We start from the raw sequence: 576,716 nt of genomic DNA on the forward strand, positions 1-576,716 counted from the left end.
TTTCTTATAAAGCACAAACGTCATAAAGATAAACCTCGATATAACGGGCTGATTGGGGGTGGGCGTTCGTTAAAGCTGAAAGTCCTTTATATAAAAATAGGTTTAAAATAAATAGATTTTTTTAAAAATATGAACACTGTTTAAAGATAAATATAAACAATACAAAACACAAAAAAATATTATCTTCGCACACTCGTCGTTAAATGACGTTGTTTTTATGGCATTATGTCTCATATTCTAGTGTCTTTAGACGTATGACGTGATATCATAGCTGCTAAAAATTGTTTACGTGTGGTGACACTTGAATTTTAGCGTGTATAGTATCTAGTAATATGACGTTTTTTTCATTTTTTACTTTTGACCAGATTTTTTGTCAATTGTATCCGATATTTGTTAAATAGAGATCCGTTATATCGAGGTTTTACTGTCATGATACATAGGGTACCAAATAAGGTCAAACTACAATAACTTGAACGTTAGCAATACAAAAGTAAGGTGATTGGTCCAACTCTTGTGGGGTGTATGAGGATAATAAAATGGATTTTTTTTTAAAATGTCATATACGTTTCGACTTTTACTATATAAAGTCCTTTATATTCGTCTTTTCTACGTGGTTAATCGACCAATCAAACGGTGTAGATATGTTGGCCACACCTGATTTAAATTAGCCCTCGGCTCCACAGGGTTGCAGTCACTCTGTCACGTAGGCTAAGATAACCACCCCCTCCTGGGTGTACCCTTATATTGAACACAAGACGCAATGTAATTGTGACGCAGGTTATCAGGGCTTCATATCTTCAGAAAGGTTATCCCGTAAGGCCCAAGGCGAGACTTTAAATATATATCCACCATTTTCAGGTAAATTTCCTATTTTATTACCGTGTTTTTTTAAACTATGTACTTATAAATTGTGCCTTAAGGCTACTTATCTTTTTTTTAAGTTAACAACTTGCAGATTTGAAACAAAACATCACGTAAAATTACTTCAAAAATATATAAATAATTGTAAAAAATCAAATTTTGCTAGCGAGTATTTATGTGCATATAATTTTCCAATAAAACAATACATATCGTAGTCGTACAGGAGAAGGTGACCAACTACCAAAACGTAAAATGTTCAGAAGGGCCAATTAAGACACTTTTTCTTAGCAATAAAATAAACATCAATGGATTTAGTCATTTTTACTTATTTTTACCATTATACTTTCAAGTTTAAAATCCTTTGGGATGTTTTTCAGGGCATTATTAAGCTAGTAAGATATCAAATAGTCAATTATCACGTTTTTGTAAAAATGCACTTGTTCACTTTCTCCCGTATGACTACGATATGTTCACATTTTTCGACATCACAACATAGATGACAACCACACTGTTCAAATTCTAGGAACTTCTTTGTTTATTGTTCAAATTTGAAACAAAGTTCTTGAATCCCTAGAATTTCCCAAGAGGCATCTATGGTGAGATGACATCTCAACATAACACTAATACTTTAAAAAATCAGTATTCATTCAAACCCTTTTCCGCACCCCAATGGTGCATAGGGCACTGCATTATAAACACAGTGTTATCTTGATCGTCAACACACGAAGGAAAGGTGATCAGCTTTCCTATTCAGGTACCAGTCCAGGGTAATATTGAATAAATATTAGAGTGAAAAAAAAACTTTTATTTTACCCCCCTTGGGAATCGAACCCGGGACCTCCAGAACGGTAGCCGAGCGTGCTGGCCATTACACTACGGAGGCGGACTAAAAAATCAGTATTCAACCCTAAATCTGTATTTGATATACTTGTCAAATTCCTAATTTAATTAGTTTGACAAATTAAACGCCATCTCGATGGATAGCATTATTATTTTAAAGTGGCTCGATAATCGGATACATTATGTACTGGGGAAGATAATGGGTCATCCCTTACCGATCGTCTGTAAACCTCCACTCCATCCGAGGGGGTGCGCATTCACTATGGCCGAGACAATAGGCCATGAAGATAAACCACCTAAGAGCACCATAGATCGACATACAATAAGATCAAATGATACACTTTGTCAAACAGACGATGAACAGCTTTATGGATATAATATATTCAAAAGGAATGATAGTGATAATTTTATTAATTGATTTTCATAAAATAATAACCCGCTTTCATAGTGTAATGGTCAATACGTTTGGATACCGTTGTGGAGGTCCCGGGTTTGATTTCCAGGGGGGGGGGGTTAATTATAAATATCAAATTAATGAAAAAGTTATTTTTCACTCTTATATTTATTCAATATACCCTGGACTGGCGCCTGAAACGGGGGGCTGATCATCTTTCCTTCGTGTGTTAATGATCAAGATAACACTGCGTTAAAATGATGTAGTGCCCTATGCACCATAGGGCAGCGGATAAGGGTTTGAAGAAGAAGGAAAGTATAACTCAAAAATACTAACTACTCTTTAAAATATAATTTTTGAAAAAAAAATAGGGAAAAACTTTGTAATCATGTATGGCATTGTATATTTTTATTATTTTCCTGAAGATAGATATATTATTATTATTGCTATAAGCATTATCGATTGTGCATAGTGAACATTATTCAAGTGTATAAAATGAAAGGTTAGCCAGCCAAACGCCAGATTGTAAGCCCTGGTACGCTCAAACTTCCACCTACTTTCATATAAAAATGAACGTTAGATGTTTCATATCAGGTTGAGACTACTAAAGTATTGACATCTTATCCGTAGGTTGAATTATCCAGTATCTGATAAATAATAAAATAATTTTAAAAAAATATTAGTATTGCGAATAAAATGTCGTCAATTTAAACGATAGTTAACCATGATAAATTCCATCGAACAAAACGTATTTCAGCAATGAATGTTTTTTAGGCTACACTGAAATGTACCCAGGCTATTTATATGCCTGTCAATCGTGCTAAAAATGGAAACGAACATGATTTCATATTAAAAATGAAAATTTCCCATAGAACATCCAAATATTACAGCCCTTCAGTTTCAGAATATGAAATGATATAATTTTATCGTTACCTCTAACCATTCTTATACAATACTCCCCTTTTTAAACAGCCTTCCCAGTATTCAAAGGGGTTATTATACATTTTCTTGTAGTTGAAGAAATACATTGCTCTCGTAATGTTTTCATTGCCGGTTTTATAGGCCGCAATTAAAGTCAATGTTTTTGGGTTTCCCAATTGTTTGCAACGTTTTACTGTTCTGATTTTTGATAGTATAATAAATTTGAACGAGTTTCTATATTGTTCGGCAAAGTTAATAAAACATAAAAATCGACGGTAATTCTTTTTTACGACCCGAAACGGTTATCCGTCAAAAGTTTGTATCGAAACTCATAAATGACCTATAAATATGATTTTTATTAAAACGTGTTGCAGCATAAGTTTGATTTTACTTTTTCTTGAATGCTTTTATTTACTTTGCAGACACTTTGTGGCACATTTTATAAAACTTACTTTATATAGTAAAACTAAAATTTTGTTTTCACCAGTCTTATTTTTGGTATTTTTCTCTAAGCGGTTTTCATATCCACCCCTATCACATGTGCATCTCTATCACATGTGTATCCATCCCTGAATATGACAAGGGTCTTGCCGAAACCGGTTTTTATTTTATAAAGTTGATTTAATTTATTTTTAACTCAATTTTCTTTTACTGAAGTTTGATTCGTATGCATTTATTTCTGGTGATCATCCTCTTTTTTAGGGCGTTCAAATATTGGGCAAAAAGTCTTCTAAAAAGATTTTGAGCCATTTCAAGATTTTTCATTAATTTCAGAACAAATATTGAGAAAAAATAAAGAATTCTCGGCATTTACAGAGCGAGGACCTGTCATAAGATGATTTGAGTGATCACTTCATTGGTGAATATTACACATGTTTATAAAGTCGCCTTAACTAGCCTATGACATGTTGAGAACCCTTTAAAATCCCATACATTTTTCATATGTGATGCAATATTTATGATAAATAAATTCTTTGAGCTTGTTTTTTTTAGTAAAATCTTGATATCAATATCGACCTTTTTCGTTATACTTCGTCGATTGATTATTTAACCACCCGTATTGCTTTAACACAATATTAATAAACAAAATATTTTGAATCTAAAATAATTACTCCATAGGTAGGTACCCTGTAGCTACCTTTTTTCATTCGAACCCTTTTCCGTACCCCAATGGTGCATAGGGCACTGCATTATAAACACAGTGTTATCTTGATCGTTAACACACGAAGGAAAGGTGATCAGCCTTCCGCTTCAGATACCAGTCCAGGGTAATATTGAATAAATATTAAAGTGAAAAATCACTAATATTTATTTTACCACCACTTGAGAATCCAACCCGGGACCTCCAGAATGGTAGCCGAGTGTGCTGACCATTACACTATGGAGGCGAACAACTAGCTACCTTACAGATATTAATTAATAATTCAAATAAAGGTGAAATCCAAAGTTACTTTCTCCCAATGTCTTGAATATTCAACGCCTCGGCACTCAGTATGCAATATTTTGAGTTTAAATGGAAAGGGCCCCCTTTTTCTCGAGGTCCCCTTCAAGCCCCTGCGCTGAGAACATTCATTTCAGAAACACTCACTTAATCCGCGACCCCGCTTCAAATCTGCTATTTCAATTTGGCGGCCCCTTCGCCGCGAGCGACAAGTGTGCGTAACGCGAAAAGTTTTATCCCGCGTTTTCCATTAGCGCGCGAACTCCAGGAAATTTTCCCGCCGTTTGCGGAGAGCAACGTGAGTGTCCTCTTTCATGATATTAAAAACAATTAAAAGGTGCATACGCATTGATTAACATTCTCCTTATGGTCTTCATATATAATTTTAATAAATCAACGGGTATAGAAAATTAACATGTTAATAAAACTGGTCTTTGATTAGATTATCTATAAAAATTAGAAATAAGTTAAGCAATAAATAAAGACTTACCTAGAATAAATAACCAACAAAATTTAATTACGAGTCCACTTTTAAAAATATTCCCATTGATTCATTTGTCTGCTTTCTCTCTTTAATTTTTTTGGACAAATATCAAACCGTATTAATTTAAATTTTAATGACCTGATATTTTTTTTTGTTTTTTTTTTTACATTTTAAAAAATATAAAATTAAAAAAAAACAGTTACACATACAATAATAAACATTACATTAAATTGACAAAAATAGTTACATCAATAAAAATAAAGCCAATTCAACAATTCCACAGTTATGTTGTAATAACTACTAAAACATTAAGACATAAAAAAATAATAAAAGAGTGGGAGTGTGTGTGTGAGGAAGGGAGTAAAAGAGTAAGGGTATGGTAAAAAAAATAGAATTTGCAGGAAAGAAAAGGAAAGGAGAGGAATTAGTGAGAGTTGTTAAAGGATTTGAATTTATGATGGAACGATTATTCCGAAACCGGGAGTCACGAATAAGTATTCGTAAAAGCGGTATTATATGAAGTGAACGATGAATGATAAATAAAGTGTTATTTTACCATACCACGATGTTAAAAATGCTTTAAATGTACAAAACGTAAAAAATCACAAATTCTCGCAAAATTATTACAATTTTCATGTATGCACATACACTGCAAATAAAGCTACACCTTCCACTGCAAACACTGCATAAATTGCGTGGCTTTTCATCAATCAGGGATCCAATTTAAATTTGCAAGCTGCTTTGAGCAAATACTCGTAACAACCGTAACTTTCAGTTGGAAAAGTTAGTTCCTGCGGGACAACTATCCCTCACAACGCTGCAACGTAATAACAAGGAATAACGTACAATTTCTCTTACAATCCGAACAAATTTACCATGCAATACGTTCAATGTTGTTAGATCCCTCTGGAAGCTGTTGGCTTTAACAAGAATTGAATAGTGCGACGCATGTAACTACTTTCTAGTTCCGGTTTCAGCAATTTAGTTCCGAACAAACACAATATATTATTATTATTTCGTTGTATCAGAAAATACATTTTGGAAGTTTCTTTGTTTCCATTGACAAATTTGAAACAGTCAAGATGCGTGCGATGTTTTTTTTCACAATTTTTTAATGCGTCCAAATATTCGTTGATAATCTCAGAAAAAATTAATATGAAAGGGTTGGTAATTAAAGAAGTTACGACCTGTAATACAGTGGTTTAAGTGATCACTTTACACATGTCACTCACTCATTTCAATAACGTCATAAATAAAAAACTTTATTATTCAGAGATCGTTTTTAATGTTTAAAAATATAATACAATGTATTAAAATAAATATCAAACCACTTTTTGAACTTTTTACTGTGCAGCAGATATTTTTAGGTAAAACCTGTATGTTTTTTCTCCATTTGAAAAATATTTAGTGTATTTAAAAAATTAAACAATACCTTTTCTTCAAAATGCAAAAACAACACTTTCTGCCCTGTAGCGGGTAAGTATTATGTTTAAAATATGCCGCTTTTGCTGGGATATATGTAGTACATTTTCTAGGCATTCCGAAAACATGCATAACTGAACATTGTCGATTTTTGATATATGACGTTGTTGAAAGGAATGAGCTATGTCTTTTTCATCATTCTGTCCATGATTGACAACCACACTACTCAAATTTCGGAAGTTATAACTAGGCGTCAATTGAAATTACATTTTTCGCCTTTTCCACCTTCATGCATCTCCTCATACATACCCGAAGATTATAACGACACCTGGCCCGGCCGCTTTCAAGTATTTAACAAACCTGATTGTGCAAAGTTTTCTTCGGTCTTCTTCTGTTTCATTTTCCAACTACATTCGCCTTATAATTTTTTACAACCGTTCTTTCCTCACTCATATGTTCCACATGTCCAAACCATCTCAACACACCTTTCTTAATTTTATCGATAATGCTTTTCTCAGCCTTGCATTTAAAAATATGTAAGAGTTCATACAAAATTATTCGTTTCGTATAATATCACAATAAACCTCTGACAAACAGGTTTTGACAAGAATTTCATCTTCACGTTTTATTTCACGACAGGCTGTAACATCCTCAAACAAACAACGGTATTAATAACCCTCTTTAATAACCGCTTTAAGTTATAAAGTCACGGCATAAAAACACAAATGGGTCCTTCGCGTTCATTTATTTTGGGGACGTTCTGTGGAAGGTAAGAATGACAAACTATTTCGCAAACACAATTAATTTAAAGGTTACGACACTTTGAGTGAGTCCAAATATATCACAAATCTGGATTAAATTATAAACTAAAATAATGAAATGAAAAGGATATTTTCTGACTTTTCTCATTTATGTGATTATTATCCAGGATTCTGTCCGCACATACGAATATAAGAGTTAATGCTCAGTGAAAAAAAGCTTCTTTGTCTCACCAATAGATGTGTCAAGTAAAAATTCTAGTGGTTCTAATACAATGTTTCAAAATTGGATCATATTTATTTAGAACTTCCAAGAATTTGAGTCCAACACAAAACACCAGACACAAAACATGGCACGATTAGGTATGCCAAATACTTGAAAGTGGTCAGGTTAGGAGTCGTAACAATCGGCGGGTATGTATGAGGAGATGCATGAACGTGGAAGAGGCGAAGAATGTTTGCAAGGACAGAGTGGTGTGGCGCTCTATTCTCTCTGCCTACCGTGATGGTTAGTTAGTTAGTTTAGAATTTGAGTAGTGTGGTTGTCAATCGAGAATTGGTAAATGTTACACGTGTGTAAAGTGATAACTTAAACCAGCCTATGATGGTCGTTAGCACCGTATATACCCAGACTTCCATGTTTTTCGTCATCTTTGATGAGATGTCAAAAAATTATATGAAAATAATTCCTGCGATTGGAGATGATCCAGATTTTGTGAACAAGTATTTGGACACACTCAAAATGTTGTAAATAAATTATCTGGTCAATTTATAAGCTTAAATAATAATGTCAAACCGTTAATTGCTTTACAAAACACAATTAATATATTAAATTAATAATTTTGGACACGTAATATAATTTATAGAAATTGAAAAATGTTTATAAGGCAGGTGCTTTCTGTAGGGGTGTATAATAAATACACTTTGAGTGTATTTTATTAAAATTAAACACTTGAATATACCACTTTATCGAGTTTTATTTTAATTTACGGCTAGTTTCAAAAACGACCGTTGTTTTCATCTTCTGGTACAAATTAAAACAATTAATTAACAATTAATGTTAATTTTAATAAAATAATCATGTCATTCCACAAAGTTAATGCCGAATCAATAAATAATACTTCGAGTGTGTTATACAGATTTAGAAGATAACAATTTTTATTAAACTAAATATGTCCATATAGATGAAGATGTCAAAAATAATATAATATAAAGGTTATGAGAACGTGGATAAGTAATCCGGTTATAATGTCTTAACTAGGTATTATTCTTCAGTGGGATTGTACTAATGCATTCGCTACACGGCAGACAAACCACTATTTATCTTTTGTCACCGCCCTCGCAAATTGCGGCAAAATGTTTCAACGCCTTTTCCGAGTTTGGGGGGTTTATACTAGAATTCATACGACATCGTATTGAATTGTGTTTGTTTTGCGCGAATCTACACAATACACGAATCGTAGTTCACAGATACGGCTGGCTTTTTTCATTTGCAAACAATTGTTTGTCAATTCGAACATATCCTAATAAACAACAGTTCATTTTTTAGCATAAAACTACTAATCGAGTTTTATTTCACACGACTAGTTTCGAAAACTATAGATGTTTTCATAGACAAGGTGATCACAAAAACCAACGTGTAAAAATCAATCAGGTATATGTGGAGATGGGTGGGGTAATATTTTAACATTTTGAGTGTGTCCAAATACTTGTTTACAAAATCTGGATTATCACCAATTGTCAGCCCCGTAAATGCTTAGACTTCCATATTATTCTTCATCTTTGATGAGATGTCAAGAAATAATGGGTATTGTTGTAACTAGGGGGGTAGGTTAAGAAGTGAAACTTGGTTTAATGGGAACATGGACAATAATGGTGAGTAATTTTCAACCAGAATTGAATAATCGATTTTGACGAATTATGCCTTGAATCAATACATCGAAAATTCAATTATTACCTTTTATGGAGGCATGAACTCGAGAACAAGGCTTATTTTTTTCATTAAAAAATATTTTGAATACAAATTTTCACAACATTTTGAGTGTGTCCAAATACTTGTTCACAAAATCTGGATTATCTCCAATTACAGGAGTTATATTCATATTATTTTTTGACATCTTATCAAAGATGAAGAAGAATATGGAAGTCTGGGCATTTACGGGGCTTACGACCGTCATAGGTATGTAAATGTAAAGAAGCTTTTTATTACACATCTCACCAATAGATGTCTCTAGTGAAGTTCTTGTGATTCATGAACAAGGTTTCTAAATTGGTTCATATATGTAGAACTTCCAAGAATTTGAGTAGTGTGGTTGTCAATAATGGGTAGAATTGGTGAATGTTACACGTGTGTAAAGTGATCACTTAAACCAGCCTATGACGGTCGTAAGCCCCGTAAATGCCCAGACTTCCATATTCTTCTTCATCTTTGATAAGATGTCAAAAAATAATACAAATTTTCATGTCTAGCTAAATTTGAATTGACGTAATTGTCCGCGAAATATTTATGGAGTTAACTGAAGTTTTTGAATATAGTTACGAGTAATTCAATTGAATTTACTTCTAAGATGTTCTTAGTATAAATCTCTCTTATAAGTTTTAATATCTTACGCTCGAATATTACAAAAATAATACTAAGCAATTAACGATGGATAATAAAGCTGTTTAAGTAACGTGTTATTTGTAGAACTCGTATTGTATTATGAGTTAGGTTCAATATCTTAGCTTTAATTATCGAAGTTTATCGCTACTGCTGAGTTAAACTTTACTATAAATATTTTTTTATGATGAGTAACATACATTTATAACCCCTAATATGTTCATATAACTATAATGTATTTTTTATGTTTAAAAAAAAAATTAATGTTAGTTTGCTGACAATCTAAAATCTTTTCAAATTATTCACTAATTGCTATAAAATTTTCAAATATTTTTTTCTTGAAATATGTGCTGGTTTTAATATACGTACATGCACCTGTGACGGGTATTTTTACCGGTGAAAAACAGTTTTATTAAAACAGTTTTTACCGCAATGGCAGCGCCATCTGTTGATAGCAATAGCAACATGTGCAATAAAAATAAATCATGGTGGGAAGCGTGATTCTTGGCAGCTGCTGTCTCCTAGCATTTTTAGAGTTTTCGATTTCAATGTGGTTTATATTTTAATATTTTTATTACTTCACAAGCATTATGGAGTTTAAAATAATATTCAAAATATGTTGTTTTTTTTTCTTTTCCATGTAACCAATCTGAGCCACAACAACTCGTGGCAGGGTACAGCTAATTCAATACAAAATCGAATCATAATATACTTTAATATGAACGATTACTCATTATTATAAAGCTCAAAGCAAAATTATTGATTTGTATTGTTCACGGTAATAATTTTACCGGTGAGTGACCCCTATATTTAAAATCAATATTTTTCATTAAAGTGGAAAACATATATGAGCACAAATAAAGTAGTATTGTAGGTACGTTCTCAATGTACTGTACACCGAAAAGTTTTACCACAATCTACCATACTACATATATTTTAATTTGTTCTCATTTTATTATCGTAATAAATGTACATATCACACGTCTGCGATGTTTTATTCATTTAAATTTAGAAATAAAACCTCTGTCATAAACCATTTTTGAGTTTATTAATGTAAACACTATTAGCTTCGAGATCTAAAGATGTTCTCAATAAGAGGCGAAAATACAAAATGTAGTAGTAAAGTCTTCTTCAAACCCTTATCCGCACCCAAATTGTGCATAGGAAACTGCATCGTATAAACGCAGTGTTTTCTAAATTGTTTTCACATGAAGGAAAGGTGATGAGCCCTCCGCTTCAGGTACCACTCCAGGACAATATGAATAAATATTTTAATGAAAAAAATCACTCTTATTTATTTGACCTCCCCCCCCTGGGAATCGAACCTAGGACCTCCAGAACGGTAGCCGAGCGTGCTGAGCACTACAGAGGCGGACAGTATTTTTGCAGTAGATGAAAATATTAGTAGTTCTCAAAACTAGTGTGTTCACATGAATTAACTGATAAGTGGTCTAATACAACTGATTTATTGATTTGGCGTTTAATTTGTTGAACTCCATTTTAATTTATGTATTAATTTTAAATCAAACACAGGACATTCGTTTGATAATGCCCTAACAAGGCGAAACAACTGTCACAACATAATTTTTATGTGTTTTTGTTATTAAAATACAACTTAGTAGACTCAAAAAATCTGAGTTTGATTTAAAATTAATACATAAATTATACAAGTGATTTATTATTATATTTGAATCATCATGTTGTTCCAAAAAGTAAATTGCAAATGAACAAATAACATATTATTTATTTTCAATACAACTTTTAGAATTCCCTGTAGCGGTTATTTATCTCAAGGAATTGTGGCTCTTCAGCTTGTATTTTCTTAGAAACTTATCAGCATGAGGTAGAAAAGAAAGTCATATGTAACTGTCACCACCGTGTCGGTTTATCTTTTCACAAATCTTGACATGGTCCTTTTCCAACAACTTTTACACCTGAGTAATTTCTCAACATGGTTTTTAAAATTTCCGTCTTAAAATTACAGCTAAAGCAAGACACCTATTTTTCGAGATTCTTAAGCTTAGTAATAAATTATTTACTTTCAATGAATATTTTTAGTGCCTTACAAAAAGCTGTATCATTATTATTTAGTTACCTTATGCTTATTTTTTACAAAAACAAAGCAATTTAATAGGAAGAAGTTTCAAATTTTTTGGCTATTTATAAGACTTACCACCTCGCACTGGGAAGCTTTAAAAAAAAACTAACTAACTAACCATCACGCCGCTTCCCCGCAGGGGTAGGCAGAGAAAATAGAGCGCCACACCACTCTGTCCTTGCAAACATTCTTCGCCTCTTCCACGTTCATGCATCTCCTCATACATACCCGCCGATTGTTACGACTCCTAACCTGACCACTTTCAAGTATTTGGCATACCTGATTACTTTAAACATTGATATAAACATAAAATAAACCTATTTATTGTAACTGCAGACAGTTGGTAGAATTGTACATTGAATTTTTGGGTTATATATCCAAAATTACAAAAAGGTTTATTGGATTTGAATTCTACATTTATTTTTGTGTATATGTTAATACGTGACTCGTTTCGTCTTATTAAGACATTATCAAACACACGTAAAATAAACCACTTGTATAAGATCACTTTTTAAATGATTAAACTAAACATTACTTGTTTTGAGAATTAGATATTCTTAGGTGAGTTTGCATTTCCACGTGTTGATGGGAACCTCTTTAGTTCTCGAAACTAGTCGTGTGACAAACTCAGTAAGTAATCTTTTGTGTTTTATTTGTAAATTTAAATACCAATTTTATTCCACATAATTACTGCCTAATCGATAAATAGTTTGATCTAAACATTTAAAAGAAAAACAAACTAGAAATACAATTCAGTTGACAATGTTCCCTTAACAAGGGTTCGCATCGAGCTCAAAACAAAAAACATATAGTTGATCGAATCTACAAAACTTTAAACATAAAACGTTAAATGTCAAGACCTTAGGTTAAGTTTATACAAAAAAAAATAGAAAGGTTATCTTACATCCTGTACCCTACTGACATCTATTTAAAATAACCATTTTCTATGGTAAATTACTGGCGCTCAGAATCCATGTACTTGAAAATGGATACAATGCAATCCAATTTGTTTTGCTTAACGCAATTTTCAACGACTCAAAGTAGAGATTCTAAAAACTATTATTTCTGTAGTTTGCTTATGCTTTCATCGTTTAAGAAACCTCATTTTCATAATTAACTTCTGTAAAACTCATTTTCACTTACATTTTTTATTCTTGATAAATATCAAATGAAAATATACGTTTTAATATTGTAAAAATAATCATATGTGCTACACCTATATGAAAAACTATCAAATAATGATAGATTGAGACACGTTTTATCTGTTTTTAATTAAAGTTTTACTTAATAAATACCACTTTTCTTAAAATCTACTGTGACACGTGTTTTGATGCATTCCACATCATTTTCAAACACCGTATGTGAAGCTAATTCTAAATTTTAGAGTTGGGTCCTTGGGACGTTGAAGGTTGAAGAGGGAGTAAGAGCTGTTCCTTATTTTATACAGACAACAATTTGAGTGATAGTATGAATTTTAATTTTGTTTTATATCTTATGTAAAGTTTATATTAAATTATAATTATAATTTTGTTTTATTGATAGAAAAAATATTTAATTTTTGGGTTAACTACGGTACTAACTGCTAACTACAAAATTATAAAACCATATAAATTGGTAATATTTTCAAATAATTACAAATGTAATTAAAAAAATGTTTTTTCGGCAAACGATAATTACATATTATGAAAGAGGAAAAAAAATTCTGGTAAAAACTTTGATCTAGGTACCACTATTTTTTATAGTACAACTCGTTTACTATAAAATTATGAAGATAAATTTAAGCTGTCTCTTATAATTAAAATAAAGTTTTTTTCGCCATGACAATGCGGTGGGTGCAATACTTAGTTAGCCATACTTAAAAACTGGTACCAAAAACAATGAATAATACAAATAAATAAAATAATTCTGTATGAATCACTAAAAATATAGGCAAATTTAATATAGACAGGAAGAAGTATGACAACGATAGAGAGAATATATTTTAAGTTTGTGATTCAACCCATATTACAGCGCGTACTGAATATGTAAATATGATAACCGATGATCGAAATTTGTGGTAACGCCAGTATGTTTTGTATGTATGTTTATATGAAACACCTGGAACAGAACATATTCAATATAAATCAAAATATATGGAAGCTGCCTGCTACTGCCTACTGCATTCCACTGCAACTTGAGATACGATGTGCAATATCACACAAAACATGTCCTATGCCCATTCAATAAGACGCAGATAGCGTAAACCACGAACCTAGTATATTTTACATAACGTCTACGGTATTCCATATCGAGTTATTGGAAGAATGCAATGTACGCAAATGCGCTAACGAGTAAAGTCAGTTTTTTTAAATCACTATAAATATTTTATTATAAATTAATTATAATGTCTACCGGTTTTGAAGCTAATAATCAGTCTTAATAAAGAAGCAGTTAGCTTCGAAACCGGTAGACATTATAATTAAGTTATATTAAAATATTTACAGTGATTTTAAAACAAACTAACATTTTAATTATAAAATGGAAAATCACAAAGTTAGTGCTCAAATATAAATTGTATTATTTTTATACACTTATTTGTATGTTTTATTCACATATGTTATATATTTTCATTCATATGATAGCCCACAATTCCAATTTTCCCTTGTTTTTTTTTTGTATTCATATAATTCGCAATAATTCATTCTTCAAACACTATGTTGTTGATTTTTTTATTCATAGCATTCTTATTATTATTCTTTCTACGCGAATTCGATTCACATGCCTTAACCCCTCAACACACATTTCTTAATTTTTCGATAACTTTTTTTTTAAATATTAATATGAATAACATTTACTTAAATATAAAAATAAAACAATTATTTAAGAAAATGTTTCAGTTTTTTAATTTAGTTTCGAGATCTTAAGATGTTCTCATCAACAGGCAATGTAATGTTTTTTTGTACGTTTTATTCTAGTCGGGATTCTAGTGAGAACATCGGTGATTCTAATAACTAGTCGTATTTACATTATTAAATTAAAAAAATACACTTATATGAGTGTTTTTTTTTTCAATCAATATTTTTTTCAATCATCATGTTATTTCACAAAGTTAATGCCAAATCAAAAAAAAAACAATTTTTAATAATATAAACTTGTTATTTCCATTGATATTTCATCAAATAACTTCACCCAAAGAATTCAACTAGATTCAATGCTAGTTCATAACAATCTCTTTGTTCTATTTAGTAATTGGAAGAAATAGTAATAATGTTTTCATTTTTGTTTCAGATAATGATTGAACAAGCAAAAAGGTTCATATAATCGGATCTTAAATACAGAGATTCTACAGACTTCTAGCAAAAAGTTGCATGTTATTATATTTCACGACATAACCTCATTAATGTTTATTGATTTTTTTTCTAAAGAACAGTAAAGATATTAAATTTTCTATATAATCTTTTTTTAGAATATTTCAGGTTTCTCTTAATTCATCAACTTTTTCAATATTACAATTTTTTACATCATTACGGGGCTTAAGACCGTCATGGGCTAGTTTAAGTAGTCATTTTATGAATATCGTACATATCTTTCAAAGTAAAAAAAATATAAATCACATTTTGTCACAAAAAACAGCATTGTTTCTTTCAGGGATATTTTCCTTTTTTAAAGATATGTACATATTTTTGTATATTACTTGTTTTCGTGTTGGTTTTACGTAGTGAAGCTTTCGTTTCATATCACGTGTATCATATAACTCAAGATATGCCTTTTCTCCATATACGTGCTACCGTACAAAACAAAGAATGTACGAGCACTAATCATAAATATATTTTTTATACATTTAGTTTATCATATTATAATTCATTTTAAGGCTTACCTGCACCTAATACAAGGCTTTTTTTCTTTTTCTTCAAAATGTCCTCAATTTTTAATCAATATGTCAATAAAGATGAAGAAGAATATGGAAGTCTGGACATTTCCTGAGCTTATGACCTGTCGTAAGCCTACCCTTTCAGGGAAGCGGCGTGATGGTTAGTTGGCTAGTTTGATTTTTAAATCCTGTTTTCCAATCTGGCTTTCTCTACTAAGGAGTTAAATATTTATAATTCGTAAGCCGAGAAACCTTAGATTTGGAAAAAAATTGGAAACACTCAAAATGTTTTTAATTCATATGTTTATTTCAATGTAATACATAGATTTTTGACATCTCATCAAATATGAAAAATATTATGGATATCTGGGCACTAACGGGGTGTTTTAATGATCACTTTACACACTTGTAACATTTACCGATTCTACCCATTATTGAAAACCACCCTACTCAAATTCTTTAAAGTTCTGTATAAATGATCCAATTTTGAAACATTGTTCTTGAATCACTAGAACTTCACTAGTGACATGATGAGATGTCAAAAATTATATGAAAAATAACTCATATAATTGGAGATAATTCAGACTTGTGAACAAGTATTTGGACACAATCAAAATGTTGTATATAATACATAGATATTTTTACGTTACATAGATACAAAAGATGAAATTCAATGCAGAATTTTAAAGCTGTACAAGTACGTTAAACTTACTATTTAAGCTCAGTTATAAAGCGTTATTAACGTTTAATTACCGAAATATCTGAGTAAATTAATGTTTCCTCTCTGAGACACTTCATCCAAAAGTGCCGGCTCCCCCCCTTTCTTGGAGAATTATTACTTATTATTATTGAGATCGACTCGCGATACGGCTGTTTTGAAATACTTAATGTTTACACACTCCAGTTATTGTGTTTTCGTGTTGACATTAATGCCTCTCTAAATTTATTGGTAGCGATACAAGATATGGTTCTCTTAATACAATTTATAGGGGATCGTTATTCTCATCTGAGACACGATTTGGAAAAGAAAAATCATAACCATAGATTCCCAAACTTATTTGAATCCACGTCATTTTTTTCATCGAAACTCTATTGAAGATACAGGCGGACCTCAACTTTCGCACATGATTGGATCCTGAAAATGTGTGCGAAAGTTAAATTTTCTAAAGTTTTCTTAAGTAAAACATTAATTAAAAATGGATAGATTTTACGACAAAGTGACTGCCAAATCAATTAATGAAATTAGAGGGATTATATATTTTTTAAATGAACTTATACCAAGTATATATTGAATAAATATTATGTTCTCTTTATGAACCTGTCAAGAGTTATATTTTATTCTTTTTTTAATTTCTTCACAGAGAGTTCTGTAACATGAAATACTATTATGGATCGCCCCACGCACTTGACATATGCGTTCTCTTTTGGGATCATATTCAATTCAGTATGTACATAACACTTTTCACAGTACGGACTTGGTTCATATGCATTTCATAGTGTGAAAGGGAAACAACTATACGGAAACAAAACATTTTTGAAAAAAATAATAATAATAATGTGCAAAATAGCGAATTGTGCGAAAGATGAGGTCCGCCTGTAATAGTAAATATTATGAATGAGTGAAGAAATAACAGTAAAATAAATTTTTGATCCAAGTATGTTTGGTAATAGTGGTCGGGTCAGGAGTCGGAATGATCGGCGGGTATGTTTAAGGAGATACAAGACCCGAAAATTGTTTGAAAAGACAAACTGGTGTGACATTCTATTCTCTCCGCCTACCCTTACGAGAAAGCGGCGTGATGATTGATTATTTTTTTACCCTTTTACCCTTTTACAATTGAAGTCATAGTAAATTACCATTATAAATAATTGGCGGGTATATGTACCTATATATGAGGAGATGCATGAATTTGGAAAAAGTGAAGAATGTTGAAAAGACAGAATAGTATGTCTTTATATTCTCTCTGCCTACCACTTTAAGGAAGAGGCATGATAGTTTGTTTAATAGTTAGATGATTTTCAAATAGGGTTTGTCAACGAAAAATTTATTCACTTTCCGATGTAGAATTTACAATGAAAAGACCATTGATTACTCGATGCAAGGAAGCGTTCTCACTTCACAAAGGACCGGCCGTGTTTATAGAGTGAGGGAGTCCTCCCATCTGTACTTTGCTTTACGGTTAGTCATGGTGAAGAGTCAATTGCTATTCAGCTGATTCCTCTATTCTGAAATGTCACATTTCAGGAGACGAGAGGGGATGAAAGAGCCTCTGATATGTCGATTGAGTGACTGAATAGGGGCTTGCAACTTCAATTCATGTGGAGTTTTTAATATATCATCTAAGTTTATGTCGCTTGATAACTAGTTCCAATAATAAATTTAACCCAGATTTCAAGATTTTTTAAAAAGTGGACCTTCTATAAAAGCGGTAATTCAATAATTGAAAGTTAAATTTCAATGACGTGTCACGTTCACAAGGCACATTTCATAGCATGAGAAAGAGAAAATATATGACGAAGAGAAAAGAAGAAAGAGAGCTTTATATAAGAACAAATCTCTTAATATATTTTGTATATAAAAAGCATTGTCAACTTTATGTAATGGTAATATATTACTCTCCTTATCATTCTTCATTAACTTTATGAAATACCACTTTAATTTTAAAGTGGTATTACACAAAGTAAACGATGAATGATAAAGGTAGTGTTATATTTCTAAATCGCTTATTCTCTCTTTTTTATTTTTAAAATGTTTTACGTAGTACATTGGGCATTCCAAATAAGACAAATAAGAACATAGAGGTATAAGTATTTACAGAGCTTATGACCTATCACGTATACGTAACATCCACCATTCTACCCATGATTTACAACCACACTACTCAATTTTTTTCTAACTCATACAATTCTGATGAGTATAAATGCAAGTATGTTAGAGCTTTCATTTTATGATATTTTTTCCAAAATTTCCCTTTTTTACAGTATCAACGTACTCCAAACATTAAATGGTAAATAATTTCTGGATTTGAATTAAAGTCTATCAAAATAACAAAACTAATAAAAACTAACTAACCATCACGCCGCTTCCCCGCAGGGGTAGGCAGAGAGAATAGAACGCCACACCACTCTGTCTTTGCAAACATTTTTCGCCTCTTCTACGTTCATGCATCTCCTCAGATATACCCGCCGATTGTTACGACTCCTAACCTGACCACTTTCAAGTATTTGGTATACCTGATCGTGCCATGTTTATAGTGCCATAGGAAAGAGAGTGAATGCTGGGAACAAAGTGAATGGTGCACTGAAATCAATTATGGCAATTAATAACCTATAAGCGGAAGCTAAACTGGCAGTGCACAACGGAGTCCTGGTTCCAACTCTAATGTATGGAAGTGAAACATGGAGTTGGCAAAAGAAGGATGAAATTAGACTGAATGCAGTCGAAATGCGATCTCTTAGAAGAATGTGCGATAGATGTGCGAATAGTGAAATAAGGAATATATTATTAGATTAAAACCAATATTTTTAGCTTTTCCACTTTTTTTATTTGACCAGCGACCGGGTTTCGTCGTTACCGACATCATCAGACTGGTGACTGGTTTTTATTTGTGATGTCGGTAACGACGAAACCCGGTCGCTGGTCAAATAAAAAAAGTGAAAAAGCTAAAAATATTGGATTTAATCTAATAATATATTAAAAATGCAGTTCCATCACGAAGTGTCAGTGGATAATATAAATCTATTGAAATAAGGAAGGAATTTAAAGCTGAGATAAGCATTATCGATCAAAATAACAATGAAAGTAATTTTAAGTAGTTTCAATTAATAGTGTTAACCAATTTTCGATCAATTCCAAACTAAATGGTAATTTAAGCTAACATTAAATTACCGCTAAATATTTATGGCTGAAGCACATTTTCAATCAATTTATATATTGCTGCAGTTGTCACACAAAAGCTAGGTGCATACGCAGTTGAAACCTAATGAATGAATTACATTTAAATTTAAACAGAAATGCTGTTTGAACACCGAATGAAAGTACTTGAAATGGTCGATGAATTAGCGGTTAATTGATAGTGTTTTATGTTTTTAAACGTATTTTGCTAAATGTTTCATGTTACGAGTATATTTTCAAAGAATAAATTCTCAAAAGTTCAGGTTGCTCTAAATTCATCATCTTTTTAAACAATACTATTTTTTTTAAATCTCAAGATACATGAAGAAAAAGTCTGGCTTAATACCGTCATTGGCTAGTTTAAGCGGTCATTTTATAAATATCGGATATATTTTTCAATGTAAAAACATTTTAAGGAAATAGTTCTCAAAGTCTTTATTTTAGACGCTTGTCTGCAGTTCTTCAAATTCTTATCAGCAAGCCAATGGTGCATAGGGCATCTCATCATATAAACGCAGTGTTATCTATATTGTTAACACATTAATAAAAGTTGATCGGGCCTCCGCTTCAGATACCAGTCCAGGGTATTATTGAATAAATATTAGAGTGAAAAAATCAGTTACATTTATTTGACCCCCTCTGGGAATCGAACCCTGGACCTACAGAATGGTAGCCGAGCGTGCTGACAATTATACTACGGACGCAGACTTAAATATAATTGAACATAATGAAAATCAAAAGTTATTTATTTCATATCCTTGAGATATTCAATCAACCCCTCAAATTGAAAGGAAGGATTTGCAAAGCTGAGACAAGCATTATCGATAAAATTAAGAAAGGTGTGTTGAGATGGTTTGGACATGTAGAACAAATAAATGAGGAAAGAACGGTAAAACAAATAAATGAGGCGAATGTAATTGGAAAAAGCAGCAGAGGAAGACCGAGAAAAACTTGGCACGATCAGGTATGTCAAATACTTGAAAGTGGTCAGGTTAGGAGTCGAAACAATCGGCGGGTATGTATGAGGAGATGCATGAACGTGGAAGAGGCGAAGAATGTTTGCAAAGACATAGAAGTATGGCGTTCTATTCTCTCTGCCTACCCCTTCAGGGAAGCGGCGTGTTGGTTAGTTAGTTAAAAGCCATATTAGTATCTAATAAAAGAACTTTATCCTCCTTAATCCCTTTGCGTGTATTTTTTTGTTCGTTTATATCATTTGGGAAATCTAGAACTCCCTTTTGTATTAAATGGCCTATTCAAAGCCTCGAAATAGAATTTTTCTAAGAAGCGTGACAATTCAGTTTGAACATAATGTAATACATAATTAAATAAGAAACAAGGATCTTTTGGGAAATTCGCGCCCATCAAATTGAAAGGTGAAATTCTTGCGTGCGACTTTTCACCTTTTTAAAGGTCACTCTCCAAAACAAAGGGATTACATATTTTAGGCAGGTAATTCAAGTATTTCTTTGAAAATAATTTACTGTAGTATAAATTAAGTATAAATTTAAAGTAATTAAGGTGGAATTATCAAAATCCCACGTCTTATTTTTTTCGAAACCCGGTAACATTTAACTTAATTGAATTTTTTGCTTGAAATAAAAATATTGTTTTGGAAAAAAAAGAGTTATTGAAAGGTGAGGAGTTAAAAAAATGATTGAAATAATTTTCTAGCCAAACGCCAATATATATAGTGAAAAAAATATATTGACTAGGAAAAATGCCAAACGCCTATATACAAATATACATATATATATATATATATATATATATATATATATATATATATATATATATATATATATATATATATATATATTATATATATATATATATATATTTATATATATATATATATATATATATATATATATATATATATATATATATATATATATATATATATATATATATATATATACATATATACACATATATATATATATATATATATATATATATATATATATATATATATATATATATATATATATATATATATAAGTGAAAATAAAATTATTGACTACGAGTCGAAATAATCGGCGGGTATGTATGAGGAGACGCACAAACGCGAAAGAGGCGAAAAATGTTTGCAAAGACAGAGTGGTGTGGCGTTCCATTATCTCTGCCTACCCCTGTGGGGAAGCGGCGTGATTACGTAGTTAGTAAGTTATTGCAAAAAATGTGCGCGGACAACACGTGCGGCTTCTTGCGCAGATGGTCACGTACTGACTTTGTATATTTGAGTATACACCCTTAATAAAAATACACTATTTATTATTAATGTGGTAAATAAATAGTATATTAAAATAAACTATTTATTTACCACATTTTTGATGCACTAGGTTGCATTTATTAAACCTGATTTTCCTCATTTTCGTACAGCATATCTGAAGGACTCACCAACTTAATACTTTTGAAGCGGGTGCATTTAATGCATGTAAAATTTGAAGGAGCGAAGTTGTGCACAAGTATTAGAATATCCTTGATAGGGTTTCGTATTTCCCGAAACTTGTGTGTTTTCCTTGTAAGGAGAAACCGAATTGTCTGAATTTCTCTGCCTTGTTAAAATACCAAATAACAAATGGGTGTTTCAAGAAATTACACCCGACTGTGTCGCCCCATTTAAGGCGGTTCATTAAAGTATTATTCTTGCTACACAAAATGTCCTCATTTCACTACAGTACTTACGACTCTGATAAATCATCTCTTTTCTGTCCGCCCTGAGTATCAACTTATTAAATGTATCCACAACACACATTCTAATGCTTTATGTTGAGCTGAAATATTTTGATAAATTTCATATTTAACTGAATTTTTTATTAATTAATGCATGCTCCGAAGGGAGATATATAAACCCCAGTTAAATTCATAGAAATATTGTACGTAATAATAATACAGAGATTGCAACAAACGTCGTACCCATATTAAGAACGTTCACAAATCGTGGTATGAATGATTGAAATAATGCTTTTAATAATAGCTGTCTCGTTTCTACACAGTTGTGGCACGCAGTTGTAAGAGCGAAATAAGTCAAAAGTGACATGAAAAACGGTGACATGGACCGTTCGACCATTGGAACTAGCATAAATAAATGTGGCTGTAAATTGAGGGAATATTTATAAAAATAGTAAATTGAAGTTCACACGTTTTGAATATTTGAAAACAAAATAAGCCAAAATGTTTTAGAGCACTATTTTAACGATTACAAAGAATATGAATCGAATCGTTTGAATGGTTATTAAGTTATTGAGTGAAACATTTTTTATGGGGATTTCAAATCCCCCACTTAAATCCGGGTAGGTTGATAAAAATTAGACAATATACGTGTATATTAATATTTTACATTTAATAAACTGTACTGTCGAGTCTTTTTTTAAAAAATTATAACGGACCAATTAATGGGAATAAAATGTTGATTCTGAAGCCTTAATAAGTAATATCTTCACTTATTCAAGGACTCTGCTAAATTTGTTAGCAAACATAGTTATTTAGTGTCGGTCTCTAGTGAGTTTACCTCGTTAGTAGCCGGCGTAACTAGGTGACTTTTACAAATTGCGACCCTTAGTGTAACATGGTATTTCGAGCATTACATTTTTAACAAAAAAATATAAACCTAGATTTGAAATAATTTCTCTGTAACGAAAAATAAAATAAATCAAACTGTTTATTTTAAACCTCTTTTTTGTGATAATTAACATCATGTGACTGGTACAGAAGATAATGGATAGGAAATATATTGTAATATGATATTTAGACAGTTACATTTTTAACAAAATGAATATGGAACTTATTTGTAATTATATTTTTGTAACGAAAAATAAAATAAGTCAAATCGTTCACACATTGATATTTTAAACCACTTTTTTGTGATGATTAACATCTTGTGATTGCTCCAGAATATATAGTAATAGATAGGGAATGTATTGTAACATAGTATTTAAAGCATTATATTTTAAAATACAAAAGCATATAGCTTAATTTGAAAATATATTTTTGTAACGATAAATAAAATTAATAAAACCGTTTCCACATTTTTATTCAAACTGCTTTTTGTGATAATTAACGTCTTTTGACTGCTACAGAAGACAATGGGTAGGAAATGTGTTGTTCATTTTGCGAATAAAGGCGTATCGATATCTCCGAGTGAATTTTTTATATGAAAAAGCTTGTCAATTACGTCAACTTTATCTGGTTACGAATATTCTTCAAATATATTTATAAATAATGCTTTTGTATATCAACACCTATCGTGTTTTTTCTTTTATAAAATTCATAGCATAAAAAAAATCAGAACACACAAAAATCAATATTGGGACTATTGTTTCGCCTAGTAATGACATTTCAAGATTAAATGGACAGACGGTCCTTATATAGCTATACAATTCTAGGTACTTAAGTAATAGTTTTAAATTTACAGGAGACAACAATGGTTGATGAGGCATATAGGTACATTTACTTATTATACATATATATTCATATACATATACATATACATATATATTAATTTTCAGGGAAAGGAAGAATTCCATATCAATGAAATCCATTTAATCTTCACATTCGTTTGAAAATGCCACAACTAGGCGAAACAATTGTCACAATATTGATTTTGATGTGGTTTTTCTTAACAATAAAATACTACTTAGTTGACTCAAAAATCTGTGTTTGATTTAGCATTTAATACAAAAATTAAGAATGATTAATGAAATATTATGTTTTTTAAAGAACCAAATTTTTTAACACTTTTATTACACTTTTAGCTTATGCTAAGATACAATAATCGTTTACCAGGCGATAAGGAACATCAGGGGGTGAGAAAATCTTCCAACCCTCTCTCCTTTAACAACCTTGTCCCACTTAACAGAGTTGAAAAATGTTTTCAATTAATTAAACCCGCTGTAATGGGGTGGTTAGCTGCATATAAATGGTGTTTTTCATTTTTACTAATGGAACAGAGGCCATCAATATAAACTTACATTAAACATATATTAACAATACTTTACGTTTTTTATTATCATTTTAGCTGTAAACAAGGAATTAAAGAAAAAATATTCAAGATTAAAAAAATAAGATGCTCGCAAAGTCTCTTCTTTTGATTACTTGTCTGTAGGCAGAAAAGAAAAGATACTGAATGCTTTTGTTTAAAATACATCTCAAATACCCAGATCATTTAAAAATAAAACTTTTTTCGATTTATTTTGCAATAAGTGGAAATCGAACTCAGTTTCGCAGTCGAGCGTCTACCCCACGCAACGGCGCCTGTCATATGTATCTATTAACATTTTTATTTTATTATTTTTATCATCATATTATGTTAGATATTTTTAACCTACCTATACAAATTAACGTAAAATTTTTATGTTCTTTGGTTAAAATCTTAAATCTCTTAAAGTAATTCAAAGAGTTTTTTTAAATTTCGACACAAGGTTGCATTCGAAAACGAGCGTTTATTTTATATCTGTGACATGTAAAAACATGCTATTTGTAAAAACAGTTTTCATCACAACAATAGCAGTGCCATCTGTTAAACGTAAAAATAACACGTGAAAATAACAAACATTACTCATAGCGTACAGCGTATTACTTGATAGCTGCTCGCTGATCAGCTGATCACTCGGCATTTTCAATATTTTCGATTGCATTTTTGTTTCAGAGAATTGAAATATTGTCATCACTTCACAAGCGTTATGAAATTAAACAAGCCATTACTATGTGTTTTCCATTTAATATATTTTTTACTCAACCAGACTGAGTAGCAGCAACGCTGGTCAGATAAAGCTTGTATTATACAAATTGTAAACAGAGGCGTGCATTCTGTAAACGCAGAAAAGCAGTGCCTATCCTGGATTTCTTGCGTTCCATATAGAAACATGACCAGTGCCTACTATGCCTTATCCTTATCCAACCCTACTGCCTACTCTGATTAAAAACTCCGTGCACGCCACTGATTGTAAACAACATTTTTTTAAAGTTGCACTTATGAAACATCGATACAATTTTCGATGAGGCAATGCTTATGTTTTTCTTATTGGTAATTAGTATCAATATTCGCCCCGAAATACAAAGCATACGCTTAAACCCTAATGACGGAGTCTCGCTTCCTTCAAGATCTCTCTATTCTTTGAAATTTCATTCTCATTAAAAAATTGAAAAGGTTGTAATACCGATGACGTCACTATGATCGTCAATCATTTTCCTTTAGCTACAGTCATCTAATTTCACATTACAGCACGACCGAACTGAAGGAATGTAAAAAGAGATTTCATAATACCTTTTAGGGATTTGCAGGAACTTTCAGTGGAAGATAAATTACATTTCCTTTTTACATAAATATATCTTCGAAGAAAAATACGAATATAATAAATAATAAATAATTAATAATAAAAGAGTATTTGTATATTTTCTTGCGTACTTAAATGACTGACCACGGTTTAATACTAAAAATTTTGAATATATTAATAATGTCTTCAGTTTGCTTTAAAATGATATTCAAATCTCGAAATTACTTTTGATATTCTAACAATATATTATTAGATTAAAACCAATATTTTTAGCTTTTCAACTTTATTTTTATTTGACCAGTGACCGGGTTTCGTCGTTACCGACATCACCAGTCTGATGATGTTGGTAACGATGAAACCCAGTCGCTGGTCAAATAAAAATATAGTGGAAAAGCTAAAAATATTAGTTTTAATCTAATAATATATTAAAATGCAATTCCATCACGAAGTGTCAGTGGATAATATAAATCTATATTCTAACAAATAATTACCGTTTTTTTTTAAATAAAAAATTATTTTTCTCGAAAAATGGACTCAATAATTAGTCCCTTTACTTCTTATAGTAGCTGCCCATGGCTATTGGTCGACGTATTGAATTTTCTTAAAAGATTCCTTGACTGGGCATATAAATCCTCGGGGTGTGAAATCTTAGTCCATTTCGTTATGTTTCGAAATCAGGGGTTTCTTTTTAACTGTAAATGTCTTGATTCTTTTTCAAAAAATTCCTTCCACTTTTCCGAATTCATTATTTTTTTCCAAAGACGTTGGTACTGGTTCATACTTTGTGTCATACTTTTACACGCTTCACATTTTTTTACATTAAAAAAAACTGGCACTACGTTAGTTGTAAAACACACTCTAGAATTTTCATAGTGTCCATATAATTTTGTAGTTAAATGGTATTTAATTTTAATTTTAATTCTCTGTATAAGTTTTCAATTATTTTTTAAATGAGTTACTAACGTACATTCATAGAATATGAGATATCCTTTGATTCCTTTATAAGTGCTTGATATAAGTAAAATAATCTTATCGTCCATTTTGAATTTGTTTTAGGTATTGTTATTAGTATTTTTTAGAATATTTAATCTGATACTCTCCCAGTTATATTTTCTGGTTTTATTTTTATTCATAGATGTGTATCGCCAACCTACGAGAATTTTAACATTACGGTTTAAAAAAATATTATCGTATCTTTGTCTTCTTGGGTTTGTTCAGTAGGAACATCTTAGAAATCTTAACAATGCTCAAAATATTTAAGACATACCATAAAATATTAAAATATGTAACAAGCGCACGACATGGAGACATTTTACCTACATATTATACGTAAAATGTAAAAAAACGTTAATGAGTTGTATATATTCCACATTAACTTACGTACATACTTATTTGATTTTTTTTTTAAAACAAATCTATATGTATGTGTGTGTGGGTGTATAAATATCTCAAACGCATAACTGATCACCTTGCCTTCATATCGTAGTCATACAGGAGAAAGTGACCAAGTGCATTTATTTACAAAAACGTGATCATTGACTATTTGATATCTTAATAGCTTAGTATTACCCTGAAAACATCCCAAAGGATTTTAAACTTAGAAGTATAATATATTGACTTGGTAAAAATCACTAACTGCATTGGTGTTTATTTTTTTGCCTAGCAAAAGTGACTTAAATGGCCCTCCTGAACATTTTACGTTTTGGTAGTTAGTCACTTTCTCCTGTACGACTACGATATAATAAAAGATCAAGATGACACAGCGATGATACAATGCAGTACACTATGCGCCTACTCTTTTTTATTATTAAATATTAAACAATTGTATTATACCACTAATTATATTTTATTTTATTTCACACGACTAATTTTGAAAACTACTGATGTTTTCATCAACAAATAATTGCCTATCGATGAAATCATCTGTAATTTTCGAAACAAGTCGTGTAAAATGGAAAACAACTCAATTAGTGTTCTAATGTAAGCGTTTAATTTTTAATAATCAACATATCATTCCACTAAGGTAATGCCAAATCAATAAATAATATAATTTTTATTTTTCATATTTTTATACATTATTATTATATTTTTCTTCTCAGTTTCCTTGTTTTTCGTCAGTTTGATTCAAAGCCCTTTGCACTATTGAATGCGGATAAGAATCAGTTGTAGTAGTAGGTTTTTTTACAACTTGGTCATTCTTTTGAGTCACGCGAATAATAGTTTCCCCAAGTAAAAACGTGATCTCCATACAAATCGTCCGATATATATCTTTTAAAAGAAATGCAAATTTCTAGCCTATTTATTTGGTCACGGCCTGTCATTCCACGGAATGTCCGGAGCTCTATTTGGGACAGATTTGTATCGAAAAGGCTATAAAACTCAAAACATTATCTACGGGCTTTCGCCCCTAAACCCTATTTTGTAAGGGTAATAAATACAGCTTTCTCTGTATTCCTCGATCCATCTGGACACCAGTTATATCGGAACATTTTCTCGGTTGAAGGAAAATTATTTTCCAGGCAGGATTTGTTTTAAGTAATAATCTGTCTGTTATTTGATGTATGGATAAACTTGGTCAAAATATGGTTTAATGCAATAAATTGATTTTTATTTGTAAAAAATCGCTTCTATTATATTTTTTAGTTGCTTTTACTTTTATACAGATTCGTTTTGACCTTTTAGTGATTTATTTCAAATCAAAATATGGAGTCATCATTTTTTTTTCTTTTATTTATTCGATTGCACAAAAATAATAAATTTTGCTCGCGAACTCCATATGCAATACGAGTATCAAAATTTATTGTAAATCTCAACAAAGACTTAAAATCATTTTATATTTATATAATGTGAAAGTCTGAATATATCCAGACAGTACGACCTGCCATAGGCTAGATTAAGTAATAACGACATGCACGGTATAATGTTTATCACATCCATTTTGATAAATCTTTAATGTTGTATATTTAGAGTTTATTAAAAAACTTAATTAATAAATTTGTAGCAATATAGCACTCTTTGTGTCTTCAGTCAATAAACCAGATTTTTTTGAGATTTACTTTACTTACTTTAGTTACTTAAGGTCTACTTACTTCAATTAGTCAATTCAGATCTAGTAACTGCAATTAATTAATTCTGATCTACTAACTTGGATCGGTTAATTTAGAACTACTGACTTCAATTCGTTGATTTGAATCTATTAACTTCAAACAGTTATTTAAAATCTAATTACTTCCATAATAATCTGATATAAATTAAGATTAAAAAAAGCATATACTTATCTTATAACTTATCTGCATTTAATGCCAATGCTCAAAAGGATAATATAAATTTTATTATATTTTAGAAATAAATGCGGCAATTTATTTATTTTATTTCCATAGTTGCAAATCAAACTGAATACGATTTCCTTTATAACGAATTGTAAGGGTTGAATAATTTACATTGTAACCTTAAAACTGTTTAAAATGCGAAGGATTTCTGTAAAATCCTTTCTCAAGGTATATTTACTGCATATAACACAATTCGGTGCAACATTTCCTAGCTGCAAGCACCTCGTAAAGTCAGTTTAAAGTGCATAGAATGAGCTCTTACACGACACTTCTAGGGTGCCTTGAATCTGAAATGTTTATGAAACATCCTTATACATTTTTATCACTCTAAGCGCGTTTCTTTCCCGCGCTCTCCTCCAATCCCTTACTTGAATATGTAAAGTTAACATACCTAGGAGCACCAGTACCCCATGTAAATATTGTTGCAACCACGGATTCCTGTGAATCAACATAACATTTTAAAGCGCTTTCGCTTTAAAAGAAAACGAAAACATTTATTCAGCGTTTTTTCTTTGAATTTCAATGCATTTAGGAAACAAATTCACATTAGGAAATAAATTATCTGTTAGAAGAAAATTGATTAATTATATTGTGTTAACATCAATGAACTTTAACCGCTTCTTCTTTTTTTTACTTTTTACCTGATACAAATGGTTGACATGATAACAAGTATCATGACTGGAAGATAATGACCTATATGGTGACGATGGATATGATAGAAGGACCTATAACCTGAGTGAGGACAAGGAGAGCTGACCCTAATATATTGTATATGACCCTAGTATACATCCTAACCTATTGTCCTATTGTCCACCTCCATAGTGTAATGGTCAGCACGTTCGGCTACCGTTCTGGAGGTCCCGGGTTCGATTCCCAAGGGGGGTAAAATAAATAGAAGTGATTTTTTCACTGTCATATTCATTCAATATTATCCTGAACTGGTACCTGAAGCGGAGGGCTGATCACCTTTCCTTCATGTGTAAACGATCAAGTTAACACTGCGTTTATATGACGCAGTGCCCTATGCGCCATTGGGGTGCGGATAAGGGTTTTATTTTATTATTATACATCCTAACTCATAGTCTACAAAGACGATGAGTTGGGATGGAGCCAGGAAGAAGAAGAAGACCCATACAAATGGTTCATAAAAAATAGTAATAAATTACTGTTTTTTTTTAAGAGAATTTTTTTTTAAATACGGTATTATGGTCATAATTTTAGCAAGAATATAATAAACAATCCACAATTTTTCATAAAACAGTAATATTATCTTTTGAATAATTATTACGATGAACTCTAGCAAATGTAATCGTTCAAGGTGGCAATTTGTTCAACAAAATTTATTACAAACAATATATTGCAGTATATATTGAGGTATCACTGAGATAATTGTGTATTGTCTATGATATACTTGCTGAAAGACAGTATTATTTTTTATATGAAAAATATTTATACACCTATATAATATACGATTAAATATATCCTCTTAAAAAATGTAATAATAATAAAAATTTCTTTTTTATTATTATGATACGTGAAGAAAGTAATAGAGGGGGGTTATAGTCCACTTTTTTATCATATAAACTTTTTGTTACAAGGTCAAACATTAAACACGATCACAGAATACGGCAAGGAATACGTTCAGGATGTAAGTGAGCTTATATGGATATGTATTATATTTCTCCTGAAAGGGAAAATAAACATATATACCTCAAAGCCGGGTAAAATTCGGCAGACGACAAACGGTTGAATATTAAAGTAGCCGCCTGAAAAGAAATACAATACCTTTCAGAGAATTGAGAAAATTCCCATTATATCGTGAACGAATAAAAGTTTTTACTACATACAAAGGCACCTGCTATTTTTTTGTAATCTTGTAGAGATATATTATATAAAAAGAAACGGTCGTTTTTTTCTCTGGTAAAGCGCTTCAGTTACACATGTTTGTATATGGGATATCAGCTTATTTAGGTTTTATTATACAATTTCTTTAACTGTGATGAAACCTGTTCTTTCATTTTCAATAAATCCTATAAATATTATAATGACATCAGCAGAATTATATTCTTTTATGACTAGAATACTTATAATAGTTATAGAAGTCAAATACTAGTTAAGGTTAGGTTACAGTAGTTTATTTTTTGATTCAGCTGTCTTATTATGGTATCTATCCATTTTCAATTTTAAGTTTACTTGATACCTATAAATATTATAATGACATCAGCAGAATCATATTGTTTTATGACTAGAATACTTATAATAGTTAAAGAAGTCAAATAGTAGTTAAGGTTAGGTTACAGTAGTTTATTTATTGATTCAGCTGTCACATTGTGGTATCTATCCATTTTCAATTTTAAATTTACTTGATACTTGACAAATACATTTTTTTTAAAATCCAAAATAGATGGATATTACCACAAAGTGACTGGCGAATAAATTAATGATTTTTTTAATTGCAGTAAGAGTTACTTGTATAAATTTCGTAAAACATAATTCAATTCCTGCGTATTTCTCATTTGTCTATGGGTAGAACTCTCCATTGTTTGCTGAGAGATTTAAAAATCTTATAAATCTTTCTTATCTCCGAAGCGTTTAAATTTTAATGGTTTATTTCTTTTTGTGAAATATAATTTATTTCCTAAATGGGCAGTTGTATTAAGGAAATTTCCATCTTATGAACCTCTTTGCTTAGTTTTTCTTTTCAAGAACACTTTTTCAATATTCTAAATATTTTACCGGCTTTAAAAACTTGATTTATATTCGTAGATATTCTGGTGAGGTATTTGAAAATTTTAAATTACCAAATAATTTTAACGCGCGGTAATAAATAACTGGTTATCTATTTAATGGTGATTTTAAAAGAGCAAGACTTTCTTGTTTAATGAAAGAATTATGAAGTTTTTTTGTAAAATATAAAGTGTATTGTTTCTATGGTCATTAGTTCATTTATCTTAATACATAAAAACGTAATGTTAGTTTGTTCAAAATATCAATCTTCCAAAATTATTCACCGGTAGCTCTGAAATTTTAACACATAGTTGCACCTGTTTCCTATTTTATTTCACCTATTATAATTAAACATTTTAAATGCAATTTTTATTGCAATGGCAGCGCCATCTGTTAAACGTAACACACACACACACACACACACACACACACACACACACACACACATACACACATATACACACACACACAAAATCAATGCTAAACATTTTTCATGACAGATTACGTGCTTCTTGACAGATGCTGTCATCTAAGATTTTAAATATTTTCGATTGCACTGTTGTTTCACAGATTTTTTTTAAATATTATTATTTTGAAAACGCAACTAACTTTAAGAACATGTATAGTTTTAGAAACTAGTCGTATTTAAATTGATAAAATCATAAAAGTGGTCTTACGCAAGCGTTTAATTTTTATATTTAAATCATCATGCCAAAAATCTAATATTTCTTCAAAAACTTTATAATAGAACAGACCGCGTCATCCTCTCTAATATCTCCGTCCAATCATTTATATGTTCGATCTCTAGCGCCCTGAAATTTGGTACGGCATTCGAATTGGGACGTTTCAGACCGTCATTCTCAGCTTCCTGTTCCGACCGCCGGATATGAAGGCCGGTGATATCTCCCGCCAAGCCGTCAGTACGAAACTTCAGCGTGAAAAAATGGCGGGAATGGAAATATTTATAGTGAAAAAGGGAGGTGTGGCAAATTGAACTTTGGAGAATACTCAGACAGGTATGATGAGATCCACTCTATAACAATTATTTGCAAGTAAAGTCGTATGGATAAATTGAAACAAATTTAGTCACCTTGTTTATGTTACATTTAATTTTATTCTCAGACTTACAAGAAAACAATCACCTACTTGTAGAAATTTTAAAAATAGTGACATATTTTTTTAAGTTTTTTTTATTTATTCTCAATATTATTAATATTTAAAGCCTGTACATTGTAGTAAGTTACTTTTGCTTTTTTTTTCAAAATTTTAAGTACTATTATACAACTAGTCACCGAGATTTTTTGTCTACCGGTTTTGTTTTTCATTATAATTTTATTTGCATATTTTTCAGGCACCCTCTTCTGTCTCCTCCCTTCTTGACTGCTATTTTTTTTTTAAATAATAAAAGACGATTCTTTGACACCAATATCACATTTATATTTTTTGAGATATGGGTATACTCGTAATTGCTTCCTCTTTTTGTACCCCCGAACAAGACTTTAGAAAAATGCTAAATGAAAAATATAACCCAGGAATCCTCAGAAATTCGTCCGTTCTTATACCCCCTGTAAAGAGATTTTCTAAAATATGTTATTATTTTATTATTTTTACTATGAGTCTCAGGCGATAATCCAACTTCATACCCAAGTGTAGACTGTTCTTTCGGATCCCAATTCTAGATTTGCGGTCATTATCCCTTAAATGATAAAGCTAATCCAATAAACTGTGATTTTTTATTATATTATTTTTAAGAAACATTTTACTAACAGAAATATCATTTCTCGAATGTTTTTCGCTGATACTTTGTCGCAAATTTTATAAACTTTATAAAATCAGACAACTTTTTTTTAACCACTTTTTTTATTATTAGTAAACTTTAATTTAGAAGAAAATTAATATACTATCAATAAAAAAGTGATTTAAACAAGGTGGTTTAATTTTATAAAACAGAAATATCCTTTCAATTTAACTAATTAATAATAAAATAAAAATAATCATGTCTTGAACTGGACCAAATTTCACTTTCTAAAGTTTCAATTGACGCATAATGTTATATTGTCGAATATGTATTAAATACACATTTGAGGTGCTCTCACAGGACCCGCTAATTAAATTCATCTCAAATTGATGAAATTACAAAGTCACGAACGGTTCCCCAAACTTAAACAGGAAAGCGTTCCGATCCTCTCGATCTAAAAAGCGGAAGATTTAAATGGCGACAAATTGTTTCTTTTTTCCCTCCCTGACAGCGGGGTCCACGGTGAGTAATGGCGGCTGACCCAATGACAGGCGGCACACTTTACGCAGTTCCCAACTTTGTGCCAACAAAGGGCGGATTGTCCGCTCCCAACACAATCCAATTTCGCAACAATGTTCGCTCAAAGAGAATATTTCCGCGATGTTATTTCCCGCGCAGTTTATGATTAGTTCCGTCTGATTGTCTGTTTCTTATCTTCTGATCAGTTTTTTTTCACGAAACTATCTTTCCTTCGCTCTTTTCGTTCACACTTTCGTTTATGTGTGTATATGTGCAGTGATAGTTTTTATTTTATTTATTTATTATTATTATACAAGAAGTGTAGTTTTATTAAACGGTATGCTATGCTAGAGGTTCCTCGCAAGACATCGGACATTTCCTATTTTTTGTATCTTAAATTTTATTTAAGATACAAAAACAAAGAAATTAGAGGTATTTTTGAAATATTTTTTAGAAGACCGAGGAAACTTTGGCATGATCAAGCATTTCAAATACTTGAATGTGGTCAGATTAGGAGTCAAAATAATAAGTGTGTTTGTGTGAGAAGATGTATGACTGTGGAAGGGGCGAAGATTGCGTGCAAAGATATATATATCTTGTGGCGTTCTATTCTCTCTGGCAACTTATTTTTAATTAAGGTTTAACTTAGTAAATAATTAAAAATGGATAGATTTTACCACAAAGTGACTGCCGAATCAATTAATGAAACTCTGGCTTACTCTACGGTTAGTTACTTTTTTAGTTAGTTTTTTTTTTTTAATTTAAGCTATCTATATAAATGTATATGTAAATGTTCGTTTGTTAAAAAAATAATGTGGAAAATTTAATGCATTTAACGTATTTTTATTATTTTTTACTTATAACACGTAACTTAAGAATTAAAGTAAAACTTCAATAAAAATGTGTTACTTAATTTTTGAACATATATAATGGTTCAAGACGAAATATTGTTACATATCATATGAAAGTATTTCCGAGTTTTTACTAAGGCGTACTCTCATAAGTATGTTTTAGTTGAAAAAGCTACTGCTAATATGATTCTTTATCTACCATAATGACTTACTGCCACATTCTCACATTCTATGTTGATAAAAATATTTTTATACAGTTCTTCAGTTTTAAAATATCGCCTTTATTTAGAACTTACTTGGAATAACAAAATTCAATTAGTGTCCGGCAACACTGAGAGCCAGACGTCAGTTCACATTTTTTTTTAAATAATATTTATTGTATTTTTCTGTTATTTTAGAATTCGTATTTATTTTTTTTTCGACTCCTTACTTTCCGATTACTCTTTTCTTTTCAAAAACATGTATTTCTGTATTTATTTATTTATGAAATTTTTTGAAAAAAATTATGGAAACAATCGAATTTTGAGCCTTAATGTCATTTTGTTTGACTAAAAAATTAATACTTTTTTCAATCAATTAATTAGATATAGTAATCTCTTAATAAAATACATTTTTCTGAAACGTAAATGAGAAACTGAATTTCTTGTAAACTGTGTACGAAATATTACCTCAAATTTCAAGTTAGAATAATAAAGAAATAGCAATAATTCATCCGTTTTGTGAAGTTCTTCACCTAACTTATTTCTTTCAGATCTACATAAAAGCTTTTAAGAAATCAAGCTTATCTCGAAAAGAAAAATTTCAAAGTTTTAATTTTAATTCTTAAATCAAACACAAAATTCTTCCTCACCAATAACACCATTTAAACTTTTCTCTTTTATCAAAATATGTCCAAAGATCTCGTTGGAAAAATGAAAGGAAAAAAAATGAAAGGGTAGGCCGGGGTTTAATGTAATGCGGGTCCAATGTAACAACACGCTTCTGATCACGCCTGTGTAATTTATTTAACTTATTTAACCCCATATGCAGATATCTTTTTTTCTGAAGGTGACACAAAGCGATTGAATTAAATATGAAACAACCAAAAAAAGGGATAGAGTTTATCAATAATACTTTTATTTATAATCCGAAGCAGAATATGGATATCTGGGTATTTACAGGGTTAATGATCTGTCATTATCTAGTTTAAGTGAACACTTTAGACACGTGTAACATTCACTTTTCTAGTCATGATTGAAAACCACACCACTACAATTTTTAAAGTTGTATATATCCTTTAATCGACACGTTTTTTCACATGTTAGTTCTCGTAACCATCTATGGTTGAGTTGAGTAAATTTAGTTTATTTAATAAATTTAGTTTATTTAACGCAGACCTTTATGATTTTCTTCCTGAAATATATATTACTAAGAAAAATCTTAAAAACATGCCTAGACACCTATAACAGGTCGTAGGCCCTGTAAAAATCCATGCTTCTATTGTAGATTTTCGTTCATCTTTGTTGAGATATTAATATTAACAACTTCTTAGGAGAAAATCGCAGATTTGCGAAATATTTGGGGACACTCAGGTTATTATAAAAAAATGTTTGGTAATTTTCAGCACAAAACTTTTTTTTATATATGTTTTGAAAACAACATAAAAAATGTTACTTTAGACCCAGTTTTCCCTGCATTTATTACTCTATATTTTATTAAAAATACACTTTTACGGTATGCGTTTACTTTTTAAGGTATATTTTAAAAACAATTTTATTTAGTTATTTGATGTTTCAGTGGGTTTTCATATATCTAAAAGATATCTTTTCAACGGAGAGGTTATGAAGAAATTGATAAAAATCTGGAGATAAATCAGGAAATGTCAAACGCAGTCATATATTCATTCAAATGGTTTTATTATCACATCCCACGTGATAAATTTCCCAATGGCTTTCCCTTCTTAACTGCTTCTTTCCAGAATTTTATCAAAAAATGCTACCTATAATGGGCAAAAGAAAGCAAATAGTAAAAATGATTCTGTATCATTACGAAAAAAATATTTGCTCGGGATTTTTTTTTCCAATATTAAATCCAGTCACTTAAAATCCTTGTAAACACTGCGTATTTCAAATACGATATTTGAAAATGATGCGGAATGCATGAAAACACGTGTCATAACAAATTTTAACAGTAGTAGTTATTTTTTAGTGGTATTTACCAACTAAAATGTAAATTAAAAATTGACAGATATTACCACAAAGTGCAAAATCAATTACCGAAATAATTTTATAATTTAAAAAAAATACTACAATACTTTATCATATATTTTTTGACTCATAAAATACATTTACTGAGTGACATCTTTGGAAAAAAACTTAACCCTAGATTCCCAGTGTTCAACAATGAATATTTTATGGTTAACAAAATGTTAAAGGAATCACAGGATAAGTTAACCACTTGCCTCGCGTTGATGTGGATTAAAAATATCCAATAAACGCTCAACATGACACATGTCTCAATTGAAAAATAATAAGAATAAATAAATAATGGATATCCTGTTCATCCCCTTAAGTGTCATTAGTATTAAAATATTAAAATTGCTAAGCTTGTATAATAAGTCTGACAGGAGACACTATATTTTACGCTGTCAATAAATGGTTGATTGCCAATAATTGTACATGTTACCCTGCATAGACATGACGTAAATTAAAGTACAACGTAGGCAAACAAATTGAGCTCAACACACTAAATACTCAAAAGATTCGATCAAGACTAGCGTACTGACAAAATACGGAAACTGTTCGAATGGAAAAATTGTCAAAACTTTTTTCTTCGTTTAGAAGTCAGTTCTATTTCTACAACAAATTGCTGAAGTTTGATTACTCCGAAAACTTATTTTACAAGAGTTTTTATCCTTTTTTAGAAGGTTGTAAAAATCTTCTGTAGCCTTTCCTACTTAAAGAGACATTTATATTATTAAGAGTCTGACTTTTACTTTATGTAGCATGTAATTCAGAAACTTTTTTATTTTTATGCAAAACATTATTTACTGTGTATTTACAATTTTTAGGGCTTAGCATAGTCGGATATCATATATTTATAGATTTAGCATTTAATTTGAGGAGCTACATTTTAATTTATGTATTAAACGTTAAATCAAACACTGTTTTTTTTAGTCTACTGTGTATTTTATTGTTAAAAAAACACAAAAATCAATTTTGTGGTAATTGTTTCACCTATTTATGGCTTTTTTAAACAAATGTCTTAAATACTCTAAAAAAATCTGTGTTTGATTTAACGTTTAATACATAAATTGAACATTTTATGAACGAGTTGGTATATGGTGTAATAAAATGAACTTAGAAAAAATTATATTTTTTTTAAATAATTATTATTAGGAAATTATTTTGCATAGGTTGTTTCAGCCACAATGATTTATTGAATATCAATTTTGTCGAATAGTTCAAATACATCATAAATCTCATGACAAGTTCATGAGTTTACAAGAGCCATCTATGTTGAATTGAGAAAGCATTAATCGCAATATTCTAACCCCAGGTAATTGTAATTATGCATACATCCAAGAAGGGCATCTGCTAAATAAAAGTTTTCTCAATTCATAATAGATGGCTCTTGTGAATGATATATATAGAATTTCTAAAAATTTGAGTAGTCTAGTTGTCAATCATGGGTATAATGATGAACGTTGCACAATGTAAAGTAAACACTTAACCAACCAATAATAGGTCATAAGACCTGTAAATACCCAAACTTCTATATTCTTGTTTATGTTCGTTTAGATGTCAAAAAATGAAAAATTTCCCATCTTATTTTTTTTAAACAAAGCATATACATACCTAACTGTCTATCAAACCTCATCCCTCAGTTTTTCCCTCTACCTCCTTCCCTAAACTCCATTTTTCCTTTGCCTTCCTTATTATTATGAACAAGTTATTTTTGTTTGTTTTTTTTGTTTTAATATACAAGTACTATCTACCCTCTGATTGCAAACAGCAATATATGCTATCAAACGTTTTGACCAATATCACTAGTCTTTTGGTTGATAGGAAAATATTGCTTCTTAGCAATTAGCCCGCAAATATGCCTAGTTATTTTTTTTCTGTACATGAAATTTAAATATATAAATTTACCATATTTCATTTAAAAACTATAAAATTTTGTATATAGAATAGTGGGACTGTTTTAACCCCTGGAAAAATATCTATAAGGCCAGGATTAAAAAACCTTGAATTTATATAAACAATTTTTAATATTTTTATACGACTGCTATAACTTGAACGTACATAGTTCAAATGTACTCTAGGTTATAGTAATCATTGGAATGAAGTAAAACGCTAAGTAATACATATCTTCGTATGGATATTTATATATGGAAGAAGTCAATATTTAGAACCAACACATTGGATCCCTTTCTGAAATATTTTTTCACTTATCGCTATCGGATACTCTTCAAACATTTTATACGTATCCCTATCATACACCACTTTCCTATACATTTATCTATGCCAACACTTTTCAACATATTTATATTTCATCCTTCTGGCAGTTTTACGACTGCTCAGTTTACTGAAATGAAGGATAAATTCATTTCATAAGTTGTAAAAATATTGCCTTAAACACAGGCCATTTAATTTTACACTTAAATAAACTTCGTACGAATTTAAAAAATAAAACTGTCTTCGAAGATCATATTTGAACACTCCCTTTATCATTTATCGTTCACTTCGTGCAATAGCACTTAAAACACTTCTTCATGACTATAATAAGGAGAGTTTTATACATACAAATGTACTTCTATACCATATTTTTTTGATATTATTTTTTGACATCTCATCAAAGATGAAGAAGAATATGGAAGTCTGGGCATTTACGGGGCTTACGACCGTCATAGGCTAGTTTAAGTGATCACTTTACACACGTGTAACATTCACCAATTCTACCCATTATTGACAACCACACTACTCAAATTCTTGGAAGTTCTATATATATGAACCAATTTAGAAACCTTGTTCATGAATCACTAGAACTTCACTAGAGACATCTGTTGGTGAGATGTAAAGAAGCTTTTTTATTAAGCAGAAACTCTTGTATTAGTATGTGAGATCCGAATCCTGGATTATAATCACACACATGAGAAACGCCAGAAAATACCATTTTCATTTTTATTATTAGGCTTATAATTTGGCTTATAATTTTCTTATATTTTACTTCTTTACCATATGTAATACTATACCACAAAGTTAAGATTTCTTGTTATATACAAAAAAGACCTCATTTAATATCCAAAATAAACAAATTTTTTATTATTAACCATTTTACTGCTGAAGTTTTTTATGTATGCTTAAGTTGATAAGATTTATTTGCAAATATGGTCGTTTTTATTAAAAAACAAAATAATCAATATTAATTAATAAAACACAAAAATTGTTTTTAACTTGTTTAAAAGGTATCATTGTTTTATCAAATTAATTTATTAGTTATTAAGTATAGATTGATAATGCCATAACAAGCCGAAACAATTGTCACAAATTTGATTTTTGTATTTTAATAATAAAATATAATTTATAAACTCTTAAAATCAGTGGCTGATTTAAATATTTTAAATATAAAATAAAATGATTTTAACCAGTTTCGACAAATAACCTATCTTATTCATAGATCAGTACTTATCCAAACCTGAAGAAGACAAAACGTTTGTCGAAACCAGTGAGAGTACTGAAAATATTAACGACTTGCCTTTTTTTCATCTTCATGTTAAGATGTGTAAAAAAAATATTCCTTAGGTTTAACGCAGATCACCATTACTTGAATATTTTATAAGAAAATACAAACATATTTCCTCTCAACAATAGACACACCTTGGTCAACTAACCAAATTTTCTTAAGTTACTTAATATCTACCATTGTATTAGTCTCAAAGGATTGTATCTACACTAGCGCGAAATGCGATTAGCGAATGAAAATTTGCATTTGAATCGAAGTTAATTCAGTTTCGCATTTGCTGGAATTGTCGTCCTTGGTACATACCCTGGGAAGCAAACCACGTGACTTAAAAGAAAATCAAGAAATCCCTTATTTAAAGCGAAAATGGGAAACCTCTGATCCTGATTTATCTCGATTTAAATCAGATATAGAAGATGACATGTACATTTTCATAGAATTTAAAGTTTCTTCTTCTTTTTCTTACCCTTATCTCCACCCAATGGTGCATAGGGCACTGCATCATATTAACGCAGTGTTACCATGATCGTTACTTACATGAAGGCAAGGTGATTACTCCTGCGCTTCAGGGACCAGTCCAGGATAATATTAAATAAATAACAGAGTGAATCACTAATATTTATTTTCACCCCCCTGAGAATCGAACCCGGGACCTCCAGCACGGTAGCTAAAATACGCTAAACTTAACACCACGGAGGTGGAGAAGTTTACTCAATCTCAAAACATGAATATATCGTTATCTTTTAAATCTTACATTGTGATATGTATTACAACTCTAAAAACTGCACTGTACAACTTTTATACAGTTTTACGTTTAAAGGGTGTCTCAATATGATATAAAACATGTAGCGTTCTTCCTTTTTTATGAAAGAAGGCTTAAGTCTGAACATTCCAGTGCTTACGACCTGGCATTTTCCTGACTTAAGCGATCACTTTATACACTTCTTTTGTAAAGAAAGTGTATAAAGTGAGTCATGTTTAATATCAAGTTGAGACACCTTTAAAACTTAAATATATTCATAATATTTTGCATGTGCTCCTCTTTGAAGTTTTTCATTTCAAGATTTTTTTAAATCTCTACAATAATGAAGAAGTCTAGTAGAGGTGAGAATATGGAATATTGTAAGTAAAATCATTCGGGAGAGAATCTTACAAACATTTAATGATGGATTCTGTTCCTAAAAAAAACTAACTTATTTTAACCACAGATGCTACTGACGAAGTAACATGTTTCATAACTAGTTGAGCCCTCCTTAAAATTGACATCTCATCCGTAGGGTGATTAATTCCGCATCCGATAAAATAATAGCTTGATAATATATTTAACTTCTAATTTATTTACTTTATAAAATTAAATAACTTAGTTTTAACTACTTTTTACTAATACAATTTAACATACCGGTTTTGACAAGAACTTTGTCATCATCAGGGTTAATTTAAATTCAAAAACTTTAAAAACATTAAAATATTCTCAACAAAAACTTCCTCACACTTTCACATACACATTTAGGATTTTCACGAAGTGTGAGAAAGTTTTTGGTAAGAGTATTTTAATGTTTTTGAATTAAAATATACCCTGATGATGACAAGGTTCTTGTCGAAACCGGTAGGTTTAATTGTATTTATAAAAAAGTGGTTAAAACTAAGTTATTCAATTTTATAAAGTTTATAAAATGTGCCACAAAGTATCAGCGGAAAACATTCAAGAAAAGATCAAATTTATTTTGTTAGGATTAAGTACCCCTGTATTTAGACGTTAATATAAGTTGACAAATTGCTAAATGTGTATAAAGTTTGCCAGTACTCCCGATTGAATAAGTCAACAAATGTTCCAACATTTCGATAAAACAATTCACGCTTTAGCCTTCTTGTTGGGCCATTATTTAGTCAAGCGCTGAACCCATCTGAGGCCTTTATTTGCTGAAAGAGACGGCAAGTGAAGGTCCATTTAATTTGAATCGATCGGAAAGTAATCGAAACTAAAGTTTTCAATGGAAAGATAGAATCAGATAGACCTTTGTACAAATTGCACTTCACACAGTAAAACGCCAAGCAATACCGATTCTAATCTTCTAAAAGCATTTTGTACAGCACATATCGTTTTATAATCCACGTAAGTATTTATACTGAACATCATTTTCATCCTTCTACTTTTTCTTACCATTATCCACACCTACTGGTGCATAAGGCACTGCATCATATTAATGCAGTGTTGTCTTGATTGTTACTTGTATGCAGGGGGGTAAAAAGAAGTACCTATCCTAACTTACCCGCGTGACATATAACAACGCAACCAGTACCTACCCTACCTTACTAAGTAGTACGAGCTTACCTTACTACCTACTTCTACTGCCTACCCTAGTAAGTAGTAACTAGCTTACCTTATTACATATCTCTTCTGCCTATCCCTATTAATTCTTTGTGCACGCCACTGCTTGCATGAAGGTAAGGTGATCACTCCTGCGCTTCAGGTACTAGTCCAGGGATATATGAAATAAATATAAGATAAAATCAAAAACATTTTTTCCCGTGGGAATCGAACCCAGGAACCTTCAACATGGTAGCTAAACACGCTAACTATTACATCACGAAGGCAGACAGCTATTAAAATAATCAATAAATAAGTATTTATTTTATACTTACGACCATCAATATATAATTTTGTTTTTGGATCGTTTGTATACTGAACTGTTAAAGTGTGAGTGAAGAATGAACATTAAAAAATGTATGAGAATTTGTTGGTAACAGAAACAGAAGATTTCTGAGGAAAACTTGGCATGTTAAAGTGTTTCAAATACTTAAAAGTTATCAGGTCAGGAGTCGGAATAATCGGTAGATATGTATGAAAAGATGCATGAATGTAGAAGAGGCGAAGACTGCAAATTTTAATTGAATTGAAGATTTGCTAATACAGATGGTGTAGCGTTCTATTCTCTCTGCATGTCGAGAAGTGATGTGATGGTTAGTTTGTTTTTTTTTATTAGCATTGCGATCAAGTATTTTATTAAGTTTAGTATTTTTTTACACCATAGTATTTTATTAATTATAGTTTTTTATTACATGATAGTATTTTATTAATTATTAATACTTAAAATTTACTTAGTAATCACCACTATTTCTTAAAATCTATTTTACGTGTATTTTGATGCATTTTGCATCATTATCAATAAATTTAGTGAAAAAATATTATTAACCTTGTAAAAAATTCATAAAAAAAATTAACACATTTTTACATAAAATAAATATATTTGACCAACAGATAAATTCTTTTAAAACGACATTGTATAAAAAAAGGCCTGTGAGTTATCTCAGCATATTTGCAGTTAAAAGAATAATATTTAGTTAAGGGATAAAAGTTCCATATTGCCAGAGCTTTTGTGCATAGCTGAAATAGTTTTCAGTGCTGCTATTTTCCGCATAAGCTTTGTATAATAGTAGCACTGCAATATTCTTCATTTGAATTTACATTCTCCTCGTTGTGTCGCTGCTGTGAGCTCTTAAATTTGTTCAGCCGTGGAAAAGAACAAACGGTTACCAAATTATGCTTTGTACAATTTACTGTCCAGTCCTCAAAAAAGGATAAGGGAATTTAAAATGTTATAATTCACAACACCTAGTGGTTTATGAGTATTATATCATTAAGAAGAAAAAAAACTAAATATTTTTCATATTCTATATTTTAATTGGCTTTATTCGTAATTTTATTGGTTTTAATTGAGTCGGGTTGTGGTCCCATGGTTAGTGTCGCGGACTCTTGAGTCAGAGTTCCTCAGTTCGAACCCACTCTACCACAATTAAATACCATTTTCTAATAATGAACGTCTTTGGCTCACAAAAATAATATGAAGTTAAAATATTTTAGTAAATAATTAAAAACACAAGTAATTATCTTTATATTAAATATATATATATATATATATATATATATATATATATATATATATATATATATATATATATATATATATATATATATATATATATATATATATATATATATATATAAAATAAAAAATAAAAACAACATTTTGGGTGCGTTGAAATCCTTGTTCTAATATCTGGGTTTCTCCACTTTTTGGAGTAGGAGTTGTGATGCATTTTAACATCTCAACAAAGATGAAGACAAATATGGAAGTTTAGGTATTTACAAAGCTGACGGCCCGTTAAAGGCTGTATAACATTTACCATTCTACCCACGATTGACAATCACGAAACAATTTTTTTTAAACAAATGCGATATAATTCAGACATCGCTTCATGTGTGAGTTCGCAATAGTAATAAATGAGTTTATTTTTATTTATTTATTTTTTTTCCATCTCCGCATAAAATGGTGCATAGGGCACCATTACATGTGGAAATGGATAAGAATCAAACGAACATTTACAAATTTTATACACATTAATTCGTTCCTTTTCAAACAGGTGTCATACGCTAAAATGTTATCAAAAGTACGTCGTTACAATTGAAATAACCTTCACAAATTTTACTCGGATAGTTGCCTACTATTAAACTAATGAAGCAAAATGCCATGAGGATATGAACGTAGTACGGTTTTACGACGAAGCTTAATGCAATCCTATACCGCCGTGTAAATTTGCCATAAGAAAGAACGGGATGTGGTTCATTTGAGTATTACAAAGGTAACATACAGGATGTGTTCCAAAAGTCTTGAAAGACACGTACGAGTACACATATATTTTAATTTATTGACAATACTCCTCGAACATCTCCACGGTTTTTCACTATTCTATGACAATTCCATGCTCAGTGCGCCCTCTCAAAAGCCTCGGTGGTAACCCCCTTAAAATTTGTGATTAATTGCATTGAAGTTTATCAATGCATTGAAGACGGTATCGTTTGAGTGTGGTTTTGACCCTCGAGGCCAAAAAAGAAGTGTCCTCAGCTAGGTCGAACCTGGGAATAGTAACGGTAGCGATGGCACACTAGTGTAGTACTCAGTCATGAGTAGGTAACGAAACAAATAACCAAATCTGCAAGGTCACACACACTGATAATCCTACAAGGTTGGTAGACCTGTATGCGGAACGCAAGAGAGTCCAATAAAACCATCGCACGCGAGAAAATCTTTCTCTTCCTGCACGATCGCTGCTGGAAACACTTCACCAGCGACCACTGCCTTAGCTTGACGAAATTATTGTTCCGTAGTTTCAGTGATTTTTATTATTTGAACTTTTTCACCCATCTTGAGTCTTGCAAATACGATAGAACAAACTCCCAGTTGGCTTGCTTAAACAGTTTGTGAGATTCGAAAGTTTTTTTGTTCTGGTTTTGACCAAAATTTGTTTACTCAAGTTGTTCCGCAATCGCACGCTGTGGAATGGTCTCGAAACATTGGTATACTAAATCATTTATCCTGATTCTACTGATGCTCACAGAAGACTAAAATTAAGTATGCTATAATAGTGAGCATCATTCTCCTCTCACCCTGCCATAAAACTAAACGCATTAAAACTATGATTTCATTTTTTATTGTTATTGTTGTGTTTGTAAATAAAAATAAGACTTAAGACAAAAATATTCTTTAACAGGGTGACTCTGCCAAAAAAAAACTTTGAATACGTTGCAACTAGTAGGTTGCAGGAAAAATATTTGATTTCTTAGACACACCTTGTATTTCCAAATTTATAATTCCAAAGAAAGTAAAATGAAAATATACAAAACATGTGTTCGACCAATAGCCACTTATGGGATTGAGGCAAGATCAGATACTTCCAGAATAAAATCTCGACTTCGAACCTCCGAGATGAAGACTCTCCGATCCATAACCGGAAACACATTGCAAGACCGAGTGAGAAATACCGACATCCGGAGCATGTGTAAGACGGAGGATATCGTGAGGTGGAGACGACAACGAAGGCGATACTGGAAGGAACATATAAACAGAATGTCAGAAGACAGATTTCCACGTATCGCCCTCCAAGGCAACCCTGAAGGACGCAGACCCCCAGGCAGACCTCCGAAAAGACGAAAAGACAGCTGGGAGTCGACATCTCAAGAGCGACATGCGGAGGCACAAACAGATTCCTAGGATCTACAAAAGGAAGAAGAAGAAGATAATTCCAAACATTTTACTCGTTATATGCTTTAATTTTACATAAGGGTTTATTTGCTGATAAATTAACGTGCTATTCTTTAATATAATTACTCCAAGGAAACGTGAAAGCTTAAGTCAAGACGTTTACAGATACAAAGCAGAATCCGATAATTAAACACGCGTGTTACATTTAAGCGCCGAAATTCAGGAGTTACTTAGCTAATGGCACAATGTGTTCTCCGATTAAATTAGTTGTGAATTCCTTTAATCTTTCTCGTCTCCCTTAGCCGTTAATATTAAGTCTCATTGTTCCAGACCAACATTCAAAGTCTCCAGTTATAATTTATAATAAAGGTCGGACGACGGATTTGAATAGGCTTTTGTCTTGGTGGCTTTACACTTTACATACAGGAGGCAGTGACAACCGACCTCCGAGGGGGGTGGGCGGGAATAACGAGATAATGTCTAATAAAGATCACAGTCTCGTTAAGGCTGCGGCGGTTAATTAAATATTTATTACATACTGAGCTAATGGCCGCTACATGGGTGACGTCATGCCGCGAAACTCACGTTGCAACGTCTTCCGGTAAGTCTCAGAAGAGCATTCATTAGCTACTAAAAACGTGGCTGTTAGTAAGGTTTCGGTTTTATGATATTTTAATGTAAAATATTGCATGAAACGATATCCTTGTTTTTCCATTAACAAAATTTATTTAATTTTTAAATTCATTTTTATGTGGTAAATACTAAATACCATTATCCCTTAAAATCCAATGTATTGCGAGTTTTGATGCATTCTGCATCATTTTCAAAAGCCGTTTAAAAATGGTACGGAATGGATCGAAATACTTGTTACAATAGATTTCGAGAAATAGTGGTATTCACCAAGTAAAACTTTTGTTTTTTAATTAAACACTTGAATATACCACTTAATAAGTTTTATTTATATATACGACTAGTTTCGAAAACTTACAGATGTTTTCATCTCCTGGTAAAAATTAAAAGTTTACCAGAAGATGAAAACATAAAAAATTAACTTCACCAGAAGATGAAAATATCTGAAAGTTTTCGAAACTAGTCGTATATATAAATAAAACTCATTAAGTGGTTTATTCAAGTGTTTATTTTTTTTTTAAATAATGTCATTCCACAAAGTTAATGCCGAATCAATAAATAAGTAAAACTTATATTTAAAATGGATAGATACTACCACAAAGTGACGAATAAATTAATGAAATAATAAGAGGGTTAAAATAAGTTTAAGTGATTTCTCAGTATATTTATTTATTCGATATGGCCCTGGACTGGTACCAAGCGCATCACCTTTCCTTCGTGTATTTAACGATCAAGGTAACTCTGCTTCTTTACGATGTAGTGCCTTGTGCACCATAGGGAGCAGATAAGGATAAGAAGAAGAAGAAGATTTACTTCAATACATTGTCAATTGTTTCATGCTATATTTAATACTACCTGTACATGGTCACAAGTTGCTATGACGTACTGTAGTTTCAAAGAAAATAAATTAAATAGAAAGCTCAATTTGTAAAAAGATTGAATTAATTTTATAAGATTATACATACTATTCTTTCAAAGATTTTTCAAAATTTCTCTTTAAATTGCTTTTATAAATGCTGTTAGTCATATTAGTTAATACTTCTTAACGTAACTAAGAAGATGAGAACGTATTCATTTTATTATATCCTAAAGTCTTGAAATAAAGTACCAGTTATTTTAATTAATTAAAATTACAATTTACTTCCTCCTATAAATTGCTGTGACTAATTTGAACGAATTTATTATCGTACTCTAAAACAACACAGCTCACTTAGTAATGCTACGTCTTTAAATGTATTTCCGATTATGTAAACTACTGCTTAATTTAAAGTACCTTCTTACGTACAAATTATCTTCACAGTTTAAATTTAATGAAAGCGACGATGAAGCTACCCGTTAATGAAAGAATGTGTAAATTATTTTAATAAACAAGTGGAAGGCTAAAAAATATTTTATTTTATAAGTGAACTTTCCGTAAAAACTTTTCTATATAAAATATATATTTTTAGGTTATACTGTTCACACCGACACCCTCTCAGAAGCTTTTTTCAGAGCGTTATATTACTGAAAAGGTTCCTTTAATAGCGTTAAAAATCATTAGGAGACAATATTACATTGCGTTTCTAAAAACATGTGTTAATTCACGACGTTGACTATCACCAGTGAGAATGAGTCCCTTTTTTGGACAGCACGAAACAGTTCCTCGACGCTCCTTACTCCTGGTCCACTCGTGTATATTATGGAGCTAGAAGATCCACCTTCTTCCGATGCCTCTTTGATCCCCGATCTTACCCTTGATGATATGTTGCAGTAGCTTGTACTTTGTACTTTTCTTCTCTGAGCACATGTCCAAAATAGGATACTTTATTTCTTGAATGTTTTTCACAGATACTTTGTGGCACATTTTATTAACTTTACAAAATAAAATAACTTTATTTTAACCACTTTTTATTGGTACACTTTTTCCAACTGGTTTCGACAAGAACTTTGTAATCCTCAGGGTTTATGTACTAAATCTAAAACATTGAAATACTCATAGTTGGTTATGGTTAATTAAATATTTTTTTGACATCTTATCAAAGATGATGAAGAATATGGAATTCTGGACATTTACGGGGCTGACGACCGTCAAAGGTTGGTTTAAGTGATCACTTTACACACGGGTGTCCACACTACTCAAATTCTTGTAATGTTGTATAGTAAATTACCCTTCACAAGGTTCTTGACAATTACCCTTCACTTTTCCCATGACAAGGTTCTTGTCGAAACCGGTTTGAAAAAGTGTACTTATAAAAAGTGGTTTTAACAAAGTAATTTTATTTTACAAAGTTAAGGATACTTTAGTTTCCTTTTTGTTCCCTATTCGGTCTGGCTCTTTGGAGAACTCTAGCATTGCTGACCATGTTTGTCCAGGATATCTGAATCATTATTTTATGCATTCACATTTCAAATGCCTTCAGCTGGTTTACGCTTCTCATTGTAAACTACCTTTTTTCGTCTACTGAAAAAAATCAATATAAAGACAGCGCCGTAACTTACATATTTTACTTTAAAATTTATAAATGTGGAGTACATTTTTATTGTTTGATGATTTAGTATTAACTTTATTCATTTACAATATTTAAATACAATTTAAAAATAAACCACTTGTAAAACATTACTTTTGAGTTTATTGTTAACACGACTGATTTCGAAAACTTTAGATGTTTAAAACAAGTCTTTTAACAAAAGTGATCTTTTGTGTTTTGTTTTTATTATTTAATGAAGTGTATTTTTACACAAAATTATAAGAAGAAGAAAAAAAAACCTTTTTATTGTTACATCAATTATAAAACTAGTATAACGAGGTTTTTCCATACAATATTACGGAATGGATTTTACTATTTTTTCTTTCAATTAATCACGCATATATGAAAATAAAAATACTGCGCTGTGCTACATTTTAAACAAGATTGGAGATATTCGATGATCTCTTATCACCAATAAGAAATCGACGAGCTAAGAGCAATAGTTCTTTGAACTTATATAAATCATCTTTGAACATTTTAATTGGTTGTGAAGAAATTACTACTTTAAGTTTGAAAACGTTTAAACACAGAAAACTTGTCCATACAGCCTGATGTTAAAGCTCTACCTTATACGGTGAACTGCGTGACTGAAAGTTTATCGGGATCGTGAGCTTTTGCCCCTTTCGTTTCTTAATGAAATTAAAACAATTTTCCGGTTTTTATAACCTGTTGCTCCTCTTATCGCGGATAGACCCTTCACAGGTAGAAGATCCCTTTATTTATACAAGAGCATGTAAAGTTTATATGTAATTCAAACATTTGAAGTGCGTGTCAACGATCCATTTACTCGGGAAAGCTTATTGACATTTATTATAATATATTTGTTCTACGGTTCTGTCAAATTAAACCTCACCGCTTGCGTGTTTTTTTAAGCATAGCGTATTATTGGTTTATTCCAAGAGTTAAATGTCACGTGAATTATTTAAAACATGAAGAATATTTAAAAAAAATAAATTATCATTCCGAAACAGTGTCCTTCTGAAATGGTATTTTTTGAGTGTGTCCTAATCTTTGTTCACAAATTTCTTAGGTATTTTATTTTTAATTATCGAAAGGTATTTTAATGTTTATTACAGGTGTCTCAACTTGAAACAAATCATCAATCGTTTTTATACGAAAGAACATGAAAGTCTGAGTATCTCAGGGCCCACGACCTTCTGCTGGCTTAACCGATCATTTCTCTAGTCTCTGATGAAAAAAATAAGAAAATAAATGTTAGTCATCAACTGGTCAAAAATAATTATTTAAAAATTGATATGGAATTTATTTTAGGCGTTTTCTCCTCTGGAAAACACTTGTTATAATGAATCTCATATTTGTTCAAAAGAAAAAATAAACTGTACACTCCGGTAATTCTTAACTGAGTTACATCTAAAATCAAAACAACGAAATAAATATGAAAGAAATCCAACAAACCGTTCAGAAACACATCTTTTAAAATAACTATTATAGGATAAAAAAATGAGCCAGGTGGTGAACCTAAGTATATAAAGTGATCACTTAAATCAGCCGAACGCTAGGTTGTTAGTCCTATGATGCTCAAACTTTATATGCTCTGTCTCAATTATATATTTATCACATATCATCCGGTGTATAAATATCATCAATGATATATATGTATATATATATATATATATATATATATATATATATATATATATATATATATATATATATATATATATATATATATATATATATATATATATATATATATATATATATATATATATATATATATATATATATATATATATTTATATATATCATCATCCGATGGGTAAATAATCTAGTGTTTAACGGAACAAATGTTCTTTTTTAAATGGATTTTTTGTGAAATTGAACTAATGACCAAGTTTAGAATGATAAAAAAACATTTTTGTTACCTATTTTTCTTTAAAAAAAAGTGGTTGTAAACAATTTTGAAGATTAATTTATAAAGTTTTATAAAATATGCCACAACTTATCTGCCAAAAACATTATAGAAAAAAAAGAAACATATTAATTGCACCCGGAAACTGTATTACGTGTATATTTCTACTATATGGACGCTTAATTTGTCAATTCAAGTTCTAAAATGGAACCGCAAATAAATTTACTGCCCGCATAATGAGTGTTGCGGTGTCGTTAAATAGGCGACTTATTCAGAACGATGGTTGAACTGAACTATTTACTTAATTATGCTCCCGAAGTCACTGTCCCCGTAATGTTCTGAACTCCCTGTGTATGACATTTAGTACCAAAAGCTCGGTGTAGTTTTCTTATGAAAAGCTCCCGTGGACGCGAAACCATTAATCTTACAGAACGCAACTCACTGTGGTCTATGCATTAGAGCGGTATTAGAGCGTCAGATACAGATTAATTTAATGAATAACTGAAACTGGTTGATTTATTAAAATATTATTGAGGGGATTTATATGAAATTTCAGGAAAAATTAATGGTTTATTATTTTTTACTTTTTTCGGAATCAGATTTGTTAAATTTTCTTAACGTTTCGTGAAATATTTGAGTTCTTTAATCTTTTTGTAAAAATAAATTTTTGCAACTTTTAACGAAAATTCATTACAATTATCTGACAATTTATTAATTAAAAAAAAAATTAAATTCAATATTTAGTTTAGAATAATACCTGGAATACGATTTTTCGCTCTTCATTTAAATATTTTTTAACTAACCAAATAACCTTTACGCCACTTCGCCTCAGAGGTAAACAGAAAAAATGTAATGCCATACCAATCAATATTTACACCCTTTTCCACATTCATGCATTTTATTATGACTGCTGATTAATCTAACTCCCGATCTGACCACTATATTTGAATTATTTAATTATGCCAAGTTTTTTTCAGTCTTACTCCACTTCTATTTCCAGTTACATTCTCCTCATAAATTCGTTGTAATTTTTTTTACTCATTCACATGCCCAAACCAACTCAACACATCTTTCTTAATTTTATCGATAATGCTTTGTTTTCTTATATCACCATTCGAACATCTTTTATACATCGTTTAGCCGCACATTCGTCCAAGAGATCGCATTTTGACTGCATTCAGTTTCATCCATTTTGACTGCATTCAGTTTCATCCTTCATACTTCACTTACATACATTAGGGTTATTAATAATTATATATACTCATTTGTATATATATATTTTTAATCTGAGTATATATATTCTTTCTTTATCCAGTATCCCTCTATATTTGTATTGAATATAAAAATTCTAACAAAAGTATTCCTCGAAGCATATTTTCAAATATATTATCAGTTACATATTTTTCTTTCTTTGGTTACAGATAATTGGACCAACTTCGTTCCAGATTAAAAGAAAACTAACGAAGGACTTCCGCGGGATTCGCTGCACAAACTAACTCTAACAGGATATTCATCGGTGATTATTAACTTATCCCTCCGGCTAAGCATTAAATAAAAAGCTTACTAGCTTCTAAGAAGATCCTTATAAAGGAATTACAAAAACGATACAAAAGACGTTTGTTAAAGGATAGACGTAAAAGATAATAATATAATAAAAAGGTATATTGTAAAAGGATATTGATTTGTCAATGAATGTAAAATCCATTAAGTCACGCACAGATATAGCGGCACACCCGAGAGAACACGCACTTTTCTGTGAAAAAAATGGTAATTAAACGATTAAACAGCTATAAAGTTTATGGACCAGTAATTTTCGCCGGCAGGTTGTGCAATAAACTCGAATGAAAATAGCACGCTGATCTATCAATGATCGATGCGAGAATATTTACCCGCGCCAGCATCGTCCGCGACCGACAGCCAGTCGGGATAGAGTCATGATGCACATTCGTTGGGTAGTCTCCACTGCAATACCACGTTGCGAGCACAATGCAGAACCAAAAAGCCTGTCGTAAGTGAAAAACAGCCGGTACAGTTCTGCGAACGATTTCCGAGCAGCTTCCGGTGAAAAAAGTGTTTGAAACAAAAAAGTTATTAATTGCATCCTAGTCGACGGTTCTTTTTTTATTTATTATTAGTGAAACTTTATCACTTGTGTCACCCTTATGATACGTTTTATAAGGCGGTCGTTAGAAAGAACAAAGTTTGAAGTTTAAAGCGTTATAACAGTGACGATAAAGTTCGCGATCTCTTTGCTGTTTTTAAAGTTTGCAATACACGTGTTGCAAGATACTTAGATACATAAAAAGTTATCCGTTTCAGTAACAAATCGATATATTTGGTGATATTTGAGTTTAAGCGTGCCAAGGTATAAGAAATTATTTGACGTAAAGAATAAGTGATTGGAATACGATTTTAATGTAACAAACTGAAAACATATAAATTTTTACTATATTGTCTCAAGAGCAGAGTCATTAATTTTAAGATATTTATTTTTTGACATGTAATTAAGTTTTGTTTAAAAAAAACTTCACCTTTAGCCAAATTATATTAACAAATAAAAATAAAGATTTGCCAAAATCTAGTAATATATCAATCACATCATATCTGACACCAGTAACCGACATATTATTTATCAAATTTGATGCAAAGTTTTCAGTCCAAAAATAACAAATAATATGTAATACACTCATATAAAAATAACACAAGTTGTGTATTGCAGCTTTGTTGAATTTTATTACCTATATTCAAAAGCGCCAAATGTTTTTACGGGTTTTCGATGAACTTTGCCATTAACTTGGATCTTAAATTAAAACATTCCGTTCTGACAGTCAACACGATGAAAACAAGTGAACAACAAACTACTCTTATTTTATAACGCTTTTATAAATATTTAGCTTACGAAAGCATAAAATGTGAAGACAAGGTTTAAAACCCGTGACGTATAAATAAAACACTTGAAAAACGATAATTTGATGTGATCTGTGTGCTTAAAACGTTGTTATAAAAATAAACACAAAAAAAAGTATTTCCTCAAGTATATTTCTTGGTGTTTAAGATTGAATGGTAAAAATACAATTAAGGCAAAGTAAAGGCGTGTTTATACAAAGAATAAAGAATTCTTAAATTTCTCGATACTATAGATCAGGAATTAAATATTAAGAATTCTTGATATTATAGATTTAACCTCTCGTGATATTTTTTTGCAAAGAATATAAATAAAACACTTTGTTATTCGATGTGATATGCGTGCTTTAAACGTTGTTATAAAAATAAACGCAAAAAACGATTTCCTCCATTTTTTTAAATGTGATTTGTGAATCAAAAAAGTTTGAGAAGCCGCGGTCTCGCCCGAGCGCGAGAGCCGGTCTCGCGAGCCGCTCAGCTGCAGTCCAGCGACTCTGCAACCGTGGCTCGCCACCCGCAGCCCGAGGCGCGGGCGTGCAGCTCGACGGAGGGGCGGCAGCCCGCCCTAAGGACGGCCTCGCAGGACTCGGAGGCGGGGGGGGCCGCGGAGGGGGAGGAGGAGCGCCCCAGCGCCCTACGCCGCCGCCCGCGCCCCCTCTACCGCCGCTTCTTCAACTACGTCAGGTCCGCGTGGACTGGCGTCAAATTCGCACTAGGTATGAATTGCAGATACTTCAAACTTGTATTTATTTTCTTTTTTTTTCTTCTTTTTTTTTATTTATATATTTATTGGATTAATTATTTATTTATTTAATTATTTATTTATTTATTTATTTCTTTATTTAATTACTTAATTATTTATTCATTTACTTATTTATTTATTATTTATTTATTTATTAGTTTATTTATTTATTAAATATTTTTTAAACTTACTTTTGTATTTATTTAAACTTCATGTTCAGAAAATAAGTACGTTCATTGGCGGGCTTATCGCTAAAGAGCAATATCTTTCAACCATTGAACATTTAAAAAAAAAGGAAATTACAAAATTGTTGATAATAAGGAAGGCAAAGGAAAAAGTGAGTTTAAGGAAAGAGGTAGAGGGAAAAACTAAGGTAGGGGGTTAAATGGACAGTTAGGATTCTAATGATAGATATTAATGTCTCAGTCGTTTCTTAAAACTTATTAGAGAAGATGCATTTTTTACAAGGAGGGGTAACTCATTCCATAGTCTTTTACGTAGATTTCTACGCGCAACTTCCGGCACAACAGAATTGACGAGGATACTGAGTACGCAGTGTGTGCTCGAATTAGTATATCTAAAATTGTCATACAAGAACACTCATAGATAGCCTCATATGCTGAAGATATAAGTCGGGCGTGAGTTGGGAGCTATAATAAGTCACGGATAAGTGTTTATAAAAGTGGTATTACACAGAGAACAATGGATGATAATGAGAGTGATATTATTATTATTATTATTTACTTAAATACGCAGTGACAGGGATATTGAAAGCTTTCGTGTCTGTCTGCTGCGCTGGTTGGGGTTGTGAAGGCGTCTGTGTACCGGCCAACGTCGAGTCGGAAACGGATCTAGCTGACGAACTGAACTGAATAACTCAAATGTTTAAATTTATTTACCAATATTTCAAATTTTGACACAACGTTGCATTCAATGACGCGTTTGTTTTAAATACTCTTTTGTTTCTTTTCCATATAAGCAGATTGAGCCGCAGCCATGCGTGACCGGATAAACTAGTTTACATTTTAATAAAAATTTAAGTATTCGTTTGATTAAAATCCTAAGTCTACTAAAGTTACTCAACGATTTTTGTATTGAAATTTTGACACAATATTGCATTTTGAACATGTGTGTTTTTAATTATCTACATTTTAAAAAATGCAAGAGATGGTGGCTAAAAAATCTTATTTGAGTAACAAAAATGACAACGCCGTCTATTTAACGTATCAGCAAAAAAGGCCGTACTAAACATTGCTTATGGTAGACAAAAAGGTTCTAACATCTGCCGTCACATTTTCAATATTTTCGATTGCATTGTTATTTTACAAGCCCTGTAAAATTAAACATATTACAAGTGTGTGCTATTTTACATTTATTTTCCATTAAACTAGACAACGCATAAACACCGGATAAAGCTAGTACATAAAAAATAGTACTGTTTTTTTTAAATATGAATATCATAAGTTTCAGTATTTTGGCATGATTTAGAAGAAAGTCCGTTAATTTCTTTGCTCCCCCACATTTCTTCAATAAAATAATAAATACTAGTTTTATGATGCCAATATTCATGTTCAGTCCTTTCGTGTACATAAAGCAAAAGAAAGAAAAAAGCATCACGTGAACATGAAAATGTTTGCGCTTAAAATCGAGACGTCGACAGCTCATGGTTTGGTTGTAAAAGTGAAAAATAGTTTTTTTTTTAATCCGTGTTCCGCCACTGCAGCAACATGAGATAAGAAGACAAATGGCATTTTAAAACTTTCATCTTGATGAAACATGAATGATTTGGTTTGGAATTCACATCTGCTTCAGTTCAATCAGTATGGCAGATATACAGACAAAAACATATTTTTCAATCTTTACGTTCACTAATATAAAATTGGAATACTTATGTCGGATCTTTTTAAAAAATTGACAAAATTTAGTGCGATCAAAGGATTAGTTGAATATCAAAACGTTTAATATTACCATTTTTTATGTTATTTACTTCGTAAATCGTAAATGAAATGCAGTTATGGAAATAGTACCGAAACAAAATTTAAAAAATACATAATAAACAAGCGCCGTGTCGTAGTAAGGTAGACGTTTAACTAGAAAATTCGATTCCCATCAATTAAAAAAAACATAAATATATTTATTTATATACTTATATAAATATATATATATATATATATATATATATATATATATATATATATATATATATATATATATATATATATATATATATATATATATATATATATATATATATATATATATATATATATATATATATATATATATATATATATATATATATATATATATATATATATATATATATATATATATATATATATATATATATATATATATATATATATATATATATATATATATATATATATATATTTATATATATATATATATATATATATATAATATATATATATATATATATATATATATATATATATATATATATATATATATATATATATATATATATTATTTATTTTTTTTATATTTACCGTTCTTATTCTTAGGCGCTTCACAATTTACAGTAATATTTACTTTTTTTACGAAGTTCAAAGCGTAAGTTTAAAATTCCAAATAGTTTTTGATTGTTCGAAAAAAGTAACAAGTGAGCGCTATTTCAAAAGCTTTCGTTGCGTTGGTTTGAAAGATTAAATTACGTTTTAATATAAAACGATGCTAGAAGCACTTTTTCCTCTTAGGATTTTTTTCATTATGATACGATACGAAAATGTACCTGATAATAATGGCGGTATTCATTTTGATTCTCAAGTACTGAAATGATACCCTTATTTTTTTCATGAAGAAAAGCACATAATCGTGATTCCTTTCTTCTGCGGAAACATATTATTTTCAGGTAAAATATCCAAAAATCTTTACTTGAGATAAATCGTGATTGTGCTTCGAATTTTAATCCACGCACGCGAGTTGAAGGTTAAGAGAAATTTTCCTGACGTATAAACAAATACAACGAGCTTTGCGGTCTACTTTCATAACTTGTTCATCTTAACAAAAACCAAACAAACCATGTTTTGCAACATAACACTATCCATTATTTTTAATATTATTTATTAATAAGCAAGTAAATATTGATATACTATATATTATATGTTAATGACGCTCGATCGTTGTCCGTCTCTATGTAATAGAGTGTTTGTTTTTAATTAATGTTAAACTTAGTAAATATCACTTTTTCTTAGAAATAGTGGTATTTACGAAGTAAATCATTAATTAAAAATGGATAGATTATACCACAAAGTGAGCCGAATTAATTTATGAAAATGTTTTACCTTAGTTAGTTTAGTTAGCTTTTATCCTTGGTTCAACTCTCAGGGAGGTCAAAAAAAAAAAAAAAAAAAAAAAAAAAAAATATATATATATATATATATATATATATATATATATATATATATATATATATATATATATATATATATATAAATATATATAAATATATATATATATATATATATATATATATATATATATATATATATATATATATATATATATATATATATATACAATATATATATAAATGTATATATATATATATATATATATATATATATATATATATATATATATATATATATATATATATATATATATATATATATGTATATAAATATAAAAATATATACATATATATATATATATATATATATATATATATATATATATATATATATATATATATATATACATATATATATATATATATTAAAAATCAATCAAATATTTATTAAATATCACCTGTGACTGGTACCTGAAGCACAACAGGACTGATGATTCTCCCCTTCGTGTATTGAAGTGAACGGTCAATGTAACACTGAGTCAATGCGATGCAATGCTCTCTGCATCACTTGGCGCAAAAAAGGGTTCGAAAACAGAAGGAAACTGATGCCCAATAACTTTTTAATCAATATTACTATTTTTTACATATTTGAAACACAAAACGACACTTTCAAAGCCAATTCGTTAATAAATGCCTACTTAATCTGACCGTTAAGTTATGGGATTTAAATTAAATAAAGTTTGATGACTTTTTATCTTGAACATAGTATAGAGGAAAGCACGCACAAATATACATACAAGGAAATAGAGTAAATTCCTCCTGTAGAAAAACGTCAGGCTCACTCAAAAAACGTTAGGAACTCACCTTTTAATAAAACATTTAACATTTATTGCACATTTGGATTAGAACAGAAATCCTATCCAGAAATTCGAACAAATCATGCAAAAGTTTTTTCAACTTCCCCAATTAAGCGCAAGTTGATATTTTTTAAAGAACATTGTTTCTCAGATATACTGAATAAATGTGACGTAGACAATTCTCATCGACAACTTTTAAAGCTTTCGCGTGCAGCTGAAATCTTAAAAGTTCCACTCTTTCGTAAGGCTTCTCCTAAAAAGTATTTTAAAAAGTTTTGGGGCAGAACGGACAGATTTAGTATCTTTTAAACTATAGCTGCCAATACTGAGTTCAACTCGATACAGTAAAAAAATGTACTGTAGAACATATTGAAATGAAGCTCAATTTAGAAATTCAGTCTCAATTCAAGAAGCTCTTTGTATTTTCAATCCTGTTTCATATGCTGTTTAATTTATTTGAAAAGGCTGTTTAATATGTGATAATATTAATTGCGAAATCAATAATTTTAGGATAAATGTGATAAATATCAGAATCTTGGTTTTTACCTGGAAATATAAGATGTAGTACAAGCTTAATTGATTTAACGATTTTTTTTATAGAATTTTCATACTTAAAATATTTCAATGTAGCATCGAATCACTTACTGGGTTCCTGATCTTTGAACCTAAAAGCGGGAAATATTTTACTCGATTGTAATAACGTATAAGAAAGGACATAGGGTTGATACGACTTGTATAGAAAGCAATATCATCGTATAATAATATAATTTTGTATTAGTAATGAAATGGAATAAATGACAATAAAAACAACATTGAAGAGACCACTAGGGTTACATACACGTACTCGTATAAACAAAGGTTAGACAAGCTTAGATGTCTCTTAAAGATATAATGATTTTTTTAAAGTTATCATAAGTATACCACAGTCATAAAAGGTGCGAGGTAAACTATCGGGAATCCAAAATGTCATTTTTTCATGAAAACTTTTTAGTTTGTTTTGTTGAACTAATTTTTAGGAAGTCAACATATCGTAGTCGTACAGGAGAAAGTGACTAACTAACAAAACGTAAAATGTTCAGGAGGGACATTTAAGTCGCTTTTGCTCGGCAAAAAATAAACATCAATGCAGTTAGTCATTTTTAACAAGTCAATATGTTATACTTCCAAGTTAAAAATCCTTTGGGATTTTTTTAGGGCAATATTAAGTTGGTAAGATATCGAATAGTCAACGATCACGTTTTTTAAAAAATGCACTTGGTCACTTTCTCCTGTATGACTACGATATAAGCATTAATCAATGATGTATTATAATTTTGTAATTTTTTTTCTTTGTTTCTAATTGGTATTAAAATATTCTAAAAAATCCCAAATATATCTCTCTCGAACATTTCACGCTCTGGATTTACGATCATTTACCTCGCACCTCAATCTAACTTTGAAAAGTGTGTTTGAAACCTGATATACATCATTTCTATACTTATAAAACAAACAAATCACCGTTTTTCACATATATACCTTTATATCGACTGGTATGAAATATATGAAAATAATTTTAGATATTTAAATAAAATATTTAGTGATACTTGGCTAGATAAGGCTTAACTGTTCCCTGAATATATCACGCCTGGTTCCTATTCCGCGAGATTATTTATTCGTCTTAAATTATTTGATTAAAGATGCTTTAATAAGTAGTGTTAACATAAACATCTTTTCTTATACAAGCTATATTTAATAATCATTAAAGAAATACAGGCACACTGAAATTTTACAAACTGAAACAATTTTTAAACAGGACACGAACATCAAAATACTTGATTGACGATAATTTTAATTTTGAAATGAAGAATCAAAAATATAGCGTGGGAGAAAGAGAGAGAGAGAGAGGGTATAAATTATTATATTTTTTGACATCTCAACATAGACGAAGAAGAATATAGAAGTCTTGATATTTAAAGGGATTATGACTTCTCATTGGCCAGTTAAGAGATCATTTTACACTCGTGCAACATTCACCATTCTACCCAAGATTGACCACCCCACTTCTCAAATTTTATAACTCTTATATTTATATCATTAATCTTATGACACTATATTTGTGACTTCTGTGGACCCATTTATGGTGGGATGAGAAAAGTTTTTTTTGCAGAGACTTTTTTATGTGGATGTTTGCAAGATCTTAACTCCGGATTTTTCTTACATCGTGGAAACTCTTGAAAATGTCACCTTCGTTTTTTAAAGATTTTTTTAATAAAAAAATGAGATACGATTTGCAATTCCAAATTTTATTTTTTGGTATCCTGAAAAACTTTTTACACGTCGAAACCTATTCAATATTTTTTTCATAATTTATCATCTTTTTTACACGATATCGCGTGGAACGTATTCACCATGTAAATAAAGATTTCAGTGCATATATTGTTTTAAATTTTTAGTTGTAAAATAATGGGTTGGCTATAATTGAATCAGAATCTCCAGGACAGTACTATTTACATATATTACTTTGTGCAAATATTTCCACCAAATAAGTAAAAAAAAAGTTGGATTTGTGAAGCCTGTTATTTTCGCCCTGTTTATCCGAGTATCAAGTTTCTTATCAAAGAAGCTTGTGAGATTGTTTTCCGGCAAAAGTGTGTTTGACCATGTCTATCTTGCAATCAATCATGTGACGTCATCACTATGGAAGCTAGGCTTCGATTTTTGGGAAGTTTGCAGAGATTATTTTTGTTATGTTTCCAACAATAACATCGACTCTGCGTGTTATCCGGTTGAACAAATATCGTTTACATTCGCTGATAAGAGCTTTTCCTTTCGAATTTTACATGTGGAAAAAACTTTTTCCGTATACATTGTACGTACGCAAAAAATAAACCGTGAGAAAGCGAGCTCAAGGAATATTTACATGAAGTCCGTCCATTTTGCACAGCAAGTCATAAAGAAAATTCCATTTATTCTATTTTATTATTTATTTTAAGCATAGATGTTAAAAATATTGACAATAACATAACTCAAATTTTTGCGACTTATGTATCCTTTCATTGATATACGTTTTTTCATATGTGAGTATTTTTCAGCATCTTTAGTTGAGTTGAGAATTTTTTTTATTTTATTTAGCAGCTATCGAATAGTATCAGAGAGCAATTTCACTCGTATAAAAGTATAATACTTATACGAGTAAAATTAAAGTGAAAGAAGAATATGGAAGTCCGGGCATTTGCAGGGCCTACGAACTGTTATAGGCTTAGTTAGGTGGTCACATTACACACGTGTAATATTCACCAATACTACCATGAGTTACAACCACACCTTAGTACATGTGAGTTTATAACAGCCATATATGTTGAAATGAAAGTTTATTAAGCAGAGACTATTTCCTTTAGTATGCAAGGTCCAAATCCTGGATTATATTTACATACAAGACTTGACTGAAAATGTGATTTTAATTTTTTTAAGTGGCTTATAATTTGACCAGTTATTTTATCAACAATGTACTGGGTCACGAGATTGATTAATATATCTAACGGTCAAAAATTTGAGTAGTGTGGTTGTCAATCATGGGTATGATATTTGAATATTACATAAATGTAAAATGATCACTTAACCAAGCCTTTGACAAGTCGTAAGCCCAGTAAATGCCAAGACTTCCATATTCTTCTTCATCTATGTTGAGATGTCAAAAATGTAAAAAATAACTCCCAGATGGAGATAATCCAGTATCGTGCACAAGTGTTTGGACACACTCGAAATGTTATATTATACGTGTTTTAAAAAATATGAACGCCCATTTTTCCTTAATCAACTATTCCTACTTTATGAACTCAATAAAATATAGTTATGCACTTTTATTTTATTGCGTTTATATAGCGGTTGGCAATGTAACAATAATGATACTTAAATAGCTGTTATTTTATTGCATAGTTAGAATACCAGACGCTATTTTGTGGGTCCATTGTAAATAATTTTAAAACCAATATCCCATTAATAAATGCATTTAAAATTTCGAATCAGTGCGCCAAAAGTAATCCTCTGTTTTCAGTATTGAAATGAACTATGACAGGCAGATATACAGTTTTATACATAAACCAAAACACATCAACGATTTCCAAATATTTCATTAAAATGTTAGTCTATATTTTGTAAGATTTAAATTTTGTACGGACTTTTCTTGGTGGAACTGTATTTTATGTAATAAAATAACAACTATGTAGTTTTTTAAACATATATTTTATTTGACCAGTGGTCGAGTTTCATCGTTACTGACATCCTTGTCAGATGATATAAATAAAATTAAAATAATATGTATATTCAAATAAAATAAAAAATATATGAATAAAAGGTTCGATTCCCAAGGAGGTCAAATAAATTAAAGTTTTTTTTTCACTTTTATACTGTAGTCGTACAAGAGAAAATGACCAACTAACAAAACGTAAAATGTTCAGAAGGGCCATTTAAGTCACTTTTGCTTGGTAAGAAAATAAATATCAGTGCAGTTAGTCATTTTTAACAAGTCAATATATTATACTTCCAAGTTTAAAATCCTTCGGGTTTTTTTTTCAGGGCAATATTAAAAGCTAGTAAGATATAAAATAGTTAATGATCACGTTTTTATAAAAGAAAAAAATGCACTTGGTTACTTTCTCCTGTATGACTACATATGTTTATATTTTATAAACCTTAGTAAATTAAGTAAATATTGAATACCTTACATCTATTTTCAGTACTTTTAACTATCGACAGTAATTAAATGAATTTAAATTATTATTTTTTTTTTTAAAACATGTACGTTAACGGCTGTTTTTAAACATTCCCGATTCCAGATTCTCCAATTTGTTGTGAGTGAACAAATACTGGCTCTATTTGTATTGGAGATTTGATCAAAATTTACATTTAATTTGAATATTCTCAAATAAACACTTAGCCCGCTCATGGGAGAACATGCAATGCCTTCCCAAACTGGAGCGGTAATTAAAGTAAAAGCCCTTGTTTGTGGAAATTGTTTGCGAGAGCTTTGGAAACCTTCGGCGACATTGATGCAAATGAAGACGTTTGTCGGCTGTGATTTAATGGGATAGCTTTGTCACACAGCGCTTCAAGTCAACACTGTAATATTTATTAAGCATAAACTGCGTTCGTAAAATGAGACGTTAAAATCAAAACGGGCTTTTTTATTATCGAGCTTTGTGAAATTCACTGATGTTTTCACACTACTTTGGTTTATTGCCTGAGTTTCCGGACTATTTCTCAAAACTTTTCAACGGTGACCAAAAGTGTATTTAAGAAAAATGGATTATTATTTCCTATCTAACTTACTAACTAACCTTTACGCCACTTCCCCGCAGGGGCAATTAGAGAGAATAGAACGCCTGCATCTCCTCATACATAACCACCGATTATTTCGATCCCTAGCCTAATCACATTCAAGCATTAGAAATACTCGATCATACCGAGGTTATTATTATTTACAAAATACAGTATTTCTTATATTTTCTTTGCCTGTTATTGGCACCCAGATAGGACACAAATCATCACATCGGATTGGTGCAGTGATAACTTGATTATATCTGATAAATCTTAAGCTCAAGATTTTTGGATCCAGAAGTGGAAAATATGTGGCGGTATACAGATAACGTGAATAAAGGAGCTTATTATAAATGGAATGAAATATTTATATAAAAATACATATATGTATATATATATATATATATATATATAAATATATATATATATATATATATATATATATATATATATATATATATATATATATATATATATATATATATATATATATATATATATATATATATATATATATATATATATATATATATATATATATATATATATATATATATATATATATATATATATATATATATACACATATATATATATAAATACATTTATACATATATATGTGTGTGTGTGAGATTAACCGAAAAGGTGCTAACCGTTACGGTTTAAACTTCACTAACGTTAACATAGGGTCGAAAGTTCTTTGAGCATTAAAGATCAATTCACTACTGCGCACCCTTCAAAGTTTTCTGGTCACAGACTGTGCCGCGCAAAGCAATCAGAGCCTTAATGCATTGCTAATGCTCCGTCACAGCGTATTTAGGTACGTTACTGCAGAATGGGGTAGTTTAAAGTACCAATGCCAGAACCATCCGTATTTAAATTTAAATAACTGCTCTACAAAATTATTATTTAAGTGCTTTTAATCTTTTTATAAATAAAAAATAAAACGTCACCCTGCCCTATCTGAAAATATTTTCATATTTTCTGTATTTAAGCATCTCTTCATATATACACATCGATTGTTCTAACTCCAGACTTGACCATGTCAAGTTTTCTTCCGTCTTCCTATGCTTCTATTTCCAACTCAATACGCATCACATTTTTAATTTACCGATCTTTTTTAGCTAACCGTTTTACATGTCCAAACCATATCAACACACCTCTCTCAATTATATTGATAATCCTTATCTCACCCTTGCATTTTTTCTTATTTTTATTAACCTAGTACATAATAAGCAAGGAAAATACTAAATGCAACTCCCATTTAAAAACAAAATTTAATATTTTCTCATTCCACCATTCGAACATGTATCATACAGTGTCGGGTTGTGGTCCCGTGGTTAGTGTCGCGGACTCTTAATTCAAGAGTTTCTCGGTTTCTTACCCCACTCTACCACAATTTGATACCTTTTCTAATAATGAGCCGTTTAGGCTCACAGAAATAGTATGAAATTGAAATATTTGTGTGAATAATAAAACCACCAATATTTCTTTTTTTTAAATAAAATAAAATAAACATAGTTTTGGCGCATATTTGTGTGAGGGAACGCATTTTGACTGCATTTAGTTTACTTTCAAATGTCTTTTGATAACTCGATAAGTACTTCATATCAATACATTTTAATCATAGTTAAATTCAAATTACGAAAAAAATGCTGATGAAAAAATTCACTCGGTTTTGTATAAACATGGACAAAAGATAATTTAAAAGTAAAAATATTTTTAGTATTTGTGAATTTTCGTTCACAAATGTTGGATTTATCCCATATAAGTATTCGAGTAATATGGTTGTCAATCATGGGTAGATTATTGTGTACTCGTATTAAAATACACATATATGAAATATCGTTTACGTAACAAATAAAGTCGTAAACCCTGTAAATACCCAAACTTTCATATTCCCGTAACAATAGCTTTTGCAATAACGTTTATCTAAAAAGTTCATTAGTTCAAAGTCTAAAATCTCCTTAAGTGATTTATCGATTGCCCCAAAATTCTAAAACAACGTGCTTTTTATACACCTGTGATTTTCACTACAATGACAGCGTCATCTGTCGGACGTATTATCAATACTCACTATACTTAATATTAATCGTGACCGACAGCATGCTTATTGACAATTTCTGTCATTTACAATTTCGATTTTATTTTATTTTATTTAGAAATTTAACAGAACATTAACATAAATACATTAACAATAATGAATATCAAAAAAACACATAATTTGTAATTGCAATTACAAAATTTCAGAAATGTTAAATGAGTTAAAAGTAAACAGCAAGAATAAAATATAGCAAAAGTTAAGAAGATTAATAGGCAGACTTAATTTAGAGCTAAAGGAAAAATAATAAAAACATATACAGTTAGAAGACTTACAATTTAAGAAGAGCAGTAAAGTAAAAATAAGTGCTTTAAGGCAACAGCAAAAAAAAACAGTAAAAACAAAACAGAAAACATGTAAACTTGAATAAACGATTGCATAGATTTTTTTAAAATATTTATAAAGCTTCATTACCGTCATGAAATTATAAATATACATTTATTCTTTTACTCAATAACAATCTATATTTTACCATAATGTAAGTATACGTTATAATCTTCATCGAAAGCATTGTAGGTCTCAATGCATCATTACAAAGTGAACCTTATGTACCCTTTGTGATATTTTCCATCGTATTACCACTACACAAAAGCTCTTTTTGGCTAAATAATAAATAACGTCGTGCTGAAATGCAAGCTTTCAATTTACAAGCTTCTATCGCTAATCAAATTTTCTATTCTGTTGCATACTGTTTTCGCCCACATCCTGCGCTATCTCCATTTAAATCTACTTGGTATTTCAGGCGATGAATGCTTTTCAGCTTTCAGCTCGGATAGTTTTCAGCTTAGATAATAAATCACTTAGCAGCCGTCGAAATAATATTAAAAATCCATTTATCTACCCCGCTAGCTCTAAAATAACCTCAATAGCTTATGGAATATAATTCTACACGTAATATTGATTATTTATGAAACAATTAAGTATTTGTACCGCTTTACTGAAAATGCAGTACTCAAATCAATAAACCTGGGAGCAAAATAATTATCTTTTTTTATGGAAGGAAATGAACAATTTATTTATTTTGTAGCGAGATTTTTGATACTAGAATGCATATTTTTTACCGATTGACTAAAAATAAATGCGTTTATGTTTATGTTCATCAACTAGAACTATAAGTCAAATAAAATCACTAGAAATATAAAGTTAACTTATTATCTACAAGTTAAAATTAAAACCTAGAGCAATTCAATATTTTAATATATGCTTACTTTTTTTCTTAGCGTATCTAAAATTTCATCAAATTCTTATTTACATAGATTTCAGGATTATTATAATTTGTTTTTAAAAATTGATCCCATCTTAAGTTTAATGCATAGATCTTGTGAATAAATCGGATGAATTTTCTGTTCAAATTTCAAAATTTGCATGATGATCTCATAATTATTTAAAAAATGAGCATTAATCAAAACAAGAATGCAGATGTAATTACTTTTAAAAATCATGTTTTGCATGAAATAGTTTAGTTGAGATGGATCACTTTATTTTTTTTTGAGTAAGAATATGAAAATCTGAGCATCCCAGAACTTATTTGGATGGCTTAAGTGGTCACGTTATACTTACCTTCTCCATTCACCCTTTTATCAAACATTGATATTTTTAATATGAATACACGTACTGTTGTTGGATTCTTTTCATATCATTTTTTTTTTCGTTGTCATTTCATTGACTTAGATTTTTGGCTAACGGTTATATTTTTGTAAAAAAAGAAAATAATTCACAATGACTAACGACAAAGCAAATGCTTTAATATTTAAAATATTAATAATATTGTATTGACTTGTAGAACCTTAAAAACAAATCATTTTAATAAACTTACAATAAAACGTTATTTAACAAAAAATCCTTTGACCACTCTCATTAATTCCTCTCCTTTCCTGCAAAATCCATTTTTTATACCATTCCCTTACCCTTTTGCTCGCTTCCTCACACACACACTCCCACTGTTTTTTTTCTTTTTTCTTTTTTTTTTATCTCTTAATGTTTTCATATTATTTTTTGACATCTCATCAAAGATGAAGAAGAATATGGAAGTCTGGGCATTTACGGGGCTTACGACCGTCATAGGCTGGTTTGAGTGATCACTTTACACACGTGTAACATTCACCAATTCTACCCATTATTGACAACCACACTACTCAAATTCTTGGAAGTTCTATATATATGAACCAATTTAGAAACCTTGTTCATGAATCACTAAAACTTCACTAGAGACATCTATTGGTGAGATGTAAAGAAGCTTTTTATTAAGCAGAAACTCTTATATTAGTATGTGAGATCCGAATCCCGGATTATAATAACCAGCCTATGACGGTCGTAAGCCCCGTAAATGCCCAGACTTCCATATTCTTCTTCATCTTTGATGAGATGTCAAAAAATAATATGAAAATAACTCCTGTAATTGGAGATAATCCATATTTTGTGAACAAGTATTTGGACACACTCAAAATGTTGTTCTCAATGTTTTAATAGTTTTTGTAATACAAATGTAGAATTGTTTAATTTAATTTATTTTTATTAATGTAATGTAATGTTTATTATTGTTAATGAAACTTTTTTTATTATATACTTTTTTAAATATAAAGCTGAACGATTTCCGAACAAATAAAATAAATTAAATACATAAAATAAATAAAATAAATGTTATAAATAAAATAAAATATAAACAGTTAGTGGTTATTTACTAACATCACTAACATTATTGTTTAAAAAAAAAATTATAACTTTACTGCTGCCTTCCCGATAATCTAGTGATCGATGCAAATTTTTATTTAGAATAAAAATAATAATAAAGATGATGATTGTTACTATAATATTATGGCATTGTGGTTATCAAAAGGTCTACAAAGATAATTTCCCTATCCCACTACAATATAATAGACGTAGTTGATGAGGTGCATTACTGTAAGTGCATTCTGCATTCAGTCCTAAGCAATCACATTACAATAATGTGCTTGCTCGTACCTAGATACGAGAGTGGTGCAAGCTAACCTTGCTTGTTTAATGATGTTAGTCCGTGCATCTGAGGTCAAATGATAATTTTATGTACCTCTACGTATTGTTGAAATAATGTAAATGCATTCCAAAACATAGGATTTCAATGTAAATAGTTTATGCATGCAATGTTTGGCCATTTCACTACCTTTGTCGCTTTGTGCTGCTAAAGTCAAATAAATATATGTAGACACAACATTTTGAGTGTATCCAGATCCTTGTAAAGACACACCAATAATGTTGTGAATAAAATAACTACTAAAATTTTAAGTTTCTTAAAAACATAATTCGGAAAGGATACATTTTAAAATAAAAGGGTCTCTTCTAATTAAAGAGAAACTCAAATCAACTATAGACACTTTCGCAAACTCACACGTGAAGCAAACTGTAAATTATACTCGTATGTATAAATATATACATGTAAAGACGATCGACTATGAAACTAGCGTCGCGGGTTCGATTGGATAATAGTAATATTTATTTCCAATTGGTCTGGGTATTTGTGATTTATAACTTCCAAAAATTTGAGTATAAATGGTTGTCAATCATGGATAAAATAGTGAATGTTACATGTCGCTTACTCCTTTCAAGAACGTCATAAATCAAAAATCGTCAATTTTCAGTAGTGCATGTTTTCGGAATGCCAGGAAAATGTACTATATCCCAGCAAAAGAGGCATATTTTTAACTTAATATTTACCCGCTACAGGGCAGAAAGTGTTGTATTTGCATTTTGAAGAAAAGGTATTGTTTAATTGTTATTTTAAATATTCTTAACATTTTTCACATGGAGAAAAAACCTTCAGGTTTTACCTAAAAAAATCTGATGCACAGTAAAAAGTTCAAAAAGTGGCTTGATATTTATTTTTAGTACATTGTGTTTTATATTTAAACTTTAAAAACGTTCTCCTGAAAAATCAAGTTTTTTTTTATTTTTGACATTCTTGAAAGGAGTGAGCGATGTGTATAAAGCGATCAGCTAAACTAGCCTATGACGGGTCATAAACCTTATAAATACCCACACGTATTCTTTTATATTTACGTATTCTTTTTCATCTATTTTGAGATGTCAAATTGTAAATCTGTGTAGATTTCTTTTATTTTGCAATGTAAAAAAAGAAACACTTCTTAATATTTAGTTCTCACCCGAATTTCGTTATCTTGTCTTATTTTGTTCGTTTCTTATTTCATTAATCATTTGCTATCATAACTGCCTTCCGGTCCATCTCCTTAATTAAATTCCCATTCCACAACATTTAACCTTTATCTTTTTATTTCATTGCAGTATTTTGTTGATTTCCTTAATAAATCATCGCAGATACTTCCTTTATACCTACTCATTTATCTATTAATATCAGAGAACATTATTTTTCGACATCTCATCAAAGATGAAGAAGAATATGGAAGTCTGGACATTTACGGGGCTGACGACCGACATGGGCTAGTTTAAGGATTACTTTACTTACTGCATTCCAAAATATAGGATTTCAATGTAAATAGTCAATTTCAATGTCCGCAATAGTGAAATGGTCAGCACGCTCGGCTACCATACTGGAGGTCCCGGGTTCGATTCCCAGGGGGGGGGTCAAATAAATAAAGGTTATTTTTTCACTTTAATATTTATTCAATATAACCCAGGACTGGTACCTGAAGCGGAGGGCTGATCACCTTTCCTTCATGTGTTAATTAATGATCAAGATAACACTGCGTTTATATGATGCAGTGCCCTATGCACCATAGGGTGCGGATAAGGGTTTGAGTTACTTACTGTAGAACGCCTAAAAAACCTGATTTTCAATTTTTATAAAGCTTATAATTTAACCAGTCATTTTATTCACTATTTTTTTAGTGTGTCAACAAGTATTTGGACACACTCGAAATATTCTTCTTAAGAGTGTCTTTACCCTAAAGTTTTGTCGAGGCAATTGACCGCGATAGTCCGCGAACTAATAGTGATGGTACAAGTCTCGCCGCCGGGGTCATGATAATAATAAATAGAAGTACTGAGAACGTAATACAAAGTGTGCAATATATCCTACATACATAGACGGTGAAGATTGTTGGCATCATCATGCCTTCTGATCTCAGTCTGGACCATGTCTGTCCCTTATGAACACTCGAGGCAAATCTCAGATACAATATGCTTTATGTCTTTTGAAAGGTTACAAAGGATGATTTTTATCATGCTTATATGTATATTATCTTGAAAGGCAGACCCACAAAAAAACTTATAATTAATTAAGGGTTAATCTGTTGTTCTACGTAATAAGAGGTCTATTATTTTATTTGTTCGGGAATTGTACAGCTTAACATTTAAAAAAAGTATCAAAAAATTGTTAACAACATTTTGAGTGTCTCCAAATACTTGTTATAATTAATCAATTAATTAATTAATTTATTACAGGAGTTACTTTCATTTTTTTTTTTTGACATCTCATCAAAGATGAAGAAGAATATGGAAGTCTGGGCATTTATGGGGCTGACAATTGGAGAGAATCCTGATTTTTTGAACAAGTATTCGTTTGATACGGAATGCATCAAAACACGTGTCATAGTAGTTTTTACGAAATAGTGATATTTACCAAGTAAAATTTTAATTTTAATAAAGAAGTTCATACGTATATTTTTCAATTTTTTTCTGACGACCGTCATAGGCTGGTTTAAGTGATCACTTTACACACATTTAACATTTCTACCCAAGATTGACAACCGAATTCTTGGAAGTTATATAAATATATGATCCAATTTCGAAACATTGTACTTGAATCATTAGGATTTCTCTAGAGACATTTATTGTGAGATAAAATTTTTTACTAAGCATACTTCCATATTCTTCTTTATCTATGTTCAGGAAAATAACTCCTGTAATTGGAAATAATTCAGATTTGTGACAAATTTGGACACACTCAAAATATTGTAAATTGGTTAACCGAATTTAAAAAATAATGAATGGATCTTATCTGTTATTTTTTGATATCTCATCAAAGATGAAGAAGAATATGGAAGTCGGGGCATTTACGGGGCTTACGACCGTCATAGGCTGGTTTAAGTGATCACTCGACACACGTGTAACATTCACCAATTCCAACCCATTATTGACAACCACACTACTCAAATACCTGGAAGTTCTATATATATGAACTAATTCAGAAACCTTTTTCTTGAATCACTAGAACTTCACTAGAGACATCTATTGGTAAGATGTAAAGAAGCTATTTATTAAGCAGAAACAATTATTGCTTTTATTTGTAGCAATTTCAATTTGTATTTTTCTTTTGAGTAATTAATCGTATTCATGGGTATCCATTAAGTCATCCAGTATGTTTGTATATATGTACAGGGTGCGCACAAAATTAGAGTACGGAGCCAGGTGTCTGGCGCAGTGAGGCGCTAAATGCCGGAATGGCGCAGCTTGTTTTATTATTTGCAACTCCGAGCGTACTTTGATTCAAAGTTCACACTCATCGCTCGCTACGTATGATGCATTGTGTTCAATTTAATTGTCTCGCTTTCGATTCAAATTACTTTTGCTGCTACGAAAGTGCATTGTTTATTTCTGTGGTGGAAAGGAAAAATCGGCGCTTGCAATTTTATTGTGAAAGACTAGATTTTTGATCAATTTATAATTGATAATTAAGTACCGTAGAATGGGGTTACTTGAACTTTGATGTGTTACTTGAGCCCAGTACAAAAAAATATTTAAATCTGCTATTGGTCTACAATAATGAACGTATAAGTGTCACCTGTCAGGGAAACAATGAATCATGTCGATACGTTCATTATTGTAGACCAAATACAGATCTAAATATTTTTTTGTACTGGGCTCAAGTAACACATCAAAGTTCAAGAAGCCCCGTTATACGGTACCTCTTTTCTTTTAAACTATGACTTTTTGCGTTTTATATTTAGTAATGAAAAAATAAAAAAAATAATTCATAAAATTAAGAGAACTTAAAATTGGGTATTTAATGAATTTACTTTTTTAATAACCTTTATTCTATTTGATTTTTAAAAAAGATCAATATAATTTTCAAGAGACTAATTCAAAGCGTCCTTATAAAATGTTAACTTTTACGTTTTGAAATTCTTTTTTTAATAGAACAAGGTAAAATAGTAAAATAACATTAAAAAAGCTAAACTAAAAATAGTTTTATCCAAAATAAAAATTAAACGAATTAAAACAGCAATAATTTTATAATCCTTTTATTTATTATATTTTATTTGGCTTAAAATATTTCTTTTAAAATGTTTTCTTGCATTATAAAAAAAAACATCTAAACAGTATCTGATTTAGAACGGAAACTACTCTAGTGGAATAAAAAATAATAATACAAATAAAAAAATTTGAAAAAAATTAGAATAAAAATAACAAAACAGCTATAATTAAATTTTATCCATTAATTCATTCAATAAAAATATTGTTTCATAATATATCTTACAAAATATTTACTTCAAAATTTATCTGACTTAAAACGGAGACTACCCTAGTTAAATAAAAAAAATTAAAATTATATAAATTATTAAAAAAAACTAATATAAAACAAAACACAACAAATTAAAACAAAAATAAAACAGCAATACCATATACGAGTGTATTATTTACCAATTTATTATGATTATTATTATTTATTATAATTTATTTACCAATTTGTGGTACTGAAACTTTTCTCACATCGTTGCATATTGATGAGAAATGGAATAACGTTTTTTATGACTGGACCCAAATACATTTATCAGTTTAAAAGGCTAAGGTGTTAACGTATTCCATTTTACTTTTATACCCACCGTTTGAAAGAATATCGCTTTCAGGTCATTTTATTTATGCAGATCTCATGAATATTATTCTAGTAAAAGGGTCTCATTGTATAATTCCCACGGGTTGTGTAATGCCGTTAAACATTTCTACCCTTATCCATCACGTTTACGTAAAAAAGAAAAATAAACATTTAACTTCTAACTACAGTAAGCCGAATGGGCGATGGGCCTGAATATAACCAGCACTTCGTACTTTTCTCGGATATTTATTATCTTTTGTGTAATATGAATGAATGGAGATGTTATTAATTTCAGTTATTTATTAACGTTAAATGGTCTGTTAAAAAAATTAACCGGTCTGTTTCAAAAATATTTCCCGGTAACAACCACTAAAAGTAACCAGCCTATGACGGTCGTCAGCCCCGTAAATGCCCAGACTTCGATATTCTTCTTCATCTTTGATGAGATGTCAAAAAATAATTATCACTAAAAGTGTTTTAAATAATCTTTAACTTTTATTCTACTTGGTAAATACCAATATTTCTTAAAATGTATTGTGACACGTGTTTCGATGCATTTGAATAATTTTAAAACACAGCATGTGAAGCTAATTCTCAATTTTATCACTATTTTTTTTTACATTTTTCATACTTTTATGATTCAATTGTCCATACCCAAAGTGTTTATTTAGATAATTTGCAAGATTTTTTGTGTCTTATCTCGGTCTGTGTGCCTCCGTAGAGTTATGGTTAGCGCGTTGAGATACTGTATTAAAGATCCTGGGTCCGATTTCCGGGAGTTCAAATTAAATATTCTTAATTTTTTTACTGTTATATTTATTAAATATTACCCTAGACACAGGACTGATTGATCACTTTGCTTTCGTGAAAGCAATGATAAAGATAACACAGCGTCAAAACATTTTAGTGTTCTACGCACCATTTGGTGTGGATAAGAGTTAGAATGAGAAGACTCGTTTCATCTTTGAATATAAGAATCACAATAAAATTTCACGCACCCATCGTTGTACTCAATTAGCTATCGAATGACTGTAATAACAAAGATGATGAATATAAAAATTAATTTCCACTTTTGATTATCTAAAAAAAACGGTTCGAATTAATTTATTTTCCATTAAAAAAGCTGTAGGTATCAAATAATAATATTGTAAAAGCCCAAGCTTTGAAATTCCAATCAGCATTGAAGTATAAAAGCTTTGAACGTAAATAGACTTAAAAGTAACGGTTGAACTACGTTTTTAATCAATTACGAATACATGTATCTAGCAAATACATTGATGTACAAATAATAATCCGAAAATCCAGCAAAAATCGTTTGATGTTCAATTCTGAAGAAGAGGGGTATTAATTTTCATCGTCCGCTTTGAATTTTTCATTTGTAACTTTTAAAGTCGATATTGGTATTTTACCAGATACGAAACTCTCCCAGATTACTTGAAACTCGTATATCTTCGATAGACTTTTTTTAGGTCTTTCACATTTTCCTATATCCCTTAATCTGAGGCATTTATCTACAGACGGCAATGCGCAACCGATTTCTCCCAACTGCAGCCGTTCCGGTCGGATTTCCTTGGGAATGCACACGTAGATAAAGAATCACCCAACAAAGCAAACATAGAGAAGGTAGATGCTTAGTGCGCTTTTACAAGTAATGTTCCCTAATGTACTGCAAAACGTTTGTCCCGTACTCAATCTGGTCTCCTGGGACATTATTGAGGGTCTACGGGTCATTTTATGACATGTGAAATCGGGTACATTTTGAAAGTTAGACGCAATCTCTGTTTCTACTTGAAATACGCAGTTCATATACTTCAGCATGCATTTTATTACTGAATTGAACTTTAATTTTAAAAAGTTATTTGATTTTTTGAAATAATAAGAGAGTGATGGTAAAAGGTCTAAATAATCAATGGAGAACTTTAATCTCGTAGTGTCACAAATTCTATTCATATTCATCAATTAGTATATATTTTTCAGAACTAAGAAATATAATCATTGTGTAATCTTTATGCATACGAAATAAATGCTCATTTTTTCGCAATTCTAAATCTCCTAAAGTTATTCACACATTGATTTGAAATTTCGTCACAACGTTACATTTAAATAAGCGCGTATACCAACATAATAAAAATCATACTTTCCTTTCTTTCATCTATCATATATTGTTTTGCCGCACATTCGTGAGAGATCGCATTTCGACTGCGTTCAATCTGATTTCATCCTTCTTTTTGCAACCCCATGTTTCACTCTCATACATTAGGGTTGGAACATAAGCAGCGTTGTTGAATTCCAGTTAAGATTCCGCTGATTGATTTTTATTTGCTACAACCAATTTCAGTGCATCATTCAGTTTCCGGCATTCACTCTCCTTTCTATATTTTTATCAATATTTCTCCCCAGAAAATTGACCTATTTAGATATTTTCTTTTTAAAATTTATTTTCAATTTTATCAGCGTTCTTAAACCCACTTTCTTTTTTAATTAATATTAAATTACAATAACTGAAGTAATCATTTCAATCCGACTCTCAATATACTCGGCATTCTCTACGCTATATCATATTTACATTTATGATAAACTCGTTTCAAATGTATGATAATTTCATGTTACTTTATACCTTTGACGTTAAAATCAAAGAAAAACTGATTCGAGATAGGAATATATTAAAATGTTTAAGCTTTTTCTTTACCAGCACAAACATCTGACTTAATAGCAATATCTTTATGGCGGAATTGAAAATGAAAAAGTTCGCAGTAACCGCAAACGTATTTTCAAAGAAACCTTTGAAGCTCAAAATAATTCGAATAACTCCAAAAAACGTTCCACAGATAATTTTTTTGCTTATGACATACATACGTTAAAAAATAAATAAATAACCGTTTCGAAATAAAAAAAGATAACGAATAAGCTTTTACAATATGAAAAGCTAAAAATCTTTAAAAAAATTAATGTACGAATTCTAGGTAAGGTTAGGTAAAATTAGTTTGTTTATAACAATATTAAAATCTAATAATATTTTTTTAGGTAAAAATATGGGTTAGGTAAGTCAGGTAAATTAGTTTGAGGGTTTCTCAACTTGATTTGAAACATTTATCGTTCTTCCCTTTATGAAAGAAGACAGAAGTCTGAGCATCCCAAGGGCCTTACGACCTGACATTTAGCTGGTTCAATCACTTTAAACATGTAACGCTCACTATTCTGCCCATTATTGAACATGCCTTTTACTTATATATATATATATATATATATATATATATATATATATATATATATATATATATATATATATATATATATATATATATATATATATATATATATATATATATATATATATATATATATATATATATATATATATATATATATATATATATATATATATATATATATATATATATGTAATAGGCATGTTCAATAATAAGCAATATGTACATATATATGCAATGGTCTCAGAACCATCCACATAGGGGTACAATTTTCGATACTTTCGGAAGTTGGCTGATTATATAGCGCTACCAGCTGAGAACTTTGTGAAGTGTTTATTTAGCTCACTCCGTTTTAACAATATAAATTGATATCTCATTTATAGGGTGAATAATATAATGCCCAATAATATTAATAAGATAAGTTTAAGTGACTTTTGGTTAGGATAAGTTAGGTTTAGTTGGGTAAGGTTAAAATTTATATGTAAAAGGTTGAACGACTAGATTCAACATTTACCGTTTTTTTTACAATCATAAATTCAAGAATGGACTTAAACGGGTGTTATGTTTTTATAATATCATCATCATGTTTTTCTATAAAGTTAATGCCAAATAAATAAAAATTGATATTTGTCATTTTGAAATAAATCCGTCTTAAAATAAAATACTTCTTCCAATGTTTTTATGATAATTTATTCTTCAAACCCTTATCCGAACCCCAATGATGCAAAGGGCACTGCATTGAAAAAACGTTATCTTGATCGTTAATATCACGAATATTAAAGTGAAAAAAATCACTCATATTTATTTGACCCCCTCTGGCAATCGAACCCATGACTTCCAGAACGGTAGCTGAGCGTGCTTATCATTACATTACGGAGGCGGAGAAATCAATAAATTAGTCTATGATTCATTGTTTTCATAAAGTATGGTTACCATATGAACACAAAAGGGCTGATTTTGTCATAGAACAAAACGTACATTGTTATGTGTGTTTTTTATAGAATGCTAAATTAACCTTAGTCTTCGAACCTCACCTATGCTGCTTTTATGCGTAATTTTTTTCACGGACCCTTTTTTAAAATGCGATAAAAAAAACTAGTAAAAGCTGTAGATCCAGTAGTAAATTTTAAGCTCGGGTTTACTTTCAACATTTTAATTTGTTTATAAGATATGTATTAGGCCGTGTAAAGGAAGTTTTATGGCCGACGTAAATAGCAAATTACGGGTATTCTAATTTTACGATCTTCCTTTCATCGCGTCCTGTTTAGTTACACGTTTAAATACACTCAAACCTCTTATGGCCTGTTTTTACAGATTTTTTTTTAAACTTATTTTCTAACTCCGCGCTGCCTTTTCTTATATGTTTAATGAGAAATGCTTACAGACAGCAAATGTCAAAGAGCATACTGTCTGCCGTGAGTAATGTTTAGTACATCGTGTGTTGCTGGTACGTTCAACAGATGGCCCTTACGGTCAGAAAAGCTATTTTTTTATAAATCTATTTATTATGCACATAACGAGCTATGAAAGTGGAAAAGTTTCTCCTTTAACGAGCGAAATTTAGTATAACAAGTAACAGAGAAAGGGCAAGTCCCTTTTTAAATATATTGCCTTGTGAGCCGAGACTTCTGCGCCAGTCAAAACAAAAAAATGTCTCGCTTAACGAGTAGGATTCTGCATCGAATTATGCTCGTTATGAGAGGTCACGCTGTTTATTGAAACACACATGAATGCAACTTTATATCACAAATTCAAAGCAACCGATGAATCATTATTTATTTGTACAACTTTGTGTAAATTACTTCACAAATTTCTCAACTGATGGCGCTACAATCAGCCATACTTCCAAATCTCTTAAACTACTATCCACATGCGAAAGGTATTCAAGACCATTGCATATATATGTTCTAAGAACTGATGCTATACGAATGGTTAATAATGGGCAGAATGGTGAACGTTACACAAGTGTATTTTAGCCAGCCAAATGCAGGGTCGTTAGCCTTGAGATGCTGACACCTCTATTTTCTTTTATATAAAAAACGAAAGGTGTAAAAAAAAGTTTTGGGTTGTGGTCCCGTGATTAGTGCCACGGACTCTTAAGTCAGAGTTTCTCGGTTCAAACCCACTCTACCACAATTTGACACCTATTTCAAATAATGAGCCGCTTAGGCTCACAGAAATAGTATAAAATCAAAACATTTGTGTAAATAATAAAAATACAAATATTTCTCTTTTTTTTCATTAATGATTCATCTGAATTTGAATTACTTAAAGTATTGAATTTCTTTTGTTTTTTTGTCTTATTTTATAAAAAAATGTTTTAAAGGTCATTAAAATAACTAGGATAAGAAACCAAAAAATAACTTTTTTATTTCGTAAATTAAGACAATGATTTTTCAATGTCGCTTTATTTCCTTTTGAAATCTACTTTATTCCGGAAAAGGTTGTCTCTGGGATTCCGGACCCTAAGGTGTTAAATTTCTTTGATAAAGATATTTTATTTTCCTTTGAACAGCTCCCTTACCCTTTCTCTTAAATTATTTCAACCCCATAATTACTTAATGAACATAAGATATCTTTTTTTGGAGAGAGAAAAAAAACTCAATTTTTCACATTGCAAGACAAATCTTACAAGAATGGCATCTTATAGAAATAATTAAAATTTAAAAATTTAATTCAGATTTCAAGTTTTTTTTAAATCCAGTGAAATTTGTTAGTAAAATCGTTAAATCTGGCAGTGGAATTTCACATCCGTAGTATACATCCATGTATTGTTTAGTAAAATGTGGAGAAAAAAATATTCCTGTCTAATTTTAAAGGTTATTCTATCATAATGTTACACAACTAGATAATGCTATTTTACAATACTAACAACATCTTCTTCTTCTTACCCTTATCGGTTATCTATGGTGCATAGAGCATTGCGTCATATACAGGCAGTGTTATATTGATCGTGAAATGCGTGGAGGAAAGGTGATCAGCCTGACGCTTTAAACACCAGTCCAGGATAGTATTAAATACATTTTAGTGCTATAAATAGTTTTTAATTATTTTTACCCTCCTAATAATCAAACCCAGGACCTCCACCACGGTAGCCAAACAATCTAACTATGGATTACGGAGGCGGACTATAGTATAATAAGCATTGTTTTTGACAAAAAAAAACAGTTTTCTTATGTGTAATAATAAATTATATGATTATATACATGTACCATATATCAGTCGGAATTGGATGTAGCTGACTAACTAAACTAACTAACTATTAATCCCTTTCACTCACTGCCTACACCGGGGCACTTACAGGAAATTTGGTGGTGGTTTTACAAACTTGTATTTATTTAGATTGGTAGTGACAAGGATATTGAAAGCTTTTAACACACAGTAAAATCGAGATATAATTTTGTCTCACATTTCCTATAAATTTCGCAACGCAATTAGTAGTTTATAAAAAATGCTTTGCTAGAGAAGGTCTGTCAGGAAGTCTGGATGCCTCCGTTTCAGATCTGGGAATGCTGTGGAACAGCTTATTTATGTACATATAATCCGGTGGGATTTTAATTTATTTTAAGAATATACTCGTATATGTAGTACAAATTATCGGAATTACGATGTACCTACCCGTTTGTAAGTTTCGTGTACTTTGGATTACAAAGCCACCAAATTTACTTTGAATCTCACGAAGTTAAGACGAAGGGCTATAATTTGAATTAATAGGTAATATAACTCCAGCCATACATTTATCAAAACCTGTCGGAATTAGAGACCCGAAGTTCTTGGATTATCACAGTAAGCCCACTCAGCAAGCCTTAATTAATCCGATGAAACAAAATAATGACAATCTGTAATAATTTATGGAATCCATCAAATTAATAGATTTCGAATGTCTTAAAATTGTTGTCCTGTAATTTGGTCGGGTAATCTGTTTTGGTAATCACTTTGTGTTTATTCGGGCAGATATTTTCAGATTATCATTTGATTGCTCTAATTTCGGCACGAGTAAATCATTTACAGTTGTACGCCTTTTATTTCAGAAAATAATGCATCAAGAACTCCTAGTTGATCGAACTCGTGACATAGTAAATGTGAGTTTACAAAAGCCATCTATGTTTGAGTAGAGAGAGCTTTTATTATGCAAAAACTCTTTCTTTTTGTATGCAAGGTCCGAATCTTGGATTGAATTTACATACTTGAGCCACGCCTGAAATTTTTCCCTATTTCAAAAAAAGCTTTTCGTTTTCAAACATAAATGGCTATTGTGAACTTGATCAATATATCTAGATGTACCAAAAATTGAGTACCGTAGAACGGGGATACTTGAACTTTGATGTGTTACTTGAGCCCAGTACAAAAAAAATATTTAGATCTGTATTCGGTCTACAATAATGAACTTATCGACATGATTCATTGTTTTCCTGACAGGCGACATTTATTGTAACGATACGTTAATTATTGTAGACCAAACATAGATTTAAATCTCTTTTTTGTACTGGGCTCAAGTAACACATGAAAGTTCAAATAGCCCCGTTCTACGGTAGTAAAGTGATAAAGTGATCACTAAACCAAGCCTATGACGGTCGTAAACCCTATAAATGGGCGTACTTCCATATTTTTCTTCATCTTTGTTAAGATGTCAAAAACCTTTTCTTCATTTCATCTCTCTTAGGTTTTATTAAGTTTATATTAAGTATCAATTGGTTTTGTCAGTTAACTAGTGCAGTTTTGAATAGCGTTATACACTTAGCACTTGAAACTCCGCCCACTTCAGAAGGGATGAGAAAGGCTAGCCCAGGGCTATTAACTAATCCAGATGTGTTTCTCTCCAAACCACACATTTCGGTTAACTTACCGCAAACGGTTATTACGGGCTAAATTTTCCATCGAACAAAGTTCAGCTATTGCGGTAATGTTTCATCGATTATTAACTAATTTTGCTTCATAAATCAGATAGAGTTCATTACACTTGTATGTTAAGGTTGAGAAATTATAAATCAATTTTGGAATAAGAAATAACTGAAATTTTATGGTGGTCAACAATATTTTTTCTTTATGAAATAAAACTACTTTGTTTTTAAAAAACATTGAAATACTAAAGATTTAAGCAAAAATAGAAAAATAAGAAATGTGGAAATAGAAATAAAAAAGCTTTTTAAAAAAAACGGTTACTTCTACATAAAAAAGCGCTATTATTTTAATACAACAATGTGTCAAAATTTCAATGCAATCGGTGAATAACTTTAGGAGATATATAATTTAGAACACACAGATATTTGTATTTTGTTCTTATATAAGATATTAATCCTAACTTACATCACGCCGCTTCCCAGGAAGGGTTTGTAGAGAGATAGAACGCCACACCAATCCGTCTTGACAAACATTATTCGCCTCTTTCACATTCATGCATCGCCTCGTACATACCAGTCTATTACATACCAGTGTCGGGTTACGCCTCGTACATACCAGCGTCGGGCTGTGGTCCCGTGGTTAGTGTCGCGGACTCTTAAGTCAGAGTTTCTCGGTTCGAATCCTCTCTACCACAATTTGATACCTATTTCGAATGATGAGCCGCTTAGGCTCACAGAAATAGTATCAAATGGAAATATTTTTGTAAATAATAAAAACACAAATGTTTCTCTTTTTTTTAAATAAAAATTATTCTGACTGTTGATCTGATCACGCACAAGTATTTGAAACACTTGATCATGCCAAGTTTCCTCGGTCTTCCTTTTCTTCTATTACCAACCACAATCACCTCATAAACTTGTTTTGCTGTTCTTTCTTCACACATTTGGTTCACATGCCCAAACAAAAATTATAAAGAATTTAAAATACCCGAAAGTGGACAGGTTAGGAGTTGTAAAAGTAACAATAATTGGCGAATATGTATGAGAAAACGTTTTCAAAAACAAAGCGATGAAACTTTTTATTCTCTTTGTCTTCCCGTGCTGCGAAGCGGCATTTTGGTTAGTTAGTTAGTTACTATTTTCGTAGCGCAAGTTTATTCAATCATTATCTGTACTAAGATTGGCAGTGAATAAAGTACTAGCTATTTAAATACTCAATCAATCTAGTTTGTAAATTCAGACTCTAAAAGCGTCCTCAGAAAATTGGCCTCTCTTATAACGACCGGCCACGTATGAAAATAGAAGTCGCATAACGAAAAGGTACAGACGGACAGCTGCAAGTCCCTAGATGCAACACGACACACGGCCAGTCGCCGACGTGTCTGGGATGTCTGTTAACATTTGGTCGGCTATGTATTTTCAATACAATGTCGTCAACAACTGTCGGTAGACACTATAGTATCCGTCTATACGACGCACTTTATCCTCCGCCAGTTATGTGCTCCTTGGATAACAGCATTTAAATTCATACTTCATTTTTCATCTAAAATGAGTTGCTAACATTTAGCCGGCCATGTATTTTTAATACAATATTATCAATGCTAAATTATGTATGTATAAAATATAATTTTTAATACAATGTCAACAAACTGACGGTAGACACTATATAACTCTTTTATACGACGCAGTTTTGTCCTTCTCCATTTATGTGCTCCTTGGATAACAGTATTACGCATTTAGCCGGCTATGTATTTTCAATACAATCTTGTCAACAATTGACGGTAGACATTCACTATTCTTCAATACGATGCAGTATTGTACTTCACTAGTTATATTCTCCTTGGAAAATTTAAATAAATATTTTATTTCTCATCTAAAATACGTTACCAAAATTCAGCCGGTTCTGTATTTTTATTTCTCAACTAAAATGAGTGTGTTGACATTTAGCCGGCTATGTATTTTTAATATAATATCATCAACGACTGATGGTAGAGACTATAGTATACTTTTATGTATATGATACACTTTATCCTTCACCAGGTATGTGCTCCTTGGATAACAATATTTAAATGCATACTTTATTTCTCATCTAAAATGAGTTGGGAGTGTTTTTGCGTAGAGTTTTCACTGATTATATGAAATTAGTAACTTTAAACATAAAGAGTAAATCCACTGATGGTTAGGTAAAGGCTTTAAAACTTACAAAGTTGAATAAGCCTTAGTAAGACCATTCTTAGTAGGCTATATTTTAGAGTCACTTGGATGTTGAGTAATTTTTTTTTAAATCATCTAAAATGTGAACTTATTTAACCCTTTCCGGTCCTATGTCGAATGTCATTCGACATTTTTTTCTTCATCATTTTAGTGTTAAAATACAAGCAAACATATTTTTTTCTCACTCGTATTTAGTGTAAAATGGAATAATAAGAGACAAGATTGTATATATTCAAAATTAAAATTAATTTTAAACAAAACTTAGTTTTATTTTTTTTAAACTTGGATGTATTGTTTAACCCTGTAATGCGGTAAATTTATTGTGAACCTGGTGGAATTAAAAAAAATATATATGGACCGGAAAGGGTTAACGAACATCTCGTGGAGAGATTTTGATTATAATTAAGATAGAAATTTGATAATTCCGGAGCGTAAAGCTATCAAAAGTACAACAAAATATGCGAAAAAAAATCCAACAACAGTGCATATACCATACGCATCTTTCAAAAAATCAAGCAATATGAATTGTAGTTAGAATGGTGAACGTTACACAAGTATATAAATTAATCACTCGAGCCAGGCAAATGTCATGTCTTGCTCTGGAATTCTCAGACTGCCATCTTCTTTCGTATAAAAACGATAGATGTTTTTCCTCATGTTGCGGCTCAATAAAAAGTGATGGTGACTTTTATGTTGTACAGAGTGATACACACCACCCGTTTAATATCTTCGATAATATCAAAAGCTCAAAAAATATTAATTATTATGATGAATTCTTTTGCAATTGCTATGTCGAAAGGTACGAGTATAAGGTAAAGTGGACTGAATTTGGGATGGATTTTGAATTTTAAGTTGTCATAATTTGAGAACCACATTTGAAATGTAGATATATCAATTGTGACTTTGAAAAGCGTTTTTCAACTCAAGAAAAGTGAAATTTTATTCAAGAGATATTTATATCAGCAAAGCTTTATGGAAATGGAATGATAAAATTAGGGTCAGTAATAAATGCTAAAAGTTTATGGTATGACAATTGGGATCGAGTATAAACCACAAAATGAAATCCGCACGAGTGTAAACAGTTTCCCAAATTAGCAAACCAAATTACGCTTTAAATCAACTTCGTCCCGTAAATAATAAACACAGATAATATTACCATTTTGCCACAGATATTTTAGTGAAAACCTGAAAACAGCTGAACCTTTTCATACTGAAAAATTGTTTGCACTCACTTGTTTATGATTTATTTAATCTACTGTCAGATAAAATGTATAAATTTCCGTCTTTTACCTTTTTAAAATATTTTGACATGATTTGTTTACAAAGCTTTATGATCTAGAAAGGATATAAATTTTTCGGAAAAAATTATTAATAGGTATGGTAAATGTTTAAAATTAAAACGTTATTTTTATTTTTATTGTAAGTAACAACGTATGATAAAAAAATCTTTTCAGTAATTTTTTAAACCGCAGTGTTTAATTAAGTTTAATATTATTGCTTAATACATACTACTAAATACGCGTATTTTAAGTACATCATATTGTTTAATATACTTTCATAAGGTATTAGACCTTGCAACGCATAACGGTCATCTTATGATCGAAAAGATTACACATGTATATTCTTATTTATCAAGTTAGTAAGACTTATTTATTAAGTAAGCAAATTACTTCAGTTTTTTAAAAAATAAGAAACTCTCTTAAATGAAGCTTTTTAAGGATTATTCAAACTAAATTATTTTTCATGTTCATATTTTACAAAACCCTATTCAAAAGCAACAAACTTTAATAAAAATATATGTTTTCTTCATCTCAAGTATTTTGAAAAATTAAGATTGTAAATCGTTGAAATATCTTTTTTTACTCGTAGTCGTATTTGTAATCTTTTTAAAAACTTTTGCAAACATTTTAGTCTACGGACTACAAAATCAAACCTTTCAATTTGATTTTGAGAATTAGAAAAACTCTCACACGATAAAGAAAATAGGTTTTTAATTTCAAATTCATTATAAGAAGATATTTTCATTAGTTTTTTTTCAATGATAGAAAAATTAAATCAAACTTATTTTATTAAAAAATAATTGTTGGTGGATAGTCAATTTATTTATTACAATAAAACAGTGAAAAGAATTTTATGCCTTTGACTATAAATATCCATCGCGTGTGGAAATGGACCTATACTCATACCTAATAACTAATCACTTCCGATTATATACTAGGATTTGTATTGATAAATTGATGGACGTTAGATACTAAATCATCCCTGTTATTTTTTATGTATGTACGTATATTAAAACTACATACTTATTTTTCAACGTTTATAAGTAATGCATTGATTACTACTACGTTGCAATTTCAGTAATCATATACTTTAAAGAAAAACTTTGATGAAAAACCTTTTTTAAACAATCATCTAAAATGAAAAAATAATGCCACCAAGTAAATGCCGAAAAATAAATTAAAATTAAAAAATTAAAATGTTAGTAAATGTATTTTGAAAAAGAGAAGAATATATATGCAAATTAGTATAATTGTCATTTATTTGACGAAATATAAAATCTTAGGAGTAAGTATTAAAATCCTCATAACTTTTAATTATCCAATGCGCCCAAAGCTTCATCACGCTTATCAAATAAATTTTGCATGCGAATATATTACTCCCCATTTTTTTCATTTCAGTTTATTACCAAATAAAGCTTTTTATTAAGCTTCCGTTTTTTAATATCATATGAACCTTACGTTTTTTAATATTATTTGCAGGTCTTTAATTTATTTTATAAAATTGTAAGTCCCCTTACTAAAATATACTTTACTTGTGTCTGAAGAGGAATTATTTATTCTTTCTTTATACAAATGAAATATGGAAGTTTGAGCATATGAAAAAAAAATAGTCGCTTTTTTCTCAGTCAATAATGAATACATATACATATTTATCTTGATATCTTGATATATTATCCGTAAGGTGAAATTTCAATGTCCGATTGAATAACTAAAAATTGTGTCCTTAATAATAATAAATAATAAAAAATCTCGATTAATTAAGCAACATGTGACTATACCATACCGTAACAAATGCATTCATCCAGTATTGAGCATACGAGTTCAGGGATTTAAAGGTCTGAATTAATTTATTCCGGAAGCGATGCGGTCGTATGCACCTGGAATGCATCAGCAGTCGAATTATGACGGAAATTTACTTCCTGAATTGTGCACCACTGCACTTTACCTCTGCAAATAGTCAAGCCTAGCTTTATTTCTATCGTGAATTAATTTTAGATCCGCAATGCATCGGGATCCGTCTCGTCGCGTACCTCTCGACACAATTGCATACGCAGAGTACCTACCCATGCATTGTGAAATTATAAATTTATGCATTTTAATTCATATAAAGGCCCAGAATTTGATACATCGCAACTTAATTTAAAAATTTTGGTAAAATTTGAAAGAATTAATTTTATATTAAAACGCTATTTTTCAACTAAAAAAATAAGTTTTTCTTCGATATAAATGTATAGTTTTGAAAGTAAAAGAGTTATTGAAAGGTAAAGAATTTAATATAATTTGAAAAAATGTTTTTTTAATGTATATTCTAAAAAATAAACGATAAACAATACATATTCTTTTAAAAAAATGGCCAGGAACTAACGTTTGGATCTCAAGTAAGCGTTGCCGGATGCTAACTGAATTCCATAATTGAGAGTAAGGCCGTCCTTTACGGCCGTACTCTCAATATGTAAAAGAAATATTAAAGAGATGTTCATCGATTTATATTAAAGAGACGTTTATTGATTATATTAAAGAGATGTTCATCGATTTATATTAAAGAGATGTTTATTGATTATATTAAAGAGATGTTCATCGATTTATATTAAAGAGACGTTTATTGATTATATTAAAGAGATGTTCATCGATTCGGAATTAAAAACACTTTGTCAAGAAAATTCGTTGTGTGAACATTATTTTAGCAGGCAAAATTATTTCTTTTTAAGAATATGTTTGTTGATTAACTTCGGCTTCTTGAAATCGAATATTTTTTAAACATTATTCAATTTGAATAAAATAAAAATATAAACATAGATTTGTAACAACATAAATTAACTGGTCAAATTATAAGCTAAAATAATAATTATGAAATGATATTATCTGGCGTTTCTCATGTATGTGATTATAATCCAAGATTCGGACCTCACATACTGATATAGGAGTTTCTGCTCGGTAAAAATCTTTTTTTCATCTCACCAATAGATGTCTCTAGTGAAGTTCTAGTGATTTAAGAACAATGTTTCTGAATTGGTTCATATATATAGAACTTCCAAGAATTTGAGTAGTGTGGTTGTCAATTGAAATTTGTTGTCAATAGAATTGGTGAATTTTACACGTGTAAAGTGATCACTTAAACCAGCCTATGGCGGTCGTCAGCCCCGCAAATGTCCAGACTTCCATATTCTTCTTCATTTTTGATTAGATCTAAAAAAAAATAGATTTGTAAAATGAAAAACATATTTTTTACATAAAATTTTGTTTTTTCACCATTAAAGAGGTTTTTTCAGGTCACCATGATTCCGTTATTGTATTTTATATATTTTTAAAAAAATTAGGTCAACTTATATTTTATTGATTTATCTATTTTATCCAAAATTTTATAAAAAAATAATTAAAAAAACACATCATAAAATGAAAGAAAGAAACATGGGTTTAATTGAAAGAAAATGCTAATAATGAACATTAAAAAAGCTTTTTAATTTCTCATAGTTTTTGTACTATGGACATTAATGTAATTTAGAACAAATCACATTATTAATGTAAAAAAACGAATAAAAAAATATAATTTGTTTTCTCAAGCGTCCATAAAATATTAGTTCTACTAAATTGGCATCGCCTTAAATAGCAATTTATTTTATGTTAAAGAAATCATGCCGACGAGAACTCAATTTGAGAATGTCAATATTTGAAGTACAAGAATGATTTTCAATTATAGAAGATTGACCGTGTCATTTACTCAAACTAACTTTACAAAGATGTCTAAAACAGGTTTATTTTTCAAATACGACATGATAATCGTAAGATGAAAACTTTGTTAATTATCGACAGATTCTTTTTTTAGAAATTTTTGTAAATTGTGATGGCAATATTTATTTATCAGGCAATTAAAAATTCTCAGATGTTTTTTTTGTATACTTATTAATCCGCCTCCGTAGTGTAATGGTCAGCACGCTCGGCTACCATTCTGGAGGTCCCGGGTTCGATTCCCAAGGGGGGTAAAATAAATATAAGTGATTTATAACTAACTAACTAACTAACCATCACGCCGCTTCCCCGCAGGGGTAGGCAGAGAGAATCGAACGCGACACCACTCATGCATCTCCTCATACATACCCGACGATTATTACGACGATTATTAAGTGATTTATTCACTGTCATATTTATTCAATACTACCATGGACTGGTACCTGAAGCGGAGGCCTGATCACCTTTCCTTCATGTGTAAACGATCAAGATAATACTGCGTTTATATGACACAGTGCCCTATGCATCATTGGGGTGCGGATAACGGTTTATTATTTTTATTATTATACTTATTAATATATTTTTTACTTATTTTCAGATAAAATAACGAAAATAAATACGTGTTTTTTTAGGTTTACATGGGTATTATTTCATCTTGTCGATGTTTTCCAACTATAAGCTTTCCAACTGAAAGCGATTTTTATTTCGCTATGATGAACGTGAAAATCTACATTCATGCCGACATTTTTATTGATATCTCAAAATAGTCCTTTTTTGCGAAAACTTTTTCAACTATGTATGTTGAGAAATCAATTTTAATTTTAATGCGATTAAACGTCTAAGTTGAACATATCTTGAATTTGTAGACATAAATTGAGACATATTTATGTTACTCAAAACATCAACATAAAAAAATCAATAAGTGTAGATAACATTTTAATAAAATAAACGTTAATATCGAATAAAATTTTGATATGATTAAATTCTACATGACGCAAATGAAGAGTTTGTGAACACAAAATTTGAATGTACTCAAAAAATCAACACATTTGAATGAGATTTGAATGAGAAAAGTCCTTACTGATAATAACATTAATATTATTATTTTATTAAAATTAAACACTTGAATATACCACTTTATCGAGTTTTATTTTTATTAACGACTAGTTTCAAAAACGACAGATGTTTTCATCTTCAAGTACAAATTAAAACGATTAAATAGTAAGTTTTAATTTGTACCAGAAGATGAAAACATCTGTCTTTTTCGAAACTAGTCGTAAATAAAAATAAAACTCGATAAAGTGGTATATTCAAGTGTTTAATTTTAATGAAATAATCATGTCATTCCACAAAGTTAGAGCCGAATCAATAAATAAAAATATATTATTCCTCTTCATGAAAAGAAAAATCAAAATTAAAACCAGTACAATAGTAAGAATGTTAATTTTTGTACAATTAAAAAAAGGTTTTTTTTTAATATTCGTTAAATTGATAAATAATACACGATATTTATATAAACATTTTTTTAACATCCTAATGACTTTGAAATCTAGCTACATCTTATGCAACACCACTTATGTTATTCCTATTTGGGCTCCAAGTAATAAGTTTTATACCTTATAATGGACCTATACTCATACCTAATAACTAATCACTTCCGATTATATACTTGGATTTGTATTGATAAATTGATGGACGTTAGATACTAAATCATCCCTGTTATTTGTTATGTATGTACGTATATTAAAACTACCTACTTATTTTTCAACGTATATACGTAATGCATTGATTACTACTACGTTGCGATTTCATTAATCATATACTTGAAAGAAAAACTTTGATGAAAAACCTTTTATAAGCAATCATCTAAAATGAAAAAATTAATGCCACAAACATTTTTTTAACATCCTAATGACTTTGAAATCAAGCTACATCTTATGCAACACCGCTTATGTTATTCCTACTTGGGCTCCAAGTAATAAGTTTTATACCTTTTCCTACTCGTGTGTAGTTTTACTCTTTATATTTTAAGTTAATTCATTAAATTCATGAGTGAAAATTCAAGGCAAAAACACTCGCTACTGAAAACCAAGATATTGAGATTTTATTTATTTTAATTTAAAATTTGATGGATTCGTTATAAATCAGTACGTTAAATCGTTTTGTAAATACACATAAAATATTTTCATGGGAAGTCTTTGTTTATGAAATTCGCAATAAATTTATTTGTTTTCGTGAGATATAACAGATGCAGCAGACTCTACTGTGAATGAACTAATTACATGTTCTTATAAAATGCATTTTCAAACTGCAAAAACCAGCAAGTCAGTATCTCAACAAGCAACTAGAATTTTTTCCTGCATAATTTATCATTTTAGTGCTTCGTAATGGATTTAAATAGCTTCTTTGACGTTTTGAAATAAGCTAAAGCATTTTTAAAATTTTCCCAGTCATGGAAAATTAATTTTACAAACTTTCTTATAACGATTTTCCCAGATTTATCTAAAAACAAAGCGATACTTAAAATTCTTACCACTCGACAAGTATATTGAACAAACAGAGAGGGAAATTCTCGAAAGTATTATGGATTCAATATTATCACAAGAAAAAATAGCTGTTCCGCTCCAAGATTTGAACCGGGGTCCTTTGACATCCACCCAGATCTTTTATCACTAAGCTAAGCAGCGTGTTGAATTTAATACTGATCATAGTTTTGAAAAATTCTAGAAAAATATAGAAGTCTGGGTATTCACTAGGTTTTCGACCTCATAATTTGAATTTTACGTTATTCACACAAATGGGCGATGTGTAACATATGTGTGTAAATACATCTCCACACTCTATCACGACATTCACACGACCACTCGACACGTGAAAATTATGTCACCACCAGTTGTTCCAACCACACGATTGGCATTGTCATGTCTGTCTTGAATTCCCCATTCAACAGCTTCCGAAAACTTACTCTGATTTACGTTTGAAATGCTTTAAGAAGAAAAAAAACATTAACATAAACTTGTAGCCCTACACTTATGAAATCAAATTGTACTAGAATAAGTTTAAACCTAGAAACTCTTACTTAAAGTTCATGACACTGTCTAAGCTATTTTGAGTTGAATTGAAATATTGAGTTTCTCGGTTCGAACCCACTCTACTACAATTTAATACATATTTTTTAGCAATGAGCCGCCTAGGCTCACAGAAATAGTATGAAATTGAAATATTTGTGTAAATAATAAAAACACAAATATTTCTATATAATTTAAATGAAGAGATATTTTTAATACATATTATATTTATCTCATATTACATACAAGTTGTTGTGTCTCATTTAGCGATGTTTACAAATATGGGTAACGTGTTTTTGAGCATCATCGTAGGTAATGTTTTTGCCGATCTCTCTTTCCATACAACTATTATTAAGTACGAAGGGAGCCTCGCGTAGAAAAAGGAATTTTCACAATGTAACCGTTTCATTCAATTCAATGAATTGAAACCTCAGATAACCTGGGTGGTTAAAATATGCTCTGGAACGGAACACCCATTTTGGACTTGAATAGAGTTATCACACAATTTTCTAGCGTTACATTCCAGCACCAGCGTAGCGTACAAAAGCGGAAAACTAAAATCTTTTGTCATTTTCCCAGCAGTAAAGTAAGTTAAGTGAATTTAAAGTGCATAAATTGTGGCATATAAAGCGGCATTATTTACATTATAAAATATCTACATGTACTATTTATTGATTTGGCATTAACTTTGTGGAATGACTCATTTGCTTTACATAGCTCAAACTATTACACTCAGTCACATATAAAAGTAAAGTAATGAACAATTTGTGTCGGTTTGTGGTCCCGTGGTCAGTATTGGGGACTCTTAAGTCAGAGTTTCTCGGTTCGATCACACTCTACTACAATTTGATACCTATTTCTAATAGCTGCTAATAGAGCCGCTTTGGCTCACAGAAAAAGTATGAAATTGAAATATATGTGTAAATAATAAGAAAACAAATATTTCCCTTAAAAAAAATAGAAAATTGAGAAATACATAAAATATTAAATTCTCATATAACATTAATTAATAATATGATTTCCAAAAGTCACCATTACCCTCCAACTTCCCAACTTACAAAATCCCGACCCTTAACCCCCCCTCCCTCTAATTATTACTCCACCCAACTCTACATATATGTACAAATACCTGAATCATTTTTTCCTCATTAGTTTTTGTAATCACTTGTCCATGAAAACATCTGTAGTTTTCGAAACTAGTCATGTGTAATGAAATAAAACTCAATAATTAGTAAAATACAAGTGCTTTCTTTTTTAAATAATAAAAGATCTATTTATATTATTCAAGGGTCGTTACTGAAAAAAGGCATGTCATTTATCCGAATTTACCCCATATTATAATAAAAATTTCAATCAATCACACATGGTAGCCATTAAATCCATAATTTCAACCATTCGAATTCGAGATACGGATAAAACCTTACAAATCTTTAAAATATTCATTGTAAATCAGCCGACATGAATCTCTCCGATTTTTTGTTTTATCAATTTTCCATTTTACCGTAGTGAAAGCACTGCATATGGAATGGCGATAAATCACATAAATTGACCCTAATCGGAAATTTCGAAATCGGTTAAGCTGGGTAATAACATCAAGAATCGACGATCCTCCCGTTTTACTCGGAATGCAGCATTGTTTGAATTCTAACACGATTCCAGGGCTTAATTGCCTTCAATCAAAATTATATTAATATTATAGGTATCTCGAATTGAGATGAAGCATCTATTGTTTTTATACGAATGAAGATGGAAGTATGAGCATCCCTCCAGTGTCTGATAAATAATTAATATTTTATATCTATATATATATAAATATATATATATATATATATATATATATATATATATATATATATATATATATATATATATATATATATATATATATATATATATATATATATATATATATATATATATATATATATATATATATATATATATATATATATATATATATATATATATATATATATATATATATATATATATATATATATATATATATATATATATATATATATATATATATATATATATATATATATATATATATATATATATATATATATATATATATATATATATATATATACTCACATCTATTATCTTTCGCTATATGAGACAGTATTTTGATAAATAAAATAAAAACACCGATGAATACATGTTAGTCACTTCTATTGTATTACTTTTTTTACAGCTTGGAATAATTTCACAATTTGAACTGGTCGATAAATTGGCTATCTTCATTATGATAATGACTCAGAAATTCTATATTGACTCCTTTGTTATTTTCCCTTCACTTTATCTTCCATCTTCTTCTTCTCCAAGTCGTTTCCTTAACGTTCTTGATGCCTCGGCCCGATAATCTGCAGTGGATCGGTGTAAGCACATCCTCATCCCTTTATAGACGCATTAATATCTTCTGACCTAATCTGCTTCCCGTTCTACTTCGTCTCCCTGAATCCCGAGGGAGATTCCAGATGATTCTTACATTTATTATTAACGGAATGAAAAAATGCTAACAAAGAGAATAATGGCGTGGAATGTATTGATTTTATATTTTCTTAATAGTTGATATCACTTGGGGCTATTAACAAACAAAAAATTCAAATACAACATGCTCAGACATTTGTTTTTGACCACGTTTTTGAGTTTAATGTTAACATGACTAAATTGTATACATTTTAAGGATTGTTACATAAAATTTCACACAAAACTACTAGTTAAAGGAGTGATAAATTAAACACAAAAAAACACTCGCCTTATCATTCATCCTTCACTTTGTGTAATACCTGTTTTATAAACACTTATTCGTGACCACTGGTTTCGGAATAATCACTGCAACATCAGGTCATTAAAATAAAATTATTACGGTTTGAAATTTGTACATAAATAAAACTTTGAAATAGAGAAAAATAAATATTTTTCAAAATTTTATTTTTGTACAAACGCCAAACGTAATAATTAAATTTAAAAGACCAGATGATGGAATGATTATTCCAAAACCGGTAGTCACGAGTAAGTGTTTATAAAAGTGGTATTACACGACTTGAACGATGAACGATAAGGTAAGTGTTATTTTACCATACCACAATGTTAACAATGCTTTTAATATACAAAATATAAAATACTTAAATAAAAATTCTTTAAAAAATGTAACATTTTTGTTTTTTTCAATTTTTCATTAATATGGGAATATAGTGAATAGTGCATTTGACAAAAGTAGGATGAAATTTAAAAATGCTAAATGCGTCAAACCATCTCTACACACCTTTCTTAATTTTATCAAGAATACTTATCTCAGCTTTTTATTCTTTCCTTATTTCACCATTCGAACTTCTATCATGGATCATTCATAAATTCTAAATGCGGATTTTTGGATAATCGGTTTAGAAAAAAAAAATTATCAATCATTTCATCAATGTATTCTGGGGAAAAGTTAAAAAGGTATTTTCTACCGATCTATAGAAATCGTAATAATGGATATTCTGTTTATTCGAAATGATACAAAAACCCGTTTTATTTACGTGTATTCACAAATAATGAATTATTTTATTCAGAATGATGAAATAGGTCAATGCTTCACTGATCATTTGTGAAAAGGCTTTAACGAACCCTTTGTTTCAGTTCGTGGAAATACATTACTTATAAATATTTATAGCACCATTGTTTTGTCAGTTTCTGCATTTAGCAAATGATTTTCATTTGAATACAGCATTCAAAAACTTTTTAAAGCTTTTGTAGTTTTTTATAACTTTAATAGTTTTTTAATACTGCCAACCGATGCTCTTATTTTCTATTGGATATTTTTCAATACTTTCCGAGAAACAATTTTTTATTTTATGAATTGATTCGGCAGTCGAATTGTGTTACACTATCTTTCTATTTGAAATTTAAGTTTTAATTGGTAAATACCACTATTTCTTAAAATCTATTGTGACATGTATTTCGATATATTCCGCGTTATTTTGACTTTTTTTAAGAAAAATTTTTTTTTTAAACTCATTACCCTTCACATACTCTTTTCTTTTCAAAACCACATATATGTTACAAAGAAAAACTAACGAGTATTTTTCTAATACCGTTAAACGGGGCTACTTGAACTTTGATGTGTAACTTGAGCCCAGTACAAAAAAAAAAATAGATCTATATTTGGTCTACAATAATGAACGTATCGACATGATTCATTGTTTCCGTGACAGGTGACACTTATTGTCACAATACGTTCATTATTGTAGACCAAATACAGATTTATATCTCTTTTTTGTACTGGGCTCAAGTTCACATCAAAGTTCTACGGTACCAAAACTGTATTTTAAGCAAAAAAATAACCTGAGTTTATCGTATGTTGGACCTTAATTAAACGTCATCTAGATCCTATTTACATTTGAATCGTGTGTAAAATATTACGAATTATTTGGATTTCCAAGGATTATTTTGCGTTTAAAATAAGAATTTGTGTAATTACCTTCTTGCCCATTTTTATGCTGGTTTCACTCTCTTTAAATCACCCGACATAGACACGATCCTTACGAGCTATAAAAGTAAGCCGGTCAATATTCAAGGACCTTTTCTCCTCAAGCTTCACTATTGGGGTACTGAATAAATTTTCGGGTAAACTCATCATAAAAACTGGTAAAAAGTCTACTTATGTGAAAAAATGTTTTTAATACAGTTTTGCAATTTTATGGCATCCTTTTAATAAAAGTAATAAACCTTCTCGAGAGTAAATCTTCGCGTGTTATTTTCTGGCATTTAATAGCTATTTTATTGCATTTGAGCAGTTTTTATGGCGTGCGGTATTTTCTCGCAATATTTTATTTATGGTATTTCATATGATACATATTTCATACAACTTCTAGATCTGCCTGTGTTTATCCTTGTCTATTCGTACCTACTTACAATAATTCAATGATAATAAACACTTTGCCTCGAATAAGTTTTCGGTTATCTCGATGTTTATTTATTTATTTTATAAATCGATTCCATGACCTTATACATGGAATTAACCGTGAATACCGTTTATATTAAATTTATATTAAATAAAGTTAAATGAACTTTAAATTTCAGAATACCACTTATCTATCCTAAGCATATTGATAAATCAAAATACAATATTTTCTTTTGTATGGTACTTTAAATCTAATTTTATTTCCTATTCTTTTATCTGACGGTTATATACACCCAATAGTGCTTAGGGCACTGCATCATATGAATGTTAAGACATAAAGGAAAGGTGATCAGCTCTCCGCTACATATACAAAGTTAATGGTAATATTGAATAAATATTAGAGTGAAAAATAAATAAATGTTATTGTTACCTTCCTAGCAATTCATTATAATAGGGGTGGACGGAGTAGTTTTGATGGTTAATTTAATTTAAGTTATAATTGATCAAACCTATTTAAAACAGAAAAAAGTAATTAAAAGACTGATTAATCATATTTTTTTACAACTTTGATTATAAACAATGTAGTTGTATTTATTCTACATATACAATACTGTTAATATTCACCGTACGAATAATATATCAATATTATAAGTGTCACAACTTGAAATAAAATAAAGTTCAGAAATTTCTTAACTGATGGCGCCACATTCATCCATTTTTCCAAATCTATTGGATTAGCACCAACATGCAAGGAACCCAATACCACCACATATATATGTGCGAGTTTCAAAAATTAATGCAAAATGAAAGTTCAATAATGACAAGAATGGTGAACGTTACACAAGTGTCACATAAACCAGCCAAATGCCAAGTCACAAGCCCTGGGTTGCTCAAACAGTCATCTTCTTTCAATAATTTGATAATATTAATAAATACTACCTTAAAAGCACAATAAAACGTTAAAATCATAAAGTAGTTCCTCGACTACGTCACAATTTAGCCCTGCATATCTCTTGTCAGGGAGCATTATTTTACTAAAATAAAATAAAAAATCAACCCTAAGACCTCCAGCGTGGTAACCAAACGTCCTTATTTACTACGGAGGTAGAATTTTATTTAAAAACATTTTAATAAAGTACCTGTATTTTTTTACCCTTGATACCAACAAGATAAAAATCCACTTGAAAGTTCACCAGGAGTAATTTCAATTCTAAGTTCAACTTCACAGATCAAAAGAGGAAAAAAACTGAAAGGAGTGACATTTTAATCTCATTTTTATATTTTCATCTCCTCGACAGCATTCCTGATATCGCTCAATACTTTCAATAACTTCATATATCAAAAATCGTCCATTCTCAGTTGTACATGTTTTCGGAATGCCCAGAAAATATACTACATCCCAGCAAAAGCGGCATATTTTTGACTTAGTATGTATTTACCCGCTACATGGCAGAAAGTGTTGTTTTTGCGTTTTGAAGAAAAGGTATTGTTTTTTTTTTTTAATATACCAATTATTTTTCAAATGGAAAAAAAACATTCAGGTTTTACCTTAAAAGATCTGTTGCACATTTAAAAGTTTAATTAGTGGCTTGATATTTATTTTTAATACATTTTATTATATTTTTAAACTTTAAAAACGATCTCCTGAAAGAAAAGTATTTTTCAGGTATTTCATCAAGTATTTCATATACTTGAAAATGATAAAAAGTGGTCAGGTCAGGAATCGGAATAATCGGTGGGTAATTATGAGAAGATGTACGCGTTTGGAAGAGGCGAAGATTGTTTGCGAAGACAGAGTGACTTGGCATTTTATTCTCTCTGCCTACCTCTACGGAAAGCGGCGTAATGGTTAGATATTTTTAGGTTTTATCTTTGCCAGATAGTATTCCATCAAAGGTCAAAATGGAATATTTAAAATAAATAAATTTAAAAAAAAACAGACATTGTTATGAAAGCCGTATAATTTTTGGTTACAGGGCCGATTTTATTTTGTGATAAGAAAAAAGATTGCTCTTTACATTATATTATCATGGTATCTTAATACTAGTTTTATATTATTTCCTCGGAATACATTTCATTAAGGACCAGCAAATATTTCTTTAAGGGAAAGGGAGAGATGTTATCTGCGTCCTTCTTTGAAAGTATGATAAGGTAATGTTACCCAATAATAATGACATTCCCAGGAAATTAAAATTAAGGACTTTAAAAAAGACATTATTTCCGTATAATTTTTAAAGTTTTTTTTTTATTTATTTATTTTCGTATGAAATTCACCATTCATTTTACTAAAATTAAATGTTTCTAATCTCTTTTCATTGATTGATTCCGCAGTCACTTTGTGGTAATGTCTTTCCATTTTTTATTTAATCTTTAAATCTGTTGTGACACATATTTAGATATATTCCTAATCATTACTAAACACGGTATTATAAGTAATGGTATTTATCATGTGAAATTTAAAATTTAAAAAAGTCACATTTTAAATTTCGTATTCTATATCATTGAAAACATTTTTTTCATACACACCATTTTCACTATCTAAAACGTTTATTAAATACTTTTTTTTACAATGTGTCACAAATGTGAAGTTTATCTTAATGAACATAGTCTGTGTTGTGTCGTCATACTTGTATTTATTTATTTTTCATCATACACACAATTAGAACTTTTAAATTACAATAATTTGTCTTCGCTAGATTTTCCCATGCCGAAGTCATATTTTACAATATTATTATGTTATTATATTTCAGTTTCTTACAAATATAACATGCACACAAAGTAATAACTATGCTTATACCATTCCGTTTTTTGTACAATAGAAAGGTAGATTTTTTTGTACTTATCTAATAAAACTACATTTTTTATACATTTAATACAATTTCTTTACATTTCGATTAATGCAATATTAAAATTTTAGTTGCGCTGAGCCTCTCCAAAAAAAGACTGAGCTCTTGGGTTGGAGAGGAACTTTTTCTTCTTTTTTTGATAGTATCATGTTCTACATTTTTTTTAATTTTACTGGGGGACATATGTCTTTATGCGGTATGAGAGAGTTATCTTGTTTAGTTTTCTATGTATAGTTTGTTTATGTTTATAGTGGTCGTGTTTTTGTCTTTGCTTCTATTTTTTTGTCTTTTATATTTTTAATTTCTAACGGGAGGCTGCTGAAATTGTTAATTCCTAAGTATATGTTTAGTTGTCATGGTACTGTTTTGTGTTGCATTGTGTTATTTTTTTATTATTTCGATTTTACAATACTTTTCATTGTTACTTCAATTACTTATACATAAATGCAACTAGTTGATTTAAATTGATTACAGCTTTATATATGCAAACTTAACAGGTATTTTCATGAAATACCTTTACTAAATCATGTTATTTAAATTCTCGATGGATGAACTAGCTCAATTAACTTAAGAAACAAACAAAATTAATGTTTCAATTCATCTTTGGTTTATTCAGATGAAATTGCCTCTGGAAATATTATTATCATCAATTTTATTCCAGTCACGGAACTCAGTGAATCAGTAAAGAAACCACCCCTTTGTGTGCGCTTTTCCAAGACATAATCAATCAACTTTGTCTCTAAAAATTTAAGAAGTTTTAAAAATATGGTTTTAAATTAATAATTACACTGAGAAATTTATTGTTGATATTTTTTTTTCGAAATATTTAAATATTTTTTTTAATATTTGATATTTCGTCAAATTTAACAAAACTGAATATTTCAATTAATGTTTTACATAATTTAAGCATTTTTTATCATTCAAAAATCTATAACAAAAATTTTAGATCGTTTTTACATACTCCTTATGAAATGCATAATTTCGATATTTTACGATTCGAAAATAAATCGATCATAGTCTTGCCGCATTTCGCCTGCTATTTTCTAACCTACATATTAATGCCGACGGAGTTTTAATTCCAACCCTAATATAATGTATGGAAGTAAAGCAAAGAGTTGCCAAAAGATGGATGAAAGTACCAAATAAGAAACATTGTTCTTGAATCACTAGAACTTCACTAGAGACATATATTGGTCATATGAAAACAAGCTTTTTATTGAGCAGAAACTCTTATACTTCTAATTTGGTTCATATACGAGTATATAGAACTTCCAAGAATTTTAGTAGTGTGGTTGTCAATAATGGGTAGAATTGGTGAATGTTAAACGTGTGTAAAGTGATCACTTAAACCAGCCTCTGACGGTCGTCAGCCCCATAAATGCTCAGACTTCTATATTCTTCTTCATCTTTGATGAGATGTCAAAAATACACTGATGTAAAATACTTGATATAACAAAACATCCTTATTTAGCATTCTGCATTGAATGACCTGTATAAGTTACACAATATAGATAATCACAGCTGAAAGAAAAATCTCTCACTTAAACCTCTACTCCCCATCGAGGGTGAGGCCATTAATTTTATCTACGACACACTCAACACAGCCTCGGAATTTTAGTTGAGAAAAATAGCTCTAGAATTGCTCTGTTAAGTTGGTACGGCAAGCAGCATTGAGACAAGTTGGGAGCTATATGAAAGTTGGAAGTTGATAGTGCCACTTTCCTTGCAATATTCTTCTACTTGACACACTCGACTATGAGTAATGACTACTCATATCGTATTTATGTCAGTGTTAATTCCATCCTGAAAACAAAATAAAAAACAATCCTATTTTACTGACTTACTATCGTTCGTCCAGTTCGGAGACAAAAAATGTATACTTTATGTATAAGTTTTACTTAGTAAATACCACTTTTTTTAAAATTTATTGTGACACGTTTTTCGATACGGCGTTTGATGCGGAATGCATCAAAACACTTGTCACAATAGATTTTAAGGAATAGTGGTATTTACTTAGTTAAACTTAAATTAAAAATGGATAGATTTGACTACAAAGTGACTGCCAAATCAATTCAGCAAAAGAAAATTTATATTTTACAGGTGTCTCAACTGTATATGAAATATGTCGAACCCCCTAAGAATCGAACCTGAGACTTTTAGTAGAATAGCTTATTAGGGATATCACAACACTACAGAGATAGACAAAAATACTTTCCTCGTAAAAAAATGTCTTAACTCGAATACGCAACAAAGTTTCACTTCATAAAATCCTTACGTTTCCTTCATTTCAATGTGAGCGAAATGTCATTATTTTATAAAATTGCATATTTTGTGTGGCACTGCATTTGAACCTCTCGGATCGGTGAATCTTTCCCGTTTGTATACGGGGAGAGCTTTAACTACTTAAAGTTTAAAAGGCTTTAAAGAGGAAGCGCGATATAGCCGCATCCGAAGACTTCACAGGCGTCTTGACATGACTGGATTCGGTCTGATGTCAGAATGCTCTTACCTCCGACTAGCGATGCGCATAAGCGATTATTAACGGCATCCCATTACTGTTAACCAGTTAAGAAAAAAGTCGATAAATTAATTTATAATTGAAAACCATACAATAAAAAATATAATTTTACTTATCAATACACATGGATGATTGAATAAATATAAAGCAGTAAAATTTATTATGTACACTGTTTCAAACAGAACATGTATGATTCACTATAATTAGATTTCATACCGTAGCAAAACAAAGAACAGTGCAAGCAAGTTTGGGATAAGCATTATCGTTGTCATTAATAGTTGTCACTGAAACAATTTTTTTGAAATTACAAATAGGAGCAGAAAAAACTTGGTATGATCAAGTATTTTAAACAATTGATTCTGGATATATCAGATGCATGAACACGGAAGAGACGAAGAATTTTAGTAAAGACCGAGTCATGTGATGTTATCACCTCTTTTTGACCCCTGCAAAAAAGTAACATGATTTTCTTTATTTGTTTAGAAATTATACAACTTATACATTTAAAAAATACTAAGATTGATAATGATAAAAGCCAATTAAATAATTCCACATTTGTTTATGTTATGAATACTGTTGAATTTTAAGAGAGAAAAAAGATAAGAGGGTAGGTGTATATGAGTATTTGTGAGAATGTGTATTTGTGTGTGTGTGTGTGTGTGTGTGTGTGGGTGTGAGAGGGTGGGAGTAAAAGGGTAAGGGCATGGTATAATATGGAATATGCAGGAAGGAGAAAAGAGGAGAGGAATCAATAATAGAGAGTATGATACTAAGCTAGATAATACTCGTAGTTGGAGATATTATTGCAACAGAATTATTCGATTAATCGGTTATTCCCACCACACGCGTTGAGGTGTCTCGATTGGGGTTACAACGTCCCACCCCTACCCACATCTCCGCCGGGTTCAGCCCTTGAATGCCGCTGATACTGAGCGTGAAGTGTACTTTGGTGGAGTTCGAACAGTGGCTCCCCGCTTCATCTTTTGATTAAAATTTAATACGACGTGCAGGATTTAATAACCTTAACGGAAGAACGCCCGGCATCGTTGTTCTGACGTATTCCTAAAATAGCACAGCGCTCGTTACTCTTTATTCATGGAGCCAGGTACGTTCGCGAGAGATGTTATTATAGCGAAGAAAACGTGAACGGGCATTATTTTTTTTTAAATTTTATTTATTATATTTAATATATTTACATTTTTATTTATGACATCTGAATTTGAATCATTTATACATATGGAAAACTTTTATATTTCGATTCGCTGTGCCTCTCCAAAAAAGAGACTGTGCTCTTGTGCTTGGAGAGGGACTTACACTCGTGGTTTAATGTTATGTAATAAAAGATATAATGGTGTTTTTTGTATATTTTTTCAAGATTTAAATGTAACGAGCTTTAATTTTTAAATCATCTATTTTTTTTTCTTTAGGGAGTTTATTGAAATGTTTGATTGCCAAATATTTGAAGTTTTGCTGAAATTGCTTGGTGTTGCATTTTGGAGTAGAAAAATCAAATTATACAAAATAATTTAAGATTCTGTAAATCTAATTATGCTGGAACTAGTACAGTGGTCGGCAAACTTATTGGCAAAGTAGTCAAATAGCCAAATATGCACATTACAGCGATCAAGAAAAATCTCGAAAGCCAAATCTGTTTGCAATTTCTATTTATTTTTTATTATAATTATATCTCAGTGTCTTGTTAATCTAATCGATGGACAATGTAGAAGAAAAATAATATGAAATTAACATACAAGTTATCGGTACCATCTACGGTATTTTATAGATTGTAATAACAACCCTTCCCAAAATAATACAATTTTATAAAATTAAATAACTTAATATAACCACTTTTTTATTTATATAATTTAAACTACCGGTTTTCACAAGAAACATGTCATCATCAGGGCTTATTTTAATTCAAAAACATTTAAATACTCTCACCAAAAAACTTGGATTATTTTGGATTTTTACGGAGTGTGTGGAAGTTTTTTTATTTAAACATTAAAATACTCTCACCAAAAAACTTCCACACACTCCGTAAAAATCCTAAATAATCCTAGTTTTTTGGTGAGAGTATTTTCATCTTTATAATGACAAGGTTCTTGTCGAAACCAGTAGGTTAAATTGTATAAATAAAAAAGTGGTTTTAGCAAAATTATTTAATTTTAAAAAGTGTACAAAATGTGCCACAAAGTATCTGCGGAAAACATTCAAGAAATTAATACAAAATCATTAATTACGACCTTCGATGAATACCCACTGAAAAAAAATTATAATGGATTACATTTAAGATATTTTAGATATGTACGCCTTAAGACCCAAGAAACGACAATTGCAACTTAATTTTTTTTAAACCCAGGTAAAATTTGAAAACATTTGAAAAATTAAGTTTTTCTTCGAAGTAAAAATATGGTTTACATTAATAATGTATATTTATAATTGTAATATATATTTATTATTTTGTTTTTAAAAAAGTCAAATTCTAATATATACTCTAAACAAAATTGAGATCGAAAATATGTCTAGCCCCTGGCGCGGCCGATCGTTTTCTGAATTTGAACGGTCGAGATCTCACCCTTAACGGGTGAGAACTACATATATCGGATTCTATATACGCTCACTCCTTTCAACAACGTCACATGTAAAAAAAAACTTGATAATCAGGAGATCATTTTTAATGTTTAAAAATATAATTAAATTATGTCAGTTTTAAAAATAAATATCAAGCACTTATTGAACTTTTTGCTGTGCAACATACCATTTTAGGTAAAACCTGAGTGTTTTTTCTCGATTTGAAAAATATTCATTACATTTTTTAAAAAATTAAACAATACCTTTTCTTCAAAATGCAAAAACAACACTTTCTGCCCTATCGTGGGTAAATATTAAGTTAAAAATATGCCGCCTTCGGTGGGATAAAGTACATTTTTGGGCATTCTGAAAACATGAACCACTGAAAATTGACGATTTTTGATATACAACGTTGTTGAAAGGAGTGAGCGATATGCTCCAAATTAAAAATACCCTGCGATATATCGCTTTTATAATATTTTTAAAAGAAACATATTGTGTGACTCTGAAAATGGCTTAAACATGAATATAAAAATATCAATGCGACTTTATTCATAATATTTTATAGAGTGTAACTCGATTCATTCGCCACTTAGTTCAAATTGTAAAGATGTATTTTAAACTCGCTACTCGTACATAATAAAAAGAAAAGCCCCAAACGTTGTCACATCACTTCGCTATTTTACTGTTGAGCCTCGGAAATGACACGAGCTCATAACACTGCCTATAAAATATATCTTTACTATTCCAGGCTGAATGTAATGACGGCATCATCCGCACTATTTCGTTCCCACCCTTATGAAGGAATGTAACATTCATTCCTGGAAATTTGAATGCAGCGAGTAAAAAAAGTAACGATTCTACCGCACAAGTTATCTTGAATGGTGGCCTGAAACGTGTGTATGGGCCCTAAACGTAAAAGGGTTTTTTAGACATATGTGCGCGTCGGCTTTAGCGGTGAATAGAAAATGTTACCCAAATTGAATATTTGTTGAATAGAAGCACGTCGAATTTGAATTGCCGACAGTTTTGCTAATATTTGCCGGAATGAGATATTTTTCGAATATGTATATATACATAATGGTTCTTATACGTTAGCATAGCATAATTTAAACATTAAATGTTTGAATATGTAAATACAATTCATGTGTAGATATTGGTGCTTTCTCGTAGTTTAATGTAAATAAAGATCGTAGAAAAACCTCGAATTTGAATTGCCGACGACAGTTTTGCTAATATTTGCCAGGATGAGACATTTTCCGTATGTGTTTATTTAATTAAATATTTTTTATACGTTAGCACCGCATATTTATTTATTTTTTTTAATTTCTTTAGTTAGCTTATATTACATTAAATACAAACTATTTTTTATACTTAGTTTACATCATATATATTTACATCTTCTTACAGTAAACAAAACATTTATTTTTATCAGACTCTTTGGATTCTTTATACATTCAGGCATCTCATCATATATTTTCAAACCCTTATACGTAATACAATTTCGCAACTGTTTTTTTTTTTTAAATTGGCACTCTTATTTTATCCTTATTACTAGTGCTGTGTTTATGAAAAGCATTTAGCATTTTTTAAATGTTTGAATGTGTAAATACAATTATTGTGTAGGTATTGGTACTTTCATGATTAAATGTAAACAAAGATCTTATGTATATGTGTATGCGTATGAATAGAATACGTCTATATAATTACAAAGTAGTATGTAGTAATACGTTGAAATTCGTTTCCTTACGCGAATGTGTGGAAAATCGATGTGTGATAGAGTTGAAAATGAAGATCTTTGAAAGAAATGTAAGGGAATGAGCTGGAGATACTTGAAAAGATTATAATTTTATACTTTTTTTTTAATCTCATCAAAGATGAAGAAAAATAAAGAAGTTTAAGCATTTACGGGGCTGACAACCGTCATCTCACCAAAAGATGTATCTAGTGCAGTTCTAGTGATTCAATAACAATGTTTCTAAATAGGCTCATATATGTAGAACTTCCAAGAATTTGAGTAGTGCGATTGTCAATGGGTAGAATTGGTGAATGTTACACGTGTGTAAAGTGATCACTTAAACCAGCCTATGACGGTCGTCAGCCCCGTAAATGTCCAGACTTCCATATTCTTCTTCATCCTTGATGAGATGTCAAAAAACAATATGAATTAACTCTTGATCATTTACCCATTCCTTTATTTTGCCTTTTTTCTATATTTTATTTTGACCTCTAAAATACAGTTAATACAGGATTCATCTGTGTTGATACGCATTATACAATATTATAATTTATATCTTCATGTACAAAATTTAATTTCTTTTTATTATTCTCTCGTGAAGCTTATAATTAATGCCAAATTAACAATCGCCAACATTTGAACATTCTATTCCATTCTCAGCTTTTCCTCTCGCTGGTTACTTTGTAAACTGAATAATTATAACAATCGTTTGAAAACTAATCGAATCTTTGAATTAATTTCCTCTCCGAATTCCCGTCAATTCTCTCTCGACTTAATCCAATTACCATTATTCATTCCTCTCGTATTTCGATTTATCTTTATAATTTTGTCCCATAAATTATCGGTATTCTTAAAGATGTAATCCGATTAATGCAGATAAGATCCATTTATATATTTTTTAAAGTTTTGTTAACAAATTTACAATATTTTGAGTGTGTCCAAATACTTCACAAATCTGGATTATTTCCAATTACAAGAGTTATTTTCCTTAACATAGATGAAGAAGAATATGGATGTATGCTTAATAAAAAGCTTATTTTATCTCACAATAAATGGCCCTTGTGAAATTCTAATGATTCAAGTACAATATTTCGAAATTGGATCATATATTTATATACCTTCCAAGAATTTGGTTGTCAATCTTGGGTAGAAATGTTAAATGTAAGTAAAGTGATCACTTAAACCAGCCTAGTCGTCAGAAAAAAATTGAAAAATATACGTATGAACTTCTTTGTTAAAATTAAAATTTTACTTAGTAAATATCACTATTTCTTAAAAACTACTATGACACGTGTTTTGGTGCATTCCGTATCAAACGATGTTTGAAAATGATGCGGAATGCATCGAAAAGCTTTCCTTTCTTTAATAATAATTTATTTCGTTTTTTTAACCGCAATGGCAACGCCATATAATGACCACTACAGCGACTCATACGTCACACAAAAAAATTGTTCATGGCGAACGACGATTTCTTGACAGCTCCTAAAATACTGTATACCCTCATAGTACCTACTCAGGCTTCAACTGTCCCTACTCAGGCTTCAACTTTATAAGTTTCATAGCCTTTACCTACTCGTGAGTGGATTTACTCTTTATGTTTAAAGTAACTATAATTTCATGTAATTCATGAGTGAAAATTCTAGGCAAAAACACTCGCTATCTCGCTAGAGGCATGAGTTTATACATTTCATTGATTCTCAGTCAGCAGTGAAGTTACTTAGGTGTGTGATTTTAGGTGTATGAGAGCTTATTTGTAAAAGTTAGCCTAATTTACATCAGATCACAACCTGTATTTCTATCAGACTTCCAAGTGGCAGTTTGTTCGACTACTCTAACTTGGTGCATAATTTAGTTTAGAATGTAAATTTTATGAGTAATTAATTGTAACTCTGCGGATTTCGGCTCACGGCTGATGAGACACTAAGCACACTTCAATTTCCTGTTCAAACTTGTTCAGAATCTCTTATTGAGCACTGCAAGGAAATGAATATTCAGGGGGCCGATGTTCAAAGATAAATGTAAATATCTTTATCCATACGTCGATGAAGAAATTCCTTTGACCTTAACACCTTAACGACCGCATGTAAATGTATGAGATATACGCCTAAAACCGCACGCATCAGCAATGGAACTTTGTCTGTCGGGAGGAATATACATACTCAACCTATAAAGGATTGTGTTAGGCTCGTTTTGTGTTTTTAACAGCCGATATCATTCATATTTTCAATCATCATTTTCTTTCGGAAAATTCGCTTTCGTAAGTATGTTGTTTTCGCAAGTTGGTAATCAATGATGTCACAGAAACGATGGAGCTATTAAATATTGGAAACATTGCTAAATTATTGGCGTCTCTATTTGTTGATCTCTATGGTGCACCCTCTCACCCCGCCCCCCATCCCCTCATATTTGTATAACACAAATGGTAATGTAGTGGTAAACTAACAATCCATACTACTATTACAGCTCTATAAACCATATACAATAAACCATATGACGTTGTAAAACGTTCGATGACGGAAATTTGATGACGTATGCGAACGCACGTTTTTCGTTTTATTCAAATACCTAAAGTTTGAACTTTAATATCTCCCTTAGTTCCCTACAGATTTGTATAAGAATGTCATCGACAGTCTTGTGATTTTTCATATTAATTTATCAGCTAATAATTCAACATCCTGACAAAGGCCTTTTTTGTCAAAAATATCAGTTATAAACATAGAGGCAAAACCATCTGCATTTTCATCGTTTTCTGGATTTGTCTACTGAAAAACCCGCGCTAACGCGGGACAGGTCGTTGAGGTGTTAAGGAATATATTCCAGGTCGGGTGTACTTTGAAAATGGCATTTTTAGACCCAATACTTATCAACCTGATGCCTGTATTACAGATCCCATTTTCTTTCTGCCGCATACTTGTGTTTTTTTCTATATTTTTCCTTTTAAGCGACTCGACTCATTTCGGGTACTGTATCGCGAGATGGGATAAAATGTTTTATTTTTAGTACCGATAACATGAGAACATCTCGTTCAACTAAAAGCAACTAAAGCTTCCATTATGTATGTAAGGATTTCTCGAGAGTCTTTAGCATAAAATCCGTTCCGGGAAATCTTTTGAAAACAGCGCTTTATTTGAATTTCCAGGACTTATATTTACAGTAAATTTATTCAAATTAATCAAAACATCATCCTTGAATAATGTTTACATTACCGTACGTGAATTGGCGAAATACAATATTTTAAATTCAGATATATAAAATAATGTTTTATTCATAAATTTCAATGTAAATTATGATTCCCAAAAAAAGTATTTCAGGTTCCTTCAACTCCAAAAATATGATATTAATTATCATTTGAAAGTATATTTAGCGAAAATATAACAAACACTTGAAAACATATAACAAAAGAATAACATATATGTTTTAAGGTTTATATTTTTTTTGTGTCTGGGCCTATAATTAAGCCATGTTATTTTATTAATAATAATAAAATGAATAATAAAACCATTATCCGCACCCCAATGGTACATATGGCACTGCTTCATATAAACGCAGTGTTATCTTGATCGTTTACACATGAAGGAAAGGTGATCAGCCCTCCGCTTCAGGTACCAGGGTAATATTGAATAAATATAACAGTGAATAAATCACTTAAATTGATTAAGAAAATATATTAAGGAAACGTTTTAAATAAATTCATAAATTGAACGTTGAAATATATTAAGAAAGATTTTATTCGACATTTGTTAAATGTTGAATAAAATCATTTACTCATTGGAAAAATCCCTGCTACAACAGATATTTATTTAATTATATCCTTTTAAACACAGTCCCCCTCCGTAGTGTAATAGTCAGCACGCTCGGCTACTGTTCTAGAGGTCCCGGGTTTGATTCCCAGTGGTGGGTCAAATAAATACTCGTGTAAGTATTTTTTTTCACTCTAACTTTTATTCCATATTACCCTGGACTGGTGCCTAAAGCAGAGGGCTGATTACCTTTCCTTCATGTGTGAATGATTAAGATAACACTGCATTTATATGATGCAGTACCCTATGCACCATTAGGGTGCGGATAAGGGTTCGAATGAATGAAAACATAATTGGGGGAAAGTATCTCAATTCTAATTACTAGGACTGTGTTAAACTTACTTTCCAATCCAAATTCCATGAATATTGAAATGTACCAAGTATGTAGTGGGTTAAGATTTATAGTTTTTCTTATACACTATAATTTAGTTCTTTACTCAATTAAAATTAGCTACTTGAAGTATCCATTTCATCAAATTTATTTTTAATTAGGGTAAAAAGGGTTCTTACTGAATTTGGGTTTTAACGGTAACAAAGATAAGATTACCAGCAATAAATTAACATCACATGACTAAACCCACTTTAAAAAAACATCCGTATTAAAAATAACAAAATACATCTTCGTTTCAATTTGTTTTGCATATCAAACGATACCAATGTATCGTGCGTGACTACATTTCTGTCCAGACAATGTCAACTAACGACATTCATGCTTAGAAGTACACTTTTTTTTTTTAAATAAATTAACTACTATCTTTTATTTATTTTTTTCACGACAACCTGGATCTATATATTTGTACTTATACTTGTTTTTATTCCATTCTGAGATCCTTAGATCTTGCCCATATTCCCACACACATATTACGACTAATGTTGACCAAATTAAGATTAATTTGATCCAATACTACATATGTATTATCGGATTGCGGTTGCGTTTTCTAAAGGTTTTTTTTTGTACATGAGTCTTAAGCGTCGGCAATTACTAGAGAATATGACAGTTTTAACTGGATTCAAGGGGTGAAGATCACCATTTTCTCTATTATTTATACAGACTCTACGTTTTAAAGCCAAGTTTAAACAGAATTAGTGAATGCGGTAAAATGTTCACTTAATAATGTAGTATTGTTAGATTTTACTGGACAATCCTTAGTTTTCCTTTAAAATATATTGTATACAAAACCGTAATGTGATCTCGGAAGATTAGACATAAAAAAATTGTTCTGTCATCTGGAGAAATTAGTACGAATTTATTAAAGCCGAAACCTTCCTTTTTGTACGAGATGTTTTTCCGAATTACCCATATTTGAGGGAAGGGGGCGGTATTTACAAAAACACGTCTTGGAATATGGCGCGTCATGTCTATTAATATAGAGAACGTATTTTTTTATAACTTAATCTTTTCGAATCTTACACATAACCACACAAAAATAATAATATATAATTATATCCACCAGACATTAGAGTAAGGTTTACATACATTTAATTATATCCACTAGACATTAGAGTAAGGTTTACAATTAGGTCGAAAAAAGATTATTCCTTAATAAATAAACTTTGTTATGTGATACTATATGAGATAAATTCCTGCATTATAACCCCTATATATATTTCTCGTACGAACTTACATAAAGTTTTCATAGTAATGACCACCATTGATAGTTATATACTTCGATAAAAAGCAGGGGACGAAATAAGGAAGGGACATGGTATTTGGCGACTTAACCCTACTCAGGCTGCACCCCATTACTTTACGATCATTAAAAATTAAATATTTGTATGTAATGTGTATGGATTTTTCTTTCACGTTATATTAAATATTCGTACTTTTTTATCAATACCGGATTTTATTTTAGTAACTGAAACCATTTTCAGATAATTTAAAATATATTTTGCAACCAAAGTAGAAAAAATATTTTTAACAGACCTTATTTGATGAGAATTTTTCGAATTTCAAGCAAGATCTTTGGTTATCTCAATTTAAGTTACACAAGGGTATTGGGATAAAAATTAGAATAAATGGACCATTTTCAAGTATTTGAAATACTATAAAGAAATAAAAAAATTAAACCATTATTTATGTTGTCCTGTTAAACTTTTTTTACCACTTTTCAATGTTATCACCCTGTTTAACATTCAAAAATGCTGTCGTACGTTTTGCAAACTAAAAATAAATATTAGCTATCTCTCTCGACGCAATAAAAAATAAAATGACAGGTGACATAGGCAAAACAGGCAGATAGGAATTCAAAGAGAAGAATGCGGTGAAATAGGTTAAAAAGAAAGGGTTCTCGATAGGAATTTTTCGAAGGACAAGCATGTCAAAGTGGAAATTGACGTAGATAAAATTATAATACTTTTACATATACATATATATTTATATATATATATATATATATATATATATATATATATATATATATATATATATATATATATATATATATATATATATATATATATATGTATATTAATATATATATATATATATATATATATATATATATATATATATATATATATATATATATATATATATATATAGTGTGTGTGTGTGTGTGTGTGTGTGTGTGTGTATTAATTTTTAAATAAAACACATATTTTTTGGGTGTACTGAGTTATATTTTATTGAGAAAAAAAAACATAAAAATTAATTTTGTGACAATTGTTTCGCCTAGTTATGGCGTTTTCAAACGAACAAGTGGAAACATAAGCTAGTCTTTAAACAATTACAGAATATAAACGATAAAAAGGGAAATTGAAAGGAATTTATAACATTGAAAATCTCTTGAGGTAGTATTTTACGAAAATGGCGCCAAATAAGTCATGCAAATTTATTTTGATCTTTCAAATAATTTTTCAACTAATATTTAAATAAGTTGGTGGATTTTTCAATCACCAATTATAATGGTTAATTTATGAATTAACTTCATGATCAACCCATTTTTTGTTATTTCTAGAAAAATGTGTTTAAAAATATATTCCACTTCTTGATTTAAATACTAAATTTTGGTCATAATTTCAGTTAGTACAATTTAATTAATAAAAGTTAATACAATTTAATAAATGAATAATGAAATACAAGCAGTTAGCCTTATCAGAGGGATAAATCGTTACTGAAATATTTTATCATTATTAGTAATACAACTTATATATTTGTAATACAACTTATATAATATTTAAAAGTTTAATAATAAATAATAAAACCCTTACCGCACCCCAATGGTGCATATAAAAGCAGTGTTATCTCGATCGTTTACACATTAAGGAAAGGTGATCAGCCCTCCACTTCAGGTAGGTACCAGTCCAGTGTATTATTGAATAAATATTAGACTGAAAAATCACTTATATTTATTAAACCCCCCTGGGAATCGAACCCGGGACCTCCAGAACGGTAGCTGAGCATGCTGACCATTGCACTAGCTCAATAAAAAAAAATAAAAAAAATAAAAAAAAATAAAAAATAAAAAAAAAAAAAAAAAAAAAATATATATATATATATATATATATATATATATATATATATATATATATATATATATATATATATATATATATATATATATATATATATATATATATATATATATATATATATATATTTCCATTATTATACAAACTCAAAAAAAACATGAGAAACGAGCTATTACGAATCACATTGTATAACAAAGCTCGTAGCAAAGCAACATAGGGTAACTTTATCATATTATTTTCATTTCCTAGTTTTCTGTGCGTTTATAATAAATATTCAAACAAGTTTGTTCCATGCAACTGGCATGGCATTTTCCTAAACATCTTTTATTTTTCATGTTGTTTATTCATTACGTACCTTTTAAACTTTACAAGGTAAAATATTGTTTTAAAATGCAATTTCCATTTCAATGTTACTTAAACAATACATTTTCCTTTCTTGAATATTTAATTTCTCTCCGATCACTTATATTTACGTGTTTGTATAAATTCAGCTAAGACTAAGCACCCATCGTTTTTTACGAAGAAAGAGAAAGATGTCTAAGCATTGCAGGGCCTACGACCTGGTATGAACAGATTTTCATTTTGGCCATTTTTACATTCAGTTTTTTAAAGTTGTTCATATTGCACTGTTATAGGATTCCTTTCGTATGTTAGTTGTAATTTTGTCTTAAAAAAAATTTGGCAGAAGGTGCCGTCATCAGTTGTAAATTTGTGAAGTGTACAGCTTTCTCCTATTGAATATAGGTGAGTTTCATTCCGAAGCGATTCAAATATTTATTTCTAAGGAGAGATTTTACTTATTCAAAAAAGTAAGTAAATCTAAAATAATGTTTTTGAATAATAATAAACAAAGACGTAAATTAAAGGTGATCATTATAAAGTAGTCTAATCAATTGTTATATACTTTGGAAGTACACTTTTAAATAAAATACACAATGTAATTGGTTAAAAAATAAATAAAAAATACCAGTATTTCATAAAAGAATGTCATAAATATGGGAGCTTTTATTCGATAGCAATAAGAACACCGGCGTGTGATGGAGAATATTTTTGATCTAGATTTACTCTGCTCGTGGCACGTAAATCCATCAACTTCCAGAGCTTTGCCTCTATTATAGTTTCCCTGAGTATTTTCTTCCCGGGCGATATGCATTTTCTGGTATCGGAAGGATATTTCCAACACAAATAAGAATGATTTTGCGACAAATAGTTTGCACTGAGGTAAAGGGCTTTCAAAAGATTTATTTCTCTTCGTTTGTGGGGTGTATAGGAGGATATTCGTCATGTTGAGATTTATACTAGAGATGCAGACTCAAAGGAATGTGTAAGACAGTTCCTCCTAGTTCGCAATCTGCATTTTGCATAAATTTATCAGACTCGACAAAACACAGGGATTTCTACAATGAGATACTATCCTGTAAATCAACCGCAACCATTACTTTTTCTAAACTTCTGTCCATATATCCATGTAATTTTCGACAATTCGAATGAATAAAAATAAGAGAATTTGAGGTAAGGGCAATCGAATTGATAAAAACTGTATTAAACAAGTATATACTATTTTTTTAAATTATCTTTATTTGCCAAATGCGATTTTTGGATTCGATCAATCACGACTAACTATTTTTTTATTTTTAAATTTTGGCATTCCAAAAATTATTTTTATTATTTTTGGTAATTCACATATCGCTCACTCTTTTCAACAACGTCATATATCAAAAATCGTCAATTTTCAGTTGTACATGTTTTCGGAATGTCCAGAAAATGTACTATATCCCAGCAAAAGCGGTATATTTTTAACTTAATATTTACCCGCTTAAAGGCAGATAGTGTTGTTTTTGCATTTCGAAGAAAAGTTATTATTTAATTACATTTTTAAATATTTTTTTTTCAAATGGAGAAAAAACCTTCAGGTTATACCTAAAAAGATATGTTGTAATAAAAAGTTCAAAAAATGGCTTGATACTTATTTTTAAACATTTTATTATATTCTTAAACTTTAAATAATATCTCCTGAAAAATCAAGTTTTTTGATATATGACGTTGTTGAAAAGAGTAGGCGATATGATTATAATTATTTATTTTTTTTACACAAAGTGGTGGATTAATGAATGATGAGGAGAGTATGAAAGCTAATCACGTGTATCACAAATTGCGTTGGGTATTTGATAATTTGGCATCAAAAACATAAGCTAGATAGAAATATAATTCAAGAAAAAGTAAAATTATCATTTCAATTAGGTGTATGTTTGTATGATGGTACATTGATACATCTTTCTCTACATGTGGGTGATATTAAATAAATATTGGAGTAAAATATCCCTTATTTTTCAGCCTTCATTTAGACCTTGGCACAGCAGTCAAACGACCACTGTCCTACGAAGGCAGGGAAAAGAATATACTCTTATTCAAAATCAAAAAATAAGTACCTTTACTAACATTTACAATAAATTTCATGATGTTATATTTTCAGTTAATGATTTGAAACCGATATCTCATCAGACTCAATAAAAGGTGAAAAGGGTTCAAATAATAAAATAATCGCGATAATTGTTATTTTAACTATCATCTAAGGTTGCTAATTTAATTTTGTACGACTTTAGATAATCACAAACCGTCAGAAATTTAATTTGACATCCTATATTCCCCGTGTAATACTAAGCGAGCGCCCACTTTGAGCGCCTAATTCTATTACCGATATCTTCTCATATAAGGTTTAATCTATTTCATTGTATTCATAAAAGTAAATCAGGCTAAAAGCTCACAGTACATTATTACGCCGTAGACACTATTTTGGGAAGTGAAATATTATGAGGCAATGAAATTACTACACTGTTTACGATAATATTTTGAGTTGAAGGCCTATCTGATTAGTTTAATGCCTCGGAGGCAAGTCTGGTGAAATATAACATGTACCATGCATAATATATATATACATATATACTTATGTATATACTTACATTTTACGTAAGCACGTACTGATAGCGTTATAACGGGGTAGTGAAGAGGAAGGCATTATTCTCGATATATATTTATACACTATAACTCAGTGCTCAGCAAACTTTTTCTGTTCAAGGTACACCTGCCAAATAAATAAAATTTTGAGGTGCCCCAAAGAAAAACAAAGTTTATTTATTATAGATTTATTGTAAAAATTAATATAAAGCGAAAACAAATATAAAATATTATGTTTACTGCAAAATGTGAGCCTGTTTAACTGGGCGTAGGCGATCAAAATTTGGAGCGTTCATAAGGATGTCCTCAAAAATATCTTAAAAAAACAAGAATTTTTTCAGCGGCACACCAACTGATTAATTGCGGATCACTGCTGTAACTAACCAACATTTGGAGTGTGTCCAAATACGTGTTCACAAATCTGGATTATGTCCAATTAGGAGTTATTTTTTGACATTATTTTTTAGACATCTCAACATAAAAGGAATATGGAAGTCTGGGCATTTACTGGGCTTACGACCGTCATAGACTACTTTAAGTGATCACTATACACACGTGTAACATTCACCAATTCTACCTATGATTGACAACCACACTTCTCAAATTCTCGGAACTTCTATATTTATTGTTCAAATTCGAAAAAATATTGCCTGAATTGGCTAGAATTTTGCAAGATATCTATGGTGAGAAGAAAGAAATATTAAATTTTATCGTTATTGGAAATTATATTCTTCTTCATCTTTGTTGAGATGTCAAAATAACTAACTAACCATCACGCCGCTTTCCGCAGGGGTAGGCGGAGAGAATATAATGCCACAGCAATATGCCTTTGGAAACAATCTTCGCCTTTTCCACATCTATGCATCTCCTCATCTATACATAATAATAATAATAAAACCCTTATCCGCACCCCAATGGTGCATAGGGCACTGCGTAATATAACGCAATGTTATCTTGATCGTTTACACGTGAAGGAAAGGTGATCAGCCCTCCGCTTCAGGTACCAGTCCAGGGTAATATTGAATAAATATTACAGTGAAAAAATCACTTATATTTATTTAACCCCCCCTGGGAATCGAACCCGGGACCTCCAGAACGGTAACCGAGCGTGTTGACCTACGGAGGCAGACTAAATCATCTAAATCATCATCTATACATACCCTTCGATTATTTCCACTCCTATGATAATAAGATTTTTTATGATTTTATTTTTTGATTCAGCATTAAGTTAGTGGAATGACATGTTGATTTTTTTTAATAAAACACTTGTATAATACCACTTAATAAGTTTTATTTCATTCACATGACTAGTTTCGAAAACTACAGATGTTTTCATCTATATTTGAAAATAAACCTTACTTTTTACCTGTAAATTTAACAAAACTAGTTGGTTGTAATGAAATAAAACTCATTAAGTCGTATCAAACAATTTTTTTAAAATTTTTAAACAATTTTGAAAGATATATTTTTTAGTATTAATTAGTCGTGAGGCAACGCTGTTTGCTTTGAAACTGGTCAATATTATAATGAAGTTAAATAATATATGAATATACGAAAATTGTTAACTAATTTATTTTGTTGTAATTTAAAGCTTTTTCTTATAATAGTTTCAGTAAGTAATTAAAAGGCTTTAGTTTATATTTGAAGCACTAACTTTGTGATTCTCCATTTTATAATAAAAATGTAACTTTGTTTTAAAATTTCTGTAAAAATTTATTATAAAAATAAAGGTTAAAATATATTACAAATAAGCAAAAGAGTACTTAAACTAGATTACTTAGAAATATTAGAAATAAAAAAGGCGATTAATACTAATTTACAACTAATAAATACACAAGTAAATGATTTTGCTAATAGTCCGTTAATAAATATGTTTTCAATCACTCATTATCCCTGATCCCTTTTGACGATGACTGCCAATCAACAAAAAAATAAAGCCATTTGAGCCACCCAAGAATAACCGTCAAAATATTTTTAATTTTGTTTAGGAGATAGTGTTTTAGTATTAATCAGTCTTGATAAAAAAGCGGTTAGCTTCGAAACCGGTAGACATTATAATTAATTGATGATTAAATATTTACAGCGATTTTAAAATTAAGTTATATTTTAATTATAATTAAAAGGCTCATTTTATTTTAGTCTGTTCATTAATTTGTACACTGCTTTTTGTATAATGGTGAAAATTATCGCTGTTACTTTTCACCCTTTTTCCGCTTTCTTAGTGGAAATTTGCTAATCAAATGAAAAATGTTAGGAGGGGTTTTTTTAAGCTGATAAATAGGTGTACACATAATCAGGCCTTTAATGATCTGGGAGTAAGAAACACCTGGAAGAATAATGTACATAATTAAAGTGTTCTTGGTGTTTTATTACGATAGCTTTAATTTCAAGGGATGAACTTTTCATTGTTCATGCCTATCAATGTTCATATTTATATTGTTTGGTATCTTAAGTTCAAAGACTTATTATAATATTATATATTATAAGAGTATTTTTTTACTAAACACTTAACGAGTTTTATTTTTAATTTTCACCTGTGAATGATAAAACCTTTTTTTTTCAAAAATGTAAATAATATTATTATTTAACCACTCCCCGAGATGTTTATGTCTAATATACTAATTTAAGTGGTGATATACTAATATTATTAACATTTTTGTAAAAAAAAATAATAAGTAAAAATGACTAACCACAAAGTAAATGCTTTAAATATTAATAATATTGAGAATATGAAAACATCTGTTCGTTTTCGAAACTAGTCGTGTATAATAAAATAAAACTGATTAAGTGGTTTTTTAGAAGTGTTGAAACTGAGATGTAGAAATGTAATAAGCAAATTTTACTTTAACGGTTAGGAATTAGGATGGTATTCGTAAAAAAAAAGTCGGTTATTTTTTTTATCGTATGATTACGATATCAAATTGCTAAAATTGTAAAGAGCTAGAAATATGCAAAAAGTAACATTTTTGCGATATTTTACATGATAAGTTATAAATTATTGATTTTCACTTTTTCACTTTTTCACTTTTCTGAATGTTTACAGGCCTTATGACCTATCACAGGCTAGTTAAGTGATCACGTTACACTCGTGCAACATTCGCCATTCTACCTATGATTGACAACCACACTACTCATATCTAGGAATTCTAATAATTTGAGTAGTGTGGTTGTCAATCATGGGTGAATGTTACATACGTGTAAAGTGATCACTTTACCAGTCTACATATTAAAGGTCATAAGCCCTGTAAATACGCTGACTCCCATATTCTTCATCATCTATGTTTAAGTGTCAAAAAAATTGTTAACATAACTCCCAAGTAGAGAAAACACGGATTTGTGAACAAGTATTTAATTGTTTTTTTTTTACATAATTGACTTGGATTTTCAAACTCGTATTGGCGGACTTATTGCTAAGAAACCATAAACCAACTAAAAATAGATATAAAGCCATTTTAACGGCCTTTATTGTTTTATTGGATATATTACTTTCAATATGACGAAGAAATGATTTTTATTTCTGTCGGTAATTCGACGCCGAAAAACGTCGGTATATCGATTTTTCAAAGTAATATAATATATACTTAGATACATAATTTATACAGCGCTATTTTCGTAAAATACTACCTCAAGGGCGCTCAATATATTGTTTTTCGGCAGTCAAACGGTTAAATGTCAATAAAAATATTCAATTGGTTTGAATCTTTGCTATAAGTTCAGGAATTCACTCACAGATGTCACTCTTTTTCCAGACTCGGAAGTCGAGGAGTTGGGAGAGCAGCCAGCCCGCTACCGGCCGGACTCTCTTGGGGCGCTGTGTCGGTCCACGCGGTTCACGGAGGCCGAGATCAAGAGGATCTACCGCGGGTTCAAGGCCGAGTGTCCCACGGGCGTGGTGAGGGAAGAGACCTTCAAAGTGATATACGCTCAGTTTTTTCCTCAGGGAGGTCAGTATACCCTTATAATTTTCGGGATCATGTGAAAATTCAGCTACGAAATTCGTGACACATGAGAAAATGGAGTTTCCCACATTATTGTACACTTTATTCACATCTCCATATGACACATGGTGTATATATATATATATAAGATATATATATATATATATATATATATATATATATATATATATATATATATATATATATATATATATATATATATATATATATATATATATATATATATATATATATATATATATATATATATATATATATATATATATATATATATATATATATATATATATATATATATATATATATATATATATATATATATATATATATATATATATATATATATATATATATACGCCGTCCATTTTTTTGGGAGTTGCATTTACAAATAGTAAATATTTACGCTTATAATGTTCAAGGTTTATAGATCGTTGAGTGGATTTTTATTTGTAACTTTTAAAAAAAATGTTTTATTTTTATCTGTGTTGGAAACAGGAGGAATAATCTAGTGTGGGCCAATCAGGCACTTTTCAGTATTTGTTCATTGCTGGGAGAAAACCACGTAAAACTCAGGAGAAGCCGTCTCTCCATTGCTGGGTTGAAGACTCTTCTAATTTATTTCGAATTTCTCTTGTTTTTTTGCTTTTTCAATCCACTTATTACCCCGACAGGGACAATGTCATCGCTCTATCTTTTCTGAAGTCGGCTATTTCCTCTTTTCTCATGGTGTCCACCGCAGAACTCTACATGACTATTTTGTATACTCGTATATGTGACAGCAGTGTAATTTTATGTATGAATGTCGAAACGTTACAATGTTTGTTTAAATCTTATAATAAATGTTGATTTATAATAAGATTTATAATAAGTTCAATAATTAAAAATCCTTCAAAGGTAAGTCAGGATATTAAATTAAAACGTGAATTACTACAGGCGAACCTGGATATAAGAGATTCCAAGAGACTAGGAAATTTTTCTTTTATACAGAGATCTCTATTTTATCCATGCATTATTTTACAGAAAGGTAACGACGAGACCTCTTTTAATGTGATTTTTCCTATCCAGGTTCGACTGTACTTAAATAGCTATGAAAACAAAGTAATGAAATATCTAATTTATCATCGGTCTTTTATTTTCACAAATTATTTTGTCCGTTTGTGCTATTTTCAGACATAATAAATAACAGGTATCATAAAAAAATGTATACGTGCCGAAGGTGGTACGCAGTCACGTTTTACATGATCAAATCTAAGGAATTTTTAATATACGCAGATCTTACGCAAAGCTGCTGAAAATGAGGAATTTTAATGAAAATTTTATTTCAAGACATTTACACCCGACATTCCCGTATTTGCGTACAAATGACAACATAAATTTAAACAACTTAATCTTATTCTGCTTATCTGCTTGTCATGTGATTCTAATGTGCCTTATTTATGTATAGGTTTTTTTTTACATTTAAATATTTAAAAAGTACATAATTTCAACGAAATAAAATATGGGTATTTTAAAAATTATGAGCTGATCCGAAGGACGTTGACACACACAAGCGGTCTTTTTGGTGATAAATGGTCATGGGGTCCAAAAACTTACATAAATTGCAAAACGTAGATCATTATAATTCTTTAAAGATCTGATACTGTTCCACCATTGTTAAACACAGTACACAATCGCAAATAATACAGCATTCCGTTTGAAAATTTAAAGATAACATTATTTCGCAACACACCCGGTAGTTGACAACGTCTCTTCGTCCTGTAACTTTGTAATACCAAGGCTACACAGATTTCTAAAAGGATTGTCCTGAGGGACGATTCTACTTTACCCGATATCAGGAAATGTTACCCGCGAGTCTAAACCTACTCTTACACAACCTTTTCTGAAACAATTTTTTCTTCCTTTGTCTATTTACTTATCTAGATGTATTTTTTTTTTCAAAAAATCATTTTTGTCTCACGTAAGGGATGAAAAAGATTTTATTTTTAGAAATTTCACTCTACCACATTAACTTAGTAATATATATAATAAATATTTTTTTATGTAAATCCACTTGATAAATACCTCTATTTCTTAACGAGAAATATACCAAAACACGTGTCTTAATTGATTTTAAGAAATATTTGTATTTTCAAGTAAAGTTTAAATTAGAAATTGATTGGTATTACCACAAAGTGACAGCCAAATTAATTAATGAAATAAAATTAATTATTTTTAACATAAACCAATCTAGAATATACATTACAAACTAAACATCAAAATTTTAAACAACGTTGAAATCGAGGTAAATATTAATAACAATAAAAACTTCTAACACTCATTCTTACCCAATGATGTATAGGGCACTGCATCTTATTGACACAGTGTTATTTTGATTGTGATCTTGAACAAATGCCGATGTTTGGCACTGAAATGAATATTTTCATGGAAGGGGAATCTCCTTCGAGGCAAATATTATTATTTTTTAAATAAATGAACTATTAATTTATTCCTTGTACTACTTCTTTAGATTTATCATTTGCCTATTACTATTATTTTATCAAGTAAGGCCATAAATGTTTTTTGACAATTTTCTTTTTTTGGGGGTCTCATTTTTTGGGGGTCTAGAATGAATTTATACATTTTGAATCATTTCTTCAAAGTTTTTGTGTTACAAATAGTTTTTAACAATTAATCATTTTCCGTAACCCAAGGTATTACTGTTTTTCAAAAAGATTTTTGATAGTCGAAAATGTAACCGGGATGACAACGCGTATGATAGACAATTATGAACTAAAAAATCACAGGGTTTAACAACTCGTTGTACACGTTTTATACAGTTATATACAATATTACAGTAAATCAACTTATATTTTAAATTTCTTGAATGTTTTCCGCAGATACTTTGTGGCACATATTATAAACTTTTTAGGAATTTATAAAAAAACTTAAAAATTTAAATTTAAATAAATAATTTATAATAAATTAAAAAATTATTAAAAATAATAGGTTTAAATATAAATTAAAAAATTATACAAATTTAAATAGAAATTTAATTTAAAATTTAAACTTAAATTGAAATTTTATATTTAATTTTTTTATAAACTTTTTAACACTCACATTTATTTAATATTACCCTGAACTTATACAAGAAGCGCAGGACAGGACAACCTTGCCTTCATACAATTAACAATCAAGATAGCATTGCGACGATACCATGCCCCATGCACCAATGGATGGAGATAAGGGTTAAAAGAAGAAGAATAAGATAGATCTATCACTATTGACTAGTACAATCAAATTTGGATTTCGAAAATTATGATAATGTAATTTTACTGTGCCATTAGGGCTCGAATTTTTCTAATGTAAAATAAAACAGATTTTTTGTTTTGTTTTGATGCAGTTAAAAAAAGTGGTTTAAACAAAGTTTTTTTAATTTTATAAAGTTTATTGGGTAGAAATTATTATTGTTACATCATGTATTATTTATTATACATGATGTGTTGAATAGTCCTTAGAATGAAGTTGATTAGTACAGGTTTCTGGAGAAAACTCCCTTCATTAATAAGACCCACTCAAAAATGTAAGTATGTACTTTACTCGAGTTACTGAACCTCCGGATGTCTGAAAGGAATTCAACTCATCGGACGACATTTTGAACCAAGAAATAAAAAAATGAATAAAACCTCTACAGAGTACTGTTCCTTTATCTACAAATACATATTTCTGAATTCCGTTCTTATAAATTTTGTTGATAATCTTCAGTATGCCTTATTTGTCCTGTTTTGAGGAATACATGTTTTCAATCAATATGTAACATAAAATGAAAGACAGATTTGTGTATAAAAAATCACTTAATCAAGCTTTTAAATATGAAAAAAAATGGAATATCATGTTATAATCTACATTTATATAAACAGTTAAAGTTGATATAGTTTTGTTTTAATTTTACCTTAAAATTATAATGTGTTTTTAAATCAGAGACAGTAGCACAAAACCGCAAACACAATTATTATTCTTGTGTTTACACAATGCACTGGAACTGAATTTAACTTTCTAATTGCTTTCTTGGAAACATTTAGTTTACGGTGTTATTTGAAATGTAATTTTAATGCGTTGAACAACTTTGATCTTATTTACTGAAAAACTAATTGAAATTTAATCTTAACTTCAATTGATTTGTTTTTTTTTTATATTAAAAAGTTATAAAGTAGAAACATATTTTCATAAATTTAGTAATGAATGATCGTTATTCTTTTGTTCCACGTTTTATTACATTTATTTTATTCAAAACCTAGTTTTAAATATATTTTTTATTTGGAAAAAATAAGCACAACAAAAAACCTTTTTTTATGTTTTGAATTTCTCCCTTAGATCCTCCAATTAATCCTTCTAAAAACGAAACGTCTAATTGGGTATTTAAAACATTTCGTAAAAATATCATTTTTAACGCTATTTCATTTGAATTTCTTTCTGACTCTAATTACGGAAATTCAATTTCATACAAAAGAATTTGAGCATTGAATTATGAACTTGTATAATGAATTCATCGAAACTCATTTACCCTGGCTAAATTAATACTTTCCCAATGGAAAAAAATGTAAGTATGAATCAGTGAACTTTTGTAAAACAGATGGTAATCGTGTAACGGCGGACCGGAACAAGGTAAGTGAATTATCCATTTGTATTTGAATTGACTTGTTATTTTTTAACTATGTTATATTAATATCACATCTCACATTTATATTTATATGAAAGTTTAAATACTACCATCGCCATTTTCACGAACACACTCACTCTTACGTAAGAAGGTTTTATATCATCATTTCTAAATATATATTCCTAAAAATGACATAAAAATGTATATTTCGGTTAAATAAGTATACCTAGCTTACGAACATCGAAAAATATATCGCTCACTCCTTTCAAGAACGTCATAAATCAAAAATTGTCAATTTTTAATTGTGCATGTTTTCGGAATGCCCAGAAAATGTACTATATCCAAGCAAAAGAGGCATATTTTTAACTTAATATTTACCCGCTATAAGGCAGAAAATGTTGTTTTTTCATTTTGAAGAAAAGGTATTTTTTAATTATTTTTTTAAATATATTAAATATTTTTCAAATGGAGAAAAAACCTTCAGGTCTTACCAAAAAAATTGTATTGCATAGTAAAAAGTTCAATAGGCTTGATATTTATTTTTAATACATTGTGTTATATTTTTAAACTTTAAAAACGTTCTCCTGAAAAATCAAGTTTTTTGATTTATGACGTTCTTGAAAGGAGTGAGCGATACGTTCTTTTATGTTTTACGATTTTTGTTTTGTGTGTAATAATTTTATTGTAATAAAAAAAATGTTTCAAAATTAAATAGTGTGTTGTATGAACAAATTATGTGATCTTTATTAGTGCAGCAATGGGTTAAAGAGTTTAAATACAAATAAACATACTTATATCTGAATTATTTTAAATCAACCATAGGATATTTATTTATATAACTGCCATGGCTAAGTATTCGCATTTAAAAACATTTGCAACCGTGATAGTAATTATACAATTTAATTTAAACTTTGTAAATTCCAATAAGTTTTATGCAAATTTAAAATTAAACCACTTTTACGAGTATATACCATGTCGCCTTTTAAAATACAGAAAACGTTGACATTTAAATAACTATAATCAACAGCTGTAAGAAAAAAGGCGATGATATAAATACTTAACAAATATTTATAAAGTTTAATATTCTAAAATAAATAAGAGAACTTGCTTTGTTTCGGACTAACCAACTTCCAAAATATAACATTGTATAAAAATCTGTATAATTTTTTACCGAGGTAAATCCTCCCCTTAATAAAAAGTAAACATCACAACTTACCCTCCAAGAATCGCGGAATGTGTTAAATTAAAATTTTCATGACTTTCAAACAATGGCCATAAATATTCCGTGCGCAACTTTGAACTTGGGAGTTTTCCCTCCCGCTGAAAGTATCATCGTGCAATTTAAAAATTTACAGCTTATCACGTGGTCGCCGTCCTGTAGCTCCATAAAACTTTAACCAGTTCTTAGCACGTACACGAGCAAACATATTTTCTCGGGACCCTTGAACGTGTTAACAGCCCAACGCAGAAATTCGCAGTAGTCCGCCAAACAACCCCCGAAAAATCAAAGTCACGAGAGCCAAAAGGTTAATTTCAGGACTGAAACCATTTTTCAGGTAGTATAAACATTACTTGCACTTTTATATATTCGCAGCAAAAAGAAACCATTTCCACTGACTATAAATATAAAGCGTCAAAGTTCCTGATTTATGTATGGCTTGTAAAATGTGGCATTAGATTTTACTGACGTCGACGATTGGCTAAACTAATAAACGTATAGTAAATTAGTATTGCGGAAACAAAAGGATTTTAGCTACAATGATTAGGCAGAACTTTTCTTAACGAGATTGTTCCGGCAGTAAACTCAATTACATTCATATTGGTTTACGTCATATTTATATAGAAAGGTTCAGTGAATTACGAGCCTTAGGAGTCACAAGCTTTATGGAGAGTATCCCATTCTTCTGTAATTTTAACAATATCCCAACATCAAAATCAATTTATTTAAGCTTGATTACAATAATTTGTTTGTATAATTTATATTGAAATAGGTTTTTAAAATTGGTTTGTTACGGTGTAGTATTGATAAAACCCCTGTTTTCATACTTATCCCCATGACACTTCAATGTTTCTTCTATAAAAACATATGTTTTTTTTAATTACTTAAATGAAATGCGTATTTATCAAATTGGTCTTTACTTAGAATAAATTATTTTTATTTTAAAAATATAAATCAAAGCATGATTTGAGAGAATACTAAATGTGTTGTTTATGACAAATATTTTTTAAGCCATAGAAAGGATGTCACAAATAAAGTGAAAAGATAAATCGTATTTTAAATCACGTAAATAATAGGGAATAAGAATTTTACTTAGTGAAATAATTTGTTAAGTCTGTGATTAAAATTCACACTTGTAAAACAAAACAAAAATTGAGGGAGTTTAAACAACTAAAATGAGAAATCGGTATAGCAGACTTATGCCATCAGATTTTAAAAAAATAACTAAATAACGACTTATTTTAAAGAAACCGTTACTTGATTCAGTTTTTGGTTTCGAATATTTAAAGCTTATTACGACAATCATTGTATAAATTTGGTTGCTTGTTACGTTCTTCTAACTGCTAATATGAGTGATAATTTGACATCAAAAATATAAGCTGGAAAAAATAAACACCGAAAAAAAATTACCATCCTTTTAGGAATGTCACTAACAAAAAGTAATAGTTACTTATTAGTTGAATCTTTACTGTGTAAGTAAGTACCCTCTGAATGTTTCATGAAACATGAATTCTACGTAGAAACATTTCCGTATATTTTCTATATATCTGAAAGGACTTCGTATTCTTGTATTGTGCTTTTAATAGAAAATATATTTTTACAGCGTATTCCTCAAAGAAAAGGATAACTGCAGTCAAGCCATAAGATGGTTAGTTTAGTAATAGTGACCTGGGGAGACTTTTGTTCCCTTCAAATTGCTTTCCTGCGCCCTTGGGAAAGTTATTTTTCTTTTAATAGCCACCCTGAATCAGTCGTACAAAGGGCGTGTGGGAATATTCTCTTATCTTACACTTGAACACTCATGGCGCGTCTGATTTTCCACGGGGTTAAAAAATTAACGTGAAATATATTTCACTAAAATTTTCCTACTTAAATTCACAGTTGCTTTTACAATACAAAATAAATATATGTACATATTTATGTTTCATAATTTTAATTTTTTATTGTATAATGTTAAATATCGTCAAATTTGAAATTACGAATGAATAAAACTAACTAACTAATGAATACAAGGCTGAAATAAGCATTAACGCTGAAACTACAAATATTTTTTTAGTGTTTTGGATATGTGGAATGAATGAGTGTTAGAATGTAATTATAAATAGAATAGAGAAATAATACGTAGGAATATATGCATGAATGTGGAACACTCATGGCGCGTCTGATTTTCCACGGGGTTACAAAATTAACGTGAATTATACTACACTAAAATTTTCATACTTAAATTCACAGTTGCTTTTACAATACAAAATAAATATATGTACTTGTTTATGTGTAATAATTTTAATTTTTTATTAAATAATGTTAAATATTGTCAAAAATGAAATAACGAATGAATAAAACTTACTAACTATTGAAAACAAAGCTTAAATAAGCATTAACGCTGAAATTATTTTAAAAAAATTAGTGGTTTGGATATGTGGAACGAATGAGTGTTAGAATGTAATTAGAAATAGAATAGAGAAATAATACGTAGGAAGAGATGCATGAATGTGGAAAAGGCGAAAATAATTACAACGTAAAAATGGTATGGTGTTCCATTCTCTCTGCCTATCCCTTCTGCGAAGGATATTGATGGTTAATTAGTTACTTAGTTATGCAACCTTAGAAGCCTACCCACTTCTAAAGGTGTAGATAGTAAAATCGTAATAATAATCATTTATATCGTATCAATAAATTAAGTATTACACAACTCTTAATTTACAAATAGTAACTTTATAAATTTATTCTTTATTCATAAAGGGTTTATGGTGAAAGTTAGTTATGCCATCTTAGAAGCCTACCTACTTCCCCTCAAGGTTTAGATAGTAAAATCAGAATAATAATTATAAATTACGTATCAATAAATTAAGTGTTACACAACTTTTAATTCACAAATAATAACTTTTTAAATTTATTGTTTATCAATAAAGGGTTTATGGTGAAAGAAATTATATAACGACATTACAATTCCCTTTAATAATTAAAGCATCAAGTTGCAAATTAATTTACCTAATTCATATGCAAAATGTCTCCTCGCAATGGAAACAATTCCGCTATTCTACGGTTCCCAGAGATCCATCTTTTGTCAAAATAAAACAAAAGTGCAACGTTTCATTAGGGATTTCTTTCAACAAAAAGTTTTGCAAAAACGATGCCTTATTCACAGTCAGGTCCGACCACTTCGCATTCAAACTTTAACCATTCAGTATTCAGCATTCATTTACCTCAGCATGCTTTACAAAATATTGTTTTAAAACTGCCCTCAAAATTTCATGGGATTTTCTGTTAGAACTAATAAACAAGTTGGTGAAACTAGAATTATACGGTGGTTTGAAATATGATGCACTTCAGTCACTAAATAAAAAACTGAGCTAATTACAATGAATTGAACATATTTTATTAATCATTAAAAAAACATTCCGTTTGTTAAAAAATTTGTGTGTTCGTGTGTAAAAATGGAGTTATTTTGATTTGTTTTATAACTGTAATATGTCGGAATAAATAATTATTTAAAACACTCTCCTTCGTTCATTCATCGTTCATCGTTCACTTTGTGTAATACCACTTTTATGTGTCAAATACTTTTTGAAACACAATAAAAGTGGAATAACACAAAGTAAACGATGAATGATAAGGAGAGTGTTATATTACCATACCACAAAGTTATCAATACTTTTAATGTACAAAATACTTGATGTATTTGTTACATCTCAAAATACTTTGCTAAAAAAATATTCCACTGCACTGAAATTTTAGGCCAATATCGTACATGAATTTGTTCTTTGAATATTTTTTACGTAATATACTTACGTTCGTGAAAACGAATAATTTATATACTATTTTTCGATTTCCAACTTTTCGATGATAAAAAAATAATTGAAAGATGTTTTCAAATAATGATGTACCTACTAATACGAGAGGTTTACAAAAAGCCGCTTTGTACAGTAATGTATTGTAATGGATTTTCGATAAATATTTCTTTCGCGATAACAACCAAAACAAATTTCGATTTAACAATGAAATGTTTGCTTTTCTTTTCAAAATGTCTTGTACATATATTTATAGAGCTTTTATCATGAAATGTGTTATCGAAATACTATTTTTAATGTGTCTTCGTAGCCTTAATATTTCAATTTGTTAAGAAAATTGACTCGCCGTTAAACTCAGTTCCTACCTTAATATTAATTGTTGTAAAATCGTACTTTAATTGGATAATTAAGATAGCTACTTGTATTATTTGAATAGCAATCAATTTTGTTATGAAGATGATCAGTTTTAACTTGCAAGTACTTTAACTTTGACTATGGTTTATTATAAATATGTACTACCAGATAGTTTTAAGTGAGATACTGGTTTCTATGAGAGACAAATCTAGAATGCCCTTGTCAAACTATGCGGGTTGGCACACGATTGCGGTTACGTTGTTGTCACTAATGTGTCACCAACATAACCACATTCCTTACAGATATCAAATCATGTGTCGTTTATATGTGCCGACCATTTTATTATCATTAATTAACGATATCTGTTCCTTATGTTTAGCATATGTAATCCACAAACTGTCTCCAGGCTTTTCTATCGGCTGCCAGCTCCCTTGCATCCTCCCAAGTCAGGTTCGCGTCCCGAAGTTCAGTCAAGAGTTGCTGACGAATTGTCAGTAGGGGTCGTCCTGGGCGGTGCGAACCTGATGCCTTGTAAAAGAGGCAAGCTTGATGGCGGCTCTCGGGAGGCATGCGGTGTACATAGCCAAGGCAACTGAATCGCCTTTTCTTGACGACAATTATGACCAAGATTTGCTGCGTCCTAAGCATTATCTTATCATTCCCCACTAAGACAAACCACCGCACACCTAAAATTCCTTGCAGACACCTATTCTTCAAGCTAATAAAAGCTAAAGCAAAACATTTTATTTATTCAATCCCCAGATACTTATAACGGACTAAGATTCCCGATAAACAGTTTGCTAAAACAGAATTTTCCCATTATTTATTGATATCGATGAACATAAATGAAGAAGAATATGAAAGTCTGGGCATTTACGGGGCTACTACCGTCAAAGGCAGGTTTAAGTGATTACTTTACACACGTGTAAAATTCAACAATTTTACCCATCATCGACAACGCCACTACACTATTAATACATATCCAATTTCGAAACAGAGTGCTTGAATCACTAGAATTTCAACATTTTGAGTGTGTCCAAATACTTGTTCACAAAATCTGGATTATCTCCAATTACAGGAGTTATTTAATTAATTTGAGAAGAATTTGAGTAATGTGGTTGTCAATAATGGGTAGAATTGGTGAATGTTACACGTGTGTAAAGTGATCACTCAAACCAGCCTATGACGGTCGTAAGCCCCGTAAATGCCCAGACTTCCATACTCTTCTTCATCTTTGATGAGATGTCAAAAAATAACACTAGAATTTCACTAGACATCTATTGTGAGATGAAATAAGCTTTTTATTGAGCAGATTTTTCCCAACTGGCAATACCGAGACCATGTCGTTTGAAAAATCTCACTCTCCCATCCTTATCGCGAGGTTCATACAAAGTGGCATGAAATAAAGCGTTGAACTAACCCGCTCCCCAAAGTGTACTCGGGGGAACAAATGTCTCCGTGAATGGTTTAATATTCCGCGCATTGCACTGCATTGTGCCGACTTATCATTTCGGAAAACATTACGATCACAGTTTGGTGTAAATCGGGCACTTAATGCACTTTATAGCAGGCTGTTCTTCAAACTATTCGACTATTCGACCGCTGAGTGGATATCTACCTACCTAAAATCTGGAAGTCCTCACCAAAACGTTACATATAAATGATTTTATATTATTTTTTCACAGCTCATCAAAGATGAAGAAGAAATGTGGAAGTCTGGACATTGACGGGGCTGACAACCGTCATAAGCTGGTTTAAGTGGTCACTTTACACACCAGTAACATTCACCAATTCTACCCATTATTGACAACCACACTGCTCAAATTCTTGGAAGTTCTATATATATGAACCAATTTTGAAACATTATTCTTAAATCACTAGAACTTCACTAAAGACATCTATTGGTGAGATGAGAAGTTTTTTATCGAACAGAAACTCTTTTATAAGTTTGTGAGGTCCAAATCACACAAATCGCTCACTCCTTTCAAGAACTTCATAAATCAAAAATCGTCAATTTTCAGTTGTCCATGTTTTCGGAATGTCCTGAAAATGTACTATATCCCAGCAAAAGAGGCATATTTTTAACTTAATATTTAGCCGCTACAGGGCAGAAAGGGTTGTTTTTGCATTTTGAAGAAAAGGTATTGTTTAATTATTTTTTAAATATATTAAATATTTTTCAAATGGCGAAAAAACTTCCTGGTTTTACCTTAAAAGATCTGTTGCATAGTAAAAAGTTCAATAATTGGCTTGATATTTACTTTTAATACATTGTATTTTTAAACTTTAAAAACGTTCTCCTGAAAAATCAAGTTTTTTTATTTATGACGTTCTTGAAAGGAGTGAGCGATATGAGAACACTTGCATTTTAAATATAGGTAGAAACTTATACTATGGGTTTTATTCGCTGACATCTCAGCAAAAATGAAGGAAAATATCAAAGTCTGGGTATTTACAGGGATTATGACCTGTCATAGGCTGGTGAAGTCAACCATTCTTCCCGTGATTGACAATCATGGGTAGAATGGTGAATGATTCACATGTGCAAAGTGATCGCTTAATTAGCCTATGACACGTCGAAAGTCCTGTAAATACCCAGACTTCCATATTCTTTTTCATCAAATGGAGAAACTCCAGATTTGTGGACAAATATTTGGACGCACTCAAATGTACATATTATTAGAACTTATACTTTAATATTCATACAAATGACAAAGTATACAACTTTTTATTTAAAAAGTGTATTTCGTGTAGTTTACTTACCATCAAATTATAATCATTGCGATTTTTTTATCTACAAAATTAAACTACCCTATCAAATTTATAATCATATTATTTATTTAATTAAAATTTTATTTTGAAGAAGATAATATTTTAGAGTAATATTATATTAAATAATGTACCTTCAAAGCCTAGAAAATTCATAATTTTATACAATTTGAACCTTTTTCATTAAAAAATTAATTTTGCTAAATGTTCATAATTTCGACTATTTGATTTTGAACATTTCTCTTGACTTTCCAGAATCTTTATGTTGGTTTTATAAAAACAAAGAGATTCCCGTTTTTAATGAAATAACAAATTATTATTTTGCCAAAGTCAACACTAGAAAATTAATGAGATCTTGAAGTGTCGGCTTTTTGCGTTTTATAAAATTTACAATTATACACTCGTATACGTTAAAAATCTTTTTTATTATTTTTTAATCATTCCATATTTTATCTGTTTATTTCTCTTCTATCTTAGATATTTTTTTCACACAATTATTAATTAAAATTTTAACCATCCCCCAACAAGACGAAACAATTGTCTTGAATTTTATTTTTATATATCTTATTTTTAAATATACAACTTTGTAGACTCATTTATTTTATTGGATTGAAGTTTTGTACTGAAATTTCTTAGTGGAACAGTATTTTATGGAATAAAATAACATTTATCTAGTTTTTTCAATACAAATTTTATTTCACCAGCAACCAGGTTTTTTCAGTCAGACCAGTGACTGATGATGTCGGTTACGACGAAACCCGTTTACTTGTCAAATAAAATTCATGTAGAAAAAACTACAAAGTTGTTATTTTATTCTGCTCATTTATTTTAAATATCAATAGCATTTCATTTTTCATTTCATTCAAACCCTTATCCGCACCCCAATGGTGCATAGGGCACTGCATCATATGAACGCAGTGTTATCTTGATCGTCAACACATGAAGGAAAGGTGATCAGCCCTCCACTTCCGGTACCAGTCCAAGGTAATATTGAATAAATATAAGAGTGAAAAATTCACTTATATTTATTTGATTCCTCCTGGGAAAACCCGGGACCTGGAGTACGGCAGCCGAGCGTGCTGACCATTACACTACGGAGGCGGACTCATATTAGGGAGGTGGATTAGATTAATGTCAGTGTTTTGATTTTAATATATATAAAATAAATTAATAAAACAAACGATTTTAGAGGAAATAATGATAAAGCTGCAAATAACAAAATTTCTTACGACTTTAGTTTGAGGTAATCGCTTTTATAAGTCGAAAATAGGCATAAAGGTTGACAGTTTTCGCAACGGGGTTGAAGTCCCGAATATCTGCTTATAGACTACCATTATCCCCCTCCCTCACTCGTCTATCAACGATTATGAAAGCAATATTGTATTTTATTAATACACTTTCAAATGTACAGAGTACCTCCTTTAATATAAACTATCCTTACCTACTCTTAATCTTAAATACGTACATAAAATATTTTTCAAAATGTGAATAATTCGTTTATGGGTTTACGTCACTAAGGTCTGTATTATGTTAAATGGTCATTATTAACCGAAGTAGAGAAAAAAAGTGTTTCGATGTCAGTTACTATAAAAATTGATCCTGTAATGGTTAGTACTTTTGGCTACCGTACTGGAGGCCCCGAGTTCAATTCCCAAGGGATTTAAATAAATTTCAGTGATTTGTCACTTTAAAATTTAATTATTAAAACCCTAGACTGGTAACTGAAACGCAAGATTGATCTGCATATCATGTAATGAACGAGCAAGACAACACTGTATCATTACGAATCAGGGCCTTATGCACTATTTGGTACATATAAGGGTTAGAATAAGAAGAATAAACATTACCTCTAATTTTTTATTTTGGCAATTAAGTTATTTAATAATTGTTAGTAAATACATTTTTTTATTCATATTATTATCCGCATCTAATGGCGCATAGGGCACTGCATCGTATAAAAGCAGTGTTATCTTGATCGCTAAATACACGAAGGAAAGGTGATCAGCCTTGCGCTTCAGTTACCAGTCCAGGGTGATATTAAATAAATATTAGACTGAAAAATCACTAATTATTTTGACCCTCTTGGAAATCGAACCCGGGATCTCCAGCATGGTAGCCGCTTAGCGCTCTAACCACTACACTATAAAAACGGATAATTATTTTAATAGTTATTATTAAACTAATTGTAATTGTGACCAAGATTTGCTGCGTCATACGCCTACCTTATCTCTTCATTCTTCACAAAGTAAAAACCATCGCACGCCTAAAATTCTTTTCAGACACCTATTATCAAAGCTAAGTACACGGCTGCTCTGGGCCCTTGTATGGTAGGTTTCACAGCCGTATGAGAGAACAGGAGCAATGCAGGCAATTTTAATAGGGAATAAATAATTCAACACTGAGTACAAGGCCACAGGGCTAAAATTATGAATGATTCATGACACACCTATGTATAGAAAATATTATTTTAAAGCGAAAGGTGTAAAAAAACAAGACATTAATATTGACTTACCGCTTGCACAAGAGAGCTGGTTGATTGTTGTCACCCACGTGGCTGAATTTTACTGCACCGTATTGCACAATAAAATAACGCGCACACTGCATTTATCACTTTAAAAGAAAAATACAATTCACAGCACCAAATTAACGTGTAACGTTCACAGTTCACTGTTAAAATGTTCAAAACAAAAATACACCCGAAAATCGATTAAATTAATTATTTTTTCAATACCGCGTCAACCCGCGTGTCTTTATTATCCGGCAGTGGAAAACCTACACTGACTCAAAAATTTTAAATATATTTCTGCAACAATAATACACAAGTGTAAAAAATCAACAACATAGAGTTCCAAATATTTTTATACAACAATAAAAAATATTTAGTTTAGAAGTGTGTGTTCCTCTATAATCCGCCTCAGTGGTGTAATGGTCAGCGTGTATAGCTACCGTGCTGGAGGTCCCGGGTTCGATTCCCAGGGGGGTGAAAATAAATATTAGTGATTTTACACTGTAATTTTTATTTGATATTACCCTGGACTGGTTCCTGAAGCGCAAGTGTGATCACCTTGCCTTCGTGTAAGTAATGATCAAGATAACTCTGCGTCAATTCGATGCAGTGTCCTATGCACCATTGGGTGAGGATAAGGGTTATAAGTAAAGTATAAGTTCCTCTTTTGTTCATATGACATGCATTATATTTGTACATACAATTTAATAATATATCACTATTACCATAACTTACATACATTTAATAGATTTATATTATCCACTGACACTTCGTGATGGAATTGCATTTTAATCTAATAATATATTACATACATTTTTCTGCAAAGGCAGGCAGAGAGGATGGACCGCTACACAATAACAAACTTAACTAAACAAAATAGTTCACACGACCTATTTTTCTTCCTCTTCTTCTTCTTTTTCTTCTTCATCTTCTTACCCTTATCCGCACCCAATAGTGCATAGGACACTACATCATATAAACACAGTGTTATATTGATCGTTAATACGTGAAGGAAAGGTGATCAACCCCTCGCTTCAGGCACCAGTCCAGGGTAATATTGAATAAATATTATAGTGAAAAAATCATTTATTTGACGCCCCCTGGGAATCGAACCCGGGACCACCTGTACGGTAGCCGAGCGTGCTGAACGTTACGCTACGGAGGCAGACAAACAATGAAAAAACATAACACTACTACCGTACTTATAATACTACCATCACTTTATTTTTCAGCAGAGGTAAGGAGAGAGGGTGGAACGCCATGCAATAACAAATAACAATAAAAAATGGTTAGGAAGTGTGTTATCCTCTATGGTTTATAAATGAAAAAAACATAACATTACTACCATACTTCTACTACTCTCACCATCACCCTGTTTTTCTGCAAAGGTAGGCAGAGAGAATGGAACGCCAGACTCGTCTGTTCTGATGTTCGAATACTGAAATAATGCAAGGCTGAGATAAGCATCATCGATAAAATTAAGAGATCTGTGATGAGCTGTTTTGACGTGTGGAACAAATGAGTGAATAAAGAATGGAAAAACAAATTAAAGAGGCGAATATAGTTGGAAACAGGAGCAAAGGAAGACCGAGGAAAATTTGGCATGATCATGAATTCTTAAAAGTGGTCAGGTGAGGAGTCGGAATAATTGGCGGGTATGAATGAAGAGATGCATGAATGTGAAAAAGGCTTATGTTTCCAAAGACAGAGAAGTTTGGCGCTCTTTTATTTCTGCCTACCCCTGCGGGGAAACAGTGTGAGGGTTAGTTAGTTTGTTACGATTTGTTAAATGTAATTTCCGTAGAGGAACACTTATCATTATTTTAAGAAATCACTCGTTTATTGTAGGAATCTGTTTAATACAACTGTGGAGGTCCTCACCAAAAAGTCACATTTCCAATATTTCACGAAAAATCCTTTAAATGCAGATCTGTTCTGTTTAGTATATTCTGTCGAAATTTTAATTGAAGTTGCGACAAAACATGACGAATCCTATGTTAAACCAATATGAAATCATTAAATCGCACCAAAACATAATAATTTTACAAGCTAGAATTCCTGATTACCTAAAATCATTTATAATGGAAATGTAACGTTTTGGTGAGGACTTCCAAGCGGACCAATCTCGCGATTCTCTTATACGGTATATTCATCTCCATATGTGTGCATCTGTTATGTTATTTACAATTGTTATTTACAATTGTCAACACTGGCGCCATTAAACATTCTTGACAGTGCAGTGCCGCCATATTTAACCGCGTTATATGGAACAACGCTTTCGGCACATAAAACTGAAATACCTACCAGAAGTTTCTGTAGTTATTCATGCGAATGTGGTATTTTATTACTTCTGGTGCTAAAACATTATGGCACTATTTTCTTGGCAAATAACTCCTACCTTACCTCGTAGACGAGTGGCTTACGACATGTTACAAGCCCACATTTTGGTAGCCGTTTGGTCCTTTTGATTATTCTATCAGTTTGTTATCAATATATCAATAAAATTATTGGAATTTTAATCTCACAACTTAATTCAAAGATGGCCCTTCATTCAGAGTGAATTTAAGAGATTCAGGATGTACCACAGATATAAAAAGCTTTCCAGTACGATTTTTACAAAAGTTTTACTGGGTTTAGGTAAATAGTTTCTAAATTATATAGTAAAGAATTCAACCCAAAATTATTTGCGTTTTTTTAGAATAATGTAGGTTTTTTAAAGTAATTTCGTTATTAAATGCTAATATTTAACGCTTTAAATAATAATCAAAATACAACATTTAATATTTTTTTGTACATTATGTTAATTAATGTCATATTAAATCAGTTTTATTATTTGGGGTAGAGGTTTATCGTCTTATTATTTACATCAATAAACCACATCCCTTATGTATTTTCGGGGTAGGGATGCACCCTTAAGCAAAACATTATTTTTCCAGATAATATCACCCCATAAACCTACTTACCCTTTATTCTAATTGGTTTTTCGTGGTTTCATTTATTTTTCAATAAACTCTTATTTCTGTTTTGTACCAAAATTATTATTAGAAAAAACTATATTTAACGCTAGTGAGTCTTTTTTAAATCTGTAACATTTTTTTTAAACGCGTTCATATGGTATTTCTTGTTTTTCTTGTAAACATCAAAATAATAATTAAATGAACACTCTCCTTTTAAGAAAAAAAATTGGTTAAAAACGAAGTTGTTTATTTTATAAACTTGTATCAAAGTATCTGCAAAAAACGTTCAAGAAACTCTCCTTATCATTCATTTTATGTATAATTTATCATACATATGTATAATTAATTATACAAATGTATGTGTATGTATGTGTGTATATGCGTGTAAGTGTGTCCATGTGAGCGTATATGTGTGTGAATGTGTTTGTTTGCGAAGAAATATTTTTTATATATCATGTATCTCTTTGTGAAGACTTGCAATTGGCTTCGTTCTAATTATTTTGTTCATTATTTTATATTTGTAGCTGTTGATTTTCCTAAAAATAAAAAATTAAATTAAATTAAATTTTAGTCAGGTACTTCTTATGGACTTTTGTCCGTAAGTAATAAATTATTATAAATATCCCATAATTTACAGCTGCTTGTTGATTAAATTGAGAAACTAATTTGAAGTAAGCCCTAAAAGGTCCTCTTCAAGCATATAATTACTTAAGTTTCATAATAATTATAGTTCAAACACTCGTTTTAAATACTCATAAAATTTTACTAGTAAAATTAAATAGGCCTTTTTAATTATTCGTTTTTAGTTCGTCCTTCGACTTTTAGAATAAAATATCCTTGATTAAGTACTATTAATAAATTTTTAGTATAAGACCCTCTCAAATCACAAGAGCTTAGTCTCTTTTTTGAATGAGATATACTTGGCTACCGAGTTGGAAGTTCCAGATTCGATTTCCAGGGGCTCAAAATATATATAATTGTTTTTTTTACACTGACGTTTATTCAATATCACGTATACATGAAGAGTAAGATTAGTTTGTCACCTTGTCTTCATATACGGTTGGCGCAAAGTTGATCACCCTATCGGAAGACGTTATAATTTTTGCAAATGGCGTCGTACCTCAATCATATTTGACATTTGTGAACTAGAAAGCTGCGGTTTACAAAAAAAAATATAAAACGGCCACAAATATGTTAATACATATAATTTTTATATATTGCCGGCAGTATTAATATACTGCCGGCAGCCACATGACGGTTATAACCTTTTTCACTTTACATTTTTTTTTATTGTTAAGGTCCAAATAAAGATTTCCGTCGCCATTTTTTTTATTTAGTAAAAAAGGTTATTAAGAAACGAAATTGTATGAATCATTTTACTCTACCTTGAACTGATTTGTATATAGCTGTTTAGTATACAAAAGTCAAATATAATTGACGTACGATACCATTTGCAAAAATTATAATATTTTCAGAAATGCTTATTAATTTTGCGCCAGCCTGTGATTTACGATCAACATTACATCAATTTAATGCGATTTGATTTGATTGGGTCGTCAGTCTAAAAAGTGGTAAAATCTATAGATTTTAAATTAAAATTTTACTAAGTAAATCCCTTAGTTTACCCTTTACCTCCTTCCCGAAACTCCCTTTTTCCTTTTCCTTTCTTATTATTATAAACTTGTATTTATGTTTCTTTTAATGTTCAAGTACTATTCATCCTCTGATTGCAAACAGCTTTATATGATATCAAACGTTTTGACCAATATTACTTGTGTGTTTTTGGTTGGTTGGAAGATATTGCTTTTCTTTACATGAAGTTTAAATAAATAGACAAATGCCACTTTTGCATCGAGGAAAACTTAAATTAAAAAATTTAACATAGGTTTGCAAAAAATCTTCTCGCTAAGTGCTCGTGCAGAACGTATTTGCACAAATAAATCTGAAATCCAGCGTGTAATTGCGATTTGGGGAAACATATGAACCAGTGACCCGGTCCGAATTCATTTTCGCAGTAATACAAGCACGTAGCTAGCTACTCGTAAAAGTGGAATCATATTTCCAGCCATGAATATATGTTTTTATTAAAAAGCTTACGTTGCGCGCCCTCGGATGGGGTGGCTCACTACCCTTAGAGTTTTCCCGACGATTACACCCAGTAACGTGTTTATTTGATATTCCCTAGGAATGACCGTAACCGAACATATGAAAGATAAACTTGAAACCTGACAACCACAGCATCTTTTTTCAATTTTAGAACAAACCTTCTGCTGATATATTTTTAAGTTTTTTTTTGTTATTCAAGAACTTATACTATACGAGTATATGTATATTTAGGTTTTGTACTGACATTTCTTGGTGGAACTGCATTATATATATTTATTTTTTAATAATACTCGTGTAGTTTTTCCACATATATTTTATTTCCACAAATAAAATATATGCGGAAAAAATATAAAGTTGTTATTATATCACATATGTATGTATATTTATATATATAAATATATATATATATATATATATATATATATATATATATATATATATATATATATATATATATATATATATATATATATACATATATATATATATATATATATATATATATATATATATATATATATATATATATATATATATATTTATATATAAATATATATATATATATATATATATATATATATATATATATATATATATATATATATATATATATATATACATATACATATATAGGCATATAATTATCATATATTATTAGGCATGTATTATCAGCTATAAGCACAACAGGCTTCTTCATCTTTTATAGAAATAATAAAAATATACTTCGTATTGTCAACCCTAAATTTTGGTTTTCCTTATCATAGAATAATATAATATAATATTATATTATATTTTATATAAATATTTAAAAAATATATTTTTTATTAAAAATACATTAACAGTATTTTAATTTGAATTGATTATTTTTTTATCGTCGTATTATAAAATGAAAAATATAACGTAGCCACCTTCGGGTAAACATAACTTAGTCGTTATGTTACGTTATGGCAATATTGAAAGATTTTATTCTTCCGCGATTCGTAATAACTAAAAAAATCTATGACTTGGTTCCTCTTATTCTGGTTATCGCATGCAATAACGTAATACCACCCTTCCGCTCAATTTCCTTAATCACCATATTTCCACAGTATGTCACCGACTATCTTCCTTCCTTCATCATTTCCACTGTTATACTATATATTGTCATTTCCGTATCGGTTAAATGTCTTACCAATTTATGATTTCTAAAAAAGTACACGCATTTAACTTTTTTCCTTATCGCTTTAATAAGTTTTATTCATCTTTTTAATGTGTATAGTGTGGTAAAGAAAATTGTAATTTTTTTATATCTGAACATAAATGAAGAAGAAAATAGAATTCTTGGCATTTACGGGGCTTACGACAGTCGTAGACTGGTTTAAATGATCACTTTACACACGTGTAGCATTCACCAATTCTATCTATGATTGACAACCACACTACTCAAATTCTTGGAACTCCTATATATATATATATATATATATACATATATATATATATATATATATATATATATATATATATATATATATATATATATATATATATATATATATATATATATATATATATATATATATATATATATATATATATATATATATATATATATATATATATATATATAAATGGTTCAATTTCAAAACACAGTGATTGATTCACTACAATTTCACAGACAGACATCTATTGTTGAGATGAAAGAAGCTTTTTATTGAGCAGAAACTCATTCAGTTGTATGTGAGGTCCAAATCCTGGATATATTTTTTTCTTCATCTATATCAAAAAATAATATGAAATATATCTCCTATAATTAGAGATAATCTAGATTTGTGAACAAGTATTTAAACACACTCAAAATATAATAAAGAATAATACTCATGCGTAAAAACTCCTAAATTTTCATTTCCTAGACCTAAAAAATACATAACTTATAGTATAATTAATACAATGTCACAACAAATGTATGAAGAATGTAGATACCAATTTTTAATTATATTTATCATTGTTGGTTTAGTAAACATACCATAGATGTTGATAATTTTCTCCGAACCATATTCCAGAAATAGATCCAGAAAACAACAAAAAAACGAGAAAAACAAACATTACTTATATTTTTGAATACGTAAAAAAAAATCAATTATGTTACAATATTTTTTTCTGAGCGTTCAATATCGTTAAGGCAAACAAATAAAATAAATTAAAATCGTAGATGAATTTGTTTTGGGTTTGACGTGACCTTTATACTGTGTAGATATATTGTGGGACTGGAAAATGGAAATGTGTTTAGAGTCTTCGAATCCTCCATTAATAAAATGCTGAGTGAAGGGGCGGTTTACTGAGACACGCTGTTCGTTACTTATTAGCAAGTAAATAGTGAGTTTACCGTGATTTTGAAGGTTACTCGTAAACTTCATAGAATTGAAAATATTTTTTTTAAAACTGAAAATACCTTTTTAACACTGAATATACCACTTTAATGACTTTTACTTATAGACTAGTTTCGAAAACTTACAGATGTTTTCATCTTCTGATACAAATTAAAACTAATTATTTAAAAATTAAATTATTTGTTTTAATTTGTACCAGAATATGAAAACGTCTGAAAATGTTTTCGAAACTAGTTTGTAAATAAAACTCATTAATGTGGTATATTCAAGTGTTTAATTTTAAACAAAAAATAATCAGCATGTCATTTCAAAAAGTTAATGCCGAATCAATAAATAATATAGATTTGAAAATACGTCAGTTTCAATTGTTCGTTTAAATATATTAATGAAACAAACACTTTATTAACATTGTACTGTCTGTGCGTGTTTATATAAATACAATATTATTATATTTTTACATCTTAATATAGATAAAAAAGAATATGAGCTTTTATTTAGAAGATACTTTTTTTATTCGGAAGTATGCAAGATCGTAAACGGACTATTTTACATACTAGGAAACGCCTGAAAACATGATTTTCAATTTAAATTTAAATCTCAGGACCTCCAAGGTATAAGATTGGTATATTATTCCTAGACTGAATAATCCAGTGTCTGATTGCTACTTACATGTGAAAGGGATCCAAGGCCATTGCATATTTACAAGTTCTAAAAATGAAGGCTATATTAATGTTCAATAATCCATAATCTATCATTTGATTTAGAAAGCTTTTATTTACCAGATACCTTTTTATAGATCGCTGTTGTGAACCCATGAAATGGATCATATAAATATGACTCACTTAAATTTAACTAAGCTCTTGTGCTTGGAGAGGGACCTTCACTAATTATTATTATTTAAATAAATTAATGTCTATTTTATGTATAATCCCATCTCTATGATAAACAATACCGACGAACGGCAGAAGAGAAAAGCTCGAATTTACAACCTACGAGTAAGTTTATTTTTAGAATAATGTCCGTTTTCTTATCTACATTTTAGGTTTTTGCCCGTTTCGATTAAACGAAAAGATAAAGCATCCACCTACGTAGGGACATTAAATATAATTACTGAATGTACTTTAAAGAATCTACTCATAATTTTAAGCAATTTCTTTTATTCTTAATGAGATTTATCTAATTGTTCTTTTTGACGAAAAATATAACACGGGAAACAATTATTATAAATATATTTTTACATAGTTGTGTAGATTATTTCTAGCTTTAAGAATTGTAAAATTATTTAAAGAAATTCTTCAAATTATCTGTATTGAGTTTTTTAATTTCGCTTCTTAGCTTAAACGGAAAAGAAAGAAAAGAGATAAAAAGCACACATTTCTAATATAATTTATTTCATATTGTTTGTGAGTATACAATATTATAATACAATATTATAATCAGGAAACGCTATCTGCCAAGGGCAACGTTAGTTTAGCGATTATCGCTGTTACGTGTAATAAATAGCGCTACCATTGCAGTAAAAAACTTCTTTTTTATAAAAGCCTATTTTAACCCGTCACAGTATTTGAATTCCACGTTGTGCCAAAATTTTACCACTATCTATTTTTAATTAAAGTTTTACTTAAAAAAAAACACTATTCAAAATGTACTGTGACACGTGTTTCGATGCATTCCGCATCATTTTCAAACATCGTTTGAAAATGATACGGAATGCACAGTAGATTTTAAGAAATAGTGGTATTTACCAAGTAAATTTTTTATTAAAAACAAAAATTTCACTAGTAAAGAAGTTTCTCAGGTTTATTTTTTTTTCTTTTATTTTGCCTTTAGTAAGTAATTTTTTTTTGTCGAAGCAGCAATGCTTTGTTTATATTAAAATTCTGAAGTGCATTTTTTTATTTCCATAGCATGTGGCACGCGACACATTATTATAAAGAAAAAAATTGGCACTCAGGCTCAAAAAGGTTTGCCATCCCTGAAATAGGGTATGATAAACATCCAAGTTGTAACAGAATATTGCGACATTTCGGATTCTCGTGTTTGTCACTGAATATGTCGATATCCGAAAGCGGTAAGATCAATGGTCAACAACACTCTACTCCACTGCTAACACAAATCGAGAACTTCTGAACTAACAGATAAGTCGTTCAGATACAAAATACAAATACGATACTTGTCTACTAGATTGAACTAAAATATCTCACACTAAAATATGAGTTATTTATTGGTGCCATTTTGTTTGTGTAATATAATAATCTCAATTTCTAAAATAATACATGTGATATAAAATACTCCTTTAAGGGGATACTCGCAAACATCCAATTCATTAAGGCCTTACTCGCAAATATAGAAATCAAATATAGAGAGGTTACACGTATCTTCACTCCCGATTTTTATAAAGAATGTTTTTTAGATTTTTCATTTTTTCTAACTCCTTGCCTTTCAATAACTCTTTTCTTTTCAAAACCATAAAATTATTTCGACCAAAAAAAATCAATGCAAAAACGGTGTTGTAAGAAAAAAATTTAATACGTAAAATGGATTAAAACCTAGATTTTGAGAAAGTTAAGCTGCGACTTAACGAATACTAGACCTTAAGCGATCAGCCACTATCCATAATATAATATATAAATTTATATTTTTAACCCTTATCCGCACCCGATGGTGCATAGGGCACTGTATCATATAAACGCAGTGTTATCTTGAGTATGAAAACATGAAGGAAAGGTGACCAGCCCTCCGCTTTAGGTACCAGTCCAGGGTAATGTTGAAGAAATATTAGAGAGAAAAGAAACACTTATATAATATACAATTAAACCACTTTATAATATATTATCAATAAAAAATGTTTTTCAAAACTCTATCTCGAATAAATGTTTCTTCGGCAAAAGTTAACAAATCTTACAAATTAACGTTTTAATCTATAATAAATAAGTATACTGCTACACTGTTATAAAATCAATTTCCACAAATGTAAGCAATGCAACATTGTGCTTCAATTTAAATTAATAAAAGTTAAACATATTTAATATGGTTAGGTAAATCTATGTTCGACATTTTATATATCTGAATTAAAATATTATAATTACTTACATCCAATAAAACTGCACTGGATTACATGAAGCTAGTATGTAAATCGCACTAGCACAAATATTTACATATAAATCAATCAATTTAATTTGTAATACCGGCCGTGGTGTATAAATAATTTTACAGATTCAAACTGTTCTGGATGATGTATATTTTGATATAATTCACCCGTTAGATATAATGTCGGTGGTAATACTCGACACGCTCTACGTAATTCACCCGCCCATTAAATGTAAAATTAATTCACATCATTTGTAAAGGTTGAAATTCGGTGCTTTTCTCCGGATTTATATAGTGTTTCCCTCTTTCACATGCTACAGATCTCTTTGTTTATTTATTATATATGTAAATTTACAACAATGAGGCTGTTTGTTCATTTCTGGTGTTCATCATGATGTTAAGAAAGAAATGTCTTGTATTGTTTTGTTTACTTGCGTCGAAAGGGCTCATTATAATAAGATTATATTTTTATTAATCGCTAGGTGGTGTGTACCAGACGAAATCTATTTTACTATAAACAAAAGGAAGAATTGAAATTTCTGCTTCAAAAAATGGTTGACATTAATCTCACGTACATTATAAAATGCAATAAATGTTTTTATAATTAAATAAAAAAGTGTATAAAACTGGGTGAAAAAAAGAGATTATTTGTTTAAGGAATAACACGCAAAGCTTCTATTTTAGATGCTTGTCTGCAGGTAGGATAGTAAGGGTAGGGAAGGTAAATGTGAAAAATACATTACAAACACCCATGTAAACTCAACATGCAATTTGTAATTTTAATGTAGTCACACAGCAAGCATATATCAATTCATCGTCAGTTGTACCTCGATAAACGTTTATTTTCTAATTTAACATTAATTTTAACAAAGTTTTGTTTAAAATATCAATAAATTCAGTGTTGTTTATAATTATCTTTCTAGATCTAGAAGGAATCCGAATCACGCTATATATGTATGTAGGTCCGAAAACGTGATTTTAAAACAACCCTACATTTTATACACTTTCTTATTTTATTTTTTTTTATTACAATGTAAAGCATATATTCACTTAAATACGAATATTATATAATATTTTGACAAATATTTCTATACGACTGACGCCGTGGCGTAGTTTCGTAGACGCTCGACTCCAAAGCTGGCATCTCTATCGCAAAAAATAAATCCAATAAAGATTTATTTTCAATTGTTCTGGGTGTTTGTGATGTATTTCTCATATCACTCTTTTCCATCCTTGTTTCCAACTGACTGTTTGTAATTGGATTGTAACAATCTATTAAAGCTCAGCATTTCTTAACCCTAATAAATAAAATAATCTGCTTATGTAGTTATTTTTGTTGTGCCTATATAATATTTTCACTGTGTTTATGATTATTTAATTAGTTCCGCTTCAGGACTCTTTAAACGTACACAAAGAGAAATTCTGAGGTGATAATATCACTGTTTTCGCATAAAATAATCCTGAATGGAAGGAATCATAAAGAATTTCTGAGTGATTACCTTAAACATGAGAAGTATTATGTATTTTGTTATTTTCCCGGGAAAATTCCGTGAAAGAGATACATAATACTACGTGAAAAAACGCCTACGATATTCGTACATCGCCTAACGCCAACGTGTATTTATATCAATATGCCTCGAGATCATTAATTAAATTTGTTTTTGTTGTACTCTGATTGGATTTCAATTAAATTTATTTATGAACATGCCTCAAGAGAGCAATGATGGCAAACAAGTAAGTAATATATATTCTCAGTTTGTTCCCGTCTAATTACCTACGTAATAAAAACGTATTCATACTCTGTATCACGGTACTAATTAATTCCTCCCAGCATTTCCATGTTTACTAATAAAATATATTAAACATTTACCTGGGTAAGAAGAATTAACAAACAACTTTCTTTCCTCTGTAATAAAACACTGCGCAAAAGAATTCTTTTGCAGTCTTCTTTAATACAACTTTACTTATTAAATCTTGATTTCAAGCAATGACGTTCAACGTTACAATTTTTTTTTTTTTAATTTAGATTTTGTAAAAACTAACACATTTATTGTCCGCCTCCGTAGTGTAATGGTCAGCACGCTCGGTTACCGTTCTGGAGGTCCCGGCTTCGATTCCCAAGGGGGGTAAAATAAATATTAGTGATTTTTTCACTGTAATATTTATTCAAAATTACCATGGACTGGTACCTGAAGCGGAGGGCTGATCACCTTTCCTTCATGTATAAACGATCAAGATAACACTGCGTTTATATGACACAGTGCCCTATGCACCGTTTGGGTGCGGATAAGGGTTTTATATAACACATTTATTTATTTTTGGTAATATGTCCAAATTAATCACGGTTATTGGATTGAATTCTACTTTTATTTACGTATATGATATGTGACGCGTTTCGTCTAATTAAGACATAATCAAACACTGACTTAAATCCAACACTGAGTCAGTGTTTGATAACGTCTTAATAAGACGAAACGCGTCACATATCAAATTTGTAAATAAAAGTAGAATTCCATCCAATAACCGTGTTTAATTTTGGATATATTACCAAAAAATTCAATATGGAATTCTACCAACTGTCTGCAGTTACAATAAATAACATTTCTTTATGTAGATTTGTGATTACATACAGGTATCAATGTAGTACATATCTTTTAATGAAATATAATATAATTTATTCAAATTACCTTATAATATAATATTTGTATTATTAACTGTTTTTAAATTAATGTTTTTATTGTAATTTCAGACATTGCTGTGCTTAAAATCAACTCCAAAATAGAAACTATATCTCGTAATCTTATTTTTTCAGACTTGTTACAAAAATTTCAACGATAGAAACCGTAGTATTTTCGTAAATAGAGTTTGAAGCTTTATATGTACAGCACAGTGGGAATTGACCAATCATAAAAGTATCACGGGAGTCGAATGTTTCGATTACATTTTTACCGTCACAACTGGCAGCTATTGTACGTAAAAAACATACCTAGCCTTAGAAAATATACTTACCTAACATACCTCACATACCTAGCCTTACAAAATATATAACATATCTACTCATTCGTAAACTTGGTCACAACTGTCGCCAAGAAAAAGCGATTCAGTTGGCTTGGCTATGTACCTACTCCGCATGCCTCCCGAGAGCCTTAATCAAGCTTGCCTCTTTTACAAGGCATCAGGTTTGCGCTGTTCAGCACAAACACTGTTGACAATTCGTCAGCAGTTCTCGTCTGAACTTCAGGACGCGGACCTGACTTGGTAGGAGGCAAGGGAGCTGGCAGCCGAAAGAAAAGCCTGGAGACAGTTTGTGAACTCCATTTGCTCCACATAGGGAGCGGATATGGTTTTAATTTTAATAATTAACTCATTCATATGTTGGGTCCATTACTTATACATATGTATGTATCTTGTGGTATTGTAATATTTCAAAACACGTTTTATAGTAGCTGTCAAATTATCAAAAGACTGATTTAATTAAGAAGAGTATTTACATAGTTATCAACGTAGTACCTAATTTGAAGAGTTAAGTACCTACTTTGTATTTTGTTTAAATTCCCAACCCTTTCAATATTATCCTTTTGGACCAAATTAATAATAACGGATTATTTCCAACTGTGTTGGTATTGTTAAGGCCTAATAATTATTTCTTAGAGAGAATCTATTCTTCAGTATATGTTTATCCCTGCCGGAATATTATGACAGCCAGCTCGGTATATTTCTCCCGGAGTAACGAAGAACCGGAAAGGATATCCGATGTTTCCACCAAGATACTGAGGTCATAAACTAAGCAAAATATCTTCCAGTGGCTTAACTGACATCCACCAATGAAAACCGAGATAAAACTCCCGCTTAAATTGCTGCCTGTGAAATGAGGTGGCTAAGCCTTGCGCACACATCGGTTTTCTTGATCCGGAATTTTTAGTTTTCGAAGAAGGAAATTATTTCGAATTAGGCGTTCCAAGACTTTCGATTTGATTGATTCAGAATAGGGTATAATTTGTAGTATCGAAATTAACTTATAAAAAATATGATATTCGAATTTTTATATGTATACACGAGAAGGACCTAAATATATGTTTTTATATGTAGAGTACATTACATCCGATATTCCTCTCTCCCGATTGAAAATATCTTGTTCTGAATTCAGAATCCAAAAGTTTTTAATTAATTTTCGAATTCGGAAATAGAATTTGAAAAACTTGACGTGTGCTATGAGCATAAAGAAGGCATTTTCTTTTATTTCAGTTCTTACCTGCCTACAATACTGGATAACTTGTATAATATTGTAGTATGGCAACGTGCCCCGATTTTATAAGCAAACAGAGACTAGGCACCTACCTTATTTTTTTTAAGCGGGTCGAAAAGCATGCAAATTTAATATATTTTGACAGTACGTTTATGAATACATTTTGAAATCCTTACATTGTATCTAGTACTTGAAAAATATATTGCCCTTTTACGAGTTTTTTTCCGTATTTTAATCCATAGATGTTTCATCAAATAGGGTCTAAACTCATATTCAGGGAAAGTGATATTCAATTTAATTTAATTTGATAAGTGTCCATGAATTTAAGTGGATAGGAACGGTAAAGAGTTAGGGTTGATTTGATTTAGGTAAGATCATGAATGAAATAAGTCCATAAGTCCATAAGTCGATACAAAAAAAATCGTACAGAAAAAAATACCTGTTGATATATTTATATTTCGAAAAATATTTTTTCATCCTTATTTTTTTTAGGATTACTTCTCGAGTGTAATTAATACTTTATGGTACGTATTTTTGTCACCAATATCAGGTGGCCGCTTACGTATTAATACGTGTACATCTAGTCTATCTCGGACACACGAGAGAAAAACATTTACTTTTTCCTACAAGGCATGCACCTAAGATGGACCCACCAGGAAACCTTTCAATGAACATAAAAAGCATAAAATACCGAAAATAGTTGATGCTAGGAGACAGAAAATTCCTCTGAGACCATGCAGAGTATGTGCAGCTAAGAAATAGAAAAGTAAAACCCGCATTATTTGTGGATTTTGTAGCGTTAACTCCGTTAAAGGACATGTGATCAATACCACACTCTGATTGATTACTCGAGTTTACGATTTCAATGGATTTAAAATTTCAGAAAAAAAGTCTAGTAGTTCAGGAGTTGTGTGTTTTATTGAATACTTACACCATTCATACGGCGGCACAGGCTTCTGAAGCCTAGTAAGCCCAAAGGCTAGTAAATAAAAAACACCGGCACTCATTGTGTATATATAACATCGATTTATGATAGAGATAATACATTAGATAGACCGAGAAAAATATGGCACGATCAGGTATGCCAAATACTTGAAAGTGGTCAGGTTAGGAGTCGTAACAATCGGCGGGTATGTATGAGGAGATGCATGAACGTGGAAGAGGCAAAGAATGTTTGCAAGGACAGAGTGGTGTGGCGCTCTATTCTCTCTGCCAACCCCTGCGGGGAAGCGGCGTGATGGTTAGTTAGTTAGTTAGTTAGTTATAATACATTTGATATTTAAAGTTGTTATTTCCATACTTTAATTTATTATTCATGATTCACGTTTGCTTATTAAATAATACCTATGTCTATTTTTTTCTTTAAATGGAAGGGATGAGTTAGGCATTGACCAATGCATTAAATTTGTATTTCATGGTATTAAATTGTTTCATTAGTTTCTTTGTATCATCAACAACTTATTGTAATCTCCAAGGGAAACTATCAACACTAAATCAAATTCATATCAAAATATAAGTGAACATAAGAAAAATGAAAATTCAGTTATATTTTTACCAAGTAAATTATATTATTTTGCGTACTTATTTTCATAATCGCCATCCAAGGAATTTATGTATTTTCAGTGGAGTTTACTCCTCTCCATTCAAGAATTTTACGTAACCAAATTTTATTCAAGCACAAATGTTGTTTTATACCATAATGTTAAACCATTTTATTATTTGTTTTATATACCCAGTGAAGATTTGAAATACCAAACTTTAATAATTGACTCAATGTAAATATTATTTTAATAAATTAATATTAGATAGAAAACCTTTATTATTTCTTCTGAATAATATTTAATATAAAACCAAATATTAATTATTTGAATCTACTGAGTATTTTTTTCCCAAAAATTTAAAATGTATAAAATCAAGCAACAAGTTATTTTTTCACGCTTTTGATTATTCACAAATTCTGTTTGTATAATTTTAAATGTTATTATTTCATTCATAGTTATTATTCGTCTAGCCGCTTTGTCATTCGAGAGTAAATTAATTAAATGCGACTATTAATCAATCGTTCAGATAGGTAAATGGTAGTTTGAATCCAGATTTTAAGGACTCAAACCCTGTTGTGTTAGCCATCGAACTGATTAACCCACATTTCATGTATTTTATATAAATACGTTTTTTGCGACTGTATCTAAATAGGATATTTATATTAACTGGTATTTCTGTTATGAATAGATTTTAGTTCGTTTTTTAATTAATCTAAAATTATCGGATACTTTTAAATATTTGCCTAAAATTTAACTAGTATCGAAAGGTAAAAAATTGTGGAGATTAAAATTATTGACGCCCCATTGTTTTATATTTGGTCATATAAAGAATTTTTCCTCGAAAACCATGTTATCTGCAAATATATTTATTTGCACTTAATAAAAATAAATCTTTTGGTCCTAATTTTCCCATTACAAAGTTCTCAGACTTTTGAAAAATCAATTCCAAGCTTTTCAATGTCGTATAATCTAATATAATTCAAGTAATTCGAAAGATAATTTTCTTTTTGTGACTCGAAATTGTGTTACTTTCTTTGAACACCCACACCACAGACGTTTTATCGTTTTAAACGACAAAATTACTTCATTTAGCATTTTATAAACCCAAAATAATCGATATTTCTCGTTTCAGTATTATGTATGTATTTATAAAAACATCTTAGTCTCATAAATTCAATATAACTTAGAGCAAAAAGAGACTTATGTGTGTGTATTTGCATAACTTAATGTTTCATTAAGAAAAATAAAACATATTATACATTAGTATAAACAACAAATAAAACCAAAAAGAAGGAAAAGTCCCTCTCCAAGCACAAGAGCTGTCTCTTTTTTGGAAAGGCTCAGCGCAACTAAAATTATAAAATTGGATTGAGTAGATTAAGTTGTATAAAAAATGTAGTAACATTTTTTAAAAAATTAAATTAAATAAAAAAAATATATCATAGTGAGATTTTATATGGCTCTCAACATATTGTACTTTAAAAAAATAATTTAAAAAATCACACCTTTTAAATGTATCACTTCACGACCTCATTTGAATTTTTGCCCAAGTTTGCATGAATCACTATCATCCAGAAATAGCGGGTATATATTTTTTGTAATTATTTATAAACCTGAAAACGATCAATCGAATCTTGGAAACCAACAATACAAAAATTCTTCTCCTATCTCATCCGCGATTACATACGGAAGTTAACATTTCAACTACGTATTGAAGATATCGTTAACTTTATTTTATTCAGTTAAAAAAATGGTCATTACCTACTTTAACTTCCAGAGAATGCGGATCAACAGCTGATTCAAAAATACCAAAATCATTAAAAAAATATCCTTCAGATAAATTGAACTTTTCCGTATGGAATCCAAACCCAGGGCATGAATTACACACAGAAAGGAATGAGTTAACTGAGTAGTGATGATAATTTTAACCTTATTTTGGACTGTCATTTTGCAATGACCCTGATCGGTGTTGTCAGGAAGTTAATGATACAGAAAATAATATGAAATAATATTTGTTCCATATTGAATAAGTGTAAAATTAAAGCTCGTTTACTTTCCATTGTAATCCCAGCCTAGCGTCGATTTCGCTAAGGACGGGGCTGCATACTCCACGACTCAAACCATAAGCTATCCAGGGAAATATTCTAAATCAATAACAATTTTTTCTAGTCGAAGACTTGATCGTTGTTTAAATTAAATCAAAAGAATTTAGAAAATTGTGACTATCCTCTGATTTTTTAAGTAATTTTTATGTTTATTTTTAAAAATCAGGTACCTACCTATGATAATGTTACGCTTAACTACATAATATACTCCTCATTGGATTAATATAAATAGTATAATGTGGACAACTTTTCGGCAATAATAATCGGCCCATTTGCTCAAGGGGAAAAACATATTGCTATTTATATTATACGCAGTATGTACTAACTAATCCTCATAAATGAAATTCGAACTTCCAGCTTTATCAAACTTTGTGATTCCAGCCAAAAGTGATAGTGGCGTATAAGTTAAAACATTTTTCGATGCAAATGTGGCATTGCATATTCGTTACTAAATATAACTTTTGAATTGTATACTTTATTTCTTTTTGTACCAGTTTATGATTTAAAAATCGCATATTGAAATTGATTTGTAATAAATTTCATTACTTTTTTCTTCCTCTCTAATTTTTTTATCACTTTACATATGGGTTACATCCACCCATAATAGTTGAAAACATTTTTTTTCATGAAGAAATTCTGCAGGCCAAGGAACAAGATTCGCTCAAAATTGAATAATTTGTGTGCATAAAAATATTATTATATAAATACACCTCTAAGCCAACATAAAAATTATTTTAACACTGATATGCCAATAACACCAGAAATCACAAAGAGATTTCTAATAAATATTTATAAACTTTTTTCCAAAATAACCCGTAACGACGATAGATATCCATAATATTTCATGGAAGGAAAATAATATTATAATATTAGGTACCTACTTATTTTACTTTTCCGAATAAGTACTTTTTTTCGTCTCTATGCTGATTTCTACATTTTGATACCATAGATTTTGTACCAACTTGAAAATTGAAATATAATGATACACAATATTTAAAGATATTCCTTGTGCATTGTCTAGTTTTACTTATTGACTAAATACTCAAATATTTTTACATTGATTAAAATACATAAAATAATAATTTACTTAAAACCAAATGATATTAAAAATTACGTTTTAAGAAAAAAGTGTCTACTTTGATTTTGACGTTAATATTGTCGGTTAGTTTACGTACGTTGTAAAATACAATTGAATGCGTGTAATTACATATAAAAATTGAATTTATTTTCCATTATTTTATGTATATCACGTTTAATATTTTCAAAATTTATTTCTAAAACAATAAAATGTTTTAAATAAAATGCTCAGAATTTCATGGATGCGCGCGCAAAACATGGTGTAACTCGGTTGTTTCACAGTTGGTACGACTGTTTCCTTTTCAAGCCGCCAAAAACGGGAGAAGCCATTAGCACGCCGCCCGTAAACTGTGCTGTCAATTAGATTTTACGCAATTGTGGGGCCTATCCTATAGTTTAAATCGCCAAATTTCTGTTGGAAACATCCTTCTAAACTACGAATCACCATGTCTGACGAAAAGAAAGTAAGTACAATATCGTTTTTAGCTTCGGCGTCGTGCCGGCAATACCTACACCGCTCATTTTGGGCTGTCGTGAAAATGCGCAATGAGAATCGCTTGTTGCCCCACATTGCTTTTATTTCGCGAGCATTTCTTAATGGATCATGCTGATAGATTCCTATAACTCATATTTGTTGCTTTGGTCATATTTTAATGTGGTCATATCTACGAAACATTGCCAGAGAAATGTGGCATCATAACAACGGGGCGAGCGCGGTCGTCTCCTGTGCAGATGAGTGACCTTTGTGGTTCCAGAGATGTGGATTTACGAGATATATTTATGGCATAGCATTGTTTTGTAGATGTTTATTTACTGTTTTGTATACCATCGCTTGTTATGATGGGTATTCATGCACCCACCTATTTCTGTATTGTGGTACGATAATGTATTTTTTCTTTTATAGGGAGAAAGTGAACATATTAATCTCAAAGTACTTGGACAGGACAATGCCATAGTACAATTTAAGATTAAGAAGCATACACCTCTCCGGAAGTTGATGAACGCATATTGTGACAGAGCGGTAATAATTTTTGAAAACACATCCATTTTCTTGAAATTCGCCATTATGTGCTGATACTCTATGCAATTATTTATCCTGCAGGTGATTTGTATTTGTTGAGCCAGAAAACAAATTTCCTGAAATTATCTTAGTCGGCTTGTTACCACCATAACTACTTTATTACCGTCTTAAGTAGTTTTTTATTGCAATATTCTGTGCTCAAAGTTCTTAAACATACGTATTTTGAGTACCAAGACGAATTGAAATATTTTTTATGCAACATGTTTAATTTTTCGTTCTGGAGGTCCCGGGTTCGATTCCCAGGGGGGGGGTCTAAGAAAGTGATTTTTTTCACTGTAATATTTATTAAATATTACCCTGGACTGATACCTGAAGCAGAAGGCTGATCAGCTTTCCTTCACGTGTAAACGATCAAGATAACACTGAATTTGTATGATGTATGCAGTGCCCTATGCACCATTGGGGTGCAGATAAGGATTTGAAGAAGGTGTTTCATTGTTATTTTTATTTTTTACAGTTTAAATATTATTTAGCCCAACGCCCTTATTTCTCAAATTACATTTCAATTATACATTGGATATCGCTAGATGTGACAGTCTTAAGGGACTCGTACACATTAGCAGTGTACTTACACAAGGGTGTGTAACCCCGAGTGCCCTAGCCATTGCTGCTATTCTTCTTTTCCTCTTAATACTACCTACTATTCCTTCTCTATTTTCTTTCCCATGAAAGAAGAGGTAATATTCTTCACTCTTATGTCCTCCATTTAAATTATCTGTATTTCCTCTTAGATCATAACACACTGAAGACGGGAAAGATTTTTCAACCCGTTCCGTCGATTGATGCTTAAGGAAGGGAAGTGTATGTTTACCTTCTCCACTGGCCTCATTTCAAAGTCAGAAAGATGGAATTATTTAATGTTTTTATATTAATATTATATACCGATCTCTTTGTCGAGGTCCAAACTATATGTACAAAATTATCAAATCCCGTCGCCAGCAGTCTACAAGCATAAGAAAACACCCGTCCGAAATGTGTTAATGCTACCTAGTTTTCTCTATTTCCTCTCCTATGAAAGTAGGGGTAATATTCATCACTCTGATATCCTCCATTTAAATTCTATGTATTCCCTCCTAGGTTTAAATCTGGAGTATAGGATGGACACCTCACGCTAATATAATTAGAATCGAAATAAAATCCATGTCAATCTGATGCAGTATTCTATGCACCAGTGGATTCGGATAGGGTTTTGATTGAAATTTCATCACGTAATATACCCAAGTCATCTGCAGTCTACTAATTACACAATCAAGTCTGTTACTTTGATATGACCAAACCTTTGCAACTCAATACAATAATATTTTATTTATAGTCATTTTATTTATGTCATTCTCAAGATAAGAAAATGAACATTTCCAATATTAGTAATAAATCTATTATTATTTGATTACTTGTCTTGGTAATGCTGTGATTAGCACTTGACTGGCGCGGAAAAGGTCACGCTAGGTTAGCGTCCGACAAGAAACGAGAAATAAAAATTAATATAAATATGTGTCTGACAGGCAGTAATAGTCGAGACTGATCACCATACCTTTATGTTTCTTGCATTCAAGTTACTACAATGCAGTGCCCTATGCACCATTATGTCTATAAGATGTATTATTATTACATGCATTAAGTCATTCAGCTTTCTTTATAATAATAATTTTGGATAATTTATACAATGGCATTTTTGTAAAATACTACAACATCAAGGGTACTGATTTATATTGAGTTGTAAACGATAATACTCACTTATTAGCGGCGTAATGTCAATGGCTCACATTCGAACAAGCTAGTGAGCAGCAATCAATGTGTTGCCAACTCCCAGTCACTGGGTTTATGGTGCCGTCCTAATATAATGCAAATACGCGATCATTCCGGGAATTAACGACGCGATATTGAAAATTGGGTGTCCAAATAGATAGCTGCGTGATGTCGTTCTTCCGTCCCCAACAATGCAACGCGGTTATCGTGCGAATCTCAATTAGGGCACTTATTCAACATCAATATGTTTATTTTTTGACATCTCATCAAAGATGAAGAAGAATATGGAAGTCTGGGCATTTACGGGGCTGACGACCGTCATAGGCTAGCTTAAGTGATAAATTTACACACGTGTAGCATTCACCAATTCTACCCATTATTGACAACCACGCTACTCAAATTCTTGGAAGTTCTATCTATATATATATATGAACCAATTTTGAAACATTATTCTTGAATCACTAGACCTTCACTAGAGACCTCTATTGGTGAGATGAAAAGAAGCTTTTTATTGAGCAGAAACTCTTCTTTTTATTAGTAAATAATATGAAAATAACTCCTGTAATTGGAAATAATCCAGATTTTGTGAACAAGTATTTGGACACACTCTAAATGTTGAAAATCAATATGTTCAAAAGCGTATTCGTGTGAACTTAGTTCACCCGAATAGATTATCAAACATTTTCGTCGTGCGAATGCCAATTAGAATATTTTTTCGAGTTCTGTATGTTTAATCGCGGATTCGTACGAGTAAAATTCGTGAGAATGCGAGATGACCGCGTAGTATTAGGATGACGCCAAGTCATGCCGTCACCTCATCTACTGCATACACAGTCTGTGTTTTCTTCACTTATGTACAGCTGAGAGCATGCTTTCCCGATACAGTTGTCTCGGTTATCGGACCCACCGGGGCAATGCCCCTTTCCTTTTACAGCTGGTAAACAAAAGCCAATTACGGACATTTTTACCCAAGCTTAAGTTTATTTTCATAGTTCGCTGCATTGTTTGTGAATATGTACCTACTGTAAAACATGATTTATTACTTTGCCGTAAGTGCATTTTGATGTTTTAGTTCGTTACATTCAGTTATGTTACATGTACATATTTGAAAAGTTTTCCATGTGCAAATAAAAAATAACACATTTTCAATGTCGTTTTTATCATTTTCTTGCTGTGGCTGGTTTAGGTATCATTTTTCTCTGATGTCTCCAGCACAGTAACTAAACACTATAACCTTTACACTACGGAGTCGAACCGTTTTATTCTACCATTAAAATTTTTCAATATTTTTTTTCTAAAAGCGATAGTTGGCCATCTCTCCTATGAGTCATAATTTCACCATCCACTGCAATCTGAGTATGACTCATCAGTTATGTTTTTTTTTCATTGTACTCCCAGGCTTCACTTACATATGACTCACTATACAAATATTTTTATGTTACCTGTACTAACTTGATATTTGATATCTTACTGCCTTATTTTTCTTTTTAATCTGGTCTGAACACATTCATATTAAATCACTTTTATATTTTTTTCTTTGATCCTTATCCACACCCAATCTTTTGTAGGGCACTGCTTTAGATTGTGTAGAATTTTCTTGTTAGTAATTTATATAATTTGGATAGACTATAATAGCGAAAGAGATGTCATCTGCTGCTGCAGACCAATCCGCAGGATTGAGATCAGAAAGAGAGAATTTATATGATGAAATTATCAGTTGTACACTTTATTTATCAGACTTTGCATTTTCCAATGTAGATACAAATTTAATAGAACCTATTATTTGGACCAATTAAGAAGACAATTATATCCTTGTAAATAATATTGAATTATATTTCTACAGATTTTTTTTTGTATATATACATATTTGCGCTTGGAGGATATATTAGATTTAATACATATGGATGGACATTTTTTTTTTACGCCTGCGGACCTCGACATTAGACCTTCGCCGACGCTAAGGTGAAAATACACTTTCCGTCCTTAAGCATCAATCGACCGAATGGGTAGAAATACTTTTGCCGTCCTCAGTGTGTTAATGTATTCTACATGTAAAAGGTTTTTTTTTGTATTCTCATATTTATTAGGGTTCACGCAAGAGTAGTTTTTTTTTTTTAATGTGTTGTTTTTAACACCTTATGATGTCAGGAATGGTCTGTTTTTTTGCACCATTTAAATATCTCCTTACTTGAGCATTTGGACATCTTACGATAAATAGCGACCTACCGGTAACGCTCTCTACTTTCATAGAAAACTAGATAAGAGAGTCAAAAAAAATATTTTTAAGATATTTATCTGACCGTATAAGGATATCAACAGATATTTCTTTACAAATTTCAATAAAAATAGGTTTATTTAATTATTTAATATAACAAAAAATAATAATACCTATTACGGTGGGGACTGACCGGAGTCATTTTGTCGTAACGTAACGCATTACGATGCGAGCATTCGTATAATCAGTACATCGAGCCGAGCTCGTTCCGAGTACTCCATCCGATGTTCGGATGCTCGCCGCGAATGTTACGTTATGAAGAAATGCTCCCATCAGTCCTTTACGTATTACGGATTTTTGTTAGCTAGAACTAGCCATCGTTTGTAGATTTTTGATTTCTCTGTTTTCATATAATTTGGATAATAGAAGTTCTATGAGATATGACACCATCCATTGTATCCAAACATGCTGAATTGGAGATTATGCCAGATAGTTAGGGATAGTTAGGATATCATATGTTAGGGAGTTGCATATATGTACAATCACCATTTGTGCATTGTTATAATGATTATGTATACCATTGTTCTAGGGCCTATCAATGCAAGTGGTTAGATTTCGATTTGATGGCCAGCCAATAAATGAGAATGATACACCGACTTCTCTGGAGATGGAGGAAGCTGATACCATAGAAGTATACCAACAGCAGACTGGAGGATACTGACTTCGCCCAGCTTAAGAATCTAATAATTTATCTGTAGCGTTTGATGTTCACTTTTCATTCATTATTTAAATGTAAATATCATTCCCTGAATTTTCGATCCTTCAAACTGGATGGATCGGAATTGGATAAATTTACTGTTTAATAATTATAATTGGACACTCGATGTTATTTAAGCTGTTAGTGAATACGATGTTTGAACCACATTCCTTAAATATTTAAGTTTTACAAAACATGTTATAGTTTCTCATCCTCCAGTCCATATTAATGTGGTTCAATTTTTTTTTATTCAACTTCAAACTTTTATAATTTAGATATGCAAAACAAAATTCAATAAAGCTGTAGCTTCCGTGATGCGGGAGTTTTCATACTTTTGAATGGCAGAATTTTATCTAACAAAGTGAACCTTTTCGGCTTATGTGTGGTTTTATTTTGAAATATAACAAATTATTGTATCTCTAAGAATAAATATAAGATCAACATTTAATTTTTATTTTATTCCTCAACCTTTACTGCTTACTACTGATAAAGTTACGTATTATTTTCCAAGTAAACACGTTTATCACAGATATTTTAATTTTGAGAATGATTCTTCTCTTTCCCAAATGTGTTGAATCTTAAAAACTTCAGTTTTTTTAAGTACCTTATTTGAAAATGATCATTAAGAACCCATCTTTAAAATTTTACCAGTTTTATTTTTGAATCATGGATTTTAACGGATCTGTTTTATCCGTGTTATTTTCATACCTAAGATAAATACATATTATGCAAGTGGATTGTTTCATAGGCAGTGTTCTCCAAAATTTGGGATATTATTTGATCTGTAAACTTACTGGTTTTACTAAATAAATATACCTACAACACAAAAACGACTTTCATTTGATTGCATCTCAGATGCAACAATTTTATTTTTATGTTTTTTTAAACCCCCAAATAGGATATGTCAGTTCTACAGATAAGAATGCATGCTGATAATACCATATAATATCTATGTAAATACAGATATAACTGAACTCTAGTTTAAGATTCTGTACTTTTACATTTGTAAGTTTTCCTACAGACGATAACAATGTGGAGGAAATCTCAAGTCATAATTTTATTCTGGAATATGAAGAAAATTATTCGTAGATAAATCTAAGTTAAGTAAAAACGGGTATGCGCTACACAGATAGGAAATTTATTATTGAAATAAACAGGGAAGTCAATTTAACAAAACAGCCTCTACATATACATGGCAAAATAAAAGGTACTATAACAACTATTCATATTGCGTAACCTCGAAAAGGGATAACTTTCGGGCAAGTTTTTACTACATAAATATATTGACGGAGAATAAAGAGAAGATTCCTAGTAATATTAGTGAGAATATATTATTTTTTAAGCGTTGAAACAGTCCGGCAAATCTTGTAACTTTTCTATATTATGTGCAATGAATGTAATCTTGCTATGCATTGTCAATTCATTAAATATTTCATCCTAGATAGGGGGCTTGTGCACTACCCGGAATTTTACCATCCGGTTTTCAAAAATAAAAGCGACTTCAACAGTTCAACATGTTCACGCACCAATCCAAAGAAAGATGGACGAAAGCACAAGCCAATCATCATTTTATCACGCTAACTAAAGTGCCGGATGGTAAAATTCCATGTAGTGCACAAATGCCCATACAGAGAAGGCGTTTCGAGATATGTTTGTGAGTTTTGATCTTAATTTTTTAATTTGGTCATGTAACTTTTAATTATATATTAATTCAGATTATGTAGAAGTCCGAGTTGAGGATTTTCTATTTTAGTATTCTTTAATTGCTCTGTCCGGTCCTCCAGGCAATGCTGAAGATCTTAGTCCCACGCTTTCTGAAACAGCTCCTAAACCCCTTCAATTCCAGTCCAGTCCTGCGAATTTAGAAGCCAAGACAGTTAGGGACTAGTCAACATGTACCATGTAACCAAAATATGAAACCTTTCGACATTTTACTGTGATATTTTTTTACTAAAACCAGCCCAGAACTATTTTTTTAGAATAATAATTGTATAGTGCGATTTTTGTAAAATACTACCTCAAATAATAATAATAATAAAATTGGATAACTTATATAGCGCCATTTTCGTAAAAAAATACCTCAAGGGCGCTTCACGGTGAATGAATTGGGGAAAATATTATGGTGGAAATGATTTAGAAAACAAATGTGTTTTTAGTCTTTTTCTAAAGATCATCTCACTCTCACTATTTCTAACCATTGGTGGAAGAGCATTCCACGCCGTCGGTCCTGCAACAGCAAAGGCACGCTCGCCAAATTTAGTGCGTTGCTTGCGAGCTGGTAAGATAACTTTGCCCATTGCAGATGTTGTAGCCGATCGAAGCGTGAGACGTCTATCAACCAATTCATCTGGAATACACAGCTCCTTAAGATACTCTGGAGCCATATTGTGTATTGATTTATACATGAGTAGGCAGAGTTTATACTCAACCCTTTCTGGAAAGCGTAACCAGTGGAGTTTGTGAAGTAGTGGGGTGATGTGACTGAATTTAGAAATTCCAAAAATTAGTCTCGCTGCTGCGTTTAACACTGATTGCAGTCGAGTCATTTTATTGTTTGGTAGACCCGTGTATATACCGTTACAATAATCTACTCTCGATATTACAAACGCATTTATTAATTGACGGGCAGCATCAACTGGCAGATTCTTGCGAATGCTTTTAATTTGCCTTAGCTGATAAAAACATGTACTTGTTGTCTTGCTAATTTGAGTCTCAAGGGAGAGATCAGAATCTAAGAACACGCCGAGCAGTTTGACGGCCGGTGTAGTGGTACTCTTTGGATTGAGTGGTGTCGTGTTATCAATCAAATTCTGTCGTTTAGGTGTGGCTATCCAGAGATGTTCCGTTTTGGACGGGTTTAACGTCAGTCTGTTTTCAGCCATCCATTCTCCTATTCTCTCAATGCACTTATTAATAGAGTCAACAAGTTTATATTTTTCCTCCGGCCTACAATAAAAATAAATTTGAGTGTCATCCGCATAGCAGTGAGACCACAATCCGTGTGACTTTATAATATTTTCTATGTCTTTCGTATATAGAAGGTATAGAAGAGGACCTAGGACTGATCCCTGGGGTACACCAGTAGAGACGGAATGATAAGGGGATTTAACTTTTTGAAAAATGACTGAATATTCACGTTCTCGAAGGTATGAGCAAAACCATGCAAGTGCTTTATCACAGATGCCGTATGTCTTCCTCAAGCGTTCCAGCAGAATATTGTGATCAACCGTGTCGAAAGCAGCACTCATATCCAAAAAGGAAACCAAAACAAGGTCACCAGCATCCACAGCAGTTATTATATCAGACAGTACTCTCACTACGCCTGTCTCTGTAGAGTGGTATCGCCTGTATGCCGATTGCCTCTCTGAAAACAACTTGCTATTTTCAACATACGTTGTCAGTCTATGGGCAACAATTTTCTCTATTATTTTTGATATGACAGGAAGGTTGGAAATTGGGCGGTAGCTTGAAAGGTCCTCGGAGTCCATCTGAGAATTTTTTATTAGTGGTGTAACGTTTGCCTTTTTCATGGCCTTTGGAACAATGCTTTTCTCCAGAGACATGTTTATAAGATCTCTTATAAATGGAGCAATCTCGTTAACACATTCTTTCAAAAGCCATGTCGGTAGTGGGTCCAGTAAACACTGTTTATTGGGCAAAGCATTAATAAGTTTTGTTACCTCACTTATATTTGTGGACTCGAAAATTTTCAGATACTGCAAGGTACAGGAAATTGTTGGATTTTTAACCAATGATGTTGCTTTCCGAATATTTTCGATTTTATTTTTGAAAAAAATAGCGAATTCGGAAGCAGTGGCTTGTGTGTTGATTTTAAGTTCACAATCTCCGCGGACAGATTGCAGACTTTGCCACAGGAGTTTCGGAGACGACCTATGTTCTCTAATTCTCGAACACCAATATGCAGATTGTTTTGATTGAATCAAAAATCTATTAGTGGTTTGTGCTTCGAGCCACTTTAAGCGATCTGAAACTAATAGCGTCTTTCTATATTTACGCTCAAAACGCCGTAGTTTTTGTTTTCCATGTCGACATTCCTCGTCAAACCATGCATCTGATTTCCTTTTACGAACGGTTTTCGTGGTTAAAGGCGCATGTTTGTCTATCAAGCTGAAAAGTACACCATTGTACAAATCAGCCAGCTGGTCGACATTCTTGGAACTACGATCAGTATCCAGACCAATTAAGGAGTTCGAGATATCGGTCTTAAATTTATTAATATCTAGTTTCCTCCACGACCGTGATGTGAAGGATCTGTAGATAGGGGTGGGTTTGCCGATATTGATTTCGCCATGTACTAGTTTGTGATCTGACAGTCCGATGTCTGTTACATTGACTGCAATATGTTCATCACATTTGCGTCGTATTATAACATCCAATATACCCCCTGCGTTATGAGTTGAGGTATTTACTTCTTGAAGACAATCAAAATCACTCAGAAGTACATTAAAGCGTTTGGTCGCTGAATCTGTTTCACGGTCGAAACGAATATTTATATCTCCAGTTATAATTAATAATTCTGTGCGAGTAACCGCCCATTCTAACAGGGATTTTATTTCTGAAAAAAATTTAGTAGTCGGTGCCTTAGAGCCGGGCCGATAAATTGTTATAAGAGTAAAATTTTTACTTCCTACTGTTATTCTGCAACAAATGGATTCGAAACTCGAGAACAAAGGTAATCTTATATTCATTAGTTTAAAATTATTGTTTGTAAGTATAACTATTCCGCCATGATTTGTCCACGAAAGGTCGTCACGTTTTTTACAATCTTCGGACCTGCGCGCCCGCTCAATAATATTAAAACCTCTGCTACGGAGCTGTTTAATGGTGACAGAGTTGAAATTCTTCAACTCTGTTCAATTCAATTCAAAGGCACTTAATTCATTGTAATCTGCATAAACTGCTTATGTACTAGTCAATTGTGATGTTCTATAAGTGTAAATATGTTATATGCGGCTTCCATTGAATGTATGAATTCTTCTTCTCTGTCTTATTCCTCATTACTGAGGGTTGTGACCCTTGTGGAAGCAATGACTCTTCTCCAGTTATCATTTGACTGCTATCATAATGCTCCAACCACCTTCTCCAGTTATCATAATGCTCCAACCACCGAGGTGCCTGCTGCTGCCTTAATTTGATCGGTCCATCGTGTGGGGATCTTCCTCTCCCTCTCTTTCCCTCCAGGCTACCAATTACATCTAGTCGTTCCTTGCTATCCTTCTATTAATATAACAATTTATAATATTAAAATAAAGAAACATACTTAACCTGGCTAAGAAATGGCCAAATGAAATATTTTTGTGATAATTTTAGAAGAATGGTATATGATTGAAAATTCTAATAAAGAAGTGCAAATGGAACCCGCATCACTTTTCTTTTACTGATTCTCAAGTTGGGGAAAAAAGAGAGGCCATTCTCTTACCTTAACACAGTTAATTTATCAACTGCATTGACTTCTAACACTGAAAGCTTGGTTCCAGAATATGTCATCTGAATAAAACAGTATTTTTCAACACTTACAAATTGTTTCATCCATTTTGAAATTACAAATTTTATAATTACCAAATCAATTTTATGATTAACCAGGAATTGTACTGTTTCTCTAATAGTTTTATTTCTTTTCTCTCAGCTAACACCAGCCAGTATGCCCATTATGTCTTCAACACATTGGACCAAGATAACAGCGGCTTACTAAGTTTTGAGGTAACTTGTTAATTTTATTTATTTTTACAATATAATTTTTCTAAACCCTTAATTGTATTTTTTCATATAAATGATTTTTCAAATTACTACAATTATAATAAATTATTCATAATACTCAACATAAACTAGCTGAGTAGCTTTGAATAGGTGTGATAACTAGGGTACGAATGCCTCAAAGCAAAACCAGCTCCCAGGTGTAAATCGAGGGTAAGGGTACGAGTCAAATTCGCAGTAAAAAAATAAGTAATAATTAATTTAACTCGTTAAAATTCTTTAAAAAAAGTTATACTAATTACCTTTTACTTTCAGTATTTCAAAATGAACTAATTAATCAATTATTCTTGTCTTTCAGGAATTCGTGTCTGGATTATCAATCCTTTCAAGAGGATCTTTAGAAGAAAAATTAAGATGGACTTTTTCCTTATATGATATAAACGGAGATGGTTACATCACTAGAGAAGAAATGACTGACATAGTAACAGCCATATATGATCTGATGGGGAAGTTAGCTGAACCCTCTGTGGATGACGATACTGTTAAAGAAAAAGTCGATAGGATATTTCAGGTTTCTATATAATTTGTTATTCATCCCAAAATTATTCTTCTTCTAACCCTTATCCGCACCCAATAGTGCATGGGGCACTGCATCGTATTGATGCAGTGTTATCTTGATTGTTACTTACATGAAGGCAAGGTGATCACTCCTGCGCTTCAGGGAACAGTCCGGGGTAATATTAAATATATATTGTAGTGTAAAATCACTAATATTTATTTTCACCCCCCTGGGAATCGAACCCAGGACCTCCAGCGTGGTAGCTAAACACCTGACCATTAAACCACGGAGGCGGTAAAATTGCAAAATCCCACAATTGCATTTCAAATACAATACTTACTTCGAGGATTGATTTTTTTCAGAACTAAAAGTGATTTTTTTAATAAATTTTCTAGATTTAAAAAATCAATTTATAACTAATTGAAAATTCATTTTCCAGTATCCATAATTTAAAATGTACTTTTTATGTATGCAAAATCTTAAATCATTTATTAACCGAGACCAAAGATTGATACCAAATTTCAATAGTTAACGCCTTAGCTTTTCTTACCACTATTACGGTTACATTTATGGTAAGCAGATGTTTTTATCAATATTTGTTGCTTTATGCTAACGGGGTGAAAAGGGTCAGGATTTCAATAGGGTTTTATCACTCGGGAGGAATACCTAATTTAACATACTCAACCTATAAAGGATAGTGTAAGACTCGTTCTGTGTTTATAACAGCCGATATAATTAATATTTTTATTCATCCTTCATTTCTTTTGCGCAATTCGCCTTCGTAAAAACGTTGCTTTCATAAGTTGATAACGAATGACGTCACAGAAACGAATCCATACTTCTACTATTACAGCTCTATAAAGCAGATACATAAAGGGTTACGCCCTTTAACACACCCGATGACATAAAATTTGAAGACGTATAGCGGAGTCCGTTTTTCATTTTATTCAAATATCTAAACCTTAATATCTCAATTACTTCTCTACAGATTTCAATAAGAACGTTACTTTAATTGATTCGGCAGTCACTTTGTGGTAAAATCTATCCATTTTTAATTAATGTTTTACTTAGTAAATACCACTATTTCTTAAAATCTACTGTTACACGTGTTTCGATGCATTCCGCATCATTTTCAATTCACATACGGTGTTTGAAAATGATGCGGAATGCATCGAAACACGTGTCACGGTAGATTTTAAGAAATAGTGGTATTTACTAAGTAAAACATTAATTAAAAAAAATAATGTTACCGATAGTCTTGAGATGTTTCATATTAATTTATTAGCCAATAATAACACATCATGAAATTGATCTATTGCACTTACTTGTTTGCATGAACAGTTACAATTAATCCTGTCTGTCACTTCGCTTTTAACCTTTTGACTGTCGGGTAGGTATTAACATAGCAGTTACCATATAATTTTATTAGCAAAATTGTCATGTCTCAGTATGTAATAATTATCTCTAGAAATTTATTTATAGGTTTGGCGTTTCATTTGTAGATTCAATTTATAGATTAAATGTTAAAATCAAACACTGATTTTTTTATTGTTAAAAAGTACATAAAAAAGAAATTTTGTGACAATTGTTTCGCCTAGTGATGGCATTTTCAAACTAATGTCTCTAGAAATGCCTATCTGTTTCAATTTTGACAATACCAAACACTGTTCACCTGGCTTGTAAAATGAGTAGGAAATTATGAACATTTTGTATGACTGGTATCGCTAGTGTAAAAACATGAGATATGCGAATACGGTTATAGCAGTTATTTATTTGTGCCTTTCTAATTTTCAGAAAATGGATGTTAACAAAGATGGCGTGGTTACCTTAGAAGAATTCCTCGACTGCTGTAACAATGATGAAGACATTTCCAGATCGATGACAGTGTTCGACAGTTCCTTCTGACGATCCCCTGTCGGCGCTCGCCCCCTCCCCCCGTGGTCCTGAGGGAAGAATGCGTCGGCAGTCGAGGAGCCTGAACCCTCTACATCCGCCTGTAACGTCCATTCCAATTCGGAAATCCTAATCTGAGGTCGTTCTGAAGTGCCATCCTAGCTGGGGAGCCATAATACCAAATGAGAACACCTGAAAATGTAAATATGTATATCTTTTTATACCGATTGTTTCCTTTAGTGAGTTGTTGGTGAATTGTTGGAAGATGGGATAAGGTTATGTGGAGGCTGTTTGCATAAAGGTTGGCTCAAATTGTCAAAATATCTAGGTGTTTAAATCTATTGATTGTTCCAATTTTAATGTTTTTTTTTTAAAATACTGTTTCTTCTCTTTATAACAATTAATTACTGATCTTTATATTCAATTCATATTTATCTACAAACTGTGGAGTAATTTCTGACCACGTGTTAGTTTTTCAATATTTTTTTATATCTCTCATTATGAAATATATTATCAATTCAATCTCATTTATTACCTTCAAGAAATACTAAATAAATAAGATTCCGATTCCTTGAAACTAAATTTGCATTCTCGCTTATTCAAAACTAAATGTTTGTAGTATAAAGATATGGGGTGGGCAAAATTGTAGATACATACTTAAATTGAAAATGGTGGCCTACCAAACTTTTCCGAGAATCCTCGAGAGTTTTTATCTAAAAAAAATATAGTTACAGGTGACACAAAACTGCTGCAAGATTGACTGTGTCTTCAGTTTATTTTTATTTTTAAATCAGTTCTGTTTTCCAAAATGTGAGATAGAACTTGCTTTTATTAAACGATTTATTAAAATATTTATCAATGTTTATTTTTTGTTAAAGGTCCAAAAAAATCCAAGATTTTAGATTTTAGCGCTTCTATACTCTTGATGTGTAGGATTTATGTATTTTCACTACTTCCTTAAATATGATAGTTTAATGTAATAAATAACACACCACTTGTATCTTAGTCATATTTTAATTTCTCATCTACGATGAGACTTCCGTATTTCAACTGTAGATGATTTATATGATTTTTTCTTTTTCAAAAATATGATTAACAGCGGAATTCAACAGTTGTTACAATGTGCACATATTTTCAACAAATTTATTGATGGCATTAATTATTATCCAATTTTTAAGTATATTATCTTATGAGATTATGTATGTAAGTATGAAAAAAATGGTGCGTATTAAATAGTTTAATTGCCAAAATAATATTATGAAATTGGCATCTGACACTTCATGTATTTTCAATGTATAGATGAATATTGCATGATAGCTTAATACATGGTTTTCTAATCAAATATTTTCCCCCGAAAACCTACCCTACTCAAAGTTTATAAAATATAATCACTATTGATGTACTAGAAATCGCTATGTGAGTATTTGTATTTTTATTGACAAATGTTACATGGATGGAAACCTTTATTATTACTAAATGTGTGAAATTTATGTTTATATCTGTTACCTATTAGTAAATACATATATTGTCTTGAATGTACATAAAATAAATTAAATTGTGAGTGTTGTTTATAGATAAAAATAAATACATTATATTTTGTTTTACTCAAAATAATATTCATTACATTATTCCTGTGTAGATTAAGTAAATAATGTCTTATGATCTTCAAATTTATTATTTATTTCCAATATCTGTGTACATTTAAAACATTAGTTAACTTCCAGCTTTTCTCATACAAAAATAAATTATTTGTGTACTTATTATAATATTATTTATGCATTGTATTTTACATTTATTTTAGTCAAAGATTTCATTAGTAACATCATATTTGTTATCAATTTAGACATTTTATTATGTGCGTAAATAAGTTTTAAAATTAATAGTATTTCATAATTATTCAAATACCGACAGTTACTGAAAAACCTTGAAATATAGTAAACTTTCAATAACCAGGGTGGAAGATGAAAAAATCCCTCTGAGTCCAAATTATTTTTTTAAATGCACAATTTTGTAAAAACCTATATATGACTTATCTATAAATACTTACATGAAAAATGTCAATACAAACTTACCCACACATTGTGAAAAGTGAACAGAGGGAAGTACATAATTGTAAATCCCTAATTTCTTTATCTCAAAGGCGTAGTAAGGCCCTACTCATGTAACGTTTATGGTCGCAGTGGCAGCTATTATAGTCACAAAGCATATTTTTGGTAATCTGCAACCATATCAGCCACCACCGAAGCCAAAAATGTTACGTTGGTATGATATGACCGCTGCATATAAATCCAATACAAGACATAGCCGACAGTTGTTTTAACAAATCAAAATAAATGATGTGCTGTGAAAAAAAAACTGCTTTATCTTTCTTTGAAATTATGTCATTTTGATTTGGGGATTTAAGATATTAAAATAACATTTTTTCTGTATTTTTTTAAACATACTGTAAAAACGGTACCCGGTTATCGAAAGTCTACTATACTTACTAATTACTATTTTATTTATTTATTCTTTCCATTGTTAACTAACTAATCAAAGTAATTTATTCAACTCTTAACCCTCCCCTATTTTCAATACATTTTTTTTAAATATTCATTATACAATCAAGATTTAAAATTGATATTTGTTTTTTAAATCTGTTTCTTTAATATTTTTATTTACAGATAATGAAATTATGTACAAGTATAAGAAAAATCCAAATCAAGTCCATTTCCGTATTGTATTGGTTAGTGCATTTGGCTTCTGTGCTCGATGTCCCTGGTTTGATTCCCAATGGGGTCAAAATAAACATAAGTAATTTTTCAATTCAATATTCATTTCATATTTTCCTGGACCGACACCTGAAGCACAGGACCAAATGAGTGTGAATAAAGGTTAGAGGAAGACAAGAACTATACGGAATACTGACATCATACAATACCTTTAAAAAAAATTGCTTGTGTTTTGATTAAAGGTTTTATTTTAAAGTAAAAATTGGGCATATTGGTTACATACATTTGTTTTTCTTTGGATAATTAGTTTTTTCCAGACAACTAGTCTGTTTACCACTTATAATATTTAAGAAAACGTGAAAAGAGCTTATATAAAACAATTATTTGATACTCATGTCATTGGACAAATGTGATTTACAGTAAATAATTATTTACAACCTTAGCGTTACAATTTTTTTAGTTGAAATTATTTGAGTCATTAGCATATTTGAAACACAGCATTAAAAAAACTAGTTTTCCTTATATGTAATAGTTGTAAATGATGAAAGCTTGGGATATAATACAACTGACAGTATCAAGTTGTTTGACCAAAAAATACCGTAACCCAAATATTGCATTAATAACTAAAATATTTTTATATTAAAGTCTTGATGTTTGGGGGTCAAAAAATTTTAAACTATAAGCCCTTAGAACGGTAGTTAGGATTTTGTTTTCAAATAATTGACAAAATTATTTTATTTTCAAAAATGATAAGGGTGTATGAATGGCACAATTGCTGAAAAATATATTTTATTGGTTAAATATTACAATACATACTGTATATCTAAATGTTAGAATGTAACTTTTTTGAAGTAATACAATGTATGTAATCCTTATTTGTTGGGTATATTGATTAATCAAAATCCATTCCAAAATGTTATTAGATACTTTGGTATAAGAGTATAATTATGTTTATTGCATCCCTTATGGTTTTTGGTGTGGGTATGACTTTTATATAATATATTCTTTATTTATTTTATTCTACGCATAAAATTTTGTTAAATAAAATAAATGAATTTTTCAACAGTATTTTTTTGCAATAATTGAATTCATTTATTTGAACAATACAAGTTTTTAGTAAAAAAAATAAGTAATGCACCTGTGGAGAATTTCTAGAAACATTTATTATCAGAAATGTAATTTCTTATATATGCTAATTTTTATATAAATATTTCCGGTTTTTAAATATAATATATTGTAAAAATACCACATATCAAAAATCATAAAAAAATATTGTTTTAAATACATAATTTTAATAAACCTAAATCTGTAACATATGTAATCACTATGTTCACTCAAAAATATACGGGGATGTATTTCTGTATTGCATGTATTATTATTTTATTTAATGTGATACAAACCAATAAACTAATTAATGATTTAACGTACTCTACTTCCAAAATAATATTTTTAAAGATTCTCTTTGTTCATATGAAAATCTAAAAAAATCACCACTTTTTCAATAGATTAAATATTTTCATCCTTGCCATATGCACAAACATTTTTATTTCATACTATTTTCGTAGATCTAATCAGCCCCTTATTAAAAATAAGAATCAAGTTGTGACATAGTTGATTTGAATATTACAAGTCCGTGACACCAACCATGGGACCACATCCTGACATTATGTCCATCATTTTCATTCATAAAATTTGCACATTTAAAAACAACATTTTAGCAAGTTGGCTGCATATTCCATCATCCTTTGCACATAACTTTATGTTGATATTTGTTTTAGCAGTAATATTAAACGCTTTCCCTTTTGTTACTGTGTTATATATCAACCAGTCATATGCAACACTATTATAGAGATGGCAAGAATCATGATGGGGAATTCGAAACAAAATTAGTTTTTAAACACATACTGACGACACACCCGATGACCATAGTACATTATGATTTGTGTGTGTTCCTGCCATTTGAAATATGGATGATTTAATCCTTTATGTCTTTCTTATTTCTTTGCCGATTTTCATGAGAGTTAAAAATACCCATTTAATTAGGATTTTTTTTATTTGAATTTATTTGCCTATTATAATTTTGTTGATTTTTTCCAAGTGTCTCTGTTACAAATTGTTATTTTGACTATTCCTACCTTTACTTTACTCTGTAGGTATTTTTTTTATCAAAGAATTATAGTTGGGAAGTCCCTTTGATATAAATAATTAAATTTCCTCAAGAGAACTGATTTAATTTTGAAAATTTCTGACGCAATTCTCTTCTTAGGGTGGACGTAAATAAATCACTCTGAACTAAGTTTTCTTTAAAATAAATTATCCAATTTATAATAATGTTACTTGTCTTTTAAAGGTCATGCAATCAAGAATGATGTAGCCAATAACATTATCCTTTTCATTTCTACCTACCTCCATTATCCATTTTTTTATCATGTTTTTTTACATAGTTTCGTTATTTATTAACTTAATGGATACATAATAAGAGTTAAGCATTTTGTATGTTAATTTTTTTTTTAATTGTGTGTTATATAATTCCATTCCCTGTATTTTTGAGTACATAATCCATTAATTGGTAACCGATTGATGCTTAAAGTTTATAATATACCCCTTGCAGTCTTATAACGCTGTAAATATAATATATTTTTTTAAGTCAATAGAGACATTTCATTATTTATATATGTACTGTAAAAAAAACATATTACTCGTTTGTGATAAAACACCTTTGTTAATTTTTGTCATTGGATAAATCATATCCCTGGTATACTCTAAATTTATCCTGCGTGTATTTACATACTGAATGTTAATGTTATATAAGATACCAATATAAATATGTGTTACAAAATAAGTTATTAATTCTGTGTATATTGATGTAATAGGTCAATAGATGTTATGTAATTGTTGTATTTTAATTGTACTGCTTATTTATGACTTTTTATGGCAGTATATTTTATGTTATCGTAATCGAAATGTTATATTTTTAAAATATGTATTTGTCATATACTGCAAGGGGTTAACTTGATATTTCGTTGTTAATTGATGTAAATGTGTGTTTGAAAATGTATTAAGATGTATGTATCTATTTTATAAAAAAATACAGCTTAGTTGATGTAATGAATATTGTTTTATTTTTTATAACCCTAAATTATACATTCATAATACAATTACATAGGTGGTTAGGTACACGGTAGAGTCAGAAAAACACACTTAACACATTGACTGCCGACTACGAGATAACTCGTAGATTACGTTCTTTGCTAGGACGCCGACTACGCGTATTCTCGTACTGGGTTTACTTGCCATATTCCTGCAGCTATGATGAAATCCCTAGTATATCAGTGCTAATATGGATAGATGGCTTCTGGGAAAAGAACAAAAATTAATGCTGGCTCACATGAACAGAAAATTTATTAATAAATATAATTATGTTCTATAATCAGAGTTTTTAATAATATGATTAAATGAAATTGAGTTTTTAGATTAGAGTTCTGAAAATTGTCGTGGCAGTCAATGTGTTAAATAAATTACTGACCTCAATTAAACGAAGTTAAGTTGAGTACCTGGGAAATATCCTGTACTAACTTCTGAAAATAATGGTAAGGAAAGAAGGTAGCAGAACAGGAAGAAGCCCTGAATCCTCAATATAATAAAGTGGGCTGGGATTAGATTAGTTTTTTCAAGATTTGAGTTGCTTTTATTATTAGCCTTACTTAGCAAGTAAACGCAAGGCTCAAATGTGCTGACGACACCTCTGAATTGTACTGCTCATTTATACCTCTGCACTTTCGAGAGATCGTTCAAAATATTCCAGTATGGCAACCAAACTTCTGTTATTGTAGAGGTACCAGATAAAGAAGATGCTTACTAATGTAAGTACATGCAATGTTTGAAAATTACAAGAAAAAACTTTTACAAATTAACTCTTTGCCCTTACTGCATACAGGCAAAAAGAAAATGGGCCTTTGTGGATATGCCTGTACCTGGTACGGGCACTGTGGCGAAGAAATAGCTGAAACTAATTTTTCCATATTGTTTTATGAGCTTTGTGTGTATGGACTGTAATGGACTCTATCGTCTAATGTCGGTATTTGAAATAAATTTTCATTAAAACTCATCAGTCAAAGGGTTAATAAAAATGTTTTTATCAATTAATAGTAAAGGTGGGCGGGTATCCAATTTTGTTTTTTATAAAAATGTATTTTATATTTCATATTATTCATGCACGATCAAGTATGCTCAATACTTGAAAGTGGTCAGGTTAGGAGTCAAAGTAATCGGCGGGTCTGAGGAGATGCATGAAGAGGTGAAAAATGTTTGCAAATACAGAATGGTGTGGCGTTCTATTTTCTCTACCTTCCCCCTGTGGAGAAGCTTTGTGATGGTTAGTTTAGTTAGTTAATTTCATATTATTCATGGCGTTCTTACCTACTCCTAAAATCATAATAATAATATTTTGGCTTATGCTCAACTTCTGAGTCTATTTATGTAAATGAAATGTAACAACTATTTGACAACTACAAAAAATGTCCTACATTTCACTTGGTGTCTAATTATCATTCCATAGAACTGCTTAATTATTATTATTATTAGGAGTTCCAGGAAGTAAAATTAACATCTATAAATAGACTGTATGTTTAGCTATTTGGCATTTTGTAAGTGACATAAAACTTCTATAAAGATAAATTGCAACTAACATTTTTACTTGTTGTCATAAAGGCGATTCAGTTGGCTTAACCATGTACTCCGCATGCCTCCCGAGAGCCGCCATCAAGCTTACCTCTTTTACAAGGCATCAGGTTCGCACCACCTAGGATGATCACTGCTGACAATTCGTCGGCAGTTCTCGTCAGAACTTCAGGACACGGATCTGACTTGGGAGGATGCAAAGGAGCTGGCAGCGGACAGAAAAACCTGTAGACAGTTTGTGGACTCCACATGCTCCACTTAGGGGGGCGGATATGGTTTGATTTAATTAAAATTTTTATTATGCTTTGCCATAAACATATGTTCTTTTCGTGTTTTTCACTAAAATGAGTTAATATCTTGGTGGGCTTTATCATTTATAACTTCCACGAGTAATAAGAAAAATTATAGACATCATGAGTTTGCCAGAATAAATTTAGTTGTTTTAAACAGAAAATAAGTGCTGAGGGCATGTGAAAATAAATGTATATTAGGTGATTGTATGCTCAAAAATGATATACTGGTACGCTTCTGTGTGTAAACTTGTCGATTTCAGTTTTTAATCCTCATACTGCTGTGAATTTATTGTAATACTAAGGAACTACATATACTGTTTTTTTAGCATACTTTTTTTTACTGTATGTATGTGTATTTTGATGTAACTAATTTTATTTACACACACACACTTTTTTTTTCTTCAACTTCTTCATATTTGTATTTCTCTTTTTACCTTTCTTGTAAAAATCGTACGGGCGATGTAGATTAAATCAAATAAACAAATTTTGCCATAATATTGTCACCAACGATTAATAATATTGTTTTTCACTATTAGATTTCCTTATTACCAAGATGATTCTGAAAATTCAGATTGCAACAAATCTAAAATATTGTTTTTGCACAAATATCTAGCGAGATACGTAGGTACGCACCTACACACAAAGTTAGTCTGGTCGAGTGATTGTATGACGATCAGCCTGAATAACGGAACACGACTCAATAATAACTCGCGCGCGCGCACACACATGAACGATGATGATAAAATATATCATCAACACATAGACAAATTTGATAGAACAAATAAGAATTGCTTCTTGAGGTTACAATTTTCTAGTGCGTGATATTGTGTCATTTATGATTTGCCGACAATTGTTTACAAAATGTACCGTTTATTTAAAACCCAAAAAATGATCGGCCAGCGTTCTAACTGCTTACTCCGGACTAATTGTGAGTAATTTTCGGTGTCTGTATTTTTCAGTATTTTGACATTTCAACATGCTTTCATCATTGAATTCCTATTGTTTATATAATCGAAAATTAATAAACATCTATCAGTAAAACAAATTTCATATTCAATTCATTTTATTAAGACGATTGGAAGGTCCTTTTCTTCCGTTAATATATATTTTTTGACAACTTACAGATTCATGCTACTGTAATCAATGGAAACTCCAGAGACATGCAACACCATGTATAGTATCGAAATCCAAAATATCTCCTTACACAAGATATGCAAGTGTAGATCATTTTAATATTGACAATAATTTGAAGTTCCTTACTCCACTAAGCTCTAACGTCCTTTTGATCAGGCATTTCTCAGTTAGTAATGTTTACTTCGAGAGTGAGCCATTAAAACCTTCGTCTAAAGTTGAAGAAACAGTACAAACTCTTAAAAAGAAAAAAGAGACCGATGCAATCGAAGCAGAAACATCCTTAAAGAAAGTCCCCGTAAAGAAAACTTTAAAGCAGAAGATAGTAGATGAGCTACTGCACTACTATCACGGTTTTAGATTGCTGTTCATCGATATCAATGTGTCTAGAAAGTTATTAGGTAGAATTTTAAATGGAAAAACACTCACTAGAAGAGAGCACACACTGTTGGTTCGAACTACGGGTGACGTGTTTAGGTTAATACCGTTCTCAGTATTTATAATCGTACCTTTCATGGAATTCCTTCTTCCTGTCTTTATCAAGTTTTTCCCGGGCATGCTACCGTCCACGTTTGAGACCAATACCGAAAAAGAGGATAAAATGAGACAAGCCTTAAAAGTGAAATTGGAAATGGCCAAATTTTTGCAGCAAACTTTGGACCAGATGGCTCCGCAATCTAAAGACCATCAATCAGAGCTGGCTAAAGAGTTTACGGAGTTCTTCACGAAAATACGATCTACAGGAGAACAACCTACAAACGAGGAGATAATGCGGTTCGGCAAGTTGTTTGAGGATGAGATAACCTTGAACTCGTTGCACAGGCCGCAGTTGGTCGCTTTGTGCAGAGTATTGGAAGTGAACACAATAGGGACCAGCAATATTCTCCGGTTCAACTTGCGGATGAAGCTCAGAAGTCTGGCAGCGGATGACAAGATGATTGCCAAGGAAGGAGTGGCCAGCTTGTCCCTGTCCGAGTTGCAGCAGGCCTGCAGGGCTCGGGGAATGCGAGCGTACGGGATGCCGGAAGACAGACTGCGTTCCCAACTCGAGTCGTGGTTAGACCTGTCTCTGAATGAGAAAGTGCCGCCTTCCCTCTTGCTCTTGTCTCGCGCCCTCATGATACCTGAACATGTCCCGACATCAGACAAGCTGAAAGCCAGTATTTCTATTCTCCCAGAAAATATTGTCGTCTCTCAGAAAGCCGCTATCTCGGAGAAGGAAGGCACCATTGATAATAAGGTATATTTCATTTTAATTACGCATTATCATCAACCACTTAATGCTAGGGTTTTTTTATAAAAAGTTTTTATAAAAAAACAGGTATTTTAAAATGTCTTATTCAAAGTATATTCAATTTTCAAATGAAATATAACAATTTAAGCACATTTATTTTACAATTACGTATATAATATTTTGTACTCATTTATCGTCGAAAAAGTAATTGAAAAATACAAAATTGGAACACGTTTAGCGCGCGAGCGTGACTCATTCAAAAGTATCAAGCTATTAAATTGAAAATTTAGATATTTTTTGTTAGTGTTAAAAATTCAACAATAACTATTTAAGATCTTCAAATTTCCATTAAAATTAAAACTTTATGCACAGTATACTCTGAATTATTCTTATCTTATCTAGTAGATTAATTAAGGCTTATTTTAATAATTAAAATAATAATTTTTTATTTGATACCAAAATATCCTGACGACTTAGTGGTATACAAATAAATTTGCGGTGTGCAATGCAGGTTAAAAGGTTGCAGACTACTGAGTACATGTAATATTTTTTTTTTGTAAGATACATGTCATATAATGGATTATTATACGACACGTATCTTAACGCCTCTGTGGTGTAATGGTCATCACGCTCGGCTACCATATTGAAGGTCCCGGGTTCGATTCCTAGGGGGGGGGTCAAATAAATATAAGTGATTTTTTCACTCTAATATTTATTCAATATTACCCTGGACTGGTACCTGAAGTGGAGGGCTGATCACCTTTCCTTCATGAGTTAACAATCTAAATAACTCTGCGTCAATACGATTCAGTGCCCTATGCATCATTGGGTGCGGATAAGGTTTAAAAGAAAAATCTTAACAAAATTGGACTATTTATTATAATTGTTTTACAACATATCTCGCAGAACTTGAGATTGATAAAGATCAAATTTTTTTTTTTTTTTTTAATTACCTTACGTCCAAGTGACTCTGAAATCTAGCTACGGCTTATGCAACATCGTTTATCATGTCCCTACTCAGGCTTCAACTTTATAAGTTTCATAGCCTATGCCTACTTGTGAGTGGATTTACTCTTTATGTTTAAAATTACTATAATTTCATGTAATTTATGAGTTAAAATTCTAGGCAAAAACACTAGCAAACAATAAAATTTTTTGTTCTTGTTTATTTTATAGTGGTGTAAAGATCAAATTAATTGCTTCTTGTTTATTTTATAGTGGTGTTGACAAAATACTTAATGAAATTTCAGGCTAAAATCGAAGCCATCAAAGAGGAAGAGCGTAAGATTCAAGAAGAGAGACAGGAACAGAGGGAAGAGACGGCTCGACTCAAGGAAGAAGCCGCTGCCCAGGACAAGGCGCCGGTTATTAGTGCCGAAGAAACTCCACAGCTTGTTGATAAAGCTCCAATCATCTCTGCCCAAACTGAAAAGCCTAAGAAAGATGAAGGAATTTCAACTAAAGACATTGAAATCATTGAAGATGCTTTGGACAAACTTGGTATTGTATAATAATCTTATTGGTTTCGTAATATATGTATATGTATCTTTTTTTCACTGTCATCCTCATGACTGAGGGTCATGATCATCCTGTACTAGATCCCGACAGTTCATCAACATATTTCTGACGGGTGTTTTTTATGCCTGTGGACTGCTGGTAATGGGATTTGATCATTTTATACCGCATGCACCTTAGTTAAGACAAAGGAATTGGTACATAATATTAATATAAAAACATTAAATATGTAATTCCTTCTTTTCTGACTTTGAAATGAGGTCGGCGCAGGAGATAAATATACCTTTCCCATTCTTAAGCATCAATCAACCGAACCGTGTGAATCATAATCAAAAATTAATTTCTGGCAACAGAAAATAATGTCGATGCTAGATAAAATCAGATGTGATATATTAATAAAACCATATTTATCTCTGTAAAGTTGTTAAATAATGTCTTTGATTCATGAGAAGCTCTGACGAACCTTAAACGTATAAATATAGCGTATGATTGAGTGCTACCCGCTACATTCAACATCCTAATACATTGTGCGAACACTACAATTTTTAGTATTAATCAGTCTTGATAAAGAAGCGGTTAGCTTCGAAACCGGTAGACATTATAATTAAGTTATAATAAAGTATTTATATTGATTTTAAAACAAAGTTACATTTCAATTATAAAATGGAAAATCACAAAATTAGTGCTTCAAATATAAATTAAATTATTTTAATTATACTACAATTATATCGTACTTTTATAGCACTACAATTGCACGCATATATGATGCACATGTGAAGACTATATCATTTTTTGTTGTATTTCTCAATGCTGATGAAAATAAATTATATTACTATATATTTTTATTTTTAGGTAAAAATAAGAAAAAACTACTTCTGGAGAAAGAGGAACTTGCTGATTTGAAGGAGGAAATGGCAGATTATCAAGAAGATGTGCAGGAATTGAAGGAAATGAGTAAAATTGATCAATTAAAACTTAAGGAAACAAAGGGTGCTAGGAGGTACGTCATTAAGTATTCCATTAAACATGTGATTCTCAATAAATATGTGTAAATATCTCAGAAAAGTATAATTGAATTTAAAAAAATATTATGTATTAGAAGAAAAATTATTATTTACCTCTCCTTGTAAAAAATGCACCTTCTCTAATAACTTTTAAGAGAGAGAGGCTTTCCTCTAATAACTTTTTTTTCACCTCATCACTTTCTATCATTAGAATCCTAACTGTCCATCAAACCTCCTACCTCCTTCCCTAAACTCCCTGTTTCCTTTGCCTCCTTATTATCATCACCTTTTAATTAATGTTTTTTAAAATGTTCAAGTACTATCTACCCTCTGATTGCAAACAGCTATATATGGTATCAAACGTTTTGACCAATATCTCTAGTCATTTTTTGGTTGTTTGGAAGATATTGCTTTATAGCAATAAGCCCGCCAACGTACTAATTTATTATGTGTACATGAAGTTTAAATAAATAAAAAGATCTTCCATTTGCACACCCACTGTCTGATTTTTGTTTTTTATTGTTGCTAAATGTTTTGTTTTCTTTCAGATTGTATAATAAAGTTAATTCGATGATTTCGAAACTGGATTCTGTTCTCACAAACTTAGAGAAAGAAAAGGTTAAACATAAAGACGATATTAAAGAGACAGAACCAGAGAAACTCAAGGCGAGTGAAGAAGAGTTAGTGCATATAGAGGATTTGATGACGGCAATTAAGAAAATACAAGACGTACCTGACGAATCGAAAATGGCCCAAATTCAACACATTCTAGGCAGACTAGATGATGATTTTGATGGTCAGCTCAAGGTTGATGATGTTCTCAAGGTAAGAAATTCTATTTATTAACCGGATCCACGCGGCTCGCATAAGCGTATGTGTTTTAACAAGACATGCCCCATACGCGGCTGACATAAGCGTTTGTGATTTCACTTTGCTCCAAGTTTCGAACCACAGTTCAACTTGGAGGAATTTTTTCATGGTGTGGAACTTTGGATAAAATAATACGTCAATCCTCGGCCTTATGACATCTGTTGAAATATCTGACTAATAATTTGTAACATCACAAGGATAAATAAAACAACAGATCCCTGATTTTTCTTGCGGTCGGTAATTTGTCCGCGCCATAATCATGCCCTATATCTGTCTCACTCTCGACGCTACGCATCGCCAGTGGGTAAGAGTGACACACGATGCGTGCTTTGATTTATTTATGTTACGATCTAATTTGTTTATATTACGATATATTTCAAGAATAATGTGACACACGTGTATTATAGAGTACCAAAAAGGCACAATGAATCCCATTGAACGTTTTTGTTTAGGAAAATAAATCGTTTCATAACTAAATACATGATAAAAGTAATCATTTAAAAAACGGCAAAATACAGCCGCGCACGAGCGTCTCTTAGGAACAAAGTTAACGCGTTTAAAAGGTTAATATCTTCAATTTTTCTTTGATGTCCTGTTTGGTTGTCCTATCTGCCAGAGAAACAAAAAACAAAATACATTGAATCCCAGATTTTATGTCCCCAGCTTTAACATTTTCACGCCAATGGCGTGTAATTTTTCAGTCCTGATATATTTTTGCACATTTATTACCCGCATTTACGTTTTTTTCCCCCAGTTTACGTCGAAAATATCGTGTCATTAAATTTTTTACTTGATCTGTAATGCTTTTTTTTTGTTGACATTATTCGCAATCATCATTTTTGTGCAGTTTTTTTACATTTCTTGTTTATTTTATTCGTTAAGTCATTACAATTTTTACCAAAAAATGAAATTTGAAATGTCTTTTTTTCAAAACCCCGCACTTGACATTTTCCCTCCATTTAAGTTTTTTTTTTCAGTCCCTTCAACTTAAAATAGGGGTTTCACTGTAGTATTTTTGAACTCGTATGTGATTTGCTACTTGTCACATGGAATACGTGAAGTTTCAGAAAATCAAATGTAATATAGATGTTTAGCAGAAAATAGTGAATGTTGTGCGGCGTATAAAGTATATACATATATGGATGTTAAATCACGGGCAGAATGGTAAATGTTACATAGTGTATTTAAGTGTTGTTACACAGTGTAATTTATCAAAAAAGTTTGAGATAACTCTGTTGAAATATCTTAAAATCTGAATAATGAAGATACTCAACAAAATTACGGCACTAATTCAGTCAAGTCCACATCCCTGCCCCTCCGCCGACGAACCAGTGCCGTCTACGTCCGTACGGGTACGGACCTACTCGGATATCTCCGCCAGTTCGGCTCGTACGCTCGTACCTAAGCTCCCCGCAAGCCCCTCTCCGCCCTGCCCCGCCGTCGTTGGCGGCCCAGTGGCGTCCGAGCCGAGCCGCTCGGAAATCTCCGCTAAGGTTCGGCAGCCACGTGCGGCTCCGCGCATGCGCGCTGGGGACGCTATGCCCGCGATGTCAACAAATACCAAAATGACAACTCGCGGCATGTCAAAGGCGGCGAATGCTAAGAAAGTCACGATGCCAGATGTCAGCGTCCAACAGTCGGACAGCGCCGAAGATACCCTGACGTCGGAGGCGATCCTTCCAGCAACTCAAGTCCTTCCTCCTGATGAAACATGGAAGATAGTGGAAAATAAGAGGCGTGTCGTCGTTCGAGGTACCTTGGGGAAGCGGAGAGAAGATGAAAAAATGAAATTTTATCACTTCTATCCGTTTCACAAGGACACGACGGCCGACGACATGTCTGCTTATTTAACGTCACTGGTGAGTACCGCCTCATTTAATGTAACCAAAATTAAATCGCGGGGTGACTACTCGTCATTTAAAGTCGGGTTAGATAAAAAAAATATTTCAAAAATTTTGCATAGCGACAATTGGCCGCGTAAATCTTTTATTAAAGAGTGGGAGACAAAACCGCGAGATGCGCCGCGCCTTCCCTCAGTAAAGTGACTAGTTCGCGATAATGCGAAAGATGTTAAATTGAATTTTTACTATATGAATGTTCGAGGATTGAAGACAAAATGCGTAGAATTCTACAACAGTGTTTCGGCCAGTGACCTTGATGTCATAGCACTAACCGAGACCTGGTTAAACGCTGGCGTTTTTGATTCCGAACTTTTTGATAGTAACTTTACAATAGTAAGACGAGACCGCGGTGGCCACAGGCAGGGTGGAGGGTGTTTATTGGCTGTGAGAAATAGAGAAAACTTGCAAGTCGAGCGTTTTTCTATTTTGGAAACGTCCAATGAAGATCTTTGGGTAAAACTTACATGCGATCTCGATATTACGTTCATCTGCGTATTATATTTTCCTCCGGCGAGTGAGACTGAAGTATATCGATTGTTCTTCGACAAGGTACTGTCCAGTTTAGAGCTACTTCAAGGTAGAAATATTATTATATTGGGTGATTTTAACCTACAGTCGGCAAGAAATATTACAAGTGTAGAAGATGACCTCACTTTTCTGTGCTCGATGTTGGGTCTCACACAGTATAATAATATTTTGAACTTTAAAAGTAGAACTTTGGATTTAGTGTTTAGTAGAAGGGCGATTGATGTACTTCGATCATTATCACCTCTTACGAGAGAAGATAATTACCACCCCGCACTTGAATTTTGTTACAATCCGATTGCAGATCGCCCCAATCGATCCAGAGTTCCCGGGGAGGGTACGGTTCGTCGGAGGGGCTGGAACTTCCACAAAGGCGACTTCGGCCAGCTATATTACCTCATGGACGGTATCGATTGGGGAGATCTGTATAACAAATCGGATGTAAACGAGGCGGTACAATATTTTTATTATACTGTTGAATGTGTATTTGATTCCTGCTTCCCTAGAAGATCTCAGGCTGCTGGTGGAAGGCGATATCCGAAGTGGTTTTCTAGGGATATTATTAGAGACATACAGACTAAGCATTTCTATCATAAGAAATGGAAAGCTTCTGGCTGCCACAGTGATTATGAGATGTTTGGACGTTACAGATCTGTCGTGAGACGTAGCATTCGATTAGCATACCGGGAGTTCATTACCAGCATGGAAAATGGTATTCTTCAGGATCCAAATACTTTTTGGGACTACATAAAGTCTCAAAAGGCGGATGGTGGGAATATTAACTCCATGACGTGGGGTGAAAAAATAGTACGGGGTGCAGACATTGCCGAGGCGTTTGCAGGTCATTTTAAGACTGTATATAGTAATGAACCTCCGCTTCTTGATATTAGCATTGCCAAGAAATGTTCGCCGACCGGTGCGCAGTTTATTGATGTTTGTAATATCAATGAGAAAGATGTGGCCGACACTATAAAAAAATTAAGTAACACTAATTCTCTTGGTCCAGATTTCATTCCAACTTTCTTCCTAAAAGGCTGCGTGGATTTGATTAAAAGACCACTTTGTTTTTTGTATAATCTTTCAGTGAATACAGGGGTCTTCCCGGAAACATGGAAGATGTCAAAGGTTACTCCTATACATAAGAGTGGCTCTAAGTCATCCGTAGAAAATTATAGACCTGTAGCTGTTCTTTCTGCACCAGCTAAGGTATTTGAAATCATAATAAGTAAAATCGTCGCTTCCCGAGTAGAGCCGTTTATAATTGATGAACAACATGGATTCAGGAAAGGCCGATCGGTTGAAACAAATCTGATGGTTTTTACGAATTACGTCACAGAAGCTCTAGACGCGGGACATCAGGTCGACTGTTCATATAATGACTTCGCCAAGGCCTTTGATACAGTCAACCATGATGTCTTATTGAAGAGGCTGTATGAGATCGGTTTCTCGGATGGTATGCTAAAATTAATGGCGAGCTACCTTCAAAACAGAAACCAATACGTCTCCTACGGTCTATTTGCGTCAGAGTCCTTCAATACTTTCTCGGGTGTCCCGCAAGGTTCTAACCTGGGTCCATTATTGTTTTCTATTTTCATTAATAATATCAAGAATGTAATTTTAAACTCACGGTTTTTGTTATTTGCGGATGACCTAAAGCTTTTCTTAAAGGTGACAACTTTTGACGATTTTCGTCTTCTCCAAGCAGATATATCAAATATATGTGAATGGGGAAGACGAAACAAATTAATGTTTAATGTTTCCAAGTGTTCGATCACGTCTTTCACTAGGGCCCAAAAAACATTATTTTATCGCTACAAAATGAACGACCAAAATCTGATGCGAGCATCGAATGTTAGGGATCTGGGCGTTAGATTTGTGAGCACCCTGACATTTCACGATCATATAGAGGCAGTCAGTAGTAATGCATTGAAAATGCTAGGATTTGTTCTGCGTACTGCCAGGGTTTTCGAAAATACCCGCGTGCTGAGAACTCTTTATAACTCCTTGGTGCGAAGTAGACTCGAGAGTGGCTCGATGATCTGGGGGCCACACGAGCTTAAGTACTCTCTTATGGTAGAGAAAGTCCAAAAGAAGTTTTTGAGGTATCTCTACATGAGAGAGTACGGCTATTATCCTTGGCTCTACCCGACCCAGTTTCTCCAGGGTATGCTTGGCTACAATAGTTTAGAGACTAGAAGGAATGCGTATTTGATTACGCATTTTTATCGATTGTTGCGCGGTATGATCGATAATCCTGAAATTATCCAGAGCATTGGTCTGTATGTTCCCGATAGTTACCTAAGACAGCGTCGGCATAGATTGTTTCAGATTCCTATACACAGGACCAACCTGCCGATGGTTATGCCTGTAGGAAGAGCTACCGCTATGTTGAACAATATCACATTGGATATTGATCTGTTCCATGTGTCCGAAGGAGTTTTCCGAAGCGAGATTCTTCTACACATTTAACAAGAGTCTTCTTGTGTAATTTTTAATTTGTTTTTTTAATATATACGCCTTAAATGTTTGTTTGTAATGTATATATTAATTATTGAATAAATTGAATTGAATTGAATTGAATTGAATCCATACAAATTCTAAAATTGCTTCTGTTTTATCCTTAATTTTTTCCTACCTTCAAAATTTTCAAAAATAATTTTCACAGTATAAAACTGTCAATTACTCTTAAGTAAAATATATCTTTTATATACACAATATGTCGATACTTACATCCAAATACAATTTTATTACAAATTTACATTACATTACAAATTTATTTGCTCATTTTTATGGTTTTGATGAATCTATTTCTTGGTTTTCCAGGTTATTGAGGCGATCGGGAAAGAAAATGTACACCTTTCACAGGATCAAGTTGGTGAACTGATAGAGTTACTGGACAAAGAGGAAGTAATCGATGTTGAAAACAAAATTCAAAAAGCCTTGCAGAAAGAAATGGACCAAGAGAAGATTGAAAAGGAACAGAAAACACAGAAAAAAAGCAAAGAAACCTCGGAAGAGGCGTCAACTGGTCTACAAAACATGGTTAGTCCGTTAATAATTTTATAAAGTAAACACCAATATATCTTTGTAGGTTTATTTTTAAATTGGCTAATTTTTAACTCAAGTAAAAAAAAATCAATATTTGAAGCACCAACTTTTTTGATTTTTCCATTTTATAAATTAAAAAAGTTTTTTTTTTAAATCACCATATATTTAATCAATATAACTCGTATTGTTGATCGGTTTTGAAGCAGAAAGCTTTTCTTCTTCTGTGTGTATCATGTCAGGTTTCCCTGACGTCGACCATCACTTGAGAGTAACTGTCCTTGTCTTGGGCAACTCCAAACTGCTTTTTAAGAATAGTAAATACTAAAAACCATCTACTATTTAAATATTAAATGGTTGGCAGGGCTTGGATAGGAATCTCGGGCCATTTTTTGTGAAAATTTGCTTCCAAGTAGGTTGACATCATAAATAATTTATTATAAGTTTTAAGAAATTTATAAGTTTTTTTGAATTAATTAAAATAGACATATGATATTTTTGTTCATTAAACTTCTGTAATACTTCTCCCCGGATTCAGCCGATGAAAAGAGGGCTGAAAGTTCAATAAGCTAGACTTTTAATCCTTCCCGGTCCCCCAAAATTAAAAAAAAAAAATCTAGGTAGACAGTTACATTCCAATTAGAAAAAAACTTTTGTCCTCTGCTCCTTGTTGTAATAGATACGAGTGACAAAAATGTAAGCTTGGAATTTAAATAAATAATACTAATGATGAAAAAATGTCAAATAACAAATGTCAAATGAGATTCGACCTTGGACCAATAAGGGTTAATACACTACAGGCATTATAACCTAAAAAAACCATATCTGTGATTTAAATTTATATATTTAAAAAAAAATCCTTTCAATGCCTTGTACAAAAGATAAATTCAGTTGTGCAAGCACAAATATTAGATAAATTATTGAACAAATTTTTAGGCCAATGAAAATCTTTTGAAGGAGGCGGAAAAGCAAAAGGCTCTCCAGGAAGCCATTGAGAAGCAAAAGGAGAAGATTTTACCGCAAGTTGAACCACCAGAAGTGGCCAAACCCGCTATTGAGGACCCCAAACAGGAATCCTCCAAGGGACCGGCTAAAGGACTTTAACTTGTTAATACACGCTTATATTTCTGTGTCATAAAGGTAATGGGTAGAAGCTATCTCAAGCAAATTTTATATTTTAAAAATTTATTCATAGCAATCTATTTTGACTGTGCATATTGTTTTTTTTTTTTTTAATTTCAAGATTTCTATTGAGCTTTTTTAACTCTTACCACTCTGTAGGCCAGACATTCTGGCCCGTATGATTCTAGTAGGCAGTTCCGTGGGCCACAATATCTGGCCCTGCGCAGGTATAACTTTAATCACCGATTTCTCTATCACCCAAGTATATTCTACCAAAAAAATATTTCAGATAAATACAGTTAATCTTAATTAACATGGTCATACAAATTGGCAGACAGATGTCCCAAAATTAGGGAACCAAAATATTTATTTTAATGGTAGAAAAACGTCGCATTTTTTTGATCAGAGTAGCTGATCAGTTATAAGAAAAAATTGTCAGAGTGGAAAAGGTTAATAATGCTCTTAGTACTTATTGCACTCTTTATTTTAGACTTAACATTTTTTATGAAATAGTATTAACCTTTAAATGCATATTGTTGCAATTGCGCAGCAATAATTTCACATCAGTTGAAACATCCTTTAGTCGCCTGGATTTATTATAATTCACACTGTTTCATATTCATCACACACCTAGGTGTTAGAATTAAGTCAGCCTTTTATAACTAGAGGGCGCTGTGAGTACTTTCTTGACACTTTATTATTGTTGTCAGAGAATTTTTTTAAATTTAAAAAATCATGCTTTTAAGGGTTAATGTTATTGGATTTGGAGTTTTAATAATTCTTCCGAATAAACCTAAACATAAACTCTTAACCGTACTGTATGTTTGTCAATGTAAAGCTTATAATTTTTATGAGATATATATTATTTTACCAAGTAAAATACATTATTTCGAGTATGAAAAAATGGGCGAATAATAATATTATTATTTCAAAATCAATTTCAAAATAATAATTGCAATAAGCAAATAAAGTAATTATTTATTCCTATATTTTAAAAGTTTTTACTCAGGTTTTTAATGTTTTAAAGTGCACAAACCTGTATTTTTACTGTTATATGATTATGTCATTATATGATTATGTCATATGTAATTCATATTAATTTTGACCTGTAAATATTTCTGAAAGATTAGCTTGGTTAATTAAATTTATTAATTTTTAAATATGTGCAGTCAAACTTACCAGTCAGTGAATATTGGCTGTTTCATTTAAAGAAATCAGGATAATTTTTTATTTATTATAGTATCTAGAGATAGTTGTCAAATGCTTACATCATACAATGACTTCTCTTGCTTTTTAATGTCAGTGATCTTTAGTGATATATAATTAATATTTATTTTAATCATTGGTGTATGCTGTAACACTAAAATAAAGCGGCTTGAGTAAAAAAAAATTATTAATACATATACTCCATGGCAGTTTTTAGCTATTTTTTGCATCGTAGTTAAAAATCAATTATATATTTAAGTGTGGATTAGAATTGATTAAAATTACATAATATAATTCAAATCTTAAGACAATCGTTTTGGCTTGAATTTTGAATATAGTCTCTACTTTTGTTTTAAAATAACTGCTATGAAAACTTTGAATAATATATATTTTTTTCAAAACACAAAATAGAGATACTTTCATTTAAAAATCAATATGAGTGTCAACACTGATTAAATGAATAACTTTTGTTTTTATTTTTAATGTTTCTTTAATCAAAGTCCTTAGATACATCTTTAAAAATTTTGTATTGTATAAAATGTAAACACACTCTCAACAAATCATTCTACAAATGAATACACCTTAACATTAAATAATAATTCAGATTTTGAATTAAATATTTACTTTATTATGTGTGTGTGCTATTTTACAGATCTCAAGACAGTCTGCAAGGATATAATATGAAAACCATGTAATCAGAATAAATTTATTAAAATCACGAGTATCCTATGGGAAAAGGTTAATATATTTTTTATAATAGACACTATATTTGCAGCTGAAGAACGCTCAATAAAGTTCAAGGACATAATGCAATATTGATTTCTAACATGGCGTATAAAATAAATATGTAAATATGTACATCTAATGTAATCCATTTTAGAAGCTTACAGATATCTTTCTTTTTGTGACATCTATGTCAATGCAGAAAATGCACTTATGTATATCGTACAAAACATTTTTCCAATTGTATGTATAGTTTATAATGTGAATTAAAATTAGTTTTAAAAACGTTTCCCCGTACTACTATTCATCTTAAAATACCTCCGTGTTCTCACGCAAATCATAATAAGGATGTTTTATGTACTGTTTAGGACATTCCCTCGTACGTTTTGTGAGAAATAAAAATAACAAAATCATTACCGCTTGTCAAAAAATTCCTTACTTCTTTTAAGTACCCAGACAGTTTTTGAGTGTTTAACACTATTTGCATATGTATCTTAAGTGTGAGGTAAAAAATCTTCAATTGTACGTGGGCTCTGCCATGATGACAATAATACAATGCGAGGTTTACAGAGGGCAAATTTATATTTTTTAATCATGTATTACGTTTACTTTTTTTAAACTGGAAGTAGGAAATTCTAAAAAAATGCTTGTTTGTCTCGTGGATATTTGGCATTTTGGATTTACGATTGTTTACCTCACATCTGCCAATATTATATTCACCTTTAAAATCTGATGATTGTATCCATATACACAACCTAATATTCGATGATAAGTCAAATTTTAAAACATTGTGATGCTATTTAATTAAACCTTAGTATATAGAGTTTATAGAATTTATTTTTCTGTTTGTATTATACATTATGTAATGAACAGGTGCTTGTGATTCGTTTATAAATAGGACAATACAGCATTATATTTTTTATAATAGTTCAAAACTTAGCAAATTGAAATGAGTATTAATTGCGTATTCATTAAGTGTCTGTATTTTCTGTTGAATACTTACACCTTTTCTATGGTTTTGGGCTTTTCTGCCAGTTATCTCTGTTCATTCATCGAAGCATTTTTAAATGTGTTAAAAAAATATCAAATGCATTAATTTTTTTGTTTGTTAATACGGTCCTGTTATTTAGAATTATGAGTATAAAACTTCCTATATCCGTTTTTGTAATTTAAAAATACAGAAACTTTTTGGAATTGGTATTTCATTTTAACCTTTTATCATACCTTATTGAGTTTACATTCAGAAAGGATTATTAGAAATAAAATACTGGAGTTACTACATTATATTTCGAAACTTGGTCAGATACATGACAATTGATCCTAAGTTATACAACTCTATTTGCTCATTTTAGCTCAAAAGAAATGTTTTTATGCATTAGATTGTACACCCATACTTCGTTATACGGCCGCTCTTTATACAGCATTACGCTATAACGATCTTCTTCAATAAAGGCACGTTTTCCATTTACGGCCTAAAATGTTTCGCTATAGCGGCAACAACAATTTTTTTTTTCGATGTCGATATATCTACATGTTGTCAATCTTGCGCAAGCGCAAGCTTTTTCCTGTTTCGAACAAGGAATAAACTTCCTCCTTGAAAACGATCTTGAACGTAGCGCTAAAGTTTCTCAAGGAATTAACTTAGCCATTAGCTGTTATAAATCACTGAAGAACGAAATAGACAAGAAGGCAAGAGACACAACACTGGACAATTTTATTAAGCCAGGCTCATCCTTACCAGCGAAAAATGATGACAACAGTGATATGCAGGTTACCATTTCTTCATCATCTTCAGATTAAAGCCATTTAAAAAAATTATGTGTGTATGCATACACATATTTTTTGTAACATGAAGTCGTTTTATTTTTGTTTAAAGATTATTGTTGGTTTTTGGAGTCTGTTATTATTTTATGTACAAATGTAACGTACTTGTTATGTATGTATTTTTGATTTAAATGAAATAAAAAGATGAAATGCGTTTTGAATGATAAACCATGTTACATATTTAACAAATTTGGAACCGATCCCATTGAATTTGTCCGAATATGTATTAGAATAATCGATTCCTTATACGGCTTTACGCTTTGGTGCCAAGTTTCGTGGCACGTAACGTAACGTCTAGGCTGTAAAGCGAGGTATAGGTGTACATTGGATGAATGACCTTTCTTGTTGTAGACTGTGAATTGGTAAATTGACAAAACAATCGATTCGTTAAATAATTACACTACAGATTTTACCACTTTGCAGTTTACAGGAGGAGGTCATTGAAATTTCACCAATGTAGTAGTAGTCTGGTGTATGAGTTTATTTCTAGAAGAAATTCAAAGTTATTTAAATTGCTGATTTCATACTATTAATTTAATTATCTTACTTATGTTTTAACATTCATTTTAATTTTGATGTTTTACGTCTTTTCCTTAATATTTCTTGATTTTTACTCTTTCTCCTTTTTTCCACATTAAATATACTCTTACTCTTGCACTGGCTATGCCTATGAGATTTTTTTAAACATTTTAATGATAAATAATTACATATATCGCTCACTCCTTTCAATGTCAAATATCAAAAAACCTGATTGTTCAGGAGATCATTTTTAATGTTTAAAAATATAATGAAATGTATTCAAAATGAATATCAAGCCACTTACTGAACTTTTAAGTGTGCAACAGATCTTTTCAGGTAAAACCTGAAGGTTTTTCTCCATTTGAAAAATATTTAGTATCTTTAAAAAAATAATCATTTCTTCTAAATGCAAAAACAACACTTTCTGCCCTGTAGCGGGTAAATATTAAGTTAAAAATATGCCGCTTTTGCTGGGATATAGTACATTTTCTGGGCATTCCGAAAACATGCACAACTGAAAATCGACAATTTTGATGTATGACGTTGTTGAAAAGAGTGAGCGATATATATTACCATGATATGAAATGTTAAAAAAATAATAATAATTGTATCATAAAATCTAATAGTTGAGAACTTAAAGGTACCTATTTTTTGCAAATTTTTGTTGTTTATTTATTAAATGGTAATTTTATTATTAATAAATTTTAAAATATGTATCGATATTATTTTTGTTACATATTTTATCATTTAAGAACATGCAAAAATATAAAATATTAATAAAAATTATTACAATGTTATTTATTGAAAAGCAACCATCCAAACAAATAAAGCTAAATCAAGAATATTTCCTAGTGGACATTTTTACTTTTTTTGTAACATTGAATATTACGAATAATTTAACCGGATTTTTAAATACATATAATCCTCGAATAAAAAGAGTACATACTTACAAATTTTGTTTTATTTGATAATCAAATCAAATTATAACCTACTTTATATTTGCTTTTTATTTGAAATATTCAAATTTTATATTGTAAAAAAAGTAAAATTGACTTATACTTTGCAGGGTGAATGGTTTGAAAAGGTAAGTAGTATTGTTAACAAGAATAAGTGCATAAAGGTGGAGACTGACCGGAGCATTTCGTAGTAACATAATGTCGTAACATCGCTCGCGGCGAGCATCACCGAGCATCCGAAACTATGGATGGAGCGACGTTACGACGAAATGCTCCGGTCAGTCTCCACCTTAAGGTTGCTCTGGAATTCAGATGGTTTGTAAAAATGTAAGTGGCATCAAACACATTTAATTCTGTGTACCTACCTACTTTATTACACCAAAAATCACTCCAATTCCGTAACCAATTAGACAAATCAATAGCTCAGGGTACAAAACTACTAATTAAATTTTTAAGTGCTAATAAAATTTGTTAGGATATTTTAAAGTTGACAGTCAAATACTTTTTTCCTCATAACAAAGAGGAAAGTACAAAATAGAGTGCAGAAAAGGAAAAGGAAGGTCACCTTTTGCTGAAGTAACCAACTCACAAGTGCAACATTTTTTTCATTGGATGCCCGGAGATATGAATTTATGTTCTGAAGATAACCCACAAGAGAATTATATCTGGGAATTTCTTCCTTTTATTATCCTTTATTAAAGTTATTGCAGTTCGCAGTGTTGTTCACAGTTATTTTACCTCTTTACCTTTTTTTAAAATTATTTATTTGGCAGTATAAATAATAAAAATTAAAAAAAACTGGAGGTGAAATAACTGTGAACAGACTGTAAGGTTTTGTTTGCACAGGTTATGAAATTTTCAGATGCAGCAAAAAAATATTTCTCTTGATTGTTGTGCAAAACGCTCCCCTTTCCTTCTTGTCAGTAAAAAAAATGGTGACAAAAATTTATGTAATCTTAATTTCTTTAAGTATAAATAAATATAACTTAAATATTTTATTTTTAATAAGATTTAGGTACACTAATTTAAAACTTTATACATTGAATTTGATGTTCATATATTAAAATAAAAGGTGTAGGTTTTTCATACACATTGACTGAATACTTAGAATGTACATACATTTATTTTTGTCCGCGTATTATTTTTATTTTGTCTTTCCTCATGTGTGTGTAGGTCAATGACATTACAGTATTTTATTTTAAACCAATATTTAGAGCAACAATAATGTGTTAAATATGTCAAATTAAATTTATGAATAGTTAAATTCATAAAATATTACCTAAATTCTGTCTTAAAGTTTAATAAATATTTTCATGGATATAATAATATAAATATTTAGCGTGTTTATCTTTGTTGTCTAAGTTTTTGAAATTCCCGCTTTATTTGGTGCCAGACTTTGACGCATTTCCGTTAGACGACGTAGAAAAAACTTTAGAATCATCACTTCTGATTGGTCGGTAAATGGCACGCGTCTTGTCGATAAGGCCTTGAAAACAGTTTCCACCAATCAGGGCAATACGTTCTAAGAATTCTGGGCCTCTATAGACATGATTCGTTTTTTAAAATTAGCTTTTTACGATTGGCCATCGCCTACAGCAAGCGCAGTCGCGCACATTTTCGTCTGGGTTATTTTCCCGGCTGCCATGTTTTATTCTCGCGGGGTGTGTAATTCTAAACGGGGTTAACAACTCCCTCCGAAAGTCAACGGTGAGTGCTTAGAATTAATTACTCGACCATATTCCTCTCCTATTGGTACTTGACACAAAGTGAAAGTCTCCCAAATGATAGTGCGGAAATTAGACTCGTGTGTTACATGCATGCAATCTTGTTCCTCAATGTCGCAATCGATGCACTCTACGACGTGAGTCAGTATATTTGCAAGGTTAACGATTGCTGTGTCTTTGTCGGTTATTAATAGTTTATTATTTCACGTGTTGTCGGAATCCGCTGAAATGTGTCGAAGGCGCGAGATACCTGCCAGCCCGCCAGTAATGTCATCGGCCCACTTTTGTGGCGCGAACTAGGTGTGTGTAGGCAATAGGCGATGGGCCGTCATCATTTTACTCGTACGTCCTGGTATTTTTATTTCGCGTTTTGTGTATTTCGTTCAAGGTTCGCTCGGTGACATATAATTACGATATTTGTATATCGATCCCTCGTGATTGGACCAGTTGTAGATGTGCGACACACGCGAACTTCTAGTATCCAAGGATAGTTTTGTCGTTCATGTCACGAACGCTCGCCGTTCTTCATTCTAGCTTTTCTGTTTCTAGGTTGGCAAGTGAAACGAGCGAAAACCAAAGATATAAACATGTTTTAGTACAGTAACTAAGAAGGTTCACGCTATGGTTGGATTTTGGCTCATGATATAAGGACTTGAATTTTGGAACTTTATTTAACTATGTTTGACAACGAGATACTTGAATCGAAGAAGAATGCCTAAACACAAGGAAAGGCCTGGCACATCCGCCCTCATAACTAGCCGAGAACCATCACATCGCTTCCATCGCTTCTGATGGCTACATTCATTCATCAACATCAGGTCAGTGTGCAAATCTTCCGCCAATTTCTAAACTGGGGGTCGGGACATGTTGTGTATATCTGTGTAAACAATCCCTTCACGGGCTGTCCTTTGATTTGCATGTTTATGTTGGGGACTAACAGTTATGTAATCTGAGACTGGCATGTTACCTTGAAATGCTAATACAAACACATAAATCATTTTCTGTGGTGTTAGAGCAAATTAAACTGCTCTATCTTGTTATTGAATACATAAATAGTTTATCAGTAAGTAATGTCCAATGTTTGTGGAATTGCAACTTCAAAACCAGTGCCTTCTATATAGTAAATTCTATGCTATGCTGCGAAATAGGATCAGTAACTATGTATCTGTAACTATAGGCATAATATAACCATCAAACATGTCATAGTAGTTTTGTCACTCCATGGTTTCGGTTTATGGTTAGCGAGTCAGGTTTCTATTATAATACATTGCTTGTGTTCATTGTATCGCTGTATATTTTTATTTGATTTTGGTGTGTTTTCTGGCTACTAACTAACTAACCGGCCAATGACAAGTGGAGACAGCCGAAGCTCAGTTTGTAATAAAATAGGCATACACTAAAGCTAAAATTACTTTTCGAAAGCTTAACTCACCATATAAAAAAAAATTCCAAAATGGAGTTACGTACCTATTTCATCGGATTATGTTATGTAACAAATTTGGAACGTTGTTTGACAACAATAATTCATAGAAACGTTATAAGATATGTAACTCGATTTTCAAAAATGTTGAGTTTATTATTAAGCATGTGATCTGTATTATCTTATTTTACCTCAAGCGACCCGTACAAATTAAAAGTTTCCGAGTTACTCGAGCTAATATAAGTCTACAACTCCATGTGTCCTATACATTGGTACTTTATTCCTCTTCCTACATTCTTTATTTATTTTTCAGTTTAACAGTAATGAACTTTTCTCATATCTATATCGTCTGTATTCCTTCAATTATATTTCTCTCAGATATGGAGTGTAAGACTGATTATCTTGCCTTCATATAAACAACAGTTGAGTTAACACCGCGTTTATACGATGCTGTACCTAATGCACCATTTCAGTGTGTATAGTATAGCGTGGAGAAAATATATGTATGACAGAGTAAATTTCAATGATTGATTCAACAGTCACTTTGTGGTAAAATCTAACCATTTTTAATTTAAGTTTTACTTAGCAAACACCACGATGTTTGAAAATGATGCGGAATGCATTGAAACACGTGTCACAATAGATTTTAAGAAATAGTGGTATTTACTAAGTTAAACTTAAATTTATAAAGTACATTTCAATGAACAAATACTAAATTTGATGTTAAAAATATGTAAAGGGCAAAATGTAATTTGATAAGTACTGTGTCCGCCTCTGTAGTGTAATGGTCAGCACGCTCGGCTACCGTACTGAAGGTCCCGGGTTTGATTCCCAGGGGGGGGTCAAATAAATATAAGTGATTTTTTCAGTCTAATATTTATTCAATATTACCCCGAACTGGTACCTGAAGCAGTTGGCTGATCAACTTTCCTTCATGTGTTAACGATCAAGATAACACTGCGTTTATATGATGCAGTGCCCTATGCACCATTGTGGTGCAGATAAGGGTTTGAAGAATGAAGAAGAAGTGATTTATGCACCATTTGAGTGTGTATAGTATGGAGAAAAATATTTGTATAACAAAGTAAATTTCAATGAACAAATACTAAATTTGACGTTAAAAATATGTAAACAGCAAAATGCAATTTGCAAGCATGTATGAAAAAGAACTATTTAAAACCAGTTTACTGATAAGATGCTCGTAATCCTAGACCATTTCTTTTATTTTATATAGAAGGCACTGAGTAAACACAAATACAGTACACAACATGTTGCTAGCATGTAGTACATACCTTTGGACCCGTGTAGGAAATGGAATTGGGTAAAGTAAACATGCAGTGATAGCAAGCTCAGCAATCATTATGCACACAACACAAACACATTCAACTTACTGCAAGATGTAATGGATTTACCAATTCACTGCATTTTAAATTAATGGTTTTCTATTGACTTGTTTTGATAAGGCCTACCACAATCTGACTGCAATCATTACATCTGAGTATTTCGGTGGCATTCCAAATTATTATTGTTTTGTCAACCCAACAGTTGATACCTTCTGAAATATTAATAAATTTATATGTAGTTCCAATGAGTTCCTCTGCAAGATATGTCATCATACTCGCAAGTAATTTTTTTAGTTTATTTTTTATTATTTTATTTAATAAAATTAATTTTTATACAATTTCCATACATTTTTCCTTTTATATTTATAAATAATGCCATTGCATATAGAATATATTGCTTTTGCCAATGTCAAGTTAATTAAATAATTTTATTGAATTATGAATTATAGTAAACGTATTATTATTGTACTATAAATTGGTTCTCTTTAATTTACAAAAAATAATCATACTCAAGTATTTTTTTAAATTTTTATGTTATTTAATAAAGTAAATTTTTTACACAATTTCCATACATTTCTACTTTTTTAATTTATAAATAATGGTGTTGCATATAGAATATATTGCTTTTGCCAATGTCTAATTAATCAAATAATTTGATTTAAGTATGAATTATGATAAACTTATTATTAAACTAAAAACTGATTCTGTTCAATTAAAAAAAAATCATACTCATAAATAATTTATTTTATTTTATTTCATAAAGTTCATTTTTTATACAATTTCTATACATTTTTACTTTTTAACTTATAAATAATGGCATTGCATATAGAATATATTGCTTTTGCCAATGTCAAGTTAATTAAATAATATTATTGAATTATGAATTATAGTAAACGTATTATTAAACTATAAATTGGGTCAGTTTAATTTACAAAAAATAATCATACTCACGAGTATTTTTTAAAAATTTTATTTTATTTAATAAAGTAAACTTTTTACACAATTTCCATACATTTCTACTTTTTTTATTTATAAATAATGGTGTTGCATATAGAATATATTGCTTTTGCCAATGTCAAATTAATTAAATAATTTTATTAAAGTATGAATTATGATAAACTAATTATTAAACTAAGAACTGATTCTGTTCAATTAAATAAAAATATCATTCTCATAAATATTTTATTTTATTTTATTTAATAAAGTTCTTTTTTTATACAATTTCTATACATTTTTACTTTTTAACTTATAAATAATGGCATTGCATATAGAATATATTGCTTTTGCCAATGTCAAGGTAACTAAATAATATTGTTTAATTATGAATTATGATCAACTTATTATTAAACTATAAATTGATTCTGTTCAATTTAAAAAAAATTATTATACTCACAAGTAATTTTTTAAATTTTTTATACAATTTCTATACATTTCTATTTTATTTATTTATAAATAATGGCGTTGCATATAGAATATATTGCTTTTGCCAATGTCAAGTTATTATTAAACTATAAATTGATTCTGTTCGATTTAAAAAAAAATAACTAAAAGATTGTACATATGTAATTGGGTTCCTGCTTGCTAGAATGAGTGGGGCCAGTTTTAAAAAATGTTGGCTTTTAATGCAAGGAATATATGGTTAAGGTCTACATTTCTGCTTAATACAATCTTTTTATTTTTGTTGCGCTGAGCCTCTCCAAAAAAAGAGACTGAACTTGTATAGAGACTTTTTTCTTCTTTTATTTGTTGTTGATAGTATCGTGTCATACATTAAAAATTTACCCGCTACAGGGCAGAAAGTGTTGTTTTTTTTATTTTGAAGAAAGGGTATTGTTTAATTTTTTTTTTTAAATATACTAAATATTTTTCAAATGGAGAAAAAACATTCAGGTTTTACCTAAAAAGATCTAGTGCACAGTAAAAAGTTCAATAAGTGGCTTGATATTTATTTTTAATACATTTTATTAAATTTTTAAACTTTAAAAACGATCTCCTTAAAAATCAAGTTTTTTGATGTATGACTTTTGATGAAAAGAGTGAATGATATATTTTTATGTGGTACAAGGGAGTTATCTTGTTTAGGTTTCTATTGTATATTGTATAAGTATAACCAACTATTCGAATCCTTTTTTATTCTCTCATTATACATTATTGTTTAGTGGTTATGGAGCAATATTTACATTTTCCAATGTTATCTGGAAAAAGAACTCTGAATCATTTAACCTTCAATACTTTGTCAAGGTCAGCGGTTCTTTAATCTCACTGAGTTGAATTTTTGTTTGTTTTTTTTTTCTTTTTCATAAAACATAATGGATGGTCATGCTTATACTGTAATATTGTTTATTTACAATGGATGTATCTAATTAATTTTTATTGCATTAAGTATTGTCAAATTATATCTTATTTTCAATTTTATTTATGTTCAGTACAAACAAAAGTCGGTACAAGCTTTATGAAAATATAAAAAAAATTCTGCTTATTAAAGAAAACTAATATAAATTAATTGAATATATTTATTTTTTATTAATGATCTGCATTCTTCTGATCACGTGAACATGCTTATGACTCCACATCTTTTGTCGCAAGCTCTTATTACATACAATATTTATATGAATACGAATGTGATCTTTCAAATACTTGCCTTGGGAGCATGCATATATTTAAGGAAGGTTACAGCATCATTTTTTTGTTTTTTTTTTTGTTTATAAATCGCACTTAAAAATATATATACATCCCTCACATTTTACTGCATTTTTTATGTAAAGATTTTTCATATACTATTAATATTTATCTTTTATTCGAATTTCTACTAATTGCATAGGATATTTTGCTACAAAATAGGATTGGAATATAACTCTGGACCTTTGACCTCGAGTACATAACACTCACTCAATCACTAAACCGCTACCCTTTTTAATCTCAATCACATTGTATATTTATTATTGTTCTAACCCTTGTCTGCACCCAATGGTGCACAGGGCGCTGCATTACATCGACGCACTGTTATCTTGGTCGTTATTTGCATGAGGGCAAGGTGATCAGTCTTGCACTTTTAGTACCTGTCCATTTATATTTGGTGCCAATATAAGTATTGTTTGATATTTCTTGTTCTTAATACTATGGTCGCGCCGAGTGCCCAGTATGTTGGAATGCCATGTGTTGGTATGATTCAGTGCCTGTTACACAGCTAATTAATATTAATTTGGCATTCATAATTATGGATCAACACCTGCTTTTTCGTTTTGTCTATATGTCTTTTTATATTCTTGTTTTATCTGCAATAATTTTATGCAAGGTTGTCTCACTTATTCCAAGACAAGGTCAAATATTATGGAAATTGGATCATGCTTTAAAAATTAAGCAAAATTGATTGTCATATTACGTACATCATAATTAGTTCATAAAATTTGTAGGATTTTTCCTGGATTATTTGTTCCCATAATATTCTAAGGCAGTGGTCACCAACATATGGTTCGCAGACTGAATTTGACTCAATAAAGATTTTAATTTGACTCTCCAGAAAATTCCAGATTTCTGCGTATAAGTTAAACAATATATTAATTTTATAGAATTTTATTATTTGGCTATGAATTCACACCAGCTATATTTCAATTCATCAATCGGAATTTGAATAGGCAGTTGGCAGTGTACCCACAGCAAAAAGTCATTGGGTATTAAGAGAATAAGAATTTATTTTTCATCCAGCAAACAGGTTTAAAAATAAATAAATAAAGTTACCACTGTTCTAATTTTATTTAAAAAAAATTAACGTTTTCATTTGTGATGATTTACAACAAACTCATGGTATATGCTTTAGATTTATTTCTTTATATCTTTAGAGGTTGCTTTAAAATGGTGAAAGATATTATGCAGATCTTTTTTATTTTATTTGTAAGTCTGCCAAGATTGATTCAACTCCAGTCTTGTAAATACTATCTAGCTTCCCTGACCGTTTTCTCAAAATAGTTGGTGACCACTGTTCTAATATTTATTTTTATAATGTTTTAATTTGTGATGATTTATAACAGTCATGGTAAATGTTTTTTGATTTTTTTAAAAATATACATAGTTAATTCAAAATGGCCAGAGATATTATGCAGATCGTTTTTTATTTTATTTGTAAGTTTGCTAACATTCAACTCTAGTCTTGTAAATACTTTTTTTTAAATTTTACTTAGTAAATACCACTACTTTTTAAAATCAACTGCGACACGTGTTTAGATGCATTCCGCATCATTTTCAAACACCGTATGGCGGAATGCATCGAAACACGTGATTGAAAATGATGCGAAATGCATCTAAACACGTGTCACAGTTGATTTTAAAAAGTAGTGGTATTTACTAAGTAAAATTTAATTTTTTTAAATAAAAATGTATAGGTTTTACCACAAAGTGACTGCCGAATCAATTAATGAAATTACTTGTAAATACTATCTGGCTTCCGTGTTGCAAAGTTAGTAAATTTGTTATGTAGAATACATAATATAATTTTTGTATGTATTTACGTTGAAATGCATATGTATTAAGAAATCATTATAAGATTCTTTGATGCGCTTTACACTTAAATTTATTCATATTTAATTTAAGTAAACTGAGTATTGACAGTCAAAATGTATGTAATGAGTTTACCATTTTGGGAATTTGGTTGTAAATGAGTTCTTAGTTAAAAATTGTTTATATGACTTGGCACGATCAGATCAATCAGAACCTTAAATCTGCCGGTGTCAAAAGTCTGCGTAATCGGAGGGCATGTATGACTAGATGTATGGATGTGAAGGAGGCGAGGAGTGTATGTCAGGACAGAAGAGTGTGGCGTTCCATCCTCTCTGCCTACCCCTGCGGGGAAACGGCGTGATGGTAGTAGTAGTAGTAGTAGGACACTAAATATTTTGTTTTATGCAATCGAAACGGTATTATAGGAGACGAATCTCAGAAAAAAACCTTAAAACTTACATAGAAGCTTTTAGATACAAATAAGTTTTTGTTAAATTGAAAGCAAAATACACGTAGAACACTCTTCATTTTTTTTTGTTCTGTAAAAATATTCATTATATGGAAGTTCAATCGTACTTCCATATGAAGAATATTGAAAAGGACAATTAAAAGTACTGTTTCTTTGGGTGAAGGTGGTGCCATATTGTTTATATGGGTACAAATTTCTTTGATAAAATGCATGAACATAATATTTATGGAATTTGTTGAAATACACATATATATTTGAAAATAATATTTGCATTTTGTCTATGAGAAGAGATTAAATGCAAGTTCATATTGAATATTACGCTTCTACAATATGCTGGTTGAGTAAACGATACTATTAATTGCAAATGTATTGTGTAGACTGAGAAAGGTGAAACTAAAGGCAGGTTTACATTGAATCAGTTACTGACTTCAAACACAAGGCAAGTCAGTGCTTACTTGGTACTGCTATAGTATAAATAGATTCCACGTCAGTGACTTCTATATTACCAGTGTTTATTTTGAAGTCAGTCCGCTCCCCCCGCCACTCGCGTCTGAAGTACTGACTTTCTCTTATCCAGTGTATAATTTCAAAAATATATTTTTCATCATATTCAGTAGTTGTTTAGTCGCTGACGGTGTTCGCTGAGCGTTGTAGGGTGTCCATCGTTTATCCACTTCCTTGTCCAAACTCATTTCTTTTTAGATAAAGATATCTCTTCTTCTAACACAAGGGTGGCCAACCCGCGGCCCCCTTTCGTGCGACTCGCGGTCATGTATGACAAATATTTTCTTTTTAAATATCGGGTCATTAAGAATATAAATTAAACAATATTTTAGTTGTTAAAACCAATAAAGTTTCTGTAACTACATAAAATTATGTACATGTTGTCAAGACCTTAACACAGAGATTGGTACATAATATTCATATAAAAAAATTAAATATGTAATTCCTTCTTATCTGACTTTGTAATGAAGCCGGCGCAGAAGCATCAATCGACCGAACGGTTAGAAATACCTTTCCCGTCCACAGTGTTTTAATAGTCTACTTGTCATGTAAGACTTGGTTGTTGGGATACAGATATAGTGGTTCATTCAGACTGCCAGGCGGGGTGCTAGCAGAGTTCTTAGGTGTAGAGGACGGGCACTAATGGTCCACTCGATGTGCTAGGAGAGAATTAGCGGGTGCCAGGAGAGACTAGGCACTAATAGTACCCTTGGTATCAGGCACGGACGCTAGTGGTCCACTCGATGTGCTAGACTGGGTGCTAGGAGAGAATTAGCGGGTGCCAGGAGAGACTAGGCACTAATAGTACCCTTGGTATCAGGCACGGACGCTAGTGGTCCACTCGATGTGCTAGACTGGGTGCTAGGAGAGAATTAGCGGGTGCCAGGAGAGGGAGAGACTAGGCACTAATAGTACCCTTGGTGTCAGGCGCGGGCGTGGGCATGAGGTGTGACGTGTGGTCGGCGCAGTGGGAGGGAGCCCTGGGGCAGTGGCTGAGGGGCCAGCTGGACGCGAGGGGTATAGACGCGCCGGCTTACGGGCGGTACGTGCTCAGTCTGCTCACGCGGCCCCTGCAGCCCGCTGACCTGAGCCCTGATACCATACAGGGTGGCAAGGTACCCAAACACCCCTTATATCTCAATAGCCCCTTCTTTGTTCTATGAATCCAGTAATACCCTCAGGTACATCGCCATCAACCGACGGTCATTACAATCAATTTGTTAAATAAGATGTCAACGCTTCCCAACCTTTGTTACAACATTTTTTCTCTAAATTCACACACACATACACACACACATATAAATATTCAGGTGTATTCACCGATAATAGTAAAATAGTAGACTAATGCTTATACTGTTTGTATTTTGGTTTGTGTGATTTCGAATAAAAATATTTTAACAGTAATTTAACAATAAATTTAAAAAAATCAAACGCTTGTGTAATACCACTTATTGAGTTTTATTTTATTACAAACAACTAGTTTCGAAAACTACAGTTGTTTTCATCGTCATGTGATTGTTTTGCTAATCAATTTATTTTTAAATTCATTCCACAAAGTTAATTCAGAATCAATCAATAATATAGTTTGAAAATGTACAAATCAACGAGAAAAAAAATACTCAAATACTAGACTAATCCATCAAACACAGGTTGAGAAGCGCTGAAATATAATAGTTCATATGTTATATATGTCCTTGATTTATTGTTCCATCTGAAAAAGATACATCCTGGTCTGTGTTGAGTATTATGCGTTATATTTTATTTGGGGTATTACTGTGCGTAGATTGTGTTGTTTATTTTATAATAGCATGCTATTTTTTTTATATATGTATTTCGGTATGGTGTAGAAAGTAGTAATTACCATAACCATATAAAAAATTTTTTAAGTAGAATTATTAAGAATTATAAAAAATATATTCTTAGCTCATAAACATCTTGCAACACTTTTTTTTTTGTTTCAAATTAAAATTTTATTATGTCAATTAAAATGTGTTCAACAAAGTATAATATCAAAATATTTTTTTATATATATTTTTTAATATTCAAAATAATATTTTTTATTTTTTTTTTTTAATTGTGCTTAATTTATTTTCTTCGATCTCTTTTATAGTGTAAATAGAGAGATGGGTTGTAAATATTATTTGGAAGGCTATTTTTTTTTTTTTTGGTGATGGTCACTGTATCTCAACTTTTGTACAGAAATGAAACAAGTGTTTGGTAATAATATGACTCGTTTTGTTTATAATAGACTTGGGAGCGCAAAAATAAATCTAAATGGGGTCCTGTTAAGATTGAAGCTTTGAAACGTGCCGCAGCAGTTCAGTGCCTCACTAATGCCACTGATGAACAGGTATAATATATTTTCTATTCCTATCTATTCCTATAGACACTGTATTATTAACCCTACAAATGATATATCAATAATATAGGTGTCTCAACTTCAGATTTATTTTATATATATGAAAGGAAGTGGACGTCTGAGCATGCCGGGGGCTATGACATTACGAGATTTGAGTCCTATTCTTCCAAATCTATTAAATTACTACCCACATGTGATTGGGATCCAAGGTCATTGCATAAATATATACACAAGTTCCAAAATCGAATGCAATATGTTCAATAATGTGCAAAGTGGTGAATGTTATGCAAGTGTATACAGTGATCCAGCCAAATTCCAGGTGCTCAGCCTGCCATCTTCTTTCATATATTTAAAAAAAAAATTATCCTAAGTTGAGACACCCATAATATAATCCTTTTTGTTATTAGATCGTAAAATAACACTTAAAGGATTACTGTTCATTACCAGAGTTATGTTGTTAAGGTAAAATGACCAAATTATGTGAAATTTGCAGAATTCCGGCATCGAACAACTTGTTGACGAGCTTTGCATGAAGATAAAGGAAGTGGAAGAGACGGGAGGCGGTCGAAAGGACCGAGCGAACCAAGCTACCCGAGCTCGCAGGGAGCGCCGCCGCACCCTGTCCCCGCGCGAGATGGCGCGCCTCTACTACGCCGCCTTCCCGGCTCTCCAGCAGCCCGACCCCGCGCACAAGGAGAACATCCCGCGCACCTGGCCCGCGCGTCGCGCCGCGCCCGCGCCCCGCGCGCCACGTCGCCGCCCCGCGCGCGTGCGCCTGCCGCAGTGGGTCACGCACGCCGCCGCCTGGGACGCCGACGCGCCCGACCCGCTGAGCCACCCGCCCCGCCCGCGCGAGGAGGACTACGGCCCCTGCGACCACCACCCCCTGGCCGAGGACTCCCGGCGCCTGTACGAGCGCGACCTGGATTGCTCCCCGCGCCTCGACGACGCTGCCCTGCGCGAGCACTGGCTGTTCGCCGAGGACCTATGCCCGCAGCCTAAGTCCCGCGACGAGGAGGAGAGCATCGCCCGCTTCGAGGCCAAGTTCGACCGCAGCCTGGAGGCGCTCTGGCCCAAGCGCCGCAGCGACACTCCGGACGACGAGTACCGAGAGCTCCCCGTGGACTTCCAGGACCTCCTCTCCTCCCCCTCGGACCGCATGTTCGACTGCCACTCCTCCCCGGACCGCCCGCCGCCCACCTCCCTCACCGGATCCATCTGGTCCAACAACGAGCCCAGCTACGAATGCGAAGCCGGAGATTGCGCCTTCCGCAGAGACGACCGACGCCGGAGCGCTTTCTTGTCGGATTCCACTTTTAATTTTCTCTCCAAGACCCAGTCCAATCTTTGGCAACAAGATGCGGAGTCCTACAGCAAGGAATCCATGGAGCTCATTTATAACAAGCTGTGTCCGTTGAATTTAGACGATGCCGAGGAAGAATGTCGGCCCGCCGAGCTGTCCGCTCGGGGCCGGGCCGAGGAGTCCCAGCTGTGGGGCAGCGCTTCTTCCCTGGAGCCCTACCCGCTCCCGTGCCTGGACGCCGTGCCCGCCGCCACCACAGCCATCCGCAGCCTCACCGCCCTCAACCACAATCCCCTGTACAGCTCCTTCACCGAGGTCATCCCCAAGTCTACGGCCGGCTATGTAGGAGATACTATTAAACGGAAGAGCAACGCCCGATTCAATATGGAGTTTGCCGATGCTGCGACCGCAGGACTCTGTGGAGAAAAAGAGGAAGATGACTACTTGACGTCCATGCGCACTCATTTCAAACCTATCAAGCGAGAAAATGTGGGAAATACGCAAGGCGTGGTAGACTATGCCGATGGAGTGACCTTTCCTATTATCAGCGATCTAGACGAAGTCAGATTCAGCCGCAGCAGTTCGGGAACCATATTTTTGGAGTCGGATATCGATCCTCCAAAGAGGTACATGGAATTCCGCAAACAAGGTATAGATTACGCGAGGCTGGAAATCCAACCCTCGGCCGCCTGCTTCGACGAAGGTCTATCTTCAACGGATCTCGTTCCTAAGTTTAAAGTTTGCCAAACCGAGAAGTCGGTTCAGACGGAGGTATTAGCCTCTGCGGAAGAGAAAACTGTAAACAAAGATATCCAAGATAGTGAGATAGAGCCGCTTGTCCATTGTTCCGCCGAAGCTGCTGAGGAGGTTGTCTCCCCGCCCGCCGATTGTACCAGTCCGGAAGATAAATTCGAACCCATTTTGGGCGCCGACCGCGAACTAGAGTCTTCGCAATCCAACTGGATACAGTGCGAAGACTGCGAATCCAACGGCGCTCCGTGGATCTTGGGGCGTCGTCCGCTGGGGTTGGGGTACGATCTATCGGAGATATGGAGCTCGGACGACAAGTTCTGCCGCGCGTGCGCCCACCTACAGGCGGTGGAGAAGGCGCGGCGGCGCTGCAGCCAGAAGGCGGCGGTGTACGAGGAGGAGGCGGCGCGCGACTGGGAGGAGCTGCTGTCGGACATCAGCTACGCCCGGCCCGACGGCGAGCCCGGCCTGGCGGGCGAGGAGGTGACGGTGCGCGCGGCGGACGGCAACTACGTGCGCGCGGCGGAGGAGGGCGACAGCGTGGGCGGCATCCTGCGGCGCGCGCTTTGCCTGTACACGGCGCGCAAGCGCCGGCACAGTGCGGGCGGGGCGGGGGGCGCGGGCAAGCTGCGCTGCCCCGCCCCGCCGCGCCCGCCCCACGCCGCCCCGCTCCCGCCCGCCGCCGACCGCCCCCTCACCCGCTAACCTCACTCTGGGGAACTTGACTTTGCTCCTAGTTTTCTTCTCCGCTCCAGATTGCTTGCCGCCTCCGATGCCCGAGCGCCGAGAGTAACTTCTTCAACCGTAACAACTGTGGAATCTGGCAGCTCTCTCCTTTTATCTTCTTTGTTCTTTCCCATCTTTTCATACGTCGTAATATTCGCATTATCTACTTATTTCACTGTTTGATTTAGTTCTTTATGAATATTACGTCGACAGCAATTAACATCTAATGTGCTCAAACCCATTTTTATGTGTTATGTATGTACATACGACAATTTAATGTAAATGTTACGCATCATATTTGAATTACAAGTTGCCCTAGAACGGAGGATTGCGATTATCCGAAATATATACATGTATCTCGATCACATATCTGTAGTCTTCACCCCCGTATTTATTTTTATAGTATTTCTTTGCCCCAAAATATGATTTCTATTCAACCTTTTAAACGTAATGTAACGCGATACGGTCTCGAACGTTCGCTTAATTTTAAAGTAAGGTTGATACTTTAGACTAATTAGCTAATACATTCTCCGTTCTTAAGGATACAGCTTGCGTAAGCACGCCTCGTATATTTGCAGTTTTGTTGAACCGGCACAGACGATCGCGAGCAACGTCTCCCGTGTCCTTAAGATTGGAGAAGAGATGTGGTATTTGGTAGCGGGTGTTGTGCATTCGTAGTGGACTGAGTGTACTGGCCCTTTCCGTTGGCTGGCGTAGTGCGACGTCGAGTTGTTTCCGTTTCCCGGTCTACACGACATCTGCTATCGACTGCAAACTTTATTATTTGTATACTTTGTTTGAGAGCCTCTCGGGGCATATTAAATGGACAGTCCCAATATATATTACCAAGAAGACGTCCAGTAGATATTAATAAATTGCGTTAGATCGAAAGTGGCTTTTGACTTGTTAACCATCGAAAGAATTGCCCATTTTGACAATCTTATGGGAAGTAAAGTCGTCTCCGTGATAAAAACCTGTATATAATGACATTCATCTTTTAGACTCGAGTCGCAGAAAGCATCCGGGAGTCATGTTTTGGCCATGGTGACATCGTTTGGACTCGTCGGTGATTAATAAGAAATGGTACGATTGCACGGAAATATTACCTGATACATATTGGGCATTATGCTGCGTACCATCCTAAGCCAAAAATTATTTTTCTATTTCGTTTCAAAAACATGTACAGATTTGTTTCCTATTTATATTTCGTCGTTTAAAGTAATTAATCATTTGATTATTGTTAAAAAAAAAAAAAAAAAACTATTAGGTTTGTTTATTTACAAAAAATATATATTTGTGTCGTAGATTTGCACTTGAAATATTCAAAGTAACTACGTTTTATTCTGTTCGTGATTTAATGTCGCACCGTTTTTTTGGAACCAGATGCAAAATTGTTCTCCAGATAAATCCTAACCTCATCCCCCATACCAAATATTATAATATTGCACCATTGTTCGAAGCACAGTTATGTTTATTTGCAATATAGTATCAAATCGCCAAACATTTGGTATTTTGATCATTTCATATTTTTCATCTAGTCTTTACAATTATTGCTGATAATATTATCGTTTATTACATACATCAGTTAGACACTTCTAACCCCTTGTAACTGAATCAATATTATCAATGCTAATAATAATTATTATAATTTAATTATGTTAGGTTTGTATTTATTTCCTTTTTGTTTGAGAAGTCTGGTTTATGTTGAATTTCATTAGTATCACGGAAACATTTAGATATTTCATTTACGGTATATAGTGCAATGTATATTTCACGTAGTTAAATACATTTATTGATTATTCTCCATATCGATGCCTTAAATTATTCTATTGTTCTGTATAAATATAACTATGTATTTATGTTGACTTTGAGAACATTAATTATTTTCTTTTAAATTAAAATTTAGTCAAATATTATCTAAAAAAAATGATTTAGCTAATCGATTCACTGAACAGGCCTTGTTGGGGTGTTCGTTATATTGTACGTGATTGTTGGCTACTTCGTTTTCTACCATTAAGGGTGTTTTGCCTTTAACTGCTAAAATGAGGTACTCTTAAGGTTTATGAATGCGAGATTGGGAGATAGTGGTTTGTTTTTATACCGGGCGAGAAAAGTAACACTGGTTTGAATGTGTATTGTAATATAGACTCACTTTTGTGCGTGGATGCACCCTTCAATTAACTCCATTCGTCGAATGTCAGGTTGGATTTTTTACTTTTGTATGAGTGAACCAGCTCTGATTGGATTATGCATATATATATATATATATATATATATATATATATATATATATATATATATATATATATATATATATATATATATATATATATATATATATATATATATATATATATATATATATATATATATATATATATATATATATATATATATATATATATATATATATATATATATATATATATATATATATATATATATATATATATATATATATATATATATATATATATATATATATATATATATATATATATATATATATATATATATATGAGTGTCTCGAGTATGTATGTATTCACTTCTTGGTGGAAGTGGAGAAGGAAGCTGAATTGTTTTGTTATTTAAGTTGCATATATCCCTTGTTTAAAACTGATATGTAATACTTTCATTAGCTTTGTTTTGTTTATGAATCAATCTTGAATACGAATTGTATTAATGATATTTTATACTCTATTTATTCCCTGTTAAATTCAATGAATTTGTGCTATTAATAAACATTAACTGACACTTTAATTCACCACTATCATATGGTTTAATGAAGTAAGAAGAAAGTGTACAAATAGTGTTCACGAAAATAATTTAAAGGTAGGGTGTGAATGTATGCGCGAATGGGGAAATTGTGTATTAAATTAGGTATTTACAATAAGTATAAAAAAAAATACTAAAAAATGAAAAACTTAAAAAAAAAACTTATAACATCAGATCTGTATGTCGAAGCCTTCATTGCAATGTTTCAATGCCATGTTTATTCCGATAATTGCAATGAATCGATCATCTCTATGATTTTATCTCTTTCCAATTGTATTTGGTATTTCAAGATGGAGCATTATGGAATAAGCATAAATTTTGGACATTTTGAATGGCTTGTGTACACGCACATCAGTCCATGTGGGAGGCTTGTTTTGCTCAAAATCACCCACATGAAAAAGCTCTATGATTGTTACGGCATAGTGCTAATTGAGCGATGTGCGGGTCGAGGGAACGTCGATCGGTGTACGGTGCTGGTTCTGTCCTCGACCAGGCACCGAGTTTAGCGTGTAATACAAGTGATGCGGTGGTTGTATTCTAGATGCGATAATGTGGAAACGAGGATCATTATGCTTTGGTGATGTTAATATTTATTTATCATTATTTATGTATTATGCTAGCGAGGAATGTATACCTTGCAATATTATTTACCATGTTAATATGTATAGCTATGCTTCAATATTTCTGTTCATTCTTCTGTATATTGAAGTAGAGGTGTATTCGATATTGAACTTGACATCTTTGGAAATGTAAAAATTTCTCTTTTGTATAAACATATTTTATGTATGTATATATTTGGAACGGAAATATTCATTTCAGATCCTAAAAATATTATTTTGTATCTTGTTTATTATTCATTTGTTACACCATAAATATGTCCAGTATAAAACTATCTAAAATACTTAGAATTACTAACATAATTTACTTGAGGGCATCCATACCTGAAGTGTTTTCAAATATCCATTTAAGAATTATCAAGAGCTTTTAAATAGTTTTATATTGGATATGATCATATGTAAAAATATTTTGTTTTTGAGTATAGTATACCACGTCATTTCTGTTTTATTGGAATTTTATTTTGAAACCTGTTTTTCAAATTCAAAATACATTTTCATGTTAATCTCTGCTCAAAATTTAGATATTGATTATTAAGTTATCAAGGTTATTATGTTGAATAATAATAAAATAAATATATGTATTAATAATAAAAATTGACAATATATACGGCAAATAATTATGGTTTTCCTGAATTGTAATTTTTCAAAATATGTATATATACATCTCTCGGTTAGCTTTGGCAACCTTTTTAAAAAGCAACTTCAAAATATAGTGTCTTAAATTTTTGTGTCTTAAGAATATTATCTATCTTCAGGAGTATTTTGTTGTAGGTGTTCAATTGTTATTTACCAACAGAATTTTGACTAACACTTAATAGTCACAGTATATATATATACATAGTAGTAGACTGTGGCTTTTTTCATATTTCTCATATTTCCGTTGATTCGAATGGCTTTTGTATTACTAATTACAACAAAATATTCAATTAGTGATTTTGTTATTTCAACAAAAATTCTTCAAAGTGTACCAAGACTTTATTTTAACTAAGTACACTACTAAAATCTATCATTCAATATTATTCACAAAAGTTGTGTTCTGCCATTATTGCAACATATCGATTAAATATTAACTTATCCCATCTCTTGCTTCAGCTTTATGCGAAATTAAATATGTTTGAACGTAAGTTCTTCACATTGTAAAGATTAGCACTTTACACCCCTTTTAGAACACACATGTATGAAGAATGTAACACGCCGTCTATTTGTTTATTAAAACAACTTTTGTTGTCGTGTGTGTTTCAAGTAATAAATGTGGAAAAAAAATCATAAACCATTTAGTGACCTGATATTGAAAAAATAATGTATCAAATTAGAAATTAGTATTATGTAACTGAATTTTGCAATTTACTTTTTTGGGAAAGGGACTGAAGAAGGGAAAGATCCTATGAAGGTTTTTTTTTTAATATTTAAAGTGCCAAAATTTTGTTCTCCACTGCAAATCATTTCTGCTGCAGTAAAACAGCTATTTTTTCATCCAAAGCACTTAATAATTCTCGACAATTTGTACCGACAATTTATTTCACCACTGCACTAATCAAAATATGTAATAAGTAATGTGGCAGTGTAGTGGTGTTTCTCATTTCCTTTCAAAAAGAATTCTTGAAATGTTTACAAAAAGTACTTTTGCAAAATTTTAATCATGAATGCTTTGATTTTTTTTCAATCACCAGAATTTTGTTTAACTTATTTTAAATCTTGACTACTGAACTGACTCGATCACGCATCCTGTACAAATAAATCAAGCAGTTTGAATACATTTTATTTGAAATCAGATTACTTTTTCCTTTTGCGGGTACAAATATACAATAGAATCAAGCCTTATAGGTAATGTCTTCCTAAAGTTAATAGTTGATCAAATATTATTTGTACAGGACTTCTGATTGTCTCTTGAAACATCTTAACATAGAAAATAAACTGGTGATGTTTTGGTTGTTTTCATTATGACCAGTTAACAAGAAATAAATTCATGCAATCACATTTCTGTTTTTATTTCCAACCCAACTATATTCCCTCAACGCCATCACCAAATGCAATTAACCCTTTCGATGCCGGAAGGTATTAATATGGCCATACCCAACAGGCTGTGATTTTTTCAACAAAAATGTGAAAGCTTTTAGAAAGATGAATGTAATTTTCATAATATCGATAAATTGTAATATTTTAGTATTTTTTGGTCTTCCGTATAGATGTCTATATAATCTAATTAAAAAATATTGCAATTGGATTTGATATTGGCCTCCGACAAGCTCAAACGAGTGCACATTTATGCGCTCATTTTGTTTGGCCGGCCTGGCGAGCACGGAATTAGAGAGTGCGTTAACGCGCTCATGGCATCGAACCGGTTAAATAAATAATAAAGTGCTACTTCATTGTTCACTGTACCATCATGAGTAAATAGCATTTCGAGTATAAGTACCTAGTACATATCAATAGGATTAATTATTTTGGAAGGATTTTTATTATTGAAATAATTTATATATGCATTTATTATATGTTCTTAATAAAACTGATCTTGAAATAAAGGTAGGTACATGAAAAATGGCATTACAGTAGAACCCCTCTAATCCGTCACCTTTGGGATAGCAAAAAAAAAGCCAGATTATTGAGAAATACATAAAAATGCTGATTGAAAGTAAAATCAACAATATTTGAACTGAATAATGACTTTTTCTCTACATTAGAAACAATGCAATAAATGGCACAAGAAAAGAGCAGGATCATCCCCCACCATTTGCAGTTAGTCATCTACAATAACTAGAACCTCAACTAGCTTCTCTCCGGTGTAGCCATTGCGAGGGTCAATCAGGGAAGCGTCCTGCCCAACATCTTGGCCATACTCTAACCGAAGAAGATATAATAATATGTCGACTTTTCTTTTCCCCGAGGCCGATTGATGACGTGTATATTTTTTTATTTGTCATTATTATTTACGTCTTCATAAGCGCCCTTCAGGTATTTTACTAAAATGGCACGAAATAAGTTATCCAAAATAATTAATATCATAAAATTCTGTTATTATTGAAAAAAAGCAATACAGTCTTCATAAGCGCCCTTCAGGTATTTTACTAAAATGGCACGAAATAAGTTATCCAAAATAATTAATATCATAAAATTCTGTTATTATTGAAAAAAAGCAATACAATTTTGGTTACAGAGGGCGGACGAGGGATTTTGATGTAGCTATTACAATTTTGGGGCAAAGTAAATTTCAACAAATAACTTAAGTAGGTACCGGTAGGATGTTGTATTCACGTTTAGCTAGAGAGCAGTGCTCCCTATTAAAATCTGTTATTTTTATTGACAAAATAATATACAATTTCAGCTGGATCAACTGGAGTGGCGGACCATCCGTGGGCAAACGAGAGGGGTTCTTCTGTGCCTATTACAATTTTGGGGCTAAAGTAAATTCCAACAAATAACTTTGGTAGGACGTAGCATTCACGTTAATCTAGGGAGCACTGCACCACCACAATGCAATAGACTAAATAAATCGTCAATCGTCATTTTTCTATGGATCCTTTATTGTCATTTATCTACACTTCTGTCAGATTCGCTATATTGTTATTGAATTTGTGGGAATTTAAAATAACGCACAATTTTATGTAACATTAACATCAATGATGAATAAACATACCCTAGATATTACCGCTAAATACAGATAACATTAATATATTTTATTCAAATTTTTTGATTTATTTTACAACGATATGATTTCAAAACGATAAAGTTAAGTATTATTTCAAAAGAAGTTATTTTCCTTCGATATGCAACGCTCTCGCCGCATAACAAAACATCAGAAGGAATACATGATCGAATTTTGTGTACAAAATCCTGAACTGTTGAAACTCACCCACCCAAAATTTGAAAGAGAACTAAAATGGAGAGAGTTAGCTAGAGCACTCAATGCTCAAGAGTCCGGTACAAGTAAAACAACAGCACAATGGAAAGAAGTGAGTGAAAGTTTTCTCGAAAAATGTCCCAATTTGTTTTTACACCAGTTTTTTTGTTGTTGTTTAAAATATTTATGGAAAATCTCTTATATTCATAATAATACTACAATCATTTGAGCCCTATCCTCACCCAGATGGTGCATAGACCAATGCACCTTCTCGTCACAGAGTAAACTTTATCATTAATATATTATATAAAGCCACACGCTTCAAATTCTTGGATTGAGGGAATGGAATATATTTGATAGAGCATGCGGATAATAAAAATGAAGGAGTCCAGTGTCTGGGATATTACTGATACGCAGAGAAGGAATAATATATTAACTCTAACGCATATGAGTCCCTTGAAGTCAAAACCATTATTACCGTAATCTTGAATAAAAAAAATGTACTCTAAAAAAATCCTCTAACCTCAAGGTACGAATAGATTGCCCAGCCAATTATACCCATTGAAGTCCTCAGGCCCTTAAAACGGATTACAGCGAAATTTTTGTACAGTATTTCACCATTTTTCTCTGAAGAGATGTAACATATGGATTATTTGTGACATTTTATTGATGGTATTCTTAAAAAACATGTTTTAAAGTGAGATAATTTTTTTTTAGCATTTTTTGTCGACATCTTCAAACATATCATAGTCATACAGGAGAAAGTGACCAAGTGCATTTTTTTTACAAAAACATTATTGACTATTTGATATCTTACTAGCTTAATATTGCACTGAAAAAATCCCAATTTATACTTGGAAGTATAATACATTGACTTGTTAAAAATGACCAACTGCATTGATGTTTATTTTCTTGCCAAGCAAAAGTGATTTAAATGGCCCTCCTGAACATTTACCATTTTGTTAGTTGGTCACTTTCTCCCGTACGACTAAGATATATACCATTTGTATCTGTTTGCAAACATTAATTATTGTTGAAGCATGTATTTATTTTAATCCTTATTGTATTTTTTTCCTTCTTAACTTTTATAGACTTACAAAGATGTAAGAAGCGGCGTTAGAAGAAAATATAGGCTCTCACAGATGCACGGTAATCAGGGATCAAATAAGCTCACAGAAGCAGAAAAAAAACTTATGACCATTATAAATTCTCAAGACACGGGTGGGCAGCAAGGATTCGGCGGAAACGACGAGGAACAAAACCATTCTAATGATCAGTCATCTTTTTTATCTGCAGAGGTAAATATACTGAACCAGAAACATAATTTTTGGGTAATGAATCCAAAATTAAACAAGGTAATATATCGCTCACTCCTTTCAACAACGTCATATATCAAAAATCGTAAATTTTCAGTTGTGCATGTTTTCGGAATGCCCAGAAAATGTACTATATCCCAGCAAAAGTGGCATATTTTTAACTTAATATTTACACGCTACAGGGCAAAAAGTGTTGTTTTTGCATTTTGAAAAAAAGGTGTTGTTTAATTATTTTTTTTAAATATACTAAATATTTTTCAAATGGAGAAAAAACATTCTGGTTTTACCTAAAAAGATCTGTTGCACAGTAAAAAGCTCAATAATTGGCTTGATATTTATTTTTAATACCTTTTATTATATATTCAACTTTAAAAACGATCTTCTGAAAAATCAAGTTTTTTGAAATATGACGTTGAAAGGAGTGAGCGAAATATGATAATATGTGACGCGTTTTTTCTTATTTAATACATCATCCAACACTCAAGTGTTTGATAATGTCTTAATAATATGAAACGCGTCACATATTATCATATATATGGAAACAAAAGTAGAATTCAATCCAATAACCTGCTAACCAAAAAAAATTAAGATGGAATTCTACCAACCGTCTGCAGTTATAATAAATCAGAAACATAATATTTACTCACAATATTGTCTGTGTCAAAACAACACCGGCCTTTGTCTTTCATAGTTAGACTTTCCAGACGTCACCGGTTTTCAGACAAAATCCTGGTATTCTGGCCGGTTTACTTCACGTCCCGGTAAAAATAAAATTTGATAATAGATGACAAAAAAGCATAAAAAGAATAAACTTTGAGAGATTTTTTACGATTACCTTGTCATTTGATTCACTGTACTGTACGCTGGGGGCATTCTAGTGTCTTGGTTGAGAATTTCAGAAATCTGGTAAGCTTATTCATAGTCGAAGTTTTGAAAGATCAACAAACTTTCACCTGATTTCATACCAATGACATCTAAAAAAAGGTGTCTCAAAATATTAGCTTTGATTTTTAAATTTACAAATGGCACGAGCAATACCAATATTTTTTACTTGATTATTCATTACAGGATCTTCCAGATTTGAGTTTAAAACTTGAATTTCAATGTCCTCCATCGAGTTTGGAATCAAAACCTTCCGAAAAAGAAACAGATGACATATTTATAAAGGTACGTAAAATGACATTTAAAATACAGAAAATGTTTTTTCAAACACCTTTAGCGGATGACAGTCAGACATTTTGCTTCTTCAATCATGAACTAGTAGCTAAAAAATAATGAAAACACGGATAAAGATTCTGAATTTATAGGTCATCATTACAACTATACACCAAATAGTCTCATAAATTGCACTGAATTTTAGATACAAAAATTTTGGAAACTTTGATAAAAATACCATCCTACTATAGAAAAAATATATAATGGGGATTTCACACCAATTAAAAAAAATAGTTGCTAAATGTCTAGTCACTAGATTACATTATTTAAGTTTGGCTGTGGTATTTAAATTTTTATTGATTGCTTCTTTAAATTATTTTGTTTTAGGAAGAAAAAGAGACAGAATTTGTCTTAAAAAAACTAAAACATCAATAATTTTTAAACTATTACATTTTATTCAAATTCACAATGATGTTGAATTTTATCCCAATTAATCGGGAAACTTTGAATGCTTCCCCAATATTCCCAATTGCTTATTTTTTATTTTATGTGTATAAAAATATGCAATTGGTAAAAAGAATGCAAAAAATATTCCAAATAACCCAAATCGATCTCTCAACTTAGATGATCAGGGTTACTTTATATGTATTCAGTTAAAAGTTCTTTTTTTATTTCTACTTGTTTGATATATATGTCCGCCTCCGTAGTGTAATGGTCAGCACGCTCGGCTACCGTTCCGGAGGTCCCGGGTTCGATTCCCAAAGGGGGTAAAATAAATATTAGTGATTTTTTCACTGTCATATTTATTCAATATTACCCTGGACTGGTACCTGAAGCGGAGGGCTGATCACCTTTCCTTCATGTGTAAACGATCAAGATAATACTGCGTTTATATGACGCAGTGCCCTATGCACCATTGGGGTGCGGATAAGGGTATTATTATTATTATTATTATTGATATATATCCAAATTGTTTTGTGTTTGCAGAATTCAAGTTTGGATAAGAATCTTAGATCAGGAAAAAAAGCAAATCACCGAGGTGATGAATATATCTCAAAAAAAGGACGCCTTCAAGAACGCCTGAAATCACATTTTAGTAGTTCACTCTCCTCGCAAATTCACAATCACACATTACAGATGGAGCAGCTGTCGAAAAGCTGTAGTAGTATGGCCGAATCAATGGCGTTACTCGCTCAGGCCAATAACAATATAGCCGCAGCTATCAACAAGGCCGTAGAGGCTTGGACAAGACAAACTTGATTAACCTTCACGGAAATGCTTACAAAGATGCCATACTTTGTATCAATGTTCAATGAATTTGTAGCTAATCACGCAGTTATTAATTGCGTTTGTTGAATGTTTTTCCATTGGATTTGGTTAGGAGGCAAAAAATAAATATAAGTTCCAGTCAAAAATAAATCAATGTGTAAAATGCCTGCTTACGTCTGAATTCAAAGGATTGTTCAGAGTGATGCTTAATATATTACTGATATTTTTGTAAAGACAAACTATGTTTTAAATATGTAATTTTTACAAAAACATCATTTTGTACGTAAAAATAATACCAATCAGATATTATGTAGATTATATGGCGTTCTGGAAATGCAAGTATACAACGCTATAAAGAAAAAATTTTCATGTTATGGACAAGCAAACCAGATGGTGTTTGGGTCAGTGATATTCTTGCAAATATAACTCCAGGACAGGAACTGGATTCTGTGTACTGCTTTCAGCTTTTATATTTTCTATTTCATGTATAACTTCAGGTTTGAATGTAGAACTTTAAAATTTAGTTCAGTTTCAAACAGATTAAATAAGGACATTTCAAACTATAATTTTCAATAAATAATAATTTAATACAATGCCTGGTGCATTTATTTATGAATTAAAATCAATTTTTTTTTAATTTATTTACTTTAGTATTTTAAAAAGTGAATATTATTAAAAATGTGTATGGAGAGTTTTGTCACATTATTATTGCAATAATTGGCATTGTATTTTAAGACCTCTATAAGTATTTCCACATATTGAATTCCTTTTAGTTCAACAGTATGTAGTTTAATGTAAAATGAAAGTAAAGCACAGAGAAATAATTATTCCTGATGAAAATAATTATTCTAACTGCTCAAATAAGTGAAATGCTTATTTTATTATTAAAAATTATAAGCATAAAACACAGATATTAAAAATCTATCTATGATAAATTTCCCTACCTCCTTTTAAAGAGTTCCGTGCAAATTTCTTGTATCTTTATTATTAACAGTGTATGTACATGATGTATATACATTGTATATAATCAAGCGTAATGAATCAGATATTTTTATGGGTATTTCTTCCAAAATGAATCGTACTAGCTGTAAAAAACAAAACTATACAGCAATTAATATTGCCCATGATAAACATCAACTACGTTGATATAAACATTTCCCATGACAACAGTCAAAATACATGAGCGAATATTTATGTATTTTTTAATAGATTTAGATTAGATTGAGACAACTCGAATGTACATTTCCACATACATTTATGCTTCTCACAATTATACCCAGTGATGTGCTGCTAAAATTTTAGCAACTGGTTTTCACTGCGGTGAACACTGGAAATGCACCAAATATTCAGTAATTATTCATATTCAGCATAGTTTTACGTTGAATTAAAAAACAAGAATCATAATCAAAACTAATATATTCTATTTTTAATTTAACTTTTGCTTAGTAAATACCAATATTTCTTAAAATCTATTGTGACACGTACGTGTTTCGATGCATTCCGCATAATTTTCAAACACCGTATTACGGTGTTTAAAAATTATGCCGAATGCATTGAAACATGTGTCACGATAGATTTTAAGAAATAGTGGTATTTACTTAGTAAAACTTAAATTAAAATGGATAGATTTTGCCACAAAGTTCCTGCCAAATCAATTAATGGAACATATTCTGCACTATTCCCGCACGTATCACTCACTTACGTATATACTCTATAGATAGATACAGCGGATCCCCTAAAATCCCTAGAAATCCAAACAATATCTGAAAGAAGAAAAAAAAATTAGGAAAACTTTTGAAAATCACGTTAAGACTGAAGAACACATTTATTATTGCATAAAATTATTATATATAATCTAATTTTGTTTAAAAATTATTGAAAAGTTAATAAAGTATACAGTACTGTACCTATACTGCTACTCAAGTACTGTAATATTAAATTGAAATGAAAAAAGTTGCTAATAATGTACATTTACCTTAAAATAAACAATGTCATATAGTACTTCATTAACATTAGAGCTAAATGAATGTAACTACTGTAGCGTAAATTACTATGTATGTATTGTATTATAAATTTCTTGGCTAATCTGCACTTTTCCAAATCTGAACAGGCCACAGCTCCAATTAGTTCAGATTTCCGGGGTTCCGCTGTATATGAAAACAAAATAGTACACTAAAATGCTGCAAGTTTCTACTTTATCCATATCAAATAATCTATTATTTTGATTATGTAAAAATGCCATCTCAGAAATAGGACAGTAAAGAAAACCTATTTTAACAACCACCTCTCCGAACCCAAATTATTTTATGTAGTAACGGCCTTGTAGAGTCGGTGTAAACCCATAGTAGCACATCACTGATTATACCTATTTAGCCATGTGAATACAGAACTCCCAACTAAATAATAAATATTTTTAATGCACAATTTAACATGTAAATTAAATTGATTTTAAACTTCAATTTAAGTTACATTTTTTGTTGTTGATTTTTTTGGAAATTAATTGGACCCCCAAAAAGAAAACTAAATAAGTATGTGTTTGATTTTAAATGTCAAAACATTGTTCAATGCAGTTTATAATATATTTGTATGCAATTTAGTTTTATGAATAAACAAATTCGGTCATAAGCATTCATATTAAATGTGAACCGTTTTTTTACCTTCCTATTTTATGTGAAAAATAAGGAGCTGATGAATAAAGTACTTTGATATATACATATTTGAATTTTTTAATTTTATTTTTCATAGACACCATAAAATGTTACTGATGGACGTTAATAAAAATCAATATGTCTATTAAATAATGCTCATGTTTATTTGATTTTTTTTAAAGGTTTTTTAATCGAGTTATTTTTATTTTCTCACGATTTGTAATAAAGACAGTGAATTAGGTTTTAATAATTTTTAACTCACCAAATTACCAACCTTCGATAGCTCAGTTGGTAGAGCGGTGGACTGTAGAGTTATCTGATATATGGTTATCCATAGGTCGCTGGTTCAAATCCGGCTCGAAGGAATCTTTTTGTGTTTTTTCTTTATATATTTATTATTTTTGATTTAATGTAATTATTTTAACATTTTACTGTTTTGGTTATTAAATGTGTAAAAAAAGTCATAAAATAGGTAAATAAAGAAGTATTGACGATTGAACGGTTTGTGTACCGTAAAATAAAACTTCGACTAAATTTGTTTCGGTTACTGATTCACAGATGTCGCAAAAGGTGCGTTACTTGGCTAAAAAAGAAAAATGGATGAAAATTAATATGAATTGTTTTTATTTCAGCTGAAATTGTTTGTTTTTATTTTTATTAATATTATTTTAAAAAAATATCCTGGAGGTGCTGAGTTGTGTCTGTTCGGGTAAATACGTTTTGTTCAGGGTATATAGATTTTTAAAAATTCCGTATCACGTATATACGGTAGAGCACCGATTATCCGCGATAATGGGGGAAAACGGAATTTTTATCAAGATAAAACATGTACGATAAACTTTTGATATCCGCAAATACTTAAATACATTAAAACAAAATTTAAATTTAACATAGTCATTAAAAAAAACGAGTACATAATATCTATAGGAAGTCTATTTTTATCCGTCTTTTTGTAACATTTTTATACGCTTAATTTTTATTGTACCCACACAAATTTGCAACATTCGCTTCAATACAATAATATCATTTGACTATAAAAAATATTCAGTTCGTGTTTTCGCATGATTCAATACACTATAAGTACTTATTTTTTGTTGTTGCAAATGCATCGGTATTTTGTAATAATATAATGCAAATGTATTTTTTCGGTTTGGCTAATATTCAAACGTTTGGGTTTTTTACGGTGTAATTTTAAAATTGCGGACGTTCGTTATTTTTTTTTGGATGAGAACAATGTGCTAGACTGGGATTAATCCAACTCGCGGATAACTGAGCCCCGGATAATCGGCGTTGTCCGACTCACCAGCTGAGTTCCCGGTGAATGCGCCGAGTCAGTATTATGTGCCTCAGTTTAGCGTTTTTGGCTCAGCAATCCGAGATCAGTACGAACTTGACGTTTGCCAGTTGCGAATGGTGTGTTCTCGTAGTTATTGTTACAACACGCGGGTGTTTTGAATATCGTGTTTGACATTATGCATTGCGCAAAATATTGTTATTAATCTCGAATTCATTCAGTTTTCTTTGATAAGGAACCGGTTTAAACATTACATTACCTTTACCAGCCAGTGTTGTGAAGTTTACTAGGTACCCCTTCGTGTTCGGCGTTTGTTTTGAAAAGTAAGTTACTTCATTTTATTTGCATTGCATGCAGGCAAAATGCACACGCTTAAATATTAAGATACTTTTTTGTACGTAGGATAAACATATCTATTATTGTCACTTAAAGCATTTACAACCAAATCGTAAAATTCATCGTAAAATATTTTATATTTTTATTGCATAATTAAATATTTAGTACATTTTATGTTTATTATTATTTTCAAAGGGTTTCTTAGTTTTACATGATATAAAAGAGAGCATAAACAACCTTATTCATTCAGGTAATTTTCACCCTATATATTTTGGATTTTAACAAATGACATACTAGCTTATTAATTGGCTATTAATGTATATTTAAAAAAAATCGTTTCAATCAAGATTTTCTTTGTAATCAGTATGAAAATCAGTCGCAAATATGGTGTGAATAGTAACTAAACTAGCTTTGTCAATAACTGGGTGGGTGACAACAATATGTACTCCTGTTTACCTTTGTGACTATTGTTTACTTAGTATTTTTATTGGATTGAATATGTAAGATATATTTAATGACAAAGAACGATACATATAATTAACCACCGATATTTTAAAAAAAATAATAGCTTAACAAATAATATTAGTAAGCAAAGTTACAATTATAGAATGCGTTTAAAACGCGGCTCCAAAAAAAAAACATTTTAACAACCCTCAAAACAATATGTGTTTTTACAAACTAGTTGACAGTTTTTCACGAATATCTTAGTAACTCCTTAACTGGATTACATATTATAGTTTTGATCCCGTAACCAATTAACCCTTTTTTTTTTTAAAGGAATAACCCGCAAAGCTTTTATTTTAGAGGCTTGTCTGCAGGTAGGATAGTCTTGAAAGAGAAGGTATATATGAAAACATCCAGACCAATTAAAAATTAATATTTCTTGAATTCATTTTGCATTTGGCGGGAATCAAACCCGCAATGCAAGTTTCGCAGTCGAGCGTCTACCCGACTACGCCACGGCGCACAGTGCGTTATTTTGGCAATCTAGGGGTACTTTATTATTACGCTTAAAATATACCGGTTTTAGTAGGTTTTTGGATACTATCACTTATAAAATACATGAATGAGTGAACATTTTGTATTTATCTTATAGTATTTCTAGAAAGATATGATAAAATGGGTATTAAAACAACTTTTATGCTTTATGAAAAGAGGTCACAGTTAAATGTGTTTGTATTTACACTTAAATGTTTTGGCAGATATTAATATTATTTTAATATTTGTTGTAGATGCATATATGCATAAAACGTCATCACCAATGTTTGTAAAAGAAAGGTATATATTCGTATATGAGGCCAGGAATTATTTGAAAATGGAGAATATTCAAGTTATGTTTTATTCAGAATCACCATTATTTAAATATTCTTCTGATTCATTAAACTCATATTTTAAGTTCTGTTTGAATAGATAAACATGATCACATGACATCGGATACTTTACCGTCTATCATACAAAATTCATCATATGCTTCACGTGCATTTTTATTTCATTCACAAGTATTTTTGTTGGAGAAAGTGTCGTAATTTCATCCAAATTTTTTTCTTTCATCAACTTCTGTAGTTATTGTGTTCACCGTTTCTTTAATCAAAACCAATTAAATGGGGTGCCAATATCTAGTCGACAATGGTGAACGATTTTGCCAAATATATTTTTTGTTGTGTTTCACAGTTCCACTATAAGTATACATATTTGTATTGACATCATAGTAATACTAAACAACTTTTCGTCTGTATTCTGAAAATTTTGTCGGTACCTATTTTGTCGGCACCATGACAGACCCACTTTAAAATTTTATTTTAACTAATGTTTTTCGAGTAACAAAGAGTTTCAAGCACTTCTTCTTGAACCTTGGATAATCGCGCCCCAGTATGATCGTTAAGTGACTAAAGCGGAATTTCAGCTGAAATTTCGTTGATGGTGATTGCTGGAGAATTTCACAGATTCTTTCGCTTAGTAAGGTGGATATTGTTTCCTATTTATATCTATCATTTGTTGCCTCATGATATCATACTGATGGGTTTTTAGATTATTTTATAGGTAGTGCTTAATCCGCAGACAATTCGGCTTATTTTTTATTGAAATATTTTTTTACTGTGAGGAAAGCAGAAGATAACTCTCTGATGAAGGCGGCAGAATCTCTTTTTTCAGTTTTTCTCAGTTTGATTACTCTGGCCAAGGACAACTCTTGTTGGGTTGTTAATTTAACATGATGTTGTATTTTTCGTTTTTTGACCTTCGATGCACACGATTCAAAAACCTTTCAAGGCCTACAAGGCTTACAAATTGAGCTACTTTTCAAAATACTTGATAGAACTTGAGTAAAAATATTAGAAAACATAAGATTTCCTTGAATAATCTATAAAGAATTTGAACTCAAGAATTGTTTTCGAGATCTACCCGATTTATTCCACTTTTGCCCAATTTTTTGACAAACACTTCCGATTTTTGTTTTAAAACTAGTCAAAATCTTAAATAACACTGAAAACATATTAAATTGCTCCAAAATATATGCAATTATGGCTTCAACTCTCACGCGTTTCGAATCTACGACCCAAATGTCAAAAATAGCCTGACGAGAAATTTACGTAGTCATTCTGAAATTGAGAAAAAAATGTATGGGTATGGCAAATTAAGCAAAAAGATATTATATATGCTAATAAGAATATAAGTTAAGCTTTTATAAAAATACTGTCATAGCACGGTATTTTAGGGTATGGCATACTAAAAGCCTAGTTATAATTGGAATAAACCAATTATAATTTATATTTACGAGCTATAAGTTCAACAAGACTTTGCAGGCTAATGAAATAATATTTACTCAAATAAAAACACGTACAGTATACCTTGATAAATTAATACTATAAAAATATAAACAAATATTACACATACATAACACAAATTTATAATATGATGACTCAAGCGACTGATGCGCATTCGTTTAAAACCGCTCACCCCCAACGGCGCGCTGAAGCTCGGGTTTCCGATACGATTATGTATTTTTCGGAATGACTTAATTTAAAAATAATTAAACAGTTTAGTAAAATAGTTTGTTTTCTATTGGAATAAAATATTTTTTTCAAAATATAAGCCATCGAAAAAAATAATAAAGTTCCGCTAGATTGCCAATATAACGCACCGTGCGGCGCCTGCTTTAATTGTTAAATATCTGAAAAAAATATTGGCTACATATTTTTATACATTTGACCACTTCCTACTCTTATTCCATATTTTATAGGTCACCATACGTAAGTGTTTTTGACCTCGTGCATTTCAGTGACTTAAATGATATTTTATTTAACACTTTTATGTAAGCCTTAGGTAATTTATTAATTACCCTGGGTAATTTATTAATTACCGAATATGCGGTATCTACCTACATTTCTAAATACAAAAAATAAGTATGATATCTGTGAGAAGTATATAATTCAATATTTCATAAGGAAGGGCGAAAGGGTTCGTTGATCAATAAACCTTATAAGGTCCTCTCTAACGTGCAACTACTTCCCCACATTGAAAACTAAAATAACGCCTCCAGTTTTTAGTTCTATTATGTGGTTAGACTTTGTCCAATCATTAAATTCTTATCAAATCATCTAACATATTATTACAACCTTCTTAATACCATTTAATGTAATATTATTAAATAATTTATAATAGCATAATTTAACGTAGGTGCTCCGTTACAAATGGTTTGATTGTTAAATTATATTATTTATTGATTTGGCATTAATTTTATGGAATGACATGTTGATTATTTAAAAAAAAACTTATATGATACCACTTAATGAGTTTTATTTCATTACACATGTTTTAATTTTCATCTGTAGATGAAAACATCTGTGGTTTTCGAAACAGTCGTGTGTAATGAAATAAAACTCATTAAGTGGTTATTATACAAGTGTTTGATTTTTAAAAAATAACACTGGCCACCAATAATTTTGCAACTGAAATTCTGATGACTGATTTGGACTAAGTTAATCGTTCTTATGCAAAGTCTATATGGTGACAAGCTTGTATGGACCTCATACGTTGAAACCGTAACAGTGGTTGGTATCTAGACATGCTTTAGTCTAAGGTGTAAGGGATTAAAAAAAAGATTGATAATTATGGAGTAACAGTGGAAATATATTAACTTAATTATATTGAATTCGATAGCATTATATGTTTATACATATATATTTATACACAAATAATAAGATAAAGTTTAGTCAATATCAAAATTAAAAATGTCCATAAGTAAAAAATCTGACGTGCTACATTTTTTTTATTTCGTTTTTGAATTCAGCTATGCAACGTGCATAAAGATCAGGAATTTTCATGTCAGTTACAAAATAAAAGTTTTAAATTGTTGGCCTGTGTAATTAATAAATTGTACATTTTTCGATAAGTAGAAATATGATATTCAAAGACTTCATCAGGTCTAAAATATTTATAATACGCGAATGTAAAATGTATACGTATATGTTCGCTTTTAAATTATTTGCATAAATTTAATAAATTTTACTGCAAACCAATTCGAAATTATATTTATTAAGGCGCCACAAATATTCGTTTTACTTGGCTACCTACACCTTGTGATAATATTATACTTAATTCTGGTGAAAATTTGCATTTTAACTTCCTTTCACCATATCCAATTTCGTTTAAAATTATTTATTTTTTTGTTTATTTTGAGATTTTATTTTCATTACATCCAGCTGCAGTTTGGTGTGAATAATTAAGGCACCATAAAGAATATCAGGTTTGCCTCTCATTATCGGATTAAATCACAAATCTGTAAAAATAAGAATTAAATATTCGTTTGTTAAAAATGTTAATCATCAAACGCTCTGAAATTTTGACACAACGATGCATTCAAAAATACTCGCGTGCTTGTATCTAGTATATATCTACCATATATAAATAAACATATGACAAGTAAAAACATACATTTTTAAAAACATATTTTTGCATCGCGAGGGCAGTACCATCTGTTGAATGCAACAGCAATACACTCAATATTGATCATTGCTGATGGCAGACAGCGTGCTTCTTGATAGCTATTAAAATATTGTGTACCCGCAAGCATTAAGAAATTAAACATATTATAAATGTGTGTTTTCTCTTTCTTTTCTATTCAAACAGACTGAGCCACAGCAACTCGTGGCCGGGTATGGCTAGTCTACATATTATATCGCTCACTCCTTTCAAGAACGTCTCAAATCAAAAATCTTTAATTTTTAGTTGTGCATGTTTTTGGAATGCCCAAAAAATGTACTGTATCTCAGCAAAAGAGGCATATTTTTAACTTAATATTTAAGTTTTATACTAAAAAATGGTTTAAAACAAAGTTTGAGATTTAGTTTAAATGTACCACAGAGTATCGACAAAAACATTTGAAGACATTATAATATGTTTTAATAGCACGAAGTTACACTCGTAGGAGTTTACATAGGTATTTTCCATGTAGAATGAAAATTTTAGGATTGCAGATAATGCGTCCTTGCAAATGCGCGTTATTAAGTTATTTCAAAAGCTTTTAGTCGCGTCAGCCGTAAATGCTTTGTCAGTTATCTCACTTAGCAAAGCACGTGCGTAATGTTAGTTATTTATCTGGAACTATTTATTGAAAGAATGTTGCGTTCCTACAAGAAGAACACGTTCCAAGTGCAGGCATTTTAATTTTTTCACTGCTTGTAATTTAGTATATCTTTTCAAACAATTTATTAAAATTTTTATTAACTCTGGTGGATGATGAATGAGAATGAAAGGAATGGAAGGGAAATGTGATAAAATAAAAATAAGAAAGCTTTTACAACATTTTGAGCGTGTCCAAATACTTGTTCACAAAATCTGGATTATCTCCAATTACAGGAAACATTTTCATATTATTTTTTAACATCTCATGAAAGATGAAGAAGAATATGGAAGTCTGGGCATTTACGGGGGAGAGTTCCATATTCTTCTTCATCTTTGATGAGATGTCAAAAAAATAATAATAAGAAAGCTTTTCATCATTTGCGTTTAATTTTCAAATGGTTACGTAAAACCCCTAATATGTATATGTATATATATATATATATATATATATATATATATACAAACATATATAGATAAATAAATATATAAATGTATATATAAAAACATATAGAAAATCATCACCTATTTGGTTCATTCAAAGAAACTTACGAACGTATAAAGGTTTTCATTGGTAAATTTAATAGACATATTTTTGGCAAACGCGTTTAGAATATTTTAAAACAAATATTTTAGATTGAATAAATGATGTATTAAAAAACGGGAGATTTTAAAAGATATTAAAGAATTTTTTATTGTTGTTAGTATGTTATAAAAAGTATTATGAATATACATTTTTGTTTATATATTTTGTTTGTTTATATATATGAATATACGTTTATTGTCCGCGACTGCAGCATTAAAATATAATATTACAAAATTTCCAACATTTAAAGATATTGAAATAATATAATATAAACGGCAAATGATAAGCGTATTTCTTAGCACAATACAAAATACACTAATCACTAATTTAATATTAATTGTTAGACGATATTAGATATCCAAGACTAGAGTGACCACCCGTGAACATAGTCTTGTATCATTATGTATATTATGATAATTAATACCCATTTATTCAATGCTTTATTGCTTTATTTTGCTTGCTTATATAAAGTTACTGAATATGTAGGTTTATAATATACAGTACATATGTAAATACATACTTACATATTGCGTGGGTAACCTACATACTATAAGCAATATATATATATATATATATATATATATATATATATATATATATATATATATATATATATATATATATATATATATATATAACTATGTATGTAATCAAATAAATAATATAAAATATAAGATGAGTGTCGTTAAAGTAAAAATATTAGCTATTAAGCGATGTTCCGTTTTTCGAAATAGGCTGGAAACAAAAATGTTTAAAAAAATCGCTTTGTTATAGTGAATTATTATCAATAATTTAATAATAAAACCCTTATCCGCACCCGAATGGTGCATAGGGCACTGCTTCATATAAACGCAGTGTTAAATTGATCGTTTACACATGAAGGAAATGTGATCAGCCCTCCGCGTCAGGTACCATTCCAGGGTAATGTTGAATAAATATTACAGTGAAAAAATCACTAATATTTATTTAACCCTCCCTGGGAATCGAACCCGGGACCTCCAGAACGGTAGACGAGCGTGCTGACCATTACACTACGGAGGCGGACATGTCTGAATTATTATTAATATTATTTTAAAACCACTGAAAGAAAGGAAGGAGAGCATAGAAATATTCATAATATTTTTGTATATATAACAAGAAAATAAAGAGTTTCTGCTTAGTAAAAAAGCTTCTTTACATCTCACCAATAGATGTCTCTAGTGAAGTTCTAGTGATTCAAGAACAAGGTTTCTAAATTGATTCATATATATAGAATTTCCAAGAATTTGAGTAGTGTGGTTGTCAATAATGGGTAGAATTGGTGAATGTTACACGTGTGTAAAGTGATCACTTAAACCAGCCGATGACGGTCGTCAGCCCCGTAAATGCCCAGACTTCCATGTTCTTCTTCATCTTTGATGAGATGTCAAAAAAATATGAAAGTAACTCCTGTAATTAATTAATTAATTAATTAATTAATTATAACAAGTATTTGGACACACTCAAAATGTTGTTAACAATTTTTTAATACTTTTTTTAAATGTTAAGCTGTACGAATAAATAAAATAATAGACCTCTTATTACGTAGAACAACAGATTAACCCTTAATTAATTATAAGTTTTTTTTGTGGGTCTGCCTTTCAAGATAGCCTGCCTTTCAAGACATATTAGCATGATAAAAATCATCCTTTGTAACCTTTCAAAAGACATAAAGGTTACAAAGGATGATTTTTATCATGCTTAAGTATATGTTAATTATTGCATATGCATATTATTAATTTTTGTGAATTTAATTTTTTTTATAATAAAAAAAAATATGGGAAGAAAATTAGGTGATTATGGACGATGCAAGTCAAAAGAGACTAGAATGTATTAGTTCCCATTAACCTTATCATTTAATATCTTATCCCTTTTTAGTTGTGTCGCCCTAAATCGGATTGACAGCTTGATCGCGAGTAAACTGCTCAATACTTAAGAGGCGAAGCCTTACGTTTTCAATTTTGACAGCCGAGAAGTCGTTCCAGTTAACATTGGAAGCGATTTCACGGCCAGTATTGTATCGCAAGGTGATCTCTTAGATTTTCCATGAATAGACAACGGTTCTAAGAGGGACTTTTTACTGTGCTACTACATAGATCAGTGTTTCCCAATTAGTGGTACGCGTATCGTCAGGAGTAAGTGAAATAGCATCAAGGGGTACGCGCGACAACCTCTTGACTAAGATTATTTCATTTCATTTGAACCCTTACCCGCACCCCAATGGTGCATAGGGCACTGCAGTGTTATGTTGATCGTTTACACACGAAGGAAAGGTGATCAGCCTTCCGCTTCAGGTACCAGTCCAGGGTAATATTGAATAAACATTAGAGTGAAAAAATCGTGGACTGGTCCTGAAGCGGGGGGCTGATCACCTTTCCTTCATGTGTAAACGATCAAGATAACACTGCGTTTATATAAAGCAGTGCCTTATGCACCATTGGGGCGCGGATAAGGGTTTTATTATTATTATTATTATACAAGTTTTAATTTTTATTTTATGTTTGACATCTCAACAAAGAGACGAAGAAAAATTCTGTCATAGGCTGGTTAAGTGATCACTTTACACACGCGCAACATACACAGTTCTACCCACGATTGACAACTACAACTCAAAAATTTTAAACTGCTATATAATATGTAATATATAAAAATAAAATGAAAATAAATCAAGTAACTAAGTGGACGAAACCCAAATTTGTGAACAAGTACAATTTTTATTACTGTATTTAAAATTATAAACTTTCATCTTTTTTCTTAATTTAGATCCAAAGATGCGTAATTTATTTATTTGATGAAGATGCGTTATTTTAACAACTTTTTTGGTACAACATTTTGAGTGTGTCCAAATACTTGTTCACAAAATCTGGATTATCTCCAATTACAGGAGTTATTTTCATATTATTTTTTAACATCTCATCAAAGATGAAGAAGAATATGGAAGTCTGGGCATTTACGGGGCTGACGACCGTCATCGGCTGGTTTAAGTGATCACTTTACACACGTGTAACATTCACCAATTCTACCCATTATTGACAACCACACTACTCAAATGCTTGGAAGTTCTATATATATGAACCAATTTAGAAACCTTGTTCTTGAATCACTAGAACTTCACTAGATGGGTAGAATTGGTGAATGTTACACGTGTGTAAAGTGATCACTTAAACCAGCCGATGACGGTCGTCAGCCCCGTAAATGCCCAGACTTCCATATTCTTCTTCATCTTTGATGAGATGTTAAAAAATAACTTTTTTGGTAATAAAACACTTTTTAATAGCGCATTTAGACATAAAGCATCATAAAATGTAATTCTTTGATTAATGTTTCGCATTTGTAATTGATATCTCCATCTCATTCTAAATTCTTTCACAACTGAACGCGCGCTAAAGGTGCATCGCACGTGGTAAACGTAATAAAATAAAGTTATATCGTGCATGATGAACTGCGTTTAAAATGTCGTACGATCGTAAAACAAGAAAATAGTGTTGATAAATTCCTGCGCACTTGTATTTTATAGAATTTAATATAAATACCGGTTTTTATTATACTTTTATTACTTGTCAGATAACTGTTGTGAGATGGTATCACACCGACTCGAGACATCGAGATAAACAGCAATCTTAGCTACATCTTTTATTATTTTTAAATTAGATTTTTGACAAAATGGTAAATGATTGTAATTATTCTGGCGCCTAAAATTTTTCAGAATTTCGATGCACACATCATTATTGTCAATCGTTTTACGAATGTACGCAGAATATACAATAACATATCGCTCACTCCTTTCAAGAACGTCATAAATCAAAAATCGTGAATTTTAAGTTGTGCGTGTTTTCGAAATGCCCAGAAAATGTACTATATACCAGCAAAAGAGGCATATTTTTAACTTAATATTTACCCGCTACAGGGCAGAAAATGTTGTTTTTGCATTTTGATGAAAAGGTGTTGTTTAATTATTTTTTTAAATATACTAAATATTTTTCAAATGGAGAAAAAACCTTCAGGTTTTACCTAAAAAGATCTGTTACACAGTAAAAAGTTCAATAAGTGGCTTGATGTTTATTTTTAATACATTGTGATTTCTTTTTAAACTTTAAAAACGTTCTCCTGAAAAATCAAGTTTTTTGATTTATGACGTTCTTGAAAGGAGTGCGCGATATGTTCATTAAAATAAAAACAGAAATTGCCGTTATTTTAAAGATATACATAATTTAATTAAATAAGTGCCAATCTTTTAAAATTGCTAATGAAATAATAATTGTGTTATTTATTAATAGACGAGTAATATATGGTATAAATTAAATGCAGCGTTTCTTAAAGTGTGAGATATTTCTCCTTTTGGTTCACAATTCGAGCTTCAAGGATTTAATAAAAAAAATTGTAAAATTATAAATCATCGATATCAAGTCAAATCAAGTAATTTTTAAACATCAATGAAATTCGAAATAGATAGATTTGCTGTGAAAAACATGTGATATTTTTATAAGGAAAATATAAAAAAATTAAAGTATTTCACATTTTTGAGCTGTAATTATTATGGTTTTTATATGTGTTAAATATTAAAGAATATCAAATTACCCCAGACACCGACCTTGATTATTATAACTGTTTCTTTTTCGTAAATGAATATCTTCACAATTTAGCATTAAAAATTATTATTTTCCGTAAAAAAGTGTTGATTTAAGATTATTGACTTAATATATTGATTTGGCGTTTAATTTATAGAACTCCATTTTAATTTATGTATCAATTTTAAATCAAACACAGATTTTTTGAGTCTACTAAGTTGTATTTTATTAACAAAAACACAAAAAAATAATATTGTGACAATTGTTTCGCCTTGTAACATAACATAAATTGTTTCGGCCTGATAATGTCCCAACAAGGCGAAACAATTGTCACATTATTAATTTTTTATGTGTTTTTGTTAATAAAATATAACTTAGTAGACTCAAAAAATCTGTGTTTGATTTAAAATTGATACATAAATTATTGACTTTTTCATTATTATTTAAACTGAAGAGCCTTAACATAAAATGGTCATTCATTAAAATCAAAAGATTAATATCGGTTCATGATTTATAATACGTCAGATTCATACTAAGTGGATACATTATCATGATAGTTACAGTCCTGCGTTGTGTTCCTAAAAAAATGAACCTTGTTACAAAATTAATAATTCTCTAAACTTTTATTATAAGGTGTAATTGGCAGGTAGGAGAGAGATAAGGGAAAAAGAATATGTGAAATAAAAATACAGGGTAAACACAGTGATCAATATTTCAATATTTTTGTAAATTTTGAAATTGGCGAAAGTTCATAATCTATTGTAGTATTTCGAATTACGTCACGATGCCTGTTGAATTCCAAAAAAACAGCAACCCAAAAAGGGCGCTGAGACAAAACAGTTTGGAAATCACTGATTGAGACAGTGTTGTTATTTTTTTTAAAACTCTATAGTTTATATGCTAGTTAAACAACGACAAAAAACGCGATTATCTTGTATTTTAATGCAGTTATAATTCAGCATCTGGTTGGTACTGGATACGTGTAAACGGAGAATTCAGATGTAAATTAGTTTAAGTCACAGTTTTTCTTAAATGGAATTACATAGTACATGACTACGTTTCAATTGCGTGAATAATTTGTTCATAATTGTACCACTAGACTGTGCTACTTGGTCTGAAATTTTAAAAAAATGTTTCAATTGTCACATAGTAAGTCAACGATTAACTGACCATATTTTTATAAAAATTTTCGGTCACATAGGGATATTTATTAATTGATACCTTAATATTTATTAAGAAGTTATCGAGCAGAAATAGGGAAAAATAAGTATTTAAGCTTGGGACCCGTCATTAGCTGGATTAAGTGATCACTTTTTTCAATGCACATTTATGGGATGCCGTTTATGGTTTTTAGGAGATTCTTTTTCCGATTTATTTTATGTACTAGAAAATGCCTAAAAATTTAATTTTCACATGTGAATGATATTTTTATTACTACTACTATCATGCCGTTTCTCTGTAGGGGTAGGCAGAGAGGATAGAACGCTGGATTCGTAATTTTTATACTAGTTCGATCATTCAAATGTCGATTGTCGGTATCAGATATCGATTTTGACAACAATATATTGCATTTTTACATACAAAATTTGAGATCAATTGAATTTTATTTTTATTATTAGATTTAAGTTTTGTACTGACATGTGTAAGACTTTTGTTTTTTTTTTAAATATTTTAAATTGACCTATTTCTTATTAAATTTACATATTATATGAGTCGTAAGTGTCAAGTCAAGTTCTTTGAAAATATAATCATTTGAAAATAATGTTTATATCATTATACTAATAACACATTATTTTTTGACACATTAAGTATTTTACTTTTCACTCTATCGTGGACTTACACTGATTGGCCGATGAATCGTTGAAGTATTTGTCTGATTATTATTAATTGATTTATCGTCCCAGAAGAAAGAGACGGGTCCAGTTAGATAGTATTGTGTAAAAGAAAAACGAAACGTCTTCAATCGAGTAAATAGTTGCCAGTCGCCTTTAATTTAACCCTTGTGTGTGCCAATTATTAATATCTTAATACTTGTTAATATTCAATTCATTACGCAAATTTCTTAAAAATTAGTAAACAAAAATATTTTAAGGATGTGATATTCTACATGTATTTTTAATTATTTTGTTTTTCATTGTCATACAATCTCATTGCATATACCGATAATAATACAATGATAAAATAATAATAAAAATAGTAGGTAATTTTGGTGAAAAGTCGCCTCAAGAGCTCTTTACAATTGAACATATTTTACGTTTTTACATTCGCATTCGTGAAAGCCTGGGTGTAACAGACATCAAAAACAAGGTAGAGGAAAGGCAATGTTCATGGTCTGGGTACATAGAATGCAGAGAACCTGGTCGTATTCTGAACTAGACAATGATCTGGATCTTCCTCGAAAGACATCTGGAGGAAGACCAAATAATTCATGGATGTTGCAGAAAGAAAACGTGATTCGAAGGCATGGCCTAGGTCTACGTGACGTTATCCATGATAGAAAGACCTTCAACCTGAAGACGAGGAGAGGTGGCCTAATTTACAAAGACGACAAGTTGGGATGGAGCCAGGAAGAAGAAAAAGACATTTAGATATTTACGTTTAGATAGTTACACAATACAATGAACATCTACGTATAAAAGTGAAAAATTAGATTTAATCTGTTTTCTTTGGATAAGCGCTCCAGAAAATGTTTAGATCGAAACTCAAAATTCTGGATTGATCTCAGTTTAAGATTGTCAAGGATTGCCTGACTTTTGTTGAGTGTTTCAAGATAACAAATGCTTTGAAATAAAAACTGATAGCATTTCATGAAATGCCCTAAACACTGTCTGACAATTTTTTTTAATTTCTGGCCACTTCAACCAATAAAGTATCTTTGTAGATATAGCTACAGTTGACATCTATGGATATTATTGTACACATAGTAATTGTAAGAGAGATCCCACACATGACCTGCAAAGACGAAGGTCCTATTACAGAAGTTTGTATTGGAACAAAGGCTTCGATAGGTGATATTCTAGCTGAACGAAGGATTGCTTGTCTTTTATTGATTGTTTCAAGATAGGTTTTGATCTGCTTCGAAGGGCATGTGTACAGCAGAACAGAGTAAGAACGGAGCAGGGTTGCTGCAACTTCTTGCTCTAGAGGTTGGGGAAAAGAAACAACGGAATTGACGGAATTGCCGGCTCAAAGGTTTTGGTTGTGACCTTCGGGATATCCATGAGGCGGTGCGGTAGACTGATTGATAAAACTGGAGCCAAGACTCTAATCTTATAAGATAACCCATATACGTGAAGAGAAGCCGGAGCCACACGCAAAGTAAAGGAAAATAAGTCAAGATAGCAGAGCTATTCAGATAGCAAAGGTATTACTGGATACTTCAACCAGTGAAGTATCTTTGTGGATATAGCTGCAGTTAAAATCTACGGATACAATTGTACACATTGTGATTGAAAGGGGCGATTGATCCCATGGAAAGAGGGACATGCAAAGACGAAAGTCCTATTACCGAAGTTTATCTAGGGCATTTCATGGACATAGTTTCGGCTCCGATAGTCTGCCAATAGCTGATGTTCTAGGTGATCGAAGGATCTTTCGTTGATTATTTCAAGGTAACAAATATCTGATATATAAACCGGTGCTGTTTCGTGAATTGCCTTACGCAGTATCCAGCAAAGCTTGAAAGTTATTCTTTCTGGACACTGCAACCGGCAAAGTATCTTTGCTGCAGTTGAAATCTTCGGATACAATTGTACACATTGTGATTGTAAGGGTTAATTTCTTGCCGTGTGGTCGCTATAACTTGATGTTGCTGCTTCGAGTTGGGTCTCCTGCTCTTGGCGTCCGTGGAACTCGTTTGAAAGTCGAACGCAAAAACCATCTCCGCATAGAATACAGGTAGAACTCCATATTAGTTGATAATACCTTCGTCTGACATCTATTTGGTCTTATTTTACAATACCTGGCGGAAACACAGTTAATTTCAAATACAGTACAGTCTGTGTAATCTGATTACTGGAGACTGCTGGATTAAAAGATTTGAAAAATATTTTTCTATCATGAAATTATATATATATATATATATATATATATATATATATATATATATATTTATATATATATATATATATATATATATATATATATATATATATATATATATATATATATATATATATATATATATATATATATATGTAAATATATATATATATATATATATATATATATATATATATATATATATATACATATATATATATATATATATATATATATATATATTTATTATATATACATATATATATATCAGTGTTATCCTCTTCCTGCGAGGAAACGCTGTATGTATATATATATATATATATATATATATATATATATATATATATATATATATATATATATATATATATATATATATATATATATATATATATATATATATATATATATATATATATATATATATATATATATATATATATATATATATATATATATATATATATATATATATATATATATATATATATATATATATATATATATATATATATATATATATATATATATATATATATATATATATATATATATATATATATATATACATACAGCGTTTCCTCGCAGGAAGAAAAAACGCCACACCACTTTGTCAATTATTCCAACTCCTGACCTGACTCCTTTTAAGTATTATTTTTTAAATACTTGATCATGCCAAGTTTTCCTCAGTATTCCTCTGCTCATAATTCTAACTATATTCGCATTATAAGTTTTACTATCCTTAGCTTCGAAACCGGTATACATTATAATTAAGGTATGATAAAATATTTACAGTGATTTTAAAACAAAGCTACATTTTAATTATAAAATATTTTTGAATGAATAATTATATATTGTTTAGTGAAAGCTTCGTGAAAATTGATCTCGTTAAATGGAAAAATCATGTTTTAACTTTCAAACCCATGTACAGGCTAATTATGTACATAGTAAATATGCAAGGTTTTATGTGGATATATCACGCCAGACCATATTGAACACTGATAATTAAAAACTGTCTACGGACTACCTCGAATCGACGTAGTTCCTTATGCATCATTGGGTGCAAATTGGCTTTAGGAGAAAGTGGTAAATTAAAAATATTAACACGATATAACAATAACGTCTTTGTTAACACTAAAAAAAATATCTTATTGGGTATTATTATTTTTTATTTTGAATTATTTTTCTTACTATGCCCCCTATTTAAACAGGGCAATGGTGCATAGGGCACTGGATCATATACAAAGAGTGCCATTTTTATATTTAATTACACGAAGTACTAAAAAAATATCTTATTGGGTATTTTTTTATTTTTTATTTTGAATTATTTTTCTTACTATGCCCCCTATGTAAACAGGGCAATGGTGCACAGGGCACTGGATCATATAGAAAGAGTGCAATTTTTTATATTTGACTATACGAAGTCAAAGTTCGGTCAGTCTTGCACATCATATACATATTAATTTTAATTAATTTTATTTATAGATGATAGTGAGTTTTTTTGCAGCATTAATGAATACAAACTTTTATGGGTGTTACGTATAATATGCAATCTCGAGTGGCGTATTTTATCTGTACTCGTTGGTGCAAATAATTAATCGGCTAGCTTTAGAATTTACACAAATTGCACAATAAATGCAGTTGTAAGTAAATAGGCAATTCGTGAGAAAGACGTGCAATTGCAATTTGCAGAGACGCGAACATTTTCAAGGAAATTAATTAGAATTCCGATACATGTCCCCGGAACGCAAAACAGAGTATTATAACTTGAGAATATAAACTAACTTGTGTTGTAACCATGAAAGAAAAAGCAAATTTATAATGATATAAAAAACCACTGTAAGATTTATTAATGTTCGCCTCCGTAGTGTAATGGTCAGCACGCTTAGCTACCGTTCTGGAGGTCCCGGGTTCGATTCCCAAGGGGGGTAAAATAAATATAAGTGATTTTTCACTGTCATATTTATTCAATATTACCCTGGACTGGTACCTGGAGCTGAGGGCTGATCACCTTTCCTTCATGTGTAAACGATTGAGATAACACTGCGTTTATATGAAGCAGTGCCCTATGCACCATTGGGGTGCGGATAAGGGTTTTATTATTATTATTAATATTTATAAAGGTGGCAATATTCCACTTATTTCATTTTATTTTCATTATCTTCTCCTTCTTAAACTCCACACGATCCTGGACCAGCCTGAAGAGAGTTGCTGCCTCCGCAGTGTTTCAGAATGCGATATTACGAGCTACTTAAGGTGAAAAACCCAATGACATGGAGTGATTAGGGAAGAGTATTAGTCATCCAGTTCAAACAGTAAATTTGAGGCTGATTCGTTGAAATTTCGACCCCTAAATTACCTACCTAATTGCATGTTACAACAAAACCGATTCAGTCGCATTGTTTCGCCGCTAACCGCCACACATCTTTACGCTGGTCCTTTGAAGGACCAGCGTAAAGATGTGAGAATTACAATGATTATACAAAGAATGCACTTGAGTGCATTCTTTGTATAATCGTTGTAATTTTTGGTGGATCATGGCTTCCACTTCCTCAGGTAAGATACGAGTCATATGTTATTTATTTCATTGGAAAAAAACACAACTTCAAAAAACCATCACAGATTTTGCATAAAGTCATCAAGTTTCATGGAGTAGAACTTTTCCCAACACGTTCCAACATATCTATATTTTTTAAATATTCTTACGTGTTTATCTAGCTTTCAAACAACATAATAATAATATCGCATTCTAAAAACACTGCTCCGGTATTCCAAACCACTGTCGAAGATTTTTGAGCCATGATGTTTTTTTACGCCCCCTTATTTTCATAAAAATCAATAATCGAATTGACTAACGACTTCTTTTAAAATAATCGTAATTCAAATCGTTTTTATTCGATCACCCATGTCTAGTAGGTACTCCTCGTACAGGGGCGAATAGAAAACATATTTAAATCTTAGGCTAGTATTTAACATTGTTTTTAAAGATAATCAGGTCAATATGGGTGTTTTTTTTTTAAATATAAACAACACCAACCAAATCTCGATCAATGTATAGGAGAACTTTAAATAAAACAATTTTTCTAAGTTTGAATAGAATTGACACGTTAACAGTAAAATATGGGAGCATAAATAAATTTATTTAAAAAAAAATTTAATATCCATTTGTCCTTATCATGGCTGCTAAGTTGTTGATAGTATTTTGTGTTTCGCTCACAAATTTAAAACGTTTTATCTGTGTCTAAAATCTAATATAAAAAATAACAGAAAAAAACATCTAAGCAATTAAAACACAATATTTATGTAGTATTTAAACTGTTTGTTGTAATTAATTATTTCCTACGGACATTTACTGGAGAGTAATTTTATCATTAAAATAAATCAGATAACACCAATGTCAACCATATATCAATAAAATAATGTTATAAATCACTATATTTTATAGTACATTGTGTAGCCTAAAATTGCAACTTAATTGTGCTACGTGGGTGTTGTAATTAGCAACCAACACAAGTTGTAATCATGTTTATTCAACGAGTCATGTTCTTGCATATTTTTGGGTCTATTACAATACCTAATCAAATCGTTTAAATTGCTTTAAAAACCATACAACCCACGATGTACAAGGATATTTTATTTATGCTCGTTGGATGAGGCAGATTGTATTCATCCAACGAAGGCAATCTCAAGAAATTGCGAGTGATACAAAACAGGGCAATGAGAATAATAGTGAAAAGAGCAAATACAAGATTGAACAAATGATATGATAGAAATGGGATGGAAATATTAAGTTACTCGTTTATAATGTTTCCATATTAAAAAATATATTTTAACGCCAATATATTTGATTAGTAAAATGCTTTTAAGTAGTTCTGTCCAAAATTATAAAACTGCAATTAGGAAAATAAAAATTTTCAAATAAAAAGAAAAAAAAATTATTGGAAAAATGTTTAACGGATTAAAAATGTATTCTGAGGTGCCATAAAGTAGGAAGAATGTAAGAAAAATGAATATTTAATTATTGTAAGAGCATTATACTATATAATATTCTTATGTTATAGATAGTTAATTTCGCAATGCATATGAATCAAAGAAAATATTTATATAAATATATGAAAAAACATTGCAATCGAAATCATTAATAATAATTATAAGTGACAGCATCCATAAACAAGTACGTTGTCTATAATGAGCAATGTTTAGTATTGCATGTGTTGCTTATACATTCAACAGATGGCGCTGCCATTATGGTTAAAATTCTAGTTTTCAATAAATAAAAAAAAAAAATTTATAGATTAAAGTCACAGATGAAAAAACTAGATGCAAGTAAATCTTTGAATAAATTTAGGAAATTCAATATTTTTAGCATACGAGCATATATCTTTTGATTATAGGTAAATGTGGATTAATATACTTTTTTCTGAAATAAATTCCAATTGTATATTATACACATAACAAAATCTTGAAAGGGATTTTGAATTAGTCTCTCCAGGCATTGAAAATGTCAATATAACGGGCAAAATGTGAATTTATTTCAGAAAAAAAGTATTTTAATACACATATGCATATGTTCCTCATTTCATAGTTAAGGTAACAATATTTTTTTACTGCCACATTTTAATGATTTAATAAATGTAGATCGAATAATTTATTTGATATTTTCCTTAATTTCAATTAATTATTATAAAAGTTTTTTCCTCTATCTGCTTTTTATTATTATTACAATATACAATAAAGTATATAACAAAATAACAGCAAAATAGTTTTTTCCATATAAATTTTATTTGACCAGTGGCCGGGTTTAGTTGTAACCGACACCACCCCTCTGATGATGTATTGATATTATTTTACTATATAAAATACAGTTCCACCAAGAAATGTCAAACCTTAAATCTATTGCAATAATTCCTTTTTATTATTATTACAATTTATTTTGTTTATTGGAGCTAAAATCACTCGTAATGGAGGCTTTATAAAGAAAATTTTATACGGCAACTGACAACCAATTGTACGCAAATTTTTCTATGAAAACTAGCTGCAATTCACGTTATGAATTTTAATTTTAAGTGCACGATCCTTTTACAAATTTACTGAAAACAATGAAGTCGACTTCAGTGATGCAATTTTGGTCGTATCCGGTTCTCTCAATAGTCACGATTTGGGTTTTAAGCTGTGTCTTAATCTTCAAAGAGGCTAAATCCTCATTACGACCAGCTTATCTACAGTGAAAAAATCTTGGAATTTTTAATTATGTGGCTCTATTTTGTCTTCATTCCCTTGTCTTGGTAAGCGTACCTTGTAATGCAGGTTATAGCGTTACCCGTTTTCGAGCTGTGTACTTCATTGATAAAGTTTTGCGGAGTTTGGTATAATAAATAAACTTAAACCCGATATGGTACGATTTTATTACGTTGCGAATTCTGCGAGAAATGTATTTAATCGGTCTGTTAACATCGACCTAGACCGAGTTCGATAAATCCTTTGTTGTGAGCACTCGAAAGGTACTTGAAATTTATTTTTAATTAAGTTTTACTTAAAATAAATTAAATTATATTATTTTTTAAATATATGGCAAAATGATGCTGAACCCATCGAAATACGTGTCATAATGGATTTAAAGAAATGTGGTATTTATCAAGAAAATTTTAATTTAAAATGTATTAATACTATCACAAAGTGACTACCAATTCATTTAATGACACTTTGCTTGGAAGATAATTGGCATGCAAAGACAGTTTGGTGTGGTATTCTATTCTCTCTGTTTACCCCTGCGGGGAAGCGGTGTGATGGTTAGTTGGTAAGTTTTTTTTAAAATTCATATTCACTTATCAAAGTACAAATATGATTTTTCTTTCAATACTCCTGTTTTTTTAAATTTTTTAATTTTTTATTACCAGCATTGAATACGTAGTATACAAAAAAAATCAATCGTACTTTTATATTTTGGGTTGCTTGGTAATATACAATAATAAACTTTTACTTTTTTTACAACATTTAGAATGTGTCCAAATGCTTGTTCATAAATCTGGATTATCTTCAATAAAAGGAGTTATTTTTATATTATTTTTTGACATCTCGTCAAAGATGAAGAAGAGTATGGAAGTCTGGGCATTTACGAATGAATTTTAAAAAGGATCCCCTCATCGTGTATACGAATAAGAACTATATATCCAAGAACATAACTGCATCATGGGAAAGGATTCGGTAGATAGGTGCCATTGATTGTAAACAGGAAAAGGATAAAAGTAGCAATATATCAAGCAAAGGATAATGTTAGTAATGGCTAGGTCCCTGACACCCCTATTCAAGCTTATGAATGCTGGATAATCAACTGTGACTTATATATTATTAAAGAAAACACATGTTTTTTACCACTTGAGTTTATTTTATAACCACTATTTTCGGAAGCTAAGCTTCCATCTTCAGGTCTTAATGTAAACTAAAACATAATAAATAATTAAATGTTCTATAAATAAGGAGAAGGATAAGTTAGGGGGAGGCGGGGTTAGTAAAAAAAGCGTTTTCTTTAATAATATCATCATGTCTTACCACAAAGTAAATGCCGAAGCAATAAATAAGTGACTTACATTTTTACAAGTCTCTCGTGGTTGAAGATTTCCTTTCTCTTCCGTGTTATTCCTCGTTACAGAGGGCTAGGACCCTTGTGTAAGCAATGACTCTTCTCCAGTTATCCCTTGACTGCGCTGCACATAGCGTTCCAACCACCGAGGTGCCTTCTGCTGCCTTAAATTGATCGGTCCATCGTGTGGGGATCTTCCTCTCCCTCTTTTCCCCCCTGGCTGCCGATCACAACCAGTTGTTTCTGGCTATCCTCATTGCCATGCGCAACGTGTCCGAAGAACTGAAGAATCCGTCGTTTACAGACATTGCCTTCCAAGTGTAGTTCCTGACGAATGGACTTGTTGGTGCTTCTAGAATTCGGAGCATGTGCCTCCAACACCACATTTTGGAAGCATAAAATTTTCGCCTTTCTGCTGCTTTTATGGTCCACGTTTCAGCAGCATAGAGAAAAATGGAATGAACCAAACTCTTGACAAGGTTTATCTTGGTGTTCCATGTACTCACACCCCGGCATTTTCAAATTTTGTCTAGCTTAGCCGTGGCACTTTAGGCGATGGCGATTCGATGTCTGATCTCTCCTTCGCAAGTTCCTTCATTGCTAATTTGAGATCCAAGGAACTGAAACTCATTTATAACTCCAAGATTTCCTATGGGTGCTATATTACATCCATTACATATGTAAAAATCCAACCATATCCGGAAAAGTTCATGACCTCCCCTCATTGATCCAGTTAATTGAAATTTGAATGAATGGACTGTTTAGGTCATTATGTATCTCCAGCCAGTTCGTTACTCTCCTGTTCTGTAATATTTGGCAAGATGGCCGATTCAATGGGCATATAAATTAGTTCACTTTATATGGAGTCTGTTTAATGCCGTCGGAGCGACGTGATTGATTGGCCGACAGGTTCGAATAATTGTTGAATCTTTGAAGAAGTCACGAAAGTGGTATAACACGACAAATAAGTCTTAGAAAATAAATTACACTCATATTTATTATGTTGCCCGTTATGCGAAGACGTAGGAAGCTTCCTAGGCTCTTAACCCTCTTCGCCACTAGCTCCAGTTCTAAACCAGATTCTATTGCATACGAGGAACATACAGTGGAACCTCTCTTAACGACCACCTCTCATAACGAGTAATTCGCATAACGAATAACAGAGAAACGGCAAGTCCTTTTTTACGACATTCACTTGAAAGCCGGGGCTTCCGCGCTAATCAAAACAAGATTTTTTTTTCGCCTAACGAGTGTTTAGCTAAGCGAGTAAGATTTTGGAATGAGTTATGCTCGTAAAATAAAATAACAACCACGTAATTTTTTCCACATGAATTTTATCTGACCAGCTACCGGGTTTCGTCGTAACCGACATCATCAGACTGTTCAAATAAAATTAATGTGGAAAAATTACAAAGTGGTTATTTTATAAAATGTAGTTCCACCAAGAAATGTCGTACAATTACATTTAAAAAATGCTCGTTATAAGAGGTTAAGCTGTATTTGGTAATTATAAGTGATACTCATTAAATTTTGTATGTTAAAAGCATTGTTAACTTTGTGGTATGGTAATATAACACTCTCCTAACCATTTACTGTTCATTTTGTGTAAATACTACTTAAAATCTTCTTCAAACACTTATCCGCACCGATGGTGCATAGGGCACTGCATCATATAAAAAACAGTGTTATCTTGACAGTTAACACATGAAGGAAAGGTAACCAGCCTTCCGCTACAGGCACCAGCCCTGGGTGAATATTGAATAAACATTAGAGTGAAAAATCACCTATATTTATTTGACCTTGAGAATCGAACCGGGACCTCCAGCACGGTAGATAAACACGCTTACCATTACACCACATAGGGGAGTTTAATTAAATAATATATCGTGTTTTTTTCACGTGATAAAATTTTCAGATGAATATTATAAATTTTGCATTACGTTTATTTCACACGTTTAAATCAAATATAAATAAGGATATAAAAATAAAATCGTAAATCGATTTTTAAAACACATAATTATTACTAAAATATATAAAGCTTCAGGTAGTGAACGGGTTAAAAAAAAGTTAAATATTCTGTAAGTCTCATTTGAATTGATTTTCTTAAACGATGATGTCACTATTAAAGAAGAATACAATTAATACTTTTGTGCATTTGTAGAGGTACAATCGAAATAACGTGCGGGAGGTCCCAGGTTTTATTCCTGCTTGGATTGACGAAGATACTATGTTATATTACAAACATGTACAAAGTAAAGTGATGTCTCTTTAATTAATGAAATTATATATAAACAAAACCTGCGTGCGACCCATAATGACTTATGAGATCGAATGCATAGCGGACACCGCAGTAACACAAAACGCGCAAAGAGTGCCAGAAATCAATACTCTAAGGAGCATATCTGGCAAGTATCTACGAGATAGAATAAGGAACACCAGGATAAGAGAAATATGCGAGATCGAAGATGTCGTAAGGTGGGGAAGGCAACGAAGGAGACAATGTTATTCACATGTGAGGAGAATGGAACCATCCAGACTCTCCCACATTGCACAGCATGACCATCCCCAATGTGGACGACTCTCATGCTGCAAACCACCAAAGAGATGGATATCGAAATCACAGGAGGCTAATCGCTCTTAAAAACAGGTCACAAGGCCTACACCAAGCAAAAGAAGAAACAGTACATGAGCTTTAATGGATCCCTGTATGAATAATATTTTTTTACATTTATTATTTTTTAAGTCATACAATTTGAGAACCCTATGTAGCAACTGCCTTGTTCCTTGTCCCAAATAGCGTTAAAATGAACTACACCAAGAATAAGATGAACAAGAAAATATACGATAAACGTTTTTTGTGGAAGTTTAAAAAAAAATCTAAACATATGTATGAACGGTGAAAGTCTGAGCATTCCAGGCCCTACGATCTGGCATTTGGCTGGCTTAAGTAATCACTTTAAACGCTTGTGTAACGTTTACCAATCTGTCTTTCATCGACCACCCATATTGGTAGATAGGCATTCTGTAAGTTAAAAAATAGAGACCTCCGCATCCAATAATAAATTATCATGAATAGCCATTTTGCTCTAAAGTATTATATGTAGAAGTATGTAATAAAAGACGGAAGATACATCCGCTCTACTTGAGATCACTAATCGTTAGGATTATTGCGCAAATGTCCGACATTCGCATGTATGTAATCCTGATTGCAACTCCACGAAGCGCCGCGGGCCCGCTCACTCCACTTCGGCCACCTCTAGACCTCTTTATTTCACACGAGCGCTATTAATAATAGGCCGAGAACTGACAATTTGGTAGTTAGTTGAAAAAATAAGCCTCTGATAGATATTTTAGAGGGACCTGGCAAATTAAAGATGTTTACAACATTTTGAGTGTGGCCGAATACTTGTTCACAAAATCTGGATTATCTCCAATTACGGGAGTTATTTTCGTGACTAACTCACCAATGGATGTCTCTAGTGAAGTATAAGTGATTGAAGAACCCAGTAAATACCCAGACTTCCATATTCTTCTCTTTGATGATATGTCAAAAAATAATAATTAAAGATGTATTTAAATATATATGTAAATATATATATATATATATATATATATATATATATATATATATATATATATATATATATATATATATATATATATATATATATATTTATTTATATATATATATATATATATATATATATATATATATATATATATATATATATATATATATATATAAATATATATATATATATAAATATATATATATATATATATATATATATATATATATATATATATATATATATATATATATATATATATATATATATATATATATATATATATATATATATATATCCATTTCCGTAGTGTTATGGTCAGCACGCTCAGCTACTGTACTGGGGGTCCCGGGTTCATATAAATGATTTTTACAATCTAATATATACTCAATATTACCCTGGACTGGTACCTGAACCGGAGGGCTGATCACCTTTCCTTTATGTGTTAACGATCAAGATAACATTGCGTCAATATGATGCAGTGCCCTATGCACCATCGGGTGTGGATGAGGGTTTGAAGAAAGATGTATATATATATGAGTATATAATCATTTTGTATATTGTAATAAAAAATAATTATTATACTTACTTATGTCGTTTTTCAATGTTAAAATTACCAAAAAAACTGTTAAGTGAAGTAGTTCGTCACGAAAAAATCGCTATAAATATTGTCCAATTAATAAATATCAGATCGAACCACATGTACAAATAAAATAAATATCAGATCAAACACCACGAACAAAAGTAATAGTGTTATACATATGTATGTACACAGTAAGAGTAGAAACGCGATGTTATCGCATTGCGTTAAGTTTTGTTGTGAAATTGAAAAACGTGTTTCGTATCAAATCGCGATAAGATCTTTGCACTCTTTTCCATTTTTCATCATTTTCCTAAACACTTCCGGGAATGAAGCGTTATTTGAATACGATATCTGATGTTTAATCGCGTTCTTTTGCTGATAACAAATGTGAGTTTTCGTGTAGAATTTTTATAGTAGTGAGTTATTAACAATTTTTACCATCATGACTTGTACGTAGTATTTTAATACGTTTATTTCCACAAACCTTATTTGCTTAAAAACAATATATTTATGAATTTAGATCCAAAATAAACAAAACTTTGGAATTTTATACAAATAAACTTTTTAAATCATTTTATGTAAATGTTTGAAAGTATAAATGATGATACCATTCATTGTTCTTCAATTAATTTTTATTATTTTATGTAGTATTTAAGGATTCTTAAAAAAATAAAATACATTATTACTGTTAAAAGATTTTTTAATAAACCTATATGTATCTTTAAAATTACTACGTTTCAATATATTTTTTTTTGGTAAAGGGCCATATTCTGTAAAATGTTAATATGTTCCTTCGTCATTTTATTTCATTTTTAAAATCTAGTTCATTAATTATATTTTTTTTATTTATTAATTCACTTAAATATTTACATACTTCAGTTTTGTGTCCGATTTATAGAAAATATAAAAACCTTACAAAACAACTCGGTTCAGTGAAACATTTTTTTTAAATAATCGTACTATCCGGCTAAATAATTGTAGTTCCCATCTAACTAGACACATTTCCATGGTAAATTATATTACTATCCATTAATAACTATTCATTTGAAAAAAATATCGCGTGACATCAAAATCTAAGTTAACAAAAAATATGTGTTGCAATATAAAATCAATCGTTTTTTTAATTGTATAAAAAGCGCTTTTGATCAATTGTTCAATTCATAATTGATTTGTTGATCTTGCTCACTCTTTACCGAAGGTCAGTGAGCTTGAAACTGTGCCAATAAATCGCTAAAAAGCTTTACGAAACAGCGATTCATTGTCTACCTCCTGGCATATAGGTCATTTCATAGTTCTATGATGGATATATAATGGTAGATCTATATCTACATCTACTTAGATACTTTTAAAGTTACTTTGAAACTCCAATTTTGTGACTTGAATGACATTGCTGATAATGAAATTTATCATTGTTACTGTTACAGTTAATTGGGTGCATATATTTCGAAACTTGCCACAGTCTGACTTATTGATATCACCTGCATTTTTAACTTACATATCAATGACATATTTTTCGTATAATTTTCTGTATCTGAAGACAAATATCATATTACTTTTATGCTCGCGTATATCGTAGTCATACAGGAGAAAGTGACCAAGTGCATTGTTTTACAAAAACGTGATCATTGACTATTCGATATCTTACTAGCTTAATTTTGCCCTGAAAAAATCCCAAAGGATTTTAAACTTGGAAGTATAACACATTGAACTGGTAAAAATGACAAACTGTATTGATGTGTATTTTCTTGCCAAGCAAAGGTGAATGGCCCTCCTGAACATTTTACGTTTTGGTAGTTGGTCACTTTCTCCTGTACGACTACGATATACCAAAGTTTGTATAAATAAAGATAAATGATTGTCTGATTATCTCCGTTTTACAATTTACTGATATTAAGTTACCAAGTTTTGTACTGACAGTTCTTGGTGGAACTGCATTTTATTTAATAAAATAACAGCTGTGTAATTTTTTTCCATATGAAATTTATTTGTACCAGTCTGAAGATGTCGCTTACGACAAAACTCGGTTGCTGGTCAAATTAAATAAATGTGGAAAAAAAACTACTTAGTTTTTATTTTATTTTATTTAAATCTATTTAAAATATAACACTTCTTTTAATTACCTATTAATATAATTTTTTTCAAAGAAAAACTTAATATTTTATTACAATATGTAATCATGTTTTGAGAAAAATATCTAATGTATATATTTATGTAGGTACTGATGTATTTATTTATATATCGACTAAATTTATGTTATATTTTTCCGATTCAAAATTTTATCTCTTTCGACAACTATAGGACAGGAAAAAGCTGTAGAAAATTTTACACTTTTAATTTTGTTGAGTTATCTTAGATCCTGAAAAGCCACAGTTAATAACACTATATCCTATATTACATATTTTATTTTCAACATTATACAAAATACATAGTCAAAAAATTATGTTCAATAATTTGTTCCATTGGCAGAAATGTACGTTCTTCCGTACGTCGAAATAACAATATTGAAGGTCAATGATTCTTGGCAATGACTTGCGGCTTTAGAAACTTAAGTTCTATTGTACAATTAATATCATAGTATTTATGTATTACACGTGTCATTTTCAATACTTTTCAATATATTTTTAACCATCTTATTAACGATAGCGCAGAGTTCAATATGGATTAAGAGCGATTTCAGGTTTACTATCAATAATATTCACTAAGTCAGTTCTATGTTTTTATTATTATTATTATTTTTACATAGATACATTTTTTATATTTTTTTATGATATGTATTACGGCTCTTTAGGCATAGCCTGTGTTGAGCCGAAATACTTTACATGTTAATACTTTTATTTTATTTTATTACTAGATTTTATACAATAGATACCATAACAATTTATAGTAGAAAGGTTTTACAATAAAATAATTACGCCTGGACCTAATTCTCTTTCCACCTTGTCCCTACCAACGAGGAGCAACCATCGACGGACACTGTTCTTAAAAACATGATCACTTTTATAATTCTTATTGATTGGCATCGGTGGAGTAGAAGTGACGTAAACATTATCATTTTCAACATGTTGAGTGTGTCCAAATACTTGTTCACAAAATCTGGATTCTCTCCAATTACAGAAGTTATTTTCATATTATCTTTTGACATCTCATCAAAGATGAAGAAGAATATGGAAGTCTGGGCATTTACGGGGCTGACGACCGTCATAGGCTGGTTTAAGTGATCACTTTACACACGTGTTACATTCACCAATTCTACCCATTATTGACAACCACACTACTCAAATTCTTGGAAGTTCTGTATATATGAACCAATTTAGAAACCTTGTTCTTGAATCACTAGAACTTCACTAGAGACATCTATTGGTGAGATGTAAGGAAGCTTTTTATTAAGCAGAAACTCTTATATTAGTATGTGAGGTCCGAATCCTGGATTATAATCACACACATGAGAAACGCCAGAAAATACCATTTTCATTTTTATTATTTAAGCTTATAATTAAGTGAATTCACTTAATTATAAGCTTAAATAATAATAATATCTATGTATTTGCACATAAATATTTATTTAATAAATGAATATAAAATATGAAAAAAAATTAAAAATTAAAGTAATTTTGATTGTCGCCAATTTCGCTAAATCGGTTGTGGATTTGGCCATTTCTAATTTTCACCGAATTATATTCAGCGCAAGACTATACGAGTATTACACATTTGATACCCGATGCACTAAGTGCTTAAAGCTCCTTAAAGGTAAAATTTTCATCCCAGTTTCCTTCAACCCTTTTTTTAAAATCGGGGCTCCGTTTTTCCTGTGCCAACTGAGCCTTTAATAGATTCGCCCCTTCTCGTGCGATATATAAAACGCAACAAAGCTTTCTTGACAACTTGAAATTTTTTTTTTCTCTCTTCAAATATGTCTCTGGCTGTTTTTCTGCAATTAGATTTACGTGAACTAATTTTGATCTTGCAGTATGCGCACCGGTTAACCTTTGGTAATTGCGTTTAGCACCGATCCGAGAATGCAATGTCCTTTATTATTTGCAGGCCTATGAGACACATAATGCAATGATCTCATTTGGAAAGCGAAAGTGACCACAACCACTGCACATTGCACATTGCACATAGCACACTGCGTGTGTTGTCCTCATCCGTTATACATGCATTTAGTCGCAACGGTCTGCAGTTTATTATACGACTTTATGATCATAGTAACATAACATATTAACTGTTACGCAAACCAAACATAACTGAGAAACTGTACCAGATATGCTGGGAATTACAAAACTTTAATTTTTATTTACATCCTCTGTCAGCAGATTTATTAATTTCCAGTCCCGCGCCTTCTAACGATCCTTCGGTGACTCTAAAAAATCAACTTTCTCAATTTTTATTCACTTCATTTTGGGTATGTTTAAATATTTTTTCACAGATCTGGGTTTCTCAACTTAGGATTTATTTGTACATTTTGGCATCTCAACATAGATTAATAAGAAAATGGAAGTCTGGGTGGTTATTCTGGGCTACTTTTGGAAAGAATATGGAAGTCCGGATTATTCCGGGCTATTTTGAGTAAGAATATGCATGTTTGGGTTATTCTGGGCTACTTTTGGGAAGAATATGGAAGTATAGGTTAGTTTTGGCTATTATCTATTTTGAGGTGTCATAATGTAAAAAGAGCTTCCAAGTGGAATCATCCAGATTTGTGAACAAGGAGTTGGTCACATCCAAAATGTTGTGAATTAAAATGACTGTTCCAAATTTAAACTGCCAAATAATCAATTATGCAAAATAATTCGGTAAAGGTCTTGCAAACATTTAAATTAAAATGGTCACTGCCAATTGAAGTTTACGTGAGAATTATATGATACATGTCGCTCACTCCTTTCAAGAACGTCATAAATCAAAATTCGTCAATTTTCAGTTGGGCATGTTTTCGGAATGTCCAGAAAATTTACTACAATATATCCCAGCAGAAGCGGCATATTTTTAACTTAATATTTACCCGCCACAGGGCAGAAAGTGTTGTTTTTGCTTTTTGAAGAAAAGGTATTGTTTAATTATTTTTTAAAATAAACTAAATATTTTTCAAATGGAGAAAAAACCTTCAGGTTTTACTTTAAGAGATCTGTTGCACAGTAAAAAGTTCAGTAAGTGGCTTGATATTTATTTTTAATACATTGTATTATATTTTTAAACTCTAAAAACGTTCTCCTGAAAAATCGAGTTTTTTTATTTATGACGTTCTTGAAAGGAGTGAGCGATGTATGAGTTTCAAATATTTCGAGTAAAACTCAAACTTTGTTTTTAACCAATAGTTTATTTTTTATCCTGAAGATAACAACGTGCTTCACGAGGCCGGTTGGAAAAAAGAATAAAAATAAAAGTGGTTGATAACAATATTTGAGATTTATCTTATAAAAAAAATATTACCATTTTGTTAATAATTTCCATCATAGAAATCTAATTCTACACGTCTCGGTAAAGCGAAGAGCTGCAAAATACGAGGAATATAAAATTGGATCAATCCGATGTGGGTCGACCGATCGCAAGAGTAATTATTAAACTTCCTTTGTTCATTTACCTCACTGCTTGATCAGCGAATCATAAGTTCCAGTTTCGCAATAGCTAGCATCCAGCATCCATCTTGTACAATCTTCTCGGATGTAAGTTCTCCGATAAGTTCAAAAGGCCATTCGCTCCAATTTGTGTGTGGCGGAGCGGAGTGTGGCAATACCGGGTCTGCTTAGGGCACCAATAAACTGCAATAAATAAAGAATTTGCCTATACACTGAATCGTGAGCCAGCGATCTAGGGCACTATATGCGCCTGATTGTTTTTTGCTCCAGTTGCGAAACTCTTTGTTCTGGCGATTAATCATTATTGTTGGATCACTCTCTTATGACAGCGGTTCTTAAACTCGGAAATTTCGCTGAAAACAAACGAAATTCTAAAATTCTATTGATGAAGATGTTTCTTCTGAATCCCGTTTTTGCAAAACCTTATTGTTTTGAAACGTTTATTTATTTATTTTATTTGTTCGGGAATTATACAGCTTTACATTTGAAAAAGTATTTAATAAAAAATAGTTACATTAACAAAAATAGTTACATAAATAAAAATAAAGCCAATGAAACAATTCCACATTTATGTTATAATAACTATTAAAACTTTATTAATGATTCGGCAGTCACTTCGTGGTAAAATCTATCCATTTTTAATTAATGTTTTACTTCGTAAATGGTATTTACTAAGTAAAACATTAATTCAAAACTATTAAAACATTAAGAGATAAAAAACAATAGTGGGACAATGTTTCAAAATTGCTTCATATGTATAGAACTTGGGTAGAATTGGTGAATGTTACACGTGTGTAAAGTGATCACTTAAACCAGCCTATGCGGGCGTCAGCCCCGTAAATGCCCAGACATCCATATTCTTCTTCATCTTTGATGAGATGTCATAAAATAATATGAAAATAACTCCTATAATTGGGGATAATCCAGATTTGTGAACAAGTATTTGGACACACTCAAAATGTTTTAGAAACTTTGATCCATTTTATTATTTCTCATCTCATTTCATGTCCTCGAGAGTGATCTTGCCCTTGACATTTGAAAAAAAACCATCGTGAGTATTAGAAATATGAATAATGTACTGATTGGATAATGGTCTAGTTATTAGTGTTTAGATAATTAGATAATGGTCTTGTTAAACAACGTTCCGCTGAAAGCTTTTAGTTAAAATCATAATAAATGAGAGAACTAATAACACCATTACATGTTGCTGAGATGCAATTCCCACGGTGAAATTATATACAGAGCTTCACATTAAGTACAAAGTGGAAAATCAAGTAAATGCTCTGAAAAATCTAACGTGAAGCTCTAATAAATAAATCTAGCTTGAAGTCAAGCAAACAATTTTCAGTATCACATATTTTGAAATGTTTTTCTTTGAATTAATTGTTTTTATTTATATCACATAAAAAATACCAAAAATATTTAAAATCGCAATAACGTTATCTTATCTTAATGTAAAATTCAATCAAATTTAGAATCTTTCGAAGAGTTATAAGAGGTGTAGAAATATAAGGGATGTTTTATTTTATTTAAATAAATGGATAACCTACGATGCCTTTATTTTAGAGGCTATTCCTCACATAGGGTAAAGAAAATGGGGAAAAAGATTTAAAAAACATATACATAACATCCAGACCAAATGTAAATACACCATTCTTATGTTTTTTTTTAAATTGACGGAAATCGAACTCGCGACGCCTTTTCGTAGTCAAGTGTCTATTCTACTATGCCATAGTACGCGGCGAAAATAGACACTTTATTTATATTTATTTTTACTGCTTTAGGAATTGAACCCGTTTCCTCCAACATGGTTGCCCAAAGTGTTAGCTATTAAACTATGATATATTATATGATATATTGTAGATAGTTGCTCAATGTGTTAGCTATTAAACTATGACATATTATATGATATATACTAGGGACATTGAATGTTTTTAAATGTAAATTCATAGTAAAATCGTGAAAATATTTTGTTTCACATTTTCTATAAATTTCCCAATTTAGTTTAAAAAAAATTGCTTTAGAAAATCAGATCTGGGAATGTGATTTATATATATATATATATATATATATATATATATATATATATATATATATATATATATATATATATATATATATATATATATGTAATGTATATATTTAACTGTTCAAGTACTATCTACCCTCAGATTGCAAATTGTTATATATGGTATCAAACGTTTTTATCTATATCACTAGTCTGTTTTTGGTTGGTTGGCAGATATTGCTTTTTAGCAATAAGCCCGCCAATGTACTTATATATTCTCTGTACATGATGTTTAAGTAAATAAATATATAATATATATGTATTTATACATTTATGAATATTGCTCTTAATGATTAAAACCATTTGAATTTATTATCCAACATGCATAGTTGCAATTAGTGAAGTGTAATAAAATTCAAGAATGGCTATAGTAGCAATACTAGGAAAACCGAGCGGTGCAATGTGTCTTTACTTATTTATAACACGCTTTCCGTGAAGTTATTCCCACTTACTGTTGATGATAATTATTGTCATTATAGAAAAGAGAGACGTCAGTTTTTTTAATGCTGTGACAGAGGTTTGCGTTAACAAGTTAATGTGGATTTAATAGATTAAACCCCTGTCAAGACACATCGCTCACTCCTTTCAAGAACTTCATATATCCAAATTCATCAATTTTCAGTGTTGCGTGTTTTTGGAATGCCCAGAAAATGTACTATATCCCAGCAAAAGAGGCATATTTTTAACTTAATATTTACCAGCTACAGGGCAGAAAGTGTTTTTTTTTCATTTTTAAGAAAAGGTAATGATTAATTTTTTTTTCAATATACTTAATATTTTTCAAATGGAGAAAAAACCTTCAGGTTTTACCTAAAAAGATCTGTTGCACAGTAAAAAGTTTAATAAGTGGCTTCATATTTATTTTTAATATATTTCATTATATTCTTAAACTGAAAAAAACGATCTCCTGAAAAATCAAGTTTTTATTTATTTATGACGTTCTTGAAAGGAGTGAGCGACATATCATACTTGTCATAACATAATTAGAAATAGATATTCATTATACAACACGACAACCCAGATAAAATTTTGTAATTGGTGGGAATCGAACCAAACCATCGAGAAAGTGACCAAATGCATTGTTTTGCTAAAACGTGATCATTAACTATTTGATATATTACTAGCTTAATATTGCCCTGAAAAAATCCCTACGGATTTTAAACTTGGAAGTATAACTTATTGACTTGGTAAAAATGACTAACTGCATTGATGTTTATTTTCTTGCCACGCAAAAGTGGCCCTCCTGAACATTTTACGTTCTGGTAGTTGGTCACGTTCTCCTGTACGACTACGATATAAAAATATCATATTATTTTGTTATGAATTTGTAAACAAAGAATTGATTATAAAACACCATCTGTCGGAAAGTAGTAAAAACACGTCAGATGACTGTTCGTGATGTGTCCAGGTCCCGAGGGCGGTATCAGCACCATTACATCGATCCCATTTTGCTGATGATATCGCCTAAAACAGAGGTGTCAAACATATGGCATACGTGCCCCAAAGCGATATTTCCATATTTCCAAGCTTATGACATGCAATCAATAATTATTAAATAGTAACTAAACAATTCATAATTTGTATTTTTGTTGACAATCCCAGTTTTGTATATTTACCCTTACTGGTCCAGTATTGAATCTCATTCGACATCGATTTTTTGCTCTTAGGTCACATGTCGGATGTTATCCGACTTTTTATCATTAGTATTATTTATTTAAATTCCAAGCTTACATTTTTGTCACTCGTATCTATTACAACAGTATGTGGACCAGAGGACAAAAGTTTTTTTCCAATTGGAATGTAACTGTCTACCTAGATATTTTTTTAATTTTGGGGGACCGGAAAGGGTTAAAAGCAATGTTAACTTTGTGGTATGGTTATACAACACTATCCTTATCATTCATCGTTCACTTTGTGTAATATCACTTAAAAACGTTTTTAAGTGATATTACACAATGTGAATGATGAACGATGTGATGAATGATATTACACAATGTGAATGATGAATGAGGAGAGTGTTAAAATCCCAATTTGTTTTAAAATATTACCTTCTTTCAATCCTTATCCGCACCACATGGTGCATAGGGCACTTAGTCGTATCGATGCAGTTTCATCTTGATCTTTACTTACACGAAAGCAAGGTGATCACTCACTACGCTTCAGGGACCAGTTCATGGTAATATTAAATAAATATTAAACGGCAAAAATCAAACGATCCCCCCCCTCGGAATCGAACCCGGGACCTCCATTTTGGTGGCTCAACACGCTAACCATCACACCATAAAGGCAGACATCTTATAAAAAAACTACTAAAAATATATATTATTTAGAGAAATAATATTTTTTTATGCACTTTTTTTTTATTATTATAAACAAACTAGTTTCGGCAACAACCTGTTGCCCTCTTCAGGGTTTATTTTATAACTAGTTTGTTTTATAAAAATGAGAAGATCAAAAAACAATGTTATTTTACTCTCCAAATAATATATTATTGATTAAGTAATGATCCACAAACTTAGTGCTTTAAATATCCAAAATTAAAAATATAAATCGAGATGAATTTATGAGTTTTTTTTGGTTGTTTGAATACTAAATTTATTATTATTTGATTTAAAAAGGGAAAAGGTTATGCATCAATGCCTTACCCGGAGTCATGAACCTAGAACCCAGAGTACTGAGATCACAAATATGATTACGTACCTACCCAGTTGAGTATACCCATCTGTTGGCAAAGAGCAATTCGGATTTTAACGAGCGTTTTCTATTGGAGATGGAATAACTGTACTGCACCTAACCACTGCCATTACAGTATTTACTATATTTTCCTCCTATGATGAAGCTTCGCGAAACAGTGCTAGCGCTTAAAGCGCATATTGAGAAGAAAATGTAGTATGTAATGATAGTATTTAAAAGAAATCACATATTAAAGAAGAAAAAAAAAGTATTTTTTTCCGCCTCCGTAGAGTAATGGTCTGCACGCTCGGCTACCGTTCTGGAATTCCCGGGTTAGAATAAAAGTGATTTTTTCACTCTAATATTTATTCAATATTACCCTGGACTGGTACCTGAAGCGGAAAAATACTAAAATATATATATATATATATATATATGTATATATATATATATATATATATATATATATATATATATATATATATATATATATATATATATATATATATATATATATATCAAGTATTTTTTTGAGATTTTAATAGTAATAACCACACATAAACATAAATACATAATTTTGGATTATTTATAAAGCACCATATTTGTTAAATGCTAACTCTAGGGCGCTTCACGATTCGATTGGGTTTAGCATGATTTATAATGATTTAGCAAAGAAATGGGTTTTTGTTTTTTTTTCTGTACGAGTTCATAAAATCACTTTACTCATAGCCGATCAAAAAAAAATATCTGTATGTATTTATATATATATATATATATATATATATATATATATATATATATATATATATATATATATATATATATATATATATATATATATATATATATATATATATATATATATATATATATATATATATATATATATATATAATATATATATATATATATATATATATATATATATATATATATATATATATATATATATATATATAAATATATATATATATATATATATATATATATATATATATATATATATATATATATATATATATATATATATATATATATATATATATATATATATCTATATATATATATATATATTATATATATATGTGTGTTTATTATACACTCCTATAAAATTGTTATTTACAATGCTTACTTAACCTTGTTTTCAGTCAAAGACAAAAAATCTCTAATGTATTTGTAAATGACATTTTTAAAAGAAAAAACTTTGTGTAAGATGTATTTACAAGAATAATTAAACTTAAAATAGCTACTAACCTAACTAACCTTCCCTTGAAGGTGAGTAAAAATGCTTAATGAAGAAGCGTTTAAAACGCTTTTTCTCTAGTACTTAAGAGCGTAGTAAAAAAGCGTCTGTTTCTGTATTTAATTGTAATTCTCAGTTTAAATACTTTGAACCTTGTTCTATATCATTTTCTAAATCTTTATGACATTAAAAAAAAAATTATTCGTCATTTTGTCAATATAATGTAAGTTCGCGCTACCGAAAATTTAAGAAATTTCAAATATATTAAACTTATTTTTTTATTAATCATAAATATTGCGTCTTTTTTGATAATTTAATGACACATTTTAAAATATTTAATCGCCATTTAAGTAACTTTATAAGAGCCATTAATTCCTATCCTAAGGTATCCTACATTTTTAATAGTTAATTACCATTTTTATGTTAATTTAATGCCAGGAAACAATATTTTTAAATAATTTATTCGTGAATGAGAATTTGCATGATTTTGATATATATAATTTAGAACAAAATCTAGATAATAATTACTTTTTCATTTCACTATGGACCATTGTGTTCGATTAAAATTAAGATAAATGAAACATGGATTTCTGTAAGATATTATAAATTATATATAATAAAAAAAGTATACGGAGCTGAACGCATCGAATAACTCCTGTATTACTTTTCTTTTATATAAGTATCTAAATGTATATGTATGAAGAATTTTTTTGATTGTGTATTATGCAACATGTTTTTGTATATAATAAAAATATAAAATAATGACTCTAGCTTTTCGTGTCGGTACGATTACTATATAATAATGACTGAAACAATTAAAATGTCTGTAGCTAAATGTTTAAAAAAAGTGAAGGCTTTAATTTTTATTCAAAATTGTATAATTGTATGTTAAAAAAAAGATACTCAAATATCCTCGGTAAAATTATTTTTGAGCAAATAATATTTTATAAAATATGATATTTATCTTCGAATTGGTACGTACAGAAAAGGAACAAAATTTTCGAGAACAAAATCATTGAATGTACACGAAAATGAACACAGAGAAAAGAAAATATTAGACCGCCGTTTAGGAAGAAATTCTGCACTAAGAAATGAAGTAATTTTATAAATTGAGAACCGATATCCATTTGTCTGAATTTTTTTACCATAGTGGCAGTGCCATCTGTTTGACGTAACAGTAATACATGCACTTAACATTCCTCAAGGTGAAAGCTTGTTCCTTGACAGATGCTAAAATATTTTATTCCTACAAGTATTGTAAAAATAAATACATGTATTTGTGTGTATAAGTGTGTGCATTTTTTTCTATTTAACTACGCTGAGCCACAGCAACGCGTGGCTGGGTTCAGCTAGTAGTATATTTTAAATGAAATTATCATTGGATTTCTGTATACTAGCTTTTCTGTAGATTTGACATCATTCGTTAGACATATCGAATTGGATTCGTAACATTTTTCAACGATCTATTTTCCTTGCAATAAACGATTGTTTTAAATACTAAAATATAGATGTTCTCTAATGTTTTCTGAATATACCCGTATAAAATTGTTTGTTCTTAAAATGAGCATGAAATTTCGGACATTAAAAAAATATTTATACACGTTTCAACGTTGTAACTATAGATCTTAAGATGTATTTCCTTTCAGCTCTGAGATTTGAGTGTACATATATTCTTCTTTCTTTGTTCCTTTATCTTCCATTTTGCGCCAATGCCTTACAGTAAATAACCGTTGAAATACAGGGTTATCGAAAAATAATGCCAGCATTTAAAATAACTGTTATAAAAAAAACTATTGAAGTAAGTTCGATGGTTTTGATGTTAAAATGTGCGTAATAGGATTTTTTTTCGATGTATGCACCGTTCGTCGTTCTGCATATGTCTAGTCTGTAGTTGATTTTTGCCACGTACGTGCAATAATTTTAGGAGTAACTTTCGAGATAGACAGAAATTTGCTCCCGCAGTTGATTCAAATACTGAATCTTTTCTGCGTACATAATGTTTTAAGCCCTTGTGTGATTTGCCTGAATCCAGTTCGGGCTCATCGTACACGAAACTTTTTATAGTAATTTGCCCAAATCACCAGTCTAGTTATATACCTGTCACTGTCAATCTAAATAATACAAGTTTGTAAATTCGTCACCAAATTTTCTAGAAGTACCCCGGTGTAGGCAGTGAAAGGGATTAGTATTTAGTTCAATTAATCAGCTAGATCCGATTCCGACCTGACGTTAGCCGGTACACAGACGCCCACAACCCCGATCAGCACAGCAGACAGACACGTAATAGTGCAAAGACATTTACATTTTGGAAACAGAATAAGCAACACCAGGATAAGGGAAATATGCGAGATCGAAGATGTCGTTAGGTGGGGAAAGCAACGAAGGATACAATGGTTTGCGCATGTGAGGAGAATGGAACCATACAGACCCCCACCCATATTGCACTGCACGTCCAGCCTCAAAGTAGACGACTTCCGGGCAGATCACCAAAGAGATGAATTGACAGCTGGGAATTGACAGACATTGAGGAGGCTAATCCCCCTTAAAAACAGGCCACAAGGCTTACACCAATCAGAAGAAGAAGAAGAAGAAGACTAAGAAGAATAAGAAGAAAAAGAAGAAGAAGAAGAAGAAGAGGAAGATATAGAAGACGAAGAGGAAGAAATTATTTTTGATGACTCTGTATTATTGATACAATGGTAACAATACTTCCATTATGGCACTCCGAGCCGCCGATTGATTGGCGTCTCGTGTCCATCCGATCTACTGCCGATGTGTTTCCCGCCAAGTAGAATCATTGCGGAGATATTTTATTATTAAAACGTGATGTTCTACATCCGTGAGAAAGCTCAAATATGAGATGACCATTCAAAGATGACGCGGCCAGGAGAGCCTCTATCAGAGAATCATCATTCCTAGAACGCCGAGCTTATCTCGGAGCTTTTAAGTTTAATTGATTTATTTATTTAACAGTGACTGTTGCGTTGTGTGGATTAAAGCTTTATTGCGCGAGATTCTACGAAAGTTTGAAATGAATTGTTTGATGTTCATATCAAAATAATAATCTGGTCAGTAAGGGATAATTTTTTTACACTCTTTGGAAAGAAGTTAATCCTTACTTAAGTAACGAAATGGATTTAATGGCAGATTATTAAATATACCATTTTCTTTCTTTGCTTCCACTTCACTATCTGAACACGTTTTTAGTAAAAACAACATACCATACTAAAAAAATCTAGAAGTATCATTTGTAAAGTAAATCTAGCTTATGTCCGCCTCCGTAGTGTAATGGTCAGCACGCTCGGCTACCGTTCTGGAGGTCCCGGGTTCGATTCCCAAGGGGGGTAAAATAAATATACGTGATTTTTTCACTCTAATATTTATTCAATATTATTACCCTGGACTGGTACCTGAAGCGGAGGGCTGATCACCTTTCCTTCATGTGTAAACGATCAAGATAACACTGCGTTTATATGACGCAGTGCCCTATGCATCATCGGGGTGCGGATAGGGGTTTTATTTTATTTATTATACATTGAAAGCTCCTCCTTACTGCTTTCCCTGATCTGATACAGAAGAATTTGGGCTTCCTGAAAAACATCTCTTGCAAACCAATTTTGATTTTAAGTTGCAAAAAATATAAGAAAATGTATAACAAAATTGCATTCCGATTTTACGATGAACTTTTATTTAATAGATTACGATATCCCTGTCACTGTCAATCTAAATAAATGTAAACCAGGAGAAGCACCACCAAGTTTCTAGAAGTGCCCCAGTGTAGGCAGTGAAAGAGATAAGTAATTAGTTAGTTCAGTTAGTCAGCTAAATCTGATTTCTACCCGGCGTTGCTACATATGTAATTTATATATAATTCTAGATTTTAATGTAGATAATCGTCTTCTTTCAAGATCGCTTCCTATATGGTGCATATGACTACCACAAATCGTCTCCAAACCACCCTATCTTCCCTGGCTTCTTCCCAGATCAAACCAGCATCCCGAAGTTCCACTGAGTAGTCGGTGAATAGCCGTAAAAGGTTTTCCGGGCCACCGAAATATTCAGAAACTGGAAGAGATATGAGGGGTTAATGCTCTTTTGCATATCATAAATTCTAAATTATTTCATGTAATATCACCCAATTACATTGTACAAGAGACCGGTTATAACTTATAGAGATGGAATTGATTTTTTAACATCATTTATGTCTTGAGAATTTGCTCCAAAATTAATGGCACAATAAATCCTTTGTTCTGAATCTAATATTCTTCCTCTAACGACCGTGTTATACAATGCAACTTGGCAATCAATAAAAATGACCATAAACGGGAACAATGGCGTATAATAGAATAACAGAGGAACGATTTCACAGTTAGATTCACATTTTAGAAAGCCCTTCTACATTGTAAGTAATATATGGCACTAACAATAACATCATGTTCGTAGCGTAAACAAGCGTATCATTGACACTCCCCCAGTTATTGACACTGCTGATTTGCTTGTAAATATTATCAAATATTTGGTACGTTTTGATAAGGTACTTACCAATTATTAGGTTCAATATTTTGAGTGTGTCCGAATACTTGTTCACAATTCTTGATTATCTCCAATTTTTTTTTAACAAAGGAGTTATTTTTATATTATTATTTTTATTTTTTGACATCTTAACATATGTAGATGAAGAAGAATATGGAAGTTTTGGCATTTACTGGGCTTACGGCCGTCATGGGCTGGTTTAAGTGATCACACGTGTAACATTCACCAATTCTACCCATGATTGACAACCACACTACTAAAATTCTTAGAACTTGTTTTAAATTTGAGACATTTTGTTGAATTGACTAGAATTTCACTAGAGACATCTATAGTGAAATGAAAGAAGCTTTTTTACTGAGCAGAAATTATAAACTAAACATAAAAAAAAATTCAAATGATATTTTCTGACGTTTTTCATGTATTTTAATATAATCCAGGATTCGAACCTAACATACAATATAATATGTGTACAAATTTTTCGATCAAAGATTTGTACACATATTATATTGTGTAGTTAGATATTGTTTTTTTTAAACAGATTTCGTATTATGTGATTATCGCGTAATTCAGTGTTTACTTATCCATTTAATATATCACAATTTCTACTTTATGCATATTAATATTGAAAACATATTATTTTTCCCAATGTTTTGCCACATATTTTAAAAAAATCTGGTACATCAATCGTTATATTCCAATGTGTTAAGTGAGATGATAATCACTGTCAAAAAAGTGTTTATATGATTGATTTTATGTTTTAAAATTTTAGTTCTTTAAAAAAACCTAATACAAACAATGGCGGCATAAAATAAAATAATTATGCTGAAAACGAGTGGTTTAGTTGTAGATCAATATTGACTAAACTAATCCGCTTAAAGTGACAATAACTGGGCTCTTTACTCTACATACAGATGACAAACTAGATCTCATGTTACTCGTTACTGCTAATGTCAAGGATTAGCGGGTCACAGAGATACAAGATATACACAATACGGTTGGCATTGGATTTCCAATTTTGTGTTAAAAAGGGTTTATACATAACCGATATTCGGAATAAGTAGTTAAAAAATTTCAACACACTTTTTTATTAATAATAATAATAATAAACCCTTATCCGCACCCAATGGTGCATAGGGCACTGCATCATATAAAATGCAGTGTTATCTTGATCGTTTACACATGAAGGAAAGGTGATCAGCCCTCCGCTTCAGGTACCAGTCCAGGGTAATACTGAATAAATATTACAGTGAAAAAAAATCACTTGTATTTATTTTACCCCCCTTAGGAATCGAACCCGGGACCTCCAGAACGGTAGCCGAGCGTTCTGACCATTACACTACGGAGGCGGACATTACATCCATACATCATGCCTTTTTATTAAAAGAAAGAAAAAGAAATAATATAACATTTTACTCGCTCACTAAATTCTATGATTCATTTATACGAGTATGATCAATTTTTTTTTCCTTATGACATTTTTTTAGAATTTTAATTATATGTTTAAAAAGTGTATACACACAAATATACATAGATTTTTTTGCAGAGACCCACCAAGCTATCAAATGTGTCTTGTCGGTGGAGTTCTTTTCACATACCTAATATTTTTATTATTTTCTAATATATTTTAACATAACATACACAAAGGAAAAAATATAACTTTATTATCATGCAATTTTCTCAAACTACGGGACATTCGTAAAATTAACGGACATCCAATCTTTGGGGATCACTGAGGTATCACGTGTAATGACTGTAGTGACAAATTGCATGCATCTTAGCTTTTTATCGATATTTTATGTTCGTATTTTATATAAAGTTCTCAAAAAACACGTTGCATTTATTTTTAAATATTTTTAGTAAACGTTTTTGGTAATGAGTGATTTTTTATCCGTCGTAAATTTAACGATAATCTCATATTAAGGTTCATTGAAAAAAGTCTTGTAGTCTAGGAATAATAATACCATTTATGTATTTAATATTAAATCAAGTTGTATTTTATTGTTAAAAAAAACATAAATATCTACTTTGTGACAATTGTTTCGCTTAGTTATGGCATTTTCAAACGAATGTTCCGAACAAATAAAACATAAATTGAAATGGAGTTCTACAGATTAAACACCAAATCTATAAATTAATTAATAAAACCACTCTTTAAATCTATGTAACATCTAATGCAATGCTCTATGCACCATGGAATGCATACTGGTAAAGATAACCAAACAAATATATTCTTAAATTTCGTGGCTCCAGAATTCCGTCGCGAGTTGCCTCAACTCCAAATTGTATTCCTTTTACTAACCTTGAATTTGGCGCATACTTTTTTCGACGGACCCAGTTTTCGCGTCGCCCCCAAATAAGAAGCTGCTATGTCCACATATGGGTCCACCGTATGTATCCCCACCGGCTCGCAGTGCGGGCACACATGTATGTAGGTACTTGTATTGTGATGCGTCCAGTGTCCTGCACTTTGCCAAATGTTCCATAAAGAGACCATTAACATGCATTCGAACCACGCCAAGACGTCCATTTCGGTGGATGGATGTTCTGACTTCGCGTGAAAAAAATGTACCTACCATATATTTTGCTCATAAATATTGTTGAAGACATGTGTGGTAAAATAAATACATACCTGTGTTAAGTATGACGTGTTAAAATTGATGTTTACGTTGAAAAATGAATCAAACGAAAAAAATGTAAATAGTAAATTTAAAAGGATAAAAAAAAAACAAATAACAAAGCAATACAATTTATTGATTCGGGATTAACATTGTTGAATGACATGTTGATTAATTTAAAAAAAAAACACTTGTAACAAACCACTTGATGAGTTTTATTTTTATTTTACACGACTAGTTTCGAAAACTGACAGATGTTTTCATCTACAGGTGAAAATTAAAAGAAATTAGTTTTAATTTTCATCTGTAGATAAAAACATCTGTTTTACAAGTTTTCATAACTAGTGGTGTATAATAAAAATAGAACTCATTAAGTGGTTTATTACAAGTATTATGTTAAATGAAATTAAATTAGTTTTAATTTTCATCTGTAGATGAAAACATCTGTAAGTTTTTGAAACTAGTAGTGTTTAATAAAAATAAAACTTATTAAGTGGTTTATGACAAGTGTTTAATTTAAAATTTATAATAATAAATAAATAAAGAAATACAACATGTTGCAGACCCCTTCTCTAAAGTATCTTAGAAAGCTTAATATAAGCTCGCATAAAGCTAAATATGTAATTAATCTTATTCTTTACAAAATAAAATTCTGTATTGGTGTAGGACATATTTCCACCAAAATATCGATAAACATATTTAATCACACTTGTAATTGATTTTAAAGTAACTAAATTTTGCACAATATTTCTCAGTTATTTTGTTGGATGACAGACACATCGCCTTTATTTTTTACAAAGCCATCGTGCATTCTCTTTTTTTCTAATATTTCCACACGTTTGTAAAAACGAAATATTAATTTGATGTTTGACAGATTTTTGGGTAGCGTCCAGACCTCGGCCCACTTTTTATTATAGTATAGAGATACATTTCTCACGATTTATCGGTGCAATAAAAATATTTATTTTAAGTAAAATGTCACTAGGAAAAAAAATTATCACAGATATTAACCTACTTCGAATTTGCTAAAATACAAGTATACTGATATCTCTGGAAGAAAAATAATGAAATTAGTATTATTTTGGATTTTTTAAATCATTTTTCGGAATTCTAAATAAAATGATAAATTACATATTATAATGCAATTAATCAAATACCAGGAGTATTCTATCAAAAACACTAGTGTATAAATTATTCCTTGGGAAGGAGCTAATTTATCTGATTGTGTATGAAAAACTATGAAATCAAAACACTACCTTTTCTTGTGAAAAGTTTGATCCTAATAACAAATTTGATGTGTTATAACAATGGAAATACTTTACCTGTTCAATTAATACGTAGACTGACTTTATAAAATAAATTGTATTTTACTTAGAAGTTACTTGTTGGATCCCCTTCGAAGTATTTGCCTGAAGCTAATAAAACGACAACGCTCTAGCTTATTCCTCAAACTCAAAAGACCTTTGAAAGGACGAAAGTTTGAGACGATTCCCGAGATTAAGGCAAATGCGACAAAAGAGCTGAAGACATCGCAAAAGAAGCATTCCAGCACTGTTTTCAAAAGTGGAAACACCTTTGAGATAAGTGTGTACATCGGAGAGGTGAATACTTTGATCTGGACCCAGACATTTACATTCTAAATAATGTACATTTTGTTTTATGACGTCAGTTTTCATATTCATTGAATGGATTATTATTGCCAATATTATTACACATCAAATTTGAGGTAAGGGTGAAACTTTTCACGAAAAAATATTGTAGCAATTTGATGTATTGGATCATATTGTTTTGAATATGAGTTCACAATCAGAAAAATTTGCTCCTTGTACCCAATAAATAATTTTATACGAAAGTGTTTTTACCAGAATACTCCTAGCATTTGGATATTTGGAATACGTATATAGAAATTTATTAAATAAAAAAAACGGAATTCCAAACTATATGTATAATAAAAGTATCCAAAATAATCAATCATAAAATTTATGACATCAGTCTACATATTAATTAAACAGGCAAAGTTAATTATATATTTATAAATGGTAAATAATAACGTTGTAAAGGACACCTTAGATTAAAGATGATTCTGACTCGGGTCCATAATATAAAACACCGACCCAAAATACAAGTATAGTATAAATTATATCCCATTTCTCAAAGAAAAGTGTTGAAACGTTTAGTAACGATTATTTATGAGTTAAAACTGATATTTTACTATGTGATCCATCAATTAAAAACGCTTTGGTATGACGTGAAATTTTGATGTCAAGGTTGACGGATTTTGGCGATGTGCCGTAACATCTGATTCGGAATCTATCCATCGGGGAGATGCCTCTATAAACACAACACCCACGTGTCCAAAAATAGCATTTTCAATTATTATTATCTGATTCAAGTTGATTACATTTCGACAGTTCTCCTCACTCATGACCCAGTAAACTTCATGTCGGGTATTCTCTGTTCTGTTTTGGCAAAGCTTTCAAGATCAATCGGTTTGTTACCTATAGTAAATATTTGGGTGATGATTTTGCATTCATACGACCATATTGTAGTAACGTGACTACATTACACATCTTAGGATTTTGACATGACTCATAATGACTAATTAGTCAAATATATCGACTGGCAATTTGCTAAAATCAAATAAACTATACAAAGATACACAAATACAAATATATACATATATATATATATATATATATATATATATATATATATATATATATATATATATATATATATACATATATATATATATATGTGTATATATATATATATATATATATATATATATATATATATATATATATATATATATATATATAAATATAGTGATTTTTCACTCCAATATTTATTTAATATTGTACCTAGGCTGATCGAATTAAAGATCAATATAACACTGCGTTAATGCGATAAAGTACCATATGCACTATATTGGCGCAGATGACGGTCAAAAAAAGAAGAAGTAGAAAGATTTGGACGTACTTAATTTTTTTTAATTAAAAAATATCTGGAACTCCTACGTATATCATTAATCTCATGAGTGAGATCACTAGACCCGTCTTTAATTGAATTGAGAAAGCTTTTATTTAGCAGAGACCCTTTATTTGGACGTATGCAAGATTTGCATTCTTGAGAAAACGTGATTTTTAATTTTACGTGGTTTGTATTTTGACCACTTGTTTTATCGATGATGAAAAAGTAGCTAAATATGCAGGTTGTTTTTATTTCCAACATATTTTGTTTACCGCATTCCATCATTCTTCTTTTATCGTTACATTTGTAAGGCAGATGTATTGGGCATTTCCAAATTCCACTTTTTGTTTGGAAATATTTTGTATTGAGGCCAGCAAATGTTCTCGCACTGGTCCACAAGCAATTTTCAAAATGGAACAACACAATCTAATTAAAGTTCATCAAAAACAGGTTATTTGATGCGGCTTCTCCTTTATTCGGAAATGCTTTCTTCGAGACATTATCGCATCTGGACGAAATACTGACTTGTTTTATTCAATATTCGAAGCACTTAAAATTTTGCTTAAAAACAAAATAACTTTGTTTATTTTATGTGACGATTTCATATTTAAACCAGGTTTTTTGGTAAATATTTCGAGGTATTCATTATATTTTCAACATAAACATAGTTTTAACTAAAAATAATATGTCACTACTATTAGAAATATATATATTTTTAAAATCAATATTTGAATTTTTTAGCTAAACTCTCAGAAAAACATATTTTTGTTGCATTATATATAAGTAACGTCCTAGAACTCGACAAAATGCAACGTAACAATCTGTTCGTAAAAGCATATAGTATAATGATGTAACGTATGATAAATTTTCCGTTTGTAATAATTTCTACGTAACTATACGAATATATTTTCATATGTAAGTTTGTATGAATAGTTGAACAAATTAATAATTTCTTGTCTGAGATGAAATATGATTAATAGTACGTCGTGTATGGTTGGAGTCTATGTGTAGTTCAATTATTTTAATTGAGTTGTGTTATTACGAGGCATGAAATTCTGTTTCTATAAATGGCGTGCGATGCAATTGATCGGACTCGATTTGTATGAATTATGGGCATTCGTAAATAGATTCATATATAAATTGCAGTTGCAGTGACGTAGCTCAGCAGTGAACTTCGTGAAGATATTGCAGCATACAAAATATTTGAATAATTTAAAATTATAGCACATAGATAAAAATATTATATTTTATCGACGTATGATTACTTACTACTACAGTTATTTAAATAATTGAATACATATATTTTTTGTTAAATAACAGACAAAAGTATGTTCGTTGTATTTACATCGCTCTTTATTATACATTTTTTTTGTTTACGAATATCATCTTTATGGGAAAACCAAAAAAAATAACAGTTACCTTCTGGTCTCATTACTAGTAAGTAGAAGTTTTACGAATAAAGGTTTTTTGTTAATAGTGGTACCTTAATTTTAATATTGATTTGAAAACTTTGTGGAGTGAAGTGATGATTTTAATATAAAAATAAAAGCTTTATTTAAGACCACTTTTTGAGTTTATCAATTTAAACATGACTAGTTTCAAAAACTACAGATGTTCTCATCAACGGATAAAAATACAAACTGTATTTGCATATTAGACATATCGCTCACTCCTTTCAAGAACGTCATAAATCAAAATACTTGATTTTTCAGGAGAATGTTTTTAAAGTTGAAGAATATAATACAATGTATTAAAAATAAATATCAAGCCACTTACTGAACTTTTTACTGTGCAACAGATCTTTTTAGGTAAAATCTGAAGTTTTTTTCTCCATTTGAAAAATATTTAGTTTTTTGATAAAAATAATTGAACAATACCTTTTCTTCAAAATGCAAAAACAACACTTTCTGCCCTGTAGCAGGTAAATATTAAGTTAAAAATATGCCGCTTTTGTTGGGATATAGTACATTTTCTGGGCATTCCGAAAACATGCACAACTGAAAATTGTCAATTTTTTTTTATTTTTGACGTTCTTGAAAGGAGTGAGCGATATGTACATACGAGTACAAACACCACAACTGTAAATACAAACTTAGTAATCATAAATTACTTTAAAAATGCAAAATAATAAAAACATATTTTAACCTTAATTTTACAAGCAAAATATATTAAATGAATCTTAAAAACTTTTATTTACTAACTTAGTAATAAACATACATGGAAATGACGAAAATACTGAGAGAAAAAAGCTTTTGTAATTATATTTACGAATTCAGACTTATGCTTACGAAACATTAAAAAAGAGACCGTGGTCATTCCGATATATATAATTATAATTTATTTGCGTATCGAAGTACATACGTGATCTCACGTATAATTACGTAATACTTAGATAGCCACCTATCCCGTAGTTCATTTGAAAGAAGAGTCTCCCTCGCCTCTGCTACAACAATTACAAGAAGCGTTTCGCGTTTAGTCACTAATGCATATCTCACGACCGCTCTCGGTGTGTTGGCTCGCCTTTGAAGTTCGGACAGTGACCGGCGGACATGGCCAGCGGACCAAAGAAGCAATTAAATTGGAAAGTCAACACGTCTGTAGGTGCAAGTACTGTACTACCGATTCCTGAACCTCAGCAGGTGACGTCACCAAACGAACGACTTTTAGGCTGCATTTACATTGAGTCAGTTACTGGCGTCAGTACTAGCTCCGAAAACTGACTTACACTGTTTACATGTCACTCACACCATATATCAAAAACGTAAATTTTCAGTTGTGCATGTTTTCAGAATGTCCAGAAAATGTACTACATCCCAGCAAAAGCGGCATATTTTTAACTTAATATTTACCCGCTTTAGGGCAGAAAGTGTTTTTTTAGAATTTCGAAGAAAAGGTATTGTTTAATTATTTTTTTAAATAAACTGAATATTTTTCAAATGGAGAAAAAACATTCAGGTTTTACCTAAAAAGATCTGTTGCACAGTAAAAAGTTCAATAAGCGGCCTGATATTTATTTTTATTACATTGTATTATATTTTTAAACTTTAAAAACGTTCTCCGGAAAAATCAAGTTTTTTTATTGATGACGTTGTTGGAAGGAGAGAGCGTCATAATAAGTAACTAAATTTACTTCAATCCACTTTTAAAAAATTTCCCACTGAATTCATTCGTTTTCTTTCTCTCTTTCAAAGTTTTATTTTTGTACAAATGACAGACCGTAATAATTTTATTTTAATAACCTGAAGATCGAAAGATTATTCTGAATTAGTGTTTATTAAAGGGGTTTTACACAAAGTGAACGATGAATGACAAGGAGAGTGTTATAAGTATTACCATACTACATAGTCAAAAATGCTCTTAATGTACAAAAAAAAACCAAAGAATGGTATTTTTTCCCAACTGCTTACCTGATCCTACTTACTTTATTTTCCCTATATTTTTCGATTTGATCCGCAAATTGAGCTAAAAATATAAAAATATAGTATGTAAGTACACATTTGTAAACCCGGTAATAAGTCTGGATTCGATTATTCAATATTAAGGTCTTGATAAAATACACTCAGGTGAATGGCTTTCAAAAAATGCGTTTATTGGAATAATCTTATTTTGACTTATATTAATGATAATGTACAGTAAAAATAATAATAAAAATATGTATATCAATAAGTAAATCTTAGAATATTGGAATATTCTCGCCGAAAAGAAAAGGGTAATCCTTATATTAAAGTACAAATAAGCTTTAAATATGAATTGGATTTCCAGAAGAAAATTAAGCATAACAATTTTAAGTACAAACAGGAAATTAAACTTAACGAAAGACGTAAATGAACTTGTTATTTTGCAAACATCGAAAGTAACTTCAAATAAATTCACAAATATGTAGAGAAAATGAAAACTGTCATTTATTCGAGTCATGGCGGTTTTTTTGCAAACAGCACTACAGTTGTAACAAATTGTAAATTAGTTAAAATAGTTACAAATTTTTAATGAAACATTTACGGTCTGAATGTCCGCGATTTGTGATGAAACTTCGAGAAACTCTTTATAATAAGGAAAAAAACAATAACCAAAGATAATTAACGACTTTCATTGATAATTAACGTACAATTTCATCGCGTTCTTTTGTTTTCAGATCTGAAATGAAATCACCGTGGACCGTTTAATTTTTCTATTTAACCAATTTTATGTCTACTATTTTTCTTCATCATTTTTAAAAAACCTTACCGTATGACACCCCGAAATAATAGATAAGACCATATTGATAAAATATGGAATATACATATTATTTAAGAATTATTCTCACATAAGCACCTCTCATCAAAGCACACAAATCACAATTAATACACTTTATGATAACATACATAGAACTACAAGATCCAAAACACAGAAACACACCAAACAAAACTAACACTTGCCTCTTTCGGTCAAAAAAACTTTGATTAATATGCAAAAAAGCTGTACAACCTGCTTCCATTACCCATAATATTATTAAAATAGAAAACTAAATATAAAAGACCTATTCATAAATGGATAATGGAAGTGAATATATGTGAAAATAGATCGCATCATTCGGCCATGTCGTATTCGATTGCATGTCGTAAACGATTTTATTTCATTTATGTATTAATTGTTACATCAAACACACATTTTTGAGTCTACTAAGTTGTATTTTATTTATTTATTGATTTGGCGTTTAATTTGTAGAACTCCATTTTAATTTATGTATTAATTTTAAATCAAACACAGATTTTTTGAGTCTACTAAGTTGTATTTTACTAACAAAAACACATAAAAAATTATATTGTAACAATTGTTTCGCCTTGTTAGGGCATTATCAAACGAATGTCGTTTGATAATGCGTTTGATAATGCCTAACAAGGCGAAACAATTGTCACAGTATAATTTTTTATGTGTTTTTGTTAATAAAATACAACTTAGTAGACTCAAAAAATCTGTGTTTGATTTAAAATTAATACATAAATTGTATTTTATTGTTAAAAACACATAAAAATTCATATTTAATTACTGCACATGTTAACATTATTACTTAAGTACCTAGAATTGTATAGCTATGTACGTAAGGACCATCAGTCTTCACATTCGTTTGAAAATGCTATAACTATGCGAAACAATTGTCACAATATTAATTTTTATGTGTTTTTAACAATAAAATACAATTTAGTAGACTGAAAAATGTTTGATTTAACAATTAATACATAAATTAAAATGGAGTTCTACAAATTAAACGCCAAATGAATAAATAAATTGCTTTTATTTATTTTAAAAATAAATATTGTAAAATATGTCCTCGGATCCGGAAGACTCAGTGAGGGCACATTATTGTAATTTGTAATATTGTGTATGATAAAATAAAAATAAATTAATAATTAAACAAACCTAATCGTTATTTCACCAATCTTCTTTAATTTTAGAATTAGTCTCTGCCCACCCAAGAACGAAGCCTTGACTAATTGCTTTACAAACTACGATAATTATTGCCACGGTACGCCTTAGAGCGTTTGTGCACTACTTGGAATTTTACCGTCCGGCACTTCAGTTAGCGTTTTAAAACGACGATTGGCTTGGACTGGCTTGTGCTTTTGTCCATCTTTTTTCACCAATTATTGCATTTGTTTTATTACTTATCTTTTCGTTTTTCATTATTTTCATTTTTATTTTATATCATTCATTATTATTTTCTATTTAATCTATCTTAATTTTCAAATTTTTATGTTATTTTTTGTAAAAGGCAGTTATGCCGTAAATAAATAAATTAATTAATAAAAATAAAATTGGATCGGTGCTCTTGATCGGTGCGTGAACACGTTGCGCGTAAATTCGATCACGCTAAACTGTCGTAGTTGCTTTTATTTTTCAAAACCGGACTACCAGACGGTAAAATTCCGGGTAGTGCACAAGCAATTGTGCACTACACGGAATTTCACCGTCCGGCAGTCCCGTTTTTAAAAATAAAAGCGACTACGACAGTTTAGCGTGATCGAATTTACGCGCACGTATCACGCACCAATCAAGCGCCCCGATCCGAAGAAAGACGACCAAAAGCACAAGCCAATAATCCGTTTTATCATGCTTACCGGATTGCCGGACGGTAAAATTTCTGTAGTGCACAAGCGCCCTAAGTTATTATTCAGATTCACTGATAGAGCAATCATATATGTTATTTGTGCAAATAGACAAAAACATATGAAGATATTAATTTACGGTTTAATAACATATGTATGTCTGTAAATGTTACCTACTGCACTGATTGCGCTAATTACGTGAGAAATAAATTTATGTACATACAACTTATAAATCAATTTAAAAATAACTGCTTTGGAATAATTAGAGGAATGAAAATTATTTTAATATGACCTAATACATCTTATAGAATTTCGGTAACCCGTTTGCTTTTTTGTTATTTTACAATCGAATTTTATGTAGAAATTATACGAATATAGTCCGATTATATTTAAAGTTGATTTAGGAGCTTTATAACAAGGACATGTATTTATTAGTACTGAGCCTTAAAACTAGATGGAACTTACATTTCATATTTTCTAATTTAAAATTGTCTTTTTAAATATAGCTATAGCGATTTAAAAATATGATTATGATATTAATTTTATACGCTTTATATATTTTTGTTTGAAATTAAATTAAAATAAAAAGATCCTCTCTCCCAACCATCTTACATTTGTTAATTTTTTTATTTCAAATCGTCGATTTAAAAATAACTACAACGATGTAAAAATATAATTTTGATATTAATTTTATACGTTTTGCATTTTTTTGTTTGAGATGATATTATTATAAAAATATCCTCTCCCAACCAACTCATAATTATTTTTTTTTTACTTCAAATTGTCGATTCAAAAATAACTACAACGATGTAAAAATATGATAATGATATTAATTTTATCCGCTTTGTATTTTTTTTAGATTACATAAATATAAAAATATCCTCTCTCCCAACCAACTTACATTTTTTGTTTTTTTTTTTTGCATACATTTATTGAAATTACAATTTATACATATTTAGAACTTTTTTTGCATAGACCCACCAGGCCACCTCGTGCGTCTTGTCGGTGGAGTTCTTTTTTAATACATTTTTACTGTTTTTAACGATTTTAACCTAATATAGACACAAAAAAGAGAAAAAATGAATAATATAAACATTTTACAATTTTCATAAAATTAACTCTTGATCATTTACCCATTCCTTTATTTTGCCTTTGTTATTTTTTTTTTATTTCAAATTGTCGAATAAAAAATAACAACAACGATGTAAAAATATGATTATGATACAAATTTTATACGCTTTGTATTTTTTTCTTTCAGTAACGCAGTTTTTCTTTTGTTTTTACAGATCAGTGCCCTGGAACATCACGGTCTCCGAAACAGTGTCTGCTGGGATTTGAGCCCATCTAGTGTGTCAGGTTATGGTCTGATGGACCAAGTGACACATTCGTTAGTAAGGAGACAAGAAAGGGGTGTCTGAACACGGGACTCTTATTTCTGTAACACGAACGACAATACTTCATACTGGCTCTCTCGTACGGTAAGTGCAAATATTTTGCTTTCTGAAAAATGCAGATTATTTTATTTGTGTAAATAATAGATTATTACGTGATCTCTAGAAACCAAAGAATGATACTATTAGTTTATATTTTAAATATTAAAATCAATGTTTTGAATATTGAAAGCATTAATTAACTTTGTGGATCGTATTGATATACTATTTTGAGAAATAAAAAGACTTTGTTTTTGGATCCATTCACATTTTTACTAACCAACAACCTGTTGCCCTCTTCAGGGTTTAATTTAATAAATTAATTAAATAAGTTGATAAATTAAACCCTGAAGAGGGCAACAGGTTGTTGCCGAAACTAGTTCGTTAAAAAAATGGGAGTAGATCCAAAAACAAAGTCTTTTTATTTCTCAAAATAATATATTAAAATCAATCACTGATTAACAGAGTATACAAATTTACATTTTACTATTAAAAATACTGCAAATGAAATTTGTGAGAACGGTTTCGCCTTGTCATGGCATTATCGAGACTGTAGTTTGATAATGCCAAAACAAGGTGAAATACATAATTGTCGCAAATTTTAATTTTAACAATGTGTTTGATTTTAATGTTTAATATATATAATTTAAAATACAGTTCTCTGAATTAAACGCCAAACCTGTAAAGAAAATATAACTATTACAACATTTTGAGTGTTCCAAATACTTGTTCACAAAATCTGGATTATCTCCCATTACAGGAATTATTTTGGAATATTCATATTCTTCTTCATCTTTGATGAGATGTCGAAAAATAAAATAAAAATAACTCTTGTAATTGGATATAATCCAGATTTTGTGAACAAGTATTTGGACACACTCAAAATGTTGTAAATAAATTATCTGGTCAATGGTCTGGTATAATTGTAAGCTTAAATAATAAAAATGAAAATGATATTTTCTGGCGTTTCTCATGTGTGTGATTATAATCCAGGATTCGGACCTCACATAATATTATATAAAAAGAGTTTTTGCTCAATAAAAAGCTTATTTTCATTTCACCAATAGATGTCTCTAGTGAAGTTCTAATGATTCAAGAACAACTTTTCGAAATTGGTTCATATCTATAGAACTTCCAAGAATTTGAATAGTGTGGTTGTCAATAATGGGTAGAATTGGTGAACGTTACACGTGTGTAAAGTGATCACTTAAACGAGCCTATGACGGTCGTCAGCCCCGTAAATGCCTAGACTTATATTCTTCTTCATCTTTGATGAGATGTCAAAAAATAATTACTTTAAAAATAATATAAGTTTTTGACTATCGTATATGTTCCCGTTTTATTTCTGTGTTGTATTTTTACTAATGCTTAGTAACATCGTCACTCGTACGATAGTTTAGTAATGTAGGGTTAACATTAGGTTTTTAATTAATGTTTTACTTAGTAAATACCACTATTAGTGGTATTTACTAAGTAGTGGTATTTACTAAATACGTTAATTAAAAATGGATAGATTTTACCACAAAGTGACTGCCGAATCAATTAATGAAATTAACATTAGGTCCCTGAGGGATAAGAGCTATGGCAGGTAAACAACATACTTTATTAAACCTCTTTCATTTTTCCATCAATTTACTATGCCGTTTTTATTTTCACTTCGTATATCCGTAACTAAGTGTCATTCGCATTACTTACTATCACTTTCATTGCACATGCAATTTGCGGTAGACCAGATAGAAAAACAACATTGCGCAACCGCTGAGACATTATGCGTAGGTATTATTATCATAATGTGGATAATAAATACAAATAACTGTTATATAATGATAATGTTTGCGTTTATTTACGATAATTTATCGGTAACACTGTCCTTTTTTCTTGAAATAAATAGTAACTTTCTTTATTATAACAAAAACCGGTTTGTAATGCAATGAAATAATTGATAATTATTGGTTTCTATAAAATAATGATTAAAAAATATATGTAGGAATACTATTTTTTTTTAGACGGGAATTGCATTTATTATTTACCTTGATTATTATGTATAAGGTTTATAGATCATTTAGTGGATTTTTGTTTCTTCCAGCTAATTAAATATGTTTTTATTTGAATCTGTGTTGGAAACAGGAGGGATAATCTAGTGTGGGCCAAATAGGAACTTCTCAGCATTTGCTCATTGCTGGGAGGAAACCACGTAAAACTCCTCATGAGAAGACGGACTGTTGACTGTCATCAGCAGACCTTCCGTTCCACTCAAAGAGGGTTCGGCATTTTGTGTCCTACTTTGGTTTATGTTACCAATGTCCTTCATTATTTTTATCATGTATGATACTATCTCTCGTGACAGTTCCTTATGAACTATCACGGATCCGATGTCGGATAGGTCCTCACTCAGGCTCCTGCAACGCGTCTCCAGCTGTTGTCTTTGAAAGCTGAAAAGGGGGCAAAGCATCAACAGGTGAGGGACATCTTAAGGTGTCTTATCATCACACGTACAGCTATCGATCTCAGAGATATGTACTATTTTCGACATCTCAACATAGATGAAGAAGAATATGAAAGTCTGGGGGTAACTACATATTTACAGGACTTATAAACTGTCAAAGGTTGGTCAAGTGATTACTTTACACACGTGCAACATTCACCATTCTACCCTTGATTGATAATCACGCGAATCAATTTTTTGCAATTCCTATTATATCATTAATCTCATAGTGATGTTCGTATGAGTTCACTGTAGCCATTTATGGTTTGACTAGGAATGTTTTTATTTAAGAGAGACCCTACTTATTTGGATGTATGCATTTTTTAATTTTACATACTGAGAAACGCCAGAAAACATAATTCAAACTTTTTATGCAGCTTTTAATTCAAAAAAATATTTTATTCACAACAGGGTGTTCAAATACTTGATCACAAATCTGGGTTTCTCTAATTAGGGAGTTGTTTATTTGAGTTATCTCCAACCATAGATGGCTCTAGTGAACTCACACGTATATTGTCACAAAATAAATTATACATGTTGGAGTTCCAAAATTTTAATAGCGTGGTTGTCAATCATGAGTAGAATGGTAAATGCTGCACGTGTGTAACGTGATCACTAATACCAGCTTATGACAGGCCATATGCCCTGTTAATACCCAGACCTCCATATTCTTCTTCATCTATGTTGAGATGTTAAATATGTAAATAATAACTCGAATATAGAAAAATATAGTATGTACATATTTTTTAATACACAATCAAATTTCTTAATATAAGTTAAATAAATATTTTCTTTATGATCTAGTTTTTTTTTAAATTAATAAGCTCAAAATCATCATTTACTAAAAAACATATTTTTCTTGAGCAATATTCCGTTTATGTATATTGCAGTACCAGCAATAAGTACTTATTTGGGAAAATAACATGTTTGTTCAAACGAAGATTACTTACATCAGTACTTGGTGTTTATACTGTCGTAATTATGATTTCCGATTACAGCTTCGTGACTTTATCTTCCAGTTTATGTTTTAATTTAACACTGCAGACTTTAAACGTAATTGGCCATTCAACTAATGTAATGATCGATTCCCATGCAGAAATGACACTTTAATAACACTTCGTTCATACACTTGCCCCTTTCACTGAATATTACGAATAATACATTAAGGCCCAGTATTCGTTAAGTCGCATAACATAATTTTCTCTAAAACCAGGCAAGATTTAACATAATTGATTTATTTCTTAAAACACCGTTTGCGCATTGAAAAAAAGTTTTTCTTGGATAAAATTATATGGTTTTGAAAAGAAAAGGGTTACTAAAAGGTAAGGAGTTATAAAATATATAAAAATATTTTTTCTGTATATATATATATATATATATATATATATATATATATATATATATATATATATATATATATATATATATATATATATATATATATACATATATATATATATATATATATATATATATATATATATATATATATATATATATATATATATATATATATATATATATATATATATATATATATATATATACATATATATATATATATATATATATATATATATATATATATATATATATATATATATATATATATATATATATATATATATATATATATATATATATATATATATATATATATATATATATATATATATATATATATATATATATATATATATATATATACTACTTACCTTTCAATACCCTTTTCTTATTCAAAACCATATATTTATTTCGAAGAAAAACTTATACTTTTCAAGGCAAAAACGGAGTTTTAAAAAAAAATCAAATGATACTAGGGTTTAAAGAAAATTAATTTGCGAATCTATCGAATAAATCGTTTTTAATAAAATTAGCTCACAAAATAAGTATTGATGCTATATATACTATAATAGCATTGATGTTCTAAATATTTATCATCTCACCCAGAAATAATGTGTAGGTACATACATATGGTATATCAAAAAGATAGATGATTTATTTATCTAAGAAGCGTGTTCACAAAACCGATATGGCCAGAGCGGCGCCAGTGTTTAAAATATTACAACCTTTATAAAAATAGTCAAATCTTAATGCAATCATTGATTACTTTATTTACATAGACTGACGAGAGAGGCATTTGTATGTAGGCAAATTGAAATGATTCTAAGGCATTCATTCATAATTTCTGAGGTCATAAATACTGCGAGATGGCGCCGTTCATAATTATACCTAACTCGTGAGCAATCAACTTCACCTATTGTTCAGTTTGCGAGCTTAGCTTAACCCTAAATTTGCCGATAAAACATATTTATAAATTAATATTTATTTCGAAATTATTAAAGACGGTTTTTGTACTGTGCAATCTTAAATTAGACAGAATTTTGTAATTTCTTAATTCATAAATATTCTCATTTCTACAATATATAAAGGATTAAAACATTTTTTTCAATATAATTTATATTTGAAACACTAACTTTTTGATATTATTTTTGACATCTCATCAAAGATGAAGAAGAATATGGAAGTCTGGGCATTTACGGGTCTGAAAACCGTCTTAAGCTGGTTTAAGTGATCACTTTACACACGTGTAACATTCACCAATTCTACCCATTATTGACAACCACACTACTCAAATTCTTGGAAGTTTTTTTATATATGAACCAAGATTTTGTGAACAAGTATTTGGACACACTCAAAATGTTGTAACTTTTTGATACTGTATGAAGTATACATCAGTCTTGATAAAGAAGCGGTTAGCTTTAAACCCGGTAGGCATTATAATTAAGTTATAGTACAATATTTATAGTGATTTTAAAACAAAGTCACATTTTATTTATACATTTTTTCAATGTTACCCTAAATTAACGGGTAGTTTAATATTTTTTTTTGTTTTTATAAATAAACAGGATAAAAGCACGTTTTTAATGAATAAATCATAAAATTCACGATGAAGCTCAAACAAGATATAAACTTAAATGTTTTAACTTAATTCTAAATAAAACTAAATAAATGTTATTAAAAGAAGAATCCGAAAATTTCTTATGTAACCCAGATTAAGCGTATATGATCTATTGATACATTGATAAAGATGTTTTAAATGTAAAAATAATACACTTATAAAACAACATTTTTGAGTTTATTATTGTAAACACGACTTGTTTCAAGAACTACAGATGTTCAAGTAAAAACACAAACTAATTTTCACGTATTAATGAGAACATCTGTAGTGAACGAAACTAGCCGTGTCAATAAACTCAAAAAAGTGGTCTTATTAGAGTGTTTTATTTTTATATTCAAATCACTGTTATTTCACAAAATTAATGCCAAACGAATAAGTAATATAAAGTTTATTTATAAATTATGTTTAGTGGGTGTTGTTCTAGATATATAATTACAAATAGCATTGTATTTATGCAGTTATACGTTTTAGTGAAATCCTATATATATTAGTCATACAAGAGAAAGTGACCAAGTGCATTGTTTTACAAAATCGTGATCATTGACTATTTGATGTCATACTAGCTTAATATTGCCCTGAAAAAATCCCAACGGATTTTTAACTTAGAAGTATAATATGTATATTGACTTGGTAAAAATGACTAACTGCGTTGATGTTTATTTTCTTGCCAAGCAAAAGTGACTTAAATGGTCCTCCTAAACATTTGACGTTTTGGTAGTTTGTCACTTTTTCCTGTACGACTACGATATTTTGTATGCAATTTTATTTATTTAAATGATCAGTAATTGATTTGACATTTAAATTCAAAAGTTATAAATAATAACAACGCCATTTCTCTCCACCTATTTTCGTCTTTTTCATAAATTGTGTCGAAAATATTTGCTCTACTCCTACACTTTCCTATGATATTATTATACGCGTTACATTGTTGAATACAGTTTGCGATTAGCTCCATCTTTTACGTCCGCCTGCGCGCGCGCAGATATATGGTATCGCTAGATTGATGTTCTGCAAAATATAGTAGAACTTTCCCACCATAAAAGCCCACCCTTTCAGCTTGGTATTGTCAAATAAACATTATAATATGTTAAATAAATGCTAATATTTGGTTTTGTTAGCATATTGTCATTTTATGCGTGTAAAAGTTCGTGTATGTAGGCATTTGAAATATCGTGATATAATTCATTTCGTATTCTCTACGGCTTCCTGATCGAAAATAGTAAGTAAGGAAAATAAATATAAATTAATCGATTCACAAATGACATTTTGACATATTACATGAGAGAATTTTAATAATCTATATTTTAAAACGACATGTACGGTTTATATTAACAATAGCTTTAAAATTTAGTTTTTTATTCATTGATTCTGATTTTAATTTTCTGATCTTATAGCATTATCTATAATGATTTATTTATTTATAAACATGAAACAAACTAAATGATATGCATGGAAGTGTTCCAAAAGAAACATTATTCACTTAAAAAGAAAAAAAAAACTCACTGATGGCAACAAAATCATATAATAATATATTGTACATCTCACTATAAAAAAATTAAAAACGTATGCGAATATGTAACTTTAAAACATCGATGTTTAAAATGGTGTGCAATACGAACTTATTGATAGTGTTTTTAGTGAATACCTCTATTATATTTATTTATTTTACTCATAAGTAAGCTACTTACAATACGAGAAAGAAAAAAACAGTAGGTTATTTCTGAATGGACATAAAATCAGAGTTTCTTTTTAATTTAAGTTTAGGAGTTTTACTTGGCATATACCACTATAGAAAGAAAAAGTGGTATTTACCAAGTAAAAAATAAATTGAAAATGGACAGATATTACCACAAAGTGACTGCCGAATCAATTAATAAAAAAATAAAAATTGTGATAATTATAAGTAAAAGTGTATTTCCATCAAAATCTTACCTGAAGATTTTCCCCAAATTTCAATAAAATGTGAATTATAATCGACTTGCAAAGCTTTGCGTGTATTTAAACGCTTAGATTAGTAATATTGAAATACTTTTATAAAATTTTAGTTTTTAATATGTGTGGTTGTGTCGAAGTGAGGGTTAAAAATGTACCGATATGGCTAGCGAGTTAATTGATTAAAATAATACCCATTGTGAAGTGTCGCGCGTGGGCGCCTGCACTGGCGCCCTCCCGGATACAATAGATCTGAGATACCTCTCAACTATGCGCTTGTTCGCCGATACAATTTTGAACTACTCTACAATGTCTCACTTCTTTTGTTTTCACTTTCAAACATTGTTCTTTGGAACTTTTTTTAAAAACGTGTACTGTTAATAATAAGTGTTGTTTTAATTTTTTGACGTTTGTTTTAACGCTGTTAATCCGGTATTATTTATCATTAATCCAATAAAAAAAATTAATGTTTTATTTTTTTATGAACGCATCACTAAGCAAAGCCTGTGAAGAGACGTTCATTTACATTATTCAAAAAATATATAAGAGAATAAACATATCTAGATAATACAAGCAATACAACACAAAACAAAGTATAAAAATTTATATGAACAAAATACACATTGCAACAATAACTGTCAGCTGTTGGCTGTCTCTATCTCGGCGGGGTGACCATCTTCTTCTTTTCATCTTCTTCAAACCCTCATCCGCACCCGATGGTACATAGGGCACAACATATTATAAACGCAGTGTAATCTTGATCGGTTAACGCATGAAGGATAAGTGATCAGCCCTCCGCCTCAGGTACCAGATCCAGTGTAATATTGAATAAATATTAATGGTAAAAAATCACTTAAATTTATTTGACACCCCCCCTGGGAATGGTACCCGGGACCTCCAGTACGGTAACCGAGAGTGCTGACTATTACACTACGGAGGAATGTTGTTTATAATTTGGTATTATTTATTATGTATTTTCGACAACATAAAAAAAGACCGTCTTCCGCGTTGATTCCACAATAAATGTACACAATTTATCATTCACGCTTCACAATATTAATAGCCTTGGTGGCGTGGCACACTTTATCGATATCACCAATCATTAATTAAAAATCGCCCATAGGTTAAGCAAAGCTAACGGGGCACGATGAAAACCTCGTCCGCTTTAAGATTTGTTTTCATCGCTTCATATTAATAAGGCGAACTCTCCGAATGTTTCGACGCTTTTTCTTCAGAACGTGGTATAAACCAATTATGTGAGAATTATTTCATTAATTTATTCGGCAGTCACTTTTTGGTAATATCCATTCGTTTTACTTGATAAATACCACTTTTGTGTTTTAAATAATGAAATCAAATACCGTTTTTTAATATTCTCAATATTATCAATATTTTCGGTACTTTGTGGTCATTTTTACTTTTATAATTTTTTTTTACAAAAATGTTAATAATATTATTATTTAACCACTCACCAAGATTTTTTGTCTACCAGTTTCTGATTTTTAAAGTCTATTAAGTTTTACAATATTTATATTATATAAAAAAAAACATAAAAATAATAAATTTGTAGTTTGTTTACGACAGTAGTTTGATAATGCCCCTACAAGGCGAAAAAATTTTTAACAATAATTTAAAAAAAATGTTTTTATTAATAACACACAACTTAGTAGACCCTAAAATCAGTGATAGATTTTAATATTTAAAACATAAATAATGGAGTTTTACACATAAATAAATAACAGCACTATTTCTTAAAATCTATAGTGACACGTGTTTCGGTGCATTCCGCATCATAACGTGTTTGAAAATGGTGTCAAATTTGTTAAAATGTAAAAATAACTTCTAAATGAAGAAACCGAGATATAGGAACAAAGGTTTGGACTCACCCAAAAAAAGTGAATAAAAAAGGTTTAAAGCCCTACCTAAGTTAAATAGCAACTTAACTTTCTTTAGTCCGCCTCTTTCGTCCGCCTCCGTAGTGTAATCGGCTACCGTTCTGGAGGTCCCGGGTTCGATTCCCAGGGGGGTTTAATAAATATAAGTGATTTTTTTACTCTAATATTTATTCAATATTACATTGGACTGGTACCTGAAGTGGAGGGCTGATCACCTTTCCTTCATGTGTAATCGATCGAGATAACACTGCGTTTATATGAAGCAGTGCCCTATGCACCATTGGGGTGCGGTAGGGGATTTATTATTTATTAACATTTGACGTAATAATTTTTTTTTCTTAAGTCATTGTCTTTATATTGAAAAATTAAGTTTTTCTCCTAGGTAAATATATGGTTTTGAAATGAAAAGAGTTGTTGAAAGATAGGGAGTTCAAAAAAATATATGAAAATATTTTTCAATGTATGGTCTAAAAAACAAACAAAAATCCTATATTCTCGTATAATCTTCAAAATAATCGCATGTAATAACGTTCGGCTTCTAGTGTTGAGAATGAGATCTGTTATTGCGAGTATGGCCCTGAAGTTGTTTCCATTTCAACTGTTTCATGTAATGCTTAAAAGCAATTATCCCCAAATTGTAATATACGATGTTCTGGCAAGAACGGGTGGTTTTGCTTCCATCGTTTCACATTAATAAGGATACCGACCGAAATTCAATCCGGGGACCATTTTTCATATCATCAAAGCAATCTCCCGCGTGACGAATCGGATACGGAATAATGATATGAAGCATGCATAATTTATAAGAAGCATCTCGGCGCATGTTTGCTTTGGCTTTGTGACATTTCCGATGCAACCAGGTTACGAACCGACAACACACAAACAGGTGTACGCAACCGCTGAAGTTCGAACGGTACTCGTATGTTTGTTTTTCAACTACATACTTCGTTACAATTTAACTACGAACGAATAAATTAACACTTTCAAACCGTAACCATTTTTTCCCATCTTTATGGGATCTAATAAATTTTCGTTAAAAATCGCCGATTTACGGCTTATATATTATAAAAAAATATTTTATTTAATACAGTTCCATAAAATATGATTTATTTGCATAAGCTAGACATTTCTACTATTTATTGGATTTAAGTTAAAGAAATAAAACACATAGTTGTTATTATATTTTATTTCTCCTTTTGACATATCTTAATACTAGTTACGCTTTTCGTCTCCAATAAACAGACTTAGCTCTTGTGCTTGGAGAGGGACTTACACTCATTGTTTATTGTTTATAATTATGAATGAGTAGAATACATATAGTATATTCTAAACGAATAAAACATTTCTATCAATAATTCAAATAAGCTTTCAAATATTTGATTGTTTTTTTTTAAACGTCAGTATTAGTGTTAACAAATTGTATAAAATATATGTAGGTTCTTGAAAGTGGTCAGGTTGGGAGTCAGAATATTCGGCGGGTATGTATTTTTCAGTTTTGTACAAGAAACATTCAAAACATTGTAGTAATGATAACAACATGGTTGAGCAAAGCAAAATTTGAAATAATAATTAAAAAAAACACGAGCAATACAAAGAAGGCAGTATAATTACTTACATATTCGTTAAACAACAAAACTTATAATACAAAACGATATATAATAGATGTTCGAATGGTGAACAGAGTTTAGCTTAAACTCGATATTTTCATTTATCTCTGAGAAAAAATTAAAGATACAACGTCATTTTTATTTAAGAATTGAAGTGGAGTAAGTGGTTTTTTATAATAATTTTAAAACTGCATATTCCAATATATTATTTTATAAGTATAAATTTGAATCACAGAGTTTTTTTTCGACTCTTGACTTCAAAGGGTTGTGTCGTTTCATTCAAATGAAGAGTCAATAACATCCAGTTTTTAAGGCAGTTGATTAAATTCAGACAAAATTTGTCCACTTTTGTAAGGCGGTAAATTATTGGGTAATTTATCTTGGCCAACATAAGAAATCTTAATTAGCAAGCGATTTTAATGACATGAATTAAACTGAACTATCCCAAGAAACGGAATACTTACCTGCATACATTTTATGCAAGTTATGCACTTTATTGACAGTTAACAGACGAAAAAATGTTAAATTTATAAAATATTTATGGTGTTCATTCGCAGGGTTTTTTGTCTATTTTTTCATCATAAATAATTATCAATCTGAAACATGATATGACTATATAATAAAAAAAACTTTAGATTTGGTGTCTAGATATTATATAATTTATATGTGTTTTGATTTTTAACAGTTTGCACAGTGCAGTAAAGCATATATCGTCTTCATACAGGAGAAAATGACCAAGTGCATTTTTTATAAAACGTGATTATTGACTATTTGACATCTTACTAGCTTAATGCTGATCTGGAAAAAATCCCAAAGCGATTTTAAACTTGGAAGTATAATTTATTTACTTGTTAAAAATGACTAACTGTATTGATAACAAGAGTGTAGTAACAGTTAAATGGCCCTTCTGAACATTCTACGTTTTGTTAGTTAGTCACTTTCTCCTGTACGACTACGATATATGAGCCCACATATCAAATTCCAACATAGGTTCAAAAAAATGTACTCTCGCTATATCGAGTAAAATATTAGCAGTGACATTACATATTTCGGCATTTTTAGTATTATTACAAACGTTCAAATAACTCCGAAGATAGATTTGTCAGCAAATTGTTTATGTAAAGTTAAATTAATTAATAACCAATAATAATAACTTTTACCCTCAGACAATGATGGCATGATGCGTATTACACTGTAGTAGAATTACATATTATGATAAGATTTTTGTATTAACAATCCTGATTATAATAGAAAATATTTGACTTAAACAAAAAAAAATACAACGTTATGTTTTCTCAATACTACTACTGCTAATACTACTTCATTCATTTAAACCCTTATCCGCACCCAATGGTGCATAGGGCACCATATAAAGGCAGTGTTATCTTGATCATTAATATGAAGGAAAGGTGATCAGCCCTCCGCTTCAGATACCAGTCCAGGGTAATATTGAATAAATATTAGGGTGAAAAAATCACTTATATTTATTTGACCCTCCTTGGGAATCGAACCCGGGACCTCCAGTACGGTAGCCGAGCGCGCTGACCATTACACTACGGAGACGGATAAAAGAAGGAGGCTAACACTACTACTTATTAAAAATGTCGGGCTGGTTTCTGCCGAAATATATGGTAAAAACGAAATAATTATAAAGACAGGTTGTATCGTTCGTTCTAAGTCATGTTACAATAATTAAAGAAAACACTTCGTTTTTTACCACTTGAGTTTTATTATAGACTACATGTTTCAGAAGTTAAACTTCCACCATTCAGGTCTGTATAATAACTAAAATATAAAATATAAAATTTTTCTATAAATAAGGAGAGAGGAAAGTAAGGGGAAGGGGTTAGTCAAGGAACGGAATTTGAAAACAAACAAAAAAATTGAAAGCAATGGCGAAGAATTCTGAAACAATATATTATTTAATAAATTATAATTAGAATTCAGGTTTTTTTTGTTTTTCTAAATTTTCAAAATAATTCATAATTTGGCCTTTATATGGAACAAGGTGTAATAATTAAACGAAGTGTTTTCTTTAATTATTGTAACATGTCTTACCACAAAGTTAATGCCGAAACAATAAATAAAACTAAGTCATGTTAGTAGAAATGAGCCTTGTAATTTTGCTTTAAATGCTCTAAATGACCTAATCATCTTTTTCGGATACAAACACTAGATCATATTTTTCTTAGGTAGCTTTTCAGCCTATGCAATTGTGACTATAGATGGCATCGAACAATAAAAATCTCCATCAATTAATTGTACTAAAAAAGTTTTTAATAAGAAAATGTATGTATGTGTATGTATAAGTATGTGTATGTATGTATGTTTATAAATATATTCTTATTTTTAATCTGCTTACGTAGAAAAAACAATCCTTTAAGCACTATCATTAATTCCTCTCCTTTCCTTTTCCTTCCTGCAAAATCTATTTTTATACCATACCCTTACCCTTTTACTCCTACCTCACACGCACACTCCCACCCTTTTTTATAAATTTTTCTTAATCTCTTCATTTTTACAACATTTTGAGTGTGTCCAAATACTTGTTCACAAAATCTGGATTATCTCCAATTACAGGAGTTATTTTCATATTATTTTTTGACATCTCATCAAAGATGAAGAAGAATATGGAAGTCTGGGCATTTACGGGGCTTACGACCGTCATAGGCTGGTTTGAGTGATCACTTTACACACGTGTAACATTCACCAATTCTACCCATTATTGACAACCACACTACTCAAATTCTTGGAAGTTCTATATATATGAACCAATTTAGAAACCTTTTAATAATTTATTTGTAAATAAATTATCTGGTCAAATTATAAGCTTAATAATAAAAATGAAAATGGTATTTTCTGGCGTTTCTCATGTGTGTGATTATAATCCGGGATTCGGATCTCACATACTAATATAAGAGTTTCTGCTTAATAAAAAGCTTCTTTACATCTCACCAATAGATGTCTCTAGTGAAGTTTTAGTGATTCATGAACAAGGTTTCTAAATTGGTTCATATATATAGAACTTCCAAGAATTTGAGTAGTGTGGTTGTCAATAATGGGTAGAATTGGTGAATGTTACACGTGTGTAAAGTGATCACTCAAACCAGCCTATGACGGTCGTAAGCCCCGTAAATGCCCAGACTTCCATATTCTTCTTCATCTTTGATGAGATGTCAAAAAATAATACTCTTCATTTTTAATAGTTATTATAACATAAATGTGGAATTGTTTGATTGGCTTTATTTTTATAATTTTTTTTTTATCATACACTTTTTTAATCTAAAGCTGTACAATTCCTGAACAAATAAAATAAAATAAATAAACAAAATAAAATATTGCTAATCGAAGCTCGCGAGCCGGTAACATAGGGGGATAGCCTCCAAAAGTAGGTACCTCTTTACACCTCAAATCTTGTTGTTTTCCCCGGTATTGAGGATGTGAACAACAATAATAATTGGCATTAAAAGTGTCTTGACTCCTGGTCGTGTGCGGTGCAGATGACGCGGGATGGTGTCCATTGTTCCAGAAGAGATTTATGGGCCACGAGTCCCGAGGTCTCGCCCTGCGCATGCGCCCAAAGGCTAGGGTGACCATCATTCAAATATGCAATTAAAAAAATTATGTTTACGTGTATCACAGCTCGGCTGTCCAAACTCAAAACACAGTAAGGGACATTTTTTTGTAGTACGTTTTTTTACTAAGTAGATTCTACTTAGTCCAAAAATGCAAAAAATAACGTACTACAAAAAGTGTCCCTTTCTGTGTTTTAAGTTTGGACAGCCAAGCTACCTTTCATTAAAATTGTATGTTTTTGGATAGCGAAAAATAAAACTTTACAGACACAAGAATACAAATACGAGTGTGAAAAATCAAAAAATGATGTTTTATACTTTAGATGCTTACATTTCCTCTAAACTTTTTTTTTTAAATTTTACCGTTTAACATAAGGAGGCGTTTCATATAAACCATTGTCATGGTTGATGATTGAAAATAAAACAGTGAAAAAAGCAAAACGAAAAATGTTAGTCATAAAATCTTAATCATTGAATTTGTCCAATATTCTTTATACAATAAGCACCTTTTATTAAGATAAAGTTTTTTACGCTTGTGCTTCACGGCAAAATAGTATAGAATCTTTTTTTTTAATCTTTCGTCAAATTTCGACTTTAACCCATTAGATATTATTTCTTACATTAGGTAAGATACCGTTCTATAGCATCATTCAATGTTTTTAATTAAATATTTTACAGAAATATTTACTTATAAAACAAAATATAATAATAAGTTCTACATATGCAAGCAGTTTACGTTTATACTACAAAATACTTCATATATTTATTCTTCGAATACTTTTTTTTTTATTTAAAAAAACTTTTTTCAACTATTATTAAAAGGCATATGGCCCGAACAAGTAGTCAGGAGAAGCCACGATTGGCAAACAACACGAACTGTTCTAATCAGATTTTTTCTGACGATAAACATCTTTAATCAAAATATTTGTTACTGAAACGTAACGGTTACGCATGGTCACCCTAAGTATATGCCTACAGGTTAACACACACGCAAGAAATTGCTGTGTATACTCCAATACTACACAGATGAAAAGTTTGATATTTTTCTGCAATAAATACGTGTGTTGCCGCGTTCCGCCTCAAAACCGAGGTTTCTAGAATGGTCAATATAAAATGGTAAAAATAAACTTTGGGAAAGTTGTAACCTATGTATTGAAAAATATTGAATCATAAAAAGAGATCCGGTTTACGTGATTTTAATATTTCTACTGAAAATAGGTAAAACTCTAAAACGAGCTATTTGAAAATATATCCGTATAATTAATATTATTTTTTGAAATCTCATCAAAGATGAAGAAGAATATGGAAGTCTGGGCATTTACGGGGCTGACGACCGTCATAGGCTGGTTTAAGTGATCACTTTACACACGTGTAACATTCACCAATTCTACCCATTATTGACAACCACACTACTCAAATTCTTGGAAGTTCTATATATATGAACCAATTTTGAAACATTATTCTTGAATCACTAGAACTTCACTAGAGACATCTATTGGTGAGATGTAAAGAAGCTTTTTAAAGTGATCATTTAAACCAGCCTATAACGGTCGTCAGTCCCGTTAATGTCCAGACTTCCATATTCTTCTTCATCTTTGATGAGATGTCAAAGAAATAATATGAAAATAACTCCTGTAATTGGAGATAATGCAGATTTTGTGAACAAGTATTTGGGCACACTCAAAATGATGTAATATATTAATCTTATAAAACAATAAAAATACCAAATAAATAAATATTTTGATTGCAAAACGCATGATACCAAGTTATCGATCACGTTTAATAATTGATTACCATTTATTGAGGACAGAACAAAGGTAGGTAAAATGTAATAATTCATGTATGTAACATATTTCATGAATTATGTCGAGGAAAGTCAAACGTATTACATGTGGCTTGGTGCCTGTGTTGCCAGGACGTCATCGTCAGGTGGTCCTTGTCGTGACGAGACCTGTGCTAACCGCTTGACATATGACATATCGATCACAAATCACAATCGATATATGTAATGTGAAACGAGGTCGATATAAGTATTTATTAACCTCTTTATTTTTGATTTAGTAAAATTCGAACTTAAATACTTTGCAGCTGTTTGTGATTATATACAGTGGCGAGCACAGAGTTTTTAATCAGGGTAGGCAGTAGGAAAAACAGCGTGTTATTATTTTTTTTAATTTTTCTGTCATTACTCTACTAATGCACCATGCTCCAGCCCAAGAAGACCGAGAAGAAAGCGCAACAATACGGCGGCTCCACTTTACTGCCTTCACTTAGCCAATTGACGACGATTTTCTTGAGGTAGTTTTTTTTTACGAAAATGGCGCTATTTAAATCATCCAAGATTATTATTATTATTAATGCGAGCTTTTTAGCATAGAAATAACTGATAAAACTTGTGTTATTATTGCTATTACAGTTTTCCATATTTGTTTCTATTCCATTAGGGTAGGGACTGCTTATGTACCTATATGAAATGCACGCCACTGATTATATATTACATATGTGCTTATGTAACTATGTCATTTTTTATTTTACTTTTACTTAGTAAATACAGCTATTTATTAAAATCTATGACTCGTGTTTCGATGCATTCCGCATTATTTTCAAACACCGTATGTGAAGCTAAGTATAAATTTTAGAGCTGTGTCCTTGGGACGTTGAAGGATGAAGAGGGGGTTAGGGCAGTTTATTATTTTAATTTATTTTGTTTTTTATCAGTGGGAACATGAAAAATAGCGGGGAGGGGCTATATTCATTGTCATATTTTTAATTATTATTAATTTTTTATGAATTTCTATGATTTCAAAATGATGCGTAATTCGTTGAATCACATGTCACAATAGAATTTAAGTAAAGTCTGTCGATTTTGAAGAATGAAATATGATCAGAAATAGTCGCGGTTTTATTTTTGTCTTAAAATATCTATTTAACGAATTCTGAGGTAAACAGTTTTCATTAGATTTCACAAGTGAAAATATTTAGTAAAAATAAATTATTCAATATAATCGTATTTCCGTTAAAAAAAAAAACAAATTAAAAACCAAAGTATCAACCATTATTACTTACTTAGTAAACTTTACTATTTTCATAACCACGTTTGAAAAATAATGAAGTTATTACAGGATAAATTGATATCTTGATAATTTTCATTTGCTATGTGACGTCTCTTTAAAAATAAACCATTTTCTCATGCGAGGGATGTGAATAACAAATTAATATTTATATATAATTTATATTTGAAGCACTAACTTTGTGATTTTCCATTTTATAATTGAAATATAACTTTGTTTTAAAATCACTGTTGCTTTATATTGATTTTAAAACAAAGTTATATTTTATTTATAAAATAATATTTTTCCGCGGTCGGTATTTTCAAAACAAAAATATCGTATAAATCTGTTAGTAGGTACTCGGGATTATAAGGATCTCCCACAAGCTTTTAAATTACGACGATAACGTCTTATATTTATTATGTAATATCCACTTACGGATGTATTGTGTGTTTGTACTCCAGGATAACTGCATTTTACTTATACAAAGAGCGCCGAATGAAATGTTTTGTGAATGAAATTAACCCGTTAATTCTCTACGTCCGCGCTAATTACACGTGTTGAAGGGAGTATAAAGCATAACACTTTCATATCCGATAAAAAAAATTGTCATGTTGTTTTATGCTTTTTATTACGAGATAAAATCAAAATTGACGTGGTTGCAGATCGAAGTATTTACTAGGATTAATATTGTATATGTTGTCAATAATTTCCTTAACTGTTGATATGGCGTATTTTACTGTTTATAATTTTAACATAATAATTACGGTTATAAGGCATAGATAAGGGCAGCAAAATAGTTTCACGGGTATTTTTTTAAACATCTTTTTGTATTAATAAAAAAAAGATATCCTCTCCTTATCCAATTAGCAATGCAATGAAGTATTTTAATTTATTTAACGAATAATTGCTAACATATAATCTATTTATGAAATTAGATGTACATAAAATTAGATTACCTTGAATAGAATTTCAGTAACGTACTATTTCTAAAATGGAAAAAAATATTATCAAAACTTTCAATATTTATGCTGAGAAAATATGTAGCATAGCTTAAAGCTTTCAAAATGGAAAATATGCATATGACATTTACCTAAAAAATCGGATTATTTTTTTTGTTTATTTATTTGTGATGTTAATATGCAGTCACAATTTAAATTCAATTCAATAAGAAAAGTATGACTACAGTGAGAAATTGACTACTTTTAGGCTGGTAAGAAAATTGGATAAAAAAATGTCACCTGTGAAGAATATGTCGATTGTGTATGGATATTTCAATCAACAATTTTACGAAATAAATCAATTCCTGACCAATTTTATGATCACATTTTCAAATCAGCTTCTGGTATTGATTTATTGATTGATTTGGCGTTTAATTTGTAAAACTCCATTTTGTTTTATGTATTAATTTAAAATCAAACACAGATTTTTTGAGTCTACTAAATTGTATTTTATTCACAAAAACACACTAAAAATTTATATTGTGACAATTGATAATGCCCTAACAAGGCGAAACAATTGTCACAATATAAATTTTTTATGTGTTTTTGTTAATAAAATACAATTTAGTAGACTCAAAAAATCTGTGTTTGATTTAAAATTAATAGATAAATTCTAGTATTAATGTTAGATAGATTAATAAAAAATCTCTGATAATTCGAACATATCGGAAGGCTTGAATGCGTTGAGGTCCGTTACTTACACAGTGTGTGGCAGCCATCTGTTTAGCATCGCGATGTGAAAAAACCTTTTGTGAAGAGGAGCTTGAGTACAATGGGTATAAAAACCACTCCACTTGTACTATCCGAGCAGGAAGGAATACCTCTCCTGTCTTCTGATTTCCTGGGAATATTTCTGGCGATACAAGGCATATTCTAGATACCATTGTTTTTAGATTTAATGACATCAAAGTAATCTACAGTTATATTTTTATTTATCCTAGTAACTCCGCCTCCGCCTCCGTAATATAATGGTCAGCACGCTCGGCTACCGTTCTGGAGGTCCCGGGTTCGATTCTCAAGGGGGGTAAAATAAATATAAGTTTATTTTTCACTGTATTATTTATTTAATATTACCCTAACCTGGTACCTGAAGCGGAGGGCTGATCACCTTTCCTTCATGTGTAAAACGATCAAGATAACACTGCGTTTATATGACGCAGTGCCCTTTGCACCATTGGGGTGCGGATAAGGGTTTTATTATTTTATTATTATTACTAGTAACTCTGTATTTTACAGGAATGTGGTTAAACATTTAAGTGAGCATTAAGAAATAAAGTAATCTTGAAAGGCTTATCATTAGGCAAATCATTTGAGCATCTCTAGTTGACTGAGTTTCTGATAAAAAATGTAAGTATCTATTAGAAAAAAGCTTTGTATAAAAGTATTTTTCCATTCGCAAATACCACGGAATATGATTAAACCTAATAAAAAGTAAATACAAAGGTCACATTAAATGTACCTTCATCTAACCTCTATGAACTATTAATCCCTTGTGTGATTTGCCCGAATACAATTCGAGTAGGTATTTTGCTGACATAGTGATTTGCCCGAACCCAGTTCGGGCACATCGTACACGAAACTTTTTATTGTGATTTGCCCAAATCCAGCTTGGGTCCATTCCCCCACCAGTCTAGATATATCCATTCTTCCTTTGTTATTTTTTTTTCCTAATATTGTTTTTTAATGTTAAACTGATTTATTATATTTCAAAATATGATACAAGAAACATAATACTGAAAAAAAGGGTAACTTTTTTGACCCACTTTTTTCCAAGAGGTTGATAACAAATGTGGTTATTCCTTTTTACTCTCATCACATCTGACTGAGAGAATATTTAAATTTTCAATAAGTAAAAAGATAAGATCACTTAAACTGGCAAAACTAGGACCCTAATAAATACCCAGACTTCCCTTTTCTTTTTCATCTATGTTGAGATGTCAATATTCAATAGAGTATAACACAGAAAGCTTAAAAACAGTTAAAAGCCTTAAAAGCCATTTTTACAACACCACATGGACACAATATTAGATAAAATATTGCCTATTAACAAACTGACGTCATTGTTTTATATATTTTTATTTATATATATTAAAAACATTTTATAAAAAAATGTAATTATGAATTTTGCATAAAAACTATTTTCGAATGAAAAATCATTCACGTTCAAAATATTTTTTTACACCCTGTAATAAAAACGTTACTTTTTAATATCAAATAAAAAACTATCAATTTATTTTAACAAAATAGGGTACAATAAATAATATTTTTTAAAAAAATACTTAACATTTTATGGGCAATAATACCTTTCGTAGCTTGCTACTGAAAAAAAAAATACAAATTTGAATTTGCTCATTCATCGAATGACCAAATTATTCATCAACAAACACTATAAAATACTTTTAGGAAGATCGTAAAGTAAATATTGTATAATTTTATCCTTGTAACATACCTATTGTTGCGCAATGTTCATATGTGGGATGTCAATGCTATGGGAACAACGAAACCTCTGTGCGAACATAAAAAAAAACAGAATAGTTAAGGAACATACATACCGCTCACTCCTTTCACGAACGTCATAAATCAAAAATCGACAATTTTCAGTTGTGCATGTTTTCAGAATGCCCAGAAAATGTACTATATCCCAGCAAAAGAGCCATATTTTAAACTTAATATTTACCCGCTACAGGGCAGAAAGTGTTCTTTTTGCATTTTGAAGAAAATGTATTGTTTAATATATTTTTTAATATATTCTAAATATTTTTCAAATGGAGAAAAAACCTTCAGGTTTTACCTAAAAAGATCTATTGCACACTAAAAAGTTCAATAAGTGGCTTGATATTTATTTTTAATACATTGTATTATATTTTTAAACTTTGAAAACGTTCTCCTGAAAAATCTAGTTTTTTTTATTTATGACGTTCTTGAAAGGAGTGAGCGATATGTACAATTAGCTTGGAGCTACCGTAGTCGGTGTTATTCTTGGTTTCGATTCAAAAATCTCTTTGTGATGCCATATTATATAGTTGTAACAGATAATGACACCGACTGAACCTGGCTCAATGTACCCAAGTCTACAATTATTAATTCTTTATTATTTTTTTTATACGCACTATATTTCGATTTCTTCGCTGTATTAAATTATGCAGTTGAAATTTCACGTTTCACTATTAGAGTATTAATCGTTAGCGCTCGTAAATTTCCTGTAATTAGGTAAGATGCTGTTTCATGGGGCCTACTGAGCTTAATGATTTTTTTCTGAAATTTCGGATGTAAAATATGTTACATTCATCGGATAATGTGAAAACAAGGGTCCAAAATAATTGTGTTGTGCGTTAAATTTTTACACAGTTTTTGGTTTTCCTCCTGTTAGGAGTCATTTGTATCGAGATTTTTAATAGATATCTATACTTGTCTCAAAGACAAAAATCTAAAATTTAGACTTAGCTTCACGAACGGTGTGAAAGTGAAAAATTATACTTAATGCATCGAAACACGTGTCACAATAGATTTTTAAAAAAAGTGGTATTTTAAGTAAAATTTCAATTAAAAATGAAATAGTACTTAATGAAGTAAATAAAGGGATCACCTAAACAGTCAATGACAGTTCTTATGCCCTGAGACGTATTCCTATCCCAAAAGACTGATGTTATTCACCCACAGTGGGATATAAAAAAAATTATTAAAACATTATTCTTAATATATAATTACGGTATGTTTTTGTAAAGAGACAAAACATTTTCGTAAAGTGACGTAAGCAGGCAATACTAACGAACAGGGGTGAATTTGGGACAAGTAAAGTAACGTCAAATAATACTGTATGTTGGCAATTGATTTTAGGTCAAAGGGCCAATCAATAAAAACCTACAATATCTTATTATATCTCTATGAAAAACGAATTAATAAAAGTCAAACAAGCTAACTTAGCAATTGACAATTATCTTATTGAAGTACTGTTCTTTTGTGAAAACTCGGATATAGTCGGCGTATATATTAAAGTCCGCCTATATTTATAAGACAAATAATTTTTTTGTATTTCACTATAGAAATATTGAGGGTTTGAGCTATAGAAATCCTAAAATTCAAAGTACATATATTTACTCGCTTTGAAAAATGACGATAATGAATTTTAGCAATTTTTTCTGGTTACTTAGCATTAAACAGAAGGTCCTAATTCTCGATTTAAATATATACATACATACATATTTAACAGATTATCATTTCAAATTTTCTTTATTTTTAAATAAAGTTTGATTCATGTTCTGATTTAAGCAGAGTGCAATTAATCTAATATCCCATTCGTTGTAATTTTAATCTCTGATTTGGGTACTTAGCATACGGTCAGAACTTATCTTTGTAAACTTCGCAACTCGGCAGTGCATTTAGTAGCAAAGGTCACAGACATGTGTCTAACATCGAGACAAAATGCATTATTAACTATCTGTCCGTACCCCAGACGGAAATAATAAATCAGACCTGTATAGACCTCAACCCTATGACAAAAATCTAATCCTAAAGATGGTTGAACTAATTCAAATATTTCCGCTCCGATGCATTTGTTGAAATTTATCACGAGATCATTGTTTAAGAGCTGTTCATTGAAACGAAAAAATCAACCAGTTACAGAAATAACGGTTAAAACAATGAACATTGCAGAAACCTTACTAACGGTGCGATCAATCATGAAATAATATGAAAACTCATTTTTAAGTAGCATGTTAAGTATGACATCATCACTTAATGTAAAAACACATTAAATTTAATAATGCATCTTCAGTTGTGGGCTAGAAAGATAAATGAAAACGTGATGATAGTGTTTGCAAAATAAATTCCAGTTAAATTTGATGAAGGTGTAGCAAAATGTACTAGTATACAAAATTTTCGAACGAATGTCGATATTCGTTTAAAATGCTATAACAAGGGGATTTTTTTAAATAAAAATTAAACACTTGAATAATCCACTTAATTGAGTTTTATTTTTATTCACGACTAGTTTCGAAAACGACAGTTGTTTTCATCTTTTGGTACAAATTAAAATTTGTACCAGAAGATGAAAACAATTGTATATATATATATATATATATATATATATATATATATATATATATATATATATATATATATATATATATATACAAATTAAAATTTGTACCAGAAGATGAAAACAATTGTCGTTTTCGAAACTAGTCGTAAATAAAAATAAAACTCAATTAAGTGTATTATTCAAGTGTTTAATTTTTATTAAAATAATCATGTCATTCCACAAAGTTAATGCCGAATCAATAAATAATATAACTAGGGGAAACAATTGTCACAAAAAATCTGTGTTTGATTCAATATTTAATTCATTTGTGGTTGTATATATATATATATATATATATATATATATATATATATATATATATATATATATATATATATATATATATATATATATATATATATATATATATATATATATATATATATATATATATGTATGTAATTTATATCAAACAGGGTTATTTAATGTCGACTTGGCTGTTTAATCTATACATGGATAATTGCATAAAAGAATTGCAATGTTGATTTAGTAAAAGGTTAAAGCTTCAAACGTTAATATTCGAGTATATTAAAATGTTTTGTTACCACGTAAATATAATGAATATTACAAGATCGTTTAAATATATGAAGGTGGTCAGGATTTATTGTCTGTGACTGTAAAAGATTCTTCTTAAACGTCAAGTAACCGATTAATATTGAATCAGACACGGTTGAAGTGTGCATGTATGCAAATAATTAGTTTCCTAAAGAGACATAATCTATTCGGAAGTGGGAGTAGATTGACATATAAAAAATGTCCTTGTAACTAGAGATGCCACGAACCTCGATATAATCGGCTGTAATGTTCGTACACCACAATCTGCTCGGTGGCACACAACTGTGTTCACGAAAGATTTTAATTTTCCTAATCCATTTAACTCTGGACTGGATTTTTCTTGAACATATATTTTTTGAATTATTTTCCTTTTTGAATCTACGCTTGTTAGGTAGACGCTTCACTGCGAAACTTACGTCGCGGGTTCGATTCCCGCGAATCGCGAAATTGATTCAAGAAATACTTTTATTTTATTTTTCTCAAACAATAACCCACAAAGCCTCTATTTTAGAGGCTTGTCTGCAGGTAGGATAGTTAGGAGAAGGAAGGTTTATGTGAAAATTCATTACGTACACCTAGACCAATTGAAAATAAATATTTATTGAATAAATTTTGCAATTGGCGGAAATCGTACCCGCAACCCCAGTTTTGCAGTCGAGCGTCTACCCGACTACGCCACGGTGCCTGTCTTATTTCTGTCTTATCAAATAGTCCGGGTGCTCGTGATGTATGTATATATGATGTATTTGTATATGCTTAATTAGAAGCATCTATTTTTTGTGACATTGCATTGGAACTTGAATCCGATAACTATACATTTAAAACCATATATAACTATACCATATAGACATGATTTGAATAAAATTTATTTTTTCATTAATTGGTTCGGCAGTCACTTTGTGGTAAAATCTATCCATTTTTAATTAATGTTTTACTTAGTAAATACCACTATTTCTTAAAATCTACTGTGACACGTGTTTCGATGCATTCCGCATCATTTTCAGTGTTTGAAAATGATGCGGAATGCATCGAAACACGTGTCACAGTAGATTTTAAGAAATAGTGGTATTTACTAAGTAAAACATTAATTAAAAATTTATTTTCTTGTAAAAACTAGGGTTTTGCTTGTTAGGTGCAGAAACAGATAACTGAACAAAAAATTATATTAAAAAACTTCAAAATTTTAATATTTTTAATAGATTTAATGAAAAAGTCGGTGTGCCAAAAAAATAGCACGAAAAATATAAATAATCTTCTTGTTTAAATTCTATTCAGTATAATTTTTACTATCCCAAATTGCTGACGAAAATAATTTAGCAAGTAATTGTTCATATTTAACTAAAACGAGCCCATGATTTTTGATTCATTGATTACAAAACCAGTCAATAAAAAAATTCATTGACTACAAAAATTTCAAGTAAAAAATTACACAAAAAGATAATCTTTGTGAGGAGAGATCAATTAACATGTACCATACTTGTTCATTTTTAATCATTCGTTCGAGTAATGAAAATATGTTTCAAGGTTTTTTTCATGTTGTTTCCTTGGATATACAAATTTATAATCACCATCTTTACGCCATATTTAACTAAATAGATAATTATATATATTTTTTTTAATAAGATGTGTTTGATGTTTAATGGCAGGATGAATAGGTTTTAATAAATTAACATTGCGTTAGATTGTCGATTAAAACGTAAATATATCACAGTAGGCGTTTATTTTTCTTTCAAGAATATAATAATAATTTAAGTTTGAGCACGTAAGATTATCGTCTTGAGGAAGATTTACTGTAATTAAAAGATTTTTTTTACATTAAAAAAACAGTCTTTAAGAGTCGGATAATAAAGTAGAGTAACTTTTCTTTGAAGATATGTAGATTTGGCTTTAGTAGGGTTCCTTTCTATAATTATTACATTTTCGATCAAATAAATTAAGATTAATAATATCATTGAAGATGTTGTGCGATCGGGAAGAAAAAGAAGACGTTTCTGGAGAGATCATGTGAGAAGAGCGAGTTCGTATCGAGTGGTGAGGGTGGCAGCGGACAGCAGCATAGGCGGGATCAGACCCCCGGGAAGACCACCTAAACGATGGAAGGATAGCTGGTCTTCCACCTCCCAGGAGCGACCCGAGAATGACAGGACCTAGTCCTAAAAGTAGAAGAAGAAGAAGAAGAATATCATTTGTGGATACACCTATGTATATAATTAATTGATATTCCATAATTCGTTACTTATGGTATTTCGGAATGCTTCGTTTGTATTCGATATATTATCGAACAAATATATTTGCATCGTAAAAAAATGCAGAATGATAACTGCTTTATGTATGTATGTTATTAATTTTTATGTGTTTTTGTTAGTGAAATACAACTAAGTAGACTCAAAAAAATCTGTGTTTGATTTAAAATTAGTACATAAATGTAAATGGAGTTCTACAAATTAAACGCCAAATCAATAAATAAATAAAATATAATGATAACTGGTTTTGCGAACATTTGAAGTTATGAAAAAACGTATATATTTAGTTATATAATTCATTAATTTATATCACAAAGTAATAAAAATGTTACACTGTATTGGCATCTCGACATAGATGAAGAAGAATATGGAATTCTGGGTATTTACAGGGCTTACGACCCGAAATAGTTTAATTGATCACTTTTTGGACGAATAACATTTGCTATTCCACCCATTATTGACAACCACCATACTAAAAATTTTGGAACACATATAAATCGTATAATTGAACGTTCTTTGATTTGTGAGTTTTCGACAAAATCTATTGTTGAGTTGAGTAAGCTTATTATTTATGCTGCTTTATTTATGAGAACTGACATATTAAGGGACGTACCAATTATACGATATATATGAGTTCATTTATTGTTTCGGCATTAACTTTGTGGTAAGACATGTTATAATAATTAAAGAAAACACTTTGTTTTTTACCACTTGAGTTTTTATTAAAGACTACATGTTTCAGAAGTTAAACTTCCATCATTCAGGTCTGTATAATAACTAAAATATAAAATATAAAATTTTTCTATAAATAAGGAGAGGGGAAAGAAAGGGGAAGGGGTTAGTCAAGGAATTATTTTTCGGAATTTGCAAATCATATAATAGATACTAATCACTCATTTCACTCTCATAAATTAAAATTATTACACCTTGTTCCATATAAAGGCCAAATTATGAATTATCTTAAAAATTTAGAAATACAAAAAAACCTGAATTCTAATAATAATTTATTAAATAATATATTGTTTCAAAATTCTTCGCCATTGCTTTCAATTTTTCCTTTGTTTTCAAACTCCGTTCCTTGACTAACCCCTTCCCCTTTCTTTCCCCTCTCCTTATTTATAGAAAAATTTTATATTTTATATTTTAGTTATTATACAGACCTGAATGATGGAAGTTTAACTTCTGAAACATGTAGTCTTTAATAAAAACTCAAGTGGTAAAAAGTGTTTTCTTTAATTATTATATATGAGTTCCAAAAATGTTAGTAGTATGATTGTCAATCATGGGTAGAATGTTGAATGTTACACGCGTAAATAAAAACACGTGTACAAAAAAATAGCGAAAATAAATTATATTACCAACAAACGTAACTTACAAGTGTAAGTCCCTCTCCAAGCACAAGAGCTCAGTCTCTTTATTGGTTACGCGTTTAATTTTAACATGAAAGCTTAGAAAATAAATTAAAATCATATTAAATAATAATTATAAAAAATATATATATTGATCACTCAAACCACCCTATGACCGGCTGTCAGCCCCGTAAATACCCAGACTGCCATATTCTTCATCATCAATGTTGAGATGTCAATATGAAAATAACTTCCAAATGGAATAACCCAGATTCATGAACAAGGATTTGGTTACACTCAAAATGTTGTGAAAAAAAATCTGTTTGAATTGAATGAATATTTTTGAGTTAATTTATGACATAATACATCTCTTATTCTTTACTCGAGTGTGTGAGGCGTAGTTTGAGGAGTTAATGAACTTGTATAAGTGCGAGTACAATCGCGGATAAAAGTTCTTGAACAATTGTATTTTTTGCTTGTAGGTACATATATTTAAACATGTGTGAACATTTTTTCTTGGATAAACAAAGACTTATTATAAATTTACAATTGAACTTACATTCTCACACGCAGTGTATTGACGTGGCAAAGTCTTATAAATACTTCAGGTTTCTTATATTTCTTTTGTGTGGGTGTTTTTTTTTTAAATATATTACGTACCTACATAAGTCACATTTATTATATCGTAGTCGTACAGGAGAAAGTGACCAACTACCAAAACGTAGAATGTTCAGGAGGGCCATTTAAGTCACTATTGCTTGGCAAGAAAATAAACATCAATGCAGTTAGTCAATATATTATACTTCCAAGTTTAAAATCCTTTGGGATTTTTTCAGTGCAATATTAAGCTAGTAAGATATCAAATAGTCAATGATCACGTTTTTGTAAAACAATGCACTTGGTCACTTTCTCCTGTATGACGACGATATTCCCGATGGGTGATATCCATTATTTATTTTGGGTTAAAGTTTAACGATAATTATACAAATAAATATAAATTTATTATGTATAATACTTATAAAAAAGGTTACAATATTTATACTTTGTAAAATCAATTCCAATTGCTTAATGATTTAAAAATAAATTGAATAAAGGATATAATACGAATTACGATTTAGTAAATCCTCGAAAATATATGTAGTTTTAAGATGAGATTAAAAAAATTGTATGACTATGAACAAGGAAGGTGGTTATTTTTTTATTGAAATATTAGTGATCAAAACACAATGAATTATTATATAAATCAAAAATATAAAAAACTTATAAATTATTAGAAACTTAGATTGATAGATGTTTTTATAAATGTCTGCGAACCTATTGATAATTGAACAATAGATCTACATTATTTCTGATGGGTGTCGATCAATTATTGTTAAGAACCATTCAAAAGATTGGTCCATTTTCTAAGACAATAGTGATCATTGTAATCCCTGACAGAATCTGCTAGTAGATATGTGTACAATGAAATAAAAACCAGATCTTTGAATGACCAAGAAAAATGTAAATTCAATGAATAAGATTATTTTATGCAAGTTGTTTTTCAATTAATATATTGTGTAGGCGAATGAGAAAGTAAGACAGTGATAAATAAAATTAAAGGTTTCTTATAATAAAATAAATATAAATATAATCCGCCTCCATAGTGTAATGGTCAGCACGCTCGGCTACCGTTCTAGAGGTCCCGGGTTCGATTCCCAGGGGGGGGGTCAAATAAATATAAGTGATTTTGTCACTGTTATATTTATTCAATATTACCCTGGACTGGTACCTGAAGCGGAGGTTGATCACCTTTCCTTCATAAGTAAAACGATCATGATAACACTGCGTTTATAAGACACAGTGCCCTATGCACCATTGGGGTGCGGATAAGGGTTTTATTATTATTATCATTATTAAATGTTCAATAAAATGTATAATTTTGTCTAGGTAACTCAATTAAACTCTTCTTCTCCGTCTAAGTCCTCATTTCTGAGTTGTGTCCCTTGTCGAAGCAATGACTCTTCTCCAGTTATCCCTTGAAATATAAAAAAAAAACAGAGGATGAATATCGTTATAATGTATTGGTAATTGTTTTATGATTATTTATTTATTATATATTCTGTATTAAATTAAATATACTAATAACTAGTAAATAGAGATTCGTAAATATGATAGCTAATATATCTCTTTTACGAACAGCAGTGCACATGCAAATAATGATTTTCCTTTCACATTCACTCGAAAGTATCGTTTACCACAATCCGCCCACATATTACTGATATCACATTGTATTATTGTATTACGTCCAGTGCTTTCCATATCATATTAAAATCGTGGCCTAATTTTTACAGGTTTGTATTAGCTGTTTTTAGTAAACTATTTTTTTATGTGCGCCAATATTCAATATAATTTTTATTTATGAGCCTGTTCAAAATTTTTTACATCAAAATGGTAATGAGTTGACGTAAATAAAATTGTGCATATAATATTTTTACTATTTTTTTATTTTTTTCAGAAGTAGAATGTTTCCATTTAAAAGTGGTAATAACTAATTTGTCCTTTATTCAACCAAAAAATAGACATGAAATGAAAATTTTGAGAAGATATTCAGCTAAAGAAAAAAATTGATTAAGATTCCAAAAATATATCAGAATTGGTTAAATGAATGAATGATGGATATAACTCTTCAATTTCTTACCCTTTCCTTCTTCGTATACCTTCTTTCTTTTCATCAATTTGTAACACCATCAATATCTAATATTGTGAATATTTTTTATTCATATCATAACTTCATAAAAAACCCACCTACAAATATACCATATACATCACTATCTGCTCAATAATTTTGAACATTTGTATAAAGGAAACACCATTATCGCTACACGTATCAATTTTTGTCGATTAAACTAACTAACTAACTAACCATCACGCCGCTTCCCCGCAGGGGTAGGCAGAGAGAATAGAGCGCCACACCACTCTGTCCTTGCAAACATTCTTCGCCTCTTCCACGTTCATGCATCTCCTTATACATACCCGCCGATTGTTACGACTCCTAACCTGACCACTTTCAAGTATTTGGCATACCTGATCGTGCCATGTTTTTATCGGTCTTCCTCTGCTTCTTTTCCCACTAACATTCGCCTCATAAATTTGTTTTACCGTTCTTTCCTCACTCATTCGTTCTACATGTCCAAACCATCTCAACACACCTTTCTTAATTTTATCGATAATGCTTATCTCAGCTTTGCATTCCTTCCTTATTTCACTATTCGCACATCTATTATACATCGTTTTGTCGCACATTCTTCTGAGAGATCGCATTTCGACTGCATTCAGTCTACTTTCATCCTTCTCGATTAAAAGGTATTATTTCCTTAATTCCTCTCATTTCCTTTTCCTTCCTGCATATTCTATTTTAATACCATACTTTTACCCTTTTACTCCCTTCCTCACACACGCACTCCCACTCTTATTTTATATTTTTATTTATCTAATAATGTTTTAATTCTTATTATAACATAATTGAGGAATTGTTGAATTGGCTTTATTTTTATTAATAGATTTATATTATCCACTGACACTTCGTGATGGAATTGCATTTTTAATTTATTATTAGATTAAAACCAATATTTTTAGCTTTTCCACTTTTTTATTTGACCAGCGACCGGGTTTCGTCGTTACCGACATCATCAGACTGGTGAGAGGCTATACAAATTGTTATGTTATGTATAAAAGAAGGCAGGAGTTGATAAGCTAAAAATATTGGTTTTAATCTAATAATAAATTTATTTTTATTAATGAAACTATTGTAGTTTTGTCAATGTAATGTAATGTTTTGTCGTCCGCCTCCGTAGTCTAATGGTCAGCAAGCTCGGCTACCGTTCTGGAGGTCCCGGGTTCGATTCCCAAGGGGGGTAAAATAAATATAAGTGATTATTCCACTGCCATATTTATTCAATATTACCATGGACTGGTACCTGAAGCGGAGGGCTGATCACCTTTCCTTCATGTGTAAACGATCAAGATAACACTGCGATTTATATGACGCAGTGCCCTATGCACCATTGGGGTGCGGATAAGGGTTTTATCATTATTATTTATTATTATTTTTATTAATGAAACTAGTTTTGTCAATGTAATGTTTATTATAGTTAATATAACTATTTTTTATTTTATACTTTTTTTAATGTAAAGCTGTACAATTCCCGAACAAATAAGATAAAATTCATAGAAATCTTCATAGAAATTAACACATCAATATATATAAATGTGTACAAGAAATTTAATAAATAAATAATTATATTATAATTATATTCAGCTGCCGCCTGTGATGTAGCGTACTCTACCGTTGAACTTTTCATGTTATGTGATATTTATTATCTAGACGGCACTGCTTATTCCGGTATTGACAGAAAGTACTGCCATTCATAACGCCCATGTCATATTATCTTATTTGACATATCTGTCAATTACTAAACTTTCACTGCGTTCTGTGCACCGGAGCCAAGTTAACTGATAACGTATCCCACGTTTTATTTGTCCTATTTGTATTATTTGTCCTTATATAAAGTATGGATATCAAATAAATAAGTTACGTAAGATTAATTTTTAATAAATATAATATTAAAGTAAAACACTTGCATTAGACTGTCATACAAAAACAAAGTTTGTATAATTACTCAATGAGAACAACTGTATTATTTTTTTTATTTTTTGACATCTCATCAAAGATGAAGAAGAATATGGAAGTCTGGGCATTTACGGGGCTGACGACCGTCATAGGCTGGTTTAAGTGATCACTTTACACACGTGTGACATTCACCAATTCTACCCATTATTGACAACCACACTACTCAAATTCTTGGAAGTTCCATATATATGAACCAATTTAGAAACCATGTTCTTGAATCACTAGAACTTCACTAGAGACATCTATCTATCTAAAGTGATAACTTAAACCAGCCTATGACGGTCGTCAGCCCCGTAAATGCCCAGATTTCCATATTCTTCTTCATCTTTGATGAGATGTCAAAAAATAATATGAAAATAACTCCTGTAATTGGAGATAATCCAGATTTTGTGAACAAGTATTTGGACACACTCAAAATGTTGTAGAACAACTGTAGTTCTCGTATCTAGTTGTGTTTACATAAATGAACTCAAAAGTGGTATTATACAAGTGTTATTTTATATTTTTTAAATCTTACGTATGAGATGTACACCTAACAAGTAGTTTGTCCCATTTACACATGCATCTACGAATATAGGTAAGCAACCCCAAGTGCCCTAGTCATTGCTGCTATTCAACTTTTCCTCTTCTTAATTGATATTTCCTACTTTGACTTCTCGATTTCATTTTCTAAAAAGTAGTATGTTCTTCATCTTATGCCTTTTTTCTTCTTCGAACTCTCATCTGCACCCGATGGTGCATAGGGCACTGCATCATATAAATGCAATGTTATCTTGATCGTAAACATATAAAGTAAAGATGATCAGCCCTCTTCTTCAGGTATCAGTCCAGGGAAATATTGAATAAATATTAGAAATTACTTATATTTATTAAACTCCTCCCTGGAAATCGAACCTGGAATCACCAGTACGGTAGACAAGAGTGCTGACCATTGCACCACGGAGGCGGACATACCGGCTTTTCACGTATTCTATATCCCTTCAAATATATTCTACTCCTAGATGGACAATTCTGGAGACTAGAACTTTCCTTTCTCTTCATACAACTTAACGACAAATTAACCAAAAAATGTGTGGAATTTTGGGAAACTTTCAATACCTTTTCATCTGCACGTGTTAAAAAATTATTTAAGAGCTGTTTAATTTATTCCCAATTTACCGCAATTATTTAAAATTGTCCACATGTTAACGTGATCTTTCATCAAACCAGGTTTTTGCGACAATAACTTTCACCCCTTACAAAGACAACAATTAAAAGACGCTCACTTGTCATCAAGTTGGCAACCACAAACACATTTTTTACTTTATGTATTATACAGTATAAAATAAAATAAATTTCATTCGTTGCTGATAAGCTAAAGATTCACACAGTTATAATTCATACTGTACATTGCCAAAAAAACAAATAAAATAGCGTGCGGTGATTTTATAAGCGAGTATGATAAGAGTGATCAGCTTGCCTCCATATATGTAAATAAGAATCAAGATAACACTGCGTCAATGCGATGCAGTGCCTCATGGACCATTGGGTGCGGATAAGTGCTAGAAGAAAAAGAATGATAAGAATCTCTATGCTTAATCGATGTATAATTAGTTTACACTCGATCATTTAAACGTGTTTTCTACGTTTTAAACTCAAATTTATTCGATAAATAATCTATTTCAAATAAAATTTTTTTTGGATATATGAATTTAAATGTAGTACGTAGACCGTTGTGAGTTCTTTAAAAACATTTTTATGTTTTTTTTTTTTTAATTTTTTTATTTATTTATGTAGGCTCTTAAAGTGCAATAAAATTTTCATGCACTTTTTGGTAGGTGTCATTGCAAATGCACTTCTACTGTGCATATTCTAAATGTCATATTTATGTCACACATTGACAAAAAACTGAAAGTATTATAATAAATGCTGAATTGAATGACGGATGTTTTAGTGTTAAAATTAGCTTTAAAAAAATGATTCGCAAATGAAAACTGTTTTGTAACATTACCTGGTAGATGTGTTGAAAGGGAGTTTTCCTTGTATGGATCTCGCAGTTTAAAAATAATTGAAGTGTATTTTGAATATTCACAATCCCGTGTAAATTTTGATGACAGTGAAAGCTTGAGACGTGATATATACCGTAATATTTACTCCTGATATTGGAAAGTTTTACGAATAATCAGATCACTTTTTGAGGTAAATAAAATGTATCAATTTAATGATTTCCTTCTTAAATTCGTACACTGCAGCAGTGTTCAAGTTATGAAAGCTAATCCAGGTAGGGATTTAACTATTTAACATAAACTTTTTTGATTTTATCCTTTTCGTGACACCTTCTCCTCCGCCGTTTTCTTCCTTGGGTTCTTCACCCTAATTTCATCTGTGTTCCAAGTATATTCCACTCCTATGTATAGTATATCAAATATTATGGAGCCTAGGATAATCAATTTGTTTTCTCGATTGTCGTTCGAGTTTGCTTCGTGTTGATATAATATGGGGGTTTTGAACTATGGGATACGAATAGGAATTAGATCACATTTATTCTAGTTGAGACAGTAAAATATCATGTCTTTAATGTATAAGAAAGCAATAAGTTTGTATAATTAATACTAATTATATTAACAGACAATTGCAATTATCTTATTCTTCTTGGTGTAGGCCTAGTAGCCTATAATGGATTAGCCTCCTGCGATATTGAATCCCAGCTGTCCATCCATCTCTTTGGTGATCTGCCCGGAAGTCATCTACCTTGGGGTTTGCCGTGAGTCTGGATGATTCCGTTCTCCTCACATGCGCATATCACTGTCTCCTTCGTTGCCTTCCTCACCTAATGACATCTTCGGTCTCGCATATTACTCTTATCCTGGTGTTCCTTATTCTATCTCGTAGGCTCTTGCCAGATATGCAAATTTCAAGTTTTTAAAATGTATATTGATCAATTACAAAGCATATTTTTTTTAAATAAAAATCTCTCTGCCGTCACCCGCGTAATTAGTTAGTAGGTTAAATAAATAAAATTAAAAGCAAATACCGCCTGTTTTATATTCTAAAGGAGGCATAGCAAACAGGCTTTTTATTTACATCCGGATGTAAAAAAAAACTGATATAAAATATCTCGGTTGACTTTTATATTGTTGTTTACATAACAAAGTGTTGATTAATTGATATAAAAATATGGTAAGTGAGCAATGCACATAAAATGTTATAATTTGGGCGTCTCTCTGTCAACTGGTATAAAATATTAGCCATCAATATCAATAAAAATGTTCAATGCGAAAACTTTATGCCGGTAACCAGTTTAAAAAAGAAATAATGTCGTCAGTTCTCGGTTGTTGACTTCTCCGCCATTTTTTAGCGGTTTCTGTTTCAAATTGCTAAAATTATTATGATAATAATATTCAAACTATCAAAATTATATTATAATTATATCATTTTGAAGCAAGATGTAGCGAAAAACATGACAGTAAATATATAATTTTCTCATTGATATGTGTGACTTTGTTTAAAAAAACGTCTTCGTCCGTAAATATGCTTCTAGATGTTTCTAGTAAATGAATTTATGATACTGTTTCAATGTTTTTTACGCCATTATTGTTTTTAAAAATATTAATATTTTAACATATCGGAACATTTAAAGAAAATTTTAAATATCATAAAAAAACCTTGATTAAAATGATATTTTTTTTTACTGTGAGGCTTTTTTAAAATTACCCAACGTCCATGTGACTCTGAAATCTAGCTACGGCTTATGCAACACCGCTTATCATGATGCTACTCAGGCTTCAACTTTTCAAGTTTTATAGCCTATGCCTTCTCGTGGGTGGATTTACTCTTTATGTTTAACGTTACTATAATTTCATGTAATACATGAGTGGCAATTCTAGTCAAAAACACTTGCTTTTACTGTAAGGTTGAATTCCATAGACCATAAAAACGATTCTCCATTTGAACTGCGTGTCAGCCATCTTGATTGTGTATTGTCAGGTGAAAATGTTTTCCCGCGCGCGCCAATGCGAGCCGTCCGGCGCGCGCATGCGCCTGACGGGTAACTAATTGCCTTCGCGGGATGATTGACTCGCGAATTACCTGAGCGCCATAAACAGCCTCTAGCGCTCATTGCGGCCTCACCTCCGCCCTGTGGCGTTTAAGGTGGCCGCATACTCAACTAGTAAATGTAAATTCATACTTCTTCTTCTGCTATGTCCCTAATCTTTGCCCAAAACAAGTAAGAATCGTGAAGAAGAAGCAAATTTAATACAGTCCATAATACATCATTTAATACGAATAAGATTATTTTAAATACACACACAATACAGGATCATCGAAAAATAAAGCCAACGTAAAAAAAAAATTATAGCACCAAGAACCTTTATGTTATACGAGTAATTCTATCACTAAACGCTAGCTGGTAAACGTATGTTTTGTTTTAAAGGTAGCATGAACTTGCTATGTGCACATTAGCACACTTTTTTGTCAAAAAGACCATAACGTACCTAGTTAAACAGGAAATGTTAAAAATATAATAAAATAACTCCTAATTGGAGATAATCCACATTTGTGAACGATTATTTGGACATACTCAAAATGTTGTTAATTGCTTTGTTTTTTAGAAGACTATTTTTAGAAGACTGTGTCCTTAAGTATGTAGAATACATACTCACCCGCTGATCGTAACGTAACGGTGCGAGTTGCTTTACTTAACAGACCGTGAAATTGAAATGATCAAGTCAATTTTGATGTCTAGAATATTATTACGAAAATAATTATGATCATCTCTGATCTGTGCGCCGTCAGCATTATATAGTTGCTTTTTTATTCGTTCAAATTCATCGCTGATCAAAAAGATTAATCAATTATCATTTTGTTTTGTATTTTCACCAGCTGTTTCGCCTAGTTCTCTGTAAAATGACTACCATACTTGTATCAAATACCTTTTTAACATTGAGTTTTTCAAATAAATATCCAAAAAATACGATTAACCATTTATTGAGCAAGAAAATGAAAAATAATGGATATTAACAGGGTTTTATATACTTTAACATTCATCATTTCTCCCATGGGTAAAAATGCATATTACTTTGATTTTTTTACCGTGCCTAATCCCAAATCCCAGTCGAATCGCCATCTGTTGAATCTCGTGTGAAGTAATGGTAGTGAAATATTTATTTATGTTTGTGAGTTTAATCGATTTGGCATTAAATTTTTGGAATAATTTTGTTGGGAAAATCATTAGTTTTCCTTAAGGGTGTACTCTCAAATATGCAAAGTCAGTATGCAATCAGCAACACGTGTTGTCCACGCAAGTTTTAGAATAAAAATTGTAATTTGGTAAATAAATAAATTTTTACATAATTTATATTTGAAGCACTAACTTTGTGATTTTATTTTTATTATTAAAATGTTTTTTTTTCAAACGACTCTTTAAATCAGTCTTGATAAAGAAGCGGTTAGCTTCGAAACCAGACGTAGACATTATAATTAAGTTAGAATTAAATATTTATACTGATTTTTAAAAAAAATTACATTTCAATAATAAATATATTTTTAATAATTTTCTACTTACCTATCGAAAACACTATTATTTTCAAAACCATGTTTGTATTTGTTTCGAAGAAAACTTATTATTTCAATACAAAAACAGTGTTTTAAGCAAAAAAATTAAATTAAGAAAATTTTTACTTGAGTTTAAAGAAAGTTATGTTGCGATTTATCGTATATTAGGAATTAAAAAAAACTCCGATGACATCAGCTTTGTTGATTAAGTTGCAGGCTATTGATAGTCCCACCTTAAAATAACGAATAAATTGTGCTTTATAAAATAAAACAACTTTGTCTTTACCACTTTTTATTAGTACACCTTTTCCAACCGGTTTCGAAAAGAACCTTGTCATCCTCAGGGTTTATGCAGTAATTCTAAAACATTGAAAAAATCATAGTAAGGTTATAGTTAATTACCGGTTGGAAAAAGTGTACCAATAAAAAGTGGTTAAAACAAAGTTGTTTTATTTTATAAAGTTTATGAAATGTGACACAAAGTCTCTGCGAAAAACATTCAAGAAATAAATTGTGCATTCATCGTTTACGTATTATTATTCAATTTATCGATATGTCCTCGGCAAGGCCACGCAGAGGTCTTTGACTTCATAAAAATAAATTCACCTTTATTTTCCGATACAAGATTGGACGTTTTTTTCGTAATCCAATTATCCGTTTCATTATGCGGCAAGACGTTATGTAACACAGTTACTACGATAACGTATTACGCGGTGCCTGTGAATCTGGCGGTTAGTAGTTATGGCGGTGTTATTTCACTGCCAAGGTTATCGTCTTGTTCGACAAAGTGGATGTCATCGACATTTTTATAAATAACTATAAATATATGCGAATTTGGTGAAACAGTCATTAAATAACGAAACTAAAGTATAAAAAGAGCTATTTTCATGTAATTTTTTAACATCTCACCAAAGATGAAGAAGAATATGGAAGTCTGGGCATTTACGGGGCTGACGACCTTCATCGGCTGGTTTAAGTGATCACTTTACACACAGACTTTGACTTCCATATTCTTCTTCATCTTAGATGAGATGTCAAAAAATAATTTGAAAATAACTCATGTAGTTGGTGATAATCCAGATTTTGTGTGACACGAGTGTAAAATATGTGGACACACTCAAAATGTTTTATATAAAAAGAGCTATTAATAAGTGGAGAATGGAGAAGGGTAGATCTGAAAAAAACAACATTTTGAGTGTGTCCAAATACTGGTTCACAAATCTGGATTATCTGCAATTAGAGTAATTTATCATATTTTTTTACATCTCAAAATTGATGAGGAAGAATATGGAAGCGTATGGAATATGAATATGATCACTTTAACTATGATGGTCGTAAGCCCCGTAAATGCCCAGACTTCTATATTCTTCTTCACCTATGTTGAGATGTTAAAAAATAAGATCTGATTTAGATCTTTTTTTTTTTAAATATTTTTTAGTTGCCTAAGAAAATTCACTTTGCCAATAATGTACAAGGATTCAAAGCATATTTAGTTTATATGCCGTAAAGCCCAACATTTGTTAAGTCGCAACATAATTTTATCATAATCCATGTAACATTTGACGTAATTATTTTTTTTCGTAAAACACCGTTTTTGCATTGAAAGTCTACTAAATTGTATTTAACAATAAAATGCAATTTAGTATACTCAAAAAATCAGTGTTTGATTTTATCATTAATATATAAATTAAAATATTACCAGTCCATATTAATAATTAAGTGGTAATATACGACAGAGTTCATAGAGACATGCCTATGTGGCAAGTTCATCCATAGAGTAGTATTTTATTATAATATGGCTTAATAAATTTACACTAAAGGAGAAAATTTAAATTTTACATTCCTTTGATGTGAGCGCTGTGTTTTGATCCGGTAACAGAACTGCGTTCACTAGACTTGTTCATAAATATTTTATTTAAGTAGAACTTAAGCCGTCATTAGTGTTAATACGCACTAAAGTGCTTAAGCTTCGCTTCTTCACTTGGCAACAACTTATTTTATCTTTTATTTATGGATAGTAAGATAATCAATTACTAGAGATGTTTTTAAGACTCAAATGTACAGTGGATGCCTTTCAAAATAAACCCATACATGTTCCTCAACTTTTCCTTTATGAAATATTTATATAAAAACATTTATTTTTAAATAGAATTATTTTAAAAATAAACATATCGCTCACTCCTTTCAACAACGTCATATATCAAAAATCGTTGAATTCTAATGGTGCATGTTTTCGGAATATCCAAAAAATGTACCAAATCCCAACAAAAGCGGCATATTTTATCTTAATTATTACCGGCTACAGGGCAAAAAGTGTTGTTTTTGCATTTTGAAGAAAAGGTATTGTTTAATTTTTTTTTAATGTACTAAATATTTTTCAAATGGAGCAAAAAACATTCAGGTTTTACCTTAAAAGATCTGTTGCACAGTAAAAAGTTCAATAAGTGGCTTGAATTGTATTTTTAATATATTGTATTATATTTTTAAACTTTAAAAACGATTTGCTGAAAAATCATGTTTTTTTATATACCTACCTTTGACGTTGTTGAAAGGAGTGAGCGATATGTACTATATGTACTACATTTTAATCCAAATTTTATTCATCACTTTTTTCAAAGAAATATATTTACAGAAACATTTTTGCATCGTAAGTAACAACATCTCTTCGTAAAACCACGTGTTCAGAAACTTCAGACAGTTTTGTTGCATACAATTCACCCAATTTAAAAAATTTATTTTCTAAGATATAATATAAAATTTATGACAAACTTCGATTTCTTCTCTTCTCTTAAGAGAAAATAAACCCTTGGATATTTCTTAACTGTTTTTAAGACAGTTATTAACATTTTTTAGTGATACGAGTAAAAATATAAAGCATGATATTTTCCGAAGCAGATACATTTTAGGGATTTCCTTAAAACCAATGTAAATTATCAACAAAAAAATCAATGTCAAATTTTTATTTTTTTTATTTGAATTTTAATGATCCCGATTCAATGGGCGCTTATTTTAAGTAGATGTTGTATTTTGTATAATTTATACTGGTGTGTATTTTTCGTCGCCTTTAATATGCAGCTTAGGCATGCCACGACGCGCGACGCGGCGACACCAAATTCCGTAATTTAGCGCTAATTCCATTGATATTGCCTCATTTGTGGGATCATCTCTGGTAAATAATGTATGGGATATTCATTTGGTAAGACCGGTAGGAGCCTTGCTTCGTTCCGCCTGTATTCAACCCATTAAATCCGACACAATTAATTATCATTCCTCCCGACCGATTTTTTGTACTTTTGTATAATGTTTAATTCGATAAATGCTTCAGAATGGGGGCTTAGTTCAGGAGGCTTATGCAGACAAATTTATTTTGGCGTCTTCAAAAAGTGTGTGTGTGTTTTTTTTTAACATTCAAACAATTATTTCCAATTATAACTTTAATTTTTAATTGTCATTAGCATATATGCAGTGTCTAAGTTGTTCAGTTGATTTACAACATTTTTAGTGTGTCCAAATACTTGTTCACAAATCTGGATTATTTCCAATTATAGGAGTTATTTTTCGTATTATGTTTTGTCATCTCATCAAAGATGAAGTAGAAATATGGAATTCTAAGCATTTACGGGCCTGACGACCGTCATGGGCTGGTTTAAGTGATCACTTTACACACGTGTAACATTCACCATTTCTACCCGTTATTGACAACTACACTACTCAAATTGTTGGATGTTATATATATATATATATATATATATATATATATATATATATATATATATATATATATATATATATATATATATATATATATATATATTAACATATTTAGAAATCTTGTTCTTGAATCACTAGAACTTCATTAGAGACATCTATTGGTGAGATGAAAATGACGGTCGTCAGCCCCGTAAGTACCTAGACTTCCATATTTCTTCTTCACCTTTGATGAGATGTCAAAAAATTATTTGTTTAGTTGATATTATTTTTAGCTTTACGTTTTTCTCAATACTCTTCTACTTTTATAACCAACTATATTCGCCTCTTTAATTTGTTTTACTGTTCTTTCTCAACTCATTGGTTCCACACAATCAAATCAATCTTAACACGCCTTTCTCAATTTTATCGATAATTCTTATCTCTGCCTTGCATCCGTAAGTTGTTTTGCCGCACATTTCTCTGAGAGATCGCATATCCATTGATTTAAGTCTGATTACGTTCTTCTTTTTTCAACTTTGTGTTTCACTTCCAAACGTAAGGGTTGATATCAGGAATCCATTGTGTACTGCCAGTTTAGCTTTCATAATATTGTTTATTTGTTTTTGTTGATATTTTTCGTTGAGATTAGTTGAAAGTATCAGATTTAGTACCTTTTATGCACAGTGTTACAATTGGGCTTATCATAATTGGAAGAAAACTAAAAGCAGTGAAAAAACCTGTGAAAAAATGTAGAAGCTCCTATTTACGAATGATAGTTTCATTTATGATGAAGTGCTTTGTTATTATTTAAAAGTTTTTTATTATTCATTTTGAACTACAACAAATAGTATTTCTTTACTTTGCATGACTGTTAATAGGTATATTTTCTTTCGAACAATGGATGGTTTCATGTTTTATTTCATGTTAACATATTTGTATGCTGCTTTTTAAAGCGTTTACAGTTAAAAATGTTTTTCTTTGGCAGAAATATAAATTAATAAAATATTTTATAAACGCCTAAAAAGATACTGCAAATTTAATCTACTAAGATTTGTGTCATGTATTGTCACACCTTGTATCTGCGTAAAATTGGAAACCTTTCCTATACATATGTACATTTTACACTTCTCTAAGCATAAAATCATAAAAACATATAAACATTTTTATTTTATTGCATACTTTTAGTGCGGCATCGCTAAAAGATTTTGAAATCGTCGGCACAATGGATTTTAAGCTTATGAAATAAAGAAAAAGGAGAGTATCTCTAATGGACAACATATTATGGTCATACTTAATCTCACCGTTATTCCTTTTAGTGTGGTGCAATATCCAACCGAATTTAATTCACAAAAGAACTGAGTCCAAACGACATGTAGAGTATATTCTATTATTCATTGGAATATTAACCGGAATACGGATTAATCGGTGAAGATCGCATTAATTTTTTTCTTACAAGTATGTACACGTTAACGTTTACGTAGTACTTTGGTAAGCTAACGTTATATGTTTGGCTGCCATTCATGATATCGCAGTTAGATTCCTTATCAAGTTTTCACACTTTTACGCACAACTTCACATATTATGTTACATACAGGTCTTCAATGCCAATTGACAGAATTCCCCAAAAATCTAGGTCAATTTCTCTAAATTGGGGAAAAACAAAGTCCCGATTCCCCACAAATTCCCCACTTAATTATCCCATGGAAAAAAAAAACAAGTTTTCGTAAAAAATCGAATTCGAATTTTTTTGAAAAATAAAAACACCCTTTTTATTTAAAAAAAATTACATAAAAAACATAGTAAAATTAAAATACATTCGATACGTCATAAAATATGTATGAAACTGCATCATAAAAAACAGGTAATATATATATATACATGTAACTATATATATATATATATATATATATATATATATATATATATATATATATATATATATATATATATATATATATATATATATATATATATATATATATATATATATATATATATATATATATATATATATATATATACATATATATATATATATATATATATATATATATATATATATATATATATATATATATATATTATATATATATATATATATATATATATATATATATATATATATATATATATATATATATATATATATATACATATATTTATATATATATATATATATATATATATATATATATATATATATATATATATATATATATATATATATATATATATATATATATAGTTACATGGTACACAAAAATTATAATTAACAAACTTAACTTATTATTTTGTAGCATGTACACAGTTCAAAAAATGAACATATAAACAACTATGTAGAACACAAAAAATAATGCTAATTGGAGAACAAAATAAATACAAACTTCCAAAACATTATTGTATTAATAAATAGTAAAATGTAAAAATCCCCGCATTTTCCCCACATAGCGCCAATCCCCACAAATTCTCCAATCGAGTTAAGATTCCCCGTAGTTTGGGGAATTTCCCACAGATTGGAATCCCTTGTTAGATATATTCATAATGATGTGTCAGCAAGGCAGTTTTTGGCTTTACATTACTGACCAGTACCGATGACGTAGATATTTAAGTAATTTTATAATCTAATTTATATTTCCTTTCGTCCTTCCTAAAACCACAGTAGTCCTTTCTATTTCCGCTGATTTTAAATATTTTAGATAGTTCTGTTTCTTCTTTGCGGTTATATCCATTGTTAAGTCGCTGATGGGTGACATGAAATTTTCCCCGAATTTAACACCCTCTACACATTAATTTTATACTGTGTTTTTTTTTAGAACCGATAAAAAAATTATCATATGGTATTTAAAAATAAACCACATTATTATTTCAAAATGATAATACGAAGGTTTTATATAGATAGGAATGCAAACACGGTGTTTGAAAATGATGCGGAATGTATCAAAACACGTGTCACAATACATTTTAAGAAAAAGTGGTATTTAACAGGTAAAACGTAAATTAAAAATTGATAGATATTGTGTTTGTTGAATCAATTAATGAAAAAAGAGGTTAATAATATTGTCAGGTTAAGTAATTGTTAGTTAGGTCATGTTGGACAACAGTTGCCACGCAGTATTCTTTTACAAAAATATCAAATCAATCATCAAACCTTTTCCGCACCCCAATGGTTCATAGGGCACTGCATCATAAAATGAGGTGTTATCTTGATCGTCAACACATGAAGGAAAGGTCAACAGCCCCCCGCTTCAGGTCCTGGGTAATATTGAATAAATATTAGAGTGAAAAAATCACCTATATTCATTTGCCTCTCCTGAACCGGCGTGTTGACCATTACACGACGTAGCCGTACAAAAATATAATTAGAAAATAATCATATTTTATCAGCTTTGTGCAAAAAAAACGGATTTCAAGCGTATATTTCTAATGAACTTCACCGTTATATCGTTAAATTGTCTAATAATCAAAGTAAACGAATTAAGCGATTACGGACTATTCCGTTTTGTTATTGTATTTATTTGGTGTTATTTGTAAATAAATGTTTTAGGTGGTCTTTTCTTATCTTCAAAACATTCTTAAGGATAGTTAATAGCAAAGCTCGTTAGGGTCATTTTATAACACGTGGTTAAAATTTTAACAGATGTTATGCTACAAATGTGCTGTTAAAATAATGTAGTCTAGAAAAGTTGGTGGAATCTTGAACAGTTAAGGAAAACTATTAAAATGGTGATCTTTTATAAAATTAATAAAACAATCAAGGGGTAAACTGGATCTTATTTCTATGTTATCTTCGATATGGTCCAGAAACAAAAGGAATGGAGACGAATCATACAACATAGTGGTGACATCGCTGATAACCATACCCTTTTCATTGAACGACATGACATAGAAAAAATGATGCAAGATACTACGATACATCATGAATAGAGGACTAAACTGGTTGTAAAAACAGTAAATAATACGAATAAATAAGTTTTTTCCGATTCCCAGGGGGGGGTGAAAATAAATATTAGTGATTTTACACTGTAATATTTATTTTATTAAAATTAAAAACTTGAATAATCCACTTAATCGAGTTTTATTTTTATTTACGACTAGTTTCGAGAACGACAATTGTTTTCATCTTCTGGTACAAATCAAAAATAATAATAAGTCCAGTCCTGTGTAATATTTATTTAATATTACACTGTACTGGTTCCTGAAGCGCAAGAGTGATCACCTTACCTTCATACAAGTAATGATCACGATAACACTGCGTCAATTCGATGCAGTGCCCTATGCACCATTGGGTCCGGATAAGGGTTATAAGTAAGATTCTTATTGTATCTTTCTAAGCTAAAGTTTGGCAATCATGGAAATTTCTCCTTTGTCTGCAGTCGCTCTAAACCATGATTTAGTACTACAGTGAAATCGTTTTCTCAAGTTGGCCAGCCAGGATATACAAGTACGTATTCTTCCTATGCCGTGTTACCCCAGTACCAGATCAAATAAAATAAATAGTTTGCCTTGTAATATAATACGAGTACGTAATATTTTGCATTCAAAACACTCCTATGTACCATACTAGATTTAGTGCTGAGATTTCTTGATAGAACTGCATTTTATATAATAAAGCAACAACTACATAGCCTGATGATGTCGGTAACGATGACACCCGGCCACTGATCAAATAAAATAAAAATGGAAAAAGCTGTACAGTAATTGTTGTTTATATATCGCTCACTCCTTTCAACAACGTCATTTATCAAATATCGTCAATTTTCAGTTGTGCATGTTTTCAGAATGCCCAAAAAATGTACTATATCCCAGCAAAAGCGGCATATTTTTAACTTAATATTTACCCGCTACAGGGCAGAAAGTGTTGTTTTCGCATTTTGAAGAAAAGTTATTGTTTAATTATTTTTTTAAATAAACTTAATATTTTTCAAATGGAGAAAAACATTCAGGTTTTACCTAAAAAGAGCTATTGCACAGTAAAAAGTTCAATAAGTGGCTTTGATATTTATTTTTAATACATTTTATTATATTCTTAAACTTTAAAAACGGTCTCCTGAAAAATCGTCTTTTTTTATATATGACGTTGTTGAAAGGAGTGAGCGATATTATCCACATATTATGTTAACATTATTTTAAAATAACATTTTAACATGTGTTAACTTTTATATCTGTTTTTACAGAATAACATCATTTTAAAATATTTTGGCAACTGAATTAAATGGAGGAAACCAAGCATTCCGCCTGTCGATTTCTGGAACCCAATAATCATTCCTGATTGGTGCAATTTGTCTGAAAGCTTTGAAACTATTTTAAATAAATTACCGGCTAGAAAAAAAATCCTCTTAGTGCTGAGAATTTATGTGGCAACTAAGTATGCGAGATAAGTTTTATTTGTTTTTTGATACACTAAATGCTACTACCACGGTGGTAAGGTATTTAAAATATCCGCTTTTAAAGTGTGTCTTCTATTAATACCTAATTGTTTAATAATAATACAGGTCTTAACTGCTAATATCTTGTATTTACATTACTAACAACTAAAGGAGTTTTCTGGGGTATGACGTATTAATATGTTTTTATTTTTTTATGAATCATTCCTTTTTGCGTGAATCGAAAAAATAGGATAAATCAGAAATCCATTAAAACTCATTACTTTTGAATAAACGACGTAATAAGAAAATTTATTTAAAAAAATACAGACATTATCATTATAAGGTTATATAATATGTAAGGTCACAACACGTATCTAAGCCGGGTTGTGGTCTAGTGTCGCAGACTCTTAAGTCAGAGTTTCTCGGTTCGAATCCGCTCCACCACAATTTGATACCTACTTCTAATAATGAACCGCTTAGGCTCACAAAAAAAGTATGAAATTAAAATGTTTGTGTTTAATAATAAAAAATATTTCTTTATTAAAAAAAAAATCAACAAAAATAAGTCTCAGTTTCACAACAAAACGTTTTTCGTCTTATTAACTTTTTATAAGGAATTTCATTAATATACAGGTAAAATATTAGATCATAAAGTCACGTTTTTTAAATTAAGATTCCATAGAAACTCACAAAAATTGAGTTTAAATTACACAGAAACCCATAAACATTGAATTTAGATCACATAGAAACCCACAAACATTGGATTTAGATCACATAGAAACCCACAAACATTGGATTTAGATTACACAGAAACCTACCAACTTTGAATTTAGAGTACTTTGAAACCTAGAAACATTGAATTCGGATTATACAGGAACCCACAAATATCAAATTTAGATTTCGCAAAAACCCACAAACCTTTAATTTAGATTACTTACAACCAAATAAAAATTTAAGACCACAAAATATTTAGAAATCCACAAACTTTAAAATATGTGTTATTTTCTAATCTGGTAAACATAACAAATAACGGCAAGTGTAATTTCCATAATTTGTACATACATATATACGCGTACGTGCTTTTTTAACACTGGCGACAATTAAATTTAAATAATTGAGCAATAAAGAAAGTCAAAATATGTGAAAACATATTTCTTCACGGGCAATTCAAAGAAATTTCCCGAAATATCTCAATCGTTAAGAAAAAGCTCGTATTACAAGATCATTTATTATTTCCGATTAAAACATTTCTATGTATCCAGTATTCAGTATTCAGATAATATTATTATGCATGCGTTTCGTGTGTGGCTCAGCGCGTGTGATCTGGACCGCCGACTAAATGTCGCCTGGCGGAAACTGATAATCCCAGTGGACATCTCTTTCTTCAAATATTTTAAATAAAACTTACTTAGTTTTTCATAAAGGGCTGAAATTCAATGTATTACAAATGGGAGATCGCTGTATAGTGGGTTCTAAATTTACGTGAGTCAACAGACCGTAAGTTTTTTGGTACAAACTTCACGACATAAAATTTTTATTCAACACTATTAAAATAAATCAGAAAATTAACAAAATATGCAAACATGAACAAATAGAAATAATTGATATATTTTTATTCTTCATCTTTTCAATTAGAGATTAATTGCAAATCGTATTGGATGAAAAAATAATTGAAGAATTAATTTATCCATATCCACTCCCTATGTGAAGCATATGGAATCCACAAACTGCTTACAGTTAACCCAAATGGTTAATATAGATTATATAAGATAGCAAGTCACATAGGCTAGCCAGCTTAATTGCGTTTCCTTGACGACAGTTGTGACTATGGATTATTGCGTCCTACAACGAATTTCCTCGTTCCTTACGAAGTCTGCACGGCTAAAATTCTTCGCTGTCATAAAATTTTAATGAATGTTTGATGGATAATCGTTTAAAAAAGATTTTATGTAAAGCTTAAATAATTATTTGCATGACACGTTTACCACGTACCCATTACTATTAAGATGTGTCAAAAGTGAATTGTTTTAACTCAGTAATGCAGTTAGGTACAAACTGTTTTATATGGTTTATCAGCTATGTTATATATTTTAATAAACACACTCGATTTTAGCACCATTTTTCTCTCACCATGCGATGGCAATAATTATTTTTATTTTTATTTTTTTTAAATTTCTTAAGTTAGCTTATATTACAACTAATATAAACTATTATATAGACTTAATTTACATCATCTATGTATATATATTTACATTTCCTTACAGTAAACAAAACGTTTAATTTTTAAATTCTTTCAGACTCTTTTCATTCTTCATACATTCAGGCATCTCATCATATATTTTCAAACCCTTATTATCCATTTAACAATTTTGCGACACGGTTTTTTTCAACAATGGCAGTCTTATTTTATCCTTATTTCTAGTAATATGGTCATGACAATTTTCGTTTAAAACTATTTTATCCTTAACATATTTTGGTAATTTATCGTTAAAAAATTTATGTATAAAGATCAGCATATTAAATTTTAATCTCTTTTTTATAGATAACCAGTTAAGTTCTTCTCTCATTTTTTCTATATTATTATATACATTTTTCTTGAGAACTATTCTCATCGCTTTATTTTGTATAATTTCTAAATTTATTATAAAATGCTAGTCAAAATACTTTGATAATTATGATTAGAATTTATTTATTGTTTTAATGAAAATTTTTGAAAAAAAGTTGTGATATAAAAAAAAACGCGTTGAAAATTTAATCCAGTATTTCTCTGCTTATTTATCTAAAGAATGCATTTATAAAGCAATGCATAAAAAGTTAAATATTAAAATGTTTAATAAAAAGAGGAAATCCATATTTCGAGTTCAAGGTTTGAAAGTCCACTGGGTTAAATATTGTCGCCCTTTATCCAAACGATCCAGTCAACATTAATTTATTATAATAATACCTTACACTAAGCCCTTTCTTCTCTCCTACAAGACCTGGGAATTGATGACCTCCGCACTACAGCGATAAAGGCTTTACTGAAGTACCTACCTCCGATGTAAAATGTATATTAAGTACCTACCCATGGTTTATGTAAGAACTAGCATATACACTTGAAGTGATCTATCCGTTTTATAGATATAAAAACAGGGCCGCCACAACGCAACCGTTATTCATTTTTGAGTTTTGGTGTTGGAAATTACAATTAGTATTTGTAAATTTAAAAAAAGTAATCTATGCAAATTTCTTTATTTGAGCATAAAACACACATGTATTTTTTTAAGGTTGGAAGTCACTGATCATACTCAATGATCATGTTTTTTTTTCATTATTTATTTTCATTTGATTTCCTGAACTTCTTTATAAAATGAATGTAACACAAACTTTGATTTCAACCACTTAATTTTTGGTATTGTTTTCCATCCGATTTCGACACCTTGTCTTCTCAAGGGATGGATAGATGTTGAAGGTAGATCGAGTGAAACTAGCATGATCAAGTATTTTAAATACTTAAAAGCGGATAGGTCGGAGTAGGAATAATCGGCGGGTAGGCATGTATGAGAAAATCATGAATGTGGAAGAAGCGTAGAAATTTCTTAAATACAGAATAGTGTGGCATTCTACCCTCGCTCTCTACTCTACGACGTATTGTAATTAGTTATGTACATATATTTTTTAAATAATTGTTCACAATTATTTTGGTTATTTTTGTCTTTGTTAATTTTCTGTGAAAACCAAAACGTTATAAAGGGTCCGCCAAATAACATTTTTTTTTTGAAAATGGGGCGCAAAACATCGAGTGTAGCTTCGGCTGTGTGGCACGTAGCGCCGTCCTGTTGAAACCAAATGTTGCCAATATCCTCCTCTTTAATTTTTGTGAACAAAAATCCGTTCAACATGGCCCGATAACGATCGCCATTGACTAACGGCCACTCCTTGCTCATTTTCAAAGAAAAATGGCCCAATTATGCCTCTGGACCAAAATCCGCACCAAACAGTGACTCGTTTTGGGTGTACCGGCTTTTCAATGTATGCGTGCGGGTTTTCTGTGCCCCAAATACGACAATTTTGCTTGTTTACATACCCGCCAAGATCAAAATGAGCTTCATCCGAAAAGATGATTTTTTTGGCAAAATCGGCATCTTCTGTAAGTCGAATGTCGCAATATTTCTCAGCGTTGTTCAAGCGTATACACAACCATATTCGCTCAGCGGAAGGATAAAACTAATTATCTGTTAAATCAGACATGAGCTAAGTGTTACCATTCACGAAATAAGCACTAGTTGAAAAAAAAAACTTTAGATGGCGGACCCTATACTTAGTTTTTTTTTAGGTTTTTTGTTGTTGGGAAAATGATCAGCCCTGAATTTAATCTTGTTACTTAACTGAACGTGCTGTGGACCTTTATAACTTTAGAAGTGCCGCTCGCATAAAGTCCGCTATCAGGTCATGACCATTTTGAGTCAACGCAGTAAAAAAGCTCACACTGTTTTCATAAAAAGCTCCCTTTATTTATAACGAAAATCGTGCTCTCTTTACGCGGGCTATCTAATAAGGCCATATCTTGATCGTTTTTAAGAATTGCTAGACGACTGATCATTCCAAGTGACATCTTAATGGATAGCAAAGTGTTCTGTTTGGAATTTCATTACAAAGCGTTATTCACAGATACCAAGTTCTGATATCGTTCTCTCGTGCAGGATGTAACTTTTTTCTTTCGCTTAAGTCATATAAATCAATCACCTGAAATGTTCCCTATCTTAAAACTGCTATAAATTACGAAAATAGAAAGTTATATCTTCTGGAAAGGAAGAAGAAGAATCCACCCCGAAGAAGCTAAATATCTCAATTAAAACTTTCACCACTAATAACTCAAGTGGTAAAAAACATATATTATTGTTTACAATGAAAAGTTGTGGCTATGTTAAGAAATATATATTTATGAAAATTCAAGCTTGTTAATAAAAGAAGAATTTGTATATTATAAAATAACTAACTAACGTACCATCATACCGCTTTCATGAGCCTGATCCCTGATAGATTGAAAGCTGGTAGTCTACTTCAAGAATTTATATAATCGCCTACTTTTTGATCTACTCGACAGGCACCGTGTCGTAGTTGAGTAGATGGTCGACTGCGAAACTGGCGTCGGGGGTTTGATCCCCGCCAATGGCAAAATGAATTCAAGAAATATTTATTTTCAATTGGTACGAGTATTCGTGATGTATTTTTCATATTTACCTTCCCTATCCTAACTATCCTACCTGCAAACAAGCCTCTTAAAAAAAAACCTTAAAAAAACTATAATTTGAATAATTTCCAAAATGCTCGATGATTTTTTATTAAATTAATTTATGTACAATGTATGAGTTACATACACAAAAAAAGTTAACGCCACCATTTTAGCGATTTTATTGATAAAGGCATCTTTTTCATGTCACCGTATTCGTTAAGTCGCAACATTATTTTCTCTAAATTCATTTTACGTAAATGATTTTTTTTTCTTAAAACACCGTTTTTGCATTGAAAAAATAAGTTTTTCTGCGAAATAATTATATGGTTTTGAAAAGAAAAGAGTTATTAAAATGTGAGGAGTGAAAAAAATATACACATATTTTTTCGACATACGAGTTTATTCTAAAAAACAAAAAATATCCAATTTACATTTTTTTTAAATTGAGGGTGAACACACGACTAGCCCTGAGCGGGCTGAATGCATTCTTATTTGAATAAGAAACAAGCTTGAGATCTAAGCCTTAACAGTTCTAATTCCCTTGCAATCTCGGAGCTAGGAGATCTGTCTTCTGCTGAGCTTCATGAGCCCACATCTCGTCGACCTTGTATATTGAGTTTTTGAGGGAATGCATTTGTGATTCCAGATGCCGTGAGGAGCAGAATGGGAGCGGTGGACAGCGGCAACGAGACGCTCCTCTCGGACGACTCCTCCTCCGTGGAGCTCAGGGGGTCGCGCACCCCGCGCAGCCCGCCCTCCCCCGCCAACACCCCCTCGCCGCCCGGACTACCCCCGCGCATACAGCCCTACAGCGGCGTGCTGGGAAATGTATGTCACTTTCACCTTTTTGCTTATTAAAATGATAAAATGATGCTTGAATATATCGCAGTCGTACAGGAGAAAGTGATCTTGTACTATGTACTAAATTTGTGAGATATGTACTAAATTTTTTGCACACATTTATTTATATTGATGTGTTAATTGCTACGACACATTATAAATATATTGATATATATATATATATATATATATATATATATATATATATATATATATATATATATATATATATATATATATATATATATATATATATATATATATATATATATATATATATATATATATATATATATATATATATATATATATATATTTATATATATATATATATATATATATATATATATATATATATATATATATATATATATATATATATATATATATATATATATATATCATAGTCGTACAGGAGAAAATGACAAACTACCATGACGTAAAATGTTCAGGAGGGCCATTTAAGTCACTTTTGCTTGGCAAGAAAGTAAACATCAATGCAGTCAGTCATTTTTAACAAGTCAATATATTATACTTCCAAGTTTAAAATCCTTTGGGATTTTTTTCAGGGCAATATTAAGCTAGTAAGACATCAAATAGTCAATGATCACTTTTTTGTAAAACAATGCACTTGGTCACTTTCTCCTGTATGACTACGATATGAAAAACGTAGAGAGTCAAAGAATTTAAAAATAAATATTTTGTGAACTGTAAGAAAATGTACATGTAAATTAACTTTAAATAATAGTTTGTGTTAAATGTAATATAAACTAACCGAGGAAATAAAAAAATTATTAAGTACAAATTATGTCAATTAGAAACACGTTTTTACAGGGCTTACGACCTATCATAGGATAGTTAAGTGATCACTTTACACACGTGCAACATTCACCATTCTACCCATGACAACCACACTAATAAATTATTGGAAAATAACTTATATTACTACATATTATGAGTTATTTTACATACTGGGAATCGCTTAAAAACAATACTTTAAAAAATATGCAGCCTAAATATAAGCTGCATAAAATATGAATTGATAAATGTTTGAATGATTTTATAAATACAAAAATAAATGATTTTTTACTATAGAAGTCAAATTATTTACTGGATTTACTGTCTATCATTGGCTGATTAAAGTGATTACATGACATAATAAAATCAATAGATAGTCAGAATGGATATTACATCATGGGCAAAATGGTGAATGTTACACAATGTGTAAAGTGATCTCTCAAACCAATCAATAAAAATTCGTAAGACCTTATTTTAATTATCATGGCTTATACTTTGCCTTATCACAAAAATCGTCTTTGTTGGTTTTTATACAATATATACGACAATATACAATATGCACGACTTTTTAAACAATAAATGTTAAGAACTTTTTCACATATGTGCTTAAAATACATCACCCATTCCTTCAAGTACGTGACCCTAACAATGCTCCATTTCTTAGAAGCTATTATTGAGATGGGACAAGATGAACCCAACTATATAACGTGAAATGGGAGCTCGGAACTGCTCGGGATATTACGTTGGTCGTGCTCGCTGTCTGCGTATTGGTGTTCGTGATGCCTCCAGGCTGGCACAGTACAAGCTTGTACAATATAGGCTTGTCGTGACAGATGCGCAGGCGCACTTTGCGTATCTCGGACATCGACAAAAGCGCGGGAAACGACCGTAGCTTAGAAGAAAGAAAAGCAGTTAATAAGCTTTAACACTCCAGTTTTTATTCTAACATAAACTGAGAATTCGGGCAGTTAACTCCTGTATAAACGCTTATATATTAATACTTTTTCCTTAAAACTTTTAATTATTTGTAAAACTTTCCTATTATTATATCTTTGATGTTATCACTATAACAAATTTAATATTCGAAAGTAGGTACATAGTACATAGTCTTCATACCTTTTGTTTTGACGTGCTTGCAATTTTGTAATAATTTTTTTTTTCGGTTTTCCTCCCATCATTTTTTTACGCAGAATTTTCTCCCTTTAAATTATTGAAATTGATTTCCTTTTACTGGCTTTTTTATTATTTAAGTTTTTGAAAGAAAACATTGAAAACATTGTAAAATTAAATTAACTTTTTCTGAAAATTTCTTATATCTATTCAAAATGTTATCATGATGGTCACCTGTAAAAGTCCGCCTCTGTAGTTTAGTGGAAACCGTAATTGTCTATGGGATTGCTGAATGTCGCAAGTTCGATTCCCAGGGGGGTCAAAATAAATGTTTTTTTTTCATTCTTGTATTTTTTAGATATTATCCTTGGCGACTTTTGTTTTCTTATAATTATTAACTAAATACCGCAATTTGATGCAGTGCCCTAAGCAAAATTGGATGCTTATAAGAAGAAAGATATGCAAGAATTTTATTCAAATATGAATTTAAATTTGTACAGTTTGTGCGAGTAGAATATATGGTATACAATGGCTCGATACCTAAACAAAAAATAACCTAAAATCTGAGGAAAAATATGCCAGGGACAATATTTTTTTTAAGACTGGGTAATTTAAGCACTCAAATATCTTTTCTTGAATGTTTCACGCAGATACTTTGTGGCACATTTTATAAACTTTATAAAATAAAACAACTTTTTTTTAACCACTTTTTATTGGTACACTTTATCCAAGGCTTATCGTAAGGGAATGATAATTAACTATAACCTTACTATGAGTATTTCATTGTTTTAGAATTTAGTACATAAACCCTGATGATGACAAGGTTCTTGTCGAAACCGGTTGGATAAAGTGTACTAATAAAAAGTGGTTAAAACAAAGTTGTTTTATTTTATAAAGTCTATTAAAATATCAAATAACTTCAAACATATGTATGTTATATGTTATATCATTAACAATTCAATCATGATAAAGCATCTAATTATATATTTTAAATACCGAATCCTCAATTTGTTGTGCATTGACCTTTATCGAATAAAATATATATGTGAATATTCCTTATTTCTTTTAATTTCTTTATTTTTTAATTGGCTTCATTTTTCAAACCACCTACGTTCACATTATCGCACTAATGAGGAATCAATTAAACAGTTTAGTTTACAGTCCCAACTGAGGAATTTAAAAAAAAAACATTACTTGATATAAAATAAAATGCACTTTTTGGATGAAATAACTCCTGAATGATTTCAGAATACAAACTAATATTAATTCAACACCCTATTAATTAAGTAATATATTTAATATTTTAAAGTACGAAATTGCTTCAATGGACTTTATAAAAAAAAGTACTTTGTTTTTAACCACTTTTTATCGGTTATTTATTCTAACCGGTCTCGACAAGAACCTTGTCATCATTAGGGTTGAACGTGTACATAACCATGATGATGACAAGGTTCATGTCGAATGGAGAAAAGTACCAATAAAAAGTGGTTAAAAACAAAGCAGTTTTATTATATAAAATATGTCACATACTATCTGCGAAAAATATTCAAGAAAGCTTGAATGGATAGGACCTATTAAAAAAATAGTCTGAAACTAATATATGATATTTTCTGTACGAAAAAGGACTTATGATTGAACTTAATATATTTTTATATTTTAAAGATTTTTTTAAGGTCAATACTGCTTTCATATTTGTGATAAGTTTTATTCTTCTAACCCTCATACGCACCCAATGGTGCTTAGGGCACTAAATTAAATCATTACTTACATAAAGGCAAAGTGATCACTGCTTAGTCCAGAGTAATATTAAATAAATATTAGAGTGTAAAATCACCAATATTTATTTTCACCCCCCTGGGAATCGAACCCGGGACTTCCAGCACGTTAGCTAAACACGCTGACCATTACACCACGGAGGCGGACTGAGTAGTGAAACTGATAAGTTTAATAAGCTTATTTATTTCCTTTATTGTTACCTTAAATTACATTTGCAAGAAGATCATATATCATACAAGCACCCTTGATTACGCTAGTATAAATCTTCTCCGTGGTTACAAAAGGGAAGTGGAACGAATGGTAATCTGCATACTGTGTGTTATTTTCGCTGGCGAGGTAATTTATGATTGGACTGTATCGTTATTCTCGATCAAATGACCCCGTTAATTTCCCACTGAAGGGTAGGTACTTAAACGGACTACGACTCCAACTTATAGGGAGAATGCGACTTAAAAACGTTCATTATAATCGATCGGATTTTACTTTAATAATATGACAGAAATTATTTTTCTAGTAGTGATTCAACTACCTATCTAATTAAGGTAAGTTTTTCTGTTATTTTTTTTTTACATCTCAACAAAGATGAAGAAGAATATGGAAGTCTGGGCAAGTCTTTGTAGAGATGTCAAAAAATAATATGAAAAATAACTCCTTCAATTGGAGATAATCCAAATTTGTGAGCAAGTACCTACTTATTTGGACACTCAAAATCGTAAAGTTTTTTTGTTTTAGGAAATCAAATTTCATCGATTTTTTATTCTTTTATTCACAGATAAGGATATTATATTGAAATATGGAAGTCTGGGTATTTACAAGGTGTGCGGCCTGTCATTAGCTGATTAAGGTGATCACTTTATACATTATTGACAACCACATTACTGGATCCACAGATTGGGTATTTACAGGACATACAACTTATAATTGGCTGGATCAAGTGATCACTTTATACATGACTGACAACTGTATTTCTCAAATTTCAGCCAAGCCAATACTCAAAATCATTATGGAAATAACCAAATAATTTTACACATACATTAAATACTGATAATCCCATCAGTCTGTTTTTTTCATGTTTTACTCTTTTTATAACACTAGCTTGTTTTAATGTATCAATATTTTTTTACAATATACTGAGTGTTTTCAAATTTTTTTCCACGAAATTTGGATTTACACTCATTCGGAGACGTTTATGTCAAGATTTATTCAGTAAATGTAATATTGCTATATGTATTTTATTTATTGTTTCGGCATTAACTTTGTGGTAAGACATGTTACAATGATTAAAGAAAACACTTGTTTTTTACCACTTCAGTTTTATTATAGACTACATGTTTCAGAAGTTAAACTTCCATCATTCAGGTCTGTATAATCTTATTTATGGAACAATTTTATATTTTATATTTTACTTATTATACAGACCTGAATGATGGAAGTTTAACTTCTGAAACATGTAGTCTATAATAAAACTCAAGTGGTAAAAAACAAGTGTTTTCTTTAATCATTGTTGCCATATGTATATCGAAGATATAGGATTGTATTTTTAACCAAAAATAATTATATGTAACTTAACCATACATTAAGTTATAAGTACTTAGTTGAACTTAAAATACGAGTTTAAAACTTTTTACTTATTCTGTTTTACAGATTTTAAAAACAATTCACAGTTATGACACATATTCTATATAATTTGCAAAAAATGCAGAAAAATCAAGTCATGCACAACCAATTCAAGCATATCTTCTCTACTTACTTTTATTTTTTTTTCTTCATCATCTGTGTCGTGTTTTCTACCACGATTTACGTTTTAATTTATTTTTGTTAACTATTGCATTTCCTTATCTCCATAAATAAAATGGTAACCGCACGAATTTGTACAATTTATTGCCGTTTTGACATTAAAAACTCAAGAAAAAGTATTCTGAGAGAACGAGATTTTGCATGTCTTTATACATTTTTTCTTATGGGAATTTACAGTCTGAATAACTGTGACGTCACGTCAATACCCATATCACGTCCGCGGCACTCACTTGTGTTATGTGAGTACTGTATGTCAAAATTTAGGTCACTAAATCAAATAGGTACTTAATTTATTAATTAGGTACCTACTCGATAAATTAAAGTTGCTTGTGTAATTAATAGGAGGCTTCAATAGAATTACGCTAATTTTATTGTATTTGATCATATGCGTGTGAGTAAAGTGTTCGTTTATTCCAAATCTTAAATATTCTGAAGTTGTTCAATGATTGTTTATAAAAATTACATAACGTTACATTTAAATACTTTTGTGTTTAAATTTACACCTGTGTTACCTTTGACGAGTAAAAACATGTTTTTTAAATAGCTTTCAAAATAACAGCGCCATCTGTTGAACGTAATAGCAACATATTCAGTAATGAACATTGCTATAGCAAACAGCGTGCTTTTTGACACATGCCGTCAATAAGTATTTTCAATGCTTTTGTTGCATTTTTGTCTTATAGATTTTTAATATTTTAACGTTTACAAGCAATTTGAAATGAAACATATTAGATATATGTGCTTTCTATTATTTTACTTTTCTATTTAACCAGCCTGAACACAGCGACATGTGACCGGGGATAGCTAGTTTGAAATAAACATATATCTTATTTGTAAAAAGAATGTGTAGTTTGTTAAATTTGTATTTGGTGACAAGCATATTAAATGAAAAGTTTTCGGTTTCTTAAACCTTTAATCGAAAACAATAAGATCTAATTAAAAATAAATAATTCTTGGTGATTCACGTTTCCGATTAAAATTTTGACCCGGTTTATAAATGCATTGTTTGTTTTTAATGAAGACTTTTTCATATTATTTTTTAACATCTCATCAAAGATGAAGAAGAATATGGAAGTCTGGGCATTAACGGGGCTGACGACCGTCATAGGCTGGTTTAAGTGATCACTTTATACACGTGTTACATTCACCAATTCAATTCTACCCATTATTGACAACCACACTACCTACTCAAATTCTTGGATGTTCTATATATATGAACCAATTTAGAAACATTGTTCTTGAATCAATAGAACTTCACTAGAGACATAGGTGAGATGAAAAGAAGCTTTTTATTGAGCAGAAAGTTCTATATAAGTATGTGAGGTCCGAAGTTTTTGGACACACTCAAAACGTTGTAAGACTTTTTTCATCAACTCTTTGCGGTATCTCAAAAAAATAAGTCGGAGAGGATGTCTGATTCACTTCAATTTATAATGTAGATGTATACTCTATAGGTTTCTCGCTTTCCTATTCGTTGATATCTCCAAACTCTTCGCTTCTACATACTCACCTGCAATATTATCTGGTATCATTCAGATAACTAGTAAAATCTTTTTCCTCACCAACTAAGCTAGTTAACTATTAAACTTACCCACTTGAATATTTGTAGAGAGACAAAAATTGTGTGTATTCATATCACAACAAAGATGAAGAAGAATATGGATGTCTGGGGATTTGAAAGCCTTACGACCTAGTATTGGCTGGTTCAAGTGATTACTTTATACACTGTGTAACATTTGCCATTCTACTCGCGATTTAAAAAAAACATCACTCAAATTTATTTAAGTCATAAATATATGATCCATCTCATGACGTTACGCGATTGAGTTCACATTAGCCATTGGATTAAGAAGCTTTTATTAAGAAGCTGGATTATTCACATACTGGCAAACGCCTTGAATTTAAAAAAAAAATATGCAACTTATACTTTGACTAGTTATTTTTAATCACAACGTTTTGAGTGTGTCCAAATACTTGTTCACAAATCATCTCAACTATGAAAACCATATTTTCTTCATCTATAATATGTCAACATATAAATAACTCCTAAGTGGAGCAAATAGAGAATTAGTTAAAAATTTCCTTGACACTTTTGAAATAAGGTTCTTAGTTTATTAATAACATTACACGGGAATCATATTAATATCCGAATTTACCCATGTGTGTTTATATATGGACGGACGTTTAATGATTAATTTTTTCCTGTCTTTCTAGTTACATCATCAATTCTTTTAAATACTAAATTCGAGTGTGGCCTCGTTTGTATCCGATTCAAAAGGCTGATTTAAGTGTATAATTACCAGATGAAGAAGATAACAATCGTAATCGGAGAGTGACGTCAGGCTGCCTTCTAACAGCGCGAAGCCGCGCACTGAAGAAGTATGTGGTTTCACGACAATAAATTTTATTTCGACATAAAAATAATCGTAAGAAGAAATATTTCTGCAGCGTAAAAAATACCACGGTAAATAAAATATTTATGTTGTAAAACATTATGGCAATCATCTCGCCGAATCTCTGCGGCTAAGACAACTTTTTATCCCTTGTTACTGATATTATATACAGCTTTATATAGTATAACGTTAAAAAAATTTATTGATTCGCAGTCACTTCGTGGTAATATCTTTCGATTTTTAATTCAAATTTACTTGGTAAATACCACTATTTGTAGAAATCCATTGTGACACGTGTTTCAATGCAGTCCGCATTATCATCAAATAACGTATGTGAAGCTTAGTAATTTTAAACTTATTTCTTAGGGACGTTGAAGGATAAAATTTCATAAACGTCAACATTTTGAACCAATAGAGATTCATAAAAAACAGAATTGACAATGTGACAAAAACCCAAGCTTTCCCCTCATTGTCCATGTTTCCACTGATTAAAAAATAAGAAGCAGCTCCTATCTCCTCCTTATTCTTACTTGTACTTATTTAAAAGTTCCTGAAATGCAATACGTACATTAAAAAAAAAACAATATTAATATACCATTAAAATATTTTATTTGCTAATAAATAATTTTATGTTATTAAAACATTTAATCTCAAAACGATTTTTAAGAAAAAACGGGTTTAAAATATACTTTTTATTAGTATTTTATTGAAAGGGTCACAATTTTTTATTTTTAATAAATTCATTTATCCAAAATCACGTATCCCCATTAAATTTTTTTATGTAAAATTTATTCCGTCACGTATTTATTTTTGGCCATACAGAAACTGGCATATTCTAATAATAATTATGTAAGATTGTTTTCTAGCTTAGATAATTGATAAATAATTCAACATATAAGTCCCGTACTGTTTTTTTTCTTTAACAAGATAATTGGAATGTCTCTTGAAGGAATCAAATCGATATTTGGCCCTTACCTTGAGTTATAATTTATAAAACCGTGTTCCTTTTGATTTTGTCTTAATAAAAACTTTAAATGGGGTACTAAATTATATCAGATTTTTTGACATATTTATTACTTGAAATTGAAGGGTTAATGCTGTCCTAAAATACATTTATGAATAAGGTTGAAGTACGTAGGTACCTACCTTTTTGAGGCTTCTTCAGAAATCGCCTCGGGGGTCGCTATAGCCCAAATCAATTTGGTTAGGGACATTCAGTAATGAGAAATTGTTCACAAATTAAGGGTTGACCTTTCTTATGTAATCTAAAAATATTACATCAAAATGTTTTCATTAATGAATGGGAAAAAATGAAAAGAATAGGGTCAACTAATATGCTTTAATACTTCGTTTTAAGAGTTTTGGTTTTAAAAAGGAATTAAACTTACATAATTTTTAACATATTTTATGGAAACTCACCAAAAACTAAAAGATCCTAAAAACAGAACTTCATCCAATAAAACCTAACAGCACACTTCTTTTGGTCAAAAGAACTTTGATTATTATGCAATAAAATTAAATATATATAAAATTGTTTCCATTATCCATAACGTAATTTTAAAAAAATAACTTCATATTAAGAGCTAATTATAAATGGTCGATGGAGTGAGGTAGTTCTGAAATAAATCACATCATTCGACTATGTCGTATTTGATTGCATGTCCCAAACAATATTCTTTCAAATAGTTTTAAAAATTAGTCTTGAAAAATGTGCCCATGGCACGGAAAACTCAGTGAGGGCACATTATTTTTATTTGTCAATTATATGTATGATGAAATATAAATAAATATATAAACAGCTCTGAATATTTGACGTTACTTTATATTTTGTGTAAGATATGTCATTAATTTAACCTAATTATTATACATTTTACAAAATCACAATAGTGGTCTTTTTACTGTTGTCTCAAATACAACAAAATTTTACGTAAAATATCTACGTCATACCATTTTAGCAATAATCAATGTTATACAAAACGAATGTTTAAATTTTATACTTTTTTCGATTACGATTTCTATTGATCTCAAAGTCGATAGAAAATTAATGATGTGTGTATCGAAGTGTGTCTTTCGATAATCCCAACTACATGCATATTATGAACAGTGCTTACACAAAATAACAGGGTGAATTACGAAACGATAAAAAAATAGTGCCCCGTAGGCCGATCATGATTGTGCGCTAGAAGCAGGTAGATAAATTTAGTATGAATGGAATTCCGTATCTTTCTTTACCTAAGGGCAATTTGATAATATCTTTTTTTAATACGGTGTTTTAGCCTTTATTAAATTAAAATCATTAAATTTCTTTAATATTAGAGGCTTAGTACAAACCTATCTACCCATCTATCTACAACAACAATTTCAATCTTTTGTTTTTTTATATAAAAAATATTTTAATTGTTTTAAATATTGTCCTAGATACGTGTTATGATATTTACTTATTTTCATTTACAAATACCGTATATTGCCTTCAATACTTTATAAGGTGTCGAAACACGTTTCGCAGCAAATGTTAAATTAGTACTAATTATTAACTATGTTTATTTATAATAAATGAAATGTCTAACGTACCATAAAATCATTACCTTATTAGTTAATCAGTGAGACTTGTAACTTTTTACTATATATCCATATTCTATTCATACAATTTTTCTTATAAATTAAAGACTATTTTAAAATAAAGTAAAACTTGGATTCATATATTAATTACTTTGCTACGCGTATCAGTAGAAGTTAAAGAATCACAAAAATATTATACGATAAAATATGAGCTTTTACTTACGAATAGACGAATAATTGTGAAAGAATTTCAATCGAATATCTATAGGTATAGTAAAATATTACTGCCAGTTTAATGCCTTATAAATACAAAACAGAGTGGTTTTGAACATTTAACAAAAAAATAACTTTCTGTTAAAAACCACACTACATATTTTGAAGCAATATTGTCTATGAAGTAATTAACGACATTGATACATGTAAACCAATTAGTTTCTATACGAGTTATAATTAGTAATGGGTACGTTTTTCCATTATATTTGTTCACACAACTGATTCCGTTGAAAATGAACGGGATATTTTGTAAACGTAACAAATTAACTGTGTAAAATAACCATTAATCTTATTGACAAATAACATATACTGAAACAACACTTACTTATTTAAAACGAAGAAACACGCTACTGACTTTTGACACAAACCTACTCCTAACAAAAGATATTCACTAAACAAATTATTTTTATTTTATTTCATTCAAATTTAATTTTTTTCGCTGTTTTTGTAATCATTACTTTTTTATCCAGTTAAAATCCATATTTTTGTAGAACAATTAACTTATTTAATTAACTTATAAAGATTTTTCGACAAGCTTTGCTGGCGATATGAAAATAATTATATGAAATTGATTTTATCACTTATTTATTCATAACCATAGCCAATTTATAAATATCAAACAAAGTTTTGTAAAAAAAAGTGCAGAACATAGTAATTATAATAAGAACATAGTAAGTTGATGTGAAAAATAGTGAAAGGTGCAAGAATTTTAAGATGTATAGAAAATATAGTGACACATAATTTAAAATCGTGAAAAATACGAGCGATACAAAGTACGCATAATCTATGTATTTATTTTTTACCATGCACATTAAAATTTACAAAAATGTGTCTTCAGTGAGCTTTCCTATGCGGGAGGCACATTTTACAATAATTATTTATAAAATTAAATGAAAAGTAAATTATTTTAAATTTGCTATCATATACCACTTGGGCGAAGGATGCGATCCATTTCAGATCTACCCACTCCCATTATCCATTTATAAATAGCTCTTTCATATTAAGTTTCTCATTTTAATGACTTTGTAGATAATAGAATCAATTACATTTTAAAGAGTACACAATTGCAGTAAAAATTTACCATTTGATTTGTTTTTCTTTGATTTGAAAATTCTGTCGAAATGATACAATAAAACAGTAAAAAATTCTTAACAGTAGAGCTTGCAGGTAGACAGCTTTTACTGCTTCAAACAGATTTCTGATTTTATATACCATTATCATTCAAAATAATTTTAAAATAAAATATGAACAGAAAAGTAGGTAGTCATTCCTTAAGTACTCGTAAACCTTCCCACAAAACGCTTTATCCACTATTTTATACCAACTTTCTTCAGTTCAGTGCCGAAAAACTAAACGAATTGTTATGTAAGTGGAGCATTATTGGTTTATAAACAGTATAAGTCCGCTTTGCATAATGAATACATAGCCAGTCATATCGAAAGGAAACGATAAAGCTTAAAAAATATATAAAGTTTTGATTGCGCGGGTCGTAAAATGCCCAAAGCACGCGTCTTCACACGCTCTCATCTGCTGGAAGTGAAGAAAAAATGGACCAGAATTAACATTTAAAAAAATTATATAGCTCGTGGCTATTCTGGGCTGAGTTTAACCTCTTGAAACCCATATCAATTATTTAAACTAATTCATGTAATTTTTTTTTTTAAATATATTTCAAATGTAAAAAGTTAGTGTGTCAACCAAACGTTTTTTCTAACTATTATTTTTAACAGAGAACTAACTATGTACGTTTAAACGAAATATAGCCTTATAGTATATATACATAAATAATTTAGAGCTTATTTATCATTATGTATCTACTTTTATTGGTTCTCTTCTACGTTTTGATTAAAAAAAACTCACACATAAGTCAATTGTTATCAATTTAATTGATATGTAAATGTATATATAAAAAAATTAATCTGGTATTTACCCAAAAACTCACTAGCACTATAAGAATTAAGAGTAGGATGTTTTAAAAGAATATGATGACAAAATGCGTTATAAAAATACATGAAATATATTCAATACTTTTTGAACTGACAAAAATCACCAGAATACATTAAGGCAACCTTCCGTCACAAATTTGTAAAATCAATTTCCATCAAAATGTTAATCAAAATGAAGAATACGTAACACTTTTAAATATACATTTAAAAAAAACACAAAATTCAAGACTTGATATATAACTATAGGCCTCAATAAGTTATCATTCATATTCATAGTCGATTGTTCAAAATTAAGTTTTGGCGGTCTTTGTGTTACTTTGTAAACATCGTTCTATTACTAGAAAGAAACACCGAATTTAGAGTTTCGACATGATCCAACAAATAATATCATTATCTATTACATTTTTTATTTACATAGATTATGGATTTAAAAAAAGCCCTTATTCTAATACAGCGTTGTGTTGATATTCCAATGCAACCAGTGAATAGATATAGGGCATTTAGGATTTTTCATTTTTTTTGCGAATTAAGTCATTTTATTACGACTTTTACGAAACAACTTCTTGTACTGTTCCAATTACATAATTCCACAATTGTAAAAAATAATGGAAAGAGGAACGGAAGGGAGGAAAGGGGAAAAATCAATGTTCAAGCCAAAGATAAATTTTACGTTACTAGAGACACGCTATGTATCAATGTATCGAACAAACTAAGATATAATTTTTATATTATTTAAACAGATGTTTATTTATAAATATTGTCTGTATAAACGTTGTCTTGCTAACTAGGTTTGTAAGTCATACAAAAAAAACACTGTCATATCATTAGTAAATAAATATCGTCAAAATGGGGGTTGGGTAAAGCTTTTAGTTACATTTTTGAATGTGGGTTAGTCGCTCGGCGATGTTGTGATTACGTTCCCACGGTGAACTCTCGCTACCAAGGTAGTATTACAGTATCGTATCGGCCGGCTGGTAGTAATGGTGGAAGGTAACTGGTCGCTGGTCACTGGTAACACACGCAGAAAGGTGAAACACCCGCGGCGGTATGAACAACAATCAAATCAGGCCTTAATGATTTATGGAGTGCGCAAATCTCTACTGCCCAGATCCGGTTTGCATTTTCGTGCGGTACCAACAAAACAAATAAATTGTCGGTGACGGCGTTTCATACGCGTATCGGTCGGGTCGATGCTTGAACCGCGAGGGATTTAGGCGCCATTTGTCTCATCTTAAACGTTACAAAAACAAACTGATGTTTATATATTTCAGAGATTTTGGAAATTAAAAAAGCCATAAAACAAAATTTAAATATTATTATTAATCAATTAAATTTAAGTAAGAGTCCTATTTTTAATATTTTCCCAATTTCTGTTCCTAAAATTTCTGCACAGTATGTTTTTGTGTGTGTTCTCCACTTAACGAACGGTAAAATATTTTACAGAATTTTTTTTTCTTCGGTGAATATGTTATGTAAAAAATCTTATACCATGATTGTTATATTCAAAAGAACCACAAATAACACGTTTCCACGAAACGTCAAATTATAGTGCATCTGCTCTCTCTTCTATAAGTTAATATCAACCTTAATCTTAAGAGGGGAGTCCCATTATCTAGATTTTAGCTTAGGTGGGTAAAAACATCTTAATGAAGTTTTTTTGCTCAATTCAATTTTATATCTATTGGTGAGATGAAAGCAGCTTTTTGTTGAGCAGAAACTCTTTCACTGTATGTGATGTCAATATTCTTCTATTGACATAATCTATGTTGAGATGTCAAAAAATAATATGAATAATAACTCCTATAATTGGAGTTAATCCAGATTTGTGAATGAGTATTTGGACACACTCAAAATGTTTTACTTTGATGTAAGTTGTCAATAGATTTGCAAATGGAACACAAAATCGAATGAAGTTCCCATAAGATTTTTTTTACCATAAACAGCTACAAAAAACAACTCCAGGAAGAAATGAATTTTATAGTTATAATCCTCGTCTTATATTTTTTGTACAAATAAAAGTGTTTTTTTGAATACCTTGTTTTGAAGTCTCGTATTCTCGACTCCCTTCTTAATTTATAACCTATTGCTAGACCATTTTTCCATACCTTTTGGATGAAAGCACATCGATTATAAAGAGATTTATTTATTTCTGAAGAAAACTTTCTCTTTTCGAAGATGATCATATCGATTTGATAACAGTCCCATGAAAAGTCGAGCATGTTTATGGTGGCGATTCATGAATGATGAAAAATAACCGTTTATTATTGTTGTATAAAATATAGCTGAACATATCAAGATCGAATGAGGAAATCAGGAAACAGATTTGTTTGGTGAAATCTTATGTGAACGGTGTTATGAGAAGTTGAGCATATTTATGGTACCGATTTATGAGTTACAAAAAATGAGTGGTCATTATTGTTATATAAAATAAAGACGAAAATATCGAATTCAAATAAGAAATCTGGAAAAAAATCAAGAAATTGATTTTGGTTATTTCTATCTAGTGGCTTGCTCTGAATTTTTAATCAGGGTAGCCAGTAGGATTGGGTAAGGATAAGGCATAGTTTGCATTGGTCGCGTTTCTATATGGAACGCGAGTAATCCAGGGGAGCACTGCTTTTCGTATGAACTATCGTGTCCTCTTGAAAACTCTTGTAAATTGAAACCTATGCATTATTTTTCAACAATTTCATAAAAATCTACATCGCAAAGAGAAGGAGTAATCTATGTGTAATACTTATGAATTTGGTATTTTTTCAATTATTTACGTACTTCGTATGAAAATCGTATAAAAAATCATGTCCACCTTGAAAATGCTAATAAATTGACACCCTTGCATTATTTTTAATAAATTTCAAATCAAATAAATTCATTAAAATCGCAAAGAGAAGATGAGGTTATGCAATGATCGATCCTGCCGATTGCATTCCTATTGGCAGATTGTTTCCCTACAATTTCGCCAGGTTTTCCGTCTTATGTTTTTGCTCGAATAACGCAAATCGAAACGTAGGTACGTTAATGCATAACCACGATCATATTGCGTCGACCCTCGAGTATTATGTTCCTGAATGGTCGGGTTCCTGGATCAGGGTAGATTGAAGATAGGCGCCGGGGGCTAGAACACAAAATGACGTAATGGGGAAAGCGAATTGCCTCTATACCTCCATTACTCCATAACTCTATTGAGAGCAAGATCGTTAATGTTCGATTTTACATGGCTCAGAAAGATGATGCGTCGGGTGACCAAATGTTTAGTCAGCAGTCGAAAAGAAATCGAGAGATATTATAATGTATTTTTTAAAATTGTCCGTAAATATTATGGGCAATGTAATTATTTTTTTGAACTCATAGTTTAAAGAATGATTAAATGTATTCACAACATTTTGAGTGTGTCCAAATACTTGTTCAGAAAATCTGAATTATCTCCAATTACAGGAGTTATTTTTATATTATTTTTTGACATATAATCAAAGTTGAAGAAGAATATGGAAGTCTGGGCATTCACGGGGCTGACGACCGTCATAGGCTGGTTTATGTGATCAATTCACATACGTGTAACATTCACCAAATCTACCCATTAATATAATGTGTGATTATAATCCAGGATTCAGACCTCACATACTAATATAAGAGTTTCTGCTCAGTAAATATCTGGATTATCTTCAATTACAGGAGTTATTTTCATATTATATTTTGACATCTCATCTAATAAAGAGTTTCTGCTCAATAAAAAGCTTATTTTCATCTCACCAATAGATGTCTCTTGTGAAGTTCTAGTGATTCAAGAATAATGTTTCAAAATTGGTTCATATATCGCTCAATCATTTTAAGAACGTCATAAATAAAAAAACTTGATTTTTCAGGAGAACGTTTTTAAAGTTTAAAAATATAATACAATGTATTACAAATAAATTAAGCCACTTATTGAACTTTTTACTGTGCAACAGATCTTTTTAGGTAAAATCTGAAGGTTTTTTCTCCATTTGAAAAATATTTAATATAGGTATTTAAAAAAAATAATCAAACAATACTTTTTCTTCAAAATGCAAAACAACACTTTCTGCCCTGTAGCGGGTAAATATTAAGTTTAAAATATGCCTCTTTTGCTGGGATATAGTACATTTTCTGGGCATTTCAAAAACATGCTCAACTGAAAATTGACGATTTTTGATTTATGACGTTCTTGAAAGGAGTGAGCGATATATAGAACTTCTAAGAATTTGAGTAGTGTGGTTGTCAATAATGGGAAGATTTGGTGAATGTTATGTGTAAAGTGATCACTTAAACCAGCATATGACGGTCGTCAGCCCCGTAAACGCCCCGACTTCCATATTCTTCTCCATCTTTGATGAGACGTCAAAAAATAATATGAAGATGAATTAACAGCTGGGAATCGACATCGCAGGAGCCGGACCAAGAAGAAGAAGAAGTGTCCAAAACTCATGACATCATGGTCACAGCACAGTATGCCGTACAAAGCAAAAAAAGTTTATACGCATCGAGATTGAATAGGCGCGCCAAAATTACGTTACGTCTTGTAATAATTTAATAGCCTCTTTCTTTTATAATAAATAATTTTACCTTGCCCGATTAACGCACACTATACTTTAAGTTTTTATGCCCGAGAAACTCTCACAATAGAGCGGCGTTAATGGCATTCACGTGTTGGCATAATGTCAATATGGTACTCGAGAGAATATATTATTCAAATTGTTACCATTGGTAAATGGTATCAACATTGTAAAATGTGTCGTAAAGTTTTAGGTCATCCATTAAATTTCGTGTATCCAAAGTAACTTCTGAATTTATTCATCTCTTAAAAATGAAACCATATTTTAAGTTATAAATTTATGTACTCGTATATATAGCTGGTATTTCATTTTTTATGTTTTCAGCCTTTCAAACATGGTTTAAAATATTTTAAATCTCAAAAAATCTATTTTGATGTTTCTCTTGTGTGGTATATGCATATTTTGTCCGACATTAACAGATACGAAAAAAAGACTTATATTTCAGTAGGTTGATTTTTTAGGTTGTTCCAGTTGGATCTTTAAATTCAGTTTATTATTTACAACATTTTGAGTGTGTCCAAATACTCACATACTAATATAAGAGTTTCTGCTTAGTAAAAATCTCCTTTACATCTCACCAATAGATGTCTCTAGTGAAGTTTTAGTGATTCAAGAACAAGGTTTCTAAATTGGTTCATATATATTGAACTTCCGAGAATTTGAGTAGTGTGGTTGTCAATAATGTGTAGAATTGGTGAATGTTACACGTGTGTAAAGTGATCACTTAAACCAGCCTATGACGGTCGTCAGCCCCGTAAATGCCAAGACTTCCATTTTCTTCATCATCTTTAATGAGATGTCAAAAAATAATACAGTTTATTATTCTTATTAAATAGGTATTTTTTTAAATGGAGAAATTGATAATAATTTTAACTCAAAACATTTTTCAACCCAAAAAATACAAAAAATTGAGTAAAATTTAAATTTAAATGGTTAGCATTATTGATTTCCGTGCAAGAATAAGGTCCCAGGTTACATTCCTAAGCGGGTCACACATAAATATAATTGATTCTCACAAGGAGTGTGAGCAAATATTTTATTTTTCAACTCTGTATTGTACCTACCCAACTTTATTAAAAGTTTTTTTTATCAATAATTAATAGTCATTTTGATTTGATAACAGAATTTCATATTTTTACCTCAATATACTTCTTCATGAATGGTGAGATGTAAGTTTAATCTTTATAACTGATTTTCTCACTCTGATATTAACTTCATACTACCCATGACATAGGACTAAAGATACCATCTCTAAGCGGATACATTCGAGAATGTGAGATAGACCACCACCTGTGACAGGTAAAAACATGTTTTAAAAAATAAGTTTTTACTGCAATGGCAGTGCCATCTGTTGAAAGTTACAGCAACACGCGCAATACTAGACATTGCTTATAACGGAGAGCGTGCTTTTTGACAGATGTTGTCACTCAGCATTTTCAATCAAATGAAATTCAATTGAAAATAATTGAATTTTTATTCATAGATTTTAAATGTGTACTTTATTTCTCAGTGATTGAATGAAACATATAATATTTCAAATAATTGTTTTTATTGTTTTTTTCTCTTTTCCATTTAACCAGACTGAGCATAAGCGATGCCTGAAATTATTGCAATAAAAGCACATCGCATTTGTAATCGTAAATTCCTTAGATTTTTCAAAAAGTATTTGTCGCAATGTTTATTTTATAATTCGATCAAGGCATTTCTTCAAAAACCATCGACTAAACATATTATTTAAAATAACCCTTTCAAAGCATAAACGTCATTTCAAATTCCAGCCTTACATGTTATAATTATATCCAATAAGGACGTAAACGCCTGCACGGAGATACATTTAAATTTGGCAAGGAGTTTTATTCTGAGCTGAATTTGCAAATTTCGAGTACCTACTTAACCAAATGATCCTATATTTTACACTTTCCAATACAATTGTCTGTTTTTTTGCTTTTCGATTTTTCGGAACAGGTTATCCGCCGCTGAAAGTAACGACACTCATTACTTTTAACGGCGAAATGTACACGTTACGAGGTTTTTAAGAATCAACGAATTTATTTTACAGGCAGACCAACGGAATCGTTTCGATTGAACACGTTATTTACGTATACATATGTCTCCGTACCTCATTTGTCACTAAAGTAGTAAAAATTGAGGCACTTAAAAAGTTATTTCTTTTTTATTACATTTCTTCAAAGATTTAAAAAGAGCGCCGTGGCGTATTCTGGCGAATTTAACTATAATATTAAACATCTCGCTCACTCCTTTCAAGAACGTCATAAATAAAAAAATCGTCAATTTTCAGTTATGCATGTTTTTGGATTGCCCAAAAAATGTAGGTACTCTATCCCAGCAAAAGAGGCATATTTTTAACATAATATTTACCCGCTACAGGGCAGAAAGTGTTGTTTTTGCATTTTGAACAAAAGGTATTGTTTAATTATTTTTTTAAATGTACTAAATATTTTTCAAATGGAGAAAAAACCTTCAGGTTTTACCTAAAAAGATCTGTTGCACAGTAAAAAGTTCAATGAGTGGCTTGATATTAATTTTTTTACATTGTATTATATTTTTAAACTTTGAAAACGTTCTCCTGAAAAATCAAGTTTTTTGATTTATGACGTTCTTGAAAGGAATGAGCGATTTGTTAAGACCACTTCCAAGTTTATTAATATAAACAAGACTAGTTTCGAGAACTATAGATGTTCTTATTAATAGGTGAAAACACAAGCTGAGTACAATTTGATGATAACTTAATTAGTTTTCGAATCTTGTCATTAATTAAAGAGAGCGAATACTGGAAACAGATTGAATGGTGTGTTATAGCAGATAAAAACCTTTTAGCAAAAGCTAAACTGGCATTGCACAATGGAGTCCTTCTAATGTATGGAAGTTGTTATAATCAATGTACAAACGTATAGTTTGTATAAAAATAACAGTTTTATCGGAATAATGATCCAACGATGTTAAAGGAATTTACTGATGTAATATTTGTTCGATACACGCACCGACTAATGTTTCGGATAATTAGTTATTAGCGAATTTAAAATTTTAGTCTTATATTGTACCCCTACGCTTCCGTTCGTGATGGAATTCTCGCCCCAGGACCTTCCCACGACTGCCAGTAAATTGTAAATTAAACAGGGGTCCCAAGAATTTCAGAAATGCTCGCATTATCCGCATGCAGCTCCATTAAACATCTCGAATCCTTCAAACGATTAATTAAACAAAACCAGACGCTGCGATTTCGACTTTCCTGAAAGCTAATGATATATTCTTAAAGTATAGTTATATACATAAGGGTATACACCCTAATGTATAGAAGAAAAGCATCATGAAGTTTGAAAAAAGAAATGCATCTCTCAGACGAATGTAACGGCAAAGCGATGTATGATAGATGTTCGAACGGTGAAATAAGAAAAGGATGCAAAGCTGAGATAAGCATTATGGATAAAATGAAAGGTGTGCTGAGATAGTTTGAACGAATGAGTGAGGGGAGAACGGTAAAACAAATTTATGAGGCAAATATCGTTGGAAAAAGTTTAAAACTTGGCAAGTTAATCACAGTCACAAAGCACAGTCAAGTATTTCAAATACTTAAATGTGGTCAGGTCATATATATGTATATTTTGAATGTATATTTTCCGAACCCAACAATGCCTTATTTGTTGTCAGGGTTATAAACCCTATAAACAACACAATGGACAACTTGTTTATATAAAACGTAGATTTCGCCTTCTTATTTTATGTTTAAACCGAAACATAATGTTCAACTTAATAAATAAACTGAAAAGATATACCACGTTAACAAATTATTTTTTTGAGAAAAGTGTTTCTTTAGCACACTTTCTGTTTTTTTCTTCAGTCCAATATGTATTACTTAGATAAGTAATCTTTGAAATTATCGAATAATAAAGACGATAAATTCATTCACCTTTTTGTCTTTACCATGGTTAACTTTCATTCTTTACTCCAAGGCATAAATGAAATTAGTATGTTTCTGTGTATAGGCATCGATATGTGTTTCACTAGATATTTTTGGTAATATGTGTTTCTGTTTACATTACTTGTAATGTTGCAAATCGATCAATCAAATCCAAAAAGTTAAAAATTAAGATAATGTTTTTTCTTTCACTTATTTTACGTATGCTTCCTGAAAAGTGGCAGCGAAGAAAAAACAATATGACAATGACTAAAGCCTCCCCCCTATAGTCTTTGTTTCCACTGATGAGAAATAAAAATAAAACCATTTATAAATATAAATAAAAAAGAGCTCTTACAACCTCTTAAACCTTCAACGTCTTAAAGACAGAACTATAAAATTTTGACCTAGCTTCGCATACTGTGTTTATTTAAACACATACATTTTCAAACACATTTTCAAAACATTGAAAATGAAGCGGAATGCATCGAAACACGTGTCATAATAGATTTTAAGAAAGAGTGGTATTTACTAAGTAAAACACAAATTAAAAATGGATTGATTTAACCACAAAGTGACTGCCGAATCAATTAATGAAAGAAAAATAACTCTAATTTGTCCGTCCTCAACATTTGAAATATTGGATTAACGACAGTCAACCTACTGATATTTTCTCAGTGTTTTTGCTTCATTAGCATCTTCCCATACACGTGCACCGATAAAAGCCTTCATAAAAACGTTATTTGTTGGCTGATATCATTAAAATTTCATCACTTTGAAACCGTTTTCTTTCAAATAATCCCGGGTGGAATTCACAAATTGCATTTTTTTACATGCCATAAACTTCACTCTTAATGGGGCTGAAATTGAGATATCATGTTCAAAACATAAAAAAACAACAATAAATAACGTATAAACATAATGTTGAGTACAGTACTACATTTAAAACATGCTATAATTCATTTTCCGAAAATATTTGGACCCAATAATATTTTCTTGCCCCTTAATAACAAAAAACAAAAAAAATAAAACTAACTAGGTAACTAACCATTTCCTTAAAGCGTAGACAGGGAGAATAGAACGCTACACCACTCTGTACAAATTTGCAAACATTCTTCGCCTTTTCCACATTCATGCATCTCCTCATACATACCGAATTATTCCAACTCTTGATTTGTCCACTATTACATATTTGAACACGTCAAGTTTTTCCCGGTCTGTCTTCGCTTCTATTTCTAACTTCGTTCGCCTCATATATTCGATTTACTGTTCTTTCCTCACACATTCGTTCCGCGTGTCCAAACCATGTCAACACGCCTTCTTAATTGAGATAAGCGTTATCGAGAAAAAAATGACAGTCAATAAAATTTAATTTAATTATGTATATTAATTTTAATAAATATCATATTTCAATAAAACACAAATTTTGGTCGATTTGAAAGTAAAACTCATGTCATGCCATATATCTACCGATAGTTCCATGATTAGATTTACCTAGGGCTTCCAAAAAATGCCCAAAGATAAGTGGTTATAGTTTATTTTTAGATCACTCAACGGCCGATCAAAAAACCGGTTTATTCCTCCCTCGGAAATTAAGGGATTTTGCAAGTTTTCATTTTTTAATCTTAAAGTAAATAATATGTAAGCGAATATTTATTTAACAGAATTTTTAAAAAAATGTATGGCTACAGATAAAGTATTACAAAAAATAAATAGGTATGGAAAATGTGATGCATGAAAAATATATTTTCAATGAACAAACATATGATTTTTTTTAAATATTTATATCTTCATAAATTGTAAGAAAGTACACGAAAAATTGTTTGTGTTAAATAATGTATATTATAAGTATTGCCATATATATAAGATTATTTAGGTTTATCAAAGTATAAGAAGAATAATATTAATAAATTGGCATTAACTTTGTGGAATGACATGATGATTATTAAAAATTAAACATTTGTATTTGACCACTGATTGAGTTTCATTTCATTTTACATGACTAATTTCGAAAACTACAGTTGTTCTTATCGACAGGTGATTACAAAACAGTTTTTGTAATCACCTGTCGATGAAAACATCTGTAGTTTGCGAAACTAGTCGCGTGAAATAAAATTTAACCTTATTCGTGGTCCATTACAAGTGTTTTATTTTTGATAATTAATAAGTATATTATGTACTATTTGAAAAGCAATCCAAATAGTAAATTCTGTCTTATATTGCACGATTTTATGAGAAACTGTCGTCTTAGTGTAGGAATGAATTAATTTATTTTTTCAAACTATTTTTAAAATATTTTTTTAAAAATAATTCTAAAAAACCTGTTGACCGATTCTACTCGTAAAAAGCCAGTTTGGCGACCCTAGGTTCAAACTTGAATCCATCGATACTTTAATACAAAAATTCTCACGTATATCAAATTTTAAAATACTTGTGTTATTTAATAAAAACAACAAATAAAGTTTAAGTATTAAATATTAACATTCCTTGATATTATTTATTCAGCTGTTTATTACTTCGTTGTGAAGAGCGTTAGGGTTTCCAATTACTCATTATATAAAATAATTTATATGATTTATTACATTAACATCATAGCTACATAATAAAAATAACAGAATGAATGGTGCACTGAATTCAGTTATAGCAAATAATACCATATCCGCGAAAGCTCTACATAACTAACAATAAATAGCGGAAAAGCTGCATGATAGTTAGAGTTCGCTTGATAAATTTAACTTATTATATTTTATTATCCTCGACATTCTTATACATTCTTATATCATTCTTATATATTTATTACATTTTTAGTATTTAAATTAAAGTTATTTTTTGATATCTCATCAAAGATAAGGGAGAATATAAAAGTCTGGGCATTTACGGGGCTGACGACCGTCATAGGGTGGTTTAAGTGATCACTTTACACACGTGTAACGTTCACTTATTCTACCCATTATTGACAACCATACTACTCAAATTCTTGGAAGTTCTATATATATGAACCAATTTAGAAACCTTCTTCTTGAATCATTAGAACTTCACTAGAGACATCTTTTGATGAGATGTAAAGAAGCTTTTTATTAAGCAGAAACTTTTATATTAGTATGTGAGGCCCGAATCCTAGATTACAATCACACACATGAGAAACGCCAGAAAAAACCATTTTCATTTTTATTATTTAAGCTTATAAATTAAAGTTCTCTATTTAATGCAATTGAAAACAGCATTACAATACAATATTATTAGTAAGTATTGACGTCTAAAAACGATTAGCGTCGTTTTACTAATACCCTAGTGGGGAACTTTTATGATTTCCTAAACCAAGCTTAAATTCAATTCGATATTAGGGTATAGACACTAGAGGCCTTTATGTTAGCAAAATTCGCAAGCCGTATTTTTATAATGAATATTATTTCAAGTCTTTTTTTATAGTTTCCAGTAAGTAGTACTTTAAAACAACAAAAAAAAAACAAAATATTTATAACTAACTAACCATCGCATTCTCTTTACCTAACCCTGCTCTACCAGGGGTAGGTAAAGAGAATAGAATACCACACTTTGTAAACAGTCTTTGCCTCTTCTACATTCATCCATCTCCACATATTCGCTGATTATTCCAGTTCCTGACCTGACCACTTGACACAATATACGTACTTGAATTTTTTTTTCTGAACTTTAAAATTAAGATTTTACTCTTATTTTGGTGTAAATATTTTTGAAAAGATTTTTTTATGTAAACTAAATAATGTATTTTTTTAACGGTTTTATTTAAATATATATATTTCGACTTTTATTTAAATTGAAGATTCCTCGCTTTTAAATTCATATGGAAATTTTCACACATTTTCTTTTTTAATTGGACGCCTTTCAAAATTAATAAACACGATAAACAATATATTTTTTAAATTTATAATTTAGGTTTTGATTTGTAAATACCACTCTTTCTAAAATCTATTGTGACACGTGTTTCGATGCATTCCACATCATTTTCAAACATCGTATTTTTTATAGAACGGAAACAGTCAAACCTATTATTACGAATAATCCATAACTCGTCTTTGTGACATAATTTTTCTTTTTTTTAACGATAAATAATGCATATATTTTCAGAGTACAATACGGTTTTTTTTCAATTTATTTTTGCCAGGAATAAAATAAAATAAAATTAGTAATTGAACAAAAATATCTGTCAAACTGGCTTTCCACAAACGAACGTGCATAAATTGAGTACAGAAATTTTTATACAGACTTTTCTTGAAAACTAAATACATTTTACATGTGAAATGGATACCACTTCGTATACTTTAAAAACAATATCTATTTTCAAACCCCGGTATGCGAATATTAAACTCACATAGACCTCCAATGCTTCGTCTACTATAGGCACATTGAATGTACAAAGGAAAAACGAGTTCAATATATTCGTTATGGAAAACACTGATCGGAGCTCGTTTAAATAAATTAGTATCCGGTAGATGATTTGTATTAAAAAATATACCAGTATTAATATCCTAGTAAATTTTTATATGGCATCCGCTTCTATAGTGTAGTGGTTAGTACATTTATCTACCATGCTGGAGTTCTCGGATTCGATTCCTAGAGAGAATGATTAAGAAAGTATAATTGGTAAATACGACCAGGATAACAGAACGGAGACGGTCAACAATTACTTAGCGCGACCAGATCAATCAGAACTTAAAATATGGTGGTGTCAATAGTCTAAGTAATCTAAGGGCATGTATGACTAGATGTATGGAAGTGAAGAAAGCTAGGAGTGTATGTAAGGACAGACGAGTGTGAAGTTCTTTCCTCTCTACCTACTAGTAGTAGTAGTCGTAATTGTTAATACTCCCCAAAAGATTTTTCAATTTGATGAAACCAAAAAAATGTTGTATTAAAAATAAAAAGATTAAATGTCTAAGGAAATTCGATATTCTTTATTACGTGTGAGGTTGTATGTCAACGTTGTTATTTTGTTAGATTGTATTATATGTCCGCCTCCTTAGTGTAATGGTCAGCACGCTCGGCTACCGTTCTGGGGGTCCCGGGTTCGATCCCCAGGGGGGTAAAATAAATTTAAGTATTTTTTTCACTCTAATATTTATTTAATATTATCCTGGACTGGTACCTGAAGCGGAGGGCTTATTACCTTTCTTTCATGTGTTGATGATCAAGATAACACTCAGTTTATATGATGCAGTGCCCTATGCACCAGTGGGGTGTGGATAAGGGTTTAAATGAATGAATTATATGTAGTTTTTTATTCCCTTTATTATTTGCACTCTGCTTATAAATACAAGGTAAATTTACAAAAGAGGGATTGCTACATACATATTTTCTACAGTATTACATTTTCAATGACATATTGTAAAGACAATTTTTAAAAAAATAAAGCAGTGCAGTTCAGCCGCTCTACTCTACCATACTTAGGCTCCACATATACAAGGTAAAATAAACGTGCTTATACATATGTACAAGAGAGAAGTTATACCATATTTTCTACTGTGTAACATTTTTTTTTAAAATATGGTCACTAGAAGTTACAAAAAAATAGTAGGTACTAGAAGCAGTTGATTGATACAATAATGCTTTTTATTGCCCAAAGCTAAATTACCGGATTTTTATAGTATTGTGATGCGTGTGGGCCTTAGTGAAATATCCGGGCCATCAGTGAAACCGGTTACTGTATAGGTGTGTATTACGTGGAAACATATGTTTCCAATTTACCTACCTGCCTACCTACATAATAATCGTAAGTAGGGTCATCGGTGTACGGTAGAGGGTAACACACGTCAACACATAGCGGTACACGATCACAGTGAAGTTTATTCATTTTAATTTGATATAAGGTGGCTTCATATGATACCCTGTTACTAGTAGCTTTGCAATTGCCACTCATTCTATTTATTCTTCCAAAAAACACTTTTTTATTAAAATATCTATAGTATTATATTTTCTACAACATTTTGAGTGTGTCCAAATACTTTTTACCAAAATCTGGATTATCTCCAATTATAGGAGTTATTTTCATATTATTTTTTGTCAAAAAATAATTTCTAAATAATTTCTAATAAAAGATCATTTCTGTGTTTATTCGGATCATTTATTGAAATTTGAGAATATTAGATCTATTTCCGTGAAAATTATACTCATTATTTTGTTTTTTTTTATTTATTAATGTTTTACTTAGTAAATACCACTCCTTAAAATCTACTGTGACACGTGTTTCGATGCATTCCGCATCATTTTCAAACACCTTATTTACTAAGTATAACATCAATAAAAAATGGATAGATTTAACCACTAAGTGACTGCCGAATCAATTAACGAAATCATCATTTAGTATTGGATTTTTGGACTCAATCCTGAGAAAATTTGACTCATTAATATTGGACATATCTAATAAATATTAAAAGATAACTTGTCACAATTTACGCCATTCAATACTAAATTACATCGATTCTTTGTTCGGGATACTTTGTTTTCAGGTTACGCCTCATTAGGCCGGAGCTTTGCAAAGCTCTCACGCCCTGATACAGCGGGGAACTTGACCTCTTCAGTTTCCATTCACTCAAATTTGTCACAACCAATACAATTACAAGTATTATGTATGTAGGTTAAGTACCAACCGTTTACACGAACATAAATATCACTTTACTGACTTGCATAAATTAGTTAGATGTAATATCCGTATGTGTTGCACACAATTTGCAGACAATATTTTTGTGAGGTAAATATTTATTTTCTCTAGAATTGACTCGTCGTTATATTTATCTATCGCCTTTATGTGCTATGTAAACGATGATATCAAACGTTTCAAACGATATTAGAATATTATAAATATCTCAACTTAAGATGAAATGGATGTTGTCAAAATGCAATCCCTCAGACGAATGAGTAGCAAGGTGATGTATGATTAAACTGACCATTTATTTTTGTCCTCAAAACGGGACGTCTACCAATGTTTACGTAATAGTATGTGTACTCAATAAAACACGTATTTTGCACAGTTTTTATGTTTTAATAAAAAGAAAAGGAATGTTGATAAAGAAAATAAGAGGAATAAATAATATAAACATGAAGAAAAAATTATGTTGTTTTATTATTTATATAAGAGTCGGCGGTTTTTATATAAATTAGTTATAGGCTGGTTTAAGTGATCACTTTACACACGTGTAACATTCACCAATTCTACCCACTATCGACAACCACACTATTCCAATTCTTGGAAGTTCTATATATATGAACCAATTTAGAAACCTTGTTCTTGAATCACTAGAAACATCTATTGGTGAGATGTAAAAAAGCTTTTTATTAAGCAGAAACTCTGATATTAGTATTTGAGGTCCGAATCCTGGATTACAATCACACACATGAGAAACGCTAGAAAATACCATTTTCATTCATATTATTTAAGCTTATAATTCGACCAGATAATTTATTTACAACATTTTCAAGTGTGTCCCAATACTTTTTCTCAAAATCTCCATCTCCAATTGGAGATAATCCAGATTTTCTGAACAAGTATTTGGACACACTCAAAATGTTGTATACTCATAAATAGGTTATATATATGTAAATAATATTATATGATTAATTGACTTATATTAACAATTTGATATCTTGCTCCGAGATAGCAGAAAGTACCCCCACAACATAACAGGAAGAATCAACTCATTTGATCAATGGTCCCACTCGCTCACTTTATCTTATTTGTGTGTTTACACGTTATATACTCCAGAACATCCCGTTAAGTGGTACTTCATCGAACTTTGCATTGCCGGCGCACTATAATATTGTCATGTTACAACGTGACCACGCGTGACCTCCGGAATCACCCCGATATAAAGGTATAAACATGCGGCCTGGACCCAGTACCTCGGCTCGACTGACCAAGATGTAACTAAGGTTTGGTTTGGTTGGTTAGGTCCATTTTGTAGAAATGGATTCAAACCTTTTAAACGTATTAATACTACAAAAATTAGCTAAAAGGGATACAAAGCTTTTAAACGTATTAATACTAAAAATGTTAGGTAAAATGGATTCAAATTTTAAACGTATTAATACTAAAAAACTAAGGTAAAATGGATTCAATCCTTTTAAACGTATTAATACTAAACAACTTAGGTAAAATGGATTCAAACCTTTTAAACGTATTAATACTTAAAATGTAAGCTAAAATGGATTCAAACCTTTAAAACGTATTAATACTAAAAAAATAAGCTAAAATGGATTCAAACCTTTTAAACGTATTTATACTAAAAAAAATAAGCTAAAATGGATTCAAACCTTTTAAACGTATTTATACTAAAAAACTAAGGTAAATGGATTCAAACCTTTTAAACGTATTAATACTAAAAATGTAAGGTAAAATGGATTCAAACATTTTAAACGTATTAATACTAAAAAAACTAAGGTTAAATGGATTCAATCCTTTTAAACGTATTAATACTAAAAAACTAAGATAAATTGGATTCAAACCTTTTAAACGTATTAATACTAAAAAACTAAGGTAAAATGGATTCAAACCTTTTAATCGTGTTAATGCCAAAAAAATAGGGTAAAATGGATTCAATTTTTTTAAACGTATTAATACGAAAAAAACTAAGGTAAAATGGATTCAAACCTTTTAAACGTATTAAAACTAAAGTTTGAGTTCATTTATTAAAAATTAACTTCTAACCTTTCAAACCCAAAAAAATCTAAGGTAAAAATATACGCAAACCTTTCAAACGTAAAAAATGAGGTTAAAATGATCTCAAACCTTTCAAATGTATAGCAACTAATGATTAAAGAAAACACTTGTTTTGTACCACTTGAGTTAATACCGAAACAATAAATAAAATATAGCAACTAAGGTGAGTTGATTTTTTAAAAAATTAACTAAAATCTTTGGTGAGGAAGGCAACGAAGGAGACAATGGTATGTGCATGTGAGGAGAATGAAACCATCCAGACTCCCCCACATCGCACTGTACGGCCAACCCCATGGTAGACGACTCCCGGGCAGACCATCAAATAGATGGGTCGATAGCTGGGAATCGACATCGCAGGAGGCTAATCCCTCTTAAAAACTGGCCACAAGGCCTACAACAAGATGATGAAGAAGAAGAAGATATCGCTCACTCCTTTCAAGAACGTCATAAATCAAAAAAGTTGATTTTTCAGGAGAACGTTTTAAAAGTTAATAAATATAATACAATTTATTAAAAATAAATATCAAGCCACTTATTAAACGTTTTACTGTGCAACAAATCTTTTTAGGTAAAACCTTAAGGTTTTTTCTCCATTTGAAAAATATTTAGTATATTTAAAAAAATAAGTAAACGATACCTTTTCTTCAAAAGCCAAAAACAACACTTTCTGCCCTGTAGCGGGTAAATATTAAGTTAAAAATATGCCTCTTTTGCTGGAATATAGAACATTTTCTGTGCATTCCGAAAACATGCACAACTGAATATTGACGTTCTTGAAAGGAGTGAGCGATATCTAAGAAATTTCTTAAAAAATATATTGATAAAGTAGGTCCCTTCATGACCGAATTCAACGACACTTGATATTTTACATAATTTCGTGAAATACCTACAATTTTTTTATGAATTTGCAGCAATTTTATGATCCATAAATAACGAACTTGCATAATATTATTAGCATTACAGTATTCACTGAGTATTATACAATACTGTAATGCAAAACAATGTCAATGAATTTCGTAAGCAATTACAAAAGTTTTACGCATGTATGTACGTGTATATTGTTTATTGCAATAATTTTTGTCCAATGTTGGTATTTGGAAATCAATATTTGGTTTTCGGTATATGTTATATATTTTATTACTGTACAAACAAAAACATAAAATCTGTTAAATTTATGATCGTATAAAATAATAAATTGGGATACTTTAAAATATCTTAAAATCATAATATCACAATATGTATTACGAGATAGTTAACTATATGAGTACATACGTAAACAGTGGAACCTCTCATTTCAAGTTTAATTCGTTCCAGCATCTTACTCGTCAAACGAAACACTCGTTAAGCGAAACATTTTTTCCCATACAAATCAATGAAAATCCCATAATGCGTTCCAGGCCGAAAGAAAATTCAATTTTTATAACATATTTTTTAACGTTTATTCAAATAAAATTACTTGTTAATTGTTAAGGAGTGTAAAAACGTGGAATGTAATATAGATTTGAAAAAAAACGTGAGTAAAAATATTAATTTATGTCAAATAATTAATCTTTTTTTAACTAGAAAACTGTTTTAAGATATTTGTTTTTGCCGACGCTTCAAAGTTTGGCGAAAATGTGTCACATCATTATCATTGAATACATTTGTAGCACGAATAGCCACCTCCTTATAAGGGTTATACTTCTTAATGTACGATGCAATAGTTTCCCATTGATATCCAAATAAAATACATATAACGTTAAGTGATTTAGTAAAGGTTAATATACATCTGCGCTATATAAAAAGGAAAATGGAGGAGAAATATTAAATATGAAAAATGAAAAGCTCCTCTAGGACACTAGGTGTTGCATACCCGTATTCGTACAAGCTTGTTAGTCTTTGGAACATGTTTGCCCTTTGGCGTAGCTTTTACTGTTACCAACAAGTGTTTGAGTGTGTTCAAACACTTGTTTACAAATTTGGGTTTTCATCACTTTTTCATCTCATCAATAGATGTCTCTAGTAAAGTTCAAGTGATTAAAAAACAATGTTTTAAAATTGGTTCATATATATAATAAAACTTCCAAGAATTTGAGTAGTGTGGTTGTCAATAGTGGGTAGAATTGGTGAATGTTACACGTGTTTAAAGAGATCACTTAAACCAGTTTATGACGGTCTTCAGCTCCGTAAATGCCGAAACTTCCATATTCTTCTTCATCTATGAGATGTCAAAAAATAATAAGTTAAAATTAAATTAAAAATGGATATATTTTTCAACAAAGTGACTGCCGAGTCAATTAATGAAGTTATTTTTACATTTCGAAATCTCAACATAGAAGATGAAGAACATGGATATCTGGGTATATACAAGGCTTATGACCTTCCATAGGCTGGTTACGTGATCATGATTTTTCGACAGACTTTTTTAACGCCTTTTATATTCTTATTCATCTATTTTGAGATGTCAAAAAGTGTAATCAATCTATTAAATTCGGTTGTTATTTCGAACAATGTTGAAAATTAAAAATAAAAATAAACATATCGAGGTGCCTAGGTGATTTGGTAAGGCACCATATAGGAAAGTAGGTCCGGGAAGTATGCACTTACGGTAATTACTATTGTCCAGCCTAGCAGTGTGCAGGTAGGTACCTACTTACTGAGTGGGCAGCTTATGGGCAAGTGATAGTATATAGGTATTTCATAATCACTGTATACCTAGTAACTGCATACAGATGTACTCAACAGTTTTATTTCCAACTTTAAAAAATCTCAGAAACCTTTTTCATCTTAAATCCTATACTGAATTTTTGTACTATAGGATGCATCCCAATTTATATCGATTTTTGTATGTATGGAAAAAACGATAATTAATATCAAAATATTTTGGGGAGTCCAAAACCTTGTTTACGTATCTGGGTTTTTCCACTTGGTGTGGAGGCTCACAAATTTGTGAACAAGGATTTCGACAAACCCAAAATTTTACTAAATTCCACCAGTGTAGTTGTCAATCACGTGTGTAAAGCGATCACTTAAACTAGCCTATGACTATGCCCTGTATTTACCTGTCTGGTCATTTGCCCAGACATCCATATTCGTCTTCATCTGTATTGATGTATTTTTTTTTAAAAAAAACTCCTAATGGAGATAATCCAGACATGTGAAGTATTCAGACACACTCAAAATGTTGTATTTTTTATTTCATGTTAAACACTGGATTGCTTATCCTAAGGATAAGTCAGAGCATTCCAGAGTTAAGATTATATTCTTCTTCGTCTATGTTGAGATGTCAAAAAAAGGTTAAGTTAAAAATATAACTCCCATCTAAAAAAAATGAGCTGATGAAGTTGACAGCCCCTGCCACGGGACTATAAGTATAGCGGCGGAATTTTTTTTCACTTGTATATTTGATGTATTTTTCGTTGTACCGTTACTGCAATGTGTGCCGCAGATTGAGAACACCCGGCCGAAGTGTGTTTGTGATCGACGATTATTTTTTCAGGCGTCTCTCGATTATCTAGACGCCAATTATAAGGCCGACCTAATTATCCGCGGGATTGTTTTCTTATCCTACGAATGGTCACACCACCGAAGCCTTTGGAGCTAAAATAAGAAATTCATCCTTGTAGCATCATTTGGCCATGTGGTATTTGATCACGTGTCATAATCAATTTTTTTCGTATAGTTTTATAAATGAATATTGTAAAATATGCCCTTTCACATTTCTCAAACTCAGTGAAGGCACGTTATTGTTTTTATGTTTTTTTCAAAGGGATAATTCGCAAAACTTCTGCTTTTTTAGAGGCTTGTCTGTAGGTAGGATAGTAAGAATGTGGAAGGTAAAACACCCAGACCAATTGAAAATAAATATTTCTTGAATTTATTTTGCAATTGGTGGGAATCGAACCCGCGACTTCAATTTCACAGTCGAGCGTCTACACAACTAGCCTATAGCGCCTGCCTAAATGGCTGTATATGTATGATGAAATAATAATAAATAAATAAATATAGTTATTACGTTCATGTACTTCTTAACAGCAAGTATTTCGTAAAATTTATATTTTACGCAATTAATTCAAATGAAAATAATTAGTTAAGTGTTTGTACTAAAAGGGAGAGTTAGCATGGAACCACGATAAGTTGGAAAGAAAAAATATATATACTGTCAACAAACTTTTATTCTTGAAACTAGTCTTATTTACAATAATATACTCAAAGGTGGTCTAATACAGGTGTTATATGTTTATATTCAAATGTAAAAATAATGACTAGTTAATATACGTACGTTTTAACAATTTCGGACATCTGTATTTTAAAAAATTCATCAATATTATAAATGTGTGTAAATCTTTTAAGAAAAATACTAGATTTGGCTCCTCAAAGTATTTTTATTAATATTTAATTTTTTTATATCTTATCAGAGAATTTTTTTTTGAGGTCTAGGCATTAATAGGTCTTTCATTAACTGGTTTAAAGTGATTATTTTACACCGTCAAACATTCACCATGATTGACAATAACACTACCTACTCGAATCTTGGAACTTGTACATATCCTACAATTGACACTTGTGTAGCAGAGACTATTTATTCCATTTCATTATTTATTCTAACCTAAATTTGTTATTTTTTGTTCTATTAGTTTCAGAAAAAGTTGTTGTATATATTGTACATATTTGATTCATCCTGATGCATAATATGGTTATTTAATTATAGATTCAATCACGTTACACATTGTATGAGATGATAATTATATAAAGCAAGGCAGTGACATGTATAAAGGTGTATAAATACCCAGAGTTCCATTTTTTTTAATATAATAAAAAAGAAACAGGACAACAATATACTTTGAGTTTTATTCATAAAATGTATTCGTTGACGAAGTAAAAATGTTCTCACCAAATGGAAAAAAACTCCTCATATTTATATTAATAAACTCAAAAGTAGTGTTGTACAATGTTTTATTTAAATATTTAAATCGGTGAAATATTTCACAAAGTTAATGCCAAATCAATAAATAATATGTTATTATTACAGCACCAGATTTATCATATTAGCTGTAAAATAAAATATCACAAACACTGTCTTTGTGACACAGGACTGATACTAGAACTAAGAACTGATCAAAGATTAAAAGTAATCTCTTTGGTTAGGTGCGGAATTTTAATCTGGATTCATTCATTAAAACTAACCTACATCATTCACTTAGACGAGGTTACATGTAACCTGATGCTGCCACGGGAAAACCGGTATGGTTTATATATTTATATTAAATGTGTTTCCCATTGTGTGTTTTATAATGTATTTTTATGATCTTGACTAGATACGCGATTTTAATGTATTCAAACATGTTACATCAACAGCAACATCCTATAACGTTTTTTCTGTGAGTGGCAGTTTTGGCAACGCATTTTGTCGTATCATCATTCTCATTGGCTACTACTTCAACGTATTATTTTGAAAACAGTATTTAATTTTTTTATTTAAAAAAAAAAGAAATATTTGTGTTTTTATAAGTTACAAAAATACTTCAATTTCATACTATTTCTGTGAACCTAAGCGGCTCATTATTAAAAATAGGTTAATCAGTATGGTATTTAACACTTCGAAATTTTAAAAAGGTTTCGATTTGATTTTAAAGTTATAAGTTTTCCCTCTCACATTCGCCACATATATTTTCTTGGTCATTCTCTCGTTATCCATTCGCTCCATATGTCCATACAATGATTCGTTCAGCCTTACATTCCTTTCTTATATCTTTGTTTTTAATTCTGTCATACAATGATTTTCCACACATTTGTCTGAGGGAGCGCATTTCAACAGCGGTCACTCTGCTTTCATCCTCCCTTTGCCAGTTCCATGTTTCGCTTCCATATCAATACCATAATATATACATATTAATACCAAATAATTTCCACCTACTGTTCATACGAGTACAGTTTTTATTGTCGGCAGGGTGTTGCGTCTGATGATTGGAATTCCCGACCAGGATATGATTCCGTCCTGCGATGTGGGAGTGTCTTCGAGTCTTGTGTCGTACATGAACTACGAAGAGACTTGACATTAGGTGACACTCATAATTGTGCGAATTCTGAAACATTGGATCTCAAAATCGTGACTTAACCCTTAATTGCTTTACCTATTTTGCCATATCGCTCTCTCCTTTCAACAACGTCGTAAATCAAAAAACATGATTTTCAGGAGATCGTTTTTAAAGTTTAAAAATATAATAAAATGTATTAGAAATAAATATCAAGCCACTTATTCAACTTTTTACTGTGCAACTCATCTTTTTGGGTAAAACCTGAAGGTTTTTTCTCCAATTGAAAAATATTTAGTATATTTAAAAAATAATTAAACAACACCTTTTCTTCAAAATGCAAAAACAACACTTTCTGCCCTGTAGCGGTTAAATATTAAGTAAAAATATGCCGCTTTTGCTGGGATATAGTACATTTTCTGGGCATTCCGAAAACACAACTGAAAATTTAAGATTTTTGATATATGACGTTGTCGAAAGGAGTGAGCGATATGTAACTGATATCGTACGTTCCAGTGAATCTTCTTCTAACCTTTATCCGCACCCAGTGGTGCATGGGGTACTGCATCGTACTGTCGCAGTGTTATCTTGATTGTTACTTACATGAAGGGAAGGTGATCACTCCTGCACTCCAGTGGGTCTAATGAAAAAAATATTAGGAAAAAATATAACATATATTTCGATCTTTCTTTTTTTCTTTAAACCCTTATCCGCACCCCAACGATACATAGGGCACTGCGTTATATAAAGGCAGTGTTTTCTTGATCTTTTACACATGAAGGAAAGGTGATCAGCCCTCCGCTTTAGGTACTAGTCCAGGGTAGTATTGAATAAATATTACAGTGAAAAAATTACTTATATTTATTTTACCCCCCTTGGGAATCGAACCCGGGACCTCCAGAACGGTAGCCGAGCGTGCTGACCATTACACTACGGAGGCGGACAAATTTTGATCAGTAACACAATATTTAGTGATTATTTTTTATTTTTGTTCACAAATTACTTTCGTTCACAAATAAATTTCGATCACTGATAAGTTTGTCTACTTAGAGCTGTTTACATTGATGCTGAGTTAAGTATTATCAATCAAGTTAAGAAAGGGTGTTGAGACAGTTTGGGCGTGTGAATCGAATAAATGAAGAAAGAACACCAAAATAAAATTATCAGGCAAATGTAGTTAGAAAAATTAGAAGAGTAAGATCGAGGAAAACTTAGCTCGTACTCGAAAACGTAGCTCCGCTACCTATTAATAATTTCTCTCCGTGAAATACGTGCAGTGGTAGTTGGGTCATCAACTCGGCGGAACAAACGAAACTAAAAAAGCAGTCGTAGAATCTAGTCAACCTTGTCTGCGCATTCCGACGTACCGCAAATCTGCCGAGGCCTCTCTTCGGCGAGCCAATAGAGCGGACAAAAAACGTAATCGCTTAACGTAGAAAATCTCGGTAAAAAATCGGCCCGCGATTACCGCAAAGTTGAAAGCTGGACACTGCGATAGTATCCGATTTCATTGTGACCGTTTTTTTTTGTTCCTCTAAAGTAGGAACGAAGGACGGTGACATTCTCATTGAATGACAGCCAACGACCATAGCGACATTAGCGAGACGAATCATTACGGTTACTCGGAATCAAATTGGTAGGTTCTTACTTGTAGACACGTTTGTATCATCTGTATATCACAACTCGCTCACTCCTTTCAATAACGTCATAAATCAAAAATCGTCAATTTTCATTTGTGCATGTTTTCAGAATGCCCAGAAAATGTACTACATCCCAGCAAAAGCGGCATATTTTTAACTTAATATTCACCAGCTACAGGGAAGAAAGTGTTGTTTTTGCATTTTGAAGAAAATGTATTGTTTAATTATTTTTTTAAATATACTAAATATTTTTCAAATGGAGAAAAAATATCCAGGTTGTATCTAAAAAGATATTTTGCACAGTAAAAAGTTCAATAAGTTGTTTGATATTTATTTTTAATACATTGTATTATATTTTTAAACTTTAAAAACGTTCTCCTGAAAAATCAAGTTTTTTTTTATGACGTTCTTGAAAGGAGTGAGCGACTTGTTGACACGTTTGTATGATACATCACAACTGTGAAGGTCCTCACCAAAACGTTACATTTCCATTTTAAATGGTTTTAAGTAATCAGGAATTCTAGCTTAAAAATTTGTTTAAGTGCGATTGAATGATTTCGTATTGGTTTAACACAGGATTGGTCACGTTTTTTAGCAAACTTTAATTAAGATTTAAATAGATTCCGTTAACAGAACACATTTGCATTTAAATGATTTTTTGTGCAATATTGGAAATGTAACTTTTTCGTAAGGTCTTTTTCGTTGTGTCGTCAAAAAAAACTAATTATCTAACTAAATAACCATCACGCCGCTTTCTCACAGGGGTAGGCAGAATGTACAAAAAAGTAAGAAAAGTATTCGGAGCATTTTATAAATATATTTTCAAAAATCTAAATATAATTTAAAAGACTTATTGTTAGATTTTAATTACCTGAGTTTGTGTAGATTTAAAATTTTACATAGATTGTTTATTGAAGAGACAGATTTAACCTCCTTTTTCTTGTATACGTATCACTCATGTAGTACATGCCTGCTAACTTTTTACTTTTTCATCTTTTTTATGTTTTTAATTTTATTTAAAAAAAAAATTGTTTTCTGATTTGAAATTGAAAAAAATCTGATAGTCAAATATTTTTTGTATTTTGTAGGCAAAGAGAATAGAACGCCACATCAACACGTCTTTGCAAACAATATTAGCTTCATTCACATTCACGGATCTCCTCATACATACCCGCCGATTATACCGACTCATGACCTGAACAAGCCCAAGTATTTTAAATATTTGATCATGCCAAGTTTTTCTCCTTCTTCCCTAGTATATTTTTATACCCCATCTGCTTCTTTCAGTGCCTAAATTATTTATTGTTTCTTGGTTTGTATTTTGCCATTTAAGTTATGTAAAACCAACTAAAATATACTTAACCATTAAAAAAATACGAAACCCGCTTTAAATCCATCCGATATTCAGTTTAAAAGATAAAACTCTTAATACTCCGGATTAAAATTTGAATACTTAAAATATATTTACGCGGTTCATAACCAAGCTTTATTTTTTTTAATTAAAATAAAATCCACTCTCTTAATCTCCTTCAAAGTCAACATCAATATACATTAGTTATTAAAATTATATTATTACGAGAAGGTAGACAAATTATGACAAAATATATTATATAATTTATTGATTAGGTATTAACGTTGTAGGATGACATGATGATGATTAAACACTTGTATTACACCAGTAATTGAGTTTTATTTCACACGACTAGTCTCGAAAACTGCAGATGTTTTTATCATTTTTGTTTTTGTGATCACCTGTCGATAAAAAAAAACATTTGTAGTTTTTGAAACTCGCGTGAAACAAAACTCAGTTAGTGATCTGATACAAGTGTTTAATTTTTAATAATAATATATTTGTTAAAATGAAGTTTGAGATATGTAGATATTACGCAAAAAATTACAATTTTAATATTTTTTAAATGCATGCTTTGTAATTATTTTACATACCAATATATTAATGATTTTAATTTTTATATCTGAAAACTATATTGAAGTGCATTAACATGCCTTTAATAATAGATTTATATTATCCACTGACACTTCGTGATGGAATTGCATTTTTAATTTATTATTAGATTAAAACCAATATTTTTAGCTTTTCCACTTTTTTATTTGACCAGCGACCGGGTTTCGTCGTTACCGACATCATCAGACTGGTCTGATGATGTCGGTAACGACGAAACCCGGTCGCTGGTCAAATAAAAAAGTGGAAAAGCTAAAAATATTGGTTTTAATCTAATAATAAAAAAATAAAAAAATGCCTTTAATATTCCAACGAATATTTATAATTTTAGAATAATTTCATATTCGTACATTTACACACATTTACAGATCCTCACAAATATTAACAATTTAAAACACATGTACAGGTAAACATATTCATAATACATATATTAACTGAATTAAATGTAAGGGGTATAAATATCATGAAAAAAATTATGAAACGAGCAAAAATTGCAGAATTCCTTCAAAAAATATTAATTTTTGTGCTGTGTTGCATTCGTAACATTGCATTCAAATATGTACGCGTTTTTACCTGTGACCGATGATGTATAGACACTTTTTTTAATGGCAGTGCCATCTGTAGAACATAACAGCAACTCACGCAATGCTAAACATTGATTATAGCGAACACCGTGCTTCGTAACAGCTGCTGTCATTCATTAATTTTCATATCATTGTTTTTATTGGTTTTCGATTGCATTGTTTCATAGGTTAATATACCTACATATTTTCATTGCTTCACTTGTATGGTAAAATTAAATCATGTATTTTCTTATTTTTTCTTTTACATCTAATCAGATTGAGATGCAGCAACGCGTGGTCGAGTATAGTAAGTATTTAATAAATATATCATTCGTTGAAAAATAATACAAAAAACCCCTAATAACAAAAATAAATTATATTACCAACAATAAACAAACAAATTTAAACAATAAATAATAAAATATATTATTTATTGATTTGGCATTAACTTTGTGGAATGACATGATTATTTTATTAAAATTAAACACTTGAATTATCCACTTTATCGAGTTTTATTTTTATTTACGACTAGATGTTTTCATCTTCTGGTACAAATTAAAACTAACAAACAGTTTTAATTTGTACCAGAATATGAAAACATTTGTCGTTTTCGAAACTAGTCTTAAATAAAAATAAAACTCGATAAAGTGGTATATTCAAGTGTTTAATTTTAATAAAATAAATAATAAGTGTAAGTCCCTCTCCAAGCACAAAAGCTTAGTCTCTTTATTGGAGAGAACTGCATTATTAGTTTTAAGATTGTTTAAGTAGAATGTCTAAAAAATGAATTGAAATTATAAAAGAAAACGTTTTTTAACCATACTTAAAAAATAAATAAAAAATTATATTAAAAATGTACTCGTAATGTTCTACGCCGCGTTTCCTCTTAAGCACCATTTTGAGCACAAATGAAAAAAATAGGTGAAGACATCTCAGTAAAATTAACAGAATATTCTCTCCGCATGACTAGAAAGATGTGATAAAATGGTTTTACGATCATAGCGTACATGAAAATATAGTAATATAATATTTTTAATACTCAAGCGCATTATTTTCTTGGGGGCTTGCCACATCAAACGTGATTTGAAAGCGATTAAGCAAAGATTATCTACGACGTGAATTGCCCCCAACCAGCAATCGCAGAGCCTTCAACGGCGCCGCGTCACCGCCCTACTTCTCATACTCGAACCACCACTAATCAGCGAATGCCCCTCGACAAGTCAAATCCAGGTCTCAGATTTTTTGCCGTCATTCATCCAACCAGAGTTTGATGTGATGGCGATGATGAAACTTTGACACGTTATTATAGTTAAACTTCTATTTAAATACAAAAAAAAAACATTTTTGACATCTAAATATATATCTCTCATTCCTTTCAACAACGTCATATATCAAAAAACTTGATTTTTCAGGAGACAGTTTTCAAAGTTTAAAAATATATTAAAAAGTTTTCAAAATAAATATCAAGCCACTTATTGAAGTTTTTACTGTGCAACAGATCTTTTTAGATAAAACCTGAAGTTTTTCTCCATTTGAAAAATATTTAGTAATATTTAAAATAGTAATTAAACAATACCTTTTCTTCAAAATGCAAATACAACACTTACTGCCCTGTAGCGGATAAATATTAATTTTTAATTAATGTTTTACTTAGTAAATACCACTATTTCTTAAAATCTACTGTGACACGTGTTTCGATGCACTAAGTAAAACATTAATTAAAAATGGATAGATTTTACCACAAAGTGACTGCCGAATCAGTTAATGGTAAATATTAAGTTAAAAATATGCCGCTTTTGCTGGGATATAGTACATTTTCTGGGCATTCCGAAGACATGCACAACTGAAAATTGACGATTTTTGATAAATGACATTGTTGAAGGGAGTGAGCGATATATCAAATCAAATCGTGGAAGAGTGGGTTCGAACTAAGAAACTCTGACTTGAGAGTCCGCGACACTAACCACGGGACCACAGTCCGACACTTGTAACAAATGCTACTTTTACATTTTGATATTTCACTATACATGAAGAAGAATACGGAATTCTGGGTATTTACAGAGCTTGTGATCTTTCATAGGCTGGTTAAGTGATCACTTTACACATGTGCAACATTTACTATACTACCCATGATTGACAACCACATTTCTCAGCTCAGTTAATACCCAGATTTCTTTATTCTTCTTCATCTATGCTGAGATGTCAAAATGTAAAATTAACTCCTAAAAGAAATAATGTGGAGACACCCAGATTTGTGAACAAAGATTTGGACACCCAAAAATTTTGTGAATATTTTTTAATAGACTATTATGTAATCTCATGACACTGTACATGTGAGTTCACTGGAGCCATCGATGGTGTGATTAAGAAAGCTTTTATTTAACAGAGATCCCTTTCTATAAATGTTGCAAGATCCTGACCGGATTATTTTACATTCTGGGAAATGACTGAAAACATGATTTTCAATTTTTATGCAGCTTCTTAATTAACCAGTTATTTTATTCATTAAATTTTGGATGTGTCCAAATACTTGTTCACATATCTGGATTTTCTCTACTTAGGCATTATTTACTTCCATATTCATTTATACTAAGATGTCAAAAATGTTGAAAAAACTCGTAAATGTACAACAAAAATGTTATCACAAAGTAACTGTTGAATTAATTGAGGGAAAAATAAGTCAACTAAGGCAATGGTATGTTTTGGTTTGGTTCGACTACCATGAAAACATCATTCCACAATATAGGAATACAATACCTAGTAAAATTGTTTCTGCAAAACTAGAGAGTAATTACAAGACGATAATTCTAAATTCTACGTCTAGGGTTGCCTGTAAGGCTGTTCTTTGGTACTCGGGTTTGGCAGTCGGTGAGCTTCTGTTGTTCGTACATGAATAACGTGATGGATAAACTCACGACTTCTACCGCCGGCCATGTTGCGCGAAAGTTTACAATACTTTTTCAAAACAGAATCGGTTCTCCAACTTGCACTTAGACGTAACAAAAGCGTATTCAGGAAACTTGTTATGAACACGGAGCTCTGTTTGAGAATGATGGCGTAATTAAAGCTAACTTACCTCCGCTTATATCAACAAAACAAAAGAGGTCGATGGCGTCACTTGCAACATCAACTGCTTTAAAAATAGGTACAAGTGCAAAGAACAAATTGACAACACGTCATAAAATTGTTTCATTGACAGTAACTGACCTAACTGCACTATATAATCAATTGTTGCTTCTTATTTTTCTCTAGCCTTTTGTTATCTACTGCTGGATATAGGTCTCTTCAGTATTCTTCCATTTCCTTCGGTCAGTTGCTGTATGCAGCCAGTTTCTACCTCCCACATCAGCTGTGTCGAATAACCATCTTTTTTGGGGTCTTCTGACGCCTTTTATTACTCTCCCAAGGTCTTTATCTCAAAAATTTTGGAGTCCATCTTATGTGGTCCTGTCTTACAACAGTCGAGGCTAATTGTTAAAAATCATTATATTTATAATTTATATTTGAAGCACTAACTTTGTGATTTCCCATTTTATAATTAAAATGTAACTTTGTTTTAAAATTACTATAAATATTTTATTTTAACTTGTCTACCAGTTTCGAAGCTAACCGCTTCTTGTCTTGATAAAGAAGCGGTTAGCTTCGAAACCGGTAGACATTATAATTAAGTAATATTTATAGTGATTTTAAACCAAAGTTACATTTTAATTATATCATTATATTTCTCCCTCTCTAAAGTGATGTCCTGGGGAGATATATGCTTTGCCTTTTCTGAAGGATTTTTTGTAGGGGTTACCTTCCCTTAGCTGGGTGTGTTCAGTTTTATGGAGCTGGAGTCGCCATTCATCCTCTCTCTATCTGCTATGACACTGATACCAATAGTCACATTACCCAGGATTCGGAAGGCCTAGAAGACCACTCGAGAACGCCAGAGAGTTGGACTTGGTAGTGGTATTGCTAACATTATTGCAACATAGTAAATTACTACATATTGTAGAAGCAGTCCTACTACCCTTTTGAACCCCAATAACCTGAGATTGCAGTGAACAGAAAATTATGAAGGCATAGATGATGAGGAATTCACTAACCCAACAAGACACTAGTTGCCTGGTCAATATTGGTTAAAAGCTGTATTGGACCTCTTGCAGGTTTAGTATTAAACGATTGCATACAAGTCGATACTACTCACTTAACCTACATATGTATGTACGTTCCAATGAACACAAAAGGCAAAAAAATACTACGTTTTGGGTCGCATCAGGTGGGCAAGCTTATTTTTTGGCTTGGCACCCAAATAATGAAAAATAATACTAGACGAAAAATAAATAAAATGTAAACCATTGTGATACAGTTTCGATTAAGCCAACGAAGGCAATTTCAAAAATACTGCTAGTGGTGCTAAAAAGGTTAATGAGAATAATACTTAAAAATGGCAAATACAACGAGATTGAGGAAACTAGAAGGTCGCATATGATTGAAAAAAAGTTTTATATTATTACATTACATTTTGACATCTCATCATAGGTAAAGAAGAATATGGAAGTCTAATAGAAATAACGTGTCGATTATAAGATATACATATATATTCTTCTTCCAACCCTTATCCGCACCTCAATGGTGCATAAAGCACTGCTACTTATAGAAGCAGTGTTATCTTGATCTTTAAATGCACGAAAGAAAGGTGATCAGCCTTCCGCTTCAGATACCAGTCCAGGCTCATATTAAATAAATATTAGACTGAAAAATAACTAATATTTATTTTGACGCTCTTGGGAATTGAAACCGGGACCTCCAGCATGGTAGCCTAGCGCGCTAATTACTACACTATGGAGGCCGACATACATACATACATACGAGTTATACGTATATACGAGTTCCAAAATTTAGAGAAGCGTGGTTGTCAATCATGGGTAGAATGGTGATTGTTACACGTGTATAAATTGATCACTTAAACCAACCTATGACACATCGCAAGTGATGTAAATACCCAGACGTTCAACTTCTTCTTCGTCTATGTTGAGATGTCAATATAAAAAGTACTAACTAAAAGTAGACACTGACGAATCGTAAGCATTGTAAATGTCCGAATTTCCGCATTTTCATATCATTAGACTTCTTCGTCTGCGTTAAACTTTATCAAAAAAATAATTACAAGTTATTTAAGTTTAAAAATAAGTTTTTACGGTTTGGGTTTAAAGTTTGTAAGAGCTTTGTCGAGCATTGTAAGTTTTCCTCATTTTATTTTCCTGTCTAACAATTTATGATCATAATTAAGATAACTTGTTATATTAATGGGGTTATTAGACACTTGATCTATAAATCAAAATATACTCTTATTAGAAGTATTTTAATTGTAAAGCAATAAACGAATAGTGCATTTTTTACTAGAACTAATAGCTTTATATTACACGGAGGAGGAAACAAAACTTAATGAACCTCGAAATTGGTGCAAGAGTAAAAAAATGTGAACTAGTGACATTTAGTATCGAAGAGAGAAATGTATATAGGTGGATTTCTTTGAAATTTTAAAAATATGTAATGTTTATCTTAACTAAGATTCTTAACATACTACTAATTACATGATAGAATCGATGAATAAATTTTAGCAATTTAAATTGTAAAAACCTATGTTCATATTCTTCTTCTTCTTCTTCAAACCCTTATCCGCACCCCAATGGTGCATAGGGCACTGCATATAAACGCAGTGTTATCTTGATCGTTAACACTAAAGGAAAGGTGATCAGCCCTCAGCTTCAGGTACCAGTCCAGGGTGATATTGAATAAATATTGGAGTGAAAAAATCACTTTACACTTATATTTATTATATGTTTATATAATCAAAGCCAATTATTAGTTGACTTCTTTCCTTTGTAAAGTGAAAACTCGCTGAAATTTATTAATTACCCTGAAATGCAAGTCTTTTGTTATTCTGTGCTTATTCAATATAAAGAAGTATCGAATTATGAATTATTTCTAAAATTAAACTTGTATAATACCACTTATTGAGTTTTATTTCATTACACATGACTAGTTTCGAAAGCTCAATAAGTGGTATTACACGGGCGTTTAATTTTTAAAATAATCAACATGTCATGTTAATGCCGAATCAACAAATAATACTCAGAAATTCATCGTATATTTCGTGATCAAATGTATCAATCAAAAATGCCTATAAATGCACAGCCTTTAATATTTTTTTACTCTTTGTTGAGATCAAAAACAAACTTGATATAAATAACTACAGGGTGGCACAAAATTAATCACCCTATCGGAAGATGTTATAATTTTCGTAAATGGAGTCGTACGTCAATCATATTTGACATTTCGCTCCCTCCTTTCAAGAACGTCATAAATCAAAAAACTTGATTTTTCAGGAGAACGTTTTTAAAGTTTAAAAATATAACACAATGTATTAAAAATAAATATCAAGCCAATTATTGAACTTTTTACTGTGCAATAGATCTTTTAAGGTAAAACCTGAAGGTTTTTTCTCCATTTGAAAAATATTTAGTATATTTAAAAAAATAATTAAACAATACATTTTCTTCAAAATGCAAAAACAACACTTTCTACCCTGTAGCGGGTAAATATTAAGTTTAAAATATGACGCTTTTGCTGGGATATAGTATATTTTCTGGGCATTCCTAAAACATGCACAAATGAAAATTGTCGATTTTTGATTTATGACGTTCTTAAAAAGAGTGAGCGATTTGTGAACTAGATAGCTGTAGTCAGATTGATAAAACGGGCACAACTATGTATCGATCCTAGCGGCAGCCCCTTGACAGATATCATCTTTTTCACCTTACAAAAAAATTGATAAGGTCCAAATAAAGATTTTCATCATGAAATTTTTTTTTTAGTAAAAAAGGTATTTAAAAACCAATTTGCTTGATTCATTTTATGCCAGCCTGAATCTGTTTGTACACTACAGCTGTCTAGTTCACAAATGTCCAATATGATTGACGTCCGTCCCCATTTGCAAAAATTATAACATTTTCTGATAGGATGATCAATTTTGCGCTACGCTGTATTAATGATTAAAGAAAACACTTGTTTTTTACCACTTGAGTTTTATTATAGACTACATGTTTCAGAAGTTAAACTTCCATCATTCAGGTCTGTATAATAACTAAAATATAAAATATAAAATTGTTCTATAAATAAGGAGAAATAATATATTGTTTCAAAATTCTTCACCTTTGCTTTCCATTTTTCCTTTGTTTTCAAACTCCGCCCCTTGACTAACCCCTTCCCTTTACTTTCCCCTCTCCTTATTTATAGAACAATTTTATATTTTATATTTTAGTTATTAAACAAACCTGAATGATGGAAGTTTAACTTCTGAAACATGTAGTCTATAATAAAACTCAAGTGGTAAAAAACAAGTGTTTTCTTTAATCATTGTAACATGTCTTACCACAAAGTTAATGCCGAAACAATAAATAAAACTACGCTGTATTAATTGACCAAAATCCAGAATTTGTGAATAAAAATTTGGACGGATATCCGAATCATTTTTAATTTTCCAGAGTTTACGTGTTAGTTCACCGATGTATAAATTATTGATGACCATGTTTAGCCTGATATTATTTTCAATTTGTTAGCCTAGAATGCAATAGCCGATTAGATTATTGAGAGTGATTAATTATTTATAATTGATCGCTTGGGTGCTTTTCATTAGTCCAATGTATTGATCATTACAATGTGTGTAGGTAAGGGATACCGCTAGGAACAGGAAATCTAATTGATTGACGATCGTGGGGCTATTCAAAAAATGACCGTTAATATTATAATAATAATAAAACCCTTATCCGCACCCAAATGGTGCATAGGGCACTGCGTCATATAACGCAGTGTTATCTTGATCGTTTTTACACATGAAGGAAAGGTGATCAGCCCTCCGCTTCAGGTACCAGTCCATGGTAATATTGAATAAATATTACAGTGGAAAATCACTTAAATTTATTTGAACCCCCCTGGGAATCGAACCCGGGACCTACAGAACGGTACCCGAGCGTGCTGACCATTACACTACGGAGGCGGACAAAACCGTTAATATTAAACATCTTGATATATACCGTTAATATTAAACATTACTAGACTGTTAATATTAAACATCTTAATATATAGACTAATACTTCTAATTTTTCTGACTAAGGATATAATTATACCCTTGCCTCAGCCCCATCCCCGATGACTATAAGGATTAAAGCTTATCATGGTCAAACATTAATTAAGTCTTGAATGTTTTTCGCAGTTACTTTGTGGCACATTTTATAAAGTTTATAAAGTTAACAACTTTGTTTTTAACCACCTTTTTACTGGTACACTTTTTCTGCAACCGGTTTCGACAAGAACCTTGTCATCATCAGGGTTTAACAAGTACGAATTAGTAATTTTAAACATTGTTCTTGAATCACTAGAATTTCTAATAATAATAAAAGAAATTCTAGTGATTCAAGAACAATGTTTCAAAATTGGTTCATTTATAATATTTAGAACTTCCAAGAATTGGAGTAGTGTGGTTGTCAATAATGCGTAGAATTGGTGAATGTTGTACGTGTGTAAAGTGATCACTTAAGCCAGCCTATGATGGTCGTCAGCCCCGCAAATGCGCAGACTTCCATATTCTTCTTCATAATAATGTGATAAATAACTCCTATAATTTGAGATAATCCAGATTTGTGAACAAGTATTTGGACACATTAAAAATGTTATAAAAAAAAACAAAGTTGTTTATTTTATGAAGTTTAATTAATATAAGTCTACATTTCTGAGGATTACAGCTAAAAAATCCGTAGATTCCACCTTTTTATATATTATTACAGTATATTTTTAAATTAACGGATACTTAGAGAATAGTAATCTTGTTCTATTATTCCTTTGAACCATTAACTGACTGATGGATTCATAATAAAAAAGGCAAAAGCAAGTACAGTTGGATCGGGAAGCGGGTGCAGTATTTGACCTTGCACTTGCTTCTTGAGGGCGAATTAGAAACACTCTTGGATCCTAGATTTAATGGGCATACTGCAAAACCATGTTCTGATCGTTGGAACTGAGCACAAATAACAGTATTTATAATCGTTACGTAATTTGTTCTTGGAACGTTCCCACACTCAGTGAAAACAAGATTTTCTAGTCAAGTTTATTACCAACATGTAAAAATGGTCTAACACCTCATTATCGTTTTCAATTAGTTTTCGTATTTTCTCTGATTCTTTTGTTGAGGGGAATACTGTTGTTTAGTAGGTAGGGAAGACGGGGGCTGTGTTTTTAGCATATTTAAAGATTCAATATAGGGATTTATTTGAAAAACTGTGTATTCTGTGAAGGTTTTGTATGTATATTTTGTATATTAAAAGCATTGTCAACATTGTGGTATGGTACTATTACACTCTCCTTATCATTCATCATTCACTTTGTGTAACACTACTGTAATTTTTATAATTTTAATGTGTTATACACAAAGTGAATGATGAATGATAAGGAGAGTGTTATTTTGGATTTAAACTACAAAAACGAATGAATGCCACTATGCCATTTTTTATGCTAATGAAGATTCTGCTCATATAAATATTGACATGATTGGGGATGATTTTGGGTATGATGTAAGCAAGATATATAGCACGATATGTACAGTAGAGCTAGTGACGTACTCTTTGTTTCGAATCTCATTGAAAGCTATCTAGAATAACGAATTTGTCCATTTATGAAGTACACATGAAAGTGTGAACTGCGAATGAAAGTTATGGTTTCCACCATTTGATCTCTAAGAATCCTCCAATACGGCACTGGACCACAGGGGTAGGCAAAGGGAATGGAACACCACACTCTTCTGTCCTGACATACACTCCTTGCTTCCTTCACATTCATACATCTAGTCATACATGCCGTCCGATTACGCAGACTTTTAACACTATCAGATTTTAGATTCAAGTCAAGTCTTTTTTGGCCATCCTCGTTCTTTTCTCCCGCTCACATTCGCCACATATACTTTCTTCGACATTATCTCGTTCTCGGGAGTGACCCTTAGAGACAGAATAAAGAGTTCACGCATTCGTGGAAGCCTTGGCGTAATAGACATTAAAAGGAAGATAGAGGAAAGACAATTGTGATGGTGTGGGCATAAAGGACGCCGAGAACCCGAACATGAAGTTAACCAGGCAATAGAAATGAATCTTCCTCGAAGGTTATCTAGAGGAAGACCAAGGAATTCATGGGTGAAGCAGAAAGACAGCATGATTCGAAGGCATGGCCTAGGTGACGTTATCCAGGACAGAAGGACACATAACCTGAGGATGAGGAGAGCTGACCCCAGCAGTCTACAAGGACAATAAGCTGGGATGTAGCCAGGAAGAAGAAGAAGTCATTATCTCGTTATTCAGTCGCTTCACATGTCCATACCACCTTAAAGATCTCTTCATCATCTTTTCAGATAAGAGATTTATTAAATTTGTTGGTGTTATATTGATTTGACTTCAGTTATTAGAATCTGTAGAGTGGAATGTTAATATAAATTTTTTTTTTTTCATTTTAAATATTCTCTTAGTTTAGAAACTCCACAAACTAGCCCCTGTCTCCCGCATATTGCTGGATTGTGATTGCACACCTTCGGAGAGGCGCGGCCTGTGACCATATTACGATAAGGTTGAACTTAGAGTTATTATTGACTGTTGGATCTCGTAGAACATAACTTGGCCAGCTCTGCTCGGGAAACAAACGGTTCCGTAGCCTAGAGATAAATCTATTCCATATTGGTCACGAACATTTCTTCTTCTTTTGTCTTACTCTTGTGGATTGGTCTGCAGCAACAAATGACACCTTCGCCACTCCGGTCTGTTTTGCGAAACCCTCTTCAGCTCCTCATACGTCGAACAGCCCCATCTCATTTTACCTCGTTATTATCATAATGATTGCTGTGAACTTATATGATCTCTATCTATGAATTCCAAAAATTTTAGTAGTGTGGTTGTCAAGGCCATAAGCCCTGCAAATACTCTGACTCCATATTCTCCTTCGTCTATGTTGAGATGTCAAAATGTATCAAATCAAAACCTTTTGAAAACTTCTAAAAGTGTAAAGTATTTTTTTTTCTCTGTAATTTTTTACGTTAAAAAGCGTATTTTCCTGAACATATTTTTTCCTTCGAGCGTGTCGATACTATCTGTATTCCAAACACATGTATTTGAGAGACGGGCAATGCATTTTTTCAAATCTTTAAATAAACTTATATACTATTTATCCAATACAATATAGCAATATTATTAATCTTCCCATTTTGATGACCGTTGGTAATAATTCCTTGTCTTTTTTGAGTCCTCGCTTTTCTATTATTTGATAAACTATGATTAATAGTTGCAGCAGATTGACACCTAACATTTGCATGGTTTTTTTCATTACTTTTTGCATTTCTGTCTCAGAGAGATCACTCTTTGCATGTTACCTTAATGCCTGAATTACAAAACGTGACTTGGGACGATATTTACTAAGTGCTATACTTATGACAGTATATCAATGAAGACTTGTGCATTAATTTTTATTTTTATTTAAACTTCATGCTTCATTTTTTTGTGCGTAAAGTTTAAAGAAATTACAAGTAATTTTTGTGATCACAGTTTTAAAATAAACAAAAAGATGTTAATTTCAAATAAAATAGTAAAATATAAAACAGTTTATACAGTAAGGTTATTGCTACAACTTGGTTACTTCAAAATCCACGTTTCAATTAAAAATTAATAAATATGTGGAGCGAATGGATAGCGAGAGATGACTAAGAAAATATGTGTGGCGAATATGAGAGGGAAAACAGAACATTAATAGAATATATAGAATATTAATATATTTAAGAACGGTGAAATGAGAGTTGAGTTTGAGAATAGGGAGGGTTTTGAAATAGCAGCGTTATAATAACAACGATTAAAAAATAAATTTAAATAATTTAATACAATCAATAACGTCTGACAAGCCGGGATTGGTGCCCCTCTATCATTGTATCCGCGCAGATTAACCAACAAAAAAGTTAAAAGTTAAAAGGATTATGTTAATTAATTACTTATTAAGTACTACATTAAAGTGGACGGTAGTGAAAATATTCATTGTAAAAAAATACAGTTTTTTATTGGTATTTTTATGGAACGATAATCCGCCTCCGCAGTGAAGCGATTAGAATGTTTAGCTACCGTGCTGGAGATCTTATTTGTGATTTGTCACTTGATGCGATCTCTCAGACGAATGTGCGGAATTAAGTTCGAAAAAGAAGCAGAGGGAAAACTGAGGGAAACTTGGCATGATATGGTATTTCAAATAATTGAAAGTGGCCAGGTTAGGAGTCGGAATAATTGGCAGGTGTGTATGAGGAGATGCATGAATGTGGAAGAGGCGAAGACAGATTGGTGTGGCACACTCTTCTCTCTGCTTACCCTTGCGGAAGTGGCGTGATGGTTAATTAGTTAGTTAGATATTGAAATAATTTTCAGTCCCTTTAATTTTGATTCGAAGAGCTTTAACGCTTTTAATCACCGTATAAACCAAGCTTAAGATTAAGATTTTCGGCGTTCTATGCTCTCTACCTACCCCTGCAAAAAGCGGCGTGATGGTTTGTTAGGTAGTAAGTTTTTCATTAATTGATTCGGCAATTCACTTTATGATAAGTCATTTTTCATTTAAGTTTTACTTAGTAAATACCACTATTTCTTAATCTACTGTGACACGTGTTTCGATGCATTCCGCATCATTTTAAAAACGCAGTTTCACCGTGTTTGAAAATAATGCATCGAAACACGTGGCACAGTAGATTTTAAGAAATACTAGTATTTACCAAGTAAAAAGTTTTTCATGAATTAATTCGGCAATTCTGGTAAACTCTATCCATTTTTTCAAGTTAACTTAGTAAATACCACTAAGTTTTACTTAGTTAATACCACTATTTCTGTATGTTTTTTTGTTGATTTATTGTAGTTCATCTATCGATCTTACTAGAGTCTATATCTTAGTTTTTAAATCGTGCGTATAATTTAGAGCCACGATTTTGCACTCTGCCACTAAACGTAATCGGTGGGAACATTTTTTTGTGTATTTAAACTCAAAGTTAAGAATTTGTTTAAAGTGACGGGTCGGTGTGATTTGCATAACGGTCTTAGTGGGTGGGAAATCTTTCGATTTGCGATCAAGATAACTAAAGTTTCTTCCTGATCAACAACAAAGTATACCTATAAATATATATACGTTTACATATTTTATTTATTGTTTCGGCATTTACTTTGTGGTAAGATATGTTAAAATGATTAAGGAAACACTTGTTTTTATACCACTTGAGTTTATTAATGACTACTAGTTTCGGAAGCTAAACTTCCTTCGTCATATTAGTTATAGTTATTATTCAGACCTAACGATGGAAGTTTAGCTTCCGAAACTAGTAGTCATTAATAAACCCAAGTGGTATAAAAACAAGTGTTTCCTTAATCATTTTACGTATACATTCATACATATATATATATATATATATATATATATATATATATATATATATATATATATATATATATATATATATATATATATATATATATATATATATATATATATATATATATATATATATATATATATATATATATATATATATATATATATATATATATATATATATATAACGTGGTAATATTTTCCTTTTGAAAATTAAGTGTAAATAATATGTAAAGTGGGTGTATAATAATAAAATAAACAATGTGTTGCTTTGTAATTAAAGAAACGACAATAAAAGTTTATTCTTAATTAATCTTTACAATAATTTTTATATCTATCTGATTCTGACAGTTATTTTTTCCTATCGGATCTCTTTTGTTTAATTCTGTGCGACGCATGCGACATCTGTGGTAGAACTGTTTTATAATATGTAGGTACTTTTTGTAAGTACTTAATAAAATGTATAGGTAGGTACCTAGTTATTTTATTACATCTCCCCCCTTGGGGAAGAAAATTCATAGTAAAATTTTCACTCGTCCTCCGGATCATCTCCTTGAAGTGAAGGGACTGGTATAAGTTTAGTGATATGATAAAGGTTTGATTTTATTTTTTTGTGACCTGTATCAATTCTGTATATTGAGTTAGAAATTTTTTCAATAATTTTATAAGGTCCAATTTTTAGTTCATCCAATTTTTTTCTGTTTAGCTTGTTTCCATTTTCCACATACACCATGTCTCCTACGTTGAATTCGCAGCCTATTCTATTTTTGTCAAATAATGTTTTATTGTAATTATGTGATTTTATTGTATTTTCAAGCGCTATTTGCCTGTCTCTAATCCAGTCATTATTAGATTTTCCTTGTTTTAATTCGTTGGGTAAAATATTTATATCTGTACCATATAAAAGATAACTTGGGGAAAAGTCAGTGACTGAGTGATTAGTATTATTATATTTACTAACACATTCTTGAGCTATTGTGGTCCATGCTCTTCTTTTCCCTTTTTCATTTATTTTGCATCTGATTTTGTTCACCAATGTTTGATTCAGCCTTTCATTTAGGCCATTTGAGAATGGTGCATTTACTGCAGTGAAGATTATTGGGATCCGCTTGTCATTTAAGAATTCCTTGAATTCTTTCGAGTTTATTCCTGGGTATTGGTCGGTGAGAAGCATACCAATATCCTCGGTTTCTGTTATTTTCATGACTAGTTTTATAAAATCATTTGCATTCTGAGTTTTCGAGGTTAAAATAAATGCGTATCTTGTAAAGTGATCCACTAAGAGATGTAGATATTTTTTTGTTGATCTTGAACCTCCTAAACCTCCAATTGTGTCTAAAGATATTATTTCAAAAGGCTTTGTGGCCGGGCCTAGATGAGACATAAATCCAAATTTCTTTTGTCCTCTTGATTTATTTTTAATACAAATTTCACAATTTCTACAAATTGTTTTTATGTTTTTCGTCAAATTTTTGGCTGCGTAATGTGGACTAATAGTCTTTTGCATTTGTCCAATTCCAATATGGCATAGGTTTTCATGTATGTCTTTTATGATTTCGATGCTAAACGGTTCTGAAAGAATTATTTTTTCTTTTTTCTTGACCTTTTTAAAATAGACATTGTTTTTTTCAATCCATTTGTTTTTTTTCTGTTGAATTCTTTCATTTTTATTCTGATCTCTTAAAATATCTTCTAATTTAACCAAATTTACAACTTTTAATTGTTCATCTGCATTTTCACTCGATTCTAATACTGGATTCCTGCTTAGACAATCTGCTTCTAAATTCTTCTTTCCTGGATTATATTTTATTTCAAATTCATATTGCGATAAATAATATGTTAAATCACCTAACTCTTCATCGGTCCTAGATTTCAGATTCATATTTTCCAAAGGTTTGTGATCTGAATAAACCGTAAATGATTTACCTATTAACCAGTATTGCCAGTATCTTACTGCTTCCTTAATTGCTAAACATTCTAAATATATTGCTTTTTTTTTCTTCTGAGCTTCATTTAGTTTTTTTGAGAAGTATGCCACTGGTTTTTCTCTACCATCGGGCTGCTTTTGTTTCAAAATGGCCCCAACACCTTCTAAAGAAGCATCGGTATAAATGTTGATTGGTAAATCCTGATCAAAAATTTCTAGAACGGGCTGTGAGCAAAGCATGCTTTTTGTTATTTCAAATGCTTTTTGGCATTTATCACACCAAATAAATTTTTGATTTTTCCTTAGTAAGTTATGCAATGGATCTAGTATTATTGCACTCTTTGGTATGTATTCATGGTAAAAGTTTATTTTCCCCAGAAATTGTCTTACATTTTTTATCGTTTTTGGAACAGGAAAATTCTTTATTGAAATCAAATTATCCTTTACTGGTTTTATTGAATTATTTTGAATTATATGACCTAGATATTTTACCAAGTCTGACGCAAATGCGCATTTTGTAAATTTTAACCTGAAACCTTCCGTTTCGATCGCTTCCAGCAACTGCGTTAGATGTTTAATGTGCTCAGCAAAAGTTTTAGAAAATATAAGAATATCATCTATGTAATTAACGGTGAAATCAGTAAGTTTATACTTTCTTAATATGTTACCTAGTATCCTTTGAAAAATTGCTGGTGAGGTCTTCAATCCAAATGGTAGGCAAGTCCATTGGAAATGTCCTTCTTGTGTAACAAATCCCGTCTTTTTTCTGTCTTCGATTCGTAAAGGAATAGACCAAAACGCTGAGTTTATATCTAGTGTTGAAAAAAATTTGCAATTCCTGGTCTTTATCATTAGGTCTTCAATTAAAGGAAATGGTTGGGCTTGAGGCACTACTATTTTATTCAAGTCTCTGAAATCTATACACAGTCTGGATTTTTTGTTTTCCTCTTTTTTAAATGCCAATGTAACAGGTGCAGCAAATGGACTGTAGGATTCTTCTATTAGCTTATTATCCAGTAATTTTGCAATTTGTTTTTCTATCTCCTTTTTATCTTCTACAGTACATCTGTAAGGCCTCTTACTGCAATATCTGTCTACTAGTAAGTCTATCCTCGCTTCGTATCCACTAACAGTGCCGATATCATATTTGTCTTTTGCAAAAACGGATTTATATTTGCAAATCAGTTCATTTATTTTAGATTTTTGAAATTGATTTAAATGATTTATTTTTATTTCAAAATCTTCTTCTTTTACATGTTCATTATAATTTATTTTGCATTCCTCGCTGTTATTATTTTCTGTATTTTTAAATTCACTATTTTTAATTTTATATTTTGTAGAAATTTTTTCTACTTTCTTTTTATTTTCATTTTTCAAGCATTGTCTCTGTGTTATTTTTAAGTCTTCATTTTGGATTAGTTTAAATTTTTTTATCATATCTAATCCTATCAAAAAATCATATTTGAAATTTTCTTCATCAATAATATATACATCAACGTTTTTTTCCAATTCAAATATTTTTATTTTCAAAGTCGTCAAACCGTTTGTCTTTTTAACACCATTAATTGTTACTAAATCTGCTTCATTCATATTGTTTCCTTTTCCTTTTAGTTTTAATAACTTAGAATTTATTAGAGAAACATTTGAACCTGAATCGTAAATTCCAAATATTTCAATTTGATCATTTAGTAATAGTTTGACATTTATTAATGGTGTTACTATTCGTTTTTTTGATCGGTTTCGTTTAACTTAGCTTCTATAACTGAATTGTTTACATGTCTGATAGTATTTTTATTATTAAACTTATCATCCTCCTTTGTTCTAAACCAGCACGTTACTTCAGGGTGATATCGAGTTCCCTTATTTAATTTTTCACAAATCTTACATGGACTTTTATCTTTAATTTTACCACTAGTTCTTAGATTTCCATATCTTCTTTGATCCGAAAACCTTTTTTTATTTACAATGTTTTCGTGTTTTTTTACTTCATTGAATAAATCGACTGTATCTTCTAATTTTTCTCTATCAATCTTATTAATTATAAATTCTGGTAAACCAGCCACAATAAGATCTACTAAGGTACCCATGTCGATCGTTCTTCTCATCTCCAACAAAAGTTTTTCCTTCCTTATGGCATAGTCTAACAAGGAACCGTCGTTATATTTAAAAGATAATGCAAACATTACATGGTTCCATCCCTTGTTTGTAAATGTTTTACAAAAGTTGTTTTTCCATACTATCCATTCTGAGTTCATGGAAAATTTTATCATCATCGAACTGTACCAATCTTCACAACTTTTATCCATAAACAATCTTAATATTTCAATTTTTTTCTCATCCGTTGTCACCTCAAAACGTGTACATTCTTTTTCAAAAATATCCATCCACTGGTTTGCATTAGGATTTTTGCTTGTAAATTTTTCAATGATGAACTTCTCTGAAATATCTTTTAAATTTTGATGTTTGCTTACCTGAGCATTTTGTATTAATTTTTCTAGTAAGTTTTCTAATGTTTGAGGAGCAGTATCCATTTTATTTTTATTTTGTTTCTTCATTTTTGATTAACAAAATTGTCGTTTTATAACGTGGTAATATTTTCCTTTTGAAAATTAAGTGTAAATAATATGTAAAGTGGGTGTATAATAATAAAATAAACAATGTGTTGCTTTGTAATTAAAGAAACGACAATAAAAGTTTATTCTTAATTAATCTTTACAATAATTTTTATATCTATCTGATTCTGACAGTTATTTTTTCCTATCGGATCTCTTTTGTTTAATTCTGTGCGACGCATGCGACATCTGTGGTAGAACTGTTTTATAATATGTAGGTACTTTTTGTAAGTACTTAATAAAATGTATAGGTAGGTACCTAGTTATTTTATTACATATATATATATATATATGTATATATATATATATATATATATATATATATTTATATATTTATATATATTTATATATATATATATATATATATATATATATATATATATATATATATATATATATATATATATATATATATATATATATATATATATATATATATATATATATTTATATAAATATATATATATATGTATATATATATATATATATATATATATATATATATATATATATATATATATATATATATATATATATATATATATATATATATATATATATATATATATATATATATATATATATATATATATATATATATATATATATATATATATATATGTATATATATATATATATATATATATTTATATATTTATATATATTTATATATATATATATATATATATATATATATATATATATATATATATATATATATATATATATATATATTATATATATATATATATATATATATATATATATATATATATATATATATATATATATATATATATATATATATATATATATATATATATATATATATATATATATATATATATATATTTATATATATATATATATATATATATTTGTACATGTATATAGCCATAAAAGCCAGTAATAAATGCAGATGTTTAAACTTTTAAAAATCTGCTTTTATAACTAGCGATTTTTAATTAGAGAATAAAGAATATTAAAGTTTCGCTTTAAAAAAAATAACATCTTTAGCGCGTGTTTGACTATATGTATGGATTTAAAGAAAAGAGTACGTACGGATGAATATGGCGTTCCATCCTTTCTGTCTATGCCTGCAGGGAGTAGTAGTAGGAAAATTGAATACTTTTCAGTCGTAACGATGAAATCTGAGAAAAGTTATTTAAATATTGTTTTTTGTCGTTGCTTGTAACATTGGAATTGTTGTTACTTTATTTTTTTTTTATTTTTTGTTAAATAAATACATACATTTTTAATAATCTTAATGATTTTTTTCTAATAAATATTTTTGTATTGTTATGAAGAACTTAACCGTACAACTAAAGATGTTAAATTTGAGAATGGATTCACTTTTCGGAATTATCTTGATTGAATTGGAGAAAACATTTAAATATCGACTAATAACCGAAATTGTTAACTCATCCGTCTTTAAAAGTCTTGGAGGTTTTAAAATATCGTAATACTTTGATTATCATCTGTATCGATTCAATTGGCTCATTGAATAACCGCTTTACTCGATAGAGAGTTTCGTAAAAGCCGATACAATGGTACCTACATAATGTTATGTACTATGTATATACAATGACCACTTTTGTGACACGAATCTGTCATAATTTATTGTGTCCGAACTGTGCCGAGTTTAACTCCCATACGAAAATACAAAAAATCGTGTTCACTGTTATAACTCTGACCTAAAGAAGTTTTTACGAAATCTTTAAGTTTGCCGATTTTTTTTATTAACATAAATTGTATACATTTATTTAAATCATAATTTTTAACATATTTAAAACATTATTTTGCAGAGACCCACCAAGCCACCTTGTGTGTCTTGTCGTTGGAGTTCTTTTTTAATACATTTTTTTTTAATACATTTATTGTTTTTAACCATTTTAACCTAATATACACGCAAGAAAAATGATAAAATAAAGAATAAATACATTTTACAATTTTCATACAATTAACTCTTTATCATTTACCCATTCCTTTATTCTGCCTTTGTTCCATATTGAATGTGAATGATGTATAAAAAGCTATTATAGGTAACTTGGAAGAGAATACAAATCAATTAATGATTTTTTTTTTAGTTAGATTCCACCTTCTATCGACGACAAAATCTTGGAGAAAAAATGGTAAAAATTCTATGCGATTGTGGCAACAGATAAATAACTTCTCAATTTTATTAATATTAAAAGCATTTACTTTGTGGTTAGTCATTTTTAATTATTTTTTTTTTTACAAAAATGTTAATAATATGTTCGGTGAGTGGAATACTAAGATAAATAACGTTTATGGCCCTGGATACGACACTTTATAATTCCACGTATTGCATAGTACATTAAGTTTCTTTTTTTATATTTATTAGACCATAACCTAAAACATATTAGGTACCTACTTATCATTAAGGTACCTCGCCTTATGTTTTATGCCTCGCTCGTGTTAAGGTCAATGTATTTTTTACTTCATTCGCGTAGCTTTATGTCACACTTCTTGGTTAGTTCTGGTCCTGTGGACTTCGCGGAGGCTTCGGCAACCACGTCGGACGCACGACCAACTCAAGGCAGCTGGAACTAACGATTGGAACACCAGTCGCTGTGAAGCAAGGACAAAGCATTTATCATCCTTCCGCCGTGAAATGAATCAATTTAAGTCAACTTACCTAAGATACAACATTTTGAGTGTGTCCAAATACTTGTTCACAAAATCTGGATTATCTCCAATTACAGGAGTTCTTTTTTTTTTGACATCTCATCAAAGATGAAGAAGAATATGGAAGTCTGGGCATTTATGGGGCTGACGACCGTCATAGGCTGGTTTAAGTGATCACTTAACACACGTGTAACATTCACCAATTCTACCCATTATTGACAACCACACTACTCAAATTCTTGGATGTTCTAAATATATGAACCAATTTAGAAACCCTGTTCTTGAATCACTAGAACTTCACTAGAGACATCTATTGGTGAGATGTAAAGAAGCTTTTTATTAAGCAGAATCTCTTATATTAGTATGTGAGGTCCGAATCCTGGATTATAATCACACACATGAGAAAACCTAAGATGTTATGTCGCCTAAGGTCTGGGCACTGCTCACTGCTCACTTTCTATAAGATAAAGTACATTACATCACCATATTGCGAATGTGGACAAGATACAGGGGATGCAAACCATACGTTATTTCAGTGTCCGCTGACAACAGAGAAGGAGAACTTTCTAAATAGCTTAACACGGGCAAGAATCCAACTCCCCACCCAAGTATCCACCCTTCTTTCTGAACCTTATTCTAGAATTGCGGGAAAATGATAAAGCTAAACGCATTTAAACTATAAATTTCGTATTAATTGTTATTATTATTTTCTTTTTTTTTTGTATATAAAAATAATACATGACACTGGCAGAAACATACTTTCACTGGGTGATTGCCAAATAAATAATTTTTTAAAAAAACTTACCTTAGATGTGAGACATTTATTTGCTTGTTCTTCGTTTTCGTTCTTATAGATCCTCGAATCTGTTTATTTCGTTATACGTCTTTTGTGATGTGGACTGCTAGCTGTCAAGTCATCGCTTTGGAGGTCTTCCATCGCTCTGGAGGTCTTCCATCGCTCTGGAGGTCTTCCATCGCTCTGGATGTCTTCCATCGCTTTGGAGGTCTTCCAGGTTATCCTTTTCCATCTGGGTTCTTGAGTAGCAATTCGGGCCAGTATATTTTCTTGCATTCTACTGACACGGGCATTCCAGAATCATCTTCCCCATCTGACTAAATCCTCCGTACTACACATTTTCCGAATTTCCGTGTTTCTTATTCGGTCTCTTAACGTGTTTCCGGTTAAACTAACTAAATAATCATCTCGCCGCCTTCTCGAAAGGGTAGGCAAAGAGAACAGAAATCCACATCGCTCTGTCATTGCAAACAATACTCACCTTTTCTACATTCATGCAACTCACACATACCTGTCGATTATTCTGACTCCTGTCCAGACCACTTTTAAGTTTTTAAATACTTGATCATGCTAGGTTTTCCTCGGTCTTCTTATATAACTATGTTATATTGAAACTGTAACTGTGTTTTTTTTGGATAGTGACTTTATATAAGATGTGCTTTAATGAGCGTGACATGTGAAAAAAATGAGTGTGAGTACACTGAATTTTGACAAGCGATTTTCCGGATTTTAAATTAATTTAAGGTTCATTCATTTAAAGCCATAAACGTTTTATTTCATTTAAAGACATTGTATTAGCAATAGCTATGTCTGAAAATGTAGTTAAAAATTTAAAGCCAAATTTATAAATATTAAGTGTATTTTTGGCATATCGCTCACTCCTTTCAATAACGTCATACATCAAAAAAAAATTCAGGAGATCGTGTTTAAAGTTTAAAAATATAATGAAATGTATTAAAAATAAATATCAAGCCACTTATTCAACTTTTCACTGTGCAACAGACCTTTTTAGGTAAAACCTGAATGTTGTTTCTCCATTTGAAAAATATTTAGTATATTTAAAAAATAATTAAACAATACCTTTTCTTCAAAATGCAAAAACAACACTTTCTGCCCTGTAGCGGGTAAATATTAAGTTTAAAATATGCTGCTTTTGCTGGGATATAGTACATTTTCTGGGCATTCCGAAAACATTCACAACTGAAAATTGACGATTTTTGGTATATGACGTTGTTGAAAGGAGTGAGCGATACATTCACCGACAATTTACTACATGGATAATTCAAAAATTTTAATTTTGTATGATGACATACTATACAGTTTTAAACTGTCTACCCGTATATTTGTTCACTCGTGTGAATTTATGTAAGGTCGTAAAATTATATTGCGTCGGTCGGGTCAAATTATTTAGTATTTTTATCATGGGTAATTATTTCGTTGAATAATAACAGTATCCGATTTTAACAAAACACGTTTAATTATAAATATAAATGAATTTTATTGTGAAGTAATTACTCGCGATGTTTTTGTGACGCTTCCCCGACACAGTTACACAGATACACTTACACTTTCAGATTTGTACACGTACGTATCAATATCAAATTCAGCACGTGAGAGCTTTGAAAAAAAGCTATTTTTCAAACTACGTTTGCTGAATGATGTCATGCGTTTGGTATTATATTTTTTACATAGGGGTCTACTTTAGACTAGCAGTCGGGCGGATAATGTGGGTCTTCGGGAGCCTTATGAGATTTTGTAGAACCTTTCACACACGAGCACACACCTGTGCGGTCAAATCACAGCTGTAGCCAAAGCTCTGGCTTCTCCGTGACGAGAAATCCAGGTAGCAGTGTAAATACAGCCACCTCGCCCAAAATGCGCGTTGCAAAGCTGCAGTAAATGATTTACTGAGTGCCATTGATATTACCTGTTGATATGGTGCCAATGGTATCGCGCTTTTGACGATGGACTTGATATCAGAGGTTTCGCCAGTTTTGCTCGAACTGTCGGACGGAGTGGTTGTCTCAGTTTTTCTATATCCATTTCAAGTTGCCGCGCGCCGAATTTGAAATGAAAACGTTAGCCTCCGAGGTGCCTAATTCAAATGTAATTTAACCGTCACATCGCATCGAATCGAGAGAAACGGTTATTATATCTAGTCTTGCAAGGTCATTATATCATCTCTGGCTGCGAGTGTCTCGTTGTGTTCCTAGTATTTGGGTCATGTTTTAGTATTTAATTCAATTAAAAAGGTCAAATCCGGCCTATGAATGGTGTTGGGGTTGAAACAAACACCACCTGACCCTGAGGTTTGTTCAATTTTACATTACTTTGACTAATTCACCCATATCTCTACGTGTCTAAAAAAACTATTTTTTAAATTACCAATTTAATTTGAATACATGTCCTTTTTTATATTTGAAGCAATAACTTTGTGATTTTCCATTTTAAAATTAAAATAAAAGTTTGTTTTAATTATAGAATATACTGGAACATTTTAACTTATAAGAGATTCATAAATATCCCTGAAAAGGGTAAAATGTTGCCTCTATTTTTGGGGTGTGTATTCAAAACAATTTTGTTAAAAACAGGGCCATGTTTTTTTTTACACACATATTTTTAAATGTACAGAAAAATCAGCTTAAAACATGATAATTTAAACTTAATCTTTTGTTTTATACACTAAATAGATACGTGGATGTTTTAATCGGTATAATGAATATCATTTTTATAATTTGGTTAATTTTCAATTTTTGTTTTTTGATTTTGTTTTAAATGTTTTTATTTATGCTTGATTGATGTCCATTATAAGAATTGATGACGATAATACGATATCCGTTATCGCGTTATCTACGTGTACGACTTTATTCATCGGACGTCTCTATATAACATCATGGAGATATTATTACAATTTTGTTACTCATTTTTCCTTCGTTTTGAGTTCAGTTGAATTGTTGGAATATTAATTTCGAAAAGGGGAAATAATGTTCCGGATTTATATTAATATCTAACTCCTTGTCTTACCTAGCCAATAATAATTAATATCTACCAATATTCACTCTTTAATATTTTTCAGTGTTTACAGACGTTTGAAATAATGAACGAATTATTCTTATACATTTTGTCAACACGAAGATTTTTTTATATTATTCTGATTGTGCTACCTCTAAAACAAATAATGTATATATTTACTCCATGTATTATTTGCACAACGTAGGGTCCTAACTACTAGACGATCACGGCCACGACGATCCGTCCGCCTCCGTAGTGTAATGGTCAGCACGCTCGGCTACCGTTCTGGAGGTCCCGGGTTCGATTCCCAGGGGGGTCGAATAAATATAAGTGATTTTTTCACTGTAATATTTATTGAATATTACCCTGGACTGGTACCTAGAGCGGAGGGCTGATCACCTTTCCTTCGTGTGTAAACGATCAAGATAACACTGTATTTACATGAAGCAGTGCCCTATGCACCATTGGGGTGCGGATAAGGGTTTTATTATTACTATACTGATTGTGCTACTTCTAAAACAAATAATGTATATTATTTTCAATATTATTCATATTTAAAGCATTTACTTTGTGGTTAGTCATTTTTACTTATTTATTGCTTTACAAAAATGTTGATAAAACTAGTATATAACCACTCACCGAGATTTTTACGTCTACCGGTTTCGAGACGTACCCGTCTCTTTGTCAGGACAATCAGTGCCGTGTTACACAATGCTGTGTTAGTGATTGTCCTGACGAAGAGACGGGTACGTCTCGAAACCGGTAGACGTAAAAATCTCGGTGAGTGGTTATATACTAGATTTATTAACATTTTTGTAAAACAATAAATAAGTAATAATGTATATATTTACTCCATGTATTTTTTACTTTTGTATAAATATTTTTCCGTGCTTTTTGTATTAATTCATTTATCATTTGGACTTGATTTACAAACAACGAAAAACAAAGAAATACGATACACGGTTGAAAGTAGACGTATTAATTTTATCAATGAAATATTAATACAACAAGCACAAGGACATAATGGAAATCATAGATCAAATACATGTACAATTAAATAAAAGGAAAAAGTGATCGTTAAATAATAACACATGCAATAAATGAATTTAAAAACAATTAGCAGAATATATTCGGTCCATATAATAAAGCTCTATAGCTGTCAATTGATTTTTCTAAGTTCTCTACATCTCCTGTACTCTTTTATTATATATTATTTATTGATTCGGCATTAACTTTGTGGAATGACATGATTATTTTATTAAAATTGAACACTTGAATAATCCACTTAATCGAGTTTTATTTTTATTTACGACTAGTTTCGAAAACAATTGTCGTTTTCGAAACTAGTCGTAAATAAATAAAACTCGATTAAGTGGATTATTCAAGTGTATAATTTTAATAAAATAACTTTTATTATATTACTTAAAATGTCAATTTTTCATTTAAGTTTTATTTGGTTAATATTACTATATGTTAAAATATATTGTAACGTGTTTCGATGCATTCTGCAACATTTTCAATCACCGTCACACTTGTCATTATAGATTTTAAGAAATAATGGTATTTACCTAGTCAAACTAAAATTAAAAATAAATATATATCACAATAAAGTGATTACCGAATCAATTAATGAAATTAATATGTTTATTTTAGTATTTCATTATTTTATATATGGTTTATTTTTTATTTATATTAACAATCTGGACAGGAGTTGAAACCTGTCAATTACGTAAAATTTTACCTGGATTTAGTGAAAATTAAGTTGCGACTTATTGAATACTGGGCCTTAAAGATCGTTATAGTGTATCATTATAATTATTCCAGTTTTATATCTTCAATATAAAATATTTTTTACGAGTCTTGTTTGTAAATCTAGGTGATTTTGGATGGGTCATAAAAAATATGGTAATGCCGGCATCTCCTTGGTTAGTCTAGTTTAAAAATTCTCTGAATGCGTGCGTTGAATTGTACAAGTTTAGCAGTAGGTACCCTAAAAATTTGAATTTACCGTAATATTTTTTGATGTTCAGGTTTCGAGTAGGTGCGTTGCAACTGGCAACACTGAAATAAGTATAACGGTTTCGACTGTTGGTGTTTTCCTTATCTGAATCGACATTTCGAATGCTGATAACCGAAGATATTATGTGGTCTGGTATATTCTGATCGATGGGTGTTTATTTAACCAAATATTTTTGAGTAAATAATTTATCGGTTAATTTATATTACGGGCGTAGCCTTACCTCTGGGATCTTCAATATAGTAAGCCAGTAGTTCTCAATTAATTATTTGCTGCTTACCTCTTTAAGGAAGACCTCAAATTTGCGTTTCCCGTATTGCTGGTATGAATTTTTTTTAAAGTATTCACTAATTGTTATTTGTGTATTTGTTTTTTGTTTTTTATTAAATTATTGCAAATTGATGCAACTTTGCTAACCCTGGAGGTACGCATACCACTAATTGAAAAACATTACAGTAGACTGTTGAATCAACAATTTTTGATAAATTATTTGATTAAATAAACGTACAATTTTATTCAAATTGTAGTCTCAAAAGTTTTATTTTTAAATAGAGTTTAGGTACTTCACTTTTTTGTATGGACCGTAGATATTCTGCCGTGTGCTTTTAAATTTATCCCTGTCACTGGTAATCTAAATAAGCATGAGTTTGTAAAACCACCACTAAATTTTGCTCAAAAATGCCTGGTGTAGACTGTGAAAGGGATCAGTAGTAAGTTAGTTCAGTTCGTCAGCTAAATCCGATTCCAACCCAACGTTGGGTGGCACACAGACGCCTCCACGACCCCGACCAGCACAGCAGACAGATACGGAACAGTGCAAAGACATTTGCAGAAAATGGTCAGTCATGGGTGAGGATATGGCATAGTAGGCATTGGCCGTGTTTCTATATGGAACGCGAGTAATCCAGGTTAGGCATTGCTTTTCTGCCTATATAGAATGCACGCCCCTGTATGTACATGTACATGTATCAGAGATGATACATGTATGTGTATGTGTATGTACATGTATGTACATGTATCGGAGAGTTGCTCCCAATAACCAAGAGGGGAATAACACACGTTATTTACCTTTTTTTAAATTCCAACGACTCTTTTGAATAAGTTCACCTCTAAATCCAAGATGACGTCACCCAACGTAGTCGACATGATTTATAAGTTCATTGTTGGCGTCCAGCGTGTTCCTGCGGTTTAAGCTGTTTACAAGTCTCACCTGACTCATTTTGCACTCGCGAAACGCTCTAATGCTATTTTAAAATTACCTGCCTTTACTTTGCTCACTTCCTATACTGGATTATTTACATAGGTACTTACTTAAGCAAACATCAAACTGTTTTAAAATGTGACGGTTTCCTTTTAGCGTGAAATGTGATTTGCATTTTTTCTTACTAAAATAATATTTTACAACATTTGTACTGAAATTATTATCACAGATATTTATTTATTTATTTATTTATTGAACGGCTAATGCCTTTAACATAATACATATCGTAGTCTTACAGGAGAAAGTGACCAACTACCAAAACATAAAATGTTCAGGAGGGCCATTTAAGTCACTTTTGCTTGGCAAGAAAATAAACACCAATGCAGTTAGTCATTTTTAACAAGTCAATATATTATACTTCCAAGTTTAAAATCCTTTTTAGGGCAATATTAAGCTAGTAAGATATCAAACAGTCAATGATCACGTTTTTGTAAAACAATGGACTTGGTCACTTTCTCCTGTATGACTACGAAATATACAGTATCTATTATAAAATACACTAATGAATACACTAACAGAGAAACAAAAAGTCTTAAACATAAAATAATAATAGAATAACAAGTAGTAAGCACTGGTAAATCCACATCTCCTTCACACACTATCAGCGAGCAGCGAGAGAGAGTGAAACACAACGTTTAAATTTATCCATTATAACATGGAGAAGAAATGCTAAGAAAGTACAGACTTCAAGGTGGGTAACAATATATTAAATAAATCTATACTTTCGAAAGCATTGGCTAACATTTGAAGCCGCGGAATTGGAGAGAACATGGCATAGTTTGCATTATGTAAAAATACTGCGAATATAGATTTTTACCTGGAACCTCTTCGACGCACGTTAAGCTTTATACGTGTAACTGCTAATCATTTTAAAGTAATTTATTGTATTTTAATTATTTTACCGGGAAAACTTATCAATGTGAAATGCACAGGTTTGAGCCTGTATGAAACAAATTAATTTTTCCTGCGATATGTATTTTTTATTATTTTACGAAGAATTAAACAAAAAATTCAGTCGCACATTTTTCCAAGTCTGATGCGAATGGTTGGTTTGTATGACTACCATGCTAAAAGCCTCAGGGTTTTAGCAGTATCCTAGGGAGAGGCCTAAATAAATTAACGTGGCTTATTACTTTAATATTTATTTAATACCACCATGACCTGGTACCTGGTACTTGACTGATCTCTTCATGTAGTTTAATCAACTATCAATATAACATTCATGCGTCGCGATCCAGTGCCGTATGCACCAATGGATGAGGATTAAAATAGAAAAACAAGAATAAGATTAAAATAGAAACACATATAAACAATCTATGCGTAGGTACCTACTTTTTGCCAAACAAAATTAAACATTTCAATTTTCATAGATTTTTGTAAATAAATACCTACTAAAGACTTATTTCAACAAATACTTCCATAATGTTATGCTGCATCACTTGAATTGGTATTAGTTTTTAATGATCCAACTCATTTCTCCTAGTAGAAGATAGTAAAAAGTATTTTCTATATGTTGTATTTACGATACCCTCAAAAATAGAAGCGAACTCGAGAAAATAATGTAGGAAATTTACTTTGATTCCTGTTTTAGATTTTTTAATAATGTAAAAAATATAAGATGAATAAACGAAATTGCTGGTAGCGGAAATATATACAAAACCATTCTACAATTGATTTTGTGATATTTGATATTGTACGGTAGTTTTGGTCAGTTTCATTATGAAAAAAATGTAGGTTTATTTTCCACGTCGCTAAATCATAACTGTTTCTTGTTATTGCCCGTGTTTATAAAATTATAGTCATTGAGAATAACAGCAATCTTTTTCAACAAGCAAATCATCTTTAAAAAATATATTAGAGTCAGCAAACTCGTGGAATGAAAAAAATACGCTTACAACGCTAAATGAAGTGTATTATGAATTCCGAGGATAAATGGTACATTATTAATAATAAAAAAATCTTGATATATTTAGTGAAAACATCATCCAGAACGCAATTAGCTGTTTAATTATTAATAAACCATCGTGACAGAAAATTGCACATTTTGCAATTGAACACACTCGTATACGTCTTAAATAAAAGGTCATAGACCAATAATTTATCTGGCTCCATTAATGTTTTTTTACAATACAATTTTAGTTAATTAACCTAGGTAATTTTAAACAGTGAAGTAGCTTAAGAAAAATTACTTCCTAATAATTCAACATGTGATTGAACAAAGATTTAGTATCTATCTTTATCGTATTGCTATCGTTTTACATTCGTGAGTGGTTTCTTACTACCGGATTCAAGATCAAGAGAGGATGTTTTCTGTCCTCAGATTCTTAAATGTGCCTTAAAAGTTGATATATTGATCAGTGTGACTTTCAAACATTGAAGCTTTTTGTAACATCTCTGTTACTTGCACGCATTTACTAATAAAAAGTACGGTTTTATTATTCAATAAGGTGCGCTAATTGATTCAGCTGTCACTTTGTGGTTATATCCATCCATTTTTTACTGATATTTTATTGTACTTGGTAAATTTCTTAATATCTATCATGACACGTGTTCTTCATTATCGAACAACATATGTAATCTTAGTCTACTAGTAAATCTGAGAGATGTGCTTTTGTTAATCATGTTGAATGGATCGAAACACTTATCACAATAGATTTTTAAGAAATACAAGGTATTTACCAAATAAAACATAATTCAAAAAAATAATCATTTACTTGGTGAATACCACTATTTCTTAAAATCTATTGTTATACATGTTTCGATCCGTTCAACGTCATTAACAAAAGCACAGCTCTCAAATTTACGAGTAGACTAAGATTACATATTTTTTTATAATTTATGTTTTACTTGGTTAATACCACTTTTTCTCAAAATCTAATGTGACACGTGTTTCGATGCATTCCGCATCATTTTCAAACACCATATGAGAAGCTTAGTCTAAATTTCAGAGTTGTGCCCTTGGGACGTTGAATGATGAAGAGGGGGTAAAAGCTGTTTCTTATTATATATTTTTATTAGTGGGAACCAACTAAAACTAAAATTAAAAATGGATAGATACTACCATAAACTGACTGCCAAATCAATTACTGCAATTGTTTACTGTTTTTTTTGCTCACAATAAAATAAAATAACTAGCAATTGACGTATCAAGATACTTCGAAATAAATCATTTCAATGAGTAAATACTGTTTGTTGTCATAGATAAACAAAGATAAGGAGCTCATAGCAAAATGTAAATCATATATGTATATTCCTACCTATGAATTACTACAAAATAGATTGATAATAATAAAACACGGATCCGCCTACTGTATTCATCAACGTATTACGTTCTCCATTCTCACAACTGGCCCACTCTAGTGATGATTTTTAAATATATCTACATAAATAATGAGAGTCACATCTCGACAACGTGGGCGATTTGTACACGACTGTCTCATAAACGGCTTGGGAACATAAAAAAATATATATAAAAATTATTTCTTCGCACAGAAGAAGGAAGATGAAAAAGAAATACTGAAAAAAAAAACAAAAAATTAATGAGTTTGGTTTGGCTTTCAATTCACTCTGCCTACCTCTGTGGGGAAGCGGCGTGATGTTGAGTTAGTTAGTTTAGTTATTTATACATTGGCGTTGAATTTGTAGAAGTCCATTTTATTTTACATATTAAAATCAAACGCTGATTTTTAGTCTACTAAATTGTATTTTATGTATAAAAATAATATTTGTGGCAAACTAATGTCTTAGTTTAAAAATGTCATTACAAGGCGAAACCAATTTTATTTTAATGTGTTTTAAATGAAAAAATACATTTAGTAGATTCAAAAATTAGTGTTTGATTTTAACATTTAACATATACTTTAGTTATGTTGATATTATTTAGGAAATTTGATTGACTTAACGAAATAGGAATCTATCTGTATAAAATAAAATCACTGGTTTTGAATACTGCCACATTTATTGTATACAATTCAAATGCAGTAATTTATTATTTTTTCTAAACATTTATCATTTTGTTGTGTTCTCATTTTGTGTGGGATTTTTAGGTCATTTGATTTCATTTGAGTGATTGGATACAGCAATTTCAACGGTCGAATAGTCGCAAAGCACACTTTTCAAATGTTTTGCAACTCTTTTACGAAAACGGTCTAAATATTTGGCAGGTCTTCAATAGCAAGGCTACTTCAAATTTTACAATCTGTTTGAACTCTTTGATTGATGTGTGCTCTTGGGTCATTAACATTTAATCCAGTTTAATACCTGATATTAACCAGTGGATACCTATAATTAATATGTGATTTTGTCGGAATCACTTCTTCTGAAAGACCGCTCGCAGTAATGGCTCGGATGTATTATTAAAATGTTTTCTTCTTCTTCCTGGCTCCATTCCAACTTATTATCTTTGTAGACCGTTACCTCATCAGCTCTCCTCATTCTCAGGTTGTAAGTCCTTCTATTATACAACGTCACCTAGGCAGTGCCTTCGAATCATGTTATCTTTCTGTAGTATCAGTATTTTTTTTGGTCTTTCTTTAGACGTCTTTCGAGGAAGATTCATGGCGATCGTCTGGTTTACAATATGTTCAGGTTCTCTACGTCCTATGTGCCCATACCATCTCAATTGCCTTTCCTCTACCTTACTATTGATATCAGTTACAAACAGGCTTTAACGAATGTGTGAACTCTTTATTTTGTCTCTAAAGCACACTCCAGCTGACCATCTAAGCATTCGCATTTCAGCAGTTTCTAGTTACCTAGAGTAGGTCTTATACATCTCCTAGCATTCGGAGCCATAGAAGAGTGCGGGTCTGACAATTGTTTGGTAGACTTTTCCCTTAAGCTTGGCTGGCATTTAAAAATATTACAATGTGAAAATCAATAATTGAATTTTGCGTGTTGAGCGAAGTTCTTTGAAAGGAAGCGGATCTTCCGGATTTGCTACATATTACTGCCAATGAGAGAATGTCGCCGAATCCTGTCGCTACAGACGTATCTTAGACTTGCAGACATTGCCTCGTAGGTAAGATTTTTGCATTCCGAATACAATGTAACATTATAATCACGGCGCAGTTATAAAGCGTGAAGTCTGGCCTTAGGTTTACTTACATAATGTATTGGAACGGAACGGAACAATGTTTTCCTTCTTGTTTCTGTATTCAAATAAGCACTTCATCTTCATCTTTCGACGTACGTTATGATAATTTGACTTATCATATATGTTAAATATTATTTCTCATTTTAATTAAAATCATTTTTTCAATCTTTTAAAGCGCCTTCCTGTTACTTTATTTAAATAATGAATATACACAATATTTTTAGTGTTTCCGGATTTTTGTTTACAAATTCTGGATTTCTTCCACTGAGGAGTTATTTATATCAAGAGATTTTATTTATATTTCAACATAGATCATAAAGAATATGTAAGTCTGCGCATTTGCTAACGACCTCGTGAAAATTGGTTTTTAAGTGATCACTTTACACTCGTGTAACATTCACCATTCTACCCATGATTGACTCATAGATTAACACTATTACTTGAATTTCAACCATAAAAAGTTCCAAAGAAGTAGCATACTGAAGATGTTTTCAGTTGAAGTATAAATATGATTTCCGATTTTGAGTAGTGTGTTTGTCATCGTAGGTAGAATTGTGAATGTTAAACGTCCATAAAGTGATCACTTAAACTTTTAAATCAATCTAAGACAGGTCGACAAATATTTTGTAATGCAATATATGCATATTTCGTCTCCAGTTTTGTTTTATTACTATCCACATCGTCATACCTGTGTACCTTTTCAACGTTTGCCTTTTAAAAGCTTATTCTACGTATGAATCTATTCTACCGTGATTTCCACATAAATTTGCTCACGTGTTCGATCCATGTTATGTAATACGTAAAATTAAGTTAATAATTACACATCCCAATATCTAACGCAACACTAACAAGGATAAAGCGTTGTGCGGGTAATTGAAATAATGTTACATGTTTCCAAACTATTAACCCTTAAAGACCGAGTATTTATTTTACAATATTTCAACTAACACAAACTTGTGATTAGTTTTGCCTCTAGCCATGGTGATTCCCTGCTCTTTCTAGTCGAGAAAAACCGCATATATATAAAGACAATAATTAATCCAAATATATCAATCGAATTCGAGGACTGAACACTTTGTGTAAAATGTATCCTCATTAATTGATTCGATTGCGGTAATATCTATCTTAATTTAAATTTTACTCGGTAATAACACTATTTCTTGAAATCTATTATGACACGTGTTTCAATGCATTCCGTATCACTTTCAAACACTGTATATGAATCTTTATATGTAGCTTTATCACTGTATATGAAAATTTTTAAATGTATGTAGTTTATTCATTTGAAACAATGAGTTTTATTTCATTTCAGAAATATCTGGTACAATCATTTTTTTAAACCTCTCTTGAAATGTTGGAGTTTTGATTTTTTTTTCAATTTTTCATACTTTTAAAAGTCTAAATTTTTGGTTGGTTGGAAGATATTTTTTTTAGCAATAAGCCCGCCAATGTACTGTAGAACGGGGCTACTTGAACTTTGATGTGTTACTTGAGCCCAGTGCAAAAAAAAGATTAGATCTTGGTATCGATCGAAGTATCGTGACAATAAGTGTCACCTGTCAGGGAAACAATGAATCATGTCGATACGTTCATTATTGTAGACCAAATACAGATTTAATTTTTTTTGTACTGGGCTCAAGTAACACATCAAATTTCAACTAGCCCCGTTCTACGGTGCTCATTTGTTTTCCGTAGATGAAGTTAAAATAAATAAATTAATAATTCAATTCAAAAGGGTCAAGAGAAATCTTGGTTCGATAGTAGGTATACCGTAGGTGTCCAAAATATTAGGTACAAGTTCTAAATAGTAATTTCCATACTGACATAACATACGTACTGCGCTGGTGGAGTGTACAGTATCTACTCAATGAATTAGGGCCACGCAGAATTTCGCGCAATTTCTCAATTCAAACAGGAATAACTCAGAGAAAACCTTGAATAAAACAACATTGAATTTTATTTACACAAGAACACTTTATTACGCTTAAATTATGCATATATTTTCATATAAATATAGTTAGTATTTATTATTTCCACCTTTGGCAGAAATAACTGCCTCAATTCTTTTTGGCATACTTAAAATGCACTGTTTTATCGTGTTTTTTATTTCTTCGTCTTCTGACCTAATTTTTTGAATTTTTTTTTTAGACAGTCTACTGTCGGATTTGGGAATGAGTATACCTTATTTTTTAACATGCTCCATACGTTTTCTATAGGATTAAGGTCCGGAGAATTTCCAGGCCAGGGGAGCAAAGGCAGATTTTTGTTAGACAAAATTTTTATTATTGATTTAGCCCGGTGGCAAGGTGCCCCATCCTGCATGAAGGTGTATGGACCTTCTGTTGGGTCGAGTGTATGGTAGAAGGGCAATAAAATTCGTTCGAGGACCTGCTTATAGGAATTTTGGTTCATTGTTCCTTCCACGAAAAACAACGGCCCAGGTAAATCGTTAATAATACATGACCATATCATTGTTGCAGGGGGGTGTTTGATAACTTTAACCACACAGGCCTCATTGTAACGTTCCATTGGTGTTCTCCTGACGAATCGACGGCTCTCTGTCACGGCTTCTAACCGGCACTCATCACTAAAGATGACCTGAAAAATAATGAAAATTTAAGTTTAATTCAAATATATAAGTTTATTGACTAAAATGATATGTTGAAAATTCAATTTAAATAAATACCTTTTTCCAATCATCTACCGAGTAATTTCGATGTAGCCTGGCCCATTTTAATCGATCCGCTTTCATTCGTGGTGTCAATTTTGGTACTTTTACAGGGCGCCTGCATTTCAGATTTACTTCGTAAAGACGTCGCCTCAGTGTTGATACCGATATATTTATACCCTCTTCTTCCAATTTTATTTTTAATGTTTTTGCTGATGCACTTCGGTTTTCTAAGGCACTTTGAACGATTTTTTGATCAGTCCTCGGTGTTGTTTTTCTAATCTTACGACAGTTCTTTCGCTGATTGCTGGTGGCGGGTGACTGATTTTTTATTGATTTTGAAATTTTGTCCACTGTTTGACGAGAAACGTTTTCTTTTTTTGAAATTTCTCTATTAGATAGTATTCCTAATTTCAGTAGCACTATAACACTAGACTTTTTTTCCTCAGAAATGTCTTTACTTTTTCCCATTTTGTCCTTTTCAAAAAAAACACTTGTGTTTACAAAAAAAAATTATACTTTATGAACTAAAATTAAAAATTAAGTTTTTTTCACAAGACACGATAACTATATAACCTCTCTGAACAAAACAACAATCAGAACTCAAGAAACTTCACTAATAAATGAGATAGGGCTTTTTTTTGAACTTTCAACTATCTGTCTACCTGTGCTAATTAGGGACCTTTCTCAGAAAAAGGGTTTAAAATTTTGTAAACGCTTAAATAATCCAGGTATATTTTACATATTATTGAAGGTAATATACATGATATTAGATGTCAATAAAAAACTTAAAGTATTTATGTAAAATAAATGTAATAATCCAAAAGATTTCAGAGTATTCAAAAAAATAATGGGTGGCCCTAATTCATTGAGTAGATACTGTAATAACAGAGCTGGGCAATTGATGCGTGAAGGCACAAAGTAAAAGCTATGATTACAGCAAGTCCGCTCACGACGGTTTCACACGATAGCTCATTACCAAGGTCATGGTACTCTCGTTGTCGGCACATTCACACCATCAATCCATGTCCCGGAGGAACATGCAGTCAACTCGCCTCCACTGAACACCCATTTTAACATTATAAATGGTTTCACACTTAGCGCGGGTTAAATTAACCAGATGGATGGGTATATAACTGACTTAGAGCTTGAATTACCTCGAGTTCATAACGTAATAACTAAATGATAATACAAAAAAGGACGACGGGATATTTTGTATTGACCTGTTATATGTATGTCACACATCATAAATATTTCATTTGCTCAGATAAAGACAGTATTATTTGAAAGGACAGATTATTGGAAAAGGTAAAATATAGCATCTCCGATTTATATATTTTTAAATTATTTTATAGGCCAAGTAAAATAAGCCAATAAGAAATATTATTTTCAACGAAAGAATACTTCTTCTTTAGTCAATATATTGTGAAAATATAATAATAATAACAACAAAAAATTATGTCAAATAAAATGTAAAAAATAACTCCTAAATATTCTCAACAACACACTCAAAATGATGTCATTAAACAATATTATTGGATTAATCTTCATTAATATACTATCATAAGTATCTGATCGTTTAACACTTATATACACCCAATGGTGCATAGGGCACTGCATCGTATTGAGGCAGTGTTATCTTGATCGCTACTTACATGAACTCAAGGTGATCACTCCTGCGTTTCAGGGACCAGTCCAGGCTAATATTTTATTAAGATTTGAGTATAAAATCATTAATATTTATTTTCACCCCCACCTGGGAATCAAACTCAGGATCTCCAACACGTTAGCTAAACACGTTATAATAATAATAATAATAATTTTGGATGATTTATATAGCGCCATTTTCGTAAAATACTACCTCAAGGGCGCTTATACAGGTATGGATTATGATATGGAAATTATTATGACACATTAAAAAATATTAAAGTTAAATGTCGTCAATCGGCTGAGTCTGAAGGGGGGAAAGTTAACCATTACTATAACCCTTTGCACCATTTGGTGAAGATAAGGGTTAGAAGAACATAATATTTAAACAGGCATCTAACTATGTAATATAAGTAAGAGCCTCAGTAATGCTTTTTTTATGTAAAATTCATGTGGTAATCTTCCGAAACACACAAATCTTGTCACCAATTTAACAATCATAACTGTTTCGGTTTGTCCGTTTAGCTTCCATAGTAATTTTAGAAACAGTTATATAAACATGACCATTATTTCGTCACGGCAATCAGACCATAATATGAATCTTCCTCTTTACGTTGATAATAAATTATCATTATTATTATTACTATAATGAGCTGTCCAGTTATTTCGAAGCACTGTATTTTCAGATCCTAATAAGATGACGCAACCAAATTAAATTCATGAAAATAATTTGTGACGCAGGTGCCTGTCAGTATCACCCCTTCGATAGAATAATATTCTTAACCAAAATAATGTATGTATATACATAATTTAAGCATATACTAAACCTTTTTTATGACATCTCATCAAAGATGATGAAGAATATGGAAGTCTGGGCATTTACGGGGCTGACGACCCTCATAAGCTGGTGTAAGTGATCACTTTAATCACGTGTAACATTCACCAATTCTACCCATTATTGACAACCACACTACTCAAATTCTTGGAAGTTATACGTATATATATGAAGTTCTATATATTAAAAAATAATATGAAAAAAAACTCCTGTAATTGGAGATAATCCAGATTTGTGAACAAGTATTTTGATACACTCAAAATATTGTAAATATATTAAACTTCTTCACATTTGAATTTTGGCGAGAAAATTCGTCGGAGAAAAACTTGGCACAATCAGGTATGTCAAATACTTAAACGCGACCAGGTCAGGAGTCGTAATAATCGTCGGGTATTTATGAGGAGTTGCCTGAATGTAGAAGACGCGAATAATGTTTGTAAAGACAGAGTAGTGTGGCGTTCGATTCTCTTTGCCTACCCTTGCGGGGAAGCGGCGTTTCTAATTACCCTTTAAGTTTTTAACTACCCATTAAGTTTTTAATTACCCTGAAAAAAATAATTGATTCAGAAAGATCCGTTATTTACTTTTTATCGGCTTTTACGTAATCCCACATGTATAAAGCTTATTCCACGTATAATATATTATTTTTAACATTATATAACAATGCACTTTCGTGTAAAATACACGATACTCGCTTATTGTACAATCTGTTGAATACGCAATAAGAAATATGTAAAAACATCTCATGTTATTTTCATTAACATACAATACCCGTTTCTTCATCCATTTAGCGATAATAAGCTACTGTTGTTTTATTTTTTACTATATATTACCGATGCTTAAAGTATGTATGTATTATTTTTTTATAATTTTTATTTGTTTTTAAATCAAAAAATATTGCCTTACTTCCAATTACAGTATTTCAATAAAAAATAAATACAATAATTATGCTGTTTCCAATAAATAAATAAAATTATAACAAGTGAATTTATGTTTTTGGTTATTGGTATCAAAAGTGAACTAAAAATGCTCACATAACCGATGTATCATTCAAATTAAAACAATTCGAATAAGGAAAGTGTTATATTACCATACCACAAAGTTTACGACGCTTTAATTATATAAAATATAAAACAGCTCGATTTATTTTACAAAAATGGGGTAAACAAATTATGAGTATTAATATTTTATATTTATGTTGTGGTCTTTATAACCATCAATGTTATATTGATTTGCTTAACATACTCTACATGTATATGTAAAGTCAAATTATAATTTATTCCATAATTTTATTTTAAAAGAATCATGTTATAGATTTTCCTTCCGAATTCCACTTAAATTGATAAGACGGAGATAAATAACTAATTATTAATTGATTTTTAATACATACATACATCGTTGTATTAATTACTTATCATAAATAGTAAGACATATATTTTCTTATTATTAGTTATCATAAAAACAGGTCAAAATTTATGACGGGTTTGTATTTTATTATGCTTTGAAATAAAGTTATAGAAAAATTATGAATACTTTTGGGGAAAAATTTTTTCTCCATATGTTGGGTCTAATAGTGATCTCAAGTTTCTGGATTTGATATCCACTCCGTCACAACTTGATTCCTTTTTTGCTCCACTCCTGCGACGTCGGAATGTATAGCTCTCTTTCTACTTCTCTCCACACGTCTCACAATATCTTTCTTCTCTCTCGTGTAACGAAATGTGTCCAATTAACGTGACGCGTCTTTGAAATTTCACTATTAATTCTCGTCCAATTATACCGTATAAGAAGTTTCACTTCAAATACATCCAAAAATTTGAATAAAAATAAATAAAAAAAATTTAATTCAATCACTCCTACGTTTTTGTAATATTTTTTTTATCTATCATTATAATTTACTTCTGTGTAAGCGCCCTTGAGGTAGTATTTTACGAAAATGGCGCTATATAAATTATCCAAATTTATTATTTTTACTATCATTACTTTACTGTAATATCAATCACTCCTTTTAAGAACGTCAGAAATCAAAAAACTTGATTTTTCAGGAGAACGTTTTTAAAGTTTAAAAATATAATACAATGTTTGAAAAATAAATATCAAGCCGTTTGTTGAACTTTTTACAGTGCAACAGATCTTCTTGGGTAAAACCTGAATGTTTCTTCTCCATTTGAAAAATATTAAGTATATTTAAAAGAATAAATTAACAAACCTTTTCATCAAAATGCAAAATCAACGCATTCTGCCCTGTAGCGGGTAAATATTAAGTTAAAAATATGCCGCTTTTGCTAGGATATAGTACATTTTCTGAGCATTCCGAAAACATGCACAACTGAATATTGAGGATTTTTGATTTATGACGTTCTTGAAAGAAGTGAGCGATATATACATCTAAGGTTTTTATTACATTTACATCCAAAAAATGTATTTAAAATACCCATTTTTTGGTCACACTTATTCATAAAAGAGATGATTCATTAAGCTTCATCATGTTTCATTTAAAGTTGGCTTTAGGTTGTGCATAGAAAAAACTTGTAAATTATTTGTAATTTGAAGTCACGAGTAATTCCTTTATGTTGGTCGGGTCATATTTTCCTTGTGGTTTGTTCGGGACAATTTGTCAACAAGTTTTCAGGGATTGTATATCTGTGGGACGTGACTTCCGTATATGTTCATTAACAGTAACGACACTAATGCCATAATTAATAATCATAAAAAAATGAAAGTCATTCTGTTACTGAATAGGGTACTTAGCTGTTTTATTTGTAAGGCCTTCGATGAATAGCACAATTTGGACCAAATAGACATAGGTGTGTGTAATGTATAATGTGTAATATATATTATACTAAACAGTATTACTGAAGACATACAGATTGTTTAACTCATTAAAATTTGACGATGTGAATTCAAAACTTAGCTTTTTATATTGATAAAATGAAAATGACATTTTTTTGTCTAAAAGTGTTCATACCGAGATGAAAAATAATTTATTACCTTTGTATAATTAATGGTAAGATGTACATTGTAGATTTGCGATATGCAAAAAATATTTACAACATTTTGAGTGTGTCCAAATACCAATAGATGTCTCTTGTGAAGTTCTAGTGATTCAAGAACAACGTTTCGAAATTGGTTCATATATATATAGAACTTCCAAGAATTTGAGTAGTGTGGTTGTCAACAATGGTTAGAATTGATGAATGTTACACGTGTGTAAAGTGATCACTTTAACTAGCCTATGACGGTCTTCAGCCCCGTAAATGCCCAGACTTTCACGTTCTTCATCTTTGATGAGATGTCAAAAAATAATACAAAAAATTATAACTCCAAATTACTTACTGAGCTCCTACACCTACACGTTACATTTTTAAAATATTAAGAAGATTAATACCATATGCATATGGAAGTTTTCTCGAAATTGGTATTAATTTAATCGGTCCAAGTCTTCCCTTTCAACCCTATAAGACTTATAGGCTTACTTATGTGTCTTTGTCTGCGAAATCTGCAGTATAGTTTGGACACCCAAGAAAATAATTTGGTATTTGTGTGACATATTGTCAGCCATTTCCCATTATTTCATTAGCCACGCAATGTCGCGAGTGTCGTTTCCTTTGTTACCGAGACATAATGGTCGCTCGGGTTTTATTTCCGACTAAACACTTCCTTTACGATTCCACACAATTCATTGCTCTCGAGCCGTACTTCAGAACTAATATACTAAGACTGAATGAAAACCGTACACTTTGAAATATATTTTAATGTTTATGATATATTTTAAATTTTAACCATCTCGGTTGTGTTTGCTGATAAATTTAATATTTTAAGTGTCTCGATTAGAAATGAAGCATTTATCTTTTTTATGTGAAAGAAGATGGAAGTCTGAGAGACTTTTAGAGTTATTTTGTAGATACTTTTAAATAAATAAAAATATGTACGTATAGTATCAATTTTAGACCTTAAGAGACTATTAGACCAGGTTAAATTCAAGATATCCCCTCTGTTAGTTTTAAATTCTCATAAGACTTCCATTCGTGAATGAGGTGACATGATCTATTTCGTGTCTTTTCCAAAAGTTAATTAGTCTTTTATAATAAGTTCTGTTATTTTCGGGTTTGAGGGTAATGTGTGCAAGTTTTAGAGCGAAATACTCAAAGCTCTTCACACGACACGTTATGTATCTACTTTCTTTAATACGAGCAGTATGCTGTATTAAAAAATGTAACTCGTTACTCATTCATACATCATTGAAAGTCATAATACCAAGTTCAGTATTATGACTTTTGCTGTGGTTTTACTCATGTTTTAATACAGTGTGTTTTGGTGAATTGTGTGTCGTTTAGATAGGTGTTTTCTTCTTATTTGTATGAATATTTTCAAATGTATGTAGAGATTTTTTAGCGTTTAGTCTACATACACTTGCACAATATGCATGGATTGTTTTATAGACCAATGCATTTGATTCGTCTAGTTTAAGCGAAGATGATCAGTCGTCTCAAAATACATTACAGGAATGATAATGGTGAATCTTCGACCAGAAAAAATTGTCGACTAGAAAAAACTTATTCACATTTAAGCAGCGAGATGGCAAATTTAACAATTCGGTGCGGTCTGTAATCGAATTATTATAGTCGGTTCCGGTTACTGTCCTGTTCCCATTATACTTACGAACCAATACTTACATTATACTTTCAAACTGATACTTACATTATACTTACAAACCGATACCTTACATTATACTTAAAAACTGATACTATAAACTAGTTTCTTACAAACCGGAGCTATTTTTCCAAGAATCTCACGAGTTTCAGTAAAGTTCCGTAATTCTACGGTTAATTCCAATTCCGGGTTACAATACAGCATTTTCTAACTTTCATCTTCATCCAGTGGTGCATAAGGCACTGCATTGCATTGTCGCGGTGATCTTGAACGTTAATTACGTGAAGGCAAGGTAATCCATCCACCACTTCAAGCACCAATCCAGGGTGTATAAAATAAATATATGAGTGAAAAATTATAAATTATTTCAAATTTTATTTTTACCCCCCTCCGGCATTGGTAGTCAAAAGTGATGACCAGTACACTATGGAGGTAGATAAAATAAGCATAGGACATTGAAATCGCTAGATGAAATATTAAGGGCGTACTCTCAAACGTTCAAATAAAGCCAGACGTGTTATCTACGCACATTTTTTAAGTTATTATTATTTTTTTAAATATATATATATTTTTTTAAATTCATAATCTTTCAAACTTCTTGCTTTTCAATAACTCTTTTCTTTTAAAAATCATTTATTAATTTCGTAGAAAAACCTATTTTTTCAATACAAAAACGGTGTTTTAAGCATAAAATTCAACCTACGGTAAATGTCACCTGGGCTTAAATAAAATTAAGTAGCGGGCCATTGATTATCGTGCCTTAAAATAACGAAGCATCCATTGTTTACATTTGAACGTAATTTTTTAATTTGAACGTAATTTGTACGAAGAGTAAGCAAGTAGGTACTTCGGTTGTTTTAATATCCATGTCCAAAATAAGACTTTTTAAATATCGCTGACTATCGTATGTTGCATCTCCCGCGCGGTTCTCGGTAAGCAGCGCATTCTGCCTGAACAGGTACCGAGTGCCAATAAACTACTTACGTTTCAGCGAGCTTTTGAAAGCTGGCCCAGAAAGCTCTATCTCCTGACCTGGTGACCCTGTTTCCTTGTACGGCCTGCGACTGCAAGCCTGTCCGAGGGTTGCGAACAGGCTTGCGGGTCATGCAAGTCACTGTGCAAGTACAATAATAATAATAATCCGTACCCACTCGGCATGCAAAGGCCAAGTTCAAGAACGAACCCTGATATCTTCCTCGATATCTCATTTCAGACAGGTACCTGACATTGTAGTTCATTCGTATCGACGTTGATTTTTCGATAGATTATACATTTTATATTGAATCTCTACTCAATCTGATGGTCAGCACGACTCGAGCCTTTATTCATTTTGATCTATTCCCATACTCTTTTAGAGTCAAATTACCTTCTTGTTAAAATACTCTGCACTTTAACTAATCTTATATTGGCTTGGATATTAAATATTAAAGACCCTTTGCTCTTTTAACGTAAAGATACCTTCATCTAAATACTTTGTCGTTTTACTTTTTATCCTAGAGTTGGCTTGGATATACAAACATAGAATATAGTTTATATATTGAGGGTATACAAACATTCAAGTTAAAGACCTATTCTCTTTTAGGGAACAGATACCTTCTTGATAAAATAATATAAAATACTCTGCACTTTTTCTAGCCTTAGAATTGGCTCGGATATATAAATATAGAAAATAAAGACCTATACTCTTTTAGCAGCCGTGTACTTAGCTTTGAAATGGGTGTCTGCGAAGAATTTTAGGCGTGAGGTGGTTTGAATTTGTGAGGAATGAAGAGATCAAGTGTAGGACGGCACAAATCTTGGTCACAACTATCGTCAAGAAAAGGCGATTCAGTTGACTAGGCCATATACTCCGCATGCCTGCTTCCCGAGAGCCTTAATCAAGCTTACCTCTTTTACAAGGCATCAGGTTTGCGCCGCCTAGGACGATCACTGCCGATAATTCGTCGGCACCTCTCGTCTAAACTTCTTGAACGTCTGACTTGGGAGGATGCAAGGGAGCTGGCGACCGACAGAAAGTCTGGATACAGTTTGTGGACTTCATACGCTCCACGTTAAAAAAAAAACTCTATATATGACCAACCTAGAAGTCGTTAAATGTAATTGGTCGTGTTTTAAAATTACTTTTGCAATGTAATAAAACGCAATGTCCGCTGTTCTGCAGCACTAAACTGATCAGGTAAGTCTTCATTATAGGCACTGGTTTCGGGGTGGAGATTAGGTAATGCTTTTATTTTCCTCTGTACCGTTTTGTAATTAACCCCCAGACGAAGAGAGACACGCCCGCGTCCATTTGCCGACAGATTTATAATTCCATTCACATGTCGGCATTCACTTAGATACATCGAATATCCGCTTCCCCGGCGGATCACACAGCCAATTTATTGCCAGCGCAAACCTATTCAAAATAACATAACCTGAATCAGAAACAGCATAGAGTGGTAACTCATATAACGTTACATTCAAACGTAGACAATTAATATATTATGTACATGTGAACTTCATTTTACTGTTTGCATGCGGCGACTATAAATCACACATATTGCAGTCTTCGTATTTATAATACAATGATCATAAAATATTCATGTTTAAATAAATAGATATAATATTTACATTTTGACGTATCAACAAAGATGAAGAAGAATATGGAAGTCTGGGTATTTTACAGGGCTTATCCTTATCTGTCATAGCCTATAACTTTACTTTTAGTATACTTTTGTCTTAAGAGTAAACAATATATCATTTAATATGCGTAAACAAAGCGAAGCGTAGTTGAGGTAGTATTTTTCGAAAACGTTGCTACATTAATTATAGAAAATTTTTATTACTATTATTTTATTGAAATATGATATTAAACGAAATGAGACGATATTTTAAAATTAAAATAAATATACACAAATATATTTATTTATTGTTTCGGCATTAACTTTGTGGTAAGAAATGTTACAATGATTAAAGAAAACACTTGTTTTTTACCACTTGAGTTTTATTATAGACTACTTGTTTCAGAAGTTAAACTTCCATCATTCAGGTCTGTATGTTATTATACAGACCTGAATGATGGAAGTTTAACTTCTGAAACATGTAGTCTATAATAAAACTCAAGTGGTAAAAAACAAGTGTTTTCTTTAATGATTGTAAATATATTTAGTTCAACTTCGTTATCTGACTATTATACGCATGTTTGTAATTTTAGAAACTTCAAATTATAAAAATAAAAAAAACAGCAAACATCAAAAATCCAAACAAAAATTATTCATTTTTCAATGCAGGATTACTGAATGCAAGTGCGTCGATATCAAACAGCAACGTCACTTTACGACAAGTGTCTGAAGAAAATAAATAGAATTTTGTTTGTTTTGTATTGTTTATTTATATCTAAATACAATTTTCATATTTTCTAAAAAAGGTTAAGTTAGAAGTTAGTTTTTTACTTGAATTTGATTTTTGACAGTCATTTGAATGAAGACGTACATATATGTTATTTTTTTTATCCACGTGCCACTCATTCCGTATGCACAATCATACCTATTTATTCATAACGTAACCTCAATTAACATAAACTCTTTCTTGTCAATTTCATTAGTATTCAGTATGTACATGTGTTTTAATAAATTAATAATTATTGATAATGATGCAATCATATTTCAAACCCCTTAGCTCTTGCATTTTTGTTTTTCTTGCATTATTTAGAAATTTTTTAATTTTTGTTCGCCTCCGTAGTGTAATGGTCATCACGCTCGGCTACCGTTCTGGAGAACCCGGGTTCGATTCCCAGGGGGGTTAAAAAGAAATATGAGTGATTTTTTCACTGTAATATTTATTCAATATTACCCTGGACTGGTACCTGAAGCGGAGGGCTGATCACCTTTCCTTCATGTGTAAACGATCAAGATAACACTGCGTTTATATGACGCAGTGCCCTATGCACCATTGGGGTGCGGATAAGGGTTTTATTATTATTATTATTATTATTTAGAAACATGCTACGAAAAATTCAAGTTATAATTAAATTTAGTATTTTTTGCTCTCATAAATTTTTTTATGCCACTCATAGTAGTAAAACTTTTAACTGCGTGATAATTTATCTTCCTAATAGCCATAAAAACATCGTTAAATTTCTTATTATTGTTGATATATAAATAAAAGGTGTCTGTAATAAAAATTATTACTCGATCGAATCGTTAACACACTACGGATAACTCTTAACCTATTTATTTAGAATATATACGGATAACTCTTAACCTATTTATTTAGATATGTTTATTTAAGCATGCATGTGTACGCTATATATATAATATATATATATATATATATATATATATATATATATATATATATATATATATATATATATATATATATATATTTGAACTTTTCGAATATTGGTAAACTACATATACTTATCGAAAATTAACTGTGCTTAAAAATAAATTTGATTTAAATTGCTTTTAGGAGCTATCTGAATAGCGTCTTAAAAGCAAAAAGCTCTTTTTTTAACTTTTTAAATATTTGTTAACTATATAGAAAATTAACTATACCGACATGAATACTAAATTTAATCAAAACTGCTTTTAGGAGCTTTACTCGCATCTTAAAACAAAAAGCTCTATTCTGTGGATTGTTTTTTTTTTAATTTAATCATTTGAATTATGTGCTTATAAATAAAAAGTTTTTTTAGTTTTAATTTAAGGTTTTTTATTCTAAAATTCCTCGTATTGAATTTTAAACTGATACAGACTGAAATTTGGATAAATATCATTATATTCCAGCAATATTTTAAGCATGTTTGTATCTATGTGAGAATTATTATGTACGCACTTAGAGTATCGTTTTAAAAATGATAAAAACAGTTCTTGAATTAATGGATCAAGCCTAGAGGCATAATTCCGACGATATACGATGTGCGCCAATTTGATCCTAATGTAATTTTAAATCCATTATAAATAGGGTGTTTAAATATGAATGAGCAATAATGAAATCACTCTCGTATGAAATAAAATTACATTTTTAATATACATCTGTGTTTATAATATATGTATGAAATAAACACAAGACTATCAGGTTAATAACCCTATCGGATCCGTGGAATCCTTCTTAGATTTTATACCCTTATTTTAAGTATGATTCTTTTTGAGTGTGACCCTTTTTAAGTATGACTTTTTTGGGCACTGCTAAAATACCACAGATGTAGATACATTTTTTTATGTACAAGTTCTGAGCACTACAATTTAATATTAATTTTAGAGTCAGCTTAAGATATGTGGTTTAGTTTTATCTTAATCACATCATATTTTACCTCTCAAGAAAAAAATCTGGCAAAGATTGCTCGCTATGTAATCTTAGATGCGTACAAGTTTGTGAAACAGCTCAAGATTACGCATAACGTGTGAGTTATGGAATCTGCTTCATATTCTCATGATGAGATTTCATTTACACGCAATTCCTTCCTTAGTAAACCCTTTTTCACCGCTGTCCTTTTTTGCAATCAGCTAGACTTCTAGAAAAACTTTGAGGAATAACATGATGATTTAAATAAAAAATAAAACACTTCTGTAATACATTTTTTTTAGTTTATTAATAAAAACACGACTAGTTTCGAGATCTACGACTGTTCTCACCAACAGATGAAATTTCTTATTTAGTGAAGACTTTTGTTACAGTAGTTTTAGTGTTTATTTTTTTTAAATTAAAAAACAAAAATACACAATTTAGTGGCCCCTAAAAATCAGTGTTTAATTATAATATTCAAAATATAAATTATGGAGTTTTACAAATTAAACGCCAAATCAATAAATAAGACTTTTGATTTCAATAGTTATATTTTTGCATTTAAAAAATTCATTGCCTCTACTGTGGACATTAAATTTTCATCACAGATAACGATTTTTTCATAGTTGATAAATATTTTCAATAATGTAATTCTTCAATATTCATTTGTACTGAGTTTATCTTGCTAGATACAAGATACTGTTTAACTTTAGCCTGAAGATAGATACCTTTTACTTTATGTATCTGCCATAAATTGCAACAGTAGCCACACCTATTTTCATGCGTATTTAAAGATTTTATCATTACAATAAGAATATGCCTGTCGTAGTGTAATCGATTAAAAATACTATCGCTCTCCATGTGGGGTTAATAAACTAGACTTTAGTATCTCAAATTCTATAAATATTTCAGTGAAAAAATCACATATTTATTTGACTCCCCCCCTTAAGAATCGAACCTCGAACGGTATCTACCTCTAGAACGGTAGACGAGGGTGCTGACCATTACACTACGGAGGCGGACAATATTACGGACGGAGGCAATATTACCCTGGACTGGTACCTGAAGCGGAGGGCTGATCACCTTTCCATCATGTGTAAACGATCAAGATAACAATGCGTTTATATGAAGCGGTGCCCTATGCACCATTGGGGTGCGGATAAGGGTTTTATTATTTTATTATTAGTATCTCAAATCCATTTTCGATCGGGCCTATAACGTTCTCCGTTCCTATGGCACACTAGCCTCGGCACTTTGCGAATAACCACAGTACCACGTACTACACATGTATGCATATCGATACACGGCCGTAGTAAGATAAACCAGATGAGTGGTCCATATGAAAAAAACCTGTTGGGATTGGGGTCACCTGTGGCAGCGATACTCAGGTGGCCGCGGGCAGTGACTGGTGTCTTGGGCTACTTCGCCCGCCTCCGATGTCAAGATCAAGGGAACTGTGACTTATTTCCCGTATGCCATTAAATTATGACGAGACGGACAAGTCGGTCTTCATTCATGTAAACGGCTTGTCCCATTTCCAGTGGAAAGATCGAGAGAATTTTTTGTATGTCATCAAACTGTGATAAATTGATCATCGTTCAAGTAGATTATTTCAAGATCAAAGGATTTGTGATTTTTTACCATTTAATTATGACGATACAAGTCAGGCTTCATATGAATGGGTAAATGGTTTGTCCCATTTACGATGGAAAGATCGAGAGAAATGTAAATGGCGACGATTTTTGTATGTCATTAAACTGTGATAATTTGATCATCCTTCATGTGGATTATGTCAAGTTCAAGGGATTTGTGATTTTTTCTACAGTATACCATTAAATTATGACGATACAAGTCAGTCTTCATTCATGTAAACGGCCTGTCCCATTTCCGATGGAAAGATCGAGAGAATTTTTTGCACATCATCAAACTGTGATAAATTGATCATCCTTCATGTAGATTATTTCAAGATCAAGGGATTCGTGATTTTTTCTACAGTATACCATTAAATTATGACGATACAAGTCAGTCTTCATTCATGTAAATGGCTTGTCCCATTTCCGATGGAAAGATCGAGAGAAAAACATTTTTTCACTATTTATTCTAATAAAAATTGTTATTTGTTGACATCTCATCAAAGATGATGAAAAATATGGAAGTCTGGACATTTACGAGGCTGACGACTGTCATAGGCTGGTTTTAGTAATCACTTTACACACGTGCAACGTTCTCCAATTCTACCCATCATTGACAACCACACTACTCAAATTCTTGGAAATTCTGTATATATGAACCAATTTTGAAACGTTGTTCTTGAATAATTAGAACTTCACTGGAGACATCTTTTGGTGAGATGAAAGGAAGCTTTTTTTTATTGAGCAGAAACTCTTTCAACTAAACTATCCTTCATCATCTTTGATGAGAAGTAAAAAAATAATGAAAATAACTCTTATAATTGGAAATAACCCAGATATGTTGACAAGTATTTGGACACACTTAAAATGTTGTAAATAAAAATTGTAACTAATTAAAAGTTAATCTAATAATTAGACTTGAAAAGGCTCTCGCGCAGCCGGTCGCCTACTGAATTTGCACCTTTGAGAATCCTCCTTTAAATTATGACGAGACGGATAAGTCGATGGTCATTCTTTAATTATGTACCTATGTTACATTCAAATATAACAATCAAATACTTGTATCACATAATACCACTTTTGAGTGTATTAATCTAAACATGACCAATTTAGAGAACTAAAGATGTACTGATCAACAGGTGAAAATAGAAACTAGTCAAATCAAAACAAGTGGTCTTTATATTATACTAATAAACTCAAAAGTGGTCTTATACAGTTGTGTTATTTTTACATGTAAATCATCATGTTATTCCACAAAGTTAATGCCAAATCAATCCTTACGTAAATTTGTTTTAAACATTGTAAATGACTGTTTCAATTTCATTATTTTGGTACTATTACTCATATTTTTTAATTTAAAAAAAAAATATTTATCTATTGTAAAACCAACAGAACATTTACAAAATACAATAAAAATTAAATTAAATTCCAATAACAGGTTTTCACTTAAAAGAAATTTAAAAAAAAACTGTCATGTACGTAAGTATAACTATATAATATAATAATTAACATTTCTTTATCAAGTGATCAAATAGTCAAAGTCAAAAATTGAAAATTTTAAATCATAATCATTCCAAAAAAAATCTGACTAACGTTGGTATAATATTATATGTTGTTGTAAATAAAAAATAGTTATTTGATCAAAATAGCCGATGGTTGTTAAGTTGCGTAAATTCGTTTTTATTTTCACTTCTCATCACGAAACATAACTGTACACAAAATTGAATTAAGTTATAAAAAGATCATAGGAAGCGGTTTTGATAGTGGCTACAATTGTTATTATTCTGTATTCCATGAATCGTGATGAAATCTATCCGACTATCATTTTTTTGTTTGACACTTGTCTCACTTCAAACACAGTATTGTTTGGTTTTACTTGGTAATTTTGATGTTTTTTTTTTGGAATCTTTTATAGTTATATCTGATTTCTTCTTGTGATCTATCTGCGATATTCTTGTGTATCACGAATTCACAAGAAAAGGTTTTCATTTCCATTTTATTATTCAATGAATTTTAATATTAGGTATATACACATTGTAGTATTTAATACAATTTAATTTTCCTACACACAAAAATGTGATTATTTGAACCAAAATATAATTTTAAACCATTTTAAACGCACATAACTATACGATCCCTTAATTTTATTTTTTTTTAAATTGGAGCTGGGTAGATTTGAAATAGATCACATCATTCGGCCATGTCGTATTTGAGATTGCAGAAACAATTTTCTTTCATTCTAATTTTATAAATAAATATTGCGAAAAGTGCCTTCGGCGCGGGAAAACTCAGTGAGGGCACATTATTTTAATTTGTAATTATGTGTATGATGAAATATAAATTTTCTGTAATTTTATGTAATAGATTTCTGTAATTAAATATCATGACAATTAGTTCGTTTTTAGATCACCAAAAAGTGAACAAACATTTTTTTTAACGTTATAGCAATTATTATTAGAGTTAGAATTAACTACATCTACTTCTTTGTGACTAAAATGTATTGTATTGTGTCACAATTTAAATGTGTTATTTCACAATTTATTTTGCAACACTTACATACATGTTATGTCACAATAAAAATCGTGATACATTTATCGTCGTATTTCAAATACGATCAGTATAATATAACACGGTGTAAGACGATAAAAAATAGGCTGATTAAAATAATATCATGGTAAATATTGATTATGCGGTATATTCAGCCGCTCGGCAGTCATAATAAATGGCGAATATTTATATTTATTTATTTTTTTCTATCCACCGATCCGGCAGTTTTAGATATGAAATCACACAATAGAGTTTGGCCAAGTTTTCTGTGTCATCAGCGGGTATTGAACTTGAAAAACAACCAGTACCAAAATGATGAAATACTATGAATAAAAATTAATTCGTTACCTAATATTTATTCAAATTTACAGTTATAAAAAAGCAAATAGAAATCTACGTAAGAAGATTTTTTTAAATACAAATAAACCGACCTTTGAGGGGTTGAAAGCTCGCATTGAATGTTAAAATTATATATGGTATACTTTTTGTTGGTGTATTTTAGAGACTTGTCTCCATTTTCCTACTTGAATAGTAAGGCTAGGGAAGATTGTCATAAAATATAAATATTTCTTGAATTCACGTGGTAATTGTCAAAAATCGTACCTGAGATCTCAGTTGGGCAGTCGAGCACAACTAGTTTGCACCTTTTAAACTGCAAATAGGCAGAGAATCCTAAAATATATATATTTTTTAAATTAAGGACCAGAAAAGCAAAGTATAATACATGAAATGAGAAAAGGAGATGTGAGAAAAATAAATAATTTTTAAAAATACAAATGAATGATATGGTTATTTCAGTCAATTCCTGTAACAATTATTAAGAACAAAAAAATCAATATCAAATTACATATTTTCACAATGTTATTTTTTGTTTCCCCAAATTATTAGTCGCGTATAAATCAATAAACTATTCAAAAATATTAAATTAAATTTTTGTATTTAAATCGTTGATTATTAAATTACATGAATGAAAATTTTAATTACAATCATTCTCATCTCAAATCGTTAAAGTGCAATGAAACAGCAATATTTTAATTAGATAAGACATTCGTGGGAAAACATTATTTAGTAAAGATTGTTTATCACGACAACATAATGGTAACTATGTATATGGTACAAGGCATGCATATTAGCGTAGGTATTTACCAAAATAATATTGAAATGTAGTAAAGAATCAACTTCAGTTACACGAAAAATGTTGTGAATCCATATGTACTGTATCATGAGACTAATCAATATACATATCTAGGAGTTCCTAAAATTTGAGTGATGTGGTTGTCAATCGTGGGTAGGATGGTGAATGTTGCACGTGTGTAAAGTGATCACTTAACCAGCCTATGACAGGTCATAAGCCCTGTAAATACCCATACTTCCGTATTATTCGTCATCTTTGTTGAGATGTCATAATGCAAAAATAATTCCTAAGTGGAGAAAACCCAGATTCGTGGACAAGGATTTGGACACACCAAAATGTTATGAACTAATTTTAATTCTTTTGATTTAAAAGTAGTATTTTTTCAATTATTTGCTTCTCGCTTCTGTGTGCTTCTTCATCTATGTTGAGAAAAAAATATCATTAATTTTTTCACTCCTTACCTTGCAACTACTATTTTCTTTTTAATATTTATTTCGAAGGCAAACTTAAATTTCCCATACAAAAATGATATTCAATTACGTAAAATGTCACCTGTGTTTAAAGAAAATTAAGTTGCGATTTATCGTATATTTAGGCTTATTGTAAATACGACTAATTTCTGTAGATATTCTCATCAAAATGTGAAAATACAAACAATTTGTATTTTTTTAAATTTTTTGTTTATTTAACTAAAATCTTACATTTTTGTAATAAATTACGCCACTAAATGATCTCAGATAGATACGTACATATGTGTAATCAGAAAAATGTAATGGTTTTGTCATTTGCTTCTTAGCATCGGAAGAATAATAAATTAAGGACGAGTTACAATGTAAACTACTTTTATCAACCCGTTATTGTACAACAAAATCTAGAACCCCACAAAAAATTAACATAATTAAATAATATTTTAAACGGTGATATTTTATTTATTTATTTTTGTATAAAATATATGTACACTGGCAGGCTTATTGCTGAGAAGCAATATCTTTCAACTCGACAAATCTAGAATTCGCTTGCCAGACTATGCGGGTTTGCACACGATTGCGGCTATGTTGTTGTCACCAATGTATCACCAACATACCCACATGCCTTACAAAGTTTATACTAACCAATCGCAGATGTGTGTTTTATTCATAGCATCAACATGTTTTTATTTATCTCACCTACGCAATGCGCGCAAAGAATATTCATGCATACATAGATATTTGATTATGTATGTGCAGTGAAACCTCTCATAACGAGCACCTCTCATTACGAGTAATTCGCATAAAGAAAAAAATTGCTCCCTTAATTTCGCATAACGAGTTGCAGAGAAAGTTTTCACGACACTCACGTCCGCACTAGTCAAAACAAACTACATGTTTCGCTTAACGAGCAAGATTCTAGCACGAATTTTGCTCGTTATGAGAGGTTCCACTCAGTGTTGTCATATTCCAAACCAAAAAATCTGAATCAAACAGTCTAAAAATCTGTATAAAATCTGTATAGAATCAATAACCCAAAATCTGTGTAGGTGCCTATTTGCCATTGCTTTGAAATTTTGATACAAGTAGTACGATCTGTTAAACAGAACTCACAGTATGCATATTCTTCACCCTTTTCACTTGTTTCTAAACAAGTCTTAAAATAATTATCTTCCAGCCAGCACTGATTAAAACGTTGCGTATTACGAGAACAAAATAGACATATTTTGGGGAATTCTGCAGTGCGCTGCGTAAATTGCGTAATGTTCCGTGACAAGACAAAATAGTACCCTACCCAATAATAAATAACGCACCCCAATATACAACAAAATCTCACCTACTTATTATCAAATGCTAACCATGCGCGAATCTATACATATTTTCATTCTTCTGTTTTATCATAAACTATGTCCAATTCCAAAAATCTGTATAAAACCAAAAGTACTACCTAAGAGTAAAATCTGTCATCTGTCACGGCAGCCTAAAATCTGTATAAATACAGATAAATCTGAATATATAGCAACACTGGTTCCACTGTATATTTATTTTTATTTATTTTCTATTTAACCCTGCGTAATCAATATCTACACTTAAAGGGTTAACGACTCCTAACCGACGTCATTTAATTGACCTGTTTTCTGTGTAGATTTTTTTTGTTTTGCCAAGACTTTTTTTCTTTCTACAATCATCTCGTTACGATCGGCTTGTTTTCAATGGAGAGGCATTAATCAAATACGATACCGACAATCAAATAACCCATTTTTAATTTACCGCCTTGGGGAACAACTGATTCCAGTATTTCATGGCAACTTTATTTCGATCTTCGCCGCTGTTAATATTAGTTTCGCTTTGTTTTTGTGTCTTAACTTTTCCGAATCCGTACATTTGCATTAATTTGTATTATCTCAGACTTCTTGTTTATTTTTTGGCCACGCGTTGTTGTGGCGCAGTCTGGTTAAACGGAAAAGAAAATACACACATTTCTAATAAGTTTGGTTTGACAATGATTTTGAACCAAAGAAAATATTTATATATTATATAGCTGTCTCAACTTGATATGATACATCTTTCGTTACGAAACTAAAAATGTTCTCTCTATTTCCACTATGTATCCCAATTTCCATATCCTATATCGATTTTTCAATATCCTTGATCACTTATGTCCATATTTATGGAGAAAAACATTATGTAGTGAATTTCCCGAGTTGGCTACAAAATGTATTATTTTTTGACATCTCAACATAGATGAAGAAAAATATGGGTGTGTGGGTATTTACGACGCTGGCGGTCGCAAGCCCTGTATTTACAGGAAGTCTGGAAGTCAGGATTTATGGAAGTCTGGGCATTTGCTCAGACTTCCATATTCTTTTTCATCTATATTGAGATGTCATTTTTCTTTAAATAACTACTATTGGAGATAATCCATATTTGTGAACAAGTATTTGGACACACTCAAAATGTTAGATAAAAAAATTATTTAATAAAAAGTGTTGCTTTGCGAAATGTCTTTCCACCATCTCTCCCAATTTCCATCTTTCATATCCATGATTCAATATCCACGATGACTTATATGCTCCATTCTTCCTTCCAGGGTAAGGTGGTGATCCGCCCCATAGCCTTCAAGCCCATGAGCATCCCGACGAGCGGCACCGGACGACTCTCCAACGCAGGAGAGAGGTACGGCTCGACTCCCGTCCTCACCGCCCGCCCTGGATCTCACATCACCATCTACGGCAGTAAGTTCACCCGACTCTGTCACTTGCATGTTGGAATAAAACTGAACTGAGAACAAAACGGTAAATGTTCTCAGCCCAGCCTTACACCACTTCTTGTCTGAGCGAGGTCTTAAGCGGCTGTAAAAACAACTACTTATTTTTAACACGCATTCGTATGTTTACAGTCATTCGACGAACGGTATTTACCAAGTTTTTAGTATCAGCTCGAACTAATATCCTGTTGATATTTTTTTTCAATTAAACACTTTTATAATACCACTTGAGTTTTATTTCATTACACACGACTAGTTTCGTCAACTACAGTTGTTTAATTTTTTAAATTTTTTCATGTCATTTCAAATAATGAACATGTCATTTCACAAAGTGAATGCCGAATCAATAAATAATAATTATAATATCCTGTATAACACCAAATGGGTTTCTCCATTAGGAGTTATTATTAAATAACTCCTAAGAGGAGCAACTACACTTTTCGAACAAGTATTTTGACTAAACTTTAAAATGGTGTTGATAAAACGGGGCTTTTTTAAACAAAAAAGGTCCCGGAACTCGCTTCATGTCAAGCTTATTACAAAAAAAAAATCGAATATCATTTAAATATGCATTAATACACCATATTCTATTATTTTAACGAATTATATTATATAAATATAGATTGTAATTACGTAAACGTAAACATTGTTTCTTCTAATTGATTGTGAAAATTAAAAAAAATATATCCGTGAAAAAGGTGCCGTTCCACCGCGCTACATGAAAAACCTTGGAATAAAATAACTGATCATTGTATAAGCTGCATAAAAAAAAATGTTTTCATACGTTTCCCAGTATGTAAAATAATCCGGGTTCATTAAAAATAAACAGCCGAATGCCAGGTCGTAACAAGTAAAGCAATAAGCCTTACGAGCCCCCTTTTAACACAACCCTGTATATTATATTCAACTTCACAGACGTCGAGCCAAAATATTTTTTCACATCACCGCTTACTATTTTCTAAATGTGATGAAATATTTTTAGCGTGACTAGGAGAGTTACTTTTCTCGTATCACGCGAATTGCACAACTTTCCTGACACAAATGTTGCACACGATTTTTTCCAAATAATAATAGAAACATTATCCGCCATCTTCTAGCGCTGGGCATGACGCTCTGTGGGAATAGCGTATCGTTAACACCCGCCAGATTTGCCTACCCACGTCGCCCGATGACAGACGTGACTCTAGCTTTCCATGACCATAATCCTGTCTCCGTTCAAATGTGGGACGTGCTGAAAACTGATATCAAACGTAATAAATTTAATAAACCTATCTCAACTAACTTTATTTTTTTTAATGAAAGAAGATGGAGTCTGGGCATCCCAAGGCTGAGAGATAGTAATGAGTGGGTAAAAGATAATTTTAATTGAATGTAGTAAAGGGTGACGATCCATTCAATATATTTTACGTATCGCTCACTCCTTCCAAGAACGTCATAAATAAAATAAAAAAAATTGATTTTTCAGGAGAACGTTTTTAAAATTTAAAAATATAATACAATGTATTAAAAAAATATATCAAGCCACTTATTGACCTTTTTACTGTGCAACAGATATTTTTAGGTAAAACCTGAAGGTTTTTTCTCCACTTGAAAAATATTTAGTATATTTAAAAAAAAAAATTAAACAATAACTTTTCTACAAAATACAAACTAAAACATGTACAACTGAAAATTGTCGATTTTTTATTTATGACGTTCTTAAAAGGAGTGAGCGATATTTACTTTTCGTTAAACTGTCAATATAATCAACAGTTACACTTTTAACATATTTTATGAATACTTAAAATTACAGGTTAATTCTAAAAGCACATTATGTACGGCTATTCAAAGTCTGATTAATTTATGCATATCTTAAAAGCCACCGTGTAGTAACTGAAAGCTTAAAAACTGAGAGATGAGGTCTTAAAATATGCAAATAATAAATAAAAAATCGATTGCTACGTAGAAGAAATGAGTAGTTTCTTTTAATGTATAAAATGTCTAATAAAATAATTGTCAATTTTCTTTATTTATATTGTATAATTGGTGCCAAGGAACTGACAACTATTTAAACACTTCTAACTCCACAATAAAACTTAAATAGATATTCGGTTTTTCATCAACTCTATTAATTTATATATACTGTGTCATGAGATTAATGATATATGTAGGAGATCCAAAAAATTGAATAGTGTGGTTTTCAATCATGGGTAGAATGGTGAATTTTGCATGTGTGTAACGTGATCACTTCACCAGCCTATGACAGGGTAGTAAGGAATGTCAAAATGTACCTTTATATCATTTATTGGTTTGGCATTAAGTTTGTCGAAAAACATGACGATTTAAATATAAAAAGAAAATACTTGCATTAGAACACTTTTTGAGTGTATTAATGTAAACACGACTAGTTTCGAGAACTACAGATGTTCTCATTAAAAAGTGAGAAGTATTTGTGATTTTATCATTTACAAAAATACTTCAATTTCATACAATTTCTGTGAGCCTAAGCGGCTTATAATAATAATAGGAAAATGGGTATCAAATTATGGTAAATTGGGCTCGAACCGAGAAACTCTGACTCAAGATTAAAACCAATATTTTTAGCTTTTCCACTTTTTTATTTGACCAGCGACCGGGTTTCGTCGTTACCGACATCATCAGATTGGATGGACATCACCAGTCTGATGATGTCGGTAACGACGAAACCCGGTCGCTGGTCAAATAAAAAAGTGGAAAAGCTAAAAATATTGGTTTTAATCTAATAATAAATTAAAAATGCAATTCCATCACGAAGTGTCAGTGGATAATATAAATCTATCTGACTCAAGAGTCTGCGACACTAACCACGTGACCACAATCCGACACAATATATAATATATATAAAATGTGATTTTAGGAAGCTTGTGACCGATATGAGCGTAATTTCATGAAATGTCGTCAGTTTTAAATTTTAAACGTAATATTATATTCACTGTATCACTTTACTGCTCACACTTATTTCCATCCGTTTATTACTTATAACGGTGAACGTTGCCTTGGGCTTCGTTTTCTATCGATTCTCGTTGAGTTTTTACTCCTTTGTACGCATATCTAATTTATTACTGAAGTTTCCGAGCCATTGTAGTGTCCATCAGGGTTAGCATGCATATTGTTTCACGTTAAAAACCTGCAATGTTAAATTTTAACGCTTTGGACATACTTCATGCGGAAATTTTCCTGAATACTATATGTGCTTTTTAAATTAAAACATTAGGTATTAAATTTAATGTCTAAAAGTTTCTGGGCTAGCTCCCATCCATAGAGTTTTATTTTTGCTAAGTCTGTTCGCATTTTATCTTGCATATATTATTCTTATCGGAAAAGAAATTTTACTCGAATCGTTGTTATAGGAAACTCAATGTTTAATAATAACATTAAATTAAGATTTATTAACGATGAACATTTTAAAATGAATAAAGCGTTTCTGTATTCTTCCAGAAATAAACGTCAATCGTAATGAAGCATTTTTATGTAAATTTGTGAAACCTTTAACTCTTTTCCTGCTAATGATATATTTATAAAATTAGGTGTAAAAAAATCCACAATACAATTAGTACCTACAGTGTAGTGTGTTTATGAAATTTCATTAATGGTGATCTATTTTTTTCTACAAATAAAGACACGCATTTTTTATGAAAATACAACGCTGCAATACCTCCTTATAGCATTTTGAAGGTAACATTGTATATTATATTAAAAATTTCACGACTTTTTATTTTTGTCGGTATTATATGATCCATGATTTCATGATTTCACAAGTAGAATGTTTTCTTGATCAAAATTATATGGTTGAAATTCAAACCTTTTTTTATAAATATTTTTATTGAAGTGTACAGGATTGTTAGGTATTTATAGCATTTAAATATTATGTATTAAACTATGAAAAAAATATAAAATAATAAAAATAAATAAATAAATAAAAAAGTCAAATAATAAATATGATTTTATGGTAGATGGTTATTGAGATGATGAGTTTTTATGATCCGGAATTTGCAACGTGATATTTGTACATTTGAAGAAGCATTGGTTTGGTTCAGGTGAAGAACGGTCCGCGGTAGGTAGGTAGAAGGCAGAACCTCCGTTTATTGCCGTCTAAAGTACTGCGAAGTTCCCACACAGAAGATCCTGCGAGGCGTGTGGCGATATAAGCTTGAGAAATTTGCATCAGTAACTCGATCCTTTGTGAAATACGTACTGATACTTACATAATCTGTCGGCGACAAGAGACAAGCCGTGAGAGATTATTGATTGCCAACGTACACATCGGCGGGTTGAAGTACGGATTAAAATATCAACACGCTAAATGTATTATTAAATTATTGACTAGTGCAAAAGTATGTAACTCTCTCATGTCTAGCCAGCGTTCTGATAACCTCTTTTTATCGCAATCAGTCTTTTACGAACCAAAAAAAACACGAATTAAAAAACAACTTCATTTTAAACAGCCGTTACTTAACTCGGTTTTTGAATCTAAATCTATGCGTTAATTTGGTTTTGTATTGCGTATTCTTAGCTCCTAATGTGTTTGATAATTTGACTTGAAAAACAAAAGCTGGTAAGATTTACAAATCAAGAAAAAATAGCGCATACCATCTTAATCGCGTAACCAAAAGTGTAACAGTTACCATTAGTCACATCTATAACTCTGAATGCTTCAGCGTCCAATCGAACCTATCAATGACTTAACTTGCCTTGGCTGTTTCATTCATTGTGAAGCTTTGAACTTCTTAATCTTGGTATGGTTTCAATGTCATCAATCCATGGCACGTTTTTTATTAAATATATTTTTCAAAGTTTCGCTTACAACTCTGTAAATCTAGTTTCTTGTTCTTCCTAGCTCTATCCCAACTTATCGTCTTTGTAGACTGTTGGGGAAGCTCTCCTCGTCCTCAGGTTTTTCATTGACAACGTCACCCTTAATGGTTTACCATGCCTTCGAATCATGCTACCTTACTGTTGCATCCATCAATTCTATGGTCTTCCTCTAGATGTCTTTCAAGGAAGATCCATGGAGATTGCATGGTTTACAATATGATCAGGTTCTCTACATCCTAAGTAAGTCTAGCTTAATAACAGTCAATAAATAGATCTCTCGGTCGTTGTTCTAGTGATCTGCAAAGTCAAGTTATCTCGCCTACCTTACCGAGATGTATCTATATACGGCTGAGACATCAGTTCATCTTTGTATATCAGTTTGTGAAGTAAATTAGTATTATATTAGGTTAAATGATACAAAGCTTATCTAATGCATCGGTTTTGGTACGAGTATCTATGGCACTTATGCCCCACTTTCTTTTGAGGTTGTTCTCTTATTATCATTGATAATGTACCATATCTTTACGATAATTACCACCAAAGTTCTACCGACTAAACGTCTTCCTACCGACCTGTTTGTATCTCGATGACAGAGTGGTATTACACGCTGTTTACGTCGAGCAATTGCTTACTCGGATCCATACGTTTAAGTGGCAGATGTTTTAAGATTTGCGCGATTAAGAACGACGTGCTGACTCTACTGGAAACGGGCTCTTATGGGTGGTATGTGGTATCTTCGCTACTCGTTACCTCTCGGCTCTTTCTCGAAGTCTTAGATCATAGCATTCGCAATAAGAATTAAACAGTTAGTTTAAGATTTAATTGCTTGCCAAAAACTGGTTCGGTCATTATAATAATAGTTGTTTTGTGTTTGCACCAGGGTTTGCTTTTGGATGTACGATAAAATGTCAATGATAGAGGTAACACAAAAGTTCATTAAATTAATCTCTAAAGCAAGCTCTTCCGATCTGAACAAAGGGACCATCTGTATTTCCTATTAAGAATTGAAAACCAAATAGGATTTCATGATTATACTCGGATTATCAAGCATGATCATAAAAATGATGATCAATAAAAAACACAAAAAATAATCACTTGCGATTTCTACCCCCAAAGATTTGAATTTCTTGTTAAGTAGATAGTTTTTCGTACAAATCAGTATTTAAAAAGAAGTTGTTTTCTTCGAAACCTATCGAGATTCTTATTTCGTTATAAGGTGAAAAGTGATTTTATAAAAAAAATGTTAATTATAATTCCCATATCGCTTTTTTCTTGTAATGACTAAATCTTGTAAACTGATTTTTTTTTGTTGATAAAACAAAATATTGTTTGTATTTTAGCCCGTTTATGGAGATTATATAGTTATTATTTAAATTCAATTTACCACACTGCTGTATTATCAGGACTGTATATTTTTAATTATCCTGGTGATGACACATCAGTTAAGAAACTGGTTTAAGAAAACATAAAAACACAAAACTCAAAAGTTGTTTAATTCAATTTATGTCCGAAAGTTTTATAAATAAACCAAGTCAGTGTTACGTTCATTCAAAAGATTATTTATTTCGTTATAAACTATCCAACATTCGGTGATTTAATTCCATCACTTATGTAAGTAGTATCTGGTTTTCATTTGTATACATGGAGTCGTGATTTAGACTTTTTCGTACACAGCTAAATAGGTTGTCAGAGTTACAAGGTATCGTATGTGGGTTTCTGACTTTCGCAACGGTCTCGCATATTGCCATGGTTTAAACATAATGTGATATAATTGAATTGTGATATTACGCAATGCATCGTTTGGCAGTTGATTCAATAGAAACTGTTTCTTCCCATAGGAAAAATAAGGCTTTTATGGATATTACATTATCTCCCCCACAGAGCACGACTATGTAGGAGGATTAATTTTGAAGCCGAAAACGATTACATAATTCGCTCACTCCTTTCAAGAACGTCATAAATCAAAATACTTGATTTTTCAGGAGAACGTTTTTAAAGTTAAAAAATATAATACAATGTATTAAAAATAATTATCAAGCCACTTACTGAACTTTTTTTGTGCAACAGAACTTTTTAGGTAAAACCTGAAGGTTTTTTCTCCATTTGAAAAATACTTAATATATTTAAAAAAAAATACTAAACAATACCTTTTCTTCAAAATGCAAAAACAATACTTTCTGCCCTGAAGCGGGTAAATATTATGTTTAAAATATGCCGCTTTTGCTGGGATATAGTACATTTTCTGTGCATTCCGAAAACATGGACAGCTGAAAATTGACGATTTTTGATTTATGACGTTCTTGAAAGGAGTGAGCGAATTGTGATTTGTAATTTGTAAAATATTATTATTCGTCTTTATGAAATCCCATCCGCATCCTGTTTGTTTAAAAGTATTTTTCAATAGTTATTTTTTAACAAACCATTTGTACAAAAATGGGATGTTAAAAATATGTTGTAAGCTGTATAAAACTACATTTAGAACGAACTTTTCTGAAAAAAATATATAATTTGATAAACGTATTTTTAGACTGTCTTTTGATGGAAATTGTGTCGGTGATACGTGAATTTTGAAGAAAAAAATGGTAAAATACGGTAAAAATGTTAAATTCAGAACGCGAACGACAACGCTAAAGATCGGACGTTTTCCACGCACATTTTTTTGGAATATTTATTGGAATTAGACTTTTTTAAATATGTTATCATATTTATGATAACATATTTTAAAAAAAATATTATTATTAAAACCTTTAAATAATTTTTTTTTTACTGGGTAATTTTTTTTAAGGGTATTTCGAAGAAAACTTAGTTTATCAATACAAGAACGGCATTTCAAGCAAAAAATTAAATTACGTCAAATGTTACCTGGGTTCAAAGAAAATTAAGCTACGATTATATCGAATTGTTGGGTAATATTACCAAAATAAAACAAGGTTTGTTGGATTGAATTCTACATATATTTATGTATATATTAATACGTGACGCGTTTCGTCTTCTTAGGACATTATCAAACACTCTGATGCGTTTGGTAATGTCCTAAGAAGACGAAATGCGTCACGTATTAACATATACATAAGTAAATGTAGAATTCAATCCATCAAACCTTGTTTTATTTTGGATATACTTATTACCCAACAATTCAATATGGAATTCTACCAACTGTCTGCAGTTACAATAAATACGATTAGTAAAATGTAAAATTGAGATTAAAAATAATAAGATTTATTTTAATTCTTAGGTAGCAGTGACCTCCGCCACCACCACTCCGGGGTGTCCAACTACTCCCTGGACCGGAAGCTGCTGTCGTCACGGGCGTCCCCCTCCCCCTCCCCGCCGCCCCCGCTGTCCTCCCTGCAGCACCCCCCGCCCCGGAAGCTGCTCAACTACGACTCCCTCGAGAGCGTGCGCAGGTCGCCCGTTTCCAGCGTCAACAGCCAGACCAATGGGTGAGTCGAAAGTGTGAACCTAACCTAAAGTAAACTAATCTAATCGTACCGTCATGTAATGTCTATCACTTCGTTCTTCCTAAGCAATAACACTTTCCATTCCTCGCCATAACATATCATTCTTCAGCAATTCACTATCTGTACAAGCGACCAGACTATGGAATGAATTACCTCTCCTGGTAAAAAATGCACCTTCTCCGTTAACTTTTCAGAATCCTGACTGTCCATCAAACCTCATCATTTAGTTTTTCTTCTACCTCCTTCCCTAAACTCCCTTTTTCTTTTGCCTTCCTTCTCATCATCAATTTGTAATGTTCATAAATATTTAATAAAATATAAAGTTGCTGCTTAATTAATACAACAGTATTTGTAATTTATGTATTTTAATGTTCAAGCACTATCTACCTTCTGATTGCAAACAGTTTAAAGTATAAAAATGCACCTTCTCTAATAACTTAAGAAACGTCTGAGACATTACTATCTATCATTAGATTCCTAACTGTCCATCAAACCTCCTCCCTTAGTTTTACCCTCTACCTCCTTCCCTAAACTCCCTTTTTCCTTTGCCTTCCTTCAAACACCATCACGCCGCTTCCCCGCAGCGGTAGGCAGAGAGAATAGAGCGCCACACCACTCTGTCCTTCCACGTTCATGCATCTCCTCATACATACCCGCCGATTGTTACGACTCCTAACCTGACCACTTTCAAGTATTTGGTACACCTGATCGTGCCATGTTTTTCTCGGTCTTCCTCTGCTTCTTTTACCACTAACATTCGCCTTATAAATTTGTTTTACCGTTCCTTTGCCTTCCTTATTGTCATCAATTTGTAATTTGTTAAATGTTCAAGTACTATCTACCCTCCGATTGTAAACAGCTAAATATGGTATCAAACGTTTCGACCAATATCACTAGTCTGTTTTTAGTTGGTTGGAAGATATTGCATTTTAGCAACAAGCCCGCCAATGTACTTTTTTCCTCTCTGTACATGAAGTTTAAATAAATAAATAAATATAAGCCGACTAAATGTAATCTAACTTGTAAATTTAACAATGAAACATTTTGTGTCGGGTTGTGGTCCCGTGGTTAGTGTCGCTGACTATTGAGTCAGAGTTTCTCGGTTCGAACCCACTCTACCACAATCTGATACCTATTTCTAATAATGAGCCGCACAGAAATATTATGAAATTGAAATATTTTTGTAAATAATAAAAAAAAAACACAAATATTTCTCTTTAAAAAATCAAGTAAGCGCGTGAATGCAGACCGTGAAATGTATTTATTTGCACTCAGCGCCATCTATGATATAAATACGAGTAGACAAATGCTGTTGTAGTTTTTTATTCACAGATGGCGATAACAGATGCACTAACAGTTAACGATTTCATTTCTTTAAAAAAATAAAACTTGTAGGAAATTTTCAGTATGGTTATCTCATCTTCTCTTCCTTTTTTATAGGCTTTACGATTTTTAAGAGTTAAAACATCATTTTAGACACGTTTAATGTTTATACGAATATAAAATAATGCAAAAATTTCAAAGGAGTAATGTAAAAAATGTAGTAAATGTGAAAAAAGCATCATATTTGAAAAATTGTAGTAAGCTTACGGTTTCATAAATAAATCGTATTTGCACCAAATGGTGCATAAGGTATCACATCAGATTGCTAAGTGTATGAAGGCAAGGTGATCAATTCCCAGATGGGATAGGAAATAGAGGGAAAATAATAGCCACGAATGAGGTATAGTAAACATGGTTAGGGCACTCGTTGTTGCATACCCGTAGTCGTACAAGAATATGAAAAAACAATATTAATGATATGTATTTATTTATTGTACACAGGTTTTAATATTTTAAAATAATTATATGCATTTTTAAATTAGTACGTAACTTTATTGACTTGTATTTGAAGCTCAATACTGATCACCTTTCTCTTATGTAATTTATGATCAAGACCTCACTGCATCGATTGGATCCAGTATCCTATGCACTATTGGATACAGATGAGGGTAAAAATACTTTACGAAAGTTAATTTTAAAGCGCTTAAAGACACATTTTTTGTTGTTTTTTATTTTATTTTTCCCTAATAAATTATAAAATTTGACAGATAATGGACAAATATCACGATGTGTGATTATTAGCTAATAATAATTGTGAAAAATCGCAAGACTATCGGTAAAATTCTTATTAAAATCTGTAGAGAACTAAGGGAGATATGAAGGTTTGAACTTAAGATATTTGAATAAAACGAAAAACGTGCGTTCGCATACGTCAGCAAATTTCCGTCATCGAACGTTTTATGACGTCATATGGATTATTGTCTATGGTTTATAGAGCTGTAATAGTAGTAGTGTGGATTGATTGTTTACCACTACACTACTATTTGTGTTATACAAATATGAGGGGAAGAGGGAATGGGAGGGTGGACCATAGACATTAACAAATAGAGCCGCCAATAATTTAGCAATGACACCATTATTAAAATAATTCCATCGTTTCTGTGACGTCATTCATTGCCAACTTACGAAAATAACGTTTTTTCGAAGGCGAATTTTACAAAAGAAAATGATGATGAAAATATTTTTTATATCGGCTGTTATAAACACAAAACGACTCTCATACAAACCTTTATAGGTTACATTAGATATTCCTCCCGTCTGACAAAGATCCATTATGAATTCAGATTTTCATGAATGCGTGTACTCATACGCGCACATAACGTACAAAAATAATGGATATTTTAAAATTTTTAATGGTTTTGGGTCTGAAAAGTGGGTGCAGGAATTATCATAATTGGTCGCAAGCCTCTTACAAAAGCAATTAAATTGTTAAGCACAATGCACTCACTGATAAAAGTCATATATTCTCATTTTGAGTACTTAAACATAATCTTGTCCTCAGAATTCCCGTGTCCTTACACACTAAAATGAGAAAGTGTTTACAAACTTGGATAAGAGACGAAAAACTCTAATGGAAGGCAAAATGAGGTAACTCCAAAATTTACAACCTTGTCAACAAAAGTCAACGAAGATTTTGCCTCTACCTCGTTTGCTCTCTCGTGCGAATTTTTCACATGAAATTAAATGTTTCATATTCAATAAAAGGGGTATTTTTAAATCTTCTTCATTAGAATATCTCAATAAATGATAGGTACCTAATTTCACATTTTGATATCTCAACATAGACGAAGAAGAATATAGAAGTCTGGGTATTTACAGGGCTTATTACCTGTCGTAGGCTGGTTAAGCGATGACTTTAGGCACATGCAACATTCACCCATGATTGACAACACCACTCAAATTTTTGGAACTCCTAGATATATTGATCAATCTCGTGACGCAGTACATATGAGTTCACAACAGACGTTATGTCGGATTGATGAAACCTTTAATTTAGCAGATACCCTTTTATTTGTATGCATGATCTGAACCCCGGATTATTTTCATAGGTCGTAAATCTTGTAAATACCCAAAGACTTCCATGTTTGCTTCTCGTAATATTATAATTATGTATCAATTTAATGTTTCTGTCTTGAGTTAGTGGACACTTCCTCTGCACGCGGAACTTATTAGTTCGTGCATTCACTTGGAAGATATTTACATGTCGTACACTTTCTCGTATCAATTTAACGGCTTCGGAATGTGTAAACGCTAATTGTGCCGATATTGAACCAGTTAATCACAAGTGAGATACACACGCCTCTACCGCTTCGGATTTACTTTCCTATTAATGCTTGTAAACAAACATAACTAATGAGAAATGGCGAGACGGATTCAACTGCACTAACGATTCTGCAAATTTCTCTTTTCCGCCATTCTGTAGACTGACTATTGAAAGCATAAACGCAAAAAAACAGTAAATGTTTGTATTATTTTGAGAAATAAAAAGACTTTGTTTTTTTATCCACTCACATTTTTATTAAAAACCAACTAGTTTCGGCAACAACCTGTTGCCCTCTTCAGGGTTTATTTTGTGATCGCTTGGTTTATAATATGTTCAGGTTCTCTGCACCCGATGTGCCCATACCATCTCAATTGCTTTTCATCTACCTTAAAATTAATAATAAAACCCTTATCCGCACCCCAGTGGTGCATAGGGCACTGTGTCATATAAACGCAGTGTTATCTTGATCGTTTACACATGAAGGAAAGGGGATCAGCCCTCCGCTTCAGGTACCAGTCCATGGTAATATTGAATAAATATTACACTGAAAAAATCACTTATATTTATTTTACCGCCCTTGGGAATCGAACCCGAGACCTCCAGAGCGGTAGCCGACCGTGCTGACCATTACACTACGGAGGCGGACACTTACTATTAATGCCAGTTATACCCGGCTTCCACGAATCCGTGAACTCTTCACTACACAATACACAAGTTACATTGATTGTCATATCACATACCATATGTATGCGTCATAAAACTATGCTTATCGAAGGTCTTACTAATAATTCTAAAAAATTATACATCGATGTTTATTTTTCTTATCAGCTTTTTATTTAACAATTCATAAAGACATCGATCCCTTTTATTGGTGCAATAAAGATAAAATAACTAGTAATAAAAGTTTTATTTGTACATACATCGATACAATTATCTTTATCTCTTAAAAGGTGCAAGCCTATCACTATTTTTACAGGAAATATTATAATATGTATTTACATCGTTTATACACATTCCTATTTTTCCACACAAGAACTTTTTTTAATATCAAAAAGCAATAATTTTTGTGCATTAAAATTTTAAAAAGACTATCGTACATTATTTTTCAAAATATTTTTCAATTTTTCAATTTTAAATTACATTTCTGCTATTATATCCACCTACTAATGCACGCCCGTTATTCTAACCCTGGCAAGTCTGGTTAAAAATTATTTATGGCCCAGTATTCGTGAAGGCGCAACTTTATTTTCCCTAAATCCAGGTAACATTTAATGTAATTTTTTTTTCTTAAAACATCGTTTGTGCATTGAAAAAAAAAATTTTTTTTTGGAAATAATTATATGGTTTTGAAAGGAAAAGAGTTATTTAAAAGAAAGGAGTTAAAAAATTTGTAAAACTATTTTTTCTATTTGAATTTAAAAAAAAAATTAAATCAATATTTATTCTTTAAAAAATCTGGCTTCAGCAGACATGTGACCTCACCGGTGGTCTCCGGTAGAATTGAATTCTGTGCTTGCGAATATCCCCTTTATAAGAATCTATGTAAACAAAAACTATCAAGTTCCAGGTTGTAATTCCTATAATACCCATATTGGTTTCGAATAATATTAAATCAATAATTTTAATACTTATATTAGTTAGGGTTAGTAAGTACCAATTTCAAGTATATTTATGTCGATAATAATCACGTACTAAATTCCTGTTTACCTAACTAAATTCCCCAAAATAACTAGATAACAAAAGGGAAATCAAATGCCCTCAAAAAAACCTAGCTTCTTAAATACCAAACTACGAACTTCATACGAACGATTGTCGGTTAGATAATTTAAATAGTAAAGACCAGCAATTTTAATGGTTATTCATACTCTTTGGATGGTTTATTACGTCTAATAATAATTAAATCATTCACCATAACATCCATTTTGCAATTATTAATCCAACATTTCGAAACGCGCGCTTGTAAAAGGTGATTTTTATATCATATCGTGCGCTATCGCTTCACAACGTCGAGTTGTTCAGTACCGCTTACGTTACGTAGTGTGCAATACGTACCTATCCGTAAAGGCCATCGTACTTTTATTTCTTCTTCGTTATTTTGTAGATTACGTTGACGTCATTGCCGCCCTTAGAGTTTTTCGTGAACCATAGTGCACACTGCGCTCGTAACTATAGTCCAGTGTGCTTTTCATTACCAAAGAACGCAGTTGTGTTAAGACGAGTGCTTTGTCAGATTCTATTGTTTAACAAAAAATCTTGGTTATTTTTGTCTAATTGCGTTAAATAACAGTGAAAAATAATTATTTAAGGTGATTGTACTTTCGAATCAAGTTAATTAATATTAATTAAATATCATTATTAAAAATGGTTGTGAGAAACGGGTAAATGGATTTATAATTTACGTCTGAATTGCTGTAAATCATACACGTTTTGGGTGAGTTTGTAAATATGTATTTTCCATTTTCAATTTTTTTTTAAACAAACCAAAACTAATTAATCATAACGCTGCTTTCCGCAGGGGTAGGTGGAGAGAATAGTAAGCCACACACTAATCTGTCACAATCTTCCTCTCTTTCATGTTCATGCATTTCCTCATACATACTCGCCGATTATGCTGACTCCTGACCTGACTAATAATATGATTAATAATAATAATAATATGGAAAATAACTCCTATAATTGGAGATAACCAGATTTGTGAACAAGTATTTTGACACACTCAAAATGTTATAATAATGAATATTACGTTATATATTCGTACAAGGATGCAATGCCTTGGATAAGTTTACTGCTAACTCCATACTCAGATAACACCTTCCATAGCTTCGTTCTATCAACTCGGTCATACGCTTTTAGGATTTAGTTTTTGGTAAGGGAATGTAATCAATCATGAGTATTTTAATGTTTTAGAATTTAATAAACCTGGATGATGATAAGGTTCTTGTCAAAACCGGAAGGTTAAATTGTACTAATAATAAAAAGTGGTTAAAACAATATTGTTTAATTTTATAAAGTTCATAAAATGTGTTACAAAGTATCTGCGGAAAACATTCAAGAAATAATGAATATTGTTTTTTACGTCTTTACAATCAATTTGATTTTTTAAAAGCACCCTACCTATTTTTTATTTCTGAAATACAATAAGAAAGCCTTTCTGAATTGTATTTTTCGAAAGATAACTACCAATTTATGTTCTTACCACCCTTTTACAGGTATTTACTTATATGCAGAAAGATAAATTTATTTTATCGTTGACCCATTAAAATGCTTAATAACCGCCCTACACATACGAACGTACGTAATACGCGCGGTTTTTATTCACCATCCCGCGCTAACCCGTATGACCTACGCGCACGAGAAAATATATCTGTTCCCAAAATATTTAATGCGTACCGGATACACTGACTAATTTTTGTCAGGTTTCATACCTGACAATATTTTGTGACAACAAACGTGATTTTTTTGCTTTTTTATAAAAAAATATGCCTGAAAATAACCCGAAAGTAGGGAAGTTAACCCTTACTGTGTATTAATTTTTGCTTTTTTACTGTACTCAATGTATTGTTTTATTTCAGAAATTAGGAATCGTAGCGAATAAATATTTTTTAAAGAAAATGTCAAAATACAATATTTTCGGACCTCATTTATTGTTTTCGCGTTAGCTTTGTGGAATAACATGATTTAAATATACAAAACTGTATATTCAAGTTTAGTTTTTTCACTTCTTGGTGAGAACATCTGCAGTTCTCGAAACAAGTCGTGTTTATATTAATAAACTTTAAAAAAAGTGGTATTATACAGATTAAGAATAAAAGATTAGAAAGATCACTCTTGACTGATGAAAACCCATCAAACAAAAAGAAGAGTAATATATTTTAATCAAAGCTTTATGTTTTAAATAAGTGTTGCAATTTCTAGCTCCATTGAGGCATACAAAAATAATAATTGGCTGCATATACTAGTATCTCAATCCATACACGCGAAAACCTATAATTAATAACAGCTTTTATGTTTTTAATAAATTGATTTCATAGCTTGTTTACACATTAAACAAGGTCAATTGTTACTATTAATGCACAATCTATATATTTTTTCCAATTCGGTAACCTCGAGAAATCAAATAAAAGGCATGAAGTTATTAAATTAACATCTACAATTAATGACAGTTAAATGATTTACTATTATTTTTACGTGATCAACTACCCACAGTTTGATTTTGGATACTTATCCAAAATCAATCAAATCAAATGCGTATCACAGTAAAACCTCGATAAAACGGACCTCTATTTAATGAACTTCGAATAAAACGGATGAAAATCCTGTCAAATGCAAACACAATAAAACGTCCTTGTTAATAGTATGCCGGAGAAAAAGTAGCTAAAGAAGATGTTTTCCAATGGCTAGAAGTAAATAAAGTTAACCCTGGGTATAATATCATGACTAAAAGTAAAAAAGCAGAAGTTATGAACCTAAAATGAGAATGAAAGTGAATATAGCGAAGAAAAAGAAACAACACAGCCAAAAATTAAGTTATTAGCGCAAAGATCACACCTCAACGATTTAATAACATTTATCGACAATTCGTCTGATAACGTTCATAATTTTCCAAAACAGTATTACCTAAACCAATCTCGTCGATGTCTTTGACAACGTCACTTAACGACGTCACTTAACGACTAGTGTCCGAAGACAATAAATAGAATTTTGTGTTTTGCATTGTTTATTTATATCAAAATACAGTGCTCATGTTTTTGAAAAAAAAAGTTTTTTGTTTTATTTTGAACCTACAATTTTTATTTAACGGACTTTCCACTGTTTCAGACACAACCTTTCGCCAATTAGTCCGTTATATCAAGGTTTTACTGTACAATCATTTATACTATATTTTATCGATAGATATAATATTACTTTTGGATATACGCCATACGCCTACGAGCTGAATATTAAATTCATTAAGGTTTTTTTTTAATTCATATATTCGATTAATTTTTATTATTGTGTAATACTTGCATAAAAATGATCTAGATTTCGATTTTACGGTAGTGTATTACTGTATAAATAAGTTGAATCTTTCTCACATTGGGTGCATTCTACTGACTGCTTGATTTCCTTTGTCGGCCATGCTATTGTGTAAATAACTACCATAATATATGTATGCCTTTGGCGTGTTGTTCGTAGAAAATATCAATATTTGTATGTAATTATTTCGGCAAATAATTTGAGAATTACCATCCGATATTAAACTTCTCGTGATTACTTCTTATTTGATGGAATTTACTCGAGAAGACAATGAAAGAACATATTAATATCACATACCTTAATATTTGTCATGATATTTTCTAATTATTTGTCATGAAACAAATTGTAAATGTCATGTAAATTTTCAACAGAGGGATGTGTTTGTGTATGTGTAGGGGGGGAGGAAGCGGGTAAGCCTACACACTAAGGACGGGAAAGGTATTTCTACCCGTTCGATGCTGAAGGACGGGAAGGGTATTTTTACCTTCTGCGCCGTTTCCAGGCGTAAAAAAACACCCGCCCCAAATGTGTTAAAATATAAAAATATATATGTACATTAATCTGAGTATATACGTTTATTTGTTTGTATCAAAATAATTCAATTCAGTTATATTTCAGGAATATTTCTCTTTAAAACAAATTAAGCGATAACTTAAATCACACAATAACAGTTCGTTTTCCCTATAAATGCCCAGCATCCATATTTGTATATACTATATTTCCTCAGTAGATATATATATATATATATATATATATATATATATATATATATATATATATATATATATATATATATATATATATATATATATATATATATATATATATATATATATATATATATATATATATATATATATATATATATATATATATATATATATATATATATATATAAATATATATATATAAAAAAGTGTATCTTTTTATTTTTACGTACCTACTCGTATTTTAAATATGAATATGCAATAATTTAAAGCATATTTACTGTGCATTGATTTAATCTACTCTACATATATCTGGAAGTTCTGCAACATGTTGCCAACGGATAAAAATCAACGTTTCTAAATGAAGTTTAACTTGTTGTTTTTTTCAATTACACGGATAATAAATATGGAAATGCACGATTTGCAAATAGACCAAGTTGTGTGTATTCAGTGAAAGTGTATAACACCGTTCGCGATAAATCTTGTAAGATTTATTTAAAGCTGTGTGGATTTAAGATTAGTAGAGCGTTCAGCATCCTACACTACTTTAAACAGTGAAAAATATTATAATTAAATGTCGAAAACCAAAACATTAAGATAATCCTTTAGTATTAATTATTAAATTCTCTTTAGTACCATTTCACGTAGGTAAGTGAAAATGCTGTTTTTACACAGAAGCGTTTTTGTCTTCTTCTATTCGTGTAATGTAAGATCCCCGCGACGTCAATCATCACTTGAACTCTCATTACTCTAATAACTCAATTCGCTTACTCCTTTCAAGAACGTCATAAATAAAATAATCGTCAATTTTCAGTTGTGCATGTTTTCGGAATGCAATAGAAAATGTACTATATCCCAGCAAAAGAGGCATATTTTTAACTTAATATTTACCCGCTACAGGACAGTTTACTGTTGTTGCATTTTGAAGAAAAGGTATTGTTTAATTATTTTTTTTAAATATAGGATATTTTACAAAAGGAGAAAAAACCTTCAGGTTTTACCTATAAAGATCTGTTGCGCAGTAAAAAGTTTAATAAGTGGCTTGATATTTATTTTTTAATACATTGTATTTTATTTTTAAATTTTAAAAACGTTCTCCTGAAAAATCAAGTTTTTTGATTTATGACGTTTTTGAAAGGAGTGAGCGAATTGTCCTTGTATCGGGCAGCTCTAAATAGTGTCTCAACCGTTCTGATCCTCGTCTAATCTCTCGTTTATTCCGGAGCCAGGAGATCTGTCTTCTGCCCACATCTTGTCGACCCTCTATTTTGGCTTTTATTATTAGTTGCAATAGTTCGTACTTCTCTACTATTAGCACATGCCCCAGATAGGACCTTCCGGACCTTGATATCAGTCAGCAACTGTCTCCCAGCTCTTGCTCTTTGGAGCACATTTTCGTTGCTGACCATATCGGTCCATGGAATGCGTAGCATTCTACGATGTAGCCACATTTCGAATGCCTCTAAGTGTTTTTATGTAAGTGAATTATGGTTGACTTACATCTAAGCTGACTTGTGAATAACCCATTAAACTTCTAGTTTCCATCACTTCTTGATTTTTTTAGATCTTTAAACGGTGAACGTTCAATATTTTGTTTGCCTATTTCATTACGTTTATGAATTAAACAATTATTATTTATTATATAATAAAATATAAGAAATTAAATAAATAATTAAATACTAGGTGTACATTTGTCTCTCATTAAAAATGCACAAAATTTATTTTTCCTTTAATTCGACGTTATAATAAGAATGAAAGTATCGTTGATTTACAAGAGAAAGTGACCATCTCCAAATTCATTCCTGACTTTCGAGTGAGCAATTGCTGATAGTCAAAAATCAGAAAGCCTTGTCAAGCGATACAATGGCGTTTAGCAGTATGTATATAATTATCTAGGCACATGTAATAAAAATTTATTAACTGTTTTCAATTATTATTACACAACATTTTTTACGAATGTTTTTCTGATTTTCAATGAAAACATTACATGAATAATATTTTTTATATTCAAATCACTAACTCTGTGGTCAGACATTTAATAACAAAAATTAGTTGTGTTAGTATATAACCACTCACCGAGGTTAAGTCTACCGCTTTCGAAATGTATCCGTCTCTTCGTCAGAACAATCACTACATCATCATGCCAGCAACATTATCCACACATTAGTTGTACCAAAAACCAAAGTACTTCAGTACAACTAATAATGCATGTAATATTTTTTTTGTCTGGTTGCAAGTGTGTTAATAGTGCCATGGTAGTACGGCTGTCCAAACTTAAAACACAATAAGGGACATTTTTTTGCAGTACGTTTTTTTGCATTTTTGGACTAAGTAGATTCTACTTACAAACGTCCAAAAATGCAAAAAAAAACGTACCAGACCTAACTAAACGTACCTGAAAATATCTGTTGCACGGTAAAAAGTTCAATTGGTGGCTTGATATTTATTTTTAATACATTTTATTATATTCTTAAACTTTAAAAACGATCTCCTGAAAAATCAAGTTTTTTGATATATGACGTTGTTGAAAGGAGTGAGCGATGTGTTTAATACCTTATTTTTAGTGCCGTAAAATAGTATTATTTTTCATTCAACTCTTATTCCGGTACGTCCGCATTGTAAGACGTGATTGACGAGTAATTTATCCGCTTTTGAACGGCGTCTGTTCTCTACCAAACGGTCGAATCTCGTGATACAAAGACGGCCGTTTTCTTCTTACGATGGACTTCCTCACCTCGCTTGGCGGGCTTCCTGGCCGTTGTTAAGTTAGCGGAACCGCGCGAACTAGCGAGCTGTGATTCCGCTCCTGCATCTTTCTATGCCTACCAACTTGTTGGTACACCAAAGGACGTTGACTTTGAGGATCCCGAGTGCGTAAATAACCATTATTTATTATTATTATCATTGAGGTGTGCCGGCGGCTGTAAGTTTAAAACGTATAACGGTATCTGTTATACTTATCGGAATAAGAAAATCTTTTTTTTAAATTATTTCCCTTATCCGCACTCAATGGTGCATACATTTTAAAGGAGAGAATTTTTATTTTTGTTTAAATATCAGACCGTAATACATTCATTTTAATGACCTGATGATGGAATGATTATTTCGAAACCGGTAGTCACGAATTAGTGTTTATTAAAGTGGTATTACACAAAGTGAACGATGAATGATAAGGAGAGTGTTATATTACCATACCACAAAGTTAACAATGCTTTCAATACACCAAATATAAGTAAGTCATTATCCATTTTAGCACAAGATGTCATCCATTTTATGTGTAAAAGTTAGTTATTACAGATTTGCTAATAATCACTTTTTCTTAGTCCAGCGGATCGTCAAGTACGAATAAATTTATTCCGTAAAAATTTTACGTTTTTTCTCGGTAATTTATTTGATTTTACCTGAAGCGCAGAGCTGATCACCTTGCCTTCTTGTAATTAACGACTAAAATAACTCTGATTCGATAGGATGCAGTGCCGTATGCACCATTGGGTGTCGATAGGGTTAGAAAAATAATATACATATTTACTGCGTAAGAAATACTATTATTATACTTTATTATTATTATACTGCGAAGATGCCAGCATTAAATCTATGCGCCTGGAACTATGCAATACGCATAGCAGATCGAAAATATTAGTGTTGGACGCTTATTCGATCGATATTTCAACAATCGATATTGTATCAAAAGATAAGTTAATAGTAATCAAAATCAAGCCGTGGTGCCATAGTTAGTTTCAGAGTTTCTGGTTTCGAGCCCACTCTACCGCAACATGATTTAACAACGGGTTACTTAGCCCTTTAAAAATAATATTAAATTTAAATATTTGTCATGGAGAAAAATGAAGATTTTTTTTAGTGTACAATGTACATGCACTGTTAATTTGTATAATGAGATGATTTTTTCGTATAGAGTTGAACTCCCATACAACAAACTTCCATTTCATGGAAGTCTCCCCATTACAAATAGTTAATTTTTATTATTAAATATAGATAAGAAATATTCTCCATATGAAAACATCTGTAAGTTTTCGAAACTAGTCGTGTATAATAAAAATAAAACTTATTAAGTGGTTTATCACAAGTGTTTAATATTTTTTAAGTACATTCTCCATGCATTTTCCTTTAAAGAAAGTATTTAATCGAGTTTTTATCTAAGATTCGTCTTCGCTAAAGCTAATATAAGATTTCACCAAACAGCATGCAATAAATTATTTAGTGTTCATTATGACAGCAACGCCAAACAAACAATTTTTATTCAAGAACTTTGTATTTACAACCACGGCGATGATTATATGTGGTTAAAATGTGTATTAATAAGTCTTGAAGAAGAAGCTATTTGTTTCATAACTAGTTGATATAATAATTAACATATAGTAAGTTGTCACGAAGTTATTTATTTAAGAGAAAATCACAGAGTTAGTGCTTCAGATTCACATTGCTGTCAAGCAGTTTTTCATCAACCCAGACCCTAATTACGCTCAGACAGTCTGCCGCCCGACCCTCAGTATACTAATCACTAGTAACCGCAAACCCAATCCCGATCTGTACAATGTTTTATGGCGTCTCTTACGCTCACCAAAACTAAGCTATTTGTTTCACTTACAAGCGTCTCCCGCTCTCTACCAACAGCATGTAAATGACGCTTTTAAGCGTTTCCCGCAAACAATGTGTTAATTATACCATTAATATTTATTTGAAGAATGCTGTTTGCTTCAATAATATCCCATAATCATTCTGAAATGAAGCATTCCGTAATTCTCAGTCAATTTTTTTCATCATCATCAATACGGTTTCCATTTTAAGCGTGATTGTCACTTGTTTTTTATTTGATTTATTTTTTAAATATAGAATGGCGTTGCATATAGAATTTAATACTTTTGCCAATGTCAAGTTACATAATATAATTTATTTATAAATCACTTAAAACTTATTTGACTATAAATTGGTTCCTTTAAATTTTTAAAAACTAAATAAAAGGTTATATATAATTGGGTTCCCGCTCGCTAGGATAAGTTGGATATTTGTAAGGAGGAGAATGAGCGGGGCCAACGTCTTGAAAAATGTTGGCATTTGGTCGTTTATTGGGCAAACCAAAAACATATTTTATACCTTAACCACATATGGTTAAGGTCTTCTTCTTCAAAACGACATTCACAAATAGGGAAGTCAAAGACATCTTTGCAAGGTGCTGAGGATGGGACATTGCAGTACGATAAAGCACCTTTTTTTATTAATAATATTGTTTCTTATTGCAGTGGACACAAGTGGTCCTACCGCGCCATGGTGGGAGGCAGCAACCCCAGCGGAGGGGGCAGCCTGCAGCAGCTAGCTCCGTCTCCGTGTGATTCCGGAGTGTCGGAGCTCGAGGCTGCTCTGCGAGACAGGGATTCCGAGCTGGCGCACCTCCGCCAGACCATGGAACATAACGAACAAGTCATATTCAGGTAACTAACTAACTTTGTATAATGTTTTGAATATTGAAAGCATTAACTTTGTGGATCATAGTGGTATATCATTTTGAGAAATAAAAATACTTTGTTTTTTGATCCATTCACATTTTTACTAGCAACCAACTAGTTTCAGCAACAACCTGTTGCCCTATAGTCATAAATTAAACCCTGAAGAGGGCGACAGGTTGTTGCCGAAACTAGTTGGTTGCTAATAAAAATGTGAGTGGATCAAAAAACAAAGTATTTTTATTTCTCAAAATAATATAACTTTGTACAAACTTATCAAATGCCAAAAAATCTGGGGGTCTTTTATGAACACTGTCGATATAAATAATTAAGGCAGACAATGAGACAGGAGCCGTGGCATAGTTGGGTAGACGCTCAACTGCGAAACTGGCGTCGCAGGTTCTATTCCCACCAGTTGAAAGATGACTTTTACAAAGATTTATTTTCAACATTTTGAGTGTGTCCAAATACTTGTTCACAAAATCTGAATTATCTCCAATTACAAGAGTTATTTTCATATTATTTTTTGACATCTCATCAAAAATGAAGAAGAATATGGAAGTCTTTTCATCTCACCAATAGATGTCTCTAGTGAAGTTTTAGTGATTCAAGAACAATGTTTCAAAATTGGTTCATATATGTAGAACTTCCAAGAATTTGAGAAGTGTGGTTGTCAATAATGGGTAGAATTGGTGAATGTTACACGTGTGTAAAGTGATCACTTAAACCAGCCTATGACGGTCGTCAGCCCCGTAAATGCCCAGACTTCCATATTCTTCTTCATCTTTGATGAGATGTCGAAAAATAATATGATATATTTTCAATTGGCCTGGGTGTTTGTAACATATTTTTCACATTTACCTTCCCTATCCTTACTATCCTACCTGCAAACAAGCCTCTAAAAGCAGAGGCTTTGTGGCTTATTCCTTAAATAAAATAAAAACACAATATTTGTGGAAAACGCATAATAGCATCTTTTACATACTGTTGGTCTCTACCACTCTCTAGTGGGAAACGCTTATAAGCATTCTATTTGATTACTTTAGCCAGGGCGCAAGAGATGCCAAAAAACATTTTACAGATCTGAACTGGGCGTGCTGTTACTTGTGATCAGAACACTGAGGGTCGGGCGGCAGACTGTCTGAGTATAATAAGGGTTGGAGTAGGTGAACAAAACCGCCCGATAACCATTGTTAATATATCAGTTAGCTTAGCTTTACTTCTATTTCTTACAATTTAGGCATTTCTTGTTGACTATTTACAGAAAGTTATATTGCAAATCAATATAAAAATTATTGGAATTTGTATTCTCCTGAAACAAAAACAAAATTGGGTCAATATTGTCAACTTCCAATTCAGAAATTCTACTAGAACTGCATTTCATTTAAACCCTTACCCGGCACCCCAATGGTGCATAGGGCACTGCATCATACAAACGCAGTGTTATCTTGATCGTTAACACATGAAGGAAAGGTGATGAGCCCTCCACTTCAGGTACCAGTCCAGGGTAATATGGAATAAATATTAGAGTGAAAAAATCACTTATATTTATTTAACCCCCCTGGGAATCGAACCCGGGACCGCCAGAACGGTAGCCGAGCGTACTGGATCACACTACGGAGGCGAAGAACTGTATACAATCGAAATATCTTTGTAAATAATAAGAATTAAAAAATAAAATATTGACATTACTGACACACTTTTTACCAATTAGTATTGTGTTCATCATTCCAACCCAGAGTTACTCATTTTACCTGGGCTTTTTTAGGGTCCAGTCCGTTGCTCTATCTAACTTAGCAAAACAGATTGCTTGATATGAAATCAATAAGCGTCAAGCGTGTTTTTTCCTGTGATGAATTTCTTATTGTTATAATGATTTCTTAATAAAGAAAAAATTTAATGCATTCATGAAAATTTATAGTAATTATACTCTAGTACTTAACAGTCTGCTGCCGCAGTTAAGAAATCAATCATACCTAATTATGCAGCTAGACGATCTCTATTGTAACATTGAGCAAATTATAACCATCTTAAAATCTATTTCTTAAAATCTATTGTGACACATGTTTTGATGAATGGTGTTGATGAATGAAAATGATGTGGAATGCATCGAAACACGGAACACATTAGATTGAAAGCAATGGTGGTACATACCAAGTAAAACTTAAATTTAAAAAAAAATCTTTATTTAATTGGATACACAAATCAGTGTCCATTATTTGACATTAATTCAATCATTCTGTCTATCAACACAGAATTATTATAAGGAATTATTTAAAGTTTTTATATGAATATTATATACCAATCTCATTGTTAAAGTTTAAACTATATGTACATAATTATCAAATCCTGTTGCCAGCGGTCTGCAGGCGTAAAAAACACCCATCCAAAATGTGTTATATTTACAGTAAATACATTTGATTCGTTGCCTTTGTGTCATTTGTTTGTTTGATATAGTTAATTTCATTTGTACTGTTGCTTGTACCAACCTTCATTACAAACATGTTTTCGTTTCCATTCAAACAGTGAACAAACTTCCAGAGTGTACCAAGAGAAGGAGCGAGTGTGGGAGAGGGAACTGCGCCGCATGAAGGCCGCCCACGACAGTCGGCTCAGGGCCGGCGCGCAGCGCGCCCTCAAGCTGGAGCAGATGCTCATGATGAGGACGCACCAGCTGCAGCAGGACCGCACGCGGCTCGGCAGGGAGGCCGACACGCTCGGCGCCCGGCTCGAAGAGACCGAGTGGAACCTTTGCCAAAAGGCTGGGGAGATAGCTCTGCTGAAAACTCAGCTCAAAGAAGCGCAAGTAAGTATCTTTATAGACACATTCTTTGATTCTTTGAACAACCTCGAGACAATTCTTTCAGTAAATGAACTGAAACAAACTGAACCAGTTCACAAGACTTTTGCGAATCCTTCAAATGCTCAAATCATTTTATTTATAATATTGATGATGTTTCATATCACACAGTATCCATTGTAAAGACTTATATCCAAATGGTAAATGTTTCAACAGAATTGATAACCTAGAAAAGTACTTTTTACATATTTTAGTACTATGTACTGATATTTTATAATGCTTTATTTTTATTATTTTTTTTTATGTCTCCATTAAGTACCTAATTGTTTATTATTTATTAAGGATCTGGTTGATTTTCTTGAGAGCCATTGTAGCAAGGAGGTGAGTTGATTGTCCGCTGTCTGCATGGAATTGCTCACCCATTCACAAAGTAGAATTGGATAGATGACATTCATATAGAGGAAAAAATATAATAATATCACAACGACTCCAACCATCTTTAGCTTTTACTTTTAGCTTAACTGTTTGTGTCATACTATATTAAAATCGTTTTTCTTTTCAGAGCGATCACACAACCAAAGGTCACGAGATTCTTCAGCTTAAAAGTGAACTGCGCCAAGTTAGGGAAAATTATGAAAGAAGAGAAAAAGAATTTACCAAATTAAGAACAGAGAGCGACGAAAGAGAGCTTCTAGTTAAACAATTACAGGCAGAAGTGCACAAATTAAATATAAGAGTTAAGGAATCCGATGTGGAACTTTTGCAAACCAAGGACCAGAGCAATAGGGAAATCGAGAAACTTAAAACCGAGTTGAAAGAGCTCAGGGAAGAGCTGTCCGATATATCCTTGAGCAATTACGAAGGCATCGAGGCGGGTCGCTCACTAAGGGGGATATACGATGTCTGCAAAACAGCCGAGTATCACTGGACATCCACAGACAGCAGTTTAGAGGACGCGGAAGTCCAGAGGTTGAACGGAGAATTACCAGACCCGCCATGCATGGACCACTGCCACAACAATGCCGAGATCGAAAGATTAAAAGTCGATATAGAGAGTAAGAAAAGGGAGTTCGATAGCGAGAGAAGAAAGTGGTCGGAAGAAAAAGAGAAGGTTTTAAGATATCAGAAGCAGTTACAATTAAACTACGTTCAAATGTACAGAAGATCGCGGGCTCTGGAATCCGAGGTGGAAAACTTGACTTTGGAGCTAGAACTCGGAAATAAAAACAAGAAAAATGTTGAAAAATTAAACAAAACCATCGAGCTATAATGCCGCTCATTGAAAATGTTATTTCGCTGTCGTATTTCCCCTGTAGAAGCGTATATCTACACCGCGGGTTAACACAACCAGTGAAACTGTACAAATACCAACATGGCGGTCACCTCATCTGTCGGAAGTAACACATATTGTGTCATTATATTATATTACTGCCTGTCACAGAATGATCAAAATACTATTAAGAGAAAATCATGAAGTTTTAAAGGTTTATTGTGATTGTGTTTACGTTAGGAAATATTTATTTTATAGAATAGTTTTGTTTTCTTATGATATTTGTATTACTTTTATTGGTCACGATCATTGCCGATGCAATCGAGCCATAATGTATTACAAGTGTTGTACTGAATTATAATATGATATGTACGTAAATATAACTGTTTAAGTAGTTATTACTTACACATATATTTCGAGATATAACGAGTGTTTTCATAGCTTATTGTACTTGTATTTTTCACAATAAATGCAATTATGAGACATATAAAGATTACTTTTGTTTATTCTCATTTTTCATGCAATACCCTTTGTACTACTGATGAATACAAAAAGGAGAAAAAATACAACTTTTAAATCCTGCCTTAATGGTAGATATACTCAGACAGTTGTAACTTAATTAAATATGTTAAAAGGCATTTTTAAAGTTTAACACGTTCATTACTGGCACGTAGCGGTCAACCGTCAACGCGTCACACGCGGTGTCAGCAATAAACGTATAATATTCTCTGTAAAATTAGACCTTACAATATTAACATATTTGGGCTGTAACGTATGAGTTTGGCTTGTTCATTGTTTGCCTAGTTAGAAAAATAATGATGTTATAAGATCATTGAATGAAAACAGTGCAACAAAATTTATACAATTTACTAAAAAAGAATAAAAGGTTTTTTTTATTTCTATTTCAACAAACTTTATTTGTGCGTAAAACATCAACGGCAAACAAAACACTCAAAGAAGTTATACCTTAAAATTTTAAAACTTAACATTACAAATACATCGCAAGATTTTTCGAAATCATGCATACTCCGCTACCTGCATTACCCGCCATAGTATAATATCACAATCTATCTACATCCAAATACTTTTACATTATTTCCCTAAAAGGAACATTCAAAAGCCTCAATTTTCTCATTTTCAACATTCAAGTAATTTTACTTAGTTTTTCATGACTGTTTTGTACTCCACTCAAGTAAAATGGTCTAACGAGTATTTAATCAATTAATTAAATATGTAATTACTTGCACACACGCAGTGTTGGAGCTAAACTCTCATACTCATCCCTTTTATATTAATCCTCATATAATATTAATGATGTATTAAATTGTGTGCAAACAAACTAACAATTTAATACATCATTTGATAGGTTTCATTGATATTTTGTCTTTTCAAAAGCGGGCACGGAAATTTGTTGGAATAAAAGTATGGCGTGCCCTAAATCCGTAGTTGTCCGTAGTAGCATTATTCGGTGCCAAGGAGGCTGGCGGTATAACATCAGTGACAGGCTTCACTTTCTTGGGTAGTTTATCTTTCTTAGTATCGGCTTCCTTCACGTCCATTACTCTGGACTTCTTGCGCCACTTGAACCACCAGTATTCGAAGCCGAGAGTGATGCACGCCAATCCGATGCCCATGAAGATGACAATGAATACGCCACCGATGTTTTGGATAGAGATACCGTCGGCTTGGTCGTCCACCTTGTCACATTTCTTGGATGCGGGGTTATTTGTCCACCAGTTTTCTTTCAGTTTTTCTAGTTTACGTTTGTTGAGTAGCTGAAGAATACTAAAAAATCAAGAAATTTAATATTAATAACTGTCTATAGTACCTCCTGTGAATCAAGAATTCACTTACCGTATGATGAGGTGTGGTTCATATTCATTTAGAAAACTATTTGGACACAATAAATGTAGGTACATTGTCAGATTTATTACTATGATCAAGGTTTGTGCGTTAATAGCTGTTTGAAATAAGTACAAATATATTGCTTGTACATATAAATGAAAACAAAGAAAAAAACATTTATCAAGTAAGTAGCTATATCAAATAATCAAAATATTGTTTGTTTACGAAACTGTAATTAGAGGGAGTTGAGGGGAAATGGGGAGAGGATCCAAAGAAGTGTATATGATACAGTTAGGGTGCTAAGGCTAGATAGTAATGTTCAGACATTTCTTGAAAGTTATCAGAGATGGTACATTTTCCACACGGAGAGGTAATTCATTCCATAGTCTGGCCGGTTGGACCGCAAAGGAATCACCGAAGGATGATTTGGAATAGAAATGTTCTCTCACAAGGTGTAGATAGACCATAATCAGAAAGGTACATGAAGTTGTCAACAAGATATTTAGGTGTATTTATCCTAGATTTTTTTTTTTTAAAAAGCTTACGCATTATTAAACTGATCCTTCAGAGGTGATCCTTGTTGCACGGCGATGGCGTAGGGTTTCCTAGAGAACTCTTCTCCTACCATTTGAAATTCACAACTTGTAAGGACCTGTAACAGTCAACCATGTAACGAGTAACCATAATCAGATTTCAAAATCAATTTGACTCTTCAGTACTTGGAAAATTCTTCGCTTTCATTTAATTAAAACAGATTTTCTTTAATTAAATTCCACATAACTGTTTTATAATCCTGAGATAATAAAATTGTCAAAAAATATAAAGAGAGGGAGAGAAAGATCCCCCACACGATGGACCGATCAAGTTAAGGCAGCAGCAGACACCTCGGTGGTTGGAGCGCTATGTGCAGCGCAGTCAAGAGATAACTGGAGAAGAGTCATTGCTTCCACAAGGGTCACAAACCTCAGTAATGAGGAGTAAGACGGAGAAGAGAAGAAGAAGAACACTGAGAGCAATGCACTATTTTAGAACCTAAAAAGTTACGCTTCTAAAAATTTTCTATTAAGTCATATTTTTCCTTACAGAATGGTCCCACTTCAAGGAGTACAATGCAATCATTTTATTGGTCTTTTATAATATGTGTAAGAGGATACAAAGATCAAAAGATACAGATAAAGATCAAGCAGGTAACAAAAGGGTCTAGATGCCATATGCTCCATTAAGGAAGATAAATAGAGAATGTATATATAATATATATAAGCGCCCTTGAGGTAGTATTTTACAAAAAAGGCGATTTATAAACTATTAAATTTTTTTTTTTTTTTTTCTAATTTTTATACCATTATTCGTCCGCCTCCATAGTATGTATAATAGTCAGCACGCTTGGCTACCGTTTTGAAGGTCCCGGGTCCGATTCCCAGGGGGGGTCAATTAAATAAAAGTGATTTTTTCACTGTACTAAACAATACTACCCTGGACTGGTTACCTGAAACGGAAAGGTGATGATCACCTTGCCTTCATGTGTTAACGATCAATATAACACTGCGTTTATTTGACGCAGTGCCCTATACACCATTGGGGTGCGGATAAGGGTTTGAAGAAGATATATATAAAGTGCACTTGAGATAGTATTTTAAGAAAATGGCGCTGTATAAACTATCCAAATTTATTACTATTTATATCATGTTTTTCTAATTGTTATACCTGATAGCGGACATCAGTAGCGTCGGCCAACCAGGCGAAACCTTCACTGGAAGACTTGGAAGCCCTCACCCGGTCCAGAGCCTCTTCCACAGTGTTGGGCAGCCCTGCCTCCTTCATGGCTTGCCACATCTTGGTGTATTTGTCGCTGACGGGGTAATCCCATACGGCCAGTTTGGCCCTCTCCACATCAGTCAGGCTGTCGTTCAGACTCATATCCTTCCAGATTCTAAGGAATACAAGCGAGTGGTCATTTGCAAAACAATCATAAAGGTTTACAACATTTTGAGTGTGTCCAAATACAGGGTCATTCATTTTTTGGTTTCGAAAGAAAAGCTAAATAAAACACACACAGCGATACATTTTTTATGATTTTTTTTTATTGAAACTACAAAATGAATGACTCTGTACTCGTTTACAAACCTGGATTATATCTAATTATAGGAGTTATTTTTCATATTATTTTTTGACATCTCAACATAGATAAAGAAGAATATGGAAGTCTGGGCATTTACGGGGCTTACAACCGTCATAGGCTGGTTTAAGTGATCACTTTACACATGTGTAGCATTTACCAATTCTACCCATGTTTGAAAACCACACTACTCAAATTCTTGGAAGTTCTATATGTATTTGATCCAATTTCAAAACATTGTGCTTGAATCACTAGAATTTCACTAAATACAAATTAAAATTCACCCGTAAATGCCCAGACATCCATATTCTTCTTCGTCTATGTTGAGATGTCAAAAAATAATATAAATCATTAAGGTGTCGGGTTGTGGTCCAGTGGTTAGTGTTGCGGACGCATGAGTTAAAGTTTCTGGCTTCAAACCCATCCTACTATAATATGATATCTATTTTTAAAAACGAGCCGTTTAGACGCACAGAAATAGTATGAAATTGAAGTATTTTCATAAATAATCCAAAACAGAAATATTTCTCTTTTCAATTAATTTAACACGTTGTAGTCGGGCGCTTCGAACAGTAGACTCTAGCCTATAGCGGACGTTTTTCGCAATTAGCGCAAAAATATATCGCTTCCTTAAAATTGACACAATTTCTAAACCAAACAATATTTTCGATTGAAATTTTCAAAGAAATCATATATGACATTTGATCATCAAAAATAAGTTATAATCATAATTTTTAATTAAGTATTCTGTATTTCACAATTTTAGAAGCCTTGTAAACTCTAAAAATAGTCTTCCCTTCCGAGGTATCATTCCCTATACGATGCTAATATATTCAAATAATAAAATACCAAACAGTAAACAAAACAGTGCGAGCGGTATGAAAAATAGTCCAATATGTGAAATGACTCAAACTACACCGGAGATTGAGATCGCATAAAAACTCTAGATTTCTGGCGATGCCTTTACAAGCGACACACTAGCCAATCCGGACAAGGCATCTCAAATAACATCAACAGACTGTCGCCTAGCACCCAGGTAGCAGATTACCCTTCAACGCGTTTTATTTCACGCTGATAACAAACCCGTGTATTGCCGTTTCCCGCCGATAACCGACAGTCGACAAAAACGGCATTTGCCGTGTCCCGCAGTTGACCGACAGTCCGCGAAAAACGGCATATGCCGTGTCCCGTCGACAACGTGTTAAAATGGTTTATTTTTTTTAAATATGTAATAATTATCTAAAAGATGTACTACTCTCTACTATTACTACCCTCACACTGTAGGGGTAGACAGAAAGGATGGAACATTCTTAATGTTCAACAGTATTCATTACATAACTGTGGAATTATTGAATTGGCTTTTATAATTGTCAATTTAACTATTTTTTTATATTTTTAAATTGAATACAAGCTGTATAATTCCCAAACAAATAAAATAAAACACCAAACTAGTGTGTCCTGACATGCATTCCTAGCCTCCCACATATCCATACATCTAGTAATACATGCACTCCGGTTACGTAGACTTTTGACACAACCACATTTTCGACTCTGATTCATCTGGTCGTGCCAATTTGTTTTGGGCCTCCTCGTTCTCTTCTCCTATTCGCATTTGCCAAATATACTTTCAAATTGTTTCATATTTAATTAATAAAACTTACTCATAAAAGCGTCCTTCAATATCCGACATTCTCTGGAAGTAGGTCATGGCGGCGGAGCCATTGAGTGGCGCATACTGGATCTTGTATTGTTTAGAGAGATCATCCAAGGACTCCACTGGAGTGTCCAAACGAGAGACCGTGAGAAAAGCAGCCAAATTCGCAGTGTAAGATGCAATTATTATGAATCTGTAAATTTTTATACATTTCTGTCATATTTTATTTAACACATTTCAAAGGGTGTTTTTTTACACCTAAGGAGCGCTGGCGACGGGATTTGATAATTATTTACAAATATGTGGTTAAGAATCAGTGGTTGGAGCGCTACGTGCAGCACAGTCAAGGGATAACTGGAGAAGAGTCATTGCTTCTGCAAGGGTCACAACCCTCAGCAATGAGGAATAAGACGGAGAAGAATGTAGTTAAGACCCTAACAAAGAGATTGGCGTATAATATTCATATAAAAACATTGGATAATTTTTTCTTTTGTGCCTTTGAAATGAAGCCAGCACAGAAGGTAAAAATACCCTTTCCCGTACTTATGTATAAATCGACCAAACGGGTAGAAATACATTTCCCATCCAAAGTGTGTTAAATTAAATAAGAAAAATAGGAAGAGGAGAACCATAGAAATGGCTATGGCACTCGGGAGTTGCACACCAATACTCATACAAGTCCTTAGTGGACTTTTTTCACTTTTAGCCTCTGTTATCTATCCATATAAAAAACTATTAAGTAACAAAAAAATAAAATTTTCTTCTTCTTCAAACCCTCATCCGCGCCCGATGGTGCATAAGGCACTGCATCATATAAACGCAGTGTTATCTTGATTGTTAAAACATGATTGGTGATCAGCCCTTCTCTTCAGGTACGAGTCTAGGGCAATATCAAAAATAAATATTAGAGTGAAAAAAATCACTTATATTTATTTGATCAGCGGGGGGGGGCTGAGAATCGAACCAGAGACCTCCAGTACAGTAGTCAAGCATGCTGATCATTACACTATGTAGGCAAAAAAATTAACTTTAGCAAGTTATTCAACCGTTAAGAGTGCTAAGTATCAATTTATCGACTCTGGTGGTTGCCAAAAGTGAGGCCGTCAACGGACCCCAGTGTATTTTGGCGCTTGGGCTGAGAGGTTATGTTACAGCGTGCACTGATCTCTAATTCTGGTCAATATTCCAGTTTGGATATTATTCCAGACTTATAATTCTAAACATACTTATAATATTTTTCATAATTACATTCCATGAAGAGATCTAAGCGCTAAGAATATCGCTTGCGAGAGCAAAAATCCAAATAAACAAAATTTTAGGTTTTTGATAAATATTTGTGATAGGATGAGGCAAACATCCTTACCCAAAGAGCCACCACGTTGCTGCCACCAATCTTCCTGATAGATTTTTAGGGGCTTCTCCGCCTCCCTGTGGGGTCAGGGAGGTCATACAGAACCAGAGGCACTCCTTCAGAGTGAACTCCCTTTGCTCTTCATCATCCTTGTACTTTTCCCTGTTATTCTGCAGGCTGTACGGACTCCAGCGATCAAACACCCACATCAGGAAGCTAAAACATACCAAAACATAATAAAATAAAACCTCATATGGACAACAGCCTCAGAGAATGGTTAGGTGTTATGTCTGATCAGTACTTCTATACGGAGTAGAATCGTGGACCCTCAAAGTCAGCACTATTAACCGACTAGAGTCATTTGAAATGTGGCTACGTCGTAGAATGCTATGCATTCCATGGACCCATATGATCGGCAATGAAAATGTGCTCCAAAGAGCAAGAGCAGGGAGACAGTTGCTGACTGATATCAAGGTCCGGAAGGTGTCCTATCTGAGGCATGTGCTGAGAGGAGAGAAGTACGAGCTATTGAACCTAATCATAAATGGCGAAATAGAGGGTCGACAAGGTGTGGGCAGAAGACAAATCTCCTGGCTCCGGAATATACGAGATTGAACGCAGATCAGGACAGTTGAGGCACTGTTTAGAGTTGCCCAAGACAAGGACAATTACTCTCAAGTGATAGTCGACGTCAGGGGGACCTGACGTGACACAAACAGAAGAAGAAGAATAATGTAAAACCTCTTTTTTGATCTTTAAAATTAATGTAATATAGTCTTATCATATGCTGGTGCAAACGTAGGTAAATATGAGGCCAATCAATCTTCAATTAAACACACAAAACCAACAAAAGGGACAAAAAACATACCTCGTGAAAAAATAAGCTGCCAAAATAGACAGCCACACGTCATTCTCCAAAACTGTCAGAAACTTGAACAGAGAGGTGGGCGAAGTCGGTTGTTTCATCAAAATTGTTATTCCGACGAGATCATAATACGGAACCGTGAAATCGACCACATTCTCTCTCTCGGCCATGACAGACATGGAACCCAGGGCGATATCGGCCTTCTTGTCCATAAGTTCCTTCACCATTCCGTTCCAGTTGGCATTTTCGTCCATATCTCCAAACTTTCCATCAGCCACTGGGTATACAGTGTAGTCGAATTTGACAATATCGCGTATCTCATCAATGAGGTCGATACAATATCCCTTATAACCCTTTGGGGCAGTTTCATCTTTTATCATAAACGGAGCTTGCTGAAAATAATCATTTTGCATTATTGTTTTATTTTTTCATAATTTTGGAACATTCACCGAAAACAATTGAAACAATATATAAATACACAAACTACATTAACCTGCCCGGCATGAGTTTCTGCAGACAAAACTGTATCTAGGGAGGGTTTTTTCTTCCTTTTTATTATTTTTTATCATAGGCAAGCAATATATTTTCTTGAATAAAAATAATATTTACACCAGTAAATATGATTATATCAAATTTATCCATGTTTTATTTAACGAATTTTATTTGACGACAACATCACACAAACTTTGTTTTAAGTAAAATGTCATGGATAAAACAGAAAAAAACACATCACTTTGGTGTATATTCATCTGACAGACCACATTTCAGCTGCATTCAATCACGTTTTCCAACTCCATGCATCATCTTTCATTTGCCAACTTCATCTTTCTTTTACCAACTCCGTGCTTCACTTCTGTACTGACAAATTACATATATCTAATGCTCATACTTATGAAATCAATGTGCTATTTATTTCATTTAAATCCTTTTTAAGAGAAATTGAACAATGTGAAATAGTATTTTTATTTACCTCAACCGTCACTACGCGATATACAATTTGAGCGGTGTAATTTTTCATGATAGTAGGGTCAACTAGCTTCAAGTCGTTGTTTAATCCGGCTTTCCAAGTCCCCAAAGGTTTTGTACCAACGGAACCGCCATTTTTAACAGTCACGGCGTTTATTTCCATTGTGAACTCCATAAAACTCTTTCCGTTAATTCTTAGCTCATCAGACATATAAAATGGTGCGTATGTTGGGGGCTCATTTGACTGGAAAAAGATATGCATAAACATGTCAGTAGTTTAATCTCTCTATGCATATTGCGCCAACCGTAGGACCATAAAATACCAGGTCACATAGAGTGTGGCCTCACGTTTGGGGCAAAGTAATTATTTCCAGATTACGTTGGAATTTAGACTACCAAAGCCATCTATTGATGACACAATATAATAAAGTCATTTATCGGCTAGTTACATGTGTTCCTGACTGAACAATAATGTTTTAAAATGTCATTAATATCTACTCAAATTTTCTCTTTAACCAAATAAGGTTAAAGATACATACTTATTTGGTTGAAGGTAAAATTTATCATGTAGCCCAGATTTTTGCAGACTTATTTATCAGAATCATTTTTATTTTTAAAAAAAAACTTATGAAGAGCATTTTCTATTACAGATGGGGTTTCAATAAGTATCTCTCAGTACCTAGGTGTTCTTTTTTTTCTTATTGTAGGCCTTGCGGCCTGTTTTTAAAAGGGATTAGCCTCCTGCAATGTCGATTCCCAGCTATCGACCCATCTCTTTGGTGGTCTGCCCGGGAGTCGTCTACCATGGGGTTGAATATAATAGGCCGGCATTTGCATGCTTTATTGACCTCATTAAGGCGTTTGACCGAGCCAGACTTAATGATATAACGCAAATACTGGCTGAAAGAGGAGCGCTCCCGGTAATAGTCAACATAATCAGGCAACTCGACTCACCTATGTGTTGACAGTGATAAAGATAACTATTTACCAGACCTTGAATTCCACTAAAACTGTGTACAATTCCGAATTGCTAATGAAAATTTGTTTTGCCATCACTAAAAACATTATTTCGGCAGGTGGTTCATGCCACCCAAAAATAATTTAATAAGTTTTTTACCTGAAGAATTAAAGATTTTAGGTCAACAGTCCTATTTGGGGAATTCTTTCCATCATACTCATCACATGTCAGATAGTCCAGCTTCTGCAAGCTTCCAAGTCTCAAGAGTTCACTGAAATATAAAATGTAAGCCAGAGATGGGTATCGGAAAAATTTGGTAGAACATTAAATCTTAAAAAAAAAAAAAGACTATTATATCTTTTATTATATAACATTAAACCACGAGTGTAAGTCCCTTTCCAAGCACAAGAGCACAGACTCTTTTATGGAGAGGCACAGCGAATCGAAATATAAAAGTTCTCCATATGTATAAATGATTCAAATGTATTATGTTATAAATAAAAATGTAAACATATTAAATGAATAAAAAAATTTAAAAAAAACAGTGAATTTTATTAGAATCTCGGAGAGTTAAAATAGCATCCGAGTGAGCGTCTAGTTAGCTGAGCTGGGATGCCTATCGGAGTATACAGAATAATTATCAGAGCAGAGGTCAACAAAAAAGAGAAATAGAGAATCTTCCCATATATTATATTGGCTTTCTGTGGGTATATCCTGGTTTGCCGAAAAAATACCAATCTTCAATATTAACATATTGTTTGCGGGAAAAGCATCTTTTACATACTGTCAGTAGAGAGCAGGAGACGCTTTTTTATTTATTTATTCGGGAATTGTACAGCTTTACATTTAGTAAAAGTATAAATAAAAAATTATTACATTCATAAATAAAAGAAAGCCAATTACTCAATATCAATGTCGTTAAATGTTCTTGTTAAAAATTGCTAATAAGCGTTATATTTGCTTACTTTTGCTAAAGGACAAGAGATGCCAAAAAACACTGTACAGATCGAAATTGTATTTGTGGTTACTTGTGATTAGTTTACTGAAGGTCGGGCGACAGACTGAGTATAATCAGGGTCGAGGTTGATGAAAAAACTGCCCGCAAACAATGTGTTAAGGCGCTTTGAATTTGGAGATGGAACGGCTTCATTTAAGTTATTATGATCTATGATTATTTTTCAAAAAGCATTTTCCTATGTAACCAATAATGCTTGTTGCTTCTTTAATATGTATTCCCAAAGCAAAAAAACAGTCTTTACAACTGATACTATCTATGACTATGACTATGACTGTGAGAACTATGACTATCAGCCAATTATGGTCCAAGAGAATTTGTTTCTAGAACTTACCTTGTGGCTGTGAAGGTTTTTATTGCCAAGTCAAAATAAAATGCCGAAGCGATTTCTGGTTCTCCATTCATGCTGTAAGATGTTTTCATCTTCCCAAGTCTGTCACGGCTAGTGGGCTCCGGTACCGGCTTCAAGTAGATGATGGTCGCATCCTCACAAGTGCAGGAAAATTCCCCTTTATCTTGGGTCAGGGCATACCAAGAATATGTGTTGGAGAAGTATTTGTTGGCTTGAGCAGCGTCGAGAACATTTTTGATGGTTTTGAGATTTCCGAGGATAAAGAAATTGACAATATCTAATTCACGAAGACTTGTCAACTGACCTTTGATATCATCGACACTAGAACTTTTGACAGGTGATATGACATGACGCGTCGGAATGTTTTGTAGCAAGGATTTATACTTATGGTCCATAACTGAAAACAAAATAGATTTTTATTGATGCACATCTGCATTGATGATGAAGTTATCTAGATGGAATATGGGTGTCTGGGTATTTACATGTTTCACGACCTGTTACTGGCTGGTTTAAGTAGTCACATAAAGTAGATACAATTATACTAGAGTTGTAATGGACAATGATTTGATCGGATACCAGATATCTGCCAAGGCTTTCAAGCAACAATTTTTTTTTTGTGAGGTCAAGGGATCTCGCATCCCTTATGTCGCTGCGACCATATTAAGTTTATTGTGACCTAGCGCCGAATATTAGGTGATATGATATGTGTGTTTACAAAATATGTGTTTCGAGCGCTTCCAACTCACAACACAGAACAGCACTTGGCTTTACTGAAGGTTTCAAAGGGTTCTTCAAAAAAATCATATATGCTATCACTCTCAAACAAACAAGAAACAAAATTAGGTTTATCAGTTTTCAGGTAGAGTCGTTTAGGGGTCTTTAAGGGGGTTTGAGGGGGGGTTTTAACTGACCGGAGCATTTCGTCATAACATAACGTCGTAACATTGCTCGCGGCGAGCATCAGAGAGCATCCGGAACTATGGATGGAGCGCTCGGCTCGGTGTACTGACTGCCTGAATGCTCGCATCGTAACATGTTACGTTACGAGGAAATGCTCTGGTCAGTCTCCACCTCAAGGAGTAAAACATTGTTCTCCCTCTAGACCAGTGGTTCTTAACCATGCAGGTACCGAACCCCCCCAGTTTCATATGCGCGTTTACCGAACCCTTAATTGGAAAAAAATATTGCTAGATTCATATATTCCTTTCAAATAATATACTAGATCTATTGGATAAATAAATACATCATATGTTATATCATTTTTCATGATTTTTGATATATTCCTTTCAAATAATATACTTGATCTTTAGATAAATTAATATGTCATACGTTGTATCATTTTTTATAATATTGTACAAGTCAGGTGTGTGTTTGGCCTCTGCCGAACCCGGGAGGCTGACTCACCGAACCCCTGGGGTTCGATCAAACCCAGGTTAAGAACCACTGCTCTAGACATTTAGATTCTCGAAATTTTAAATTTAAACTCACCAAAGCTCTCATCAAACAGAATGGCCGCGTTGGTGATATCTTGCTTAACCACAATGGCACGGACACACTCGGCAATCATGTCGGCCGGCGGCATGACCTGCAGAAGGAACTTGGCCTGGCTGCTGTCCAGAGATCTCCACTGTCGGAGGTCACCATCCTGCCCGAAGGAACCAGTCACTGTGGGCAAGGCCAGGGCTGCCGTGAAGGACTTCACAGTCTCCGAGGCCACTCCTGTCATTGTGAAGTCTAAAACCACATGAGGGGGTTTCTTGGAAACCACCATATCGTTGTACTTGCGGCATACTGGAATAGATAATAGAAAATGATAAAGACGTATTTAAATCCGGCCGCCGCAATATAGAAAACAGGAAAAACTAGTTAATTTGTATCGGGAAACAAAACAAAACTGAAAACAGGAGGAACAGTTTTGTTTTTTGACAGTTCGAAATAGTGATGAGCGGTTATTTTGCTCTTTCGATTTTCAATATCGATTTTACAATTTTGAGCAGGAATTATTTTTATTATTGATTTACGTAATAAAAATTAAAACGTAAGATAAGAAGTTGCGTTAAATTTGTATTTAATCAGTTGGTCATCAGGATCTTAAATAAGTTCTAGCAAAATCTTACAACGAAAAAATATGGATATGAAAAAATTTCTAGAACGTAAAATTATTTATCACAAATTTAAAAATAAAAACAGTTTAATTTTTTTTAAAGTAAACCCTCTAAAAAGTACAAAGCATATAAACCGTACTAATTACTGTAATTATGCTATGAAACGTATCATTTGCACAAACAAGCATTTTCAGTAGCAAGAGTGCGTTGCATTTTTTTAGTACTTAAATGACACGTTTTTTATTCGAATTAGTTAATGGATTTTGTTTTAAATTGTTTTGTACGTAAAAATAACGAATTGCACTAACAATAAACATAAGATACTTTTAGCACTTTCTTACCTTCAAGAAGTTTTCTTATTCTTGATAAATTTCTAATTCTACTAGAGAATATTTAAAATGATTCATTTTGAACTAGAAAAACAAGTATGAGTAATCACAAAACGGTTAAAAATAATAATAGGTATCTACCTACGACATTGTTACACAAAATATATGTAATATTAGGTAATATAAGAATGAAAACTGTCACTCCCTGCGTTTACCGACTTAGCGTCCTTGGGCTAAGTTTTTAGGGGTGCTCGTGTCTCTTCAATGTCATATCGATGACTGATAAAAAAGGAAAAGACCTCACCATTTTTTCAGGTTTTCAGAATATTAGAACACTTCAACAACAGTCGATAAAGTAAAAGATTTTCCTTCCAAAGCTTTTCAGATTGCAATTATTTTTTCGACGAGGGAGGGTTTGGTCCAATTCATTTTCTAGACGTTTTTGGATACCGAATATGATATATATTTTACTTACGTTGTTCCAAAAGTCCCTTGGCGTCACTTCTGTTACCTATGACCTCCACAGCCTCGACAGCTAACCCAAGATTCGGATTTCTTCTGACATACTCCTGAGCAACTTTAAATGCCCTGTCAGCCACCGTGTTGTATTCTTCGTTCACGAAGACTAAAAGTGATAAAGTCAATACGGTTACTTCATTTATTTACGTAAATATATATTTGTCATGTTAGAAGCACAGTAAAGCAGATGATCATGGATAATAATTATAATATATTATTAGATTTAAACCAATATTTTTAGCTTTTCCACTTTATTTTAATTTGACCAGCGACCGGGTTTCGTCGTTACCGACATCATCAAACTGGTAATTATTATAAGATCAGAGAATCGATTGCAACAATATCATGTGGCGTTATAAACATAATATAAATTCGGACTGACGAATATTCCTACCGAAAATAACCATTTATTACCTATAAAGTGCCTCATTTATAACTTTTATTATTTATTATAAATTATTTATTCAGAATTTTGTGACATGTTTCAAGGTAGTTTCGGCACGCCACCACTGTCTACTTTAGCATCATTGCGCATTTCTAGTTCTTCTACATTTCTTAAAAGCAAAAAACCTGTTTACTAATTAATACCTAGTAAGCACTCGAAAATAATGTTTGATTACATTTTCATTATTTATCACCGTTAAATAATATAAAACAGCCAAATACACAACATGGGTAGGAATAATGCCCCAATCCCGAATAGCTTTTTAAGACCCAGCAGTTGCGACCACATGCTTGATTTATTATTAAATTTTCGATTAATCAGCCAGACATAGTGCGTTTATTATTTGACTTAACATTTTCAGGATGTTTTGTTGATCTTCTTTTAATTATATAAATATTTGTCCAAAAAGTAGGTCATATACCTGATGGTGTGAAAAACAACGTCATTGCAATGTTCCAAATAAATATTGCACTTGGATTCACGATGCAAAACAACGCAAAGTACAAAATTTTACGTGTCAAAAAAACATTTAATAATAAATAGATTTAGTATTTTATAAACAGTTTTAAATATATTTAGTATTTTAGTTATATTTGTTAAACTGTCATGGGTTGATATTTTGTATTTGTCGAATAATTACTCATATATTTGAGTATTGTTCCTGTAATATAAATAATAATTTTAATTAAATTATAATTCAGTGGTTTTTGTTTATTTATAAGACGGAAATTGAAATTAATTTTTTTTTTAAATTTAATTGAAATTTTAATTATAATGTGATATCGGACCCGACAAATACATATAAGTACATACATACCTACACAGCAATTTTTAAAAAGCACAGGTAGTCATAAGTATCATACATAAGTAGGTTATAGATAATATTATTAAAAAATATTAATATTATTAAAAATTTATAATATTATACTACCTATCTTTTTTTATTTTACGTACGGCGGTTTGCGTAAAAATATGCACTTTCATGTTTTGAGATTTATAAAAAAATAATATTTTATTTCGTTTTATCATTACTCGTTACTGCAAATGTCGATGAACTTAATGTCAGAATATTTTTTCAGGTGTTAGCACGATTAATTTTATTAGCACTAACATAAATTGGCAAACTGTGTCAACAAGTTGCCTGCCGACTCTCTGAATTTGTGGGCCAAATAATAAAAGCATATAATGTATATTTGAATCACTAACTTTGTGATATTCCATTTTATAATTTAATTTAATACTTTGAAATATACTTACAAATATTTTAAATTAAAAAGGCAATTAATAATAATTTACAACTAATAAATACTCAAGTAAACGATTTTTCTAAATGTCCGTTTTTCTAAATTTGTTTCCAATCACTCAACATCCCTGATCCCTTTTGACTGTGACTGCTGATCAATACAAAAATTAAATTAAGCCACTTGAGATCTACCCAAGCTCTTTAGCCCAACTCTCAAAATATTTTGAATATTGTTAAGTAGATAGTGTTTTAGTATTAATCAGTCTTGATAAAGAAGCGATTAGCTTCAGAACTGGTAGAGATTATAATTGAGTTATAATAAAATATTTATAGTTATTTTAGAACAAAGTTACATTTTAATTATAGAATAAAAGTATGTTTTGAATTCGCTGTAAAAAAAACATGATGAAATAATATTTGTCGTAGTATAATATTTTTAACTATCAACAAATCGTAATAATTCAAATCAGAGGATCAAAATGACAGATCAATCTGAAATGTCTCTCCTTGTTCCGTTGTTCAGATTTTTACAAATATGTAGGTTAATAATTAGAGAAAAGTAGCTATCATTGGGCCGGTGGCAGTCCATTGATTGGGCCACTTAGGCATATCTTAAAAATACTTAATTTGCTTTGAAGTCATAAATTATTACCGATCCATTTCTTTCTCGGTTTCTCTTCGGCCATGGTTTATAAAGGATAAGAGTGTGTCCATGATACTATGATACAACAGTAAAATAAAAGAGTTAAGCCTGTATAATTTATTGAACTATAATTAAGTATGGAACATTTGCGGAATTATTCAGGAGGTTAAATGTATCACTGTAGCACATTTGTAAAAATGTTGGTTAGCAAAGCATTACATCATTATTTTCAAAAAGTATGTATAAAATGGTATCTTTGCTATTAAACTGTTGAACCAATCAATTAAACTTTCAAAAGTAAGTATGGATTTTCCAATGTTTGTTTGAAATTGCTAGGAAAATAATTCAATTTCGCACACTCAAAAATGTGCCCTCCGTTTTTTGTTACAGTTTTTATATATGTATTTGAGTTATTAATCAGACTGAGTGCCTAATTTTTCCGTTATATTATTTTATGTATAATTTCCAAAATACTTACGGACATTGATGTTTTGCGTCGTCTGTCCGAAGATGGCTTGAATCGTGCAGAAAATAATGAGTAAGCGATTAAACATGTTTACTAGAAATAAGACTCGAATACAGTCTGACCCGGTCCCGAATCACATCATGGTGCTACTTATGGCTAATGCGGACTAAGGGATGGTACATAATGATGGCCACGTATATCGACAGGGGATAGCGATTGTTAATCCACCTTCAATGTCGTGCTGTATGTTTGCAACCATCGTTTCCAAGGGGACGACCACTGTGTGTACACATCGACTGTCCATTTTAGTAAATATTGCCCCATTTTCCCAATAGCCTATTTCACCAACCACAGCACTTAACTATTATTTATGTCCATACATTAGTAATCGATTCGCATACTCTGATATAGGACACCCTCGACTTTCGCGTATAAAAGCGTATCTTCAACAATCGGATTTGATGATGTTTTAAATGTTTTAAATACTTAAAGCCCATTTTTTATTCTTATGATTTCAATGAGAGAAAGAAAATTTTATAATTTTTACAATATTAATATAAATCTGTCATATTCTTTATTGTAATAGCCGGACAGTGTCTGGATTCAATACTCCTATACACCGAATGCAAAACCTTTGCAATGCGTGGACCATATCGATATCTGGAATATGTCACTTTCTAACTATAAAGCAATAATAATTACAATATTTCAGGCTAATGCATAATTCCTTGTTTGGTATATGTTTATCCTTGTTAAGATAAGTACTTTTCGAACCAATAATATACAAACTTAAAAAAAAGAAAACATATTATTTCATCATATTATTTTATCATAAAGTTTACATGTAATATATTATAATATAAGTTATTATGTACAAATTGGCAACGGCCGTTCATAAAGGAAAAAAATGTTATTGTTGCCCAGAAATCAGTAATGGAAAAAATACTTTTAAGTTCCGAAAGGGACTACCACAGAGGAAATATTCAAGAAATCACAACTTATGACAGTCAAACAACTTTATGCTAAAACAAATTTTTGTACATTCTCACGTATCACTAGAATGCATCTCCCACCAAAGCACACAAATCACAATTAACATGCTTAATGGAAACGTACATAAAACCAAGTGATCCAAAACAAAGAAACACATCAAACAAAACCTAACATATACCTCTTTTGGTCAAAAGTTTATTACACAATAAACTTTGATTATTGTGCAATAAAGTTGTACAAACTGCTTCCATTATTCATAAAGTTATTTAATAAAGAAACTATGTATAAAAGAGCTATTCATAAATGAATAATGAAGGGGGATAGATCTGAAATAAATCGGATCATTGTCTTATTTTTTGCACGTCATAAACAATTTACTTTTCATATATTTTTTTAAGTATTGATTGGTAATTTTAATTAGGCCCCTGTATCGGACAGACTATGCGCGGAACAGCACAGTATCACGCCTAACGCACTCTTATAACCACAGGTTTGATCAAATTGATTTTTTTACTACCACAAAAAATAAATTCAAACAAAATATTATAAAAGTGCTAACTGAGCAAGATGCATCTTTACACACTTAGGCTGTAGGTTGTGGTCGTGGAGAGGATCTGGGCTGAGTTCTTGGTTATGTTTTGAGCATTGGATTCAGTATAGGGTCCAATGTGCGAAGCATGTTCGGAACTCGGCTTAGGGATAATTCACGACTATAACTCTAGGCTTTGTACACTCTTTACTCTAACACAAAATACACTAATACAACACACCACACCACACCACACCACACCACACGCCACATCAAACACATTTTATTTTGAGCTTAATAGTATATTTACTCTTTCTTGTTGTTATATATATTATATATCGTTGTATAAAATGTGAAATCAGTAATTGGCCTCATTATTGGCTCCTTATATTGTATATCTATATTATTTTTGGTAATGGCTGTTGATTTCCAATAAATAAATAAAAAGGATGTGAAATAGAGAATACTGCGAAAGTCTAGGGCCACCTGTATTTGAAATTACTCAGAAAATAAAATTTAAAATATTTTACAAAAATCGTTTTCGTTCGGCGTTCTATTATACTCTGAATGTCAATATTGTAATAAGTATGATGTTTTAAAAAGACTTTGGAGGGTTGAATTTCAAATAACACTGGAGACCGACATTCATATACCTTCTTTTAACCCCTATTCGCACCTAAGTGGTACTTAGGGCACTGTATCGAATTGACGCGGTATTAATTTGATCGTGATTACTTATACGAATACACGGTGGTTCATGAATTTCGTAGTGGAAATATTTAACGGGATACAGATGCTGTAAGTGAATGACCTTAGAGGGAAGGACACAGTTCTATAGGAAAGGAAATGGAGGATAAATAATAGGTACCTTCATAATAGTAAATAAATAAATAAATAATAGGTAGCAATGCCTAGTAAAATATTTTCAAATAAAACCCACCTGTCGCAAGTGTTGCTAAGCCGAAACACGCATAGTCCTTTATTAATTAATCAGGGAGGTAGGTAGGTACTCTTGATAACATAAAAATAAGTCATTACAGGCTCCATTATTTTCCACGATATTTAAAAACTGAAAATCGATTATTTCTGTTCATCATACCAAAAACATTTTTTTAAAGTCTGAAATAGGAAAATTCCACCGTATTGCTAACTCGTTTATTTTTAACTTTAATAAAATGATAATTAGAAAATACATAATTAAATTTCCTGTTCGTTTGGTTGTCACCGTTTTTAGTTGAAAATACGCAAGTTATTTGATACGCAAGTTGAAAATAAGCAAGTTATTTGATATAAAAAAACGCACTATCTTAATGTGCTGAGAATCGATATATCGACTCGACTAGTATATTTTGCCAAAAGCGCGGCCATCGATATTTCGACAATGACGCAATGTGTTTTGGGGATCGAGCTGTGGGTTTATATTGCATCGTGCGCGTTTCTAGTTTCGATTCGTCATTAATATTCACAAGTAAATACATTTAACTAGTTTTTAGTGAAAAATAGATCATTTTTAACAAAAATGGACCATTTTTGCAAAAAAGTCTTCAGCAATTTTAGCATACATATAAGAAAAAAAAAATAATAGTCGGAATAATCGGTGGGCATGTATGAGGAGATGCATGAACATGGAAGAGACGAAGAATGTTTCCAAAGGCAGCAGTGCTGTGTCGTTCTATCCTCTTTACCTACCACTGCGGGGAAGCGACGTGATGGTTAGTTAGTTAGTTATATAAGTAAAAATCTCAGCACTAAATAAGTAAAATTTAAAATGGCAGCTAACAAAACGTGTGTTAGCGTCCTAAAAAATATGGATTTATGCTAGAAATGATTGTATAGAACGATTACAAAAGAATTCAATTCACCCAACTTCATCGATTTTTATATATGTACATACATACATGTATGTATATATGGCGATAAAACTTAATTCGTTGTTGACGCGTCAGGTAGGACACACACTACGTAAAATATAATATTGATTGATTTGGAAATAACTGTGGCTGAACATGTCTAATTTTTTTTTTAACAAGCACTTGTGTACACCACTATTTTCGAGAGCTACAAATGTTCTCATCTCGAAACTGGTAAATAAGCCTTAGTGTAATAGTCAGCACTCTCGGCTACCGTACTGGAAGTCCCGGGTTCGATTCCCAAGGGGGGGGGGTCAAATAAATACATATCGCTCACTCCTTTCAAGAACGTCATAAATCAAAAAACTTGCTTTCTCAGGTAAACGTTTTTAAAGTTTAAAAATATAACACAATGTATTAAAAATAAATATCAAGCCACTTATTGAACTTTTTACTGTGCAACAGATCTTTTAGGTAAAACCTGAAGGTTTTTTTTCCATTTGAAAAATATATAGTATATTTAAAAAAATAATTAAACGATACCTTTTCTTCAAAATGCAAAAACCACACTTTCTGCCCTGTAGCGTGTAAATATTAAGTTAAAAATATGCCGCTTTTGCTGGGATATAGTATATTTTCTGGGCATTCCGAAAACATGCACAACTGAAAATTGTCGATTTTTGATTTATGACGTTCTTGAAAGGAGTGAGCGATATGTGTTTTTCACTCAAATACTTATTCAATATTACCCTGGACTGATACCTAAAGCGGAAGGCTGATCACCTTTCCTTCGTGTGACAACGATCAAGATAACACTGCGTTTATATGATGCAGTGTTCTATGCACCATTGGGTGCGGATGAGGCTTTGACGAAGACAATGTATTTTGTTTGTTAGAGCTAAAATCACTCGTAAATGGATGGAGGCTTAGTAAAAAAATAATGATTAAACAGTTATATTAGATTATAATTAAATATTATTTTAGAAAAGCGCCACAATAAAATTAATTATGAAAATACCTGCTATGGTAGGTATTTGTAAATGAGTCATGTTACAGCTTTCTTCTAAAATATGGTACAGAATAGAAAATACCTACTAGGTATTTAGAAATAAGTCATATGGCGTCATACTAAAACTTAGAATGAGACAGTAAATATATACTAGGTATTTGTTGATGAGTCATGGTTCATTATCATACTAAAATTTAGAATGAGACGTAAATACCTACTAGGTATTTGTTAATGAGTCATATTACAGCGTCATACTAAAATTTAGAATGAGATAGTAAATACCTACTAGGTATTTGTTGATGAGTCATGTTACATCGTCATACTAAAATTTACAAAGAGATAGTACATACCTATGAGGTATTTGATGAGTCATGTTACGGCGTCATACTAAATTTTGATATGGAACAAAAGATACCTACTAGGTATTTAGTAATGACTCATATAGTGTCATGCAAAAATTATGATGAAACAGTAGATACCTACTAGGTATTTGATGAGTCATGGTTCATCATTGTACTAAAATTTGGTATAAAACAGAAAATACCTATTAGGTATTTAGTAATGAGTCATGGCGACGTGCTAAAATTTAGAATGAGATCAGTAAATACCTACTATGTATTTGTTGACGAGTCATGTTACATTGTCATACTAAAATTTGGTATAGAACAGAAAATACCTACTTGGTATTTAAGAATTCATCATCGCTCACTCCTTTCAACAACGTCATATAACTAAATATTTTTCAAATGGAGTAAAAACCTTCAGGTTTTAACCTAAAAAGATCTGTTGCATAGTAAAAAGTTCAATAAGTAGTGGCTTGATATTTATTTTAAATACATTGTATTATATTTTTAAACTTTAAAAACGATCTCCTGAAAAATCAAGTTTTTTGATATTTGACTTTGCTGAAAGGAGTGAGCGATATGGGGTCATACTAAAATTGAGAATGACAGTAAATACCTAACTCATTTTTAGTAATAATTTTTCATAACTCAATTCTAAATATTACAGGGATTTGTTTTTAAATTTTTCAAAGTTAAAAAAGTATATTTTTGGCAGAGCATCTTTTTCTGAAAAATTTATTTATTCACTTTCACCAAATGTATGCCATAAGGACTAAAATTTATTAAGAATTGATAGGAAATATAATACCTAGAATACAAGTGTCCCTACGAAAGTGAAGTATTCTAAAAAGATTAGATGATTTTCCAACCAAATATTTTGAGTTACCAAGTAATTCATTCAAAAATTAACTATGCATGTAAGAACGTAAAATCTTGATAATGAAGTGGATAAAAGCTCTTTGTTCATGCTCCATAGACTGGAACATATCCTTGGATAGCCCTAACAAGTGAATTTAAATGTTATTCAGAAGTATTTTATTATAATATTCACATGTATTCACCCACCAGGAATATAAAGTACCTATTCTCTAATTAAATTTTATATAAATGAGGTCTATATTACTGGTCTTGGTACAGTAGAACTCTAGAAATCCGAACTAATTGGGGCTGTGACCTGTTCAGATTTGGAATAGGTCGGTTTAGCCAAAATATTTGTAATACAGTACATACATAGCACACTACAGCAGTTATGTTATACACGCCACCTAATATTCAACATAAACTCTACAAATGAATCTTTGTTAAGTCATTAGACTTGCAATCTTATACATATTACAGTACTTGAGTAGCAATACAGGTACAGTACTGTATACTTTACTTGACTTTTCAATCATTTAAAAAAAAGGTTAATATAATAATTTTATGTAATATTAAATGTGTTCTTCAGTCTTTGCGTGTTTTTAAAAAAAAATGTTTTCCTACAAATATTTTTCTTCAAATCGTGGATTCAAATAAAATGCTGGATTTCCCGAGATTTAGGATTTCCGGGGTTCCACTGTATTTTATAATATTCCAAATGTTCACACAGCTACTTAGAGCTGGGTACAGGAATTTCAATGCTATAACATTAGTAGCCAAAACATGTTATATAGATTTCAGTAGTAGTTGCATCGTATAAGTAAAAAGGACAACCTTTAGGCCGCGTAGGCTTTTTCACATTTTAGGACGTTTGTCCACTACACGGAATTACACAGAATTTTGCCATCTGGCACTTCAATTAGCGTGATAAAATGATGATTGGCTTGTGCTTTTGTCCATCTTTCTTCGCGTAGCGCGTAAATTCGATCACGCTAAACTGTCGTAATCGCTTTTATTTTTCAAAACCGGACTGCCGGATGGTAAAATTCCGTGTAGTGCACATGCTGCCTTAATGTTGTAAATAACTCGCCCCTTTTAATTTATTTCACTTTTTTACCATACTCCTCTGTCGGCTTAGCTGTAGAAACTATGTACATATTGTCCAAGAAATTTTGTAACAATACCAAAGTAGGTAAGTGTTAAAAATACATTTTATTAATTAAAATCTTTATATGTAAAAGTATATTACATATCTCTAATGAAACTGAAATGATTGAAACAGTTCCAAGTGAATTGTTTGAAGTTTGAATTGACATAGTTGGGTAGATGCTTGACTGCGAAACTGATGGCGCAGGTTCAATTCCTGCCAATCACAAAATGATTCAAGTTCCAATTGATTTAAGTATTTTTTATATTTACAATCATCATTGATATCCTAAAATAAAGACTATGAGGGATATTCTTAAATATGATAAATAAAGTATACAGCGAGAGGCTATAAGGACAAATTAATAATAAATGTCGAAGGGCAAAATAACAAACGCAGAAAGATACAACTAATTTTGGCTAGTAGAGCAACCTAGCATTAACAGTTGCATCAGCAGCCTTTTATCTGCTAGTCTATATTTATTCCGCAAATATTTGGTCAATCTGCACTTTCAGGTGTGCAAATATTTTTATTTTTTAATCTGTTTTAACTTTAATTTAAAAAGAATTATTTCTTGGAATTCCATACATACATAATAAACATGTTTTCGAATATGATGAATGATGGCCTACTTCGATACATCTCAAAATTCGAAACGTCGCATTAAAATTTTGCTTCGAGACATTTGTGGATATTGAAATTAGTATTAATAGGTCCCGGGTTCGATTCCCAAGGGGGGTAAAATAAATAAGTGATTTTTTCACTGTCATATTTATTCAATATTACCCTGGACTGGTACCTGAAGCGGAGGGCTGATCACATTTCCTTCATGTGTAAAACGATCAAGATAACACTGCGTTTATATGACGCAGTGCCCTATGCACCATTGGGGTGCAGATAAGGGTTTTATTATTATTATTTATATTAATATTTTAGATGATCATTTTTGAAGTCTATTATTTATTTAGTATGTAATGTTTTATATGTACACAGGTTGACCGACATGCGTTTTTAAACGCCACTATCGTAGTAGGGTTAGAAGCATTTTTCATTGAGATTTTATTTTTAAAACATATAATTGTATGTTTTATTGGTGAAATCGATTGAGCTATTCAAAAGAACCCTTAATGTTATAGAATAATATAGTTGTATCTTTTTTTTCTTAATTTTATAATGGTATGAATGTTACATCAAAAATATTTTAGCAGTCAGAATGAAATATATTTATGTAACCATGCAAAATTGGTCAGTCATTTAAATAATTTTTTAACCATTCATAATGGAATAATGAAAAAAAATGATAGTAAAATACATAAAAAAGAGACTGCTTTTCAGAATTGAAACTAAAACCGTATTTTAAAAATTTGCTAGAACATTCTGGTGCATTTATCACGCTTAATCTAAGCGTAAACATGTTTGTGGTGAAAGGAATAATTGTTCATTTGTACAACACTAAAAATAAAATGAAAACAGATTTTTTTAAGTTGAAACTATTTATTGCTGTCTTAATATTACATTATGCATTTACAGGTAGTTTCATGTAACAGATTCAGTGTCAGATAGTGCTGCGGGGAATATAATTAGCCGAAGCACTATTTGACCAGAGATCTGCCCGACTGTACACAAATTTGTTATAAACAATCTACTCTATTTCGTTTGAGGATGTCTAAACATATCGAGAGAATCTGAACCCACATATACATATAAAATTGTTAATGAATTATAATAAAATTGGAAATTGTCAATACTATAAGATTCTGATATGAATACGAACACAGTTTGGTATATAAAATGTCCATGCTATAAATTTTTTTTCTTGTCGAGGGTCCAATTAAACAAATATGTGCGTCAATTAACTATTGAATGTTGGTAATTTACAAAACTAATCTTTTTTGTGGATTTGGACTAAGTTATGAAAAAAGTAAAAAAAAGAGTAGTCAGTGGAAATACATATGTATATATATATATATATAATTATGGTACTTAGTGGTATATTCATTTTACATTGGCAACAATTGAGATTTCGTTGGATGTTTCAAGGTGTTCCGTGGGCACAACTTACGGGAGGTAAATAAGAAAGGTATATCACAAAATACGCTTAAACTCCAAATAAACATTGACCACCATGACGTAACCGATCGTTCATCATACAAGCACCACGGTACTAAACTAAAAATTCATTAAATACGACCGAAAACACATAGGAAATAATATGAAATGCATTAAATTAAGTAGGGGGGAAACTCCTTTTTTTATATATTAATATTAATAAAGAGCCAAAGGACATATCTTATAAACTAACATTGTTATATTTGAACTTTTTATCTAGGTCGCAGTCCCTTAATCGGACAACTGCCAAAATGTACTTATTCGTTTAAATCACTTCTTACAAATTTCTCACACAATTCACTATAGGAAGCGGAGCGTCGGCTAGCCGGGAATGTGGAGGAGTTGGAACGCTATATTACTGACCAGCGCCCGCACGACGCCCGCCTCCGACTGCCATTGACCACATTCATTATACAACAGATTGTTCAATACTTAACATTTCTTTTTTAAATAGGTACTATATCTAGTTTTGTCCGGAGGAAAGGAGCCCTATTAGGCTTCCACGGCTTCCGCGTCGTTGGACTCTTCCGCATCGGGGCTGACCACCTCCTCTTCGGCCAACTTGGCCTTTTTCTCGGGGCTGGTGACTTCCGCTTCGGCGCTGCAAGACTTCCTCTTGATGGAGCACAAGTCTTCTGCAAATACAATACGAAAAATGCTCATTACTCAGTTCCAACTCTGATGTATGGAAGTGAAGCATGGAGTTGGCAAAAGAAGGATCCTTAAAAAAACGTACGTGACATTTGAATTTTGTGGACGTACATTAATATGTGCGTAATTTTAATTGTCCCCCTCCGTAGTGTAATGGTCAGCATGCTCGGCTACCGTTCTGAAGGTCCCGGGTTCGATTAAATCAAATAAATATAAGTGTTTTTTTCACTCTAATATTTATTCAATATTACCCTGGACTGGTACCTGAAGCGGAGGGCTGATCACCTTTCCTGCATGTGTTAACGATCAAGATAAAGCTGCGTTTATATGACGCAGTGCCCTATGCACCAATAGGGTACAGATAAGGGTTAATTTTTTTTTAAAAAATAAATAACTATATCCTTGAGTTATTTTGAGTAGCACGTATTTGGTATTTCTATCCGCTAGCACTGACGGAGGGAGATATTATTTTTAGCATTCGACGATATCATTACGTTATAGGGTGTAAAGGTTGAACATTTTGCCTTTCACATTTTGGTTTACAATGAACGAAAGCGAAACACTGAGTTGGCAAAAGAAGGATGCTAGTAGACTGAATGCAATTGAAATGAGATCCCTCAGACGAATGTGGGGCAAAAGGATCTATGATGGATGTTCGGATAGCGAAATAAGGAAGGACTGTAAAGCTGAAATAAGCATTATAGATAAAATTCAGAAAGGTGTGTTCAGATGATTTGGACATGTGGAACGAATGAGTGATGAAAGAACGGTAAAACAAGTTCATGAGGCGAATGTAGTTGGAAAAAGGAGCAGAGGAAGTCCGAGAAAAACTCGGTATAATCAGGTAAGTCAAATACTTGAAAGCGGTTGGGTCAGGAGTCGAATAGGCAGGTATGTATGAGGAGATGCATGAATGTGGAAGAGGCGAATAATGTTTGCAAAAAAAACAGAGTGGTGTGGTGTTCTATTCTCTTAAGTATTTGACATACATAAAAACGGACGGGTCAGAAGTCGAATAGGCAGGTATGTATGAGGAGATGCATGAATGTGGAAGAGGCAAATAATGTTTGCAAAAACAGAGTGGTGTGGCGTTCTATTCACTCTGCCTACCCCTGCGGAGAAGTGGCGTGATGGTTAGTCAGTTAGTTAGAAACAGACTAACATTCGTACAGGATAAAACGGTTTATATTTTTATGTTCAAAGAAGCGGGTAATGATAAATATTTAAGAATCAGTTTAGATATTGTTTGACAGGTTATGCATAAGATGTGGGAGGGGAACACTGTCAGTGTCCATTCCTTATGTGTTCCACGCAAACATTGGCACGTTGCCAACCGAGTTCGTTAGTGGCAATAAACCGGCGTGAGTGGAAAATTTATCCATCATTCTCAAAATAGTCACCAATATATCACCAGCTGTAGAAATATGATGTCGCCCCAATCAAAATAAATAAAGGTGAATCAGTTTGCCGGATGTTCTTCACGAAAACAAGATGTGGAGGTCCTCACCAAAAAGTTACAATTCCAATATTACACAAAAAATCATTTGAATGCAAATCTGTTCTGTTTACTGTATTCTATCAAAATCTTAATCAAAGTTGCGACAAAATGTGACCGATCCTATGTTAAACCAATTTGAAATCATTAAATTGCACCAAAACGTAACAATTTTACAAGTAGGAATTCCTGGTTAGTTAAAATCATTTATAATGGAAATGTATCATTTTTGTGAGGACCTCCACAGTCTTTCTAAACCAGCACAAATATATTCTTCTTCTAACCCATATCCGCACCCAATGGTGCATAGGGCACTGCATCATATAAATGCAGAAGTTATGATCGTTAACACATGAAGGCAAGGTCATCAATCCTACGCTTCAAGGATCAGTCCAGGGTAATATTAAACAAATATTCTAGTGAAAAATGACATATTTATTTGAATCCCCCTCTGGAAATCGAACCCGGGACCTCCAGTACGGTAGCCAAGCGTGCTGACCATTACACTACGGAGGACAAATATATTGCACACATTTTAACTAGCTTTGATTTTCACAATAAACAAATGTTACATACAAATTTTAAAAAACTTTTTTTGAAGAATCGTAAAAATTATATTTGATTTGTAAAAGATTTTATTTCTCAGAAAAGTAAACAATGATGAACAGCAAATGGATTCCTTGCACAAATGCATTCTTAGAAATACATAGGTACAAATTTTAAATTTAACCAACACTCACAGATTTTATTGAATAAATTTTATTAAACAAATTCCTATCGTTAAATGTTGAGTGTGCATTAAAATATGATAAAATTTCCTAACATTTTTTGTTCATAACATTTCAATTCTCTGGTTCGTAAATATAGAACAAATTAATGCATTAAAAACTATGCGAGTGGACATATCGCTCACTCCTTTCAACAACGTCATAAATCAAAAGACTTGTTTTTTCAGATCGTTTTTAAAGTTTAAAAACATAATAAAATGTACTAAAAATAATTATATATCAAGCCGCTTATTGGACTTTTTACTGTGCAACAGATCTTTTTAGGTAAAACCTGAATGTTTTTTCCATTTTAAAAATATTTAGTATATTTAAAAAAAAATTAACAATACTTTATCTATGCAAAAACAACACTTTCTGCCCTGTAGCGGGTTAATATTAAGTTAAAAATATGCCGCTTTTGCTGGGATATAGTATATTTTCTGGGCATTCCGAAAACACGCACAACTGAAAATTGACGATTTTTGAAATATAAAGTTGTTGAAAGGAGTGAGCGATATGGTACATTGGGGCATCTTTTTGTCTTATTATAATATTTTTTTATTCAACACATATCAACCAAAATCCAATAGGTCATGTGCAAAGCACGACTAAAAGTCATCCTAGGGGGCCGTTTTTCCAACATTCTGTTTTGAATGTTCATCCCAAAGATAATAATAAATATAATATGTTTTAAATAGTGTCATAATAAATATAATATGTTTCAAATAGTGTCATAATAAATATAATATGTTTTAAATAGTGTCAGTATTTTGGATATTTTAAATATGTAGTGTCATTTTTGTAGAATACTAACTCAACGGCCCGAGAGATATTTTTAGATAGATATATGATATATATGCTTATCGTAAAAAAATGTTTACACAGGTGACAAATATTTTACACATTAGGGTGAATTTGAAAAAAATCATAAATATGTATTCACATCCACAATAATCCCATCCTGAATGATCCGAATTGCTAAAATAACCAAATATTTCATTATAACTTGTAAATTTATAGTGGTTTTTCACTGGTCACCTTTATATTCAATGTATCCGAACATTTACTGAAGTACATAATTAGAACGCTCGAGTATTATCTTCGAGGTCCCGGGTTCAATTCCCAGGAAGACACAAATCAATATTAGCATTGGTTATTAAGATATAAGTAAAGTATAAGGATGCTAGTTTTTGAAGGACAGTTCAAGGACATATTTCAATCTTTTGTTTCTGTACTCATTTCACAAAACTGAAACATTCCTGTTTAATATGTTGTAATGGTCAGCACGCTCGGCTACCGTTCTGGAGGTCCCGGGTTCGATTCCCAAGGGGGGTAAAATAAATATTAGTGATTTTTTCACTGTCATATTTATTCAATATTACCCTGGACTGGTACCCGAAGCGGAGGGCTGATCACCTTTCCTTCATGTGTAAACGATCAAGATAACACTGCGTTTATATGACGCAGTGCCCTATGCACCATTGGGGTGCGGATAAGGGTTTATTTTAATATGTTATTACTCTGAATAAAGATCCCTGAAGCATAATACAAAACTGATCAACTTGCCTCAATAATAATTCGTTATATGTGGCACTATTAAATCAATCTATGTTGAAATTTTTTTTTTCAATAGATTCCGCAGTCACATTGAGATAATATCTATTCATTTAAGATTTGACTTTTCCCTGGTAGTAATAAGAATAAATTTGGATAATTTATAAAGTGCCATTTTCGTAAAATACTACCTCAAGGGCGCTTTACGTACCACAATTTATTAAAATCAATACCTTACAAACCAAGAGCGCAACTCTTGAATATAAGTTTCACATACGTTGTTTGATGATATTGAATGCACCAAAACATTTCTCAAAATAGTGGTATTAACCATGTAAAAGTAAAAATTACATTAAATTTTTTAATATTTCATCTTTACAGTATCAAAATACAGGTGAAGGACCGTTCAATGTTGTTGGGTCCACAATAGCAAAGGCACGCATGCCAAATGTTGCCATTGGTTGCAATCCGGCTAGATATGACCCACATCAACTGCAAAAATGTGTTCAGACACAAGTACTGTATTCAGATCGGTGATTTTGATCATTACTAACCAGCTTCGGCTGTCTCCGCATGTCATTAATCGGTTAGTCACTGGCCCTTGGTCACCCGAGATCACTAATCATCTAACTAAGACAGCAAAAACGACAATCTAGCATTCACGGAACCCTTCTTACATATACAAGTCACTTGCACGGACAAATGATAATTACCTAAACGGAAGAAAACGAGTTTTATAATGAATCCTGTAATATCAAGGCAGGTTTGTTGCCTTTTTTTTGCAAATAAACAATCATATAATAAATAATAAGTTTATTACTTACTTATAACCCTTATCTGCACCCAATGGTGTATAGGGTACTGCATCGATTTGACGCAGTGTTATCTTGATCATTACTTACACGAAGGCAAGGTGATCACTCTTGCGCTTCAGGAACCAGTCCAGGGTAATATTAAATAAATATTACAGTGTAAAATCACTAATATTAATTTTCACCCCCCCCCCGGGAATCGAACCCGGGACCTCCAGCATGGTAGCGAAACACGCTGACCATTACACCACGGAGACGGACTATTATCCAAATAATAAGTAGGTCCAATTAACTCTTTATTTACCTTTTGAGTCGCCATTCTCCTTGACCTCCTCGTCTTTGGCACCGTCACCATTCTCTTTGGGGGCGTCTTCCTTCCCCACTCCGTTGCCGCTGCCGTTCTCCGCCTTAGGCTCCTCCTCAGCAGGAGCGCTCTTCCCGTTGGTCTCCTTCACGGGGGACTCCTTGACGGAAGATGACACCACCTCCTTCTCCACGCAGACGGGAGCGACTTCGCTGCAAAGCCGACGTAACAACATTGTCAAATTACAAGTTACAAATTACGAAAGGGGTAGAGGATTGTTGGGTAATATATCTAAAATAAAACAAGGTTCTTGTTGGATTGAATTCTACATTTATTTATGTATATCTTAATACGTGACGCGTTTCGTCTTCTAAAGACATTATCAAACACTGACAGTGTACATTACCCAACAATTCAATATGGAATTCTACCAACTGTCTGCAGTTACAATAAATAAGGGGTAGAGGAATTAGAAAGACATTAAAATGAGATATCTACTTCTTCCGACCCTTATCTGGACACAACGGTACATAGGGCACTGCATCGTATTGACGGAGTGTTATCTCGATCGTTACTTACATGAACGCAAGGTGATCACTCATGCGCTCCAGGGACCAGTCCAGGGTAATATTAAATAAATATTAGTGTGAAATCACTAATATTTATTTTCACCCCCTGGGAATCGAACCCGGGACCTCCAGCACGGTAGCTAAACACGCTAACCATTACACCACAGAGGCGGACATAAAAATGAGATATCAGTCACATTTAAAATAGAATTATAGATTTTCCGGAATGCAGAATTGGGAAAAAAAATAATAAATACATAGCTAATTAAGATTAAAATTTATAAGAAAAAAGTGAATATTTAAATCGACATTTTTTATTGCACAAATTTAGTCACTGTTGTGTAATAATAAGTACATAAAAATTAGATACTTTTATTCTTATACATACTTAATTTTCATAAGCAAGTCTTTTCAATAGGAAAATTTCCATTAATTATTTGCTTTTAATTAACCTATGTGGCATTGCTATCATTAACATGAATTAGTTAATCGGTAGTTGTGATATTAAATTATTCTATTACTATTCCATTAATCCATAATTAAATTAAAATTGCCGCCGAATTGGTTAAGATATCTATTTCAGTTTATAGACGCGTTTTTTGGGGCAGTAAGACGATACAGGTGTTTTTATTTGAAAAAGTCGGACGTCGAACTAACTTGTATTCGAGCGGGAATTCAAACACCCAAAGTTTATAATAAGCCGCGTATTTATTTTCAGGTCAAAAAATAGTGTGGATATTTCATTGTAATAGTATAGATTTTTCGTACGAATTTGTTTGCTAATAATAAAAATAAGGGATATAATATGGAGATTCTTGCTGACTAATCGCGAGTGTCCCAGAGGTCGACAGACAACAATATTATTCAAAGTGTAACGGGAGTTTTAAATCCTATTACTTTTACTAGTTAAATACATGCAGCGATATTTCTTATCAAAATCACTATTTATTACCCTCATAACTTAGCGGTTTACCTTTTAAATGGACATAAAAATAAGGTAGAAACCGTGTAATACGAAAATATGATAAGGACCAATAATGCGCGCGCAGAAAGGAACGGCGGTTTCTTTTCAAAGGAAATAATCGTGTCGCGACAGTGGCTCCAACCACGCCGGCCGCCATTTTACCAAACTACCGGTGAGCGGCACAATTTGGTCAGATACTCAATAAATGCGCAAATGACTAATCAATCTTAAAACATAATTAATATGCTTAACACTTTAATTAGAAGCAATTATATATAATATCCGAAGACAAAACTCAATAAAATCACTAATTTAAAAAAGCCGGATACGACTGACAGGAGGCGATTTTCCCGCGTGGTTTCAATTCACTATATCTCATTCCGTGAGACACCAAAATTAACAATTATAATACGTGTAATAAAACACATTGCATATTTCAAAAATATTAATGTATAAACTACCGTACTTTAGCCACTTGAACAGAGAAAACTAACAACATTTCTTAAAAGGAAGCCATTTTGACTCATTGGTTGACCGCCAAAAATTCGTTTTGAACAAAGTTTGATATATTAAAGTTTTAAACTAATTATAATTGTAATGAATGAACTTACTTGGACTCAACATCGGCCATTTTTAGATTGGTGGTTTTAGTAAGCACAAACTGCTGAAAATGAAAGTAAATGCGAGGAGAACGCACGGACGAAACACAACTGCCGGCAACTGACGAACGAATGAAAGAGGAAATCTAGGATACCGCTCTTCTGTCGACCAATACGACGTTTCGTGCGAAGCTTAAAGTAAGATCAGAGCAGTGCGGCGTATACTTTCTGTATTTGAACGTGCGGAAAAAAGAGATGGACAAACGCTTCAACATGAATGCTTCGACAGGAACTAATGCCGGCTTCCCGCGCTACAAGAAGCAGATGTCGCTCGTCGGCTCGTGTTCTAGAAAATGCTCGATGACACCTTTTAAAAACATTAAATCCTTACAATTTATTTAATATAATTACACTGTTTCCCGCCCGTAAATACATAAGGGTAAAATTAATCATCCAAAGCTTTAACTCGAAGATACAAATGTTTTTAGGCCCACCTGTAGAAACTTTTATGACTCGTTTTTTAACTCTAATAATGAAATTACCATGCATCAGAGGATTTTCGTATATATTTGTACAATATATGTATATTCTAAAACAAATTCTCAACATAATGAGATTCGGCAACACGCTTAGCTAACGGTAATTTCCTCAACAATCTTTCATACCGGGTGGCCAAGATTATTTATGAAAAAATATATGTAAATAGTATACAGTATATGGTATATAAACGAATGAGTATTATACCAGTGAATACTTTTTTCGGTATAAATCAAATCAAAGGTAGATATTTAAAAGTCCTGAAATATTTCATGAACGGAAAATAATGCATGCGATTTTAATGTCAATTAGTTGTGCAAATACAATTCAATCATTTAGAAAAAAATCCCATTGTACACAAATTATTGTAAAATATATGTAGGTAGCTAAGTATCTTCAATAAAAATACAACAATAATGAGTGTTAGTAGGTATGTAATATAACGTATAGTCAACGTATAAAAACGTATAATCACATTGTAAGATATATGTGGATAGTGTATTTACAATGTTGTACACATGCACATTTGTAAAAAAAGTATGTTTAAATGTGTATAAAAATACATACGTATACACACCTACCAATGCTTGGTACCTACATAGAAAGCTCACGAAATACAGATATACATACATACAAGGTATATAGAACTGCGCATCGTGTCTGACAGAAGATCAATATGTGCGTAGGTACGTTGGTGTTAGTGTTGGTGTTGGTTTAACCCAGAAGGAAATGTCGAATTTGAAAATGGAAAATTGATGTTTCACGAAGTGCGTAATGCAAAATAATGGCGGCGATTAAAAAACCGCAGACGTCAAAAGAGATTACTTTTATTATAATGTATTTTAATAAAAAATAGTGAAACATTGTCTCAAATAAATGTATATTTGTGTACATATTCAATAACAAACTTCGTGAAACATTTTTCCTTAAAACAGGCGTTTTTATGTATACTCTAATAAGTTTCAACAATAGTATTATTGTTACGAACAATCACTTTAGCACTCGATCGTATTTGGTTTATTATCAAATCGAGGACTACCGTCAATCTTAAGTGCAAAAATTCAATTTACAGGAGAAGGCATATCTTGGAACGTGTCGCTGCCCGATTTTGGGTCCAAGAAAAAAGTATTTGAATTAAATGAAATTATTTGTAATTAACTGCATTTATTATTAGTAGAACTAAAAAGATAATGAAATACATATTGTAAATTTATACGCAACAATGGATCATTATCAGACGGGAGGAATTTCTAATTTAACATACTCAACCTATAAAGGATTGTATTAGACTCGTTTTGTGTTTATAACAGCCGATATAATCAATATTTTCATTCATCATTTTATTGTGGAAAATTCGCCTTCGTAAATACGTTATTTTCTTAAGTTGGTAATGACGTCACAGAAACGATGGACTTATTTTAATATTGGTAACATTGCTAAATTATTGGTGGCTCTATTTGTTGTCTATGGTCCACCCTCCCACCCCCTCTCACCTCATATTTGTATAACACAAATGGTAGTGCAGTGGTAAACAAATAATCCACGCTACTACTATTACAGCTCTATAAACCATAGACAATAAACCATATGACGTCATACAAAGTTCGATGACGAAAATTGGACGACGTATGCGAAAAAAATATCTAAAGTTTAAACCTTAATATCTCCCTCAGTTCTCTACAGATTTCAATAATAATGTTATCGATAGTCTTGTGATTTTTCATATTAATTTATTAGCCAATAAACCAACATCGTGACAAAAATCTATTATCCGTTTGTGACTTAACGATAGTATACGTAATACGTATGATAGGTGGAAATGTTACAAAGAAAGTAATTTTTCCTATCCGTACCATTGGCTAGTACTATTATCCATACATATATGAGTACTTATTTTATACATTCTTTCGAAAATTTCAAACAAACACGATTCAGGTTATTCAAACGCAACTGGAGATATGGCCAGTCTGGAAAAATTGTTAGGGCCGCCGCTGGATTTATAAAGTTGGCAGATGAACCGAAGTTCCGAAAATTATTATACCACAGCACTCAAAGCTTGACGCCACACGATATCTTCGTGAAGTCATTCATACCTTTACATACGTACATCGCATTCCCCACATTCGCACGTTTCAAGTTCATACCTACAGATGTAGATACAATATACAATACATACTGTACCTACGCCGATACTTTTTACAAAGGGTATTTACATAAATTATTACTTTATATTATTTTAAAATAAAGCAACAAAGAACGCCATAACTGCATTATACATATATTTTAAACGTTGCTAGATTTATTTTGTAGTACTGATAGATATTTGGATAGTATGCATACTTAAATTTTATTTAATGTATTTTAAAACAAACACAGATTTTTTTGAGTCTATTTTATGGCATTTTCAAACGAATGGACATTCGTTTGAAAATGCCATAACTAGGCGAAACAATTGTCACAATATTAATTTTTGTGTGTGTGTGTGTTTTTTTATAAATAAAATACAACTTAGTAGACTCAAATAATCTGTGTTTGATTTAAAAGACATAAATTAAAATGGAGGTCTACAAATTAAACGCAAAATCAATAAATAAAATGTATTTTATTTAAACGACATTATATCTTGGGCACGCCTTTTTTAAAATCAATTAAAAATACTTGATAAATGAGTAATTTCTATTTCTCATTTTGGGACATGAAAAGAAAATAAAAAAATTCAAGTAAAATTTGATTCTTTAAATTTTACCTGGGTTTAAAAAAAAAAGTTTCGGGCTATTGATAACTTGGCTTTAATCTTTTTTCTCTTTAAAAAGAACAGCTGATTTAAAGTATCATAAATGAGTAGGTATCAATTGAGTAGGCCACTTTCAAACTACGTTATGTCAAAAAAAAATTTAGCCAATGGCGCCAATCGGTAGAAAATTAAAAATATTAACATTCATATTTAACATAATCTGCCAAAACTCGTTAAGTTAGGAATAAAATGGAATAGAAAAATCAATACTCTTGCATAACTCGGTATGTCGATCAACAGTTCACTTTCAAAAATCTCTCAAAAAAACTCAAATTGGTAGAAGATTTAAGGTGCCTAGAATTTTCACTCATGAATTACATGAAATTATAGTAACTTTAAACATAAAGAGTAAATCCACTCACAAGTAGGCATAGGCTATCAAACTTATAAAGTTGAAGCCTGAGTAGGGACATGATAAACGGTGTTGCATAAGCCGTAGCTAGATTTCAGAGTCACTTGGACGTTAGGTAATTAAAAAAAAAAAAAAGGCCCAGTATTCGTTAAGTCGCTTCATTCGCTTGGCGACCACCAGAGAGGTCACATGTCTGCTCACGCCCGATTTAAAAAAAAAACGTGTATTGGATTTTTTGTTTTGTTTTTTAGAATATATTATTATTATACCACATACAGGAAAAATATATATATATATATATATATATATATATATATATATATATATATATATATATATATATATATATATATATATATATATATATATATATATATATATATATATATATATATTAAACTCTTTTCTTTTCAAAACCATACAATTATTCCGAAGAAAAATTTATTTTTTCAATGCAAAAACGGTGTTTTTCAATGCCAAAAAAAATTGCGTCAAATGTTACCTGGATTTAGAGAAAATTAAGTTGTGAGTAACGTATGTTGGGCCTTAATCTTCTACCGATTTCTATCTTTGGCTAAAAAAAAAATAATCTTTTTTTTAACATAACGTGGTTTGCAAGTGGACTTCTCAAATGTTTACATTCAATGAAATCACGACTTGTTGATGAATAGTATCCCCATCAAGAATTACTGACGATTCGTGCCTCTAACGTGTAGAGAAAGAGAACTCGCGTGCCTTGAGGCATAAACTTTTGTTTTATTTATGTTACATACTCCATTTATTTATTATACACACACTTTCTACTCGTAACCTTTTATGTAAACGACACTTAAAAAAAATCATATCTTGTTGCTCCAAATTGATAAACCTTAACAAAAACATATATCGCTCACTCCTTTCAAGAACGTCATAAATCAAAAAACGTCAATTTTCAGTTGTGCATGTTTTTGGAATGCCCAGAAAATGTACCATATCCCAGCAAAAGCGGCATATTTTTAACTTAATATTTACCCGCTACAGGGCAGAAAGTGTTGTTTATGCATTTTGAAGAAAATGTATTGTTTAATTATTTTTTTTAAATATATTAAATATTTTTCAAATGGAGAAAAAACCTTCAGGTTTTACCTAAAAAGATCTGTTGCACAGTAAAAAGTTCAAAAAGTGGCTTGATATTTATTTTTAATAAATTGTATTATATTTTTAAACTTTAAAAACGTTCTACTGAAAAATAAAGTTTTTTGATTTATGACGTTCTTGAAAAGAGTGAGCGATATGTAACAATGTTCTCAATATTATTAATATTTAAAGCATTTACTCGTCAGGACAATCACTACTTAGTTATCATGCAATAATAAACAATAGCCTCGGCTCGTAACGCATGTCTGTGGTGAAAACTTTAGTGCATGTTGGTCTTCGGGTCGACCGAAAATCGCAAATGTTAAACATTTTGTGTAGTTTAAAGTGTGTAAATGGTGCTATGGTGCTGAAGGGTGGTATTGTTTGCATGCTGTAGTAGTGATTGTCCTGACGAAGAGAGGGGTACGTCTCGAAACCGGTAGACATAAAAATCTCGGTGAGTAGTTATATACTACTATTATTAACATTTAAAAAAATTAATAAGTATTTAAGTATGTAACAAATTTATGAGGCGAATGTGTTTGATAATAGAAGCAGAGAAATACCGAAAACTTGGCATGATAAAGAGTTTCAAATACTTGAAAGAAGTCAGGTCAGGAACAGGAATAATTGACGGGAACGTTTGAGGAGATGCATGAATGTGGAAGAGGCGAATATTGAAAAATAAACTTTTAATAACTCTTTTCTTTTCAAAACCATTAATTTATTTCTGAGAAAAACTCATTTTTTCAACACGAAAACGATGTTTTAAGCAAAAAACTCAATGACGTAAAATGCTACCTGGTTTAAAGAAAATGAAGTTGCGATTTATCGTACCTATCTTTGTCCTTTGCTGTGTGGAACAGCTACCACATTCCGGAACCATCCAGTTCCTCAATTATGACACTCTTCCTACTTATTGCTTCCTTTCCACCTTCCTTGGATCATAATCCAATAGGAAACCCAAAGTAATGAGTAGGCATTACTTTGGGTTTCTGTGTGCGACCGAAATACTGAGTTTTTAGTTTTGAAACGGATATTATGAGCTTCCGGTCTTTGTGTTCCGTTCGATATCCGGCTTGTCCATGATATTCGGAGTATTTTGAAGCAACACATTTCAAAGGCCTGGATTTTGTTCATCATGGAGGTGATCAGGGTTCAAGTCTCGCGCCCATACACGAACCACACAACATTTGAGGACACCAAGCCGAATCCTTAGTGACAGATGACGACAATATAAAATACTCCTAAGTTTTAAAAAGGGCCCCCTTGCATTATTTATGAGCACCATAAATATATATGGATTTCAGGATATTTTTCAATAATTTTGCATGGTTAATTTACGACTGTAAATAAGTTAGAACGTGGATAACGAGAGATTATATAGGTACTATATGTAATATTTTTAATTTAAATTTTACTTGGTGAATACCACTTTTTATTTAAATCTTTTTTGAAATCTATTAAATTTAAAAAAAATATAGATATTTACATACCACAAAGTGACTGCTGAATTAATTAATTAAATTAGCTACTATGTTTACATGACAACGCATGAAGGTTTCAGTCGGTAGCACTTAATAAAGAATTTCAAATCATCATTTTGTTCCCTTCATCACTGCAATATATTGAGGATTGCCTTTTTCAATGTATGTATTTTATTGAGTAGGTACTAATACAGAGCAATGCCTTCTGAACTCGCAATAGACAACCGCTCCGTAATATATGGGAAGATTGCCGTGTGAAGCTGTGCTTTTATGTTAAATAACCGTTTCGTGATTCACAACGGGATAGCGAACAAGTAGAGTACGGTGAACTGCGAACGAACATTAAGATTGGATTAAACCTTAAGTAGGTGCTCAAACGAAAATTGAACCGAAAAATGCTAATTAGTCGTATCTCCGTTTTTCGGGGTAAACGTTCCTTGACACGAATTTACCATTTTAGGAAAAATCTGTGAGAAACAACTTTCCACAGCAACTATTTTTTTTTGCATTTCTGTGTCTGATATTTTTGTAGGTTTCTGTAAAATGACATACATTCATTCGCGAGTAAATAAAAAAATAAACTATGGTAATGATGTAGGTAGCGTATTTTTCAATTAACACTGACATAAGTTAACACGTTTTAAAATAAACTGCGAATCTAAAACTTCATTTCATTAATTGATCCGGCAGTAACTTTGTGCTAAAATCTATTCATTTTTAATGTAAGTTTTACTTGATAAATACCACTATTTATTAAAATCTATTGTGACACGTGCTTCGATTCATTCCGCGTTATTTTAAAACATCATACCTACCTTACTTTTAAATGTTTTTTCAACTGGTATATAATATTATTGTATTTTTATTCTCTCAATTGGTATAATTCATAATATTTTACAGTACAATTGTTTGTCATTTGCATGTATGCCTCATTACATATATCATTACTAATGTATAGCGTGAAGTTCTCAAGCTTGATTTATTGGGGGGGGGGGTAAAAATAAATATCAGCGATTTTGGGATATCGCATTCTATTTCTTCCACCAATCCCTTAGAAAAAACAATGTGATCAATGTTATCTGTTTTATATAAATGATATTAATCAATAATATGCAATCTAAATTGATCAACGTTCAAAAGTATCAAAATTGTAAAATTGAGGTAAATGCAATAACGCGGTTAAATTCATTAGCGTTTATAATGTGAATCGGTCTTTGGTTCTTATTAGTGCTGCCATTTCACGTATGCCAAACGTATGCCACGTGTGACAAATAATATTTTATTGACGTGACGTCACGCGACATTTCAAAATACACGTGGCATTTCTCGTGGACAAATTAGTCTAAATAGAAGACTACTTCTAGACCAATTAGAAGATTACAGTACTACTTTTCACTAGAAAAGAGTTTCATCCGTTCCAGCAAGGCAGCTTTTTAATTTTTTATTACTGGTATGATTCATAAATATATTTTTAACCGTTCCTAACCCTTATCAGCGCCCAATGGTGCATAGGGCACTGCATTGTATAGAAGGAAGGTTATCTTGATCGTTAAATACACGAAGGAAAGGTGATCAGTTTTCCGCTTCAGGTACCAGTCCAGGGTCAAATTAAATAAATATTAGACTGAAAAATCAATAATATTTATTTTGACCCGGGATCTCCAGCATGGTAGCCTAGCGTGGTGACCTACGGAGGCGGACTTAACTATTAAACTATTTTTAACCGTTGGTATCAGTTTTTTCTCAAAATTATAAAGCGTGTTTTTTTTATTTTATTTTTTTATTTGACATTACACTGTCTTCATCATTCATTGTTCACTTTGCGTAATATCATTTAAAAACACTACTTCATGCGTGATACTTCATCAAGTGATCACTTTAGCTATTAAAATGCCAGGTCGTAAGCCCTGGGATGCTAAGACTTCCACCTTCTTTAGTATATAAACGCTAGAGGTTAAATTTACATTTTTTATTTAAATTTAAACCTAAATTTAGACATCTATAAAAAAATCACATCTCAACAAAGATGAAAAAGAATACGTGTCTGAGTATTTACAGGGTTTATGATTTTCTTATGACAACCCATGATTGACAACCACACTACTCAAATTGAAATATTATTAATATATCGTAGTCATACAGGTTTGTCCGCCTCAGTAGTGTAATGGTCAGCATGCTCGGCTACCGTTCTGGAGGTCCCGGGTTCGATTCCCAGGGGGGGTCAAATAAAAATAAGTGATTTTTTAACTGTAATATTAATTCAGTATTACCCTGGACTGGTACCTGAAGTGGAGGGCTGATCACCTTTCCGTCATGTGTAAACGATCGAGATAACACTGCGTTTATACGAAGCAGTGCCCTATGCACCATTGGGGTGCGGATAAGGGTTTTATTATTAGTCATACAGGAGAAAGTGACCAAGTGTATTTTTTACAAAAACGTGATCATTGACTATTTGATATCTTACTAGCTTAATATTGCCCTGAAAAAAATCCCAGAGAATTTTAAACTTGGAAGTATAATATATGGACTTGTTAAAAATGACTTTGGCATTGATGTTTATTTTCTTGCCAAGCAAAAGTGACTTAAATGGCCCTCCCGAACATTTTACGTTTTGTTAGTTGGTCACTTTCTCCTGTACGACTACGATATGTCTACACTTCGCTCACTCCTTTCAAGAACGTCATAAATAAAAAAAACTTGATTTTTCAGGAGAACGTTTTAAAAGTTTAGCAATAAAATACAATGTATTAAAAATGAATATCAAGCCGCTTATTGAACATTTTACTGTGCAACAGATCTTTTAAGGTAAAACCTGAATGTTTTTTCTCCATTTGAAAAATATTTAGTATATTTCAAAAAATTACTTAAACAATACCTTTTCTTCAAAAAGCAAAAACAGCACTTTCTGCCCTGTAGCGGATAAATATTAATTTTAAAATATACCGCTTTTGCTGGGATAAAGTACATTTTCTGGGCATTCCAAAAACATGCACATCTGGAAATTGACGATTTTTGATTTATGACGTTCTTGAAAGGAGTGAGCGACTTGTATTATTCCGTAAACTCTTAATTAACCCCAATAAATAGAAAAAAAACACTGAACTTTTTAATAATAGGTACCACGAAATTGAGATTGAAGTTTGAGCGATGACGTTTGCATTTTCCCCTATTGACCCTACATAAATCAAAGAGTGCAATGAACGCACTTTAGCAGTTATATACAAAAACATAAGGTACCTACTTTAGCAAGATATATTTTATTTATTTAACTTTTGGCTCAAAATTGATTTCAACAATCTGGTGGAGTCTTGAATTTTGTACCTTATGTAGCATAGTTTAACTTCACTTTTAATTTTTACTTATAATATTTTTTTCTTACTTCAATACTTTTAATTGTTATTACCCTTTTTTACAACCAAATTTCTATTCTGTAGTGTAATGGTTAGCACGCTACCGTTATCGGCTACCGTTCTGGAGGTCCCGGGTTCGATTCCCAAGGGGGGTAAAATAAATATTAGTGATTTTTTCACTGTAATATTTATACAAAATTACCACGGGCTGGTACTGGCGGAGGGCTGATCACCTTTCCTTCATGTATATAACAACTTCAAGATAACACTGCTTTTATATGACACAGTGCCCTATGCACCATTGGGGTGCGGATAAGGGTTTTATTATTATTATTTATTATACTTATATGTGTTTAACCTGCATTTTTATTGTTTCTGTAAGCTTGTTGTGTTCTCATCTAATTGATGAAAAACATTCAAACAATTTGTATTGCACTGTATTTCATTTATTGTAATATGTTTTTCATTGTTTGTAAACCATAAATAAAAAAAAATTTAAAAATAAATCATACACCATTTGGAATAAATGTGTAAAGGCAAAAATTAATACATTTCACAGAAGATAAAATATAATGTATGGAATTTATGTGTAAGAGCGAAGCATGGAATTGACAAGAGAATGATGCAAGTAGACGGAATGCAGTCGAAATGCGATCCCTCAGACGAATGTGAGGCAAAACGATGTATGATAGATCGGCTGTCCAAACTCAAAACACAGTAAAGGACATTTTTTGTAGTGCGTTTTTTTTGCATTTTTGGACTAAGTAGATTCTACTTAGTCCAAAAATGCAAAAAAACGTACTACAAAAAAATGTCCCTTAGTTTGGACAGCTGAGATGTTCCAATGGTAAAATAATGAAAGACTGAGATAAGCGTTTTCGATAAAATGAAGAAAGGTGTGTTGAGATGGTTTAGATATGTGGATCGAAGGAGTGAGGAAAGAACGGTAAAACAAATTTATGAGGCATGTAGTTGGAAAAAGAAGCAGAGGAAGACCGAGCAAAACTTGGCATGATCAGGTATGTCAAATAATACGTCGAAATAATCGGCGAGTATGTGTGAGAAGATGCATAAATGTGGAAGACGCGAAGGATGTTTGCAAAGACGGAGTGGTATGGTGTTCTTTTCTCACTGCCTACCCCTGCGGGGAAGCGGCGTGATGGTTAGTTAGTTAAATGCTTAAAATATAATGTTTTATTAACATATTTTAGAATTCAGCTAACTAATAATCTGAGTGCGATTTGTTGAATGATAGACTCATATGATATACACAGGTATATTTTGTAAATTAAAAGCATTGTTAACTTTGTGGTATGGTAATATAACACTCTCCTTATCATTCATTCATCGTTGACTTTGTGTAAATTTACCTTTTTTTACGAAATATGTATGTAAGATGTATGTTTGATATGATATAATATGTAAATTATATGTAACTGTAATATTAGGTTAATTAAAAAATTGTAATAAGCAACAAAATATCTCCCAGCGAAAAGAATTATATAACATATTTTTTGTTCCTCTTTCAACATTGTAAACATGAAATGCTGTTTGTATTTTTTACAGATCATCTTACAACGTTCCACATCGAAAAAATATTGATACACATATGGAATCAGTTTATTTACGTATGTAATTAGGTAAAACTAATAAAACATTATAGAAATGTGACGACAAGTAGGTACAGTCACCTTGTAACAATACAGGTGCGTTACAATTGAATACCAAATTATTTTTGAAATAATACTTATTAATTAGTTTACGGAATGATGACGTTTGGCCAGTGTCTAATTATTGTCTTTTTACACCTTTTACATGATAAGCTATAAAACTTATAAAGTTGAATCCAAAGTAGGGCCATGATAAGTGGTGTTGCATAAGCCGTAACTAGATTTCAGAATCATTAAGATGTTAGGTAATTCTAAAAAAATAGTTGCGATATTTAAATAGATTTTTGTCACGATGTTGGTTTATTGGCTAAAAAAATAATATGAAAAATCACAAGACTATCGATAACATTCTTATTGAAATCTGTAGAGAACTAAGGGAGATATTAAGGTTTAAACTTCAGATATTTGAATAAAACGAAAAACGTGCGCATACGTCATCAAATTTCCATCATCGAACGTTTTATGACGTCACATGGTTTATTGACTATGGTTTATAGAGCTGTTATAGTAGTAGTATAGATTTTTTGTTTACCACTACACTACCATTTGTGTTATACAAATATGGGGGGAGGGTGGACCAAAGACATCAACAATAGAGCCACCAATAATTTAGCAACGTTACCAATTTTAAAATAAGTCCATCCTTTCTGTGACGTCCTTCATTACCAACTTACAAAAACAACGTATTTAAGAAGGCGAATTTTCCACAAGAAAATGATGAATGAAAATATTGATTACATCGGCTGTTATAAACACAAAACGAGTATTATACAATCCTTTATAGGTTGAGTATGTTAAATTAGATTTCCTCCCGTCCCGTCTGACAAAGATCCATTACTATTCTACTTTATAAAAATTAGATGGAACGCAGTTTTTGCAATACAAAAAAGCGAAAAGTCATCATATTGGCTATCAAATGTCGACATATAATATTTACGAAATTAGATCCGATGTAAAATCATTAGATATTCGTGAAACAATGTCGGTACTACTTTTAAATTGTTTAATTATTTTTTGTTGTTGTTCATTTCCACTTGTTTTTATTTATTAATTTAATATAGTTACAAAAAAAATGATAAATTTACTATACATTATTACTTATAACATATCTTAAAATGGTTACTCTATGCCTCTCTAAAAAAGAGACTAAGCTCTTGTGCTTGAAGAGGGACTTACACTCAATGTTTATTATTTGCACTTAATTAATGATAAAATAGTCATCTTTCCTTGTACTTTTTTTATGTGTTTAAATAAAATATTATTACTCTCAATAATATAAATATATATGAAAAAAAAAGCTGGAAAGAATATGACCTGATAAGTTAGTATAGCAACTAACAACATAAATCGTTCTTGGATCAATTTTTTTTTCGTGAATCGAACCCGGGACCTTAGAAACGCAATCGAGCGTCTACCCAAGTACTCCTCGGTGATTACGATCAATACGTTTTTCTGTTGTAGCATGCGATATCAAAGCATTTTTTTTTATCAACGTTATACGAAATATCAAGTGTTGCATATAAGCATAGTTATACATTTAGCTATTATATAAACAGTACCGCATTTGATATACAGGGTGCAATAAGTAAAATAAAAATTAATGTTGATTAACTTTGATAGATATATGCAGGGCTTTTTTTAAACAAAAAAAGTCCCGGAACTCATTTCACGTCAAGCTTTTTACTTAAAAAATATATTCACAACATTTTGAGTGTGTCCAAATACTTGTTCACAATATCTGGATTATCTCCAATTACAGGAGTTATTTTCATCTCACCAATAGATGTCTCTAGTGGAGTTCTAGTGATTGAAGAACGATGTTTCAAAATTGGTTCATATATTTAGAACTTCCAAGAATTTGAGTAGTGTGGTTGTCAATAATGGGTATAATTAGTGAATGTTACACGTGTGTAAAGTGATCACTTAAACCAGCCTATGACGATCGTCAGCCCCGTGAATGCTCAGCCTTCCATTTATTCTTCATCTTTTAATTATTTCGAACAAATGAACATTTGCAATCTTATTTATATAGATGGGAAGATGTTATGAGGTTGGCTGATACCAAGTACTTTAAAAATAAACAAAAAAACACATTGGATGTTATGCATACTCTATTTTAACAGTTTATTAAATTAAATGTGTAATTAAGTAAAGCTCTTTCATATTCAAATTGAGGAATATATCGTTGGATAATGTCCAAATTACTTTCGCCAACATACATGCATGTATTCATGTACAAACGATTTCACGGAAGAGCATTATTAATACACACAATTTAAAAAAATACAGAGTTAATATATTCTCTACATACTTATATAAATATAAAGAAGACTATTAAATTATAAGTCTTAAAGGGACGGAGCATCTGTTTATACAAATGGGATGACGAAGTCTGGGCAATTATATGCCTTACGACTTGGCATAGGCTGGCTTATGTGATCAATTTGTTCACTATGCAACGTTCCCCATTCTGATCATGACTGCCAAAGTTCTCAAAAGTTGTAAATATGAAGTGTTTTTTTTATGATCGCATTCGTATATCACTATAGTTGACTTGATAGACGGAACTGCCATCTGTTGAATACATTGTGAAGCAAACAGCTTTCCCCCTCTGACCATAGATATGATAATGAGCCCTGTGAATGTGCCTAGACTTACATATACCGTTCATATAGAAAGATTCTTCGTCCGTATTGAGATAACTTGATATATCATCAGGGGGTAAAAATAAATGAGCCATGTGACAAATCTTCATTGATATAAAATATTGAATCCATTGCGTCTATTGTATTGTTGTATCTATTGTATTGTTTTATGGGATCTATGTTATTAATTTATTATTAACTATAAACATCCACTATCATTTCTAAGCAATGTAAACTAAATATACTATAACTAAATCCTTGTACTTAATAGGCAAGGAAAGTTTTCCAAGGTAACTAATAAATATTTTTAAAAATCGTCGTGAATTCCATAATCTAGCAAAAGGATATAAGTAGCTGTAGTTGCAATACTTGTTTAGTTTTATTGAGATAAGTATGTACATTTAAAAATACGTAAAACAAATTAGTTATTTAATTTCTCAAGTTTGTTTTTGTTCTCCTGTAAAATTTGGTCTGAGACAGATATACCCCTTTGCCTTTACACAACCGATATTTACACATATATATGTATATATATATTTATATACATATATATATATATATATATATATATATATATATATATATATATATATATATATATATATATATATATATATATATATATATATATATATATATATATATATATATATATATATATATATATATATATATATATATATATATATATATATATATATATATATATATATATATATATATATATATATATATATATATATATATATATATATATATATATATATATATATATATATATATATATATATATATATATATATATACGTGTGTGTGTAAAATAATTTTTAGGACACGATTAACTTTTTTTAAGAAACTCTTAATTTTTTTTCTTAGATATCACGGTTTAAAAACATTTATTTCACGAATAGATCACTCTGTGTAAATGGGTAGACGTAGATATTATATAAATACCTATGTGATGCAACTAGAAAAAAAGAGAAAACGTTCACTATTATGCATTATGTTTTCTACTCGCATTGTAGTATCTAGATATAATAACTTGTTACGGGTAACACTTTATAAACTGTGGATAAACCGAGTGTTTACTCAAAGATTTGTACTTTGTACAGTTTTATTGTAAAAAATTAAAAAATAAGTTTTTTCGTCTTCCGTTTTTAATTCATTCTCTAGGCCTTTAGCTGATCATATCGCATAGAATACCGGAATACCTCAGACATTTTACTGAATTGCATATCTACCGATGAATATATATATATATATATATATATATATATATATATATATATATATATATATATATATATATATAAATATAAATATATATATATATATATATATATATATATATATATATATATATATATATATATATATATATATATATATATATATTTAAATATATATATATATATATATATATATATAATATATATATATATATATATATATATATATATATATATATATATATATATATATATATATATATATATATATTCTGCTTTAACTTTCAACGCGGGTAGGTACCTACACTCTACATTTTAGGTTGCGATGGGATGAGTCGAATAAATATAGCCTTATTATTACAACGATGAATCGTTTGTTCGCTCGATTCGATTTGATTAAAATTCTTTCGAGTGATTCACTGCATTAATTATTTAACATGGATCACAATGGGGTTTTATCCCAGGGGAGTGTTTTTTTCACTCTTATATTTATTCAATATTACCTTGGACTGTTACCTGAAGCAAAGGGCTGATCACCTTTCCTTCATATGTTTACGATCAAGATAACACTGCGTTTATATGATGCAGTGCCCTATGCACCATTGCGGTGAGGATAAGGGTTTGAAATGAATGAATACTAAGTTAAAAAAATAGATAAACCGTATTTTTTTTAAGTACTGACAGAAATATCCTTTTGGCAATACTGATCGAAAAGGTTATGCGACAAGGTCGAGGTCACCCTGTAATTTTGTAGGGTCGCAGCCGGCGCCGTCAAAATATATATTTAAAAAAAAACTTTAATACATTGAAATTACAGGTTTCAGGTATGAAAAAAATAAATGATACGATATAACCCCTTAGATGCTGCGTGCCACTTAATCGATATGTTTCTTTTGAGTGCTGTGTACCGATATATAGGCACGGCCATAAAATCTGCTTGTGTGCTAAAACTGATATCAATTTAAGCCGCCACAACGTAGGGAACACTTCTATATCACATATCCATTTTTATTTTGATTTTCTGGAGTGCTTGGGATAAATATTATTATCTCATTCAAAGTCACTTGGACATTCGGTCCACTCTGAAATCTAGCTACGGCTTATGCAACACCGCTTATCATGATCCTACTCAGGCTTCAACTTTTTAGTTTCATAGTCTATGCCTACTCGTGAGTGCATTTACTCTTTATGTTTGAAGTTACTATAATTTCATGTAATTCATGAGTGAAAATTCTAGGCCAAAACGGTTACATTTTTTTCGTGTTTTTATACAAGCGCAATGTGACACTTTTCTTACAAATTTGAAAAATCAATTCCCGCACTTAATGCGTTAGGATGGTATTGATATTCAACAGGAAGGAAGATTTTTTTGATAAATGAAAGTGGTTTGATAACAGTCATCTATTATATTTTGTAAACAGCCATGTAAATGTTTAGACTTCCATATTCCATCTTATCAAAAATCCGTCTCTTGAGAATCTTGAGATATATATTACATAAACCCAGGGGCGTGCATTCCATATAGGCAGAAAATCAGTGCCTGTCCTAACTTACCCGCGTGATATATAAAAACTCGACCTACCTAAGTAGTACCAGCTTACCTTACTACCTATCTCTACTATCTACCCTAATAAATTATATGTGCACGATACTGCATATACCATACATTAAAATCCCTCGAGGCTAAAATCCGGTATGTTTGTATAAAGTACGTACTCAAAATATTGACGGTAAAATTTCAAATTTATTATGGTTCACGCCCTGAAAAGTGAACAGGCAATGTGACCGTGAAACTTACCACTTATCTTATTATACGAGTATGTTCATTAGCATTTGGATGCATTTTGTTACTTAGCTCGAAACAACTTGAATAACATGCGGTACCCAAGATTGGTGTCGGTTATTATTTAACAAAAATACATTGAATACAAAATTCAACGGTCCTCAAAACCTACAAATAACATGTTTAAAAAAATATCACATATCATATGTGATTCTGCCAGTAATACATTTGAAGTGACTGCCTTTTATGCTATTTTTTTTACAAAAATGTTATGTAAGTGTGTAACCACTCACCGAGATTTTTGTCTACCGGTTTCGAGGTTAACCGTCTCTTCTCCAGGACAATCACTACACCAGCACGCAAAGGCCAGACTGTCATATTTTTTATTTATGGAGTTAAGACTCAACTGGATCATTGAATAAATTCACCAAGCAAAGGTTTCGATTGTCATATAATCCACATAATTTAAAAAATATATACAATTGACCCGGTTTGATGATCGAAATGATTGAAGGTCCATGCATCATTACTTATTACAAGTATTATTTATAAAACCATTCATTACAGTTCCGTACCCCTTTGCCATTGAGCTTTTATATAGGGGAAATATGCACATATGCAGCCCTCAGTTTGGGGACGCTCGGCTCACTACATTCACGTGGGGATAACCCTTAAATATACAGTCGAATAAAGTCTTTTTAGGTATTTAAAAAAAATCGTATATTAAAAAATACGAAAACAGGATATATATTTCCCGATATTTAACGGGAAAAATTGTTTCCTAAGTTTGTTTAAAACATTAATATTTTAAATTTTTTCACTTCCAATATTTATTTAATATCACCTTGGGCTGGTACCTGAAGTGATTACCTTTCCTTCCTGTATTTCACGATCAAGATAACTAACACTGCATTTATATGATGCAGTACCCTATGCACCCTTGAGTGCGGATAAGACCTATAGGAAAAAAAATAAAACAAACAAAAAACACATAAAAATATTTACGGTAATGCCACAAAGAATGATAATAAAATCCACTCAAAATATTCTGTAAATTTAAATAACTTTTTTTATGGACCTTGTTGCCTAATTTAAAAAAACTATAAACGGAGTCGCAATATAAATGATAAAATACAATTCATACAATATATTATTCATCAATACAATATATTATTAAATACAATATTCATGAAATTGTAAATTGATGAAAACAAGGAAGACACAGGGAGCAAGATCTATTGAAGAGATGACAAAGGGAGAGAGAGATGATTCAAAGAAGGCACGATATGAAGGGCAGTTACGGTTCTAAAGATAATAATTGGATATGAATATAAAATACGTTTTTGATGTATTGTAATTTCTTTTACGTCATTCTCATGTTTAAACTGGCAATACTTTACACCATGGGTCGGCAACCTTTTGTTGTAAAAGGGCCAAATATTTTTCATGGGGATCAGTGCGGGCCGCACTTGCAGTAGGTATACATACAATAATTATGTACAAATATTTTAGTTTTAAAAATAAAACGCTATATTTTAAAGTGTATATTTTAACGACATTTATTGTATTTAATAAAATCAATGAGATTCCCTTCGCTCCCTTTCTCGCTTCCTTTCACTCGATTGTGTATAATATCGTCCGTCATGTGCGTTGCGGCGAGAATCTCGCGGGCCGCACCAAGATGTCTCGCGGGCCGCATGCGGCCCGCGGGCCGCAGGTTGCCGACCCATGCTTTACACGAATGCTACATGTGTACGTCTGAGTATTTCTTTTGTGCAGCAATATTTCGAATTCTAGATCGGTGTCTTTCAGTGCATTTTAGAATAAGTAAACATTTCAACTTCCACCAGCACACAAAACACACACGCGTCCGATTCCAGCGTACTTTGACGGCAACGTCATCTGTTCAATTATTTAATCAAATGTCAAAACTGATACATTTATAAATAGTCGTGATCTTATTTTTCTTAGGCTTCACACACTTGCATCGCTAATTAGCTAGTCGATATGTAGTACATAAGAAAAAATATTAATATTGATCAGAGCTTTGTGGGTGAATTAGATTCTTTAACTAAACGTAAATAAAACTAAAAACTGCACCTCAAACCGAATAGCTACTTAACATGAGTCACTATTTATTTATAAATTATTATTTGGATGTGTTTATTTTTAATTTTTATTTACAATTTGAAAATACACGCAATTGTTTACGGCACTAACAAAATTATCGTTCATAGTTACACCCTTTGCCTTAGCTTACAATGTAATCGAATACATATCGCTCACTCCTTTCAAGAACGTCATAAATCAAAAATCATCAATTTTCAGTTGTGCATGTTTTCGGAATGCCCAGAAAATGTACTATATTCCAGCAAAAGAGGCATATTTTAAACTTAATGTTTACCCGCTACAGGGTAAAAAGTTCAGTTTTTGCATTTTGAAGAAAAGGTATTGTTTAATTATTTTTTTAATATACTAAAAAATTTTAAATAGAGAAATAAACCTTCAGGTTTTACCTAAAAAGATCTGTTGCACAGTAAAATGTTCAAAAAGTGGCTTGATATTTATTTTTAAAACATTGTGTTATATTTTTAAACTTTAAAAACATTCTCCTGAAAAATCAAGTGTTTTGATTTATGACGTTCTTGAAAGGAGTGAGCGATATGGTAAGTATAAACTGACCATATATTTTTGTCTTCAAAACGGAACATACCAATTTTTACTTAATAGTATGTATATTCAAGAAAACACGTATTTCTTCATAGTTTTTATGTATTCATAAAAAGAAAAGGAATATTGATAAGGAAAATAAGAGGAATAAAATTTTCCAGCATGGTAGCCTAGCGCGCTAACCTCTACACTGTCGAGTCGGACTTGCGATCGTATTACTCGCTTAAAAATACATTTTTGCCTTTAATTAAAGAAAAATACTTTTATTTTAATTTAATTGAACAATTTTTTTGTAAAACACTGCAAAGACATTGTCTATGACAAATGTTTGATCGCGAGAGGCTTTATTTTCAATGATGAACATTTATATAACATTTATTAAAAGCTAAAATCAAAAATCGCACAGTTTTAATAAATAATGTATATTTTACACATCACCCGTTGTAACCCGTTAACGTTACTAACCCTGGATATTTTGTTATGTTTTTGATATTTGAAAGATATTGCTTCGTGGCATTAAATCTGTTAATGTACATACCTATTGTACAAGTTTCAACATATACTAGTTTATATATATCTACATGCAGAGGCGTGCATTCTATAAAGGCAGAAAAACAGTGCCTACCCTGGATTACAGAAACCCTGGATAATAGAAATTCGACCAGTGCCTAGTATGACTTATCCAACCCTACTGCCTAAGTATTGCAGAGTGAAGTTAGAATCATTTTATTTTAAAAATATTGTGTGTATGAACCACACCATACGTAGATCTTGTAATGAGAGCATTATGCTGCATGCTGTCATGATTTTCTGCCTTGTATTGTATTATTGGCTATTAGGTATTAGCTAAGTGGGACAAGTAATATCAGAGAGACCTTGTTCCTCGCAGTAAACTGGCTTGCAATTACGTAGATTAGTATTTAAATTATATAATAAATCGTAAGATTATTCGCGGTACCCACTAACAAATATCAATAAAATGTAATTATAAATAATAAATCATCGCCTAGCCATTTCTTAAAACCGTATACACACACACACACACACACACACACACACACACACACACACACACACACACATATATATATATATATATATATATATATATATATATATATATATATATATATATATATAACGTGGTAATATTTTCCTTTTGAAAATTAAGTGTAAATAATATGTAAAGTGGGTGTATAATAATAAAATAAACAATGTGTTGCTTTGTAATTAAAGTTTATAATTAAAGTTTATTCTTAATTTATCTTTATAATATGTTTCTATCTATCTATCTATCTGATTCTTACAGTTAATAATATTATCGGAAGTCTTTTGTTTTATTCTGAGCGACGCATGCGACATCTGGTGGTATTTTATGTAGGTACTATTTGTAAGTAGGTACTTAATAAAATGTATAGGTAGATACCTAGTTATTTTATTACATCTCCCCCCTTGGGGATGAAAATTCATAGTAAAATTTTCACTCGTCCTCCGGATCATCTTCTTGTAGTGAAGGGACTGGTATAAGTTTAGTGATACGATAAAGTTTTTTTTTTTTTTTTTTTTCTTTCTTTCTTTTTTCCTTCTTTTTTTTCTTTCTTGTTTTTTTTTCTTCTTTTTTTTGTATTTTTTTTTCTTCTTGACCCTTTTAAAGTAGACACAGTTTTTTTTCAATCCATTTGTTTTTTTTCTTTTGAATTCCTTCATTTTTATTCAGATCTCTTAAAGTATCTTCTAATATAACCAAATTTACAACTTTTAATTGTTCATCTGCATTTTCATTCGATTTTAATACTGGATTCCTGCTTAGACAATCTACTTCTAAATTTTTCTTTCCTGGAGTATATTTTATTTTATCTTTCGTAGAAGTTTTTTCTACTTTATTTTTATTTTCATTTTTCAAGCACTGTTTCTGTGTTATTTGTATGTCTTCATTTTTATTCTGATCTTTTAAAATATCTTCTAATTTAACCAAATTTACAACTTTTAATTGTTCATTTGCATTTTCCTTCGATTCTAATACTGGATTCCTGCTCATACAATCTGCTTCAAAATTCTTCTTTTCTGGAGTATATTTTATTTTATACTTTGTAGAAATTTTTAAATTATAAAAAAAAAACTTAATTTATCTTTATAATATGTTTCTATCTATCTATCTATCTGATTCTTACAGTTAATAATATTATCGGAAGTCTTTTGTTTTATTCTGAGCGACGCATGCGACATCTGGTGGTATTTTATGTAGGTACTATTTGTAAGTAGGTACTTAATAAAATGTATAGGTAGATACCTAGTTATTTTATTACATATATATATATATATATATATATATATATATATATATATATATATATATATATATATATATATATATATATATATATATATATATATATATATATATATATATATATATATATATATATATATATATATATATATATATATATATATATATATATATATATATATATATATATATATATATATATATATATATATATATATATATATATTTATATATTTATATATATGTAAATGTGTGTGTGTGTGTGTGTGTGTGTGTATTAATAGAAACAAAAATAGTAACACTATTTTTTGGAAACATAGCGTATATTAAAGTATCATATCAACATAAAAATATTTTCCCAGTAAAGTTCTTACAGTTGGATAAACACACATGAAGAAAGTTAAATTAATTTAGAAACGGCAGGTATACGCGACATAGCAGCATAGTCACAGTTCACGACATAATTAAAAAGCGTGAAGTCTAAAGTAGGTATGTTATAATGTGTAAGTGCAAAATATGAAATATCCATATTGGATGGATTTACGAATTTAGTTTTAATTTTAATCCTGATTAAGGATTATGCTGAATTAAGCATATCTGAATTGGATTTTTAAGACCAGTAAGAGAACAAATAAAGTTTTTTTATGAAATCTCCTGAACAATGTCAAGTAAACTGCATTCAGAAAAAAACGTTTGACCTGATTCAAATAGTCGAATTACAAACATTAGTGCGATAGATCACCGTACATTCCTTAGATCGTGGAATTAAACTGAATACAGCCACCCAGTGGCAAATGATGGTACAGGCACATGAAGCCTCAGAATCCTTGGAATCTCAAAAATGTACCATTTTTTTCTCAAAGCGTAGAGGAAAATACAGAGCAAATATTATCATGATCAGAACACAGGAGCCAATAAAAGGGATTTAAGAATACATTGTTAATATTGTTTTATTTGTATTTTTGTACCCTAACTCCCCTGTCGTAGAAGAGTGATAAACTATTAAAAAAACATGGAAAACATTAATTTATCACACGAAAAGAGGGGCCCCATTTTAATAGAGGTTAAAGCCTCTAAACTGCTTAATCTGCCACGGCCGCCACCCTCATTTTCTTCTTCTTTGAAAGTAAATAAATATTTTTCTCCAAACCTTCATTACTTTTTTTTATCTCATTGGACGAGAACAAATAAGATAAATGAGGTAAGAAAGATTGGCAAATATTGCGTAATATATGCAGAATCTGAATTCTTTATTATCCATTATATAAATCATTTTTCAGGGTAGCCATGAAAAATATTTTATTACAATCAAACATTTTTTTTGATCTCGTTTGAGGTTATCTCAGTGCTTTTTATAATATTAAGCTGAATTACAAATATATGACATAACTTTTTTAGTAGACCTAATCATATTATTAAATTAACTAAAGCTTTTAAAATAATGTAAGACATGCAGTATGTTAAATTGTGTATAAGTCCAATAGCACATGCTTGGGTCCAATAACCTGTCGGAGTGGAAATTTTTCTACAAGTTATGCCGATTGCCACATCACAGGCGTAATTGATTAAATCGAAAATACTATTAATTTACACATTTACAGAATTGTATCCTGTGTATATAAAATAAATACGCGTGTATACTTCATAGTGTAGTAGTTAGGGCGTTTGGCTACTGCGTATTAAGTTTTGCATTCGATTCTAGGAGAGGAAAAATAAATGGGTGAATTCTCAAATATTGTATTTATTTAACATTAATCAGGATTAGTATGTAAAGCACATTGTATAATTATTAAGTCAACACTGCATCTATTTGCTGTCGTAACCTATGCACCACTAGCTGCAGAGGTCAGAATAAGAAGAAGATGATGATGAAGAATGCGGGTAGTAATTTAGATGTCATAAATTCACTCGAAGAACGAAGGATTTGATTACGTTTTTCCCTGAGAAATAATCAGAATTGACTATTTAAAAAAAAAATCATTTCGGGTGTAACGAAGATAGAAATATAAAATAAAATTGATTATGTTCTCTTTATTTTCATTATTTTATTTCTAAAATTGTTGAAAGATTAAATGAACACGTTTTGTTTTTGATTTTTAGAGTGTAAAATAAAAGTGTAAATGAAAAAAGAAAATTTTGGATTTGTGGAGGGAGATATCCTTATTATTTTCACGCAATTTATGACTTTTTACGTAATTAATCTACTTTATAAAAAATCTACAGTTAGGATTTTTATCACTAAGCTTTATTGTATCACTAAACTTACTTTTATCGATTAAAATCACTTGAAAAATTATTATTTCTCTCTTTTTAATATAACTTGAAAATAATGTGGTAATCAAGGTATTTTTTACACTGCCGAAGTTAAGAAATGTATAAAAAACAAACATTCATTGACGATTGAAATTGTATTCGTACACTTTATCAATAAAAGTAAGTAGGTACTTAAGTGCAAAATATTCGAACATTTATTTTTATTCTGTTGGTATGATTGTAAAATTTGTCTGTTATATTGGTATCACTGTTATATTTTAACTATTGGCTACCATGCGTTTTAGTATCGATTTCTGCACACGAAGTTCGGTCTGCTGCCGTTGTGGCAGCACTCGCCCGACAGGTGCTGCTGCCAGTAGCGATAATAAGAAACTTGTATTAATTGACCCGTCTGTTCTCGCCTGTCGCGTTCGTGTTGAAAATCCGGGCCAGGGAAGCCATTTTAGCGAACGTCTCGAGAGTGATACATCCGTGTTGAGTTCGGTAGTTTTTTTTTTATTATTTTGCTGTGAATTTGTGTGTCGTCAAAGTGAGAAATTTGATAAGCAAGATGTCGACACCGTCGCTAGGGCTGTGTTGACGCGCCCAATAAGTTTTTGCTTCGGCCGCCCTTACCGTGTGTCGCAGGTCGGTGCCGAGAGCGGCTCGCATCCGCACATCGAGAGCCCTGGACCCGCCGACGGCACCCACCATGGGCAATAATGCCGCCACGGCCAACAAGAAGGTGGACGCCGCCGAGAGCGTCAAAGAATTCCTCGACCAGGCCAAGGAGGAATTCGAAGACAAGTGGAAGAAGAACCCTACCAATACCGCCGGACTGACGGACTTCGAACGTATCAAGACACTCGGAACCGGGTCGTTCGGCCGAGTCATGATAGTGCAACATAAACCCACTAAAGAATATTACGCTATGAAAATACTCGACAAACAAAAAGTGGTGAAGTTGAAACAGGTCGAACACACTCTCAACGAGAAGAGGATCCTCCAAGCGATCAGCTTCCCGTTCTTGGTAAGCCTTAAATTTCATTTTAAGGACAACTCAAACCTGTACATGGTACTAGAATACGTTCCCGGCGGAGAGATGTTCTCTCATCTGCGCAAGGTAGGGCGCTTCTCGGAGCCGCACTCGCGCTTCTACGCCGCGCAGATAGTGCTGGCGTTCGAGTACCTGCACTACCTGGACCTCATCTACCGGGACCTGAAGCCCGAGAACCTGCTCATCGACTCGCAGGGCTACCTCAAGGTGACGGACTTCGGGTTCGCGAAGCGCGTCAAGGGGCGCACGTGGACGCTGTGCGGCACGCCCGAGTACCTGGCGCCCGAGATCATCCTCTCCAAGGGCTACAACAAGGCCGTGGACTGGTGGGCGCTGGGCGTGCTCGTGTACGAGATGGCGGCCGGCTACCCGCCCTTCTTCGCGGACCAGCCCATCCAGATCTACGAGAAGATCGTGTCGGGCAAGGTGCGCTTCCCCTCGCACTTCGGCTCCGACCTCAAGGACCTGCTGCGCAATCTGCTGCAGGTGGACCTCACCAAGCGCTACGGCAACCTGCGCTCGGGCGTCAACGACATCAAGGGCCACAAGTGGTTCGCGTCCACGGACTGGATCGCCGTGTTCCAGAAGAAGATCGAGGCGCCCTTCATCCCGCGCTGCAAGGGGCCCGGCGACACCAGCAACTTCGACGACTACGAGGAGGAGGCGCTGCGCATCTCCTCCACGGAGAAGTGCGCCAAGGAGTTTGCCGAGTTTTGAGCGCGCCGCGGGCGCCGGACTAATCTCTGTCGAGTGTGGGGGTAGAATCTCCGCGCTAGTGCCGGCAAGTGTCCTCCGCCACCGACCCTGTCTCGCGCTAGTGCCCGGAAGTGTCACACTCCACTATCCACTGACCACTATCGGATGCGAATGTTCGCTTTAGTGCCCTTTCGATACAGACGACATTACTACTAGCTAGCTACTACTTTAGTGTTTGGTTTTACAGGATCGACTTACCGAGGTATTGTTGTACGGACCCTCCCTAGGAAATAGTTGTGTTTTGTTACCGATCCCTGCCCCCAGTACGGAGCGTCGTGTATGTTGCCTTGAACCCTATTAATAGACTCTAGTTTATATTTGCGCTGCGTTGCCGATTCCTATTGATTACCCGACGAGAACGATCTGTGAATTCGTATTTTTTTATTATCAGTCTTAAGGGGTGAGTTTGACTACCGGTGGAGCGAAAGCGAGGTTTGCAGGGTTTAAGTATCGGAGAGGTAGTTTAATCCTCGCATCTTACCGAGGCGCTTAGATTTGTGATTACATTGTGCCCTAAATATCATGGTCTAATAGTACGGGTCCGGAAGTAGTGCGTTCGTCACTCTAGCAAGTGCAATATGGATTGGTGGAGTCGGCGGCGGCGCGCCGCGCTGGCGAGCCGCCCGCGGGCCGGCAGCTGGCGAGCCACCCGCGGGCCGGCCGCTGGCGAGCCACCCGCGGGCCGGCCGCTGGCGAGCCACCCGCGGGCCTCGCGGCCGGCCAGCCACGGCTGGCGAGCCACCCGCAGCCGGGAAAGTGCAATCAAATGTGATCTGAATATATGGTATATCCAGTGTGAGGCTCCTCGTGCCACAGTCTATCTGAGGAAGGATTTATCTCTCCATTATGGTTTCTTTGTATGTAATCTGTTTTTACATTCTTTATATCTCGGTTCCAATTGTCTCATTGTGTGTTCCTCCGCATCTCCGCGTAGGGTGCGAGATTACCTTTTAACAAATAGAAAACCAAAAGTATAGACATGTAAGAGTAATATATTATTTTGTCTACCTTTGTCTCTGCGAGAGAATGATTGTTAGGAGTTAGATTCCGTATTGGTTGTTACGGGCGGCGTGCCCCCGCACTCCCGCAGTCGACTGACCGGTGCCTCGCCGCAGCAGACTGACCGAGGAACTGCTTAGTCCGCCGGCAGTGTCGCGCGCCGTTCCCACTCTCGTTTCCTTTTGTTATTAGTTCCGACCATCGGCTATATCAGGCCTTAGATTTCATTTGTTGCCATCTTCCTGTAAATATTTTTGGACAAACGTTTACTTTATAGTACTTGGTATTCTTGACATGTAAAGGTTAGTCCTAATAATATGCAATAGAAGCTTTTTCGTGGGACGAATTTGCGCAGCCAGGCAACAAGAATTCCTCCTAAGATCGGGCTGTTTTCTGCCACAATTTGTCTTACAGTTTTCGGAGCTTACTTTAAGTATAATATTTATACACATTTAGTTCTAAATTGCCATTTTAGTGTCATTCTCTGGAGTATATAAGAAATCAAAAGCAAACAGTATTTATGCTTTTTCTTGTACAATTATTTACTATGTCGTAAGAATAATTTATTAATTGTGTTGTATATCAATATATAGTAGCAGAAAATGAAGGAAGCATGGTTATTTGTATATATTTTTATTATCACTGTGTTCCCAATGTTTATTAGTCAAGATTACATTGAATATACGATATATGCTTGAATAATTATCTCAAGTTTTATTTCTCTTCCACCTTTTCCCTTACTAAGAAAGTCTTCTATGGATAATATTAGTGGGAAAAGGGTTCTTCATACTAGGCTGTAAGACGGCTCGCTAACTTGTATCACTAATCATTCGGGATAACACTTTTAATGTTTCTACTCTTTCGATGTTCATAGCTAAATGAGCCCTTTTCTCATAGATATTGTAAATGGGATACATATTTACCAATGGTTAGCAGACTCGGTGTTCTGAATATGTAATCTGTGGTGGAATGAAGAAGTCAAGGCGATCTACCTCGCTACCTTATTAAGATGATGTTATTTCGACACAAAGTATCGGCAACATGGAAATTGCTCTCGTAACACATAACCAGTATTTGTGAACAGTTTATTGGAGGCACATTTACATAATATTTGCATAACAGATAGAATTCAAGCATTAAACGAATCAACAGCATTTTTTGCCACTTAAATGAGAATGATCAATTCGACGCTTCAGTCATTTTGAGAAAATCGCACCTGAAAATATAAACCGCATTTAATTTTATAGTGGAAATATTTTTTAAATATAATTTATCTACATCTTAAAACACTGTAAGTCACATTGATTTTTTTTCAAGAGATGTTTGAAGTCTTGTAAATGATTTAAATTAATCCATCTCTTTATGTGAATATAATTTCAGGTGTATATAATTTACCTTGCATTATGAAATAAAAAAAATATATATTAAAAAAAAAACAAACAATACAGTTACAAGAAAATTAGCTCCCATTTAATATTTATTTGGACCTATTTTTGCTCAATGTCTACAATAATTTTTCAAAATGGTAAATCACAGGATATCTATGTTTTTATCATTAATAATATGTGGCTATGTTAATATGTTGACATTATTAAAACAGAGTTTAAGTTCAACATATTCAAATACATTGACAATGAAAAATTTCTAAATTCAATTATGAACATTTTTTTTGTATTAAACTATAAAATATAATAATATATCCTATCAACATTTTAGTCGCCCTCTTGGGGGCCCTTTTTGGGGTATAAAGTTTTCCCTATATAATTAATATAAAGGTGCAATAGTTGTTGAAATGTTAGTGCTTCACAGCTTTAAAAATGGGGAAAAATGTTTAATTAATTGTGACCGTGAAAACTTACACAAACAACATTACTTGGCAAAATATTAATTTTGCTATTTGATTTCCTTTGATGTCTTGCTTTAAATTTTTTAATGTTCTTAACTATTTTTCATATTTGACTGAAATTGATTGACAAGTGCAAATAAATTGTCACAATAAAGCAGAGTTCGCTGGGTATGGGAGGGGGGATACACGCTAACCTGTGGTACTTGAGCGTGTATTCTCGGTAGACTTGGAATGTAGGTAAACACATTTAATGACATGTGATCAGGTGTTTGCCGTACCTCTTACGTGGAATAATACGCTTTAATAGGCAGTTTTTCACATTTCTTTACATGTTATAATTTACATATAATCCTGGAGCTTAAGTATCGATGGAGGAAGTAAATAAATTATTCATTATGACAAGTGGTAATGTGAATATATAAACACCTACATATTCGATTGATTTCACCAAACATCTAGACCCAATCTCACTCGTGCCTATGGAAAGTTCAGGTTCACATTTAAACTGATGGCCTTGTGTCTGTTGAGACTTTACTTTTATCTTGAGGTATGTTAGTAAAGCTGTCTATCCACTGTATTACAAGAAACATGTTTATGCTGATAGCCGTTTGGATAAACATCTGATAAATTTGCTACAAAGCTTTTTAATCTTTATTATTGTCAGCTTACTTCTAACATAATGTACGTTATTTTTGCATCCTAAAGTTTAATTTTGTAATTTAACAACAATTATTAAATTACAAACATTTTGTTTTTGGCACATTTTATAAACTTTATAAAATTAAACAACTTTGTTTTAACCACTTTTTTGTTATTAGTACACTTTAACCTACCGGTTTCGACAAGAACCTTGTCATCATCATGGTTTATTAAATTCTAAAACATTAAAAAAATTAAAATACTCATAATTAATTACATTCACACTCGAGTGTGTGGAAGTTTTTGGTAAGGAAATGTAATAAATTATGAGTATTTTATTATTTTTAATGTTTTAGAATTTACAACATTTTGAGTGTGTCCAAATACTTGTTCACAAAATCTGGATTATCTCCAATTACAGAAGTTATTTTCATATTATTTTTTAACATCTCATCAAAGATGAAGAAGAATATGGAAGTCTGGGCATTTACGGATATTTTTAGAATTTAATAAACCCTGAAAATGATAAAGTTCTTGTCGAAACCAGTAGGTTAAAGTGTACTAATAATAAAAAAGTGGTTAGAACTAAGTTGTTTGATTTTATAAAGTTTACAAATGTTTTGTTTTAATGAAATATACAAATTTTTATCAGTATTTAATTGATATCACAAAATGTTCTATCACTTCATTTTTCTCAAGAGAGAATACTTTCCATTCCTCGTTACAGTACATTATCCTTCAGTAATTCCTACACTGTCCAAGCGGCCAGTGTAAGAATTACTGAAGACTATGGAATGAATTACCTCTTCATGTGAAAATTCACCATCTCTGATGGCTTTCAAGAAACCCCTGAATGAAACATTACTATCTATCGTTGAAACCCTAACTGTTCATCATATCATTCTTCTTTGGTTTCTTCTACCTCCTCCCCTCAACTTTTTACCTGATTCTAATTACTTTGCCTTCCTTATTTTCATCGATTTACAGTTAATTAACCCTTCACTGCATAGTGTATCAAATTTGTTACGTACCCAAAGTTAGTGTTACAACGTCCTTTAAAAATTTCACTCTGTGCACATTTATAGTACTTATTGAATACTTAACAAGATGTTAATATGTTAAGATGTTAATATAATACAAGAGTCCTGGTTCCAACTCTAATGTATGGAAGTGAAACATGGAGTTGGCAAACGAAGGATGAAAGTAGACTGAATGCAGTCGAAATGCGATCTCTCAGAAGAATGTGCGACAAAACGATGTATGATAGATGTGCGAATAGTGAAATAAGGAAGGAATGCAAAGCTGAGATAAGCATTATCGATAAAATTAAGAAAGGTGTGTTGAGATGGTTTGGACATGTGGAACGAATGAGTGACGAAAGAACGGTAAAACAAATTTATGAGGCGAATGTTAGTGGGAAAAGAAGCAGAGGAAGACCGAGAAAAACATGCCACGATCAGGTATGCCAAATACTTGAAAGTGGTCAGGTTAGGAGTCGTAACAATCGGCGGGTATGTATGAGGAGATGCATGAACGTGGAAGAGGCGAAGAATGTTTGCAAGGACAGAGTGGTGTGGCGCTCTATTCTCTCTGCCTACCCCTGCGGGGAAGCGGCGTGATGGTTAGTTAGTTAGTTAGTTATGTTAATATTTCTTAGAGTGTAAACCAGTGGTTCTTAACCAGCGCTCCATGAACTTGTGGCAAGTGCTCCGCAAAATTATGAAAACCAAAATTTAATGTTCACTCATTTACTGTGCGATTTGAGTTGCAAATATCAAGAAGAAGAACAATCAATTACTCTATCAACAGATCCTCATATCAGAAATAACTCTGGATGAATTTTGGATTTTTATCCAAGACAAATACCCAGCTTTCCATAAGGGCACTGAAAATTTTATTCAGAGTTTTCAACCTCATATTTGTGTCAGCTAGGTTTCTCGACATAAACCAATATTAAAAAGAAGAAACGCGAAAGGCTTACCAATTTGGACGGAGAAATGAGAGTTGCCATATCAAATATTAGAAATTAGACTAGACTTAATATTTATGTATTAATTTTAAATCAAATACAGATTTATGATTCTACTAAGTTCTATTTTATCAACAAAAACACATAAATATTAATATTGTGCCTTGTTAGGGCATTATCAAACGAATGTTCGTTTGATAATGCCCTAACAAGGCGAAACAATTGTCACAATATTAATGTTTACGTGTTTTTTGTTAATAAAATACAACTTAATAGACTCAAAAAATCTGTGTTTGATTTAAAATTAATACATAAATTAAAATGGAGTTCTACAAATTAAACGCCAAATCAATAAAGAGACTTAATATCGCTGAAATTTGTAAAAGCTTCAGTAAATAATTAAATAATTTTCATTGCAAGTTTCATTGAAGTATTTATGTTTTCGCGTATTTTTTAATTTACGTAATTTTAACTTGTTTGCACTAAAATAATCAGTTTTATTTTTAATAAAAGTTTTCTTATACCGTGTACTGCGAATTTTCCTTATGATCAAAAGTGTTCCTGACTTCTAATAGGTTTAGAACCGCTGGTGTAAACTGTTAATAATTTGCACCTAATGGATGACCGTAACGTTTTATGTTAGCAACTACATAAATGTCATACCACCAGATAAAAGAAACCTCTAAATATTCATCACTGACACATTACTTTTTCACTGAATATTTTGTAGGCCAATATCAATAACATTTTGAATGTGTCTTCAAAAAATGTGTCTTCAGAAAATTCTTGTTTACAAATCTGAATTATCTCCATTTATGAGTTATTTTGAAGTTAATTTTTTTGACATCTTAAAATAGATCAAGAAGAATATGGATGTCTGGGCATTAACGGGGCTTACGTAAATGCCCAGACTTTCATATTTTTCATCATCTATGTTGAGATGTATTTTTTTTTAAATAACTCCTAATTGAAGGTAATCCAGATTTGTAAACAAGTATTTGGACACACTCAAAGTGTTGTAAATAAATTAACTGGTCAAATTATAAGCTAAAAATGAAAATGAAAAGGGTATTTTGTAGCGATTCTCGAGTATGTGAATATAATGCAGGAATCAGAACCTACATACAAATAAAAGAGTTTCTGCTTAGTAAAAAAAAAACTTCTCTCATCTCATAATAGATGTCTCCAGTGAAATTCTAGTTGATTCAAACAGTTTGTTTCAAAATGAATCAATATAATTAGATTTGATTAGTCTGGTTATCAATCATGGCTAGAATTGGTGAATGTTGCACGTGTGTAAAGTGATCACTTGAACCAGCCTATGACGGTCGTAATCCCCTATAAATGCTCAGACTTCTATATACTTCTTCGTCTATGTTGGGATGTCAAAAAAATCACTCAATATTAATAAACTTATCTGGCTTGTCCGCTGTAATACATATTATAAATAACCACAAACGAGAATCTTACGTAAGACATACTTGTTTATTCAGCCTAGTGTTGCTGTACTATAATATTTATTCACAAGTTTATTCAATTTTATTTTATTCAGATAGAGCTCTGGGAATAGAACTTGTTATCTCGCGATTCATACACCTTAGGCATTGACCACATTTTTCAATAAGTAATTTTTTTAATTAGATGTTTTTTCATATTATTTTTTGACATCTCATCAAAGATGAAGAAGAATATGGAAGCCATTTATGAGGCTGACGACCGTCAAAGGCTAGTTTATGTTTATGTTACACACGTGTAAAGGGATCACTTAAACCAGCTTATGACGGTCGTCAGCCCCGTAAATGCCCAGACTTCCATATTTTTCTTCATCTTTGATGTGATGTCAAAAAATAATATGAAAATAACTCCTGTAATTGGAGATAATCCAGATTTTGTGAACAAGTATTTGGACACACTCAAAATGTTGTAAAAAATATTTAATAATTGATGATGTTTTAAAAAAAACTTTCCGTTTGTCTTACTGTTATCTTTAATATTTGCCGTTGAAAGTTTTGAATACTTTATCTTGCTCGTATTGGTGTGTGCCTGCTTAATATTAGCCCAGAGAATAAAGTTGTTCAACCTCGTATACGGTGTTGGTGATATTCTGTCAATTTCTAGATTTCACCAAAACAAAGTAAATACAAGTTAATCAATCACATTGTCATGAGACTGAACATTTGTCAATACCACTGATTAACGAAACCGAGACACTAATATTGACTGATCATCCTCTGCTACAAGGACAACAATGCTTGATTATATAATGTGCACAGTAGGGTAATGATATGTGTTTTTCATTTAAGTTTTACTTAGTTAATACCACCATTTCTTTAAATCCATTGTGACACGATGCATTCCGCATTATTGTAAAATTTCCCTACCTTTGGGTTATTATAATTATATTAAAAAAGGTATTTTAGTAAGATATCCCTACCTTTGGGTGATTATTTACCCTACCTTTGGGTGATTATTTAATTATTAAGAAGTATTTTAGATTTCCCCACCTTTGGGTTATTATGAAATTATAAAAAAAAATATTTTAGTAAGATATCCCTACCCTTGGGTTGTTATTTAATTATTAAGAAGTATTTTAGATTTCCCCACCTTTGGGTTATTATGAAATTATTAAAAAAGTATTTTAGTAAGATATCCCTACCTTTGTAACGGTATATACACGGGTCTACCAAACAATAAAATGACTCGACTGCAATCAGTGTTAAACGCAGCAGCGAGACTAATTTTTGGAATTTCTAAATTCAGTCACATCACCCCACTACTTCACAAACTCCACTGGTTACGCTTTCCCGAAAGGGTTGAGTATAAACTCTGCCTACTCATGTATAAATCAATACACAATATGGCTCCAGAGTATCTTAAGGAGCTGTGTATTCCAGATGAATTGGTTGATAGACGTCTCACGCTTCGATCGGCTACAACATCTGCAATGGGCAAAGTTATCTTACCAGCTCGCAACCAACGCACTAAATTTGGCGAGCGTGCCTTTGCTGTTGCAGGACCGACGGCGTGGAATGCTCTTCCACCAATGGTTAGAAATAGTGAGAGTGAGATGATCTTTAGAAAAAGACTAAAAACACACTTGTTTGCTAAATCATTTCCACCATAATATTTTCCCCAATTCATTCACAGTGAAGCGCCCTTGAGGTATTTTTTTTACGAAAATGGCGCTATATAAGTTATCCAATTTTACTATTATTATTATTATTATTTGGGTGATTATTGAATTATTAAGAAGTATTTTAGATTTCCCCACCTTTGGGTTATTATGAAATTATTAAAAAAGTATTTTAGTAAGATTTCTCAATAGCATTTACAATGTACAGACAATTTTTTGAAACAATAGACTCATTAATGACCCTTTTTAAGTTCCTTCCCTTGAATGTCAGAGTTGTTCAACATAATGTCGCCGGATATTTTTTTTGTAATTACCTATTGAATATTTTTACAAAGATATTTTGTATTGAATTTAATATATCAATCAATATAATCTCAACATATTCTGCAAATGAGGTAGCCAGCGATATTGACCTTGAAATACTAAATGCGCCATATGACATATTCTTATGCGTAGGGGTAATTTTTTCAGACAATGGATTATTCTTCCTACGGGTGATATATCAGTATATATTGTATAGGTGTCTCAATTTAAGATGAAGCATCAAATGTTTTTATACAAAAGAAGTTGAAAATCTGATATGTATACTTCACAAATTCTCAATGGAGGGCACTACTATCGGCCATTTCACATCAATCGAAATTAGAAATAACACAAAAAAGGAATCAAATAACAGTGTATAAATACATCTTAAAAAAATGAATGCAATATGGGTCTTCAATAATAGGCACAATGGTGAATTTTACACAAGCGTATAAAGTGGTCACTTAAGCCTCCAAATGCTAGGTCGTAAGCCCTGGATTGCTCAGACATATTTCCATATTTTTTCGTATAAAAATTATGCAAAAGGGTCGAATATTTTATATAGCTGGTGAGATACAGAGTGGCAGAATACATATTTCTAATTCTATACCAGGCCTGGCCAACCCGAATTGCACCCGGGCCGCATCGATGACCTAAAATTTTCCTAAGGGCCGCATACAGACTAATAATTTAAAAAAAAAATTCTACTAATTTCATACTTAAGTTTTTTTGTAAGTTTTATAAATAATTTGAATGCAGAGGTAATCAGACAGTACAATCAGGGTAATTGTGAAAAAAAAAACATTACTAAGACCAGATGTGAGAAGAAAACACACATTGAACCAACAAAAAATGTATCTGTATAGTAACAAACATTTTTATCAATTTTTACAGTCAATATTATTAATTAGGACACATAGATCAAACAAAACAGGGTATGCTTGGCTACAATAGTTTAGAGACTAGAAGGAATGTGTATTTAATTACGCATTTTTATCGATTGTTGCGCGGTATGATCGATAATCCTGAAATTATCCGGAGCATTGGTCTGTATGTTCCCGATAGTTACCTAAGACAACGTCGGCATAGATTGTTTCACATTCCTATACACAGGACCAACCTGCCGATGGTTATGCCTGTAGGAAGAGCTACCGCTATGTTGAACAATATCACATTGGATATTGATCTGTTCCATGTGTCCGAAGGAGTTTTCCGAAGCGGGATTCTTCTACACCTTTAAGTCTTCTTGCTTACTTTTACTTTTAATATATACGCCTTGAATATTGTTTGTTATGTATATATATATATATATATATATATATATATATATATATATTTTTTATAAATTGAATTGAATTAAATTGAATTGAATTGAATACTATCAATTTGGTTTGAAATAAACCAATTTTTCAATGGCCACTTAGTGCGAGATTTTACTTTCTTTTCACCAGAATATATGTTCTTCATGTAATTACAGAAACTTGATTACTTTGAATAACTTAAATGTATTCTGAAGAAGCCGACATTTAAAAAAAAATCGTCATTCATAACAAACGGCCTGCGGGCCTCGGGTTGGCCACCCTTGTTCTATACAGTTGTCTACAATTTTGACAAGAAATAAAGCATCTGATTGGTGCACAGAAATAATATATCTCAAACGCATTTTAAATTTCAAATGTATTAATTTTAATTATTTATTTGCCCTATGAGATAAATTTATGTAAATATTATTTTAACTAGGCGTTTATCTTTGTTGGAGGTCTCAATTAACCAATCACTGCACACCATGACTCTGAATCACACATTAATAATATCAGCATACTAAAATTATTCTAAAATTAATGTTTATAATAAAGTATCTACTTAAATGACAGCAAGTAGTAAAGGTTACGTTACACGTGTTACAATAGTCAATAAATAATTTATCAGTAATTAGTCATGGTCCTTATGTTTTTATTTAGAAATTTTAAATTGTAATGTCATAAGTCAGTTGATCTTGACTCTACATTGATTATCTTTGGAGTCAGTTATTGTTGGCTATATTCACGTTTATTTCAGCCAATAGAGAATCTGCATGAATCAGTTAAAATGTAATTTATTTTCCAGATTCGACTTTAGTTCGACAGGCGCCGTGGCGTAGTTGCGTAGATGCTTGACTGCGAAACTGGCGTCGTGGGTTCGATTCCCGCCAAGTGCCAAATAATTTCAAGAAAGATTTATTTTCAATTGATCTGGGTTTTTGTATTGTATTTTTCAGTTAAAATGTAATTTATTTTCCAGATTCGACTTTAGTTCGACAGGCGCCGTGGCGTAGTTGCGTAGATGCTTGACTGCGAAACTGGCGTCGTGGGTTCGATTCCCGCCAAGTGCCAAATAATTTCAAGAAAGATTTATTTTCAATTGATCTGGGTTTTTGTATTGTATTTTTCAGATTTACCTTCTCTATCCTTACTATACTACCTGCAGACAAGTAGAAGCTTTGCGGGTTATTCCTTTTAAAAAAAATGATAAAAAGCCTTGTGATCAATTTTTACTAAAACGAAAACAAGTGATTGGTGCATTTCTATTGTTAGAAGGACCAGTACTGGACTCTGAGAAGGTGAAGCTCTTACCACCAAAACAGGTTGTGAGCTACATGACTCACATAGGTCTGGAGAGGGAGCTATGATACAGAGGGAGGTCACAATAGACCTAATATCGTCGCAGCGACATAAGGGTTACAAGATCCCTTGACTCATAAAAAAATCTGCATAGTTAAATTAAGCGTCCTTTAAATATTGTTGGTAGAGAGCGGGAGACGCTTATAAGCGTTCTATTTGCTTACTTTTGGCAGAGCGAGATGCCAAAAAATTCTGTACAGAAAGGAATTCATTTTGCAGTTATTATACAACCCTTATTAGTTTACTAATTAGGGTCGGGGTTGATGAAAAAAACTGCCTGACAACAATGTGTTAAGTTATACCACTCATGTTTTACTACTTGTTATAATGTCTACAGCTATCAAACCTCTGGAAGTCTTCATCACTCATACACGCTATCTTTATTGGTTGCCAATTGACAGTAATATGTATCGATGGAAATTGTGAAACATAACATTCATCAGCGATTAGTCCCCACAATGTAGCGCTACATTCCATATAAAGATATCGCTCACTCCTCTTAACAACGTCAAATATAAAAAAAAACTTGATCAAGCCACTTATTAAACTTTTTACTGTGCAACACATCTTTTTAGGTAAAACCTGAATGTTTTTTCTCCATTTGAAAAATATTTAGTGTATTTCAAAAAATAATTAAACAATACCTTTTCTTCTAAATGCAAAAACAACACTTTCTGCCCTGTAGCGGGTAAATATTAAGTTAAAAATATGCCGTTTTTGCTGGGATATAGTACATTTTCTGAGCATTCCGAAAACATGCACAACTGAAAATTGACGATTTTTTATATATGACGTTGTTGAAAGGAGTGAGTGATATGTTACACCCATTTACATATACTCTACGTATGATATGGGCTGCGGGGTATGGGCTGAATATTGCAAATGTATTGGATTTAAATTGTTGAATTGTATGTATTTCAGGTGTATTTATACATTTCCGGGAGATCATTGATTGTCCGGTGAGTAGTCCGGTATATCAATAAATATCTTAAAGAAATTCTAATTCATATAATTTTGTGATTTTATACTCTTAATGTAATTTTCGAATAATAGGTCAGGAATGAAGTTCAAGGTCACACTTTCAATTATTTCAAATACTTGAAAGTGGTCAGGTCAGGAGTCACATAATCGGCGTGTATGTATGATAAGATGTATGAACGTGGAAGAGGCGAAGATTGTGTGCAAAGACAGATTGTAGTGGCGTTCTATTCTCTCTGCCTACCCCTGCGGAGAAGCAGCGTGATGGTTAGTTAGTAAGTTATGTTGTAACTTATTTTTATTTCATTATTTCTCATTTTACATGTTTTCTTTAATAATTCATAATTTTTATTCTTTGCGTTGTTTTCCACCTAAAATGATTAAAATTTGGTGTAAAATGATTCCAATTAGCCTAGCAGCAACAGTTAATCTGGCAGTGTACAATGGAGTCCTGGTATCAACCCTGATTATCGATATGTCTGAATCCTTGAAACTTGTAATGTCGTAACACAATATTATCAAAGGAAACAATGTATGTAATAATATTTTACTACCAATAACCATTATCTCCTAAGCCACAGGTAGTAGGTACCATTGTATACAAGCTTGTGTTAATGTCAATGCCAGATAAAATCATAAAATATATATTCATAAAATATATATATTTTTATTATTTCAAAATAAATAAATGAATTACCCGCAAAGCCTCTATTTTTAGAAGCTTGTCTGTAGGTAGGATAGTAAGCATAGGGAAGGTAAATGTGAAAACTACATCACAAACACCTAGACCAATTAAAAATAAATCTTTCTTGAATTTATTTTGCAATTGGCGGGAATCGAACCTGCGACGCCAGTTTCGCAGTCAAGCGTCTACCCAATTACGCCACAGCGCCTGTTCTATTACATTAAATAATATATTTGTGTTTATCTGCTTCTTGCCTTGTGGCCTGTTTTTAAGAGGGATTAGCCTCCTGCAATGTCGATTCCCAGCTGTCAATCCATCTCTTTGGCGGTCTGCCCAGGAGTCGTCTTCCTTGAGGTTGGCCGTGCAGTGCAATGTGAGGGAGTCTGGATGGTTCCATTTTTCTCACATGCACATACCAAGTTGTTTAATAATGAGCTGAGTGACTATATGAGTTATATATATATAGCTACATGCTACATTCTATTTTTTCGTACATCTTCTGAGCACTACAGTACTTTTGTAGCGCTACGATCCTACAGTTTACAACGGCTACTTTTTTTTGGTAGTACTTTTCGTTGCTAACATTATTTTTTGTTGCTGTTACTATTCGGTTCTCAGTCTGCATCGTAAAAAAATATCTTGTTGCCATACAAATAATTTGTGTTATTTTTCTGCTTCATGTGATAAAGATATCTCAATTATAGAAAAAACTATTAAAAATAATTAATTTTATTTAGTCATTATATTAAGTTTATTTCATTGTTCTTCTTTGACCCCTATCTACACCCAGACGATACATAGGCCACCATACGTTCTTAACTTGATAATTATTCTATGAAGGCAAGGTAATCAGTCATTGCTCTTGATCAGGGGTTGGGAACCTTTTCACTTCTAAAGACCACTTTTATTTATCTGATTCATCCACCCCACATTCTTCTATAAACCAATTAAATTTACAATGCAAACGGGTCTAAATGTAATTTAACACACTGTTTACGGCGTGCATATATTTGTGCTTTTCTGAAAACTTATGTTGCAGTGGTATGCACATTTTGATGCATTTCGGCCACCTTCAACTTAATATACAAAAACACATCTTAAACATCTGCTTTCTTCTATCATGTTTATTTTGCTGTGTAGGGGATAAGTGTTACTATAATACAAAAAAAAATTCTGGTTTCAAAATAACACTAAAAGTCATCATTCTTTCTCCGAGATCCATATCGCCTGCGTCAAATTTCATTCAATGAAATGCAATGACCAATGTATTTAAAAAACCTTTTAAAAATTATCATTGTTTTTGGGAAATACTTAAAAGCTTCTTTTACTGTTGTTAGAGAGTGGGAGACTTATAAGTATTCTATTTGCTTTCTTTTGGTAGAGCGCAAGACACCAAAAAACATTGTACAGATCAGAATTGGGTTTGCGGTGACTTGTGATCAGTATACAACTCTAATTAGTATTTTACTTAAGGTCGGGGTTGATGAAAAAACCGCATGACAAAAATGTGTTAATACATATTTCCAAATCAATTTCAACATTTATTGTTTAAAAAATTGTGCAAATTTATGTTATTCATATCGCTCACTCCTTTCAAGAACGTCATAGATCAAAAATCGTCAATTTTCAGTTGTGCATGTTTTCGGAATGCCCAGAAAATGTACTTAATCCCAACAAAAGAGGCATATTTTTAACTTAATATTTACCCGCTACAGGGCAGAAAGTGTTGTTTTTGCATTTTGAGGAAAAGGTATTGTTTAATTATTTTTTTAAATATACTAAATAGTTTTCAAATGGAAAAAAAACCTTCAGGTTTTACCTAAAAAGATCTGTTGCACAGTAAAAAGTTCAGTAAGTGACTTGATATTTATTTTTTGAAACATTGTATTATATTTCTAAACTTTAAAAATGTTCTCCTGAAAAATCAGGTTTTTTTGATTATTTGACGTTCTTGAAAGGAGTGAGCGATATGTATATTATACCATCCATCGACTACTTTTTTTCATTTATTATTCAATCCATCGATTACAAGTTTTGCGGACACAAACATATTGAATTTGATTTTTTTGTAAAAAGGTATTCTGATTTATTTAAAAAAAAAAATACACAAGTCAAAAGGTCATATCAGAGTAGCCAAAAGGACACATACGACCTTAAAGCCGCAGGTTCTTTACTCCTGCTCTTGATTACCAAACAACAAGTGGAATATATTTTTGGAAAACAGATGACGTCAGTGTGAGCGGTCAAGGTGAAGGACATTATTGCTATATGGGAAAGGAAATTGATAAAAAAAGAAAAGTATCTATGTTTAGAGCACTCGGACTGATATGCCTGTACTTGTAAAAGCTTATGTAAGTTGATCAAACAGGTCATAGGGATTTGTACGGGTTCCTTGAAGTAATGAATTCTTAGCCATGAATATTAGCACTGGTCTTAGTGAAACCATAGTTGTTTTATGCATATTAGCACCGGTCTTAGTAAAACCAAAGTTGTTTTATGCATATTGACACTGGTTTAAGTAAAACCATAGTTGTTTTATTCATATTGGCACTGGTCTAAGTGAAACTACAGTTGTTTTATGCATATTATCATTGGTCTAAGTGAAACTACAATTGTTTTATTCAAATTAGCACTGTTCTAAGTGAAACTAGTTGTTTTATGCATATTGGCACTGGTCTAAGTGAAACTACAGTTGTTTTATGCATATTATCATTGGTCTAAGTGAAACTACAATTGTTTTATTCAAATTAGCACTGTTCTAAGTGAAACTAGTTGTTTTATGCATATTAGCACTGGTCTAAGTGAAACTACAATTGTTTTATTCATATTAACACTGGTCTAAGTGAAACCATAGTTGTTTTAAATCACAATACTTGATCAGTAGTTTGACCGGCAGGGTCAATCCAAAATTATCTCCTATAATCTCTATGCGTCTCAATAAAGGTTTCATTGTCATTTGATTTAGTTTAAGCCAATTTTTACATATTTTTTAAAATGAACTCATGCACTGTATCAGGTAAACTTGTATATTATTAAGTAAGATAGATGCCTTGTATAAATCAATATAACCTGTAGATAATTTCAACGCCTCTCATATATAAACTAAACTACTACTAATATAAGATTTCCTTACTATTTAAGGTGGGGTAGGTACGAGTAAAGATTTAAAAAAGCGAGTACTAATATAAACAAAACAAAATTGCTTTGTTGAAAATGATGTTATATTTATTTACTTATTTCAATACATATTATTATTTTTATACCATCCAATACTACATTGTGGGCTTATTGCTGGGATGCAATATCTTTTTATTGCCAACTAAAAACTGTTGACAGTTGTACCTTTACTAAAATTATTTGTATAAAAAAATATGTCCACATCAATAATGTACCGTTTAACACATTTGGCTATTGTGCTGGAGTTCTCGGGTTTGATTTCTGGGGAGACAAAATAAATAAATAATTTTACTTCCATTAATTACTTATTTAAGCGTAGGACTCATTTAGTGCGGGTGGGGTCCAATTTAAGAAAAAGAAAGATTTCAATTATGTGCAAAAGAAGGTATTCAGTTGACAAAAATTGATGAGGCAATAGGACATGAGGCAAAGATCTAGTGGTGCCTTATTTAGAAAATATGACAAGATAGATGAGAAAAATAAATGAGTTATGTGACAAATCTTGATTGATATAAGACATTGAATCTATTGTGTCTATTGTATTGTTTCTAGGGATCAACCTTATTAATTTATTATTAACTAAACACATCCACTATCATTTCTGAGACATAAAAACTAAATATCCTACAAATCCTTGTACATAAAAGGCAAGAAGAATTTTCTAAGGCAACTAATAAATATTAAAAAAGCGTAGGACTGATCAGCTGTCCAAATTTAAAACACAATAAGGGACATTTTTTTTTGTAGTAGGTTTTTTTTTTGCATTTTTGGACTAAGTAGAGTCTACTTAGTCCATAAATGCAAAAAAAAACGTACTACAAAAAAAATGTCCCTTACAGTGTTTTAAATTTGGACAGCCGTGATGCCTTCATGTAATTAATAATCAAGATAATACTGTCCGCCTCCCTGGTGTAATGGTCAGCACGCTCGGCTACCGTTCTGGAGGTCCCGGGTTCGATTCCCAGGGGGGTCAAATGAATATAAGTGATTTTTTCACTCTAATATTTATTCAATATTACCCTGGACCGGTTCCTGAAGCAGAGGGCTGATCACCTTTCCTTTGTGTGTTAATGATCAAGATAACACTGTGCTTGTATAATGCAGTGCCCTATGCACCATCGGGGTGCGGATAAGGGTTTGAATTCAATTGAATAATACTGCATTGATATGATGCAGTGCCCTACGCACCATTTTTTGCGAATAAGGGTTAAAAGAAAATTTTACCATTAGAATCGGTCTGCTAAGAGCGATAATAATAATACATATTCATAGAATCAATAATATTTTTTGTATCATAGGTACATTTCACGTTATTATGTTATGACAATCAAATCTACTAATTTATTTATCAACTACAGTGACGGGCAAACTATTGTATTGTATTGGTGGGCGTTGTACATTATACGTACAGGGTGGCGCAAAACTAATCACCCTATCGGAAGATGTTATAATTTTTGCAATTGGCGTCATCGTACGTCAATCGTATTTGACATTTGTGAACAAGACAGCTGCAGTGTACAAACAGGTTTAGGGTGGCGCAAAAATAATAATCCAATTCTGTTTTTTAATTAATTTTTTACTAAATAAAAAAAAAATCAGTGATGAAACTCTTTGGAACTTTACATTTTTTTCTGTTAAGTGGAAAAGAAGATATCCGTCAAGTGGCTGCCGCCAGTGTTGATTTTTTTAAAAATTACCTAACGTCCAAGTGAGTCTAAAATCTAGCTACGGCTTATGCAACACCGCTTATCATAACCCTACTCAGGCTTCAACTTTTTAAGTTTTATAGCATTTGCTGCCAGCGTTGATACACATTTGTGCCCGTTTTAATAATCTGTATACTGCAGCTGTCTAGTTTACAAATGTCAAATACGATCGACGTGTTTTTTTTTAATTATCTAACGTCCAAGTGACTCTGAAATCTAGCTACGGCTTATGCAACACCGCTTATCAAGACCCTACTCAGGCTTCAACTTTTTAAGTTTCATAGCCTATGCCTTCTCGTGAGTGGATTTACTCTTTATGTTTAAAGTTTCTATAATTTCATGTAATTCATAAGTGAAAATTCTAGGCAAAAACACTCGCTGCGATCGATGTGCGACGCCATTTGCAAAAATTATAACATCTTCCGATAGGATGATTACTTTTGCGCCACCTTGTAGGTACTTTTAGTATGTGGCATGATTTTTAAAGCAAAAATTTATACAGGGGGACATATTTTTCCCAAGCCTGATAAGTTTATCAGCGCCGTTAGCATTACAACTAGTTCACTGATTATGCATAAAGTATATTGACAGTGAAATTAAGCTATACATACATATTTTTTTAATGGCATGGGATGTTGAACAGGTGCTGTGGAGTAGTTGGGTAAATTCTTGACTGTGAAAAGAGTTTCACGGGTTCTATTCTCAACAATTTCTATTTTATATTTATTATTTCTTGAGTTAGCTTATATTACATAATATAAACTATTTTATACACTTAATTGACTATATCTACATATATATATATATATATATATATATATATATATATATATATATATATATATATATATATATATATATATATATATATATATATATATATATATATATATATATATATATATATATATATATATATATATATATATATATAAATATATTTATATATATATATATATATATATATATATATATATATATATATATATATATATATATATATATATATATATATATATATATATATATATAGATATATATATATATATATATATATATATATATATATATATATATATATATATATATATATATATATATATATATATATATATATATATACATATACATAAATATATATATATATATATATATATATATATATATATATATATATATATATATAATATATATATATATATATATATATACATATATATATATATATATATATATATATATATATATATATATATATATATATATATATATATATATATATATATATATATATAAAAATAAATATATTTACATTTCCTTACAGTACACAAAACATTTATTTTTAAATTCTTTCAGACTCTTTTCATTCTTCATACATTCAGGTATCTCATCATACATTTTCAAACCCTTATACATTAAACAATTTTGCGACTCTGTTTTTTTCATAAATGGCAGTCTTATTTTTATCCTTTTTTCTAGTTAAATGTTCATGACAATTTTTGTTTCAAACTATTTTATCCTTAAAATATTTTGGTAAATTATCGTTAAAAAATGTATGTATAAATATCAGCTTATTAAATTTTAATCTCTTTTTTATAGATAACCAGTTTAGTTCTTCTCTCATTTTTTCTACATTATAATATTTATTTTTGGCAATGGCAAAAAGATATATTTATTTTCTAGAAATATATTTTTTTGAAGCGCAGGAGTGGGATCACCTTGCCTTCATGTAAGTAACGATCAAGACAACACTGCTTTAATACCCTATGCACCATTGGGTGCGGATAAGGGTTAGAAGAAGAATGGATCTAAATATAACTAACCAACTAACCATCTCTCCGCTTCGCCGCAGGGGTACGCAGAGAGAATAGAACGTTTCCATGAAGTGTGTCAATTGTGATTTGTGTGCTTTGCTGGGAGGTGCTTTCTCGTGTTATGTAAGAGTAATTCTTAAATGCAAATGTAAGGATTGTTTTAGCATAGTTTTTTTTTACTGTCATGCGTTTAAATAAGTACAGTAAACCCCCCTATAACGTTGGGATAGGTACCGCGTAATCGAAAAAACCGTTATAAGGGTTTTTTTAACATAGTTTGTATACATTTATTTAGATCACAATTTTAAACATATTTTAAATTGATTTTTTTGCTGAGACCACCTTGCCACCTTGTGTGTCTTGTCGGTGGAGTTCTTTTTTATTACATTTTTCGTTGTTTTTAACCGTTTTAACCTAATATATACAAAAAAAGAGAAAAATTAAGAATATTAACATTTTACAATTTTCATAAAATTAACTCTTGATCATTCACCCATTCCTTTATTTTGCCTTTGTTCCATATTTTATTTTGACCTCTAACATCCGTCGGCAACAAATTAAAAATGTTCGGAACGATATATTGCAGTGTTCGACTCCCATATTATTAATGTTTTAAATTGTATTTTACATTTGAACCAGCAGACATGACTGAAGTGAGTCATTATTAAATTAAAATACAATTGGAAAAGATCTACTCTCTAAAACGATCTCTCCGATAACGCGGTACTTATCTCAACGTTATAGAGGGGTTTACTGTATGTTGAACATTTCCTCTGCGGGAGTCCGTCCCTACATTTCTACCAAAACTCGACAGCTGGTTGACATCTCAGTCTCAGTAGATATACATATTCGTAATGTCTTTCATTGTAATAATATACATAATTATGGAAATCGCGTCCATTGATCAGTGGCCTGTTATATCTGGATTATTAATGAGTTTGTAAATTAAAGATGTTTCGGGAAGTTATTTACACAATGAAAACATATTTTTCTGTTACAAAAAGGCATTTGAATTGATGGAGCCATTTTTTTTTATACCTGTAACATATTTTACTGACATACTGTACTTCGGTACCCAGAGATTCCGGGGTCATAGCCACGGATTACGCAATTTCATTGACTTATTTGTTTAAATGTTGCAACTAGTTGTTTGTTATTGAAATCTACACTATTGGTGTTGTATCCATAAAGCAACCATGAAATGGTACAGTGCTTAAGACCCAATATACGATAAATCTCAAATTAGTTTTCTTTAAACCCAGGTTACATTTAACGTAATTTAATTTTTATTAAAATACCGCTTTTGTATTGAAAAAATAAAAAATATTCGTAATTAACATATGATTTTTAAAAGAAAACAGTTACAACATTTTGAGTGTGTCCAAACACTTCACAAATCTGGATTATCTCCAATTATAGAAGGATTTATCATATTAATTTTCGACATAAAGGAGTTTCTGCTCAATAAAAAGCTTCTTTTCATCTCACCAATAGATGTCTCTAGTAAAGTTCTAGTGATTCAATAACAATGTTTCAAAATTGGTTCATATATATAGATTTTTCAAGAATTTGAGTAGGTAGTGTGGTAGTCAATAATGGGTATAATTGGTGAATGTTACACGTGCGTAAAGTGATCACTTGACTTTCATATTTTTCTTCATCTCTGATGAGATGTCGAAAAATAATATGAATTTTTCTATTAAAATACCGTTTTTGTATTGAAAAAATTAAAATTTATTCGTAATTAGCATATTATTTTCAATAGAAAACAGTTAAAGAAAGGTAAATAAACTCAAAAGACCCTTGAAAGGAGGAAGATTTGAGATGATTCGAGATTAAGGCAAATGCGACGAAGGAACTGAAGGAAAAAAAAGTGCTTTCCAAAAGTGGAAACACAAAGACCTTACTCCAAACTAAATTATGTTTATCGGCTCCATATATATTTTATTACGTCATCGTGTATTATATTGATGAATTATAAAAATCGGTTAGGTGTTGCTATGAGTCGTTTTAAATATTATTTATAGATGTTAAAAATAAAACAACTTACTGTATATGTGGGATTTTACATAATATTGTTATGGCAACTCTCGCTTATCAGTGTAAACGGTGTGTACCCGGAATCATACGTACATAAATGGTGCTATGTGTTTACGTATTTGCATGCACACAAATTACCCATCATTATTTTACCTTTCAACGGTCGACATGTGTGTGCGTGCGAGACCACACATGAAAATAGTACATATTACAATAATTGGGTTTCTTTATTAGCTACTCATGCGTCGGTTGGACTGTCGAATTAGTAATACATTAATTTCTTAAGTGTTAAGCAGTTCAAATTATCGTCGATCAATTCAAATGACTTTGCCTTAGTTTGGAATATGCTAAGATGGACTTTAATACTTTATAGAACGTCAGAACCTTATATGGAAAAAGCGGTTATCAAGCCGTTCCCCCGTAGGGGTAGGCAGAGAGGATGTAACGCCTCACTTTTATATCCTGACATAGCTTCCTTCACATACACATATCTAGTCATACATGCCCTCTGATAACGCAGACTTTTGACACCACTAGATTTTATGTTCTGATTGATCTGATCGTGCCAAGTTCTTTTCGGCCGTCCTCGTTCTGTTCTCCCGCTCACATTCGCCACATATATTTTCATAGATACTCCTCTCTCGCTATCCATCCGCTCCACATGTCATATATCAAAAATCGTCAATTTTCAGTTGTGCATGTTTTCGGAATGCCCAGAAAATGTACTATATCCCAGCAATAGTATCATATTTTTAACTTAATATTTACCCGCTACAGGGTAGAAAGTGTTGTTTTTTTTTTCATTTTGGAGAAAAGGTATTGTTTAATTATTTTTTTAAATATACTAAATATTTTTCAAATGGAGAAAAAACATTCAGGTTTTACCTAAAAAGATCTGTTGCGCAGTAAAAAGTTCAAAAAGTAGCTTCATATATATTTTGAATACATTTTATTATATTTTTAAACTTAAAAACGATTTCCTGAAAAATCAAGTTTGTTGATATACTTATAACGTTTTTGAAAGGAGTGAGCGATATGTTAATATTATTTTTTGACATCTCATCAAAGATGAAGAAGAATATGGAAGTCTGGGCATTTACGGGGATGACGACCGTCATAGGCTGGTTTAAGTGATCACTTCACACACGTGAAACATTCACCAATTCTACCCATTATTGACAACCACACTTCTCAAATTCTTGGAAATTCTATATATATTAACCAATTTTTAAACATTGTCCTTGAACCACTAGAACTTCACTAGAGACATCTATTGGTGAGATGAAAGAAGCTTTTTATTGAGCAGAAACTCTTTTATTAGCATGTGAGGCCCAAATCCTGGATCGTAATCACACACATGAGAAACGCCAGAAAATATCATTCTCATTTTTATTATGTAAGCTTATAATTTGACCAGATAATTTATTTACAACATTTTGAGTATGTCCAAATACTTGTTCATAAAATCTGGATTATCTCCAATTACAGGAGTTATTTCCATATTATTTTTTGACATCCCATCAAAGATGATTTGATGAGATGTCAAAAAATAATATGGAAATAACTCCTGTAATTGGAGATAATCCAGATTTTGTGAACAAGTATTTGGACACACTCAAAATGTTGTTAACATTTTATTATAATTTTAAACTTAAAAAACGATCTCCTGAAAAATCGAGTTTATTGATATATGACTTTATTGAAAGGTGTGAGCGATATGTTAATAATAAAAAAAAAATATTTCTATCCCAATCATGTCGGTACTGTTTTTATATCTCTCCGGTGTAAATGTAAGGGGCGGAGTTGGGGTCAGTTCCCCCGGCGATTCCCAAACTTTTTTGTCTCCCGCCCCTCAGATAATAATACTTGGTCATTAACAACGCCCCCTTGGCGCTCTTTTTGCGATGGTAAAAAAGGAACACGCTGTATCCTATACTCAATTACGCGTTGAGCAAATCCCTTGGAAATCACTGCCGTATGCCTTATCTTATAATATTGGCTACCCATAATACAAGTAACTTGGAAATAATAATTATGTGCGCCAATAGCAATTGTAATTCAAAACGAATTACGGATTGATATAAAATCATCTAGTATTTAAAAAAAATATCAATTTGATGTTGTAATACCACATGAAAAGCTGTGTACCAAAATGGTCTCGTTACTTATTATGAAGTGTTATGTGTATATTTCTTCGCCTCCGTGGCGTAATGGTCAGCACGGTCAGCTACCGTATCGGGTTCGATTCATTCATAAGGGGGGTCAAATAAATATAAGAGATTTTTTTCACTCTAATATTTATTTAATGTTACCCTGGACTAGTACCTGAAGCGGAGGGCTGATCACCTTTCCTTCGTGTGTTATCGATCAAGATAAAACTGCGTCAATACGATGCAGTGCCCTATGCACCACTGGGTGCGGATAAGGGTTAGAATAAGATAAGTGTATAAATATAAGCCATCTTGTTTTGCACGTATTGATGATTTAGTATACATTTTTAGAGATTAAGCCGTAATTAAAAGATCAAAGAGCTGCGTGCGGCTCCGGTGCCACACTTTGTCGACCCACGTGCTCGAAAAAAACAATCTTTATCTAATTGACTTATTTGACGTTTTGCCGGGAAGATTTTTCGATATTTGCGTTATTTTTTGGCATTTTCAACTGATATTATTCTTCAACTCATGCCACTCCTATCGGAGGTTGGCGACCATCTCCTTAAACTCCACACGATCCTGGACTAGCCTGATGAGGGATGCTGCATCCGGTCCAAACCATTGTCGGAGATTTTTGATCCAATATGTTTTTTTTACTCCCCAAGCCCCGTCTGCCCTCTACCTCTTCCTCTACTAAAAGCTGTAGAAGGGCACATTTTTCTCCACGGATTTGTGGCCAAAGTTTGTGGCTTTTCTTCTTCGACAGTGTTAAGTAGTTTTCTATCTTTCACATTATTTTAAGGACCCTTTCATGGGCACTCAATCAGTCCACGAGATACACAGAATTCTTCTGTAAGTATGTGGTTTTTCGTCTTTTGACGGTGATATTGCACGAGTACTGATGTACTTCGGACACGTCATGAGAAATGAAAAATATCGTCTTCTCCACCTAATCATACAAGGAATGAATGAGGGGCGAGGACGCCGAAGGACATCATGGCTGAAAAACCTAAGACAATGGTTTGGCAGAAGCACCAAATCTCTGTTCCGAGCTGCAGCATCAAAATTGAAGATAGCCATGATGATCGCCAATCTTCGTTAGAAGTGGTACAGAATGAAGTAGAAGAAGAATTGTACGAGCAGAAATTTGTTAGATTTTCTCCGTCCCTAAATTAATTATTTTCTCGAGTTTGCGAAGATTCTGCCAACCCACGATCACGTGGTTTCCAGTCACGTGCTGCGAGGGCGGGCTGCCATTGGCTGCTCAATGAAGAGGCGCGTGACGTCTGCGACACCAATCGGCAGATGACGACCGAACTCTCTTTTGTATGGATTGTATAGAACAGAGGTCGGCAACGTGTGGCCCTTGAGATACATGTGGCTCTTTCTTTGTCAAATTCAAAATGAAATTTTTAGAGAAATTTTGACTTTTGACTTTATTATTTTTTATAAGTTTGCACAAGAAATTGCACTTTTAAATATGAACTTTAGTTTTATTTTGTCTTCTTTACTCAATGAATTAAAAAAGTTTTATGAAATAAATAAATCGTTGAATGTTAACAGGTACTTTTAAATATTATTTGAGTAGGTAATAGAATAAATACTTTGAAAAAGGTACATATTACAATAGAAAAAGGCGTTGTCAAAATCTTTTTTGCGCTGATTTATACATCTATGATCTGATCTATACATCTGTTACCAAAAAAAATACTTGTAGGATTTAAACGTTCAAAAAATTTATTTAAATTATTTTGCAACATTTTGAGTGTGTCAAAATACTTGTTCACAAATCTGGATTATCTCCAATTACAGGAGTTATTTTTCATCTTATTTTTTGACATCTCATCAAAGATGAAGAGAAATATGGAAGTCTGGGCATTTACGGGGCAATTTTCACCAATAGATGTCTCTAGTGAAATTCTAGCGATTCAAGAACAATGTTTCAAAATTGGTTAATATACATAGAACCCAAGAATTTGAGTAGTGTGGTTGTCAATAATATGTAGAATTGGTGAATGTTACACGCGTGTAAAGTGATTACTTAAACCAGCCTATGATGGTCGTCAGCCCCGTAATGCCCAGACTTTAATATTTTCCTTTATCTTTGATGAGATGTCAAAAAATGATTTTCAATTAAAAATTTGCTCCCCAAAATTTTTTAAATAATTTTGATCCAAGAGGTGGCCGATCTCTGGTATAGAACAACAATAAACAATGAAAACCTTCTGAGATGACGGACTGTGTAAGTATTGATGGCTTGTTTTTAAATGAGGTTTATTTTTCTTAATTAAAATGTAACGCAAATTCCCGAGCAGGGAATTCGCGTTACATTTTCATTTTGTTACTTAATAATTAATAGGTACGGATTTTATGACAATACATGTTTTCCCAATTTCAAATTGAAATGTGTTTATGGAAAGAAGCAAAAGACGTGTTTGCTCGTTATAATTACGAGTGACCTTGTAAATTTTTCAAACGAAATATATTAGTAATTATTTTTTCCTTTGATGTTTGAAATTATTTACGAAAAGGACATTAATTCTGAAAATACAAAACGGTTTTTTTTTGTCATACTGAGTTTCAAATACATGATATAACAGGTTATTACAAGACAATTTTCAAAAGTGGAAAATTGTATATTTTCTGAAATCTGCCTTCATAAACGAAGAATATAGAAGTCTGTATATTTACAGGGATTAAGACCCGTCAAATGCTGGTTTAAGTGTACACTTTAACTTTATACACGTGTAACGTTTACTGCACTTAAATACCTGGAGATATCCGCCTTCGTAGTGTAATAGTCAGCACGCTCAACTACCATTCTGAAGGTCCCGGGTTAGATTTCCAGGGGGGGGGGTCTTATGAATATGAGTAATTTTTTCACTCTAATATTTGTACTATATTTCCATGGACTGCTACCTGAAGCGGAGGGTTGATGGCCTTTGTTTCATATGTTAACGACCAAAATAACACTGCGTTTATATGATGCAGTGGCCTATGCACCATTGGGGTGCGGATAAGGGTTTTTAATTAATTAATTAAATACCTAGACATCCTTGTTATTCTTCGTCTATTTTGAGATATCAATGTAGTTTTGTATTTTTAAACAAACTCGTTTTTTTATTATTAAAAAACTCTTTACTTACGAATGATTTATCAAAAAAAAATATTAGCTTATTGTTTAAAACCTATCGTCATGCGTAATTTTTGGAAAAAAAGGATTAACTCACAAAACCTCTATCTAAAAGGTTTGTCTGCAGGTAGGATGGTAAAGATAGGAACGGTTGATATAAAAAATACGGCACAAACACCAAGACCCATTGAAAATAAATATTTCTTGAAACAATTTTGCAATTAGAGGGGATCGAGCCCGCGATGTCTGTTTTGCAGTCGAATGTCAATCCAACTCCGCCACGTCACTCGTTTGATTGATGTTTACAGTATGAAAACATAAATATTTTGATTGTATTTTTCAGGTTTTCAGGTTTTTTGGTGACGTAGAGGTGTGATTTTTGCTTAAAAAGATAATAAGTCCATTTAAAAATTTTCGGGACCCCTGAAATTTTCCTCGATTGAAGGGGATATTTTATCTCCTCAGTTTTCAGATTTACAGTATTCCTTTAGTATCATTTGTTCATGTGCAAATTAAACCCATTGTGTTTGGCCGAATATCGGAATAGCTTCTGGGTGGTCGGGATGTCACGTCGGCTTCGTACGCGGGTCGGAAATCAACTATCAATAATTCTGACATGTTCGCAGTTCCGACCTACGAATGCCAATACTAATTTAGGTTGATATACATTACACACGTCCATTATTTTATATTTTTAACTATTATAAGCACTCAAGTCTAAATCATACCGAGAATGATGGATTATCATTGGATTACCGAGTTCGTGCTTTAGTTTCGCTTGGTAAAAATGTGTAAAAAATTAACAATAGACCGTTAAAAGTCTGTTATCAGCTTACAGTTTCTTACTGATTTTCTCGAAAATGTGCCTTAAGTAAATATATTATTATGTTCGACCTTCGAATACATATATGTATATATATATATATATATATACATATATATATATATATATATATATATATATATATATATATATATATATATATATATATATATATGTATATTAAATTTTTAATACATTTATAATATATAGCACACTTATAATTTTAGTTTTGATTTGCCTCTCCAAAAAAGAGACTGAGTTGTGTCTAGAGACGGACTAACACTCACGGTTTATTGTTTTATTTGATTAATAGTAAAATGGTCTTTTTATTTTATTTCATTTATTTTTAAAAGATTTACATGTAAAGGTGGGGACTGACCGGAGCATTTCGTCGTAACGTAACGTCGTAACATCGGTCGCGGCGAGCATCAGCAAGCATCCGGAACTAAGGATGGAGCGCTCGGCTTGCTGTACTGACTATACGAATGCTCGAATCGTAACGTGTTACGTTACGAAGAAATGTTTTTTTTTCAAATTACCTAACGTCCATGTGACTCTGAAATCTAACTACGGTTTATGCAACACCGCTTATCATGACCCTACTCAGGCTTCAACTTTTTATGTTTTATAGCTTATGCCTACTCGTGAGTTGATTTACTTTTTATGTTTAAAGTTACTATAATTTCATGTAATTCATGAGTGAAAATTCTAGGCAAAAACACTCGCGACGAAATGGCTCCGGTCAGTCCCCACCATAATGGGCATTGATATTTTTTAAGAATTTTGATATCTTCTATTTTTATATTTCTTTAGGGAGTTTATTGAAGTATTAAATTCCCAAATATTTGAAGTTTTGTCGATAATAAATTATTCAAACCTGTTTAGAAAAAACGACAGATCACTATATATATGTGATTCTACATATACGTGGGTTACATTCCAACTGAAATCAATAAACATGTAATTGATGCAGTCGTATTTTTTTCGACTTGACGTCTAAGTTTGGTTACTAATGACTCCAAGAAACACTTGCCAATCAAGGATAAAAATAAAACATAAAAAGTACCCACTAACCAGTCTCGAGCCGTTTGCTTTTTAATGCAAAAAATACTAGGTATTTTTATGTCTAGCCTCAGTTTAAAACTGTGCGATCAAAAGTCGATAAATGAATTCTTGATTGTAGCTAATAAAACACGTGCCTGATTTATTCGTTTTAATGGTACAAGCGATGGTGTTAATAACTTTTGATTTATTAAAATTAATCGAAACATTTAATTCACTTACCATCGCGCCGCTTCTCCGCAGAGGTAGGCAGAGAGAATAGAACGCCACACCGATCTGTCTTTGCAAACAATCTTCGCCACTTCCACATTTATGCGTCTCCTCGCACGCTCACGCCGATTATTCCTACTCATGGCCTGACCACTTTCAAGTATTTGAAATACTTAATCCGTGCCAAATTTCCCTCAGTTTTCCTCTGCATCTATTACCATCCACAATTGTCTCACAATTTTTTTCACCATCCTTTTTTCACTCATTCGTTTCACATGCCTAAGCCATATCAACACACCTTTTGTAATTTTATCGATAATGCTTATCTTAGCCTTGCATTCTTTCCTTATATCACCATTAAAACATCTATCATATAGCATTTTGCAGGACATTCTTTTGAGAGATCACATTCCGACCGCATTCAGTATACTTTCATCCTTATTTTGCGAACTCCATGCTTCAGCCCCATGTTCCAGCCCTAATGTTTAGACATTAGGGCTGGAACCAGTACTCCATCCATTGTGCACCGCTGGTTTATCTTTCTTCAACTGTCATATTGACAGTCTGTAGAAATAATTTTGCCAGTTCAAAAGCCAAACATCTAAAAAAAACACCCCATACATCATCCTTAGGGTGAATATCCAGTTTCAGAAAGAATAAAAAAATATATCTTTATTTCTTCAGAATTAATCAAAACACTTTCGCGACATTATATATTTTTCGTAGCTGTCAAAATCAAATAAACAAAGAAAAAAAGTAATGAAAAATACGTAGGTCCCTATTTTATGTTAATTAATGACGTTTTTTACTTGCGTCATAAATTCATTTCCGAACGTGCTAGAATAAAAAAAGCAGCGTTTTCACTTGACCGTTGATTACATTTCGACGGGGTCTACAATATTAAATATTACGCTATAACGGTTATTGAAAAGAATATTAATTACAATTCCCAAAGGTCACATTCTTAAACTTGAGGGTTATATCGCGAGATTTTTTATGATTATTTTGTTTTTATAATTTAACGTCAACAGGCTTTTAACCCTAACAGACATTAATAGGAAGGTAGAGTAAATATGATTGAGATGGTATGGGTATATACGGACGCAGAGAACCCGAACATGTATACCCCAGGCAATAGAAATGGATCTTCCTCGAAAATTATCTAGAGGAAGACCAAGGAATTCATGGGCGAAGCAGAAAGATAATATGATTCGACTAGGTGACTTACACAAGATTTGTATAAGTACCCACGACCCGTGGACGAAGAGAGCTGACTCCAACAGTCTACAAAGACGGTAAGTTGGGATGGAGACAGAAAGAAGAAAAAAAAGAAGAGTCTGTAACTAGTAAATAGTAAGAGCATGTTATCATTTATCACATTTCTCAAGTGGGTAAGTAAGCCTATGAAGTATTTTTGATAATAAAATTTTCTTATCTCGGATTCTGTAAACTTTGCCGCTTTGTTCTACTGAAATGAATCAGCATTTTAAGGTCTTAATTCAACAACTACTACTTGCTCTGTTATCGGGGGATACAAACATAATGACAATCGCAAACTAACGGTTCCAATGTCACATCAAACACCCGACTTCAAAACATATTTTGCATTTTTGTTTAAGTAAAAACGAAATATTTTAATAAGACTTTTTTAAAAATTTATTTTATTAAATATGGTTAGAAAAGTTTATTTTTATTTTTAATAATTTTAATTTATTTTCTACACATTTCTACTTTTACAATCTTAACAACGCAGTTCTCTCCGATAAAGAAACTAAGCTCTTGTGCTCACAGAGGGACTTACACTTATTATTTATTGTATATCGTAGTCGTACAGGAGAAAGTGACCTACTAACAAAACGTAGATGTTTAGGAGGGCCATTTAAGTCACTTTTGCTTGGCAAAGAAAATGAATATCAATGCAGTCAGTCATTTTAACAAGTCAATATATTATACTTTCAGGTTTAAAATCCTTTGGGATTTTTTCAGGGCAATATTAACCTAGTAAGATGTGAAATAGTATTGACTAATAAAATAATCACGTTTTTGTAAAAAATGCACTTGGTCACTTTCTCCTGTATGACTACGATATGTTTGTTGGTAATGTAATCTATTTTTATTATAATTATGGTATCTTTTTTTCTTGGATTAACATGTATAAAATTAATTTAAATTATTTTTTAGCATTTTAATATCTTCGATATTTTTTATATCCGCTGAAGATATTTGAAGTACTTGGTTCCCAAATATTACCTACAAGTTTCGTTGGAATTGTTTGGAAATGTTTTATACAACAAGACCAAAATATCCTCCAAAAATGGTTGCTGGAATTAAAACTAATAATGAACTGCAGAAACTAATTACAAATGTTTAATTTAAATAAAGATAATTTAAATAATAAAATTGAACGAGAGCGTCAATGAGGGTGATTGATATAAAATAATAAAAATGGACAATATTTAATATGTTTCATAATGATGTATCAGTATTAATGTTTGGCAATTTGAATTTATTTTTTAAATTATAATTAAAAGTAAATATATGAGCCATTTTGAGAGAGTACGAGTATAATATATTACATATATCAACTGCTCCTTTGTATACTATCACAAAAAAATAATTTCACATGGCAATGATTTAAAAATATTTTTTTCGGAATATTTGTACAAATTTCCGTGAGTTTTATGAAATATAAACTTTTTAAAAAATTTTCTTTTGTGACTAACGAAACTATACCTAGGATTTTTCGATAACTATGGCGTGCGTTTCATAAAAGCACTAAGCAGTGCCTATCTTAGTTTAGTGGAAAAAATACATATTTTAAACTGTGATGGCAAAAAAAAACTATAGTGCATTTAATAAAAAAACAAATACACCTTTTTCGGTTATCTTTCAGGAACAAATAGCAAAATATGAATTTTGAGGGCAGTCATCTGTTGCAAGTTTTTTGTTTTATGTAAGTTATTATATTGTTTTTTCTACTGATTCCCCTTATTAAAAACGCCGAGCACGCCATCGATCGATAGTATTATTCCTTAGAACCTATCTAGTGAACTAACTAATGTGCTGATATGTACGATACATTGTAAGTACGTATGTGTACCTATATATTATCCGTATAGTAATTACTTTTTGCCAGCATCTTTGAACACCAATGCTTCCCAGATTATTGAATGCCAGTTCAGGGTCAAGCAACATTTTGCACGTTTTTTTGCATAAATAATTTGAATAGGCGAGGAAAAGTTGCCTATCTGTACTGTAAACACTAAACATCGTTGTTGGTTCCGTAATATAGTTTACTTGATCACGTGAAACAAACTGATAAAAATATAAAATATTTTTAATGAATTTTAGTTATTTCATTAATTGACTCATTAATCACTTTTAAAACTGTGTTTTTATTAAATTTATTTTTATACGGTGTTTGAAATTGATGCAAAATTGGTCACAATAGATTTAAAGAAATAATGGTATTTATTAAGTGCCTAAAACTTATATTAAAAATTAAATTTACTTAATTGATATATTTCACAGTTTAGCTAAAAGTTTTTTTAATTTGATCGTGTAAAATAACATTAAGTGAAGTTTTTATATTAATTTTTAAAACTTTTTGATTAATATGCTTTTTAAGACGTCAGTATGATGGTAATCATATACTTGAAGGTTCTATGTGTAATTTATAAAAAAATCTCATTTATTGATACGGTAGTCACTTTGCGGTAATATTTATCCATTTTTAATTTAATAACTTAAGTTTTACTTGGTAAATACCACTATTTCATAAAATCTGTTGTGACAACTGTTTCGATGCATTCCATATGATACGGTATTTGTCATAATATATTCAAAGAAATAGTGATATTTACAAAGTAAAATTTAAATTAAAAATAATTTACGTGTTGTCCACGCACAATTTTCTTTGGAATGTATATTTAAATTTTATGAATAAATATTTTAAAAATACTTAAATCCTTACCATTCCATAACTCTTTTTTTTAAAATCATGTATTTATTTCGAAGAAAAATTTATTGTTTCAATACAAAAACGTGTTTTAAGCAAAAAAAAAGGAATTACGTCAAATGTTACTTCAGTTTAAAGGAAATAAAGTTGCGGGCTGTTGATTATAACGCCTTAAACATAAAAAATTAAGTTGTATATTTTATATTATTAAATTATTTAAGCAATAAAAATGATATCTTCTTTGTGATGTTGTGACAGCACCGTTTAAAATGAAAATAAAATCTTTATTTGACATTACAATTAATTACGTTTTACAGCAGCGAATATTTAAGGCGAAAATAAAGTAAATATAATGTATCTCACAAATTACTTTCAGTTATAAAATTTAGGTATTCGGTACCTCGTGATTCCAAATTATGTGAATTAAATGAGTCCATAAATCTTGCACAACTAATTGGCTTTTAAAATCCTTAATTACTGTCGACTGCTTTCAAAACAATACATTTATTTTACTGCTATATAAAAACTAATTTATGAGGTGAATTCTGGTTGTTTATTTTTTTCTATTCACTAAATTATTCCTGTGAATTTATCAAAGACTGAGTAATATTTTAAATATCGATGAAAATTTCGGGGTGGAGTTGACCCCTTAGTACAAGTTGTTATTAAACATGAAATCAAGCCAAAAACATTTTTACGGAATCAATCGTGAAAATGTACCTACGTGTACCATATTTTATATGTATGTATTTACAAATATGCTAAATTTGTGGATGAAGTTTTGATTCACGACGGGAGTCCTTTGCGACCCAAAAATACCAGCCAAGCTAAAGGGAAAAGTCTACCAAACAATTGTTAGACCCGCACTCCTCTATGGCTTCAAATGCTAGAGACGATGCATAGTATAACACCTACTCTAGACGACTAGAAACTGCTGAAATGTGAATGCTTAGATGGTCAGCTGGAGTGTCCCTTGTGAGACAAAATACAGAGTTCACACATTCCTGAAACTCTGTATTTTGGTATAGCCTGGGTTTAACTGACATCAATAGTAAGGTAGATGAAAGGAAATTGAGATGGTATGGGCACATAGGACGTAGAGAACCTGAACATATTGTAAACCAGACGATGGCCATGGATCTTCCTCGAAAGACATCTAGAGGAAGACCAAAAAATTCATGGATGCTACAGAAAGATAACATGATTCGAAGGCATGGCCTGGGTGACGTTGTATATGATAGAAAGACTTAAAACCTGAGGATAAAGAGAGCTGATCCTAACAGTCTACAAAGTCAATAAATTGGGATGAAGCAAGGAAGAAGACGTATGTATATTACAAACCTTATTCTCATAATAAATCCCTTACCGCACCCCAATGGTGCATAGGGCACTGCTTCATATAAACGCAGTGTTAACTCGATCGATTACACATGAAGGAAAGGTGATCAGCCCTCCACTTCAGGTACCAGTCCAGTGTAATATTGAATAAATATTAGAGTGAAAAAATCATTTATATTTATTAACCCCCCTGGGAATCTAACCCGGGACCTCCAGAACGGTAGGCGAGCATGCTGACCATTACACTACGGAGGCGGACAGAAATATTATCATAGTCGTGTATTACCGACGCAAGTGTCCGATGTTAGGAGCCGTCCGCGTCCGACCATGAGTATCTCCCCTACTTACTTTATAAAATGCAGGTATTATGAAAACTTTATTTCGCTTGTGTGAGTTTTACGATGCAGCGAACGTAATGACCATTTACGGATTGACATACATTGCATTATTACTTAGTACAAAGTATGTGGTATAATATGACTTGCGTGATAGCCATTTACTCTTAATATTCAATTAGCTGGAAATTACCCGACTCTATTTATTTTCATGAAATCAGATAGCCTTTATGCTTACCTTTAAAATAATATTGTTAATTGTTATTGTAATTTTGTATTGAATAAATTCTAGTAATTTAAAAAAAAATACGTTTTACTTAGTAATTACCACTATTTCTTAAAATCTACTGTGACACGTGTTTCGATGCTTTCCGCATCATTTTCAAACAATATACGGTGTTTGAAAATGATGCGAAATGCATCAAAACACGTGTCACAGTAGATTTTAAGAAATAGTGGTATTTACCAAGTAAAAAGTTAATTAAAAATGGATAGATTTTACCACGAAGTGACTGCCGAATGAATTAATGAAATTATTTAAAAAAATCTTTATTGTATTAAAATGTTAGTACTTCAGCTCAACACAGGCTATGCCTAAAGAGCCGTAATATATATAATTAATAAAACGAAGAAAAAAAGGTATGTTTGGATCTAAAATAAAAAACAAAAAAAACAAAACATGTATTTTCCGGTATTTCTTGTTAGAGTACCGATAGCCGATGAATCGGATTTTGATTACCAAAGGGTTTATTTATTTTTATTATTAGTCCAAATTATAATTTTAATAATTAATATGTAACTTTATTTTTAAATTACCATAAATTATTATTCTAACTTAATTATAATGTCTACCGGTTAGATTCGAAACCGGTAGATATTATAATTAAGTTATAATAAAATATTTAATGTGATTTTAAAACGAAGTTACATTTTAATTATAAAATGGTAAATCATAAAGGAAGTGCTTCAAATATAAATTAAATTATTTTTATCTTGTACAAATAAGAATAACAGTATACAAGGTGTCCCATGATCCGACATAGGTATTCCTTTTAAGGGGTATTAGGCCAGCTTAACACTCCTTAAAAGGAATACGTCGGATTATGGGACACCCTGTATATGTATATGACTGGATAGTTACAAAAAAAACATGAAATAATATGGAATTAGACATGATTCATTTTTGTTTTCTTTTATTAATAGACAATATACTCGTATCATAAAAAAGCGCAATTATTATTACCTACTAATTATATTTCGTCTCTCTTCAGTGTGTAATACTTTTATGTTCCTTACATAGAAGTGTTTTTAATCTGGCTTCACGATTTGAACACTGGATATGAAGCTTTGTATGGAAACAGGTAATAAACCGGTTAGTAGTTATTTCAAATTAAATCTGTTATCTTTACATCTCTGAGAAAAATCTTTGTATACCTACAATTTTTGAGTAGGTAGCCAAATATGTTATTTTCAAGTTATTTAAATATTTAAAATAACTAAAGTATTTCACATTAATACCGTTAGAATATTCCATTATTTAGATACGAATAGAACGTCAAATCAACATTAATTTATTAATATAATCAATATCGATTGATTCAGCGTATACGAAGATGTCGATTCCATTAAAAGTAGCATATTTTAATGCAGGTTAAATGGATCATATAAGTGCAATTTTCAAAAGAAAAAAAATAGCAACCTACATTTCTTATGTACCATTTTTATATATTGTACTTAAATGTGATAAAAATGTTTTTGCGAACTATATTTTTTACAGTGATTTTGAGATTGTACATTTTGGATGGCGTCTTAGTGGAACAGGTGGAAAAGTTCAAATATCCGGGTGTGGACCTGTGTGGTCAAACGGATCTACCGTGTGAAGTGATGGGGCAAGTAAACAAGGATGTAGTCATCTCAGGATGCCGGAAAAAATATTTATAAAAAAACCCTGACACGAAGATCGGGATCAAAATTAAAATATATAAAACTTGAGTTCGACTCATCATGATGTATAGGATCGAATGCAGAGCTGACATCGCAGTAATAAAAAACGCGCTAATAGTATCAGAAATGAAGACTCGAAGGATCATATCTAGCAAAAATTTACGAGATAAAATAAAATAAATAATAATAATAAAAATATGCGAGATCGAAGATGTCGTTAGATATGAAAGGCACCAAAGAAGACAGTGGTATGCGCTTGTGAGGAGAATGGATCCATCCAGACTCCCCCACATTCCACAGCAGGGCTAACCCCAAGGTAGACGATTCCCGGGCAGACCACCAAAGAGATGGATTGACAGCTGGGAATTTACATCGCGGGAGGCTAATCCCTCTTAAAAATATGCCACAAGGCCAACACCAAGAAGAAGGAGAAAAAGGCATTTTAGTACGAAGTCTAGAATGCACGAGCAGCTTCAAGCTGTCTTTGTGTTTCTCCCTAAGAAAAATGTACATTTGCTTTAACATTTATTTTTAATTTTTTTATATATCTGAAGCAAATAGCCGTGATTTTTCTCAAAGGACCCCGGTTAGTTAGTTTGCACCATAACTCCAGGTGTTTATTTATAAAAGGTTTGTTTTTCTCTGCCTAAAATTGACACAAGAAAAGGTCTTTTTAGAAATCCTACAAACCAACAGCTTTAACGAAACACAAACAAAACGTATTCAACAAACATGGCGCAAGTTTTTGTTTTTATGTTTTTAGAAGAAACGAGATAACAATTCACTTATCAAACATATACGTTAATCTAATCATATATCAAAGATGCAAAGAAAATAAAGATTGCATCAGCAAAAAAATAAACATTATTTAATATTATTTCGGATTTGAAATAAAATAACAAATGTAATTTACAATTGAATTTTATAATTAAAATGTAACTTTGTTTTAAAATCACAAAAAATATTTTGTATTTTTTCACTATAAAGCTTTTTGAGGAGTACCTACATAATTCTTGAACATTCTTCATTTCGTCTAGGTATTATTTTATTTCGTGTTATTTTATTTATTATACAATTTATCACAGTAATTACAATATAATGTTGATATACTTTAAATAGGTACCTACTGCATAACCTGTTCTAATAACAAAATTCATTAGTGTCCAGTTTGACTAATGTATCTATGTGAGATGAACGATCACCAAACAGCGATTACCAAATAAAACAATAAAATATGATTTTGTCAACATTGATATTACAATAAAGATGGAGAAAAATAAGGAAGTCCAGGCATTTATAGGGCGTAAACCTGAAATAGGCTGGTGTATGTGATAACATTGACCATTCTATTTTATTTATTGTTTCGGCATTAACTTTGTGGTAAGACATGTTACAATGATTGAAGAAAACACTTGTTTTATACCACTTGAGTTTTATTAAAGACTACATGTAAAACATGTATTTATTCTGAAACATGTAGTCTTTAATAAAACTCAAGTGGTACAAAACAAGTGTTTTCTTTAATCATTGACAATTCTACGTGGTCAATGTTATACGCGTATAAAGTAGTCTAGTCAAATTTCGGAAGTTATATTTACGCATCAATTGAAAAGATCTAGCGCATGTTACATCCTCGGTGACACCTGTGTTTAAAGTTTCTTTTTAATTAGTACGGATCTTCTTGAAATGTATGTAAGATTCTTACCGAATTATTTTATCTAAATTTATGTTATATTCATATTTCAATTGAAAAGTTCAGACGCATGCTACTCCTTGGGGGACGTCAATTTTTTTAAAATTAGTACAAACCTCCATGAAATATATGTAAGATTATTTTAGTCAAATTATTTTACATATAAGGAGAGACCTGTAATTTTTTTTTATTAATAAAAATATTTTTAATTTTTTAATTAAACTTTTTTTTGGCCAGTTATTTTTATTCTCAATATTTCGAGTGTGTCCAAAATTGGTTCATAAATTAGTTCAGGATTTTGCTCCACTTAAGAGCTATTTATACCAATTTTTTTTTCAATAAATATTTCTGTTAGAATGGTGAATGTTACACGTGTATAAAGTGATCATATAAACTGGCCTATAAAATTTCGTACGTCCTTTAAATACTTAGACTTCCATATTATTCTTCATCTATGATAAAATATCAACATAAATATCTTATGTCCAAACACTTGTTCACAAATCTGGATTATCCCAATTACAGGAGTTATTTTTCATATTATTTTTAACATATAATATGATATGATACTTAATAATCCAGGATTCGGACCTTACATACTAATAAAAGAGTTTCTGCTCAATAAAAAGCTTCTTTTCATCTCACCAATAGATGTCTCTAGTGAAGTTCTAGTGATTCAAGAACAATGTTTCAAAATTGGTTAATATATATAGAACTTCCAAAAAAATGAGTAGTGTTGTTGTCAATAATGGGTAGAATTGGTGAATGTTACACGTGTGTAAAGTGATCACTTAAAACAGCCTATAACGGTCGTCAGCCCCGTAAATGCCCAGACTTCTATTTTTATTCCATCTTTGATGAGATGTCAAAAAATAATATTATATCTTGATACTAACTCTTAAGTGGAAGAAAATCCATAATTTAAAAACAAAAATTTGGGCTAACGAAATTTGGCATACAAAATGATATGAATAATATGTACAAGGAAACATTCTGCAACCGAATATGGATAGATAAGAGACAAAATAAGGAATTAACAGTGTTCAAAAGTCGAGATAAGATACGGATGTTGTGTTAATTTATAACACGAGTCAAAAATATTTATTTGGAATGGATTGGAATTTGATTTCATAATCATTACATATTGATTATCGTCTTATCGTGGAGAAAGATTAAAACATCACAATAAAAAAGTAAAATGCCTAAAATTTCCTTTTCTTTGTGTACGAGTATTTTATTTTTATTCTTCCCCACCGGAAATCGAGTCCAGACCCTCACGGATGTTAGTCAAACACAATAGTTAGGTTATTTTGAGTGTGTTCACATATTCTGGTTTTTCTCTCACTTGGGAGGTATTTATATGAATATTTTTTATCGATATTTCATCATAGATGAAGAAGAATATAGAAGTCTGGGTATTTTCAGACATCCATATATAACATCATGTTTATTAGGATATCAATAAAAATAATTTCTTAAGAGGGAATCGAGATGGTATGAGCACATTTAAATGCACAATTTTATAAATAAATTGTGTAAAATGTATGATCAATACGGGAAAATTTAGTGAGGACACAATTTTGAATTTTATATTACATATATATTATATATTCAATAGAAGTTCCAAGAATTTCAATAGTGCGGTTGTCAATCATGGTGAATGTCACACATGTGAAAAGTAATCACTTAAACCAGCATATGATGGTCGAAAGCCTCGTAAATGCCCAGACTTCTTCATATATGTTGAGATGTCAAAAAATAATAAAAAATATAATTTCTTGAATGTTTTTCGCAGATACTTTGTGGCACATTTTATAAACTTTATAAAATACAACAACTTTATTTTATAAAGTTTAAAAAAAATCTCCTGGTGGGAGATAATACAGATTTGTGAACCAGTATTTGGTCACACTCAAAATGTTGTGAAAATTTCTTTGTTTCCACCTGTAAAATCCCACCACCAGTCGCCATCAACGCGATCGTTCACTGTTCCGGATCTTGTATGTATATTATCAAGTCAGCCGAAGGTCGCACCTGTTATCTCTCTGTGCAAATGCAAATGGATACAGCTGCTGTATTCTGAGCACACATTTCACTTATCTCTACACGGAGATACCTTTCATTAGATATTAATTGACGTACTTTAAACTTTTAGAAATACTAATTTACTAATATGTTTAAATTAACACTCTGATCAAAATACGAGTATATAAAATAGACTGAGGCTATTCTGATCGCAGGGCAAACGGAAAAGAAAAAAGATAAATAAATGAGAAATAAAATTTCATGCTATTTTTTGACATCTCAACATAGATGAAGAAGAATATGGTCTATGAAGGATAATAAGTCTGGGCAAATGCCCAGATTTACATCTTCACAGACTTACTTACAGAAGTACCTACCCGTAAAAACCCATATTCTTCTTCATCTATGTTGACATGTCATAAAATAATATGATAAATAACTCCTATAATTGGAGATAATCCAGATTTATAAAAAAAGTATTTGGACACACTCAAATTGTTGTAAATAAAATTGAATTATTTTTTAATAAAGCTTGGATTTCTTCAACTTTGAGATATTTTTTTTTACCTCAACATAGATGAAGAAATCTAAACGAGATATTCGAGTTCCGAGACGTCGTTACGTGGCGAAGACAAGGAAGAAGACAGTGGGATGCGCATGTGAGGAGAATGGAACCATCCTGACTCCCCTCAGATAGACGACTCCCGGGCAGACCACCAAAAAGATGGATTAAAAGCTGGGAATCGACATCTCAGGAGGCTAATCCCTCTTGAAAATAGGCCACAAGGCCTACACCAAGGTGAAGAAGAAGATGAAGAAAAAAATGAAGCCAAATTTACAGGGCAAATGATCTGTTTAAGTTTAAGTGATCAGATACACATGTAACATTCACCATCCTACACATAATTGACAACCATACCACTCAAATTTTGGAAGTTGTATTTATCATTCAATTGACACATTCATATACATGCTAGTTTTTGGCACAATCATGTCGGATAACGGAAGGGTGGCAAAAGAGGATAAAAGTTTGAACTGTGCTAGTCTGGAAGTTGGAAGTTGGCCATCCACAATGACGAGGAGCTCAACAAGCTGCCTTCCAGCGTGACGACCATCGCTCAGGAAGGCGTCCTGTCCAACACCTTGGCCATTCTCCAGCCCATGGGATCAAGAGGAAGGCGTTTTAATTTGTCGGCTCATCTTTTCCCCGCTCCAGACTCGACGGCCCGAGACCGATTGACGACGCATTTTTTATTTTTTATTTTTTGTATATCATTATCATCATCATCCCATTATTATTATTACTATCCATGTCTTTATATGCGCCCTTGAGGTATTATTTTACGAAAATGGCGCTGTACAAATTATCCAAATTATTATTATTATTATTATTATTGTTTGAGTTGAGTAATATTCTTAATTTTTTTATTGATTTAAATCAAATTTTATTATTATTATTGATATTAAAAAAAAATGATGAAGAGTTATTAAGTTTATACACGTGTATAAAATGAATACTATAACACTCCTTAAAACCAACACACCAGTGTCAGAATGTAGTATTCCATAAAAACACGACCTTTTAAATTAATAAAAAAAAACTATTTTAGTTAATATTTCGCTTTATAATAATAGAATACATTTATTACGTTTATTTTTTTTTACATTGACGTGTGTATGGACATAAATACAAAAATATTTAGTGTTTATACAGAAATGAATGAAACATATTGTCTTAGCACGTCATACGTATTATAAGAGCGTTAACGTGCGCAATTTCCACATAATATCATGTAATTATTAAAATTATGTATAACTTGTAACTAACGATGCGTAATGTTATAACAATACGTAATTTAAATGACGATGTCTACAGACACTTTTTATCGAACACGAAGAAAAAGAAAAAAACAATTTAATAATGGCATAATATAAAAATAATTGATTTTACCAATTAAGCTACACGCTAAAAACATCGTAAAAAATATACAAAATATATATATTTACAGAAACTCTTATATATATTTACATCGAATATAATATAAGAGTTTCTGCTTATTAAAAAAAGCTTCTTTACATCTCACCAATAGATGTCTCTAGTGAAGTTCTAGTGATTCAAGAACAAGGTTTCTAAATTGGTTCATATACATATATAGAACTTCCAAGAATTTGAGTAGTGTGGTTGTCAATAATGGGTAGAATTGGTGAATGTTATACGTGTGTAAAGTGGCCACTTAAACCAGCCGATGACGGTCGTCAGCCCAGACTTCCATATTCTTCTTCATCTTTGATGAGATGTCAAAAAATAATATACTAAATGAAGTGGAACCAAAAAACTTTCCGGTTTTTGTCGAATTTCTTAGAATAGGTTAATTTGCTAGATTTTTATAATTCATTCAAACCCTTATCCGCACCCCAATGGTGCATAGGGCACTGCATCATATAAACACAGTGTTTGTCCGCCTCCGTAGTGTAATAGTCAGCACGCTCCGCTACCGTTCTGGAGGTCCCGGGTTCGATTCCCAGGGGGGGTCAAATAAATATTAGTGTTTTTTCACTCTAATATTTATTCAACATTACCCTGGATTGGTACCTGAAGCGGAAGGCTGATCGCCTTTCCTTCATGTGTTAACGATCAAGATAACACTATGTTTTTTTTTTTATAATATCGCTATATTTTTTTTTAGAATTTTTTAAAATTATGTAATTCCTGTGACAAGATGATTGTAATTAATATTACCCTGGACTAGTACCCGAGGTGACTGATCAACTTACCTTCATATAATTAACGATCAACTCAATATTGCATTGATTTGATGCAGTATCCTATGCACCATTGGATGCTGATGAGAGTTAGAAGAAGAAAATTATATTACTTTAGATTTTTAGACAATATAGAGTATTTATTGCATAGATAAGTATTTTTATGGAATATATTTGACGGAATATAGATTACGGAAGCGAAGAATCTCAGATTGAATGATATTACTTATATATGAGGAAAGAAATGCAGGAGAATCCTGTTATAAAAATTGAGAAATATCTAGGGCGTTTGGGGTTGCATACTCGTATAAACCATTGAGAATTAATATTAGCCCCTTAAGTCAGTACATTTTTTTAAATATTACTGAAAAGCGCTAATAGTTAATTTATGTAAAATATAATATTGACGAAGCAATATTTGAATTAGCATGAATAATAAGTTTTGCATGTTTTCGGAATGCCCAGAAAATGTACTATATCCCAGCAAAAGCGGCATATTTTAAACTTAATATTAACCCGCTACAGGGCAGAAAGTGTTGTTATTACATTTTGAAGAAAAGGTTTTGTTAATTTTTTTTTTAATGTGCCAAATATTTTTCAAAAGCAGAATAAACATTCAGGTTTTACCTAAAAACATCTATTGCACAGTAAAAAAGTTCAATAAGTAGCTTGATATTTATTTTTTATAACATTTCAGTATATTTTTAAACTTTAAAAACGATCTCCTGAAAAATCAAGTTTTTTTCTTACGACGTTGTTGAAAGGAGTAAGCGATATGTTAATTTATTTTGTTGTTTTTAAGCGCGTCATATATCCAGAATCGCTATTTATTCAAAACGTACCTTTGGAAAAAAATGCTAATTGCTGTGAAGCCGGCTTACGGTATTTTGGACAACTTTTTCGTTTATTCCCTGTTTATACTTTTACTTAATATGTAAGACGTAATCAGTAACTTTAAGTATTGTGGTTTTGTTTTTATTTTATCTACGGATATTCCGAAAAGTAATTTAACCACAAATACGAGTATACGAGTACTGAATATTTAATTCAACGTTTAACCACTCATGTATGGTAGGGTTACCATTTATCCCGATTTGTAAGGATATGTCACCGTCATTAGTAGTGCTCGAAAGAATGTATCTCGAAGGTTTGCAAAATGTCCCAAAACTCGAATAAAATTACGTTCCCTAAAGTCCAGAAAATAACGTACCATTTACATACTACAAACGATACTAAAATGTATAGCAAAAAAGTTTAAAAAAAATAGCTTCTGGATTTTGGTACCAAGAGCTGCATTGAGATGGTCACAGCGTCAAAGCAGTAGACTAGTTTAAATACTTTATATTGAAATAATAAAATATGAATAATGTAAATTATGTAAATGAACACCTTGATAAGGGCTGGGCCCAGTTTTCATTCATATAATCTCAACATAGATGAAGAAGAATATAGAAGTCTGGGCATTTATGGGGTTTACAAACGCTGGTTATATTTATAGGCTAGTGTAAGTCTTCTTCATCTATGTTAATATGTCAAAAAATTATGTAAAAAAAACACTCTCCTTGATGTATGAATAATATGAATGTCTGGGCATTTGACTTTGTAAAAGCTTTCCTCATCCCACCATAGATGGTATTGTGAACTCGCATACCGTGTTACGAGTTTGATCAATATATCTAGAAGTTTCAAGAATTTGAGTAGTGTGGTTGTCAATCATGGGTAGAATTGGTGAATGTTACACACATGTAAAGTGATCACTTAACTAAGCATAAGACGGTCGTAAGCCCTGTAAATTCCTTCCATATTCTTCTTCATCTGTGTTGAGATGTCAAAAAAATAATATCTTGATTCCAAATTGTCAAAAACATCAGGAATAAGAAGTATGTAATAAGCAACCGATTTGCAATTGAGGTGATTTGATTTTTATGATCGTATCTAATGACTACTTTTAAAGAAGTCGTTATTTCATTCGGTTTTTCAATTCAATCGTCTTAAGAGCTCAATCAATCTCAATAATTATTCAGGATTTCCTCAATGATTACTCTAAAAGGGTATCGCAGGACTAATAAAACAAAACTCCATTAAATTTGCAGTAATTATTTTTTCCATTTGCAAAACTGCCCTCGTACATTGACATCTTACCGACCCACTTAAGGCACCAGTCGTGAACCACTCGACCCCAAGATTAGATATTGGAAAAATACCGAATCATAATACGGTTATATAACCGTATTATGATTAACTTTGTAAGCACTAACACTGTATAGTTATTGCACTTTGTATCATATAACATACTCCCAACTTGGCATACTAAGATACGATTACACTCTCCTTATCACTTGGATATCTTGTTCACTTTAGAGAGTGTTAAATTACCTATGAGATTTATTATTTTGGAGGGTGTTAAGATGATTGTTATATTTACCTATTTGTAATATCACTTTGGAGGGTGTTAAGAAAAGTGTTATATTAAATTTGTGTTAAATCACTTTGGAGGGTGTTAAAAAGAGTGTTATATTACCATTGTGTTATTTCACTTTGGAGAGTTTGAAGAAAATTCATATTTTAGATTTATGTCCTATCACCTTGGAGGGAGTTAAGAAAAGTGTTATATTACCATACTAAAAAATAACAGTGCTTTTAAAAACAAAATACACTTAAGTGATCACTTTATAAACCTGTACCAATCACCCTTCTACCCATAATTGACAACTACACTACATTTTTAAAAAAAATTATAATTTGCATAAATTTTTTAATCGTGTTTTCAGGCGTCCCAAGTATGTAAAAAAATCTCCTAAATAAAATGATCTTGCGTGCATTTAAATAAACGGGCATATGCTAAATAAAAACTCATATACTGCTGCGAGCTCACACATGAAGCGACGTGAGAATTATGTGATAAACTTGTGAGTTCTACAAATGTAAGTAGTGCGGTTGTCAATTATGGGTAGAAGATGGTAAATGTTTATTTGGGAAATAACCTTTCATTTAGATATAAGCAATATCTAAATTTATAATATCTATATAAAATTAATTAACTGTGTTTTCACCACTTTTTTATTAATACAATTTAACCTACCGGTTTCGACAATACCTTCTCATCATCAGGGTTTATTTTAAATCAAAAACATTAAAAACATTAAAATACTCCCACCAAAAACTTAAAAAAAAGGTTGATTAAAGTTAAAAGTTAATTAATTTTATAAATATATTATAAAATGTGCCACAAAGTATTTACGGAAAACATTAAAAAAAACATTATTTTATATACTGGGAGATGTCTACATGAGTCTTTAAAATGTTGGGATCTCAAAATGTAAAAATAATTTTTGAATAGAGAAACCCAGAAAGATTTGGACACACAACAATTGTTGGAAATAATCAACAATTTGTGTAGATAACGAAATAACGACATTTTTAATTTTGTCATATTCGTAATGTCTTCCCTCTTAAATTTTACTGTATACCGCTATGTTATACGTATTTTAGCCATTTTAACGACAGGTTTTAGTAATAAAACCCCAAAAGGACTTAATGATTTTCCTAAACGTTTTGTTTTTATGAAGCATGCCAAACGGAATTCAAAACGGAATTGTTATATTATTATGTACATTTAATGTAAACGATAAGAGTTGTGTTCATATGACTAATAGCTCCTTATCAGGAATTCATATTCAAATGTAAAATGAAGTTCATTACATACTGAAATTTTGATATTTTAACATAGATGTAGAAGAATATGGAAGTTTGGGTATTATAAGGCTTATGACCTGTTATAGGCTGGTTAAGTGATCACTTTACACACGTGCAACATTCACCATTCTACCCATGATTGACAACAACACTACTCAAAATTTTGGAACTCGTACATATATTATATATCTCATGACGTTCACTGGAGCCATCTATGGTTGTTTTGAGAATTTATCAATCATGAGTAGAATGGTGAATTTTACACGGATTTTACATGCGTGATCTAACCAGCCACGGGTCATAAGCCCTGTAAATCCCAGTCTTCCATATTCTTCTTTAGTTATCTATGTTGAGATGCCAAAATGTAAAAATAAAGTGGAGAAACCCAGATTTGTGAACAAGGATTATTAAGCATATCCAAAAATATTGTGACGTATGTATTTAACTATGTGATATGCCACTATGTGATTAACATGGTGCAGTATCATTTTCTAAAAAAAAAGATAAATACCACATGGTATATGTCAAAAAAAATTATTTTCATAAAAAGCATTGTTAACATTTTAGTATGGTAGTATAACACTCGTCTTATCATTCATCGTTCACTTTGTGTAATAAATACCCCCTAAAAAGTTTAAGTGGTATTACACAAAGTGAACGATTAATAATAAGGAGAGTGTTATATATTTTTTAAATTCATCATTACAAAAAGCTAACTATACTTCATATAACAAAATGTGTTTTTATTCTTTTTCTTCTTTATTTCATGTTGCTTCACATTGAATAATGACAATCATCACTCCAATTTTCATTTTATTGATAGCTAAAGGTTTAAGTGCTACAGTGAAACCGTTCTTTCAACTTCTTAAGCTAGGAGATACGTCTTATTTCTATCTGGCGATTTTCTTCCTTTGTAATAAAATACGTATCTTCCTTCGCTTTTCAAATAGCCAAAACTCTTAAGGTTTTTATCTAGTATTTCTCTCATCCCTTATATCTTGAAACATCTCGTCCCTAATCCTCTCACCCCGTTCTTTTTTTTTAGTATTCTAATATAATACCACATTTCACATGTCGCTCAATCCTTTCAACAACGTCATATTTAAAAAACTGGATTATTCAGGAGATAACGTTTAAAAATATAATCAAATGTATTAAAAATAAATATCAAGCCACCTTTTGAACTTTTTACTGTGCAAACCTGAATGTTTTTTTCTCAATTTGAAAAATATTTAGTAAATTTAACAAAATAATTATGTCTTCAAAATGCAAAAACAACAATTTCTGCCCTGTAGCGGGTAAATATTAAGTTAAAAATATGCCGTTTTTGCTGGGATATAGTAAATTTTTTTGGCATTCTGAAAACATACATAACTGAAAATCGAAGATTTTTGATTAATGACGTTGTTGAAAGGAGTGAGCGATATCTTAATCTCTTATTATTTTCACTGATAAATATCTGATTTATTACGTTAAGAGAAAAGATGAAAAAATCCAATTGAAGATTTCATGACAAATTTTAAGGTATTTTAACTGTTCATGTACGCCTTTCTCATAGTAGGTATTCAAAACAATAATTTATGGTCCAGATTACGCCTCCTGTCCACACATTGTTTTCATCTCACATTACAAATTACCGCCTATGAGACGTAATAGTGACGTCGACATACAGCTGAATGATTCTTAGATTATCAACTTACATAACATCATCATCATGCATCGTACTAGATTAATAGAGATGTTCAACCCGATCTATCGTAAGATCGATTTTATTTTGTTTGGTTTTCGATCGTTGAGAAAATCGACCAATTTTTTTTTTATATGATTTAAAATATCTATAATGTTGGTATAAAGGAAAAAATAACACAATATGTTTAACTGGCCTAGATGCATTTTTTACAGACATTAAAATCACAACAATTCTCTTTATTATAAATATGAATGTTGAAAATGTATATATATGTACATATATGTAAATATTTAAATTTATAAATATATATATAAATATATATATATATATATATATATATATATATATATATATATATATATATATATATATATATATATATATATGTATATGTAAATAACGAAAATATTAATTGATGCCTATTCGATAAAAAAAATATGTATAATACTGGGAGAAACTTTTGATTTCTTTTGCGTTTTCATTCTTTCCTGTACATCGGGACATATTATCATTTTTGTCTGTGGTGTTTTAACTCGATAATGATATCAACAGCATAGAAAATTCTTAAAAACCTGAAAACTAAAACATACGCTGAAACTTTATTTGGCAATCGATCGAAATAATTTTACTAAATTGTAATATTTAAGGTTTGTTTTCACTTTTCTTGATGGAACTGCATTTTAAAGAATAAAATAAATGTGGAAAATATTTATTTAAAAAGATAATATTTAATTTTAAAATGTGGAGAATACTTTATATATGTGAAAAAAAATATAACGTTGTAATTTTATTCTTTTGTTTGTCTAAATAAACTTTGCACCTACTTATTGGTTTTCGAAATATAGTTAGGTTTTTAGATTTTCAGTCCAGCACATCTCTATAACCACTTCCCAAGTACAGAGTTATGAGATATTATGTGGTACAGTTTGTGACCTTATGTGGTGATCTCGGTACGACATCTGTTGGGTAAACAAAAAGTCTAGAGTCCAATTAACAAAAATGACGATGTTGTAATTAACCATTCAATTAACTGGGCTTGTACCTCAAATACAAACGGGATGTCACTTATCATATTGCGTCAGTGAAATATGAAGGCCGTTCATCAATTACGCTACAAAATAATAACACTGCAAAAAAATGAGAGCTGTTTTTCCGATCGAATTGTTATGTAAATAATTGAAATTTTGATTAAGATAGAAAGGAGTTTTCTTTCTTATATCCAAAGGAAAGTCACGTTTTACCGATTTTGGAATTTTTCATTGGTATTTAAAAACACACGATTAATTTACCATGAAAAGTAGATTTTTACGCATATAACACACGAATGTCTTTCTTTATCTAAGTTCATTTGAAAATGTGTAAGTGAAATGATAAAACCATGTAAAAATTTGATCTTGTAAAGAAGACCCATACAAAAAATTAAAAGGCTGTTCCCGGGTTCGTTTTCCAGGTGGGTTAGAAATATATACTTATGTATCATTGATTTTTCAATCTAATATTTGTTTAATATTATCCTCGATTGGTATTTTAAGCATGGGTTTGATCATCTTGCCTTAATATAAGTAACGACTAAGATAATGCTGCGTCAATAGGATCCAGTGCGTTATGCACCACTGGGTGTGAATAAGGGAAGAATATTGTACACTTTTATATGATACAATAAAAATAAGTCTGATGAGAAGGAAGATGCACAGAAAAAAAGTAGCAATAAATCTGGTTTCATTAAATTAAAAACAAAATGTTAACCTAACTTACATGTTCGTATATTATATCGGTTACTGATATACCATATAAAATTTAGAAAGAACAACAAAAAATACTTATGACTTTTTAAAAAAAATGTGTAGCTATTTAGGTACATGTATTACCCTTATCGGCGTTTCAAAATACCAAAAACGTTTTTCATCTCCATTTAAGTTCATTAATTGACTTAAATGATCATAATTACAATAAGTAAGTAATAATGAGATAAAATGAAAGTGTTATTTTACGTGAACTTTGAACTTAAAGATAAGAAAACACGGTTACGTGTTTCCATAAAACGTATTACCTTTGATGTTGGGACCCAGGTTTACGCCGTAAGTTATTTATTATGGTAATAAATCATATGGTTTGCAATAGGTATATGTTTAACTAGTTTACTTGGGCATATCTGAGAATTTTATCTTTTATTAGATAAGGCATATTTTCATTTTCATTTTACTGAATGTCACTGTAAACAAACAGACGGAAAGTAGATTTGAAAAAAAAACTGACCGAATGAGATTAGTAAAATACATTTTTTAAAGATAATGTTATCATTTTAATGATGTCTGACAGGTATATGAGGTAGATAGAAGACCTTAATTATTTTTTAATTTTTTTAAACTTCTTGTAAAAAATATATATTTTGTATATTAGGGAGCTTATTGCTAAGAATGAATTTCTTTCAGCCAACTAAAAACAGACTCGTGATACTGTTCAAAAGTTCTAGCTTGATAAAGTAGGTTATAATTAGAGGGAAGAAAGAGTTTTTATATAATTATCAACGAAAACGCATAAATTACGTTATAATAAATGAAGAGTAAAATTTTATTTATCGTTTCGGCATTCACTTTGTGGTAAGACATGATGCAATTTAAAAGAAAACACTTGTTTACTTGAGTTATATTTATTTAATTTAAACGACTATCTTCAGTTTATATTTAGACCCGAAGATAGAAGTATCCGTAGCTTCCGAAAATAGTTATTTTAATGAAATAAATATACATGTGGTGAAAAACAAATGTTTTCTTTTAAAGTGTAAAATTGATGAAAGCAAGGAAGGTAAACGAAGTAGAATCAGGTAAGGAGTTGAGGTTCGATTATTCTGTTGTAAATACGGTTGACATACTTTCTTATATTATTGAATATAGTTCTTTATTAATCTACCCACAAGCAGAATAATATCCAAAGTCTAACTTAACAATTTGTAAAACAGTCATTTGGATACACCAAAAATTAATATGTATAGGTATTACGTATTACAAATACATACATCGACATGAACGATGTCTTTGAAGATTAATTTCCAATTTTTTAAGTGATACTGCCTTAATTGTAACTAGGACAAAAATAAGTTTTTTTCATCATGTGAGTTAAATACCACGTGTAAAGTAGAACAGTAGAACCATGAACTCAAATACGTATATAAATGTACCTAAAATACACAAAAATACAATAATTTCCCCTGGATCATATTAAAGTGAAAGGTGTTTAAAAATCCTTTATTTAACGCCTATGAAATGTAAACGACTGCAGAACATAAACACATATGCAGGTTGAACATATGTATGTATGTGAATTTATTGAAAACTAAAAAAAAAATCTGATTCATATTAAAGATACAGGTGTTATTAAAAAATCCTTTGGTGCACGCCTCTAGAATACAAACGACTGCAGAACGTAAGTACAGACTCGTGTTAAACCTATGTACGTCCGTGAATATATAGAAAATAACCGACATAAGAATCCTGGATTATATTGAAGGAAAGGTGTTATTAAAAATCCTTTATTGCACGCCTCTGGGATATAAACGACTGCATAACATAAACACACACTCATGTTGAACAAGATAACACACTGATACATAATACTGTGTCGTATTAGTAATGACATCAGATTTCTTAAAATTTGCCTTGTGAACTTGATAAAAGTAAATATACACAAACTGATAAAAAATACATACATATTAAACTAGCACGTTTTATTAGTAGCAAATAATCGAACTAACCTGATTTATTTCTGCAAATACTATAGCAAAAATGATATAATTCAAAATGGATTGAACACTGGAAACATTTTATAACAAGTAAAGAATGTCGTGCAGAGAGTTTATTATTAAAATATAGTACATGTAAACAAGTACTTGGAGAAAACTATAAAAATCAAAGAATTACGTCAATAAAATTTTGCATTTGAGTAGTCCACTTGCAAATCACTTTATCTTAAAAAAGCAATCAGTGGAGAAAACTGATAAAAATGTTTATCCTTAGAGTTTAGATTATATTGAATTAATTTATGTTAAGAAATGAAACCTCTGTTTATCAATAATAATTAGCATTTTAAAATTAAACATAGACAATTTAACAGAAGTACTTTAAACATATCGTAGTCATACAGGAGAAAGTGACCAAGAGCATTTTTTACAAAAACGTGATCATTGACTATTTGATATCTTACTAGCTTAATATTGCCCTGAAAAAATCCCAAAGTGATTTTAAACTTAGAAGTATAATATATTGACTTGGTAAAAATGACCAAGTGCATTGATGTTTATTTTGTTGCCAAGCAAAAGTGACTTAAATGGCCCTCCTGAACATTTTATGTTTTGTTAGTTGGTCACTTTCTCCTGTACGACTACGATATATAGTTTTTTTATATAATATATAAACAAACGTTCTCATATGGTATTAGTAATGTTAAAAACTAGAGAGAATATTACCTGAGTATATAGTGTGTGTTTTGAAAGTCTTACTGAAAAAAGAAACATATTTACAAAACGAGAAAAAACTAGTTTTATCGATCGATGTAAATATGTATTTCTTATCTAATGTTTACTAATATTCGTGTCAATCCCAACATTTCCGAACAACTTTCAGAACTAACTTAAACAAAATATGGAACAGTACACCCCTACAAAAGTAAATTTGGAATGATACAACAAACTGATGAAAAGTTAATAAAAATACATTTTATTATTACCATTTAAAACGACCAATAACATAACGTCGTGAAGTATCGTGTGCTCAAAATATATCCGTGAAACATGCGAACTTCGTTTTATTGATCGCCAAGGTAAAGTATGATAAATAAAATTTTAGGAAAGCTCTTAAAACGCTTTTCACGTGCTTTTGTAGCAACTGACAGGGTCTTTTGTAATAAAAAAACCGATGTTAAGCGGATGCCGGTATTTGAGCTATCGTGCACATGTGAATTTTACGTCTGCCTTTTGGTCGTACGACATGTTGCAGTGTGTCCCACAAAAATATGTAAGTACGGCTTTATAGATGAAATTAAAACTAATTTTATAAAACATTTTCACAAGAATAATTACTCACATAAATGTAGGTAATAAAACATATTTTGTCATAGACAAATGAGGTAATAGCATTAGCCAAAAAAACAATCTTGTGTTGGTAACAATAAATTGTATTTTGAATGTAACTAGTTGGTTGTCAATAAAAATGTAAGTGGTTAAAAAAACAGCCTTTTTATTTATTAAAATAACAATAAACTGTATTTGGTTTCTTATTATTTATTTTTAACAAAATAATGTAAAAAGTTATTTGGGTTTTTCTCGAGGTAGGATATTCGATAGCCCGCAAATTTATTTATTTTCTTTAAACCTTGGTAACATTTAACGTAATTAAATTTTTTGCTTAATCCACCGTGTTTGTATTGAAAAAAAATATTTTTCTTCGAAACAAGTGTATAATTTTGAAAAGAAAAAAAATAACACGTCTGAAACCTTAGCTGAATTGTTTGTTTGCGAGTAAACTTCCTTTACCTATACATATGTGTAGGTATATATAAGTAAATGAATAAAATTATACTAAGACTTTTGTCATGTATGGTACACTCTCAAATCTGAAGAAAAAAAACTAAACAATCGGTGATCGGTTACAAAAAAGTGATAAGTCGGTCGTATTGAAAACAGCGTGTGCGCCAAGGACCTAACAGAAAATATGCTTAGGTAAGGCGTACAATTAGGTTACGGCATTGTGCCCCATTCGAGCTCGCAACGTTTTATTTTAACCCCGTCAGATCATGGCATTACATATGTACATACTAGGCTATGTAGCTATGTAAGTAGGCAAGCATTTCACCTACATAATGAGTACGCACGTATATCTTAATCGGTTACGTGTGAATAGGTTTTAATAAATATTTAGATACTTAAAACGCGGCATATCCATCACGAATTCGCGTTCACGACTGTAATTTAGAAAACTTAAGATTTTTATCGATATCTTAACAGAGACAAAGCAGTGGAAATATGGAAGTCAGGATATTTATTTACAGAACCTACGATCGGTCATTGGTCGGATAAAATGATCACATTATACACTGTGTAACATTCATTATTCTACCTTTGACTGACAATCATAAACTGAAATTTCGAATTAAGACGTGTAAAAATTAACCTTTACTATTTAGTTGATAAAATAATCAATAAAATCAGACGATGACAGGTTGCAAGTCCTTTAAACATCTCAACAAAGATGAAGAAGAATATGGAAGTCTGGGCATTACGGAGCTTACGACCGTCAAAGGCCGGTTTAAGTGACCAATTTACACAGGTGTAAAATTTACCAATTCTACCCATGATTGACAACCACACTACTCAATTTTTTTGAAATTCTATTTATATGATCCAATTTCGAAATTTTGTAGGTACATGAATCACTAGAATATTCACTAGAGACATCTATTGGTGAGACGAAGAAGCTTTTTTACTGAGCAGAAGCTTTTACATTTTGTATGTGAGGTCCGAATCCTGGATTATAATCACATACATAAGAAACCCTAGAAAATATCCCTTTCATTTTGTCATTATCTTCTTTTTCTTCTTACCCTTATCCGTACCCAATGGTGCATGGGGCACTGCATCATATTGACGCAGTGTTATTTTGATCGTCAATTAAATGAATGATCACTCTTGCGCTTCAGGGACCAGTCCAGGGTAATATTAAATATATAGTAGTGTGTAAAATCACTAAAATTTATTTTCAACCCCCCTAGGAATCAATCCCGGGACCTCCAGTCATACTCTTAATGTTGTTGATTAATATTAAATAAATTAAAAGTCAGTATTTATTCATATTTTTACCTTGAATAATTTGCACATATTTTTTTGTAGCTACATCTAAAAATAAATAATACGTCGAAAAATAAGTATGTTATTTATTTTTTAGTTAAATAGTTTAATGTTTTGTTCACTAATCCGGCATAATAATTATTGTGAAACAAAGTATAGAGGGTAAGTCTAACGGGTGAGTAGATAAGGTTAAACAATAACATTTTAATAAAATAAACATTTTCCGCACCCGAGGCTTGTGTTTCCTATGCAAATTTAACATCCCCTAACTACTAAAGTATGCAATCTCGCAAGCGCCTTTGTTAATGGGACTTCTGCATAAAATACCAAACGGTTTTCTCTGTTGCTCTCAAAGTTTTTAAATGTGTTTATAGTGATCGTTATATTAATTATATATCGTGTCTTGCGGGGTTAATATTTGAATCAATTTTTTTTAATTAAGTTGGAGAAAAAACTTATAGCGTTTCAATTTTTGTGTGTTGCAAGAGTAAACTTTTTCAAAAATCATACTGTTAAAAAAACTTCAAAAGGAATCTATAGGCATATATGTAAAAATGTTTACGATTTGGCATATGTGAATGAGAGAAGAGAGTGAGGACGGACTAAATAGACGACCAGATCAATCAGAACCTAAAATCTGGTGGTGTCAAAAGTCTACTTGATCGGAGGGCATTTATAACTGACGCGAAGGAAAGTAGGAGTGTATGTCAGGACAGAGGAGTGCGGCGTTCCATCCATTCTGCTTACCTCAATATATATACCTTAATATATATATATATATATATATATATATATATATATATATATATATATATATATATATATATATATATATATATATATATATATATATATATATATATATATATATATATATATATATATATATATATATATATATATATATATATATATATATATATATATATATATATATATATATATAAATGTATATATCTTTAAAAAAAATCATGCAATATGGATGTACAATAATGGGCAGAACGGTGAACGTTACACAAGTGTGTAAAGCGTTCACTTAGGCCAGCCAAATGACGGGTCGTGAACCCTCGGATGCTCAGATTTCCATCTTCTTTAGTAAAAAAAGATAGATGCTTCATCTCAATAAATAAAATAAAAAATAAAAATTCACCTACAATAAAATTATAATAAAAACAAAAAAATTAAAATTCACCTACAGTAAAAAAAAAAGGATAAGAAATAGTGCTTGTATATACACGCATTGGTATCGTTTGGTTAATACTATTCATGCAAAAAAGGGTGGAAACCATTAAACTTGTTAGGAAGCCATTCAAGCACAAGATGACGTAGATCATTTTCCTGGAAAAATACTATTTGTCTAACATTCATTGAACGATAAATTACGTAATTGAGGTACAATTGACAATGTTTACGTAATTTTTAATGTTTATCTTTTATCCAATTGCGCATATTGGTGTTAATATTTTTCTTTTCATGACAATTTTCTCTGAGATCAATGTCACTTTGTGGTAATTTCTTTCTATTGTAAATTTAAAATTTACTTGGTAAATATCACTGTTTCTTAAAATTTATTGTGGCACGTGTTTTGATGCATTCCGCACCAAAATTTCATAAAAAAGTGGTATTTGTTATGTGAAATTTTAATTAAATATTCCTTTATATATGTATACTGAAATTTCTATTGACTTCATTCATTCATTGAAGATAAGACCATACAAGATTACTATTGACCCTTAATGGAACAAATGGCGTTGGTAAATATATTTTTTTTGAAAATCTAGTGTAACACGTGTTTCGATGATGCGGAATGCATCACGATACGTGTCATAATAGATTTCAAGAAAATGTGAAATTTACCATATAAAGAAATACCTTATTTACCTATGAAATATTCTTTATATTGTATCTACTTACATTTCTATTAACTTCATCCATTCAGTGAAGTTAAGGTGTTACAATAATACAATTGACTCTTATTAATACCCAATGGTGCATAGGCCACTGCGTCAAATGTAAATTTAATAGTTTTTTATATGAAATTGACCAGTCTCGCGTTTCAGGTACCAGTCCAGGGTAATATTAGGTATATATTAAAGTGTGAAAACTCTTTTATTGATTGCATCAACGCTAAGTTATCAGTCTCGCGATGCAGAAACTTTAGTGTCATATTGAATAAATATTTTAGTGAAAAATATCCATTTTAATCCCCCTGGGAATTGAACCCAGGACCTACAGCATGGTAGCTATACGTGGTAACCACAAGACTATAGAGATAAACATAAATTCTGAAAAAAATATAACATACCTTTAGTAGTATAAGTATGATAGAAACACTTTTAGTATATTCACGATTATTAAAGAATTTGTGAGGTCGATGCTGACGGTAAAAAAGGTCGCCAGTTCCCGAAATTAATCTTTGTCACAGGTTTCAAGGACTTTAGTTTTATTTTGAGAAGGAGGAAGGAGAATTTGCTTAGAATATTAAAAAATGTGACAGCGGCTCGGGGAAGGGGGATTTTTTATTTGAATTTAGGACAAGACACCCTTAAAAACCACCCGAGCTGTCTCTAAGGCATATTTGAAGAGAAAAATTACTAAGGATAACAAATATTTGTATACTCTTAGAATTGATAGAACTAAATATTAAGCATTGAGGAGTGATGCTGACCTTTGTGTAGGTTAATGCTAATATCAAACAATGGAAAGTTATGAAGTTTTAATTAATCTATTAGGTATTGTATTAAGCTTTTAAAGCTTCATATTATAATAACTGGCTTCGTAATGTTTCACTGAACGTAACAAAAGTTACAACTCGGTATTAATAGATTAAAATACCATGAAATAATTTATTTATTATTTTTATTTTATTTATTTATATATTTCAGAGATACATATATTTTTTACTTTATGTATTACGGTTCTTTAGGCATGGCCTGTTTTGAGCCGAAATACTTACATGTTAATACAATTTTTTATTTTAATTATTTATTTTTGTTTTTTTAATTATTAGATTAAATACATTACATACAATAACAATTTACAGTATAAAGGTTTTACAATAAAATAATTACACCTGGACTTAAATTAATTCACTTTCTACCTTGTCCTTTCCAACGAAAAGCAACCATCGACGGACATTGTTCTTAAAGACATTAATATTGGTGTACTAAAGATTATTAATAGTATTAATAATTGATTGGACTCAAGGACTGACTTTCACACCCAAATTGCCTTATATCAAGATAATAAAAATACAGATGTATCAACAAAGAAGATGTATCTTTTATATCTATCGTAATTATTTTATAGTTTTATCAAAATCGTGACTAGATTTTAGACAATTTGAAAAAAAAAACAACGTTAAAATTATTATTGTTAAATTGAATTATTAATGAAAAAACGCTTCTAATGTATATTTTTGTCTCACACAATTGTTATTTTTTTCTCAATTTAGCTATCAAATTGATTTGTTGGTAATATGTACACTGTACACTGTAGAATCTTCAAGATGGGTAAAAAATAAAACGTTTTTATAATGTAACTAAAGATCAAGAAAAAACTGCAAAAATAACTTGTAGCACCGTATTTTATGTAGTTTTAGTCAGAAATAAAAAAAAAACCTATTTAAATTTGGATGTCAATAAAAAAAACTATCACTATTCAAGCTTAACATATCCAAATCTACTTACTGTCTTTGTAAGTTCAAAAGTTTACGTACCAATAAAAGCTAAAAGGAAATCTTTATGAATAATTTTGTACGTTAATATTTCCCAAAAAAACTTTTGATTATTTTATTGAGCTTTCATAGAAAATTCACATAAATTTGAACATCAAAGAAATCGCTTTTATCGCATTATTTTTCAGAATACCTGAACCTTTTTAAATTTTGAATGCCCTTTAGATTGGAAAAGTATTATGGGTCATTCCACCCTTGTATGAAACGAGTTGACAAGGCGTCAATATTCAAAACGAGTTTACCCCTTGATTAAATTAGAACGAGGGTGTGAAGTCCTGTGAATGTAAATAATAATAAAAAGGACGAGAAAACA

At 31.2% G+C, this 576,716-nt stretch overlaps 9 protein-coding genes and 1 non-coding gene across 21 annotated transcripts; 8 read left to right on the forward strand and 2 right to left on the reverse strand.

The window, feature by feature from the left end:
* Nucleotides 1–55,090: 55,090 nt before the first annotated feature.
* LOC148304475 (A-type potassium channel modulatory protein KCNIP1-like) lies at nucleotides 55,091–176,328 on the forward strand (the record flags this gene model as incomplete). Its single annotated transcript, XM_088268165.1, has 5 exons — nucleotides 55,091–55,400; nucleotides 121,641–121,835; nucleotides 168,060–168,133; nucleotides 168,486–168,698; nucleotides 170,481–176,328. Coding segments are annotated over 5 exons (903 nt in total), but the record flags the coding sequence as incomplete, so codon positions are not given.
* On the forward strand, nucleotides 156,926–163,242 carry Sumo (Small ubiquitin like modifier). Its single transcript, XM_088268175.1, has 3 exons — nucleotides 156,926–157,077; nucleotides 157,518–157,634; nucleotides 162,245–163,242. The coding sequence occupies exons 1-3, from the start codon at nucleotides 157,060–157,062 to the stop codon at nucleotides 162,374–162,376; spliced, it is 267 nt and encodes an 88-aa protein (XP_088124301.1). The 5' UTR covers nucleotides 156,926–157,059; the 3' UTR covers nucleotides 162,377–163,242.
* Nucleotides 176,329–179,017: 2,689 nt separating the features above from the next.
* Letm1 (Leucine zipper and EF-hand containing transmembrane protein 1) lies at nucleotides 179,018–193,733 on the forward strand. 2 transcript variants are annotated; one of them, XM_088268162.1, is made up of 8 exons: nucleotides 179,018–179,191; nucleotides 179,388–180,634; nucleotides 181,879–182,128; nucleotides 182,996–183,143; nucleotides 183,696–183,972; nucleotides 189,267–189,485; nucleotides 190,425–190,628; nucleotides 192,469–193,733. In XM_088268162.1, the coding sequence occupies exons 1-7, from the start codon at nucleotides 179,125–179,127 to the stop codon at nucleotides 190,590–190,592; spliced, it is 2,376 nt and encodes a 791-aa protein (XP_088124288.1). In that variant the 5' UTR covers nucleotides 179,018–179,124; the 3' UTR covers nucleotides 190,593–190,628; nucleotides 192,469–193,733. The 2 variants fall into 2 exon arrangements, with proteins under 2 accessions (XP_088124288.1, XP_088124289.1); XM_088268163.1 differs by having other exon boundaries at nucleotides 190,446–190,628.
* Nucleotides 193,734–197,406: 3,673 nt separating this feature from the next.
* LOC148304478 (uncharacterized) lies at nucleotides 197,407–212,082 on the forward strand. 4 transcript variants are annotated; one of them, XM_088268153.1, is made up of 5 exons: nucleotides 197,407–197,545; nucleotides 198,112–198,380; nucleotides 206,720–206,907; nucleotides 208,041–208,142; nucleotides 208,645–212,082. In XM_088268153.1, exons 3-5 carry the CDS (start codon nucleotides 206,734–206,736, stop codon nucleotides 210,907–210,909), a joined length of 2,541 nt encoding a protein of 846 aa, XP_088124279.1. In that variant the 5' UTR covers nucleotides 197,407–197,545; nucleotides 198,112–198,380; nucleotides 206,720–206,733; the 3' UTR covers nucleotides 210,910–212,082. The 4 variants fall into 4 exon arrangements, with proteins under 4 accessions (XP_088124279.1, XP_088124282.1, XP_088124281.1 ...); XM_088268154.1 differs by lacking the exon at nucleotides 197,407–197,545 and adding an exon at nucleotides 197,707–197,904; XM_088268156.1 differs by lacking the exon at nucleotides 206,720–206,907 and having other exon boundaries at nucleotides 197,407–197,904.
* Nucleotides 212,083–217,817: 5,735 nt separating this feature from the next.
* Nucleotides 217,818–222,493, forward strand: LOC148304479 (uncharacterized). The gene is made up of 4 exons (XM_088268190.1): nucleotides 217,818–218,272; nucleotides 219,252–219,458; nucleotides 220,545–220,643; nucleotides 221,619–222,493. The coding sequence occupies exons 1-4, from the start codon at nucleotides 218,087–218,089 to the stop codon at nucleotides 221,889–221,891; spliced, it is 765 nt and encodes a 254-aa protein (XP_088124316.1). The 5' UTR covers nucleotides 217,818–218,086; the 3' UTR covers nucleotides 221,892–222,493.
* Nucleotides 222,494–224,821: 2,328 nt separating this feature from the next.
* Nucleotides 224,822–224,913, forward strand: TRNAY-GUA (transfer RNA tyrosine (anticodon GUA)). The gene is given in 2 exon segments: nucleotides 224,822–224,858; nucleotides 224,878–224,913. It is a non-coding gene; the product is annotated as a tRNA-Tyr (tRNA).
* Nucleotides 224,914–225,929: 1,016 nt separating this feature from the next.
* LOC148304481 (leucine zipper putative tumor suppressor 2 homolog) lies at nucleotides 225,930–458,130 on the forward strand. Of its 4 annotated transcripts, none has more exons than XM_088268239.1 (8): nucleotides 225,930–226,165; nucleotides 280,790–280,981; nucleotides 333,789–333,970; nucleotides 430,271–430,415; nucleotides 438,516–438,723; nucleotides 453,369–453,557; nucleotides 456,096–456,375; nucleotides 456,932–458,130. In XM_088268239.1, exons 3-8 carry the CDS (start codon nucleotides 333,806–333,808, stop codon nucleotides 457,637–457,639), a joined length of 1,695 nt encoding a protein of 564 aa, XP_088124365.1. In that variant the 5' UTR covers nucleotides 225,930–226,165; nucleotides 280,790–280,981; nucleotides 333,789–333,805; the 3' UTR covers nucleotides 457,640–458,130. The 4 variants fall into 4 exon arrangements, with proteins under 4 accessions (XP_088124365.1, XP_088124366.1, XP_088124367.1 ...); XM_088268240.1 differs by having other exon boundaries at nucleotides 456,111–456,375; XM_088268241.1 differs by lacking the exons at nucleotides 225,930–226,165; nucleotides 280,790–280,981; nucleotides 333,789–333,970 and adding an exon at nucleotides 397,435–397,753.
* Nucleotides 458,131–458,526: 396 nt separating this feature from the next.
* Ir25a (ionotropic receptor 25a) lies at nucleotides 458,527–471,822 on the reverse strand. 5 transcript variants are annotated; one of them, XM_088268246.1, is made up of 11 exons: nucleotides 471,671–471,822; nucleotides 470,250–470,552; nucleotides 468,744–469,158; nucleotides 467,554–467,665; nucleotides 466,441–466,680; nucleotides 465,474–465,862; nucleotides 464,618–464,821; nucleotides 463,262–463,447; nucleotides 461,189–461,414; nucleotides 460,030–460,136; nucleotides 458,527–459,424 (listed from the first exon to the last, which is right to left on the reverse strand). In XM_088268246.1, exons 2-11 carry the CDS (start codon nucleotides 470,530–470,532, stop codon nucleotides 459,028–459,030), a joined length of 2,559 nt encoding a protein of 852 aa, XP_088124372.1. In that variant the 5' UTR covers nucleotides 470,533–470,552; nucleotides 471,671–471,822; the 3' UTR covers nucleotides 458,527–459,027. The 5 variants fall into 5 exon arrangements, with proteins under 5 accessions (XP_088124372.1, XP_088124369.1, XP_088124370.1 ...); XM_088268243.1 differs by lacking the exon at nucleotides 471,671–471,822 and adding an exon at nucleotides 471,208–471,476; XM_088268244.1 differs by lacking the exon at nucleotides 471,671–471,822 and having other exon boundaries at nucleotides 470,250–470,887.
* A 10,893-nt stretch (nucleotides 471,823–482,715) lies between these two features.
* Nucleotides 482,716–491,200, reverse strand: LOC148304483 (uncharacterized). The gene is made up of 3 exons (XM_088268197.1): nucleotides 491,078–491,200; nucleotides 488,934–489,145; nucleotides 482,716–483,985 (listed from the first exon to the last, which is right to left on the reverse strand). The coding sequence occupies exons 1-3, from the start codon at nucleotides 491,095–491,097 to the stop codon at nucleotides 483,843–483,845; spliced, it is 375 nt and encodes a 124-aa protein (XP_088124323.1). The 5' UTR covers nucleotides 491,098–491,200; the 3' UTR covers nucleotides 482,716–483,842.
* Nucleotides 491,201–515,640: 24,440 nt separating this feature from the next.
* Nucleotides 515,641–518,761, forward strand: Pka-C1 (Protein kinase, cAMP-dependent, catalytic subunit 1). Its single transcript, XM_088268193.1, has one exon. The coding sequence runs from the start codon at nucleotides 515,957–515,959 to the stop codon at nucleotides 517,016–517,018; it is 1,062 nt and encodes a 353-aa protein (XP_088124319.1). The 5' UTR covers nucleotides 515,641–515,956; the 3' UTR covers nucleotides 517,019–518,761.
* The last annotated feature ends 57,955 nt before the right edge of the window (nucleotides 518,762–576,716 follow it).

Source organism: Brachycentrus maculatus, unplaced genomic scaffold (assembly GCF_059751285.1).
Source record: "Brachycentrus maculatus isolate JH-2025_06_01 unplaced genomic scaffold, ASM5975128v1 h1tg000315l, whole genome shotgun sequence".
Classification (NCBI taxonomy): domain Eukaryota; kingdom Metazoa; phylum Arthropoda; class Insecta; order Trichoptera; family Brachycentridae; genus Brachycentrus; species Brachycentrus maculatus.

What these genes read in the sequence shown, in the direction of transcription:
- LOC148304478 (XM_088268153.1), top strand. Translation starts at nt 206,734, where the DNA reads ATGAGGTGTGACGTGTGGTCGGCGCAGTGGGAGGGAGCCCTGGGGCAG. An exon ending in ATACCATACAGGGTGGCAAG is followed by an intron (nt 206,908 to 208,040) that starts GTACCCAAACAC and finishes TGTTTATAATAG; the next exon opens with ACTTGGGAGCGCAAAAATAA. An exon ending in CTAATGCCACTGATGAACAG is followed by an intron (nt 208,143 to 208,644) that starts GTATAATATATT and finishes TGAAATTTGCAG; the next exon opens with AATTCCGGCATCGAACAACT.
- Letm1 (XM_088268162.1), top strand. Translation starts at nt 179,125, where the DNA reads ATGTACCGTTTATTTAAAACCCAAAAAATGATCGGCCAGCGTTCTAAC. An exon ending in AAGGCACCATTGATAATAAG is followed by an intron (nt 180,635 to 181,878) that starts GTATATTTCATT and finishes ATGAAATTTCAG; the next exon opens with GCTAAAATCGAAGCCATCAA. An exon ending in AGGTTGATGATGTTCTCAAG is followed by an intron (nt 183,973 to 189,266) that starts GTAAGAAATTCT and finishes TTGGTTTTCCAG; the next exon opens with GTTATTGAGGCGATCGGGAA.
- Pka-C1 (XM_088268193.1), top strand. Translation starts at nt 515,957, where the DNA reads ATGGGCAATAATGCCGCCACGGCCAACAAGAAGGTGGACGCCGCCGAG.
- LOC148304481 (XM_088268239.1), top strand. Translation starts at nt 333,806, where the DNA reads ATGGGAGCGGTGGACAGCGGCAACGAGACGCTCCTCTCGGACGACTCC. An exon ending in GTCAACAGCCAGACCAATGG is followed by an intron (nt 438,724 to 453,368) that starts GTGAGTCGAAAG and finishes TTCTTATTGCAG; the next exon opens with TGGACACAAGTGGTCCTACC. An exon ending in CTCAGCTCAAAGAAGCGCAA is followed by an intron (nt 456,376 to 456,931) that starts GTAAGTATCTTT and finishes TTTTCTTTTCAG; the next exon opens with AGCGATCACACAACCAAAGG.
- LOC148304479 (XM_088268190.1), top strand. Translation starts at nt 218,087, where the DNA reads ATGCAACGCTCTCGCCGCATAACAAAACATCAGAAGGAATACATGATC. An exon ending in CATCTTTTTTATCTGCAGAG is followed by an intron (nt 219,459 to 220,544) that starts GTAAATATACTG and finishes TATTCATTACAG; the next exon opens with GATCTTCCAGATTTGAGTTT. An exon ending in CAGATGACATATTTATAAAG is followed by an intron (nt 220,644 to 221,618) that starts GTACGTAAAATG and finishes TTGTGTTTGCAG; the next exon opens with AATTCAAGTTTGGATAAGAA.
- Sumo (XM_088268175.1), top strand. An exon ending in ACGCATATTGTGACAGAGCG is followed by an intron (nt 157,635 to 162,244) that starts GTAATAATTTTT and finishes CCATTGTTCTAG; the next exon opens with GGCCTATCAATGCAAGTGGT.
- Ir25a (XM_088268246.1), bottom strand. Translation starts at nt 470,532, where the DNA reads ATGGTGGTTTCCAAGAAACCCCCTCATGTGGTTTTAGACTTCACAATG. An exon ending in GCAGCTTATTTTTTCACGAG is followed by an intron (nt 464,822 to 465,473) that starts GTATGTTTTTTG and finishes GGTATGTTTTAG; the next exon opens with CTTCCTGATGTGGGTGTTTG. An exon ending in CTACTGATGTCCGCTATCAG is followed by an intron (nt 460,137 to 461,188) that starts GTATAACAATTA and finishes TGACTGTTACAG; the next exon opens with GTCCTTACAAGTTGTGAATT.
- LOC148304483 (XM_088268197.1), bottom strand. Translation starts at nt 491,097, where the DNA reads ATGGCCGATGTTGAGTCCAA. An exon ending in ATGGCCGATGTTGAGTCCAA is followed by an intron (nt 489,146 to 491,077) that starts GTAAGTTCATTC and finishes TCGGCTTTGCAG; the next exon opens with CGAAGTCGCTCCCGTCTGCG. An exon ending in GGAGAATGGCGACTCAAAAG is followed by an intron (nt 483,986 to 488,933) that starts GTAAATAAAGAG and finishes TTGTATTTGCAG; the next exon opens with AAGACTTGTGCTCCATCAAG.